This window comes from Sarcophilus harrisii, chromosome 1 (assembly GCF_902635505.1).
Source record: "Sarcophilus harrisii chromosome 1, mSarHar1.11, whole genome shotgun sequence".
In the NCBI taxonomy this organism is placed as follows: Eukaryota; Metazoa; Chordata; class Mammalia; order Dasyuromorphia; family Dasyuridae; genus Sarcophilus; species Sarcophilus harrisii.
This window is the reverse complement of record NC_045426.1, coordinates 28,012,066-28,588,781: the sequence shown is the minus strand read 5'-3', so window position 1 is coordinate 28,588,781 and position 576,716 is coordinate 28,012,066. Positions and strand designations below refer to the sequence as shown.

Sequence of the window (576,716 nt, the reverse complement as noted above, 5' to 3'; positions counted from 1 at the left end):
TCTCTTAGTCTGGTTGTGGTCCCAAACCCGCTTATGAACATTTCTGTTCTAGGTCTTCATTCCATTAAATGCCCGCCTCCATTTTCTCTTGGCGACAAAATTCTGTCTCTCATCACATTAAAGCCATCCAATTAAAAATATTATCGTCAGAAACATCTGGGACTAATCTTCCTAAACCAGATCAGCTGAGCTACTTTCACTACTGCATGAGCTTGCTGAGGAGGATTTTGTTGGTACTGGTGCATTTCTCTATAGAAGAAGATTAAGGCAAGCACATTTAAAAGTGGAACAAAATCTTCATTAACTGTTCTTGGTCCTCTTCCTCCCTACAACTCTCTGGTTGATCCAAAGATCACAGATTCAGAGTTCAAAGACTAGAAAGAGTCTTAAAATCTCCTTACTCCAGCCTATTTATTTTATTGAGACATTTATTTAACTGAGGCACAAAGAAAGTGAATGACTTATACAGGGTCACAAAGTTAGTAAAGGGAAGGGAATAAGCATTTATTAAGTTCCTACTATGCTCCAGGAACTCTGCTAAGGTTATATAAATATCTCATTTGATCCTTACAATAACCCTGAGGGGAAGATGCTGTGATGATACCCATTTTTATAACTGAGGCAAATAGAGATTAATGACATGTCAGGGTCATATAGTTAGTAAGTATCTGCAGCTGGTTTTCCTGATTCCAAGTTCAGCACCCTCTCTACTTGTGGCTTCCATTTTTTTCATCTCTCTGTAACTAACTCCCAAATTGACACATACAGTATTCCAATTAAGTCTTATTTTACTTTAAGCCATGAAAACTCCAATCCCTTCCCTAAGTCCCAACTTGTATTTCTGTCCCAATCTTGTAATTGTTGGTTGCTTTTGGGACCTCTCTCAAGCTGGATGGCCCACCTGCATCTCAAACTCCCCAGCTCCCAAGCTGAGCTCATCCTCTTGCCCAGCTCAACCTGCTCCTTCTCCCAACTTCCTTATTTTTGTGATATTTACTTCAGGATGAGGAGTTTAAAAAATCCACAGGGCCTGGTTATCCTTAACATTGTCTCCAGAGCAACCCCCCTGCCTCCCATGAACTCAGCCACAGCTGCAGCTCTTCCCTATCCAGAATTGCCCAGCTGATACCTTCCTCCTGGCAGAGGCGCTCTCAGAATTCGCTGAGAAGCCGATCATTTCAGATTCAGTTTGTTTTGTCTATCTCTGGTGGTCACATAGTTTCTGAGCCAGCAGACTTCAGAGGGAGTGGAAAAAACCACCACCTGGAACTATTGCTTCCAACCTGTTGGAGTACTGATCTACGTGTGACATGCATTAAGAGCATATGGAAGGTCAAAACCCATATGTTAGATCCATAGGGGAGCATTAGATTGGAAAAACAAATGGACACACTTCTGCCCTCTCCACTACTGAATCCTATTGCTTTGTTTCAAACCCTGATTGAGGTCGATCAGGAGGATGGTGTGTAAGTTGGGGGGGGGGGGCTGCTGCCACACACCCCTATTTATGTGGGCTTCTTTTTTTAATCTGAGAAGGTTTTATTGAAATTCAAGAAAAAAATCCTTTAGAAATGAAGGCTTGAATCTAGGGGAGGATATAGGGGAAGGGGGGAAATTGGAACACAAAATTCTGCAAAGGCTAATGTTGAAGAATTCTCCATGCATATGTTTTAAAAAATAAAAAGATTTAATTTAAAAAAAGAAAAGAAAAGAAAAAGAAACACACAAAAAAGAAATGTAGGTACATTGGTCCCTGTCTTGCTGCATGAGTGCCTTTTCAGGAATAAAAAAAGCAGCCAGCTCACAAAGTTGCTATGTATCCTCTCATAGGTAATGGAGCTATTGATAAATGAAGCTGACAATGTCCTTAAAAAATGAAAGTCTCTACCTCTAACAGATAATAATGGCAAGTGATTAAATAGAATACTGCACATTTCCCATATATTAATTCCTGTCATCCTTACAGCAACTCTGTGCAAATCCCCATTTTATAGATGGGAAAACTACTATCAAAGGAGATAAAGTGGTTAGACTAGGGTCTCACAGTGAGTGTCTGAAGTGGGATTTGAACCTTGGTCTTCCACTATCAATTATGTCTCATCCAGTAAAAGAAAGCCCCTTGAGAGCAAGGATTATTTCTTATCTTTTCATCTCCAAGGACTTATTCACCATATGAGTTGAATTGAAATGAATTGTATTATTCCCCCCCAAAAAAAAAAATGATTGTTAAATCTTCTACAAAACTGTATATCTTAATAGTCTAGATAAGTGATTAGATAAAGCCAGGAAATGTTGGCAAAGAGGAAATGACAGTGGAAGGTTTGATTGTATTCTGCACATTGTGCTATATGCAAAACTATATGCAAGGTGACCTATAAAATTGGTGCTCTTAAGAAAGCTAAATAAAGGCCACTGACTTTGTTGCTGAAGGGTATTCATAATAAAGGTACAAATGAAAGAATTTCAGGTAAGACCAGTAGGCAAGTCTCCAAGTTTCTTTCACCTATGTATTTCAGTCTTCAGCTAAATGTCAGCCAGGAGCATCATGGGACTCATAGCTTTTTTGTCATTCTCTTTGTTGAAGTTCTCAAGAGATTCAAAGGAATGTAAGCAACCAACAACTTGACAAAAAGTAAAAAAGGAATGTTCTAACTCTAAATCAGAAAGTTGGCTGGGATCAGGGATTTCAGAAGAAAATAGCATTCTAAAGTCAAAAGAATTGTACTCAATTGGATGGAGACATTCTACTGGCTTTTAATGGGTTCTTTGCTGGATTCTGCGCCTTGGGCTAAATGCAAAGAATATGTTTACCATTTGCACTATCCTAGCAATGACTAGAACAGGTTAAATAGATGAAAATCAGTAGACAATGCCAAAGGGCAACTCATCAAATACCACAGTGATATTCAGAAGAAATAATGCGATACACACTGTTTTCAGGAGAAAAAATGTTATACACAAAAGAGAGCAGAGGCTTGGTGCTCCCAGAAATATGACTCCACAAAGAATAGCACAATGACATCACTGGAGTATATTATCAGCCCTATGAACATTGAAGGTAGCATTTGTCACATATACATCTGTGGAATAATGTACATTTGTTCTTAGGGAAAAATCTTCTTATGACTAAATTTTCAATGCTATTTTATTAAATTTATATTGCTTGAAACTGCTATTTCATCCTTGCTTGTCTTAGCAAAAGTAAGTACATGGCTGGGGTCACATGAATTATAATTTTGAATGGACGCTATATTGAAATATAGTTATTGAAAATATTAAAAAAAAAACAATTTTGTAGCTTCTAGGTTGAGAACCACTGGACAAGATGACCTCTGAGGAGTATATACATATGTGTATGTGTGTATTTATGGTATATATATATGTGTGTGTAATGTAGAATATTATAATAAAGCATAGATTGGAATATATATGAGCTCTGTGAACTCATTATTATAGATATTCCCACTAAGGAAGCAGAACATAGCCCATTCAAGCCTTTTTGTTCTGTGTTCCTCATTTTTCCCTCCACTGCTTCTTCCTATCCCATTTATAATCTTCTTTGATCTTATTCCTTAAGATTTTGCAAATAAATTCATTCTTAGTGTTGACTTACTTCCACTGGAAATAGTAATAGTCTTTGTCAATATCTGTTCCTTTATCCATTTCCCAATTTATGGTGCCTGAAGTTTTCTTAGGGAAGTTTGGAACTATTTTAACTGTGCAATATATTTTGTTCTTTCATTTTGCTCTTTGCTTTAACAAGTCAAAGATCTGACTGTACACAAACAGCTAATTCAAAAATGACTCATACTGGTAATAAGCCATTTCCTATCTGTGGAGATATAATCAATTCTACTTTTGCATGGTTATTCAGGATTCATCATAGCTAGTATCTTTTACTTCTCTTTTAGAATAAAATATTAATGCCATAGAGGTGTGATACAAGTCTACAAGCCTAGGGTCCTTTTCATTTCTTGATCCTGAACCATATTTTCTAATTTTTTTACCTTCCTCACCCAGGACCATTTTTGCATTAAAGTCACCAATAATTAAGGCTTATTTGGCAAAGGGAAGGGAATGCACAATCAAAAAATGACAATGATATTAAAAACAAAAGTCATCAATAATGCATTTTAAGAGAGAGGACTACCAAAACAATACCAATATATTTGAAATAAATATTGATTTAATGTGAAAGGTCTTAGCAAATTTTTCACAGAATTTATCTATTTTTTCATTCTTTGCAACAAATAATCACCAAACATCCTATAAAAATGGTTTTTTATTACTTTTGGCTGCATGATAAAGCCAATACAGAAAAAGTCATAATCATCATAGTTGTACCAGGGTAAAAATGCCTGCTCCAAGAAGTAAGCAGTGGAGGTCTCTTTCTCAAAGGCCTTTCTCCCAGAAATTTCCAAAATATCAGTTCCATATATCATAGTTCAAAATATTACTTGCTAGAGTATTCTAGAACAGCATCTCCCTGATAATGTAGATCACACATACATTTTCCCATTTGAACCTCATTGTGAACAACCTTGTGAAGCAGATAATATAGATATTATTGTCCCCATTTTACAGATGAGGAGAATGAAATTCAGCAAGACCCATAATTACATTGCTAGTAGGACAGAATCTGATCTTCCTAATCTGAAAACAAGTCCAGCATTCTATGTACTATGTTCCCTTGGGAATAATAGCAAATTTTTACACAGCATTTGAAGTCTTATGAAGTTTCTTACATAATTATCTTTATTGACAACCATTTCATAGGTGAGAAAGCCAACATACAAAGAATTGCCAGGATCACACAACCAGTAAGTGTCTGAGGCAGTATTTGAATTCATGCCTTCTTCATTCGAGGTCCACTACTGTATCTAGCAGTCTCACAACAACCTTCGGTAGATAGAAACCCTAATCACATCTCAAAATATCCATCTAACAGCTAAGAGAAAGGGAGAAATGACTTCTAAAGTCCCTTCCAGATATAAATCTCTGATCCTTTGTTTGAAAGATTTACTTGTACTGCATTGCTAAATTATCCCTACTGCCATTATCTCTACCACCATTTCCTCTTCTGATCTACAAATCCCATATACTTAACTAGTCGAATATATATTTTTTGATTATTTTTAAAATAGTCATCATTCCCTGAACAAATATCTGAACTTATTTATTTAATAAATATTTCTTAGAAATGTGAATTGATTTAAAAAAAGAAGTTGACCCAACAACTTTAAAGAATAAAGATCTCTTATGAACAAAATGATCAACCATGATTCCAAAGGACTTATGATGAAGCAAACTACTTGCTCCCTGGAAGAAAGGTGATGAATTTAAAATGAGGAAGGAGACAAATTTGTGGATGCGGACAATGTGGGAATGTGTTTCGCTTGGTTATGTACATTTGTTACAAGAGATTTCTTTTTTAATGGGGAAATAAGGATGAGAGAAAGACAAAATAAATCCTTGTTAATTGAAAAAAAAAAAGTGAATTGAATGAGCTAAGAATGGAGCTCTATTATTATGTGATCCTGGTTTTTAATTTTCAAACCAAAGTGGTAAAAGATTTCTCTGATGTAAATCTCCACCACTAATCAGAGATTGGCTTACCATGATTTTGAAAACAGGGTCATTTCTCTGCCCTTGAGTGTGTATTGGGGGTGGGAGGGGTGGAAAGGAAGCTTTCCAGCTGCTCACAAGGGAAGGCAATTTTGATGTAAGCTGACATTTTTCAGATGCCATCTCGCAAATATTAGATTTTAAAACCAAGTATCTGGCAGCGGCCCCACAAACTTAATCTGTGTGCCAACCTCAGTGCTAAGATAAAAGGAAATCAATGAGCCAGCAGATGCTAACTGCCACAAGAGGCCTTTTCTCCCAGACTAACCAGGGTGGTGAGGGGTCATGTACTATGAGAACCTCTCCTTAGAGGCGTGCCTCCCATTAAGGGACTAAAGATAAAAGATGGCTTCTGCTTTTCATTGGGAAGGTCGGTTTCCCCTTTTTTTCTAGCCCATTTTGAGCTTCATTCAGTGAGAACAGCTTTTCTTCCTAGTCTTTTGTCCCCAGGAAGCAGCATGCATTCATGTCTTCCCACTGAACAAATTCTCCCACACTCAGGGACAGACCAACGGCCTCCTGAGAAATCCATGCTTCGGTAATGGTCTGGATATTGTCACTTCCAACTCTATTTTTGCTATTGGGGGGAATTAGGTAGCAAGGCTAATTAACAGTAAACAAGATATTCTTTAAAGTCTTAATTTGATGTACATAGCAACAGCAAGATTATATGATGATCAACTGTGATGGACGTGACTCTCTTCAACAAGGAGATGATTCAGACTGGTTCCAATGGTCTTATGATAGAGAGAGCCATCTGCACCCACAGAGAGGAATATAGGAACTATAGCATTTTCACTCTTTTTGTTGTTGTTTGCTTGCATTTTATTTTCTTTCTCATTTTTCTGGTTTGATTTGATTTTTCTTGTGCAGCAAGATAATTGTATAAATATGTATGAATATATTGGATTTAGCATATATTTCTACCATGTTTAACATATATTAGACTACTTGCCATCTGGGAGGGGGAAGGGGGAAATTGGAACATAAGATTTTGCAAGGGTTAAGGTTGAAGAATTATCCCTGCATATGTTATGAAAATAAAAAGCTTTAATTTTAAAAAGAGGGAAAAAGTCTTAATTTGAGAAAATAACATCTTAAATGGGGAAGAGGAAAGATTTGGAGAGAAAAGAAAAGTGGTGTTTTCTCTGTTTAGAGAAAGTACTCACCTATGGCTTCAAGAAGTTATAGCATGGGCAACCCTTGGGTAAAACTGTCTTGGCAGATGGACTAAATGAGGTTGAAGGTAACTGATGAGATACAAACTCATTAGTGACTAAAGAGGATGTCTACTCCAAGCATGTGAAGATTTTTCCCAATGGAACGGGCAGATAAGAACAATCTGTTCCAATGGCCATGATGGAGACGAAATTAGCAGGTATTGTGGCATTCTCAGAGGTTGGTCAGAAATCAAAGATCCCAAGATCACCCACTGCACTTGGGCCCTAACCAGTCACCATGACTTTGATCTTGCAACTGAACCTCAGTGACTCTGGAAAAGAGAGAGAGGCTGACAACTTTGTGCAACTCTGACTTAAATCCAAATCACATGCCAGTGAAGACATAGACCATGATAAATATCACTGATCCCCTTCAAACATGAAGGCTGAACAAGGGGAAGTACTTGGGGTGGCGGAGGCGGAGACGACTTTTGTGTTAATGTGTCAGAGTCCTACCCACCCAGACAAAGATTGGCTAGAACAGTCTGAGTAGAAGAAGAGTTTAAAAAGTACCTTTGAATCTATCTAGCCCAATTTCCTTCTGAGGCCCGGAATGGTCAAATCATATACCCAAGACCACCTAAGTCATATGCTTTCCTTTCATTATATTCTAAAAAGGTCTGGTTGAAGATGGCCCTTCTCTATCATATTCCCATAATCCTTCACCTACTTTGTCCCATTCTAGCTATACTTGTTGCCTTCTTTCTGGGGAGTTTTTCATGGATATTGGATACTGGAACACTCCCCATTATTTAAGTCGTTGAGTGGAATAGCAATCACTCACCAAATTGAGTGATTAACTCCCTGGATCTCAAAAATGAGGGCATTAGTCTAGATGATCCATAATAGCCTTTCCTGTCCTAGAGCAATGATCCTGTGAACCCACTTGGTGACTGACAAAGCACTGCCAATAACTCTGTGAGCTTTTGATTAATCATTTTATTTGGGTCTGACTCTTCGTGACCCCATTTGAAGTTTTCTTGGCAGAGATAATGGAGCAGTTTGCCATTTCCTTCTCTAGCTCATTTCACAAATGACAAAATTGAGACAAACAAGATTAAATGACTTAGGATCACACAGCTAATAAATGACTGGGGTTGGATTTGAACTCAGGTCTCCATGACTTCAAGCCTGGCACTCTACCCACTGGACAACCTAGCTGCCCCATCAGCATTAAGTTGTTAAGAGAAAGGCTAGTTCAGTCTGATTCTATATTCAGGACTTATCAAAATGCCTTGCACATAGCAGGAGCTCTGAGATTAGATTTTTATCTAATTGGATGAAAGGGTGGGAGATTTTTTTAAAAACTGATGGGAGAAAAGAAAAAGTTGGGGAAAGTCTGTGAGTGAGTCACTGCCCAGATAGTGCATCTCCAGAAGGAGACCCTGAGGTGGAAGAGGAGCACTAAAGGGAGCCAGGTGCTTGGGGAGAACCCTGAAGGAGGTATATATACATCTATTTTTCCAAGGGCTCAGAAGTATTCCTTTTCATGTTAGAAGCTTTGAGAAGATTCAGCAAGAGCATCTAGATCTGGGGGGATCTCAGAGACCAAATACTCTTATCCCCCCCCCATTATTTATAGATGATGCGATTGAAGCTCAAGGAGTTTAAGCAACTAGCCTGAAGTCATAGAGTTGGTAAAGGTCAGAACTGGGAACTGAGCCCATGTGCTCTGGCCCAGGGTCAGTGTTCTTTCCATTGTTACATCAGTTTAGGTCCTAAAGCATTAACTCAACTAAAGCTTCTGTCCTAGTTAAGAGGGACTTCCAAAGACTTCTCCCTTCTCTCTCTCTCTCTCTCTCTCTCTCTCTCTCTCTCTCTCTTTCTCTGTCTCTCTCTCCTGTGACTATCTCTTGTCTCTGTCTCTCTCTGTCTCCCTCTCTCTCCCCCCATATGTCTCATTATCTCTGTCTCTGTCTCTGTCTCCCTCTCTCTCCCCCCCCATATGTCTCATCTCTCTGTCTCTGTCTCTCTCTGTCTCCCTCTCTCTCCCCCCATATGTCTCATTATCTCTCTGTCTCTCTCTCTCTCCCCCCCATATGTCTCATTATCTTTCTGTCTCTGTCTCCCTCTCTCTCCCCCACATATGTCTCATTATCTCTCTGTCTCTGTCTCTGTCTCCCTCTCTCCCCCCATATGTCTCATTATCTCTCTGTCTCTATCTCTCTTACTCTCTCTCTCTCTCTCTCTCTCTCTCTCTCTCTCTCTCTCTCTCCTCTCCTCCTCCCTCCCTCCCTCCCCTCTGTGTCTCATTGTCTCTCTGTCACTGTCTCTGTCTCTCTGACGTCTCTCTTCCCTTTTGTTGCTTCTGTTATGACTATAAAAGCTTGCGAGTTTGTTTTGAAGACTGAGAAAGAATAACATGACACTCTTTTAAATGACTGCAAGCGTTTCAACTATGACCAGAAGACAATAAAAATTTCATCTTTCCAAAACCACAAATCCCGTTTCTTGTTAAAATTCAATCCCAGCCTCAGCATGAGATGGAGAGCCAATCATGCTGAGCCCCTTGGCTTCCCACACATTATCTTTTTGGCATGTCAGGGGGCATCACTTTTTCCACCAATTTTATGACTGTATTTCAACAGCCTAAGCTGGTTTAAGTATGGAAATTGCCTTGTTGAAAATGAACTGGGGCTCACTTCCCTGAAATCTCAGTCCCAGGATCTCCATTTGGGGGAAGCTTTTCTGTTGAATCTGTCTCCAAAGGAAAATGGAAAAGTTCCCCAGTGGGCCTCTAAGTGGAAAGAAGGGGCTTCTGGGTAAATAAAAAGAGATATAGAGAGCCCAGATTGCATAAAGAAAGAACAGGCAAGAAGAGAATCATTGGATTGTGACAGGGACAAACACACAAGCAGAATCCCTCTAATGGCATCTCACCTGTCTGTCTGTCTATTTATATATATATATATATATATATATATATAGAGAGAGAGAGAGAGAGAGAGAGAGAGAGAGAGAATATTTTGAAGAGACAGCAGAGTGTGCATAGATATTCTGAAACTGGCTCAACCTGGCTAATTACCTGGTGAACAGAAGCCCTTTGATCAGCTGCAGAGGCCACGAGTCTTGGCCATTCCGATTGGCTTTGGAATCTTGGTGGACTTCTTCAGCCACATCATCCAACAAGAGCCAGAACTGTAAAGGGGAAAAGACTTGAATCTTCTTTCATTTGAGTTCATGGGGCCATGTGAATCTAGCAGGCTTCTGATATGGTGATGAAGCCTCCTATTAGTCTCTATTAAAGTGTCATAGATTTGGATTAGAAGAGACCTTAGTCACCATTTAAGGATGGAGGAAGGGGGATGTTACAGTCACAAGAGCACTGAACTTAGAGTCACAGAACTTGAGTTCAAGTCTACACTGCAATTTACTCTCTACATGACCCTGGACAAGGCACCAAACCCCTCAGTCTTCAAAAGGTTGGCAGAGATAACCTCCACTTGTAAATCTCTGATTCTATTATCCACTGGATCATCTCAGTGACCTTCTGAGCTAAGTGCTATTCTTCTCCCCATTTTATAGAAGAGAAAAATGAGGCTGATGGAAACTAAGTGATTTATCTAGCTAGGATTCAATCTCAGGTCTTCTTCTAATGGCAGCATACTAAATAGTGGCCAACCCACCACCTAAGACAATTGCTTCAATTTGGAAATTAGGAATTTTGTTGCTGTTGTTGAGTTGCTTCAGTCATGTCTGACTCTTCATGACCCAATTTGGAATTTTATTGAAGTGGTTTGTCATTTCCTTCTCCAGCTTATTTTACAGATGAGGAAAATGACACAAGGAGAGCTCAGGGACTTATCCAGGGTCCTATAGCCAGTAAGTGCCTGAGGCTATATTTTAACTACCTGAAGAGTCAGTTTTGTCCAATTGTTTCTTTATATAACTTGCTTTAAGGTTTTCAGAGGAGGTTACTGTATTATTTCATTTGATCTTTACAACAACCTTGGGAGGTAGGTGCTGTTATTATTCCCATTTTACAGCAGAAGAAAGAGCGACCAAAATAATTAACACTATCCATAGAAATCTGCAGTTTTAATACTCTGGCTTTCAAAATGCCATAGGGAGACTTTATAACTGCACAAAACAATCACAATTCAGAACTGAAAGTTAAATATCAAGCAAGATAGTGAGAAGAGTAGGGAAAGAAGGGAGAAAGATATTGTGAGATCTCAACGTATAATATAAAACATGAATGATCAAATAATTTGAACTATTTCATATTGAATGAAAAAAGATAAAAATAAATTCATAGAATAGATAAGATAAGTAAGCTATGAGACCAAATGGAGTAACCATCTCATGTTTGGTAAATTTACTAATGACCCAGGAAGGAATAGTTCATCCAACAAAAACTATACAGCAAACCAGAGAACAGTTTGGCAGCAAATGAAATTAGACTGGCAGCTTACATCAAAACTCACATTAAATTTCAAATGAATCAGGAATCTAAGTGCCAAAGTTATATCAAACAAATAAGAAAAAGAGAATGAAAGAAAATTTTCAAAACTATGGAGAAGGTCGAAAATTCTTAACCAGCTGTGATGTAGAGATAATCACAAAATTAGATAATATGTGTAAAAATTCTTTATCAACCTTAAAATGCTACGTAAATGTTCCCTATCATTAATTATACAAAATAAAAGTGTTCATGAAAATAAAAATATATCCCAAATGAGAAAAGGTAGATAGTGGGAGAGAAGGGGATTCTTTTGCCTTAAACATTTCTGATAAAAGTCTTACATCCAAATCTATGTAGACATGAGACTGAAGACCATTCCTTGAAAGATAAGTAATCAAAAGATACAAATAAGAATTTATCAAAAAAAAAGAAAAAAAATCATCAATAATTATTTTTAAAGTGTCCCAGATTGCTAATCATTAAATAGACTCATACTAGAACAACTCTAATATATTATACATAGACATCAAATTAATAAAGACAAATTCAGAGCTGACTGGACTATGGGAAAATAGGCCTGCTAATTGACTGTGGATGGAACAGTGCATCAAACTTTGCGAAAACAAATTGGAATCACACAGTTGACTATCACAAAAATGTTCATACCCTTCCCTTTGATCCAGTGCTCTTACCATTAAGTTTATATCCTAATGAGGTAATTGACAGGAAGAAAATGATTATTTGTACAATAATTTACATAGCATAACAAAAAATTTTAATTATGTGCCTTATGATTGGGATTTGGCTGAATAAATTGTAGTATGTGAACATAGTGGAAGAGTATCATATTATAAGGAATAGCAAAAGCAGAGGAAGACATATTAAGTGATACAAAGAAAACAAAGAACAAAAAGAAAAATATATAGACTGACTATAGTTATACTAATGGATACATGATTAAACACCCCCAAAATTCACATTAAATACAATGGATAATATGGGCACTGTGTTGCTAGTTAAAACATCAGGGAGCTCTCACAGAGTTGTGGTGAGGATCAAATGATACACTATTTCTAAAATGCTTAGCACAGTGCCTGGAACACAGTATGTGCTTAATGAATGCTTCCCTCCCTTTCTTTCCTCTGCTGCCAAGATACCTGCCCCAATTTGTTGATGTGAGTCAGGGCCCCATACTCAACACCGTGGGTTCCATATCCCACTCCACCATACGGGATATCAAAGGAAATGGCAAACACTCTATGATTCTCATAGAGCTGAGGGGGATGCCTCTTTGTGGGGGGGGGGGGGATGGCTGTACTTTTCTCACTAATCTAGGGGGTGTAGATTAATCAAGTTAGACTGTTATGATTCCTGCTTCCATTCACCAAAGTGGGAGAAATATGATTTCTTCTCTTCCTTAGTAGATTTCAATAGAATTCAATCACACTTGTCCATCATTATTGTATATAGTTTTTGAAATAAAAATCAAATATGTTAAAAAAAATAAAAACAAGCAGTTTGCAGCTATTATACCCACAGCTTCTCCCAATTCTGGAATTCACAGACCAATCTAGAAGTTCACTTGTCACTTAAAACTTAGGTGTTTAAGAAAATATCGTTCAGGATCAGGGAACTCTGGGAACCCTTCCTCCCACAAACAGCCTCCAAAGCTATTCCATTCAAAGACAAACTCCCTGATGGCTCAATGTCTATTCATTTAGGGGACTCAAAACCTAGGGTACCTCTCCACTGCTTTTTTTCACTCCATTTTCACTTAATTGATATTCTCACTCACATCATTTATTGATGGGGACTTTGATTCCCGCCCCCAACTCTTTTCTGAGATGGCCAACTCATTCACAAATTGAGTTGTTTGGAGCTATGACTGTACTTTATGGCTTGCTACATCAATCTTTGATGAAGCAATTGCCATAACCCGTTGTATTCTGGAATCATGGGAAGGGCAAGCCCAGGCATAGATAAAGATTGATTCTGTGATCTCCATTTTTTTTAAATGTTCAGTCCTTTTCTTCTTGAAAAAAGGCCATAACCCAACCCAACCCTGCCCTCTCTTCTCTCCTCAGTCGATTCCAACCCTGTCTCAACAGCTGAAACTTGGTGAAAAACCTTGCCAAGGCACGCCTGTTACATTTTTAACAACTGATAAAGAACAGAAATGTAGTTACACGTACAATCATTCACCATCACATCCTTTGTCTTGCTTTGCTTCATTGCTTTCAAAGTTTTTATTTTGTTTGCTTGGGGTTTTTTTTTTTAATTTCCTGTACTTGTTCTTGGATTTACCAATAGTTTCTTTAGGATCCTAGGATTGGAGAACTGAAGTTAGGAGGATAATGAGAGGTCATCTAGTTCATGCTTTTCATTTTACAGGCTGGAGCTGAAACCTAGATCAGTTCTGTGACTTCCCCAGTCTCATACAGTAAGTGTCAAAGTGAATATTCACACGTAGGATCCTAAGCTCCAAGTTCAGTTTTGCAACCCAGCAAGACCCATTTTTCTCTGTTCTTTGTATTGTTGGACATTTGTGTATGGAGTCATAAATCAAAACAAAATCTATCAATTACAAATTTCTTTAAAAGAGAAATAGTACGTCCCCACTGGATCTAGGATTACAATTCTTTCAAAGGCTGAAGTGAAAAGACATTTTTATTTTTGTAATTTAACAACGTTCCATTCTGTTGAACAATATTAACCTTCTCAACTAAACAATACCTCCTGAAATGAAAACCTTACTCTATTTAAATACATGGGCTGTTTTATGTTAACCGTGTGTTTCAAACGTTAAAACGAAATATTTGTGCTTACATAAATAGTTGGAAAAGGTAAAATGTCATAACACTGACTGTTTGTTATTAAAGTTGGAGCTTGCCTTCAAATTATGACAACTGGGTTTAAAACAAGGGCTGGGTTATGGCTCTCCGTTTATTCTAAATTTCAGTGTTTCACAATTGTCAAAACCTACTCTGTGGTATAAACACAGGAGAACCCAGGGTTGGTACCGTGCCATTCTAGGATCGGGGAGGCAATGCTGCCTAATGGGAAGGAAGGTCTCATTGAGGAAAACCTCAATGAGAAATTCTTGATTTTGCAGTCTTTTATTTGATTTTTCAACTGGACATTTTTAGGTAATCCAATAATAATAAATAACAATAGCTCATATTGTTTAGCACCAAAAGAGTAGCAAATCACTTTATATATCTTACTTTAATCCTCTCAGTAACTCAGTGAAATAAGAACTATTATTACCCCCATTTTGTAGATAAGAAAACTGAGGCTTAGAAGAAAGAATATTGTTTCTTCTTTTTTTAGATGAGCAGAATAAACTAAGAAGCTTAAAATTGAATACAAACAAAAAATATATAATTTTATTATCGTGTCAAGCTTAATATATAACCCCCCCCAAAAAAAAAAAAAACTTGGAAGCAACAAAAGCATAGTTTTATATACTATAAAATTGATAGTCATGTTCATTTCAAAAATTCACTTTTGTTCTCTTTAGAAGATGTGAGCATATTTATATAAATATATATTTCCCTGTGGGTTGTTTAAACAAGGATAGAGCTTCCTCATGGATTATATATGAATAGATCACTCTGGAATCTGTCCCAATCCCCTTCAAGAAAAACTATGGTTTCCTCTTTGAAGGGAGCAGGACATCCATGTCTGAGTGCTGGGTTCTTCCTTCACCTACCTACAAAAGGGGTTTCGTACGAGAGTTATCTCTATCTACTGCCCCCCCCCCTTAAAATATTGCTAGTTAGAGGCTACAAATCTGGTTCAATTCCCCCAATCACTAACCCTCAGCTGACATTCACCAGTTTATTTTTCCAACAAACTAGAAAGCTTGTTGGTTATTTTTTTAATCATAAATAGTAAATAGAAAATAAATTAATTGAGCCAAGCAAATAGTAGAAGGAAATCACTTAAGTTATACAGATCAGAATATGACAGAAAATACAAAAAGAGTGAATGAATTCATTAGCTGGGAGTGAGAGGAGATCTCAGTTCAACCAAAAGACAGATCCCAATCTCATCCAAGGTATTCTCTTTCCAAGTCTCTATAGAAGCAAGCTGAAAATCAGGGACACATTGAGGATCCGGCTTAAGTCTTTCTTTCTCTTTCTTCCTTGAAGCTTCTCTTGGATTACACTTAATAAGGGGCAGCAATCCATTGGGCAATAATAGGTCATGCTCAGCATTCTCTCTACCAATACAGAGTCATGTCTCCACATTTATACCATCATGCAAATCATTCGAGGCTTGCATGAAAGCCCAGCTACCTTCCTCTATCAGAATGTTCACAATTGTTGATGAATGTCAAGTTCATAATGCAAAGGGAATTTTTAAGAGCATTGAACTTTTCTCTTCAGTTCCAGGGCCTGAGTTCAAGTCCCAGATCTGCCATTCACTATTTGTGTGACCCATGGAAAGCCACCCAAACTCTTAGTCTCAGTTTCCAAGGGCAATAAATGATGGGGTTGCAATATACGACCTCTGAGCTCATTTTTACCTCCTGAGCTATAATACTGTGATTTATCCAGCATAATATGAGCAATAAGTGGGAGGGGATGAAGAGGAAGCTTTGAATGGAAGTTCACAGGCCCAAGTCCTGCACTCTATCCACCTCACCACACACTAAGACTAGCTAAGCTATTGACTCCCAAGAGCCACAGCAAGGTTTATGAGAGGATAAAGATACTGTTTAATTTGTAATGTTTCATTAATAACCCACAAATCAATCAGAAAATTAAAACAACTGTAAAGTGATCTCTGAGCCTCTAAACTTTTCAGCAAGAAGTTCTTCTATGGAGGGAAAAGCTGGGGGAGGTGTTTAGCCTGCTCTTTCAATACAAAACCATAAGAAAAAAAGCTCACAGCCTATCCCAGCTTCCTTTTACTAGTCACCTGGTTCCCAATTAACACCTCATTAGGTTGCACCTGGGGTGACTTTAGCCTCAGATTATTCCAAGTGCCAAGTGTAACCCTATTTCCCCATTTCTTTTTCCCAGACCCAAAGAGGGATTTTCAAAATTATGTTTTATACCTTTCTAAATTCTAGTCGGTTACATCATTAACCATCATCACTAACATTTAGAATGAACTTTAAATTTTGCAGAGCATCTCATCTGGTGCTCACCAACAGCCTTGGTAGGTTTATGCCACAGGTGAGTACACTGTACAGATGAGTAAAGTGAGGCTGGGGGCAGATAGGGCGTACAGTGAATAGAAAGCAAGGCCTGGAATCAGAAAAAAAAAAACTAAGCTCAAATTCAACTTCAGACACTTAGTTGTGGGACCCCAGGCAAGCCACTTAGCTCTATTTACCTCAGTTTCCTTATTTGTAAAATGAGATAGAGAAGGAAGTGGCAAAACTGCTTCAGTCTCTTTGCCAAGAAAACCCCAGATGGGGTCACTAAGAATCTGACACGATTAAAGCAATTCAACGATCACAATAAAACCAAGATCAGAAATTTAAGTGACTTATGGAGAATTACAGAGGTAGCAAGTGGCTAAGTCGAGATTTGAACTCAAATCATATTGCTTCCAAGTCCCCACTACTACACAAAGAACCTCACTTCCTGATGCTATTGTCAGGAAAGGACTCAGAGTGTGAAATACGGATCTCAGCTACATAGACCTACATTTCAGGGCCGGGTTCCCATCATGCTCCACCTGGATCCGTGAAATAGCAAACCATTTCCTAACAAGCTCTTTGCTTCTCCAATGGATAGCAATTGCTGCTGCTCCGTAGGGCGTTCAAATGCTCATGGAAAGAGTTTTCAAAATCAAAGACAGGATAAGAAAGACAGAAGATAATGGCCATGGTAGGTCCGCATCTTGCCAGAATGGACTGAGGTCTCACCTTCTCCCAGAAGAGCAGTTAAGTGAACTCTGATTCAGGAGTAGGTCCTAATGGCTGACTAAGGATTTGGTACAAGACTTTGCACATCTCAACTAACAGACATAGCCAGATCCTGCTCTCTATTAGCAATCTACAAAAGGAAAAAGACTGTTGGGAAGCAGTCTCACTGCTTTTCACCTTTGAAAGAAAGATGCTACACTCCTCCCTGTCTTTTTCCCGTCTCACAGGATTGAGGAATGGAAGCAAAGGCCTCGGTGGTAGTCCTAGCTACCTGGGACTGGGAGATGGAGGCCCTGGAGGACAGATCCTACAGGTGATGAGTATGCAGGTCCTTGGTATCTCAATGCTTGGTACTTTTAGCAAACTATTTCACTTACTACAATGAGGAAGTGATTGATGTTCATTGGCAGATTTAAATAGGAAGAGTTACCAGGACATGAAGGATGAGTTAAGTAAGGTATTTAGAACGTGAGCCCTGATTCTCAGGGAGTAATAAATAAAGAAGCCGGGGAAATTGCCCAAATCCCTTCAGTATTTGGTCAGGGCAGGTAAATACTTTCTCCTCTGGCACAAATCACAGCCACTCTACAACTCAGTAGATGGGCTTCAAAAATGACCATAGCTGGAAAATGAATGACCCCATGGCCAGCCTAATGATAAACATGTCTCAAATTAGATAAACTGGTCTCTAGATAACAGAATACAGTCAGACCCTTTTCAAAATTTTTCAAGCTCACTGGGACTTAATGGTGAAAAAGGCAGTGCTCAAGGAGTCAGAGAACCTGGGTTAAAATGCTTCCCTCTGATACTTACTATCTGTATGAACTTTAAGCTTCCCTATTATCAGTTTTCTTAACTATAAAATAAAAGTGTTAGACTAGAAACCCAGCTTCTTAAACTGTGGATCACAATATTTGGGTCACATCGCAGGGATCACAAAAAAAATTGGCAGTAAAATAACTGTTTGGACAAGTATACCTATATTGTATTTAATTAATACTTTGACATATTTAACATGTATTGGTCAACCTGCCATCTAGGGGAGGGGGTGGGGGGAAGGAGGGGAAAAATTGGAACAAAAGGTTTGGCAATTGTCAATGCTGTAAAATTACCCATGCATATATCTTATAAATAAAAGGCTATAATAATAAAAAAGATAAAAATAAAATTTTTAAAAAATTGGCAGTAATAAAAGTTATCAAATATTCCACAAAGATTTATGTAAAATTTCTTTATGTAAAAATAAACAAGCCACCCATCATATTACTATGTAAATTTGCTTTCCTTTTTGATAAATGGTAAAATTGTATGCATACCAAAGAATTGTTTTACAATAAATTTCTTTTTTTTTAAGTTTTGAATATGATGTTTTATTATTATGTATGTTTTCTTCAAATAGAAATTTATTGTTTCATACTTTGAATCCTTTTGTATATTCTGTTGTGTACAGGGCAATGTCTTTTTCTTTTCTTTTTCTATTTTCTGTTTAAGTTTTAATTGAATTAAAGAAACACTCAGGCTTCCTATCTCTTATTTTTCATCATCAATTCCTGTACAATAAATTTTTTTATAATTTATTATCAATGAATGTTTCATTTGCGTATTTATAGATGTACATATGTATGTGTGTATGTCTCTGTGTGTGTGTGTATATATATAGTGAAATATCTAGATACATACATACATACATATCCAGGGCTATGTAAAAATTTCCTGGGCAAAAAAAGAGTTATGATTAGAAAAATTTAAGAAGCCCTGGACTAGAAACTTCTGAGGTTTCATAGATCTAATTTGAGGATCTTATAACTTTTCAGGAACTTGCATTCAAGTGTATTTTCTCCTAGTACACAGGCATTTTTATACCGTGATAGGAACAGGGACTTGGAGTCAGGAAGACCTGAATTCAAATCCCAGCCTCAGAAACTTTCAAGTTATGTGACTCTAGTTTTGCCTCAATTTGTTCATCTGGAAAATAAGGGTAATAGCACTTACCTCCCATGAGTCCTCCATGAAGTCTATGCATTTATTTTATGCATGATGAATAATAAAATATTATTCTGGGAAGGGATGCATCCACTTCTACAGACTGTCAAAACAGGCCATGTTGTAAAACAAAAAACAAAAACAAAACTTTATAACCCCGTTATAGAAATGACTTTCGCTGGAGAGTGGTATATTAAGAAAGTAGGTATATAAAATGTAATATACAAGCAAATGTACAAGAATGTAATGTACGAACAAAAGATACCCAAAAAATTGAGAAACGTGTCCTATTTCATTATTTAACATTCAGCAAAGAATAAGAGAATTTCAAACCATTGGTAATCACCTTAATTAGAAGTTAAGGGAACTAAGATCTGGGAGGAGGAGACATTTGAGGTTTGGGGAGACTTTTACAAGTGAGCAGGGAGAAAAAGTCATCTTAGGGGTACGAATTCTACTCCAACAAAGTCGTGACAGCCCCCTGAGTACTCTCATCATTACAAAATAATTACCCTCCATGGACATGCCTCCATAACTTCCTCCCAGAGATGCTAGTTAGCCAAGAGTTTGAAAGAATAGGCAGGTGGGGTGCATTTCCTGTTCAGGTCCTCTGGGGTGCTTTGTTGTGAGAATGAGAACCCTTGCCCTTCTATGCCCTGCTTCTGGAGAGTTTTCCCCAGCTTCCCCTTTCCCAGGCACAGCCAGTCCAACCAGTGGGGCACCACAACAGGAAGGTTCACAGCTCCATCTGGAGAAAAGGTGGAGGTGGCTCCTTTCTTGCCCAAAGGGCCTTGCCTAAACATCTGATCTGATGGGAGCAGTGAACGAAAACTTGTGTAGGTGGACTCCAGATGAGTTTGTGGGCTCAAGGCCAAGGACAGGCAGCTGAAGTTATTGCAACCAAACAAGAAGGCTTTATTTAAATTAAAAAAAAAAAAAAAACAAAGAAGGAAAGAAACAAATAAAAATGGCAGTAATTTTGCACCCAAACTGGGTCACTTTGCATGGAGTACCTAGAATTTATTAAATCATTATCCATAAAATCACAACTACTTGGAGTGATGCTTGGGTCTGATTCCCTAGATATTATGGTAGTCTGTGATTTCCAAACAAAAAGTATTTTTCAGAAAATATTGATGTTTGTTTTTTGAAAGCTGTGCTTTTGTGTGAAGTGCATGGAAAATAGAATTATAAAACATAAGGACAAAGGAGAAAGACCCCTGTACTTAGAGTCAAAAGAACTGGGTTCAAGACCCTTATGAGATGTGTGAATATTTTCAAATCATTTCATCTACGTCTCAGTTTCCTCATCTGAAAATGGTGATGATAAAGACTGAAACCTCACAGGGTTGCTACGAGCAACAGAACTTTGTCAGTCTCAAAGTGTTCTGCAAATGTATCTATTATAGGTAGGAAGGTTTGATGGATCAAGCAACAAATGCACTTTTTCAGCACTCACATTCCACCATATTGTCACATATTGTCATATAGCAGCAAAACACTAAATAAAAGTACCTCCAAAAGTTGGAAATAAGTATCAGAGAATAATGGAAAGGTGTACGGTAAGTCTGAGCAGACTGCAACATAGAACCGAGCAGACACTACAAATTGGAACGGGAGCAAAATATTATGTCATCAAGAACCCCCATGATAGAAAGACAAGTTGGTATGGTATGTGACAAATAAGAAGAATGACAGCCAAAGTTTCTAGAGTCGCCTGCCTAATGTCAGAAGAGAGCAAGGAAAACCTCTAGCCTGTGGAGTAGATCCCCTCTGGAAAACTTTTAGCAGGATTTGGACATGAGTTGGACAAGATCAGGAGGCATGAAGGAGTTTCTATCTGCATTGCATGAAGAATCCATTTCCCATTGCACCAAAGAACCCATTGCCTAAAAATATATCCATTTGAAAAGTTGAATATTTTGAAATATTCACATTAGAAAAGAACTTAGAGATGATCTAGTCAACTTTTGTTTTACAGAGAGGGAAACTGAGGTCCAAGGATGGGAAAATGGCTTATTCAAGATTAGAAGATCATAGAATTATAATATTTGATATGGGTCACATAGCTAGTAAGTGTTAAGTGTCTGAGGTCAAATTTAAACTCAGGTTCTCCTGGCTCGAGGGCTGGTATTCTACCACCTACCTTCCCCATATAATTTGATATTTGAAAGGGATCTCAGCAACTATTTAGACCAACCTGGAATAGTAAGGATCCTCCCATCTGAGACTAGCAAATGATTCATACACAAACCTCATTTCCTTGCCTTGATGTTTATTCTTTAATTTTCAGCGAAGGAGATTGGAAGTTACAACCTCAGGAGCTTTGAAAGATCGGAAGAGGAGCCAAGAGCTCTAGAAGTGGAGTCCACCCGAGGTTCATGTGTAGTTAGCCAGTCCTCCAGATCTCAGTCCCAGTAGCAATGTCATATTTGAATGTGAACTTGGTGGGACCAATGCTATGGAGAAATTGCAGTAAGTCTTGTCCTTATCCTTGGGGACTAAAATGACCCTAAAAATGTTGGGTGGGGAAATGTGTGTACCCTATGATTGTGAAGTAAATACCCCTTTGGAAAAGCTAATTTACGATCAATGGTTAAATGAAGCTGGAATGCTAATAGCAGTGAAAACAATGGGAAAACCAGACTAGAATAAAAACAAAGATACCAACTCCTAGTCAATAGTAGAATCCTGTGGAAGAGATGTAACCAGTCACCTTCTGAGAGAATAAGACCAGAGGATTTTTACGCTCAATCTCTGTCTCTCTCTTTCTCTTTCCTCTTTGTCTCTCTGACACACTCTCTCTCTCTCTCTCTCTCTCTCTCTCTCTCTCTCTCTTTCTCTCTCTCTTTCTCTCTCTCTCTCCTTCCCTATCTCTCTTTTTTCTCTCTCTCTTCTCTATCTCTCCTTCCTCTCTCTCCATCTCTCTTTCTTTGTTTCTCTCTTTTCTCTCTTTCTCTTTCTTTCCTCTCTATATCTCTGTCTCTCTCTTCTCTTTTCCCCACCCTCTCTTTTTCTCTCTCCTCTTTCTCTGTGTCTCTTTTTCTCTCTATTTCTCATTTTCTTTCTCATCCTTTCTCTTTTTCTCTTTCTCTTTCCTCTCTCTCCTCTCTATTTTTCTCTCTCTTTTCTCATTCTCTCCTTTCTCTTTCTCTCTCTCTTTCTCAGTTTTTCCTCTGTGTGTCTCACTTTCTCTCTCTTTCCCTCTCTCTTTATCACTCTTCCCCCCTCTCTCTTTCTCTCTTCCTCTCTCTTTCTTACTCTCTATCTCTTTCTGTCTCTGTTTCTCTCTTTTTTCTCTCTTACTCTCTCTCTGTATGTGTATATATATATATATACACATATATGCATATGTATGTCTGACACATATGTATGCATGTCTATGGATCTGTTTGTACATATTATTTACAACATAATATAAACTGAATTTTCCATGTTTTATATACTGCTATTGGCATGAGGATCAGCCAGGCTTCCAGAATGAATGTTCTTTCTCTTTGGCTCAAAAGCACTTGATACCAATTTATTTCTGCCTTTTCAATAAATATTTGTTGAGTATCTATACAAACGCAGTCCTGCCAGATGTATAGAATCGTTTCACCAGAATTGTTTCCAAATGATATTGGTACTTTGAAAAGAACACAAAGAATCCTTTTTTCTTTCATGTGTAATGCCATTTTTTCCTCCTAAGAATATGAGTGTTTTATAGATGATTATTTATTTAACCTTATAGTATTCACAGGAGGTGATGGAACTCCTATAGTGCAGAGAAGGTGAAGCACAAGTGGGTTCTGGAGCCAGCTCCCCTGGCATTATGGGACATTTACAAAAAAAGAAAAAGATTTCAGAGTGGGGGTGGGGATAGAGGGGAGTAAAATTGGAAAGGCCTCCTAACAGCCTTTAAGGATGATATATGGGATAAGCTTAGTCCAATAAGAGGTACTATTATGAATAAATTTAGAAAATCATGCTAATGAGAACCTTCTTATACTATGACTCAGAACACAAAATCATTAATAAATCTCACTGCCGGCCACATTCAGCAGAATATATTTTGAGAACTTTTGATGCTTTTTAGTTTTTTAAGCTACACAATAGTTTTTCTAATTAAAAACCCATTAGAAAAACAATATATTGATATATTTTATTTTTACATTGCCTAAATTCTCCCCTGCTTCCTCTCTTTCCTTAAGTCATCTCTTATAACAAAGCATAAGAGGGGACTGGGAAGATGGAAGGAAGAGGAGGAGAGGAAAGGAAAGAAGAGGAGAGAAAGGGAAAGGGGAGGAAAAGAGAGAAGGGGATAGCAGAAGAGGGAAGAAGGAAGGGAAAGAGTGAAAGAAAGAGAAAAGAAGGGGGAAAGAAGGGAGCGAAGGAAAGAGGAAGGGAGAAAGTGGTAAAGATTCAATAAAACCAATTCATACATTATAAAAATTTGATGTTATATTAAATGTTCCACATCTATAGATCCATCCTCTACCCCGACTCCACCCCAGCCCTTAACACACACACACACACACACACACACACACACACACACACACACACACTCTTCCATAAAGGAATGGGGGAATGTATCCTCTCATATTTCTTCTTGGGCTCAACCTTGTGCTTCATATTTTTGCAACATTCCTTCTCAACATTGTGGGGTTCTCTCTTATTACACTGCTATTGTCACTGTATATATAGTTCTACTTCACAGTTCATGCTGTCTCTTTCCATGCTTCTCTCCCTTCACCATGGTCACCATTTCTTACAGCACAGTCAGTAATATTTCTTTACTTTTATGTACCACAATTTGTTTAGCCATTGATCCACCAATCAATAGGCATCTACTTTCTTTCCCTTTGCTGTCACAAAAAGGGCCATCATTTTGCATATGTGAAATCTTTCTTTTTGTCAGCAGCCTTCTTGGTGTGTGTGCCTGCCGAGGGAATCTCTTGGTTATGGGGTATGGACATTTCAAGGCTGAAGTTTAGGACAACATAATATGCCTTCCTGAAGGAAGTCTCTCAGTCTCGTCACATGGAGAACAGCAGAAAACAAGCACTTCCCTGGACAATTAATAGGGTAGTGACTTCTGCCCTGGTAATTCAGGGCAGACTTAACAAGCTCCAGTCCCTAAGTGTCTTCTGGAGAATTATCAGAAGTTACAAGACAATTCACATGACTTGGGTATTAACTGTCACAGAACCTATTGGGAGATCAGTTCAATTCAGCAAACAGTTGGAAGTGGAAAAAGCAAATTAAAAGCAGTATATAGGTTTATTTTGAAGTTCAGTGAGACTCATTAAGGAGACTAGAATCATGTGAATGCCCAGAAAGGGAAAGAAATTCCCTCACCTAACCCAGTAAGAAGGAGGGGCTGGGGACCTTCCCATGAAGGAGACAAGTAGGTCCTTGACAGGGACATATGTGACAATAGTCTGTGTGAGTTGGATGTGCAATCGCCCTATCTAATAAAAGAACTGAAAATGTTCCCCTTAGTCCCCAAGTAGAATGACCCAAGATTGGGCTCACTCTGAAATAGCATTCTTCAGAAACAGATGAAGCAAAAGCAGACATGGTTTCATTAAACAGCAGTAACCAGTTAATGGAGAAACACTGGACAGTACAACAGCTGAGGTGAGAAGAGTGGTGAAAAGCAGAACCTGAACAGATGAGAAATACCAATATGGAAAGGATCAACCACAGCAAGGGAACTCTGGGACCGTACAAAGGCATCTTTGAGAAATGAAGCTGAAGTCCAAGGAAATAGAGCTGACTGCCAGGAGTCAATAATGTAAGAACTCAGGCTGGAAAAAGATTCTAACTTCTATATGATCCTTTCACTTACATGAACTGATAATGAGTGAAGTAAGTAGAACCAGGATCACTCAGTAACAGATTATGTGATGATCAAGTATGATAGATTTAGCTCTTCTCAGCAATGCAGTGATCCAGGACAAATCCAATAGACTTGGAATGGAAAGTGCTATCTGCCTCCAGAGAGAGAAAGAGAAAACTCCAGAGAGAAGACTGGATGTGTATCAAAGAATAATATTTTTTATCTTTTTGTTATTGTTGTTGTTTATTTTGCTTACTTTTCTTTCTTGTGTTTTTTTCCCTTTTGAGCTGATTTTTTTTGCACATAATAACAAATATGGAAATATGTTTAAAAAGATCAATCATTTCCACATATATGGAAATATGTTTTAAAAGTTTATACATCATACTTATTGTGTATCTAATTTATATTTTAATATATTTAACATCTACTGGTCATCCTGCCATCTGGGGAAGGGAGTAGGAGGTAAGAGGTGAAAAATTGGAACAAGAGGTTTGGCAATTGTTAATGCTGTAAAGTTACCCATACATATAACCTGTAAATAAAAGGCTATTAAATAAAAAAAATAAAAATAAAAGTTTATACATCAGATTGCTTGCTGTCTTGGGAAAGGGCTAGTAAGGAAGGGAAGGAGAAAAAAATTGGAACACAAAATCTTACAAAAATGAATGTTGAGAGCTATTTGGAAAAATAAAACACTATCAAGAAAAAAAACCCAATTTGATCCTTTCTCATCTTAGAGTATGATTTGCCTAGGCAGTTAAACTACTCCCTTTCTCCCATGAGCCAAGAGGACTTTGGAAAATTGGGTTCATTTGTTTTGGGGGAATCTAACTCCCACTGCTTGATTTTTCATTATCTGCTTTGATAATATGTCCTAATTAAATGCCTTGCTATTTTTTCCTTGTCTGGTCTGTTGGCAACTAATATTCTAAAAATGGATTGAAGCCAAATACTAGCCTTTCACTGAAATCAAGTAGCAGTATGATTACAGAATTAAGTAAGATATTCATTACATATGCAAAGATTTTTCCTCATTCTAAAATAATAAGCGGGGAAAAAGCAAAACAAATTATATTAAACTATTAATCATCCACAGACAGATTTTCTAAGATAAATGTTTTGTTCTACGAAGTTTTATCCAAGGCAAAAGCAGTATGGCAGCATAGATTGAACACTGAGCCTGGATTCACAATTCCTAAATGGATTTGGGGGACGTAGGTCCATAACTCAGTCTTGATGCTTAATAGTTAAGAATCATGATCAAATCACCTAACATCACTGAACCTGTTTCCTTATCTAAAAATTAAGAATAATAATATTTAGGGGCAGCTAGGTGGCGCAATGGATAGAGCATCAGCCCTAAAATCAGGAGGACCTGAGTGCAAATCTGCCCTCAGACACTTAATACGTCCTAGCTGTGTGAGCCTGGGCAAGTCACTTAAGCCCCCCAAAAAGCAAAATAATAATAATAATAATATTTGCTCTCAATGATATAGAAGCATTGTAGAAATGTGAATTATTATTATAATTATTAATAGTATCACCTGCCAGCTACTTCTTCCCACATTCAGGGAATACAATTATTTTAGCAACTTGGCTAGATCACCAGCACCTAGCACCGTCCTCCACATACAGAAGATGTTTCATAAAGCTCTGTTATACTTAACATAATCAGATAAGAAAATCCATCAAAAAAATAAAAAACTCCATAATGCTTTCCAAAGTCAAATGGAAGTGTTGTATCATCGTCCCAGCCTCTTAACTATCCTTCATTAATGTCATCAGTTCTCGAACTAATCATTTTTTGCCTGCTTCTGGGATCCCTATTTCTAAAATTAGTACAATTTCCTTCCAAGTGAATAGGACATCATAATGTTCTACAGATCCATGTGTTATGTTCTTAACTTCATCATGTTTTCTTGCATCCGAGCTATTTTCTGACAACCTCCCTCCCTTAGATTCCTTTCCAAATGGCAGTTCCTTTCTGCAGCCCATGCACCTGTCCACTGAAAGCAGGAGGCCAGGAGATAAATCCCCCCAACTTCTCAGAGGGCTCTTCCCCCTTTACAGAGAAAGCCTCCATGCTTCCTGAGTCCTTGTGTAAACTGGCACCATCACCGTCTGTCTGTGGGCTCGGAACACTGGAGCAGTTGAGAGAGGGAAGATGGTACTGGCTAAGACTCTGCTTTTTTGTTATGGCAGACCTCTGGGAAAACAAATCCTCTTGGGCCCAAGAGCTTCTCTTCCAATCTGACCACCACAACCTCCTTCATCTGACCACCGAGTTTGGCCTGGTTCCATGGGGCAGCTGAAGCAGGGTGGCAATTGGCTGAGAGAAGATTCCAAAAGAAAGATCTTTCTGCTCCAATGCCTGGGCCTCTCAAAAAGCCTGACGTCAGTTGTTTCTGAATTTCCAGAGCTCAGAAAAAGAAAACACCTGGCCTTTTGTCTGCTTAAGCTGTTTACTTAGGCCTTGGACAGAGCTCCCCACCTTTCCTACAAAGAAAGGAAGAAACCTAGCCAATCTGCATTTCCTGTTTTAATTTGTCAAGGATGAATTTGTCTTCTCTTTTAACTCTCTATGAACATGGAGTAACTTTCAGAGTACTTGAAAAGAATTTCGTTTGGTACTTTCTTTCTTTCTTCCTTTCTTCTTCTCCTTTTCCTTCTCCTTCTCCTCTTTCTCTTCCTTTTTCTTCTCCTTTTCCTTTTTCTCCTCTTTCTTTTCCTCCTCCCCCTCCTCCTCCTCCTTTTCTTCCTCCTCTTCCTCTCCTCCTTCCTCTCTTTCTTTTTCCTTTCCTCCTTTTTCTTTATCTTCTTGTTTTTCTGCTACAGCTTCTTTTCCTTCTTCTTCCTCTTCTTCCCCTCCTCCTCCTCCTTTTCTTCCTCCTCTTCCTCTCCTCCTCCTTCTTTTTCTTCATCTTCTTGTTTTTCTGCTACTGCTTCTTTTCCTTCTTCTTCCTCTTCTTCCTCCTCCTCTTCTTCCCTTTTTTCCTCCTCCTTCTCCCTTTCCTTCTCTTTCTTCTTCTGCTTATTCTTTTTTTAGCACTAGTAGAAGAAAAAATGTAAAATGACTCAATACCAATGTCTTCTATGGTCCTGTAAGTTCAGAGGATGGAAATAAGATGGCACAAGAGTGTGCTGGTTCCCATGCTGGGCCTCCTTCTGCACATCATGTTAGCTTTGGGTTCTAATGAATTGTGGGAAGGGAACAGCACTGATAAAGTAGCCACACCTCAGCTGACACACAATTTTCATGGATTCCTGCTGGCCACAAGATGTTGCTTCAGCTAAGACAACAAAAAGTGTGACACAATGGAAAGAACAATAACCCAAGTCAGAAGACAGGAGCTGAAATCCTAACGCTGACACTTAGTAACTGTGTGACTTTGTACAAGTCCAAAGGCCTAAATTTCCCCTTCTGTAAAATGAAAGAGATGGACTAGATGATCTCTGAGGTCCCTCCCAGCTCTGAATCTGGGATCCTCTCACCTTCCAATGAAGGGAGCTGCTGGGAGAGAAGGAGAGCAATTTAGAAGCTCTCCCTCTCAAGAGCCCGATCACTTCTTTCCAGGTTTTCTGAATGGGACCATTTCCCTAAATCCAAGTATCCAGATCTTCCATGCCTCCCATGCAAGAGGAGCTGGGCTTAAATCCTGGTTCTGGCGCTCACTAGCTGTGCACCCCTGAGAAAATCCCCTCTGGGCTTCCATTCACCCATCTATTGAAATGAAGGATTTGGACCAAAGGACCTTCCAAAGGCCCTGTCAGCTCCAAATCTAACCTATTATCCTTTTTTTTCCATAAACAAGTGACTTTTATTGGGAAATGATTCCAAAGCTGCCTATGTTCTGCACAGTGGATAGAGTTCCTCACCTGGAGCCAAGAAGGATTAGATTACAATCCCACTTCAGACATTTCCTAGCTGTATGACCCAGAAGCAAGTCAATTCCCCCCAGTCTCAGTTTCCCCTTCTGTGAAATAAAGGGTTGACAGACTTTTCTCTCAGATCTAAATCTAAGATCTTATCAGTCTAAAGATTCAGTTAGATCCCAAGCCTATTAATCATCTCAGTTCCACCCTGTGTGAATCCTGTAACCTTAGAACCCTAGGCCACAGAGCAGGCTCCCCCAGACATGAAGAGCTGAAGCTCTACTGTGTCTCTCTATGACTTTCTTCAACAATACTGGATCCTTGTCTCTGTTTCACTAGTCAATTGAAGGAAAATGTCTGAGGGCCAGTGAACCCTTGTCAATTTGTGCTACTGAGACTGAGGTCAGAGGTGATAGAGTTGGTCTCAATTGGCTCTTAAGTTTCTCTCCAGCTTTCATAGTCTAGGATTCCATAATTTTTCCCATGCGAACCAGTTGTTTTTTTTTCAACTGTATCAAGGTCCCAGACTATACCTTCATGCTCAACTTATCTTGAAAATGCATGCCCATGGTCATAAAGGACATGGACAGCAGGAAAATGCACTAGAGACCTACCTAGCTACTAGACAAAATAGGTCCAGCTAATGAGATCTAATAGCCAATATCATCCTTATTTACAAAGTCTGAGCCCTTCTTATCCAAAGAAGATCGATTCTGGGTTTTCTGAATTCTCTAACTTTGGAGAAAAGTTGTGATTTTCTTAAATTCCAAGAGGACCCATAGCAAGGAAATCATAGATTCATAAAGTCATAGATTCAGAAGTGGAAAGAAACCTGAACTTTGACATGTTTACAGAGACAGAGATGGAGAGAGGGATGGATGGGTGGCTGGATAGATGGTTGGATGGACAGACAGAAAGATAATAAAGACCCAGAGAGACTGACTTCTTTAAAACCCAAAATGAGAATTACCAATATATAAGTTTATATAATGAATCAATAAGCACTGATTAAATGTTTACTATCTTCAGGGTCTTATACTAAGCACTGAGGTACAAAGGAAAGCAAAAGTCTGTCCCTGGCCTCAAGGAGATTATATATCCTAACAGAAGAAATAACCCACCAATTGGCCCTGAAGTCTTAGTTAGTTAAAAACTGTACTACCCTTTGGGCCCTTATGCATTATTACAATACATAATATTGTAAATATTTACAAATTATGTAAATAAAATATAAATTAGATCAAGATCAATACAGACTAAATGAAAAGTAGTCTTGGAGGAATCACTGAACTTGTAATAATATTGGCAAGAGGAGCAAGTCTGGCACCTTCTCTGCAACATATGCTCCTAGAGAGTTGCCTAAAACAATGAGAAGTTAAGCCTAGAGAGACTTACATGAATGATGCAAAGTGAAATGAGCAGAACCAGATCATTATATACAGCAACAACAAGACAATACAATGATCAGTTCTGAGGGATGTGGCTCCTTCCAACAATGAGATGATTCAGGCCACTTCCAATGGTCTTGTGATGGAGAGAGCCGTCTGTACCCAGAGAGTGAACTGTGGGAACTGAGGGTTGATCACAACATAGCACTGACACTCTTTCTGTTGATGTTTGCTTACATTTATTTTGCTTCTCTTTTTTTTTTCTTGTGTGGCATGGTAATTGTATAACTATGTATACATATATTGAATTTAACATATATTTCTACCATGTTTAACATATATTGGACTATTTGCCATCTAGGGGAGGGCGTGGGGGAAGGAGGGAAAATTAGAACACGGGGTTCTGCAAGGACTAATGTGAAAGAATTGTCCATGCATATGTTTTAATAAAAAAAAATGAAGAGAAAAAAAAAAGACAACTGGATGATTTGTATCTCTAGTGCTTAGCACAGAATAAATACTTAATAAAGGCTTAGTGACTGACTAAAATAAAACAAAACAAGACAAACAAACCAAAAAAAAAAAAAAAAAAAACAATGAGTCAAATGATCTGCCCTCAAGTCATTTAATTGATATGTGTCAGAAGTGGGACTTGAACCCAGGCCTTGATGGTTCCAATGCCAGCTCTCCATCCCGTATTCCTCCCTCCTCTAGACACAGTAGACAAGTAATAAGTGTTTGTTGAATTGAATTGAATTCCTTTTGGATGCCAACTATTTGCCACTATACAGGAGGAGGCCAACCCAGCTAGGAGAGAGGGCGGAATGGCATTCACCGAACATACGCGGGACCCCTGCCAATTTTTCCTGCTAGTGAAATTTTTGTGGGATCTGAGATTTTTTTTTCACTGACTCTCGTATTAAGCTCAGCTGGCAATCTCTGGCCTAGTCTTCTCAATGTAGGCTCTCTCATTTCCCCCCAAAAGTTCCTATGTTCTTACAAGCCTGCCAAAGAAATTGTGCTCGACATCTGGGGCAGTAATACCAGTGTGAAAATTACCTTGTTCCTTTGGCTTCTCACACTTAAAGGGCTTTCATTTTGGTGGTTCACGGGGACCTACACAATTACAGACTCATTCTTCAGGCTAAATCCCCCTGGGAACATGGATTGCACAGAGAAAACTCTCCCTTGGAAGGAAAACTTTAAAGGATGCTCTGGAAACATGTGGCCATATTTGGAGTCTTTAAAGAATGAATTAGGCTCTGCTCATCCTGATGTTAATGAGTAGGGACCTCAATATTGCGAACTGTATGCTCCTCTCAGAGTTAGCTATTATGAACATTTATTAAGTGTCCTCTGTATGCCAAGCTGTGGACACTCATGTAAGGTTAAAAACATACTTTGATCTCAAAGAACAACTATGCTACTGGGGGGATAAAATACAAGGTCAATACGAGAAGCTTTTCCCAGTCATCTCCTCCATCCCCTACTCCCACTGCTACTGCCTTCCCTCAGAAATCACAATATGTATATAATGTCTGTGTAATATTTTGTCCTAGTTAGAATGTGAACCTTTCTTTGCCTTTCTTTGTATCTCCACTTCTTAGATACTCAGCACATAGTAAATGCTTTAAAAATTCTTCTTGTGTATTTAACATGTATCGGTCAACCTGCCATCTAGGGGAGGGGGTGGAGGAAAGGAGGGGAAAAATTGGAACAGAAGGTTTTGCAAGGGTCATTGCAGAAAAATTACCCCTGCATATATCTTGTAAATAAAAAGCTATAATAAAAAAAACAATATAGTTACCAAAAAAAATTCTTGTTGTGATGATCAGTTCTAATGGAAGTGATTCTTTTCAACAACAAAATGATTCAGGCCAGCTCTAATGATCTTATGATGATGAGAGCCATCTACACTCAGAGAGAGGACTGTGGGAACTGAGGGTGGATCACAACATAGCATTTTCACTCTTTCTGTTGTTGTTTGCTCGCGTTTTATTTTCTTTCTCATTTTTTCCATTCTGATTTGATTTTTCTTGTGCAACAAAATAATTGTATAAATGTGTATGCATATATTGGATTTAACATATATTTCTACCATGTTTAACATGTATTGCACTACTTGCCATCTAAGGGAGGGAGTGGGTGAAGGGGGGAGAAAATTGGAACACAAGGTTTTGCAAGGGTTAATGTCGCAGAATTATCCATGCATATGTTTTGAAAAATAAAAAACTTTAATAAAAAAATTATTGTTGTCTGACTAATCCAGATTAGCATAACCATGATGATTTGAGGAGAAACACCAAGACCCAAGGGTTCTGGAAAGATTTCCCAAAGGAAATCTGCACTGGTTATCAATAACATGGAGCATCGAATGTGATGAAGGTGTAAAAACAAAGCCTTCTTTGCAGATTTGTTTGATCTAAATCTAAAATCTCTGAGAATAATTGACCAAGTAAAGTGAGGTTTCCTTCACTGGATTGCATGAGCATGTCTTAGGAATGCTTTTGGACCTTAGGATCATAAAAGAAAGTAAGAAAGAGGTTGGATTAAGTGATCTCAAAGGTATCTTTCAGCTCTCCCCTTCTCTTCCAATTTTTTTGTCTTTATTTGTATATATTTGGTTTTTATTTATCTGAAGGTAAACTCCTTGAAGGCAGGAATTATTTCATTATCTTTGCATCTCCCATGTGAGGAACAACGCATGGTAAGCACTTAATAAACATTTGGTGGATGAAAGTGGCTTAGTTCTATCCTGAAAATGTGAAATAAAAGGAGATTGATCTATGAAGTCCCTCACTACTGCCTATGCAGAACAATAAATAGAATAAAAGGATCAACTCTTTCTGCAAGCTACGGAAAATATAGCTTCCTAGCTACCCAATCAGTGAAGGGAACGGAAAAGTTCAATAAGGACTTGTACCTTGTCATGAAGAAGAGAGCTGTTATAAGTGTATAATCCTAGAAAACAATAAAAACCACTAATTGAAAATAGCTCTTTGCATAAAATTTTCCCATGATGAGGTACCTATTGGTATCAAGAAATCCTGCTTTAGATGCTTATTAACTGTCCTGAGCAAAAATACAAATAAAATGAAACAAATAAAAAAGAAAAAAAGAAAAAAACAAAACCTATCCTGAGCAAGTCACCTTACTTTTGGAACATTAGTTTTTCCATCTGTAAAATGAAGTGGTTGGACGTGATGGATTTAATGTCTCATCCAGCTCTAAATGCATGAGGAAATCACTATCCATTTTATAAGGGAAGAAAAGAAGGCTTACAGAAGTTAATCAATGTGCCCATGGTCATATACTGAATTGTTTCCAGAGGCAGGGTTTGAACTTGGCTGCCACCTGACTCCAGATCCAATGTTCTTTCCATTCCACCCACTCAATCATTTCATTTTCCCAAGCATGAGCTTCCTCATCCATAGAGGAGATCACAAACTTCATTGCCCTGCCTAATTTACTGGATCCTTATCAGAATCAATTAGAAGTTTCACATCTGTCTGGGCAAGACACAGCATGTGCCATGTCATGGGAAATTCAAGGCTGCCATTCTCAGGGACTCTTAAAATCCTTGGTCAGACAAAAAGCCTCCCATCCCAAAAAATGCTACTTGTCTCTGACATAGGAGAGTTGTTCCAAAACCAATGGCCACAGTTAATAATGAATAAATTAAGCCCAGTGCACTCATCTTGTTGATAGGTTAATATTGTCCTACATATAAGTGGTCAAAGGCATCTGCTGTCAGCTTTGGCCTTCAAACCAAAGCTAGCTGATCATTTGTGTGGCTTCCTATAGAGAGAATCCTTCTTATGGATTGGACTGTATGCTCTCCAAAGGCCCTTCTCTCTCTGATAGTCTTTGATTCCATGACTTGTCATCATAAACCCTTAATTTTAAATGGTTCATACATACACTCTTGGTATTTTTTATCTCAAATCTCTGAATCCAATTCTATTCCTTACTAGCTAAAGTCAGTAATATGACAAAGTAGAGAGAATGCTGGACCTTGAGTTCAAAAGATCTGAGTTGGACTTCTGCCAGACATATTACTTAAGTGGACATGTCACTTCACTTTCCTACCTCCATTTCCTCATCATTTTATTAAAATAATTAAAATAATTAAAATAATGATTATTAAAATAATCATTTTATTAAGTTGTACTCTCAAAGCTCCTTCAAGCCCTAAACGTGTGAGGTTTGTACAAGACCATGTCTCTTTTTTATAATAATAGGCTCTTTAATATTTTTCCAAATATAGGGAAAGGTAGTTTTCAACATTTACCCTTGCAAAACTTTGTGTTTCAAGTTTGTGAAGTAGTAAGATCATGTCTCTTAATATAGTTGAGTGTGAAAGTATCTGTCCTCATACCTTGACAAGAGGCATGAAATACAGTGACTACTCAGTTTCTCAGTAAAAGATGATAATAAAAAGAGAGACAGAGATGGAGAGAGGAGAGACAGAGAGAAAGGAGAGAAAAAGAAAAAGAGGAAAGAAAGAGGAAGGGAGAGAAAGAGATAGGAGAGATGTGAGAGAGAAGAAAGAGAGAAGACAGAGACAGAGGGAGAAGCAGAGAAAGGGACATCTAATTTCCCAGTGCCTATTTTTGTTTCCCATCCAGGGAAAAAGGAATCTTGTAACATAGAACACATTGTCACAAAGTAGCCAGAGGGACAAAGAGGACTATGGGCTATAGCCACATTTCTTCATTTTCCTGCTGCTACATGGCTAGCTGTTCTACCTCTCAAACTTGATCACAGACTGGATGCCACGGTCCCTTTCCATCACACTGTAGGCTGTCCCTGCTTTGTTCAAGGATGCACATTCTCTGAAGCTCTGGATTTCATTAGATAAGCTTTTCTCCAGCCTTCTTTTCACACCCATTACAGGGCTTGGGGAACCTGATGATATGTTTTCCTTACTTTCCCCCCTTCCCTTTTATTCCCCATTGGTAAATGGGGGAAGCAGATGTAGCTTTTGCTTTGAAGGTCCTGGTGGATGAGTATGATGAATCGGTGATGGATTGGAGCAAATGAATCACAGGATGGGTGCGAGGGGCTCAGGGGTTGGAAGAATGACTTAGAGCTGCTTTGCATCGTTCCCTTTTCTGAACTTGCCTTAAAAGCCAGTGTTCCTTTTAATCTAGTTCCAGTTTCAGCAGTATCTCAGCATATGGAACTGAGGGGCTGAAGAGGAGGAGGAATCCTCAGATATAAACAGGGAATTCCATTCCTTAGTCGGGCTCTAAGGAAGCATTGTCATTTGGGGGAGTTCAAACAGCTTGGAAACCACTTCAAGGCCCCCGCAAAGACAACTGGGCAGTTTTGGAGGGGAGGACAGTTGGCATCCCAAGTGACAGAACTTAAAATTGTAAATCTTCTATGCTTGGGATTGGCCAGGGCTGAAAAACACAGCTGTTGCTGCCTGGTCCCTATGTTCTGACCGAGCATTAAAATGCATTTTCAAGCTGATCCTGATTCTCTTTGCTTCCTGTGCAAAGGAAAGTATAAGCAGGTTAGAATTTGATCTTTGCTGTTTTGAACCCCAGACCAATTTATTTAATTGTTTTCCCCCCACCTTGTATTCTTTGGCCACAAGAAGGAAATGAAAGATGAGCCACCATTTGGAGGCCCAGACAGAACAAAGAAATGGCAAGATCCTTTTTGAAAGACAATGGACCATGCCTTAGGCTGAGATAGGAACTTAGAGGCCAAGGAGCTCATGATCTACCCAAATGCTAAATGCTAAATAATCTCATATATACCCAACACAAGATTGTTCAGCTATTATTCAAGGACCAAGAAGTTAAAGTTTAAATTTAAATACATTTAAATCCAATCTGTCCCTTTTTTTGTTAATAATAATAGCTTTTTATTTTTCAAAATACATTCACTTTTGCAAAATCTTGTGTTCCAAATTTTTCTCCCCTCCTCCCTCCTCCTCTAGACAGCAAGAAATCCAGTATAAGTTAAACAAGTACAATTCTTCTAAACATATTTCCACATTCATCATGTTGTACAAAAAAAAAGATCAAAAGGGAAAAATAGAAAGAAAAACAAGCAAAAAACAACAACCAAGTAAAACTACTATAATTTGATCCATGTTCAGTCTCCATAGTCTTCTCTCTGGATGCAGATGGCTCTCTTCATCACAAGTCTACTAGAATTGCCTTGAATCACCTCATTGTTCAAAAGAACCATGTCCATCACAATTGATCATCACATAATCTTGTTGCTGTGTACCATATTCTCTTGGTTCTATTCACTTCACTTAGCATCAGTTCATGTCAGTCTTTCCAGGTTTTTCTGAAATCAGCCTGCTTTTCCAATCAGCTAATCATCTCCCATAGAACAATAATATTCCATTACATTCATATATCATAACTCATTCAGTCAATACCCAATTGATGGACATCCACTCAATTAGTTTCCAATTCCTTGCCACTACAAGAAGGGCTGCTACAAACATTTTTGAACATGTGGGTCCTTTTCCCTTTATTATGATCTCTTTGAGATATAGACCCAGTAGAGACACTGCTCTCTATATTCATGGTTTTATAGCACTTTGGGCATAGTTCCAAATTGCTCTCCACAATGGCTGGATCCACAATGTATTAGTGTCCCAGTTTTCCCCTCCAACATTTATCATTAAATTTTCTTGTTATCTTAGCCAATCTGAGAGGTGTAAAGTATCTCTGAGTTGTCTTAATTTTTATTTCTCTAATCAATAGTGATTTTGAGCATGTTTTCATGTGACTAACAATCAGCCCCAGTCTTAGTAACTGTATGACCCTGAACAAATCACTCAACCCCTATGTGCCACACATATTCAGTACAATATGGGAGTAATAATAGCACCTACCTTCCACGATGCTGTGAGGATCAGATAAGATGATATTTGTAAATTTTGCAAACCTTAAAATACTATGTCAATGCAGCTTTTATATTCAGGAAAGGAGAATTCACTGCCTTCCAAGGTAGTACATTCCACTTTGAGGTAGCTCTGTTTGTTACTCTCTTTTCTCCAGACATCTAAATTTACCTAGATTTATTTCTTGGCAATTTCCACCCATGTGCCTAGCTAATCCTGCTCTCCAGGGCCAAGCAAATAATGCTAATCTCCTTTTCACAAGACAACCTTTCAGATCCTTGAAGACAGTTATTGTGTTTCCCCCAGTCTCCTCAATCCCAGTAATAAATAGAGAAAAAAGACAAAGGCCTTAGTGGTCCACCCAATTTTGATTTTGTATAGGTTTTCTAATAAGTCAATTTACAAATGCCTAAGAAGTTTGGTGGAAGGAGCCTCTTTAATTCAATCAATCAATCAACAAGCATTCATCAGCATTTACTCTGTACTGGGCTGGGTATACAGCAGCAAAATAGGACAGTCCCTGATCTCAGATACAGCAACAAAATAGGATCAGTCTCTGATCATGTTTGTATTGGAACAAGGAAGATAACATGTACATATGTAATTATATGCAGATTATCTCCAATTTAACCTGGCTGTATCTTGTTTTTACATCATTGTTTACATGTTGTCACTCTGTTAGACTGTGAGGTCCATGAAATTGGAACTGTATTTTTGCCTCCTGAGTTCAAATCCAGCCTCAAACACCTAGCTGGAGGACCTTGGATAAATCATTTACTCCTATTTGCCTTAATTTTCTCATATGTAAAATGGGAATAGAGAAGAGAGTGGCAAACTACTCCAAAATTTTTGCCAAGAAAACCTCATTGGGGTCACAAAGAGTCAGACATGAGGGATAGGACCCTTTTAAACAGGGTCGTTGCAAGAATAGTGTAGGTTAGACATATGGAAGAACTTCATGATGACAAGGCTGTTGAGATGCTGTAGGTGGCGGATACCAGGATTGGAAAATTGAAACTACTTGCTCTAAACTCACTAAGGGGGAATATCAAATCTGCTTCTCTCAGGGATTTTTAAGCCTAAGGTTCATCAGCCTTGAAAAATCATCACTAGACCCCTTGTCTAGGAGGAGACAAAGGAAATCAGTGTTCAAAAAAGAGAAATATTCCAGATTCTACTTCCATTTTTCCTTTTTATTTGACTTTCTGGTGTCTCCAGGGCCCTCTGAGCATATTGGATATGAGTTGATGCTTAAGTCCATAAAACAAAGAGAGCACAGGAGTGGTGCAATAAGGAATAGCTAAACAAGGAAGACAATGTGCTAGTGAATGAACACCTGATTGGTATAGGCAGGCCTGGAACAAATCCCCATCTGCTTGGGAATGACTATTTGGCAATAAGTGTCAGGGTAAGGTTCAAACCTAGGTATCTTCTGGTAAGTCCCATTCTCCTGCCACAATGCCATCCTACAGGAACTAGCTAGACAGAAGCAAGTCTATATCCTGGAAGCATGGAAGCCCCAGTCAGCTATCCATCCATCAAATGAACAGAAGTTACTGCAGTCCACAAAAATGGTGGAACTAGAACTCCTCCAATAACTTAGAATTTGTCTCCTCACTGGACTTTAGTTCCTTCATCTAAAAATGAACAGGTCTTACTAGATCATTTGAAAGTAGCCTCTGAATCTGGGAGATACTGGCTCCAGAGAAGACCTACACATCCAAACTTTTAAGGGATTAACCACCAGGTCCAGCCACCGCTCTTTTGAATTTGATTTGCTATTTGTCTAATGCCAAAATATTAATTTCATGCTTTATGCTTCACAGATGTATGAAGTATTTATCCACTGTGGGATGAATAGCATTTACAAGAAATGTGCACAATAATCTTCAGCAAACTAGTCAGTAGTTCTAACCAGATGTGATTTTAATGTGTTCATGGGCCCCATTTCTCTCTCTCTCTCTCTCTCTCTCTCTCTCTCTCTCTCTCTCTCTCTCTCTCTCTATCTATCTATCTATAGATAGATCGAGAGAGAGAGAGATCTAGATATATATATATACATATATATAGTTATCTAGATATAAATTGTCTCTGTCTCTCTCTTTCTCTAGCTAGCTAGCTTGCTATCTCTTTCTCCCTCTCTCTTTTCTTCTCTCTCTCCCTTCCTCTCTCTTTCTTTCTCTCTCCCTCTTTCTGTCTCTCTCTGTCTCTCCCCCCGCCCCGACATTCTAAGTAGTTGCCAAGTCTTGTTGATTTTACCTCATCTTCTCTCAGATCTATCCCCTTCTTTCCACTCACATCATAACCACTCAAGTCTGGATCTTTGTCATATATATATATATATATATATATATATATATATATATATATATATATATATATAAGGGAGAGAGTGTGTGTGTCTCTCTCTCTCTTTCCCTAGCTAGCTAGCTTGCTATCTCTTTCTCCCCTTCTCTTTCTTTCTCTCTCCCTCTCTCTCACTAACTCTCAGTCTCTGTCTCTCCCCCATGGTAGGAGGCACATTGGCCCATCTCTCATTCAGAACATCTGCACTATAAACCTCCCAGCTCTTGGCCCAGCCCCACAAGCTGCAGCTATTTTTCCACTCCTCAGACAATCTTGATGTTTTGGTCAGTGTCTGGTTACAGATCAGTATCCCGAGCTCTCATGAACTTTACTCGTTTTCAGCAGATTTTAACAACAATTCTCACTTTATGGAACACGTGGGTAGTTTCTTCTGGAGGTTCTCCTCTTCGTAGCTTGTCTTTTCTATGGAGCTGGAAGGGGTGAGTGATTTTAGATTTCCCCACTGAAGATTCCGTGTCCAATAGCACAGGTACACGATGAGCCAGCGACTTGGGTGTCCCTATTTATGAGTGAACTGGGACAATATCCACTGGAAGCACTAGAAATATGGTACCGACCCCTAAAGAAACAAAGTGACTTTTTTGTTTTCGTGCAAGATTCTCCAGGACTCATTGCAGGCTGCATGTTTTCCTTCTCCGAAATGTTTGCCACAGATATGCTTTTCCATTCTAGCATGAGAAGATAAGTACTTAATCATTTTTCAAACGTCATCGTCAAATTACTCGGGTGGTGATTGTCTCTACAGTCAAGTGGAGAACAGAGGTGGTTCTTTGGATAAAATCCAAGACTTTTATGCCTCAATTTCTACTCTCTCTGGTTAATCATCTCATTTAACTGAAGCTGACCCATATCTAATACACATGACCATGTTGACTGATCCAAGCAGTCAGTCCATTCAAAGTGACTGAACTGTGGGATGTGTCTGCCTGACACCAAGCATTTCCCTCTCTGAAAAGGGAGGATTCAGTGCTGCCCACCAGGGCGCAGAATCTCAGAGCCCAAGGGCCAAATCTGGTCCTGGGCTTCATTTCCTCCAAAGCCATGATACGGGTTTCAAAGGGGGAGTCGATCTATGTCTGCAGTGCAAAAATACAATTTTAAGTTTTTGGTGAAAATATCCTTAAAAGAAATAAGCTCATAGATTTGAAGCTGGGTAGGAACTTGAAGGTCATTTAGTCCTGCCCCCTCATGTTACAGATTAGGAAACTGAGGGCAAAGAGAATAAATCACCTGCTCAAAATTATATAACCAGGATATGATATATTGATGTTATTCCAGAAAAGAAAAAACTTTTTTTCTGTGTAAAATTAGAAAGGAGGTATCTTACTTTCTGGTTCAGGGATAGAGCACTGAGTCTGGAGTCAGGAGGACTAGAATTCAAATCTAACCGCAGACACTCACTGGCCATGTGACCCCAAACAAATCATTTAATTTCTGTTTCCCTTAATCCACTGGAGAAAGAAATGGCAAAGCACTGCACCCAGAGTCACAAAGAGTCATATACAACTAATCAACTCAACAACAGCAACGAATCTCCCTTTCTAAAACAGGAAATTAATATTTAAAGAAAGAGAATTTTTCAAAAGCCTCCGGGCTTCTGAACTTCAGGTGAAAAAGATTTCTAATAAAATCAAGCAAAGTTTTCCCACTTTTTTTTGAGGCAATTGGGGTTAAGTGACTTGCCTAGGGTCACACAGCTAGCATCCGCCTGACTTCAGGGCTGGTGCTCTATTCACTGTACCATCTAGCTGCCCCCAGGTTTCCCACTTTTTAAATGAGAAAGGGAGAGAAGGGATTATAAATCACAAAATCTCTGAGTTGGAAGGACTCTTTTTCCAACATCCTTGACAATTATCTATCCAGGCTTTCCCCCTCAAAAATAATAATAATAATAATAATAGAAACTCAATCTTTATTTCCTCTCTATTAACTTCCCTTGTCCATCTCTAACCTTCTATGAAAATATCATGGTGTCAAAGTCATAACCAGGGGAGGGAAGGAGATGTGGCTGGAATCAGAGGGCAACAGACTGGCCTCTTATGGAGTAGCTACAACTAAGAGATAGAGTCCCAAAAAGTAGAATATGGAGGGAATAATCTACTAATACAATCTTGCAGAGTCAGCTAGGTGATACATTGGATAGAATGCTGGGTCTAGAGACTCAAGAGGACCCGAATTCCATTTTAACCTTAGGTTACTTATATGAGGTAAGTATCTGTAAGCTAAGTGGTTCAGTGGCTAGAACACCAGGCCTGCTGTAGGAAAGACCAAGTTCAACTCTGACTTCACTCAGATACTTAAAAATGCACACTGTTTACCTCAGTTTCCTCATCTGTAAAACAAAATGGAGAAGAAAAGGGCAAACCAGTAAGTATCTTTGCCAAGAAAATCCCAAATGATTTTACGAAGAATCAGGTATGACTGAACAACGAAACTTACTTGCTGGGTAAATCACTTAATTTTTCTCTAGTTTCCTCTATTGTAAAATGGAGTCCATGATAGCATCTAAATGAAATAATATTTGTAAAGTCCATAGCACAGGGTCTAGCACACAGTAGGTGCTTATTAAATATTTCCTTTCCTCTTTGCTTCTTTGATTGATGGCCCTCCTCCAGCATCTGGGGAAGTCAGAGTTAGACTTCTTCCCAAAGGCCACTGTGGTTTTACTCCTCTGAGTGCCTCCCTAACCCTCCTTGTTCTCCCTCTTAGACATCTCCCCCCACACACACACCTTGATTCTTCATCCTATAGAACCGAATTTCACTTTTCATTTTATTTGCTAGCTTTTTGTTACATTTTCACAACTTAATGAGCAGATGAGCAGAATGTTTTACATTCTTTTCTTTGAAAAAAAAATTCCACCTAAATTAACTTGTATTTTACTTTCAGGGCTTTTAATTGATTCCAGTACCCCTCCCCCCACCTTAGGTTGATGACTTTCAATAAGCAAAAGGCTTTTCCCTCCAGGCCGCTCTGACACCAAACACCTGGACAGTTTCCCTTTGCATCCAGATGTTTGGCATCAGGGCTGCATGAGATACAGCCTATTCGTCATGTCTACAACCTCAGATCGTTTCTTATTCCCCAACCTCCCCATGTCTCAAAATTAAATATGAAAATACATACAGGAAAGATGTGATTTACTAGAAAGAAACCTGGACTTTCTCTTCTGAGTTCCTGAATCCCCTCGAGTTACGAGAATCAGAAAGTCTGTTCAAGGCTAAGAACTAAATGAAAAAGTAGCCCCTTTGGGAACAGGAAAGACAGTAAAGTTTGGGGATGTGGGTTGGGTCAGCACAAAAGTTACAATAGCAGAATAACTCCTGGAACCCCAGAATCATTTCCTTTTTACTCTAATGGTTTCCATTCACTTAATAGATTGCTAAAAAACCTTTCCACATATTATCTCACTAGAGCTCTAATACAATCCTCAGAGATGAGGGCTAAATTGGAATTAAAAATTTATAAAAACTTACAATTATTCTGCATGGTTCAGTCTTAAAGAGATGTCAGGAGCACTGAGGAGACAAGTGACCTGTCCACAGTCATACATAGTGAATTCTCATATAGCATGTGTGTGAGGGACTATATGTGAGGGACTATATAAAACATTGTATTTATTTATCTCATTTGACCCACACAACAAGCCTGGGAACAACCCTGAAAGGCAAGAGTTATTATTATTCCCCATTTTACAGGTGAGGAAACTGAGGCAAACAGAGCTTAAGTGACTCACATGACTGATAAATGTCCAAAGTCAGATTTGAACTTTTTTTCTTCTTGACTACAGACTCAGAACTACTATCCACTGTACCACCTAATCAATATGAATCAGAAGTAGGATTTGATTCCAAGGCCACCTTGCTAGCCAACATTTTCCTCCTCTCTGACTAATGAATTCCCTGACTTCCTTTAAGTCCCAGTTAAAACCCATTTTCCACAGGAAGCATTCCCTAACTCTTCTTAAGTCTAGTGCCTTTCCCTTGTTATTCATTTCCTATTTGTTTTGTCTACAATTTGTTTTGTGTGTGTGTGTGTGTGTGTGTGTGTGTGTGTGTGTGTGTATATATATATATATATATCCTTCATCAGATTGTAATCTCCTTGAGAATAGAGAATGTTTTTTGCCTCTTTTGGTATCCTCAGCACTTCTCTGTGTCCTGCACATAGTAGGTACTGAACAAATGTTTACTGATTGACTGGATGCTGCTTCTCAGGTATTATTAATCCCCATTTTGACTCAGAGATGCTGAAATAATTTGTTCATAGTCACATAGCTAGTAAGTACCTATAGATTCATCCAGGAAGACCCTGTTACCATACTGTCTAACTATTAGCATTTAGAAATTAGAGGCAGCTAGATGGTCCGGTGGCTAGAACTCCAATCTTGGAGTCTGGAAGACCTGAGTTCAAATCCTGTCCCAGACATTTAGCATTTTCTAGCTGTGTGACCCTGGGCAAGTCACTTAATGCCAATTGCCTCAAAAAAAAAAAAAGAATAACACCTCAAAGATGGCAGGTGAGCATTTTTCCTACTTATCTATGGCACGCAATCTAGAAAATGTGGCTCGAAATAATAGCTAACATTGCTTGAAAGTATATTTCCTAATTCTATTGGGACTGTTTTCCAGTTCCTCTCCTTATAATCTTGAAGAGATATAATCAGGTGATTAAAAATATTTCAAGATCTTGGGATGGACCCATATTTGAAATCAATCCCTGACATTTATAATCGTGAATCAAAACATTCTACCTCTCAACAATCCTGTTTCCTCACCTATAAAAGAAAAAATAATAATAGAACAAGGAAATCAACCTATACAACAATATAAAAGAATAGAAACATTGATATGAAAATATTCAAAACTGAATGTTGCAAAACGATAGTGACTAAACCTAGACTCAGAGAAGAAATATGAGGAGTTGCCTATCCTTGAGGTTTTGCAGAAGCAGAAGCCAAATTATTGTTGTTCAGTCTTTCAATCATGTCCAACTCTTTGTGACTCCATTTTGGGTTTTTCTCAACAAAGGCACTGGAGTGGTTTGCCATTTCCTTCTCCAGTTCATTTTACAGATGAGAAAACTGAGGCAAACAGATTAAATGACTTGGCCAGATTTGAACTCATAAAGATAAATCAGACTAACTCCAGGTTATCCTAACTGCCCAACCTTAAGTATATCATCTTACAGAAAAGCTGGAACTTGAATTTAGGTCTTTTGACTTTGATTTAAAGGACACGACTGGAGTATACCAAGACAACATTTCTTGGAGTTTCAGTTTCTTTTTCTATATGAGCACCAAAAATACTGGCATTTCTTTCCATATCAAGTAATATATCATCAACTGCCTAGCAATTAATAGAACTCTCCCTTAACACCAATTTTTTATCATTATTATTCCTGTTATTCTCTTTGCCTTTTTAAATTCAGCCTTGGGCAAAATGGTGAAACTAAATAGGAAAGTGAAAAGACTTTGTCCGGTTCTACAAGATGCCAAAACAACAGTGTGAAAAATGAAAGATTCTGTCACCTGGTTGTTTCCCAATATCCAGGTGTTGGATGTTATGTGGGCCAAATGTTAGAATGATTGATGGAATTTTCCCCTTCATTTTTCACTCTTCACATAGACATAACTTGATTCCCTTGGCTTCCAAGAATCACCCAAGTGGTGTATTTCCCCCACCCACCCAAACCGCTCCAGATAATTTTGTGAGCGACACTCTTGCACAACATTTTTCCACCCTTCATCCCAGAAACTTGTTTCAGCCCTATTGGGTTGTCAGATGCCTTAATGGTTTAAAAATTCAAAGACCACACTTCCATGGCCAAGGAAGACTTCCTCCAGATTATAATGGGAAAGATGTCATCATCTCTATTGAGAAGAAAATGGAGTTGACTCTAAAATAAAATGTAAAGAATTTATTTGGGAAAACACAGATTTATTAAATAATAGGATAAAGAATTAAGATTATTCTTATACACACACATACAGAGAGAGAGAGAGAGAGAGAGAGAGAGAGAGAGAGAGAGAGACAGAGAAGAGAGAGAAGAGAGAGAGACAGAGAGAGAGAGAGAGAGAGAGAGAGAGAGAGAGAGAGAGAGAGAGAGAGAGAGAGAGAGGGAGGGAGAGGGGATTGTGGTTATTGTTTGATCTTTGTTCTTGATGAAAATCATGACGTCATAACATGCAAGTGAGTTGGATTTAAATGAAGGTGGGCTTTATAACATTTATACCATTGCAAAGAATGAAAATAATTCTACAACAAATACTGAGTTTTTTCCCAAAAGTTGGGGGATCCATAGTGTATGACAAATTGATTACATTTGAATTTGGGTCTTCCTGACTCCAAATTCAGCCTTTGCATTTACTAACTGCCTCTAATCAAAATTATCCTCTATCAAAGAGGAGTATTGGCCCTGACACTCCTGTGTGACCTTGAACAGATGATTTGACCTTTATTTATCTGTGAATTGAGGAAGGTTCCTAGCGTACTTGTACAATCCCTTCTAAATCTAGAGACCACTGGTCAGCAAGAGCTGGGTGCAAATCATTTATTAACAGGAGTACAAGTCACAATTTCTGCCATCTTTAGTTTCCCCACTTATAAAATAAAAATAAATAAAAAATAAAATAAAAATAAAAATAGCTACCTCCCAGAATCCCAAGTGAGACAAAGTCTATAAACTCCTTTGCAACCCCTAAAGCCAAAATCAATGTGAAATTTTCTTTTTCTTATTCCTCTTCTTCTAAAACTTGGGCCGCCCAAGAAAAAGAGGTGAGATTTCTCTCTCTTTCACTCACTTTGTGAGTACTATACTGAAGACTCATTTTTTAATAGACTTCACTTGTGTAAAAATGTTGGGTGTGCATGTATGCATATGTGTGCACATGTGTGTGGAGTAAAAATTGGTAGAAGGAGAGGGAACAGGCGCAAGGAAATACATCCTGGGAATTCACTGCTCTAGGCCCCAAACTTCATCCCATATCTCTTTCATCATAGCCCTAACTACAAATGTCTTTCTTTTCAGAATTCACATCCGCATAATAAACAATCTTTACCTTCTCTGTTGTTATTGGAATACTCACTTTTCATATTTACTCCCCAGTCCTTTTCTTGTAGAATGGAACTAGTTATTGCCAAACAGAAATAAATCCTTGGGTTATAACTGGCAACGTACTCAAAGTCAAAGCCACTGCCCCCTGACAAATGTGGAAGATTCAGTCTCATTGCTTTATCTTTTGACCTAAAAAACCTAAAAAAACATTTTGTCATTCAGGACAGAAAACAGTCATTTTCTTTGCCCTCTCTTATGTGTCTTAATACATATTCTCAGGGGTGTTGGGTATGTTCAGGGAAGACTAGCACTTCTGTTGTGTCCTTTTCAAACCTGCTCATCTACCTTTGGTGTCCACCTGCCATCCAACTCCCATCTGTCAGCCATAATATGAGCAGCAACCATGCCATGGAAAACTGTCTTGGTAAGTAGGGTAACTTGGGGGCCTCGAACCCATCGGTGAGTTGGGGTGATGTCTAAACCACGCATGTGAAAACTTCCCTCAGCAGAATTGTCAGGTGATATTGGTTCCAATGGCCATTAAGGCTCTTGAAGGGAGCTCTGTGGAGTGCTGAGAGCTCAGTCAGGCGTAAAAGACACCAAAGTCATCCACTGTATCCCAGGCCAGTTGTCTTGAGTTTTTCCTCACCACTGGACTTGAATGACTCTGGAAGAGAGAATGAAGTTGACAATTTGTTTAAAATCCAATTAATTCACAAGTCAAGACATCACCCAGTAATGTCATTGGTCCTCTTTGTAAATGGAGCCAGCCAGTCTTCATAGATACCTCCTCTTGACTCTTAGAAGAAATTAATTCTTGGGAGTTCGGTGGAAGTCTGAGTAAACATTGGCAATATCTTACTGTCTGGGTTCATTCTGAGCCTTGGATGACACATAGAAGGGTGAGGTATGGGGGAAAGTCACAAAATTTGAAATGAAATCCTGGTTCAAATCTCAGCTCTGTTCCTTTTTATCTGCATGTGTATGTGATCCTTTCCTTGGGTCCTAGTTTCCCCAAAAGCAAAACCAAGGGGCTGGACCAAATGACCAAAATCTCTGACCCTAAATCGCAATCAAAAACCTTCTGTGTACAGAACATTGCTGGGATAGTAAATGAGGGCCCTGGCATTCCAGACTGGGGACCCGACACAGTTGTTCTAATTGTTTAGCAGATCTGCAGAAAGAATTCACGCCTTCCTGAAGCCAAATAGCAGGAACAGCTAACATTCTTTCAACAACATGATTATTTTTTTTTCTCAACACCCCCCCAAAAAAAAAAACTGTTTCATTCTATGGCAAAAATGTTTCAGAACTTAAAACACAGCATGTTAAGGAAGAAAGAGTTAAATCCTTTTAAAAATTGTTTTAAGGTAACAAAGAAACCAGCTGGGGGAAAAAAGAGAAAGCAGAAATGTAATCAGAAAAAAAAAAAAAAGACATCTGAGATACTGTCTCCTCCCAGGGACAATCCATTGTAACTTCTTTCTTATGACAACCCCCTGAGCTGCTCACAGGTAGTTGACAGCAATTGATTTTTTAAAAAATAACAATTATCCCCAACTAGGAGACAATTGTCAGAAAATTCAGCTCTTACATACCCATATCCCACAAGTTCAGATGTTTTCATTTGGATGGTAAAGGGTTTACAGCAAAGAATATCAGTGATTCTGAGAGAATTGGCTTTGGAAGGGTTTCCACATTCTAGCACCTTTCTCTGCCCTGTCAATTTTGAGAGAATGGAAAAGGATGATGGGTAGCTGAGCCTTTTTCATCATATACTTAGAGGTCTTCAGTAATTAGTCTATGAGATCTTGATAGCTTTAACTGACTTTTAACTGACTTACTTTTCTGTTTTGGCAAAATACAGAACCTGCCATTTTGCCTGTCTCCCTGCCCAGAACCAGGGCAAGGACAGTGTTGAGAAGCATTGACCTTCATTTCATGTTGTGGTTTTCCACACAGGGGATGTGTATGCTTTTTGAGGCTTCATATTGACCACAGGCTTCTTACTTTGCCACGTGTTAACCAGGAGAGGGAATAACTGACTTTCACTGGGGTAAACTAAACTCTTTTCTGCCTTGCTGGAAGGGGATTCCACAATGGTAGCTACTATCCACAAGCCATCTGACCACAAGGGGCTCTTGAAGCAGCCAACCCATGTTCTCAAAAGCATCATTTCAGAAATGGCAGAGGTAAATGATTCATTTCATTTTTCCATTGTAGAAATCACCTACATCCCATGTCATCTTATGAGTGTTACTAGAATATAGTTACACCTAAGTGTGTGCTAAGTGAAATCTAAGTATTAAATTTTCACTGGGAACATTTACATCTTGAAAATGAACAAATACTAAAAAAACAAAACTTAGAATTTTTTATTAATTAGACTTTAAAAATGGAGAAAATATAAATAATGCAAATTAAACTTTAAAATGTATCTGTGTATCTTTTTTTTTTTTTTTTGAAAGCTAGTTGTTAAAATACCACTACTAGTGGTACAGTATAATACACCACTAGTTAGAGCCATCTAGAGTAGAATGAGCTACTTGGGAAGGGAGCAGATTTCCCCTAATTTAAGGTACTTATATTATATGACCTCATGTCTGGGATGCTAAGGAGAGGAATCTTGTGCAGTTAGACACATGGTTCACCAGGACCCTTCTAGCTCTGGCATTCATGGTATCATAGATGTAGAACCAATCAATCAACAAGAAATTATTAAGCACTTACATTTTGCCAGCCATCTTGGTAGGAAGTGGAGACACAAGGAATTGAGATCATCAAAAAAGGCTTCATGTAATGTTTAAGCTTGGAGGAAAAGAAGAATTCTGTGAGTTGGAGATAATGAGGGATGAATGGCAAGTATTTACTATTATTATTTTAAATAACAATGTCTGAATTGGAAAAGATAATAAGATCATCTTAGTGGTGAAAAGGACCTCCAAGGTTAACTAATCCAGTGCCTTTGTTTATCCAAAAGAAGATGATGTTGAGGGGAGGCAAAGGCCTTTTGGATAAGACCCCCCAGTTGTAGGGAATCCCAGCTAGGATTCAGATTCTGATGCCCAATTCAATCTTCTTCCCCATGCGTCATGTGGATTCTATGAATACATTTCACCATTTTTCTTTAGCAAGTTTTACTGGCTTAGTTTTACTGAAGCTAGAACAACTAAAGGGCTGTACAATTGCTCATTCTGCCCTTTTAAGGAGATAACTCACTGGATTCTAAGGAACATGCCCTGAGCAAAATGATGAAGGAAGCCAAGTTTGCCTTTGGCTCTTTCTGTCCTCTTTCTTCCCTCTTTCTGTTCCTGTCCCTCCCTCCCTGGCATCTGTTACTCAGAATACTAACACCCTTCTGCTATTCCCTGGATGTTCAGGAAACCCACCATCAGGTCTGCTTCCTCCTGGAGCTTTCTATACTTTCCTCCTATTTTTTTTTCTCATCCCCTATTCCTACCCAATTAAATGTGATTGGTCCCGTTTCCCCTTCCTTCAGGCATTTATCATTGGCACAAAGCAATCTGATAAACCAACCCCCATGAGGTATTATAGCTGCTAATTCTAACACTATTTGTATTTTAAGAGTGCTATCCTCCAGACTCTTCTCACCTAATCTCTGCCAAGGTGTTAATATGATTTTCTCTGGGATGTGCATTTTAATAGTTTCTTAGAGAAACCATACCCCAAAAGAACAGAGGAAATCAGAGAAGGGGAACTTAATCCAGATCCTGAAACTCATTTAATCTCTCTCAGTTCTTTTACCTATAAAATTATAAGACCCTATGGATCTTAAGACCTACAATAAGACCCCAGAAAACTGGGGTTCCTTCTCACTTTGGTTCTTCTGCCTCTAATCATCATGGACAAGAACTTTCTTGGCTCCAGTTTTCTCATCTATAAAATATTGGTAAGAATAGATGATCTCAGTGGTCTCAGTTTTAAGCTGTGATCAATGTGATAGGTAGCTCTTTTAAAACCCCAGATAAGGATCTTGTGTTGTCTACCCAATTCAAATAACAAAGGAATAGACCTTAAGGATAAGCGTTATTTCAGATCTTAAAAAGAGGGGTTATTTCATTTTTATCTTTAGATCGATTTCTCCCAATGCCTGGAATAATGCCTTACATATTGTTATTGTTCTATCATTTCAGTTGTTCCCAACTCTTTGTGACCCCATTGGGATCTTCCTGGCAAAGATATTGGAGTTATTAGTCATTTCCTTCTCCATTTTATTTTACAGATAAGAAATATGAGGCAAACAGATTTAAATGACTTGCTCAGAGTCATGAAGCTAATGAGTTGTTAAGGCCATATTTGAACTCAAGAAAATGAGTCTGTCTTCAGGCCTAGTGTTCTATCCACTGCAGCACCATAGTGGTTCATATAGTAAGCTTCATAGCTGCTTCACATAGTAAGAACTTAATAAACAATTGTTGAGTTGAGCTATATGGCTCATATGATCAATAGAGATAGCCAGATTATTTAATTTAGGTAACATTTATAATTGTAGGAGATATGGGTAAAAGGGAATGAATTCTGTCATTTGGTTATTTTTTTTCCTTGTCTAGATATATGATTTTATTAGCATAGGGAATTTCTAGAATAGAGAGTCCATCCACAGATGTAAATCACCATCTTATCTATAACTAAAGTCTTCCAGAGTTATCTTAGGATAACTTTAAAGGACTCATTCAGTCATTAAAATCAGCAGACATGTGATTAAGGCAGGAGCTGAACCCTGGCCTTTCTGATTCCAAACTATCCATTCTTTCAGCCTGCATCTCTTGAATTGAATACATTAGTTATATTAACTGTAGAATTGCCAGTTTTCCCCTTTACTTTTGAGCTATGTGGACAGGGGTAGGCATGTAGACAAGGCCAGTTATCTAAACAAAGTACAAGATTTTTCCATTGACTCTCACAGCAAAAGGAGTCCAATTTTTAAAAACTTTTAATCACTGAGTCTAAGGAAATGTTTGTTCTAGTTATTAATTGCATGCCATACTTCCAAGTAGACTTAAATGATTTTGAATGTGTGCTCTTACGGAACATCACCCTCATTCTCTTGTCTCATGCATGACTGCAGTTAACGTCAAGAGTGAAATTTTAAAATACAGCTTTATTATAGAAGGAAAGCATTGTTGATTCAGTGACTGACTCTTAATCTCACGGCATAACAGGAAGATCGTGTTGCCAACATGTGGTTTTAGTCCCAGAACCTGGGAGTCGAAACTCCAAAATCAACAACTATTGATTTTACTGGTTAGATTTTTTTATATACAATTACAAATGTGGGCAAATTGCCAGAGTTCTCAAAGAGGAAGTGAACTGCTACCAGAACTTGTTATTTTCAAAGAAAAACTTTGATGAGAAAAGACCAATAATTTAATGGGGTGGAGCTCTGTTTTCCTTATTTCCACAAATGAGGGGCATATTTTCCCCATTGTATTACATCTTCCTGAATTTTGTTATATAAATGCTCTGGATTTTTGTATATTTGTTTTGAATACTACTACTTTTCTAAAACTAATTGTCTCAGTTTGCTTTCTTGCTGATTCTCTGGGGTTTTCTAAGTAGACCATCATGTTAGCAAAGAGGGATCATTTTATCACCTCTTTCCACATGTTTATACTTTTAATTTCTTTATACTGTATTATTATCAAATAAATTTCTAGAATTGCTTCAAATGATAGTAGAGAAAAGGGGCATATTTGTGTGAGGATGGAGATGTCCATTCTCACTTTGATTAATGTAAACATAAAGGTTCAGACTTCTCCAGGAAAATGTAAGCACCTTGAGTACAGGAATTTCTTCTTTTTTTCTTTCTTTTTTTGGGGGGCATTTTTTGTATTATGGGAGTGTACTTCATATGGTATCTGGCACATAACAGGTACTTAACAAGTGTTTGTTCACTTGACTTCTTAACTAAGTCAACCAATTAAAAAGGTAGACTAGGTCTGAACAAATTTATAATCAATTTGGGTCAAGCCAAGTATTTTGATTATTGAATGAAAATAGGAAATGTCTTGTGATTGGTTGAAAGAATCAGACACATTATGGTTCTATGTATAACATAGCAAACTATTTCAAAATCATGAGTTCCAGCAGGAGACAAGTCAAGTGATAGTTAAATCTAATGAAGATTTCCTAAGATAGAATTGCCTTTGGTGGTGGTGAGTTTCTGACTTTCTTCTGTCTGTGGTAACTTTGTATATTTAAGAGATCCAAAAGAACCATCAGAACCCACATGCTCCATTGATAGCCATATGATGTCAAAAGAAATCAAGAAAAATCCTACAACACATTAAATGCCTACTAGGTGAACATATGAACAAATTATTTCATAAGATGGGAAGGAATGGATAGATTTCAAGCTGTGCTCTCAAAGGGAATACCTACTTTGAGGACATCACAGATCTATTACAATTTGGGGATATTAATATGCTGGAGTCCATTCCAATCCCCCTTGTCTAGAGTTTGCCTTGGATTTTCCTCATATCATTAGTTCTCATCTCTGATTCTCACACAATCAAGAATTTCACAGTTACAAGTTAGAAGCCATTATCAGCAATAGTAGGTAGAGGGAGAAAAGTAAGTAGTGCTACCCCTAATACATGCTGAGAAGTGTTATAAGGAAAAACTAGACACATCAAAGAAACGGCCTTGGTAGTCACACCAAAGGGGAACTAACTTCATGAGAATTCCATGAAGGAAAACGTGAATTTCTAATAACCAGGAGCTATGTGTAAGCACAGTAGAAAGAATAAAAGAGAATTTTTTGTTTATAATCTTATTAGCTTATTCAATAAACTTATGTGTGTGTGTATGTGTGTGTATATATATATATATATATATATATATATATATATATCACTTTCTAAGTGGCCACTCCTGCTATTACCTGGCCTAATTATACCCCCTCTGTACCATCACTCACCCATCAAGACATATCATTTCAATAATGTTTCTTTCCAGTGATTCAAAGAAAAGATCATTTCCCAAGCTCAATGGTTCACAAATGTCTTTACATCATGGACCACTTTGCTCAGACACCATGGACCAACTCCTTCATCTTTTTCCTTCTCACGCCCACAAAAAAAAACAACCTCACTAAAATTAATTAGATGAATGCTGCTTTGGATTAAATATCAATGAAGTAATGCCTGGCTTTTGTTAAATATCATGAGTAAATTATTAATTTCTACCAGAAACCAAAATATAGACATGGTCATATTATAATGATTAATATTGGAGCACTTTCTGGATCACGCAAAGGACCCTCACAGATCATACTTTTGAGAATTTCTGAATAATAAATGTGGAAAATTATATAGAAGAACTGCACATGCTTAATCTATATTCGATTACTTGCTCTCTAGAAGAGGCGGGTAGGAGGAAGGGAGAGAGAAAAAAATTGGAACACAAGGTTTTGCAAGGGTGAATGTTGAAAATTATCTTTGCATGTATTTTGAAAATTTAAAAAAAACTTATTTAAAAAAAAGAATTGCTAAAATAATCCATTTGAAGCCTCAGCATCTTAGGAAATGATCTATTAAAACTCCACAAGACAGAAAAATAAGGAATGCACACTCCTAGGTTCCTTCAAGAGCAGTGATTTCCTTGCTAGACAGTCACTATAACAATCTCCCTTTGTCTCTGATATGTCTTCTAGCTCTAATTTCTTGGTATCTGAAGAATGAAACACAAAAGGAAGACAATCTGGTATTGTAGAAAGAACAGTGAAAAGGAAATCAGAGGACCCAGATTCAAATTCGAGATCCAGTCCTTACCACCTATAAACTTAGAAAAGGCATTTACCTTCTCTATGCCTTAGTGCCTCAGCTGTTAAATGGAAAAGTGAGTCTTGTTAGACACTGAGATCTTTGAATTCTGAATCAGTGATCTTGTGATATGAGCACCTGTCCTCCTTCCCTCTGTGTCTCCAAATCCTACCCAAGGCTCAGTTTAAGTTCTACCTCTTTCAAGAAACTTTCTTTGGTAATTCAGGCAATTCTTCATCCATCTCCCAATATTCTGGTTGATATTATAAAACTCAAGTTAGGGCTTAATTATATTCTCATTTATGTTTTCTTTTGCTTCTCCATTTTATCCCTCACCAATATATCCAGTATGATTGCCAAGTAAATTTTGTTTCAACATGTTATCCCTTCACTAAGAAAATGACGATTTTCTGTTGTCTACAAGAGAAAATCCAAACCCATTACCATTGTTGGAAGAGGTTCATTGTATGTCTGGTCTAAAAGCAAAGAGCAACCTACATGCTCCATTGATGTCAAAAGAAATCAAGAAAAATCCTACAACACATTAAATGCCTACTTAGGTGAACATATGAACAAATATTTCATAAAATGGGAAGGAATGGATAGATTTCAAGCCGTGCTCTCAAAGGGAATATCTACTTTGAGGACATCACAGATCTATTACAATTTGGGGATATTAGTATACTGAAGTCCATGCTGACTTCCCATTCCAATCCCCCTTCTCTAGAGTTTGCCTTGGATTTTCCTCATATCATTAGTTCTCATCTCTGATTTTCACACAGTCAAGAATCTCACATTTACAAGTTAGAAGCCATATTTGTATTGATATTTAAATGAGAATCTCTTCAACAACACATATGATTGGTCATCTAATCTCTTCTTATAAGGTGATAGATTTTAGAACTGAAAAGGAGCAGAGAAGTCACTCATTCCAACACTAATTATTTTACAGATGAGGAAACTGAGACACAAGAAGAGTAAACAACTTTGAATCCAGGTCTTCCAGTGTCCTATCCTACAAATCCAGGATCTTTATCAAAAACTGATGAAGAGCTCAAGTAAGGGAGATGCCTTTGCTCTCATGTCTGCTTTTGATTTGCCATTATTTCAGTTATGTCTCATAAACCGTAAAGAAGCAGTTGTCTCTTGGCACCTTGAGATTTAGAGTTGGGAGACAAGCATTTGTTAAGCAACTGTTATGTGTCAGGCACTGTGTTAAGCCCTGGGGTTACAAAGAGAGTAAAAAACATTGTCTCTGACCTCAAAGACCTTACATTTAAAAAGAAAGGACTTCAGAAGCTATCTTAGGGAATCCCCCATCTTAAAGATGAGGAAACTTCGAAACAGGAAAGTCAAGTGATGTGCCCAACAGTGAATGTCAGGATTCAAATTCAAATCCTCTTTCTTTTCAGGACCCAAACTCATCTTCTGTCAAGTCCTTGATGAACTTGTTTTGCCCATCTGGCTTCACTACCTCATCTCTCTAGTTTGGGCTTTCCTTCTAGGCAAGATGTACTTGTCATGAGATCCAAAAGACCCGATAGAGAGCCTTTCCCAGTAGAAAGAATGCCCCCACCTACCACCAGTCTGCTTGGAAAGCCCATTGTTACCCAGAACTGCCCTTTCCTGACCAAGCATGACTAGTTTACCCATGCAGTTCTGAGAATAGTCTCCTATTAACCATGAACTCCTCCACACACATTCTCTGGATATCTGCTAGCCGCCAACCTTCCCAGTCTCTGAGGAGAACAGAGTCCTCTGAGATCTCATGAAGGCACAAATGCCAGTAGCTACTTTTCCAATGGCTCCAGCTCATGGAATATCTCAGCCTGCTGCTAAACCACAACACGTGAAAAATCCAGCCTGAAAGTCCCACGCCAAGCTGGCTTAAACACAAAATCCTAAGGCTTGAGGCTGGTTTTTCCCACAGCTATCAAAGGACCTCCACAATCTGTCCTCAATCCTGTCCACAGCTTTATTTCCCATCAAAACATTCCATGAACTCTGTAGGGAGAAGAGCAGGATCTATGGTTTTACAGGTATATGGAACTCCCAGGGGTGGGAATTCCTACTAATGTAGAAAGGTCAATACTTTCTCTATATCTCAGAGTCTTAGAGAACTGCCAAGTCCAGTAATGTCAAACTCCAATAGGAAAAGCGGCCATTAAATCATATACAAGGATTCAAAACATAAATATCTATATCTTATTGTATTTTTATTGATTTTGCTAAATATTTCCCAATTACATTTTAACCTGGTTCAGGTTGCTCTTGGGAATGCTGTGGGCTGTGTAAAACATCTCTGACCCATCCCTCAGAACCCAGGTCTTCAGGTCTATTCATTTTACCATTCCATCCTGTACTAAAACCAAAGTGTTTTACTCAATTTGCCTCTAATATGTCCTATACTTTGTGGAGTCTACACTTTTCCTGTTGTACTTCCTCTCGCCAACTTGATGTGCCTTTCCCAGAACTCTTCACCTGGTTAGGTCCTAAGTACCTCTCAATATAGTTGAATCAATGATGAAAGTCAATTAACTTTATGGGAGATGATTTATCAACTTGCCTTGGAACAATGCTAAAGGAAGGACAATCAGGACAGGACAATTATGAGACAGGACTGGATTACAGAGAACTATAGACCTAGACAGTATACTTCAAAGTTCTGGGGGTGAAGGGGAGTAAAGTGTCATCAGCTTGTCATTTGGAGTTTTCACAGAAAAGATACTGGAGTGATTTTCCATTTCTTTCTTCACTCATTTAAGAGGTGAGGAAACAGAGGCAAACAGAGCCAAGTGACTTGCCAGAGTCACACAGCTAGTACTGAGGCTGGATTTGAATTCAAATCTTCCTGACTCTAGGCTTGAAACTCTATCCACTGCAGCACCATCTATGCTAATGGAAAGGAGAAAAAAATCAGAGTAAATCTCACTTCCTCTGGAATCCTACCTTCCTCTCACTTCTGACTAACCCCGTCAAAGCAATCTCGGCCCACTTTGATTTTCAGCATGATTACTGTGTGAACCATTCTTGGGAATGAATCTAGTAACACCATTCAGTACATTGACTATTATTGTCTTATCTCATAGGATCACAATTTCAGAACAGAAAACCCCTCCTTTTACAAATAAGGTAGGTGAAATGATACCCATAGTCACACAGGTAGGAATAACAGAGACAGGATTTGAAGCCAGGTGCTCAAATTCTAGATCCAAGAACTCTTTTTACATTATTTGTTTTTCCTGTGTTTGGACAGACATGCAAAACAATAATCATCTTAAGTCAAAGATTAATTTTCTTATATTTCACAATGTGCCCACCACCTAGCATGGGACTGAGTTGACAGTGGGTACATAATAGCTACTTGAGGAAGGTTTGATGGAAATGTGACACCAGGTCCCTGAGCTAAAGTCTAGAAGTCAATAGCTTTGGAATCATTATTTCTAGCTTGCATTCTTCACCACCATTGCAAGAGAGGAAGAACATTTGTATTACTGTCCTTAGTGGGCTATTCTATTACTGGTTCCAGTCCAGCTGGCAGAAATTTGAAAGCCTATTTCTAGCCCTGCATGAGTGAGGGGCTGGTATTATGTTATGGTTTAAGAATAAGAAAGATTAAGAAAAAGAACAAGAAAGATTTAAGAACAAGAAAAGGAAGGAAGGAAGGAAGGAAGGAAGGAAGGAAGGAAGGAAGGAAGGAAGGAAGGAAGGAAGGAAGGAAGGAAGGAAGAAGGGAAGGAAAGGAAAGGAAAGAAATAAACAAATAAACAAAAAAGAAACCTAGTGAGTTCTGAAGATGCAAAAGTCCCATCAGGTTCCATTGCTAATTGAAGTTAGAAAAAGTCCATCAGAGGCAATAACAATTGCCACAGGCGTCAGAAGGTGCCTGAGCAACCTGAAGAAAATAATCTTGTGACCACTGAAAGGTTTAGAGAGATTGTCAGATGACAGTCCCACCACAGCAGTAGCCAAGTTTAGTAAGGAAGCCAATGTAGCAGCTGAATGACAGCTGTCATCTTCTCCTTCCCTAAGATCCAAGCAGAAGTTGGGGAGAGCAGCTGCAGAGGAGCCTGGCCCAGCACTGAAGTAACTTGACAGAGCAACAGAAAAGCTTCATTTCCACCCCTTGCAGAGAATTATACCTAAAGGGATATGCATGAGAATTGCACTAATTGAGAAATGAACTTCTATGACCAAGAATTAGGAAAAACCCATTGATCATATATCTACATATCTATCTATGTGTGTATGTATGTATGTATGTGTATATATATATATACATATACATATATATATATTCTACACATATCTGATTCACTACTTTACTTTAAGTTTGAGCCCATTCTCCCCAGGGACCTTGTGTGTGCAAGGAGAGAATATGGTCTGGGAGGAACGGTTTAGAATCAAATGGTCTTTGTATACCTTCTCATTAAATCCCTTTCCTAAACCCTAATGGAGTCAACAGATTGATTGATAGTGGAGAGAACACCCTGGAGGCCCTTAGCAATAGCACCATAAATACAAATATTTCAGGATTATCCCTAGGACAGAGAGACAGGGACAGTGAGGATGAGAGCAAGAGTATTCAACCCCAGTCAAGAGTGTCATTCCTGAACCTGATGGGATCACTAGAGAGCATAATACAGATTAAAAAGACCAGGAAAGAGTCTTGAGAACTATTCATGGTTAATTGGTGCTATATGGATAAAAGAAATTGAGAAGAGACAGCCAAAGAGGGAGAAGGAAAATCAGGAGATATCTATATAAAGAAAAACTCAAAAGGAGAGTATTAAAAGAAAAAGAAAGTGGTCAACAGTGTCAAGTTGTTCAATGAGAAAAATGTTTGATAAAAGGCCACGAAATCTGGCCACGAAGAGATCATTGGTCACATTAAACAGGAAAGTTTCAGTTAAATGATGAAGGGGGAACTAAATTGAAGAGAATTTAGAAGAAAATGAGAGGAGAGAATGAGGAGACATTAAAAGGGAGATGAAGGTATAGGAAATAACTAATAATTGTAGATTTCCCAATAAAAGAAAAAGTTGAAATTATTTGAAGAGACGGTAATCAAGACCTAAAATGTCAAAGAAAAAAGTTTACATTTTATTTATTCTAAAACCCCTGGGAACTCAAAAAATTTTAAGCAGGAAATAAAGAGATACATTAGGAATATCAGTAATAGCAAATATTAAAAGTTGCCTGGGAAAGGAAGCTTTTTTTTCTCCTTGACCCTAAAGGTGAAACAAGAACAGGGGATGGCACAGTCCAGGCATAAAGAAGCTGCCCATACTGAGAATACATCTTTAAGAAAAGATTGATGTATCCCAAAGAGATCATAAAGGAGGGAAAGGGACCCACATGTGCAAAAATGTTTGTAGCAGCCCTCTTTGTAGAGGCAAGAAACTGGAAAGTGAGGGAATCCCCATCAGTTGGAGAATGGCTGAACAAGTTATGGTATATGAATGTTAGGAATATTATTGTTCTGTAAGAAACAATCAGCAGGATGATTTCAGAGAGGCCTGGAGAGACTTACAGGAACTGATGTTGAACCAGGAGAATATTGTACACAGCAACAATAAGATTATACAATGATCAATTCCGATGGACATGGCCCTTTTCAATAATGAGATGATTCAGGCTAGCTCCAATTATCTTGTGATGAAGAGAACCATCTGCACCCAGAGAGAAGACTGTGGGAGTTGTGTGGATCACCACATAGCATTTTCACTCTTTTTGTTGTTGTTTGCTTACTTTTTGTTTTCTTTCTCGTTCTTTTTCCTTTTTGATCTGATTTTTCTTGTGCAGCATGATAATTGTAGAAATATGCATAGAAGAATTGCACATGTTTAACATGTATTGGATTGCTTGTCACCTAGGAGAAGTGGTGGAGGGAAGGGAGGGAAAAATTTTTGGAACACAAAGATTTGCAAGGATGAATATTGAAATTATTTATGCATATGTTTTGAAAATAAAAAGTTTTAATTAAAAAAAAAAAAAGAGCAAGGCTGGAGCAGCCATGGAAAGGAATTGTGGTTTATTGAAGAGTTGGCCTGGACTCTTCTAAATGCTAGTCTTGGGATTCCTTGATCTTCAGAGTTTGGGAGGAGAATTACTTAGTTATACTTCAGGTCAGTTTAAAAAAAAAAAAAAAAAAAGCTCCCAACAATTAGAGCAAGCTCAAAAGGAATGGGTAGCCTTGGGAGGCCTGAAGTCCAAAACTGGCTGGCTGCGGTCCCCATGTGATGTCAGAAACGATGGCAAAGCATCAAGCTCTGACCTTCCTCACCTTCACCGGGGTACTGCTGGCTCCTTAGCCTGATCCTACCTTTAGCTTTGGGCAAAAGCCTTAATTCCTCCATAAGTACATCCTCAGCCTCTTTTGAGAGATGAATTAATTAGTTTGCGTTTTAATCACTGGTTATTATTAATAGTAACCTTGAACAATTATAGTTATTACTGTATCCTGGCTTCAGGCTGGAAGAATACAAGGCTTCTTCCCTAAACAACTGAGTAAAGCCACTCCCAAGGAAAGGGCACCCAGTGAACAGGTCTCAGAAGCATGCAAGTGCCCCCCAGGCAAGACGGAAAAAAAGGTTCCATCATCATGAGGCATGGAGGCTGACAGCTGTCGGTGAGTCACACTGCATTCCCACACCCAGGTGTCCAAAAGCAGAGGCAAGAAGGGCTCCATTTTTTTAAGCTGTCTTTTATCTGACATCTTCAGCCATCCTATTAAACCCCAAATGGAAGCATCTTCCTGCAACTTGGAATACTGGAAGCTGAGGAATTCTGAAAAGATGATCAGAGGAGGGGGGATCCCCAAAATCTGTCTAGCCTAAGCCCCTTATTTTGGAGAGAAGGTAATTGAAGAGCAACTGCCTTGACCACTTATTATTTGTGTGAGGAGGATATGGAAAGGAAAAGAGGGGAAGGGAAGAAGCACTTATCAATCACCTACTATGTGCCAGATAATTCTAAGGGCTTTTACAAATATTTTCTCATTTGATTCTCACAACCAACCTGGGAGATTGCCCTTGGGGAATTTACCCTTGGGGAAACTGAGGCAGAGAGAAATTAAGGGACTTGCTTAGAGATTTGCTAGTATCAGAGGCTAGATTGAGATCAGGTTTTCCTGATTTTAAATCCTGACCCTCTCTCTAGGATGTCATCTGCCTGGATCAGACGCCATGATCCCCATTTGAAGGATTTCAGAGTCTTCCTTGCAGGGCTTGCTCTGAACACAATGTCCCTGACTTCTGTGGAAGTCTCCCAGGAAGGCAAAGAAGAAATCCACTTATTAAAGGCTCCAGCATTGATTGTTTTCCAAACCACAAATGGTTTCAACCCAAGCATTTAATTCTAAATTTAAGTTATTTGGAAAGCCCTCCAGCAAGGCACTCATCTTTAAGCTATTTTTCCTCCATTGTGTCGTTTATTAAAATGCAATCCCAGAGTGACCAGGGGAAATGCAGCAATAAATTCTGGAAGCAGAAGGGCCAGAAGAGGTAAAATATCATTCGCTGTTATTTGGCCACTCTCAACAGACCCAAGTGTGGTCTTGGGGTCTTCCAGGACCACAGTGCTGGTGTCTGCTGACCAACAACAAGGATGATCACTGGGTAAATCAACTTTCTGAGCCTGATTTCTTCATCAATGCTTTTACTACTTCCTTCACAGTATTGTTGTGAGAATCAAAAGAAATGATACTATGAAAGCAATGTACACAATAAATCTATTATTGGGGAGCTAGATTACATAATGGTTAGAAAGGTAGGTCTGGAAGCTGACTCCAGCCTAAGGAATTCATTAGCTGTGTTACAATGGGCAATTCATTCAACCTCAGTTTGCCTCAGTTTTCTTAACTGTAAAATGGAGTTAACATTTTCACCTACTTTCTAGGATTTTTTTGTGTGTGAGGATCAAATGAGATAATATTTGTAAAGGGCTTAGCATAGTGCTAAGAATGTAGCAAGTAAGTAACATAGCAATTACTATGTAAAGGTCTCAAGGATGTCTCAAAAGTCTTAATACAATTTTAAGCTTTTAGTAGTAGAAAAGAAAGAAGAGGAAGAGGAGGAGGAAGAGAAGGAGGAGGAAAAAGAAGAGGACAAGGAAGAGAAGGAGAAAAAATGATGTCATTGGGCCATACCATCTCCAAGATCTCATCCATTTTCTGTCATTCTAAGATTCTATGTCATTTTGGGGGAGTTGGAACTTCTTCCTCTCTTATAGGCTGCCTAAATAGCTCCAAATGAATTCTGCATTTATTCTGCTCTGAAGAGTGGTGCCTGGGGAAATTGAAAATTTCTTGTCTCCCTGCCCTGTTATTCCTAAAAAAGAAAAAAAAAGCCTTTATTGTGGCTTTTTATTTTTACATCATAGTCGTTTCCAGATATACTCACACACATAAGCATAAAGCCAACTTGTAACAAAGAAAAACATTTGAGCAAAACCAACTAACCCAAGGAATATCTGATGGTATATGCAACATTTCATTCCCATCATCTTCTTTTCTCTTTCCTATCAAAACTTCCCCACTCTTTCCTTTAGTAAAAAATGTTCAATAAAATTCAATCAATTAAACTTATCTTAATGGTTTGCAATTAAATGATATCCCATAAAAAATAATAACATTTCACTCTAAGTTTGATCACTATTCTTTGTTCATTCATTCCCATTCATTTTCTTCTTTTATAGTTATATGGAGTTTATCCTATGCTTTGGTTCTGGATTTTATAAAACTCTGATTTCAAAATGTGTTTTCTGAGTTTCTTAATATTCCTCATATGTATTTATTCATTAAACAAGCACTTATTAATCATCATTTTTGCCTGTCTTAACTGCATTAACTACTCTTCCCTATTTCTAGGAAATAGAATTTTTTTTGTAGTTACAAATAATATATCTATGAACATCTTTTTACTCATTTGGTCATTAGTTTTTAATGACACTTTCAGGGTACTCTTAAGAAATAATAATTCGGTCAAAGGGAATATTTGTGAAGCTATGACGACATTCTGCCAGATTACCCTCAGAAAAGATTTTTAAAGTTTACAATTCACTGGGCAGTGAATGAATGTACCTGTTTCTCTACAACCCCTTGCCATTGAGTTTCATTATGTTTTATTATTTCTGCCAATTTGGTAGATAGGAATAATATCTCTTAGCTATTTTAATTTATATCTCTTGATTATCCCTTTACTTTTCTTTCCATAGTACGCCATCTTCCCAGACATTCTTCCAACAGGCCAACTGATGATTCCCACCCATTTAGCTTTATATTTCAGCTTCATTAAAGGGAACGTTCCCCTTCTCTTCCTCTTAGTTAACAAAGGGTCCATTTGGGGCACTAGCAATAAACAATGTATTAAGAACTAACCTGGGATTAATTATTCTCTTTTATGTTCTAGAAGATGTGATCAACCCTATTCTCAAATCAGATATTTTAAACAATTTTTTTTTCTTTTTAGATTATTTGCAATGAGAAGAAAGATTATTTGCAATGGGAATGAGAAGATTTGTGTTGAAGCACGTAGTAAGGAATGGCAGTTTTTGTTTTTGTTTGGGGCTTTTGATAGGATATCTTCTGCCCAAATCAGATTTGGAAGAGGGTTTTCCACTGAACCATAACCTCACATACATATAACACTGTTGTCTTTCCAGAGAATTCCCCATTGGAAACAAGCGTGCTGTTGTGAGTTTGTATAAATCTGCTGCTAATTTCATGTTACTCACAGCAGAAGTATTTATAACCGTCTTGTTAAATCATTCTAAAGTATCTGAGCAGAAGAAAATTAATCCATTCCTGAAGCCTTTCTGCCTCCAGTCTTTTTTGAATTAGTTAAACTAACAGATTTTTTTTCATTAAAATTGGTCTTTAATTCTTCCTTGGGATCTGAAGTTCCAATGTGGGTAATTGTAGATTTACTTCCATTAGATTTTCCTCTCCAATATGTTCCAATTTGGGGGTTCCCATTTTTCTCTTACTCTGAATGTCAAATGAAGGTTGAGGGTATTTTTTTCCAAACCAATAAAGAACAGTGTCCCCTCACAAAAATATACATGGTAGGTTTTTAATTAGTGTTTTCATAAGTGAGAGCCTATTAAAAATAACACTCTTTCAAATGTTTCCAGATTTAGAGTCATTTCTCATCTTGTTTTTCTTATTGAAATTTCTTTTTATAAGCACATTTACCAAAACATATAAAACATCTTTGATGAAGACCATGAACAGAATGACAGTCAGTCCTTTTAACTTGAATAACCCTCTTCTTGAAATGCCCGGGACTCTTCTTTAGAAGCTTTCTGCTCATCTTGCCTTGAACCTAAAAGAACTTGGAAATTTCTTTAAAAAAAAAAAAAAAGAAAGAAAGAAATTAATGGACGACACCCCCCACCCCCATTTGTCTCTGGTGAATCCATTTGTTGCTACCTAATCAACTCTTAGTCAAGTTAATGGCTTTGGGACACCTGGAGTCAGTCAATCAGTCAACAAACATTTATTTTGCACCGGTGATACAAAAACAAAAACAATCCCTACCCTCAAAAGGCTTGCATTCTTATCAGGCAGACAACATGTAAATAACTAGGTACACCCAAGAGATATACAAAATTTGTTGAAGATAATCTGAAAGAGGGACACGTTTGTAGTGGGTGGGAGAGATCAAGAAAGGTGACTTGCAGAAGGTGCGATCTGAGCTGATTCTTGGAGGAATCCAAATGAAGAAGCAGATTTGAAGAATGAGAGCACATCATAATCACAAAAGAGACAGTTGAAGGGCAATATTTTTTTGTCTGCTTTCAATGAATGCCCACTTTAAAGGTAAATTGGAAAACCCATAAAGAATATACATGAATCCAATGTGTAATCCTGTGGAAGAGAGGCCAGATGATGAGCCACCCAACAGAGAAGATAGTTATTGGGATTTTTTTTTCATACTAAATTAATTAGTTGATCAACTGGACTTTTTTCCAATTCTTCAGAAATAGTATTCGTGTAGCTTGAACCTTCACTGTAAATCATTGTGATGTCTTTCCAGTATATAGGAAATCCCCAAATAAATGGAATCATCCAATCATAAGATTATAAATTTTGAACTAGAAGGGACCTCAAAGAAAATCTTTTCAAATCAACTTTCAGAGATCAAGAAATGAGAGAAACTGAGAGAAAGAAACCGTGTCAAACCACACAACTATAGGATGATAGATCTGGTACTAGAAGGGACCTTGGATCCCTCTAGTAGAGTACCTCATTTTAAATGAGGAAATTGAGGTTCAAGGAAGTTAAGTGATTTGCCAAGATTACGATGATACGAAGGGTTTGAATGGATTTGAACTCAGGTCCTTTGATTCCAGAACCACCTAACTCCTAACAATCTCCTAAAGGTGGAGGAGAGAGAAATTATTGTACTTACTGAAAGTTGAGCCTTCTTGCAGTTGGATCTATAACAATTTAATCACCTGTGTAGATGAAAAAGCCCTTATATTCCTTGACCAGCATTTCTAAAGCATCCTTAATGTGCTACCCACCCCAATGAAAGAGTTCCAGAATTCCTGACTTTTTATCTCTTGAATACTGAGGCACTGTATTTACATGTATTATCTGACTCAATCCTCCCAACAACCTATGATATGGGTACTTTTATTATCCCTGTTTTACATAAGAGGAAACTGAGTTTAGATAAGTTAAGTTCCTTGTTTGAAGTGAGATTAGGACCTGTGACTGTCAGATCTTGTTCCTGGTCTGGACAGACCCTCCATCCTGTCTCCCTCTGTCCATGTAGATAGGCAGTAAGACAGACACTCTGAAATCTCTTGGCAATTCTGGACATGGACTTACATTGCTCTCTCTGCACTCATTCCTAATCCTCTTTGGGACCAGCAACATTCATTTGCAAGACAGATGATGGCTAGAGAAAAGAGTCCATTTTGCCTCTATGGAACAAAGCAAAGAGGAAGGAAGGAAAGAAATAAGTTCTTACCGAACACCTACTATGTGCCAACCACTGTTCTAGGCAAACTTACAAATATTATCTTATTTTATCCTCATCCTATAAAGTAGGTGCTATTATTTTTTCCATTTTACAAGGAGAGAAACTGAGTCTGGAAGAGGTTAAATTATAGTCAAACAGCTATTACGTGTCTGAGGCTGAATTTGAATTCAGGTATTCCTGACTCTAGGTCCAGTGCTCTATTCACTGCCCACTTAAATGATAAATGGACATACTTGTGTATAATGGTTCAGAAGAAGGATGACCAGCTTTTTGTCTTTCAAAAACAATTCTTTTTCCCTGGCAGTATTATTGTCTCAGACCCGTAAGGCCTGTGTCCAGCTTTTTCAATTTGGCATTTCAGAGGATCCTGTTTTGTGTCAGCTTTTGACTAAATTGAGCAACCACTAAGAAAAAGTCACGTACATTTGCTATTCTGACAAACTTGCTAAGATAAATCAGCTAAGATTGTATCGTAAAAATCACAGCATGTCAGAGTTGGAAGGAACCTTCAGAGGCCTGGAAACCCAAGCAGAATCTGCAAAAAGAATCCTTCCCACAACAAGCGGCAATCCAGACTCATGCCCCCTGGGCCACACCTGGCAGTGACCTCAAGATTAGCGGTCAACCTCTAAGCAGTGATTGTGCAAGAATAATTCAACACACATCTGTCAGCGACGGCTACTTACCCAGCAGAGAAGGACGGAGCAATGTACCAAGCAAAGCTAACAGAGAGCAGAGACCCCAGGAGTAGAGTTATGACATCCTCAAGTTTACAGTGTTGGAGGGTTTATAAAATGACCTCTTATGCAATTACGTTCCCGATCACAACGTTCTCTGGATATGAACCTCTCCTCATTTGTTCCCAAAATAAACCTCTTCTTCCCACTGATGGTATGTGCATGTATTAGAAATTGTGCCCCAGAGGTTTATGGGAAACTTATTTTATCGATAAATTTCCTAGTATACAATCACGTTAAATACTTTTGCTTAGAATTAATTACATCTACTGACTGACAAAAAAAAAAAAAAAAAAGCTATTTTGAGAGCATATGTATATGTATGAGATAGTGCAAACATTATATTTGTGGTAGCATTATCTGGAAACACCACTAGTTGAACTGAGAGGTTCCTCTAAATGTTCCAATCAAAAGCCCTGTCTGCTGTTTGCAAACAGGAATTATAATATATCTAAATTCAATAAAGTGTGATTAACACTTTAAACCAATTAATTGGTAATAAATTTTAAAATATTCCAGTGACTTAACATAGTTTCAATCCATTTAAAGATGCTGGAAATAAGCCAAATTCTCCATTTACTTTGTATAGACACACTTTTGGGTGATAAATCCCCCCCAGAAAGGTAGAAGGTACAAATATGGACATAGAAAGCCCCAGTTTGAATGTGTTCCTATGAATCTGAGGTCTCATGTTTAATCTATATTGGATTAGTTGTTGTGTAGGGGAAGAGAGAGGTGGAGAGGAAGGGAGAAAATTATGGAACACAAGGTTTTGCAAGTGTGAATGATGAAAACTATCTTTGTGTGTATTTTGAAAAATAAAAAGCTACAATTTAAAAAAAAAGAATTTCATTTTTTTTTAAATGAATTTGAGATCTCCCAGCCAGTTTTAACCCAGGGAACCCTCTAAATGCATCTGGAGCGGTGTCAAGGCTGTCCAATGGCATGAATATTAAAACTCCGCCAGTCTCCTGTTTATTTGTGGACTCCAGGAACCATCACTGTAACCTTGACAATCAACTTAATGAGCTGAGTCTCTCCAAGCAAAGGAAGCAGCGAGCTTGCTGGGATTGTGTAAATGTGTCCAGAGCTTGGCACCAGCTTATTTATGACCCCCCAACACTGAGTGCAAACAAGTCCCTGCTTCAAGCTAGCAGAGTAATATTCACATGCCTTGAGCCAAAATCAACAGCAGGGGAAGGGATCTGGAAGTCAATCAGTTATCAGCAACAACTCAGATCATTAAAACACTAACTTTAGACTTCAAACGTTCCCACCTAAGAAAATTAATCTCTTATGGAGAGAGTCATCTGCATCCAGAGGCAAAACTGTAGGGCCTGAATATGGATCACAACATAGTATTTTCACCTTTTTGTTATTGTTTGTTTGCATTTTTTTTTATCATTTTATTTTCCTTTTGGATCTGATTTTTCTGGTGCAGCATGATAATTGTGGCAATATGTACAAAAAAAATTGTACCTGTTTAACCTATATTGGATTGCTTACTTTCTAAGGGGGAAAGGAGGAAGAAAATTTTGGAACACAAGGTTTTGCAAGGGTGAGTATTGAAAACTATCATTATGTATATTTTGAAAATAAAAAGCTATTATTTAAAAAATAATAATAATCACTTAGTGGGACATGACATAGTTGCTGCCAAGCCCTGAGTCACTTTGTAGGATGGATTGATTTATCAAATTCTTAAATGCATCAACATGTAATGTAACCAAAGGTAGAATATTTCTTGCTCCAGCTCTCTTCTCTGCACTTACTTGCCGAGTTCAGACCTTCATGAACTGTTACAACAGCCAGGTAAAGGTCTCCCTGCTTCTAACCTCCCTCCTTTCCACTTTCTCTTTCACCCCAGTAACAGACATAATCTTAAAGGATAGGTCTTTTCCTTTCACCTTCTGCTCAGAACTTTTGGGATATTAGATTTCTTTCTATTCCTCCCATTTAATACTGTACCTCTTGATTTCTTGCCTTTGCACTAGCTGCCTGTAATGCTTTTCCTTCTATTGTCTGCCCTTTAGAATCCTTTTCTTCCTTGAAGGTTTAGCTCAAGCATTTCCTTCGAAGAAGGTCTTTCCCAGGATCCCCAGCTGTTAGTCTTTTCTGCTTGCAAAACTACTTTCTATGTACTCTGGTATAAAACACTACCTTCTTAAAACACTTCTAAAAATGCTCTACAGTGGCTCCACCCTTCCTTTCCAGACATTATTACTCCCATCCATGTATTCTGCTTTCCAGTTAGATTGACCAATTGCAATCTTCTCAGTGATCTCAGTGGCATTTTATGGCTTTGTTCCCTCTCCCACTTCCATGTCTTTCTATAGCCTTTATCTCATGCTTGGGGTGTATGGGATATTCAGGTGGATTAGCACCTCTGAGTAGGGGGCTTTTCAGGACTGCTCACCCACTTTTCATGTCCAACCATCACCCAATTTTCATCAATGGCTTCAAGAAGCTGTAATATGTGCAGTGACCACACTGTGCTAAAAATCATCCCTGCAGATGGGCTAAACCGGGTGGAGGGTACCAAAAGACCAATAGTGATTTAAGGGAATACCTACCCCATACACGTGAAGACTTTTCCCAGCAGAATGAGTGAATGGGAATAATTTGTTCCAACAGCTAGGAAGATGACAAAAGCAGGCACTATGGGGTGCTTGGAGCTAATCGGACATTGCAGACATCCACTGTATCCCATTCTGAGTTTTGAATGCCATTGAACTTTGAGGATTCTGAAAGAAAGAATGAGGCTCCTGATCTTGCACATTTCTGCTTCACTTAAATCCAACTTGTGCATGAGTCAATACATCATCTTGTAATTCTATTGGTCCTCTTCAAAAATAAAGGATAAAGAATAACAACAATATCCCTCCTCAATCAATCTATGGAGCAATCTTCAAACATTGATTACTATAAACCAAGGGATACAACTAGGGAAACAAAAAAAGCCCATCCTGCCTTCAGAGGGATTACATTTTAATATCCCCAAACTGGTATATATAGACTACATAGAAAAGTAGTCTTAGAAGCCAAAAAGACTAACATCTGGGGATACTGGGAAAGACTTCCTTCTGAAGGAGATGCTTGAGCTGAACCTTGAAGGAAGAAAAGGATACTAAAGGACAGTCAATAGGAGGAAAAGCATTACCGGCATGGAATTCAGCTAGTGCAAAGGCAAGAAATCGGGAGGTACAGTATTAAATGGGAACCACAGAAAGAAATCCAATATTCGGGACCACAGAATGTATGGAAGGGAATGGTGTGTTTAAAAACTGGAACATAGAAAAGGCCTAGGTCATAAAGTTCTTCAAAGGCACAACCAAAAATTTCTATTTGATCTTAGTAGTTTATTGATTTATTGATCTCTGAGTTTATTGGAGAGGAGTCTTATATGATCAGACATAGACTTTAGAAAAAGTATTTTAGCAGCTTTTGGTGAATGGATTGGTATGGGGAGAACCTGAAGGCAGAAAATTCAGTGAGAAGAATATAACAATGATCTAGGTGTGATGACAAGGGCTTGAACTAGGGTATTGCCTGTGCAAGTAGAGACACTGAGTCATATTCAAGAGATATAGAGAAAGAAATGACAAGATTTGGCAATCAATTGGATATGTGGGCTGAGGAAAGAAGAATTGAAGATGACTCCAGGGCTATAAATCTGGATGATTGAAGGATGGTGGTGTCTTGAACAGGGAAAGTTGGAAGATGAATTGGTTTATGGGAAATAGTGAGTTCTGTTTTAGACACACTGAGTTTGAGATGCCAAAATCCTCAGCTCCCTTCAAAGTCCAGTTCAGATATCATCTCCTTTAGGAAGCCTTTCCCAGTAGGTATTGTTGTGTAATCCCTTCTCAAATAATCATACAAAACTTGTATGTTTGCATATTTTTTAACTCTTCCAATGGAATATAATCTTCTTGAGAGCAGGAACTAATTTTTTTTTGTTTTATTTTACATGATTATGTTGTACATAACAGGTACTTAATATTTGTCAGGTTGAGTTAATGAAAAAAATTCAAATTAGCCAATGACAAAGCTTCCCTATATAAAAATAAATCAAGACTAGAGATTTCAAGGACTAGAGATTGAGCAGGAGGGCAGCTGTCAAAGAATCTTCGATCCCATGTGCATGGGTAATAGGTTTTTGAGTTAGAATGAACCTCAGAAGTCATCCCCAGTGCTTTTTGTTCCCCTTGCAACCAAAAGAAAAATTGTGTTGTAAACACCTAAGTTAATTTAATATGTTCATTATCTGATTTTCTTGGCAAAGATACTGGAATGGTTTGCTATCTTCTCCATTTTATTTTACAGATGAGGAAACTGAGGCAAACAGAATTAAATGATCTGCCATATTTGAACTCTATCCAGTACTTACACTCCCGTTAAAGATCTTAGCCTTGGTTTGCAAACCACTAACTAGGAACCACTGATGATCCAACCCCCTCATTTTACAGATGAGGAAAGTGAGGCAAATAGAATTAAATGACCTGCTCAGATCTATCTGAGGGCATATTTGAACTCTATCCACTACTTACACTATCATTAAAGAATCTTAGCCTTGGTTTGTAAACCACTAACTAGGAACCACTGATGATCCAACAACCTCATTTTACAATTGAAGAAACTAAGATTTCAGGAGATTAAGTCACACAGACAGGAAGTGGGAAAGACATGTTTTGAATTCAAGTCCTCTAGTTCCAAATCCACAATTATTCTCATTGTGCCATCTCCCCCGAATGATGGCTTTCCCCTCCCTCCCCAATGAAAATGTCACAATTCTTTTTGTAAAGAAGAAAAATTTGACCAAATCTCCTTGACTAGTTCCCAGGATACAGCTGAAAACTCTGAGCAGCTGAACGCTTGACTTATTCCCCTGGGGAAAAGGCATATTAGTCACCCTGTAAAAGTTTAATTTTATTTAGCTTATTTTATTACCTGGCATGTTATCAGATCCGTCTCTTTGTTTCCCTGGCATACCATTGTGTGCTGCACTCCGTGCAGTTTTGTCATCCCTAGTAAAACTGGAAAAAAACAAAAGAAATTCGAAAAGGGCCCGTCATGCATTTGGTTAGCGATTGTTATCAAGTGGAGCTACCGTGGCTGGGCAGGAATGTCCTCCCAAGGAGAAATACTCTACCAGTGTTTAAAAGTAGCATTTTCAAGCTATAAAATGAGAAAGGGCAGAGGCCAAAGGGACTGGGGGACAATGTCAAGAGATCCCATCCTTCTGGCCATTCTTCTCTTCCCTTGATTTGGAGATAACACTCTGTCATTGTTCTCTTCCATGTCCCAGACACTTAAATGAGGTTCTAACTCAGGGCACTTTCTGGGCTGGATTCCCTCTTCTCTCCTGGACAAGCCTTCACTCTTACTAGTCTCTTCTACTCTGCTGCATTCACATATCTGTGATAAAGCCTATTAATCTAGGCTCAATAATTTATGGGTGTACCCAGGTATCCACACATACAGAAACACATATATATTCATAGACATCTGCAATATACATATATACACTGCATATATATACAATACAGTATAAACATTTATGAATACATGTATACATATATGAGTATTCATGTGCAAATATACATGTCTACCTACATGATACATACTATATCTATGCATGCTATATATATATATATATATACACTATAGATGCATACATAAAGTTGCTATATACATATTCCATGCATAGTTTATATGTATATATGCACATATATAGTTTATCTATGGCATATACCTACATGTATATACATATATGTATATATAACATATACATGTCTATAATTTAATATATATTTATTGTATATCTGCATTATGCATATATGTATATACAGATAGATATATTTCAACACCCTCTTTCCCAAACAACTATGTATTTATTTTTTTATATGCTTTGTTATATTTACTTATCTATTCACATGTTGCATGACCACAATAAAATGTAAACTCAGGGAGGTAGGGACTATCTCATCTTTGTATTTGTAGTCCCAAAGCCTACCCAAGTATAGGTTCTTAAACCAATTTTATTTTATCCATTTGGAAACATGATTCTGAGAAGGCTTCCCCAGACTGCCCAAGGAATCCATGACACAAAATTTAAAAACCCTGATCTTTACAAATGACTCCCAAATCCAACCAGCCTTCATTTCTCTCCGTTTCTCTGTCTCTGTCCCTGTCCCTCTCTCCCTCCCTCCCTCCTTTCTTCTCTTCTTCCCTCTCTCCCTCTCTCCCTCTCTCTCTCTCCCTCTCTCTCTCCCTTCCTCCCTCTCCCTCTCCCTCTCTCCTTCTCTCTCTCCCTTCCTCCCTCTCCCTCTCCCTCTCTCCTTCTCTCTCTCCCTTCTTCCCTCTCCCTCTCCCTCTCTCCCTCTCCCCCTCCCTTTCTCTCCCTCCCTCTCTCTCCCTCCCTCCTATGTATCTATATTTATATTTATCCATCCAATTCTCTCTCTCTCTCTCTCTCTCCCCCTCTCTCTCCCTCTCTCTTTCCCTCTCTCTCCCTCTCTCTCTTTCCTCTCTCTCCCTCTCTCTCTCTCCCTCTCTCTCCTGCCTTCCCCGGTATTTTAAGTAGTTGCCAAGTCTTGTTGATTTTACCTCATCTTCTCTCAGATCTATCCCCTTCTTTCCACTCACATCACAACTACTCAAATCTGGATCTTTGTCATCCTTTGTTTAGCAATAACTTTCTATTTGTATTGCAATAACTTTGTAATTGGTCCCTTCACCTGAAGTCTTTCGCTTCTCTTATCCAACTTCCTCTTGAAACCCCTCTCTTCAAGGATCAATAAAGTGTTACATTCATCTAAAGACCTTATTTTATCATCCCCCAGTTTCCCATGTACCTCTAAAGTTGATCTTCAACACTAATGTGTTTAACTTTTTTTCCCCCTAAGGTAATTGGGGTTAAGTGACTTGCCCAGGGTCACACAGCTAGGATGTGTTAAGTGTCTGAGGTCACATTTGAACTCAGGTCTTCCTGACTTCAGGGCTGATGCTCTATCCACTGCACCACCTAGCTGCCCCTAACATGTTTAACTTTTAAGAATTCAGCATTTATTGTTGGTGGAGTTGTGAACGAATCCAACCATTTTGGAGAGTAGTTTGGAACTATGTTCAAAAAGTTATCAAACTGTGCATACCCTTTGATCCAGCAGTGTTACTACTGGGATTATATCCCAAAGAGATTATAAAGAAGGGAAAGGGACCTGTATGTGCACGAATGTTTGTGGCAGCCCTTTTTGTAGAGGCTAGAAACAGGAAACTGAATGGATGTCCATCAGTTGGAGAATGGCTGAATAAATTGTGGTATATGAATATCATGGAATATTACTGTTCTGTAAGAAATGACCAACAGGATGATTTCAGAAAGGCCTGGAGAGACTTACACGAACTGATGCTGAGTGAAATGAGCAGGACCAGGAGATCATTATATACTTCAACAACAATACTATATGATGACCAGTTCCTGAGTGGACCTGGCCATCCTCACAACGAGGATCAACCAAATCATTTCCAATGGAGCAGTAATGAAATGAACCAACTATGCCCAGAGAAAGAACTCTGGGTGATGACTAAAAACCATTACATTGAATTCCCAATCCCTATATTTATGCCCACCTGCATTTTTGATTTCCTTCACAAGCTAATTGTACAATATTTCAGAGTCTGATTCTTTTTGTACAGGAAAATAACGTTTTGGTCAGGTATACTTATTGTGTATCTAATTTATATTTTAATGTATTTAACATCTACTGGTCATCCTGTCATCTAGGGGAGGGGATGGGGGGTAAGAGGTGAAAAATTGGAACAAGAGGTTTGGCAATTGTTAATGCTGTAAAGTTACCCATGCATATAACCTGTAAATAAAAGGCTATTAAATAAATAAAAAAAAAGAATTCAGCATTCATACAATTTTACTAAAGTAAATCTCATTTTCACTTTCATTGGCAATCCTGTATATTTGCAGTTATTTGTACAATAGAGAAAAAAATGAGAAGTGTTATGTGTGCAAGTTTGTGGAGCAGTGGTATCCCACTAGGGCCTCCCCTGGTCTTGTTAACCCTATCTTTGTAAGCTCTCCTCAAGCATTTGTTGCATATTTTTATAGTTTGTCTTTAAAACTTAAGTTTTGTGTTGTAATTATGCCCACAAAGTATAGAGCAATCCTTTGGGCTCTAAGCCCAACCATGCAAAACCAGTGATGTCTCTTAATGAGGAAATAAAAGTGTTAGATAAACTTCTTGTCAGAATTTCTGGAACTGATGTTAAGTGAAATGAGCAGAACCAGGAGATCGTTATATACCTCAACAACGATACTGTATGAGGATGTATTCTGATGGAAGTGGATTTCTTCAACAAGAAGATCAACAGTTTCAATTGACAAGGATGGACAGAAGCGCTACACCTAAAGAAAGAACACTGGAAAGAATGAAACGTTTGCATTTTGTTTTCTTTGGGTTATTTCTTCTTTCAAACAATCCCGACAACAAGAGAACTGTTCAACTGACACATATATTGTATCTAGGATTATGAAACCAAACATGGGAAACTGTTGCCATTTGGGGAGGGGTGGAGGGAGAGAGGGAAAATCAGAAAAAAGTATAAAGGGATAATGTTGTAAAAAATTTTCGGGGTTCTTAATATAAAGTTAAAAAAATTTTGCAGCCATTCGGGTACAAGTTCAGTGTTAATGAATCTATATTTTATTACATACGCCAAAAGGAGAAGAGTAAAAGTGTTCATGAATCTGCTCCAGAAAGTGCTCAAGTGAGCTCTCAGGCTGCAGTGAAAGATTTGAGAAAATGGAAAAGTGGCTAAATTTGTGGGTAAATAAGATAATGGAAGAACAAAAAAGCATATTAAATCCAGCAACTATCCTCTTGAAGGTCCAACAAATTTATAAGCATGTAATAAAGGACTAAGAAAATGTGATTCTTTTGTAACTAGCTGAAGGTGAGCTTATTGATTTAAGGTATGGTTTAAAAAATGTGAACCTTCTGAAAAACAATTTTGATGTTGGACGAAAAATCGAAACACTTTGAGAAAAGAGGTTATCTACCAGAATAATTTTTTTTTATCATGATGAGACTGCTCTCTTTATGAAACAGGTAGGAAAATGTACACACCTACCAAAAGCCATGGCTAAAATTCATTGATTCAAGCAAGAATCATTTGACTCCACCATTATAAGGCAATACTAGTGACAAATTCAAGTATAAGCCACTGATTGCCTACTGAGCTCCAAATCCCAGAACCGAAAGGGGAAAAAACAAAAAAATGCCAGGCATGGGCAAATATAAAACACAGATTCTTAAATTTTGGGACTTTTAACAACGTTTATTCTAATTAAAATGATATCTGCAGGGAAAAAACCTTACATCCAAAGTTCTTTTAATGCCTGACAATATGGCAGTTCATATTCATGAGCACCTGGAAAATGCCCGTGAGAATGTAGAAGTTGTTTTTATACTTCCCAACCCCAAATCTTTGATCCAGATTATGAATCAGGGAATCATAAGAGCCTTCAAGTCCCATTTTGCCAAGAAAATCGACCACCGTGCTTGCAACTACTTGGAAGCAAACCTAGAAAGGACCATGATGGATTTCTGGAAATTTGTCACTGTGCTTCAAGTCATAGCCTGGGGAAATGTTTCACAGGCTACCTTAAACAACTTATGGGGAAAAGTGGGACATGTTGCATTCAGGATTTTGAAGGCTTTAATGGTGCTGTTGCAGCAAGGATTTGAAGGACTCAATAATATGGGAGAGGAAGATGTCCTTGGACAATCACAGTTGCTGATGAATTCAGTGGCTCAGGAAGGTCTTCAGGACAATACAGGAGATGACAAAGATAATGACAATGAACACACTCCCAAGATTGTACCACTCACAGTTTCCAAATTTGAAGGGTGGCTTAGGATAAATGACAAGGTTGTCAATCCCAATATCTATCATCGCCTCAGAGATTAAACATCAACTCTGCTCTGCTCTGCTCCCATATTCCAATGCACTTAAGGATCTCAAACAACACAGATGGAATTGATGGATTATTTCAACAAGTCAGTGCATTCTTCCCAAACTGCAATGTCATTCACAGTGTCAGAGGTGATGTCAGAAGCTCACGGTTTGGGCATCTTTCTGCAGCAGTGACTAAAATCAACTTTTCTCTTAGTTTTAAGAGGACAATAAAGATAGATTTATATCATTATGGTATCTACATAGCATATAGTATAGCGCAACATCCTCCACCCAATACAATGATAGCTAAGATTCAGATTAAAAGATGTTTTCATTTTGAGAATTTTATTTGCTCTGCCATATTTATAGAAATGGAGATTTCATGTGTTATGAAAAGTGAATATTGAAGTAAAATTTTCATTGATATGTTAGCACAAAAAGTTACTAAATTCTAGGGAACTACCCGTGAGAAAATTGTTTTCATGTTAACAGTTTTGTGTTTTCCATTTTATAGGTTATTTCAGGGTCCCTGTGTTAGAGAAAGAATTGATTATCAAATTTAATATTTCATTATAAAGAATTGTATGCAAAAAAGTATATTTTCAGCAATGTCTAGGGAAAGATCACAGCCTTGGGTAGACATGAGAATTTAACGCCCTGTTTCTCATATGTTCAATATATTAGCATTCATTTTTTTTTAACTTTTGGAACTTTTTTTATCTGCCAAGAGTTTTATTGATCAAGTACACTCTGAAAGAGATAGCTGCAATCAATTGGGAAAATATCAAACGCTCATGAGTAGGCTGAGCTAATTATAACAATTCAGTACCATACCAATCAAACTTCCAATAAATTATTTCACAGAGCTAGGAAAAATAATAACAAAGTTCATCTGGAAGAACAAAAGATCAAGAATTTCAAGGGAATTAATGAAAAATGCAAATGAAGGTGACCTAGTTGTACCAGATCTAAAATTATATTATAAAGCAATGGTCATTACAACCATTTGGTATTGGCTAAAAAATAGAGTAGTCAATCAGTAGAAGAGGTTAGGTTCACAAGATATAATAGTCAATGACTCTAGTAATCTAGTGCTTGACAAGCCCAAAGACCCCAGCTTTTGGATTTGAACTCACTATTTGACAAAAACTACTGGAAAAATTGGAAATTAGTATAGCAGAAACCTGACATTGGCCCACACCTAACACCCTATAACAAGATAAAGTTGAAATGGGTTCATGATTTAGATATAAAGAGTGATAACATAATTATTGTTCTGTAAGAAACGATCAGCAGGATGATTTCAGAGAAGCCTGGAGAGACTGACATGAACTGATGCTGAGTGAAGTGAGTAAAAACCAAGAGAACATTGCACATAGCAAAACCAATATTGTACAATGTTCAATTCTGATGGACATGGCTCTTTTCAACATCGAGGTGATTCAGGCTTGTTCCAATGATCTTGTGATGGAGAGAACCATCTGCACCCAGAGAAAGGATTGTGGGAATGGAGTGTGGATTACAACATAGTATTTTCATTTTTTTGGTCGTTGTTTGCTTGAATTTTGTTTTCTTTCTCATTTTTTCCCTTTTTGATCTGATTTTCCTTGTGCAGCATGACAATAGTGGAAATATATTTGACATATATTGGATTGTTTGCTGTCTAGGGGAAGGGAAGGAAAAAATTTGGAACACAAGGTTTTGCAAGGGTGACTGTTGAAAATTGTCAATATATGTTATTATGAAAATATAAAGCTTTAATTAAAAAATAAAAAGATAGCTGCATACTATGCTGAGTGCCTGTTTATTTCTCTCTTTTTAATTTTTTTTTAATATTTGCAATTAAAATTTTAAATTCCAAATTCTATCCCTCCCTCCTTCCTTTCTTTTCCACCCTCCCTGAGATAGTAAGCAATCAGATATAGGTTATATTTTGGTGCCATTTTTTAGGAAAGTTGCCCCATGAGAGTTGAGGATTGACTATATTTATTTTGTATGTACCTTGTATTTACTTATATATCATATCATCCCAGTAGGATGTAAACTCTATGAGCATAGGGACTGTCTCATCTTTGTATTTGTAGCCCCAAAGCTTAACACAATACTTGACACCTAATAGGTTCTTAATAAATGCTTGCCAATTGATTTGGATTCAAGAGTTCAAATCCAAGTTTTGCCACACATCACCATGATTTTAAATAAATCCCTTCACATCTTTGGACCTCAGTTTCTTCATCTGTAAAATAAATGGCAGAAACTAATTGTAGAAGGCAATATTGGCTATGGAGAACTTCTTGGCCACAAGTGGGGAACTACAGAACCAGAATGTTTTATATACATTGTCAAATAAGATAACTGTTCTAGGCAGTTATTTTCTTTTTCTTTTTCCTATATATGTATATGTATGTATATAGATGTTGATATTTAAGCAATTAAATCTCTACTCCCTACCAGGCTAAAGGGGACACTCAGTCCAAGCTGGCACAAAGTTCCCTGAATAAGCTATTCTAAATCCCACCCCCAATCTTTCTTTCTATTTCCCTTCCTCTATTCCTTCCTAGCCAGACACCAGCCCATTCTCTAGTGCTCCTGGAAAGAAGCTCCATTTCACCAGCCCTTGTTCAGACTCCATCTTTCCCAGTAATGGTAGTTGGCTTAGCTCCAACCTCCCCACCCTGCAAGGCAGACACTCCAAAACTTCCTGTTATAATTATTCTTGCTAAGTAGGTACTAAGCTTAGGTGTTGGGTTTTTTTTCTTCACCCCTTAAGGAGTGAAATTGATGTCAAAATATAAATGTAACATATTTCCATATTGTATAATATTTCCCAATCACCATTTTAAGTCTTTACGGATGCTAACTTTTAGTGCCCTGGTGCAAAACTCCAATCACCTCACCTTTGTTATAATTCTTCTGCACCCACTTTCCCCCCAAAGGTTTGACTTTTTGCTGGCTGAATGATTCAAATAATTGCTTCAGCTTTCCCTTCTAATTTGCCTCTGAAGACACAACCTGTGACTCAAGCCTTTGAAGCAAGAATTTTCTTGCAAAGAAACTGTGAACTTGAAGACCTAAAAAAATGGTTAACATCTTTCCCTCTGACCCAGTTTTTGCCCTTGGATTGTGTTGTGGTTGAACACCCAGATGTGGTGAGTGGTAACCACTGCTCTTGTTCCTTGGGAAAATTGTGGCTGACAGTGGCTAGGAGACTGGGTCTTAAGACCTCATTCATCCGGAATCACTTCAAGTCTCAGGGCTAGGCAAGCACCCTAGAGACACCCAGAAGATAATTGGGTTTTGATTGACTGCAATTTCAACGTCTTTTCCTCCTCTCATTCCCCTCCCTGAACAAAGCCTAATCATTGAGGTGATGGAGTTAACTGGGTACAGTAGAAGGAAAGACCGACTAACTCCAGAAGCCTTCAAAGCCTTCTTGTCATTCTGCTTATGACCTTTGCAGGATGCTTTTCTCCATCACTGGACCTGGACCGTGGGCTCTGGCCTCGGGGGAAAGCTTAAGTGCAGGTGCTGGAGGGAGCCAGGGAGTTTGAAGTTCTGCCTCTGCTCCATTCCTGCAGCCCCCAAGTAGATGATTTTTGCAAGTTGGCTTTTCAATTCTGGATTTTGCTTTGCTAGAATCATTACCAAATGCTCAGAGAAAAGCCTGCCAAATATAACAGCTAAACCCGAGCCCCCTAATAAAGAGAATGTGTGCAGAAAATGTTGTCGGGCCAGCTGGAAGAACTGGCTTGCCTACGGCTGAAAAGGCCACCAAGCCCAAGTCACTGGGGAAGAAGTCATTTTGTCCTTGGAGTAGTTCTCATCTGAAGGCTTTTCAGCGGGACTAAGGACTATCTCTGAATCTCAAAAGCTACTAGAAGTGACCCACTGTCCTCAAAGGACAGAAGACCTAACACCAAGCCACAGTTCCCCAAATACTGGCCGGCCCAGGTGCATTTGTGAGGGAGCTTGGGATGGTCCAGCGAGAGAAGTAGTGAAAATGGATTCTATTCAATGGCAAATGAGAAAATGGGAAACTACTGAATATATGTGGAATGGTAGCAGAGAAAAAGGAGTCTTGGGATACTATTGAATACATGTGGAAAGGCAGTAGAATACTGAGCAGAGAAAGGAAGAAGGGTGATGGAGGGAGAATATTCATCCAGAGTGAAGGAAACTCAAGCTCTGGAGTTACTGGAAGGCTAAGACCAAGGCCAAGACAACCTTCCACTGACTGTTTAGTGTCAACAGAGATTGAACAATAGTAGCAAAAATGATAATAATAAGTTTCTTTCTTTTTTTTTCCCTGAGGCAATTGGGGTTAAATAACTTTCCCAGGGTCACATAGCTAAAAAAAAAAAAAAAAAAAAAACGTGTTAAATATCTGAGATCACATTTGAACTCAGGTCCTCCTGACTTCAGGGCTGGTGTTACAATAATAAGTTTTCTTCACAGCCCAGACCTACAACCATTAGTATTCTCCCCAGTTCAAATTACTTTGTATTTGCTTCATAAACATTATACATATATTTATCTATATATCTGTTGCATTTCCCCTATACGACATAAACCCCTTGAGTTTTTTCACTAATTTTTTTTCTTTATAATCTCAGCTCCTACCACATGACCTGGCTCATAGTCAGGGCTCAATAAATACATTGGTTGAATAGCATTAATAAAAGTATTACTAGCAAGTGAATTAATGTGTGGATTTTGACTTTTGGTACTAGCCACTTAATAATCACCAAATAACTTGGTAAATTGTGCTCAGTACAATCTCTTAACCTCTATCCTCATTGCCTTTTAAATCAGGGAGGGTAACATTACATAACATTCAGAGAATTGGTAAATGCAGAGTTCAGAGAATGTAGGGATTCAGAGAAAGGAGAGATCTCTGTGAGTCAGAGAAAAATAGAGATTTCCTAGAGGAAGGAAGAACTGAGTTGGATCTTAAAGTCATCACCTTGCCATCACTCTTCATCATCCCACCTATTTATTTTTCCCCAAAATTCAAAAGCAGCCAAAGGGGAAATCAGATGCTAGCCCGGGGGTTGCTAGAGAATTTCCAGCCTTCAGAAACTGGTTGATGACTGGTTCCCTGGGGGTAGCTTGCCAGCACACCAGATGTGAGTTACCTGGGCCCTCTTCCCAGGGAGGGAATAAATGTGCCCTCAAACCCTGAGGGTAAAGCTCCATTCAATCTCATGGAAGGAAAGTGTCTCCTATCTCCTAATTAACAAATTTGCTCAACTAGATCCATCCAGCCATTTTGGCTTTCTGTGGTCCTTTTTTCATCCACGAAAAGGTGAATTGGTGCCTCTACCAGACTTTCCTGGGTGGCAGGGAATGCTCTTCTGTGGGCCCCAGGAATGAATGAGGTCATGGGAAGGATTATATACACTTGGTCAGAGCAGCCTACATGGCTTAGCAGACTGTTTCCCAAGCCCAGCCCCTGCAGGTGCAGGTTAAGCAGCCCTCAAGGTTGTGATTAATGGGGTAAAAGTGACTTTTCCAACATGTTCCTTTACACTAACTATGCTCTCTCCCTGAAACCTTCATTTGGAAGGCATTAGTCACCTGGACACTGTGGAGTGCCTTCAAAAGGGCCCAGCAGCCATTTGGAAAGTATTAGGTGTGATCCTTTAAAAAAAATAATAACTGCCAATCATCTCATTTACAACCTCTTTTACACTAGCCTGGTTTGTGTAGGGGAAGGGTGATTAAGCAAAACAAAAGATAGTGATTTTAAATCAGTGGACTTTAAATTTATTAATGTTTCATAAATTTTTCCAAGAATTACCATAACCTTAAAAAGCTCCAGGGATTTCTGAGGTTGTAGCCACAGAATACCGACTTAACCATTATCTGAAGAACTGAGGCTGCTAATAGACAAGCAGATTTGAATTTAAAATTTTGGGTCTAATAATGCTGGACCTTGAAGTCTGGAGATGTTTGTTTGTTTGTGTGTGTGTGTGTATCTATATCTATAAATATAGATAGATAGATATCTGACTCAAATCCAATAGGTGTGTATTAAGCATCTGCAAGGTGCTGAGCTAACCATTAGGGAAATAAAGGCAAAATGAAATCAAGTCCCTGGGTTTAAAAAACTTACATTCTCTTTGAGGGACAAAATCTAAACTGATGAGCACATATGTGATAATTTGAGAAGGAAGAAAATCACTCCTAATCTGTCCACAGAAGCACGCTACTCCCATATCTGAATCTGCTGAGGCAGAGGGTTTCTACTTATGTAAATTCTATACTTTGAAAGGGAAGGCTCAAATCTGTCCTTTTTTTAGTATAGAGAATTTTCAGTAAGGAAATTTCCTCTAACACACCATCTACTCTGCAACACCAAATTGTGCATACTTGTCTAAGACACTAAAAAGTAAAGGAAGTGACTTGTCCAAGTATTTATCGAATACCTACTATATTCCAGGTACTGTGCTTATAATTTTTTTTTATTTAATAGCCTTTTATTTACAGGATATATACATGGGTAACTTTACAGCATTAACAATTGCCAAACCTCTTGTTCCAATTTTTCACCTCTTACCCCCCCACCCCCTCCCCCAGATGGCAGGATGACCAGTAGATATTAAATATATTAAAATATAACTTAGATACACAATAAGTATACATGACCAAAACATTATTGCTGTACAAAAAGAATCAGACTCTGAAATATTGTACAATTAGCTTGTGAAGGAAATCAAAAATGCAGGTGGGCATAAATATAGGGATTGGGAATTCAATGTAATGGTTTTTAGTCATCTCCCAGAGTTCTTTTTCTGGGCATAGCTAGTTCAGTTCATTACTGCTCCATTAGAAATGATTTGGTTGATCTCGTTGCTGAGGATGGCCTGGTCCATCAGAACTGGTCATCATCTAGTATTGTTGTTGAAGTATATAATGATCTCTTGGTCCTGCTCATTTCACTCAGCATCAGTTCGTGTAAGTCTCTCCAGGCCTTTCTGAAATCATCCTGTTGGTCATTTCTTACAGAACAGTAATATTCCATAATTTTCATATACCACAATTTATTCAGCCATTCTCCAACTGATGGACATCCATTCAGTTTCCAGTTTCTAGCCACTACAAAAAGGGCTGCCACAAACATTCGTGACTGTGCTTATAATTTTACAAATATTTTATCATTTGATTCTCACAATAACCCTGGAAAGTAGGTGATATTACTGAGTCAATTTTACAGGTGAGGAAACTAAGGTTAACAAAAGGTTGGATGACTAGTGTCTGAGGTCGGATCCCACTTCTTGACTCCAAGCCCTGCTCTCCATTCCCGGAGCCATCTAGTTACCTTCATAAATATTCCACAGATCTATTCAATATTCAAACAGCCTGCTTCTGAACTTTTAACATCCTGGGATTACCAGCACAGCACTCAGTATTTTCATCTGCTGTCAATCATCAGGGTTACATGACTGAACGTTTCTGATTATCAATTTCCCTGTCATACCTCTTCTTTTATGCAAGTTATCATCATTAGCAAAATGCCACGGGCTACTTTTACTTATTTCCCTTTGCACCCAATCACAATTTTAATTCCTGGGAGAAAACTAAGGTTTACATACATATGTACATATGTATCCATGGTTTATGCTAATCATTTCTTGACCAAGAGGTGATGAACTCAGGATGGTTTTCAGCCAAGAGAGCATCACTGAAAGAATATTAGTTTTTAAAAGATAGTTTGGGGTGTCAGGAAGCCACCGAAGCTGGTGGGGAGGACTATCCAATTTCCTGAATGTAAATCTGCCACATAGCTTCCTTTTATGCAATGCTGAACCCTAATTATTGATCAATGGTAGTGCCTTGCCTATAAAGGTGGACCAGTAGCCTAACTCAGTGGGTTGTCCATCCAATCATATTGCAATCTGGACAATGAGATTCTTTATTCCTTTGGGTTTTTTTCTTGGGTGGATCGTTAAATTTAGATTTCACTTGTATTTAAGAAGATCCAAGTTTGAAACTTGTCTAGGATACTTAATAGCTATGAGTTCTTGGTCAAGTAACTTAATTTCTCTTTGTCTCCCATTTCCCATATGTAAAATGCAATGATGGTCATATTTTACAGAATGAGATAATACATGTAAAGTGCTTTATAAACCTTAAAATGCTATATATAAATGTTTTCATTGTTGGTATTGTTATTTGAACAATGATGAATACTACTTATAAGGTCCTTTAGTTTTCCTAGCTTTATTAGAATCATCTCAATGCTCTTCATTAACAAGAGCACCTGGAAGACAAGCATCTATAGAAAATCCTTCTTCCATAACAGTGAACATCTCTGAGGAACATATACCTACTTCCCCTGCTTTATATAATGTAACCAGAAGATCATGGGATAAAATTGTCCCTGTGGATTCATCTATCAAGGAATAACATGATTCTAATTATGGCTTTTGCTTTTCCAAGCCAAATGCTTTTTTACTGATAAATACAAGTAGCATCTTGCTTTCTCCACACCTTGCAGCAAATTATTCAACTCTAAAATGGTAACCTGCTATTGGAAATATTTTGTGAAACCTCACCTGTTTGTATTAGGCATACCCTCTGTATATGGGTACATCATTCTCTTGGGATTATCTGGCAGAGTTGGGTCTCCTGCCAAGCTTTCAGCAAACTTGTTTCCCTTTCCTTTGCCCTGCACTGGTTTGTGAGGTGATGTTTCATAATCTTCCACCGTTCTCGTAAACATTTTAGACATTGATGTGGAAATACACAGTAAGAGTCACAAAGCTGCTCACACCTTAGGATCCAGTTATTTCCTTGCCAAGATTTTTATCCTAAAATGTGATTTTTAGTAAGGTTAAAAAGTTCTTATCCATATAAAAATATTTATGGCTACTACATTTTAATAGAAATATGAAACTGATCAATTTGTTCTACATTGGAGAATAGATAAATTATGATCTATTCACATAACAGAATATTGTGGCACTGGCTTTTTGATAGAAAAATATAAAACTAACAAGGAAATACACAGAGGTTTCTATGAATTAATATAAAGTAAGATCAGCAAAAACAAAACATGCACATCAACTACCATGACATTTAGTGATTAAAAAAAAAAAGAAAGAAAGAAAAAGAAAAGAGAGATAGAAGAATTACATACTTACCCAGAAGAAAAAACATCACAGAAGCATATTCACATTTGTCAGAGCAGATAAATGCTAGACATAGAATTAAAAGAGTGTTGACCTCAGATCCTTGAAACCTATATGACAAAGAACAATTTTCTGAACCTCTGATAATACCCTAAAATGAGGGTTCTTAATCTGAGAATTTTTTTATTTCAATTTAATTGATTTCCTTTCTCATTTTATGGGTTTTTTTTTTTCCTATTCAATAATTGCAGTATTCTGAGATTAGGTTATAGGCTTCACCAGGCTGTCACAATGGTCCATGACACATGGGGTTAAGAACTCCAACCTAAAATATCTAAATTATATATAGTTTGTCACCTACAAATCTATAAATAATTGAGATTTTCTTTTAATTCATTTGGTTCTAATCTTGTTAAACATTAAATATACTATTTAAAATTTCACTGATGATTGCTTTTGTGGTAGTCATTTAAGTTTATTTTTTATAGTTTTATTGATGTGTTTTATTTTTACATTATAAACATTTCCAGATTACCACTACTTCATGAGAGGTCTCTTGAAACAAAGTAAATTAATCAAAACTCACACCACAGTAACCTCATCTGAAAGCACATATAACATTCCACATCTGTAACACTCCCCACATCACTATTTTTAAAGTCTTTTAATTAAAAGAAATTTATTTTCTCTCCCTCTCACCCCAATCCTTACCCTACTGAAAAAAAAGAGAAAAGAAAAACATATTCCATATGCATAGTCAAGCAAACCAAATTCCTCCCATTGGCTGTATGCAAATGTGTGTGTGTCTGGTTTTCCCTAATTAAATGTTATAGATTTACATGAGGCACTTTTTGACACATCCTAAAACCTCTCTGTCTTGGATACAGCAAGCTTTATCATCAGTCCTCTGGAATCAAGGATAATCATTGTATTGATCATAATTCTTATAGCTTTCAAATGTATTTGTCTTTACAGCCTTGTCATTGTTATATAAATTATTCTCCTGATACTCTTCATTTCATTTTTCACCAGTTCATAGAAGTTTTCAAAATTATTCATTTTCATTATATTAATATTGTGATATAAATTATTCTCTTGATTCTGCTTAATTCATTCTGTATCATTTCATATAAGTCTGTCCAAGTCTCTTTGAAATGATCTCTTGAAAATTGTATAAATATTTTTATGCACATTGGATTTAACAAATATTTTAACATGTATAACATATATTGGATTGCTTGCTATCTAGGGGAGTGAATGGAAGGAAGAATGGGAAAATCTGAAATACAAGGCTATGTAAGGGTCAATGCTGCAAAATTATCCATGCATATGCTTTGAAAAGAAAAAGAAAAAAAAGAAAGAAAGAAAGAAAGAAATGACTTCTTGCCTCATTTATTATACATAACAAATTCCAACACATTCATACACCCCGACTTTTGCAGCCATTCCTAAATTGGTAGACATCCCTCTAGTTTCTACTTTTGTTTTTTGTCACCCCAAAAAGAGCAGCTATAAATATTTTGTAGATACGGGATCCTTTCCTATTTATTTGATCTCTCTTATGTATAGACCTAGAAGTGGTACACCTGCATCAAAGAGTGTGCATTGTTAAGTAGCTATGTTTAATTCCAAATTGCTTTCCAGAATGGTTTTATCCCATTGAGAAGTCCACCAACAGTTAATCAAATTGCCTGTTTTCTCACAGCTCCTCCAATATTTATCTTTTTTTTTTCTTTTTTTATCATCTTTGCCAATTTTATGAGGGTGAGATAGAACTTGGAATTCCTTTAATTTGCATTTCTCTAAATAATAATAATAATTAATAATGATTTGGAGTTTGTTTTTCCCCATGTGGTTATACATTTCCTGGGTTTATTCTCTTGAAAACTGATCATTAATATCCTTAAACCATTGATCAGTTGAGGAATGGCTATTTTTCTTACAAATTGTAATCTTATTTTTTAAAATTTAATCTTATAGATCTTGGAAATAAGAGCTTTGTCAATAAAACCTGCTGCAAAAACTTTTCCTAGTTATTTCTTTTTCTGCTAATCTTAGCTATATTGGATTTGAAGAGTGTACAAAATTTTAGATTTTATACTATTAAATTTATTACCTTTATTTTTCTTTATGAATTTTATTTTTAATTTATGAAATAAAACAAGCATTTTAATAATGTAGTAGGATTTTTTTAAATGATTGCACATGGAACAGCAAATCTACTAGTATAGCTTATATATATAATAAAGTTCTCATGTAACTTTCTTTTTTATTCCCTCCCCCATTCTATCCTAGAGATGGCTATCATTAGACACACAAAGAGAGAGAGAGAGCGAGAGAGAGAGAGAGAGAGAGAGAGAGAGAGAGAGAGAGAGAGAGCGCGCGAGAGAGAAAGAGAGAGAATTGGATGGATGAATATAAATATAGATACATAGAGAGATATATTCAATAATGATTTAGAGCATTTTCATATGATTATAAACTATTTTGATTTCTTCATCAGGAAACTTCCTGTTCATATCCTTTGACCATTTATTAATTGGAGAATGATTTGTATTCTTATACTTTTGACAAAGCTCTTTATATATTTGAGATATGGGATCTTTATCTGAAAAACTACTTATAAAATCTCTCCCCACCACCAGTTTCCTGCTTTCCTTCTAACCTTTACTACATTTGTTTTATTTGTACAAAACCTTTTTAACAATGTAATGTAATTTAAATAATCCAAAAATTTTTATGATCCTCTCTATCCATTCTTTGGTCATAAATATTTCTTCTCCCCATAGATCTAATTGACAATTTTTTCCATGTTTTGGTAATTTGCTTATGATGTGATCTTGTATTTCTAGACCACATATCCATTTGGAGCTTATATATCGGTAAAAGGTGTGAGATAAATCTATTTTTTTCCATACTGCTGTCCAATTTTCCCAGCAGTTTTTGTCTAATAGTGAGTTGTTCCAGTAGCTAGGGTCTTTGTATTTATTGAATATAATTTGCTTCTGTGTGTTGTATATCTAATCTCTTCCAGTGATTTATGTCCCTATTTTTTAACCAGTACCAAATTGTTTGGGGAATTATTGCTTTGTTGCACAGTTGGAGATGGAGTACTGATAGGCCCCTTCATTCCCCTTTTAACTTTTCATTTTCCATTGAAATTCCTCAGGCTCTTACTTCCATTAAAATGTTATCATTTTTTTTCTAATGCTATAAAGTAATCGTTGCTAGTTTGTTTGGTTTAGTATTGAATTAGCAAAATAATTTAGAGCATATTGTTACTTTTTTCTATATTAGTTCATCTTACTCATGAGCAATTAATACTTTCCCAATTGTTTGCCTTTACTTCTCTAATCAATGGTTTATAGTTGTATCTTTGTGTTTTTGTCTATATCTTAATAGGTAGATACCCCCACCACTACCACAAGGATTCTATACATTCTATTTTTTAATGGGATTTCTCTGTTTATTAGTATTTTATAGACATGCTAATGATTTACATCAATTCATTTTAGCTGAAGCTATTCATTGTTTCAACTAACTTTTAGTCAGCGTCCTGGCAGGGGTTCTTTAAGTATGGCATAATATCAGCAAAAAGTGGTAATTTTGTTTCTTCTTTATTTATAGCTATTTCAGCCATTTCCTTTTTTGGAGGGAGAGTGGGGTCTTATGTTATAACCAGTATTTCTAGAGCTATATGAAATAGAAGTGATAAAAATGAACATCCTTGTTTCATTTTTTATTATACTAGAATTATACTTTATTTCTACTATAAATAAATGAAATTATTGAATGTAAATAGAAAGGCATGGACATATTTTATAGTTGTATATCACACCTTTACAAAAAGTGATCATAACATAAAAATTTGACAACCAAATTTAGACATAGACTATTAATCATTTTAAAGGAAATGACCATTTATTTCAAAGCTTTCTAGTGTCTTTAGCAGAAATGAGTGTTATAGTTTGCCAAAAACTTTTCTCTGAAACCAGACTTACATGAGCTGATGCAAAGTGAAGTGAGCAGAACCAAGAGAACATTGTACACAGCAATATTGTACGATGATCAACTGTGAATGACTTAAGTATTCCCAGCAATATAATTATCCAAACCAATTTGAAAAGGATCCATGAAAAAAAAAAATACTATCCATCTTCAGAGAAAGAATTGACAAATTCTGTATGTGGATAAAAGCACACTGTTTTTCACTTTCTTCCATTTTTTTTCTCTTCTTTTTTTTTGGGGGGGGTCTTTTTTTTTTAACAACATGACTAATATGGAAAGGAGTTTTGTTTTGAATGATTGCATAGACATAGTTTATGTGTCTAATTGTTTACCATCATAGGGAAGGGCAAGGGGAACTAAAAAGGGAATTTAGAACTCAAAATTTCTAAAAAGAATGCTAAAAAATTGTTTTCACATGTAATTGGGAAAAATATTAATTTTTAAAAAGAACTAAGCCACCAAACAATGAGGGAGGACAAAAATCTTTTGTTAAAAAAAAAGTGTCTTACATATTAGTATAATCATATAATTTTATGGATTTTGTTATTAATGTGAAGTTTATTATTAAACCAACCTTTCATTTCTGGTATAAATTCAACCATGTCATAATCTAAATTCTTTGTCAAATGCTATTTTTAGTCTCTTTGCTAATGTTTCATTTTAAATTTTTTTATTAATGTTCAATGAAGATATTGGCCTATAGTTTTCTTTCTTTATTTTACTTTCCCTGGTTCATGTATTAAGACCATATCTGTTTCATGAAAATAACTCAGTAAAAATCTCCTCTTTTGATATTTTTACAAACTATTTAATATTAGAATTAATTGCTCTTTGGATGTTTGGTAGAATTTACTTTGGTTCTAGTCTGGTCCTAGAGGTTTTTCCTTTGGAAATTCATTCATGTTTTTTTCAACTTGTCCCTCCAAATTTTTGTGAGAATTAATTTACTTTATTTAAATTGCTAATTTAAATTGTTAGTGTTAACTGCTTTTCTTCTTTTAAAAAATCAAATTAGTTAATTTTTTATCTTTTTTTAAAACTGGCTCTATTAAATCATTTTTTGTTTTCTATTTTGTTTATCTCTTCTTTGATTTTCAGGTTTTCCATTTTGATGTTTAATTAGGATTGAGTATATATATATATATATATATATATATATATATTTGTTGGGATTACTGGTATTTTTTATTTGCCTTCTCAATTCATGGGTCTATTATTTCTCCTTCTTGTTATTAAAGTTAAATTTTCCCCAAAGGACTACTTTGGCTGCATCTCCAAAATTTTGACATGTTTTCTCAATGCTGTCATTGTCTTTAATGAAATAATCTATTTTTTTACATTTCTACAATTTGTTCTTTGAGCTAATAATTTTTCAGTATTGTTATTTTGTCTCCCAGTTGATTTTTAAATACTTTTTTCATCAGATCTTTAATATAATTTCGTAGGTAGTAAAGTATGTATATATTTCTACTTTTTTTCTATATTTGTTTGTAAGGTTTTAATGTCCTAATTCATGATTAATTTTTGTAAAATACCATATATGATTGAAAATTCCATTCAATAATCACCAGAATTATATCATTATTATAATTATTCTAGAATTCTATTCAGCTCTTTAATTTCTTTTTTTTTTCTTTTTTCTTTTATTTATTTATTTATTTATTTATTTTTGTTAAATTCCTCTAGTCTGATAGGGATAAAATGAAGCTCCTTCTCTATTACAGTTTTAGTTATTCTCTTTATAATTCATTTAGGGTTTTTTTTAAGTACTTAAAAGTTATGTCATTTAATGAATATACCATAAGAGTTGAAATCAATTCCCTACATTACATTTCAACAAAGGTAGTTTTTGTTTCTCTTATCAATAAATCTATTTTCACTATTGCTTCATTTGAAATCAGAATCATCACCCCTTTATGTTAAACTAAGGCATGATTTTGTTCTGACCCTTTGCTCTAACTCTATGAAAATCTTTATTTTTAAATGTGTTTTTTTGATTATTGTTTGTATTTCTTTTCTAAGCCAATAATTCTCAATTTTTTTGTTCTGCAAATTCTTTTCAAAAGCAACAATAAAAATATGTTGTGAACCTTCAGAGTAATCTAATATCTATATATAATATTATATAATTATTTGCTGCTTAAGACACCATTAAGGAATCTTTATCATGAACTCCTTGGATCATCATTGCAAGCCCTCCAAAGGAATTTGCACACCTTTCTTCAATTTGCTTACTCTCTTTCATTTTCTGGGTGAGTTCATCTGATTCATATTCATAACTCTGATAGGTAATTATTTTCTTCCATACTATTCTGATACTTTTTCTTTTCTATCACTTCTCTATATTCCTTGTTTATTTCAAATTTTTATTCTTTCTTTATTTCTTTTTAGTTTTCTTTCACTATTTCCTCTCCAACAGTAGATTATAATTAATTAACCCATATACAAATCTACCTTTCCTTTTTTACTTTAAGAATCCTAATATCACAAGGGGTCATAGAAGTGGTCAACTGAGACAGAAGGCTTAGAGTCTGATTTATGTTTTGAAGATGGTATAAGAAAAAAGAAAGAGACAGGGACACATTAAAGGAAGCAAGAGAAAAATGAGTGAATTTGTTAACAGACATAATCTAAGAATACAAGTAGATCTCTATAAAAATATGAAAAAAAATAGAGACAGAAATCAATCTAAACTTGTCAAAAAAGTGGAGGAGAGAGAGAGAGAGAGAGAGAGAGAGAGAGAGAGAGAGAGAGAGAGAGAGAGATTTGTTCAACTTAATAGAATATAGTTTGAAACAGAAAAAGGAGAAATACAGAGTTGTCCAATTTAAAATGAAAAAAAAAAATAGAGGAAAAAATTTGTCATTGTTCTCTGGAAATTTTAGCAAAATTTTGTTACTATTGACCGATATCTCTCACTGCTTAAAAGATGATTAAGATCTGCTGACTGAAGCTGTCTCTGGATCATGATTAATTGGCAACAGACTATTTTCCTTTATATATTTCCCATTTTTCATATTTGGTAGGATAAAATAAAACTAACATAATAGTACTCTATGGTTTCTTTCCCTCTCTATCTTTTCTCCTAATTTGGTGTTAATCTTTAGTTTTGTTTAGTTCAGGTACAATCTCTTGGATAAATTAAAGCTCCTTCAAGAAATAAATTATTTTTGTCTCAGTATCCTTAGAGAATGTTTAATAAATATGTGTTGAATCAAATTGGATTTAATTTGTTTTAAGTACCTGGTCATTTGAGTGTACATAAATAGTTAACTTGGAAAATATTCCCAAATTTGTAGTAGCTAGTTGTCTCCTGTCTTTTTAGATAGTTTCCATTTTTGATGACATTCATTGGGAAGTAGCTGAATAAATCCAGTCAAGTAAATAAGCATTAATTAAGTGCCTACTATGGGTATAATGGTTAAATGTTAACAACCAAGTCCTTCAAAATGGACTTTATTTGAATTTAATCAGCACTAATATTTTCTTCTCTACTTTCTTATGTCTCTATAATCAACAGAACAATAAATCAAATCCTGCTTTGAATCTCTCTGGGATTTCTGAGGCTTAGATGATCACATTTAATGATTGGGAATCCACATGCCTCCAGCACAATTCTTCTACCTACTTTAGGACAGGTATTGCGCTAGGTGCTAGTAACACAGAAAAAAATTCAACCCCTATTCTCAAGGAACTCAAAGTCTAATGAGTGAGACATCATGGAAATAATTATGTACAAAAAAGACATATATGTAAAATAAATTGGAGATTACTCAGAGGAAGGGGCTCTGAAATTAAAGAAGACTGTGAAAGGCTTCCCTCCCCCAGAATTGGGACTTAATCTGAGGCTGCCAAGTAAAGTAGAATGGGGAGATTAGGGGGGAGAAAATTTTAGGCATGGAGACGGTAAAAATACCCAGAGTTAGGAAGTTCAGGGTCTTGTGCTAGGAACAAATTTGCTGTCACTGGATTGCTCAGTAGTGATGGGAAGTAAAGAGAAAGGTAGGAAAGGACCAAGGATGAAGACCTTCATATTTGACCTTGAAAATATTAACGAGCTGCGGTTGAATGAATAGGGAACTGATATGGTCAGACTTGGGCGCTTAACAACTGTTTGACAGCTGAGATTGGATTGATTCGAGATTAAATTTGAGGCAAATCTGGATTAGGCAGAACTTTGAGTGCCCAGCAAAGCATTTTGTGTTTGATCCTTGAGCCACTTCTCAAAAAAACTCTTCGTCTTTATTCCCATTTCAGCCAATCAAGCAATTGCTTCTTATTCTAACCCGTGCTTTCTAAAGAAAAGAAACAACCGGCTAGATCTGGTATAATCTGACCGGAGGCTTTTTTTTTTTTTTTTTTTTTTTTTTTTTTTTTTTAAGGGCAAAACTGTCTTGTAGGAGCACTTTGTAATCTGAGAAGTGCAGGCACGTTTCTCCTATCTCTTGTTTTATTTGTGTGTGAAGGAATTCATCCTCCTTTGGCCTTTAGGACAAAAGAGCATTGAGGTAAGCAACAATTAGCATACAGTGGGTGCGAGCGAGCCGATAAGCACAAAGTCAAGGTTGCTCCTCCCAGCCCCACTCTCCCTAAAGGCACCTAGCGCCTTGACAAAGCTGCATTGAGAAGCTGTTGATTATTCTCCCCCAGATTCCCCAGATCCTGGGACCTGGACAACGGGAGACATTCACCCCCAAATATTTACCAGTAGTTCCACTCTCAAGCTACCAGTTGGGTCATGGATTTCTGAAAGAGGCAGGCCTCTGTGAGAGATAATTCATAGGCCACTTTGCGCCCTTCTATAGGGTATTAGAATCTTAGCTGGTTTTTTCCCTCTCCCCACCCCAGGTAAATTCCTTAACCTCAATATCTGACCCTTAATAAATGTCAACAGATTTAATAAATGCCTGTTGGTGGTTGATTAAACTGCCTTAGGGCATTTTCGGTTTTTTTTTTTTTTTTCCAAAGAATCTTTGGGGAAAGTGTTAAGCTTTGATCTGAGTTCAAAACCATTCAGATTAGCAAAAATGGTGGAAGGAAGGAAGAAAAGAAAAGAAAGAAAGGAAGAAAGGAAGAAAGGAAGGAAGAAAGAAAGAAAGAAAGGAAGGAAGGAAGGAAGGAAGGAAGGAAGGAAGGAAGGAAGGAAGGAAGGAAGGAAGGAAGAAAGAAAGAAAGAAAGAAAGAGAAAGAAAGAAAGAAAGAAAGAAAGAAAGAAAGAAAGAAAGAAAGAAAGAAAGAGAGAGAGAGAGAAAGAAAGAGAGAGAGAGAAAGAAAGAAAGAAAGAGAGAAAGAAAGAAAGAAAGAGAGAAAGAAAGAAAGAGAGAGAGAGAGAAAGAAAGAGAGAGAGAGAAAGAAAGAGAGAAAGAGAGAAAGAAAGAAAGAAAGAAAGAAAGAAAGAAAGAAAGAAAGAAAGAAAGAAAGAAAGAAAGAAAGAAAGAAAGAAAGAAAGAAAGAAAGAAAGAAAACGATACCATGAAGGACAGGTAAAAGGATGCATTTTTGGTAGAGTTATGAACGGGTCCAACTTTCTTGAAAACAATCTGTAACTGTGAACCAAACTTACTACCCTGTGCATAAATACTACTAGTCTCATATTTCAAAGAGATCCAGAAAAAAGGAAAGCATCCTTTACATAGGAAAATATTTATAGCAGTTCTTTTTTGTTGTAGGGGAAAATATGGAAAGCAAGGGGGTATGGTCACCTGGGGAGTGGCTGAATAAAGTATAGTTATCAGAATGCAATGGAATATTGTTGTTCTGTAAAAAATGAAGTTTCTTCTAAGAAACCTCAAAAAACTTATATGGCCCAATGTAGAGTCCCTAAATCAGGATGACAATTTAAACTATAATAACAATGGAAAAAATAAACAATTTTGAAAAATAAAAAATTCCCAATAACATAATTATCGATCTCGATTTCAATGACCAGATGATGAAGATTTCTGTCCACTTTCTGCTGGAGAAGCAAGACACCATCATTCAAAAAGAAGCATTTTTGGGGGGGGTGGGGGGAGCAAAGCCAATAGGGGAATTTATTTTGTTTGTTTTTTTAGCTCAAGAGTTTTGCTCTCTTTTTCTTTTTTCTATGGGGTGAAGGAAAGGAGAAAATAATGGTTGATAATTTGGGGGGAAAAAAAAAACTTTGAGCCTTTCAATGGGCATTTTGTTCAGCCATGAAATATACAGCATTTTAAAGTTGAGAGCTATTACTGGGTTCTGTTCCCATAGTTGCATAGGATGAATTGTACAATCTCAAAATAAAGATGTGAGGCAAGACTCAGAAAACAAAAAAAAAATCTTGCCTCAGATACTAAGAAGCTATGTAACCATGAGAAGTAACAACTTCTCTGGACCTCATTGCTTCATTTGTAAAATGTGAACAATAATTGCATTTTTCTCACAGAATTGTAGAAATAAAATTGAATAACATTTGTGAAGTACTCTGCAAATCTTGAAATGTTCTATGGATGCAATTAGTAATATAGTGTAATTAAATAACTGGAATTATTAAATTAAACATATTAATTTTTTTGTGACACTGCTCTCTCCTGGTTCTTGTCCTACCTATTTGACTTTTTTCTGTTTCCTTCGCTGTATGCTGTATGCCCCAAGACTCTGTCCCGGCCCTCTTCTCCTATCCCTCTACCCTATTTCTCATCATCTCCCATGGATTCAATGGTCATTTCTATGCTGGTAATAATAATAATATTAAGAGCAACAATAATTAACCTTTACATAGTAATTTAAGGTTATATAAAATTCTTTTAAACATTCTATCATTTAATCTTCACAGCAATCCTTGGAGTTACTGCTGTTATTATCTACATTTTACAAATCAGAAAATTAAGGCACAGAATGGCTAAATAATTCATTCAGAATCACACAGCTAGTGAGAGTCTGAGACAAATTTGAACTCATAAGTTCCAGACTCCAGATCCAGGGCTTTCGTTGTGCCGCCAGCTGCCCATGATTCTCAGATTTATTCTTTCAGCACTAACCTCTCACTTGATCTCCAGTCTCACATCAACAACTGCTTGGTAAACATAGTAAATTAAATATCTCCTTGATATCTTAAATTCACACCCCAAACTGAATTTATTATGGGTACCACCTTCTTCCCTGTCACCTCGGCTCACAATTCAGGTGACACCCCTCCATTCTTCTCTCTCTCTCACCACCCCCTCCGTGTCAGCTCTACCTCTGTACCATCTCTCAGCCACGCCTCCCTTTTCTTCTCTGATATGGCCCCTATCATCCCACACCTAGGCTACTACAATGGCCTTTTGCTTGTTGACCTCTCCTCAATCATCTTTATCCTGGACTCAGATATCTAATTGATTTTCCTAAAGCACAGGTATGACTATGTCATTCCCCATTCAATAAACTCTAATAGCTCCTTATACCTTCAGATTGAAAATTCTGTTTGTCTTTGAAAACTCTTCTAAACGGGGTTCCTCTCTTTCCAATTTTTACAACTTATTCTCTAACGTGTACTCTTCAATCAAGTCACATTGACTTCCTTGATGCTAGTCACCCATTCCTTCCTCCCTCCATCATTCCTTCCCTCCTTTTGCGCCACTCTCTGTCTCTCTGTCTTTTTCTGTCTCTGTCTTTCTCTGAATCTCTTTCTCTGTTTCTGTCTCCATCTGTCTGTGTGTGTGTGTGTGTGTGTGTGTGTATGTATGTATTTCTGTCTCTCCTCTATCTCTGTCTCTAACTCTCTCTCTCTCTCTGTCTGTCTGACTCTCTCTGTGTCTATCTGTCTGTCTCTGTCTCTCTGTCTCTCTCTCTTTCTTTCTCTCTCTCTCTCTCTCTCTCTCTCTCTCTGTCTCTGTGTGTTTCTGTATCTCTCTATCTTTTTCTCTGTCTCTGTGTCTCTCTGTCTCTATCTGTCTCTGTCTCATCTCTTTCTTTCTCTCGCTCTCATTCTCTCCCCTCTCCTTTTTTCCTCCCTTCTCTCCCTGGACTCTCAGCATTTTCCCTGTCTTCTATGCCCAGAATTCCTACCTCATCCCTTCCTCTCAGTTCCTCAGCTTCCTTCAAATTTCACATTCTACATTCTCTTAAGACCACCCCATCATATCCCATCTAGCCTGAGCATCCACAGGCATTTCCTTTTACCTCCCCTTTTTAAGATAGTGACTCCTTGAGAGCAGGGCCTGATTTTTCCCCTTTGTGTCTCCAGCACTTCGACCAGGACCTGGCACAGAATAAGGGCTTAATAAATGCCTCTTGGCTTGACGTACTGTTCCCAGTCTTCTTAAACTCTGACACATAAATAAGCCTCTGATCACAGCAAAAAGCAATTCATCAATGCTTGCATTTCTTTTGAGTTTGTAATAAGAATTAAATACCAAAAATAATAGACTCAGGGCTGGAAGAAACTTTAGGGACCTTGTAACCCACTCCATCTTGATTTTACAGAAGAGGAAACTGAAGTCCTGAGAAATTTATCAACTTGCCTTAAGTGGCAAAATACAGAGAAAGGAGTCTCACTCAGTCCTCTGTCTCCTAATTCAACCATGATTCTAATTGAAAGGTTTCCATTTTGTTTTTCCAAAGGCCAGTATTTACCAAAAAGTAAATTGTGTTCCATTAATTCTGATTTTTAGAATCCAGCATTTGGATTCTAAATCAAAAAATTGGATCCAATTGATTCCAAGCATTTGTCATACATCATTGGCAAAAACAAAGACTTTAACCTAAAAACATTTATTAAGGGTGAGATATTATTTTAGATCTTGGGGATACAATTAATCAATAAACATATAGGAGTTAAATTTTTTAAAGATTTTAATCTCAAGGAGTTTATATCTTACTTGGATAACCAAGTCCTTTTAAAATGGTGTTATTATACTGTCATTTGCTCTTTGAAAAACTTTAAAAAAAAAACAAACAAAAAACAAACAAATTTGGCCACTGAGTTAAAAAAAAAAAAAGTGAGGAAAGGACTGTGAAAAAGTGGTATGGAATATGGCATATTCTCCCTGTAGGTTGATGTGTATTTGGTTTTATTCAAGTGATCTTTGTCATTGTTGTTCTTTTTTTATTCCTTGTTACTAAGAATGGCTCACTGAGAAGGAGGGAGAGATAAATGCATTCAGACACAAGGGAGATGCAAAACACATAATATTAATAAAATAAAAAAATTTAAATAAATTTAACATCCAGATTTATATAGTGCCTACTATGTGTAAGACGTTGTATCAAGACCTTTACAGATGTTATCTCATTTGATATTAAAACATTTTCTTTAAAACTTACTGCTGAAGTGGACAGAGCATCAGTCCTGAAGTTGGGAAGACCTGCGTTCAAATCTGACCTCAGACACTTAACACTTCCTCCTTGGACAAGTCACTTAACCCCAATTGCCTCGGGGGGGGGGGGGGGGAGAGGAACACCTTACTCCTGGAACTTTTTTTCTAAATAGATTTACTGCTGTTTTCATTAAAGGGGACAAGTTTTTCAGCATCCAACAGCCTTGTTAATTGCTTTGTGGTGTCCCCCACCACCGCTATTCCCAAGCCCAGGTCCCTGATTTCTGGGCATCCTTCAGTTTTTAGGCTGCCAATCCTCTTCCAATTGGGAGTTAGGAGAGGTTAGGAGAGGGATCCCTAAACTGTAGCTCTCATACAATAGAAAAATGAAGCATTTCTTTTGCCTCACTCTCCAACTCAATAATAGTGTTTTTAAGCATATAGGTGAATACTGTGTTAGGTGCCAGGGATTCAGAGAGGAAAAATGACAGCATCCCTGCCTTCAAGGACATTTCATTTATTTCTGTTCTAGAGGCAGGCAGCTGGATAGAGTTCTAGGCTTAAAGTTCAGAAGATCTAGGTTAATGTGACCTTAGACTCTTACTAGCTATGTGATCCTAGACAGGTCACTTAATATCCTCTGTAAAATGGGGATAATAATAATACCTGACAATGTTGTGAAAATCACATGAGAGTGTTCTATAAAATGTTGCAAACTTTAAAAATACTATATAAATTGATATTATAACTAGCATATGTTATTTCATCATAATCCTGGGATTGTTATTATCAATCCTGAGATTATTATCCCCCTTTTACAGATAAAGAAAGTGGGGGTCAGCAGCAATTTCCTACAAAGGACAATTAATACTTCTTGTAATGTATGCATTTGATATTCACCCAAACCCAGTAAAAGATGAATAAACACACCATAATAAACCTCCAGCCTTGGGGACAAAGCAAGATCCTAACTATTTCATCCTTCTTTCCATCCCTTCTTTTGTCTGGTCAGTGTTTACTGCAATTTGTTCACCCAAGCCTTAGCTCGTTATCTGATTCCGAAGTGCTTTGTTTAAGAATTAGAGAGAATGGAGAGACAAGAGCCAAGTGTAAACAGGTAATCTCCATTTCAAAGTGCAATAGTTGGTAGTTGATTGCGTTTGTGTCTGTCCCCCTTCCCCTTCCAGCTGGTTCTAAGCCAAGAATGCTCTTCCCCCTCAAGTGACCTCTAAATATCTATGGCTTCCCTTAAGACTCACTTCAAGCATTGCTTTCAGCTAGAGGCCTTTCCCTGAAGCTAATTACCCCCTACACACACACTCTCACGTTTCAATCCCCTCCTCCCTTCCTTACTCTCCCTTCCCTTTCACTCTTTCCATTTAGTACCCAAACTGAAGTATCATTTGTTGCCCTTACAGAATCGAATTTTGTTTTTAATGTTGTGGAATCAAATTGTTCTTGATTTTATCAGATGAACTGAATTTTTTTAATCTTCAAAAAAAATGCCCAAATTTATTTTTGTGTGGCCTTCAATCGATTTCCACTCCACCATTCTCCTGCAGTTCAATGACCCAGTCATAGAAAGAACTCACCTTTGCTCCACAGTGACCTCTCCAAATCTCAGTTTCTACTTCTGTTAGCCCTGAGTATTAACCTAAACCATTGGCTACTGGGAGATTCAGATGAGATCATGGTGTCTATAAAAGGCTTTGACAACACTAAAGTCCACAAACGTCAGCTACTATTCTCTTGGTGATACTGTAGGAGCAGATAGAGAGGAATGGATTTAGGAGAGGTAAACATTGCAATCACTGTTGATGTCCTGATATCCACACAGATATGGAGATATGAGAGTATGGGACCTAAATGCCCGGGAAGGCTCTGGGGCTCAGTGTGATGATTCCTATATGGTGGGACTATTTCTTCTGTTGGGGATACTTATGGATCTGGAATACAATAGTGGGAGTTTTTTTTTTCAAGGGTTATGAGAGGTCATCTAGTTCTAATCCACCCACAAAAATTAAGTGATCTTTGCAAGATCACTCAGAAATGTAGAGAATCCGTCTCTCTTGACCCCCCAGTCCAGTGCTCTTTCCGATCCATTGGTACCTTTTTTTAAAAAAAATAAACTATGAATTGTGATTTGATCCCACCATTCTGGAAAGAAATTTGGAACTATACCCCCCCCAAAAAAAATCAAACAGTATATTCTTTAATCCAGCAATGCTACTAAGTCTGTATCCCAAAGAAATTATAAGAAAAGGGGGAAGATCCTACATGTTTAAAAATATTCCTAGATATCACAGTGGATAGAGCACCAGCTCTGAAGTCAGGAGGATCTGAGTTCAAATGTGGCCTCAGACACTTAACACTTCCTAGCTGTGTGACCCTGGGCAAGTCACTTAATCCCAATTACTTCAGGAAAATAAAAGATAAATAGGTTTATTCCTAGAAGTTCTTTTTTGTGGTGACAAAGAATTGGAAACTGAGGGAACGCCCATCCATTGTTTAAAGCCTGTACAAATTGTGGTATAGAAACTTAATGAAATACTATTGTTCTCTAAGAAATGATAAGCAGGTGGGTTTCAGAAAAACCTGGAAAGACTTACATGTGAACTGACTGAAGTGAGCAGAACCAGAACAGCAATATTACATAATGATAAATTTTGATAGACTTAGTTCTCTGCAATACAATGATCTAAGACAATTCTAAAAAAAAAAAAAAAAAAAAAATCATGATGGAAAATGCCATCCACATCCAGAGAAAGAACTATGGAGTCTGAATGCATACTGAAGCATAGTATTTTCACTTTTTTGGTCACTTTTCCCTTTTGTTCTGTTTCTTCTTTCACAACATGACTAATTTGGAAATGTGTTTTTAAAAACAAACTCATAGAATACTGTTCTATTTTAAGATAGTTGTACCATTTTTGTTTGTTTTATGGCTAATTTTTTTTTCTGGTTACATGAATCAATAATGCAACTTTCATGAAAACAATTCCAGGCCTTAGGATCCTATGTTTAGAGCTTGAAGGAACCTTAAAGATGGATAAGCCCAACTATTTCATTTTGTAGATTTGGAATCAGAGGCAGAGAGGTCAAGCATCTGGCCCAAGTCACAGAGGAGTCTAGTGTACATCTTCTGATGTAACATCCAGTGCTTTCCATACTACACCACACTAGCTTTCATTTTGTCTTTTTTATTCAAAATACTGGCATTGGAGTGAAAAAGATCTAGGCCTGAATCCTCCCTCAGACCTTTCTAGGATAACACATTTAAAAGTGGATGGGACCTTATAAATCACAGAGTCTGACTCTTCATTTTACCCCTGAGGTCCTGAAAATCTAGGAGCAGAGACCTTAAGTGATGGGTGAAGTGTCACCCAGCTATTAAAGCTCTAGGTGATACAATAGATAGAGCACCAAGTCTGGAGTCAGGAAAACCTGAATTGAAATGTGGCTTCAAACATTTTGCAAATGTGTGGGCCTGGACAAGTCACTTAACTCTGTTTGCCTCAGTTTCCTCATCTGGAAAAGGAAATGGAAGACCACTCCAGGATTTTTGCCAGGAAAATTCCAAATGGGGTCATGAAGAGTTACACACAACTCATCAATAAAACAACAAGATGGAACATGATTTTCCTAGTTCCAAATCCAGTCTCACCATTCACTACAATCACACTGCCTCTTTTTCTCAGCCATGCTATTTCTCTTGCCAATTGTGCAACCCCAAGAAAATCATTTAAACTCTCTGAACCTCAATTTCTCATATGTAACATAAGAATAAAACTCCTAGGGTTTACCCTCATGGACTTAGGAAGAGCAAGTGAGATCATGGGTGCCTCAATATAATTATTGTCATATCATTGATAAAATCCATAATGATACTAACCATCTGCAGTGTTCAAAATGGCTAAAATAATACATACAGTCTTCTTCTTCTTGGACTTCTCCAAGGCCCCTTCTGTAGAGCTCATGGTCCATGGTCTTAATGGACCAGATGAAAAAGAAATGATCACCATGTTGATGTCTAAATTATCAGAGCCCAAATCAATCAAACAGAAGAGAAAAATAGGGGGAAGATTTGTTGACTGACTGACCCTTGAGCTTTGCTTAGAAAGTTTCAGCTTTAAAAAAAAAAAAAGAAAGAAAGAAAGTTTCAGCTTTCTTGCCGTGATCTTGGGAGAATTTTTAAAAGAAGTTATATTAAAACTTGAGATGCAGAGGTTGAAAATTATGTGAAAATATACCTAAGATGGGGCAGCTAGGTGGCGCAGTGGATAGAGCACCAGCCCTGAATTCAGGAAGACCTGAGTTCAAATTTGGTCTCAGACACTTAACACTTTTTATTTGTGTGACCCTGGGCAAATCACTTAACCCCAATTGCCTCAGCAATGGATATATATAGCTTTGTGAAAGACCAATAATATATATATATATATGTACATATATATGTGGCTTTGTGAAAGACCAATAACATATATACATAGATACATATACATATATATGTGTGTGTGTGTGTATATATATATATATATATAGATATATACCCCTGTGTGGGGTATATATCTAAGGCTTTGTGAAAGAACAAAAGTCATGATAGCTTCATTGTTACTATTGAGTCATTTCAATCATTTCAGTGATAACTGAATCTTGGGACCCCATTCAGAGCTGTCTTAGCAAAGATCCTGGAGTGATCTGCCATTTCCTTTTCCAGCTTATTTTATGGATTAGAAAATTGAGACAAATGTGAGTGACTTGCTCAAGATCCTGCTAATAAATATCAGAGTCTTCCTGCCTCTGAGCCCAGCACTTTATCCACTGCACCACAGTAGCTACCCAATCTTATCACAAATGGCAAGGAAACAGGCCTCCCTCCCACTTTAGACATTTCCCCCCAGTACCTGAATTTGTGCTCATAATTTCTCCTTGTTTGCTCTTTTACATTATTTGTCCCTGAAAAGCACATTTGCATCATGTTGTCCAGTTAATATAGAAATGCCTTGAAAATACTGAAGCATTTGGACTCAGGATTCCCAAAACACCTACTCAGCATGGAACCAAGTTAGCAGAATATTCAATAGACTGCAGCTTTGGCCAGAACGCAGAGCTTATTGATCAGTATTTGTCCTTGTTATCAGTTTGTTTAGCCTATTTCCTATTGGATAGGAAGCTCTTGATAAATGATTAGATTGTTTCTTCCTCCCTTAGATTGTGACTGAATTGAATATTTTTGTTCCCAGATAAAATAATAAAAATACAGTAATCTTATTGCTGGATGGGGAGTGGATGAAAGCTCTCTTTGTTTGAAGATTTAAAATCGTGGTCTTTTCTCTTATATTTTAAGCCCAACTTGTTCTAAAACTTAACTCATTCTTTTCCCTCCTAAACTCTCCCTATTTTCTAATTTCTCTATTACTGTTAAGGGCAAAACATCCTCAAATTCAGGTGTGAGTCCTCTCACTATTCCCCCCACACACATCCAATCTGTCACCAAGGTCTGTAGATTCACTTTTGCAATATCTCTTAAATGTGGTCCCTTCTCTTGTCTTGTTACTGCCACCATTTTGGTGCAGGGTCTCACCACCTGGACTATCAAATAGCAGCCAGTGGGTCTGCCAGCCTCAAGTCTTCCCCTATCTCATTCCACCCTCCACTAACACGATTTTCCTAAAATATGGGTCACATCATGACATCCTCCTGTTCAATAAACTCCAGTGGCTCCCTAGTTCCCTCAGAATTAAGTACATAATCCTCTGATTGACGCTCAAAGCGCTTCATAACCTATTCCCACCACCAACATCTCTCCCATCTTCTTACATTTGTAATTGCCATTACTTACCCTTTGTGACAATGACCTCCTCGCTCACAAACATGAGAGTCCGTGTCTATATTGGGCATTCTCTCTGGCCATTCCTTATGTCTAGATATTCTCTTTCCTCTTCTCTACCTTCTGATTTCCCATAAGTCTCAGTTAAAATCCCATTCTTTACAGGACACTTATCCCAATCTCTCTTAATTCTAATGCCTTTACTTTGTTGATTATTTCTAATTTATCCTCTCTGTAGCTTATCCATACATATCGTTTACTCGTTGTCTCCTCCATTAGACTGTGAGCTTCTTGAGAATCAAAAACATTCTTTTGGTTCTTTTTGTATCACTAATGCTTAGCACTTGTACAAAATAAATGCTTAATAAATGTATATTGAATGAGTCTTGCTTCTAGACTCTTGGCTTTCTCAAACCCCTATTAGCCATAGAATCACGGAATTGTTAGAGCAGAGAAAGATCTTAGACATCATTGAGTAAGTTTCTTTTCTTTCTTTCTTTTTGTTTGTTTTTTATTTCATCATGTTGATTCATTGGAATTATTTGTGACTTCTGTTTGTATGGAGCAGTCATTTCCTAATATTATACCCCCTCGGTACTTCCCCAGTAACAAGGAAAAACAATTAAGCAAAATCAAATTGACACAGGCCCATGGGGTCATAGAATCAAATGAAGAGGTGAAAGGACCCCAGAGGTGATCTAGTCTGGAAACCAGATTTGCCAAAGAGGATGTTTCAGCCCAAGAATGTTAAGTGACTTATGTAAAGAAAGGCACACAGGAAATTACTAACACAGCCCAAATTCAACTTCAGGTCCCAATCAACATCAAGGAAAATGTGCTCCTCCTCTCTCCCTCCTCCAAAGGAAAAAAAAAGAAAGTCCATTTCTCTCTTTCATCTCTTTTCTTACACCAAAATTAGTCATTGTAATTACATAGCTCTGGGCCGGCTCCATTCTTCCTTTTTGCTTCATTGTTCCACACGGGTTCATATATGTCTTCCTGAATTTTCATGATGGTCTTTTCTTAAAACATGGTATCATGATTAGATTACTCATCCCCCACACCAGCAGCAGCTGCAGCTGAGGGGCATCCAGTTTCTTACCATTTTTACTATTATTAAAAAAAGGGCTGCTGAGAATAATTTTGTAAATATGGGATGTTTCCTTCTTTTCTGATCTTTTTGGGAAATATTCCCTGCAACACTTTTAATTTAAAGATAAGGAAATTGAGGCTCAGATTTGTAAAGTGACTTGCAGTGCCTGAAGTCAAGAGAATAATATGAGAATTTCTGGCACCAGGACAGGCTAAAGGAAATAGCCTTCTGAAGAAAAGAAGGAGGCGGTTCACTGTACTTCTTTCCATATTTAAACATTCATTATTAATAACTATTTCATATTAAAAGTAGAGACTTTAAAAACAAGAGAAAGTGTGGTTAAAACAAAGCATGTCAATACTTTTAAGGGGGATGCAAAATCATTACATTTCAGAGGTTTCTCTTCCCATTATGAGATATTGGTGAGAAAGATATTGACTTTAGAAAAGGACATCCCTTTAGTCATCCTACTTATACACATTCTGTCTAGTGCTTCTGACTCCAATAACTCTTCCCAGTAGCCCCCAACCTAAGCACAAAATCTTTTGACTATTTAAGAGGAATTACAGTTGTGGGGACCTTGGAGAGGTACTAACGTGGCCCCTTCAACCTCTCCATTTGGGGATGCTTAGTTTCTTCATCTGTAAAATGGGAAAGTTGGACTAGGTTCAACCCTTACAGTTTCTTGCATCTATATCCAAAGACCATGAGCTTTGGGCTCCTATTCCAGGAGGGAAATGGATGGATTTTGCCGAGTCCTGTAGTCTCCATGCTGTTCCCTGACAAGGCTACATTTGCATTCATAGTCCTGAGGTAAGAACTGAGTGCTCAAGTGCACAGTTGGTGGTGGTGGGATTTGTTTATTTTGTTCATGCAAAGTCTCACACTGAGACAGCATTTAGAACCTAGGTTTTACTGAGCTAACTGATCCAAGAGCCTCTAATCAATGGAGCCTCAGACTTCCAGAATCAAGAGCTATCTACCCACAGGACCTTAATTCAGAGGAAGGAAGGAAAGAAACATTTATTAAGCACTTATTAGCGCTAGGCTTTGTGCTAAGTGCTTACAAACATCCCTCATTTAATCCTCAAAACAACCCTGGGAGGTGCAATTATCCTCTGCATTTTGAAGTTCAGGAAACTGAGGCAAACAATGGATAACAGCTAATTAGCACCAGAGGCAGAATTTGAGCTCAATCCACTGAGTCACCTACTTGCCTCAAACCTCTTAAGAGGATACAAGAAAAGAAGATAAAACACATTGATTGAATTCAGTGAGTTTATAATCTATATAAAGACAAGACAAAAATGGGTAAAAAAAAAAAAAAACAATTAGGGAATAGGAGATTCCAAACTATAGTATTAAAAATTGAAACAAAGTGGATGCCCATTAGTTGTTGCTGCTGGGGGGAGGGGGGGAGGAAGGGGGAGAGCTGGAGAATGAGTAATCTAACCATACTGTTGTCCTTACTGTGTGACCCTGAGCAAATCACTGCCTCAGTTTCTTTAGCTGTAAAATGGGGGTAATAACAGCCCCTACCTTCCAAGGTTGTTGTCAGGTTCAAATTAAATAATCACTTAAAGTTCCTAACTCATACTAAGCACTATATAAATGTTAGTTATTGTTATTGTAGTTGAGGAGACATGGATTTAGGTACCTGCTCTGCCACTTATTAGTCATGTGATTTGGAAGGCAGGGCAGCACCTTGCCGAAATTCAGTTTAGTCATTTGTTAAAGAGGAATAATAAATCATACCAGTCCTACTTAATTCACAGGGCTTTTATGAGGATCAAATGAGATAATGTGTTTGAAAGTGGTTTTGTAAACTATACCACTTTGGAGAAACGAACGTTATTATTATAGTAGGCAGTATGTAATTAAGTGCTAAATTGTCAGATCCTGATTGTAAAGGCCTTGGAGGCTGAAAGCTTCGAGAGCTGCTGTTGTAAGTCCCTGACTTAAGGGGACAGCACCCCACTGACCTGGATGGTGTGGTCAGAAAGTAGGAGAAAGTGGGTTCTCCAGCACTGAGCCCCTCTGGAGAACCACTTTCTCCTACATCAATCCTTTACACTTGAGTAATCTCTCTCTCTCTCTTTCTTTCTCTCTCTCTCTCTCTCTCTCTCTCTCTCTCTCTCTCTCTCTCTCTCTCTCTCTCTCTCCCTCCCTCCCTCCCTCCCTCCCTCCCTCCTTCTGTTTCTCTCTGTGTCTCTCTCTGTCTCTGTGTCTCTGTGTGTGTCTCTGTCTCTGCCTCTCTGTCACACACACACACACACACACACACACACACACCTTTATTTGATTTCAAGATTTAGAGGGGGTGGCATCATCATCTCTGCAGCAGGGGTACAGGTCAAAGTGATATATCTTTTAACACATGACTGTCACTTTATGCCCCTGAACATCGTCCTTCCCTCAAATTGGCTCCTGACACAAGAATCCCTATTTATTATTTTGATAATTGGGTTTTATAATCCAACTCCATAAGCATGTACTAAAATGCCAGGTACTAGGGAAACACAAAAACAAAACTTGAACCAAATCCTTCCCCTGAGGCTCTATTCTATAGAATAAAAGACTTAGTCAATGCCCCAGGGGAAGGGCATCCTCTTTTAAAATTTAGACTCCATAGATAGCGAACCTATTCACTCACTAAAGTCTTGATGTCAATGCAATAACTATTTCTCCTCTCCTTGTTCTAACTCACATGGCTGTTACCTCAGTCCAGGCTCTCATCACCTATGGCCTAGATTATGGCAGCAGCCTCCTAATTAGTCTCTCCCCATTCCAGCCCATCCAATAGGGCTGTCAAAGTGATTTTTCTTGGACATGGATCTGACCATGTGACTCCCCTATTCAACCAACTCCAAGGGCTTCCCATTGTCTTCTCTGTTTGTCCCAGCCAACCTATCTTTCCAGCTTCCGTCCATGGCTCCCCCTCCCACGCCCTTCCATCCAGCCAGATTGTCTTTTCTCTCTGTGACTCACACAAGGCACTTTATCTCTAGTTCTTTCCTAACTCCTTGCTACTTCTTAGAATCCCTCTCTTCCTTTAAGATGAAGTTCAGGTACTTTTTCACTGAAAGAAACCTTTCCTGATCCACCAACTTCCCTCCCAGATGACCTTATACTTTCCTTTATTGATGTTCAATCATTTCTGTCATATCCAAATCTTCATGATCCCATTTGGAGTGTTCTTGGCAAAAATCATCGGAGTGATTTGCCATTGCCTTCTCCAGTTTATTTTACAGATGAGGAAACTGAGGCAAGTCAGGATTGACTTGCACAGCATCATACAGCTACTGTCTAAGGCTGAATTTGAACTCAGATATTTCTGATGCTAAACCTGGCATTCTATCCACAGCACTACCTCTTTTGCATATACTTACCTTTTCATATATTTGTATTATTGACTTTATATTTATGCTGCAGATATTTTATAGATGTTTGTTCCATCTCCTCCCCCCCCACACACACATACTATATAAGCAGATTTCTAAATTTATAAGAGCCATTTTCTATTCTAAGTCTTTGTAGTTTGTTCTGCTTCCTCTTGAGGAAGTAAAGATCATGCCCTTCTTTCTGCACCCCACCTCCTGAAAGTCTTGATCCTCTTCAAGAAAAAAGGACAAACTGGAGAGTTCTATGCTCCATGTGTGTTTAAATAAATGTTGCTAACTGCTTGCTCTCTTTCTATCTGTCCAGTTTTTTTTTTTTTAAATCATTCTCTTTCCCCATTTGTGATTCAGCACATTCTGACTTGCAGTTCTTCAAACATCTCCCATTTCCTCCATTCCCCAATTCTTCCTGTCTCCTCCTTCATCTTCACTTCCCAGAATCCCTGGCTTCCTTCAAGATTCTGCTTAAATTCTACTTTCTTCAGATGGCTTTTCCTCATTTCTTCCCAATCTTCTCCCTTAATATTTCCTTCCATCACTTATGATGAAAAAGGCTATTCCTAAGAAAGAAGAGATGAAGTCTGAATGTGGATTAAAGCATACTTTTTTTATATATTTCATTTTTCTTGAGGAGGAAGGTTGGGAGAAGGTCTGTATTTTCTTTCACAACATAGTTAAGATAGAAATATGTTTTGCATAATTTCACATGTATAACCATGTATATCAAATTATTTACCTTCTCATGGAGGAAGAAGGGAAAAAGAGAATTTGGAACTCAAAATTAGATTTAAAAAACATGTTTGAAATTGTTTTACTTGTAATTAAAAGTACATTTTTTAAAATGATACATGCAAAGTGGCTGGAAATTTATCTTTCTTATTTATTTACATATTGTACATTAAGGTTCTTGAAGAAAGGAATAGTGTTAGCCTCTCTTTTTATTCCCAGTGCTTAGCACAATACCCAATACATAGTAAATGTTGATTGATTGGGTAATTAACTGATTGTGATTTTTACCTCTTAGGATCCTAGGATCACAGATTTAAATCTGAAAGGACATTTAGAAGCCACTGAATTTCACACCCTCTCATTTTATAATGATCTAAAGGATCTCAAGGTTACATATAAGGTCACATAGGCAGTAGGTTAGTAAAACTGAAAATTCAGTTTTACTACTGAAAACTGAGGTCCAACAATTCCAGAATCAGAGCACTTTCCATTGGGCTATCTAGCCACTTAAAAGACATTCCAGAACCCAAGTGTATTATGTTTTTGTTTTAATGGTGATTTGTGTATAGTGGAAGAACACTTAGATTAGAATTCATTTAAAGCCTATTCCGAGATTCTTTTTAAAATTTTACATATCTATAGATGTATATCTACAGATTGATATAGATAGATGTGTGTATATGTGTGTATGAAGTATATTAGTTCTATGAATGCCCCTTAGTGTTACTGATGAAGAAATGGATTTAGTATCAGAACGACCTGGGTTCAAGTATCACCTCTGACACCAACTAGTTTGAGTAAATTGACCTCTCAGCCACCCAAGGCAACAAATACTATTGAAACTGGCTTAGATATCTGTATTACTTCGAACAGAGATGGATGGATGGTAGGCTAAGTAGTATTTATGGTATCACTTATGGGTAATCAATTATGGGCTCTATTGAACCCAGTCTTTCTAATTGGATTTCAATGAAGCTCCTGCTTTCCATCAGCAGCCAACATGTGAATGGGTGTGTTCTACCCAAACCCATTTGGTATTGATTTTCAATGCTACTTAATAGTTTGCTCTGCTGAGTCAATTAAAATTAAAATCTATAATAACCAAATGTTGAAGTGCTTGCTAGTAAGCTGATTTGTATCAGCTTTCTGTCCTGTGGTTGCCAGGAATCGAAATTTAATGTTTTAAACCCTTGGTTTAAGGACGCAATTTTCCTTCTCAGATATATTCAGCACCATCTTTTCTGAATTTAGCATAAGACAGCATCTTCTTGAATCTCAGGTTTGACACTTTCTAGCCATGTGACCTTGGAAAGGTCACTTACTGACATTTTTATTGGTTTGTAGAGTGCTTTACCTATGCTATGAGTACTATTATTAGCATCCTTATTTTACAGCCAGGGAAATTAAGTAACTTGTTCAGCCAGTAAGTGTCCAAGGCTAGATTTGAACTCAAGTCTTTGTGACTCTAACTGCAAGACTTTATGCCCTGTGCCACCTAGCTTCACCTAACCTTTCATGATCATGCTTTCCCAATCTATAAAAAAACAGGGACTGGACTAAATGACCTCTGAAGACATGTGCAGCTACAAATCTGGAATTCTATTCTTTTCTCTCTTTTCCTTTTAGAGGAGAGTGGAAAAGGGAAGTATTGCTTTAGTACATGGTATGTTTGTTACTTTAATTATATTGAATTAATTACTTGATGATCACAATGCTCATTTAATTTAGAACAATAAATCTGCTATTCATGGTAAGTGGATCTCTTCTCTGATTTTTGGGCCATCACCAGGTTTAAGCTGATTCTTCCCAGTTCCTTCACTTGCATCCACTTCCTTCAGAAATTGTTATGACTCTGATAGAATAAATAGCTTGCTTTTTCTCTGTTCAGTTGGGCAAAATCAGAGTAGGGGGTTCACTGATGGTGACCTCAAAGATGTTGCTGGGGATGTTAGCGTCACTGTCCATTCTGCAGCTAACCTTGGGTATCTCCCATAGTAGGAGTTCCTATGCCAGACAGTCTGTCTTAATGAAGGACCCAGAAGTGGGCAGTGGAGGCAAAAGGATCCCAGGATAGGGTATGATAGCAACGTTCTGAGGATGGGAGTCACAACCATGGACAAGGCAGGAAAGAAAAGGGTAGAAGTAGCGGGAATGGGGGGGTATGGCACCCCATCTGTTCTAAGGTTCAGAGTAGGCCCCAGGTCAATCCATGGAATAGACAAAATCACATGGAGGGCATGATGTTTAGGGGTATTGGTGGACATCTATCAGTATGAGTCAACAATGTGACCCAGCAGCCAGAAAGACTGTGACAACCTTAAGGTCCATTAAGGAAAGCATAGTTTTGGGGATTAGGGAGGGGATAGTCAAGATCTCTGCTGCCCTGTTAAACCACTGGGGCATTGGGGCCAATTTTGGGGACCACATTGTAAAAAGCACTCTGACAAGATGGAGATCACTGAGTATAGGGGTAACCAGATATAAGAACTTCTGAGAACATAGTGTCTAAAGATGGACTGAAGGAGAAAACACTACAAAAATCAGTTCCAAATAACTTCATTTCTAAATAAGTTACTAACCAATAAATTGTTCCATATGGCATAAATCATGAAAATGAATTATTTGTATGACATAACTAACATGATATTTACAACATATCATTTGAGGGAAAATAGAAATCTCGGTTATAGTTACAAACAGTTATGAATTTTGATCTGTTAGTTCAGTCTCTTTCAACACTGTTATTTTTACATGGATAGTCACCAATTTATTTCTGCCTTCGAAGTCTGAAATAGCTTTTCAAAGGACATTAAGTACTCCCTCTCTCCCTTCCCGATCCTTAGGGTAGGCTACAGCCACTTCCTTAAACACTCTAGTATTCCAAAATTAGAAATTTCTTTGCTACTAGGTCACGTTTCCCAAAACAACCTGCTGAAAAGTGAGTATTTCATGTAACCAACTAGCTTTGAGGTCTGTGCAAAGTTAAGCATCGGGTCTAACATTCATTTCTTTTTTAATGAATCCACTGCATTGGCCAGTCATCTAATCTGCATCTCCACTAATGAAATTTAAACTTCCCCTTTATTTCCTCTCTCTGCATCTTCAGTAGAAATTTGAACAAATTGCCGCTCTTTTTAGTAAGGCATGGAGAAAACAGCAACTGAAGAAAAAAAAAACCCAGGAACTTCCTCTTATTCCATTCTTTCTCATTTGTTAAGCTGTCAGGGGCAAGGAAGAATTTTCTAACTTGTAGATGGACGGAAATGATTATGAAGGAAAAAGCAATTTATTGCTATTTATTATTATTTTTCTAATTCCTTTTCCACCACCCCACCTATTTAGAAAACGTGGTTCTAACAGAGGACTACTAAACAAATCAACCCATTAACCATGTCTGACCATGTATGCACCATTCTGCACCCATAGTCCACCTCTCTGACAAGAGGCAAGCTTTAACATCAGACCTCTAAAGTCACAATTAGTCACTGCATTGATGAGAATTGTACTGTTTTCCTTTACATTATTGTGATCAGAGTCAGAATCAGGGGTCCTCAAACTACGGCCCGCGGGCCAGATGCAGTAGCTGAGGACTATTATCCCCCTCACCAAAGGCTATGAAATTTCTTTATTTAAAGACCCACAAAACGAAGTTTTTGTTTTTACTATAGTCCGGCCCTCCACCAGTCTGAGGGACAGTGAACTGGCCCCCTATTTAAAAAGTTTGAGGACCCCTGGGTCAGAGTATTCATTCTTCATTCTGGTTTCTTGCAGTCTAGGGAACTAAATTCAATGCTCTACCTGGATTGTTGGTGAACGTTTGGGTTGGAAGGAATTAAAAGTCAGCTATGACTACACACCTTTTTTAGTCACCACATGACCGAACCACTCCAGATACCTTATTTCCATCACAGACAATAAGCAAATCCTGATCTTTTAGAAAGATTAGTTACAGAACTAGAAATCATTAAGCTTTCCACTACCAGCTGAGGTTGATATTTATTCCCTTGATACATAGTTCCACAGCATCTCTAAAAGAAGGAAAAACATTGTTCACTGTTAGTTCTCATGATACAATGTAGTTTGTTAAAGGATAGGGACTGTTTTTACCTTTGCCTTTGTATTCCCAATCACTGGCATAGCATGCAGCAAATAGTAAATACCTTAAAAATGCTTATGGATGGATGGATAGATGGGTAGATGGATGGATGGATCTAGCATCAAGGAGATGTTGGATGGCTACTTCTCATGGATGCTATTGATTGGGTTTCTTAACTTGGGGTTAATAGCCTGAATTTTTTTAATACTTTGATACAGTATACTTTAATACAATATAATTGGTTTTCTTGTATTCTTATGTGTTTTATTTTGTGCATTTAAAATATCACTTTAAAAAGAAGATATCTGGAAGATTCACCAGACTGTCAATGACGTCATTAAGCCACAAAATGGGTTAAAAATCCCTAGTATAGAAGGAATTTTTGTTTCACTATTAGTTGGACTGGATAATCTCAGAGGACCCTTCCGGTTTTGTCATTCTATTATTGAACTTAGGAGTCTTTTCTTTGTCAACAAGAGCATAATAACAAATCATTAGATTGTGAAGTCCCGTATTTCCCCCTTCTCTTTGTATGTCAACCCTTAGCATAGTCCTTGGCACCTAATGGGTGCTTAATAAATGCACACTTGACTTACTCTTAGTTGAGTGAAGTGTTTTATTTCTTTATAAAAAATTTTCACACCCACTCTTTCATTTGAGCCCCTCAAAACTCCTGTGAGGCAGAAGACTGGGCATTATTTCCCCCCAATTCAAAGGCAAGGAAATGAAGGTTGAGAAATAACTAGCATCTATATAGCACTTTAAAGATGGTAAAATACTTTACAAAATATTATATCATTTGATGCTATAAATATGTAGGTGTTATTATTATCTGAGGCAGATAAAGCTTAAGTGATTTGCCCAGAGAAAATGAAAAACTCAAACTCAGAACATGAGAAAAAGGAATTTGTCTAATAAATATGTGAAATGATTTGAACTCAGGGCTTTCTGAACTAAAGCACAGTGCTTTATCCATTGCATCACCTACTCTAATTAAATAATATGCTAAACATAAATGCAATACATTTTTACTAAATACCTACTAATACTACTTGTTACATTTTATTTATATTATATGATTATTAAAATTAAAATTAAAAAGTACTTACTAAATGCCTGGGATAGGCACTTGAGTCTCTACCAAGGAGGAGTTTATATTCAGCTGGGGATTGACAACGTGCCCAACAGAGGAGCTCAAGCTTCCTCAGTCACCAGCACAATATTCTTTGCCATAAAGAGTCATGGTATACTGAATGCTGTAAGTTGGTGACAAGAAGGGTTTCCAGACAGCAAGGCTTCCAGACACAGCATTGGGGCTTTGGTAAGTTTGTTAGATGAGAGCGCTTTTCATTGAACTGGACAGGTGTAGACTTGGCCCCTTGTTGTGGCCAACTTTCTAGGAGTATAAGGTGAGCTGCTGGGATTGGTCTCAGGTACCTGGAGTTATACACCTTGGTGATTGCCTGGTCTCAGAATAGATTTGAGTAGGAATGACCTCTTTACTTCTTAACTTTGAAGAGTCTTTCTCCTTTCGGACTCATTTTCAAACTTCTCCATTGGATTTGTAGCTGGAGGTGGGGGGCGGGGGGAGTCCAGGACAAGAGTCCCTTCTTTTAAGTCTGAAAGTGTGCACATGTTCATATCTCTGTGAAACAACTTTTGTCTTTGTTTTGAGACAATTCTTGCCTCCCAGTGCCAGTCCAATAAGCAAATGAAAGTATGGTTCTGAAGAAAGACAGTCACATTCACTTTTCTTTGGCCTGGGTCTTAGCTTTCATCCTCTCCTAGCAGGAAAACCCTGGGAAGTTTTTATAGTGTTTTTGGAGGTTTTGTGAATTAAGAGCAGGCTTCCTCATTCTGCCTTTGCTGCATTGATCTCCCTTTGAAGTCAACTGGAGCTCTGCACTGGTTGTCTAGAAAGAAACCAGGTTCTAGCCTAAGTGAATTGTTAGAAAAATACATTACACATGAAGTCGGGATTAAGTTACCCAGAGAAAATACACCTTGGCCAGAAGGTATTGCCATCAGAAGGCTCTGACTGGGTCCGATGCCCAGAAAAAGGAAGAAAACCTTTTTTTCCCCATTTTTTCCCAATCGATGCAAGCAGTTGCTACCAAGGAAATAAAGAAGCATTGTCCTTCCTATGTATAAAACATGAATTACCAATTAAAGATGCTATTGGCAAATTGCTCTACAATAAAAAACACAGAAATGTTGTTTAAGGCAATTAGAATAATTGTCGTGTGTTAATTATAGTTTGATGGATCCTGCACACTGCCAGTAATTACCTTTGGAGGATGAGTTTTTCTGAACAGAATCCAAATCCATAAAGCCACTGATATAATAAGAAATGGCTTCCTCGTTGGCGTACCTCCTGCCTTCTGAATGTCTCTTAAGGTTTGCAATTAGTTTTAATTAGGTTTCTAGAAGAAATGTTCTTCATAGTTTTTTCATTAGCTCATCCTTAAAGAAGCTCATAACCGTTATTATAAGAGAAACAACGGTTGGCTGAATCATAATGGTTTCCTCTAGAAAGATTGGAAGTGTCCTCTCATTTTGGAAGATAAATGGAGTCAGGAGAAGATCGAAAACAGAGATATCCAGAAGATATCCAGAAGATAAGTACATTTCTCTGGGATGGGAAATGGAATTTTTTTCCTCAAACAAGCTATAATGATGATTTACATTTATGGATGTGATACGGGTTCTAGGTCTCAGCTTCAACTGTTTATAAAGCTTTAGAATTTTTCAAGAAACCTGAGACACTGCAAAAGCAAAACATCCCCTTCCACAAAAAATAGCCCCCAAAACAAAACCCTACAGCTTAAGGAGGAGATGAAGCAGACACAGTAGCTGAAAAGAAGGTGCTGCAGACACCTTGAAAACACATGATAGGGTTGTTACTTAAGAGGGACAAGAGATGCAGAACATCCAATTTCTCTTCACCTCTGGCCTGCCCATGTCCACTGATGAACATGCTTCAATGAGGGCAGTTAGGAGTCTGTTAGGCACAGGTCAATTCCCCGAGAGCCTCCACAGGTGTAGATCATAACATCTGAAGGAGCTGCAGGGCAGCCTTTGCTGACACAGGTGTTGTAGATTGGGAATGAGATAAGTTGGAGCAGTGGGAAGAGGAGAGAGATCAGAGAACAGCAACTGCCTCTCAGTGTTTTTGTATTATCTTCTCACAAGAGGAGATCTATTTTAGGTTGGAGCCTCCAGCAGCCACTGTCAGGTGGTTCCCATGTATTCTAACAGGAGTCCTAGTAGACAAAGAGTAGAAAAGCTTTAGTTAACTCTTAGAGTTTCTGCCTATGATGAAGGTTCTCCTGAAGTCTTGCCCTTTGTTTCAAGAAGTAGGAGACTGAAACACAGAGCCCAAGTCGATCATTTGAGAACTGATATTGTGCCTCATACACTCCTTTGCCCATTCACAGGAGATATAGTGGGGGGGAGTTATACAGGTCCAGGAATTTCTGGATTCAAAGCTATCTATTTATTGGTTGTGAGGAGTTTTTATTCCTTTGATTGAATATGTACAAAAAGAGTAAAATACTACATATATATCCAAACATACTCATTTGTTCTCATTGAAGCCAATTTCATTATGCCATTATCACATGATTAGATTTTGTGTATATTTTGTGAAGGGACATTTTGTAGGTGGGGACTCAGAGCTAATCTGACTATGTAAATGCATATTATATACCCTTAGACTAATGAGACAACAAAACTGCCTCATGAGAGGCAGAGCTAGGGAAGGAGGATGTCACAAACTTTCTGAGAATCATGTAAAATTTGGTGTTTCCCTAAGACTCCTCCTTTCCTAGAATTCAATAGGCTAGGATGGAATGAATAATTGCCAGGATGAATAAGGGCATTTTTAGGGCCTGATCTCTTTTGGTGGATATGATCAAGTAACTACCAAGGCCATATGGAAGTTACACATCTCACTTTCCTCAAAATAACACTGAGAAATAGGTAGTAAAAGCAACCTTATGCTCATTATACAGATGAAGAAACTGAGGGTGAGGAGTTATTTATCTGTGGTCACAGAACTAGTAAAGATATGTGGCAGGATCAATAGCTGAGTCGCATGATTCTAGATCCACCATTTGATCTACTAAACCACATCATCTCTCATTTGCATATATCTCATCATTGTCTGGATTTGTTGTTTCCATCCATCCATCCTTCGAAAATGATCTTAACAGTTATGTATAATTAGGAAACTATTTACATGTATATATTATAGCTTTATAATGATTTTTTTTTCTCTTCTTGGAGTATTTGCATTTTTAATAGATGATAGATTGTAAAATAAAGGGATAATTATCTAATGGTGAAACCTTAACCACATGAAAGGTCTGTGAGGAAGTTTTTTTTGGGGGGGGGAAGAACATTACTTCTTCCTTTAGTTCTCCAGCTGGAGACTCATGTACATACAGAGCTACCCACTATACCTACCTAGAATTTGAGCATCTTAGGTCATCACATCTGGCTTTTCATCCCATACAATAATTACCTCTATTGTATCCCTACAGGTGGCCGTTCTGATTGAACAGTTCTAATGATGGGGAGCTCATTAGCTTTTCAGTGGCTCCTTCTCCATGAAGTTCCTCCAGATCCCTCAGTAGAAAGTAATGTTTAAGAACACTAACTACATACTGTCCCTACCCAGAATGAACTGAAGTATCTGAATATAGATTGAAGCATACTCTTTTTTTTAACTTTATTTTTCTTGATGGTTTTTTTTTAATTGTGGGGGGAGAGACCCAGGGCGGGGAAGATGTTTTCTTTTGCAACATGGCTTTTATGGAAATGCTTTGTATAACTTCACGGGTGCCTTCTCAATGTGAAGGGGTGAAGATAGGGAGGGAGGAAGGGAGAGAATTCTGAACTCAAATTTCTAAAAACAAATGTTAAAAATTATTTTACATGTAATTGGAGGAAAATAAAATGTTAAAGAAAAATGTTTAAAAAGAACACTAACTACAGCTAGAGGATCTGTGTTCAAATCCCACCTTTGATACTTAGTACCTCTGTGAGCTTAGGGCTGTCATCTGACTTCCCATTCTCTCATTTCTTTATCTATAGAATGAGGGCGTTGGTTGATCTGGTCTCTAAGCTTCTGTCTGTTGTAGAGCTCTGATCCTCTGAATTCCTAAATGCCTCTTTTATTGAACTTCCTATTATCATAGGGATTGATTTTTGCCAATTATCACCAGTAGTGATTTTGTCTTATTCTCCTTTTACCTTCCACGGCTGAAGTGAGGATATTTGTACAGTATTTAGTATAATGTCAGGCACATAGTAGGTGCTATATAAATGTTAGCTGTCATTATTACTTATTATACTACAAAGTCCTCGAGAGCAGAGGACATTTCTTATAGTCAATAAACATTTTATTAAATATCTACTATGTGCCAGGCACTGCGTTAAGCACTTGGGATACAGAACAGAGTCTGCTAAACATCAAGAAAATATTTCAATAATAAATTCAATCAAACAAACAGCTACTGGGTGCTTCCTGTAAATTATGGTATAGTATATAACAAGAAAAATAAAATGTCCCCTGACTTCAAGGACCTTATAATCCTTTGATTATAAGTAAGTAAAAAGGAAACTCTTAACTGTAAAATCTCTCCACCATGACCAGTCAGCAACTGGTCTGTAACTTTGAGGCTTAGAGAACAGCCTCCAGTCTTGAGAGGCCAAAGAACTTTTGCCTCCTATCTCAATAATCACCCCTTCTCCACCCTAACAGACTCAGAGAATATCAAAAGGAAAGACTAGAACTCTACTCTTCCAAACTGTAAAATCAGTCGCTGTGCTGAACTACCCTCCAGTGACATAAGATGTACCTATTGAAACTCAGTACTCTAGTTCACAATACAAATGTACATATAATACAAAGTGGACAGTGATAAGTACAGGAGAAGGGCAAATTATTCTGAGAGACCCAAGCAGAATCCAAGAGTATATTAGATCTCTCTCCTGTTCATTTTACAACATCATAAATTTTGACTTTGGTGGATACATGTCCAACCCATACATAAAAAGAGTCCCTCTTCAAGCATACCTGGCCAGTGGTGATACAGCTTCTGTTCAGAGACTTATGATGAGAAAGAACCTTTTTCTCCCTGTGGCAATCCATTCAATTTACTAATAATTATTTTATTAAAGCTTTTAATTTTTCAAAACATATGCGTGGACAATTCTTCAACATTAGCCCTTGAAAAAACCTTGTGCTCCGATTTCCCCCCACTTCCCCCACACCCTCCCCTAGATGACAAGTAGTCCAATATATGTTAAACACGGTATATAAACACATTAAATATGGTATATAATATATGTTAAATCCAATATATGCTTTCCTATTTATACAATTATCGTGATGCACAAAAAATCAAATCAAACCAGTAAAAAATAAAAGGGAGAAGCAGAATAAAATGCAAGCAAACAACAACAAAAAGAGTGGAAATGCTATGTTGTGGTCTACTCTCATTTCCTATAGTTCTCTCTCTGAGTGTAAATGACCTTCTTCATCACTGAACAATTGGAACTGGTTTGAATCATCTCATTGTTGAAGGGAATCATGTCCATCAGAATTGATCATTGTATAGTCTTGTTGTTGCCTTGTATACTGAGTTCTCTGCTCATTTCACTTAGCATCAGTTCATCTTACTAATAATTATTATGACGTTCTTCCTGGAATCAAACTTTGCCTCTTCACAGCATTTGCCCATCTGTCCTGGTTCTGCCTTCTGGGGGCAAAAAGAGCAAGGCAAAATCCCTTTGATGAGACAATCGTTCAAATTTTTCAAAATAGCCATTTCTTAAGCACTATCTTCCTCTCCAGAGCCTTCACTAGGCTACGTATTCCCAGTTATACCACGTTATCTCATGTGGCATGGACTTGAAGTCTTTTACTAATGTTATTCCTCTTCTAGACAGTCTCCAAAATTTTCCATGTCCTTTCTAAACTCTGATACCTAGAACTTAAAAAAAGGAAAAGAAAGGAAAGAAGGAAAGAAGAGAGAAAGAGAAAGAGGTAAGAAGGGAAAAAGAAAGAGGAAGGAAGGAAGGAAGGAAGGAAGGAAGGAAGGAAGGAAGGAAGGAAGAAAGGAAGAAAGAAAGAAGAGAGAGAGAAAATAGAGTGTTCTGGCCAGAACAGAATACAGCAAGATTATCACCTCCTTTCTCCTAGAAGCTATGCCTCTCTTAATGAAACCCAAAATTTCATTAGTTTTTTAATGGAATCATAGGATCATCAGTCTAGGGCTTTTAAATTATATATATATATATATATATATATATATATATATATATATATATGTATATATGTATATATATACACATACGGCTATCTTGTCATTTATATAAAAAGAAATCAGGAATATGAAGTTGAAATGACTACCTCATAGATACAATACATACACACACACATACAGTGACATTCATACACATATACATACATACACACATATATATGTATATATCAGAGATGAGATTCAAGCTCAAATAGTCTTACTCCAGAGGCATTTTTTTCTTCCCCACACTGAAACTTTTTTTTATTCATGTTTTTTTCCTATTCATTATTTATTTTTTTTTTATTTTTTGCTGAGATAGTTGAGGTTGTGACTTGCCCAGGGTCACACACCTAGAAAGTGTTAAGTGTCTGAGGCCAGATTTGAACTCAGGTCCTGTACACTGTACATACTGTCAGACTGTTGATTGATTTTTCTGAATATCTATGACTTCTTTTTAAATACAGAGTACTTAATATGGAAGAAGGGATAAGAAGCATTATAAGTCATATTTATATAACATATTGAGGTTTATAAAGCACTTTCTTCATAGTGACCCTGTCAAGTAGACAATACAATTATATTTTCTTCCTCTTTTCACATATGGAAACTAATGTACAAAAGAGGTTGACACAGCCAGTAAATGTGGAAACTGGGATTACAGACTATGCTTTCCTGATCCCAAGTTTAGGACTCTTTCTGCTACTCCACAGTAAGCGAAGATAATTCTAGGTCACTTAACATCCTTTGTCATTGATGTTGTTGTTTAAATTATTCAAGAGATTCTGCTTGTTTCCCTCTATGTCAGCTCATAACAGTCTTCTTGGGTTTCTCTAAAACAGTCCTTTTCTTATTTTTCTTTACAATGTCATAATATCTCGTTACATCTACATGCCATCTCATTATACCTACATCCTCAACCATTGCCCCAAGTTTCCAATTATCCGCTATGACTAAAAGAGCTACTTTCAATATTTTTTATTTTAGTTTAGTTTTTCAATTAATAAGCATTTTCTCTTTTTCCACAAAAAGCTCACTCAAGAAAAACATACTGGCCATTACGAAAAATACGTATCTCATTCTGCAATCTGAATTCAACACCTGTTTGTCAGCACCTGGGTATCAGTCCTCTGGAATTATTACCAGATAGAATCATTGCCTAAATCCTTCAGAATTTATCTTTGCGATGTTGTTATGATAACAATCGTTCTCCTGATTCTACTTGCCCTACTCTGCATCGGTTCATACAAGTATTCCAGGTTCCTCTGAAACCATCCTTTTTGATCTTTTCTAATAGCACAATGTTATTCCGTTAAACCATGAATTGTCCAGTCATTTTCTGAATTGATGGGCACCCCCTTGGTTTCCAGTCTTTTACCATTACAAAAAAAAACTGCTATAAATATTTTTGTACATTTAGGATCTTTCTTTTTCTTTTATCTGTCAGGAGATACAGATTTGGTGGTACTATTACCAGACCAAAGTATATGCATAATTTAGTAATTTCTTGGGCACAGTTCCACATTGTTTTTAGAATGACTGGTCCTATATTGGAGTTAAAAGAAGAAATCCTCATGGAAGTTTCATGAAGGAGGTCAGACTGGAATGCTAGGTGGGATTGGGAAGATAGGGAGGAAGTTAGAGTGACAATTATCTGTGTTGTTGGGACATCTTTGTAGTCCATCTTTTAGGAGTAAGTCATACTAAGGGTGGAAATGTTTCCCAGCTAACACCATTCCTGTTTCCATACTTCAGTCAGAAAAAAAAAACCATTTAGACTCTCCAAAAATGCAAGAAGGCTGCTCTGGGAGAAAGTGAGTTCTCTCTCTTTCTTTCCCTCCCTCCCTCTCTCAGTTGGCTTTCAAGTAAGGACAGGAAGGACCACTTGTTAATGGTGTTGTAGTAGGACTTATTTGGGGGCATAGATTGGACTGGAAGAATACTAAGATTCTTGCCAAGTCTTAATTCTGTGATACTTTTTTTTTCCCCCAAGAGCCCCTGGAGATTGCCTCATGAAATGTCCTGGAACATGGCTTGGAAACCACTGTTAGGTGAATGCATACAGTGTGTGAAATATGTGGACTATGCCAAATCTCTTCCCCTTTTTTCATGGTTAGTCAGTTCTCTCACAAGGAGACAGGTTCTGAAGAATAACAATAGTTGACATTTACCTAGAGCTTTCCTTGCAGTAACCCCGAGAAGTCATGAATTGCAAGCATTTTCACCTCTGTTTTACAGAAAAAGATTCAGATTGTGTGACTTGACTCTGGCTAGTTATACAGCAAATAGGCACAGAAGGTACAAAAATTGAATCCAGTCTCTAGAATTTAGGTCAAGTGTTCTCAACACCACGCCATATTGCCTTTATGTTTCAGAGACTGTTTGATCCCATATAAGCCATAATCTTCTTCCCCCTGTTCCCTTTTCTTCTTCTGCATTAATTCTAGGGGACTCTTTCCTCTCCTCTGAGAGGAGGAGAGCCTCTGAGCACTTCATGCCAGTTGAGCAGCTTCTCTCAAACAAGAAGAAATCCTCAGTCTTGTCTATTGATCTAGGACATATCAATATTTTCTTTCTACTTGCAATTAAGCCATAATTCAACACCTTAGTCATATTTAGCATGGCATAAATAATTCCCCAAACCTTTCTCCATCTTCTGCTTGTTAGAACACTTGTATCTTCTGTCTCATCAGTCTAGGGAAGACAAAATTCAGATGAGATAGATGACCTGCAGATATTTATTATTATGATGGGAGTATATCTGCCTACAGGAGTCTAATTGTTAGTTATTTTTTCATTTTAATTATTTCATTCTAATAGTTTACTATATTTGTTAACAGGCCATAGAGTCCACTTCTTCTGATAGTGGACTGATAATACATTTGTAATTGTGTAAATGAACAATAAGGTTCTTAACATCCTGAAAGGTATACATGAAAGACAGAGAGAGAGAGAGAGAGAGAGAGAGAGAGAGAGAGAGAGAGAGAGAGATACAGGGCGTCCTAAAAGCCTTAATGTAGCCAAAGGCATTATAGGATCTAGTACTACAGCCTTAGTAGGTATCTAAGGCATTACAGCTTAAAATGACATTGAGACTTTTAGAACACTTCTACATTGGCTGATTATTTTGAATGGAAATATACATACACATATATATATATGTGTGTGTGTATATATACATATATATGTATATATTTGAGCATATATTTTCCCAATATGCTCACACATAGCTTTCAATAATTATGCTAAATGCCCTTTCTTGGGTACATGGGGTAGTAGATATCATGTAAGACTTAGACACAGAAAGAACTGGATTCAAATGCTGCCACTGATATTTCCTGGCTATGTGACAGCAGGTCAGTCCCCTTTTTCTTTAGCTTTCCTTTCTATAATTATAAAGTGAGATAATAATCCCCTAAGGAAATACCTCACAGGGTTGTCATAAGGCTCAAAGGAGAGAATGGCTGGAAAACACTTTGTTAACAGGTCAAGTCTATTCCATCAATGTCCATTTTAATTATTATCACAATTCACAGATTCATGGAGAGGAGAGCTCCAGTGCAACATCCAGACATTCATCAGAACCTTCATTCCTGAAGAACTTTAAAGCCAGTAAGTCCTGAGACTCCATGGGCTGCACTGAATCAAAGCCATTGGCTAATTGATGTCAAGAGGGTCAAATGATGGGGCTAATTTTTTACACTCCGAATGACAAGTTTGTTTTATTTTGTGTTTGCAAGAAGTTCCCTCTCATGTTTTATCACATTGTCTCCTGGCCCTATTTGCCTCCTTGTAATCCAATCCATCTAGCTAGCTTCAAAAAGGAATTACAGACAACTGTGCATTTGTCTTCCTTTGGGGAGGGAGAGGTGAAGGTGAGAGGGGCAGGGTGTGCAAAGACATAAAGTTTTCTTGAATTATGTTCCAAAACTCCAAAAGGAAAGTCAGGAATTTCATAGGGGAATGAGGCTCATGAAGTGTCTTTCATCCTGGGAGGGACCTTTTTAAGGGATATAGATGGTATATGAAATAACATAGAGCGGCAGGGATGGGTGTACATATCTATGACATGTGTCATCATCTTAACTGTTACTCTGGAAATAAATGTAACTGGCCATAAAATGTTCAGATGCTTCTGATTAGGACTTACTGCCCTGCAAAGAAAGAGAGAGTTCACGTCTTGAGACGCTTTAGCAAACCGCTGCTTCTAGGCAACATATGTTTCGAATGGTACTCCAGTTAGGGTCAATAACACCGACCACATGCTTTCCTTTATTTTAGAAATTATTTTATTAAGGGCTTATGAAAATATGAAAAAGGGGAGAAAACCACACAGGCATATAAAAAGCAGGAGGAGGACATAGGGTAGAATCTGTCCACATGGTGTTGTTGGAAACAGCATCTCCATGTGTGGAGACTGTGTAGTAGACACTTAGTGAGGTGGTGGAAAAATGCATAGAACCATTTCCATCAAAAAAAAAAAAGAAAGAAAGAAAGAAAAGAAAAAATGAACCACCTCTATCAAAAAAGGAAAAAAGGAAAGGAAAGGGAAAAAAAGAATCACCTTTATCCAAAAAAAAAAAAAAAAAAAAAGAAAAGAAAAAAATCCACTTATGTCAAAAAAAAAAAAAGAGGAAAAAAAAAAAGAACCACCTTCATCAAAAAAAAAAAGGGAAAAGAAAGGAAGGAAGGAAGAAAAGAAAGAAGAAGAAAAGGAAAATGAAAAGAAAAAGAAAGAAAGAAAGAAAGAAAAGTAATGCTTTCATTTTCTCCTTTTAGAAAGTCAGTGCTTATTAGTCAAAGCAAAAGCTGATGAGGTCTATGTGAGTTTGGAATAACCATCATGATGGAACTGAAGTCAGGAAGCACTGATTGATCTCAAATCCTCTCTCAGAGACTTATAAGGAGTGCAAGACTGGGCAGGTCCCTCGAAGCCTCAGTTTCCTCATCTATCCTATGGGATGCATAATCACTACCTATGAGTTCTGTGAGAGACAAATGAGAATGAGATGCTTTGTAAACTTTGTAAAAAGAATCTGTAAATTCCTTTTCTTTCTCTTCCCTGGTGTCCAGCATTATGGACTTGACTCTATTCTGCCCAGGTCCCACTTAGGATTAGGTCATGGTCACATTTGGGGCAGCTAGTAGAGTAAATAGTGTTCTCCACTTGGAATCAGAAGGACCTGAATTTGAATTCTGCCTCAGACACTTAGTAGCTGTGTCACTGAGTAAATCATTTCATTTTTCTCGGTCTGTTTCCTTTTTTGTAAAATGAGAGGGGCAGATTTGATCACCTAAGGTTCCTTCTACTTAAATCTAAATCTACAATTCTATGAGTTTTGTGTTCAATTCTGAGCACCCCATTTTAGGAAAGATGTCTCAAATTGGAGTGAATACAGAGGGGAGCAAGTCTTCCCAGCAGAGATGGGTATGTTTTTCACCATTAGGTACCTAATAAGAATCTCCAATGTGTCAGGGTAAGTGCCAGGGGAACAAAGGCCAAAATGAGGGGGGGCTTCCATTCTTTGGGGTGACACACATGTAAAAATAAAACAAATAAAGATTGTTCATGGGATGCGAAAGCTTGGGGAGTCATCAGAAAATTCATGAAAATAGAAGTAGCATTTCCTTCACATCTGTCACATCTATCCTATTCTCGCTACTCACATAGACATCACTTTCCAAGGGTTCTAATAGATTAGCCTTCTAAATGGTCTTCTATCTCCTATAAATCCCTTCTCCACTCCATCTTCCACAGAACTACCACAGTGACTTACCTAATATACAAGTCTGACTTCAAACGTAATACCTCATTTACACAAGGCAGCATTCTGACTGTTGTGTTGGTATAAAGAAGATTGGATTTTAATTTGAATTCTCCTCCCTGTTCTCTGAGTCTTCTTGGGCAAGCTCTTTGAATTTCAGCTTCATCATCAGTAAAATGATGGGGCTGTGGATGGGGGTATAACAGATCATCCAGGGAGCCTTCTAATTTTCCTTTTTGTGAAGAAAAGGCTCAATATCTTAGACAATCTTGGGCCAATAAACTAGCAAACTTTCCCATTTTGTTCTCACTAATCAATACCTGCAGATTCCTGGAATGAAAAGGAACATTTCTTTTTCCAACAAGGAAAATATAGAGTGGGGGCCAGAACATCTAAATGCTGTTTTTTATTCCCCCCATGCTCTCATTAAAAGAAAATTTTGGCCCAGCTGCTTCCCTCTGCCATGCCAATTTCTCTCTTTATGACAAGATTGTTAGCTAATGAGTACACACCATTTTATTTTTCTTGATTGAAGACCCAACACAAACACAAAGTAAGGTGGTGATCAGAACAAGAGTCACAAGAGGATGAATGGAAAGGCAATTATGAGCCATTGGAAAAGACCAGGAAGCAAATTCGATTTTTGGGCACCATCCATGTAGACTAAAGGCTGAACTCTCAATCGACTAATCAATCAACAATTATTAAGCACCTACCGTGTGCCAGGCAAGGGTGGAACTGATTAATTTAAAGATCTGTTTAATTGTTTATTCCCTGCCTCCCTCTCCTTTTCAGCTTCCTTTTGGATATTGTCTTCCATTATAAGTTTGTAAGCTCCCAAAGGGCTGCCATGGTCTTTCTTTGAAACTATATTCCTGACTGGCACATAGTAGGTACTTAATAAATGTCTATTGACTATTGACTAAATGTCTATACATACCAGCCATAGATGACAAAATTTCAAATAATTCAAACCCAATAAAATAGAAGCAATATTTAAAAATATATGGTGTCCTAAAAGTGGTTGGGTACTTTCAAGCTATAAAAACTATAGCTTGAAACTGCCTCATGATTAAACTATAATTTTTATAGCTTAAAGCTGCCCAACAACTTTTGGCACACTCTATAAATCAAGCACAGTTTAATCAGTGGAAAGAGCTGGGTAGTGTAAAGGAAAAAGCATTGGATTGAAAATCAGAATATGTGCATTAAAATCCTATAGCATACCACTTATATCTTGTGTGGCCTTTGATAAGGCTCTAGGGTCCTCAGTTTCTCTAGTTATAAAATAAAAGAATTGGACTAAAGTCCCTTCCACTTCTAAATCTATGATTCTAAGATTCTGAAAAATTTCAGAAAAATGTGTGTTCTATATTCATGGATCAATAAGTATTTATTAAGTAATATGCCCGACACTGTGTGCTGGGGCATAGGGAGATTCATATAGAAAGAATACAACAATTCTTACTCTCAAGGAATTGTTAACAGAATTTTACTGTATTGGTCTTTAAACTGTGAATATTATTATGATGAAATTATTAATATATTAATTACACACACATAGATTAGTAGGAAAATAATAATTTTACAGAATGTACACATGTGTATATGTGCAACATATATACAGAGATCACATGTATGGATACATATATATGTATGTATATATGATATGTGTGTATGCAGTAGAATGGAAGAAAAACAAAAGAAATTAAATACAAGGTAGTTAGGGAAGGGGGCCACTAGCAGTTGGGGAGAGGGAATCAAGAATAGCTTTATCCAAAAAATGATGTTTAAATTCCATTTTGAAGGAAGAGAAGGGGGTGGAGGTACATTCTAAGATTAATAGATGACTAGTTTAAAGTTAGGGACATAGGGGATGAAGTGCGGATTATAGAGTGAGAGAAGGCAAATTATGAACAACCAAGCGAGAAGCATAGGCTAGGATGATTTTGTGGAGGGTTATAATCTAAACCATTGCTGTTCAGTTGTATTAGACTTTCCCTGACACTCTTTAAGGGTTTTCTTGGTAGGGATACTGGAGTGTTTTACCATTTCCTTCTTCAATCCATTTTACAGATGAGGAAACAGGTTTAAATGACTTGTCCAGAGTCACACAGCTGGTAAATGTCTGAGGTCAGATTTGAATTTAGGAAGATGTCTTCCCGTTTCCAGGTCTAGCTATTCACTATGGATCCACTGTGATATCTAAGCACTTGTAATAGTGAAAGAAGAATTCATATTTGACCCTAGGGGCAATAGGGAACCACTGGAAATAATTGAATAGGGGAGTGTCACATGGACAGATCTGAGCTTAAATCACTTTGACAGCTGTGTGTGACCAGATTGGGATGAGTCTTGAGGCAGGGAGAGCAGTTAGGAGGTTTTTAAAATAGTCCAGGCATGAGGTGGTAGGCATCTGTCCTTAGGTGGCAGCTGCCTTGAGATTTAAGAGATGTTGTGGAGGATGAAATAGTAACAAAGATTTATTGGACATATGGGAGAAAGGAGAATGAGGAATTGTGGAGAATGTTTATGTTATCCTGGGAAAATGGTGGTACCAAAAAAATAGGGAAGTTCGGAAGATGGCTGTGGGGAAGATAATGATTTCTGTTTTTGGACACATTGAGATGGAGATGTCTTTGGAAAATGCAATTTGAATTAGGAAATAGCCTGTCAGTGATGGAGGACTGAAGTTCAAGGGCTAAGTAGATCTGGGAGTCATTTGTATAAATAGTCACTCAATAATGTGCCAAGCCAAGAGGGATACAAAGAGAGGCAAAAGACAGTTCCTGACCTCAAGAAGGGCCTGCCTGCCTTGACACTCTAATAAGGAAGACAATATGAAAACAATGATGTACAAACAAGATGTCCATATGTGTACATATAATATATAGAAATACAGACACACACATCCACACACAGAGCAAATTAGATTTGCTAAAGGGAGGATACTACTAGATTGAAGGGGGATTTGGAAAGGTTTTCTTGTAGGAGTTAGCTAAGACATGAAGTTAGCCAGGAAAGCCAAGAGGGAGGTGTGAGGAGAAGAGAATCCCAGAAGTAGGAGGGAGTGAGTGTGTGTGGAATTTGGGGATAGAGTGTGAGGAACATCAGAAACTGGTGTCTCTAGAATGCAGAGAACATGATGGGGGAAAAGGTATCAGAAGCCTAGAAAGAGGGTCAAGGGTACAAAAGAATACCAGATAGAAGAGTATATATTTGATCCTTCAGTAGTAGAAAGCCAAAGGAGTTTATTAAATAGGTTAGAATAATTATTTAGCCCAAAGGAGCAGAGAGGTCACTGAGAGAAACTTTATGGAGGGACAGAGCTTTGGGGAATAATCACAATTGGGGCCTTCTGATCTCAAAAAAAACCCTTTGGCAACCAAAGAACATTAGATAACTGACCATTTATTTATATGTAACTAGGACTATTACTATTACTACTACTACTACTACTACTACTACTACTACTACTACTACTACTACTACTATTACTACTACTACTACTAAGCCCTGAAATATATATAGGACTTTAAAGCTTATAAAGTATTTCATCTATATTATCTCTTTTGATCTGTCCAGATATAACTCAATCTCTTGAGGTTGGCACCATATTGTTATTTCTGTTCTACAGATAAAGAAATAGAGATTTAGAGAGGAAAACTTAGACGGTCATATAGCTAGTTTGGCTCCAGTACATCCCTGACCCCAAGCTCAACAGTTTTCTTCATTGTTTCTCCTAGGATGTACCCTAGATAATTTATAAATAAACCCCTACATTGGAAAAAAGGGAACAAAGATTTATTAAGGACCTATCATGTGCTAAGCACTGTGCTAAACTCTTTACATATAGTACTTCATTTGGTCTGCCCACCAATCCTAGGAGGTTAGTGCTAGTATTATTTCCATTTTATGGTTGAGGAAACTTAACTGGAACAGAGGTGATCCTGACATGCCCAGGATCACAGTTGCCAAATGTCTGATGCTGTACTTGAATTTAGGTCTTTCTGACTCCAGGCCTGGTGCTCTCTCCACTTTGATATCTAGGTGCTCTATCAGGTTGCTTACTTATCATTTTGATTCCTTTTTAAAGAAGAGATCAATCGTGGAGCTAGGGGTTTGGGGTGGGGTGGGAAAAAGAAATCTAGTTATTTGAGCTTTCTAATTTTCATTTGTTAATTTTTGTTTAAATTATAATTTTTATGATTGATTGAATTTTAGATATCTGGCTATTTATCATGATGGGATCAGAATGATTAGATGCTGCAACATTGCCATTCAAAAGATGACCTTAGATCCCTCTTGAGGGGAATTAGATTTCTTTCTATGGGCTAGAACAGAAAAGAACAGACCCATTCCATTCAAATCAATTCCTGTCCATTCAAAGACTAGGTAAGGAGAAGAATAAATTCCCTGTAGTAGTCATGTTAATTCTAATTCATACTTCATTCCCACTGGCCAGGTACCGATTACCATGTTTTACCTAATCATAACTTTGAACAGTGTGAATTTGAATATTTGAGACCATTTTCATGGCATTAATCAGGACCTATTTGAACTCACAAATAATGATGATCCAGCTACAGACTTAGCTGAAATAACTCATAACCAATTAAAGTTGTTAAAACATTGTCCCAGAGAAGAGAGCCCAGCAATCCAACTGTGTTGATCCAGGGAGGGCTTTTCTCCCAAGTGGCCCATAGAATTCAAGGTTCAGGCATTTAAACCTGGGCTTTGCTGTTTGCTAACTATGTCCCTTTGGCCCCTAAAGTGGATCAACCAAGCCTTTGATTCTTAGGGTATTGCCATTTGGGCTCAATTACAGGTCATTTCCCCGTGTAGTGACATGACTGTTCTCCCAGCGTACACTCTATTCAGTTTGAAATAGGCTGTTAGTGGGTGGGCAAACTTCCACAGATGGTATGAGGAGTAGACATGACTTCATTGCTATACTCTAGACAAGGGGAGCTGCCAAAGCCTCCCCCCCAACCCTTTCTTCCCAACCCCCAAAGTTGTGGGAGAGATCTCAGCTTTTCAATAGCATACCCCTGCTTTACCATAACAAGATCACAGGAATCACTTAAACTTAAGTTTGTGGGTACGTTTTCATGTTTAGGATTTCTGCATGCTAAAGGATTTCATAGATTTGAGTTCTTCCACTTCTTAGGTGTCTGGTATTTTTGTTGAAAAACACAAAACCAAAAGACCTGAATTTCTGGTGCTGGAAATCGGAGTCAATTTGATTCAGTTTAACAAATAGGAAGAACTGGGTTCAGATTCCGATTGCTACTACTCCATGAGTGATGTTGGGCAATAGATTTTTTGTTTTGGGCCTCAATTTCCTTATTTGCAAAAAAGGAGGTTAAATGACTTTTGAGATTCTCCCAACTCTCAATTTATAACATATAATTTATAATGATTTTATGAGTAAATATAGTAAAAAGGCACTGATGATGCTCTCTGGGGACAAAGAAATGAAAGATGGATTCCTGTCATTAAGAAATTTACAATCTAATGGGAGACAGGGCTCAGATGCACAGGCAAGGTGATAAATACATTGCCAGACAGAAACTTGCAAAAGCAAAGGAGATGGGAATTTATGGCATATTCTAGTCAGTCAACAAACATTTATTAAACACTTACTATGTGACAGGTAAATACTGGGGATACAAAGAAAGGCAAAAACCAAAACTACCCAAGGAATACTATCTAATGTGAGAGACATACAAAGAACTGTATATAAATATAATATATAAACACACACTATATATACTTTTATACATATATATTTTGATATATATCTTCTATTATGTATGTATTATATATATTTAGAGATATATCTTTTTTAACTCTATGATATCTAAAATATAATCAATTAATAATCAGTTGAGAGAAAGAACTGAAACTAAGAGGGATGGGGGGGACAGATTTCTTGTAGAAGATAAGAATTTAGCCAATTCATTAAGAAAGACCAGGGAAGCTTCCAGGTGGAGATGAAGAGCCAAAGAATTCTAGGCACCCACAGACAGACAGCCTTTCTAGAAGGGAATTCAGCTCAAGTGGCCTGAGAAATTCTCAATCATGAAATTGCAAAGACACCAAGGAGTCATTTTGATAAGAGAGAAAGAGGAATGTCAGATTAGATCAGTTTGGATACAAAACTCATCATACAACTTAGATATTAAAAGATATGGGAAAAGAGATTTTGTGGAGGTAGAGAAAAGTGGGCCATGAGAAATCAGGAAATAACTGTAAAAGAGAAAAGGCATCAGTGAAATGTTTTTTAAAATTAAAAATCCAATTTTTTAAAAAACAAAACAACAGGAGAGGGAAATGAGAATTGATAATAGAAAATGAAGACAGGCAGAAAATTCTGTCTTGTAAGAATTATAAATGGAATGTAATAGCTCAAAATGAGCCAGGATTGGTTGAAAATAATACGAATCATTTTTTAAAAAGGCATATTGGTAAAAAGAAGGGAATTAGTAGAGAAAGAAGACACTGCTCTAGTGGCTAGAATAATGCTAACAAAATGATGGAAACAAGGTTGAATATTCAACTATAACTTTGCATCTTTGCCAACTTAGTGATCTTTAGATAGGAAAGGATAGAGTAAAAATGGAAGTAAGAAGAGAACATTTAACTGGGTTTGATAAATTCAGGTAACCTGTCTTAGATGAAACACATCGAAGGACTTTGAACAAATGGACATATGTGATGATTGAGCCATTGTCATTGGTTTCTTAGATATCATGGAGAATGGGAGAGAGGGATTACACAACTGAAAAAGGGCAAACGCAACCCTCCCTGCTCCCCCCCCCCCTTTTTTTTTTTTTTAAAGAAACATGTGGAACCTGAAAACTGCAGGATGGGGAGATCAACTTGGATTTCTGGCCTAGTTTTAGAACCCATTATTAAAGAGATGGTTTGTGAATATCTAGAAATGAAGCAGTCATCACAAAGTGCCAATGTGTGTTCAATAAAGAACTGGTAATGCACTAGACTAATCTCATTTTCTTTTTTTCTTTTTCTTTTTTCATTTCTTTTTTTAATAAAATTGTTAGGTAAAGGGGGTGGTCTTGGTGTTAGAAGAAGCTTGCTCAAATTCAGCTTCACATTTGCCTTTTGGTCAAAGACAAGTCACATACATAACCTGTTAGTGGCAATAAGCAGTCTCTCCAAAACTATGACATAAAGGACCTGTATCATTGGGAGAAATCTCCACACAAAGAAGCTCCTGATACTGATTCAATTATAGATCCAATCCCCACCCTCCTTAAAACTGAATTCAGGTATCTCTATACCTGAGTATAGAGATAATACTTAGATTCAGCAAAGCATCTGACAAAGTCTCTCATGCTATCTTTAAACACTCTTAAGGTCACTCATTCCTAGACCCTCTCTAGAATTCTCATCTGGCAAAACTCCTTTTCTGGTTCCCCTTTTTGAGCTGTGTTTTCCTGTTTAGGACTGTCTAGCTTACTTGTATGTGTATCCCCAGCACTTACTAGTATCTGACATATTATTATTAATATTATTTAATTATTTCAGTGGCGTTCAACTCTTTGTGATCCCAGTCAGGGCTTTTTTTCCCCCCCAGATCCTGGGCTGGCCTGTCATTTCCTTCTCTAGTTCATTTTACAGATTGGGAAACTGAGGCAATCAGGGTTAAATGACTTGCCCTGGACCACACAGCTAGTAAATGTTGGAGGTCAGTTTTGAACTCAGGAGGATGAGTCTTTCTGACTTCAGCCTGGACACTTTATCCACCCTACCGCCTAGCTGCTGGTATGTAGTAAACACTTAATACTTCTATCTCTTTGTCTTTCTCTGCCTATCTACCTGCCTATCATCCATCTATTCATAAGTGATAGTTAAGTGTGCTTGGGAATAATTGAATGACTGGACACAAAGAGAAGTCATCAAAATTCTGATATTGGCTTGAAGGAAGGTCTCTAACAGAAAATCCCAGGAATCCTTCCTTGGCCTCTTGCTGTTCAGCATATTTATCAATGCCTTAGTGGAAGGCTTAGATAGCCTGCTTATCAAATGTCCATGTGACACAGTGCTGGGAGGGATTGCTTGGTGGAGGACAGAATCAGGTTCTAGCAAGATTTCAAGAGCCCATATCTAATGAAATGAAATGTAATTGAGATAAGTGTAAACTCCTGCATTGATGGATTTTTAAAAAAAATCAACTTCAAAAGATAAGAAGGCAGAGGTGAGACTAGCTAGCCACTCACTTAGGCTACAAACTCAATAGAAACTCATAGTAGAAGTTGCTTAAGAAAGAAACTTTGATCCTTTGAAGAATTTACAGAGGTTCGAATGTCCAGAATGAGAGATGTCTGACCTGCTGAGTTCTCTCTGTTCCAATCAGACCAAAGCAGGAATATTGTGCTCAGGTCTGGGTACTACATTTTAGGAAGGACATTGATAAGCATCAAATTAGATAATATATGGAAAGCTCTTGGCCCTTTGAAAAGCTCAAGGGATATGTAAATGCTAGCCATTAATTTTTAAAAATATGATTGAGAGTATCTGGGGGGAGCAACCAGGAAATACATTAATGTAATCACAGGTTTAGAGCAAGAAGATGACCTTAGACATCCTCTAGTCCAACATCCTTATTTTTTATAAAACAGTGGTTCTCAAACTTTTGTTTTCAGTATCTTTATCCTATTAAAAATTAAGGATGTCTTCAAAGTGCTTTTGTTTATCTGGGTTATATTTATATACATTTACCATATTGGAAATAAAAACTATTTTTGAATTTGTAGACCTTCTAAAAGGGTTTCAGAGATCCCCAGGATTCTTTAGACCATACTCTGAGAACCACTGGACTAGGGAGATAAAAGGATTACATATCTCCACCCCATTTCACAGATGGGGTGAACAAGACCCAAGTGCCTTGTTCAAGGTCACTAAGATATTAAATGTCAGGGGTGAGATTTGAAGCCTGGTCTTCTTCCTCCAGCATTTTTCCCCCCATGTACCATCTTGGTGAAAGGTCATGACAATAGGAGGAATTGTTCAAGGAACTGGAAACATTTGAACTGGAAACATTTATCCTGCAGAGGAGAAGAAGCGTTAGAGGGGACTTGTTATAGGTGAAAATATCTATGTTCTATTTGATCCAAAAGAATAAGGAGCAGCAAGTCAAAGCTCAAGAGGGGCCAATTTAGATTTGGCTTAAGGACAAACTTTTCACTTTTATAGTTATTAAAAGAGTCAGAGTAAGCTGAATAGAAGAAGTGGTGGAGTTCCCTTTGGGTCAGGCGAAGGTAGGCTGGCCCCCTGTTGGGTATTTGTCAGAGGAGATCCCTGTTCTAGGATTCTGAGGTCTCTTCTCATTCTGGGATTCTGTAATGTGTTTATCTGGGTATTTATTTACGTGTTGTCTTTCCCAGTAGAAAACTGAACTTCTCCATAGAGATCTCATTGTGTCCTCAGGACTTCAGTACTTAGCAGTTTCTGGCACACATACTGGCTGGGCCTAGAGTTAGAAAGACCCCAGTTCAAATCTCCCCTCAGATATTTAATACCTTTATGATCCTAGGCTGGTCAGCCTATGTTTGTCATTTTTTTCATGTCCATAATAATAGCATCTAGCACTTCGTCATTTAAATTAGCTTGCAAGTCAAGACATTACCCTCCAGAAGTCTATTGGTACTTTCAGAGAAAGAAGCAGATATGACAACAATCACTCTGGAGAAGCAAATGTGATAGCACCTAGCCCATACTAATCATTGTATAAATGTTAGCTATTGTTAACTATAATTATTATATATGCGTCTTGATTGACTGCAGGGTACCAATGTACATACAAGGACAAAAACACAGTCTCTGTCCTCAAGAATTCAGCAGTTTATTGCGATTGTTACTATATGTATTCAGTTAAATAAAAAGCAATTTCAAAACCCATTGATGCTATCACAGGCAGAAAATGCTTTACTTGGGTTACCAACAACAACTCTCTCTCTCTCTCTCTCCCTCTCTCTCTCTCTCTCTCTCTCTCTCTCTCTCTCTCTCTCTCTCTCTCTGTCTCTGTCTCTGTCTCTCTATCTCTGTCTGTCTTTCTCTGTCTCTCTCTCTCTCTCTGTCTCTCCTTCTCTGTCTATGTCTCTGTCTCTCTGTCTGTCTGTCTCTGTCTGTCTTTCTCTGTCTCTCTCTCTCTCTGTCTCTCCTCTGTCTCTCTATGTCTCTGTCTGTCTTTCTCTGTCTCTGTCTCTCTCTCTCTGTCTGTCTCTGTCTCTGTTTCTCTCTCTCTCTCTCTCTCTCTCTGTCTCTCTGTCTCTCCTTCTCTGTCTCTCTGTCTCTATCTCTCTGTCTGTCTCTGTCTGTCTTTCTCTGTTTCTCTCTCTGTCTCTCTCTCTCTGTGTCTCTCCTTCTCTGTCTCTCTATGTCTCTGTCTCTCTGTCTGTCTGTCTCTGTCTGTCTTTCTCTCTCTGTCTCTCTCTTTCTCTCTGTCTCTCTCTGTCTCTCTCTCTCTCTCTCTCTCTCTCTCTCTCTCTCTCTCTCTCTCTCTCTGTCCTTCTCTGCTTCTGGGTCTCTCTGTTTCTCTTTCTCTGCCTCTCTTTTTCTCTGTGTGTGTGTTAAGCCTGAGAGGCAAGCCAATGACAGTGGAATTACCACAGAACTATTTTGTGTTCCTGAGCTGAAAGCTAATCTCTTAGAGTAAAGCTAAAATTTAACACAGAAACTGTTATTTTTCATTTTCATATAAGCAATCAAGCTTTCATCTCAGTTTAGAGTGCAAACTCATCTGTATGATTTAACACTCAAGGACACACATGTCTATTTGGAGATGATATTATATATATACACAACAATCTATACAAGATTCATTAAGTTGAAGTTGCATCTCAAGGATGGTGTTTAGATACTATAGCAAGTTCCATTCACCTGTTGAAAGGTCAAGGAATAGATTACTTTATGTATATCTCACATGCACAAACACTTAGTCTAGGTCTCTCGAAAGTTGTGTGTTGAAGAACTGTTCTATTACTAGCATGCAGACATTCCATATCGAAACTTGAAGGGACGGCCTCAAAAGAGCTTCTAGACTTGGTTTCTGCCATGCAAACACTTATGCAATCAGTGTCCTTCTGAATTGGTGGAAAAACTGGATTTTTAGCTGGAGTTGCAGAAAGTCCTAGCTTGAGACCATCGACAGTGGCGCTCAAACCACAGTCAAGACAAACTAGATCACGGCAGCGGACCCACGCCCTCAACGGTATAGCCAAAGCCAGTTCCTTGATCCAGTGGAAGCACTGGAGGTGGGAGGCAAGAGCCTTATTGCATATTGGAGACAAGCTCGCCTCTGGGAAGGAGGAAAAGGCAAGGGGGGTGGGGTGGGAAGGAAGCCCACAGATTGCATCCAGCCGCGAGAGTAGTGCATACTTTCTTTCCCAACTTTGCAGGTCTCCGGGAATTGTCGGCAGACTCTGGGCCCCAGTCCCCCCTCCCCCCTCCGTGTCTGCGAATAGAGCCAGCGATTCTCCTTTAAGAAGCAGGGGGTGGGGATGGGGGAAGAGTCCCTCCCCATTCCCTAGTCTTTCACACCTTGGGTGGGAAAAGAGAGTGGGGGCTCCGAGCCCCAGGGCGGGGAAGGGAGGGGGTGGGGCCCGGGAAGGGCGGGGCGGGATCGGCACCCGTTTCCGGGCCAATCGGACGGCCACGGGGCTCGGAGGCCCCGGGACTCTGGGCCCCGGCCCAATGGGGAGTGAGCTGGGGGGCGGAGCCGGGGCATGTTGCAATGTATCCAACGTGGGCCCGGCCCGGGCGCGCGGCGGCGGCGTTTGCGGCGGGGGGGCGGGGCTGCGGTGACCTGGGAGAGTTGGGAGAGCGATTGTTTGGGCGCGCGGGGCTGGCGCAGCGGGACCCGAGCTGAGCGGTGTTGGGGTCGGAGCGGAGCAGAGCCGTGCAGGAGCGGGCAGAGCCGTGCACGCAGCGGAGCGGAGCCGAGCGCAGCGGGGCAGAGCCGTGCAGGAAGCCGAGCCGTGCACCGCGAGGCGAGCGGCAAGTCGTGGGCGCTGCCAAGTCGAGCTGTGCCCGGAGCGGAGCGGAGCCGAGCTGAGCCGCGCGGAGCCCAGCCCGGGGCCAGGCTGCGCCGTGCGCCGAGCGGAGCGGAGCGGAGTTGAGCCGTGCAAAGCGGAGCCGAGCCCGGCCCGGAGGTCTGCCGCCAAGAGAGGCGAGCGGTGCTTGCTCCACAGTCGGGCGGGAGCCGAGAGCTTGCGCGCGGAGCGAGACGATGCCCGGAGCGGCTGGGCAACTGCGGGACTGAGCCACTTGTGCGGGAGCCCTGACGGCCGCGGGAAGAGAACGAGGACCGGCGCTCGCTCGCCCGGTTTGCGGCAGCTCGGACTGGGGGCGACCCTGCCCGGATGGGCGCGGACCTCCCCCTGCCCTGGGCGGTGGGCTAGTTGAGCGGCGGGACCACTGAAACAGTCCCGGGAGGAAGAAGCAGCGGAGAAAAAGGAGGAGGAGGAGGAGGAGGGCGCGGATCCCGCCCCCGCGTCCAGTCTCGCTCGCTTGTTCTCTCGGACTCCGGGCACTTCGGCCCGGCCACAAGACTTGCGTCCGGAGGCTATGCTGGGCGTCTAACGCCGAGGGGCCGAGCCGCGGACCCGCCAGCCTCTCGCCCCAGACCTGTGCCTGCGCTCCCCCGAGAACCCCTCGAAGTTCCCACCGGCCGTCCCTACCCCGCCGGGCCGGACCGGACCGCGCCGAAGCCAAGATGGCGGGGCGCAGTTGGGGAGGCCCCGGGGCCCCGCGGTGGCCGTTCCCCCGCCTGCTGCTGGCCCTCGGCTTGCGGCTGCTGTTGGCCGCGGCCGCCCCGGGGCCCGAAGCGCCCTGCGCCTCCAACTGCGTTTGCACCGGGGCCCTGTTGGATTGCAGCGGACTGGGGCTGACCGCGCTGCCCGAGGATCTCCCTCCGTGGACTGTCACACTGTAAGTGTCCCCCGCTCCCAGCAGCGGGCCCTGAGGGTGGGGTCCACGGGGATGCAAGCGTGCATGCATGCAAGCCGCAGTGCGTGTGTGTGTCCGCTTGTCTGTGGCTCCTGTAACCCGACCTAGCTTGTGCCGCGAGTGGGTAATGAATCAGGATCACCCCACTCTTGCCCACCCCACCTCCCTTTTACATTATTTATTAGAGCGTGTTTGAGTCTCTTTAGATTAGTGGAAACGCAGCCCCCCTAGTCCCAAATCAAGGTGTCCCAAGTCCCAAGCGAGCTTCCCTTGTCCAGGACTGGGCCCCCGCCTCAGTCATCCCCTTGGAGACAGGATGATGCTTCTTTAGGATCCTCCACCCTAAGGTGGGTCTCCCCCTTTCGGTGACCTGCTGGTTAGTTTCATGCTCTGTCCCGGACAGCTGTGACTCTGCTAATTTAAGTCTGTGTCCCGCGAAGAAAGTTGTCTCTGCTCCTTTCAGGATGGTACCCCGACACCGCGGGGAGTTTATAGAGAGACTGCTGGCAGATTCGTGACCCCTGTTAATGATCTCCCTCTGGGCCGATTGAAATTTAAGGGGGTATAGCTGTAAAATGAAAAAAAAAAATCCATATGAATGGGAGCAAAGACTCGTTACAGCTGTAAGAATAATAATAATAAAAAAAATCTTCCATCATCTTGGGTTGAATAAGGATGCCCTAATCACCAGTACTTGGCATTTCTATAGTTACCTCTATTCTCTGAATGCTTCAGCCTTTGGGTAAACTGGCGCTATTAGCTGGCCTTTGCTTCATAATGGCTAACTTGCCAGCTACCCATTCTTCTCTGGAATGGATCGAAAGTTTTCTTGAATATAAAAAGAGGTGCTAATAGAAATTCCCATCTGCTTAGACTTTCATTTATTAAGCTGCTTCTGGCAGAAGAACGAATTCGGTGGCAGGAACTCAAAGACCACCCCCTCCCCCCCCCCCCCCCGAAAACCCCAAAGCTGATTTTAAAAAGAGAGAGAGAGAGGAGATTTAACACCTGTAGATTGACCTGAGAAAAAGTTCTCCTGTTTTGTACTTGATGTGGGGAATGAATAAAAATGTGTTTCTAGGGATGAACTGAAATGATAGAACACCCAGTTAAGTCTGGAAAAGTTAGATTCAGTCTTGGGGGGACTCTCTTATTCCCAGTGGTACTTGAATTTTTGACTCCCTGAATTGTACCGAGGATATGATCTTGTCAATTTTATTCCCTTCATTTTATTTACTTACAAAGGATAGTCCAACTTTAGAGTTTACAAAAACTCTTTAGGATGTATTGGACAAATCAGTCATTTCTCAGAAGAGGAAACTGAGGCAGAAGTTAATGACCATCTATAAAGTGTTCGAATCAGGACTTAAATCCAGGTCCTTCTTATAGTCTTTTTTTTTTTTTAATATGTTTTTAAGCGTATGGAGGATAGGTAAAACCCCACAGAAGTTGAACTTAATAGGTCTTTCCCAGTCTTGCAGAATTGACCAGTCCTTTGCACTGTGTGCCCTTGCCTTTGATTCCTGATCCAGTGCTCTTAAAACATGCTTAAATGACTCTTAAATTGGGCTTGTGTTGAAATAAGGTAAAGTCAGAAGCATCTTAGTTTCCTCCAAATGGATGTCCATGTCTAGGTCATCTCATAATAAATATTGAATATCTTCTGTTGCTTATCTGGGTCTTGCTTTCAGTAGTCAGAGTAGTTAATGAGAAGTTGTGTAAGAGGCAGCCATCCATCCATCCACCCACCCATCCATCCATTGGGCAAATGACTTGAATCCTTAGCTCAGTTTGGTCTCTGGCCAGATCCCCGGCCAGCCCAACTAGCACATATTAATCACTTGCTGTGTATAGCATGCTATTCTTTGGTGCTGAGGACTCAAAACCCCTGATTCTCTGATAGTGGAGGTTGGGGAAAGATAAGGGCTTGGGAGGTCCAAGAGCAAGGATCACTTACAGTCTGAGAACTGGATGGGACAGATTCAGAAACTGAGTTCAGGAGACAAGTGACTTGCCTAAGATGAAACAGGTAACAATTAAAGCCAGAATCTGAACTCAAGTCCTTTAAGTCAAAATATTGTCCACTTCCCTGGGGCAACAGGGTGAGCCATAGTTGACAGGTTTAATTTTTTTTTTTTAATGAAACAAGGAGATTGCAGAATTGATAGCAATTTACTTAGTTTGACATCTGGTATAGTGCAAAGTACTTGTTTGATCTTGGGTCAGGAGGACATTAGTTTAAAAAAAAATGATGTGATCATAAGACCTAATATGGTCATGGCTTTGTCCATGTAATTTTGGAATACAGTTGTGTTCACTAGTCAGGGGTATCATTCATAACACAAATACCTGTTAACATTTTAAAGTCTCAGTTTCAGTGCCTGGTAGTGTGGGGTAGGGGTAGAGAGCTGCCTTGCCCATGAATCCCATTCATGATGCTAGCTGGCTATAGCCTCTTATCTCCCTCTCCCTCTTCCCCTCTTCCCCCCTTTCCAGTGCCTCGGACACTGCTCTTGGTTATAAGTTTCTGAGCCTTGGCTGATGTTACCTTCTTGAGGGTTAATCTTTACCCTTAGCTAGCTAGGAGCAGTGTGGCCATGTTCTGGTCTTGAGAATCTGGAGCAGAACATCTGGGTCTTAATTATACCTCTATACCTTTTTTTTTTTTTTTTTTAAACAGCTTTGTGATCATGGGCCATCTTGGAGGATCCCTGGGTTCAAAATTGGCTCTGTCTCATACTTCCTGTGTGACTTTGGGCAACAGTTCCGTCCTTCTAACCTCAGTTTCCTTATCTGTAAAAGTTCAGGTTCTGTTAGATGGCCTCTGAGCAGAACTCCCTTTGAAATCTAAATTTTATTTTTCTCTAACTTCAGATCACTAATACCTACCCCCATCTCCTAAATTATAAATGATTGCTATCATACTTGGTGAAGGGAGTTTCCCACACATTGAATATCAATAAGCTTCATTTATATGGTATTTCAGTACAAGTTTACTATCATTTCACACATGAAGAAATCGAAGTTTAATAAAGTTGCACAGTCCCCATAGTTACCAAATTAGGAAGAAACTTAATTTAGGCTTTTAGACTAAAACCGGGACAGGATTTTCCAAACTTAAGTTTTAGTTTTAAATTTTTTTTTTTTTTTTTTGAAAATAAGGTGGATTTTTACAATGTTTGTCTTGATGACTCTGTAAATTCAGAAGAAGGATTTTTTTTAAAGACACTTCATAGATATTTCAATAAGTAGTCTAATATCAAGACCTGTCTCTAGTGGGCTATATTTATGGAAACTTGCAAAGATCATTTTTGAAAAGGAACAGCATTTGAAACCACAGATTGGTTCGTTTAGGACTTGGAATCCCTTGCATGGTTTAGAAATCTTGCTTTTTAGGCTGGCTCATGACAGCTCCGTTTTAGGAAGGGATTAAAACAGTAGAATGAATTATCCTCAGCAGCTAATGGGAATTATCTGTAATGTCATAAAATATTTTCTATGGGCTGCCTTTACCCCCTTGAAAGCCGGGTGTCCAAGAGGCCAGGACATTTGTTGTAGGGCAGCTCTGGCAAATAGCTCCAGGGCACTGGCTTAGTACAAAGGGGCCTCTTGGCAAGCACTACATTGGATGTTAGAGAAGAAGACTGGGTCGGGAAAAGAGGTGAACCTTTGCGGGGGTCATGAGGACCCAGTTCAAGTTCTCTTGCATTTTAATACCATGACTGGGGCAAGTCATTTGAACCTGTCTGGGTCTCAGTTTCCAAATCGGTAATTGGACTCTTAAGATTCCTCTACAATCTTAAGGAAAAGAAAACTTGCCTTACTAATGGAAAAAACGAGATAGCAAAAGGGTGTGTGTATGTGTGTGTGTGTGTGTGTGTGTGTGTGAGTGTGAGAGAGAGAGAGAGAGAGAGAGAGAGAGAGAAAATTGTTATAATGAAAACTATAGATATGTGTTGCAGATTTCCTGAGGATTGCCTGTGACCTTTGTAATAATGTCTGACTCTTAGGGATCAGAAGACCCGGTGCAGATCTGAGCTTTAGCTTCCTCATCTGTTCCATGAAAGGTGTATCTTTACCTTTCTTTGGATTCCCAGCAGTTAGCAGTGCCTGGCACATAGTAGGGGCTTCTTGACTAAGAGCTGACCTTTTTGCCCAGGGTTGAAGACCCAGCATTAACATATTTTGGGGCTGAGTGAATAAATAGCTCTTGTGAGGATCCCATGTGAGGTACCGACAGAGTTTTGCCAGCCTTAAAGACTTAAATAAATGTCAGCTTTTAGTAACAATCACTTTGTGTTTTTTCTTATAATTTCTGTTGATGTTTTTTCTCTTATCCTAGTCATTTCAGAAGGGAGTCTACCTTTCCTTTCTAGAGGGAACTTTGATGAATGAAAAAGGATTTATTATAAGCATTTAAGTATGAGAAAGAAAAGCAAATGAATAGAAACACCCAACATTTCTTTTTGTATTTTCTCTACATTTCTCTGCATCTTCTGATTTTCATGTCTGAAAATTATTTTAGCACCTTGATTTGAACTCAGGCCTTAATGATTTGGGATAGCTTTCTAGACGTGGTGATAGGCTCTCTGTCTGATAATTAAAAAATACTAATACCTAATACTACTTAACAGTTCAATGATAGTACTATAATAGGACTGAGAACCTTGCAGATAGTGATTAATAAGTGCTTTTTGATGATTAGTCCCTTTTCAGTCATGTCTGACTCTATGATCGCACATGGGGATTTTGTTGGCAAAGATACTTTGATACTTTCTCAGCACATTTTACAGATGAGGAAACTGAGGCAAATAGTGAAGGGACTTGCCCAAAGTCACACAGCTCATAAGTGTTTGAGATGAGAGGCCAGACGCCAGATTTGAAGTCAGGAAGATGAGTTTTCCTGTGCCCACTGTGCCACATAGCTGCCCCTAATAAATGCTAGGTGATTGCTTTTTAATTAGAGGATACTAAATCTGTGGAATGGAAAGCTTAGAAAATAGTCAGCATCAATGGGGAATTTGTTGACCTATAGAATCTTTGACTTTCTGCCTGCTACGCAAGCTGCCCTGACTTGGTACTCTCAGTGAACCTCCATATTTCCCAGCTACCAAAAGTTACTTAGCCCACCTGTGTCCACAGCACGGCAAGTAGAAAACAACAGGGCCAGGTAGCAAGTTGTCCCCCCGGATACCTGAAGTGTATGGTAAAAGATGAGAACCAGTTGAGTAGCAATAATGCCGATAAGAACTTGTGTCGAATGAGTGAGCATGCTTCGGCCACTTACACACACATACCCACACTGTTCCTTCAGATAGGTTGGCAGAACCTACCAGCCAAAGCAATCGGTGACCCTGGGCAGGGAGCCAGTGGCCACATTTCTTCTCAGAACTTAGGAAGCAGCTGAACTGCTCAGCCTGTTGAATAATTGGACTTAAAGCTCTTTCTAGCACTCACTTTGAAGCTGCTTGATAGGAGGACTTCAAAAGCTATTTAATAACTCTTAAGTCTGATTCACATTAGAACATTATCTGTGGTCATAAAGCCTCAGTGCTGAGCTCTGAGGAGCAAAAGCTTTTTACTTAAATGTGCCAGGTGCAGATGGGAAGAGCTCGCCGGGTTGGTGCGGGGGCTGGAGTCCTGAGCAAACCCCACTTTGTGTTTCTGATTAAAAGCAGAGCTTAAGGACCTGGTTTCTACATGAGCTGACTTTGGGGAGATGACTTTGGAAGTAAACATTTGTGTATTTCATCCACCCCGCTTGTGTCCCTGTTATAACAGTCCATTCAGATGCAAGAAAAGCCATGACCTAAATGTTTGTATCTAAAAAGTTCTTCAATGCAGCTAGGGGGCCCTGTGTATAGAGTTTCTACCCTCATTTTCCTGAGTTTCAGATCTGGTTTCTGACAACCTGGCTGGGTAACTCACTTGACCTTTCTTGCCTCAGTTTACTCATCTGGAAAATGAATTAGAGAAGGAAATGGCGAACTACTCTGGTCCAACTGCCAAAAAAAAAAAACAAAAACTCCCAAAGTGAGGTCACAAAGTGAAGGGCGCCATTGAAACAAGTGAACAACAAATAAATGCCTTCTTCCCCTCTTTGGCTGGGATATTATAAAATCATCGATTGGGAGCTGGAAGCAAACTCGGGCCATCTAGTGGTTTGTCTCCTTCATTTCAATGACAAAGAAATTGAGGCCCTCCTGAGATTAGAGTGACTTGCCCAAAGTCATGCAAATATTTAGTGGCTTCTCTGAATTAGAACTCCTCCTTCTGACACAGATTTATTCTTTTATTTTCTACTGCTCATCCCTCTAGTGGGGCAGGATTGCTAATGAGGAAACTCTTCATTCACCCAAGAGAATGGCAGGATGGGAAGATAACAGTAATCAGGATTCGAATCCAGGTTAGATCTGAAGATTCCCCCTTTAAAAATCCAAGCTTCCATCTCAGCAGTTGCTCTTCAGAGCGCAGTTAAAACTGGTCTGGTCCTAAAAATGCCATTCTAGGAATGGCATTTTTTTCCCATTCTATAGTTAGACCTATGGAGTTAGACAAACCCCAGCAGCCACTGGCAGGTGGCTCCCGTGTCACCACGAGGTGCCGAGAGGGCTTTAGCCTTTCTCTGGAGTGAGGATGGGGTATAAAGAGCTTTGGGAAATGCTCCCAGTCTCCATGCGACATTGTGTGCAAATAGCCAGATTGCTACATTATATGCAAGTGGGATATTGCTACTTTGTTCCAAACCCTCCTTTGAAGTTTTGCTTTCCAGAGCCTTGGTTTGAGTGGCCTTTCAGTCCCAGCTTGGTTGGAGACAGAACTTTGAAACTTTGTTTCTCACTTTGATTTGGACAATAAATCAGGAGAAAATTCAAGTGCTGCGTTTTAACCCACCTTTCCAAACTTAAGGACTCCTCTTTTGTCTTCTAAAGGTGGGTGGGAGGGCATTCTTGGGTATGAGGGAAGGCACAGAGTTGCATAGCTTCCACATCTGCAGGGATCTCTCCCTCTCACCTCCTCTGTGCCTCACACTTTACTCAAATGCTACCTTCTTCACGAAGCTTCCCTCGCCATTCTCCTGCAGCTGTTCATTTATTTTGTATTTTGCATATACGAAGTGCCCTATGGATGTCTGGTAGTGTGCAAGTTTCTGGAGGGCAGGAACTGTTGCATTTTTGTCTTTGTAGTATCAAGTCACAAAAACGGGTACTTGAGAAATGATTGCTAATAGATTGACGAGGAGGAAATGCTCTCAAACTTTGGGGAAATCTCAGTTTCAAGAACTGAAGGACTTTGGAGAAGAGGATAAAAGCCCATGTCGGTTCTCAAGGTGTCTCTGCTTGTGGGTTGAGTAGGTATCTCTGAAGTCATTCTGCTTGTGCGATGGTGCAAGGCACCCATGACACACATTCTTGGATCCTCTGTAAGCCTGGGAGAAAATTATGAAATGTCCCAAGGCTTGGGACACAGTACCAATTGGCCGACCTTTCCTTGGCCAGCAAAATGGCTTCTTTCCCTAGTGGTGGCCACCTCCATAAATTGTTGTTGTTGTTGTTTTCCATTTATAGAAAACCAAAAGCCCGGGTCTGACTCCCAAGAATCCCCAGGAGTCTGGAGACCTGGCTGGCCCAGCAGTAAGATCGGGAACATTTTCCTTAACTAACTGAGGGCCTCATCTCGTACTATGGGGTTGGCTAGCTTTCAGCCCTGGGCTCCAGGATTCTGAATTTGGGGCAGCCAGCTCCTGCAGCACTGAAGGGTCAGGGTTTGAAATGGAAATGTTCTCATTGCCAATCCATTAAAATTCTTTGGATTTTAGATGATTATAAACATAATAATATTTGACATTTATTGTAAGGTTTGTAAAATGTGTACCTTTATGTCTCATTCTCTTTGTATGAATCCCAGCCTCTTCCTGGGGTAGGACAAACAATTCTAATTAACTCTTAACAGATTAGAAAATTAATTGAGGCTTAATTGGTTAAGTGGCTTGCCCAAGGGAATCACCTAACTAGAGCTTATGCTCCTTGAAGGCAGGTACTGTGTGGCTGGAGGGTAGGGGTGGGGTATTGGAGTTTTCTTTGGCTTCTCTTTGTATCCCTAATTCAGTGGTAAAGTATGAGTGTTTAATAAATGCTTCTTGAGTGGCTGATTAGCTAGTCAGCCTGGGAGCAGAAGTCAAACTTTGCACCCCCCTCACTTCAAAGCCTGCATTGTCCCCAGATGCTGGCAGCCAGGTGACTAAGAAAGCTTGCCGCACAGTTGGGAAGGCTGCAGTTTCAGATATTGCTGCTGACATTTGCCAACTGTGTAACCCTGGAAAGCCGAAGGACCCCTAGCCTCAGTTTCCTTATATATAAAAATAGGGCTATACTAGGGTTGTTGTGAGGATCACATTAGGTAACATATTGTAAAGTGCTTTGCGGACCTTAAAATCTGATTAGCTAAGAGCCTGGTTTGGCTCTCAGGATGCCTCCTGTTTTCTGCCATTATTTGGGCCCTGATTGGCTCAGAGTGAATGTAAATAGCCATTGTTTCTGTTTTGGCCAGAAACCCGGAGAGTTTTCCTCTCTCAGATTGAGATTTTTATATGTATGGGAGTGCCTACATTTATATATATATGTTTGTATATACATATGTGTATATATATAAAATAAACACACTTGTATGTGGATTTTTCTGTGTGTGTGACTAAGTAAAAGAGGCCATACTCTCCTTTATTTCTTACCTAGCCTTAATCACTGGTTAAGTGATTGTATATCACAGTGGATAGAACATTGGCCTTGGAGTCCGAGGAATGGGAGTTCAAATCCAGCTTCAGGAGAGCTTGATACCTACTAGTTGTGTGACCCGGGCAAGGCCATTAATCCTGATTGCCTTGTAAAACAATCTTCTCATCCATAAAGGTGGGGGAAATGGGGACCCAGAGAAGATTGAGACTTCTGAAAAGTCATAACAGCTCTTAAGAGGAAGGAGGAGAGGAAAGGATCTCATTTCCAGATATTGGGGTCAGACATTTAGACTTGGAATCCCAAGTTTTCATTTTATCTCAGCAAAGGGGAAACTGAGGCCCAGGGGTACAGAGGTATTCAGCTCGCGGTCTTTTCCTGAGGCTTCAGACAGCAGGTTGCCTCTCTGGGAAAGTCATTATGTTCTGAGCTATTCTGTACTCTATCCCTGCCTTTCATGGCCATATCTTTAATGTTTTCCCTCCCATGTCTGCTTTCCTTCTGCTTACTTCATCAGTTGGGCCATATAGGATAGCTTTCAAGTCTGGTGTGAACTTGTGGGAACCAAATGATCTGAAGTCAACACTTGGGTTCAAATTGGGGCTTGAGCAATGTGACCCTTCGGGCAAGTCTCCTATCTTGGGGCCATGTGTCCTCTGTGATCTCTCCCATCTTACTTCCAGCTGAGGATTTTGTGACTCACACTGTCTTTGTTAAATGCATTTGGGAAATGAATAAAGAGTGAGACTTTTTGTTTGTACATAAATGGGAAAGTATCAAGTTTAGAGACCCCCTTCCTATGGGTGTCAGAGGAGCCCCTGCTCTGGGGCCTGAGGGGGACAGCATCTTGTAAGGGGGCAAATAAGCCGGATGGCCCTTCATGACAGACTCCAAGCCAGAACCACTGACTCCACTATATCACACAGTCTTTCTCTTTGGCCATTTGTCTCCCATCTGCAGTTTTCAACTTGTTGACAAAGGGAAAGTTTAGCTCTTAGAAGACTGAGGACTTGTTTCCCTTGGGATTTTCTGGGCTGGAAAGCCAGGCAGGCTTTTTCCATAAGTGATTTAATATCTAAAGAGAGGAAAAAATAACCCCAAACCAAACTTCTCGGTGCCCTTTGTTGGAAGTCTGGCAAAATGCACAGGAGTTATGGACTGTTGTAGTAGAGTACAATGACGTTGACTATCACTTGTATGGTACTTGAAAGTTTGCAAAACTCTTTTATCGACTTTCTATCCATGTTTTCGTTTTCAGCACTCATGTGAGATGTTCTCATCACAATGGAAACTCCCACCACTAGGATTGCTTCTTTCCCTGTCTTGGAATTCCCAGAGCCCAGTACAATGGCTGGCACTTGGTGGACACTTCCTAAATCCTCCTGTCTATTTTACAGATGAGAAAAATGAGGTTCAGAAAGGTGATTACACCAAGGGGCAGGGAGGACCTTGGATGAGTTTGGACTTCAGGTCTTTCTCATTACCATATCTGTCTGTCTCCTCTGAACCCTTTACATTAGGTGCTGGGTGAACCCACCTAATTAATATACATTAATTCGGTGTATCGGTGCAGCACCCGTGATCTGTAAGCACTCCCGGCTTGCACCACTATCTCTTTCCCAAAACAGGAGGATAAGAGGAGCAGACTTGTGGACTGATGTTTGACACTATTATTACTGGCTTTGGAAAAAATTGAGGTGATCTTTAGCCAGTAGTACTAATTTCAGATATTATAGGACCATAGAACTGTGAAAAGAAATACTGGACTACTTAGTAGTAAGACTGTTGAGATGAGCTAATTAGCACTGTGTACTCTTATTGTGTGGATTGCTACTAATAATTGTTGTATGTTGTTGTATGATTAGAGAGGGGTCTTTTTTAAAGGGATGAATATCCTATGCTTCCTCTTACTACTGTCTGGGCTTTTTTTTTTTTTTGTAATGACAACGGGAGGGAACTCTGGTTCTGGGGTAGTAATTCTTCATCTCTCTCTCTCTCTCTCTCTCTCTCTCTCTCTCTCTCTCTCTCTCTCCCTCTCTCTCTCTCTCTCTCCCTCTCCCCCCCCCCCCCCCCCCCCCCTCCTCTCTCTCTCCCCCACCCATCTCTCTCTCTCCCCCACCCTTCTCTCTTCTCTCTCTCTTTTCTCTCTCTCTCTTCCCCCCCCCCTTCTAACCTGGCATAACTGATGCAAAGCCCGGGGTGCCCAAACTGATTGGTACATTACAATAAATGTTTGTCCTGAGGCAGGATGCAGATGCCAATCAGTGTTCTCTGATAGCTTGTTTTGGCAAGCGTGGGGACTCAAGATGGAAGGAGACTGTGTGATATCTCTTCATAGTAAATATCTGCTGTTTATCACTTTTGCAAGTGGACTTTTGTGGTATTCTGATCTAATCTTTTACAGTCTTTGAATGTTTTTCTAAAGGTCTCAAAATGCTGGGGAGAAATGAATGAAGTAAGTGAGTTTATATCATGTAAGCAGTATTAGCTGAACTCAAAAGAAGCTTTATCCCTAGGATAAGCTTTTTACACTCCTATTTTAAAAAAGCACCTGTTCGAAAGCATTCAACCCTGAGCATTCGAGAATGATTCCTGGTGTACTCTTAAATTCCTAAATAGCCACTTAGGGACTATGTTTATTTCCTTAGTTTCAATGTAAATTTCACTGGCATCTCTCACTATCTTTTGGGGAAAAATACAGGACTCAGAACCAGAGGGTCCTGGGTTTGAATCTAGTCTTTGTCATGTGCTCCCTGCCTGAAGCTGGCCAAGATTTTTAGCTTTCTGGCCTACCTGTTCATGGGAAACGATTTAGAGTTACAAGGATCTTTGGAAGTCATCAGGTGCACAGATCTCTTTTACCTCTATATCTGTGGTCTGTGACTAATTATATTGCATTGCTTTAAAAAAAAAAAATTGCTATTTACCTACCCCTGAATGGTTCTGTCTCTTTTAGTAGTGGAAGTTCCATGAGGGAAAGGACTATTTTTATTTTCTTTTATATCTCCAAGGCCTAGCACCATGCCTTTATTCTTAATAAATGAATGATCTAATAAATATTTGAACTGAACTCAGATGATTGATGTTTCTCCTTCTTGGTATCAAAGAAGTGACGTTATATCACACTATTCTGCTAAATATTCTGCTAAAAAATCCAATTGATCTCTCCATGTTTGAAAAATCACAATTATCATGGGTTTTTTTGTTCTGATAAATTAAAAGAAAAATTTTTTTCATATAAGATTTTTTTTCTCTCTTCTTACCCTTCTCACCTTAGAAAAAGAAAAGCAAAAACTAAGCCCCTGTAACATATTAAAATAAAACAAATTGCTTAATTGATGATATCTAAAAATGTTTCATTTTATATATCCTGAGTCTCATCTCTTTAAAAAAACATTTATTTGTTCTTGAAGCATGTAATGATAACAGCCCACCAATTTTAAGACTGAATTTTGGGGATGACAGTTCAAATGAGTAGAGATCTAAAAGCCCATTTTTTATTCGTAAATGGTTTTTAAGATCCTCCTTGCTAAGATGAATAAGCATATGAGCAACTGCTGTTACTGGGCATGGTGTTAAATGCTGGTCTTCTGCCATAACATCTAAATGAATGATCTGTGTTTTAAGTATCCATTTTTAATGAAGTACTTACTGGTCAGAATAGCTTTGATTATCTTGGGATTCATTAAACCCTCCTAACCAAGTAGAAAAAACAACATGCTTTTGTTTCAATTCTCTGCCCCAGAAAACTCAGTTTTTACTCTAGTGTTGCTGCTGCACATTTGACTCCCCCATAAACTTTTCTGGCTCTCTGGACGGCTGTCAGTGAGTTTTTCTGTTGCTTTATTAATTGTTTAAAATCCATTAGCAAATAATAAATGCACTTAAGAGTTTTTAAAAATGAAGCTTTGAGAAATGCCTAGTTGAATAAATCTTAGTATGGGTAACTGCTGCTCGACTTTCATCGGGATGAGTGAGATTTGAAGGAAATTAAAATATGCTTGACCATCCAACCTGGGGAAGCTTGAAGTTAAGATACAACTTGGAAAAAAACAACAAAAGGTACAAACTAGCATTATGGAGTTAGAGCTGGCAGAGACTTTAGAGACTGCTGAGTTTAATCCCCTTATTTCACAGATGGGGAAACTGAGGCCCAAATAAGCAAAATGTCCCAGAGACAGTTGGGATTTGAATCTGGGTCTTTCGATGGACTTAATAGTGCTGCTGGACTTAGGCTTTCAAAGTTTTGAAAAGTTTTTTTGGGGAAAAAAATTTCGAAAATGCTTTTCTTTAAGCAGCAAACTGACCTTACCGTTTTGTTTGTTTCTCTGTCCCTGTTTTTCTGTTTGTCTCGTTCTATGTGTGTGAGCCTATCTCCATCTCTTCTTTTCCATCTGTCTCTCAAGTTTATCACAATCCCCAGCTTGCTTTAATTTGGTGTAGCTCTCTTAGAAACAAGACAGGAGTTTGCTTGTCTAAGTTCCAGTTATTTCCACTCTGATTTCCTGCCTAATTCTGATGTCTTGGTTAGGAAAGCTGTCTCTTTAACAAGACACATGAAGTCGCCTCCCTCGCATGTGAGGGTTGGATTTTCCTGATTTCTTCTGATCCTTCTGCCATTTTTTCCACCTGGGGTAGGTTGTGCTCCTGGCCTGAGTGGAGCCTTCCAGCACAAACTCTTCCCAAAACTTGAAGAATTTGTAAACAACCAGATGTTCTTTTCAGGAAATCCGTTTGTTGATGCTGGGTTGCAGTGGACATCAGCGGCCCAGTCTTGAGCTGGTTTGGCCAGTGTTGCACTAGCTTTTTGAAAAGTGGACAGAGGCCGATAGATGGAGAGGCAGTGACAGACGGGCAGTGAAAATGCAGCCCAAATAATGGTAAAGCTTCTGGTTCAGCCACCTCCCGAAGTCTTTTCCCCTGCCTTGATTTCTACATTCTTTTATCTTCCAAAGTACCTAAAGAAAATTTATTTGGGGAAAGGAATCTTCCTGGGAAAAAGAAGAACTCTCAAGAGATTTGGGGATTCTTTCAGGAGACCAGTTGAGAATGCAAACTCAAACTTAATTTAAGTGACTTGGGATAAATCCCTGTTGACCAGAATTCCTTTTCTCCCTCCTGCCTTTCAAAGGATGATAGGCTCTGTGATGAAGAGCCTTGGGAATCATCTAACACATAGACTTTCAAAGTATGGTTTCTGAGACCCCTTCAGGGGCATTCTTGACTATCTTCATAATAATACTAAGATGTGATTTGCCAGGTAAAATACTGCCTTTTTCAGCTGTTTTAGTTATATCTCAACAGATAGGATGAAGCAGCAGAGAATTCAGCTGTTTTTTAAGTCAAACAGTAAAGGCATTTGCAAAAAGAAAAAAAGAAAAAAATTTTTTCCTATACAAATTTGCTATTTACATGAACCTGTAAGGGTTTATGGTTATTTTTAACTGAATTAATATTTTTAAAAAATTACTAGTTTTAATTTCTAATCCACAAAAACAAAAGTTCTTTGGCATCCTCAATTTTTAAGAATGTAAAGGGGTCTTGATATCAAAAAGTTTGAGAATTGCTGCTGTGATCCACACCTGCTTCCTATTTTTATTGTTATCCCTGAAGGTAACAACAACTAATATTTATATATGTTTGCTATATATTATTTGTATGTATGTTATACCATTTATTATGATATACTATACTGTATCCTATTTATATATTATAACATTTATATATGTATACTATAATACTATTTATACTATTTCTTGTATTATATCATTTATATATATAAACTATACTATAATCTATATGTATTACAACTTTATATAAGTACTGTACTGTATTCTATTTATGAATGTTATGCCATATATATAATATATTAAATGTATATTATATCATTATTAAGGTATACTATATGTATTCCTATTTATATGTGCATACCATATAGGAGATATATGTATATTGCTATCATTTTTATGCGTACACTACACTATCTACTATTTCTGTGTATATTACATTTTGTTATTTGTGTATTTATACAAAAACTATCCTAATTATATGTATTATACCATTTATATATTCATACTGTTTATATAGTTATTATTTACATATGTATAGTATAACAAGCATATACTGCATATAATATATATAACTATAATATAATATACTATATATTATATCATTTACTAATGTATGCTATGCTGTATACTATTTATATGTATTATAACATATATTATACTACATATTATTTATATATGCATACATATGCTTCACATATGTATATATACTAGATGCTATTTATATATATGTCTATGCATACTAAATACTATTATAATTTATTCTACCTAATTATATTTATTTATATACAATTTATATATTTTATATTTTACACAAAATATAAAAATATATTTTATATCATTTATATCTATATGATAGGTATGCTATCACTGATATTATCAAATGAAAACATGTAAAAGTGCTTTGCAAAGCTGGAAGCAATACATGAAATTTAGCTATTTTTCATGCATTAAAAATAAATGGTAAACTTGACTGTCATTAAGAAAAAAGAACATTTCCATACAGAGCAGTTGGACACATTTCATACACAGAATGCACTCAGATCCTGCCCAGGATATTAATCAGCTGGATGACCCCAGTAAAACCACTAAACTGCTTGTGGCTTAGTGTTCTCATCTTTTAAATAGGGATAGTGATGTCACCTTCTTCCCAGGGCTGTTGTGAATGTCAAGTGAGATGACAGTTGTAAAACACACTGCATAAAATCTAGCTAGGATGGAAGTGGTTTCTGCAAGGCATGGATCTCTCCCTTGACTCTAATTACAGTGTCAGCAGTGGGAACTTACCAAGTAGTTTTCATTTGTGGCCACCATAATCATTACTGTAACAGCCCATGTTTCTCTAGTGCTTTGTTTACAAACTTACTTGTGAATATGTAGCCTGAACTAAGAATTGGTTTGCTGGTTTAAGCTTGGAAAAGGGATTCTTCTAGCCTGGGGCACTGGTCCCTTCACACTGGCAACTTCACCCTGCTGGGATATTTTTAAGTCAGCAGGAGAAGTTGATTGGCTTTCTTGACTCTTCATTGTATTACGCCTTTGAGAATTAGTCCTTTCATGGCATGGATAGGAAGATTTACTGCTCACTCTGTCAAATCCAGTCATTCTAGTGAATCATGAAACATTTACACATCAAGCACTGGTCTTGGGATATGATGATAAAAATGAACATTTCTGCCCAACACTCAGCTTTATTCTAATTCTTTGCTTGGACATTATCACAGTCATGGTATATACTTTCTGATTATTTTATTGTGTATCAGTTCATGGAAGTCTTTCCAGTTTTTCTCTGAATCTTCAACCATTTGCCATTATTTATATCATGATCATCTCCCATAACATTTACGTGCCACAATTTATTCAGACAAGTGGTTTTCCATTCTTTGTGACCACAGAAAGTGTGGCTTTGAGAAGCTTTGGCACAGATGCGGATGGGACCTTTCTTTCTGACTGCTATTTCGTGGACAGCATACATGCCTCCTACAGAATAGGACCTTTTCCCTCGCTGGGGCAAGTTCTCTTGGCAGTCAGACTAGAGGAGGCAGCTGGGGCACATGGAGCCTTGACACTAGACCTTTGGTTCTAACTTTTTATGAGTATGGGTCAAAGAAGGAAAAATAAATTGGAAGTTTGATCCTTTCTTATGCAGTTAAATGTAAAAGTCTACTTCGGGTTCAGCTCGGCAAGTGCCAAGTCTGCCATTATTACAGGATTTCCTGTTGGCTGTAGGAGATCTGGAAAAGCCTAGTCATCCTCATGACTGTGCTGTTGAAGAGATGTCTCATTCACCAGTCATTGGGTCTCTTGAAAATAATACAAAACAATGTATCGTTCACTGGAGCTGCTGCAGCAGTTGGAAAAAAAATTTTTTTTGGGGGGGGGTTGCTCCACTCCCAGTTTACAAATCTTTGTAAAATGGTGACAAGGATTGATTTTTCTGAATTTGACAGCTGGAACAGCCAGTGGCTACATTGCCATTTCAGACCTCTGAGAATTTGGGAATTTTAAGACAACTAGGAACTACTTTAAGATACCCCAGAATTTGAGTTTAGCAGCTTGTTCTCAGGGGACCCCAAGATTAAAGTTTAAATAATCTTTTAGATTTGGAATAAAGGATTATTTAAGAGAACAGGGCTTAAATTAATCTTGGAATTCCATTGTTTTTTTCAGAATGAAGATGAATGTGACTCAGTATAAAGTTAAAGAGGACATTTTATCTGGTGTCAAGGGACCACAATTAAAAATAAGAAATCTTGGATAAGTTCCTTTACAGCCTCTTGGTTTCGGTTGTTTCATCTGTAAATTGTGGAATTTGTATTATATGATTTCTGAGGTTTATTCTAGCACTCAGTTCTTGAATCTGGAACTTCTAAAGTTCTTTCTAAATCCTAGAAACTAGAGTAGGGGAGGGGGGTGGAATGGATTAAAAGCAGAACTGAGGAGGCAAGTAATAAGAGAATAGGTTAGGATAAACAGAATTAGGAAAGAATTGGATTTGAAATGCCAGATTTAGAGGGAGAAGATCTGTCTTAGGTAAACTACTTCATTTCTGGACTCCAGTTTTCTCATTTCTAAAATGGAAGATGGGTGGGGAGGGGGGGGAAGAGAGGGGAGCAAGGGAGAAAGTGAAGTTAACTTTAAGGTGGTTTTTGTCTCTGAATTCGGGATCCTGTAAAATCTATACTTAAGACCATCATTTATTGTCTCCAACTCTATTCTTTATAAATTCTAGTAGCCAGGGCATTGTGGAAAGAGAGGTTATAACAAGCCCATTGAAAATACACAGGCTCTTTGATTTCCTAGGTTTCAGTCAATTGGATTCAGTAAACATTTATTAAGTGCCAGGCCCTGTGCTAAATGCTGGAGATACCAAAAGAGGCAAAAGACAGTCTCTGCCTTTAAGGAGGTTACAGTCTAACAAGGAATCCTTCCAGGAGCTGGAGGAAGGCATGTTGGCTGAAGAATTCACCTGGTAGTGATGAGCTCTGAGTTTATGTGGGCTGGCCCTTACTTGGGACACCTGTGGTCTTGACACTGGGCAGACTTGCAACCCCATGACACCAGGAGGTATCTGTAGGACTTTAGGGAAGGAATTGGCACTGAAAACCAGCAAAAATCAGAAAATATGCTTTGGGAGCTTTGTGTAGCCCCTTGAATTTTAATCAGATGTCCATTTTAAGGTGCTGGCTTTTCCCTCTTGTTTTTCAATTTTGCCCACTATGTTCGTGAAACTGTATAATAAAGCATTGACCGGAGAAACCCTTAACCTGTGCTACCAGAGAGAAGGGCAGGCGCCTGTGCTTTCCATGTCCCTGACCTTTGGCCTTCTTAGAATCCCTTCTCCGTATTCTGTTCCCAGCTCTGGCCTGGTAGCATATTTCAAAATTTTATTCTTTTGAGACCTTAGTTTAAAATTTCCTGGAACCCTGGTTTGGATCAGATCTTTCCTGACTTTATGTTAGAGCTCAAACAGTTCTATCTAGGTCATATCATTCCTCCATTTTTAAGGACATCCCAATGGTTAAGTACCTTAGTTCAAGTCAAGTATCTTACCCCCAAGGTCAAGTCCATTCCAGATTTGAAAGAAGGGCTCTGACTCCTAAGTATCCTTTCTGTGTCACTGCCATCCTGTGACTTAATGTCACGGTCCTTTCAGATTGATCATGTACTATTCTGTAGCAGCTTGTATTGTTTTCTCTGATACTTATTCTTTCTCTTAAAGAATAGAAACATGAAAATTATTTCTCCAAGCTCAGGACCCTCTAATCCTTGACTGAATTTTCAGTTTCATTGATTTCCTTTGTGATCCTATGCATTTTTATATATTATTCTGAGGAGTCCATAGAATTCACCAGATCTGCCAAAGGTGGCAAGGGTCCAGATTGCCAAAATAGTGAAGAACCTTGAAGTAAGTCACAAGTCCCTGGGGAGACTTCTTTGCATAACTTCTCCCCCTTTTCCCCCGCCCTCCCCTCCAGAAAAGAAGGACTGGGCCTTATAGTAGTAAACACTCAATAAATATTTGTAAGTATGTGGCTACTTTACCAGAAGTCTTTTGGGATCCAGATGTTTCATCAAGGCAACCAGGAAGCAGCGGGGCCGGCCTCTTGGAAGGAGCCCGTGTCATGGGGGCCATTCCTTGCTCGCCCTGGACTTTGGACCAAGAGAGCCTCCTGTGTGGGGACTCTGTCCAGCTTTAAATCCATGATCCTGTGAACCCTGTTGACAGCAGAGTCAGCTGATTATGGGGGTTGGATGTGGGTAGAATTCAGTAGATTCATCTGTAGCCAGGCCTCTCCTATTGAGTAGAGCCGGAAGAGGGACCTCAGAGATGATTAATTCCTAGCACCTTTTAATTTTACCACTGAGGAAACTGAGACCCAGAGAGATCTTCTGCCTCCAAATTCTGTGCTCTTTTAGCCATTATGGAGTCACAGACATAATGGTCCACTTAGACCATTATTGCCTGATTTTCCATATGTCATAATCTGGACTTGAAGCTGAAAAAAAGTTAGCATTTGTAGAAAAATCTGACTTAGAATAAAAATTGCTGATTGTTCTCCATCCCATAGTCCCATTCCTTCCTTCTCCCCTCCCCTTCCACTCTCTGTTTAAGTTGAGAACCACTTCAAAGTGTCGGATGTGTTGGTGCCAGACGCCATGCAGTTATTGTTAAAAGAATTTGGAAATCTAATTGAAAACAAACTTTTTTTTTTTTGTTGAGCAAAGCAGATCAGGTTGAGCTTTTGCTCTGGAGGGAGAATGGGATTCCAAGTTTGTCCTCTACTTGGAGCTGATGTCTACACACTTGTCCTGAGAGATGAATCATCCGAACATTCTCTTACATCTGGTAACTGTTTTGCAGAGTTCAGAAATGCAAGCTAGAGAGACAAACCCAGCTTAAAGAGCCCGGACCGGGTGTTTGTGAAGTTCTTCCCAGGCTTGAATTTTTAAATTCAAGTTTAACTGAACCAAAATTGGCAAAATTGGTCAGGATTTTCCTTTTAGACACCCCCTTTTTTGTAAAGTAGATTGCCAACAACAAAAAACAGAAGCCCCATTTACTTTTTGAGGCGCCTCTTCTCTATTTTGAGGCAGTATATCCCTTAAAAGTAAATGTCATTTTTTTAGGTTTTGAATTCATTGAAACTTGTTTTTTTGTAAGTTAAATTAAGACCCTAGGGCCTAGGCAGACATTGGTGAGCAAAGAAGTCATGAAACTATAAACATAACAGCAATAATAAAAAAATTCAGAATATAGGATGCTTAAAAGTTTTCCCAGAGCTTTACCTGTTTTTTCTCACAGCTCTTTAAAGAGAAGTACAGGGATTATTCACATACAAATCAGAATCAAAATGAGTTGCTTTGGCTCCCACAGGCAGGGACAATTATATGATTTAGTTTTCCTTTTTAGAGAATATTTGCAAACTTCATGGCAGAGTTATTTTATCCCCGTTGTTCCCTTCCAGCTAATCCGAAGTAAAACTCCTTGAGGGCAGGGCATGAGGTTTTGTATCCCATAGTTCCCTGGCCAGGGTGACCCCAAAGTAAAAGCTAAAGAAATGCTTATCTCGAAGTGCCTCTTTCTTCCCCAGGAGTTGTGTGTCAGAATCTCTTGGATCTGCCTGGTTGGTGTGGGGTACTGGAACTATAAAAGCATATGGCTTACCATCTGCTGTTTATTGTTTCTGTTAGGTTGTGGTTTGCATTCACATACGGTATTTCTTTGGTTTCTGCAGCAACTGAGAATATTATATGCTTGGGGATCAAAAAAATGTAAACTATTTATAAATGGTAAAGTATTCTTGGGGCTGGGAAGTGTTGTTTTTCTCAAATGTGTGTATATTTGGTGGCTTTAGGATAATCTCCCCGATGTAGCCTTTGCAGATCATGGCACTCTTGGGATGGACCGGTCATGTGATGACCTTGTGTAATAAGGAGAGCAAACAGCCTTGATCATCAAACATTGGGGGTTAACTTTGCCCTGCCTGGTGTGTGGGTTGTGAATTAAAGAATATTTATTTGGGCACGTTAGTCCCTGGTGCAGTTCATTCTTGCCCAAAGTCTTTATAAGGTATCAACACAATTCTTAGTGAGATGACCCTGTAGAGTTTTGTAACTCACTTTAAGAAACGGGGGTTAATAAGTGTGTAAAACTCAATGGAGGAGGCTTTTGGAGGGGTCAGGTTATGTCTTTTCCATGGCTTCTTTTTGGAATTATGTAGATTTTTAGTAGTAAACATTCTAGTTGTAATTAAGAAATTTTAATAGAAGAACCCTCTTGAAGAATTTTTACATCATAGTCTTTTTTTGGGGGGAGAAGGGGAATCTTGGGAAAGGAAGTTCTCCTTCATATTGAAACTTCCCTTGTAACAAAATCAAACAATATCCTTTCTAATACGGTGATCTTGCATTACAGCGTATACACCATTTGTCTTATGAGGCTCCCACTCTTTGCCACAAGGAGGGAAGGATGGATGGAAGAATGCTTCATTGGTGGTTTTCCAGGGGCCATTACTGGCTTTCCAATTATTCATTAAAATTAATCTTTAAGTGATGGTTCCCCCCCCCCATTTTTATCTTTACTAGCAAGACTATACTGCTTGTATTATGATATGATTACGGTGTATCTATGCTGTGATCATGGAACCGTTTTCCCCCATTGGCTCTGAAATAAACATGCATTAATTATATCATTACCTTTACTCCTAAAGAATAAAACAAAATAAAATAAGCAAAGAGAACCTCCCAGCAATACTTATTTATAATAACACACACACAGAGTATATATTATTTTAACTTTCCATATTTATTCTCTGTGGCTTCCATGTTTTTCATTTCTTAATGCATAATATTCTACTGTATTCCTGTGTCAATTTAAAAAAAAAGCCATTCCTCTATCACTGGACACCCACTTTGTTTCCAGCTCTTGCTACCATAAAAAGGACCATTGTGAATATTTGGTATATAGTAGATCCAGGGATTTTAATGGTATTTCACCTCTCTTGGGGAATTTATGTCCCATTAATGGAATGGACCATTGGGTTATTTTTACCATATAATGCACAATGGCTTTGTAGAATGGTTAGAATTCACAGTTCCACTAATATTTCATTAGTGTTCCAAAAAAGAATCAATTTAAAAAGATCTCAAGAACAGTCAGCTGGGAGGTTGTTCCTGAATTCCTTCATTCTTTCCATCTAGCAATGACTTTTTTTCCTTTTGTTTTAAACCAGCATTGACTATTTGTAAAGGTAGGAAGGTAAACCATCACAATTATTTTACATGTTTTATTTTTTTTTTAAAGAATTCCTTTTTTTTTTTTTTTTTTCCTAAGGCAATTGGGGTTAAGTGACTTGCCCAGGGTCACACAACTAGGACGTGTTAAGTGTGAGGCCAGATTTGAACTCAGATCTCCTGATTTCAGGGGTGGTGCTCTATCCACTATACCAACTAGGTGCCCCTCCTTATTTTTCTTTAAATGTCCGTTTCTAAAGGTTCCCCTTCTCTCCAGCCCCACTCCCCCCATTGAGAAGGCAAGCAGTATTATGCCCATTATACAAGTAAATGTTGATTTCTTTGGAATATGGATTGTTCATATCTTTCAACCTTTATCAAGAAGCTTCCATATTTACACGAACATGACTTAAATCTTCATGTCCTTTTTTTGTGTCCAGTATAGCCTTTAGAGTGCTCAAGATGCCTTCTTGCCCCATCTCTCTGAAATATCAGAACTGGTAAACTTGAAACCAAGGAAGAGGTATAATGGGAGTTCCCCCGGTAGGATATAAACTGTTTGAGAGCAAGAGCTCTTGTTAGATTTTTGACTTTATACATCTTTTGTTTTGCACGAATGGCAAATTTCCTTAATAAATGTTTGTTGAATTTAATTGAATAAAGTAATTAAGATATTAATGTGAAAGGTGGTGGGGAAATTTATCACATATCCCCCAAAGAATTGCAAAACTGTTCCTGTAATTATGATTTTGTAGTCATGATGACAGAGTTGGGGAGGCAATAATAATCCATCTTCACTGTTTTGATGGGTAAGAGGTGAAATATTAATTTATATTTTCTGATTGTTAATAATTTAGGTATATTTTTTTCTTATTGTTGTTGGTAATTTGCTTATCATTTGGGAATGGGCTCCTAGTCTTAGATTAGGACTTCCCTATATATCTTGAAAGAATGAAAAAGCATTTATTCAGTGCTTATTGTATACCTTTAATTGGAAGTACTTTATACACAGTTTTTTTGTTTGTTTCTTGCTCATCGGTTTCTTTTTCCTAGTTGTGTGGTTTTTGTTCATTTCACATGAATATCTAATTCAGTCCCTTAACTAAATAGTAAACTGAGGCATAGGGAGTAAAGTACTGGTGGAGCTGGAATTAGTCTGTGTTGTTCAGTGCTCTTTCCTTCTACAAACTTCTGGTTTCTACCTTTGTATATGATCAAGTTTTGTAAAGTAAACTCTTATTGAAATCTATAAGGTGTAACATCTTTTTGTTGGGCAAATACTCTTCTCCCTTTTTCATTCTCTCTTCTCAATCCAAATTTTTATGTATTGGGATTGCTTAAAGTGAAATCTATGGAGCTTATAGCATGGCACAGTGGAAAGAATGTTGGATTTGGAATTGAAAAATGTTGCTTTAAATCCTAGCTCTGCTCTTTGTTGCCTGAAGGATTGTCAGTAAGTTGCTTTTTCTGGGCCCCAGTTTCCTAATTTTGTAAAAAGATTTGATTTACTTGAGATCTTCTTCCAGTTCTAAAATCAGGATCCCATAATGGCAAGATTGAACTTTATCCACTTGGACCTGAATCATATCCATATCCATGGGCAAGTGATGTCATTAAGATTCAAATGAGATTTGCTTCCATAACCCAAATTCTCCTCTACCTCCTATCTTTTGTCTCCATACTTGGCTCTTTTGGATGCTTTTAAGCTTTCTTTTACCCATTGTTTTTCAGTCTTGTCTGACTTTTTTTTTTAACCCCATTTGGGGTTTTCTTAGCAAGATACAGAAGTGGTTTGCCATTTCCTTCTCCAGCTCATTTTAAATATGAGGAAACTGAGGCAAACATGTCTTGTCCAAAGTCACAAAACTAGGAGGTGTCTGAGGTCAGATTGGAACTCAGGAAGATGCGTCTCCCTGACTGGAGACCCAGAATTCTGTCCAGTATGTTATTTACTTGCCCACATGGACTTTTTATATGTACCTGGAAGTAGAGTCTCCCTTATGGAGACAGTTTGGGTTGGCATTAATGAATAATTCAAACCCACTCCTTCCCCTTTCTATTGACCTTTTCCTTCCCCATCAGATATTTGAGGTAGTCCTATGGTCAAGGTCTCCTCCTTAGCAGCCCCTCGCACAAGGGACTAGAGAGCACTGGATCTTCAGAGTTGCATTTGGCTGGTAAGCCTTCTCTGCCCTAAGGGGCTGTTGACACAAGCTCAGCCTCTGCTTACGTCCAAAAGGAAGGATCACTTTTTACTGAGGGAGACTCAGATTCAGGATGCCAAGTCAATGACTATGGGAGTTTCTGATTGGTTGGTACTCTCACTTGTTTTTCTTTATATCCCAGCAGAATAACTTTCTCATCCCCTTCTGTAGTTTTACAAAAGGGCCTATTTGTACTAGGGCGGGTCCCTCTAGACACCCCATCACAGACTGATGTGCTGGAACAGAAGGGATATGGGGATAAAGATTGGACTTGACATTTCATCCGTAGAGGGAATTCTCAGAGGAGGAAACTCCTTTTTCTCTCTTCAGATCGTCTTAAACAGTTGCCTAGAAGGCTGAGACATTGTGACTTGTCCATACTCACTAATGCAGTCCTGCTTGACCCCAAGACCGGCACCTTACTCAATGCCATTCTCTATATCCTAATCTCTAGCTTAACCTGCCACCTGCATTTCCCAGTGAAGAGCCCCTCCTTCTCCCCTCCTCCCTTGGCTGTCAGACTCCTAGAATTCGAGTCCCTCCTCACCGTTACTGAAGTGGGTGGTCACCCCGCTCCTTCTTCTTTCTTTTCCAGTTTCATGGAGCCAGTATCTTCTCCGAGGCTCCCAGAGCTACTTTGTTGGCTTTTTAGGGATTAAGCATCTCACAATTTCAGCCCCTCCAGCCTCGAATGTTGTGGAGCTGAGACAATTTAAACTAGGGGTGGGGTGGTTTGTGGGACTGTCTGCTCAGCCGTTTTGTGATCCCCGCCAGCATCGTTCACTCCACTGCATGCTCGTAAAATGTCTTGGCCATTGGTGGAAAAATTTTTAATCTGGGTGTGGGAAAACTGCAGCAGGTACCTGCGTTTGGGTTAGGGCTGGTTTTCCCATTTGTGGCTCGTCCCTTACCAAGGCTTAGAACGAGTCCAAAAGCAGTCAGTGCACGGAGGGCCGAAGCTGAAATTAACGATGTGTATTTCAGAGGTGATATTGACTTTGATAGGCTGAGCTCCCATTTCCAACTCCCACTTTGCACACCCTGCAGGGCTTAGAATGCCAGCAGCTGGGAGGAATCAGGTCAGATTAGTGGGGGATGGAACCCATAAGAAACTGCTCCCAGCAAATGGAAATTATTTTATAACAAATTGATGTGGTTTTTTTTTTTCTTCTTCTTCTTCTTTAAACCTAGTTGGAAGGGTAAACAAGGCTGCATTCTGTATGCTGCTTCCCTGTTCTCAGGACTTAGAATGTGACTTAAAAATAGGGAGTAAAACCTCTTAGTGAATTGTGATTGTGCTTTAAGCAAAAGCAGTTAAACCAACTTGGAACATTCATTCAACAAACCCCTAACTCTGCGGGTCTGGGCAACCAAAAAAAAATCCCATTGTTTACTTTCCTTCTTGACAGATACAAGCTTTCACTTTTCTTTCTAATGAGTTAGGTGGGGTATAGTGAAAGGACTGGCTTTTACCTTTTACCTTTTACCTTTTACCTTGGCATATAGTAGGTACTTAATAAATGTTTGCTTGACTGATTGACCACTTTTGTGACTGGGGAATAATATTTTGGAGCTTCAGTTTCCCTCTGTGTAAAATAAAGGGGGTTAGGTCTCAAAATCCATATAGCCCTAGCTCTGGGATCTTAACTTTAAAAAATTGGTGAAATTAATTGAGAATAATTAGATATTATACAAGTTAAAAATAGCATGTCACTATTTGTAACTTTAAACAAGTTAATTTAAAAAAAATTTCTTGGCAATATGCTATATAATATTAAAATTAAAATCATCTATAATATAATTACATATTCTGTACATACACACTGCATATATGACTCATTAGGTTTATGGCTATGTTGGTTAGTCTCCCCCACTCTTTCTTACTCTTCCCCTCCCCCTCATAGTCTCCCCCACTCCTCCTTCCTTTCCTCCTTCCCCCTCCCTCCCATTACCTGCTAGGACAATTCAAGCTTTATCCCAGCCTCCCTGGAAGGTGAAACAAAGCTTTTAATGTTCTGATTGTATATTAATGAACAACCAGGCCAAGGGGCAGTTGCCAAAAAGCAGCAAAGTGAGAGAGCCACCAATATCAGTGTGAACTTTGCACTCTGGACGTGTGAAACGATGTTGGGTGAAAGGAGTTTATTGCACAAGTAAAGCCCTGGAATCTCTTTGATGCTTGAATCCCAGCCCTGGTGGAGGAATAAAAATCCATTGACTGATGATTAGAATCTTGGACTTTCCAATTAACCACATCCCCACTGGAAAGGGTACAGGCCCGCTGTATAATGCCTGCCCGGCCTCCAGCTGGTGCGTGCTTCTTTGTATGGAGCAAACACCCTTTTCTTTAGTGCACCAGCTGGCCGGGGGGAGCATGGGAATTTAACATGAATGTCTGGTTTTGATCACCTTTAACAACTTTAATGAAAAACTGAAGTGTGCAGACTGCCTCCTTCCCCTTCTCTGTCTCTTTCTCCTTCTTGGGCCTTTTCTCGATTCTTCAGTTTTCAGAACTATTCCTGGCAGAGCTAAACAGATGGGGTTGATGCCCTGGCGCGTGTTTTGCAGGACTGCCTTTAAAAGAAAAACCCAAAAACCTTATAATAAGAGGGACTTGTGTAGAGGGAAAGCGCATCATTCTGTGGAAAGGCGAATTGGAGTCAGAGGACTCAGGTTTAAAACAGATCCCTAATTTAGAGGCAAAATGGCAGCTTCTGGATGATTCACTCCAAGCCTCTTTTTTATAGTTGAGGAAGCTGAGACCAAGGATCCTGTTGTGTGATCTTGGACCTTTCACTTTATAATTGGGTTTCCTTATCTGTAAAAGGAAGATTATAATACTTTGCACCACCTATCTGAAGAAACTTGTGATCAGGAACACATGGGATACTATATAAAAACCATTTTATCTTATTTAATAACAGCTAGCATTTACATAGCACACACTTTACAAATATTCTCTTTCCTGTCATCTTCGATAGCCCCATTTGAACTGAAAAAAATCGTAAGGTTTAGAGAATGGGAATCTTAAAGGTCATTTCATCTAACCCTTTCATTTTTTACAGAGAGAAACTGAGACTCAGAGAGCTTAGGGATTTATCCAAGGTTACCTAAATAGTAAATACAAGATTCAGAACTTAAATCCATATCTTTTCTAAATCCTCCACTCTTTCCTTTATATTAATCTTTTCTGTAGGTTTTTGAAAAGAGTTGGGAAACATTAGTAAGTGGGAATTGATGAATTCAGCTATGTATCTTTTCTAGTATGAGAAGCAGCATAGCCTAGTGCAGGGGTCCTCAAACTATGGCCCACAGGCCAGATGTGGCAGCTAAGGACGTTTTTCCCCCTCACCCAGAGCTATGAAGTGTCTTTATTTAAAGACCCACAAAACAAAGTTTTTTTGTTTTAGTCCGGCCCTCCAACGGTCTGAGGGACAGTGAACTGGCCCCCTATTTAAAAAGTTTGAGGACCCCTGGTAGTGGGTAGAGGACTTCACCTAGGAGCCAGGAAAATGTGGGTTCAGCTTCTGACCACAACACATAATAGCTATGTAACCCCAGGAAATCCATGCAACCTAAATGACAAAGAAAATGCCAGCTGATATTGGTAAAAGGAGTGTCCTTACCTGGGCTTGACATATGTCAATAAAACTATAAGTGCAATCTCAAATCCCTAAATCCCTTCTAGTATCTAGTTGATAACCTCTGCCCTTCATAAGTGTTCTAATAAATGGAGTTCTTTTTAGGTCAAAACCTGTAAGTTTACAGAGAAGGCAAAAACTACCTTCCCTTTCTTTCCTCTCTGACACCCCCTCCCCCAAAGGAAAGAAAATCTTGAGTTGACCGAATATCCATGTGGTTCATAGCCATGGTAGCTTTCCAAGTTAACTTTTATGACCCAGTGTTCACTATTAGTAAGGAAATAACAAAATCTGCTGGGTTGCAGGCTGGGCAGCTCCCAGCATTCGAGTATTTATAGTTGTGGGTCTGTTGTTTCAGCAGTTCCCTGCATTTTCTTAGCTCTAGGGTTAGCTGCTGTTGGCTGTTACTGCTCTGGGGGCCATAAATTAGCCTGAAATTCTCTTTTTTTGCATCCTCTAAGTCTGGGCTGGGTCATTGCTCTGGACAGGTTTACAATGGGGAGGTGTGAAGAGCTTGTTGACTATGTGAGCCTTACAGAGCTGGAAGAAGAGAAGGGGGGAGGAGAGATGCTTGAACTTGAGCACTGGAGGAGTCTGCAGAGATAACTAATTGAAAACTGGCTTGTGGGCCTTAATGGAAAGGGAAGTCTCGAGGTGGTGGGTCCAAAGCTTGAAGAATGGATTTGCTCATTCATTTTAAAATGAGAAAACTCTGTAGCTCTGTGGGAGTTGGGGTCTTCCGAAATCCTTTTCATTAATTACCCCATGAATAACTTAGTACTAACTTAGTGCTTCATGCATTGCCCCTCCCCCAAAAAAAACTACCCCAAACTAAAAAAGAATCCCAATCTGTCTTTCTGTTGACAAAAGAATTTGTTTGGTGGGTTGGAATTCAATTTGGAAATTTTAAGAAAAATTGAAAGGGAATCATCCATTGTCAGCTCTTTTATTATCTAGATTCTCCCCTGTAAGGCTTCTCCTCTAATTGAATTATTTTGAAAATCATTTTATGGATGAAATTTTACTTTCTATAATATCATGGCCAAATGATTCCTCCTTTCTTACCCACTCCTCCCCCCAGTTCTCCTTTATTACAAACAAGTACAGTTAACCAAAATAAAACAATATCTTAGCCAGGTCTGACATCATATGCTGCATTGAGAAGCTGTAGCCTGCCACTTCTAAATTTAAAGATAATAATAATAATAATAAAAAACCCAAGCAAACAAAAGGAGGGAGGCATGTTTCACTGTGAAATTCTTTACCCCACCTCCCTCCCCACAATGACCAGAGTCTTGCTTTCATCCATTATCCTAAATCATTTTTGCAGTCATTAGGTGACTCTTTCTCTTGGATCTGCTTGCTGATTGAATGCATATCAGACATAAGTCTTCCAAGTTTCTCTGAATGCTTCCTCTCTTGTGGTGTTGTCCAAGTGCAGATTTTTCCTTTTATGGTCACACCTGAGTTCCTTTTTCCAATGCAGATCCACTACTTTTTTTTCTTTTTTGAAAGAACAGCTTTCTCTCTCTCTTTTTTTTTAAGTTATCTGTGAGCACCAGTGATTTGCCTAGAGTGTCTCAACACAGATTTTCAGAAATCTCCCTGGAAGATCTAAACAGATGGGGTTGGCTCCATATCTATTATTTTCACCTGACTGCTTAAAAAAAAAAAAAAAAAAAAAAAGGTTTGTAGTAAGGGAGACCTGTTGGGACTGTGTAAAGGAAGAAACTTCCTTTACCTGGAAGAGGAAGGTCATAGTCCTGCTCTGCTACAGTCATATCATATCTGGATTCTTAGTATTCTAATGGGGGGGTTGGAGTTAGTTTTGAATGAGTTGGATCATACATGTGGAGATGGAAAAAAAAAAAGCTTCTGTATCATTAGGTCCAGATCCCTCAATTTATAGTTGAGAGAAAATTTGAATGACCTGCCATATAACAAAAGTCAATTTTAATCTAAAGCACTATTCTTAACATCAGTATAATGAGTTTTTAATGGACTGGATGAATGAGTGAATAAATTGTTTATTAGGTTTCTGGGCTAAGCTCTACCTGGGTTGTGACTGACTTTGATTAAAAATGTATTTTTGGAGGTTATCTGTTACTTGACAGAATTGCTTAAAAAAAAAAAATTCTTTTCTTTCTCTTCCACTTTGGATTTGGCCCCCACGTACGTGAATGCAGTTTTAGGTTGTTTTAAGAAGCTGAGAGCAGGCCTGGAGTAGAGAAGTTATAGTTCTATTGTCCTCTAGTATCTGAGGCCTTCCTCTCAACCTTGGGTGGTCACATCTTAGAAAGAATATTGACAGCTTGGCGGGTGTCCAGAGGAAGTCCATTTAGGATGGTCAAGAGATTATCTCATGGAAATGGAAAGAATTAGGTATGTTTGTTCTGGGAGAAGATCAGAGGAGATGCAAGACCCACAACTGTGGCTACTCAAGGAGGGATTGCTTGTGTAGAATTGGGAATATTTTTTTGGGGGAAAAAGCAGTGGAAAAGGCACTTTGGGCTTGATGTCTGCAAAGACTTCCTAGATGGAGGAAGTGCATTCCCCCCTCGCTCAGGTCTACAGACTGTCCAAGACTGCATTAGGGAGTTGTTGGGTTTTGTTTCCCTAGAAATTGGTTATAAAAAGGTAGGCAGATAATAAGAAGTGATAGGGTCATCCTTGAGGTGTACAATGGTTAATGTGTAACCCGGTGAATAAGGCGATAGGAACATTTTATGTCTTCTCACAGCTATCGTGGTTCAAAAATAAATGTGGTTTATCTTCTGTTTAAAATAAATTGAGGGCTTTTGAGCCTATATGCTGCCCTAAGAGCTTGGTTTTCCCTTCCCCCCAGACTTATCTCATCCCTTTCTTTCTGATGTTGGGAACAAACCTGAAAAACACTTGGAATATTCAGGTCTGATTTGTTTTCTCTCCTTTCCTATGGTTTTGAACTTTAAACTCCCTTCATGGACCATGCTATTGCCATTAAGATGGCTGCCTTCAGCGGAGAAGCGATGGATTCTGGAACCAAAAGGTAATTTACTGAAGCTTAGAGTCACACAATTACTAAGTGTCAAGCAGGATTTGAACTCACAAGTCCAGCACCTTAACTACCAGTACTCACATCAGAAAGAAAAACAGTCCCATTTGAGGGGAAACTAGTCTGGAGTGGGAGAGATGATGGATGGACTTCCTTTCTTCTTTGGGAAGCTAATAATGATGATTTCAGGCTGAGCTGCTCATCAGAGGACCAGCTGGGCAATGTCCACCAGGCTGGGGAATTCCCCATAAAGGTTTTGGGAAATGATGGGGGCTTCCTTCCCCAAGCTGACCTTGACTCAGGCAGTGCCCTTTGTTCTTGGGCTGCCTGGGGCTTGTGAAGGAGGCTTCCTTCTTTCTGAAAGATCTTGCAGAGGTCACTACAGAATCTCTCACTTTGTTGTTCCAAATTTCAGAGCTACTACTCACACTCAGTTCAGTCTGGCCTAAAGTCTTCCGAATTTGTTTACATTTAAGGTTCCTAGGATCATAAATTTAGAACTGGGAAAGACCCCAGAGGTCTTCTGGGATCCAGCACACCTGGTTTTTGGTTTGTTTTTATTTCGCCTACATTCTATTGTATCCCTCCTCCCAGAGGGTTCTCTCATATAATAAAAAAGAAGAAGGGGGGGGAATATAGCCTGAGTAACCAAAAATTGGATAAAAACCAAAGTAACCAAATGGATAAAACCAATAACCTTATGGATAAAAACCAGAGTAACCAAAAAAATGGAAAAAAAAATGGATATGTAGTGTTCCACACCCATCGTCTTCTACCTCCAAAAAGGAGGAAGGGAAAGGGAAGAAAGTATTTCTTTCCCCTTCCTCCTCCCCCCCCCAAAAAAAAATCTCTTTAGCTTATAGAAGTAGAGGGGTTAAACAACTCTGTTAAGATTGAATAAGTAATCAGAGTTGGGATTTGAACTCAGGGCCTCCTAACCTGCCTTTAGAACTCCCTCTTAAAACTACACTACCCTTAATGATTAAATTTGCTCAGTCTCCTAGGTGGATGCTTTCCAGTTTATTCATTAATATGATTTTCTATTATATTTTTTTATTATATTTTTAACTCAACATCCCAACAACTCCCCTCACTGGCTCGCTTTCAGTGCACGCCTTCATAGCTGAATATGACAGATCTAGTCTGGAATACCAGGTACGGAGTTTTAAGTAGTCCTCTCTTTTTTTTCCTCACGAGTGCAAAGGCAGTATTAGTATTAAGAGTAGGTAGGGGGATGTCTTGTACATAGTGACTAATATGGAAGTGTTTTACATGACTGCACACAGATAAACTATATGAAATTGCTTACCATCTCAGGAAAGGGGAAAAGGAGAAAGGATTGATGGAGGATAGAATCAGAACTTTGCTTTTTTAAAGATTTTTTACCTTTTGTTTTTTGGTGGGAGGAAAGGAGCCAATTGGGGTTAAATGACTTGCCTGGGGTCACACAGCTAGTAAATGTGAAATGTCTGAGGCAGGGAATTTGAACTCAAGTCCTTCTGATTTCAGGATCTGTGCTCTATCTGCTGTGCCTACAGGATTTTTGAAAAAAAAATGGTTTAACATGTAATTGGGGGAAAAAAAATCTTACACTTAAGAAAAAAAAGAGAATAGGGATCTTTTTTCCCCCCTGAATTTTGTCTCTAGTCCTGGCAGCTGGCCCCAGTGAAGGCCTATATAGTAGGAACTTGATAAATTGCATTGGTTTGCTTGATTAATTAAGTGGTTTCTAAGGTCCCCTCCAGGTCTAGACCTATGATCTAATGACAAAATGATGTGTAAGGGGCGGTACCGTTATGCATGGTACACTTATAGATTGTGTTTGGGAGGGGGAGGAAGGCAGTGCTGCAGGCTGGTGAGCATGGGGCGAGCCCGGCTGTTTGGCTAGCCAGTTACGCGTTCCTTCAGTTATCCCATGTGTCTTGGATATCGCTTACCTCTCCTAATCCTACTATGACTAAGTCACACATACACATTGAAATATTTGGGCATCGTGCCTAGGTTTAAGTTACTGCAAGACTTAAAAAGTTTGAAAAAAAATTATTTTTGTAGTGTAGAAAATGGATATACAGTAGAGTTGAAGAAGATCTTTGTTTCCCCTCTTTCTCCTCTTGTTTACTGTTGGGAGCTGTGAGATTTGATATTGGCAATTATGAAGTCCCCTGAGGTCCTGGGGATTATTGATGACATGGGTCAGGAGGCCCCTCCCTTCATCAACCACCTTCTTCATGAGGTAGAAAGAAAAAGAAAGAGAGAGAAATTCTAGCTGTAATGAGGAATATCTGTTTCTCTCCTTTGTAGTGGGGAATTATTTGAATGGGTGAATTGAAAAAAACTGCCTGGTTTATGCAACCCTCTGTACACACAGCCTTGGACAAATATTGACACCAGAGATCAGGGCAAGCCTGCCGTTTCTCTAATGCCCCTGGGAAGAAAAGCTCTTTTCAGTGGCCCTCACAACCTTTTGAAACGCCCTGACAAGTTTGTGCAGGTGAATTTTTTTTTTCTTTTTTTGGTACAGTGATTCTTAGGGGAGGAAGGGAGAGGAGTTGATGCTAGGTTAGTGTGGTTGTGTTTAAACTTAACTGAACGAACTCTCCGTGTTGTTGCTCCTCCCCCCTCCCGGGTTCTTTTCTGTACCCCTTTTATGGGTAGTGGTTGCCCTTGAACCTGCTGTGGAAGAAGCAAATGAAGGTGCCCTAAATTTGGTTTTGCCAATTATGTGTGATATATCTGTGCCTCAGTGCCTTGGGGACAGATGAGGAAAAGAAGGGAGCAAGAATCTGAGCTAAAGTATAGTGGAAACTTAGTAATTTAGTCTTTTAATACTTCCTCAATAATATTTATTAAAATATTACTACTTTACCATTACTATTATTGGTAATGGAAGCTTCCTCACTTAACCCTAAATCAGTGCATCCCCCCATCTCTGTCTTGGCTACTTCTCCAACTTAGATTCTGGGGCTGGGTTCAGAATTGTTCTTCCTGTTAGAAGGGACCTTTGACGTCCTTCTGTCCAGTCCCTCCAGGTGAGGAAACTGAAGACCAAGAAGCAAACATCAGCCAAGATGGCAGAAGTAGTTCCAGCATCAGCTGCTTCCTCTTTCCCACGAATTCTTCAGATATTCAAAGACAGCTAGACCCTCCTAATTCTTGAGTCTCATCTCCAGGTTCAAGCCCTTTAAGTCCAAGTTTCATATCAGTATCTCCCTCAAATATGGCACCTGTCCAGAAGCCAGGTGGGTTGTGGCTATTGCAGCCCAGAGCGGTGATGGGACTGGGATGCTCGACTCCTAATGTAGCCCAAGAATATCCAAGTGGCTTCTCCTAAAAGTTAGGGTTGTGTTAGTTTTGCTGCACCCTGGAGATAATTCTTTTATGACCTGGGTGACTCAGCGGTAGCCTGCTGAATTTGAGGCCTTCCTTAGATGCTTCTTAGCAAAGTGACTTAACTCTCTGTTTCATAGAAATACATTTTTATTTATTTTATTTTTTGGCAAGGCAGTTGGGGTTAAGCGATTTGCCCAGGGTCACACAGTTAATAAGTATTAAGTATTGAACTCAAGCTCTATCCATTGCACCATCTAGCTACCTCAAAATGGGATAATCATTGCCTGAAGGTCTTATTCCTTTTGACTTTAAGTGAAGGGAATTAGAGGAGTCTTCAACTAATTCTCTACTTCTCCCCTCCATTCCCAGGTTTGGGTTATATTGTGAGTTTAGATGCGGTTGGAAGCCTAAGTCTGGCCCTTCTTTATCACTTTTACATGTTGGCAGATAAAGTAGAAGAAAAGTGATTGGAGCCTCTGCTGTGGCCTGGAGTGCCCTTTCTCCATGTAATATGAGGTGGCCCATTGCTGATTTGGCTGAGGTTGCCTTGGTGAGGGATGACAAGCTGAGCTGGACCCAAGATTTCCAGGAACTTTTTATTGATTTCATCACTGGAGAAGGAGGACCACTTGATGCAAGTGTTCTTTCCCCCCAGGCTAACCCAGAGCTGGAGTCCCTGAGCCCTCAGCACCTCTTGCCTCAACTGTTCTTGCAGCACTGGGCACTTCTGATCACTTCCCCCTCACGCATCAGTGACCTGGTACCCTGGTTTTCCTGCCTTTCCTTTTCCTCCTTTGCTGGATTCTTGTCTTCTTCCTACCTCTTAAAATGAATGTCCTTCAGAGTTCTTTCCTTCTTGTCCTCCGTGATGTCTGTTCCCGTGCTTGTTATTAAATTTATACAGATAATTCTCAAATTATAATTTTCCAGTTTAGTTTTCGTGACTGTCAACACCAACTAAAATGGCATTTGCATAGAACATAGATGTTCTAACACTTGTGCTTTGTGCCTGGCACACAGTAGGCACTTCATAAATGCTAGGTGAATGACACACAATAGAAACTGAGGATTGTACTGGAAACTTCAGCTCTCATTATATACAATTTGTTTTTCTTTTAAAATATGTAAAAAATTCAACCCATAGCTCTTTTGTGCTTTTTTTTGGCCTTCCTTCTGGCCTCATCTGTGAGTTTTTAAAAACAGATGCCTCAGTGATTCTCATTTATTTTTTATTTTTTTGCTACCCTCTACTTCTTCCTTTCACCTGAACATTGGGGGGAAGGGAGGAAGGGAAAAAACAGATCCCTTGGGATAAATAAGTGGAGCAAAGGGAAACAATTTGCACTTGCTAGCATCATGCATGTCTCCATTTCACCAAAACATGGGATTGGGTGCTCTCCCCCCTACCTGTTTCATCCCCACTTCCTTTAACTTCCGCAAGTCCAGCTAGATGTGGAGTGTAAGTGCTTTTGTAGACATCCTTCTCTCTTTTCTTGTTCTATCCAACAGAATTGAGTTGGCAGGACTGTCCAGTTCTGGATCATTTCCTTGCCTGGCTTGTGTTTTGCCAAAATCCTGCCTATTTCCAGAACTAGGGTGGGACATAGAGTATTTATGGATAAGAAAGAAATTTCAGTTATCAGTTGAATTTCCCAAAGGTCACATCAGCCTTTTTTGGTTATTTTGTCCTTCAGAGCTTCTGGGTTGGTCAATGGGATTGTAAACAGAATAATTATTATTGGGACTTGGGTTTTGGACTGTGATTTTGGGTGACCTTTGTCAATTCCTGTTCAGTTAAAAACATATACATGAAAAATCCCAGTGTTAAATACTCAATTTGGGGATTTAGATAACACATTTTAGCAAGTAAAATGTGCCAGCTGGATTTAACCCTGTAGAAAACAATAAGAGAGCAGGAATTTCAAGTAATTAAGAGACAGGAAGTTACTTTTTTTTTTTTTTTCTTTTTTGGTAACATTGTGTAATCCACTGGGTCTTGTGGGTCAACTTGAATCACTTGGGAAGAGGTGGGTCATTTTTCTTTAGATCTTGCTGAACAACTGTAATAGGGTAAAATTAATTATAAGTCCAATATCAGCATTCAGTAAAATTTCAGCTAGGGGCCACTGGAGATACGAAGACAAAAAATAGGAGATGGTTCTGTCTTCAAATCTGTTGTTGATGATGATGATATCTGGCATGCTGGTTCCACAATGTACTTAGTTGCTTCTGATGTCACTTGGTTGTTGGAGCTTGTATTTAATCTTTTAACTTCTCACTGCTCCAGCTAAACCCTCCCAGACTGCTTCAGAAGTGTCAGATTTTACCAGATTAAAATGTGATTTGAAAATGTACTGTACAATTTATTTAATTTGTGATTTTTAAAAAAAAGTCATTTCTTTTTAGCTTGATATCTCTGCTCTAGTCTAGAACACTTAAATCACCTCCTTCCTCTTAAAAAGAAAGAAAACACAATAGACAAGGAATATAACTGATTTGGGGCTTCCAGGTTTGCTCTGTGCTTTTTTATACATGATTTCATTTGTGAGCACATCTCCTCAAATCCCTGTAAGATATTACAATTTTTATTATTGCTATTTGATATATAATCAGTAAACATTTATTAAGCATTTATTTGGTTCTAGGCACTTACTGGGCGCACAAAGAAAGGCAAAAGACATCTTGTCCTCAAGGAGCTTACAGATTGATGGGAAGATAAAGAAATGGAAACTCGGAAAGGACAAATCCTAATTAAATACTTATTAGACCTATAATATGTACTAGGCACTGTACTGTGGGCATACAAGGTTGAAGCCAAAAGACAATTTCTGCCCTCAGGAAGTTTACAGTGTAAGGGAAGAAACACGAACAAATAAACAACAACAACAATAATCCCTCCTTTAATGCAGGGGAATGGGTGTCTTCTGAGTTGGTTGAGAGATTTTTCTTTACTTTTCAGTTGGCTTCTGAAGCATTTCATGAGCGATTTTCTATATAAAGTTTCAGAAAAACTAATGGAAAAGTTGACAGGATGAGATCCCTAGTCGATAAGTGGACTTGGCTGTGCTGGCCAGGATAGTGACCTTTTCAATCTGGATTTGAGTTTTATCCCCAGCGTCCAGTTATGGGTGTAACTCACTTGACAGAAGAGCTATGTTCCTGAAAAGTTGTGGCCAAATTCAATTTCTGTAAATTGAATGTCCTTTTTTTCCCCTCTCCTATTGACTTTATAATTCCAAAGGGTCGTCATCATTATTCCTCAGTAGTTTTCATCTTTAAATTTCTGGGGCAAACGTAGGCTTTTCCAGTACTTAATAATCTTTGGAGGAATCCACAAATATAGACTTTGAGTCCTTTTATAATACAAATCAGTTTTTTAAAAAGTTTTATTTCTTAAGATATAAGTATGCTTATGTTTAAATCTTGACACAGGATGGTAGAAATGGGGTCATGTAGAAGATTTGACTTAAAGTGGGGGGGGGCAGGGAGATTAGTTTACCAAAAATGCCTTCTGTTAACTTTTAATTGGCTCATTGTGATTAGACTTTAGCCAAATGAACCAGTTTCCCTAAATGATCATTGTTCTGTCTTGTATATAGAGCTATACAAAGATCCTTAGAACCTATGTGATCTAATCTTCTCCTTTTATATTTATCTATAAAATAGTTAAATAAATGTAAATAAAATAAATAGGAGGTAAAATGAGATCTAAAAAGATTGTTAAAAATAACTTGTCCAATATCACACAAATAATAAATGGACTCATTTCTCCAACTTCGCATCCAGGATTTCTCTTCATGATAATGGTTATATATAGGATCCATAGCATTAGCAGGGAGAGGGAATCTTGGAGCTCAGCTCAGCCAGCTTCCTTGCTGGGTCCAGCCTGTCTCTCTCAAGAAGCAGGAAACCTGGACCCAAAAATCCCAGTCTCTAGACCAGTGGATAGTCTCATTGACCAGCGTTGGGAAGTCTTTCACCATTATTTTCCATTTCGTTTTTGTGATCAGAATGTCCATCCTTTCATCGCTCTTGTTTCCTCTTCCAGAAGTTTTTGTTGACGTGGGAAAGAGTCTGTTTTTGTTTTGTTTTTCAAATGGACCTTTTAGTTGAATTGGAAGCTCTGAAAAACCGGACCAAGTGGTAGACCTTTTCTTCTGCTTCAGTTAGGTAATCAAAAGGACCTGGAAACCTGCCTGCACTTTGGTTTCCATCTTAATTTAAGGCTAGAGAGAAAGGGCTTTTGCATTGACTCTCCTGTTTCTTCAGTCACGCCCTGTGAGTGCGCGTGAATCCTGAGCCTCAGTTTGCTGCACTCCAGGAGTCTGAAGAGGAGGATGTTTATTTCTGGGTGACCTCCCAGCCCCCTCGCAGCAAACTGTGATTCCAGATGGAAGGTTGCAAAGGCTGCCTTCGAGCTGCCCTTCCGGAAACTGGGAGGATTAAGGCTTGAAAAGGGCCTTCATAAATGAGTATCATTCGATAAGATGGATTTCGCAAGCCCAACGTGGTTTCACAGGTGGCTAGCCTACCTGAGTGAGCACCTGCGAATGTTTGGGAGGGAGGGAGGCGATCAAGGAAGCAGCGTGACCCCAGAGACCTCAGCAGAGCCTGAGGCTGGGGCTAGCTTAGCAGGGACAGTGTCTTGAATTTTCTATGCCATTCACTGCCTGCTCCAAAAAGAGTATGGATGATGACTTTGGGTCCCCTTCCCCAAACTCCTTAAGTAAAAAAGAGGTGAGGGGCTAGGGGGAGGATTGTGTATAGTCTGACTTCTGCTCAAAAGAATTAATGCTGAGTCCTTTCAGAGGATGGAGGGCCCGGGAGATCCTGGGCTGAGCTGTGTAAAAAGATTGATGGGGACAATTTTTTCTCCTAACCCGGCTTCCCCGTGATTGCTGGGCCAACAGATTTATGTGCTCTGGATTTCGTGGTGTGCCATCGGCTGCCAGGTAAAACCACTCAATTGAGGAACAACAATTTTTGAAGGATTTGGAAAGCACCCTGGGGGTAAATGCTGGTCTGGTTGGCTAACTGCATGGTTTAATTTCTCTCAAAGTGGTCGGAGAACAAGGGATAATCTGATGGACTAAAAACTGCTATGTAAGAGTTGGATTCAGACATTTATTAAGATGGGGGGGGGGAGTGATGTAATAAAAGGAAAATGTTACTCAGGTTCAGAAAGTTCATGTTTTGCCTTCATATGCCAGGCTTGATGCGTCCCTTCCTGTTGTATGTGAGAGAGGGAAAGAACACAGAATCTGGGACGATGAGGGTCTGGGTTCAAATTCAAACTATGCTTACCAGCTGTGACACCTTAGGCAGGTAGTTTCACCACCTGGGCCTCAGTTAAGGGGGGGGGAGGAGTAATTGGTTTAGAAGGTCTTTTAGGTTTTCTCCATGTTTTTGTGAGAATCAGGTGAGAAATCTGTCTTGCATTTTGGCAGCTTATAAAAGGCTAAGGGAATACAACACTTTGGGCAAGAGAACAGATTCAGAAAGGAAATTACTTGCCCAACATCAGGCAGCTACATTTAATTGATTTCCCCCTGTGTAATTGCAGCTGTATTGGTCAAGTCCTCCTCTTCGAGGTTTATAAACACTTACAAATGTTCTCTCTTTGAGTCTGTACAACAGTTCTATGAAGGAAAAGCTGTTAGCCCATTTTACAGATCAAGACACTGAGATCAAGTGAGCTGGTAATCAGATTCAAACTTACATTTTCTGACTCCAAACCAGAACTCTGAACTTATTATCCAGTTTTCTTAACACTAACCACCCCCAACTGCTGCCCTCCTGCTCTTCCATCCAGAAACACTGGGCTCCTGTGCTGTTTTTGACACAAGATCCTCCCTCAGTTCCACTGGCTGTCCTTCCATGCTCCAAGCTTCCTCCCCCCTTCCTCTATGCCCAGATCCAGCCTATCTCATTCCTCCTTAATTTCTGCACCGTCTCCAGTGGATCTCGTCTATAGCGTCTTTGCTCATAGTTGCTCGCTGTCGCCTCCCCGTTAACTTTCTGTGAGGTGCCATGAAGCTGGGGAATCTCTGCTCTGAGGCTCTCCTGAAAGATGGAATCACTGGCACTAGGATCCCTCCTGACTCCCAGGCCCTGGACTTTTAACACTGTATCATGCTGTATTACTGATGGCCAAATGCACAGAGCATTTCAAGTGAGAGCCGTTATTTACCTGAACGATTTTGACAATCAGGTAAAGGTTAAGTGGTCTTATCCATTTGGCTTATAAGCTTTCGATAGAAACCTTGGTTCTGGAGACTCCCGTGATAAGGTAATTGCTGAGAATAAATTCAGCGCAGTTGATCTAGATGGATGAGTGAATCTTTGGAAACTTGAGGGTGCAAAGATACAACACTCTGTATTCAGACTGGTGATTTTGGGGGCCTGGAGAAGCTCCTCTAAAAGATGTCTACAGGATGAGCAACCAGAATGTACTTAATAAACCCCTTTGTTGTGCTAGGCTGGGGGGGAGCCCCACAAAGATAGCAGTAGCACAAATATTCTTTCTTTATTTTCATACATGGGGGAACTGAGGCTCAGAAAGTGTAATGAACCTTCCTAGGCCTGCATGACTAGCTGCGATTTAAAATCAGGTCCTTCCTGATTCCAGCCAAATCTTTAGCGTTCCTGTCAGTCATGAGACATTCATTAAGCATTTAAGTCTGTGCCAGGCCCTGAGCTCTGCTGTCTCTCTGGAGCAGAAGTTCTTAACCTTTTTATTATAGCCCCCCGTGGCAGCCTGCTGAAGCCTGGGGGCCCCTTCCTGAAGGTTGTGAGTGCATAAAACAAAATACAGCAGATTACAAAGGAAACCAATTCTATGGAACTGCCATTAAAAGAATATTTAAAATAAAAACAACAAAAAACCAAGCCATGGACTCCCGGGTAAGAACCTGAGCTCTGGGGAAATGCTCGGATTTGCTCTCAGATAACATGTAATTTATTCATCACGGTTGTTTTCTACTCAAAAACCTTCCTTCAGTGTCTCCCTGTTGCTTCCAGGGTAAATGCCAGACGTGCAGTGGGGCAGGTCACAGACGTGTGGCCACAGTCGGCCTCCCTGGCCCTTTCTCACTCCTTTCCCTTATGTGAACCCAGGCCATGGCAGACTTGGGCTGTCTCCTGGCACCGCCTGAGCCAGGTACTGTGTGATGTCTCCTCCTGAGGGCACTGAGTGTCCTGGATCTTGAGATGGAGGAACTGCAGGCCAGTGCTCTCATTGTCCAAATGAGGTACCATCCGATCTCACTTAAAATCTCTCTTTTTTTATTCTTTGTGCGAAGGAGGGTGGGATTGGAAGTCAAGGGAGAGGAAGTGAGTTCTAGTCAGTAAGTCATTGCCCCGTCTGTAATCTTTCTTTCAGGGGAGCTAGAGAGCACAGTAGATGGAGTGTTGGGTCTGGAATTGAGAACTACCTAAATCTGGCTTCAGACACTCACTAGTTGTGTGACCCTGGAAAAATCAATTTACCTCAGTTTCCTCATCTGTAAAATGAACTGAAGAAAGAAATGGCAAAGTGCCAAGAAAATCCCAAATGGCGCCATAAAGAGTCAGAAATGACTGAACAATAACAAAAATAGGATTAATGGTGCTTTGGGGATGCATGGGGGAAAATGATAGAGAAATATGAACTTCTGTCATAATACATTTTTCTTTCTGGTATTTTCTCTGTGGAATGCCTTTATCTTTCCAACTTGTTTCTGCCTGTTTCTGGCTAACCAGTTCAAATCCCATTTTTCTTTAATTCTAACCAGGAACTCTCTGACCTGGTGGAGATAAGAATGGAAAGTTCATATTGAGGGACCTGGGTTCAAATTCTGATCATGATTACTTTGGGGAGGTGTTTTGGCAAACTCCCATCACCTCTCTAGTCCTTAACTTTCTCATCTATAAAATGGGAAGATTGGAGTAGATGAGTTCTTAATAAGTTTCCTAATTTTCTCATATGTAAAAATGGGAGGATTGACCTCAGTGAACTCTTAATATAAATTCCTTCCTGGCTCCAAATCTGTGTCGTGGCTGAGTGAAAGGAAAACTGTCCATTATGTTAGTCCCACTTCAAGTCAGGGCAGGGAAAGGTAGTGCTTTATCAGTAGTTCCCTGCTATTACAGAGCATCAGTGACCATTTGAGTTTTCCATGTCCTGCTGAGGAATAAGGCCCAAAATTCTCACTTTGTTCTAATTTAACGGTTCCTGGTATCCATAGTGGTCCTCCCGTCCCTTGCCTTGGGTAGCAGCATCATTTCTGGAAGAGAGAAGAAATGTACTTAATGTAACATGATGCTTTCTAGTAATTAATTGCAGACTCTCTAGAGGCTGGTAATTACTTTGTCAAAATGAGAGGAAAATACATTGAGTGAATGATCCTGTTTCCTACCTTTTTTTCTAGGATGAGTTTCTTCTTTTTAGAACCGGAGAGTTTGGAATAAAGACTAATTATTAATTCTGGGGAATTTAGGTGATGAGTTATTTTTCCATGTGCTTTAAACATGAATAAAAAAATCCCACTGTTTCTTGGCCTCTGAGGCATCTCTAACAGTTTCAGTTCAGATTTAGTCTCAGGATTGAATCCCATCTCTGTCCCCTTAACCTTGGGTAAATAAGTCTACTTTTCTGGGTCTCTGTTCTCTAAGGCCTTGGTGGTTCATGATCTCTAACAGCTCTTGATGCAACATTCTACAGAATAGTGGGAGGCCATCGCTGAGAAGATGGGGGAGAAGGGTTATGGTCAGGTGAAATATATAAAGGAAGGGCATACCTTGAAGCCTTCCCATAGAATCCAATAAATGTACTAGAACCTGTTGTGTGATGAAAGACCTGGGTTTAGGGTTTTTTTTTAAGGCCTTGATAAATAAGCTTTGCAAAATGAACCTCCCTTTCCCCCTCCATTCCCTTCTTCGAATCAAGAGATTGCCCATCTAGATTTGATGTTCTCTAGTACCTAGGCCAGTGCACTGAGAAACAAGTTTCTGATGGGAAAATATATTGGCAATTACTGTAATGATGAGGGTGAAGGGACATCCGATAACTTGTGGTGACTTGAATCCCAAAATATATTTTCTCTTGCTCCAAGGAAGCTACTTTGAAAACAAGAGAGTGGATTTTGAAAGTTGAAGTGATTTCTAGGGACGACACAAATTGTACATTGTCAACATCAAACTCAACGAAAGGATGTTTTCATCTGTAATCCAGGAAGGTGTTGGGTGTATTATGTACATGCTGATAAAGTTTATAGAATTATAGACCTGGAGGGGAAGTAAAAAGGGCTGGCATTTCCTGGTGTGTGTGTGTATGCTGGAGGGAGGAGGGCTTTATGGTTAGGTTACCAGATAGATGGGAATAAGATTGAAAACTTGGTTCCCAGTAAAACAAAGACTTAAAAAAATCATGTAAGGTCAGAGAGGTTTGTGTTATTTTCACAGCTTTTGAGATAGATGTGGCTGGGACCTGCGGATTCTCACAATGGATGTTCCCCTTCACCTATTCAGACTCCAGACTCTTCTGTAACCTAGATAGAAAACTAGATTTAAACTAAAGACATTTAGGAATAGGAATTGAGTTAGAAATATGTACAGGGCTCTTGGGACCCTGAAGAGAAGCTACATACAATTAATGTGTGGGTCAGGATACAACCTTCCCTATGACCAATATTTTTTTTTAAACAATTAAAATTCAAACCTTGAATTCTGGGGAAAACTCAAATTTTCAAATCCAAAACTGTTTTATAAAGCAGGATGTCCATTAAAACATGGCTTCTCTAGTGAGGATGAGTTAAAACACATACAGGCATAGAACTCACAGTAGATAATTTCCTTTTTTTAAAAAATGATGCTGGAGGTGGCGTGTCCAGACTGGAGCAAGCATGGCACCCTGCCCACCTCCCTTAGCCCTCTCCAGCTTGCTGTGTGTTCTGCGCTTACCTCTGGCCAGATTAGCCAGAAGGATTTCTATGGCAGGACCGATTGTTCAGAGCTCTGCCCACCCTTTGTGGCCCGGCCCTTCCGATGTGTGTTATGACAGTGGCTGACAAAATGTTTAATGAAAGCAGGCTTGGCAGTAACTGAATTCCCAGACTCTTGCTTGGGCCTTTCTCCTGGTTGCTGAAAGGTTCAGAAATGCTTCTGACAAAGTTTGCCCTGCTGACAGATAAATTGTTTTGACAGGAGAATCTGAAACCTGCAACTGAACAAAAATTTAGCTATTGAACCTGGAGAGGGGAAACTTGTGTGTGTGTGTGTGTGTGTGTGTGTGTGTGTGTGTGTGTGTAGGGAAAAAAAAAAAGCAATGTACTTCAAAGATTTTTTTTTTCTCCAGGTGTTTGTCTTGCTACTTGAAATAGGAATCCTTTAAAATTGTCAGGGTAACCCCTTCCTTCTCTGTCCCTCCCCCATTCACCCTGATCTCTCTGATTGTGGTTTTCCATTTCAGGAAATAAGTTTTTAATAGCTGTAGCCTGAGAGGCAGCTTGGTACTAGGAGGACAAGGCCTAGATTTGGAATTGTTTTGATGTTGTTTCTACATAACTGTTCCATCTGTGGGCCTCAGTTTCCACATCTGTAATATAAGGCTTTGCAACTAGATGATCTCAGATATTTTCCAGCTCCAGGTCTTTGATCCCACCTAAGAACTTTCAAACTTAAGTGGAGTTTTGACTTATTTTGACATACTAACTTAGAAACCCACAACTTCATGTTATCGGTGGTCTAGTTTATTTCCATTTATTTTGTTATATATTTCCCAATTACAGTTTAATCTGTTTGTGCTGCACTCAAGCATTTTGTAGTTGGAATGTTTGACACCTCTGCCCATAGCTTAAGTAGTAGAATTCTTATTGGATTTTTTTTTAAGGCTGAATTTTCTCTTTTAGTTTTTTTCACTTCACAGAGAACTTCCCAACCATCCTTCTATTTAAGAATAAATTTTTGGTGATAATCTTTCATCTAAGTAGCCTTCTTTCAATTACTTCTCAGAGAGCTATTCCTTATAATAAGAAGGAAGGAAGGAAAAAATGTTCTCCAGAAGTAACGTAAAAAGGAAAAAGAAAAAAACCAACAACAAAGGTTTGACATATATATTGTATTTTATAACTTCCCGGGATATGATCTTCTCACTTCTATTCTTTGTACCCACACTTGGACATTATCATTTTCTAGCATTGTTTTGATTGTGTTCTTGCGTTATAAACGTTGTTATTGTCATTTTGTATCTTATTTTCTCCATTCTGCCTACTTTGTATCAGTTCATAAGGGTCTTTAAAAGTGATTCTCTACTCTTCACATTCATATTTCCTAAGAGAAATGGTGGTATTCCACTGGACCTTTTAAAAAAAAAAAAGACCACAATTGGTCTTTTTTAGAGTTTTGCATAAGCAATATAGCCCACCTGTCCTTTGCTCTAGCTTCTGCTGACCATTGTAAACATGATTTATAGGAGTGTTAGGCTGTTGGGATTCTCAACTGGGAAGAATCATCCAGATCTAATCTTGCAGCGTCTCCCACAAGTGGTCACACCTTTGCTTGGAGACCTGGGGAGGGAACCCATTTCCTCTTGAGTTATCCCATCACATTTCTTTTTTTTTTTTTTTTTTAATTTAATAGCCTTTTATTTACAGGATATATGCATGGGTAACTTTACAGCATTAACAATTGCCAAACCTCTTCTTCCAATTTTTCACCTCTTACCCCCCCACCCCCTCCCCTAGATGGCAGGATGACCAGTAGGTGTTAAATATATTAAAATATAAATTAGATACACAATAAGTATACATGACCAAAACGTTATTTTGCTGTACAAAAAGAATCAGACTCTGAAATATTGTACAATTAGCTTGTGAAGGAAATCAAAAATGCAGGTGTGCATAAATATAGGGATTGGGAATTCAATGTAATGGTTTTTAGTCATCTCCCAGAGTTCTTTTTCTGGGCATAGCTGGTTCAGTTCATTACTGCTCCATTGGAAATGATTTGGTTGATCTCGTTGCTGAGGATGGCCTGGTCCATCAGAACTGGTCATCATATAGTATTGTTGTTGAAGTATACAATGATCTCCTGGTCCTGCTCATTTCACTCAGCATCAGTTCGTGTAAGTCTCTCCAGGCCTTTCTGAAATTATCCTGTTGGTCATTTCTTACAGAATAGTAATATTCCATAATATTCATATGCCACAATTTATTCAGCCATTCTCCAACTGATGGACATCCATTCAGTTTCCAGTTTTTAGCCACTACAAAAAGGGCTGCCACAAACATTCGCCATCACATTTCTTTAGATCTGCCTTTCTATTACTTGTGCTCGCTTTCTCTCCCCTTTGGTACTTTACTAGTCTTATACTTCTTCCCTTTGATAATTCGTTGAAAAATAAAGAAAGACAATAATCATGTCATCCTTCTGTCTTCTCTAGGCAAAACACCTTCAATCCCTCATCTGATTGTTATTTAAAATGCTGGCAACCCTCTGGTTGCACTTTCTGGATTACGGCCAGAATATCCTTCTCCTCTCTAAAATGTATTCAAGAAGAATACAATATTACAAAGGCAATCTGAGATGGATAGACAACCAGCCAGACTATTACCTTCTTTTCCTGAGATTTCATTAGTCTTCTTGACTATTGTTGTTAATAAATGAGTTTGGGGGAAGCTGCTCATTTTGCCAGTTCTAAATTCCCATAGCTTGCCTGTCTTATTGCCAGCTTCTCCAGTTCATATCTCTCAGAAACTTTGCCAGATACTTTGCTGGTGAACTATGTTTACTTTTATCTCCTGGTTAACTGGTCTAGTAGTCCTGCTACAAAGAGAAGTGAGGGCAGTATGTCCTGTTCTTGATGAAGCCTTTAAAAAAAAGGATCACTGCTTGCCTTTCTTTTTGTCAATAACCTTCCCTTTAATAATAGAACTTAGAATTTGGCCAGGAATTGTAGCAAAGCTTCTGGATCCAGTTTTCATATTCCTACACTTAAAAAAAACTCTCCTTTTTTTTTATTTCTTAAGCACCTTTCTCTCATCCTTGACAATCTTACAAGATTGCTAAGTCTTGTAATATCATAGACCCAAGCAAAGAAGTAACCTGCTTTCTATTCTTGGAGTGACTTTTCTAAGACTGATAAAACACACTGTCTTGATGCATTTGCTTTCCCTGTTATTTGCTTGGAGTTGAGTCATACTGTGTTGGGATTTTCTTTCATAAACACAACCTCTGTTGCGTTCTGGGACCCTTTAATAAGAGCCCTGAGCTTCAGACAAGCTCAAACCTGACTTTTACTCTGTGATTAAAAACAAAAAAACAAAAACATAGCTTTCCCCTTCCACCCTGCCCCCAATAAAAGCAGTATTATAGTAATATAATCTCCAGACAAATTTGTGCTTTAATTCTAGTTGTGCTGTGAACATGGACTTGGCTTTTAAAATGTACTGCTAGCTTCAAATGCAAGGGTGACTTTTATTTAGATGAATGTCTTTGAGTTGTAGTGGAATAGATAACTGCTGGAGGCCAGTATTGATTGCCAAAGCCTCTGGAGTGCAGTTAAAAGTAGGGAACTCCAGCGGGATATACTTTTCAAGAGCTAGATATTTATAGGGAAGGACACACACAACTAATGAGGAAAATTATTCATAAAGCTGGAAATCTTGACATTATTTTCTACATTGCCATTGGTAGTCGGTAGTGGGAGCAGTGGCCAGGTGAGTCAGTGTGATTTACAGGGGTCCTCAAAGTATGACCCGAGGGCCAGATGCACCAGCTTCGGACATTTATCCCCCTCACCCAGGGCTGTGAAATTTCTTTATTTAAAGGTCCACAAAACAAAGTTTTTGTTTTTACTATAGTCGGGCCATCCAACAGTCTGAGGGACAGTAAACTGTTCCCCTATTTAAAAAGTTTGAGGACCCCTGGCACACATTAAGTGAAATTGAAGAAGCTTTTAAAAGGAGAAGCAATAGTAGAAAAAGGGTAAGATTGGAGGAGGAGGAAAAGTCAAACTTCATCTTTTGGTGGTGATTTTGGCAAGTAAGGGCTTGACCTAAAGTGGGGCAGGAGTTTTAACTTGGATCATTATATGTATCTGGACAAGTATTGAGGAAGGATTTGGGTTGCTGTTGAGGGGTGCAGGGTGGAATGGCCATGGGGGTCAGTGTTCTGTCAAAGAATAGACCTTGGATTTGGAAATCACATGAATGATCTGAATTTCAATTCTAGGGGCTGTGCTTCCTGTGTGATCTTGAGAAAATCAAGATTTCTCCCCTTCCCCATCAAGATTTCTCCTTGCTAGCGTCATTGGACTTGTACAAACTTAGACATTTCCAAGTTTTGTAGATAATTAAAAGAAAAACCCTAACTGGTTATTACAACATGGGCACTTAGTAGGCACTTTATAAATGTTTGTTGAATTGAATTCAGGGTTACAAGTTCATTTACCTACATCTGCTGCCATCCTGTTTAACCCTTTGATTAATGGGTTATGTTAAAAAACAAATAAACAAACAAACAAAAAAAACCCTTTGCTTTAAAAAGCCAAGGTCTCCCACTGTATCCAGGGCCTTCTTTTGTCTTTGGGATTAGTATCTTGTCACTGGACCCAGCTGGCTCTGGAGGGGAAAGTGAGTCAGGTGACCCTGCACAGCCCTCCCTCACTAATCTAATTTACTTGTGTGTCATGTCATCATTGCCTGATGTCCTGTTCTTCTTTGAGAATGAAGGCCAAACAACAACATTGGTTGTAAAGGCAGTGATGGAGCAACTTTGTGTCACTGAGTTTTTTCCCCTCCACTCAGTATGGCCAAATCCATTGAGTCATGCAGCTGTAGCAGTACACTGGGGGAGAAGAGCTGAGCTCTGGTGTCAGGAAAACCTGGCTTCAGTTCCTGCTTCTGACACAATCTGCTTGTAGAAGTTAGTAATTTAGAAAAGAGATAAATCACTTATAAATAGTTGTCTGGCTGCATGACATTTTTAGGAAAAACACCCTTTATCCAGACCCCAAATGGTGGAAGGGATCTTGGGAGTAAATCTAAACTAATCCTCTCATTTTACTGATGAAGAAGCCAGGATCAAGGGTCACACAGGCAGAGCGAGGGTGTAACTAAACCCCCTTCTGACTCCCAGTCCAGCACTCTGATCTACTGGCATATTGATGAATTTCCCCCTTTTTATTCTGTAATTATTACCTTCGGTATTTATTAATGTAGGTCTAAGATTCCATACTAAAAAACTGATCATCCTGTAAGCTAGCAAGCTTTCTTTAGTCTGAGATTTATTACATCTGCTCTTCTTAATGTGGCCAGCTCCTAAACCATTTTTCTGATACTTGACCCTTCCCATTATCCTGGATGATCCTACTGTGATATTTTTGAACTGAAGACTGCATTAATTAGGCCATGGACTTGATAAATAAACAATTTAGTCAAAATATCTTCAAATTGGATTGAAGTTTGCAGTCAGTACCATCCTCAAGGAATTTTGTAAGGAGTATAAATGATGAAATAGTGCTTGAGATAGGTTTGGGCTTATCAGAGAGGATGAATTGCTGAGGGGTCTGGATGCTCCATCTGAGATTAGGCAGTGAAGGACTTGGGCGGGATGACATGAGCCAATCAAAAGCTGGTTTATATCAGTACCTCTTCACATTTTAAAAATGTCAAAATAACTTGTTCCCTTTATTTAAAAGGGGCATTTTCTTGACACTTATTTTTTTTAAGAAGGAGGAATTAAATTAGGTTTAGAACAAAAAGGAAAAAAAAGAAAGAGGTTGAAGTCAGTTGTAATTAATTCTAATGCCATTTTTTCCTTTCTCTTTATAGAAACTTGAGCAACAACAAGCTGACTGAGATCGATCCTGCTGCTTTTGAGAACTTAGTGAACCTGCAAGAAGTGTGAGTGATTTGGCGGTATTGAAGTAGTACCCTATAACCATTTTTTCTGTCCTGCACCCCTTAATAAATGAGTGGAACTTCTGAATCCCATTTCAGAATGATATTTATAAATGGGTAAAATAAAAATACTTGGAATTAAAAAGAGAAAAACAATTATAATGACATAAAGTTGTCATATAGCTTTAAAAAGCAAGTTTGTGGACCCCAGAACTCTTGGCCTATTGGTAAGCCATGATACTCTGGCAGAATTTGCCCAGTCCTCTTGACTTGGATCAATTCCCATCCCTTTTCCTTTAAGTGTGATTTCTTGCTACTTGTAGTAAAAAAAACAAAAAAAACATTTCTTTCCTATTCTTTTGCCATCTATTCTCACCTAGGCAGAGACTACAGCATCTCACAGCATTGCAATTCAATTTAGTGGAAGCCTTCCTGGAGATGGAAAGGGAGAGAGAGAGGGTTCTCCTTTGCTCTTCCCCCTCCCCTCAGCCCCATGCAAAGCTCTGTGGGAATAATTCAGTTAACACACCTGGCCATGGAAGTTTCCTTGCTCATGTGGAGGTAGAAGGGTGCACTCCCAGGTGATATTTGATGCCAGCCCACCCCTTATCTCCCAGGAAACAAAGGTGTAGTGTAATGCACCAGAAGGGCTTAACTAGGCCTTCTCCGCCTCAAAACAATGTTAATAATAATGCCTTTGGAAGTGGCAATCTGCTAGGCTCTTAAAAAAAGCCAGCCTTGAACCTGGTACAGTGTGTTGTTAAAACTTCCCACATCAGGGCGTATATTGTGATTACCAGCTATTTTTAAGCTCCTTATTTATGCCTTGTAAAGAAATCTGTTGAAAGATAGTTTTTTTTTTTTTTTAAAGTATTTTACTCATGTCTAAGTCCAGGAGTATGTGGGGTTCTTGTCTTGGTTTGACTTATGTAATTTCAGGACCTTTTTTGGGGGGAGGAGGATTTTTAAAATAGAAAGGGCTCAGATTTCCAACAGTAAGGATGTTAAATTTGTGGCGCCTTTATTTTGAAGGCTTAATTACTTATATCTAGCTTTTTTCAGGAGGGAGGAGCAGACCAAAACTTCAGGATGATGCTCCTACTTTGAGTTGAAGTGGATTTGAGATTTCCAGGTGAAAAAAGATCAAAACTTAATGTACATTGATGTCTTTTCTGCAACTTTTAGAGAGTTCACCAGGACAAAGTGATATATATATATATATCCCCAAACCTTCTTAGGTAGTGGGCCTGAACAGCCAGATTAAAATATAAGTGGGAAACATTTATCAAAATAAATAAAAATACAGTAAAATTTAGGTAATCCTAATCTGTGGGTCATCATCTGATCATCTGTATAGTTTAGTGGACACCAGTGACCCAGGACACTGAAAATGTTTGGCTCAGAGTTATTCAGCCAGATGGGTCCCAGGTAGGACTGCCAGGCTGGGCTATCTGTCCAGTGCTCCCTGGCTGTGGGTATGTCTCACCCTCTCTCTCGCTTCCTAAATCCTCATTAGTTGACCCTAAATGACTCTTGCCCGTAGGAGTGCTAGATGATGGGAATACAGAGACCAAAAAAAGAGAAGAAAATAGTAGTTCCTGCTCTCAAGGAGTTTCCACTTTCTCTGGGACCATTCCTCTTCCCTCTTGATGATGGTTTATTTGTGGAATGCCTCAGAAAGCCTCAGACCAGGGAAAGACTAGACATTTAGTCGTTGTTTCCTCCTCCTCCTTTGAAGAAATTCTAGGAAGGGGAGAATGAGGCTTCTTGAGTGTTTTGTGGTGTTATTTCTTTATTTTCTGTTCCGAGTAATACTCATGTCCCTTCTAACTCTGTGATTTGGCAGCAAACAGATCCTAAAATAGAAACCATAGAGAAAAGATGAACACGGTCCCTTGGAACAGACTGATGTGCAGTTCTGTGAAATGTTAGGTTTATTGTGTTATTCTGTATTTTGTCCAGGCCTTTATATACATTGTCTCCTGTGAATAGGATACACTCTTGCCTCAACTCTGCCTTCACTTAGTGAGGTTGGCTTTCTTCAGAATTCAACTCGGAGGCCATCTCCTATAGAAAATCCATCCTGATCTCCTTAGAAGCTGGGGAATCAGTGTGTAGATTGTTTGAATTTAATTTTCTGTATATATATTTTTCCCCACTTAGAATTTCAGGTGCATAAGGATTGGCAATTTTTTTTTTAAATACTTGTTGAATGAATGGTTCTCCAAGACCAGTTCAAACACAGCTTTGACTAGCTTCTGGGTCATGGCCTGCCTCATTTCCTTCTGCATATTCTCTTCCTACTTAAAAGTGTAAGGATAGAGGATCATGTCTTAGTGTTAGTTAAGTTGAGTTGTCCTGGAAACTAATTTGACCTTAAGAAATTTTATTATACTATTACCTACCCTTTGACCCATTGGTAGGGAAATACCCCCAAGGGTCAAAGAGAAAGGTCCTGGGTGTAAAAAATACTCAGAACACCATCCCAGGAATCTGATGGATGGATTATCTTGAGTTGGAGGGAGGAAAGGAGATAAGATGGTGTTCTCCAAATCAGGTAGGACTCCCTACGGGAAAGACCTGTTGTTCTCACAGAGGGAACTAGAGCGAATGATGAAGAGGGAATAAGGGTCAAGTGGGACGAATGAGTGGGAGCTGACAAATGAAGTGGGTTTTAATGTTTTCTTGAGAGCTGACGGTTCTCCATAAAACCATCAGATGTTGGAAACGGGGATGGAGGTGGAGAACCACAGCTGAGCAAGGCAGCCACACAGCCCATGGGACGACTGAAGGAGGTTGAATGATCCTCATTTCAGGCTGTCATTGCTCTCATCCTGGTCAGCCTTTGGAAGAGTCTTGGAGCCCCAGCCAAGCCACAGTCCATTTAAAAATAACTCATCCCTCCCCTCCCCTTTTCCCCCCAAGACTCCCAGTAACTCCCATTATGAAGGCGTGGACATTAATATGGAATGGTGGCCAGGAAGGGCTAATCTATTAATATGAGGGTTATTTATATATTCCTTTTTTCTGCATTTGGCTCATATTACTGCTGCATTCCCTTTCAAATGGGCGATGTGAGTGGCGTGTGCTTTCACTGGGGCAGTGAGTGACCTAAGATGTTTCCTTATAAAATGAGCAGGCCATAAATAAGCCTCTAGGTTATACAGCCCTTATCTAGATAGATAAGGTATCTATGGAGCACTTGGAGCATTTGTGTGGCCATTATTATGTGCCCGGCACTGTACTAGTTCTGGGAAGTGACGGGAAGACCCTACAAGCCAGCTAAGCGTTCTGGACGCTCAAGGAGCTTATACTCTAATAGGAAATGGGATCTAGTAAGGAGTAAGAATTGGAGGAGATGAGGTGGGCAGTGCTCCTGGCGAGGAGTTGGAAAGGCCACAGGGTCAGGAGTAATGATGGACAGAAGGGATGATGCCCTGGGCACTTGAACACATAAATACATGGCATGTGGCAGAGGAGAAGGGAGGGCCACAAAGCTTTTCTTGAGTAAGAGATGCTACATAATAAGAGCACCTCTCGCCCCCAGAAAAAAAAATCTTGGGCCTACAAAATGGTCCAGATTTCAAAATGGCACCTTGAACTTGGACACAGTTCACATAGAAGTATAGTAATTGTTAGCTCTGTGATACTAGACAAGTCTGCACTATGCACTTCAGTTTCTTGGTCTGTAAAATGGTAATAATAATAGCACCTACCTTTCAAGGCAGTCAAAAGGATCCACTGAAGACCTTTGCAAACCTTAAGTCACTATAGAAAGACTAACTCTCATTCATTTTGCTCTTCTTGGGCTAGAGGACATAGTTGAGCTTATTCAATTGGAGAGAAACCATCTATGTTAAATATGAAGGTAGACTTCTCAAGCTAATTTGATTTTAGAAGATTGAAGCTTGAAAGACATTAAAGGCCCCTATAAAATTCTTTCTTCTCCTATACAAAGGCTTCTCTCTCTCCTGCTGTCATGGGCAGTGTCTATCTCTTGCCCCCTTCCCCCAATTGCTTTGTGCTTATTTCTCCTTGAGAGCAGGGATGGCTTTGAGCTCTGTGTCCCCCCAGTGTCTCTGTTGAAGGTTTAATTTTTTGAAATGCTTTTTTTTGGGGGGGGTTATGTACTTGGGAGCAGGGGAAAGAACCAGACTCAGGATTTTGTCATGGAAAGACAGCTTGGAATTAGAGTCTCTTTACCCAGTTTCAAATATAGGGCAGTAGCTTGCTCATCTGTAAAAATGAAGGGATTGGATTCAATGGGCTTTCAAATCTGGGTGCTCCAATTGGGAAATTGGACTCCCTATGCCAAGGCTACCTGGGTGGGTTCCACCTGGCTTGGGTTTGTCCAAGGCCTACATGGCTCTGACTATCCTCTGGCCCACACTGCCTTGAAAATGCTGCTGAGGATGAGCAGAAATTGGGGAGGTTGGGATGGGAGTGAGGAGTACAGGGCCAACCAGGGGAGCTCTTTTTGACTCTAGAGTTTCCCCATATTACATTTTTAATACCTTATTTCACTTTGAATCTTTTTGGAAGGGAAGATACTGTTAAATGTTCATTTTTCCACAGTATTCCAAGGATTTTTAAGGGAATACTGTTTTATTTTAAGAATTGTGTGTCTAAATGAAGTTGTAGGGACTGACTTTATCTTATTTTGGAGGCAGAGAGGGAGAAAAACATTTCTTTAAAAACAAACTTTAAGAGGGGCCAGTTTTTTTTTTTAATTCTCCCCACCTCCCCCCTGTAACTACAAATGCTAAAAAGATCCCACCCCCCACAGGTGGTCAGAGCTGGGGACATTCCATGTGACCCAGCCCAGGGCCCACCCACCTCCTTCCCTGCTATTTTTAGGGATTGAGACTGGAAGACTGTGAGTGAGGGATCATTTTCAAGATGGGAGTGATTATTCCTGTAAGAGTAGGTGGGATTCCCGGCTCTCTGGCAGGAAGCATGACGGACCAGGCTTACAAGTCATACATCATCCTTTGGATGTGCTCTGGGGGCCCGATGACCTAGTTTTTAGGACGATGAAATAGAGAGTATGTTCCTTTTAATATAAAATACATGCAAAAAAAGGGCCGTTCCTGGGACTAAGATTTTCCTTTGTGCATTGTAACTCTGGATGGTGTTTGAAGAGAGCTTGGCAGTGAGAGACTTTGAACATGTTGCTTGTTTTACAAGCAAAACCTCATTTGTCTAGCCCAATTTATTGTCATTTCCCTTTATCACAGAAAAGCGGATGACAAGAAAACGAGACCCTCTATTTATTTTTTTCAAAAAGTAAATCTTGGAGTAGAGACCACAACCAAGGCCCCTTCTGAGACCCTGTGCCTCAAAAACATTGCTGGGGATGTGACTTCTGTTCATGGTCCCAGTGCTAAGAGGAGCCAGGAGAGATAGTATGCAGCCCAAAGGGGCTTATGTTAGTAACTCATTTCAATAACGTTGGGTGGGAATGATAGGAAGGGTTTTGCTTGATCACCTCAGATAATGAACTCCTCGACCATCTCAACATATAATTTTGTGAGACCCTGGACTGTTCATTTAACTTTTCTGTTTGTATTTTTAAAAATTAAATCTCATTCTCCCCCCCCCCAGTAAATAAGAATGTTTTCTTTCCCCTTCAAAGAGGAAAATAACGATAAATAAAATACTTTTAACAAATAATGTGCAGTCAAGAAAAACAAATTTCCAAATTGTAACAATCTCTCCCCTCCTTTCCTTTCCCTTTCCCCTTCCCCCTTTCCCTTCCTTCCTTTCTCTCTCCTTCCCTCCTTCCTCCTCCTCTTTTTCTCCCTCCCTCCCTCCCTTTGTCACTCATTCCTTTCCTTTCCCTATCTCCTTCCTTCATGTGCTTCTCCATCACTTCATCTGTCACTTAACCGGTGTTTCAATATAAGTATCAGAAAATGGATATAAATACTGTCTTTTCTTAACAGTACTGTAATGTGACTCTAGTAAGATACAGGAAGGACTCTGTAGGTTCTTCAGGGGCCTTATCAGTCAAGTTGCTCTGTTTTCCTGGTTCTTCTGGAACCCAGGGGTCTCTGAGCACTTTCCCAGTATTTTTACTGGAAAGCCCACACTTTTTTTTGACCAGCTCTCCATTTCAGTTTGGCACTTGGGCATTCGATATTTCCCTGTAGCCCCAGGGTGCCATGCTTCCCTTGGCTAGAGGGGCTTAGGGACAGACAGATCCACCAGCTTATGCTGGGACTTCTCTTGCAGCTAATCTCCCTAATTAACCAACTCCTCCTTTTCTGCTTCCTCTATTGTAACCGAGAAATGAGGTTTCAGGGGAAACTTGGTTTCCTGGTGTCTTTCCCCTACATGGATGAGGGTGATTAGAAACATGGCAAGGGGGTTGTAAAACTGGGTGGCTCCTCTTGGAGCCGACTAGAATTGCCATTGATAGAGCTGTCTACCAGGATTTGGGAATTTTCATTTGTTCAAGTAACATTTTTTCTTTGCTCGGGGGTTGAAATGCAGGTCCAGCATTAGTCTCCTTCACCTTGCTTCTCTTAGGGAGAAGCCTGGTGAGTGTCTCAGGCCCCCCTTCTCCTTGCCTCCTTCCTTAGTCCCTGGGGGTTGGCTGGTATGAGGGGGGCCTCAGTGGCCCCTCTGTCTAGTTTCTGGGACTATGGATCCCTTTCCCTTTTCTTCCCCTCAGGCCTGCTGAACCCCAAAGTTCCCTTGGCCCAGAGCTGTTTGCCTACCTGTTCGGAGCTGCTTTCTTGTCTCCATGCTCCTGTGCACTGACATCCCTCCCCTCCTCTCCCCTCCCCTGGCCTTTTTTGGCCTTTTTTGAAAGCCTGAGAACTCCAGGCCCAGTGCATGGCTGACCTGACCTCTCACCTCTGGTTCTCTACTTTCCTCTAATGAATTGGGAGGATTCCATTTTTACAACAAATAAATTGGCACTTAATGACAAAAGCTCGTTAGTGGGGAGCAGGTAATGCTTAAATTCTGGAGAAAAAAAGCCCACCCTTTTTAGATGGAATACCAGGATGGGGGGAAGAGAGGGAGGGAGGAAGGAAAACAGTTTCTTATCTGGGGAGCCCTTAGACGAGCTCCTGTTAGAATGATTAAGGGTCTAATTCAACACCTAAATAAAACCTCATTTTCATTCTTCCAGATGCTTCGGAGACTAGGCTTTGCTGAAGCTCCTTCTCCTTAATGGGCTTGACTTGGGGAGGGTGGAAGAAAAATTAGAGAGAGTTGTGTATCCAAATGGCAGGATTGCTTCAGCAGAGCCAACCCAGTCTGCCGGACACAGCTACAAAGTCAGCTTGCCTGCCTTACAGAGGCTAAAGATGTGATTTTTCAGGGTTTTATCCCGTCCCCCTTTTTAAAACCGGGTATAAGTTACGTCAGAGGTAGCTTGACGTGTGTTGATTCTCTTCCACGAGGGTAGAAATACATTTCTCCGTGGGAAAGAGAGATCTGGCAATCTGCATTTTTGTCATTTAGTCAAGGTCCCCTCATTCCCATCCAAGCCAGTAATCCAATAAAAATGTATTAAGTACCTACTGTGTGTCAGATTGTTGTTCTCCAGTAACTCAAGAAATCATAAAAATGGAATTCAGATCATTCTAATACTCCCTGAAGAATCTGAAGTCAGAGAGAGGAAAGCGGCAACCCAGCTCATACCACTGGCATTCGGACCCTAACGCAGGCCCCCAGGTTCCTTCCAAGACCCCCGTGCTGCTGCCTCCTCTCTCATATTTTGGGAGAAATAGAGAATGGCAGCTCAAAACAGCGAGGTTCGGATGCTGCTAAGACATGAGCCAACCACTGATATGTGGGAACTTTTGTTCCTTCCATAAAATAAAGATGTTAGAAGAGTAGAAAGTCTCTGAAGTCCTCTGCAGTTTTATGGGAATTGGACACATTTGTTAAAATTTAAATTATTTATCAGTATTATCTAAATTAGGCTAAATAATGAAATTTAGGCCTATGAAAACTGAACACATCTCTTAAGTTAATTATTATAAACTAAATTCATATAAATATAAAAAATTATTTCCTAAAATTAGGTAAAGGAATAAAATTTAAGTCTATAAAAACTGTACATATTTATTAAAATTAGGTAAAGTTGTGAAACTTTTTCCTCATGAGGTTTTTCCTAGTATACCCCAATCCACAGACCTTTTAGGTTGTCCATGTTTAGGATGTTTTCAGTGAGGAAAAATCCTGAGAATGAAATCTTCTCTCTCCTCACAAGAAAGGCAAGAGTGCCAGGGAGGGCCCTGAAGGGTCCCGAGAAGCCTTTGGTTCCACAATTTTTTTGTTTCAGATCTCTTCTTTAAAAACCTAATTGGTGGAAAACTTTGTGTTTTAGCTAATCCGGGAAGCTGGTGCCCCATGATTAGCTGGCTGTATTTATGGGATGGACAAAGAGGGGCTTTCTCTTGAGAGCATGTGTGATTTTAGATTGCATATTTAACTGTTTTTTTCTTTTTTCTTTTTGCAGGCATCTGAATAACAATGAGCTGACAATCATCCCTTCCCTGGGTGCTGCCTCCCCTCGAATCTCTTCTCTGTATCTGTAAGTGAACGCATACTACTGCTTTGGATTTAGGGGTAGGATGCTGAGAGTTTTACATAATTGCTAAATCATTTTTTTTTTAAGCTAACATGCAAATCCACCAGCCTTGTTAGGGTTGCCTGATTGGATTGTAAAGTTTTCACTTGAGAATTTTGGGGGAGGGGATCTCTTAGAAACAGAGATGAAGAGATCTGCAGGGGACTTTGTAGAGAGCTATAGGTCATGGAGTGTCAGAGTCAAAATGGATCTTTGCAGGATAAGAGACCTTGGTGGTCACCCAGCCCTGGCCACTGCTGACTCCTTTTTAAACTTGTAATAGTATTTTATTTTTACAAATATGTGTAAAGATAGTTTTCAGCATTCATTTTTGTAAGACTGTGTTCCATTTTTCTCCCTTTCTTCCTTATCTCCCCAAGGCAGCAAACAATCTGATTCAGGTTACACGTGTACAATCGTTTTAAACATATTTGTCATATTGTGCATGAAAAATTGGACCAAAAGGGAGAAAAAACCAAGAGAAAAATTAAAAAAAGAGCGAAAAGATGAAAACATTATGATTCGATCCACCTTCAGTCTCCATAGTTCTCTCTCTGGATGCAGATGGCTCTTTCCATCACTATTGGAATTCCCTGAAACACCTCATTGCTGAAAAGAGCCACATCCATCACAGTTGATTATCACATGATCTTATTGTTTCTGTGTACAGCATTATCTTGGTTCTGCTCACTTCACTCAGCATCAGTTCATGTCAGTCTTTCCAGGATTTTCTGAAATCATTCTGCTCATCATTTCTTGTCGAACAATAATATTCCATTACATTCATATGTCATAATTTATTCAGCTATTCACCAACTGATGTAGCCCCCCAGCTTCTTAAACTGTGGGTTTGAGACCCCATATGGGGTCTTATAAATGAATGTGAGGTTTTCAAGTTATGATTTATTAGCAGTCAGTATTTGATTTATGTACCTGTTTGCTTGGCAGCATGTAAAAATTTCTCGGACAAAAAGGGGTCGTGAGTAGAAAAAGTTTAAGAAGCCCTGAGCTTCTTATTTTTACAGATAGAAGTGACCTCATTTCACTTCAGGTGCCCCATAACTCAGTTTCCCCCGACTTCCATGTCCCAGGCTCTTCCCACCACATGGCTGTTCTCAGGCACTGAATGGACCTTCTCATCCACTTTGCTGGTGGGGATGCCCGCAGTTAGAGTGGTAGTTTTGGAATTAGACTTCCACTTGGCTCTAGTCTTGTGCTTTTGCTACCTGAGCTCAGTTCCTGGCACACAGTATAAGTACTTAATATAAATTTAAAATTATTGTGAAATAATAAATGTGTGTGATTGCCACCTGGCACAGTGAGGGTAGAAGCCCAGTTCTGTGGACTTGGACACTTGAGTTGTATTAAGGATTTTCATTTATGTTTTAATTTTGTTTAGAACCCTCCATCCCGAGCCTCTCTCACATGGGTGCCCAGGAAGGAGGCCAGATTATTCATTTAATAGTATGTAAGCTTAGTGAGGGAAGAGGGTGCTTCATTTTAGTTTTTGTATGCTAAGCATTCAGCACAGTGCCTAGCAAATAGTAGGTGATTAATAAATATTTAGTCAGGGATAATCAGTAAAACAGTCTCTTTATTGACAGCTCTGTTGGTTCTAGGGACAGAGACACAACTGAACTTAGTCCTTGTCCTTTGGGAATTTTTTTAGGAAAAACAACATATAAGAAATTGCATAAAGTGCATACAAATTAATTTGTGGGGAGTTGTAGGACTCTCAAGCATTCTGGCAGTCCTTTAAAATATTATTTTATAAACCACATTGCCTCTCTTGGGACAGGAGGGCAATCCATTCAGTCCTTTTGAATGCTATTGTTGGCTCTGCCATGGGCCACCCCAGACTAGTGCCCATGCTGAGCAGGAGTCTCCTGAGAACCCGCTGAGTCTACTCTTTGGTTGTGGAAGGCAGGAAGTCTGGGAGATCCAAGTGGGCTCCAGCAGGCAGCAGAATCAGTTCATTTTTGTGTGGTAGGGAGCTTGTCCTGGGGTCTGCAGAGAGCTAGTGGAGTGGATAATCTGGCTAGATGCTTACGTTGGGAGAGGAGACCCAGGACCAAAAGAACCGGAAGCTCAGAGATGTATCCAGAGTCACAGAACTTGTTCTTTCCCCTGCCTTCAGGATGTTAAAAAAAGTGCTCTGCAAATAAAATATAGTATGAAAAATTTTACATCCCACTTAAAATAAAAAAGAAAGAAAGCAAATGGTGGTGCCCCTCCTCCCTTCCCCCCAGTGAGGATCCTGATTGATTGAAGTTTTAAATCAGACACTTTCCTCAAATCCTGCAGAGGAAGGCTGTTCTTGTGGACATGGTGGCCGGTTTGAAAAAGCCCTCCCAGAGATTTATTCTTCCAAACCAATAATGAGTCTGGGAGGCTCTTAGACTGATTTTTGATGGCCAGTAGGAGGAGGGAATTCCTGCCTGTTGTTCCCTCCTCCCTCCTCCCAGTCTTTATTTTTTCTCAAAGATAATGTGATAACATAGCATTCTCACTCTTTCTGTTTGCTTGCATTTTGTCTTCTTTCCCAGTTTTTTTTTTAACTTTCTTGTACAGCAAGACAACTGTATAAATATGTATACATATATTGGATTTAACATATACTTTAACAAATTTAACCTGTATAGGACTTCCTGCCATTTAGGGGAGGAGATGTGGGGGGAAGGAAGGGATAATTTGGAACAGAAGGCTTTGCAAGGGTCAGTGTTGAAAAATTACCCATGCATATGCTTTGTCAATAAAAAGCTTTAATTAAAAAAAAGATAATGTGGTGGGCTTTATAACCCGTTTATTCACCTGTATGCGTCTTTCTGTGAAATTGGGGCTCAGGGGGCATTGTGGAGGGACTTGGCAGGAGCCGGCTGTTAATAAGATTGTTGGTGTAGCTTGCAGCGCTCTGATTTGGGCTGGCAGGGGGCCCTGTGTTCAGGAGGTGCCACGTTCTTGCCAGCTCTGCCTTGCGTCAGCTTAACCCTTTTTCAGGTCAGTAGCTTAGCCAGTAGGGAAGGTAGCTGGGGGCTGTCTCCATCTTCCCCATCTCCTGTATTTATGGCACTGGAGCTAGGGCACTGGACTGAGGCTGAGGAAGATGGCAGATTTAAACCCAGCCTTGGATGGTTGTAGACACATAGGATGATCCAATGCAAATTAGTCTCTCAGTTTCCCCATCTGTGAAATGGTTAGCCAATTTGCCCGGCTGGCAATTTTAATTAATAACTAACTTAATTAGTTAATTAAGCTAATGATTAAGCAGGACTTTGTAAACCTTTTATCCACAGCTTAGTAGAGTGGAGAGATTGCTGACATGAAATCCCAACAGCTACATTTGAATCCTGATTCTGCCTTTTACTAGTGGGGTAACCTGAGGCAAATCAGAACTTCTGGGATTTTAGTGCTCTTCAAACCCAAGTGTTTGGATTGGGCCTGGTCAAGGTCCCTCAGATTTTGGAGTCTCCTCTTCACAGATGGGAGGGACTTAAGTTATTTAAGTAATTTGTTAAGTAACTTGACTTAAGGAACAAGTGAAGGGATTGGACTCAGTGACTGCTCCCAGATTCCACTAGCACTCAACCTGTGATTGCCTTCTCATGCCCTTAGAGTGAGGGGGTGGTAATGTGAGACTCTGGCAAAGAGTTGAGATCTCAGTGAATTAAAGGGGCTGAGATCGCCACAGTTTCTTCTGGTTTATCATTTTTTGTTAGAGCGTAAGCTTCTTGAGGGCAGGATCTCTATATCCTTCTTGACATTATTTCAGTTCCTTGCAAAGGGTCTGGCCCAGAAGAGTGATGCCTACATAAATAAATGCCTTTTGTTAGTGAGTTGAATTAAATTCCAGTATCCCCAGGGGAAGAGGAAGAAAAAAAGCTAGCAGCCAGCTTTGGATCTTATAGTTCTTAAAAGAAAACAGGTACTTTGTTCTTCAGGGTCACCTCACTCCATCACCCTGACTTTTTAACCTGGGCTGCTCTGCTCGCTCTGTCTGATGCTTCCCTCACCTCCGGGGAGGAAAGGAGAGACCATGGTGGTCACCTGGTATTTAATCAATATGTATCGATCGATTAAAATGCGGTAGCAAAACATCACCTGCTATTTCCCTTTCTGCCTTCCTGCCCCTCTGGCCCCATTCTCCTGATCTCCTTCCCTTCACATTTTTCCCTGGAGAAGAAAAGGTGGCTGTTCTCTGTGACTTGGGCCTGGAGACAATCCCCTGTGTGGCTTATACAGCTTTGAAACAGCCTCCTCTGACTGACTCAAAATACATTTCTTCTCCTAAACTTTAACCCAGTGCAGGGCAGTGTGGGACAGGTTGGCTTTATTCCTGCTGTTCCATTAGGCAGTGTTAAAATATGTAAAGTTAGGGAGGGAAAAAAAAAAGAAGAGAAAAGAAAGCTCAAACTTGAACTGCCTTCACTTTGAATTCTTCTTGGAAAAGGCAGGTGAATGTTGGCAGCCACTGCTCCGTCTTGGGTGTGGATCTAATTTATGTCTTATTTGATAAATTATTCTTTTGAAATGTTTGAGAGGGAGGAGGAGGTGAGAAAAGAACTGAACTTAAGGGCTCTGAGTTCCTTTTCTGTTTGGGATGAGCTCTCCGGGTAGTGAAGGGGCTGAGCTCAGCCTCCAGAGAGAACCATTCAGGGAGTCTTAACCTTTTTTGTGTTCTGGACCCCTTTGGCCGCCTGAAATCCTGAAGACTGTTTCTCAGTGCACAAAAGAATGTGCATAGGACTCCAGAAGAAACCAGTTGTATTGGAACTGAGTAAAACAACAACAAAAAAAAGATAAAAAAAAAAAGTACACGGGCCTTAGTTTAAAAACTATCCTATATAATAATCTAAGATCTTTTTGAGTGTCAGTGACCAAAAGGCTGATCACCTTTGAGGTCATCCCAGGATTGATCTCTCAATTGTATTTTTATTTTATTATTATTATTATTATTACTGTTACTATTTTAATTGATCTCCCAATTTTAGTTTTTTCCTCAGCTAGGCCCGGAATTGAATCCTTTTCAGCTTGGTGGGACTGCTTAAAATAATTTATTCATTGCTTCCCTAGGAGATAATTATCCTTCAAGAAAGAACCACAGCCTGAGGCCTAATCACATTCCTTATGTTAGTCCAACAATCCAGTTCACCAAATATTTATGGATGGCTTTCTGGGTATAAGGCCCTGTGGGGAATAGTTAGATTAATAAATGATGACTTAATACCCTGGAAGCTGAGAGCACTGTTAAAGTTACCTCCATTCTCTACTGAGCTGCCAGTGAAAAGACTCAGGTTTGTTAACAATACACATTTTAGAGATGGAAAAACTGAGGGCTGGTTAGAAGATTTCAGCCTGACCTAATGGGGGAACGGGTTAACAGGGAAATGACCAGTCCCAGCTTTGGGATGACACAGCCCAGTCATCCTTCCCAGCTGGCAAGAGCGGATATTTGAGTGGTGGAAAAAGTTACGGGGAATAAAGAAATGCTCCCTTTAATTGAAAAGAGGCAACAGCGGAGGTGTCGAGAGGGATGGAACGTGGGACCCCAGGGTCAGCGTCTCATCTCTGATCCTTCTAAGTTGAGTGGCCGTGGGAGCATCAGGTAACTTTGGTGTTTTGCACTTCCCAGGCTGTAGGCTAAGTTGGATTTAGGAATAATTGACTTTTTCCTCTGGCTCCTGAAGTATTGATTGATGACGACTCAATTTTCTCCTTCTCAACTCGGTAGGGGAGTGATCTCATAGGACAGTGTCTCAGTACGTGGCCTGTAAACCAGAGCCTGTGGATTGAGTGGGATGGAAACCCACTCCAGAGTGGGGAAGGATGATTGGAAACCAGAAATGTATTTCCTCTGAAAATCTGAGGGTCAGCAGAGCGGAGGAGTCGGCTTTTGCCAAGGCAGGGCAGAAAATAGCTTCGAATGACTAGGACCGTTGCATGAGATGGCAGCTGCCTGGTGCTCCAGTCCATCACCATGAGGATTTCTCCCCTTCTGCATCTCTAAGGAAGTCCTTCACTTTGGGGAGTCAGGCCGACTTGTCATTTGGGCCACGTTGCTACTCTTGGGCCGTGTTGCTGCTCCTCAGAATGAATGATGTAATGGCAAGATTTTGCTCCGGAATGTCAGCTTTGTTCTCACCAAGAGATCCTTCCCTCTGACATCCCAGACAGCTTCCCACTGGGCTTTCAACATTGCTGGGGATTTTCTCCCAGACTTGTATACTGTTCAGAGAAGATGAGTATCCAGGGACTCTTACTGCTAAACCCTGCTTGTTGGCCCTGATGGCGGGAGAAGCTGGGAGAGTGGGAGAGGAATGACCCTCTGGAAATTTCCTAGCCCAAAAGGGTTGGGGCAGGGGCAGGATCTGGGTCTGGGTCCCTGCTCTTTAGAGAATGGGAGATGCCTCAATCTATTCTTTCATTTTACAAAGGATGAAAGGCAGAGTTTGAATCCACATCCCATTGTGTGGTCTTTCCCATCCCTTCTGACTGTCTTGCTATGGGAAATAAGCTACAAAATAATGTGCCGTAGCCCTGGATTGGGAGACATCCTTCGGTTCTGGGCCTGCCTTTGCTGCTTTGAAGTCCCTTCTCTTAGAGCCTCAGTTAGTTGTCTCATTTGCAGAATGGCCAGGAAAAGGGCTGAAAGCCCATGGGTTCAGTCCAGATGTCTCTAAGGTCCCTTCTTGTCTGCAGATCTATGATCTTAGATTGTTTATTTGGAGAGTTAGCCTGTTAATACCTAATTTTGGTCTCTGGGTCACTTTTCCTTCTTTTTTACTCTTCTCATAGACTTTGATCAATCAAGTTGTAAGCGTTTGCTTTGGGGGAGAGTGTGTCTGTCTACATATGTACACATGTTATGTGATGGGCAGTGAGGTAGCACAGCGGATAGACCGTTGGACCCAGAGTCAGGAGGGTTTGATTTCAAACTTGGCTTCAGAAACTTAGAGCTGTGAGACCCTAGCCAAGTCACTTAACCTAGTTTGCCTCAGTTTCCAAATGTGTCAAATGAACTGGAGAAGGAAATGGCCAAACGACTCCTGTTTCTGACAAGAAAACCCCAAATGGGTTCAATGAAAGTGAACTCCCACAAAAGCTGTAATGTCCAAACATTGACGTGTATTTAGTAGGAAAACCACTCGTTTAAATCTCCAGGGGCCTTTATCACCCAACTGATTGTCTAATTCTTCTTTTGGTGGTCGCTTGTGGGGGTTGGGGAAGTTTGTTTTGCTCATGGCATTGAAAGGCTGGGTCTAAACTTCATCTAAACAGCTGCTCCTAATACTGGAAACTGGACAGTCGTTCTTCTAGACTTTATTTCAATTAAATTATTTGTAAGAGCACATTGATTTGAAAATAATGGCAGAGGCCTATATTTTTATATACACACTCTTTAACAGCAAGCTTTTTATAGGGTTCTTAGCCCCTTCCCCACTTTGTTCTGAGCCCTGTGTGTGGGAGGCTGGTGTCCCTGCATTATGTGTTCAGGGAAAAAAAGAAGTGTCTTTTCAGTGGGGAGGAAACCAGCTGGTAGCTTTAGAGTTGAGTTTTATACATGAAATTCAGTGACTGTAATTTTGTTTTCACTTGGGCTTTTTCCCTGGAGTGTGTCTGCACAGAATTGGGGGCAGGGTTGGTTTCTGTAGAAATCCAAACTTTGAATTTCCTGAGTCGTGGGTGTTTAAAAAGGGGGGGGGAAGCACTGCTGTAATATTGACCTCATCGGCTTTGTTTTTAATTTCCTCTGCTTAAAGCAAGTGCCTTCATTAGGCGGCTGGGCCAGATGCACTAAACATCATTGTTTTATAGCCTCCCGTTGTGATGGGTTAACTCACTCTGTTCATTCTTTCTTGCTTGGCGCACTGACTCAGCCACTTAGATTCTCAAGGTACTTTCCTCAAGCCAGGGGAAAAAAAACCCCAAATACCACCCCCTGCCCACTCCCCAAGAAAATTAAAAGGAGCTGATTTCTTAACCGTCCTTTCCTGAAGAGCAAGTGGTCCCAGATTACCACTCATATTAGGGACACGGATTTCTCTCTGAAAGTATTTTCTTTCTAGAGATTGGGGGAGATAATGAAAGGTCTGGCTTCTGATACTAAATGTCTGTGTGACTCTAGTCACATCACTAAGCCTTTCAGTGCCCCAGGCTGCTTAGTCTGTATGAAGTCCAAAAAAGTACCAATTTGGACCAAGGAATTGACATTGCAGATGAAATGGTAGGATCAGACAAAAGGGAAAACCTTGATCTTATTGTGCGTGTAGGTATGGATGTACTTACATCTACATATCCCTCAAGTTTTGTCAGAATCAAGAGCCCAGTTATGTGACATTAATAGTGATTTCAGTTTTCCAGATTGCTTTATGTAAGTTCTCTCATGTTTTCATTGACTGTCTTCAGTGCTCCCTCCTCACCTCCTATCTTCCTTGGCCCCCTTCCAGCAGAAAGTCCCATTGTCTGCAAGAAGCCTTTCCCAATCTGCCTTCCCTTTGAGATTTCCCCTTAATTCCCTGTTCAGTTTATCTCTGTATGTATTTAATTGTATGTGGTTTGTTGTCTCCATCATTAAATTGTGAAGAGCCCGGACTCTCTTTTGCTTTTCTTGGTTTCCCAAGTGCTTATTATGACATCTGGCACATAGTAGGTGCTTTACAAAATCTAGTTTTAAAAAATCCTGGGAAGTGTTTCAGATGGCCTTTTTCTCATTTTATAGATGAAGAAACTGAATAATAGAGAAATTAGCTAATAGATCTTTGAAATGTGATTCAAAAGTAGATCACTCGGTTAAAACAAACAAATATTTATTACAATGTGTGCTAAGCACTGGGCAGACAAAGAAAAGCACAAGATAGCCCTTGTTCTCAAGAAGCCCAGTGTCTGATAGCATGTGCTCTGACCAAATGTACAAATAAAACACACGGGATGAATTTGAGATAATCAGCTAAGGGAAGAAGGCCCTAGTCTTCCTCACTCTTAGGGAGCCACACTGTTTTCTCTCAAGGCTTATCTCCTTCAGTTAATGTAATCACTTGTTGATTTTACTCAAATCTGAAAAAGGAAATAGGTGACCCTTGTGTTTTGAAAATCCCTTTTGCAACTCCACAAAACAAACATAGAAAGAAAAAAAAAAACCAGGATAGAGTTCTCGATGACTGTTCATCACTTGTAGTCCACCTGGCTTATGCTTCCTTTCTGAGTATGTTTAAGTGTGAGAAGTTGGGGGGAAGGGGATAGATGGGATTTTAGGAGCATGGAGTGGAAAATAGGATTAACCAGTTCCTATAAAAGACCCCCACAGCGTTTCTAAGCTGTATTTGCTCATGAAATAAAATCAATAACACTACTTACCTGTTAAACTGTGCAGAAAACTCTTTTCTTTCCCCTTCCCCCAAGGACGGATTTCGTTATCTGCACAGACTCTTTGATGAAGAGGGCAATTCATAGTAATCTCTAATAAAAGTGAGCCTTAATTTTTTGCTTTCTTTGAGGGGGTGGGGAATATAGGCAGAAGGTGAATAGGGATAACCTCCAGCACAGGTGTAGTTCCACCTGAAGAACAGCAGAGACCAGGGAGTTCTGGCCTGTGAAAATACTCGGATCCCTAAGAAAGAATAAGCCTGAATCTGCATTGTCATTTCCGTGACCCCCAAGGGTCCTGACTATCCTGACTATAATGGAAGGGTTGATTGTGCTCTAGGCTTCCCTTTTCAGCCTTTATCTCTGGTCCTGCTTGGGGTGGGAGAGAGCACTACTCTTTTGAAATAGGGTTTTTTTTTGCCAAGACCCTTGACATATATTGTGTTCCTGATACACTGACCCTTAACCAGCTTACTAGAAACCCATTCCTATTGTGTTTTGTAAGTTGATTACCCGTTACAAAATTATAGGAGTGTAGAAAAATTTATCTGGAAACATCTTTGAAGTTACATTGCCCGTGAAAGTGATGCAGTGCTTTTCAGGCTGATCCTTTTATTAGTCTTAATAATTAGAAGATAATTAACAAGCATTAGATTCATCTTGAGCTCCATTGAGAAGCAACATGGTGTGGACAGATTCAAAGTTAGTCTCTAGCACAGGAGGGTACTTGTGTTTCATCAGAGATTTAACCCTGAAGAGTTAAATCACACGCTCTCTTTGGTGGAAGGAGTTTCTATCCTGAGAGTTACTCCATACTGGTAAAATCACGTTTTCTTCCCTTCTTTCCAAAATAAAAAAATAAAAAGATTTAAAAATTGATGGTGCTTGCTGTCTCTATGGTCTTTAACTTTATATTTTGAAATGAACATCAAATTAATTATATCTTTAGGCGAGTGGAATAAATTAGCATTCAGATTGATGGGCTTCTTTTTGAAGTCCCCAGATGAGTTGGTTGGGCATTTCTTTCCCTCTTTTTTTTGCATTGGAAACCAAGTAGATGCCCATTGCTTGGGAAACAGCCAAATGAGTGGTGATACCTGAACAGAGTGAATATTACTCTTTGTGAGAAATGAGGTCTGTTACTAGTTCAGAGAAGCATGGGAGATATGAAGAGCTGCGGTGTGAAGTAAGCAGAACCAGGAAAACAATATCCACCATGACTACAGTAATATAAATGGAAAGAATGAGGGTAAGGATGGTGAATACTTTCTAAAAAAAAATTAAATAATTTCTAAGTTTTTTGTCCTGAAGAGAAATTAGAAATGCACTACCACAAACACTTCTTTGAAAGGAGTGGATTTGGAACGTTGCATATCCTAATGGACTCAATTTGTTTAAGGGAACTATTTCCCCCTCCCCCCTCTTCATTTTTTTGTTATCAGGGATGCTTTGCTACCTTGGCTATTGGATGGGGATGTGAAAGTATTGTAAAAACAAAATATATCCATGAAAACAATCTACACGTACACGGTGAAACATAAAATCCCATGTATTTGGGTATTTAAATTAATTATTTGCATCAGAAAACTCTAAAACTATAGTGGACTTGCCTTTGGGAGAGGGGAGGAGTTGTCTTATTTGTTGGTTCTTTTTGCAAAACTTTCTCCTTGAAATAAAAGAACAATAAATGTTCACACTTAACACATTTGGCCATAAATTGCAGCCCTTGGACCTCAGATTTGGAAGGTTACGGTTTATGGCTGTTGTAAATTTGTTTGCTTAATTTACTATTATCTATCAATGGTGGTTTTGTTTCCACATGAACCACCATCGGCTATCATCGGGAAAACTTCCCATCGAATGCCGTTTTTAGTGTTCCTGGCTGTTATCTGCAGAGTACTGAGTATTAATTGAGGTCTGATTACCATTTGAAATAGGCAGAGGAACTAAATCAGTGCTCCATGTTTTAGTGTGGATTATGTTACCACTTCCAATGATCAGAGACTCTTTCCCCTCAAGCTGAAACGTGAATGCCCCCTTTTTGTGGAAGGGAGAAATAACGGCAGATTGTCAGGAGAGCAGGGAATTCTCAGGCTCCCATCGAGGAAGCAAAATCAAAATAACCTGCACTGCCAGAGTGGAGTTGGGTTGTTATTCAGCCATTGTAGTCATGTCCTACTCCTTGGTGACCCCAGTTGGTGTTTTCTTGGCAGACACACTAGAGTGGTTTGCCATTTCCTTCTCAGCTCATTTTGTGGATGAGGAAACTGAGGTAAACAAGGGGAAATGGCTTGTCCAGGGTCCCACAGGTAATAAATGTCTGCGGCCAGATTTGGACTCCATCCCATGCGGGAATTGCATCGTCCAGGGATAGAAGCATCTTTCTTGCTTCCCTTCCAAGTGGTGGGCAGAGGAAGTTGAAATCCAAGCCATTGTGGGCCCTCGTTAGCAGTTCTTAGCGAGGTGAGAGCTGGTTTGCATGAAGTGTTGATTGTGGATTTTGCTTAGCTGTGACTTCCTGTTGACATGTGGGTTCCCCAGGTGGTATATTGGGATTGGGTTTGGAGACAAAAAAGCTTGACTTCAAAGCCTGGGTCTCTGTGTTCTTCACCTGTACCTGAGTGGTTTGAACCAGTCCCTCCCCGACCTGAAGCTCTCATCCTAACAATCTGGGAATCTGTGAGAGGATGAGGTCACGCGTGACTGAGGTGGATGGTCACACATGGGATACGGGCCCGACTTCAGTAAGGAAAACATTCTTCCAAGTTTTCTTTTTTGCTTGTTGTGGGAAAACTCGCTAAGGTTAAATGCCAGGGGCACATCTGGGACGATGCTGTCGGGGAGCCGAGTTTATTCAGATTGCAGTCTCATCAGATTCGTATGTATGCACAGATGAGTCACAGAAGGCGATAGCCAGGAAGACAAGCTTTTCAACATCCCATTTAGGAAGGAAAAACCACTTACTTTCCCTGGAACTCTTTGTGATTTTTGCAATGCATGCAGGATTTCTGAACCCCTCCGAGCGATCCAGCCAGAATCCTGCTTCTGCCAAATCACACAGAGTAATGACTTGTCATTTTCTTTCCTTTTTGGGGGGGATGGGGTAGGGAAAGAGGGGGTGGGGAGAAAGGAAAAGGAACACATCTGCAAGTTGTTTACTGAGAAAGTGAAGAGAACACCAGCTGTAGGAGGGATGAAATGGAGGAAGAAGGAGACCCAGTGGACTACAGCTCTGCCATTCTCCCTTTACTTTGCTCATTTCTGTGGGGATCTCAGGAGCCACACGGCTCCGGGTCTTTAAATCTTATTGGAGCTTTTTTTCTGACACACACTCAAGGTTTTAAATACAGTTCTGGACCTGAAGGGGAGAGGGCAACACCCAAGCCTTGGCCCTCTAGTTGGATGGCTGTTCCAGGGAAGCTCATGCCTTTTAAACAGATACTTGGTGCAGTGTAATGGGGGCAAAAACACTTAGACGGCTCGCTCTGGCTATTTCCGTCACCATACTGGTGTTTAAAGGCAGTGATCTATAGTAGGATATGTTTAGTCAACATTTGTTGACTGCTCCTGGATTCATAGCTCACTGGGAGTTGCTGGGAGATGATGATGATGATAACCTATTTTATATTTCATTTCAAGCCTAATAGAACAATTTTCTTTTCCTGGTCTTTGTGTGGAATTTTAAAAATAAGTGTTATTAAAGTAGGCATTAAGCCTATATATTTCCACATATAATTATATCCATATAAAGTAAATTTATTTCTGTATTCTTATTATATATGTATTATCTCCCCATATGTATAATATATATACATACACACATACCTATATGATATAGATATATTCCTATATTTTCTATCATTTTAATATAGCTTTTATTTCTATAAATCTAACTACATAGTATGGATTCCTTTATTCTATATTAACATGATATAGCTATTATTTGTGTGTATGTAAATATATATAATATAGATATATTCTTCTATAATAACACTATTCAGTTTTTTTCCCCAGTCATGTCCCATTCTTCGTGACCCCATTTGGGGCTTTCTTGGCAGATACTGGAATGATTTGCCATTTCCTTTTCCAACTCATTTGAGAGATGGGGATACTGAGGCAAATAGGGTTAAGTTATTTGCCCAGGGTTTCACAGCTAGTAAGTGTCTGAAGCCAGATTGAGTTCGAGAATTCCTTATTCTAGGCCTAGTGCTCTATCCCCTGTGCTGCCCCTAGTTTATTCTAAACTTTCCATGGATCACCCTGTAGTAGTATCCAGTCATGCCCTTGGGTTCATGTAATTTATAGGAACCAAGTAAGATGAGGATATGGCTCAGTCAGATGCACACTTGGTCTGTAGAGCTTTGGACAGTAGGAATCACTTCTATTTTGGAAGAAAAACAGTGAGAGCATTAATGGAGAAAGAATGTGCAGGGAGAAAAGGTGCTAGGCAGCCCCTTTGAAGACTATCCTTACAGATGATGATTAGCCAGGGAAAGAGATACCGAAGGATGGTGGGTGGGGAGCCAGTCAATCAAGCAAGTATTAAGTGCTTACTAGGTGCTAGGAATAGAGTGACAAAAGATGTCCCCACTCCCGGGAGAATGTGGCCTGTCAGAGGCTAAAGATAGGGGAAAGTGCCCCAGGAATAAGGGAATGGGACATTTGAGAGTGTTCCCAGAACAATCTAGTGTTGGAAGAGAACATGAAGGTCACCTCCCATTCTCTGTGTATAGAAAAAAGAAGCAGGATCTAGACAGGTGAGATGGCTTCCCTGGAGCCATCGTCTAAAAAAATAGAAAGCAGCAGAGCAAGAATTAAAAGGGAGGACCTCTGACTCCAAATGCTGTGTTGTGAAGAACTATGTCTTCAAAGAACTTGTTAACAAGCACCCATAGAACTCTCTCAGGAAGCCACGTGGCTCCCCCTCTTCCTCTCTTCCCCTCTTCCCCTTTCCCTTTCTCCCCCATCTCTCTGTCTACCTGTCTCCCTCTCTCCTTTCTTCTCTCCCTTTCTCTCTGTCTCTCTCACTCTTGCTCTTGCTCTTTCTACCTTTCCTTCCTTCCTCCAGGAGAGGTTTACTTGGATCCAAAGAGTTCAGCCATTTTGGGATGGGGGATCCTTGGAATTACTGAATTCCCACTGAGGCCTGATGCTCTGCTAATGGCATCACTTAAACTTTACAAAATCAATAGTCAGTGAATAAACTTTTTTTTTTAGTGGAACATATGAGACCATTGGTCATTGAGAATACCACCTTTGTTTTAAAACAGAAACTGAAAGTCAGTGGTCGAGAGGGGGATTATGTTTGAAACAATATGGAACACCTGAAACTTTTGCCATTTGATAATTTTAATAAAAATGTATTAAGAGCCTACTGTGTGCCAGGCACAGTGCTAAATGCTGGGGATGCAAAAAGAGGCAAAGGAAATCCCTTCCCTTAGGGAGCTTACAGTCTAAGGGGAGAACAGAACTCCCCAATTGGCTACGTGACCCATCTTTGCCTTCTGGCCTGACTGAGTTTTATTGGAGGAGTTGGCTTTCTTTACAAAAGGGTGTCTCGTGTAAATAACTGAAAATAAAAAAAAAGTCAGATGGCCTTTCCCCCTACCATAAATCATTCTAGGGTCCCTTGGCCTGAGCAGTGGACTCCTTGGGTCAGTCATTCAGGGCACAGGGAGGAACTCGTGGCAGAGTCCAGCTGGCAGATGCCGACATTGGAGACCCTCCGCTCTAAAACATCCCTCCAAGGAGAAACGTCTCCTTCCTGCAGCCGCTGGGATAAAGGTGCCAATTTGTGCTTTCCAGTGGAACTCTGGGGGGCCGGGGCTAGGGGAGGGGAGTTCTCTCTGACTTTGGAGAGAAACTTGAGCACTTATGCCTGCTGAACAGCAGGGGAAGAAGGCCCCGCTTGCACCGGCCCAGGGACGGCTTTCTTTTTTGTGGTTGTTGGTTTGGACCAAAAAATGCCTGTTCTGGAACCGCCTGGCTGCATGTGCTCAGAAGCCGTTCATCGTTTGGGGATGTGCAGAGCAGGAACAGCCCCAGACAGCCAATGCCTGCGTCTTTCTTGTCCTTAATTCCTTTTGTAGGTAGTGTGGAGATGTTAGCCTTTTGTCTGGGGGGAGGAGGAGGAGCACGGGCAGTTTGGCCATTTCCAGAGTTTGAGGTTCTCTCTCTCTCTCTCACTCCTTGCATCTTCTCAAAGTCCAGCAGCATTCTCATTTTTTTTTGCTTGAAACTTTTCATTTAACCTCTCCCCCTCTATTTAACTCTTCCCAAACCTCATGTTCAAGGTGTTGATTTCCTTCTCCTTCCCTTCAAATCCTTTAATCATAACTACTAATAACTTAATCACAACCAAATAATAAAAGTAGATTCTCCTCTCTTCCTCTTTTGCTCTTTATTAATGTAGCTGTAGGCAATAAAATTTGATTGGTTAGGAAAAGCAAAGAGCCTAGATAACCTGCAGATTGAATAATGGGGGGTAATGAAATCTCTTTACTCAGTTCCTTGACAATTAATTGTAGAACCTCAAAATTATTGACCTGGTGGTTAGACCTAAGTATAAAGAGATCCCACCCTAATATCTGGGTTTAGGGTAAACAAGCAAAGGTTGATGGCAGACAGTTTTCTCTTTTTTCTACCAGTGCTAAAGTTTGAGTCCTTAAGCAACATTTGCCAACTTGTATCATGAGAGTAAATGATTTGATTTTAATGGAGAAAATGAAGGTAGAGATGCATGGGATATAGTTGTATTTTTTGAAGGAAAAATCCGCAAGCATTTTCCATTTCCACAAATGGTAGAATTAGGGATTGCTTACCCTTTTCAATAGTAATTTGGTAAATTTTTAACATTTTAGGGGAAATTGGCTTTTAGATATTTACTGTGTGATAAACATAAAAAATAAGGTAAGATTCTCTCCTCCTCCCAACTTTCTTTCTTTAAAAGAAAAAAAAGATATCATTGTTTATCTTTTGTTTCTGCAAACCTTGGATACCCTCTGTATCCTTCGTTACCCACTCTGTCATTCTATTAAGGAAAAAAAATTTAAAAGGAAGAAGAAAAAAATCAATGGGATTGATCAATACAGTAAAAACAACAACAACAACAAAAACACTGTCATTATATATAACTTTTTATACCTAAGGCCCTCCTCCAGCTGTTCAAAGATGATGGATGTGTTATCTTATATCTCTTTATTGGAGTCAATCTTGTTTTTTAAAAAAAGAATTTATGATATTTTTTGTCATTTTGGAGTTCTTTCTACTTATGTTGAGAATAAATATTTCAGTTCAGTAAACATTAAGTGTCTACCATGTGCTGGGGGTATGAATAAAAAAAAAAGTTTTTATCCTCAAGAAGCTTATAGTCTAATGGGAAACTGGAAAGATGGGGAGGACCAGGGTGTAGGAACAGTCATGTTTCCTGAGCAGGACTACAGATGGAAAGGGGAGAATGAGCCAGAGCATCCAGAGCCATCCTTTGGAGAGGAAAACTTTGGGAGGAGTTAGAGCTCTACCCTCCAGCTCTCCAGTCACGGGAGAGAGAAGGCTTTGAGGAGCTGGGAAGGTGTGGAGCTGAGGTTGGTGATGAGATATCAGGTGATCAGCTTGCCTGGGGAGGAGCATCCTATTTGGTGGAGTTCAAACTGAGAGAGTCAGAAATTTTGACAAATCATAAATTCATGGCTCTAAGGACTGTCTTAAGCCTAAAGACGGTCATCAGTCTAAAATGTCCTTGTTTTACAGAGGAAGAAACTCAACCCAGAGGGGTAATCAGGGAGCTAAGGCAGCATTCAAGCCCAGGATCTTTGACTCTTAATCCAGCCAATGTACCATATCATACTTGTCTTCGTAGAGCATCATCTTAGATTTAGCTCCTTGGAAAAGTTTGAGTCCTTGAAAATGTTGCCATAGACTGGTGATGATGGTGGGTGGGTATGTGGGGGGAAATTTGGGAATTTCAGGGTGAGGAAAAGAAAAGGCTCTTTTTCTGGATTTGAGAGGTTTGTGAAAACTTCCTCAGAGACTCTTCTGAGTCTTTGGTGTCTGTCATGACACTTGCTGACCCAGTGAGATTTTGGTCTCTTGGAAAGGGAGAACAGCTCATGAGGACAAGTCATCTTGTGCCTGGATGCTTCTTGTCCCACTGTCTTGGCTGAAAAGATGACATATCTTTTCAGCACAAGAAGATTGGGTTTCCTTTTAAGAAAAACTCATCTTTCCTCTTGGCTCCTCAGTCGTGTGACTGGTGTTAACAGGAAACTTGACTTGGTTGATAATTGGACAAATGTTCCAGAATAAGGAACAGTTTAATTGTTCTCTCTCTGTGTCTGTACGTCTCTCTTCCTGGAAGATTACATAATTGGTTCACATGTAAGTGAAGCAAGATGTGAAGTCAAAAATATATTATAAGCACATTCATGGGATAGGCCTTGGGTTTTGAGGCTGTTTTCCTGGATTTGAATCTTGACTCAATTCCCACTTGGGATGATTTTTTAGAAACCTTCTCATTTATATAGTGAAAAAGTTCATATTTATCATAAAAGCAATAATTAGCATTTATAGAATGCTTTGAAAAATACTTTCCATATTCTGTGCTTTTTGATCTTCACAGTTACCTTAAGAGACAGGTATTATTATTATTCTCCCCATTTTATAGATGAGGAAACTAAGGCTGGGAAGAGGTTAAAAGTCATATAAATAGGGAGTGTTTGAGGCTGGATTTGAATTCTATCTTCCCAACTCCAAATCATTTACTTTTATCTACTGTGCTCCCAATGAGATTTATTGGTAAGGTGTGGTAAGGTCATTCGTACCAAACCTGGAGGCTCATTATCCTTCCACATACAAGGTTCCTGAAGAGAATAGGCTCTCTTAATTATGGCACATGGGTAGAGAATGGATCCTGGAGCCAAAGGGGTAGAAAGGGAGCTTTCTTACAGGAAGAGTGTTCTCTGACAATATCATCATAGAGTCTGCTTGAGTACCTCTTGGTACTCCAGAGCTGGGAGGGAGCTTAGAAACTTTATCTCTTCCAGTCCTCACATTGGAGATGATTCATCCAAAGCCACCATACTTTGAGTGTCCTATCACCTGAGGCATTGAGGTAGAGACTGGAGGAGAAGTCAATGAGGAGATTGTCACTGTAATTCATTTGTTTGTAGTTGGTACTGGAGATGAGCTGCCAACCTAAATGCAGGGTTTCAGGAAGCTGGCAACTCTGGCCCTGAAGGTGAAAGATTTTGAATTATGTGTGTAATGAGGGAGTGATAAGGAGACAAAAAGAGAGAAAAATAGAGGGAGAAAGGGAGGGAGAGAGACAGACAGACACAGACACAGGCATACACACACACATACACACAGAGGGAGAGAGATAGAGAGACCAGAGATGAGAGAGGGAGAGAGATAGGGACAGAGAGAGAGCTATTTTCCCAAAATGTCGTTCTTGACCAGGCCAAATAATTACACTTCTCCCCAAAGCGCTTGAGTGCATTTCTGCATGTATATACAATATATTGTCCTTCCCATTCTCCCCCTTCCCTTGCTCTTCTTCTCTCTCTCCCTCCCTTCCTTTCTCCACCTCATTTCCCAGAAGTTATTTTGTGGTACTTGAAAGCAAAATTCATTAATTGATCCACTCATATCCCCAACAGAGACTCAAAGAAACCCCAGAGCTTATTAGTGGTCTCAGACCGTAACCCAAAAATGATTGGGGTTTGGGTATAAGCTTTTGTTTAACTTGGAGGAGAGAAGCTCAGGACCAAAAAGGGAATTAGCCCACCTTGAGTATGACGTACTTCAAGATTTTTAAAACAACCAAAGAATCCATGCCCAGAAAAAAGGGAGCAAGTGTTTAGCTCTGCACAATGCGTTGTAGAATGAGGAGTAATACAAGAAAACGATTCTGACTGGCTAAGCAGCTGCCAGTGTGATGTGCTTTGTTGTTATGACACATTTATCCCTGACCAAGTCCCTAATCCTGCTCATCACATCCTCAGCTCTCTTTGTGTCCCAGGTTGGAGGCTTGGGATATTGTACATAATAAATGACATCCCAGGCTGCCTAGGTCCAAAAGCTTAGGTGAGAAAGCAGGCTGGAGTTTTGAATTCAGAGTGGGGGAAAAGCTCATCTCTGAGCTTGTAGCCAAATCTGAGACATCCTGTCTCTCTCTCTCTCTCTCCTTGTCTTTTCCTCTTCCTCTCTCTCTCTTTTCTTCTCACTCCATGAACCCTAAACTGCTCCTTAGGCCAGGTGATTGAGATATTTTAAAATATTGCTTAATAGGCTAGTGGGAGTGTAAAAAACGTTTGTAGTGGCTCTCTTTGTGGTGGCAAAGAATTGGAAAATGAGGGGATGCCCTTTAATTGGGAATTGGGCGAACAAGCCGTGGTATATAAAGGTAATGAAATATTATTTATTAAAAAAGATGAACAAGCTGATTTCAGAAAGACCTGGAAAGATTTGCATGAACTGGTGCTGAGAGAAAAAAGTTGAATCAGAAATACATTGTACACAGTAACAGCAAGAATGTGCGATGATTGGCTATGAAAGACTTGGTTCTTCTCAGTGGATCAGTGATCCAAAGTAATAACAATAGACTTTAGACAGAAAATGCCATCTGCAATCAGAGAAAGAACTAAGGAGATTGAATGTGAATCAATATATGTTATATTCACTTTCTTTTCTCCCTCCTCTCCCATGGTTTTTCCCTTTTGCTCTGATTTTTCTCTCCCAACACAATTCATAAAGCAATGCGCATTAAACATAAGTAAATTTAAAAGAAGAGAAAAATATGTGAGTGAGGCTCGGAAGGCCAGACAGATAGCTGGACAGGAGAGTCTTAATACCTTTTGACTTCTGTAATTCTTCAGCAGAATCGTGAGCAGTGAAGGAAGGCTTGGGCCAATCTCTTAAAGCCAGTCTGACGTCCCTATTACCTGCATTTTCACTTCCCTTGTGAGTAAGCGCAGGATGAGGTGGTAGGGGGAAGGTGTCAGGATATTTTCCCCAGATAAATAAAAAATGACATTCTTGGCAAGTGAAGCGCACCCCCCTGCCTTTCACACATCCCTGGTCCCCGTAGGAAGCCAGCTCCCTGAGGGCCAGGACCATGTTTGCGCAGATATTTTTGATACGTGTTTGATGTAGGGATCAGCTCACAAATGTTGAGTAAATGCTGGGTGTGGATTTGATTCTCTTCAGCATGATCTGGGATTCTGTAACGGAGAATAGAAACTTTGGGACTCGAGCACTATTTTTGCAGCTTTGGGATTCATTCCCAAGACTACCTGCGTCATCCCTGGGATACCGGGTCTGGTGACTTCTCGGGGGGTTCTAAGGACCTGAGCAGCTTCTCTCCTATTAATAGCAGCACTCAGGTAATGATTCTCCTGTGGGACTGCAAAGTCTGCCTCTGGGTTCCTGGAATGTCGCCGATTCTCTAGAAAGCCGACTGCCCCCGTGTTTGCTCTGACTTTCATAACTTTTCTCCCCCTCCTTTGAAAGCTTGAGTTCTCCAGGGAGTTCTCTAAGGAGAACTCATTTCCAAACGGGGTAGCAGATGGAGGAAGAGGAGGAGGAGGAGGAGGAGGATGGTACCTTCCCTCCTGGGGCGTCCTACCAAGTCATATCAGGACAACTTGGGGAGGTGAGACTCCTCCCACCGTATCAGATGGCAATGCTAGAAAGGCTTCCATGTTGCTCACGTCCATTTTTCTTGGGTATATTTCCCCTGCCCAGGAGGCAGATACTGTGACTCATTGAGATTTTCTAATTTGCTAGTAGTGATGGAGTCTTAGGAGAGAGCATGTGTACACACAATCACACATACACACGTGTGTGTGTCAAGGGAATATAATTAGCACACAAGCTAGGGCAGCCCTCTGGGTTTCCATGATATAATTGGTGGCTGACAATGGTTGGAGGTAATGATGCAATCCATGCAGATGGTGCAATATAGCGACACTCAGACACAAACCCTGTTGTTGTAGGGTACGACCAGCGTGTGATGAAATGTGTCTGAGGGACGGGGACGGGGAGACCACTGACTGGCACATGAGGGTGTGGTGGAGAAGAAGCAGTTTTTTCTCAGTGCTTGCTTTCTTGAGGAGGTTTTATTAAAACTAGCATTGAATGGCAATTCAGATGAACTTGCAGAGAAGAAATTGTCACAGCCCTACTTCCTCCCCATCAGAATACCTTTGCCCAGGTTTCCTAGCAGATTGAGGCTGCAGTGTAAACGGTGGCAAAGGCCCCCGGATAAATCCTGCCTTAGATACTTAGCTGTTTGACATTGGGCAAGTCTCACTTGACCTTTCAATTTAGTTTTGTCATCTGTGAAAGGGGACAAAAATGGCACACACATATGTGAGGATCAACATATGGAAGTACTTTACAAACATTAAAGCTATATATAATAAATTTATATGTAGATATATAGATGACTTTTATATGTAGTTATCTAGGAGTAAAAATGATGATAATATTAGCTGTGTGATTCTGGGCAAGTGACTTAATCAATGCCTCAGTTTACTTATCTGAAAACGGTATATATTAAACCCTACATTAGGGACATTGTAAGGATCAAATGAGATAAAATAAGGCAATCTTTTTGTTAGCCATATAGCATTGTATAAATGCTAGGATTATTATTAACAACAATTAAAATTATTATTAATTAATGTTAATTCTCATTGACTTCCGATTCCAGTTTGCTTGTACCCCCTTATTTCAGTTCTGTGGTCACTTTGTTATTTCCTGAAGGACTTTCCAGATTTCCTTGGAAAAGGGATTCCTCACTCATTTGCCGGTCTCTGTTAATCTCTGCAGACTCCTTGTGCCTCAGTGTGCCAAAGCTGATTTAGTCCTTCCCTCACTGCTGCCCATTCAGGTTGTTTCCAGTTTTGCAATTGCTCATTCTGCTCCTGTGAAAGTCTTTGAACTGGTAGCTGATTTTTGTTTGGCTTTGAATAATGCTTTGGGGAATGTATTGTCAACAGTGGAATTATCGGTCAGAGGGAGATGCTTGTTTCACCGTAATACTAGCTGACATTTATAGCCCTGCTTTCTGATTTCCAAAACCCTTTCCATACATTTTTGTCTCACAAATCCTTATAGGCAAGAACGAGGGATAATTTCACTTATTCCCACTTTATAGATGAAGAAACTGAAGTCTGGATATATCTAGTAACTTAATAATGATTACACATATTGCAGAAACAAAAATGGGGGGGGTAGAGATGGACAGAGACAGATAGATACAGAGAGATGCAGAGAGAAAGAAAAAATGAGAATGAATGAGAATATATTTCCTGCCTCCAAGTTTGTTGCTTTTTTGTACCTCAGTTTCCTCATCTGCAGAATGGGGATAATGATAATACCTACCTCACAAGGTGGTTGGAGATCACTTTAGTGAAGTGCGCTTTGCAAACCTTACAGCAATCTATAACATCATGGTTGCTGTTACTGTTGTTAGCCTGTTGGTTGGCAGTTTATAAAGCTGTTATATCCAATTTTTTTCTCCTTGGCACCCACCTGCAGGTTAGGACCCTTCCTCTCCCACCCCATTTAAGGACAAGGAAGCCCAGTTTGGTGAAAGGATTGTGGCTGAAGGGAGAAAACAAGTCACCCAGAATTTTTGAAGTTCTCACCCCAGGCCTTGGTGATTAAAGGCATCCCTTGCCCTCAGGGGCCTGGCATTCTATTGGGGAAAGGCCAAAGTAGTTTGAGAGTAGAGAGCATTAATGGCATTGGGCACTGGGGAAAGAAAGGCTGAGGCAGAGGTGGGATTCGTACATCTGGGAGGAAGTCGGAATAACTAGATGGTGGAGAGGAGCAGGGGGATGAATCCCTGTGTCTCTGGATCACAGGAGCTGAAGGGAGGTAAGTAAGACTGCAGATATGGAGGGCCTGGCTTGGGAAGGGCCTTAAATGCCGAAGGGGCTTCCAAGTTGATGCTGAAGGCAGCAGACACTGGTGAGAAGCTACCCACTCGTCAGATGCTTTAGAAAACCTTGGGTGGGTGAAGAGTTTACTCCCACAGTCGTGTGTCTGATTTTGGGGGGTCAGAGAGGGGTGGGGAAACATAATGGGTGGGGGTAGCCGAGAGTCTCAACGTTGAAGGCAAACCAGATGTAAATCAAAAAACTTTCTGCCAGCAAGCTTGATTTATTTATTTTAAATAATAGCTTTTTATTTTCAAAATACATGGAAATATAATTTTCAACATTCACCCTTTTTTTCTCTCTTTATTCTTCCCACCCCTTCCCTAAATAGCAAGCAGTCCAGTAAATATTAAACATGTGCAATTCCTCTATGTGTATTTCCACATTTATCATGCTACAAGAGAAAAATCAGATCAAAAAGGAAAAAAATGAGAGAGAAAACAAAAAGCAAGCAAGAAAAAAGTGAAAATACTAGTTGTGATCCACACTCAGTCCGTACAGTCTCTCTGTGGATGCAGACGGCTCTCTCCATCACAAGCCGTGGAACTGGCCTGAATCACCTCACTGTTGAAAAGAGCCATGTCTGTTATAGTTGATCATCACATAATCTTGATGTTGCTGTGTACAGTGTTCTCTTGGTTCTGCTCACTTCATTAGCGTGGTTGATTTAAATTGGACCTCTAGAGCCCCCCTTTTTTTTGGGGGGTGTCTATTAATTAGAAAATACAGTGCTGAAAAATCTCTCAAAATGGGAAAATCCCCTTTTTGTCTTACTGAGGAAAGCAAACACTGAATAGAAGTGCTTATTGACCCAGATGGGGATTTTTCCTTCCTTGCCTTTATTGGGAAGCACCTTGATATTGAGCCCAGCACATCTATTTAACCTAAGATTTATTTTTTTAAACTAAGTCCTTGATATCCTTGTGCTTCCTAAGATTATTGTTAATATAAAAAATATAAAAAGGATTATTATTATTTTTTGGTCGTAGGATCCATCATGTTTAACCCTTTGCCTACTTGGCGTTGGAGCAAGTGCCTAATAAATCCTTCTTCATTGATTGGTGCAAAGCCAGTCTATCTGGGTTCAACTCTTTATTCTTTGCCTTCCACTGCTGTGTGATGTGGGGGAAGTCCACCAGTTTCTCTGGGTCACATTTTACCCATTGGAGTGGGTGGTGTTGGGTAAGCTCCTCTGCAGTGCACATGGAGAAACAATTGTCCAGCTTGGTAGGCTGCCCTTTGTCCCTCCGCGGGGCTGACCCAGGCTTACTGTGCCCCTGGCTCCCAAGACCTCTCTATCTGACCACTGCTCGGCTCTTGTTTTCTATCCCATCCCCACCTGAATAAACATGACCAGAACATCGTAGTCCGCCAGCCTGAGAATCTGCCAAAATTCCCCAGAGAACTGGTGATTCATCAGCAGGGGAAAGAGAGAGCAGGAGACAGACAGACCTTCTGGTCCAGATAATGCGCTTCCTGCCCAGGAAGTGACCAGACCGTTTCTTTCTTTAAGGTAACTTCCTTTAAGCAGATGAGCCCCCCACTCCACCCATCTCCTGGTTAGAGAACACAAAGCTTACTCTGAGGTGGTGATGGAGTTTTCAGTCAGGAAGGAAAATTCTGTTGACCAGCCAGACCTAGAAAAGCTCTTGAAAGTTGGCTTCTTTGCCACTTTTCTCACTTCTCTCTCAAGCGTTTTCTTTCCTTGTCCTTGGACACTTGGTACAGTCTATTTCTTTCACAGTGGGCACTCTTGAGACAACCAAAATACCTTCCCCCCCCTTCTTGGATGGGCATTTCTATTCACACCATCAAGTTTGGCCTTTGGGTTGCGGGTTCGGAGAGTAGCTCTTTGTACCTTGGCTAGCTCAGCTGGCCGCACTGGTGTCCTAAGAAGGCCAGAGCCGTGGACTGACGGCCAACGAGGCCCGGTTCACCCTCACCGGGATCAGTCGCACACACATTGTGTTCCTAAACCCATGAGTCATCTTGGGACTTGGTGAAAGAAGATGGGTGAAATGAGGAGAAAAATCCACCCATCCTTCTTAGGAAAACAGCTCAGGGATAAGGTGGTCCAAGGTGAACAGAACTAAATTTGAAAATCTTAAGCAATTTTTGACTTAAAAAGAAAAAAAGATCTCTTTCCCTTTCCATCCTTTCTAAGTTTTTAGGGCAGGAGAAGGGAAAAGTACCTACTCTGTGTCCAGCACCGTGGTAAGCATTTTACTAATATCTCATTTCATCCTCACAATAACTCTACCAGGCTTTATCCCCATACCCTGTTATCATCCCTGTTTTGGAGTTGAGGACACTGAGACCAGAAGAGATTTGATGACATTAGTGTCAGTGACTGGATTTGAACTTGGGTTGTCCTGACTCCACATTGCCTGATGGGGGAATAAAAAAACTCAAACTCCTGTAATCAACATGTGTAGGCAAGCAAAAATAAGTTCCATCAGAAAACAAAGTACGTCTCCATCTTACCCCTCAAGAGGTAGCTCATCAGCTTTCTAGCTCGATCAGAATTCATAATCTTTCTGGTGGTGGTGTTATTGAGTAAATTGTTCTTGGGACTCAGCTCACTTCAGTGTCCATTGGTTCCTAAAAGTCTTTCTAGCTTTTTTCTTTTGTCATTTCTTAGAGCTCAATAGTGTTATATCCAAATGTCACATAATTTATTTGGCAGTTCATTCCCAAAGGGGTGGACACCCTCTTAATTTGAACCCTGGCTTTCTCCTCAGAGAGAGAAATTTGCATTTATTGCCTACAAAGACCAGTGAAAAGTTCTTGTCTTCTAGGAGGCTAGCCCGGAGACAACAAGAGCGTGTGTGTGTGTGTGTGTGTGTGTGTGTGTGTGTGTGTGTATAATATCCTTGAGCGTGTGTGTGTGTAATATCCTTGAGCAGGGAGCCAGGATTTTTGGAATATTCTGTATAAAATGGTGGCTTTGGGAGGGAGGGTTGTGGAAGCTTGGGGATGGCTTTGTGGAGATGAAGCTTGAGTTGAGCTGGAAAGGAAAGTAATCTGCTCTGAGCTCTTGGTGTGGGTATATTTTGATTTTTGTTCCAATGATTTGGGCAGAGATGAAAAGAATGGGGAAGTCTCTTGTTTTCTTTATCATGCAGCTAGATTTGCTTTTCAGTGTTGATTGACCCATTTAAAAAATGTGGAGGCTTACAATAAATTATGTAGTCAGTCTTTTAATGAAGACTCTTAAAGCTTATTTAATAATAATAATAATTTAATGACAATAATAATAATAATTAATAATAATGTTTCCACAACATCCCTGGAAAGGTGGGTGTGATTATTATCCCCATTTAACAGACAGGGAAACTGAGGCCATAAGTCCAGGTGACTTGCCCAGGATTAGATAGCTAGCAAGTTTTAATGTTGGATTTGAACTCGGGTCTTCCTGGCTATTCACTGCACTGTCTAGCTGCCCCTACATCTATGTGAGGTGCTCAGAGAAGGGCACCTTTCTGTGCTGTTTCCGATATACAGAGATGATCCCAGAGGTGAGTGGGAGCCGGGAGCAGTCCTCTCTACCTTTTGGATCCCAACCTGGGGCTCCAGCCCTGTTACAATCAAGCGCTACAATTTTAGGGGATTGGTTCTTTTTTCTCTGATCTACTTTGGGACCCGATGACTTTTGTTCTGTCTTGAAAAAAATAAATCCATCCCTAAGTGAATCCTTTTTCCGTGGCCTTTTTCTGTGCTGCCAGATCATGTCCACTCCTGAAGGGCCTCCTCCTTAAGCTGGCCCTGCTGGGCGGAGGGGGGGGGGTGTAGCATTTTTAACTGCTGGTTTCAAATGCCTCCATCTGTCTTACTGTCTAATTTAACATTGACTCAGAAAATGTAGCCAAGTGGGAGAGCTTCTCTTGCATGCTCTCCCTGCCTTTGAAGCCAGATTTTATTTTTGATGTCTGTAACAGGTGCTGGTTTAATAGAGTTTTGCTGTGTGAAGTTCTCCCCCTTTCTCCCCTCCCCACCATGGCTAACATTGTAAATTGATACCACGGATGAAGGCAAGCCATGTGACCCCCCCCCAACTTTCTTCACTAACACCCCGACTGTAGAACCCACCAGGCGATAGCAATTTGGCAGTCAGGGACCGCAGAAATGTTCCTTTGACTCCTGCCAGCAAGAAATAACTTCCAAACCCTGCCTTGCACCCTGTTCCCTTGGGGCCGGCTTTCCCTTAAATATGGGATTGAGTCATCTTCTGAAGTCCCATTCCAGGGTCTCCGTGGGCCTGCGGAGGTGACCCAGAGATGTTGATGGGAACCAACATGAGCCCGTTACGGCCCCTCCCGCTTCGGTGTTTTGGACCCAGCTAAGAAAGGCTATGATTGAAATTTGGCCGGGAGACAGCTCTTGTAGCTGTTGTTTGAGGAGCCGGCCTGAGCAGTTCCGAGGTGTGGGGAACCAGAGACCTGGCCCCGGCAAATGGGCTTTTTTTAATCTTTAGCCATAACAGCTTATGAGGGCTGGCTGCTGGGGTGGAGGGGGATTGGGATGTGATGGGACTGGTTTGAGAGAGTGGGGAGTTGCCCACGGTGAGGAAATCACGGGGGGGATGGAGAAGCAGGCTTGGACCTACCAAGGTTTGGTCTTGAAATAAAAAACAACAGATTTATATGGTCCATCTTTCCATGAACGCCCTTACAGCTTATTCTTCCTCCTCCAGAAGTGTAATAGAAACAGGAGTCACAACCAGAAACAAGCCCAGAATCCACCTCCCAGAGTCAGTCAACTAGCATTTTAAAGTATCTAAGTAGGAATCTGTGTACTTAGTCCTAGGGATAGAGAGACACAATAATTGCCAGTGTTTGAGATTTGTAAAGCACTTTACTTATGGGATCCTCACAATCCCTCCGAAGTGGATTCTGTGCTGTTAATCCATTTTATAAATGAGGAAGCATGACCATTAAATGAATGTCTAAAGCAGAATTTGAACTCCAGCCTTTCTGATTCTAAGACTGGCGATCTTAGCTTAGCTGCCTAGGGAGACAGATCAGGTGATTTTTGTTGGGGAAGGCAATAGAAACTGGGTTATCAGGAAAGGGAAGATGAGAAGTATAGGATGGGGATCAGGCTTTCTGTGGATGCTCATATTCAGTGAGTTGCTCAAAATTAGAACAGGCAATAAGTGACTGAGCTCGGATTCACCCCCCATTCCTCTGTAAATCAGCTTTACCGCCATGCTGGCCAACTTCTGTGTATAAGTTCATAAGAACTTAGCTTCATTTATCTCGACTTTGCTTTGATTTTGAGTCTGGACGAGTATAAAAATTCATCAGTCAGAATAAATGAGATGAGCTTTATAGGTCTAGACTCCTTGAGCTTTTTAGGGAAGAGTCAAGAAGTCTGCATTTGGGCAAATGTGGCAAGAAGCTTGCTGCATTCTGGGAGCGACCCTCCCTTTGCTTCCTGTTAGGTGCTCCACAAAAGGAGGTCAGAGAACAATTTGAAATCTCTGGGATTCATACAGAAGCACTGAGGTCCGATAGATGGCCAGTATTGAGTCATGGAGGCCTGATTTTATGAACTGGTTGTGCAAACATTACTGAGTCTCTTAAATTCTAAGCCTCCTAGGAAGATTCTTTTAAAAGTATGAGTAACATAATGGTTATGATCTTAGGGCAGGCACAGATTTAGTGCTGTGATGCTTACCCGCTAGGGTTCTCAGGAAAAGGAGAGGGCTATGTTATTATCCAGCAGTTATAGACATTTGTTTTATATTGATTAAATTTCTCAGACCCCCCAAAGTTGGGCTTTGTCAAATTTGTAGTCTTTAAAAAGCATGAAACAAATACTGGGAGACTGATTCCATTCATCAGCCCATTGACCTGTCAATAGATCAAGGCTTGTGGAGTAGGGGGATCCACAGAGGTCAGCTAGTTCAATCCCCCCTTATTGACCAAAGAATCTTTTCTACAACACCCCTGAGAAATAATTTAAGAATAATATACTCATTATTACACTAGTAGAAGTCAGCTTTTCTTAATTGGAAAAAAATACCTCAGAATGTGATTAGAGTTTGCATTTTGGGGGGAAGCCAAAAGGATGGTCAGGTGCAAAGTTGAAGGGTTCCATCTAACAGGAAGGGTTAATTAGAGTCTGCGTTGTCTAAATGAAAACCCCTTTAAGGAAGGAATGAAACAGAGAATGTAATCAAGCCGGCTGGGGTTTGGAATAAATCGTATTTATATCCCATGCTGTGTATAGGAGAAGTCACTTGGCAGAGTTTTGTTTTGAAGTTCAATTCTCTGAGATGGCGCAGCTCTGGAAGTGCGCAGTTTTGACACTTTCCAGCTGGAACCAGTTGGCTTTGGTGATGAGACCTAAGAGTTATGGTTGGAATCTGCTGGGAGCTGGGTCTGATTCTGTATGTTTGGGGGGATACCAAAGGGAGAAGGAGAATATACTAGTGGCTTCCTGGTGCCACAAAAGTGGCTTGGTGAATGATAAAACGTTTGCCTAAGATGTTCTCCTTTAGATGGAACCAGCAGAATTGCCTATGTGTTGGTTTGCCCTCTTCAGTGTCAGATTGACTGTGTTGGACCACATGGTTCAGTAGAAAGAAGGTTGAATTTGGAGTGAGAGATCCTGGTTTTTACTACATTGGCCAAATTACTTAATGTCACTGGGTCTTCTATTTCCCTATTTCTTTATCTGTTAAATGAGGCAGTTACACTGGGTAACCTCCAAGATCCCTTACAAATCATCTTTCTTGGTGAAAATCAGGTCTGTGAGAGAAAATGGTTTGTTCTTTGGTTCCTTCAGAAGGCAGAGTGTTCAACAAAGTCATGAAAAGTGGAGCAATAGCATGTAAAATTGGGAGAGGTAGAATGGCGCTAGGATCATGAATTCATATTTTATTAGTCAGTGGATTGGGATTGAAGCTTTTTAAATAGAACGATCGGATCTGTGAATGAGGAGGAAAGTTACTTGGAGATTTGGTTAAAAGGGATAACCTAGAATGAGATAGAGTGCCCAGTTAGAAGTTATTACAGTAACATAGGCTAAAGAAAAAAAGGGAAAGAACAAGGCCGTTGACTTTGGACCATTGAAAACATTTCATATCAGTTTTAGAAGCAAAGAGATGCTAGATTTGGAAGAGGAGCAGGTGCAGAACCAAATGGTCTGGGCTAATTAGCAAATGGTAGTTAAGATGCCTGTGTGGGAAAAGGACTTGGAACTACTAAAAACATCTCACCAGAACTATGAAAGGTTCTTTGAAAATGTGAATTTTTTTCCCCTAGTAAAAATTTGTCATCTTAAACTTTGCTGTCATCAAGGAATTAACTATTCTCTTTGGGCACTGCCTCCATTGGGTCATGGGAATGCTGTCTCTATGGATTATCATCAACTCAAACCAGATTCCAGTGAGTTAAGAGTGTAGATATTTGCTGGGAAAGGTGAGAGAAGGGGAACAGATATGGAAGGGGACCAGGAAAGGTGGGCCTTGCTTTGTTTTTGATTGGGGGAGACCAGAGCATGTCTGTACTCTGAAGGAGGTGGGATAGACACAGTTAGAAGATCAAGTAAGGTCTTCCTCAGAGGCTGCAGCTGGAGTAAGGGTTATGCGCTTTTGGGGATGACATAAAATTATAGCTAGAAACAACCTTTGTCCATTTGGTCTAGGGGTCGCTAACCTTTTTTGTGTCATGGACTCTTTTGGCAGTCTTATAAAAGTATATGAATTCCCTTTGTTAGATAAAAGACAGAATTAGCATGAAATCTAACTATGATAAAATAAAGTTAAATCATTTTTTAAAAGAAAATTTCATGGACCCCAATGATCTAGTCCAACTTTTACAGATGTGGAAACTGAGGCCTAGAGAGGTTGTCACTTTCACGGGATAATGAAGGTGGATCCCACCCTTACCTATGACGTGTGTAGACAAGAATAAGTGACTTGAATTCCTCTCTGATGGAGAATGTTGGAATGTTCCCAGTTGCTTACCTCTTATATATGGTGTGGAAGCATTGTTTTGCCCCCATATTCTCTCTTTTACCCACCTTCCCTCATCCCCACTCCGGTGATGAGCAGGCTCAGCAGCTGTGAAGAATCACCTTCATTAAGAATCTGTGGGAAATGATGTTCTTTGCCGGGGCCCTGAAAGGGAACAGCAGCCAGACTGCCTCCAGTTTATAGGTTAGGAGCCTACAGCTGAGAGCGGTTGTGTTGTGCACATGATTAGGCAGCTCACCAGGGCCAGAACTGGATTCTAACCTAGACACACACTCTCCCCCCTTTTAATTAATCAATAATTCACTGAGTCAACAATTACTGTGTCTACTGTGCCAGGCAGTGTGCTTAACTCAAATGCTTTAGAATATTCATACCTCACTCCACTCACACACACAGAGCTTCTTGTAAAAGAACTAGAAATAGTTTTCTAACTCAAGGGAAAAATGATTGGCCCCCATTGGGTGAGAGAGAGGACATGTTATAAAGGGGAAAGGGAGAAAAAGGAAGAAACGGGACCTTTCCCGCATCATCCTTTTCCCCCCAGGTATGTGGAACAGGCTCTCTTCCTCCATGGGTTTTGAGTTCTAAGCCCTGGGAGACTTGTGAAAAAACACGGGGTGAGGAAGAGAAGACCCAGAACTTCTGGGAAAGAAGGAACTTGTTTATCCCCGTTGGATCTGATTTGTTCAAGTGTTTGTTTAAAAGAAATGCCACTTTGTAAGAGGCGGCCTAGGTTCCTTGTTCTGGGCGCAAGAATGCTTTGATTGGCTGGGGACTCTGACACTGTTTACTCAGAAACTCCCCATTGAGCAGCTTGGACCCCCATGGACGCAGTCACTTTCGTTATTCAGCAGGTTCTCAAGTGTCCAGAACTGGCTCTTGAGAGTGAGGGGGGCCCGTGGGCCCTGGCCAGCAGAACTAGGGAGCCGGACCACTCACTGGCCTCCTGGAGCATCTGTTTTTCTTCTCCCTAGCCAGGACTTGGTGGTTATGAACCCTGTGGGTTTGCCAGAAAAAGGGATTAAAGAAGCAAACAAATCTTTTGTGGGAAAACAAGCTCTTACAGGGGCAAACACTTTCTACTGTGGCCTGGAAGTTGGAATAAACCGAGTGAAAGCAAAGTGAGGCCATCTTGGGCTTTTTTCATAGGGAAAAATAGTCACATGGTGTAACACTGGTCCCAAATCCTCCTCTTGGCTTTTGTCTTAAGTGAGAAATTCAGTTTAATTACATGTGTTAAAATGTGCAAGGTTCTGGGAATATCGAGTCATCATTTTCATCAGTCAACTGGTCCCTGTCTCTGTGAGGGTCAGAATCACAATTTAAAATTTATAAATATTACCCACAGAGAACTTACAGAGACACTTGTCAAAAATGCCATCCAAGTCTTAAGACTTTGAATTATAAATTCAAATAAACATGGAGGTGTCTGGCATGTAGTAGGTGCCTTATAAGTGTTGATTGAATTGAGGAGTTAATCCATGAGTTGTGTAGCAGGCAGGAAGGGTTGAATTGTTGGTTCTCTCCATAATTCCCCAGTGCTAGAGCTATAACCCGTTACCTTGTCCTGACTGGTGTCCTCTCTCCAAAATCCTTTCTATGCTAGTCCCAGGTTTTCCCAGGATGCTGCCTTAAAGATAGCTAATTGGCACAATGCTGGTTTAGGGGTTATGGGAAGTGCCAAATTCTAATTCTGCCTCAGACATGTTGGAATATTGTGACCCAGCACAAGTCACTTATTTTTTAATTCATCTTTCCTCTTTTCTGTGTTTCCCCAGTGCTCGGCATATTGTATGTGCTGAATAAATAAATGTTCTTTGGGGTTGATTCTTAAGTCTACTCATTCATAGCTATTTCATAGCTGCCTAGCTTACAAGAGATATTCTTTTTGGTCTTGGTAAAAATAATTGAAGTTAAGTGACTTGCCTAGAGGGTCACTAGTAAGTGTTAAGTATCTGAGGTTGGATTTGAACTCAGGTACCTCCTGAATCCAGTGTCGGTGCTCTATTCACTGTACATCTAGCTGCCATTTCCTGGGTACTAACACAACACCCAAGCTATTTGTTATCCTTTCCCCCTCTCCTCACTACTTCGTTTTCTCATCTAAAGTTTCTTGGGTAAGGTTTTTTAATGCTATTTTTTGTGGGTAAATCATTTAAATTATTAGTACTCAGAGTATTGGGGAGGGCATTTCATCAGGTCTAAATCTCTTGCTGGGCCATTGAGCCCCTCCATCATCTGGCCTCACTTTGCCCTTTCTAATTTATTTCCCAGCACATTTCTCTTCTCACCACCTTCTTCTTATTTATTGTCACACATCCTTTGTGCTTGTCAGGGTATTGCCTTTATGCTGTGCTATAAACCCCTTGATCTTTCTTCCCTTTCCAAGGCTCATTTGGACCCCTTTTGGCACCCCCCTCCTCTAGCACTTCTGTGTCTCAGTTATTCTAACCAGCATTAGTGTCCACCTTTTCTAAACTTCTGTGTTCTATTTGCCAAATTGGACACATCTTCCAGCCAGTATGTAGTAGTAGGTTTTGCTCTCTAATGGCTAGATTCTTTATTGTTTGCTCTGTGAAAATCTCATTGCTATAGACTTAAAAGAATTCTCTTCCATTGGTAATGTAATTCAGTCATTTAAGGTTTTTTTCCTCCTACTTGTAACCCCATTTGGGGTTTTCTTGGCAGGGATATTGCAATGGTTTGCCATTTCCTTCTGCAGCTTATTTGACAGATGAGAAAACTGAGGCAAAAGGCTTAAGAACGTGCCCAGGATCACACAACTAGTAAATTTCTCAGACCAGATTTGAACTCAGGAAGGTGAATCTTTCTGACTTCAAGTAATAAATTCACAAAATTGGAATCAGAAATATTCTCTGATACTGCCTCTTCTGACCCATATCTGCCTAGAAGGCCCTTGTAATTTTTTTGGAGGGGCAGGCAAATTTCTTATCCATCCATCCATCCATCCATCCATCCATCATCTTAACTATCCTATCTGTTTAGTATTTCCCCCAGTTTCATAAATTGCTTAAGTTATCACCAAAGTGTGTATTCCATTTCTGTATGATTTCCCCCTGTTCCTCAAACCTACATTGCACTTTGGCATTACCATCCATAGATACTCATCCATTATGAATTTCGGTAGAAAGGGCACTGGAACTGGAACTAAATGATGTGGGTTCAATTCTTTGCTTGTCCACTGTGCAAATCTTAGATGGCCATTTCTCATTTCTGGGCCTGGATAGAGCCCCTATGAACTAGCTTCAAAATGTAATTGGGAAATAATTAACAAAGAAAAATACAATAAAATCTGGATAATATTACATATGAAAATTTAAGTCTCTTTTATGTGGCCCATATTAATGTCTCCCATAGGCACTGAGGTGACATTTCTGGAGCAGGTGACCCCTCTCTGGGCGGTCCTAGGAAGGTGCAGATCTTTAATTTTCTTAGTCTTTGCTGAAATTCTGTTACTTTAGCATATTTCTTATTACCTGTGGCCTTCTCTGTGCTTTGGAGGGAGAAGTGGATCTTTTGACCCTCTCTGTTTTCTCAACTACATACGTTGTGAATTATTAGTCACAGTCTTTTCATCAAGTCTCCATCCACTTCTTGGTAATTGCGCAATGAGTTAATTGAGTTGTGGGCTTCTAAGAGTAGGTCAAGGTTTTTTTTATCAGGAACTATGTTTTTGGGTATAGTTGAGACAAGGACATATTGTTACCATTCATTGGTAACATCATAACCGTTAGTGAGGAAGAGGAAGAGTGAGGGAGAGGGGGGAGAGAGGTGGGGGGGGATAGGGGATCATTGATTTAGAATTTGCAGAGGCTTCTGGGATCATTCTAAACTCCCCTTTGTACAGATGAAGAAACTGAGGGCCATAATAAACAGCTCAGCTGGGATTTGAACTTGATGCTTCCAGTCTAACTCATTTTATACTTTAGACACATTATAAAACATTCTGCATGTTAAATAACATTGTGATATTCTGTGGCCTATTTTACTGAATGTTTGGCATGCAGCCAAAACTTGGTTCATATGATGATGAAACAAATAAGGTACCATGTAAGTCAATGACTTGTTAGAAAGTACATTTTTTTCCTGAAAGGCTCAAGGAAGGATCTGCCTGCAGAGCATCGATGTGGGAGAAAGATGGGTTTCATCTTTATTCTGAAAAAACAAACTATTCGTGCTCTCGTTCTCTCTCAGGCAGCACAATAAGATCCGCAGCGTGGACGGGAGCCAGCTGAAAGCTTATGTTTCCTTGCAAATCCTGGACCTGAGTTCTAATAACATCACTGAAGTTCGAAGCACTTGTTTTCCTCATGGACTCCACATAAAGGAACTGTAAGTTTCCTCTGCCCCAATGACATTTTCGCTGCAGTTTGGGGAGCAAGAAGCTCTCCGTGGACTTTGCTGCCCCTGAGCTTTTGCAGCTTTGATTTCAACTCCCCTTCCTTCAGGGCACTGCTAAGTGACTTAGGAATAATTCCTTCTACCTCGTGGCAAATGGTGGTCAGTTCTTCTTAGGAAAGTTAGTTGATGGAGGAGATTGGGTTAACATATATTGGCAGGAAGAATTCTTTAGGACAGTCACAAGGGTTCCGAGTCATTAGCGCGCCTTATTTGTTACTTGTCCATCAGGTTGGATAGATGATCATTGGATCATCCAGCCTGGGTGTTCTCTGTCAGATGGGGATGGTGGTGATCACTCAGCCTTCAGATGAGTTGGAGAAGAGGGAATTTCAGCCAACATTCGTTAAGCACAGTTCTCTGGGTGTGAGATGTGTTGGCCCAAAGGATGGAGTCATAGAATGTCCAGATTGGAAGATGTTCCAGTGGTATCCAGTCCAGCTCACTCATGAACATGGCTGTTCTTCACAAGATAGTGTAGGACTTGTGTTCACCTCTCTATTCTTTAGGGAATTCATTGCACTCTGGGACGGCTTTCCTATCCATCCAGTCTAAATCTTGAGCTCCAGGTTCTCCCTTCTGGGGGCCCCTTCCCTAGCTTGTTTTTCAACAAAAGATTGGGGGGAGGAGCAGAGAGAAAACTTATTGGTAAAAAAGAGATCTTTGAATTTTACTCAGTTATAAAATACTGAGTGCCTATAGTGTTCCTTGCACTGGGCATACACAAAAAATAGACAGTCCCTGTCCTCAAGAGGCTTCCATTGTATTGGGAGAGACAGCATTTGTACATAATTTATATAAAATAAAAACAAGGTAATTTTGGGGAGTAGAAAGGCACTCGCCACTGGGGACACAAGGATTAGAAAAAAGCCTCAGTGCTCCTATAGCAAGGACATAAATGTTCTCCACAAGATATAGCTAAGAACTTGTGGTCATTTTACTCAATTCTATATAGTCATTTGTGGTGAAAGTGTTTGGACAGGAATACATTACCTAGCCCTTCCAGGATCCTTGGTGGCACTTTACAAATGTCCAAGTGAGGCTTAGGGACGATAAGTAAATGTGGATGGTTTGTAGCCCTGGGTCTTTGTAGGCCCGATGGGACAGATTTGGGTGGGTGGGTAGGCTGCTAATTGCATTTAAGGTATAGACAATGACAGAAGGAAAAAGGTCATGGCAGTACCCTCTACCCCCACATCTCACAGGGGAGTTTGAGGGTTAAATGAGATAATAAAGTACTATTACTGATGTTGTTATTGCTTTTATCACCACCACCATCATCTTTATGATTGTTATGGTGGAATTATTATATATTAAGAGTCCAGACTCTCCAGTGTTGGCAGCAGAGGAAGCCTTTCTATTCTGGGCCGGAGCAGCCAGTACATTTTTATCAGACTGCCCTATTTAATCTGAGGTGTTGGGAACAAATAGTTCAGCAAAATTTGCAAGGAGTCCCCATGTGCCATCTTTTTTAACTCTGTGTCATGTAGAAGAGAGTTGGTTTTTCCTCCCACATTCACCCTACAACCTTATTTCTTTTTGTTTTTGCCCAGAAAGTTAGCATTTGTGTACAGTCAGGGATAAAGAAAGCCATTGGAAATAGTTTAACTTCTTACGGTCCATGAGACTCTCTCTCTGTTTCTCTGGATCCATAGGAATATACCTGGGAAGCACATATGTAATCTACCGCAGGAATGGGACTTTCCTTGCTACCGAAAGGGTGTTTTTTTTTTTTTTTTTTTTTTTTGTGGGTTTGTTTGTTTGTTTGTTTTTAACTTTACAGAGTAAAGAGTCTGATTCCTTTTAAAAAGGATGTTTCTTCCTTGCATTTAAAGTAGGATTTAGGGGCAGCTAGGTGGTGCAGTGGATAGAGCACCAGTCCTGAAGTCAGGAGGACTGGTCAAATCTGGCCTCAGATACTTAACCACCTGGTTGTGTGACATTGGGCAAGTCACTTAACCCCAGTTGTGCCAGCAAAAAACAAGCAAACAAACAAATATATAACTGATTCAGTTGCTTGCAGTTCTATCCCCTCACTACTGCTAGAACCTATCCCTCATGTAGGTTAAATCAGTCCCCCCCCCTTTCTTGGAGAAGGCCATTTTCCCAGATTCTGGATTCCTGATGGAACTCACTGGTTTAGAATTCACTTCCTGTTTTGGGTTTTCTCAGGAAATCCCTGAGCCAGCCTTTTACCTTAGCCCTCCTTACATTGGAGGGAACGATATCTCCTGAGCCTCTTGAGTCTGCAGGTGATTTGGGGGGCCATGACTTAGAGCTCAACCCAGTGATAGGGAGTTGGGGGGTTCTGGCTTCTGCAGTTATTCTGACTGTAATTTGTCTCACAAAAGGGCTGAAAACAACCTTTTCTGATTGGACTATGTTTTGGAAGGTTCCGCTGGAACTTGTAGGGTTCTCTCTGCAGGGGACAGAAAAGAGTTGAAAAGCTGTGTAAACAGACCCCAGCCAGTTCAGAAAGAGCCCATTCATGTGTGCAGATAACTAATCAAGTCCAGCTCAGGGCACTGATGCCTGTTATGTGCCAGACACTGTGAGAAGTGCCACGGGCCTTGTTCTCAGGGAGCTCCCAGTCCAAGGGGGGGGGGGGGGGGGGAACTGTCCAGGACAAATTGAAGATAATCCGCAGGGAGAAGGTGCTAGAATTAATTAGAAGTCGGATTAGAGGGGATGTTTCAGTGGGGATTTGAAGGAAGCCAGGAGGTGGGGTAAGGAGGGAGGTGTTCTAGGGATGGGAGACTGCCAGTGAAAACTGGGCATGGGAATGTCAAGGAGGTCACTTTGTGGAAGAGGTGAAAGAAGATGGGAAAAGTGGTGAGAGGACAGGTTGTGAAGGGCCTTGAAGGCTAGAATATTTCCTGTTTTGTTGTTCTTTGCCTTACTGCTGGGTCACTCAACTGGACCGATTCTGCCCCTCACTCTGCTGTTATGAATTATTGCAGCCACCTGGGGAGCAACCGCATCAGTACCCTGGAGCCAGGAGCATTCGACAGCCTCTCACGGTCCCTGCTAACCCTCCGCCTGAGCAAAAACAGGATCACCCAGCTTCCTGTCAAAGCGTTCAAGTTGCCCCGCCTAACCCAACTGTGAGTAGTCACCGGGCACTTGCATGAGGGTTCGCCAGCTCTCCCAGAGACAGAATTTCTCCCCCAAGAACTGCGGCTCCCTTGCACGTCCCGCCCTCCCCGGGCACCTCTCAGACTTCATGTAAACTCTTATTAACGGGCCCGCGGTGACACCTAATAAAAACAGCCGGGAGTTTAGGCTGGGATGTGTTGGCAGCCCGAGGCCGACGAGAGAAAGCCCAGTCCCGTGTGCAACGGGTGTTCTTGGGGGCATTTTCTGAGACAAAAGCTAGAGCTGCAAGTCTAAGTGCTCCGTGGGCTCTGGCTGGGGGCAGATTGGTCTCCATTGTGTTTGCTTTGCCGGGTTGGGGGTGTGGGGCTGGTAGTGGGAACAGCTCTCTGTTTCTTTCATTTTAATATCTACTGGGCCACACAGTTCCCTTTTAAAGGGCCATAAAATGTAACGAGGGTAGCAGCGAGCGGCAGTGTCTGGGGAGACGTTCCAGGCCAGCAGAGGGCTGGGATGTCTGGGGTTCGATCGTCACTTAGACCCAGTTGGGCTAAACTTATTCCTAGAAAAACATGACCCGGGTTGAAACGTATGGAATTGTGACAGTTGCAGGAGGTTTATTTTATTTTGAAATATTTAATCTTGGATGTGGCTGTTGAAAGAAAAAAAACCTTTTTGTCAAAGCACCAGCCTTGTGTGAGACAGAATATATACTGGGTACAAGAAGCCTGTTTATATAAAAAACACTTTAAAGTTTTCAAAGTACATTTCATTTGATTTTCAGGTCTTTCCTTGGAGCTCTGGGCTGCTGTTATGCTCACTCTCCAATTTACTTTTACTTACACACACACACACACACACACACACACACACACACACGTTTTCAATAGATTATATATTTGAGGCCGGTGTATAGAAATCTCTATTTAAGGATGATTTGGGCTTCACAAATAGCCTTTCAAATGCACTGACCAAAGTTAATTGAAACATTGGCTTTTAGTTTAGTTGAAGTTTTATTAGTTTTTATTAAAAAGCCACACTGACAAGATCAAAGACTATAGGCTTAAAAAGCTGAAAGGTCTCATAGATACCATCTGTTCCAAACTTGACACCCATCGAAAAGACCTTCGTCCCCCGAGGACACAGGCTCAAAAATTGGCCAGCCCAAGAATGGTGCACGATTCCACACAAGGCTCTGACCAGTCTGCTACAAAGAGCTTCTCTAAACACAATTTTCTTCTTCATTTACAAGGGGAATTGTGGATGGAGCTTTGGCGTCCCTTCCCTTCATGTGGGTGGGTGGCAAGGTCAGGACGCAAGGTGGATTATTGCTGCGGGACCCATTTTCTTCGGCTTCCAGTCGTGAACAAAACAAACACCAGGGTCGAGTTCATCCTGCTGAATTAGAGCATCCTTAGAGGAAAGCCTTCTGACCACAGTCAGAACCCCCTCTTCATTCATTGTCATGAATGGCGCCTCTGAAATTTAGCGGATGAAATGTGAGAGCTGAACTCATTCAGGGGCCGGGGGGAAATGGTTGATCGGGGCCTTATCAGCAGAGAGCATCTCTGCATTATTGCTTCATTCATCACTAATGGTCCCTCTTCAGTGTCATTCCCTCCGATGCCAGTCCGAGGACAGGTTTCCTTGGGATCCAGGGGGACTTCACTCTCCCCAAGTTTTCACCCTCTCCTTGCACGCCCCCACTGCTCCTCATGTGTTCTCGTGGTCTCCCCTGTCAGGGAGCTGAATCGGAACCGGATCCGTCTGATCGAGGGGCTGACGTTCCAAGGGCTCGATAACCTGGATGTGTTGAAGCTGCAGCGCAATAACATTAGCAAGCTGACGGATGGGGCTTTCTGGGGTCTGTCCAAGATGCAAGTGTTGTAAGTAGTAGAGGGCACATGGGTTCCCTTTTGCTAAGAGGTCTTTTCTCTTGACCAATGAGGGCCTTCAACTTAGGGGCCACCATTCTCCACTCATGGGAATTTGGGTAGAAGGAGGCTTGCCCCCAAACCTGGCAAACAATCTGTTTCCAAGCTCTGGAGAAAACTCACTTAGACCAATGTTTAAGATTGATAAATTTGGGGAGCTTAAGTAGCCCTGCTCCTCTCCATGGATTTCCCTATCCCTTCCCTATCTCATGCTCATGTTTCTGTTGCCTATAAGAAGGAACCAAGAAAAGTTACCTCCCTCCTTCTCACATCCTCTCCCTGAACTTCCTCACACCCTCCAGCCAGATGTGCTTTTAGAGTTTTAGAGTTATTCTTTGTTTCCAGGTGGGCTTGAAATGGAGAGTTTATTTTGAGAGATTTATTTATGTCCTACATCTTCTTTGTTAATAATGGCTCTCTTTAGTCATTGCAGATGTCTTACTTTCATCAGAGGAGCTGTGTCCTTTACCAGATGTTTTTACCTCTGGAAAACTCGATTTATTTTTCAAAAAGTAACTAGGGAAGAAATACGCTAAATGAAAAACAAAAATTTCACTCACTTTGACTTAAACACATTCATGAAGTACCTACTATGTGTTAGGTTAAGCACAAAGGACACAAAAAGACAATCCTTGTCCTCAGGGAGCTTGCAATCCAAGAAACAAATAAACCTAAATACTGGTGGTGCTTTTGCCTGAGCAGGAGACAGAGGGAAAGGCAGCTCCTCCCAAACCAATCTCTGGGTGAGGGTGTTCCCCAGTTCCCAGGGTAAAAGGAAGGGTTTTGCGTGGCGGGTGCTGCTCTGATTGGCTCTGCTCTTGGCTGTAGGCATCTGGAGTACAACAGCCTAACAGAAGTGAACAGCGGCTCGCTCTATGGCCTTACGGCCTTGCACCAGCTTCACCTGAGCAACAACTCGATATCTCGGATTAACCGCGATGGCTGGAGCTTCTGCCAGAAGTTACATGAATTGTAAGTGCTCAGCGCCGGCTGTTGGGGAGACAGGGCTCCAGACTGTGTTAGGGAACATGTTCATCATTCAGATCATGCGGGGTCTAGTGAAGGGGGTTTCCTGCTTGAGAAAGGAGGAAGAGACCTTTCCCTGATCTTGGCAGGTATGTCAGGACCTCAGTCCCCCGCAGGAATCTGATTAGGAAATTAGGCTCCTGTCTCACCTGTGCCATGATGCTCTAGAGGTTGTGGTCCTTGTGAGCTGCTTTCCCCCCTCAATTTTGGGGAGGATGTGACATTGTAAAAACCTTAGGGAACAGCTCTCTGAGCCCAAGGGTTTGCTCTGCTGTTGCTGCTTAATGGGGAGAGAATCTGACTGTGTAACGGGGGTTGATTCAGTTCCCAAATCCAGGGGAAGAGAATACACTGGGGAGCCTGGATTCCTGGAGTGAAAATGCTCGAGTGTAGCCTTGAAATAGAACTTGGAATACTTGAATTTTTTCTTCCACACCTGTTGCTAATTGGATCACCTCCTCCATTTCCAACAGGGTTCTCCTGTTTTGTGGTTGGGTTTTAAAGTAGATGGGAGGGTCTTTCTTAAATTGAGAAGGAGGATTCAAATCCTTCCTTAAAAATGCATATTTACTTAACCTCTAATTTCAGAGACAAGAAGGTATGTAAAATGGGAATCATATTTTTAAGTTTAATTTTTTTATATACATTGCTTTATGAATCATGTTAGGAGAGAAAAATCAGACCAAAAGGGAAAAACCATGGTGGGGGGGACAGAAAAAACAAGTGAGTGAACAAAACAGATATTGATTCACATTCAATCTCCATAGTTCTTTTTTCTGGGTACAGATGGTGTTTTTTGTCCCCAAACTATCTAACTAGCTATCTATCCAAAGTTTATTGGGATTGACTTGGAAAAATGGGAATAATATTAATACCCATCAAATGTATTTCCCAGGATTCTGGCATCTATCAAATGAGATGACTTTTGTAAAGCGTTATATTGATGGTGAGCTTTTCTTAAGGTGCCTTCTTCCCTCTTTTCTGCAGTAACACCGAAGGGAGAGACACAGATAAGACCCAACCTTGCAGGAATTGTTTGATAGCCCAGGGTGTATGTGCACATGCAGGCCCACTAGAAATCACTAACAGCCATCACAACACATCATAAAGTACTAGACGGTATCTTTCTTTGTGGCTTCCACTCTATTTAAACGTGTCCTGTTTTAAAAACATTTTTCTTCTTAGAAGAATATAAAGTGGTTTTCCAGCTTTCTAATTTCATTTACTTATGATGCAGAATACGCTATCCCTTAGTAGTCTTGGGAATGTTTTCTGGAGATGTCTTGCGAATCATAGAATATTATTAACACAGAAAGGAACATTAAAGATCCTTTTTACCAATAAGGAAATTGAGACTTAGCAGCTTGGCCAAGATCCTACCCAAAGACAGTACTGAGGCTAGGTCTTGTATATAATTGTTAGACACCCACCAGGGGTGTTTTAGATATTGTAGGCATGGCCATTGGGACATAAAGATATAAATGAAATAGTCTTGTCTTCAAATAAATTACATTATTTTCTTAATAGATTTTTTACTTAATAGTATTTTATTTTTTCAATTCCATGTAAAATCATTCTCAACTTTTTTTTTTAAATTTTTGAGTTCAAGTTTTTTTTCTCCCTTCTCTCTCTCCTTCCCAAAGACAACAAGCAATCTGATATATATGTACAATCATCTTAAACATATTTCCATATTAGTCATTTTGTGAAAGGAAAATCAGAAGAAAATGGAAAAGTCATGAGAAAAAAACAAACAAGGTGAGAATAGTATGCTTCGAACCATATTCAGTCTCCACAGTTCTTTCATTGGATGCAGATGGCATTTTCCATCCATGTATGTATGTATGCATGTGTACATACATACATTCACACATATGTATACAGCCACACATATATGGCTGCTTAACTTTTGAAAGAGACTATGGAATGGCCTTGGGTCATTGTACTGTTGAGAAGAGCTAAATCTGTCCTAGTTGGTCATCACACAGTCTTGATGTTATTGTGAGCAGCGTTCTCCTCGCTCTGCTCACTTCACTCAGCATCAGTTCATATAAGTCTTTTCAGGCTTTTCTGAAACCAGCCTGCTGGTCATTTCTTAAAGAAAAATAGTGTTCCATGATACTCAGCTACTATATTTTGCTCAGCAATTTCCCAATTGATGGACATCCACTCAATTTTCAGTTCTTTGTCACCATAATAATGTAAATTATGTTTTAGTAGAATATGGGATCCAGACTTCTCAATTTACTGGGCTTGTTGTAATGGGAGTCCTTGGGGGATCCTTTAGATTAAATTAGTCATTCTGCAAGCATTGCTTAGTCTGTGCCAGGCATTACGCTGAACACTGGGGACTCAAAGCAAACATGTTCCCTGTTCTTCTAGCATTTACATTGTAATGGAGGAGATGATGAGGAACCAGTAGCAAGCAGCAAGCATTGATTAAGTTCCTATTCTTGTACAAGGAGCTGTTCTTTAAGGAACAGGAATACAAAGAAAGGCAAAACCAGAATCCTTGTCCCCAAGGACCTCGCTTTCTAATAGGAGAGCCAGCATGCAGGATACAGGTGACTTTAGAGGCTGTGACTCTGGCAGGTATTTTCCTGTTCAATCACACTGTCCATTTTCTTAGTGTACCTCATGGCCTTTGGTTGTGATTTCTGGCTGTCTACACACTCCTCCTAATGATAAACCAGCCTTTTATAACCAACTTATGTGGCAATCTCTTTATTTGGACTTTGCCTGGGTGAAGGAGTGAGTCCCCCATAGAATCTTAGCCAACCTTTCCTGCTCACCTTCTGGCTGTGAGAAGTCCTTGTGATGACTGTCTTTCTCCTGGAGCTCTCCCCAGGCTTCATCTCAGACACAGCTTGATTTTCCCCTCTCAGTGGGAACTGTAGCAAAGGCTTTTTGTCCCTCCACACTTTAGCAATATCCTTATCAGTGACACATACCCTCCAAAGATGGAGGTCCACTTATTCATCTTGTGATTGGCTGAAAGGAACATAGATGTGACTCTTAGTTTTTAGTTCTTGGAGGAGTGAGATTAAAGGGGACGTCCTTATGTGGACTTATTTCTGGATCAGATTATTTGTATTTCACCATGTGCGTCATTATCTATTGCAAAAATCGTTAGTTATGATCTTCCCCCATCTCGCCCCACTCAGTTCCCCCAGTGGTTATTCCACCTGGATATATTTAGATAAAATTTTCTGTTTATATATTTTTTTTGGTCTTTCCGATAGTCTCAGATTACTTTCTGTGTGTATACATCTGTGTCTATATCTGTATGTATGCATGTATACATTCTCACACACCCATATGTAAACAGCCACACATATATGGCTGCTGAACCTTTGAAAGAGACTATGAAAACACCCCCATGCCGCAGGAGTTAAGTTACTAGGAAGCTTGCTGCATGGTGCCTTTGAAAACGTGGAACATTGAGAATCTTGGCTCTTTACTTCTGGGTAACAAGACCCCAAGCCCACCTCCACCTCTTGGGCTCTTTGTTCCTTTAGCTTGAAAATGAGAGTCTTGGGCAGGGTGGTCTTAGAGTGTCTTACGTCTGAATTCTTGGGACTGGGAAGAAGGTTGAGGGCAGGGAGGCGTGTGTCTCCAAGACCACCCCTGCCTCCCCTGGGGGATGGTGCCGTCTGGGAGCTCTTCAGATTGGCCAGGGTCCGGTGCGAGAGCTCGGGCCAGAGGTGACAGGTAGATGCTCAAAAGGTTGCCATCCCCCGCCATGGAGAGCATCGAATTGGATGCTCGCGTAAGGGGGACCCTTTGCACAGTCAGAGAGCTTAGCGGGCTTCCTTCAAGCCCAATTCTTTCATCGTAGGTGAGGACGTGGGTTTGGTCGTTTGCCAGGTCTGCAGAACTCGATGCTAGAACTTCTCTAGGAGGGAAAGAATGTGGCTCTGACTCCTTCAAACACGTTAATCTTGCCCGAGTTCTCCCTCCTCCCCCTTCCCAGCAGCAAACGTGCAAATGCATGCGCACACTCTCTGTCTCTCTCTTTTTCTTTGTCTCTGCATCTCTTTCTAGCTCTCTTGGTTTCTCTCTGTCTCTGTCTTCCTTTTTCTTTCTCTCTGTCTGTATCTCTCTCTGTTTCTCTGTCTCTGTATCTCTTTCTCTCTGTCTCTGTATCTCTCTCTGTTTCTCTGTCTCTCTATCTCTATCTCTCTCTCTGTCTCTGTATCTCTTTTTTTCTCTGTCTCTCTCCCTCTCTCACACACAACTTAAGAACAAAATAAACAACCAGTCTATCAAGTAAACAGCACTTGCTGTGTAGGAATGTAGGTTGTCATTGGTGAAATCTCACTGCATGGGGGGGGGAGGGGAAGGTTGTTGCCATGGGCGACACTGGCTTTGGGAGGGATCTTGATGTCCCGCTCTCCTCAGATATGAGCTACCTGGCTCAGGTAGGATGGGGGTTTGCCCCAGGTGATGGCTGGTGGTATAACCCCTGGCGCCCTCTGCTGGCTGCCTCGGGGAGCCTTGGGTCTGCTGAGCTTCCAGACTGTCCTGGCAGGCCGGTCCCACAAGTGGAACCCCTTTGTCTTTGCCCCCCGCCTTACGCTCGTGCATCCTCCACATCCGTCTACAGCTTGCTTGGTCAGAGTTCTCTCAGTCTCCCAAGCTGGACGACAGCTCCCCAAAAGAAAGGCTGGTGCTTTACTTTTCTGTGTCTCTAAGGCCTAACGCAGTGCCCGGCACATAGTAGGCCCTTTGTACATGTAAAAGGCTGCTTAGGGTCCCCGGATGCGACAGGGAGCCCGTCTCTCCCTCTGTGCCGTCGGCGCTCCCAATCCCCTTGCTCCGTCGCGGGAGCCTGGTGCAGGAGGGGGGCAGGCTGACGGGCACCCCACGCCGCCTGGAGCAGGGCTGGCTATAGAGGGTTCTACCCCAGGTCTTACAGCCCCCATTGCTGAGCAGAACAAAGAGCCGGCGGCCGGTGGATCTGGCCCTAAGTCACTGAGCCCAGGAGGAGGGGGATCCCCTCCATGCTTGGTGCAATGTCAGCAGGATGGCCCTGTTCATTTGTGGTGTGGAGGGAATCCCGAGGGCACCGTCCTCCTGAGGGCCGGTGCTTCTCCGTGTGAGGGATGCTGAAGAGAAGAGAACTGATTGGCTTTCCTCCCCCTTCCCCTGTCCCGCCCGCTATTTTGTTTTCCCAGGATCCTGTCCTTCAACAATCTCACCCGCCTTGACGAGGAGAGCCTGGCGGACCTGAGCAGCCTGCAGATCCTGCGATTGAGCCACAATGCTATCAGCCACATCGCAGAAGGTGCCTTCAAGGGACTCAGAAACCTGCGGGTCTTGTAAGTGCTTTTTTGACATCTGGCTCGTCTCTTAATGCCCAAGAGGCCAGCGCCTGCTGAAGGCCGAATGTGGGCCCTTTCTTGATTCCCTCAGCCCCTAGGGCCTCCTGCCCTTCCCTGATTTCTCCATTTCTTCTTTGTGTTTATTTTATTATCCCGGATAGAATGGAAGCTACTTCAGGGCAGGGACAATTTCCTCTCTTCTCCTCATCTGCCTCAGTTCCTGGCACAGAGTATATTGGATGAAAACCCAGGCCAGGGATTGTTTCCACTTTTCTCCGTATTCCTGATGGCTAGCAGGGTCTCTCAGGTGTTGTGGATGCTTATTAAGCGTTCCTCCATCACAAGGCCAGGAGTGATAACCCAGGTCCTTCTTGTCCATGGGCACGTTAGAAAGTCCAGTCAGCAATGGCTGTCCCTTTCCAGAGAGCCATCGTGCCCGCTGATGACTCTGGAGAGTCGATTATGGTTCCCAGAGTCCCGTTGGCTTGCCGTGGTGGGCTCTTGCAGAGGCCTCCTTCAGGTTCCGGCCATGGATCCCTTCCATCAACCATATGAATAAGCTGGCCCCGAGGGAAGAGGGCCTTCTGGGACTCCCCCGTTTGTTTCATTTGGTTTCTAAGACCTGGAGAATTTTCATTCAGCCCCCAGCGTACTGGGGTTCCTTTGTGTGCTTCTCTCCCTGACCTTTCCAGAGCAGCCCGGTGCTCTGAATTGGTGGGAAACCCCTGTGCTCCACACTGGATTTCTGGCTGCTTGTGTGGGGAACTGGCCAAGGTGGTGGAGGGGGTGCTCTCTCCAATTCACGGGGCCTCCTTCATTAAGAGGGGACAGACAAAAGGAGAGTGGGGATGGCGTCTCCTTCCTGGGTTCCCGGACTTGGAGATGCCGCTTTGCGCCCTTCCATTGTATTTGGCTGGGAGGAAGTCACTGTGAGGTTTTTCTGGGGCCTTTCCCAAAGCCTTTCAATCGCCGGCATGCAGGGGTCCACTCTTCCCAGGCAGCTGCCAATGTGAGCCTTTGGAGAGTTCCAAAGAAACTGGGCTGTGGAATTTGCAGCCCCCTTGCTTGGGCCCGGGCGCCCCCAGGGAGTTCCCGCAAAGAGAAGAGGAAACTAGTGTGTGGGGGTGGGAGGGGGAGTTGGAGGGACCCTCTTGGGCCTATTGGTCGGGCACCTAGTGAAAAAACCCCAAGCCTGCTTTAATGATGGCCTATTGTGAGGAGAGCCTTTGGTGAGGGTGAAACTGCTGAAATGCTGAACCTTTTACACAGAGGTCAAGCCCTGGACCCCTGTAACACAGGGAGGTGATTAGCAAGGCAGCTGCATTCAGGCTCAGCAGGCCAGAAAAAATAGGAAATTGGCAGCCGGGCTGGGGGTGCCGAAGAAGGGAGCACAAAGGCAGGGCTGGTCAAGAGGGCTGGCTTTTCAGGGCAGAGAATAGGGGGTGCCGGGGACTAAAAGGAGCTCTCCCTTCTCAGCGGCAAGATGTCTCGGCTCCTTGTAGCAGGACAAAGATCACCCCGATTCGGGCCTCCGGAGAAAGCCTCCATTGGCCCGCTCAGAAGAACCTGGCTTCAGTCTCTCATGCTCTGGACCAAGTGTCTGCAGATTTCTTTGACATGAAAGGAGATGGAAAAGAGGGGGGCCGTGGGAACGGGGCTAGTTCTTGGTCAAGATCAGGAAAAGCAAAGAGGAGAGTTCTTGGCTCATGGGACCCTGGATTGGAGCCGGGAAGGGAACCCTGGGGAGTCCCTTCAATCCCCTGGAATTTGCAGATGGGGAAGCAGAGGTCCAGAGAAAGGCCCCCCAGTAGCAGGTCTGGGATTTGAACCCGGTTCCTGTAGCTCCCAAGTGTCCCTGCTGTGTGTCGTGCTACCATTTTTCTTGGCATGATCAGTAGAGCTCACTGAATGTGAATAGAAACAGTCCTTAAATTGTCATCTGCTTCCTTTTTTATTTCTTTGGAAGCCATCTTTGAAGGAGTTGGTAGGGTTCTAGTTTGGAAAAGAAATGAAAGCTGGTAGTTTGAAGCTGGGATCCCAGGGCACAGTGTCCCCCGACTCAGGGTGCAGCTTCATGTTTATGCACCTAGACTTCTGGGATGCCCTCTTCTGTGTTTTACGGACTCCCGAAGCTTGGGGAGCTGGCAGGGGCTCTAGGGGCCCTCCATAAGCCTCGGCCATGTTTTTACGCTCTCTGGTCCCATTTGTATGTATGTGTTTCGGTTTGTACAGGGGAAATGCTCTTTCAGCCCCTTCCCAATCCTTTCAATTCCTTTTCTGTCCCTTGGGAATGATGGATTCAGGCCCGAGAAATTGATTGTGAGCTTTCTTTTGTCTTCTCCCCAGGGATCTGAACCATAACGAGATCTCGGGCACAATAGAAGACACCAGCGGGGCCTTTACGGGACTAGACAGCCTGAACAAGCTGTGAGTATCTCCGCGTTTGAAGTCCTGGCCGTCCCCTCCTCCGAGGAGAAGTCCCTCCGCTCCCCTGGGATCTGCCTTTGTTCTGGGGGAGAATGCGGGCCTCCACATAGATCTTCCTTTGTGGGGGAGAAGTGGAGGAGAAACAGAGGCCCGCAACTGCTGGCTCGGCCAGCGGCCTTTAAGAGGAGCCTGTGTTTATTGCACTGAGACCAAGGGCCCTCACTTTGGGAGATATCACATATTCTCTAGCCCTGAATTCATGAAGGGGGTCTCAGGACCTCAGGCTGTAAACGGCTCTTTTTAGTCTTTATCCCCAGATTTCTTCAGAGGATTTCTCTTCGCTCCAGCCTCAGTTTATAGATCTGTGTGGGAGTCTGGGGGGGGGGACGGGGCATTAAATCTTGGGTCACTGTCTAGAGGCTAATTGGGGGCTGGGTGGGCGGGCCCTGCTTGTCTCCTTCCCATCTCGGTCTTGGCTTCCTCTGACTAAATGCCATTTATTATCTATTGATTATTAATATACTTAATTTTTTTGTTAATATCTGCCTGACAAAAGAGGGGAAACTGGGGAAATAATGAGAAAGTTTTATTTGCTCCTTGTCACCAGTTCTGACAAAGTTGTTTGGAAGGGGAATCCACAGGATTGGACTCGTTTGTGCAGTAGCTGGGTGTGAATTTATTTATGATTTTTGAAAGCTCAAGAAAGGTTCATTTGAGTGTTCTTTCAACAAGTTAGAAGTAATGAGGGGCACAGGGGCAAATTTAGCCTTGAGGGAAGGAAAGATTTCCTAAATGGCCAGGGGGTGCTTTGGTGGTGAAGTACTTCCTTCCCCTAGTCGGTTGTTTTCAGTCTTGGGGCTTTCCTGGCTGAAATACTGGGTTGGTTTGCCATCGCCTTTTCCAGTTCATTTACACGAGGAAACTGAGGCAGACAGGGTAAGGTGACCTTGCCCAGAGTCACACAGCTATACCGGCCCCTTAAACCAAAACCCGTCTGATTCTCATTGGCCACCACCAGGTCCCAGACCAAGCCCCATTTGGTCATCGTTTGGGTCTTCCTCGACTCAGATGGAATGGAAATACCAGTCTTTTCTGCTTTGGCCAGAACCCTGAGGATCTTCCCCTCGCAGTCATTATTTTAGATCTTTTTAGAGTAAGTGTATCCAGTTGCTCCCCAGCCTTCATCACTGAATGGCTGGGGCTTCAGTCAGACTGTGATCTGTCCCCTTAAAAAGGCCCAGGTCTCCCACTGCATCCCCAGGCATCTGATCCATCTCTGTCCATTGGTCCAGAGGGGTCTGAAGGGAAAGTCCAGCCCTCCCTCGTTCAGTCCAGCTCGCTTGCACATCACGGCATCACCTCCCCGATGTCCTGGTCCTCTTCGAGAACAAAGTACAAACAGCAGCAGCGATGGATTTGAACTGAGGAAGATGAGCCTTCCTGCCTCCAAGCCCGGCACTCTAATTTACTGAAGCAGCTAATGGCCTCCTAAGGCTGGGCGATTTTGTTGCCTTGGCTGCCTGGGCATCCATCGGACCCGACGGCCTTTCTGGTCCTCTCCAGCTTTGGAGGCTCTTTAAATTAATCGGGTGCATCGGTGCCTTTGTAAATTAGAACTTTGTCACTCATTTGTTGAATTTAAATGAACTCCTTTAGAAAGCTCTCTGGGGTTTCTATCCCCTGTATTGTGAGACTTAATTGCCCCACATTTGAATTGCTTAAAGCGGGCTCACCTGGATTGCTTTAGGATGAGATCATTTGGACTTTTGGGTTTTTTTCTAGTCTTTTTAGTGAGTCCAAGGGGAATAACACATCTAAGAATACACAAAGGCTGGTTTTTCCCACAAGGGCCACTATATATTTTGCAGATGAAGAAAGTGCTTGGAGGTAAAGCAATTTGCTCACAAATACACCACTAGTAGTCCTGCTGGCCCAGGTGTCCTGACTCAAAGTCCCGACACATTTTCTGCTCTCCCATTAATGCAGATAATTACATTTCCATTCTTCCACCCATTTCTTCCCCCCAGACCTGCTAGGGCCCCTTAATTTCTTTTCTGGTAATGATATGTTATAATAGCAATGGCAGGGCATACTTTGGGTTTGTAAAGCACTTTGCAAGCATTATCTCATCTGATTCTCACAACACCCCTGGGAGGTAGAATGCCATTCTTATCCCCATTTTACAGATGAGGACCCTGAGGTACACACATGTGCCTGGTATCACACAGTCATTATCTGCTGTTGCCATCCCCCCTAATATATGGCAACAAATTATATTGCCAAATAACCCTGATGTCAGTCTCAGTACTGAACGCTGAAGGTTTGGGAGCATTTTAGGATGGAAAATGGGGTCGCTTTTGGAGAGAACCTTTAGATCCATGAACAAAGATAGGAGATGGTTCATCTTTGAAAATCTTGAGTATCAGATGAGACTAAAGGGGGTGGGTGGGAAGAATCCAGTCACTCTCCCTGGTCAGACTCCCCCAACTTTTGGGTTCTTCCCAGTCCAAACCCAGTCCATAGTGGGCCTAGCCACCATTTTCAATATTCTCAGAAAAGGGAATATCCTAAAAGGTCTGAATAAAGACACCAAAGGAAAATCCCGACTTTTGCGCCTGCTGAACAAGGCCTGCCGGAAGATCCTCCCTAGGGGAAGGCGCTCACGCTGTGGGGGAGCTCCTTGCTCGCTCCTGCTGGGATGCCCATGGCAATGCTCCTGTGTCCCATGACGGTCTCTTTTTGAACACCTGCTCGCGGCCTGATCATTCCACAGGAACACACAGTATGTGGGGAGGAAAAGGAGAACGGCTTGGACACCAAAATAACTGCTCCCGGGCTCTCCTTACAGTAAGGGAGCAATTAGTCACTCATATACCCATGGCAATGACATCTTACAGGGTCCCATTCCAGGAAGGGGAGGGATATCGAGTTACAAGTAGTAAGTTGTAGGTAGGAGGGGTTTGGGGAGAGGAGGAAAGGGGTCCAAGAGTAGGGGGGGGGGGAATGCACTGCCAGTCTAGAATCCAATCATAAAGCAATCTTTTCCTCTCCGTCTCAATAGGATTGTCTGGATTTATAAGTTTTCCCTATAAAGGAGGGACCCCCTGGTCAGTGTGTCCATAGGCAAGAGAACAGGAGACACTGTAGACCAGCTTCCCAGCAGGGAACTTAGGGGCCCGCCATTATATCTACCCAGTAACTGGCAAAGATGGATTTAGCCAAAGCTGAGACTTTGGGGACCTGGTGCTTGGGTCAGTCCCACCACTGGGGATTGGGTTCTTGAGTTTGCATTTTGGATGGTGGGAGTATTTGATGGATGGGGAGTTCAAGCTGCTTTTAGCACATAAAATATGTGTAAATGACATTTCACCAGGGCCGACAAGTTCTGACGGCTTCCTTGGATATCCATTTCCTTAGTTGTGAAGCCGTCAATCTTCTCTCTGAGATATCTTGGGGTGGCTTGGAAGCTCTTGGAAGACTCGGATCCGGCCAAATTATCCATCACGAATGGGGGAGAGGAGGGTGTGGACAGCCAAAATCCACATAATCCCCCAAACCACGGCATGGCCTAGGGTTTCAGCCTTCTTACCACTTGAGCCTTTAACTGGAGTAGTGGACACAGGGAGGACCCAACTGGTTATTTCTTTTCCTTCCCTGTTTTACTTTCTTCTGGAGACATTAATGCTCAGTACCCTATAAAGTTAGGGAGAAAATAGGGCTCTGACTGACCAATACCCAGATAATGGGAAGGGGGCCCAAACCTGTGATGACATCAGCCTTAGAAGAGCCTCTGCTGAGTGCACCCCACCAGTGGAAAGGCTGCCTGGGGTATAATGATTTGCTTAAGTTTACTCAGGTCTAGGACAGAACTACTCCTTTTGGAATTGGGAATGTATTTGTTGTGTCCTTGTGGATAAAGTAGAAAGGAACATTTAAGCAAATGAAGTAAACCCCAGCTTAATCCTGGTGAGATTAGATGACCTGTATTGACTGTCCCCTCATTTTTAAGCATTTAGGGAGGATAAGTGAGGATCCTGTGATGTAGGGAAGTGGCCTGGATCCTAAATCAGGAGTCAGATGGGTTCAAGCCCTGGTTCTTCCATTTGCTGGTCATACAATGGTGGGCAAACCATTTCATCTCTGTGCCTCAGGCTTTCCATCTGTAAAATGGGTTTATAATACTTTCACTTTGAATCTCATAGGAAGTGCTTCTCTAAAGCTGTAAGACTGTATCTAAGTGTGTGCTGCTACTGTTTTCTCACAAAATTGTCAGGAGAAGCAAAACTAGGTTTTCTCTCGCTTAGTCTCCTTTAAGAAAATTCTTCAATCTTGCCTCAAAAAGTGAAGATTTAGATGATTCCCTTTAGGAATCCTTTGCCTTCTCTAGATTGCTGCTCTTTCTTGGTTTTTCTTTTAAAGTGAGTACCAAGTCTGCCTTCTAGCAGTCCCTGAGAATCTCCATTACCAGCCATATTTATAGGAGGTTGTGATTTCTGTTGAGGTTCAAAGAAAACCCCAAAATGTTGGGGTCTCAGACTGGTGTCGGGCCATGTCTCTAAAGACTTTGCAGGCTTGAAGCCGTCTCCAAGTCAGAGGGTAAAGTTTATTATAATTGTAACTCCAGTTGAAGTGGACTATGTTCCAACAAGATCTAGCAAAGAAACAGGAGCAAGAAGATACATTTAAAGGGAAAAGACAGAGATCTGATGCTTGGAATCACTGATTTTATGGCTTAGAGGTAGAATTAGGAGTCATCTCGTATGTATCTCACTATTCGTCTCAGAGACCCTGTTGTCACGGACCAGCAGATTATTATCTGGCAGCCGGCGTGCTGTGGAGCTCCAGCACTGCCACGGCCAGGAGGCCTTAGGGTCACTGCTATATCTCCCCTAGATGTTGCACCCCATCAATTTTCTCTGCCCCCCAGCAGAGAAGGGGCCAGAAGTGAACCAGAATGGAGAATTTCTTTCTGCCTCACTGCCCTCAGCTTTGCCCAGGAGGGTCTCGGAAATGACCCCATGGGGCAGGACAAGGCTGTGATTTTCAACATCATGAGTACATTCTAAGAAAGAAGGAAGACTCGCGTTTCCAGACACCGGAGGCTGCTGGAGGAGCTCTGTGCTGTCAGCTCCTTGGCTCGGTGCAGGCTCAGAGCTTGCCCCTGATGGGGTTTTGTCTTTTTCCCATTCCACGCTCCTCCGATCAGGTTGTTTTTGTTTTTGGAGGGTAGTTTTCCCTTTGTTCATCTTCCTACTGTCTGTTTGGAAACTGCAGGACTCTGTTTGGAAACAAGATCAAATCCGTGGCCAAGAGAGCGTTCTCGGGACTGGAGGGCCTGGAGCACCTGTGAGTACCCGCCATGCCTTGCTGGGGCTAGGGGCTTGCCAAGCGGGGCTGCCTGAGAAGTCTGCTAGCAATTTAATAGTGTCTTTGTAAACTGAGAAGCCGGGCTGTGGGGAGAGGCCAGCTGCTTCCTTCTCATTAGAAGGCAGCTTCAACTTTGCCCTTTATTCCGTGGGTGCCAGCAAAGGAGCTTGAGAACATATGGCCAATTAGGGTGTTCTCAATTAATGGGATGGGTATTGGAATACATAATCTTCTCCCTTCCTAGCCCCAGGGTCACATGGGGCTCCTCCCCAGGCCCAGGCTGCACTGCTGGCTCTCCCTGATAATCCAGTCCTAGAACTGAAAGCCTTACAATAAAAAAAAACCCGAAGCTTCTCTCTTGGTCCACTTGTCTTCTTTCTGCCCTCAAGAAATTAAAACAAAGAGAGACATTATTCTAGTTGCTACGCCTTTGGGCCACCTATTTCCTTTTTGTAACTAAGAACAACTAGAGTTGTTCTGGGAACGCTTAGCCCATAATTCCACCAGGAAGCCTTTCTTTTCCAGTAGAATACAAGCCCCCTGAGGGCAGGGACCAGGTTTTGGTTTCAAGCTCTGCACATTCAGTGCCTTGTACCACAGGAGGTACTTTGCAGAGAAATGATCCAGCTCTGGAAAAGACCTGTGGATGACCCAAGGCTATTTTTACAGACCCCATGAGAGTTTATTTAGTAAGCACCCCCATTGGATCATACTTCCCCCTAATTTAAGATGATGTTAGTCTGGCCAAGGAAAATAGCTGAAATGAGCTAGTTTTTCTGTAAGCCAATATAACCTGTTTTTTCTTGTCTTTTTCAGGAACCTTGGAGAAAATGCAATAAGATCCATCCAGTTTGATGCTTTTGCTAAGATGAAGAATCTTAAAGAGCTGTAAGTGATTTGGAATAGTGTATGTGTATAGGGGATGAGGGGAATGTGCCCTTGTTGGGGTTGGGCAGAAGGCAAAGACAGATACAAGGAGAGACAGTAATCACAGCATCATTGTTTTCCTTTGAATTCCTATGCATTTGATTTTATGCCTTTAAAAACATCCCAATCAGGGGTTCTAGGTTTTTCCAGATAGCCAATGGGGGGTGTCTCCCTCCCCATTAATAACCTCTGGTTTATTCTTCTGTGTTTTTACCAATCAAGTAGTTTATTTAAGCGATTCACATTTGGAATCACCTGGTTCCAATAATCAGTCTCATATTTATCTTTCGTCATAGATTGAAAAGTTTGCTTCCTTACACAGTGAAGATCCCAAGATCCCAATTCTGCTTTTCGGTTTCTTAGTACGAAAGTACCTGAAGCAGGGTCCAGATTGTGGCTGCTGTCCCATTTGTGGACAGAGCAGCCTTCTTTGGCACTTGCTCCAACTCTTATTTCTCCTTCGGCCTTCTTTTTAGATACTTGGAAACAGCCCTGATTTTCTCAGTATATTACCAATGGAGTCGCAGCTACTTAAAACAGATTCATCCTGTGGCCGGTCTCTGAGTGAATTCACCACATATATGGCAGGACCATCCAAATTCCACAGGGCAAAACCAGTTCTGTTTAGTGAAGGAGTGACTCGGGTTCTCGCCACTGTAGCCTGAGTAGAGAGTTAGCTAGCCTTTTGCCTGTTAGATTTTCTAAATGCAACCGAGCCCTGCCATAAGAACTTGGGAGGGAAAATTGATCCCCTAGCTAGTCATGGTGGTTCCCCAAGACTCTTCCTTCCTCCTTTCCTTGCTGAAACGGGCAAAGGCAGCTGTGTTGGCAGAGTCGAGTGTTGGATTTGCTCTAGGAGGACTTGAGGGCCATCGAACCTCTCTGGACCTCGGTTCTCAAGTTTGTAAAAGTGGAAGGGAGGGACCGGACCAGAGGCCACTCAAGTTCCTGTGATTTGGTTTTTTTGGTCCATTTCACGTTCTTCTCAACTTGGACCTCTCCAGCAGGAGGGACCACCAGCCATGTTTTGACCTTATTCTGGACCCTCGAGTTCTTAGTCTGCGATTCCACTCAGCCCCTGTGTATCCCCAGCTTGGCTGACTCTGGCCTGGAACCAGCCTTCTGGTGGAGATTTAGCCACAAGTTCTCCTCGCTCGCTTTCCCCCCCTTCTCCGTTGTAGGCAGGTTGTTCTGCCCGCTTAGTCATCCTCTGGGTAAATTTCCACAAGCGATGATTGGAAACACACTTCGAGTTGGAATCAGGAAAATGTACGACTCTCGCCAGTGCAGTATTGGAATAGCTGGAGGGCAGACATTTCCAGGCAGCCTCTCTTTGCCCTGACTGGCCGGGCTGCCTTTTCACTTTCAGTGATAGGAGGGAAGGAGTCGGGGCTGGCTTTGGGGCACACAGTCTCTTTATTCTCCCCATGGGTTTTCAGTCTCCATCGCCATCCCTCTCATCGCTTGGTAAGGGATGTTTCGGTCCTAGCTTGGTGACTGGTGCCTTCCCGCTCGGTCATGTTTCCCCTCCTACCAGAGCATCTCTTATCTGAAGTTCTTAATTCCCCAACCTGACTGGAGCCTCTTTCCAGATCGCCATTTCTTCCTGAGGCAGGGAGAAATCAACATGGGGGTGGAGGGGTAATCGTGTACCAATGAACCAAGCTAACATTGTACTGGCGGCAAGGGCTTCGTCTTGTCTCTCTTCATACTCGTTCTTATTTATTTTCCCAGACTGAGAAGCCTGTTCCTGTAAGTCCTAGAATTAAAAATAGTTTCCTCCCCAGATGAGGAGCTTAAGACTCCTCAGGACAGTAGCATAATTTATTTTTGCTGTGCCTGGGATCTCCTTCTTGACCACTTGGGAAAGGCAGTTAAACCATACCCCTTATAGTGTGGGGGACAGGGGAGGTGGGGCTGGTCAGTCTCCAGTTCTGCTGCTTGGATCCACAAAGATGCTTTCTGGAGAAGCGAGTTCCACCCTTGGCTGTCCAGTCTGGCCGAGGAGAGTCAGACCCCTCAGAACAATCCTTTAAAAGCTCTTTACAAGTTGTGACCCATTAGATTTAATACAAGCCAGTCCTAGGACACATTAGCTTTTATAATATCCTCTTGACTGGTTTTATTTTATTTTGCTGAGGTAATTGGGGTCAAGTGACTTGCTCAGAGTCACACAGCCAGGAAGTATCAGATTTGAACTCAGGTCCTCCTGACTTCAGGGCTGGTGCTCTATCCACTGTGCCTCCTAGCTGCCTGTAACATTTGTTTTTAAAATCACATTGTAAATTTTGAGCTCAGTCACCAAATGAACCAACTTGCAAAGGCATTTAATATAATGCCAAGGAAGTAGAGTAGGAGAGCTCAGCCAGGTGGAAGTGACTTTTAAGGCTTCTTGCTGCCCAGTTTGACAGTGTAGATCTCCCGCCCTGGCTGAGTCACTTTTAAAGGGGGCCAGAGAAGGTAAAACATGGTTGCTTGACATGAGTTTAGTTAACATGGATCTCAGTTATTTGTGCCTTTTTCTCATGGATTGTGGGAAGGTGAGCTGGGACTAGAGTTGGAAAGCCAGTTTGTTCTTTCTCAGCTCAGTCCATCTCTGTTGTCCTTACTGGTAGCTTCCTACTGCCCACGAGCCAGCGTCAGGGCTTCCCGGTGCCCATCTGGCATCCTCCCCATCCCACTGCTCATGAGCAGCAGAGGGCTTCTGAGGGCCCATCTCCGGCGTCCTCCCTGTCCACTGCCTGTGAGCAGCACAGAGGACTTTCCAGGGTCCGTCTCCAATGTCCTCACTGGTGCTTGTAGGAGGACTTCGAGGGCCCATCTCCAGTGTCCTCACTGATGCTTCTGAGGGCCCATCATCAGTATCCTCCCTGTCCACTGCCCGCAGGCCAAGGTGGAGGTTTTCCCAGGGCCCATCTGGCGTTCTCCCCACCCCACTGCCCACGAGCAGCACGGAGGGCTTCTGGGGCCCGCGGCAAGCCGATTCACCCAGGCCCTCAGGCTGACTTCTGGTCAAGTGACTCTGTGCGAAGGAATGTCCGCTTAGATGGCCATTCTGATTTCGGCTGAAAAATCCCCTTCTTGGTTGCTGAGAAATGAAGAAAGAAAACAGTCACTGTTTTGATTGGATCCATACGAAACCAAGGCTTTGCATTCTCATGCTCCCATCGCAGTGGCAACTGATGGGTGCTGTTTACAAAGAGCCGGGCCGAATCCCACGGACCTCCAGAATGATGCGGGGGTATGGGGAGGGGGGCACACTGGCCACGGCTCCGTTTCAAAATACTAAAACATTCGTCTTTGCCAACTAGAGAATAACAGCTGGAGGGAGAGACAGAAAATAGACCTTCCAAGAACTGCTTTCTTCCTTTTGTTGGCCAAGTTTGAGATTAGTTCTCCCCAATTTTTTGGGGGGGGTCATTTCTTCTCTGCTTCATTTGGAGCCCCCATGACTTCAGGATTCCATGCATCCTTTAGTGGAACACATATACTGTATTAATTTATAGTTGCCATCCAAGGATCATTTAAAGAGGCACTTCAGGAATCACTTCGTTCTGCCCTGTCTTTTTACTTAGGAGGAAAATGAGATAGAGGGAAGAGAAGGTTTCTTGTCAGAGGTTAGAAAGTTAGGAAATGGCAGAGCACAGATTCCATACGGTGGAGGGTGTCTTTAAATTAAAATTCGGGTCATTACCATTTCCTAGTTTTTAATCTTTTAATTTTCTCTTCTCTTCTCTTCTCTTCTCTTCTCTTCTCTTCTCTTCTCTTCTCTTCTCTTCTCTTCTCTTCTCTTCTCTTCTCTTCTCTTCTCTTCTCTTCTCTTCTCTTCTCTAGCAATTGGGGTTAAGTGATTTGCCCAGGGTCACACAGCTGGAAAATTAAGCATTTGAGACCAGATTTGAACTCAGGTCCCCCTGACTTCAGGGCCAGTGCTCTCTCCATTATGCCATCCAGCAGCCCCTCGTTACCATTTTCTAAACAGTGTGGAAATCCCCCACCTGCTATCTTGGGGCTGTTAATATTTTGGGAAGGATTGTGGGCAGATGGTTGGAAATGTTGACATGAGTTGATTCTCTCCCCCAGAGCTGCCACCTGACCATAGTGTGATTTTTTTTCTTTCAGCCACATCAACAGTGACAGTTTCCTGTGTGACTGCCAGCTGAAGTGGGTGCCGCAGTGGTTAATGGGGAGAGGCCTCCAAGCCATGGTCGTGGCCACGTGTGCTCACCCCGAGTCCCTCAAGGGCCAGAGCATTTTCTCCGTGCCGCCGGAGAGTTTTGTGTGCGGTAAGAACATCCTGGGGGCTCGCTCCGCTTCTGAATTCCTTCGGTCCGAGGTGCCGGGGAGGATGTCCTCCGTTTCCGGAGAGCCTTGGGGGATGGCAGAAGACCCCGGGCCGTGGTCGGAAGTGGGTTGCTGGATGTGATCTGTTTCCCACTGAAACCACGTGCAGTGTTTGCTGTACACAGTGTCCTTCCGACGGGGTCTTTAAGATCTGGGTTATTGTGTGCACAGCCTTGGTAGAATCTGTCTCATGGGGTACGGGGTGCTTAGGGGAGGCTTTGCTGACCTCGGAGGACCAAAGGTTAAATACAGGAAGATGAAGTCTCCAGAGAACGTGTCTCGAAATACGTAGAAAAAGAGAAACCTCCTTTCTGTATTCCCAAGCCCTCACTGTTCCCAGGACTGTTGCAGACTGAGCTTTGCCTTTGCAGCTTTATGGGTTTTCCCTGGTTTCTTCTCGTTTTTGGAATGTAGCTCTTGCCCCCCTTTTGTCTCGGGGTGGCTGTGGCCATGTCGGGTTGCAGAGGAGCGTAGAGAATCCGAAACAGCCGAGCACGCGTCTGCTTTTAAGCGCAGATAATAAAGCCTCGCGGTTAGGAAATTTAGGAAAGGAGGAGCCGAATTTTCGTGGTTGGCAGCCCCCAAAGGGACACTTGGCTCGGGTGCCCCGCTTTGACCAGAGCCAGTTCCCAACAGAGCTGGAGTCCTTTTTGAATGGGGCCACCCCTTCCAGAGCTTCTGCCACTTGGATGATCCCAAGCTGAATCAGTGCTCCCAGGGTCCTTCCTGGCGGTCATGGCTTGAGCCTCTTTGTTTTTGCTAGGGGACAGTTCTGACTCAAATGCTCCAGTCCAGAAGGTGCAAGCCTTGTAGCACAAAAAGGGATGAGTCTTGCCCCACCTTGGGGCCCACAGCAAAGGCTGCCCCTCCTGCCCAGAGTGGTGCTTATTAGTACTTTACCAACAGAATTTGTCCTTCATAATTTTGACCAGTTTGAAATCGGGTAGAGGAGATGGTGCGGTGCAGTGGGTTGTAGTCACAGTTCTGCTCCCCATCAAACTTCCCTTCCCTTTGGCTTCAGTATCTCTTCCTCCACTAAGCTTTCCTTCACATCCATGTATCGGGTTCTGTTCTGGTCCCCACGCTTTTAGTAGGGACGGTGAGGAGCTGGGGGAGAAGGGCTACTGGATGGTGGAGGATGTCCAGTCTGTGCCCTTTGATAGTGTTGGAAGGAGCCGAGTCTTGGAGGAATGTGATCCCTAATTTCAGAGATTCACAGAGGGCTAAATGTAGTCCCTGAAAAGAACATGGTGCATCATTTGGCAAATGTGGTTACTGAGTTTCATAAAGGGGAGGTCATTAAAGACATTGGATACAAGACCAAGGTGGAAATCAAGCACTTAGGAGCCTCAGTCCTGAACTCATTACTTCATTACACCCCATTCGTTACTTCCCCCCTAGGGCTAAATCAGAAGTATTGGGTAAAAGTGGAAATTAAGCCTGATAACAAAATAAAACCTGGAGAAGTAGGGCAGGAGGCACGGGAGGTGGAGGATTTTCTCCTTCCTTGAGCAAAAGCTGTTTGAGGGGTTTGGAGAAGGACTTGGAAGGAACATTTGGGGAAGGACTTGGGGGTTTGGGGAAGGACTCGGAAGGAAGGTTTGGGGAATGACTTGGGGGTTTGGGGAAGGACTCGGAAAGAAGGTTTGGGGAAGGACTATCTCCTGTCCAAGACTGCATCATTTGGCTTTTTTTTTTTTTTATCGCCCTCACTTGCTCACTGGGCTGAGCTGGTCGCTGTCTCTTGGCAGATGATTTTCCAAAGCCCCAGATCATCACCCAGCCGGAGACGACCATGGCGGTGGCGGGCAAGGACATCCGCTTCACGTGCTCCGCCGCCAGCAGCAGCAGCTCGCCCATGACTTTTGCCTGGAAGAAGGACAACGAGGTCCTCCCCAACGCCGACATCGAGAACTTCGCCCACGTCCGGGCCCAGGTCGGGGAGGTCATGGAGTACACCACCATCCTACACCTCCGCCAGGTCTCCTTCCGCCACGAGGGCCGCTACCAGTGCGTGATCACCAACCACTTCGGCTCCACTTATTCTCATAAGGCTCGGCTCACGGTGAACGGTGAGGGAGGACCCTGCCTTCACACTCCCTCCAACTCTTGGGGCCCACGGTGGGCTGGGGAGATTGGGGTCAGAGGGCCCGGGTCTAAATCTGGGATCTGCCACTTGATAACGCACACTGCAATGGGCCATGTGACTCATCCAGCTCTTCGTGTCCCTGTCAGTGAAATGGGATGAGACTAAGGAGCCTTTGAGGGTCCCTTCTGGGACTGGACCTGCGATCCAGGGACCTTGAGCACTGAGGAGGGGGGACTCCACAGAGGGGGTGTCTCTGGAGATCTCCCAATTTTGGATCACTCAATCTCTGCCTGCCTCATTTTCTCCATCTGTGAAATGGGGACTTGTGTGAGGATTAAAGAAATGAGGAAATAGCTGGAAAGCTTCCCCTTCCCTGTGCCAGGGACAATTGACAGTCTTAGAGGGATGCTGAGGAAAGATGGGGTCTGCCTCTGATTTGGGGGCACACTTGAAGGAAGAAGGTGGGCAGGGGTCTCAGGGCCTTTGGAGTAGAATATCTTGCAGATTAGGTAGCTAAGTTTGGGTGATGCAGCAAGGTTATTATTTTTTTTTTTTACTATGTAAACAGTGCAACATAAGTGTTAGTTGCCTCTGGCTTTCCCGGTGTCTCTGGGGGAACTGACCCTCTGTGTCTGCTTGGCAGTGCTCCCCTCGTTCACCAAGATGCCCCACGACATCGCCATCCGCACGGGCACCACCGCCCGCCTGGAGTGCGCTGCCAATGGCCACCCCAACCCCCAGATCGCCTGGCAGAAGGACGGGGGCACCGACTTCCCCGCCGCCCGCGAGCGGCGCATGCTCGTCATGCCGGATGACGTGGTCTTCTTCATCACCGACGTGAAGATCGACGACATGGGCGTTTACAGCTGCACGGCCCAGAATTCCGCCGGCTCCATCTCGGCCAATGCCACGCTCACGGTCTTAGGTAAAGCTGCCCATGCAAGCAGGCTCTGGGGAGGCGGGCAGCATGGTACAGTCCCTGGGGAGGCTCGCTCCAGATGCTCCTGCTCTCCCCCAGGCCCCTCTTCTGTACAATGAGGGGGCTGTATGCGGCTCTGGAGCTACTAGGGTGAATCAGTTATGACTTTGAGCTGACTGCATAAAATCTCTTTTTTAGAAACCCCATCCTTAGTGATCCCCTTAGAAGACCGCGTGGCAGCTGTTGGAGAAACGGTGGCTCTTCAGTGCAAAGCCGGTGGGAGCCCCCCACCCCGGATCACCTGGCTGAAGGGGGATCAGCCCGTGAGCGTCTCGGACCGCCACCACTTCACTCCTGGAAACCAGCTGTTGATAATTCAGAGCGTGGTGCCGGAGGACGCCGACAGGTACACGTGCGAGATGTCCAACGCCCTGGGCACGGAGCGGGCCCACAGCCAGCTGAGCATCTTGCCCACGCCGGGCTGCAGGAAGGATGGCACCACCGTGGGCATCTTCACCATTGCCGTGGTGTGCAGCATCGTGCTGACCTCGCTGGTCTGGGTCTGCATCATCTACCAAACCAGGAAGAAGAGCGAGGAATACAGCGTCACCAACACAGGTCAGTGGTCCCGGGCTTTCAGGATGGCGGCACATGGGGCGGACCTAACTCGGGGCACTGAGGCTGGAGGCTTCGTAAACGCCTCTTCTCACACACGTTTATGAACGTGAGCAGGTCCGGACTCTTGCCAATTCTCAAATCTCCAAAAGGGCCCAGATGTAGTTTTTGGCCAGCCGTGAAGTTTCAATTTTAGACCGTTTCTGGGTTTTGGAATAGCAGGGGACCCGTACTTTGCTTGGATGAGTCTTATTTCCCTTTTGTATTCAGCGCCAGTTAAGTACCTACTGTGCACAGGCGCTGAGCTAAGCGCCGGATAGTAGGTGACAAAGCTTACAGTCGAGCCTTGGACTCCCAGGATGAGGTCTGTCCTTTCGATGGGAGGACAAGCCCTTTGTGCCGGACTTGCTTCTGCTTTGTGACTGCTCGCAGGGAGAGCTCTTTTTCAGCCATGTGGCTGCCTTCAGTCTGTCCTAGCCGCCATGATGGTCTTGTAGCCTCTGCTGCTGCTGTTGCAGGTTGGGGAATGACGTAACTCAAGCTTGCCAAACGTGACTGAGCAAGAATGGGGGGACTCAGAATGTGGTGCTTAAGATCACTGTGATTCCTCCACTCGGTCGTCCCGTTATTTTTTGCCCCTTCCCTTTGGGGTAGCCCTTTTTTCAGAGTGAAGCCCGAGTTGTCTATAGGAGCTGTAGTATTGGGGAGTTTTAATTTGTAATTTTCTGTTCTCTCTCCAGATGAAACCATTGTTCCCCCCGACGTACCAAGTTACCTGTCTTCTCAGGGGACACTCTCAGACAGACAAGAAGCAACGGTCAGAACCGAGGGGGGCCATCAGGCCAACGGACACCTAGAAAGTAACGGTATGGCCCTTGTCTGGGATCTGGTACCCAGGGCTGCGAGGTCCCCTAGGGGTTCTCTGAGGGGAGAGCCATCTCATGCCTTCTGGCAGCAGTTCCCAAGGAGAGTCAGTGATGATGTCCATCTTAAAACGTGGCCTTAGGAGTGAGCCAGATAGGCGTCTACTCAGGACCTTTTATCTCGAGGAGAGTCCAGCAGGGCTGTGAGCTTTCCTATTGGCTTGGCAGTCTGACTCCCACACAAAACCCCACGTTGGTGGACAAATGCAACAGGAACTTATTGAACACCTGCTGGACACCAACACAGAAGATACAAAAGTGAAAGGGTTTCTGCTGTCAAGGAGGTTACATTCTCCTGTACAATTCAAGATGCTATAAATTAATACATACTCTATGAACTGGAGGAGTCAGTTTATGGAAGGTGATACTTAAATGTGTCTCTCTAGGGGCTTCCGGAGATGGAGGGATTAATGCTTACAAAGTCCCTTACAAAGCTGAAACCATTTCACATATGCAGGGCCTGATGTGTAATGTGTCTGCACTGTGGACTTAGGATGGTAGTATCTGAAAAGTAAATCTGCTTAGATTAGTATCTAAACATAGAATTAAGAGTGGGAGAGAGAGGTCCAGGAATACAGTGAGTTCTCCAGAACCACACAGCTCTGTGAATTCAGAACTCAAATCTCTTGATTCTGGGTCTACCATTTATTCCTGTAGTGCTCATTGCTAAGACGAGTGTCCATATTCTTGGTATCCGCCTTCCTTTACTTTGGGTTGCTCTCCTCCACACAGAGAACCATCTCTTTAATAAAAATTAATCATGGGAAATACTTCAATATTGTATACTCCTAGTTCCCCATTCTGTTTTTTTCCATTCATTTTCAAAAGCCACCAGGATTTTGAATAGTTGTTTTCCGTGATCTTTTGAGCTTAATAGTGAAAACAAATGGCTTTCTTACTTAAACCTCCCGTGTTTCCTTTTCCTTGCCCATTCTAAAGCCTTTCTTATTTTTTTGTTCTCTTCTGTTATTAACTTCTATTTTCAGTCACCTTGCCTGCTTTGATGTCTCCATTAAACTCTTAAAATAGAAGTTTTCTACGCAGCACATAAAGGACCGTGCTGTTGATACTGTTGGTGGTTGTTGTTGCAGGTGTCTGTCAGCGTGATGTAGGACTGAATCCAGATGTTGACCTTCATGGGCCTGCTTACAGGCAGCCAAAACTATGTATAGGACATAACAAAGATGTGTGGAAAACAGCTGATGGAGCGTTTAATCCGGATAAAACAGGTAGATTACATTACATTTCTAATACAGAAATAAATCAGATGAAGGTGTATGGTGACCATTTCTTTTTCATGACAAGTGTAGGTCTCTATAGATTACAAAGGCAAGAGGCCACAGTGGGATAGTGGATGGCGCTGAGCCGGGAATGGCTCCTTGAGGGCAGGGCCTGTCCTTTCTTTCTCTTTGGAGCCCAGACACTTAGCCATGGTGCCTAGCACAGAATAGGCACTTAATGGATGCTGATTATCTTGCGTTTGTCCTGCCTTTGACACATATGCTCCTGGGCAAGTCACTTCATCCTCCCTTTAGCTCCTTAAGGCTTATTAACAAATAAGCTATCAACTATATTAACAAATAACTATCAACTGTGATCACTGACATTGATGGAGGGAGTTCCTATATCCCAGAGTAGGAAGGAGGAGTTCTTTAGATTAATGAAATGGCAGGTTCTCTGCTTATATTTTTTAAAAAAATGCACATGGTGCATTCTGCTTTTGTGATTCTATAACAACGTTCCTAAATGACCAGGATACAGTTTCTAAGAGACACAGGGCAGGGTAGGTAGCCAGCCAACCTCCAAGCCAAGACCTGAATTCAGGTCTCACCTGTGACACCCTGGCTGTGTGATCCAGGGCCTCAAACAGCCCTCCAAGGCTCTTCACTTACTTTTAGTGTTGTCTCCTCCACAAGGTGCCTTTAATCTAGTATATAGCTCGATTTCTTCTTGTGTAAAGATCAAGGGTCCAAATTCAGGATTTTTTTGATGTGTCTGACTGTTCTATGCTTTTGGTTACTGTTTCAATACCCAAACTTCCTTTGATGTGGATGAGGAAGTTGTGGTTGCTGCAGATCGAATCCTGGGAATTAGAATAAAGCTCCTCTCCTTTATCTCTGTAGGCTCCAATGGGTCTGCTTTCCACCATTTTAGGTTGCATTTAATGGGACAGTGCCAAATGGTTTCTTAATGAGGATGTTAAACAAAATAACCCTTTGCCCCTGTAATAAATTGACATTCTTCTCCTCCTCAGAGTACGGCGCGCCGGCTGTCTGCAGTGACTTGGGGGATAACGCCCCCAGTTATTCCAAGGACAGAGACTCCTATCCTCTGCACACTACCCGGGGCAGCCAAGAGCCCAGTAAGAGTGAAGAAGAACACCCCCTGCTGCATGAGGCGGTCTTGCCCCAGAGCAACGGTCCTCTTGCTGGCTCGCACCCAGAGGGCAGTGGAAACTCTCTCTACCCCAGTAACCACGACAGAATGCCGGGCTCTGGTGTCCAAAAGCCTCTTGACCACAATGGTAGGCGTTTCACTTTTTCTTTCCTCCTCATCTGTCTCCTTGAAGAAGGGATTGATCGTACTCCATTCCCTGTAAATCATGACCATGTGCCAGGAATTCGGAGGTGTTTTCATAGCTGGGATGAATGGGAACATAATGTGATGTGATTTTTTTTTTTTTTCTCCATAGGAGGCTCTTTAAACGATTTAGGAAAATCTTCCGAGTCTGAGTCTGTAGTCTTGCACCCTTTGCCTTTGGGGACAAGAGGGGCGGCCCTTGCGGGAGTTTCCAGCACCTCCTCCAGCTTCCCAGAACTCCCTGGCAATGAAGCCCAAGCTAAGTCTTCTCTTCCCAACGGACACCTGTCCAAGCCCTGTGACTCTAGTCGTGAGCCTACAGCACCACAAGGAAGCTTCCATGTACAGAGAAATGTGCCATTACTTTTTGTACCAAATATCTAGGTTCTGGCTACCTCAACTCGGGAACCCTTATCAGTCTTGCACAGGAAAAGAGAGACCCACATCCCTGAAATTGTACAGAATTGTACTTTCCACGGGCAGTCGGGAGTTGGAAAGCGGACTTGTGTCTGAAGCACACATGCAAAAGACTATTATGTACAAAAGGAAGACAAAGTATTTGATACAAGTGTACATAAGAGTTTTCATATATATATATATATATATTATATATTATATATATAAATCTATCTTTTCCAGAGGCTATTTTAATCTTTAGTGCATGATGGTTAAAGGAGTGAAATCTTATAGTTTGGGCGATACTGTTTTCCATACCAGGTTGCTGTTCAAATTTTTGAGGAAAATGATCCTGGTGCCTTAATGCATGAATGAAACGTGCATCAATGAAAACCACATTTGTTTCAAAGTATCAATTGGATCGTTGAGCGCCAACCTCCCTTACCTTGTATTGCACGTCAGAGGGTCAATGGAAATGACAAGTCTTGAGTAAATGAGCCAGTGGGGCCGGGAGCTGCCCCGGGACTCACCGCACAAGACCGATTTCATTCTGTTCAGAAATGGCATTTTTGGGGGTAGAGGCCATTTTATGACTGTCTCTAAATGCTGTAGCCCATCTTAAAACCCACCTTCAACATGAATGGGTAAACGTGGCACGGGGTGTAAAATAATGAAGGGAATCACTTTTCTGCTTTACACACACTAAGTTCCCGAGTCCTTCTGTAAACTGGCCCTGCCCTTCATTTTAATCCCACGTGCCCCAAATCTGCCACTGGCAAATAATGTAAGTGGGCAGTTTGGTCTCCAAATTCACCCTAAATAAAACAGATGTGGTATAACAGATCAGTATCTTATGATTTTGATATGAATCCTTTTTTTTTTTTTTAATTTATATAAAAGCTGCTTCGGTTGGTGTTGGTACCTGTGGATGATTTTTCACTATTTTAATTTTAGTTTTGCTAATATGAGATCGGGCAGCTAGGTGGCACAGTGGATACGAGTGCCGGGCCTGGAGTCAGGAAGATTCATCTTCCTGACTTCAGATCTGGCTTCAGACACTTCCTAGTGGTGTGACCCTGGGCAAGTCACTTTACCCCTATCTGCCTCAGTTTCCTCATCTGTCAAATGAGCTGGAGAAGGAAATGGCAAACCACTCCAGTATCTCTGCCAGGAAAACCCCAAAGGGGGGGGGGGTCACAAAGAGTTGGACACAACTGAAAGACTGAACAATACAAACTGCAAAATATTGGCCCTGGTGAAAAACGTTTTTTTGTTTTTTGTTTTTTGAGGGAGGGTAGGGGGAGATAGGAATAGGAGGGATAGGACTAGGGGGAAAATAGGAAGGAAGGAGAATTCATTTCTCCTCAGGGTCTTAACAAAAGAACTTAGTTGCTTCCTAGCGAGTGCACACCCACGTGTGTACACGGCCTCAATTGGACCAACACCAGGCCGGGGTGTGGGCCGTAACCTTGCCAGCTGCCTGTCTACTGGCTTCTAGGTTCTCTTTGCACTTTTGAGACAGGTGGCTCCCTATGTTGAGTGCCAACATGTAATACGTCGAATTTCATCGAAACTCCACTAACAATGAAAAACCCTGGAATAAACGTTAGGTCAAAGCAGGGCATCAATGTTACGGATAGAACATTTTTCATTGTGCTTTTGAATGCCTGATCACAGTTGCAAAATGTCAGCACATGTGTCACATTAAGAATCTTTTCTTTTTTATCTTCTGACAGTTAACTGTCTCATGTTACTTCCACAAAATATGTGAATTTGCTGCTTCTGAGAGGCAATGTGAAAGAGGAAGTATGGCTTTTGTGTACAAAGTTATTTATTTATAGAAAATTTGGTACAATGTTGTACGTTGAAAAACATGTAAAATATTGACGTGTCTAACAAATGGCATTGAAGTGTCTTTTAATAAAGGTTCATTTATAAATATTAATTTTCCTGGGTTGATCTGAACTTTTCTCGGGGAGAAGGGTGGGGATGGGGGGGAGGCCTTTTCTTCCTCTCGGTGGAGGAAGCAGGGTTTTCCATGCAGTGGTGATGGCGCAGAAGTGCTACTTGGCTAAGATCTGAGCTGCAGCCGCAGCTGCCAAACAGAACGATAAGTTCCATGCCTGGCACAGGCCTTTCCCGCTTAAAGGGTCTCATTTCTGTGACTGACCCAAGTGTGTCCGTTCAGACGCAGTTTCACACTTTCGCTCTATGGTACCAGGAGAGTTGTTCAGTTGGATAATTCTAGCACTTTAGTCTTCACTGATTTGCGGCAGTGGTTAGACATAGACCCCCTAGACCGACCCGACCCTTCTGAACTCCAGTTGAACAGACTTCCTCTCCCCCATAGTCAGAGCTGATCCCGTACCCTAAAGGCTGGCTGGCTTGGCTGGCCGTTCAACCTGTAGGTGAGGGAACAACTGCGTGTTTATAAGGGAAAACTGAAGGCAATTAAAGCCATGGACCTGATTGCCGAGCAAGAATGTCTGTTCTGCACCTGTGAGTCTAAACAAAGCTATAAACTTTCACAAAAGGAATCAAACCCCAAACAAATGGACTTTCTTTGTGTCTGGAGACTCAGGTGGCAGGAAGCGAAAGATCTTCCGGGTCATGATTTGTTCACTAGCGGCGGGGTGGAAGATGGGGCCAAGGATCCCCTCAGGAAGCTTTGGGTGACATAAATGACTTCCCCTGGTTCAGCCTACCCCATGGACAGGACATTTCAATGTAATTTTATCAAGACTGGATTTCCAGATCCTAGAAAGTTTGCTGCAAGGCTCCAGCCTCAGCTTCACACAAAGATGGGGAGATGCACGGGAGCACGGGGGACGTGGGAAACACGTGTCTTCTGGAAAGAAGGGTGGCTCGGCCTTTGAAGATGATTCATGGGTTTGCTTCGCCAAGTTAAAACAGCAAACTGCGTGTCTGGTCGTAAGCGCCAAGAAAGATGAAACCCCCCAAGCTGATTGCTGCCATTCGTGGGATAACGCCTGCAAATAATCTGAAAAATGGGGTGGGGGAGAGAAAAAAGGGGTGGTAAGTGGCACTTGTGGGACAGATGGCACCCACCAGACTTCCTAAATCTCCTAGGCCCGGCTTACTGAGGACCCCAGAGCAGGGATGTTAGAAGCCAGACCCTTGGTCCACTTGAGGGTTTGAATGGCACTGGGAGTTACTTCAGCTGGATCCTGGCCCTGGAGGTGAAGCCTCAGCCCAGCCAACTGACTCAGGAGCCTCCCTCTGTGGGTAAGGGTCTTCAGCTGCCCACTTTTTGGCCGCTCAGCCAAGCTCCCCATGGCAGCTGCTCGTAGGCTGAAGGGACGACAGGGCCCAAGACCAGACCAGAGGCCTAGACCGGGCTGAATTGGGACCCCGCACAATCAGGATCGGGATGCCACTGTCTTTTTTTCCAGCTGTTCTCTGCCACTCCTCTGATGGCAAACTAGGTTTTTTTGGTTATTCTTCCCTCCTCCCAACCTCCTTTCCCCAAGAACTGGATCTGGTTCCTTCTTATGGCTCCCTCACATTGAACCGTTCACATGCTGCCCTTTTACCGGAAGAGCAGTCTAATCCTATTCTGCAAGTCAGCTGTTTTTTTAAACTAATTAACAGATGCAGATGTACCGGGCTGCCCAACACTCACCATCCTCGTTAGAAATAACCAGGAGACAGTGTTGGACGGCACATCCTTACTATGCTCCTGGTTCGGCCCTGAGGTGCGGGGAGATGGCTGAGAACCAAGCCCCGCTTAAACAGAACATTTGCTTTTCCTTAAAAATGGCCAGGGAGGCTCTGGGTCAGTCCCTCTTCCCCAACTCCTCCTGTCTGTGCCCTGGGAGGCTTCTGACTCCTGACTGGTAACTCCTCCAGGCCATTAGAAGACCCTTACCCTTCTCCCCACCCTCCTATTCGCCACTAAATTCTGGGGCACAGTGCCTCCACGCTTTAAATAAACACATGGCACTCCAGGTGGCTTGCCAGGTAAGTTTAGGCCTTAGGGGCCAAATATAAAATAGACTTGGCAACGAGTATAGAGACAGAATGGGAAAAGGTGGAAGCCGGTGAGCAGAACAAAACTGCATGTGATCTCAAAGGTTCTAAAGTCACCCAAAGAATGGCAGGGGAGGCAACAGACCCGCACCAGGGAAGCCTGAGAGGAGGAGGTTCAAGGCACAGGTTATTCCTCAGGTCTGCTGAAGGAGTGCAGCCCCATAGTGGGGGGAGCAGCGGGGGAGGCCCCGCTCTAGAGGCCGAAGCAGCCTCCTCACAGGGAGGCAGGGGAGCCCTGCATCAGGTGCTGCTCCCTTCTCTGGGATCCCATGGAAGGCCTGGCTCTGAGCGGGCTGCCCAGGGCTGTTGCTTTCTACAAGGGGCTGCCGGGCTCTCTCCTGCGGCCTGTGGGCGAGTCCGTGGGGAGGCCGGCAGGCTCTCCGCGGCCTCCTTTGGGGTTGGTGGTAAGGACATCTGCTGCTCTGGGCCTGCCTGGCAGACCCACAGATGGAAACGTTTTATGGCTTCGCTAGATGACAATTGGGCCTATTATCATAATTACAGCCTTAAAGTTGGGATAATTTGTCCGAGGCATGTCCCGGCCCAGCTCTCTGAGGGGCCCCGGTGCCGCAGCCTGGTGGAGCTGCCGGGGCAGGCCTGCAGCGTCAGGGCCTTCCTTCCGAGGTGCCTCCCCCACCCCCAGTCATCTCCTACGGACACGGCGCTCTGCCTGCCGCCCCCCTCCCCAACCCCCCAGGAATGAGAGCTCCTCTAGAGCTAAGGCCCCGGCTTTTGCCTTTCTTTGTATCCCTGGGGTTTAGCACAGTGCCTGACACACAGTAAGCGCTTAATAAATGCTTGTTAACAACTCACAAAAAAGGTGACAAGAGGCTGAAAAAATTGCTGTAAATATAACCTGCCCCCTCCAAGAAGAAGCCTAAGTTTAACATCTGGCTGAAGGCGCCAGCACAAATGCTCATTGAGGGCAAATGGACCCCTCACCCCGTCTCTACAGCATGGTGTCCTGTCACATGGAGGCGGATCGGTGTCAGGGATCGGGGAACTGGCTTTAAGTGATGCCAACCGGGTCAGGATGGGGGGAGGGAAGAGTGGCTGAAGCCCCGGTCTCCAGAATCCTGGCAGAGTTCTGGACCAGACTCTGCTGAAGATGAGCCAGGCTAACACTGGGCCTGCCTGGGCCCTGTTCAGTCCAGGTGAAGAGGACAAACCACGGGGGAGCTCCTGACGCAGACCGGACTCCAGAGGAGCCATCCCAGGTCACGGGACGCCAGCCACACGTCCAGCTGCAGATCCAGGCGTGCTTTTGGGGCTCGGACCTGACATCTGAAGAGGATGTGCCAGTTTGAAAAGGGCTTTTACCCATAGGGAGCCACACCTGGGGAGGGCCAGCAGGCATTTGTGTCGGTCTGAACGATGCAGCAAGGCTCCGGGAGCTGTCTCAAGCCCTAACGTGGGGAGGGTGGCAGGGCCGGTCCTGGGCCCCTAGGCCAATGCTCTACCAATTTATGGTGCTTAAAGAACCGAAGTAACCAGAGTGTAGACCACCATGGTAAGGACAGTCTCCCCCTACATCTCCATCACCATTACCATTATCCCCATTTTAGAGATGAGAACACTCAGGAGCCTCAGAGAGGTTCCATGACTAGTCTGAGATCATCTGGAGAGGAAGAGGGAGAGACTGGAACCCTGACCAATCTGCTTTGCCACACGGTCTCTTTTTATTTTTTTTCAGAGCACTTGCCCAGGCTCACCCAGCTAGGAAGGGCAAGTTTCGGAGGCTGGATTTGAACTCAAATCCTCCTGCCTCAGGGTGGGGGTCTGTCCACCGCACCCTCCAACAGCCCCTCAACAAGAAAGCAACCATGGGCTCTTTGCTTCTCAGGACAAACAGAAGGTGATCTCAGTGAAGATGGGCAGCTCCTCCCACCCTAACCGCTATGCTCTCGGAGGCCCAGAGAGGCCGGGTCACAGAGTGAGGGATGCGCAGGGCCGGGGGTTTCACACCCCCTCCAGACTCCAATCCCAGAAACTCCTTCCCCTCGCCATTATACAGGCGTGCCAAGGACCATGTCTTCCAGTGGGAACGGGCAGAAACACTCGTCCAGCTGGAGTGCCGGGGGCCGCTCGTGATTGGACCACGCTGCTGCCCCTTGTGAACAGTCTGGAACTGAAGATTGGTACCAGCACTCGCCGAGCGCATCACATGGAGCTGATCTCCAAGGTCCCTCTCCTGGAGCGGCCTGAAACTTTATCTGGCTCGGGGTAACTGAATGATAATTGGAAACATGGATGAGCAAATTAGTTCATCAAGGCCAGGAGAGATCTGAGAACTCCTTGAGGGCCCCCCCCTCAATTGTACAGAGTAGGACACTGAGACCTGAGGTTCTCACAGCAAGTCGGGGCTAAGCTGGGTCTTGGAGGCCTCCTGAATCCCACCGCCCCACAGCAGGCTCCCAGGCACTTTTCGCTACCCCAGTTTCCTTCCCCCACATCTGCTTTAGCTTTACTCTTCCCAACTCATCTCAGACCATTGTTATGGTCTGTTTTCTGCTGCCGATTCTAGCCAATCTGTTGTCCCTCTCTGGTGGATGCAGAAGAGACCAAGAAGTTACATTTCTGGGTCTGGGCTCAGAAGAGGATGCTGCTCTCAGGCCTTTTTCCTTCTGGGCTCTGACTGCTGGAGAACCTGTGCTTCCTGCCCAGCAGACTGGGACCCAAAGGCCAGCCACCTGTGAGGAGGGGGCCAGGACTGATGGGCAGGAGCTGACCAGCTAGCTGGCTATCCGTCCTGCTGATCGGGAAGGCTGATATGCAAAGTGCCAACATGGAAAAAGAGCTCTTCTGCTGGAAAGGGCTTTTTCTGTCCCTCTGGCCATCCCAATTTACAGCAGTTCTGGTTATGAATTGGAGAGTCCAAAGAGCCCTCTTCAGTTCACCTTCCAGTTCATGACGGCCCCCTTGCTCTCCCTTGGACTTCTGAGAGCTGGCCCTCGGATGATTGCAGTGCCCCCACGTGTCCTCTCTCCTCAGAGGCTTCCTGCTTGGCTGAATAGAAATACTTGGCAGCTCAGTTTTTTTTCAGGAAACATGGACTCAATAAGCAAAAAGACCGCTTAGGATTTGACCATCAACATGCGTAGTTTTATCACACAAACAAATGGGGCAATAAAGTTCATCTGTTTGTGATTGGTTATAATCCAAAGGGACAGGGACCAACATATGTATTCAGACAACGTGCTGGGTAGTCCAACTTAATTCACCAAATATTCATTAAGCATGTTCTGTATGCAGAGCAGTGAGTGAGGATCTTGGGGAAATTCAAAGTTCATTTAGGACAGAACTCTTGAGTTTCCGTCAAGTGTTTATTCGGCACCTCTATGTGCCAGGCACTGTGCTAAGTGTGGGGAATACAGAAAGGCCTCAAACAGAATGCAATCTAATGGGGGAAACAAGCTAGCCGAATAAGTACAAACAAGCTACAAATAGGAAATAATGAAGAGAGAGAAGGCACTGAAATCAAGCGAGATTGGGAAAGACTCCCTTAGAAGGAAGGGTTTAGCTGGGACTTAAAGGAAGCCAGGGAAGTCGGCAATTAGAGCGGAGGAGGGAAGAGCACTCCAGGCTTGGGGGACAACCACAAAGAATGCTTAGAGTCAAGGGATGGAGGGTCTGCTTGGGGGAAAAACAAGGAGGCCACTGTCATTGGATCAAAGTCCAGTTAAATATGGGATGATGCACTATAATTACTATAATATTATTGACAAATCACTATAATATAAAGTAAAAGAGGGAAATCCATTAAAAAGGCAAAATCATGAGGTCCAAAGAGAAAGATGAGGTTGGGCCTTAAAGAATGGCTGGGAGAGAGAAAGAAAGGAAGGTTCTGATGTGAACAACTGCACAGAAGTGGGACAGGAAGGACACGCACAAAAGGAAGAGACAGTACGAGGAAGGAAGCAGGGTTTGGTGAGACTGGAAAGAAGGGGATTGCAGAGGGCCTAAATGTCCTAAAAGTCCCTTCTGCTCCAGGAAGCCCTCCCTGGCCATGTTCCTTTTTGAAACACTCCACAGAGCCGGCTTTATACCTGCTTGTTTGTTAGCTCCTCCCTGACATGGCGAGCTCCTTGAGGGCAGGCGCTCTTTGCCTGTATTCCCTGAAGCTAGCGCAGCAGCTGGCATATAACACATGGAGAAGAACCAGATCTCTCCCAAAACTGCCGAGGATTCTAGACCAAGGTGTGGGACAATTGGCTCTACCCACCCTGTAGAGTATCCTGGGCGTGGAGATGGACAGAATAAGAAGAAAGATCTGTTAGAAGTCTGTTCTAACAGGCCCAACTGGTGGAAAGGAAGGATTGTGGTAGGAAAAGGAAATGGGAATTAAGAGAAAGTTAAGATATATAATAGAAGCTGAAGTCAACATGGGAAATACGTGGATGTGGGAGGTCAGAGAACTGGAAGAAGGGCCAGAGAGAATGCTCAAGCCTTCAAAATGGGAGAATGGATGAATGCGAAGTCACAAGAAGGAACAGACACCTGGCTCAGTTGCAGACTGTGGGGGTTATTGTTGGAGATGTGTGTGCATCTAGAACTCAACACTGAAAAAAGAGATTTGGAAGTCTCTTCACTTCAGCACACACTGACTGAGCCTCCATAAGTTAGAACTATGAAGGGCCATGGTTACAAAGACAAAAACACCATGGTCCCTGCTCTCAGCGAGCCCATGTTCCACTGCAGGACTAAAACCTGCATGGAGGGATCAAGGAAGCTTTCCCAGAGAACAGGGCACCTTCCCCTCCCCTGGAAGGAAGGTAAAGATCATTAAAAGCAGCCCCAAGGAAGGATTAGTGAGGGAGAAACAGAGCAGGAGAGGAACACCAAGTTGGGTTGTGTTTGGGGAACCATTCACAGAACAGCTGGGCTCTAGTGCAGAATCTATGAAATAAAGTGAGAAAGTCCCTTTGAGAACAATTGGGTATGAGCCACAGGCAGGAACGTGAAGAGAGAAGGGACTGGAAAAGGAAGCGTTTACAGGATAGTCCAGGTGACAGGGAGGCAGATGAGTAAAGAAGACAGACAGATTAAGGAGATATTGGGGTAGAATCAACAAAATCTGGCAATGGTCTGGATCTTGGGGCTGAGGAAGAGAGGGAGTATACATATAGCACGTTTCTCTGATAAAAGTCTCATATCCGAGGATTATTCTACAGCTGAGAAGCAGGATGTCTGGAAGGATGATTGTGCTCTCTACAGAAAGTAGGGAGCGTGGGAGAAAGAGAGGGAAGGAGAGAAAAAGGGAAGAAGGGAGTGGAAAGGAGAAAGGCAGGTACAGAGGGAGAAAAAGAAAACCAGTTAGCCCTACGAATTATCCACATGGCACACCGTAATGCTTCTAAGTCAGGCCAATGTCAATTTAAGCCTTGCCAAATAAACAGAATCCAAATGTGGGAAAGGAGGAGAACACTGTCGACGGAGATGGGAAATTACAGAAGGCAGGAGGAAAGGAATATCTCCATTGTGGACAAGAGCAATGTTCGCAGCGGGCATCCTTACCCAGAGATCCCTTGTGTCTTCCAGACCTCGAGCAGGGCAGACAGAACATTTCCACTGGCAGTGTGAGAACCCACCTGCATTTCAAAAACATAAAAACCCCCAAGTTCAATGCTTGATAAATCCTCCTCACTACAGAGCACCTGCAAACAAAGTCAGACCGGATTAAGGAGAGCACTTCCTTAAACAGCGTGGTGGTCCAAGAAGGCACCAGGTTAGAGTCATGAGCCTATCCATACCACACAGACATACACACCCCTTATTTGTCTCTATTTGGTTTTTAGAACAGGAAGTTACCAAAAGGATTCTACAGGTTGAAAGAGCCTTGATAGGGAAATAATAAATAGTCACCAAACATCTTAAGGAAATCCCAGGTTATTTGGAACATAAATTTTTTTCAAAAATGAAGAAACATAATGTATTGAATAGGTTGAAATCAATTTCACTGACAAACACAACATATGCGGTTCATAAAAAATAACTTGTTAACTTTAAATACCGACTTTTATTTATGAATTTTGAAATGCTGTAATTAAGGGGAATGGCACACAATGATATTACCTTCAATTTGTAGTGAGTAACAAATTTTTAAAAACTTTTAAGGAATTTTCAATAGAATAAAGGGTTCTTATCCATGGTCTAACCATAAGCCCTAAGCTTTCTTATTTTATAGAAAAGGCACCTGAGGCTGAGAGAGTTTAGAAGGTTTTTCCCAGGTCACACAACTGACCCTGGCCTCCTGCCAGGCAAAAAGCACAGGGTAGTTTCACTTCTCCTTCAATAGGCAAAAGAGACATGATGAGGGCCCAGTGAGTCAATTGACAAACATTTAATGGTTTTTTACCATGTGCCAAACATGGGATCATACATTGGAGCTACAATACACACATGAAAAGAAATAATCCTCTTAATCCACTCTTAAGGAGCTTACAGGCTAATGAGGAAGACAACACATATGTGAATAATAAGGAAACATGGAATAAATACAAACAAAGGTGGGCACCTACAGTTAGGGGCTCAGGAAAGGTGTCATGTAGTTCCTGGTCGCAGTGTTTGGGTTCCTAATGAATATATGACAACTATAAAAGGGGACATCATAAACAAATGTAAGGGACACAGAAGACATTTCTTTTTGCTTCTATGGAAACGAAGAGTTTGTGATAAGAGAGAATCAGGATAAAATGCACAATTTTGATCATCAAAAATGAAAAAAAAATTATTCAAATCTAATTCAGCAAAAATTATAAGGGAAACATAACTGAGGGAAAAAAAAAAAACTTAGTAGCAAGTTTCTCTGATAAAAGTCTCATATCCGAGATGTATAAGAACTAGATTCAAATGGATAAGAGCCATTCTGTAAGAGATAAATGTTCAGAAGATGTGAACAGGAAAAGTTTCAAAGGAAGAATTCCAAGTTATCAATACCATATGAAAAAATGCTTTAAAGTCATTAATCATCAGAGTCTATGCACGTGTCATTTCAAAATTACATTCTTTCACTTCTTACCTTTGCCAACATAATCCTTGTTTTTGCCACGTCAAGAGGTGTGGTGACGGCTGCTGCAAATCCACCTGAAAGAGAGAGATGGTTTACTGATTACATTCCCTTCCCCTACTTCCCGATTCACCAAAATACATAGTTTCATTTATTTATTTTTAAATTTTCTTTTTTTTTTCAGTCAAAATAATTTGATTATCTGAGATCATATCAGAGATCTTGCTTATAGGTACTAGACAGAGAACTGGACTGAAGTCAGAAGATGGGGCCCAGCTCCAGAACTCCTTTACCAGGTGACTGGGTCCATTTTCTTCTCTGTAAGATAAAGATACCTGACCTGTTTACAAGGATATGGTGGGGACTCTAAAGTGTTATGTATGAAAAACTATAAAATACCATATGGGTCTGTGAGGACGGTCTTCTAGATATGGTGACTTCTTATTTGTAGAAATGGGGTTTGAATTTCATCTCAGACATTTACTAGTTACGGCACATGAGGCAAATCACTTCACCTCCCTAAGCCTTAGTTTCCTCATCTATAAACTGGTGCTAGTACCTATCTTGCAGCATTTTTGAGGACTAAATAAGATCTGTAAAATGCTTTGCAAACAAATTTGTAATGTTAATATCAGATACTATCAACAGTAAAAAAAAATATTGTGAATTTTATTTTTAATGATATTATTTTGGAAGCTAGTATATCCTGCACTTTTAAATCCATCATGATGTCTATGTGTGATGCTTCTAATTAATCTAGAAACTTCTGGTCTCTGTTTCTTTATCTCCAACCATATTTTATGGCATACTTTTGGACATCTTCTATGATTATTTTTACACAGAAATGTCAAGTCTTGTGATTCCAACTGAAATCCTTTGGGAAATCAGATGCTGAGGAATGTAGTCAAGAGGAAAGATCCTCTGTTCCTGATCCTGAAGTTCAAGGGCCTGGGATGTTACTCAGGCAAGTCATTACAAAAGTGAGAGGACTGGGCTCAGAAGGTCTCTGCTAGATCCAAGTCTCTATGACCCTGTTATTTGGTTAAGTTCTTCAATGAACATTCACCTTCTATAACAAATGGTGGTACAAGAGCTTCTATTCTCCCTCCCTCCCTCACTCCCCAACCCCCTCTTCTTTCTTTTCTTTTTTCTTTTCTTTTCTTTTCTTTTCTCTCTCTCTCCATACACCCACCTTATCTGTTTCTTATCTATCTATCCTGTTTATCTATTCTTTCTTTCTTTCTATCTATCTATCCATCCTATCTATCCTGTCTGTTTCTCTGTCTCTCTCTCCATCCATCCATCTAACCACCCTTTTCTTATTAAAGCCAAAATAATTTCAGCCTTTCCTAGTGATTAACTTTCAATATGCCTGACTAGAAGGGCAACTAGATGGCACTACACTGTATGAAATGCAGGGCTTAAAGTCAGGAAAACTCATTTTCCCAAGTTCCAATCTGTCTTTGCTGTGTGACTCTGGGCAAGCCACTTCGTCCTATTTTCTCATCTGTAAAATGAACTGGAGAAGAAAATGGCAAACCGTTCCAGTACCTTTGCCAAAAAACAAACAAAAAACCCCAACAACAACAAGAACAAAAGTCTTGAAGGAGAAGAGAGAAATGAAGAATGTCTGAAGAGCAAATGCTTGACTGGATAACACTATTGCTGGGCTCCCATATGAATTTTTCTAGCTTGGTAGAATCAAGCTCTCCTCCAAGACCTCAAGGAATATATCCAAACCATAACAAAACTTCTACATAGAATTTTTGCAAGAGTTTTATATTAGTTATAATAGTCTATAATCTATTAATCAAGTATACTATACTAAAAGGAAAAGTTACATGTTAACATTTTGGTTACGGTTTAAAACGGGGAATTCTTAAAAATTCGGGTTAGAAATTATAAATCTCACTAGAATTTTCAAATGACACATAAAACATATTTTCTTCGTTTACTTGCTAAAGTCAAATTTAAGTAAATGTTAAGAAGACTACTTAAAAAGACCAAGTCTGGAGAAGTGAGATGTTAAAATGTAACTTTGTCCCCCACTGATTCTTAGTAGTCATGGACGTACAGATGCTTGATTGCTCCACACACTGTCCAAGTATGACTCAAGAGCCAGCATTAGTGTTATCCAGACCCTTTCAGATGGTCTGCAAGGTTAAAACTATTTTCATAACAATACAAATATATTTTAATTTTAGTATTATTATGAAAATTTAATTTCAAACATGGCAAATATCAATAGATATAATTCACATAAACAAAAGTTTTCTGGAATTCTTAATAATTTTTAGGAATGTAATGAGGTTGTGAAATACTGCCCTACAAAAAGCAACCTGTCTCTCTTTTCCATCAAAGCTGGAATTTCCTATCCATAAAACAAAATTTTATTTTATTTTATTGAAGCTTTTTATTTTCAAAACATATGCAAGGATAATTTTTCACTACTGACCCATGCAAAACCTTGTGTTCCAATTCCCACTCCCCCCATTCCCCACCTCCTCCCCTACATGACAAGTAATCCAACATATGTTAAATATGGTAAATATATATCCAATATAGGCATTTATCTTGCTGCACAAGAAAAATCAGAGCAAAAAGGAAAAAAATGAGAAAGAAAATAAAATTCAAGCAAACAACAACAAAAGAAGTGAAAATACTATATTGTGATCTATACTAAGCCCTCTTTCTGGGTACAGATGCCTCTCTTCATCACAAAACCACTGGGACTGGCCTGAATCGTCTCATTGTTGAGAAGAGCCACATCCATCAGAATTGATCATTGTATGATCTTGTTGTTGCCATGTACAGTGTTCTCTTGGTTCTACTCACTTCACTTAGCATCAGTTCATGTAAGTCTTTCCAGTTCTCTCTGAAATCATTCTGCTGATTGTTTCTGATAGAACAATAATCTTCCATAACATTCATATAGCACAACTTATTCAGCCATTTTCCAACTGATGGGCATCCACTCGGTTTCCAAATAAAAAAATTTTTAAAGCAGTGGAGGAAGACCTTCTCAAATCTCAATCGTAGAGAGATCTCTTCCCATCTTTTTCTTAAGTATGTATACTTTTAGTCTTCTCTTACTACCAATTCCAATTTTGAATAGAGAATCAGGAACTTAAATTTTGAAAAGAAAAGAATGTCAAAAATAAATAAAAGATAAAAGAAGATCTTCATCCATCTTCTTTACATGGCCGTTCAACAGATGTTCAGGCTTGGAATATCTTCTATTTAAATGGGTATTTGTTTATTCAAACACGTTGGACATTCTACCTGCTTCTATAATTTCAAAGTGCAGAAGCACTTGCATTCATGCTGTCTCTCAGATAACCAGGGAATCTAAGCTAGTGCTATCTTTACCAGTTTAGGGCAAAAACTTGAGAATGGCAAAAGTTTAGTAAAACCATATTAGAATTTTATGTTTTTAATGCTAAGTTGGAGCGTTATCTCTTAGTTGTTGGTCAATCTGGAAGATAATACTTTGTCTTTAACGTCTCAATCTCAAAAAGAGACTTTTAGATCTGTGGTCAAACATTTCATAGTATAAGCATGGCAAAGAAAGAGTGCATTGAGCATCGAGAGAGCAATTCATCTGCAATGATTTAAGCCAATTTAAATTTGGAAGCACACACATAGACAGGAAAAGTTGGGATTCTGATCCAAAGGCAGGTTTCTCCACTGTCTTTCTGACCATTTATGGGTAGTGGCTGAAGGCAGAGTGTATAAACATGTCAGACCTCAAAAGGGTTCTCTAAAGATGGCTAGTCATTGTTCACTTCTCTAGCCTTTGTAATTCCTACAGTGCTCTAGAATAGCAGTTATTCAAAATATGGAACATTTTCAGATTAAAGGGAACTTCAAAATGGTCCCAGATTATTCCGTATCTTGCTAGGGCAAGACTTCCCTCCTCAGTGCACTCTTTGACTATTAGCCCAATGAGGGCACTCATTTCAAGTTATTTGCTCTTTGGTGTCTAACATCAAACCAGATTTAAAGGGATCCAGTTGTGATCACAAGCCCAAAGACTTCCAAATCCAGAGAAGACCTTCTAAATCTACTGCCTTTTTGCAGAAAACTAAGAGAGGGTGATTTGTCTAAGTGTAGTTCTCTCCAGGAAGTTAAACAGAAAAAGATTACCTGGAGACTTGTCAAAATCCACACTTGGGCTTTGGTTCAGGCAACCCTGGGGAAGGAGACTCCCACCACAAATACAGCTCAACATCCTTTCAACGCACTCTTCAGAGGGTTACTTGAGCATGCTGAAAGTATAAATGACATGCCCAAGATCATACTACCAGGATCTGTTTGAGGCAGAATGGGAACTCGGGTTTTCCAAACTAAGGCCATTTCCCCAAATGGACTCTACTGTGCAAAGTTGTTCTTCTTTTTTTTAAAAGGTAATTTAATAATATGAAATATATGTACAAACTGTGTCACTGGTTAGCTATTTCTTTCTGGTTGTAACAATCATAAAGCAATAACCAGAAGGTATTTTTCAAATGCAGGTTTTGTTCAGGGTGGAGAGTTATTGCCTTTAACTTCTAAAGACATTGCAAAGAGATTTAAGTCTCAAGCAGGTGGATGCTTCTCAGGGCAGTTTTGGTTCTGGGAGGAACCTAAAGAATAAAGGTACTTGAGGTCAAACTCTGTCCCTGGAGCCTATGAAGAGGCCTCCAACGAAGATGGGAATTCCACTAGTGGTTCGGAGGACTTGGAAACTGAAGCAAGACCACCAACTCATTTAGCTCAGCAACTAAGTGTCATGTGGAAACAATTATCCCTTATAAGCAAATCAGACTAGATCCAAACTTTGAGGCAAAAGCCTTAGGGTTTTGTTATCAATTCCAGGTAATTCTCTGACTATCCCCAACAACACCCCGAAAGACACATTAGAACAAATGAGATGGATAGGCTGAGTCTGCATGCATAACAGAATATTGATTTTTCCATTTATCCCAGCAGTTTATAATTTTTTCCCCTGCAGGGATAGAGTGGTAAATATTAGTCCAATTTAATTTCTGCTTTGATTCTAATTTGACTTTCTTTGGCATAATTTAAAATGTGTGGCCAAATCTATCACTTAATAAACCCCCACTATAATAGTGTGATCTTTTAAGCATCTACATTCCCATTAAAACTGTCTCTTTGCCCCCCTCAATCTGTGTGCTGCTACAGTGAGCAGCAAGTATCACAGTACATATTCCTTGGAGTCACTTTAGTGTGGGCACAGGCCTAGAGACGGTCCAGATGTCTGGCTCCTCGTTTCTCCTCTGGAGAATGGTTTTTGCCTTCCGGTGGAGAGATCGATTCTCTGCTTTCTTGCCGCCTGTCAAGTCGTCACCCGAACCGTGAATCATGGCCTTCTGCACTATAGACATTGCTAAAGCCCCAGTGAATGCTTTGGGCAGGCAGGCAGCTGCACAGTCCTGTGCTCATTGGAAGTCTGTCCTCACAGAAGATTTGACAAATTATTTTTTCGATAACTGCAAGATCCCAAGTGACAGACCTTTCCTCCCCCAACCCCCAATTTAGTAAAAAATCTACACTTATATACACAAACCAAAACTAAAATCAAAAGACCCACAGAAATTTGTCGAAAACAAATTGGCTGTCTTTCGAACAGACACTTTTCCAATGGTTTCCTCCCCCTTTCCTCAGGAAATTTCTCCTCCCAAAAAAATAAAAAACAAAACCACTGGAATGGTCTTCTTCTAAACAAACTGGAAATTCTAAAGAATGTTTTTGCACACTTAATCTTATGAATTCACATTTTTCCCCCTCTTCAGCCCTTCCCAGTATAATATAATCCTTTGCACCTGCAAAAGCTCCACAAACTGCTGACTGCCAAGAGTCGACCACATGGTCCTGCTTCCGTGACCAGAGAGCCTAGATTGAAAGAGAAAGGAAAACACCAGTCATTATATCGACGACTCGAGCTGAGCCACCTCCTGTGGGTTAACTCCCGAGGATGGGAACTTAAGTGAGAAGCTATTTTTGTAGCATTCTTTAGTGATGTCATAAGTGCTTTTCCCAAGGACTTAACCATTTACCAAAACAATAAGGAGTGGGAAATATGTCTCTACTGTACATGAAACAAACCAATTTCAGGAACTAGATTTTTAAAAAATATATTTGTTAAACCTCAATACAGGGAAACATTTAAAACTATTTTCTAGATATGGTCCAAATGACCCTAATAAAAATAAATGAAACCGCATATGCACTGAGACAGGGACTGGGAAAAGTCTTGTGGGATTCTCTTTTATTATATTAAAGGACATGGAAGTCCTTTCTCATCGACCCAACTGGTTGACAAGGTTGTTAATGATGACAAAACAATTTCCATCACTCCCACCTCACTCATCATAGGTGACCCAGGACTCTGTCCTGAACACCCTTCATTTCTTCCACAAGATTATTTTGCTCTATGATCTCATCAGCTCCCATAGATTCAATTATCATCTCTACATTGATGATTTTCGGATCTACCTGTCAAGCCCTAATATCTTTCCTAACTTCCTCACTCATATGTCCAACTGCCTTTTAGAAAGATCAAATCAATCAATTAGATAGATTAGATCAAACTGAATGTCTTATATGTATCTTAAATTCAACATGTCCAGAACTGAACTTACCTACCTTTCTGCCAGAACTCCTTTCTTCTTATATCTCCTATTACTATCCAGGGCACAGCATCCTGCCAGTTTTTCAGGCCCCTACTTAGGTATCATCCTTGCTTTCTCACTCTCACCCTACCACATTCTGTAGAGGGCCACAGATAGTGGGGGAATTCTGGGTGAGGGACAAGAGCCTTCAGCCCACAGGGAACCTGCTGATAATGTCTGGTTCGGCTCCCCATAATCTCTAAGGGCTCTGGGTCTTCCTGAGAAGTGGGGGGTGGGGGGTGACAACCTGTGCTGTGATTGAAGCAGAGGGATACTAGGTGGCAAAGAGTCATCTACACACAATAGCAAGTTGTTCGATGTGGTCCTGCATGCATAATATATAGTTAGCTCATGTGCAGTGTTGCTATAGCTACATATATTAAAGTATATAAGGGTGAGAGAATTTGGAATAAACGGATTCCATGTTTGGCCATCCACGGGAGTCTCGCCTCATTACCCTCCACTAAGACTAAGTACTTGGGCTGGTCTCGAGTTCCTCCAGAGAGCTGGTCCGGATGGTATATTTTGGCACCCTAGCATGGAGGCTCTAGAAAGCACACATCAATATCCAGTCTATAGCCAAATCCTGTCCATTATGCCTTCATAATGTCTCTCCCCTATGTCCCACTCTCTGCCCCACCACAGCACAATCTCGGAATATAGGCTCTTATCACCTCATGCTGGGATTATTGCAATTGCTTGCAACTTGGTCTCTCCCTGATCCAATTCACTCTCAACTCAACTGTCAAATATAACCTCCAAAAGCACAACTCTAACCATGATCTCCAAGCTATGTCCTTCCTCCCTTCCACACACATTTAAAAAGCTCCAGTGGCTCCCTATCACCTTTAAGATCAAGTACAAAATTAACTGTTTGGTATCCAAAGCTCTTCTGGCCTCCTCACCAGGCCTTCTACCTCAATCCCACAGCCTCTGCTATTCAGTAACAACTAGCCTCTCTGCTATTCCCTGCCCATGATGCTCTCTCATGACCCCTGGCATTTTAAATGGCTGTGCTTCAGGCTTGGGTTTCTCTCCCTCCTCATCTCATCTCCTGGCAGCTGAGTTGAAAAAAAAAAAATTACCTACACAAGTATAGAGTATAGATGATATGGGTAGAAAGTGGCTCAAGTGAGCCAGCAGTGATATAGCAGATAAAAGAACTAATATCACCTAGATCTCATTAATGAAAACACAGGGCCCAGAGTAAGGGAGGGATTAATCCTGTTCTCCTTGGTCCCAGTGAGAACACAGTGCAGTGTGGTCTCAAGCTTTAGACAGAGAGAAGCTAGATGATCACATCAAAGGATGTTGTGGGATGTCCATAGTTTGGATTGGTCATGGTCAACTGAGACCTGTGAAGTTCCTTTCCGCCCTAAGATGATACACAGAGAGGTGATGAGAGCTTTGACTGAAAATGGCAGATTGGGATTATATTATGAGTGTGGAGAACTCTTGAAGATCAAGCTAAGGAATTTCAATTTGGACTGCATTTTTCAGGCAATCAAAGCTTAATTAAAAGAAAAGACAACAATGTTCTAGATGAGAGGACTAACATGGAGGCAGAAAAGAAGTATGGTTTTGGTAGGGGCAATACAGAGCTAGAGGGATTAGACAAAGGGTATAGAATGGGGAATAATGTCTTATTTTTGTATCCCAGTGTCTAGCATAATGCTTTCTTTATACAATAAATGTTTACTGAATCTAATTTTTAAAAATCATTACACAGTAGATTTTTAGTATCCAGGGGAAACTGCCATCATTCAGACAAGGAGACTCTTTTACTTCTCTTCAACATGAGGCATTCATTCTCTGCAAAATCTTAAGATGCTCTTCATGAATAATTTACGCAAAGTCAGCACAAAGCTTTTCATTCAATTCAGGCCAAATGGAGAACACACAAGTCTCTTCTAAGACAGCTGGACAAAAACTGGTGTATGTCTTTTTTTATTCATTGAAATTAATATTCATTTACAAGTACACATGAAAGAGAAAAGTAAACCACAAGCTTCTTTAAAAAAAATAAAAGGATCTTAGTGGCTAGGTCAATAAAAGAAATGTGCCCCATGCCACTTTAAAGAATGAAAAATTCTAATACAGAAAAAGGGACAGCAAAAGTGGGACTAATACCATATTCTCTACCATATTCAGGAAAAATGTTTCCTGAGCAGCTACAGATATGGCTCCAATGTGGCAAATGAAGACTTATGATGGCTATGGTATTTACAAAAACATCTTCAGAATGAGCCTCTAAGTCCCTCAAAATGCCTATTTGGAGTCCATTTCTAAAAGATGCTTTTTATGAAGAGTGGAACCATGCTATCACTTGCCAAGGTTCACAGGGTTAAAAGATCTATAGTGTGATGGAACAAAAAAGAGGGTCAGGCTGAAAGGAAGAATCTAATTCATCCAGCAATGCTGAGGGATCTGACGCTTTAAGCAATGACATATTTATGGTTCCCGTTTTAAATACAACATGCATGAAAAAGGCTAAGGGCTCCCGCTGCATCCAGGGCCATCATCAGTGGTCTTGACCCATTTCTTCACTGGACTCTGATGATTCTGGAGGAGAGACCAGGGCTGGTGAATTTACACAGCTCAGTCCCACTTACATATCCAATTCACTTGCAAGTCAAGACATCAGCTTGGACTTGGGATCAACAAAACACTACCACCACACAGGGTTGTGCCGTTTGTTAAACGGATAATCTCAGACCTCTCCTAACCTTTGTGGAAAAGCAGAAGGAGAAAGAAAAAGCATCAGATCTGGGGCCAGAGGACCCGTGTTTGAGCCTTGCTGGGCCCTTGGACCCCTGTCTCTGGGAGTCGCCAGATCGCTCCCTACCCAAGGACAGTCCATTTGGAGGAGGGGACTTAGACCTGCCATGGTTAGCTCGTGCTTTCTCCCTTTCATCCTACTTATCTTGGGTAGCACTCCCCACCAGCCATTTCCAAGGCAGAAGGCCTTCTCCTTGGCAGAGAAAACAGAAGCAGAAGCAGCTCTGCCTTCTCTCCGTCCCCAGCTGCTACCATCTCCACTAGCCCTGGACAAGCTATGGCCCTTTCTGGGATTCTCTTCTTCCAACAGACTTCAATCCACCTCTTTCCTTACTGACCTCAGCTCCCTGTGAACTCTGGGCTCTGATAGAGCGGGCAACAAAAAAGAGTTCTGTAAAAAGTGTATGGTGAGGCCCCAGGAGGGGGAGAGTGTCCAGAGAGAAGGTGGCAATCACAGCGCCGAGACCTGGCCCAGGCAGGCTATGGGTTCAGTCCTGGGAGCTGCCCTTCAGGAAGGAGGCAGAAAAGCTGGTGCATGAGCAGAGAACGCCCAGGATGGCATGAGGAGTCTGGAAACCAAATTGAGCATCTGGAGATGGAATACAGTGCTTCTGACCTGAAGAAAAGCGGACACGAGGATTGTCTTCAGGTATGTGGGCAACAGACTGCCGTGTGCAAGAGGGGTTTTAGATCTCAGAGCTGGAAGAACCTCAGAGCCTTTCAATTCACACCACACCTAACCTGGAATTTTGTCAATTAGCATCCAAAAAGACCTTGATGAGTGAGAGCACTATGCTGAACATAATAAGGTGAAATTCAATAGGGATCCATGAACAGAAAATCAATTTCACATCCCGAACAAGCCTCTAGTCAGGGTGATCCAATACTTCCCAAGGCAGCCCATTCTGCTTCTGAACAACTCAAAATGGTAAGGAGCTTTTCCTTACATTCAGGCAAAATCTGCATTTTTGTACTCTACTGTTCCTGCTTCTGCCCTCTCCTTCCAGAGTAGGTCTAATCTTTTCTCCCTTTGAAAGACCTAGAAATATCTGACCACAGTAGGATCAAATGAGATAACATATCTGAGCCCTTTGCAGACCTAAAAGCACTAAATAAATGGTAGTTTTGACTCTAATTATTGCTAAGATAGGCCCTCCCTCTTAATCTCTTCTTTAGACTAAACATCCCAACATAGTTCAACTGTTCCTAGTAATGCAAAGTCTTAAGGCTGTCTGTGTCTTGATTTCTGGTACCCACCCTTCTCCCTCAGGTAAGTTCTCCAGCCAATCAATGCTGATTTGTTCAATTTTATTTTCTAGTGGTCAAAACCAGAACTAGAGCACCCCATGGAAGCCACACACAGACAGGATTCAGGTTAACAGAATGAGAACTTTCCTAACAGAACTATTCTCAAGAGCTTCAGCAAGTCCTGGGGGCCTCCTAACTGGGGGTTTCAAGCACAGAGTAAAATTATCTACCCTATCATATCCTACTAGCTACACTGCAGGGAGAATTCCTACTGAGATGTAGGCTGGGCTAATTTGGCTCCGAGGCCCCTTGCACTTCTGACTTCCAACTGTTCCTGAGAAAATTCTCCCTTCCCATGCAGGTCTGAAATTATTCTACAACAATCTTAAAGGCAGCGAGGTGGTGTGGAGGATAGAGCTCCAGACCCAAGTTTAGAGCTTGCCTTACATAGCCTACCTATGTGATGTTAGACAAGTCATAGAACTTCCCCCACCCTTAATTTTCTCACTGTTAAAATGGAGATTTTAACCATCACAGGTCTACTGTGATAAAGAAACCTTAAAGTGATAATAAATAATAGTCATCATCATCATCATTGTATAGAATGTTGAGAAGTTAAGTGATTTGTGTAGAATTATATTGTTAGTATATTTCAGAAGAACTCGAACCCACGTCTTGTGTGTGTGTGTGTGTGTATGTGTGTGTGTGTGTTTCAAGTACTCTGATTTGGATAAGCTAAAATTTAATTCCATTGATGCTTTAAGAGAAAATATACATATATGTCAAACACCTGTGATTTCATCAATTAGTTAATTCCCTCCACTAATTCAGGCTGGAAGCTCTGCATGACTTATCAGATGAATCAAGGAGAATTGTCTGAAGTTTAGACGGATTAGGTGCCTTGCTCCTGCCATATTGACAGCAGCACCTCCTATTCCAAGAAAATATCACACAGACAGAAGATCTGAATTGACCTGAACTACTGCTTACATTAGGACTTTATTTATAAATGGAACAGTATCCACACATAGCACTAATATGGGAAAAATAGCTCTAACTCACTACTAATAGAAATGTAAACCAAGAGAATTCTGAGGTTTCACCTCACACTTCAAGAAGGGGAAAAAGTAAGAAAAAGTTCCTCTAGGAGGGACTGTTTGTGGAGCTAGAGTTCTGTTATGGGAAGCAATTTGGAGTTAGGCTAAAAAAGTGACAAATGATCACTTTCTCTGAATTAGAGATCCCTCCAGGGATCTGACATTTACAGCAAAGAGGTTAAAGACAGAAGGAAAGGCCTTTTTTGATCTAAAATATTCACAGCATCATTTTTTGTTGGTAGAAAACAACTAAAACAAATTATGTGCCTCTTGTTTGGGATGTGGCTAATAAAGAGAAGAACATGAATATAATGGGACGTTACTGTGCCTGAAAGACATAAAGAAAAGGAAGAATCTGAGCTAATTCATACTGAAGGAGAACCTGAGCAGAGGCAGGAAAGCAATATATATATATAACAACAATAATAATGTAAACAGTACCACATAAGAAAGACAATTCTATATAACTACATGACCAACTCTTTGATGCAGAGAAGAGATGAGAAAAGTCACTTCCCTCCTTTTACTGGATAAGTGGGAGACTCTGGGTGTGCAACACTATGTGTTAGGTGGTCAGACACTGGTAAGGGGCTGACTGACTGCTGAATTCTTTGTTGTTGTTGCTTTTTTTTTTTTAAAGACAAGGAACAGCTTGTGAGGGAGGGAAAGGGGTATATTTGGTAATTAATCTGATGTTACAAATAAAAATAATCAATCTTTTTTTAAAAAGAAAATTATTGTAATCACTTTGTTATCTATACATATCTCTTAATTTCTGCTGGAGATAAAAATAAATCCAAGGGACCAAACTGTTTAATAATGGTCAGTATTTACACAGCTTTTTAAAGTCTGCATAGCACTTTACAAATATTTCATTGGATCCTTACAACCACCCTGGGAAGCTGTTGTAATAAAAATTATCTTTATTGTACTGATGAGGAAACTAAGGCAAACAGAGGTGAAATGTCCTGTCCAAGGTCACAACCAGGAAGTGTCTGAGGAAGGACTTGAACTCAGGTGTTAGTGACTCCAAGTCATAGCCCATATCCACTGAGTCATTAGCATTGACACATTCTGATATTCTAATTGGGGCATTTGGTGGCACAGAGAATAGACAACTTTCTTTTCCCTCTCCCTTGGAGATATTTAAACAGTAAAACATTGATTTAACAAACATAGTAAGACTGATAGTATATATAATGAAACAATGGGATGGTAATGGCTCCCTTATGTGTGCTTTTTGCCCAGCAATTCAAAGCTGGCCAACACAGGTATATGAAGAAGCTAACAGCCGGCAGACAAACTGTAAATAGCCACAAAGGAGAATATTCACTGGTCTTTTGGGATAAACAGCAACACTTGACTGCAATAGGACAGATGAAGGAATAGTTGCTCAGAGGAATGGAAACTCTATTACTATTGTTAGGATTCTTACAAGGTGCTAAGACAGTGGAATTGATAGAGACAATAATTATCTAATTTAGCAAGGTTCCATATGATTGATCTGATCCTACGAGGAGATGTAATGGGCTAGAACTTGAAACAAGGTACTAAGTGGAATTGAGGAGACAATGGTTAAATCTGGTTTAGCACTGATTTAATCCCACAACAAATAATGGTTTCCGAGTGATATAATGATTGGTGCATACTCATGTGGGATATATAAGGAGGAGGTCTCAGGGCCAGGAGGGAGAAGTCCGCTAAAGGACAAGCCCACTAGAGGACAAGCCCACTAGAACAGAAGCCCACTGGAAGATCTCAGAGGAGGAGACAGATTCATTCCATTGTCCACCTTTGTGCAGGCTGGAGACTGAAGCAGAAACCTTTGGACTCTGGGAGATTCAGAAGCCATTGTCAGTCAAGGAGATTCAAAGCAAGAGAAGGCAGCTTAAGCTCTCCACTGAACTGAAACTAAGGCTTGCCTCCAGAAGCTCCCCAAGAAACCTGCTCCCAGAGAACATAATATTTTAGAGAAGAATATTACAACTTCATATTACAAGTTATTTAAATATTACAATATTACAAGTCATTTAAATAATTCAAGATGAGAAAGAAATTTAAAAATGTCCCATGGAAAACTTCAATCTGATTTCAGAGGTATGATAAAGATAATAATCCATTTCGGGGCATATCCATAAATTGGCTTCCAAATACAAATACAAAAACAAAAACAAGTGGAGGAGAGAAGCCAAGACCAGAGAAATGGGGTCTGTGAGCAAACTTGGTAAGAATGGAAAAGGGTGGATGGTGGCTTTCAATTATAATTGTTTATTTGAATAGTTTTCCTTCTCCAATAATAGCAAAGGGTACATTTTCAAATGGTTATCAATTAGATGAATAGACTAATTAATGGATGTAAAAAAATCTATTTTACTTCAAGTTTTTAAAATAGATTAGTAGCCAGATAAACATTTTTAATACTCCTTTTATAGCTCTATAGGAGAGAAAAGATACATACACCCACACATTTACACCTACCCCTCCTTTCTCTCTTTATCCCCTCACCTGCCCCCCATTAAAAACATTTTTAATTGTACCTTCTTTTCTAAGATTACCTAATTTTCCTTTGGAATGATTTTTTTTTTATTGTTTATCATAATATTACAGTGTGTTCCGAATATTTGGTTTTATTCTGTAAATAACAATCTGGTCATCCTATTTTATTTTATTTTATTTTATTTTTTTTTTTTTACTTTTTTTTTTTTTTTTATTTAATAGCCTTTAATTTACAGGATATATGGTCATCCTATTTTACACCAAGTGATTCTCCACTGATTGCCATATGAAAGGCAGCATGAAATAATTATTTACTTTTTTTTTTTTTTTTTAAGAGTAACATCATTTCCCACCAATGTTCACATGATTGGAAAACAAACAATGTCAAACCCAATATTACAGAACACTCAAAGATACCAACTCTTAGTCATGTGTAGTCTATTAAAATGAAGACTGAATAGAAGACTTTGTTTTCTACTTCAAAAGACACAGCCCCACTCACTCTTGCCTTATAACAAACTGGAAATAAGTTTTTTTGGCTCAAGTGTATGAAAACTTAAACAATCTGGGCTGTCTTCAATTGTCCCCCATCGCAAATATGTTATCCTTTAAATATATGATATGAAAACAGCATATTATGTACATCTAATAGTTGTATATAAAAACACACGTGTGGAAAACCATATATAGTATCTGATTCAGAAATCCATAACATCAGATAATCTATAATTTTGATGGTAGTAAATGTAATTTTCAAATCATAACAAACTAACCTTGCTATTGATGACATCATCTATGTTTAGTCTTAGTGTAGTCTATGTTTATTCCAGAAATTTCATGACCCAGAGAAGGCATTAAATTAATAAAACTGTTCTACTGCATACATCTCTCAAACATCCAGATTGATTATATTTTTGCAACATAAAGAATATTGAACAATAATAATTATTGAACAATTATTGTTCAATATTCTTTATGTTGCAAAAATATATAGTCTTATTTTGAAAATCAACTGCTACCTGTAACTTACTTAAGTGAGCTTAAGTTTCTAAAAACTTTAAATTACTAAAAATTATAAGAAGTTTTCTTTTTTAAAAATTATCAATCTAAGCAACTGTAGAACTCTCCCCCCCCCCCCCAATCCCTAATAGGTATTAAACTCTAAATACTTTTACATCTTTTTACAGGCATAGTTTGTGTGTAGTTCTATTTCAGTCAATATTTCATGTAAAACTTTCCTCTACATCAATATAACAGATGTGTAAATGTATTGTTTTAAAAATTAATCATTTTCTTATAATTATGCCTTGGGGTTGTTTACAATGACTTATCATAAATATGCTGCTGCGCACATCTTAGGACACCTCTGTGAGTTACCCTCCACAAAGAATACACTCAGCAAAAGGTCATGAACACTTTCATAACCATTATAGGCAAGCAATGAACTCTTCCAAGAACTGTGCTGCTAATGATGCAGAAACATTCTAGGTTTGGCTAGGGGCTGCTGTGGATAGAAAACCCTGGATCTGGATGACAGAAGATTTGAGTTCAAATCCACACTAGTGTGACTCCAGTTTTGTTTCTCTAATATAAAATAGGAATAAAAATAGCACCAACTTTGAAGGGTTTTTGTGAGGATCAAATGAGATAATATTTGAAAAAGTACTTAGCACAGTGCCTGGTATAGAGTAGGTGCTCATTTCTTTCCTTATGGTTTCCCACAACTCTATCAACATTCAGTTTTCAACATTTTTTATCAGTACTAATGGAAGGAATGCCTGAGTCATATAATGAAAATGGCAAAGAATCACTTACCTCTGCCAGGTTAACAAGTGTGTAAGTGACATTAAGTGACAAGAGTTCAGATCAGAATTGGTGCTTTAAAATGCCATGAATACAAGTAGAAAACATGATCCAGTCATCATTTCTGTTATATTAAAGCTTTAGAGATCCTGACCCATTTAGTAATTGGATGCAAAATGGTGGGGAGTGGGTGGGAATGTTGAGCTAGATCTACAGCTCTAGATTCTTCTCTGCACTTGTAAAATAGGGCAGATGGCAAGACTATTTAAGCACAGGCTGGGAGAGCAATTGTTTGGTAGTTTAAAGTAGATAAAATTAGAAGGCTATTGATATCCCTTCTAAATCCGAATTTCTGTGATCTAGTGATTCTCATCTAGAAAACAAAACCAAAGGGTAAAATTTATTGAGCCACCTCTTTGGGTCTATTGGAGGGGGCAGACTAAAATCAGTTTTGAAGGTCATGAAACAAAATTTATCCAGCCATTAGGGCCTTCACATAAAACAGAACTGATCTTAAGATCAGAATTATCAAAGATCAGAGAAATCTTAACTTGAGGATCTGTGAACTTGTATTTAAAAAAAAAAAAAAAAAGGTTTTGTTATTTATATTTCATTTTCTGCATTTCAAAATGTGAGAGTGGGAAAGGGTCCACAGACTTATATCAGATTGCTATAGGGACCTAGAACACAAGAAAAGGTTAAGAATGCTTGTTTTTTGACAACTTTCTATTACATTCATCAATCCTGAAGGATGGGGAGGCTCAAGACTGAAAGCAGTAAGCCAACAATCTGATGAGGAGGGAGGAGGCATGAGTGACCCAGAACTACACCCCTCCCCATAGGATTTGATGCTTCCTGAGCCCCTAGAGATGCCACTGCCCTACAGAGCAGACCCTTGACAAGTGCCAGGACTGTGAGTCCTTCCCTCCTGGAGCTCAAATTCATCCCTCCAAGTGTCAGCCTCCTTAACCAGCTTGCCACCCTGCTGGGTGGATCACCTACCATTCTCTTCTTCATGTTCATGACATTCTGGCCACACAAGATGATTCCTTGTGCTCATGGAGGTGCTGAATTTTTCTGCCTTTATTCATGTAGGTCCATGTGCTCAGAATATTCTCTATCCTTCCTTCCCTAAGCAGAATTCCTACCTACTATTCTGTATCACTCAAACTTCCATCATCTGGGGACTTTGGTGCTTTTTACTTTCCTGAGACATCAACTCCTTTTGCATAATTATATAAAATCATGTCTTCCAATGAGACTATCAGTTACATGCTTTTTTAAAATTCTGGATCTCTCCTAGGACCTAGCAGAGTACTTTGCTTAGAGAAGGCACTTAATGTTTGTTCTTGTAAGCTCAATTCATATTTACTGACAAATACTTGCAAGCTATTTAAGCATGTGAGAGTTTACAGCTAGAAAATGTGTATGATCCAGATATTTAAAGAATATTTCCCCAAGTAACTGCTTTAAATCAAGTTGATCCCACTTCAGATAAAATGGACTGATTTCTGGATGATCAAAGGCAACAGAAATTGATGCTATGCTAGAGCAGTTGGAAAAAGAAGTTTCACTTTTGTTTACTGTAAAAAGGTACACAAATAAAACATTTATTACTACTATATTGAGTTTAATATATACTTTGTTTTAAAAAACATTACACAAAAGAAAAACCAGTTTCATGGGCAATTCTTTTTGTTGTTGTTGTTCTTTGTATAATGAAATATTCATGAATGTTGATGAGTGTTAGGATCATAATTAAAAAAAAAAGGAATTATATTTAAAAAAGAATTCCACACATATCTTTTTCCATATTCATCTTCCCACAAACTCTTGTAATCTGGCTATTAACCACTATTATTATTCTCTTGAAACTGCTCTTTCACATATAAAATAATTCTTCAACATAATTTTTTTTTTAATTTAATAGCCTTTTATTTACAGGTTATATGTATGGGTAACTTTACAGCATTGAAAACTGCCAAACCTCTTGTTCCAATTTTTCCCCTCTTTCCTCCTCCCCCCTCCCCCAGATGGCAGGATGACCAGTAGATGTTAAATATTTTAAAATATAAATTAGATACACAATAAGTATACATGACCAAAACGTTATTTTGCTGTACAAAAAGAATCAGACTCTGAAATATTGTACAATTAGACTGTGAAGGAAATCAAAAATGCAGATGGGCAAAAATATAGGGATTGGGAATTCAATGTAATGGTTTTTAGTTATCTCCCAGAGTTCTTTCGCTGGGCGTAGCCCAGTTCATTACTGCTCCATTGGAAATGATTTGGTTCAGTTCATTACTGCTCCATTGGAAATGATTTGGTTGATCTCATTGCTGAGGATGGCCAGGTCCATCAGAATTGGTCATCATATAGCATTGTTGTTGAAGTATATAATGATCTCTTGGCCCTGCTTGTTTCACTCAGCATCAGTTCGTGTAAGTCTCTCCAGGCCTTTCTGAAATCATCCTGCTCAACATAAAATTCAATGGTCCTTTCTTTTTTACTACTCACACCACACCACACCCCCTACCACCTCAGGATCTTTTTGGCCTAGAAAATATTGTTGATCCTCTCATCCAAAGGGCTACAATCTTCCCCCCAAATATGTCCTGTCAAAGAAATTCACCCTCATTTCTTCACTTAACTATTACCACTCCAAAGATGACGTCTACAATTCTATCAGCTGCCTTCAAGACATCTTTCCTTGGAGATCCTATTGCTACTTCCAACTCAGCATCAGTATAAGCCTGAGTTTATCATTTTTTTCCCCCAAACCTCTGCCTCCTTATAACATAGGTCTTACATTTTTGAAACCTTGATATTACTTTTCTTTCCTCACTTAATAGTATTTTATTTTTCAACATTCATTTTTATAAGATTTTGAATTCCAATTTTTTTCCTCTTCTCTTCTCTAAGACTGCAAGCATTCTGATATAGGTTATACATGTAGAATCATGTTGAACATATTTCCACATTAATCATGTTGTGAAAGAAGGATCAGAACAAAAGGGAAAAATAAGAGAAAAAACAACAAAAAAGGGGAAATAGCATGCTTCAATCTGCATTCAGACATCATAGTTCTTTCTCTGAGTGTGGTAAACATTTTCCATTATGAGTCTTTTGGAACTGTCTTGGATCACTGTTTTGCAAAGTTCATCAAAGTTGATCATCTGCACAATATTGCTATTACTGTGGGCAATGTTCCCCTGGTTCTGCTCATTTCACTAAGCATCAATTTGTTTAAGTCCTTTCAGGTTTTTTTGAAATTTGCCTGCTCAACGTTCCTTATAGAATAATATTCAATTACATTCATAAACCACAACTTGTTCAGCCATTCCCTAATTGATGAGTATCCCCTCAATTTCCAATTCTTTGCCACCACAAAAAGAGCTGCTACAAATATTTTTGTACATGTGGGTTAGATCCCAATTTTAGGATCTTTTTGGATACAGACCTAATAATGGTATAGCTGATAAAAGACTATACACAATTTTACAGTCCTTTGGACATAATTCTAGATTACTCCAGAATAGTTGGATCAGTTCCCAACTCCACTCACAATTCATCAGTGTTCCATTTTTCCCTTACCTCTAACATATATAGCCAACACTCCATTTCTTAGCGAGGACCAAATAGTTTTGATAATTGCTAATATAATATAATTTTAGATATGATATGGCTAGACCACTTTCCTATGCATTTTTTGCCATCAATTCACTTGATATTCTTGACTTTTTGTTTTTCTTATAGTTTCTAGTCTGTTTTTGTTTTGTTTTTAGTCTGACTGGTATCACACTGAATAAGTAAATTAATTTAGGTAGAATTTTCATTTTTAATTATATTATCTCAGTCTACCAATAAGCAATTGATATTTTTTTTTCAGTTATTTAGATCTGATTTTCTGTGAAAACTATTTTGTAATTGTGTCTATATAGTTCCTGGATTTGTCTAGGTAGGTAGACTTCCAAATATTTTATATCATTTCCAGTTGTTTTGAATAGAATTTCTTTATCTCTTGCCGGTGGGCTTTTTTGGTAATATATAGAAATTCTAGTGATTAATGTGGGTTTATTTTATATTCTATGACTTGGTTAAAATGGCTAATTATTTCAAGTAATTTTTTAATTGATTCTTTAGGATTTTCTAAGTATACCAGCATATTGTTTGCAAAGAGTGAGGTACATTTCCTCACTGCTTATTCTAATTCCTTCAATTTCTTTTTCTTTTCTTATTGCTAAAGCCAACATTTTAAGTAAAATATTAAATAATAGTGGTGATAATGGGCATCCTTGTTTTACCTCTGATCTCACTGGGAAAGCTTATATCTTATTTTTATTACATTTAATACTTGCTGATGATTTTAGATAGACACTACTTGTCATTTTAAGAAATGTCTAGTGTTTTTTTTTTTTAATAGGAATGGGTGCTGTATTTTGTCAAAAGTTTTTTCTACATCTTTTGATATAATCATATGATTTCTTTTAGCTTTGTTATTGATTTGGTCAATTATGCTGATAGTTTTCCTAATAATGAAAAAATCCTGAATTCTTGCCATAAATTTCACTTAGCTATTGCATATTATTTTCATGATAAATTGCTGTAATCTCTTTGCTAATATTTTATTTAAAATTTTTGCAACCTCTGTGGTACTACTACATACCTAGCTAAGATGACAGAAAAAGATAATGATGAATGCTGGAAGGGATGAGGGAAAACTGAGCACTAACACATAGTTGGTGGAGTTGTGAATGGATCCAACCATTCTGGAGAGCAATTTGGAACTATATTCAAAGTTATCAAACTGTGCATACCCTTTAATCCACAAGTGTCTCTACTGGACCTGTATCCCAAAGAGATCATTAACAAAGGAAAACGACTTATGTGTGCAAAAATATTTGTAGCAGCCTTTTTTGTAACTGGCAAGAAACTGGAAACTGAATGGATGCCCATCAGTTGGAAAATGGCTGAATAAGTTATGGAATATGAATGTTATGAAATATTATTGTTCCATAAGAAATAACCAGCAGGATGATTTCAGAGAGAACTTGAGAGACTTACATGAACTGATGCTAAAGTAAGTAGAACCATTTACACAGCAACAAGTATTGCTTGTGTAACAACAGAAGTAGAAGAATTACCCAGCAACAAAAATAATGTGATGATCAATTATGATGGATATGGATCTTTTTAATAATGAAGTAATTCAAGCCAATTCCAATGGTCTTGTGATGGAGAAAGCCATCTATACCCAGAGAGAGGACTGTGGGGACTGAGTGCGGATCAATAGCATAGTATTTTCACATTTTTTGTTGTTTGCTTGCATTTTGTTTTCTCATTTTTTCCTTTTTGATCTGATTTTTCTTGTACAGCATAATAATTGTGGAAATACCTATAGAAGAATTGTACATGTTTAACATATATTGAATCATTTGCCATCTAGGTGGAGGGATGGAGAAAAAAATAATTTGTAACACAAGATTTTGCAAGGGTGAATACTGAAAATTATCTAAGCATATGTCTTGAAAATAAAAAGCTTTAATAAAAAATATTTTTTTTTGTATCAACATGCATTAGGAAAATTTATCTGTAATTTGCTTTCACTTGTTTTGGCTCTTTCTGATTTAAGTGTTAGTACCATATCTGTGTCATAAAGGGAATCTGTATAATTCTGTCTAATTTTCCAAATAGTTTATATAATACTGAAATTAACTGTTCTTTAGATATTTGGTAGAATTCACTTGTAAATCCATCTTGCCTGGAGATTTTTTCTTGGGAAGTTCATTGATGGCTTGTTCAATTTCTTTTTCTGAAATAGGGTTAAGTATTTTATTTCCTTTTCTGTTAACCTGAGCAATTTTTATTTTTGTAAATTTTCACCCATTACACACTTAGCTTGTCAGATTTATTGACATATAGATGGACAAAATAGATACTAATTATTGCTTTAATTTACTCTTCACTGGTGGTGAATTCGCCTTTTCCATTTTAGATACTAGTCATTTGATTTTCTTCTTTCTTTTTAAAAATCAAATTAACCAAAAGTTTATCTATTCCATTGTCTCTCTTTTCTACTCAATAAAACCAGCTCTTAATTTTATTTATTAGTTCAATATTTTTCTTGCTTTCAATTTTACTAATCTCTGTTCTGATTTTCAGACTTTCTAATTTGGTATTTAATTGGGGATTTAAAATTTGTTGTTCTAGCTTTTTAAATTGAATACCCAATTTATTGATCTCCTCTTTTTCAATTTTATTTATGTAAGTATTTAGAGACATAAAATTTACTCTACTGCTTTGGTTGCAACCCATAAATTTTGCTATGTTGTCTCATTATTGTCATTCTCTTGGATGAAATTATTGTTTCTATGAATTGTTGTTTGGTCACTCATTCATTAGGATTAGATTATTTAATTTCTCATTGATTTTTAATCTATCATTCCCTTGCCCTTTATTGAATGTAATTTTTACTGCACCATGATATGAAAAGTATACACTTACTATTTCTGCCTTTCTGCATTTGATTGTGATGTTGCCCTAATACATGGTCAATTTTTGTGTGGGTACTATGTACTGCTGAAAAAATGGTGTATTCCTTTTTATTTATGTTTAGTTTTCTACAGTGGTCTATCATATCTAAGTTTTCTAAGATCCCATCAACTTTCATAATTTCTTTCTTATTTATTCTGGGGTTAGGTTTAATTCTGAGGGGGAGGTTGAGATCCCCCACTAATATAATTCTGCTATTTATTTCTTCCTATAACTGGCTTAACTTCTAACTAACGTTGTTTAGTATTGATAACACTTCATTGTCTATGGTACTCTTAAAATAATTGTTTTATTCAGTGAATTTTTTTTTTTTCTTTCACTTGACCAATTATATTTTTCCAGTCAATTCTTTTCTTTGGTCAATTTTTGTCCTTTCTTTTCCAAGCTGTTGACTGTCTCTTGCATACCTCTCATTTCTTTTCCCAATTTTTCTTCTACTCTTAAGGGCGCTCTGATGCTTTAATGTTGAAGTGACTAAATCCTGTGTAATCTGGACTATGGTTCCTTAATATTTGAATTGTTTCTTTCTGGTTGCTTGCAGTATTTGCTTCTTGATCTGAAAACAGTATATAGTTTCCTTCTTTATCTCTTTTAATTAGATCTAATTTTGCTTTTCCTTTGTCTGAGATCAGAATTGCTACTCCTACATTTTTTGGTCTAGCTGACAATCAAATTCTGCTCCAGCCTTTTACTCTTACTCTGAATGTATTTCTGTTTCAAATATGTTTCTTGTACACAATAGTGTAGCATTCTGGTTTTTAATTTAGTCTGCTATCTACTTCCGTTTTATGGGAGAGTTCATCCTGTTCCCATTCACAGTTATGATTTGCCAGCTATGTATTTCCATCCATCCTATTTTCTCCTATTTATACTTTTGTTCTTTCGACCCCATTCCTTTTTAGTAGTGTTTTCTTTCTGACCAAGCTCTCCCTCAAACCTGCTCTTCTTTTTATCACCCTCCCCTCCCTTCTCTTACCCTTATCTCTTTGTGTTTCTCCTCCCCTCTATCCAGCACTCCTTTTTCTTTCCCCTTTTTCCTCTTACTACACAATAGAGTAATATAAATTTCTATATCCAATTGAGTGAATGTTATTCCTTCTTTGAGCCAAAAATGATGAGATTAACCTTCAGGCAATGCTCACCATCCTCTCTTCTTTCCCTGTACTATAATTGTCTCTTCATGTGATCTAATTTACTCCATTTACCTTCCTTTTCCTCTTCTCCTAGTACAATCATTTTTCTATCTCTTAATGTTTTTTTTTCCTTAATATTTTCAACCTCTATGTCTGTGTATACTCTCTCTAACTGCCCTAATAAAAGATACAGTTCTCAAGAGTTACAAGTATTATTTTCCCATGTAGGAGGGTAAACAATTTAACCTTGAAATAATGCTTTTTTCTTCTCTCTTGTTTATTTTTTATGCTTCTTTGAGTTCTGTGTTTGTAGATCAAATTTTTTGTTTATAGTTTTTTCAATAGAAGTGATTAAAAGTCCCCTTCTTCATTAAAGATCCATCTGCTTCTCTGAAAGGTGATGCTTAGTCTCACTGAGTAGTTGATTTTTGGTTGTAATTCAAGGTCCTTTGCTTTTTGGAATAAGGTATTCCAGGGCCTCTGATCCTTTGTTGTAGATGCTGCCAAATTCTGGATAATTCTGACTGTGGCTCCTCAATCTGTGAATTGTTTTCTTTTTTCCTGGCAACCTGCAGTATTTTTTTCCTTGAAATTATAGTTTGGGAGTTTTGCAATGTTTTGGGGGGGCTTTTCTTGTAGGATCTCTTTCCAGAGGTGATTGATGGATTCTTTCAATGACTATTTTGCCTTCTGGTTCACTAAAGAGTAGTTTTCTTTGATGACCTCTTGAAGAATTCTATCCAGCGTTTTTTTTTTTTTTTTGGTGGTGGTGGTGGTGGTTGTTATTTGTTGGGTTTTTTTGGGGTTGTGGACTTCAGGTACTCCAATAATATTAAAATTGTCTCTCTTGGATCTATTTTACAGGTCAGATGTTTTTCCAATGAGGTATTAACGTTTTCTTCCAGTTTTTCATTTAAAAAATTTTTTTTGACTGATTCTTGATGTCTCATAGAGTCAGTAGTTTCCATTTGCCTGGCTCTAGTTTTTAACGATTTTTTCCAATCTACCTTTAAATAGTTGTTTTATTCAGTGGATTTTTTTTTTCATTTGATCAAATGTATTTTTCTAGTTAATTCTTTTCTTTGGTCAATTTTTGTCCTTCCTTTTACAAGCTCTTGATTCTCTCTTGCATACTTCTCGTTTCTTTTCCCAATTTTTCTTCTACTCTTAAAGGCTCTCTGATCCTTTAATGTTGAAGTGACTAAATCCTGTGTAATCTGGACCATGGTTCCTTAATATTTGAATTGTTTCTTTCTGGCTGCTTGCAGTACTTTTTTCTTGAACTGAAAATTCTGGATTTTGATTACAATATTCCTTAGAGTTTTTATTTGGGAATCTCTTTCACAAGGTGATCGGTATATTCATTTAACAGCTATTTTATCCTCTGGTTCTAGGGTAGCAGGGCCCTTTTCCTTAATAATTTCTTGAAAGATGTTTTTCAGATTCCTTTTTTGGATAATGAAGGACAACCTTCATATACTCCAATAATTCTTAAATTATCTCTTCTGGATTTATTTTCTAGGTGAGTTGTTTTTCTAATAAGATTATTTTACATTTTCTTCTACTTTTTCACTTTTTTGATTTTATTTGACTGATTCATAATGTCTCACAGATTCATTAGCTTCCACTTGCCCAATTCTAGTTTTTAAGGAATTACTTCTTTCACTTAGCTTTCTTACCTCCTCCATTTGGCAATTCTACTTTTTAAGGAGTTGTTTTCTTCAGTGGATTTTTTAAAAAAAAATTTGGCCAATTGTATTTTTAAGGAACTGCTTTTTCCAGTCGATTTTTATTCATCATTTTCCATGGTGTTGGCTCTCCCTTGCACACTTATTTCTTTCCCCAATTTTTCTTGTATTTCTCTTATTTGATTTTTAAAATACTTTTTGACCTCTTTTAAAGAAGACTATTTGGTCTTGAGACCAGATAGTCATTTTCACTTTGAGGCTTTGCATATAGGCATTCTGACATTGTTGTCTTCTTCTGAGTTTGTGTTTTGATCTTCCCTGTTGTCACTTTTCTGTTTTTTTATATTTTTTTTAGCCTATTTAGTGACTTTTAAATTTGAACTTTGCTCTTGGAGTCCAGGGAGTACTGTCTTGAGTTTTCTGGGCAGGGGCTGGAGCCTGGTCACTGGCTTTCTGTGCCAGGATCTTAGGTGCTAGTGGATTACGCACAGCATTGGGGTGTTCCAGCCATGTTGGGGTGTCCAGGGTGGCAGTTAGCCTTCCACCCTGGGACTGGAGCCTTCACAGCTGGCTTGCTACTAGCCTGCTGAGCCAGGACCAAGGGGCCTTGCAGTTGATCTCTGCTGTGGCTAAAAACTTCCTGCTGACTTACCTGGACACTGTCTGCACAGGACTGTGCTTCCCCTTTTACCCAAGTGAGACAGATTTTTCCTCAAGAGCTTCTAAGCTTATGTTATTCATGAGCTGGACAATTGTTTTAGTCTCATTTTTGTAAATTCTGTAGATTACCTTTGACTCTTGTTCAACCAGGGATCAAATCAATGTGAATTCTATCTCAGAATTAGTTCTCATTACCTGTTTTCTCTCAATCTGTATCCTATTTTTATTGTGATTGTCCTCGTTATCTCACATGGATAGCTACTGTAACAGTCCACTTAAAAGGAAAGTGTTTCTGTACTTACTGTCTCATTGCCAATTCATTTGTCATAATGCCACCAGAATGCTTTTCTTTAAAGCACAGTAAACTGAACAATTCTTTATCCTTCCTAAATGCTCTGTCCTTTGCTAAATCCAGTCCTTTGTTTCTGGAATGGCCTCCTTCTCCTTGCCTTCTGAACTCCTTCATGTTAAAAGTTCAACCCAAACACTACCTTTTCCCTAATGCCTGATTCCTCTGACAGTATCAAATGACCACACTCCAATTTCAGAACACTTGATTTTGTAATTTTCTAACATATTTTGTCACCCTCCTTCTAGAAAAAGGGTTCTTGACATCATTTTCTGTATCATAACCCCTATGCAATCCAGTGAAACTGATGGATCCCTTTTCTGAACAGTGTTTTTAAAATCATAAATATAATATATAGAATGATCTAATGAAACAATAGACTAAAATAGTTATTGAAATGTTTAAAAAACTCAAACAACCAAATTCATGTACCCAAGTGAAGAATTCTTTTACTAAAAAGTAAACTCAACAAGCATAGGAATTTTACCTTAGCTCCACTTGGTATTTCTGCTTGTAGTTACAATAACAAACACTGAGCAAATACTTAATGTTGGCTGAATGTGAATGAATAAAGAAATGAAAACAGTCTTGTGAAAGAATGAAAGAATGAGGAAGTGGATGAGTGGATTTATCAGAAGTCAGAAAGGAACAGGAGGCTTTAAGATAGAGAAAATGGTGGTGAGTGAATACCTTAATTAACATGAGACAGGAAAAGTCAAGAAATGGAATACTGTCAGGGAAGGAGGGCAGAAGGTTGATTATTTTTCTTTATGTTCAATAAACCATGAAGTGATAATGTCAACACCATTTTAAGACAATATGACGATACAAGAATAAAACAAAAGTAAGGTTAAGAAAGCCATTTTCTGAGGACTACAACCATATGAAAATAATGGAAAAAAATCCTCCTCTGACATCATTTACTCCTTCTTGGCTTGAGAAAAGTTTTGTTTAAAAGTGCTAGGCTATAAACACATAACAATAATAAGATAATAACAATGTAATTAATCAAATTGTATTAAGTAATCAACTAACTTTCAGGAGATTAAAAAACTGGTGAAGACATCAAATGATTTCTTCTCAAGGAAAATAAATGGAAATAATGGAATATAGTATGTACTCTCATTATTCTAGGCAATGTGTGACATTTTATAACTAACCAGAATCTCATAAACATCAATAATGTGGAAAAAGTCACAAACCTTATGATTTTTCTCTTCAATATCTCACACAAGATGATGTGTGAGAATACTAGGCTGTTTGCAGTCTGTGTGACTGCTGGTTATTGAGACACAAACAAAAAGAGTCTTTTTTGCTGAACAGCTGTTGGTTCCATTGTTCTTTTTTCAGAAAAAAAAAAATTGTTGCCATTATGTTAATGGAATGTGACTTCACTAGCTAGTAATTACATCATGCCTTAAGACACTGTTTTGGAAAGCTGTTTTCACAATGCATCACCTAGAAAAATGGCCAAAACTTAGCTGTACCAGATCTAAAATTATATTATAGAGCAGCAGTTACCAAAACCATTTGGTATTGGCTAAGGAATAGATTAGTTGATCAGTGGAATAGGTTAGGTTCAAGGGATAAAACAATCAACAAATATAGCAACCTAGTCTTTGACAAACCCAAAGACCCCAGCTTTTGGGATAAGAACTTACTGTTTGATAAAAATTGCTGGGAAAATTGGAAACTAATATGGCAGAAACTAGGCATTGATCCACACTTAACATCGTACACCAAGATAAGGTCAAAATGGGCTCATGACCTAGGCATAAAGAATGAAATTATTAATAAATTAGAGGAACACAGGATAATTCACCTCTCAGACCTGTGAAAGGGGAAGGACTTTATGACCAAAGCAGAACTACAGATCATTACTGATCACAAAATAGAAAATTTCGGTTATACCAAACTGAAAAGTTTTTGTACAAACAAAACTAATGCAGACAAGACTAGAAGGGAAGCAATAAACTGGGAAAATATTTTTACAGTCAAAGGTTCTGATAAAGGCCTCATTTCCAAAATATATAGACAATTAACTCTAATTTATAAAAAATCAAGCCATTCTCCAATTGAAAAATGGTCAAAGGATACGAACAGACAATTCTCAGATGAAGAAATTGAGACTATTTCTAGTCATATGAAAAGATGCTCCAAGTCATTATTAATCAGAGAAATGCAAATTAAGACAACTCTAAGATACCACTACACACCTGTCAGATTGGCTAAGATGACAGGAAAAAATGATGATGATTGTTGGAGGGGATGTGGGGAAACTGGGACATTGATGCATTGTTGGTGGAGTTGTGAACGAATCCAACCATTTTGGAGAGTAGTTTGGAACTGCTCAAAAAGTTATCAAACTGTGCATACCCTTTGATCCAGCAGTGTTATTATTGGGCTTATATCCCAAAGAGATTATAAAGAAGGGAAAGGGACCTGTATGTGCACAAATGTTTGTGGCAGCCCTTTTTGTAGTGGCTAGAAACTGGAAACTGAATGGATGTCCATCAGTTGGAGAATGGCTGAATAAATTGTGGTATATGAATATTATGGAATATTACTGTTCTGTAAGAAATGTCCAACAGGATGATTTCAGAAAGGCCTGGAGAGACTTACACGAACTGATGCTGAGTGAAATGAGCAGGACCAGGAGATCATTATATACTTCAACAACAATATTATATGATGACCAGTTCTGATGGACCAGGCCATCCTCAGCAACGAGATCAACCAAATCATTTCTAATGGAGCAGTAATGAACTGAACCAGCTATGCCCAGAAAAAGAACTCTGGGAGATGACTAAAAACCATTACATTGAATTCCCAATCCCTATATTTATGCACACCTGCATTTTTGATTTCCTTCACAAGCTAATTGTACAATATTTCAGAGTCTGATTCTTTTTGTACAGCAAAATAACGTTTTGGTCATGTATACTTATTGTGTATCTAATTTATATTTTAATATATTTAACATCTACTGGTCATCCTGCCATCTAGGGGAGGGGGTGGGGGGGTAAGAGGTGAAAAATTGGAACAAGAGGTTTGGCAATTGTTAATGCTGTAAAGTTACCCATGCATATAACCTGTAAATAAAAGGCTATTAAAAAAAAAAAAAAAGAAAAAAAAAAAAGAAAAATGGCCAAAAAACTCCAACCCCATTGAACAAATGATGTACTCAAATTCTACATATAACTTAAGGGAAATATTTCTGAATATTCAATGAGAAAAATTGAAAAACCAAACAATTTTTTACTTATTCTCCTAATATAATCTCAATTTAAAAAATCTTTTGATAATCTTTTTTTTTTTTTTGAGATATATTCTATTGCTCTCAATTGTATCTAATCACTTAGAGATGAGTATCTATTTAATTCTTTGCAGATTATGTAAAACATACTGGATTCAGAAAGGAACCCAACAGTCTTGCCTTACTGAACAACTAGACCTTGGCCATTCCTTCAGACACAAAGGAAAGTTGTATAAGTAGTGTGAAATGGCAATTTTGGGGGACATGCTGTGTTTCCTTCTCCTTCTCTGTTTTCTATGTAATTCTGAGTATGGAAATAAAAAGGGAGAAATTATGGGTTAAAAAAAAAGTGCTTAAAATCATTGCACATCATGTGATTTGGGGAACACTTGTGAATTGATTTTGCATACTAGTCTTTATTTCCTATTACCACAGAGAGTGAGTTTGCAAGAGGCTGAGTATTATAATGTACCATGCCTAGGAAGCCATTTTTAATTAATAAGAACTCAACTCTCTCTTCATAGTTTGGTATAGAAATATTTTAACATGCACAAATAAAGTTATATAAAATCAGGAATGTTTGTAATAATTCAAGAGCTTTTCTCATAGGAATCCATTACATTCATAATAACAAGAATCACTTTTTAAATAATAAAACAATTTAAGAATGGATTATCTAACAACTTACTTTTAAGGCCTCCCACAGTGGAAATTGCACGAGAGAAAAAGGAATCTATGAAGAGACAAAAACATATCAAACAAACAAATTAGGCTGGCAGGACTAATAGAGTGCATAAAAGAAGTATTATGGTTTAGCAAGTAAACTGTAAATTATCACTTATAAACAAATATGAATACATACTGCAAAGCAAATTCCATTAAGTTCATTTCCTAAATAGATAATAACTTGAGGCAGGGAAATGAAAGGAACTATCTATTTTGTGCCAACTTTATAGGGTGGAAGAAGATGGAAGGATAGGAAGGATTATCCTGTAGTTTATTACCACTATTAAATTCAACTTAAACATATTTATAACTATGTTGTGGCATCAAAGTGGCCCAGTGGATAGAACACCAAGCCTAAAGTCAAGAAGCTTCATCTTCCTGTGTTCAAATCTGGTCTCAGACACTTCTTAACTATGTGACTCTGGGCAAGTCAATTCATCCTGTTTGCCTCAGTTCCTTATCTGTAAAATGAGTGGCAAATTCAATATCTTTGCTAAGAAAATCCCAAATGGGGTCAAGAAGAGTGTGACATAACTGAAATGACTGAACAAAAAAAAATCTCTATGTTGGCTTACATAGAGACAAAGCTCACATGAAGATACAAAAGAGATTATTTTTAAAGGTCTCTACAATTTTTTTGAGTCTTAAATTTGAAATCTGATGATTTGTCCCACTCGAATCTGTCCCCCTCAGTCAAAGAAAGCTGAATTTCTGACCCCAGAGAATGTGTCACATTTTACCTCTGATTATATTTAGTGAAACAGGTTTAGCTTCTCTGTTAGACAGAAAACTCCTTGAGGAGAGAAATAATGATTTATTCATGTGTATCTCCTACAGCATCCATACTACTGTATGAGCCTGAGCCAGAACAGGTTTTGGATAGTGAAAGGAAGCTGTTGTATGGGATATATTTATAAAAGGGCTGCTGACTAGGTTAAAGGCTGGAGAAACTCAACTTTAAGTGGAAGAAAAAAAAAAACATTTATTTATGGTCCAGTGGAAAAAACACTAAGTTTGAATCCAGCTATGCCAGCTGGTACACTTCCATGAATTTTGGTGAGCTATTTCTGTTACTTGGAGCTCAGTTTCCTCAACTACAAAATGAAAGGAATAGACTAATGCACCTTCCAGCTAGAAAGTTATGATCCTATAATCTTAATGCTTTAGTCTCTATTTTGCTGTAAGTAGAGTTATTTCTTTGTCAGGTCAAATTACTCTTCTCTAAATTAAACTTTCTTTCCCATGACTTTTTGTGCATTACTCCCATCCTTGGGTAAAAAAAAAACAAAAAAAACCAAAAAAAAACGTCGAAGAGGAAATCTTACAAATTATGGAAAATGGAATAACATCACCAGATAGGCAGTGTGGCATAGGGGAAGGATTTATGAATCAGGAGACCTGGATTTGAATCCTGGCTCCTTCACTTATCTAAATGACAGAGGTTAGCCACTGCAAGATGCAGATCTTAGCTTCTTCATCTGAAAAATGGAGATAATACTGCCTGAACTACTTAATTTACAATATTGTGAGCCAAGTGCTTTACAAAATTTAAAATGAAATATAAATATGTCAGACAGATGGATATACAGACAATCCTTGCCTTCAAAAAGCTTATATACAGAGAGAACACTCTCTCTCATAAATCAGTACATATACAATATATACCAAAGAGTTAGAAATTATCTCTGGAGGGCAGACATTAGCTGTTGGGAAGATCAGAATATTCCTCCTGCAGAAGTAAATATTAGAGCTGATATTTCTAAAATATAGGCAATAAATTTCTACCTTAAATTCAATGACAGGATTTGTTCAAAGGGTTCTGATGAAGAGAAATCACTGTGGAAAACTGAACTGGGAATATTTTGGAAGTGACTAATATGCATATGAATGCATACTAGTAATTTTTGGTGGATGAATCACTTTATTTAAAACATTTGAGAGTTACTCTAATATTCATATTTTCTCTAAATCCAAAGCTTTGGGTATTATTTGCCTACTTTGCTGTGCGTAATGATTAATATATAAATCTCTTAATTAGCCTGACAAACAAAACTGAGCTTGACAGGCACCTGCCACAGAAACTGTGTCACCAATCCTGGTAGGATAGGAAGTGGGAGTGAGAAGAAATCAATTCCCCTACCTTACACTAAGCTGACAAACTGAAATCCCAGAGGACATTTGTCATCTGGAACAATATACTGCATCCCATGAGGCATCTCTGAGCCCCATAAAAAAGGTCAAACACACTCCTTTGTTATCAGGCCCTTGTAACTAAAGAGCAGTGATCACATTTCTTTTCCAATTTGGGGTAACGAAAAGCTATTCCATTGACAAATGAAATAAGATTGTGTAAGAATATCTATAGCAGCTGCCCTTTGCGGTACCAACAAATATTTACTCAACTGAATGACTAAAATAGAGATCACCACCATCAACAAATTGTCACACTAATTTTAGTCCTAGGTAATAAGTGTAGAGAATCTGCATAGCTCAAAAGGTCCTTGTGTGAAATGCCAAATGAAAAATATACCAATTTTCATTCTAAGGGAGAACAACAGAAAATATAAAAATCATTACTCATTCAAAAACAGATTTTCCCACAAAATTTCTTAGAACCCTATTACTTTGCATTCAGAGATTACCTACATAAGCTATTGCTATAAAACTGAGATGAAAATTATCTCAGTCAACAAACTGGCAAAAATGACAGAATATGGGAATAGTCAATGTTGGAAGGACTATGGAAATATGGTACACTATAATACAATTAGAAAACCAATGAATATTGGTCCAACCATTCTGGAAAGCAAATTAGAATTATGTAAATAAAGTAACAAATATCCATACATTTTGATTTAAAAATTTCAAGGAAGTTAATGACAAAAAAGCCCCTTATACACAAAAATATTTAGAGTTCCCACTCTTTGTGATAGCAAAGAAGCGGAAACAAAATAGATGTTTATCAGTGTGAAGAATGGTTTAACAACAAATTGTGGTGTCTAATGCACCAAATATTACTGTGCTATAAGAAATGATAAATAAGATGTGATACAGAAAAGCATAGTAAGACTTCTGTGAACAGACATAAAGAGACATAAATAGAAATGATAAAAACACTCAAGACTATGATTAAAAAAAATATAAAGGTCAACAAAACAATCGAACTGGATGACACAAAATGATAATGACTAAGCTTGTCTCCAAAAGAGACACCTAAGGTTATTTTCTCCTAGGTCTTTGCAAAGAAGGATGATATGTGCGGATGTGTTTTTCCTCTCCTCTCTCTATTTGATATAAGGGTTGTTTTCTGGGAAGGCTCAGAACGACAGATAAACTGAGAAATGTAGATGATATAATAATCATCGATACCAAGAAAATATAAGTTAAAATTATATTTAAATGATAAATTCATGCTAGCGTATTTTTTATCAAAATTATACAAACCATAAAATAAAACACATAATCTCCTGTTTTCTTAATCAAAAAAGTTCAGAAGATATTTCACAGACCTACCAAGACTTTTCTAAGCAGTTATGAACTAGGTTTGTCATTCCCTACCCACTAACCCAACCTTCCAAAGATCAGTAATATGCTTTGTACCTCACCAGAATATTTTTGAGTTGTTATCAAATATTAGTTTCCTGGGTAATCAACCTTCTGATTGATAAAGCTCTCTGATTTTAATTAGGCTCTACCTGAAATAACAGACACCTGTTGCTGAGTCTGTACTTAAAGTATTTCCAACTTGGTGAAACCTCTAAGGACTTGTGTTCTTCTGGGTGGCCTTTAAGAAATCAGGGTCTGCTCCACATCAGGTGAGGCATAAGAATAAATAAAACTAGATTTCTAACCTGCAGAAAAAAAGGCTCTTGAAAATCCCTCTTCTTCCAGTACCCAAAAAAGAAACATTTTATGGAATTCAGAGGGATGATATTATTTCATACAGACCCTTTTAAGAAAATTTGGCAACCAAACTCAGAAGACTTACAGCCAATATCTCCCATGTCATTTAGCCTAGCTCCTTCAATTTAAAGATGAGGAAACACGAGAGACAAAGTGAGCCGCACAAGTTTGCACAAGGAGTAAATGGCAGGAACAGGATTTCAAGTTGGATCTGGAGACTATAAAGTCAGTTGTATTTTCATTTTAGGCAAGATGATGAGAAATGGTGAGAAGAGTAACTATCTTCTCTCCATCCTCCAATTTCCTTTGAGCATGTCTTGGAGGATGCAGATATCACTCTTTGATTCTCCTTTTCCCACTCCCAGTTTAAAGACAGTTTCCAATCATATACGAGAATTGAGAGGGCTGCACACAAATAAGCTCCTTGAGGGCAGGGACCATTTCATTTTTGTCTCTGTAACCCCAGCACTAGTACAGTGACTGGTACCCACTAGGGCTTGATTAATGCCTGCTGACTGATATTTATGATTCTGCTACAGCTGGAATCTCCAAAGATAGAACTTCCTGGGAGCTCCCATTTGTCAGCAATGATTGGCGCCGCTGATGAAAATTACTGCCAAGCCACTTTATTACTATAAGGGAAATACAGATATGGTCAAAGTTTGCCCTTGCAAAGAAGCCCACACGTTCGTGTTCTGATCTTGTTTTCCTGAGATAGAAAGTAAGACCAAAGCACCATACTGAATGTCCTTATAAATAATCTTATTTCCATAACAATTCTGTAGCTTTCTTCTATAGCAAATTAATTGATGGTCCAAAAAATCTAACATTTTAATTTCTAGGATGAAAAGACATTCTTTTTCTGAAGCCAAGCGAAATTTCTGATCTCTAACAGTTCCTGAAATCGAATTCCCATCAGCACAGGATCCTAGGTTTGGCCGTGCTTGCAGGATGAAGAGACAACAATGGAAATGTGTCAGGCATATGGGGAAAATGTTCTGCCAGCAAAGAGAGTCCTACAGCTAAAACAAATCCTTCATCTCGCTCTCCAAGACCAGAGACCAGTTGGATAGTTCTCTTCCCATGTCGGCTTCAAGGTTACATAACAGTCCCGCTTCTTCCAAGTGCCAGATTTTATGCCCCCCCAAGCACATGTAAGTAGTTACTCCAAGATGTTTTATAGATGGAGATATCAAATCATTGGCCTGAGGTCTTACATTCTGAAGCACGACATACCCGTTTTACTGCGACAGATGCTCCAGATAATCTGTTTTCCAACCTCTTTCCTGCCATGATTTAAGGTGGTTTGTTTAAATGAAGTTGTTAAAACCCAGAGCACAAATAATAAGTGAAGGAACATTGAGCTCAGCAGCCCAAGTATCTCAAAGCTACCTGAAAAAAAACCAAAACTCCTCTACTACAATTTTCACAGAATCTATTTATAAAGAGACAAATTCTTCTGGTGCAAGACTGCTTTCCAATTGATGTAGCTGCCAACAGTTAAGTATGATCAGGTACAAAGTAATTGTGCTGAGCATATGATAATAAGATAATGACTTCACATTACATTTTACAGAAAAAGCTCAATGTAAAATACTTTACTCATTTTATTAGAATCTTCCGTGGAATTAAGCAGTCAGAAAACATTTATTAAGCACTTATTCTGTGTCAGGTACTGTATCATACAAGAAAAGGTAAAAACAATCCTTGCCTTCACAAGGCTTACATTTTAATTCTAACGTAAATAACATGCTGTGAATGAAATGTTATTGTACAGAGTAGATGGGAGAAAATGTCAAAGAAGAATTTACTACTAATAGCTGGGGAAAAAACTTAAAAGGCAGAAGACACTTTCAGGCAGGGGAGGCTCCGATCTGGAAGATGGACATAAAGTACCAGGTTGGCTGAATCACAGAGGGGCAGAAGGACCCAGGTCATGAAGTGCTTTATGTGCAGACCAGAAGGCTCAGTCAACATTCACACACTTTAAAGGCTACAATAACTGGCAGCTCCTTCTAGTGTTAGCTCTCCCTGCCTGCCCCGCCTTTCTTCTCTCCATAACCCATAAATAACAAACATCTGATCGAGTCCTCTCCCTCCCTCGTTATAGTTTGTCCGTGGCTCAATATTGCTCCAAGATAAAATGAGAAGCCCCTGTCTGGTTTGTAAAGCCCTTTACAATCTACCTTCTAGTCTCATTTCCTAGCACTGTCCTTCAAAGAAGCTTTGTCTCTTTGCTTCCATAGCATCAAGCCTCAGCTGAAACCCAGCCAGCTCCTAAAGAGAGTTTTTCTGGTTATTCCACTCCCTGCCAATCTCTAGAGTCTGGCAGGCAGTCAGTACTTAATAAGTACTTGCTGACTGACTCACAGATCATAGGAGAGAGGTGAGGGCCTTAGTTAGCAAGAGGCTGGAGAGAAGGGCAGATGGACAGATGCTGTAGAGGCAGAAACAAGAGGTCCCGGTGGCAGTGAGTGTGAAAGATGAGGGGCAAGAAAAGTGAGAGAGCTCTCCAAAGTCACGGAACTCAGGGGAAGCAGCACCAAGTTCTGGGTGCCAATGGTATTCCAGCAAGTCCGTCCGGTAAGGGTCCACAGCTCTAGGGAGAGGTTACAGTGGAAATGGAGATTTGGAGAAAGGCTGCTCAGAGGTGCAGCTATGGGAGGCGAAGAGAGTGTGAAGGGAAAGGGTAGACAAAATCCTGGGAAACAGTGATCGCTGGGGCGGAGGGAAGAGGGTCCTCCAAGAACACAAAGCCAGTCCTCCACTCCAGTTCTGTCTGCTTCTGAGATTGGGTTAGGGGTCCACAGCACTCCAGCTCTGCTGCACAGACACTACAGATCCTCCTTCCGAGCCAAATGCTCTGTGATCAGCCATCTCTGCCATCCATGGCAGGTTAAGGCTGCCCATTTGCTCCTCACTCTCCACTACTCCGCCTGAGGATCTGGTTACTACAGGTCTGGAAATTTTAAGCAAAGCGGCTATAGGTCCAGAGAGGCCCAGAGAGTGACTGGTCATGGGTTACATCAGGATTAAAATCCAGGTCCACTGACTCTAATCCAGTCTCTGTCCAAGGCACCATGTTGTCTTGTATACAAGGAAAACATAGAGCATAGAAAGCTCTATTCAAATCCAGTTATCAAATCAAGATCAGTCATGAAACAACTGCAAAGAAGCTGCTTCCTGGAAATTTTAATTAACAACAAACATCTCCTAGGGCTTAATAATATTGAACTTTAGCACCTGGATAAACATTATCTGAAAATGTAAAACTGTCTTTAAAAAATGACTATGAAAATTATAGCATAAAGATAAATATAAACAAATAAAAAAACAGGATTGTAGACATAGATGGAATGTATACTATTAAATGTAGAGGAGAAAAGTTTCTTATGTTTTTAAGAATGAGTACGTGTTACATTGATTGTGATTCAATTAGAAATGCCATTGAAACTATGGTCAGAATGAAGAAGGAACCCCAAAACTCTAAAACTTCTTGAAGGAGAAATTCTCCTTGGACTCTGACTCAGTGAGGGACCCCATCTGAGGGAAGCAAAATACAGCTTCATTCTGTTATCTAAGTGGGGTTGGTTTAGTCCTGAGCAAAAGAATTCCAACCCTAAAGAAACTCATTCAATTCTATTCAAATTCAGCTCAAGTTGAAACCCAACTTGTAGCCAAAACTCCTATTATAAAACAGCCAATCTAAAATCCTCTCTTTGCAAGGTTCTAAACATGCCATGCTATGCCAAGAAAGCCTCTGCCCACTGGAATATTTTTTTCCAGTGCTCCCTCTCTTTACCCTCACCTAGTTCCCTAACAAGATTTTATGCCTCTCTGTCAGGATTTCTAATCTTACCTCTCAATCCCTATAATAAACCTCTTTTATCAATCTAGGTTTTTGGGTTTATAAATTACAGAGAATCCCTGCACTGCCAGAAGGGGATTCCCCAAAACTCCTTACCCTTGTGCCGAATCCCAAGGGAGTGCAGGGGAACCACACCTCTCCATTTGGTTCGCTGAATCCTCAACCTGCCACTAGACCTTATCATTTAACTCCCTGACCACCAGAAACCTTAATCTCATTTTGGTTCCCTAAATCTAGGCCTTACCATTTGGTTCCCTACTAAAGGGAGCCCCCAAACCTAATCCTCATCAAGAAGAGCTGGCCATTCAATTCAGGGTAGTTCTTTGAACACGAGTCTGCCCTGTTTTCCATTTTTTTCCCCATTGATTCAGCTATTCTAATTTTCAGGGGTTCCCACAACCATCTTTGTTCCTTTTGAAAAAATGAAATGGGGGATGGCTGGGAGAGAAAACAAAACTCAAAATTAAAAAAAAAAAAAGGCTTAATGACAAAAATAAATAAATAATACAGAAAAAAAGAAAAGAAAGAAAATGAAATATTGAGCTCCTTATTCAGCAAGCCAGATAATTCACAGACATAAAAGAAGTTAGTCAATGTTAAAGCTTTTCAATGGGTTTATGTAAATGAGGAAGCTGGTAGCATCTGAGCCTGTAATTTTATCAGTGTACAGATCTAGTGTGGGAACTTCCTTCACTGATGTTCATTAGCCACTAACCTGCCAGAGGTATTGAGAGGGTTAATCTTCTGGCTATACAGGCATAAGAAGGGCTTGGGTGTTTGGACAACAAACTAGAATTCTTATTAAGATACTATAATTTCCTCACTCATAAATGCAAAAGATGATCCAGCACGGAGTTTGCATGGGACTTCTGTCCCTCCTACAACTGATTAGGAGTTAAGACATTAACAGGCACAGATCTGCTTTCTTTTCTACTCACAATTTCCTTTTTCCTTCTTATTCAGTACCTTAAACTTTTTATTCATTTCTCTCTTGACTACAAAGAGAAAAAACAAAGGACATTTCCATGTATACAGCACAATATAAAAAGAGGATTCAATACAAAATCATGAATTTCTATTTCATACTGTTTACTTAAAAAAAAACACAACAACAACAACTATGTAACAATATTATGCATCTTTTTCAAAATTACCTTGCTTTTCTGTGCTACCCTAGTTGTTGGGTTTTTATGTTCCCTCCTGTGAACTTTTTTTCCCCTCTCTCTCCCGACACAAATGTGTGCATATATGTAAAACCATACTATACATATTTATATTTATCAGTTCTTCCTCTGGATGCAGATATGATCTTCCTGCATGGGTCCTTTGTAGTTGATTTGATGTATTAACAATACTCAAAGTGATTGAGTTGATTAAAATTAAAATAATCATTAAACAATATTGCTGCTACTGTATACAACATTCTCTTGCTTCTTCTAATTTTACCCCTCATTATTATTTCATGTTAAGAATATCCATGTTTTTCTAAAATCAATCATCTATTCATTTATTATAGTGCAATAATATTGCATCACAATCATATAACACAAGTAGTTTAGCCATTCTCCAATTGACAGCAATTCTCCAATTCTCCCTTAAATTTCTAGTTCTTTGCCACCACAAAGAGTTGCTCTACATATTATAGAAAATATAAATTCTTTTCCTTTTTTTCTCTAAATACCTTAGGAAACAGACCTAATCATGGTATTACTGAGTCAAAGGGTATACAATTTTATAACTCTCCAGGCATAATTCCAGATTGCTCTTCAAAATAGTTGCATCAGTTCATAGTTCCACCAATAGTGAATGAATGTCCCAATTTTTCCACATCACTTCCAACATATCACTTTCCCCTTCAATCATTTCAGTCAATATGATAGATATAAGATGATATCATCTTATATCTCAAAATTGTTTTAATGTGCAATTCTCTAATCAATAGTGATTTAAAGCATTTTTTCATGACGTGATTTTTATTTCTTTATTGAAAAACTGCCTGTTTATTTCCTTTGACTATCAATTGAAGAATGACTCATATTCTCATAAATTTGACAGTATTTTATATATATGAGATATGACATTTATCCATGTATAAAAGTTTTCTCCCAATTTTGTTTTCCTTTTAATTTTGGCTATATTGGCTTCGTTTGCAGGAACTCCTTTTAATTTAATACAATTGAAATAATCTATTTTACATCTCACAATGCTCTCTATCTTTATAAATTATTCTCCTATCCTTAAGTCTGATAGATAATATGCAATTTTCTCATGATAGCTCCCTTTATATCTCAGTCATGTATCTATTTTGATCTTAAATCGGTAAATGGTGTAAGATTAGTCTCTGCCCAATTTCTTCCAGACTGCTTTCTAGCTTTCCCAACAATTTCATACCAATTAATGATTTTTTTTTATTCCCAAATCTCAATTTTTACATTTGTCAAACACAAAATTACTATAATCAAGAGAGACTGTGTATTGCATGTCTAACTCTGTTCCACTAATCTACCTTTCTATTTCTTAGCCCATACCAGATAGTTCTGATAACTGCTGCCCTATAAGAATTACTGAATTATTGAACTCTAGCACCTAGATAAATATTACCTGAAAATGTAAAACTGCCTTTAAAAGATGACTATGAAAATTATATCATGGAGATAAATACAAACTTCTAAATTGTCTTCTGAGGGCAATTTTTTTTTTTACCTTGACTTCAAATTATTTCTGCCACTCAAAGTTCATTTTGAAGTGATGTTCTATCTTAGTGGGAGAAATCTCCACCAAGAGATTTCCACCCAAGAGCTAAGTATTTCCTGCCTTAGTCCATGTTCTTCAAATTTTCCTCTTCTATACATTACCTTCTAAAGTTTTCATTTAAGAGAAAAAAAGGCCAGAAAAAGTTTCTCTTCCTTGTGCCCCCAAATATATGCTAAAATATTTCTATTTTTGACCCAGCTAATAGTTGAACAGCCTCTGAGATAGGTTTATTTTTCTTGATTTTCGGTTTCTTAAGCAATCTCTTTTTCTAGTAATAATTTCTAGTAATAACTACTAGAAATAATTCATTTCTAGTAGTAATGAACAGGAAAAAAAAAAAAACGTATAAATGACTGACCAGGAATAAAAAGCTCTTCTCATCCAATTCTCACAACATTTGTAAAGATTATTCCACTGCAAAGGTATGTGAAATGAGGAGTCATGCTATTTACAGAACATCACTCAAGGTTGTGACAAGGAGTCAGTGATCTTGTTACTAGAAGCGTCACCCAGGGGGAACAGCAGCAACTCTACATGAGGGAAGGGACAGGATGATAAACGATTAAAGAATAGAAGAGGGAAAAAAGAGAGAAAAACAAATGAAGACACTGTCAGATGAGACAAGGATGGAGACAGAAAAAACAAGAATGGCTGTGGGTGGCAGGACTTCCAGAGCAGAAAGCACTGAATTGTAGCCCCAGACCCAAAATGAGAGATCATTCAGGCTCCCACCCTAATTTTACAGATGAAGGAAACTAAGACCCAGAGCAGGAGAGACGTGCCCCCAAACCCTGAGGTTATTTGTGGTAGAGCTAGAATTAGAGATTTCCTTACTCTAGAGCGAGCACACTTTCCAAGGCACAGCCTCAAAGCCCAATCAGAACTAACATAGGGAGCCCAGGACAGAGTCATACTCTGATTCTGGAGAGTTGCTTCTGACTTACCAGAGGAAACAAGCACTATTAGACATTTTGTGTCACTAAATTACAAGATTAAAAGTGATAAGTATGTGAATAAAAATGTTTCTGGCAGTCTTTTTTGTAATGGTAATTAATGAACTGGGAATTGAATGGATGCCCCTCGGTTGGAGAATGACAAAATAAGTTGTGGTGTACAAATGTAATGAAATATTCTTCTTCTGCAGGAAATGATGAGCAGGCTGATTTCAGAAAGGCCTGGAGAGACTCAGATGAACTGATGCTGAGAGAAGTGAATAGAATCGGGAGAATTGTACACGTAAAGATCAACTTCGAGGAACATGGCTCTTATCAACAATGAGATAGTTCAGGGCAATTCGAATGGACTTGTGATGCAAAGTACCATCCACATCCAGAGAGAAAACTTTGAAGACTGAATGTGGATCAGGGCACAGTATTTTCACCATTTTTGGTTTTTTTTCCTCCCTTTTGAGCTAATTTTTTTTTTCACAGCAAGACAAATATGGAAATATGTTTGGAAGAATTGCACATGTTTAACCTATATTGGGTTGTTTGCTATCCAATATAGCAAGAGAGGGGAAAGGAAGGAGGAAAGGGAGAAAAATTTGGAACACAAGGTTTTGCAAAGGTGAATACTGAAAATTATCTTCACAAGTATTTGGAAAAATAAAATTATTAAACTATTAAATTAAATAAAAAATGAGTAAACAGAAATAATTATGTGAATAAAATACAAATGTATTCTATTCTCATGTTTGATCACAGGGACCAAAGGTCTCTGAAGCCCAAAGGTCAGAAAGCCATATGCCATACACACCATCAGCGAGAACCATATGAAGACCTTTGGATAAATAGAAAATGGCTGAGCATAGAACCTCTAAATCTGTGAATCAGCAGCTCAGGAGTCAGAAAGGCGGCCCAATTAACCACAGCAAAAAAACCTGTTAGCAGGCATCTGAGCTGTGGCCAACTGGCACTGGCTTGGGGGCCACAAACAGCCATGAAAAGTTCCTGCCAGTTTCCTGAGAAGCAACTTTTCCTACTATGGTCCAGTAATATTTCCTCAAAATTCACAGATCTCAAGAGCCAAGATCATTTTTCTAAAAATATTATTTTGATTTGGTTAATTAGCCAACTCATATCATGCAGCCAAGCGAGAACTGAACCTTTAATAAAAACTATGGTCTTTAATAAAAGAAGATTAATGAAAAAAATCAGGTGTCTAACTTATTTTAAGGTTAAATATGATAGGCATTTCTAGGTAATAAATGTACAAGTCTACAACCTTAAACTAAGATAATCATTTATGTGGTACCAAAGGAAAAAGTAAAGATCTGTGAATTTCTAAAAAAAAAAAAAATTATGTCTGTTGGTGTGTATTTATTTCTTATATAAAAGTAGATTCATTTTTAAATAATTCAACAAAAGATTTAATAAACACAAATCTTCATTGAAAGTACTGAGGATATGTACTGAAAAATGGTGGTCCCTGTCTGCAAAGAGTTTACAATCTTCACAGATAGTGAAATGATATACACAAGTAAATAGGGTGCAAGTATGATGTGATAAAAGCATCTGGATGGTTTAGACAAGGGGACCTAGGGAAATAGGAGGAAGAGGAAGAAAAACATCTTGGTCAGGCTGTAGGATGTTTGCACAGGAAGGGATTGAGCATTTATATAGGTCTTACCATATGCCAGATGCTGAACTAAATGCTTCATAAATAATATCTTATTTGATCCTCACAAGAGCCCTACAAGATAAGTACTATTATTATCCCCATTTTACAGTGGAGAAGACTGAGACCCAGTGCCATGGGAGCGTCTGAGGCTGGACTGGAGTGCACTCTTGATGAATCTTCACTTCAGACTGCACAGGACCTAAGCTCTGGCCAGAGGGTTAACTAAGCCAGCTCTATTGCCCAGACGGCTTACATGTACAGAGAAGGCACTGGATGGCCTGAAATGATCCTGAAGTCTCAGGCTCCTGATCCAGACATTCAGGACACCAAAGAACATGAAAAGAGGAGACAAAATAAATGACGTTGAAAGTTAGCAGGCAGCAAGGGAGCTCTTGCATCTAGAACAAAAACAGCCTCATGTGGAGAACGTGCAGCAATTCCCTCACAATCTGCCCAGAAAGAAGCTGGGGAATTCTGAGGGACCTCAGAGTCTGAAGAGCATGTCCAGTCTCAGACCACGTCCCATGATGCCTCGGGTCCTGGAGGGATTGTGAAAAGTGCTATCTCGGCTGTCACCTGTCCTACCTAAACACATATGGGGTGGGGGCTCAGTTCTTGTGACATATTTGGGGGGGAGGGCACTGAGAGGGGCCTGAGGCAGGCAATTGGAAGGATAAAGGATCTCAAGTTAATGTTCTTATTTCCCAAAGGGACTCAGAGAAGATGAGAGTCGGCTGGACCACAGAACCAATTGTAAATATTTGGAGGGCTGATGACAAACAGGGGTTCGATGTATTCTTCCTGGTCCCAGAGAAGGAGACCAGAAAAAGAGGAAGAAGTGGGAAGACGCAAACTGCAAGGAAAAACTTGCTAATTATTAATTACCCAAAAGTTCAAAGTGGTGCCCCAGGAGGCAAGGGGTTCCCTATGCAATCTTTTAGCAAAGGCTAGCTGACCATTTACTGAGCACGCTTTCCTATCTAGGTATGAAGTGGTCCATGGCAAAGTTCTCCAACTCTGGGTGTGTCCTAGAGCCCTCCAGCACTTCTAAACGCTACAGTAATTTAGCCTCCTGTGGACTGTGATGAGGGTCCAATGAGAGAATGTGCCTCTACCACTTACTCCTTAAAACATTAAGTGACAGAAATTATAATTATCATTACAGCACAGTAGCCCTCTGAGTTAGAAAAATGGAAGTGGTACACACTGGAAGAGAGACAAGCTTCTTAATGAACGAAATTCCAAAATTTTCAGTCAATTATCTAAAAGACATAACAAGGTTCAAAATATGTTGTTTTTTTTTTTTTTGACATGATAGAAGGCCCTTGTATTCTTTGAGGAAAAATATAGCTAAAGAATGTATAGTACGAAAAGATTACAGTCTCTCTATAGTGCAGAAAATTTAGTCTCAGCAAGATCAACAATTTTTCAAGGGGGGAGTTATCATTATTATTGTTGTTATCATTTTTCTTAAATAGCAATTTGATAGTAACTTCAAAATGCCCTTTGGATGCCAGAAATGGCAAATTAATGAAGTGGGAAGGACTGTTATTAACTAAAATGGATTTTTAAAAGTAATTATTTGCATGTAGAAAAACCTTTGAACTAAAATTCTCAGAAGGCCTACATAGAAAAATGCCATAATTTACTTTTGTTTTCTGCTAATCATAAAATGTAGATTAACCATGAAAACAATTTTAAACTTTAAAACTATCTAAATTAAAAACTAGTGACTATTTAGGACTGAAATTAGAAATTATGAACATGTATATGGCATTTTAAAATATAAATGCTTATATTAGAAAAATGTTCTAAAAAGGAACTTCTTACAGGTATTATTTTTTTAAACCAGTGCTTAAAAAATGAGCAAAGCATACAATCTTTATTATTTAAAGGATGTGGATATACTTATAAGATAGTTTTCTCACATTCACATCTCCTAATGAAGTCTGAGTTTCTCAAAGCAGACCTTTAAAACTCAAAATCAGACAATGAAAATAACTTTTACTGCACTTATAAAGTAAAATCTACTATTTCCCCAAATAAATCTCCCAAATAAGTGAAAAACTTCAGAGTTTTGGAATCCATCCCTTTCTTGCACAATTTGCCCTTGTCCCCATTCTCTACTTCCCTAAGTAAGCCTTTACATTAGGCAATGATTTCACTTTATTCTGTGAATGTAGTAACAATCATATTAAGTAATTTCACTTTTCCCCTCATCCTGAATATGGCTGTTAAATATCAGAACCAGAAAAATGAGAAACAAGTGGGAAACCCTGGATGTCACCAAAAGTAATTAACAAAGTCACTAGAAAAAAACCAAAAAACAGCAATGTTCAAAGGGAAAGGTCTACTAAATGGGATGGGAAATTTTATTTTCTAGCAGATTCAGACAAAGCAACTTAAAACAAAGTGGTTCTCTCAGCTGAAAAGAAAAGTGAAGGATTATAATTAATAATCATAGTAATTCTCAGTGTTTCTAAAGAGCCTGTAAAGTCATACCATTTCTAGAACAAGATATCATAATTCTAGGATGTTTTCATATTCAAACAGTCTCACACAGATCCTACTCAAAATAAGCGTTAGCCAAGGAGATCTTGTTTGAGAGCCTGCCAAAAATATAAGCACTTGAGCCTCACCATCTCCCTATTATAGACGATGGGCTGGTGGTTCTGTGGAGAAGGAGACCAGCACCACATCAGCTAGTCCCCAACTTCAGACTTCAAAGGATGGCATTCTAATCAAACTTCTCAGCATGGCTCCACAAGAGTCCCCCAGCATCTGGCTCCCCTTCCCTGGGCCTGGAATGCACTCACTCCTAACTGCCCTCCTGCCTCTTCTATGACACTTTATATGATACTTATATGTTAAGAGTTGGGACTGAACTCTTTTGTTTTTCCTCACTTATATAAAATTGTGAGGCTAGAATAGCCTTACATTCGTAAGCTCTTTGGGCCAGAGATAATATAGCTTTCTTTCTTTCTTTCTTTCTTTTTTTTTTTAAATCTTGTATTCCCAACATTTTAGCCTGTTATCTTGCATAGAGTAATAAATGTTTGCTGAACACTGGACTTGTGGTTTCAAAAGGAGACAATCCCACCATTACCTGTGGGTCCCAGGACGACAAGAGTTTGAGACTCGGCCACAGCCGGTGTCTGAGAAGGACTTGACACTCTCTACCCATTAGGCCACACTGCCCTGCTGAACACAGTAAAGCTACACAGAAACCTGTGTGAGGGCAGTAGTTTTGGTGGGGCGGGGAAAAGGGGGGAGAACTCAGATGAGAAGCCTTTCTAGTGAGGATTTACAGTGTGGCATGAAATACCAAACTCAGGAAGGCAAAGTTGGCCTGGAAACCAATCTGCGTGATCAGATTAGCCATTTTTAATAGCTAGAATGTAATACACATTTAACAAATCTTTCTATTATTCAAAAGGCAATTTCTGATCTACACTGCCTTCTCGGTCATTATTAGGAAAAACACTCCCCCCCTCCTCCCTTTTTTAGTAGAAGGGAACAAGTACCAGAGAAGACTGTTTCAGGATGTATTCAGGTCACCAGCTGGGCAATATGTACTAAAATTCAAAGTGAATGCATACTGTATACACACACACACGCACACACGCACACACACACACACACACACACACACACACCCTGCATTAGTGTTGAAAGGAGCATATCAGGTTTTGCCTTAAAATTTTTTTCAAAAATAAATAAATAACCAAAGGCTTATAAGGAAAATTATCTAACAAAACTAATACTCATGACTTTATAAAGCAGAGGATTTATTTACTGAAAACTTTTGTCTAAACTCTGTAGAAATTCCTAATTTTTTCTTTTTAAATATAAGGCCAGATTTTTGTTTTAGCCGTTCCTTGAAGATATTTAGAAGCAAACACCAAATCCAACGGACATTCACATGATTACCTAGGAGGGGTTTCCATGACCCGAGCAGGTTTTTCCCTGAGCCTATGAATGCATCCTAGAATCAGAAGAGACCATTTCTAGGATCTGTACTTGGACAAGAATCTGCTCTGCCTTAGGACACGCCTCACAAGTGGTCGCCCAACCTTTGGGTGAAACCCTCTCAGGAAGAGGGCCCATGCCCTTGGAGAGCTACCCATTCCTCCTTGGGACCCCCACAGCCTTCATGGGGGAGCTTGTCCCCAGGGCACTAACAACCAAGGAGAATAAGTCTCACTGCTCTTCTGGCTAAAGTTTCTCAAATAAATTAGAACAACGATCATGATCTCCCAGAGACTTTTATTCTCCAGCTTCAATGTTCACACTTTCTCCTCACATTGCATGATATCCAGGCCCTTTACTATTCCATCACCTTCTTCTGGAACACTCTACTACCTTAACCTATCCAAAATTCAGTGCCTGGAATGGGACCCAGTGTTTCAGATGGAGTGGGCAGAGATAAGTGAGATTATTATCTCCTTTATACTGAATACTATGTCTTTCTTAATATGGTCTAAAAATAGAATTGGCTCTTTATACTATTGTCGGATATTGAACTTATGTCTAATGCTGATAATGAATTTGTGATCTACTCCCAGTTCTTCTTCAGAGAAACTGGTTCTTTGGCAAATTTTGATGATCTTATATTTGTGAAGTTTTTTTTTTTTTTTTTTTAAACTAAGTATCTGCTATTTAACTAGTAACTAAAATTTAATGCAAAATAAAGGAATTAAAATCAGTTTTTAAAGTGCCTGAAGTTACTTTATATCAACAATAAAAAGAGGAATTTGTTTATTATTTGTTTAACATGGATTTGTGTGTTTACTAAATGTAAGGTACCACACTAGGGGCCTGAATCCTGAAGTTGATTTCTTATTTGTCTAAAAAGTGTTAAAATCTGATGTCAAGTATTCATTTTTGGCAACTCCTTTTGCCTCGAGATAAAAAGAATATTAGAACTTCATTGTTGCAACAGATTACAGGTTAAAAGAAATGCATATGAGCATTTGCTCTATGGGGAGAGGAGTGATGACAGGTGGGATTTATGAGGTGGGGCATGTTTTCAACTTTGGTACTACTGAATTGTAAAAAGGAACTATGGCTTTTGAAGGTCTAGGTTAAGAATATGTTTACCAGGAAGATGGTTGCTTTATCCAGAAAACCTACAGAAAATTCCACTGGGGAGGGCAGTTTAAATATAAAAAAATAGCTTTGAGGCAGCTTTACAGGAAATCACAATTTTATCAAATTGACCAACTCAAGAGTCAGTCAATGAAGTTGGTTGCTAAAAGATTTGTGATTTGTATTCAAATATAAAGTACAATGAGTCTTTGCCTTCTGTCACTCCCACAAAATTAGTAATGCCATAATAGCTGAATAAGCAACTTCATATTTCAACGTCCAAAATGATTAATACTTTTATACAAAAGTAAAGGGAAAAAAGTAATCTAAAATCACTCTTGTACAGGATATTTTTAAAAATTATAAATACATCATCATCTTTTAAAAATAAATTCAATTTTGCCTTAATTTGGTATAGGCTAATATCTTACACTATATACCAAGATAAACTAATGAATAGATGGCTTAAATATAAAAGGTAATATCATGATCAAATTAAAAGAATTAGGAGGAAATTACTTTCCAATGCTAAGAATGGGAAGAGTTCATGACTAAACAAAAGATAAAAGAGGATATCATAGATGGTAAACTGAACAACCTTAATGATATAAAAACAAAATGTTATAATACAAACAAATCAAATGTAAGGGATAAGACTTTGATTCAAATTTATAAGAGTAGGAGCCATTCCCCAGTAGACAAACTGTTCAGCAATATGACTAGGAAAGGAAGAAACTCAAGTTATTAACAACCATATGAAGAAATTCTCCAGATATTAGAAAAATATGAATTAATAAGTTTCTGCTTCACATTGGCAAAGATGATAAAAGAGAAAAATGACAAATACGAGAGGGCTGTGGAACAGGTACACTGTACAATGATACCATGCACTTAAAGGTGCATGGAGTTATTGAGGAATGGCTAAGTAAATTATTATATAGTAATTTAAGGAACTATTATTGTGCCACAAGAAATGATGGAATTGCCAGTTTCAGAGGAAACTGGGAATACATCTTTGAACTCTTATAGAGTGAAGTGAACAGAAAGAAAACAATTTATGCAATGACAACATCATAAAGAAAATCGACTTCAAAAGACATTAGAGTTTTGATCTGAGTGAAAAGGAGAAAGAACAAAATTTTATAAAAATAAATGAGCAGTTAGTATTTTTAAAAGTATATCAAATCTTAAGGTATATAATAAATTTACTTAGGATAAAAATGTGAAATTATATAATAAGTGTATAAAGTAAACTCAAATAGTCACATAATGAAGCATAACTTAGAGCTCTTAAAGGCATTTCAGTGCTAGCTAGAAAATAAGTAGAATGTACTGGCTATAAAGAATGCACAAATTCTTAGAGAAAATGAGGAAAGACAGTTTTATAACATTTACATCCCCAAATAAAATGAGTCCTTCAAATTGAATTTTCAAAATTCTAATAAAGTTACCTATATTAATATTTCAAGAATAATGAATTTTCGAATGATAATACTGTTGGACAATAGATGAGTTTAGCAACCCAAGAAGAATGATGGTATTATTTAACAGGAAACAGATGTGTCAGATGGCAAACTCATTAGAGTATCCCATAGTCAAAGAAAACAGGATAACAATGAACCATCTGAAAAATGTGAACTGATTGGGAAACATATAAGCCAAAGCTAATCTCCTATTTATTGGTGGGTAATGCCTTTAAGACATACACATGCGTTGAATTTAGAACATGAAGGTCTACTCTTGGTTCATATGAAAAAAATCCTCCTAAGCAAAAGCTTCAAGTACAGAACAAAATTTCAGGAAAAAGTGTTGAGAAGTATAGCTAACATAGGAAAAACCTCTATAATGAACTATCCCATCATCTGAACTTCTATATATTTGAAACCTAATTATAACTTCTATAGTCTTAAAAATATATTTATAAAATTTACAGCCTCTCCAAGTCCTATTATAAAGCTAAAGCATAACAGTCTAATATAACTGAGAGAGGGATCATATAGTTTTAATTTTTAAAGTTATTTAATTTTATTAACTCACTTTATTAAATTCATGTATTTGTTTAATTTGATTGTTAAATTTATTAATTGGATTAATTGATTAAAATAAATTAATGTGTTAAATTAAATAAAATTTAAGTTATTTAACTTTATTATTTATTTTGCCTTATTTTATCAGTGAGGAAATAGACCCAAAGTTAATTATGTGTTTTATTCCAGATCACAAGGCTAGTTGGTGACAGATCTGGCAAACAAACCTCTTGATCTTTAAACCAAAAGATTTGTCTGATAAATGGAAATAGCTGCCCAAAGCAGCAATAACCTAGAATTTAAATTTGTCGGTGAAATTATGAAAGAGAAGCAACAGATGGCAAAAGTAGTTTAAACAATGCTCAGCAAGATATCTATCTAAGCAAAATCATCCCAAGGGCAGCAGAGGATGAAAAATGACAGGATTACCAAAGAAAAATAGAAAAGGTTTTTGGCGAAAAATTTCAATGAACTGTCTCTTCATCAAGGATAGTGATGAATTTTATTATAAAGCAGCAGTCATAAAAAACACTTGGTACTGGCTAAGAAATACAGTGGTGGATCAGTGGAATAGGTTGGATACACATGACACAATAATCAATGTCTATAGTAATAGTATTTGATAAACCCCCCAAACTCTAGTTTCTGGTATAAGAATTCAATATTTCACAAAAATGGCTGGGAAAAACTTGGCATAGACCTGTATTTCCCATCCCATATCAAGAAAAGGTTCAAAATGGGCACATGATTTGTAAAAGGTGATACCATAAGCAAGTTCGGAGTGCAAGGGATAGTTTACCTATCAGAATTTTGGAGAAGGGAGGAATTTATGATAAAAAAAAGAACTAGAGAACATAATGAAATACAAAACGTAGAACTTTGATGACATTAATTTTTTTTGCACAAATAAAGCCAACGCAAACAAGATTAAAAGGGAAGTACAAATCTGTGGGAATTTTTTTTTTTTTTACAACTAGTGTTTCTCAAGTCCTCATTACTAAAATATATAAAGAACTATGTCATATTTATAATACAAGTCACTACTCAGTTGATAAATGGTAAAGGGTATTCTCAGATTTTCAAATTAAAAGCATCTATAGTCATAGGAAAAAAATGCTCTAAATCACTATTGATTAGAGAAATTCAAATTAAAACAACTCTGAGGTACCACCTTATACCTCTCAGATTGGCTAAGATGACAGGAAAAGATAATGATAAATATTGGAGAGGATGTGGGAAAACTGGGACATTAATGCATTGTTGGTGGAATTGTGAAATGATCCAACCATTCTGGAGAACAATTTGGAACTATGCCCCAAAAGCTATAAAATTGTACATACCCTTTTGACCCAGCAGTGCCATCACTGGATCTGTATCCCAAGGAAATCTTTAAGGAGGAAAAAGGACCCACATGCAAAATGTTTGTAGCAGTTCTTTTTGTGGTGGCAAAGAATTGGAAAATTAGTAGATGCCCATCAATTGGGGAGTGGCTGAACAAGTTGTGGTATATGAAAGTAATGGAATATTATTGTTCTATAAAGAATGATGAACAAGCTGAATTTAAAAAGGCCTGGAAAGATTTACATGAACTGATCCTAAGCAATACAAGCAGAACTACGACAATATTGTACTGATAAATTAGATATAAGAACTCAGTAAAGTAAATGAACATTTATTAAGCAACTGCTTTGAGCCAGATACTGTGCCAAGTATTAGGTTTACAAAGAAAGACAAAAGACAGTCCCTGTTCTTAAAGCTCCCGTCTAATGGGGACCCAATATGCAAATGGCTATATTCAAACAGATTATACAGAGAACATACCAGCATAACTGACCGAGGTAAGGTCTTAGAACTATGAGTGGTCAGGAAGGACCTCCTGGAGAAGGAAGGATTTTAAGTGGAACTTAAAGAAGCCAGTCAGAGATAAGGAGTGTGAACATTCCAGGCATAGGGGAAAAAAGTCATTATGTCCAGCATTGGGGGACAGGAGTGTTTTGGTTTGGCTTTTTGGAGATGGCAGAGAGTCCATAAACTTCAGTTCAGAGTCTCAGTTCTGGTCCAACATCCTCTCTGACTACTGAATTAGGAAACTGGATTGCCACAAATATGATTTTTTAAAAAGTCATGTCAATGGGAGTTACAATGAGACATGCTACTACCAAGAGGTGCAGCCTGAAGCATTCAGTATAGCAAGCCTGAGTTAATATTGACTGGGCCACAACTGTGGGAGAGCCACATAAATGGAACAGCCTCAAAAAAAAAAAATCAATCCCCAATGGCCAGGGCTTAGTTCCACTTCTTCTCCCAGGGTCTCTTGGTTGCTCCTGACTCAAACTACTTTTCATCTCTTGCTCTTTCCCCTTAGGATTCAGTCACAATGTCAAAATTGTATGAGGGAACAAGATGCCATATACTGCTTAGTAAAATAAATACACATGCAAATGTTTCCATAGTTATCAGAAATCTTAAACAGATTTTAGTATTATAATCCAAAATATCTATTAGCCAGCTTAAAGCAAAACAAAATTTGTCAAAAGGGCATATACTATATATTTGTCACATTATACATCTCTTGGGTCACATATGTCTCAAGATACTTGAATTTTAACTTATATATGGATAGTTCAATATACTAAAGTGGTTTAAAATTTACTCTACCCACTTTTTCCTTACCTGCTATTATGTAAAAATTTAATTAACAGTAAAAGCAGAGAAGGGTACAGTTAGTTGAAACTGGTATTTGAAAATTACTATGAACATTGTTAGAATTTCTAAAAGCAATCCCAAGAAGTCCTAGAACTTTGGGACAATACATGTAGATTTATGAAGGGTTGGAGACAAGAAGGAACATTTGATCTTTTGGTCAAACCTCTATTACTCAAAGGAGCCTGATTATCAGGTAAAGGGCTCATTCCTCTCCTTTATTAAAGTTTTTATTGGTCACTTTTCTTTTTCTTTTTTTTTTTCGCTTTTATTTTTCTTGCAGAATTTTCATTCCAACTTTTGTTCTGGCCCTGTATGATTCTTAGAGTCAAAACATACAATACTATTCTCCACAATATAAATCTGTGGAACCAACTTCTTACTGTTCCATGTATGAAATAGGGGAGGAGTTAAATAGGTGAATCTGAATCAGTATCAGTGTTCCTTTGGTTTTTGCTTTTAAAATGAGATTTCTGTTTGTCAAGACTTGTTAGTTTGATTTCCATAACTGACCTTCTATATCTTCTATGGATCATTTTTAGACCTTTGTTTAGATTTTGGATACACAGGTCTCAATTAAGTAAATTAAGTTAAATTAAGGAGTGAAAAGCCTATTGAACTTAAGGACAGCTTATAAATTTATTTATAAATTAAATAAAATGATAATTCTGGAGTGAAATTCTACCATTTTAAAAATACATTTTACATCTTAAATTCATCCCCAAACTAAAAGGGATTTAAGGATGGAAGGGATTTTAAACTGGAATGGTTCTTAACTGTTTTTGTGTCATGGATGGGCCCCTTTGGTAACCTACTGAGGTACTATGAGTTCCTTTTCATGTTTTTAAATGCATAAATTAAAATACACCTGATCACAAAAGAAACCAATTATATTGAAATAAACTTCACAAAATATTTAGAAAAGGGACTCAGAGACCTCAGGTTAAGACCCCTGATCAAATGCAACTCCCTAGCCAAATGTAAGCTAGCTGGGGTCACCAGCTGAGGTCATGTTGTCTAAACGGCTTCTGATTCTGAGCTTTGAGTTTCCATGTATATGAAAGCTCCAGAAGGTCTAAGTCCCTGGGCTTGCTGGCAGTCTTTCACTTTAATAAATAAAGGAGAATGACAGGACCTCAAGTATGGGAAGGGACCTCAAGAAGAGATCTTCCTACCAGAATCAGAGTCCCTTCTAACTAACAAGTGATCCTTCAGCCTTTGCTTAAAGACACAAAGAAGGTATCAAGGGGCTGCCGTCTTTCCAAAATCCTGTTCCACTTTCTCACATCTATGAGTATTGGGATTTCCCCCTGATTTCCAGCCTGCAACTGCCTCTCTGAAACTTCCTCCAACTGCTCTTAAGTCAGCCATCGGTGCTGGGCAGAACAAGGCAAACCTGTCACTCTGGCCTTTCTAAGATTTAGAAATCGATAACTCGGACCCTCCCTAACCCCAGGCTCAACATCCCCAGGTCCTTCATCTGCTCCCAACAAATTACAATGCTTTAGGGGCATTCCTTACTACAATTTGGATGTTGTTTTGTTTTTAAGAACAGTAACTCCAAACTCCTTATTTAGCAGTGTGATTTTCTAAACAATTACATCCAGCTGGGTCATGACTTTCTATGAGTTCAAACACAACCTATAATTAATTCATGACCTTTTCACTCTGGTGACCATATAGTCTCTGTGGCACTATGGGAATCAAGAATATGAAGTAAAAATGGACATGTCTTATAAAGTTGAGAAGACAATAGAATAATATTTTAGTTTTTATTTCCTGAAAGGCGTATAGAGGAAACATTTTTAGCTTTGTAAACACCATAACCCAATAAAATATATTAAAAGGGCCTTGACCATGTCAAATCATTAAAATAAAACCTCAATAAAATGCCACCTGATCCCACATGTAGAATTTACATAGGCTGAATTAGCAGTATTTCAGTGCATGTCATAACAGTTAGTCACTTCTGTCCCATATTGCTAAGATTGTCCTGGAGAGAAAATGAGTACCTGTTATGGGCAACAATATTTCAAGCAAATTAGGGCATGCTCAATTAAGGAACTTGGCCTTGCCCTCCAGCTGCATTCCACAGAGCTTAATTTTGTCACTCAATTCATCTAAAATATTTTTCATACTTTTCTAATATTCTTCTGTAGCAAAAAAGCACCAAACAACATTAAGCTTTTGCTTCTTTTAAAAAAGCTGTCCAAAGTCTGAAAGAATGGAGTTTTCAAATCAATCCCCTCTTCATTAAATTACCTACCATCTATTAGTTCTAATAAATTGTGGATCCATACAGATTTCCCAGAATGCCCATTAACCAAACCTTTAAATAAACAACTAATTTATTTGTAGCCAAAGTATTGATTTAATTGTGACAGGGTAAGACATAATCCTATAAAAATACATTGTAAATTAGAGTAGTTTGCACTCAAACGATATATATCATATATGGAATGTGATCATATATATCACATATAGAGAGAGCATATATATGTCATACATAACATATCACTTTCTATATTTATAGCAATAATGCTGTTAAGTTTTACAAAGGATTTCTTCAGGCCTAGTAACAAACCCAGACTTTATAGATGAGATAATTGAGTCACAGTAGTTACTGACTTGCTGTTTAGTTCTGCCTCATTCAGTTCTCTCGGGACAGAGTGTGTTTCTCTATAAAAGGAGATCAGACTAGGTGGTTTTCAAGGGTCATTCAAACTCCAAAAAAGCTATGATTGACTCTGATGGGAAGAATTTCAGCCACATAGCAGGCAAGCTGAACTCTAACCATCCAATCTAAATATCTCCTAGAACCAGAGGTCCTTCTGGTCTCCCTCAAATCCTACTTTTGTTGAGATTTGTTGTTGATCATTCTGTTCATATTCTGCCTTGTTTGTGAACACAATGCAGTCTCTGAAGTTGAGATGCAACAAAGCGATGGAAGCTGAGAACTGGCTTTGTCTTTCTGGAAAGCGTTCTGAAATGATGAGCAGCCACTAAGCCACACACCTGTGGGTCCAGCTCTACCACCACTGGGCACATTCCCCACTGAGTTCAAAGAAAGAGGAAGAGCATCAGTGTCCACAGAAACAAAATAAGAAATTTATAGCAGCTCCTTTCAAAGGAGCCCAAAACTAAAGGCAGGGGGGTGCCCACCTACTGGGAAGGCTGAATAAATGATGGAATGTAAATGTATGGTGAGATGGATTTTTTGAGATAACTGGAAGGACCAGAATGAACAGACAGTGAAGTGAGCAGAACAACGATGACAATTTATACTATGGCAACAACACTAAAGATAAAGAAAAAATAACTGGAAAACTTTAGGGTTATGGCCAGTGAAAGAAAACACCTTGAGTCCAGAAGCCTGAAGATGAAATATGCTACCCACGTCTGAAGGTGAGAGAACAGACTTAACCTGAAGAAGGCAATCCTTGTTGGACATGGCCAATGGAGGAGTCTGCTTTGCTTGACGATGTCTGTTTGTTACCCAATGGTTAGATGCATTTTTGTGTCTATGGGCAGAGGTGTTCTTTCCCACTTTTACAAGTTCACCAAAATGGGAGGTTTAACTGCTACTCCCTCCCCCTCCTTCCTCCTTATTTGTATAGATGTCTACTTGTGCACCCTGATAATGAGACAATTTTCTCTCTTTCCCATGTTCATATTCAAGAGTCCCCAGATATAACAGATCCCCAGATCTTCCTATCAGATTTCCTCTACGACTTCTGAGAATGATAGATTTCAGAGGGGACATGCATATGATCCCTTCATATCAGAACTTAAGCACTTTATTTTTGGAAAGTCTTTTATCACTGCTCATTCCTATTTACCTTTTTTATGTTTCTCTACTCCTATATCTGAACTTTAAAATTTCTAAACAGCTCCAGTTTTTTATTAGAAAAGCTTAGCAATCCTCAATTTCATTAAAGATCCATTGCTTCCCTGTAGGACTATACTCAAGCTTGCTGGCTAACTTAATCCTGGCTGTCAAGTCTATATCCTTTTCCTTTTGGAATATCATATTTCAAGGTCTCTGCTACTTTAAAGTTGTTATGGCTTAAGAGGATGCCCTCTTCCCTCCCTCCCTTTCTCTCTCCTTTCTTCCTTCCTTTCTTTCTCTCCTTTCCTTCCTTTTTTCTTTCCTTCTTCCTTTCTCCCTTCCTTTCTTACACCCTCCCTCTTTCTTTTTTCCTTCTTTCCCTCCATTCCTCCCTCTTTCCTCTTTATTTGAATCTTCTTATTTGACTAATATGGAAATGTTTTACACGACTGCATATTTATAATGTGTAAGATTGCTTCAGTCTTAGGGAAGAAGGGAGGGATTTGGAACTTCAAACTTTTAAAAAATGCTTGAAATTTATTTTTAACATGTAATCGAGAAAAACGAAGTATTATTGTAACAGTTTTAATTTGTAGAGTTGTTTCAGTCATGTCTAATTCTTCGTGATCCCATTTGGAGTTTTCTTGGCAAAGACAGTGGACTGGTTTGCTATTTCTTTCTCTAGTTCATTTTACAGATAAGGAAACTGAGGCAAACAGTTAAGTGACTTGCCTAAGGTCACACAGCTAGCAAGTATCAGAGGCCAGACTGAACTCAAAGATGAGTCTTCCTGATTCCAGGCCTGGCCCTCTATCCACTGCATCTGGTCTTCTGTGATCTTGGATCCTGAAGCTTCTTGATATTTGAATTCTCTCACTTACGTGTCTTAGTGTTACCTCTCTGATGTCATGGTCTTCTTCAAGAATGAAGGATAAACAACAACTACAACTTTTCTTTCAGACTGTATGGAGTATTTTTCCTTTGATCTAGAGGTTCTGGATTGTGGCTATGTTTCTGGAAGGTGACTAGAAGATTCCTTCTACTTCCACATTGTTCTCTGGTTCTAAGAGAGCTAGGTGATTTTCTTTTAAAAATTTAAAAATATGTTTAGATTTTTGTTTTGGCAGAATGTTTAGGTAGTTCGATGATCTTAAACTTTTTTCTCTTTGATCTGTTTGCCAGATTGTTTTTGCTATGAAATACCTTAAAATGCATTTTCTTTTTAAAAATCTTTTTTGATATTGCTAGTCTTTTGATATTTCCTTTTGTCTTATGGAGCCACTGGCTTCAGGAAATTTGTTTCTTGGGCAATGCTTTGTATCTCTTTTGCCAAGCTGTTAATTCCCTTTCCAATTCTTCCTTCATAGCTCTCATTTATTTTCCAATGTTTTCCTCTAGAATTCTCATTTCATTTGTAAAAATATTTTTTAAAACTCTTTTTTAAACTCTTGCTTCAGCTCTTCCAGGAATACTATTGAATTTGTGCCTAACTTGTGTTTTCCTTTGCAGTTTTGTTTGTAGATGTTTTGGAGTCATTTTCTTCTAGGTCTGTGTCCTGATTATCCCTGTCACCATAATAGTTTTTTATGGTAGGTTTCTTTTTTTTGTTTGGTCATCCTTCCAACCAATTTTTTTTTTTTTTTTAAACTCTGGGCTCTATGTCAGGGCCAGGCTCTGCGTATTTCTGGAGGGAAAGTCTGGGCTGGTCTTGTTACTTCTTTCTTGTCAAGGGTTGAGGCTTATTCTCTGCCAAGCTCTCAGGGTCAGCTCAGGTTGGGGACCTGCAAGCTTTCAATGCTTTTAAAGCGGACTAATCCAAGGCAAAGTGCCCTTGTCTAAAGTCTGCACATCCCTCACCTGGTGTTGGTTCTGAGCAAAAGTACTTCTGCTGGTTTCCGCCATTATCAGAAACCTGGGAAGCTTCAGAGAGATAACAGCAGGCTGTTGGTGTGTAAATCCTAGGCTAGTAGAACTTTCTGTCGGATTCTTCCATCAAGATTTGGTCTAATATGTTTTCTGGAACTGTCAGGAGAAGTTTTGCAGAGAAGCTCCCTGTACTGCTTGCTGCTATTCCACCACCTTGTCTCCCTTGCCTAATTGGTAGGAAACAATTGGCCCCTTCTCCATGGGAAGTGTTGCCTGGGTGGAAGGCTATAAGGGCTGGTCTGGGCAGAGGCAGAGGATGTGGCTACCTGCAGAGTTCTTGTAACTACCTGACCATGGATGGCAGTAAAGTCAACAGTTGTTATCAGTGATGAGGAAAAAGGTGACCCCCTCCACAATAATTTCTCCACTCCAAGATGGCTAAAGGAATTGTCCTGAAAGTAGTTCTGGTGCTTTGATATTTCCAAGACTTTGGGGCTCAGGGTCCTGGGCTGTCTCCCTCAGGATCTGAGAGAAGAAACTGGGCAAGGGGATACAGAGAAGGGTCTGACTTGCTTGGCACTATACTAGCATGGGACCTCAGGTGCATGAGTTGCAATAAGCCCTTATGATCCTTGCTTACTTCTTTCAATATTCAATTGAAGGACCACATTTAAAGGAAGCCTTTTTAGACACCCTCAGCATCTTACCTAATTACATGTATTGATTATTTGTATGTATTGTATATCTATATATACTTATTTGTAAATATTCTCTTATCTGAAAGAATGTAACTCTTTCCTTGTGGATTCTGGATCCCCTGTATTCAGCACATAGTAGGAGGCATAAAAATATTTACTAATTAGTTATGATAATACCAGTAAATGTCAATTTATTAAAGAGACTGAGGAATTTCATTGTCTGTATGTCAAGATTTTCACTAACAGAAATATCAAAATTCCTAAAGATGAGGGTGAGGGATCAAGAACCAAAATAAGATGGTGAGTCAGATGCCAAAGAAGTGATGATATGAAAAGTATCACATCATACCAAACAACATTTGTTTCTTTATTCTTAGGTTTCTTATTTGCTATACTGGATAAATATATAAATTTTGCTTTATCAGTTACCACTTCTCTTCATATTAGCATCTTTATTCCTTAACTCAATTATTTAACATTCTGTTCAAATAACTAGGGCACGATATCATGGAGTGTCTGAAGTGAAGCTGAAGTTTAGTTTTTGAGATTTGGCAACAGAATTAAGACCCGACCACCATCACTGGAGCCTCAGCTACATTTCTGTCATTACCGAGTTCATGGTAATGTCTATTCAGAAGTGATGTTTTGATGAACTGAAAAAGCTACATGGATCCACTAGTTACTTGAAACATGTTACATGTACTCCTAATCTTATAGATTTAAAACATGTTTTATTTTTTGGAGTAGAAAATTAATACTTATTTAACGTTCTTTCAAAACTCTTAAAAATAAAAACCAAAAAAAAGAAAAAGAAAAGAAAATCTGTGTTTATTAATACAGCCAACAACCTCTGAACTCAGCTTGGCAAGCTCTCTATTTCTGACTCTTTCAGCATCAGATGTAGCATTTTAGTTTGTACTTTAGGACCTCATAGTACTGAAGGAAGTTTTCAATAGAAAGACATGGTTTTAAGTCAGTTTGTAGCATGTTGGTATCCTGAAATGGTAAATTTCCCCCTCCAATATGAAATGTACACACACACACACACACACACACACACACACACACACACACAATCTGGTGAAAGTTTTTTTTTTTTTTTTTTTTTTTTTTTTTTTTTTTTTTTTTTTTTTTTTAGTTACCACAAAACTTAGCTAGAAAGGCACTATGAAAACTTGGAGAAAGTTTCCTGTGCTCTTTACCAATTAAATGAATGTAATTCTCAATCACTGTCGCTCAAAATTATTCATGGATTGAATGAAATACTTCATGTAGTAACTGATAAGTATGACCAAGTGTTGAGCCACAAATTGACTAAGAAGTTGAACTCCTGGTATATTCTGGAAACTCCAAATTCTAATATTCAACATCCATTCGCCCATGTTCATTTGCTATTAAAACCACATGTTGGCACTGAATCATTTTATGGTTCATTTGAGACAAACATGCAGAAAATTGTGGGAAACAAATACAGGCTGAAAAGTCTATAAAAGGCAAGATGCTCCATAGCAAACCAACCTCAGTTATGAGGTTTTATGAAGCCTAGGCTAGAAAATTCTATTTGCGGTTAAAAAGAGGTTTGCCTTAATAAGAAAACCACCACAACACAGCCTTTAGTACAAGAGTTGACCAACCATTGTCCAAATGATGATTCTTATCCCAGACATAAGAAAATATGTACTCTATTATGAATTTAATGAGAAAATGAGTACTCATAACTTTTAAATGAAATGTTCAATGAATAATAGACATAAAAGTTATTTGCTGGGATTCTTGCTTAAAATACAGTCAAAAGGATGTAGCAAACAAGCAATCTGAATCAACTGATTCAACGTCAAAAATTTAAAGTATTTTTTCTCCAATTTTCAAATACAGATCTAGAATTTTAAAATGTACATTTTGCCAATGTACTTTAAAATGAAATTTTTGTTTATAAAATCGTGTGCATGTTTGTTTTTGTTTTTGACTTGTTTGTGGTGGGGAAGATGGGGGTAGACTCTGGGGGCTTTTTTAGACTATGCACAAAATTTACAATAAAACATTTAAGTTTCACTATATTACTACCCTTCTCATGGTCCATAGAAGCAATCTTGTGGGGAAAAGAACCATACTTAAAACCAATATGTCTCTTGGTACTTTGGTCAGAAACATGGTGCAATTAATTCTACTCCATAGCAAATGGTGTTTTTGCAAGAACTTCAAGCTGGAATACAAAGTACTCAGTATGATCAAAAACAAAAAATGCTGATATAAAACATCTCACATTGCCAAAGATTCAGTTACATGGAAGGTCCGATGATACTTCTTGGTTACACAGTCAGTATTTCTCACTACAGCACAGAAAACACAGGTGTTATTTCATGTCTCCTAGAAACTTAATAATAGAATTTTGGTATACTTAATTTATAATTCAAACCCAATAGCATTAATTTCTTTGCATTGCCCTCTGTAAAAAATTCATTTGTCATGTTAAAAATAGTCAATGGTTCCAAAACAACTAGAAAACCACTGGAATAGCATTTGAAAATTAGGCTTAACATATTTTATGCACACAGTTCTTGTTTTATTTTCCTTTAGAAATATATACACTATATATATATGTATATAAAATGATTACATGAAAACATTCTAATTTGATAATAATAGGCATATAAAACATAATAAAACTATCCATAATAAGATATGCATTCTCAAGGTACATTTTTATAACAGATATCAAATGTTTTCTAAACAAATGCTCTTATATTCATCGTAAAAGCTATTCAAATGATTTAAGCCCTAACCATTTATTCTAAGAATCCACCACAAATATAAAAACTGTCCTTACTTATCCAATTTTGATTTGGTTAGGTATTCAAGTTACAAAGATTTTATTTTATTTATTTATTTATTTTATTTAAAATATTCACCTATTCACAATATGCATTTATTTCTAAAGAAAAGTCAGTCATAAACTGTGTACATAAAAGAACATAGGAAATAAATACATCTCTAAGGTAATAATTTTGACTGAATTCAGGCAAGATAATATAGTTTGTTGAGTAGATTTAAAAGACATTGCTGAAATACAGACATAATTGTCACAAACCATAAGAATTAGCAAGAAAGAATGTGAATGCAAAATTCCCATCAATCTCTTTGTTTCAGAGAGAAATATCTAATTTTCTCTTCTCCAAAGAAGAGAGAAAATTAACTTCTAAAAATCTCTATTAATTTTTGGGATTAGGAGAAAATAGTATTATGTACATTATCAACTCTAACCACAACGAAAGCTTTAATGTTCTATGTTACAAAAGTAGCAAATACACTCACGACTTCTTCATTTCTGCCCCCCAGCCAAAACTTTTCACAACTCTATAACCACTGAAATTTTCTAAAATATTTTAAATCCTTTTTTTTAGTCCAGAGTGTAAATAAAATTCTTAATAAACTTTGCCTAAATATAGAGCTTCCTTTTTTGTTTGGTGGTTTCAATCACTTCCAATTCTTTGTGACCCATTTGAAGTTTTCTCGGCAGAGGAGGAATGGTGTGTCACTTCCTACTCCAGTTCATTTTATAGATGAGGAAACTGGGGCAACCAGGTTTAAGTGACTTGCCCAGGGTCACACAGTTAATATGTGTCAGAGGCCACATCTGAACTCGAGAAGAAAAATCTTCCTGACTACAAGCCCAGCACCCTATTCACTGTGCCACTTAGCTTCCATTTTTATAATTTTTATCCCAATCACTTACTCTATTTTTCCTTTCTATTAGTCATTCTGGTCCTTTTGAAAATTTAAAACAGTAACAAACAAGACAAATAACATTTAAGAAAAAGTATGAAATTTAAGATTCTAATTTTTTTTCTAAAAATCAAAACATTTTAGTTGACATTATTTTACTAAATCATAACCAGGCCAAGAATTGCTGCTTTTAGATCAGTGAAATGTACTGTGCTCCATTTCCTCATGGTGCTTGATTTAATTATCCAGTTCTAGTCATGTGGTTCTGGGAGGAAAGATGGTAGGGCCTTGAAAATTTCCAAGTTATTTGGATACAAAGTAAAATATACACACCCAAATTAGAAAAAAAAAAATCCTTGTTTCTGTCAGAATTAATATAGAAGCAGCAGGAATCAAATGATCAATTAAACAGATGAATCCCTTACTCTGTTCTGTACTCTGTTTCACCAAAGAAAATGCATGGTTAGAAGTCCTAACAAAATGAAACCATCAAGTATCTGACTCCCCTTTCCCCCTCCTCCAACTGTACCTTCGTATTGGGGGTGGGGAGCAGTTCAGAACAGCTGTGGCTTCTGGCAGCTGCAAGTGTGAAATTTTAGCTTCTAAAAAAATTGTTAGCAGTCTAAAGAATCCCAGGATTCTAACAACCGATACTTCTATGTTATGAAAACCATAAGACGTGGTTTTTTTTATGGTAATATCCTTCATGTTTCTAAACATTATGGGGCTAAAATTTAGTATATTTACAGCAAATCAGACAAAAATTATAGTATGTTAGAAATTTTTTGTCTGATAATTCCCATTGTAATTTACAGTTACTCAAATCAGTTTCTTATAATCCCATTAAAATCAAAATTATTTTCTCCTTTTCTCATTAACATTCCCCAATAAAGCCTTCCTCCTTCTCAGAGGGCTATCTTGTTTTAAAAGAATAAAAAAAAAAGAAACAAAAACCCCCTACTTCAGCAAAACTAACCTTCAGATCAACCAAGTTCAAAGTTCCGTTTTCCTTTTTAATAAGCTCCTAAAAACTGTTGAAGCAAAGTCTGTTTTGGTGTGTTGTCACCTACTCATATTCTTTAAATTCACTACAATTTTTTATGACTTCAATTTAAGCCCATTTCCTCTTCTTCAGTGACTTCTGGATGGTCAGAACAAATGATCAGCATCCCCCTCACATACATCTCCATACACACTAAAAAAGAGGGAAGAACCTGGGCAACAGTCCCAATTACATTTGTATACATTTATATACATTTGTATATACATTTGTATACATTTGTATAAAGACCAATTCCCACCCCTTCAATCATCTTTGTCATTCATCCCTGAACTTTCTCCCATTTTTCTATATTCTTTTAAAGGTGGAAGTGATCAAAAGATGTTATTAAAAGCCAAGTGAAGCAGAGAATTCTTGTCTGGCTCATGGATACTAACATTTCTTTTAATAATGCTTTAAAAATTAAATTGGGCTTTCTATCCCTCCCCTTTTTATTTTGGCAACAGTAACAGCTAAAATTTATCTACAAAGACTTGTCCCGTTTGCAACAGCTCTCAATGGAAAAAGTAACCATAAACCTGACATGACAGCACTTTGGATGTAACAAAGTTGTCCCTGGGCAGTCTTTTCCCAGGTAGCTCTTGGGGAAGTTATTATTATAATCACTTGGTTTTTTTTTTTTGTTTGTTTTTTGATCCTTCTCATTTATATTTATTCCTGCCAAGGGCAGAACCCTCCTTCCAGGAACCCAGGTACACATCCTTAAAACCTCATTCTCATTCACCTCATACACCGAATCGGGAGCTAAATCTTGTCACGTCTATCTTCCCCAAAACTCAGACTCCTTTCTCTTGAAGCAGATGGCCACCTTCAGGTCCTCATCATCTTTCACTTTGATTACTTCAACAGGCTCCTAATTGCATCACCCATGCAAGTGCTAAAAGATTTTCCTCAAGTGCAAGTATGACCATGTTAGCCCCCTACTTCATAATTTCTGAGGGTTCCCTTTCACCTCTAGGGTCAAATCACAGGGTCTGGAGCAAAGGAAGCATTTAATAAATATTATCTGGATTCATTGATTTATTCCATGGAATTCAGATTTTAAAAGTCCTAGAATAACTTATTGTTTTCTGTTTAGGGCTTGGCAGCCTATGGTGCAGGATCAGATGACTGATTTTCTTTTCTTTTTTTGGTAATTGAAAACTGTTGTCATCTTATTCTGAAATAATTACTTTATCCCTCCCTCCCCCCCCTTTTTGTCCATGAGGAATGAGAAACAGTCTGAGAAGAGTTTCTATGCAGATATTTTTTAGTGAGTCTACAAATCCAAGAGCTTTAAACAAGAGCATGCCATGTACCAAATGCTGAAAGGAAGGCAAAGCAGATAAAAAGCAAACAAAAATCCCCACAACCTCTCCTGCCCACCAGGAGCTCACAGTTTGCAGTGGGCAGAGACATGGCACAAAGGGCACAATCTCAGCAGGGAGCCTCCCTCAGAAGGGGAGCAGGTGCTGAGCCTGGTGGCAGCTGGGATTCCAAGTGGCAGGATGAGGAGGGAGAGCTACTCCCAAGGGACATGGATGGCCATATAGCCCAGAGAATCTGGTACAGAGAATAAATGGGGTCCAGGACTAAAATATAAGAACACTGGAAAGGAAGGAAGGGGCCAGACTGGGAAGACACAATTGCAGAGCCTGGAGCCTGGGACCTGGGAGAACTGAACTCAAATCCAACCTCAGATACTTTCTAGCTGTAGAAGCCTCTACTGTAAAGGGCAGATCATCTTAGAATCCTGCTCCAAGGGAGGTCATGAGGATCCAATGAGATAATAGTTTTTTAAAAGTGCTTAGCAGGAGCAGATGGGAACCCCGGATGAGACATTTTCGTTCCATGTGATTTTGGTGTGTTCTGTTCTGTCTCTATATATTGAAAGTTTTTTTGTTGTTGTTAAGTGCATTTTATAAGCATTCAGTATGACCATATATTTTCAAAGCATTTTTCGAGTCTTTAATGTCAATGATATAACATATATGATATAATATAGGCACTTCGAAGTGTCTACTATGGGATGGGCATTGTGGTAAACACAGTGTAAAAAGACAGAGAGCAGATAGTTTCTACTCTCAGAAAATCCACAATCTAAAGGGGAAGGTGAGAAAACAAATATGTGCAAACTAAATACCAGAGAAATAGGAAATAATTAAAAGAAGGATAGCACTAGAATTTGGTGGGGCTAGACAAGGCTTAAAGAGAGCCAGGGAGATCAATAGTTAGAGAGGAGGAGGGAGGGTGTTCCATGCACTGGGGTCAGTTAGAGAAAAGGCCTGGAGACAGGATGGGGTGTCTGGTTTACAGAATGGCCAGGAGGCCAGGAAGATGTTGGGGAGCATGCTGCAAGAAGATTAGTTTATGAAGGCCTCTGAATGTCAAATAAAGAATTTCAAATTTGATCTTGGAGGCCAAAAAAGTCACTAGAGTTTGCTTAGTAGGGGGAATATGTGGTCAAACCCAGCCAGGAGAATCCCTTTGAAAACTGAGTGGAAGATAGCTTAGAGAGGGAACTTGGGGAGAGAAGATCTCCCAGCAGGCTAATGCTATAGTCCAGGGAGATGATGAGGGCTTATGCCAAAGGAGGATCTCTGGGAGATGGCTCCAGAGCCAATGATAAAAGGCTCAAGAACCCTTAAGGAGAGCTTGGGCAGGAGGGGGGCCAGGGTGACTCCTGGGCTAGGAGCCTGGGAGCCCAAGAGGAAGGCTCTACTCTCTGCTGTTTGTCCTGTTTCTGAGGAGGCTCATGATGCTAGGTGCAATGCCCTGACTCATGGGGAACGGGCCTTAAGCAAGGCAGAGCTGCACAAAGTCATCAGCTTCCTTTTCTCTGCCAGTCATGGAAACTCAGTGACAGGACAAGTCAGGGTGACTGGTGATGGGGGACCTTGGGGCCCACGGCCCCTGCTTCAGCCCCCTGCGTGGAAGCTGGAAGGAACTCCTCTCACTCACCCATTTCACTGGGGAAGTCTTCACAAGCACCACCACCCCCCCATTTCATTGATGGGTTCCCCTCCATCTGGCTTAGCCTGCTTCCTGGGGTGGTTTGCCAGGTGTGGGCATTGCACAGGGTACAGTTTCTTGGAACTACCGGTGAGAGCTGAGTGCCAAGAAGACACCAATGGGGGGGTGAGCAACCCTGAAAAGGGCTCAGCAAGCCCTCACAACAGAGGTACTAGTCCCATACACTCTGACCCTCTTTTTTTTTTTTTTTTAATAAAGCTTTTTATTTCCAAAACACATACATAGTTTTCAACATTCATCCTTGCAAAACCTTGTGTGCCAAATTATATTTTTCTCCCTCCCTTTTCCCCAGCTTTTCCCCGAGATGGCCAATAATCCAATATATGTTGAATATGGGCAATTTTTCTATGCATATTTCCACAATTATGCTATATGAGAAAAATTGGATCAAAAAAAAAATGAGAAAGAAAAAAACAAGCAAGCAAACCACAACAACAAAAGTGAAAATACTATATTGTGATCCACAATCAGTCCCCACAGCTTCTCTCTGGGTACTGATGACTCTCTATCACAAGGCCATTGGAACTGGCCTGAATCACCTCGCTGTTGAATAGAGCCATGTCCATCAGAATCAATCATTTTATAATCTTGTTGTTGCTACTATGGCCTTCTTTTGTCATGGGGAAGGTAGAAAGATAATGATTTCAATTTTGGACACTGAGTTTAAGATGTTAAATGGATTCCAATTTGAGAAGTCTGAAGGGCAGTTAGAGACAGAATATTGGAGATCAGCAGAATGGGTAAAGCTAAGAATCTCTAGCACAGAGATGATAATTAATGCAACAGTGCTAATGAAATAGGACAGAAAAAGTGGAGAAGAGAGCCCAGGCCAGAACCTGGGATAATCTAGAGGAGGATACGGCAAACGTCAGAGAGACAGGAAGGGAACCAGGAGATGGCAGTCTCCTGCACAGAAGGGCCTCAGAGAGAAAGAAGGATCCACATGTCCACAGGTCACAGAAGGCTCGGGGAGAAAGAGAACAGGATTCAGAGCCATGTGCCCTTTCAGTACAATAATAAAGTCAGAAGCTGGGCTGGAAGGAGCAAAGATCCGCTAAGTGGATTGGATGGCCTTCAGAGGGTCAAGTCCACAAATGCAAGGGGACCCCCTGTTGAGGGGGCCAGAAGGGGCTTTACCATGGGGAAGGGGTGACAATGGTGGAGGAAGGCCAGCAGCAAGGGAGAGAGAGCACATGACCATCCAGGGCATAGTTTGGGCTTTTGCCCTGCAATGAGGCAAGGCCCTCAGCTGAGAGAAGGGGGCAGGGGAGGACCCATCAGAATGGTGTTCTCCCATCATCACTCTGCATTGGGCAGGAGCGAAGGCGGAAAAGTTGGAAGTGAATCAAGTCCAAGCTGCGCAGAGCATGCGGCAGTGGGACAAAGGAACCAAAACCTCATGGGAAAACATAGATTTCTTCCCTCTTCTGGGAGGAAGCACGAATCTTTCCACAGCTGCCTGTGTTCTGTTCCCATTACTTGGAGTTTTGTGGGGCTGCTTTTCAAATCTCCTATGATCCATTTTGATTCTGGAAGTGTCTTCTGAGGCTCACACTGTAGAGGGGACAACTGTTTTAAACATATCCTTCCCATTCAGTGCTGACTTCAGGATGCCATTAAGTTCCATAAGATACGAGCCACTGCCTTCTCTTCGATATGGTTATTCTCAATGAATCTTATTTTGGGGAAACCAAGGCATTTTACAGGGAATGCCTTCAGTCACTGATTCAATGTTAGTTTCCGGTTCAAACTCAAAGCCTTCATTCTCTATCTTTCCTTGATAGCCATTGAAAACTTTACACATATTAAACTCAAATGGCATGTTATCAGCTGAGAAAGATTCCTCCAGGATAAAACAGAAACTTCTAATTCTGACCCCACTCTCCACATCTGGCTCCCATTGACCCTTCCAGAAATCTTTGATTCCTCCCTTTACTTACTCTAGACTTTTCTCAATTCCCACACTCCCCACTCAGTCTTCTGTGACCATTCCGTTGCAGACGGCAGGCTTTCTCTCCTTATTTCTTCCTCTGAAAATCACCAGTTTCCTTCAAGGCTTAGCTGAATTAGCAATTTGTCACAGCTGAGGATGTCCTTCTCTAACCTCCTCCCCTCCTCTATTGTCCTTCTTCCACCTGTCCCTTATGGGACTTTTTCATCTGAAAATACATCAGCTCACAAGGATTCAATTATCTCTATGCTGATGATTCTCAATTTACCCATAGAGCCCTAAGCTCTCTGCTGACCTCCAGGCTTACATCTCCAACTAGCTTTTGGATATCTCAAACCAGGTGTCCCACAGACATTTTAAACTCAAATGTCCAAAACTGAACTCATTATCTATTTCCCCAAATCTGCCCCTCAGCTACATTTCCCCATTACTGTCAACTCTCAGTTAACCTGGCTTGGCAAACTTGCTGTCACCATCTCTCACGTCTCTTGTACAATCTGTTGTAACCTTATCATTTCTCTCTTTGCAACATCTCTCGAAACGCCCCCAGGCTGGCAGTCCTCCTCCCCTCAGTCCAGGGCTCCTGACGAGCTTGGGGTGGATCTCCCTGACCATCCTACAGCACAAAGATGACTTCCTCACCTCCCTTTTCAATCACTTCTAGTGACTCCCTGTTCCCTCCATCCGGCTCCTGCCCCACTGCAGTTTTACAGCTTCTCTCCTTAGCTGTGCTCAGTGGCCCTGCAGCCAGGGACCTAACTGGGCCTCTCTGCAGCTCCTTACAGTCCACCCTCCATCTCCAACTCCAGGCACTTTCACTGACTCTCCGCCATGCCGGGTGTCTCATCTTGGCTTCTAGACTTCCTTCAAGTCTCCACTGAAGTCTTTGGCAAAAGAGGCCTCTCTAGTCTTAGTGTCTTCCCTCAAGAGTCTGTCTGTAGCTTGTCTGCCCATAGTGTCTGCATCTTGTCTCATTCATTAGACTGAGTCCTTTTTTACCTTTCTCTTTATCCCCATTTACCTATTTTTTAAACACAATGTCTGGCTTAGATGTTTAATAAAACCTAGCTGGCTGACTGGATAATATAAAAATCCAAGTAAAATTTTTTTGTTAGCACTGAGGGCCAAATTTCATTGTAGAGAGATGGAAAAGAATTAGTGGAAAAATCAAAGATAAAGAAGATGCATGAAAAAGAGAAGGTATGAATGCCAGAACAAGGTCCTAGAAGAGACAGATGGAACCAAGACAAAGGAAACATTTTAGTGAAAAATAGGGATGTTTCCAAAGTTGAGACAGAAAGAAAAAAGAGTGATAATGCTCAGAAGTTTTGAAAACTATGGGAATAGTCACTTATCTTCTGGGTATGAAGACATTCCAGGTTTGGGAATAACCCTTTTATATAAATTCCTAAAAAAAGTCTAGCACAACCCTCCCTCATAACTTGTCAACAAATAATGCGAAATGGGGTCAAAGTTGTTCTCAGGGAGGCAGATGTGGTTTAGGGCTCTAGTGATCCAGAAATCACAGATCCTGTTTTGATAATGCTGACAAGTCAAAAAATAGTCAAAATGACGGTGCAGATGACAGTGATTTTTGGAGAGCAAAAACCACTTGAGAGAAGTTTTTGGTTTGCTTGTTAGTTTTGCTGAAAGGCATCCCACGAGACCATGCAGCTGCATTTGCTGGACTCTTACTTTATGTGAAAAAGGCAAAGGGCCAAGAAGGAAAGCTGGTTGTCAAGAAAGCAGGTTCTAAGACTGAGGCTGAGGCAACATTTCCTCAATTATATACACTATGTCTTCCACATTGGCATGGAGAGCCCTTCTCCAGTAACTGATGCCTGAGTTAGCAGGGAAAAAAAAAATCAGATATATTGTACATTGATTAAGAAAGTAGGAAAGTAGATGGTAAACTTTAGAAAAAAGACGCCAACAATACAAAGATCCCAGATCTGGGTCTGGGTAACAAGCCTGGATAAAATGATCACATCAACAAGCAAAATCTCAAATCAAAATAATTTGAGAAGTTTAACCAGTATCCTGTAAGAAACAAAGTGAAAGGTGATTTTTTTGTTTGTTTTTGTGTTTAAATTATATAAATGGAACAAGAGATTTTGAGAAAAGAATTGGAAAGGAAATAAGAGCATTAGAGGAAAGACTTGAAAGGAGAATTAATAGCTTAGTATAAGAGGTACAAAATCCTACTCAAGTAACAAACTCCCCCCAAATTAGAATGGATGCCATAGAAATTAATTCTCTTATGAAAAAACAATAATATTAAAGCAAAGTCCAAAAGAATAAAAACAATAAATGAAAAAATAAGGCAATTCATATCAAGAACAGCAAACATGTTCCAAGCATTATGTTCAGTGCTGGGGACACAAAGAAAAACAAAAAAATTCCTGCCCTCAACAAGCACACATTCTAAAAGATATATCTGGAATAAACTGGAAAGAGTCTCAAAGAGAAAATACTGGTAGTTTCCAAAAGCAAAACAAACAAACAAATAACTTCATAACCATCCTGGAAAATAGATGAAGGGCTTAAAATAAATAAACCCTAAGACCTACTTGAAAGAGATGATTACAAACCCAGAAATTCCATTTTAAGCAATCATGAATAAAAACTGTCCAGACTTATTAGAACCAGAAACCACATTTTAAGCAACCATGCATAAAAATTGTCCAAATTTATTAGAACCAAAATAGAATAAATAGAATTCACTGGTCACATCTTAAAAGAAATCCCAAAATATAGACCCTCAGAAATGCTGTGGTCAAAATTTAGAACTTCCAGGCTAAACAGAAATACTCTAAGCATGAAAAAAAAATGAATTCAAATATCAAGGAAACAATTAGAATCACACAAAATTTGGTACTTATATAAATGAGAGAAGCACTTGGAATATAATATCACAAAGACAAAAGATATAGGATCACAATCAAGAATGACTTACTTGGCAAAATTATGGGACCTTTAATTAAATAAAGAATTTCCCAGCTCTCCTAACCACTACCACCAAAGCTAAATTTTGAAATAAGTACAAAGCAATGCTTAGTGAAAAAGTTAGATCTTAAACTCTTTCATTGATGAAAATCAGGAATTGATTCAAATGTATACAAATAAGATCCATTTCTCACCAAAAACCTGTTAAAAGATATGAACAGGCAGTTTTCAAAGGAAGAAACCCAGGTACTAACTGCCGCATGAGAGAAAAATGTTGCAAATCACTAATTAAAGTAATGCAAATTAAGAGAAAGTGGGGGTAATCGTACCAGAACTAAAACTATATTATAAAGCAGCAGTCATCAAAACCATCTGGTACTGGCTAAGAAATAGAGTAGTGCATCAGTGGAATAGAGTAGGTATATAAGACACAACAGTCAGACTACAGTAAATGTGTTTGATAAACCCAAAGACTTCAGCTTCTGAGATAACAACTCACTATTTGACAAAAATTGATGGGAAAATAGGAAAATACTATGACAGAAACTAGACATTGACCAGTATCTAACATCCTATACCAAGACAAACATTGAAATGGGTTCATGATTTAGATTTTATAAAGGGTGATACTAGAAGCTAATTAGGAAAGCAAGGGATAGTTTATCCGTCAAACCTGGAAAAGGGAGGAACTTATGGACAAGGAAAAATACATGAAATGCAAAATGGATAATTTTGATTACATTAAAGATTTTGCACAAACAAAACTAATGCAGCCAAGATTAAAAGGAAAACAAAAAGCTGGGGAGGGGAGGATAGGGGAAATTTTATAGCCAGTATTTCTGATAAAGGCTTCATTTTTTTTTAATAGCTTTTTATTTACAAGATATATGCGTGGGTAATTTTTCAGCACTGATCCTTGCAAAACCTTCTGTTACATCTTTTCCCCTTCTTCCCCCCATCTCCTCCCCTACATGGCAGGTAGACCAATACATGTTAAGGCCTCATTTCTAAAATATATAGAGAACTGACTCAAATTTATAAGAATACAAGTCATCTAATACATTGTTGGTGGAACTGTGAACAGATCCAGCCATTCTGGAGAGCAATTTGGAACTATGTTCAAAAAGTTATCAAACTGTGCATACTCTTTAATTCAGCAGTGTTTCTACTGGGCTTATATCCCAAAGAGATCTTAAAGGAGGGAAAGGGACCCATATGTGCAAGAATGTTTGTGGCAGGTCTCTTTGTAGTGGCAAGAAACTGGAAACTGAGTGGATGCCCATCAAATGGAGAATGACTGAATAACTTACGGTACATGAATGTTATGGAATATTACTGTTCTATAGAAATGATCAGGAGGATAATTTCAGAAAGGCTTGGAAGACTTACATAAACTGATGCTAAGTGAAATGAGCAGGACCAGGAGATCATTGTACACGGCAACATCAATATTATATGAGAATCAATTCCGATGAACGCGACTCTTTACAACAATAAGATGATTGATGCCAGTTCCAATGATCTTGTGATAAAGAGAGCCATCTACCATCTACACCCAGAGAGAGGGCTGTGGGAACTGAACATACATAACATTCTCACTCTTTTTGTTGTTGTTTGCTTACATTTTGTTTTCTTACTCATTTACTTTCTTTTTTTTATGTGAATGTTTTTTGTGCAGCAAGAGAATTGTATATGTTTATACATATTGGATTTAGCATATATTTTTGACATGTTTAACATATTGGATTGCTTACCATCTAGGGGAGGAGGTTGGGGGAAGGAAAAAATCTGAAACATAAGAGTATGCAAGGGACAATGTCAAATTATCTGTGCATATGTTTTGAAAATAAAAAGCTTTATAAAAAATAAACCATAGGATAGAAAATGAATGGGGAAACTCAGCTTTTGCAGTATCAACCTGACTTTCTTATCTCTACATTCGTGTCAAAAAATCATATTTGAATAAGGAAGTGGATTAGGATTGAACATCACAATAGTAGAGATCTGCAAAATCAACTCTTCCCCCTAATGGCATATAGATAAGGGGCATGATCTTTAAAAAAATCTAAAATTTAAAAAATGAAATTGAACTCATAAAAAAAAAAAAGAAAACAAGTCATTCCTCAATTGAAACAATGATCAAAAGATATGAAAAGACAATTTTCAGCTGAAGAAATTAAAGCCACTTCTAGTCATATAAAAAGTGCTCTAAATCATTATTGATTAGAGGAAGTACAAATTAAGGTAACTGTGAGGTACTACCTCATACCTCTTAGAGTGGCTAAGATGACACGAAAAGATAATGATAAATGTTGGAAGGAATGTGGAAAAACTGGAATACTAACTAATGCATTGTTGGTGAATCTGTGAAATGATCCAAGTGCTTCAGAGCAATCTGGAACTGTGCCCAAAGAGCTATAAAACTGCATATTCTTTGATCTAGCAGTAACACTATTGAGTCTGTCTCCCAAAGAAATCATAAAAGAGGAAAAAGAACTCATACATACAAAAATGTTTGTAGCCCTTTCTGTAGTGGCAAGGATTTGGAGATTAAGTGGATGCCCATCAGATGGGGAATGGCAGAATAAGTTATGGTACATGAAGGTAATGGAACCATTATTGTTCTATAAGAAAGGATGAGCAGGCTGATTTCAGAAAAGCCTGGAAAGACCTACATGAATTGATGCTCACTGAAGTGAGTAGAACCAGGAGAACATTGTACACAGTAACAAGATTATGTGATGATCTACTGTGATGGACTTGGCTCTTGTCAACAATGCAATAATTCAAGGCAGTTCCACCAGACTCAAAATAGAAAATGCCCATCACATCCAAAGAGAGTATTATGGAGACTGAATGTGAATCAAAGCACAGTATTTTCACCTTTTTGACTTTTCTTTCTTGTGGGTTTTTTTTCCTTTTGATCTGATTTTTCTTGTACAACATGACAAATATGGAAATATATTTTAAAAGTCTACACATATTAAATCTATATCATATTGCCTGCTGTCTTGGAGAAGGGAGAGGTAAGGAAGGGAGGAAGAATACAAAATATCACAAAAATGTATGCTGAAAATTATTTTACATGTATTTGGAAAACTTAAATGCTATGAAAAAATTTAAAAAGAAATGCAAATTAAATTAACATTGGTGTCTGACCTCATACCCATGGATTAGCAAAGATGACAAGAAAAGAATAGCAACTGCTGTGGAGCTGCAAGAAAAAAAGGCTCATTAATGTACTATTATTGGAGTTGTGAATTGTTTCAGCATTTCTGGAAAGCAAATTAGAACTATACTTCAAAGTTCACAAAACTGTGCATGCTCTTTAATCTGATATCACTACTATGTCACTACCCCAAAAAGATAAAAGAAGGAGGAAAAAGTCCTACCTATGCACAAAAATATATATACATTTCAAAAATATTTATAGCAGTTTTTTGTAGAAGTAAACAACTGGAAACTACAGGCTGCTCATCATTTATGGAACATCTAAACAAATTAGGGCACATCAATTTAATGAAATATCATTTGTGCCACAAGAAATTATGAAATGGACAGTTTCAGAGAAAGAAGGGAAGACCTGTGTAATTCATAACAAACAAAAAAACAAAAGAAGAAAAAACAATTTATATGGTAATCATATTGTAAAGACAAACAATTTTGAAATCCTGAAGAACTCTGATTAATCCAGTGACCAATCATTTCTCTGGAAAAACCATTCAATCTGCTTTTTAAAAGAAAGGTAATAGACTCAAGATGCAGAATAAGACATGCATTTTTTGGCCATGACAGCAATAGAATTTGCTTGACTTCATATTTGTCACAAAGTTTTTCTTCCATATTTAAATAGGGGAATGGGTAGAAATGAAATGGAGAGCAAATAAATGCTGGTTCATTAAAAAAATATAAGTAAAAAGGACAAAGAAGAACATGTCTAATGCTATCACATAAATATCTCTGAATTCTGAATTTGTGATTGCCATAAATTCAAGGAAGAAGAGTTACAATTATACTTTCAAATTAAACTCAGATGCAACTTTCTGGAAAAAAAAATTCTTGCTACAAAAAATTCAGGGAAATAAGCTAATTTCAGTTATAAAATTCAATTTATAACTTTTTATAGAGAAACTCAAACTTTCAATAAATTGACATTGTAACCTAATGAGCCACATAAATAATTTCCCCAAAATATATATTTTTTTCCTATCTCAAATATAAAAGCTCAGGAAAAAATGATTTCTATATGATTTTTAAACCTCTGCAAATGTTTAAAGATGGTTCATTCATATAACAATTTAGAGATTTTAGTTATGGATTTAAAAAAAAAAAAAAAAAACTATTGCCAGGCGTTCAAAATATATTTACTTCTCATTTGCTTAGAATCAAATCTTCTCAAAGGAAGAATTCTCAATTGGACTTAAGAAACAAATTCAAATAAAAACACATTAAGATCAAGATTCAAAAACATATTAAACATATTTAAAATGGCAAAAGAAATTCTATATACTATAGAATTTTTTGACAAGCCCTTTCCCTGAGGATGTCAATTTCCTAATTTAGTAAAATACACATTACTTCATTTTCATTCATATGTTCTGCAATCAAAAAGAATACACAATGAGAAGCACATTTTAAAATTTATTTCCCTTCAACGGGATAAAAAAGAAACAAAACACAGATTTCTCTTCAATCAACATTTAAATAGCCATAATTCACACCTGTTTCCAGTTCTCCACATGAGCACTTATTTAAAACTCCACTGAGTATCATTTCCCCCTAGAATTAGTAAGAGAAGGTAGGTATAAAACCTGAACTCTACTGAAATTCATAGAAAATTAGCCTGAAAAAGATCATCTCACTACAGACAAGAAGTGAAATGTTGGAAAAGAAGACAATTTAGATTTTCCTTTAGGAAAATAATATAGTTTTATAGACTCACAGACCTAGAGGTGGGAGACCTCTCAGCTCATTACCCCTTCTTATTTCATGGATGAGGAAACTGAGGCCCCCAGCATTATCAAAATCATTAAGACAAAAACCTGAGAACCAAACAAAGATGATTGAGCTCTGCCCAAAGGCCTTACTTTGAGAGTACCATTAGACGCAGATTAATTCCGATATAACAAAGAATTTGGACTGGCCACTTGGAGTCCATTCTAACAGGATTCGAGCTATAATTAAATTTGGTTAGCTTGATTCAACTCTCAAGTTCAAAAGAATTATCAGCATGAATGGATGAAAAGCCCTTTTACATGGATGTATTGAAAATATGAAAAAAGCTGACCCAGGGAGCATCAAAGACTTTAAAAGTAATTGACCCTTCCCAGAGCAAAGAAGAAATGCTAACAGCTGAAATCCAAATGCTGTGTGTAAAGGAAATAAAGATCCAGATGGCTAAGAGAGTCTTGTAATTTTTAAAATATTAAACACTCTTATTTTAAAACTGGCAGTTGCCCAGAGACAGGCAAACATCATGTGTAGAACTTCAGAAATAGCTTCCATTTCTCATGAACAGTGAAACAAGTGGGCATTCCTCTATGGAACAAACAGCAAAAACTCTCAAGCAATATGCCTGGGGAAAAAAATTAAATTATAATTGAAATGTCCCCCTGAAAGAAGGAAAAAAAAATAGCCAAATCCATTTCTCTGAAAAAAAAAAAAAAGGTAACCTTTCATAATATTGTTCTGCAAAAGAGTAAATGTCTCAATTTCCTCGAATCCAAGATATTTTTAATCCCAATTTATTACAAATTCTAAGTTGGCAGTCCCAAAGGAAATCTAGTACAAAGAATAAAGATGAAACATTTAATTCAATCAAAATTCAGTGCCCATTCCACAGAAAACTGAACTAATTTCTCTTTATTCTCTGAATTTTATGACATATCAGATTATTATAAGTTTTTAACTAAAGAGACTTTCCTTTATTCCATGCAGTGTCTACATATATCTTGATTGTTTTTAAATGAAGAAGACTAAATTTCATGACATGGAAACAACTCTGTTGTCAAATGAAGTAGGTGTGAGGCATTTCAAAGATGAAGCACACCTAACTCTTTTTCTATTAAATTTAAAGAAAGCACTGCTTAAGTTTCTTGTAATAAAGAAATGATGTAATCATGAAATTCTTAATTCTATTTTCTGTGAATATTGAGAAAAATAAGAACTTATCATACAGAACTAACAAAAGGGATACAAGATACTCATCTTTTCCCACTCCCTTAACTCCTCAACAATTTCTTCAGGGAATCTGTTGTTTCCTGTTAATATAGTCACTTATTTAGAAAAATTTTTTTAAAAATCTATTCCTAAATCAATACTTAAGTTTATCTAATTTTTGTTTTACTATTAAAGAAGTTTCTTTATCTGCAAAATGGAGCTTATAATAGTAGTTATTTCCCAAAGTTGTTATGAGGATAAAAGATGATAAAAATAATGCAAATCACTTTTGGAAAAGTGCTCTAGGAGTTCTAGTTATTATAGTAATGTGGTACCATGGAAGAGAGCCCTGGATTCAGGGGTAAAAACATGGGTTCAAACCACAGCTGTCACCTACAGGACCTTGGACAAGTCACTTAGCACTTAAAATCTCAGTTTTTTTCCAACTATAAAATGAAGGGGCTGAAACTAGAAGACCACTGATGTCCCTTTGAGTATAAAAGTATGACTGTAGTGTTTCAAAGCTGGCAAGTATAAAAGGGACTCAATTTGATCAGCTTGGCTAATAAGCAATGAACAGATGGGAATTGTAAATTTTGACTTTTGATAATATAAAACTTTTTAACAATTAGATCTAAAAAAGAAAATTTCAAGAGCCTTGGAGAGGTAGACTTCCCCATCGATGGAGATCTTCAAGCAAAGGTTAAAAGAACCTTAGTTAGATAGTATTTGGACCAGATAACCTCTGATTCTTAGTGATTTACTGACTTGAAAATATCTTCAATCAATCAATGAAAAAGCATTTATTCAATGTCTACTATTTGTTAGAAATTGGTAATTTTAATGCTAGTGCCTGCCCATTAGGCAAAATGAGAAATTTAGTTCTGGTAATCCCATAGAAAATCTAGTACAGAGAATAAAGATGCTATATTCAATTCAATTAACATTCATAAAGTATCTGCCTATGTACAAGAAACTGTGTAAGGTTCAGGAGAAACAAAGGTAAACATCGTCTTCAAGTTTATTTTCTACTGGAAGACTACCACACATACACGAGAAATTTCTTTAAAACTGCATACAGAATAATTACAAGAGGGAAAAACTGCTAATGCTAGATAGGTCAGAAAGGTTTCATGTAAAACTATTTAAAGAGAAGAGAGCCAAGGGCAGAGCTTTAGGGGATTTCCACACTTCATATAACTGAGTAGCTGGAGTAACTGTTACTAATGATACAAGTTGGAAGTGATTTATTTGCTTTAAAATTGTCAAAATACAAAATTTCACTTGTGGGTGACATGTAGGACAAGAGTCTCTGTTTCCTACAAACAGCGCTGGATTTCAGGAAAGACTGAGGCAGTCTAGCCTTTGTCAAGTTTACCTATCACAGTGCTGAGCTGGTGAAGATTAAGGGTCTTTCATGGCTCTTTTCAACAGAGAGGTGATTCAGGCCAATTCCAATAGACTTGTGATGGAGAGAGCCATCTGCATCCAGAAAGAGGGCTCTGGGGACTGAGTGTGGATCATAACATAATGTTTTCACTTTTGTTGTTTGCTTGCTTTTTGTTTTCTTTCTCATTTTTTCTTTTTTAATCTGATTTTTCTTGTGCAGCATGACAATTGTGAAAATATGTATACAAGAATTGCACATGTTTAACATATATTGGATTATTTGCCATCTAAGGGTGTGGATGAGAGAAAGGAGGGAGAAAATAAAATTTGGAACACAAGATTTTGCAAGGGTGAATGTTGAAAACTATGCATATGTTTTGGAAATAAAAAGCTAAAAAATAAAGTAAATTAAAATTTAAATGGGAGAAGATGAGGGCTCCCTCTCACTCTGTCTTCTGTTTCTCTCTGTCCTTTCCTCCTACCATCCCCACCTTTTGGAATCTCTAGATCCTTTTGCTCAGAGGATACTGTAGATCTTTCCAGTGAAGCCCAGAGGAGGGAACAGTTTTCAAAAACTGTTCTAGACATGTTTCTGCTAGCATTCTTAGTTTAAGATACTTTTATTATGTCCATTTGAAATTCAGTTCATTATATGATAAACAGAACTTATAAAAGTAAAGTAAAAGTGCAAATATATATCTAAGTTTGAATTTTCCTTAAGGACTAATTTCACTTTATTGGCTGCCTAGGCCTTTTAGAATCACCATCACTAAGCTAAAACATGGCATAGTTGCTTATGAAGTCTACCCTTGTGATTTCATTTTGCTAAGATCTTATACATCTCTTTATTAAAAAAAGAAAAAAAAATGTCCCTTTGCTTTCAGGGGGCAGAAGAGTACAAAAGGAGAGGAGTTGTGAAAAAAAAAAATTACTAAAATTGGAAAGGACCAATGTCTATTTTTCCATAAGTAGCTCCAGAGTCACAATTTTATTCATTCAATTCAGGTCTTGCAAGACAGTTCTAAATCTAAAGACAAAAGTCATGAAGACTTTTGATGTATCTGGACCTAGGCAAGAAAAGCCATCAGTTATTTACAGATCAAAGGAGTGCTGAGCATCCTGAAACAACTGGAGTAAAAAATGCCCAAATCTGATTTCATCCCTGTCCACAGACTTCTTTGAACTTGTAATTCACAGAATTGGTCAGTATGGTGAACTAATTATCATTCTTAACGCTTGCCAATTTTGATGGCTGCAATTCTTTACTGCAAGAAACAGAATGGTGTTTTAAAAAAATATATGTGGAATAGATCTAATTAAGACAGTCACAAATGTTTATCCTTCAGAAGATCCCATAACATGAGTAAAACTTTTGAAAATGTTAAATTATCTGTTTAAAAAAAAAAAAGAGTTGAGGCCTTTTACTCACTAGAGATGATTCCAACAGGAAAAAAAAAAAAAAAAAAAAAGACAAATCATCAATAACAACAATCCTGGATCTTACTGGTTTCATATGAGATTTTACAATTAAAAATTACGAAGATCCTACCCTCTAAAGTGTTAAGAATTGTACGATGTTCTTTATAGGAAGGCAAATAATTTTTAATAGAAACAAGTATCATTCAGAATATTTCTAAATTATTAAGGAAGACCCAGGTTCTAATACACATCAGCTAAATAACCTTAGGCAAGCCACTTAATAGCATTAGAAAGAGCTTTCTCATTTGAGAATTTTCAAACCAATGAAATCACAGGGAGAACTCCTATCCCTAATTATAAATTTAATACTAATTAATGTCAGTATTAATAAAGTTAGTATTAATACTAATTAGTGCAACCAATTATATTGCTTTGCAATTATTTTTTTAAATAGGTGAGTTTGAATGCATAAGATGCCAAAATTTCAGTCCATCAGCTAAGTCTCCATCAAGATTCACTGAATCTTGGAATTCAAAGGACTACGGAAATGATTTTGCCCAACCCATACCTGAACCAGAATCTCCTACAAAATGCCAAAGTGGTCATACAGCCTTTGTTAAAGTCTTCAAGGAAACACCTTTCTTCCGGAAGCCATCCTTTCCACTTTAGGGTAAATAATTCTTCTAAAGGTTTTTCTTTCAAACAATCCTTGATTGAGCTATTTTCCATTTTTACCCATGATGAACCAACCATGGGTTCTTTCTGTTCACTCATCACCATTTATTTTTCTTTTTATAAAGTCATTCTCCACTCAATTTCTCTACCATGCTTTAGGAATTTCAATACTTCAGGAGTCACACAGCCCTGGAATTCATCCACTGAAAATATTATGTCCCTGTGGTCTCTCTCTTTGATGCATTTTTTCCCAGAACCTCCACTTTTAAAAGGCTGTTCAGGCCAGCCCTGTATTTATTCTTTTCCAGGATCAATACTTTGTCCCATAAGGTTGGTACCTCCATTCCCCTCACCTCCTTTTTCAAATTCCTTTTATATTTTGTCTTTCCTCTTTAGAATTTAAGCTTGTTAAAGGGCAGTACTATCTTTCTTTTTGCTTGTAATTGTATTGGCAGTCAGTGCTCATACATTGTAAGCACTTAAAATAATTCACAATTTATCATTCCCATTTTTTAAAACAACAGTTGGATATTATCTACCACAGTGTTATTAGTGCAATGTGTACTAAAAAATTAATATTGAACAACTAGCTGACCTCAGAGGTATCTTCCAGTTCTATGGTGATGGTGTGAAATCACTTATCCTCTTAGAGTGACTCTCATTTTTCTCATCCATAAAATAAAGAGGTTGGATTAGATGAGTCAAAAGTCCCTTCCAGCCTTAATTTTAAGACCCTATTGTTGGGCATTATGATTGCTCTTTGATTTTTACAATTACAGAAATGTTGCTGTAAAAGTCTTTGAATACTTTGAATAGATTGCTTTTGTTTTTTTTTTAAGAAAAAAGTGTATAATAGTTCCTCTCAGTGAATATTTACAATAAAAACATTACTGTGTTACTGTATGTGATAATTTTTGTAATTTTTCCTGAAAATGGTCAGATTGTTCTTACAAAGACTTTTCAGGTTTGCAGTTTCATTAGAATAATGATTCACATCTAGTGATTTGCAAACTCTTGAGGGTTCGTGATCCTGATGTCCTAAAAAATTTTTATTTACTCCTGAAGAAATGAATAACTGCCCAGTTATGTTACATCTTTCTTCTGTGACAACAGGCATGTGCTCATTTGAAGTATTGTAGATTTGTTTCTGCAGGGAAACTGCATGCTCCTGTGCACATTGATTATTGGTGTTCATTATTGGTGCTCATGCAGAGATGATGGCATTAAACTCTGACCACTTCTGATGAAGTACACCGTGTTCTTACAGTTTCTCAATTTGTCATCAAATTGTTTCCAAAATACTAAAAAGGGTTTGACATTTAGATGCAAAAGAGTCCCTAATAGACAGTCAACTTCACGAGCAATCTCTGGGTAGTGTGTTAGAGTAACACCTTCCTTGTGCCTTATCATTTGTGCAATCCTGCACTCAAGATGTTATACACATTTGTTCTTGCAAGGCAAATGCCATGATATCTGAAAACATGGTCCTTGGGTATAAGTTACATTATATTACAACTTGAAACCACAACAGATCAACCTAAGTTTTCTGAAGAAATAACTTTATATTGTTGCATCTCCCTGAAAAATTAAGGTCCTATTCCAATTTAAACTTATCTTCCACTTAAGAAGATTATTATCCACTTATTCTTTGAGAGGTTTTTCAAATGGACTGATACACAACACTAGTGAGTTATTTAGTATTTTCTGTGAGAGTTTAATAATCACATTTGAAGAGATTGTTTCTTTGTAAAGGTGACTTTATATATAAACACTATCAAAATTAAAAATTTAAAATATAACACCTTAATATATTTATCGTTTAAGACAGAACTTAACACTTGATGTGTAAAGAGATTAAAGATCATATTTAGAGTAAAATATTACAAACTTTGTTCAAGTAAAAAAGTACAATGAAATTATGTATGTGACTGTTATATTAAACATCTAACTTGTAATGTATTTCATTTAAAATGCTATTTGTATTTAATAAAATTTGTAAAATAAAAATTTTAAGGTTAATTTTTACAGATAATAATAAGCATAAGGTCTTGCTGGATTATTTCTTTTCATTCTTGTAGAATGTCACAAAATATTCGTAATTATTTTACAATTAGAGCTTTATAACTTTACATTTGTAGTTTTCTTAATCATAGATATAATAAAATTTTATATTTTATAATTGCATGATATACATTTTATTTTGGGAGCAAAGATTATCACTGTAATATTATATGCAATCAACGAATAAACCTCAAAGAATATTATGAATACCTCATTAAATTATACTAGGGAAATCACAGTACATTTAAAGGATTGTTGTGTTGAAAGAGTTCTGCAGAACAAAACCATTGGGAACCATGGAACAAGTGGACATCAGTTACTTACTTTCTCCACAAGCCCTTGCCAGCAGTGAATTCTGTAGCTCTTAATTATTTTTGCCATTTTGATGTGTGTGTGTAAATTCAAAAGTTGTCCTTTTTTTTAATATAAGTGAAGTTAAGCACTTTTTAAACATTAATGAACAATCTGTTTCCTTTTTTGTACACTGTTGTTACTTCCCAATCTTTTATCTATTAGGGACTTAATAGAGTTTTGTAAAGTTTTTATAGTTCTTTATGTACAGTATTTTGAATGTCAAGTTTTATCTATCATGTGTCATAAATGTTTTTATTAATTTTTATTGTAGCTTATCATAAAATATTTGAGGTGTAGGTATGAATCTCATTTTCTTCCATATTCATCCAATTTTTCCAAAAGTTTCAGTCAAATAAGGAGTTCTTAAATAAACTGTATTGTTAGTTCTGCTTAATTGTTTTACTTTGTTACAAGAGATCTGTCATGAAGAGGGGACCATATCTAAATGTTTATAATGTAAAAACAAACATATGTCAATAATACTTAAGGAAAAAAATTGATGTACAAAAATAATTTAATATAATCAACCAACCAGTTTGTTTTTAATAATTCTTTCATTTGTTTAATAGAAAAAGACATCTCTCCTCCACAATGAAGATAAATACATTAGCCCATTTTCTTTTAACTTTCTGTAGTGAATTTTTATGTTTATGTTTAACACTAAGAAGTATAAGGCATGAGAAATGAGTATAAATCCAATTTCCTCCATGTATGTTTGTTAAATAATTAGCAAATTAAAATTTTATATATTATATTCGATGGAAGTTGCGTACTTCTAATCAAATGTTCTAGTTATCAATATTTATCCTAGTTTTGATGATAATCAATTTACAATCTGCATTAAAATCTAACACAAGATCACCTTTATGAGCATCCCTTCAACACATTCCTTGATATTCTCATTCATTTTTTTTTCATATAAATTCATTACAATTTTTATCCAATTCTATGAAGAAATCTTTTGTCACTTTGGTAGTCTAATAAGCATAGAAATTGTAACTTTATAGTAGTCTTTAAACAGGTTGTGATAGACCAGATTTCTTCTTTACCACTTACATCCCACCTCATGCAGGATGGTCTAATTATTTCCCAAAAAGGCAAGGAAGTTGTCCCGTGCCACTACTCCCTAGAAGTTTCAGGCCATACTAACCCAGCTTCCTATCCACTTAATGGAATGTGAAAACTTACCTTTTTGACTCTGAGTTCCCTCCAACTTGGAGGATGTTCCAAGCTTTGCTTAAGAGTCACCACAATTTGTCATGCTGACTATCCTTTTTATATAGAGTCATGGAGCCCATCTTACACTTGGGAAAGATTCTATTACACATGGTAGTAGGGTTCTTGGACAGTTCACAAAAGCCTCCTTTAACTTGAATATTACTACTGACAGTACAGAATAGAGACCTGCACCAAATAGTCACTTTATAACAATCCACTTAATATGAAACTTTAATTTAATGTCATGCCCCACTCCAATAATATTATTCCCAATAATAATTGTGTTCTCCTTCTATCCTTTAATTGGTGGGAAGCATAGAAGGACAAGAAGAAGAAAAGAAGATAAAAGGAGAAGAGATGCCATTTTATCAGACCAAGGAAAATAGGAGATCCTATTAGACCAAGAGGGGGAAGGTTCTATAGCTCTGAAGAAGAGGAGCTTCCAACATGATAGAATTTCTACTCTTTAGTCCTGTAGAATGCCCTTCCCATTCTGTTGAGCTTTTACAATCCACATTTAGGTGGTTAAATAATGAATAAAATCATATGAATATAAAAGCTAGGTATGCTAATGGTAATAATCCTGTACTATTAACAATGCTCCTACAGGGAAAAACCCTCAGAGTCATAAAATAATGGGTTAAGACTAAATTCCCTACCTATATCCCCCTCCCCTATTCTCCATCTTTATCTTTTCCCAAAATTCTAAAATTCACAAAGGACATTACACTAAGAGGTAAAGGATGCTCTCAAGAATTAAATTTGGATGACAAACTTAAGCAATTCTAAAAAACAAATTAAAAAAAAAGGGAAAGCTGTCTATAGAGAAAAAGTGCATAGGGTATTCACTGACCAATTTGGAATTTTAAATCATATAAAGTAATTAAAAATTAGGTCTGGTAATTCATTATCACTACAAGTGTTTGGCATGGTCCTAATAAAAACATTAAAAGCAATGATATTCAGAATGAGCCAAAAATAGTAATAAATACCAAGGGAAACTAAAAAATATTTATTTTTTTAAAACTATATGGGAGAACAACAGGAAGATCATCAAGTGATAGAAATATGGATGGAATGGACTACTGACCAAAAAATAATAGTAATACTAAAAATAATGAAAGAATAAAGGCAGAACTAGTGGTTCTTTACTTCCTTCTATTTTTTTCTACCAAAAAGAACGATTTTCAAACTGGTGACAATAAAACAAAGATGGTTGGTTAACAGATGGCTGAAACCTAAAGAGACAGTGAGAAGGCATCTAGCTACTCTAGGTTAATCCAACTCATTTGGTCTAGAAGATTTAGAGACCTTGTCATTGGTCTTTAAAAGATCATAGAGAATGAGAGAAGTATAGGGGGACTGGAGAAAAACCAATATCCACATTTGAAAAGACAAAAGAAGATGAATTTTTTGAATCATATGAGCTTATGAGTTGGCCTTAAATCACCAGCACAATCTTAGAGTATTTTATTAAATAGATAGTATGTGAGCATTCAGAAGAGGAAGCAATGACAACTAAAAACAGTTTCACCATGGATAAGTCATTCTATAAGGTATGTCTTTCCCTCTTTCTATAAACCCAGTGTTCAGCACAGTGCCTGAAACATAGCAAGGGCTTCATAAATATTTATTGAACTGAACTTAAATTCAGATATGGCTGAATGATCAGGCTTAAAATATAATGATTTATCAATCACTGCTAACTTGAAAAGTAGCATCTAGTGGAATCACTAGGAATTTGCCTTTGGCCCTACACGGTTTAATATTTTTATCCAATTCTTTTTGCCTATTAACTAGTAATTCAATTTTTCCAGTTAGTACGAAGGAAGAGATGGACTTGCTTACCAGATTTTTAGATGACCCAAAGGTAGAAAGTATGGCTAAAATACTAACTAATGGAGTCAGGATTAAAAATTTTTACAAAAGAATGGAACAAAAGGCTAAATGTAATAATAGTAAGAGGATCTAAAGTCTTACCTGTTCCAAAAACCCCCCCACCAAATGTGTGAATTATAAGAAGAAAGATGAACAACTTTTGATGTGAAAAATATCCAAAAGTTTTCATGGATTTAAAGCTAAAATTAGTTAACAGGCTGTATTGAAAATCCTACTAATCAGAAAAAATATATATATGTATCTATGCAGATCATAAATGGAATTTACAAAGATCCCTTCTTATGCCAGAAGAAAAGGCAAGAAAGGCCCGAACTGCTGTTTTCAACTACCTGAAGGACAAAGATGCAATTCAGTAACCATTTGATAAGATGCCTACTATGTGCCAAGTACTGTCCTACAGAAGAGGCTAATGTTCCTTTTAGCCCAGGGGTCACAGTTAGAAACAAAGAATAAAAGGAGAAGAGAGGAAGCTTTGAGTTTGATGGAAAGAAAAGTGTTTTAATAATTGGTTTTTCAAAGTAAGTCACTCTAGGAAGTAGCAGAAGTCTTCAAGAGGAGGCAAAATACAACATTTTATTTTATTTTTTCTTTTTTGCTGAGGCAATTGGGGTTAAGTGACTTGGCCAGGGTCACACAGTTAGGAAGGGTTAAATGTCTGAAACCAGATTTGAACGCCTGACTTCAGGGCTGGTGCTCTATCCACTGTGTCACCTAGTTGCCCTGATATTTTCTATAGGAAATTTATAAAGATAATTCTGGTCCAAAATAAAACCAGGTTGGATAAAAACAAAACAAACCAAAACCAAGAGCAGATTGACAAAGGTAACTTGAAGTGCAAAGAAATGAGCCAGAAATCCAAAAAGACACATAGAATAGAATTTTCCTTGAGAGATTAACATTTATTTTAACATATACTTTGGGGAGGTGGACCACAAAGAATGTGAAGATAAATCTGGTGATGATATAGTCAATAGGCAGGGGACAAAAAGAAGTTAGGGTAAGGAGAAATGCATTTTAAAATAATATCAATATTTAGAAAATAACAGAAGCACTTTAAAGGGTCTAGATATGGAGAAAGATGAATAGCAGACTCTACCCAAATAGATATATTATTATAATCATTTCTGTATATGGAAATAAATGTCTCTAGGAATAATGCAGCTCTAAATTTATTTTTTGCTTCTGGCACAATACTCTTTGCCACAAAGAATTGCACAACAGCAAACTTTTAAATTGGAAACATTATGAACAAGTTAGGAGATTGGTACATGTACAGTTTCCCTTCAATTATGATGAGTCATTTTTTATTAAAATCCTTACAACATTTGTCTTATTCTGAGATCAATCTTCATATTATTGAGAGATTTGTTGACTCTAAATAAATCACAAAGTTTCTTTTATTTGCAGTAACTTAATAACCAAAATTACATAGCACATCTAGTGAAATTTGTGGCAAAACTTTTAAGAATCACTGGGTGTGGTGTTTTGATTAACAGTTCCAAAGACCAAAAGAAAAGTTAACAGAGCTAAGGGGAAAAAATAGCTGCCCTATAATTTTTAAAATACCAATAACAACAACAACAACAATAATAACGCTCTCAAGAAACTCAAACAGATCTAGTCAAGGTTAGAAAGAAAAGATAAGAAAACAATTTGCACATTTTGTAATCATCAAATATAAATATTACTTATAGAGAAAAAGGACCAAAGTATACACATTCAGGGATGAGACTTAATATTTGTCCAACTTAAGTCACTATATGAGAAAATCTCATAAAAATTCATTAATTTAAAGATGCAACTTTTAAAAGAAACAATCCAGATTTGCTGTTTCAGTTGAGAATAGTTTTATCCCCAAGAATATTCCAAAAATCTCAGAGGCACTCAACTAATTTGTTCAATAATCCGAACTCAAACCTTGCTCTCTTTTTTGATTAAGCACGTGCTCTGCACAGAGAGTATTAAATGATTGCCTCAATGATCCTAAGAAATGTTTCTAAAATATATGACACAATCAAACAATCTTGGGCATAGGAGGCTGAAACTCAAAATTGCTGAAGATGCTCTGGGATCATGGCTCACTTCAAAAATACTAAAAAGGCACAGGCTTAGAGCGCTCTCTAGCGTCCTGTCTTAAGACAAGCAAGGACAGCTGCTCAACTGAGTGTAAAAACAACATTTAGGGAGAAAAAAACAAACAAACAAACAAAAAAAACAGGCCCGTTCTTACAGTGACAAATCTATTTAACATCCCTCTTGCATTTTTACTAAATCTCCTGTCTTCCTTGTCATAATGGCACTAAGGCTAGATGACCTAATTTGTGTCATCACTGCCTTTATTATTTCCATTTTCCAGCACTTCTGCCAAAGCAGCCAGTGGGGCACTTGGTGGGAAACACCAGGGACAGCGCACCTGCTTCTGGCTGGCCCTCCCTCTATTTCAAGCTTCCTTCCAGGCCACCCTCCAGCTTACAGGAAAGGTGCCTGTGCCCTAGGGCACAGCCACTGCACCCCACTTTTTTTTTTATCAAGGGAAGATTTCATGAGGAGGAGAGACCTTCTACCTGAGCCGCTAGGCTTTTGCTGCAATGTCTTTTCTGGCTACTGGTATCCTCTCCTCTCCAAGTCATAATTTTCATTTTTCCTTTGTGCTTAAAGAGTACCTTTAATCTTCTAAAAGTCAAGAATAAACTTATTTTCCTTCTGTCTTATGCAACTAATTCTTGCAAGGGCAATCACAATTTTTCTGTAGAATGCAATCCTCAAGTAATTTTTGGCCAAGTACCAAAGGCTTTCTGGTTTCTTTATTTCAGAAGTGAGCCTAGGTGTCTTGCTAAAATCTGGCTTTTCCGGTATCCAAAGTGGAGTCTTTGAATTCTTTCTTAATCTAGAATGGAGATGTGAGTCACAACTTGGGCTTACATTGGGAAAAAGTTTTTCTACTGACAAGCTATTAGTCTTTAGTACATTTAAAATTCTTTTTTGCATTGGAAAAAATATATAGGAATAATTTTAGTCAAGATCCCCTTAATTAATATAGCATTTGTTCTTGGAGACCACCTGAATATCAGGAAACGTATAAAAAAAGGAATGAAGGAAATTCTATTTCAATGGGATAACAGATGTAAATTTGGCTGACGGAAATGTCATATGCCACAAGAGAACTGAAATAACAACCCTCCAATACTTGAGAAAACAACTAGAAGCAGACAGCTTCTCTGTCTGTGGTGATTATGGATATACTTAGATTTAAGAAGTTTTATACTTTGTTTTGAGAAACAAAGTTGTAAAGGTAAAAGTACCACCTGATTAGTATCCATCAAGGGCCGACTGGTAAAGAGAAGGGATACAAACATCTGATAGTCATGGGCTGCCACAAGCAAGGCAGTGGAATCAAGACTGTCTAAATGATAAACCCAGGGGGGATATGGCGATGGTCATGACAAGAAACATGGACACCCATGATAACATCTCCAACTAAACAAAAAGTAAGCCCACTAAGTACAAAATGCAAACCGGATGCTTCACAATACATTTTAAAACACATTCCAACAGAACACCACAGTGAGTTGCTTGAATCCCCACTCTGATGGCAATGAGGATGTTAGAGAAGACTTGGATCGTTAGAATAGGGAAGCTGGTCAACAGCAAAATGCCAGCAAGTCGAGGACAAAAGCATCTCCTGCCCCTGAGGCAGAGCAGGAGTGGGTCTGGGAGGTATCTACGAAACAGCTGAGAAGGCAGAAGTGGAGAACCAGGGTGTTTGTGGACCTGGTACCATCAGCACTCCCTTTCTTCATGTGCCGCAGACAGGATGTGAGGCAAGAGTCCTCTGCCTGGAACATCCAAGAAGGAATCTAAGTTCTGGGACAGAGGAATAGGAAAGTGTGGGGAGAAAGTAGTATTTCCATTATAAAAATTATATATTCTCCAGTCTATATCTATTTTCAACTTTCATACTCTGAATTTTGGTCAGATAGGACCACATCTCCATCTGTTATACTGCTACAAAAAGAAGGAATACTCATATTTACTTTTAGCTTTTTTCAAATAAACAATATTTATTGTGCTAAATAAAATGTCTATTTTTGAAACTTTCATTTTTAGTTCTCTGCTTTACATCTCAAGAGCCAAGAGTGTCCTCTGGAATGCTTATAATCAACATGTCACTAAAAAGTCACAAAAATACAGAAATATAAGCGCAAAAATAAAGGCATTCATCTATTAATATTACTTAGTCAACTTTTTTTTTCCTCTTTAGTTTTGGTAATCCTTTGGAATGTTTAAGCAACACCAGAATGGAGGCAGGAGCCAGAGCAGAGAACAGGCTTCAATTCTCCTTCTAACACTTCTTACTGTGCTTCAGCCTCCACAGGCCTGAGGTTCTTAATTTGCAAAATGTGGTAGTTGGACTTGATGGAGCCCATGGCCCTCTCTAGATTGGGATTTAGGGTGCTAAGATAGAATTTAGGATGCTTTGAGACAAATATCAAAGCAGAAATTCAGAGATTCAGATGGTACTACTTCCCAGGGTTGCTGTGAAGATTACATGAGAGAACAGTGCTTACTTAGTTCAGTGCACGGCAAATAGTATATACTATGAAAATATTAGCTATTATCACTGTTATGATTATTATAATATTCAGATACTCCAAAACCATCCTTTTTGGTTCACATCTTCTGAAAGATTAAATTTTCATGTTCCAATACATATAAGCAGAATTATTCCTTGAGAAAACTTACACTTCCCAAAAGGCTAGCTTTAATAAAAACAAAAATACATGTATAAAAATTATCAATATTACATGAAAATTGAACAAACAATCTGAATAAAATATTCTCTTCCTTCAAATCTATTTTTATATTAAAGACCAAGAGTGTTCAACTTTCCTCTTTTTAGCTATTAAAATAAAATAAATTATTCATCATTTCATTAAAAATGAAAACATCTTTATGTAGTAAACACAGCAGTATTAGTAATTCATCAGACAATGTGCGTTGCCGGATTGTTACATGTAAATATTGTAACTGTTCATTTAACTGAGAAGCAAAAACAAAAGAAAGGTCAAATTGAATAGAGAAAATTACACATCTTCAAAAAAGCTTGATTCCATGTTTTATCCCGTTTCCTAGAAAGCAAAGAGGAAAAATGGAATGGAATTGTAGCTCCTTACTCTCCTCTACTTCCCTGATAATAGAACCAAACATGTTTTGCAGTCAAGGGGTCAGAATGACCTCACCAAGTTCATGATAAGGTTCCAACACTTGGAAGCCTATAGTGATTCATCAAGGTGGGGACCACCCAAGCAAGCTCTGAGAGGTCCTACATCAAGACGTCAATGGATGTCTGACCTGAACGCACTATGGACCTGAAAACGCACTATGTTTGTCATCCAATGGCCAATCTATTCTAACTGAAATGAGCATATTTCTATGAACTCTGCCCCAATTTTATTACTTTTTTCCCAAAGAAGGTTGACATTCAAAAAAACAGAGGAAAAAAAGAGATAATTAAAGTAAGTCAATAGCCTGTAGTCCAAGTTATTCTGGGTAGGAGTGTTAATGCATTCTGAGCATCATGTGGTCATCAGGAAGGCAATCAGGAAAATGTGACATTTAATGCTTCCAAAAAAAAAAAAAAAAAAACTTTTGCAAAAATTAAGAAAAATAAATGAAGGCTAGTTTCAAGTAAATCAAACATAAAAAAAAAAAAAAAATGCACCAAAAAAGCTAAAAAGTTATTTTTGTTCTTATCAAATTATTTTAACTGTATTATACTTAAAAAAAAAAGTTTTAGATTATAGAAAAATGTGCAATTGAGGAGCAAAATTCACATTTGGAACAGTGATGATTTTAGAACTTTTGCGTTTAAATGATATTTTAATCTTATATAGCAATATCACTTGGGTGAATATAATATATGCAGAGGTTATTAAGTAATTTATTTTATGATAAGCTTTTGTGATTAAAAGAAATTTTATTTTCATTTGTATAATATTTCCATTAATTAAAATGTCCCCTGAAGACATCTGTTCAAAATCTGAAACATTAAAACAATGGAAAAATTCCAAAACCAATTTTTTTTTTCCCATGAAGTTAACATTATGGAATTCTAACAGATGTTCTATTTGGTCATAGTTAATAAAATGAATTATATACGAATTAAATGAAGCTCAACATATTTGTGTTAGATTTTAACGTAAAATCAACTTCACATTAAAAAATATGGAGACTTACAATGACCCTCCCACCCCACCAGTAGAATTAATGAATTGTAAAAAAGACCATATGGTGCTTTGCCACTTTTCTAATGTGAAAAAAGCATAATTTTTGAAGCTTATAAAGGAATGTAGTAGTGACAAAAAAGTCTTTTTTTCCCGACACTCACTCATACCAAGAATTTGCAGAAATGACTACAGTCCCCTTCTCCTTAGTGTTTCCTCAGTTGTGTAAATCCTGCCCACTCTATCTTCCTCCCCAAGACAGAATTATCAGGAGGGGAGTTTGCACAGGTAGAAAGAGGTAGAATGGAAGAGTGAGATAGTATGCATTGTATGCATGGAGCTATCACTAGAAGGTATGCAGGACACTTTATACATGCAACCTCATTCATTCATAACAATGCTGTGACATCAGATATTATTTTTACCTTTATTTTACAGATAGGGAAACTGAGGCCCAATGACTTACCTGGATCACACTTCTATTCATTCATCCAATAAGCATTTATTAAGTGCTTACTAAGGGCTAAGAACCATGACCCTTGGAATAGAAAGAAGTAAAACTTGTCCCTCTGTTCTATAGAAGCTTCTGTCCAGTTGGGAGCCAGAAGGTAAACACAAGAGAGAGACATCATCATTCTGGAGATGAGGCCTCATGGATAAGGTATTCAGGCTGAGCTTGGGAGGAAAGCAGAGCTTCTAAGTGGTAGAGGAGGAAGAGGGGGATGGGAGATGGACTGCTATGTATGAAGAACAGGTGAACATGGTTACCTGTGTGAAGGGGCCATAACGTGGGCTTTAAATGCCAAAAAGAAGCCGATTTTGGGGAGTAGGAGGGTGACATTGTCTGACCCACACTTTAGGAAAATCACTGCACAAGATGGATTGGGGTGGGGAGCAACATGGGGCAAGAAGAGCAATTAGGAGGTTGCCACAATGGCTCATCCAGGAGCGGTAACTTTGTGACTCGGAGGAGTAGAGGCAGAAAGGATGAGACAAGCAGGTGACTGAATGTGTGAGGATGACATGGGGTGGGCTGAGTGGCCTGGAGCATAATGGTGTGTCCTGGACAGAAACAGGTGAGTTTGGGAGAGAAGCAGATGTGGGCGAAAGAGAATGAAGTTAGTTTTGGACACAGGGCGTGCAGAGTGTCTAGGAGATATCCAGGTTATGGGTCCTATGGGCAAGTCAGTGCATGAGGCAGGGCTAGAACTCAAGAGGAAGAATGACGTGCTAAATATGACCATACATACACATACATATCACCTCAGTCTTCAGCCTGGAAATATTAATTAAACTATGAGGTCATCATGACAAAGTATAGAAAGGGCAGAGCCTCAAGGCAGCCCAGTATGTAGGGGATAGGAGGCAGATGTCGAACAAGCAGAAAGGACTAAAAAGAAGTGGTGGATATAGGAAAGAGAATGGAGGGAAAGCAGGTCAGTGTCACGAAGGATCCATGAGAGGGTAACCAGTGGCAGCAAATGCTGCATGGAGGGTCAAGAGGGATGAGGATGAAGAAGAGGCCATTATATTTGGCAATTAAAAAATCAATGCTAACGCTGGAGAGAACAGTTTTGGTTATGTCATGAGGTCAGAAGTCAGGACCCAAAGACCTGAGAAAGAACAAAAATAGGGAAGGATCACATTGGACAGTATCTTGTAAGGAGAGAGGAGACTAGAGAGTATCTGGTAAAAAAAAAAAAAAAAAAAAAAAAAAAAAAAGATGGTAAGAGATTAAAGAAAAGAAAAAAGTAAGACTATATGGGCACTTTGCTGGGAAAGGGAGAGGAGATCAAGAGTGCCTGTAGAGGCATCAGCCTTGGCAAGGAAATGGGCCACTCCTTGATCCTCTGATGAGAATGGAGGAGGGAAGAATGTTGGACAGTTGGGAGATATAGTGAAAGTGGGGAAGAGGAAGCTCATGGCTGATGGCTTCTGGTTTCTTGGAAAAGTACAAGAGGGAGTGCTCAGTCATGGAGATGGAGAGGGAAGAAAGAGGTTTGGAGCAGTTGGTGAAATGGAACGGGATAGAGAGGAATCAAGGAAGAATAATATTACTACCACCATGCTTTAACAAGGGCTCAGTTGAGAGCAAATGATCCAGATTCTAAGCAAACCCATTAGCACAGAGCAGACATGGGACTTTCCCTAGCTCCACTCACAAGCGTCTGATCAGAATGGCAAAAGCGAAGGGTAACAGGGAGGTAATCCAGGGTTTGGGCTGGATTTACATTTATCAAGTAAGTAAATACAAACTTATATAAAATGAATATGGGGGGAATTGTGATGAGACAGGAGGTCACTAGCATTCATGCAGGCTATTAAGGAAGCTCAGGATTGTGAGAGGTGTAGAGAGAAAGGGCATTCTAAGACCAGGGATGGTCTACACAAATGAGATGGGATGGGAAATGGAATGAGATGTACAAGGAACAGCAGACAGCCTGTAGACTTGTTTGTCCTTCAAAAATTATAATGCATGATGAGAAATAAAGTGGGATGAACCTGGATAGGCAGACACATTGGATTAGAAAGAATTTATCTGTCAAACCAGGATATTTTATCCTAGGTATAGAGGAGGGGCCCCACAAATGAGTCTCTTTAGCATGAAAGGAACATGAACGAACCTGTGCTTTAATAAGATCAATGGCCAGATGTGTGGAGAACAATCAGTCAAAGCCAGGTGATAATTATTTATTAAGTACTCACTTTGAGCCAGGCACTTTGCCTCAAATAGCTTACATTCTAATGAGGGAGAACAAAAGACTAAAGGAAGCAGATGGGGCTCCTATGTGGGGATTGGAGGAGAGGCTGGCGGCTGGGAAATTAATTAGGAAGTCGGTCACAGTCCAGGAGGGGAGTGATGAGCACAAACTCGGGTCTAACTGTGTGAGCAGAGGATGAGGGATACAAGAGATGTCAAGAAAGTATGGATCTGCCGGATTCTAAGTTCAGTGCTCTATCCACTAAGCAACACTACCTTTGGCACATAAGGAACAGGATATGAGCTGCTATAAAAGATGACCAACAGGCTGACTTCAGGTAAACCTAGAAAAACTTACATGAACTGATGCAAAGGAAAATTATCAGAACCAGAAGAACCAATCTTAGCTATTCTTGGCAATATAGTGATCCAAGATAATTCCAAAGGACTCCTAGTGAAAAATGTTCTCCACCTCCAAAGAAAGAATGGGTAGAGTATGAATAGAGACTGAAACATACAATTTTTCCCAGTTTTTTTTTTTTAAGGTCTGAGTTCTCTCCCATTCCTAATACAGAAATATGTCTCACAAGGCTCTACATGTATAATCTATATAAAACTAGGAATGGGAGAAAAGGAGAAAATTGGAATTCAAAATTTTAATAACAAATCTAAAAATTGTTTTTACATAAAATTGGAGGAAAAATTATTAAAAAAAAAAAAACAAAGCTCTCCATCCCCAAACCTTGGGAGGTACAATTTCCCACACAGTAGTGTAGTGCCCCATGGGGACCAAGGAGACACAGGGATCCCTGTAGGCAGAGTCCCCTACAGAAGAGGCACACATGGAACCAAGCAACAGGCATGGCTAAGAAGCCCATATAGACATGGCAGTTTGGTCCCAAGGAAGACCGAGCTTTGTGCCCAGGGTTGCTCATCACTTCCCTTCAGCGTCCTCTGGTAACGTCCCTCGGTAGCCAGCAGCTTCTCGGGTGACCTGAAGTACTCTCGGCTCAAGCAGGGCTACTACTGACCTTTAGGCCCTTGCCCTGGCAGGGAGTTCCTTGGCCCCACACAATGTTAGTCTTTTCCTGGAGCAGGCTGAGGCCAAGTCACCAGAGAAGCTTTGGGCTCACAGGTCTGTTTCCAAACTCCTTGGTTTCAGCAATTTCAGATCACTCTCCAAGTGAAAAAATCCCTTCAAACTGCTTTCCCCACGGGGATAACCCCAACTGCTCCAGACAAACCTTACCCCGGGAGCCTGACTGTCAGGGGCCAGAAGAGCTGGAGACCTCCAGCCTCCTTCCCTAAGGACCATAAAGTCATGGCCGACCTCACAGAGTGAGGCCATAAACCTGAGCGGCATACAAATGTGACCCTTAGTTATTATGGTTACTGTTGGCTCGATCTATTAACTAGGAATTAAGTCTCTTGTATCTCGGTGTCTCAGTACAGCACAAAATCTTTCAATGCTACTCTCTGCATGCAAAGCCCAGGATCTTAGCTTCCCTCAAAGAGGAACTGCTTATGTGCTGGGTCTCTGCACAAGGCCTGGCACCCAAGAGACTCTTAATCAATACAGGGTGGTTTGGGGATGATATACAGGACAGGTAATAACTTAGAGATCCAGAGCCTTAGCATATGTGCAATGATCAGCGTTAAACAGATAAAACTGCTGTGTGAGTTCAGACACAGCTCTAAGCATGTAAGGATAAAGTAAAATTCTATACTTCAGTTAAAAAAAACAACAAACCATAAAATCTTTACAAATTTGCTAAGAGAGAAGTGTGTTGTTTTTCCTTCCCTACCAGAGAGGAGTTCCTTCCCTCAGCCTTTTTCTCCTTTGGCCCCTCTCACTTAAAATGTGACCTCTCTCCTTCTGTGGGAGCCATGGAGAAAACTTAGTCTCTTCTAAGGACTCTTGCATTTGGGGGCCTCCATTCCTTCCGCCAATGGGCATGGTCAGCCTGCTCAGGCTGGTTTCCACTCATCTATCTCTTTGTTCAAATGCAGTTCCTGGAGTTGAAGGCACGCTTGGCCATGGAGAATCTCCCAGTAATGTCACCGCCCTCGTTCTGGGCGCTACTTGTCCCCAAACACAGTCTCAGCTCCCAATGGATTTTTGTGGCAGCCATAAGACACCAATTGATGGTAACCCTGAAGCCCACTAAAAACTGAAGATCTTTTCACATGAACACTCATCTGGTCAGATCTTCCTGATCTGTACTTGTGCAGTTTATTTATTTATTTATTTATTTTTAACACAGGTACAGGATTAAACATCCCCATAAATATCATTCATGCTACTGAATTTGGCCTATTTCCTAGCCTACTGAAGCTCTAGATCGTGACGGTCGATCAGTTTGTTAGCATCTCTTCCCAGCTCCTTGTCACATGCACATCTGTCAAGAACAGTTATGTATGGTTTCATCCCAGGATATAAAGAAGCATAAGACAAAGGCTAAACTAGTAGAGAACCATGATCTAGTATTTTCCTCTAGATTGCACGGCCTAGATACTGAGCTTTCAGTCAGCTCTAAATTCACCTGAACAATTGGCTGGAACATGAAGAGCCCAAATAGAAGCCAAGGAAATCAATCTGGAAAGCCAGACTGGGACCAAGATTGGAGGGCCTCAGACAGCAGGCTGAGAAGCTTGCCTTTTCTCCTAGAGTCAAAAATATACAACTAAAGCTTAGGGACAGGGAGTGTCATGGTCAGATTTATGACAGGAAGATTTTGTAGAGCAGTTGTGACTAGAATGGATGGGAAAGGAAGCTGAAATCCAATTAGGAGCTTATTGCAATAGCCAAGGCAAGAAGGCATGAGGGCCTGAATGAGGGTGGACCACACAAAATATAAAAAGGAATTAATGTAGCTTTCTTTCTTGTTGAGACAAATAAACTACTATGCTTTTCTGATTTTTAAATCACAATCAGATAAACTGATATTATTTAACAGACCTAAGTATTTTAAAATATGTTTCAAATTCATATATTACAGACAATTGTGGAGAAAAAAAAGTGATGAGAACTAAAAGGATGAGAGTTGGGCAGGGAAAGTAGGCTAGAAGGAGGGGAGCAGGGTACTAAAAATGATTACATTAGTTAATGTATTCTTGTCCAACCCAGATTTCCCAACTAAAGGCCTTCAGAGGATCTGCAACCCCTTATCACTGCCCTTTGAAATGGTAATTACCTGTTCTGTAGCTCTTCAATTGTTCTCTTCAAAAAACCCCCAGAGGTTGATTGAATGAGACATCTGCAGAAGCCCACCAGGTTAGAAACTGCACTCTGGGATGCAATAGAAATCCAGAGAAATATGAATCTGGGGGCCTGAAATATCTCATCCCTGGACCTACATAAACTAAAATTTCCCTGCTTTCCAAATGTTTTTGGATACTGCCATTATACTAAAGCAAACTTCAGATTTCCCTTCTATCATTTTAAAGATGCTGACTTGAAGCTCACTAGAGGGCATCCCATCTTACTCATCACTGCCCATAAAGGCAAAAGCATCTGCACAACAGTGGCTTCCCTCACCCTCAATTCCAGCTGGAGGCCTTCCCGCCATCTCCTTATGTCAATTATACTAAAGATCTGCAGCAATGTAAATAAGAATGATGAGGCTTAAAATTTAGCAAGAACAGCATGATGTGCCAGCTATACTTGGACTTTTCTCAAGTTCAGTTAATAAACCAAATGATTTCCACCAAAGCCAAATAAAGGAGGCGGTTCTAAGCATACTCTGGGAACAATCATTTCAAAGGTTCCTGAACACCTAGAATACATTCACTAATACAAGTCTCAAGCTAAAGTCTTTCTGGGAGGCAAAGTCAACATTTTAAAGTGAAAACATATCTAAACAAATGTGCAAATTTCCCAACAGTTTCCGAACTTTTCTATAAGGGGGGAAGGGGGATGCTGGTGTCAGTAAAATGTCAAAAGTGAAATCAGTTGCAATGCAAAGACATTTCTTTAAAACAGACACATCACTTCTGATTTGCTTCATTTGGAAAAAGAAACTACATTTCATTTAGCAATAATTCGCTTCTGACTCTATCAGAAAGCGCCTCTAGGAAGGTAATATTTCAATAAAAATCAGTTCTGAAGGTTCTTTTATGAATATACATAACGCAGAAGACCCCAATTAAATTCCCAACAAAGCCCTGCCATTTTGAGTAAACAAAGTTATCTCAATAGGGTCAGAGAGTGTGCTATGATAGCAGCCTAGAAATTAATTACTAGTTTGACATATGTCACAACAAATTTTAAAGAGAATAGCATCCAGTTGTAACCATGTGTTTTGTCTATTTGTTTGTATGCAAAATCAGCATTTGGGGGCATGTAAATGTATTCATTTATTCAGAACCTCTCAAAGAAATAAAAAAAGACTTGTTGCCCTCTTTTCCCTGCATCAAGATGAAATCTAAATAAATAATGCATGTTTAGTGAGCCAGAAAACGAGTACAGAATGAAGCTATGGTGGGAGTTATGTTTCTAAAAGGCAGGTGTCATCCCCCCCCCCCAAATAACTAATTTTGAGGCATTCATTTTCCTTTCAGTTCTTCAAAGGCCTTTGCCTTCACTAGTTAATTGAATATTGTTTCTAATGCAATGCTCTCAAAAACTCTTTTAAAATGACAGGCAAAATATTATTACATATTATGAAGAAGACAATGCTTTGTGACCAAACAAAACAAAAGCCCTCCCTGAATCTAAGTGTTCTGCTTTTATACAAGTAAATTTTCTTCTATAAATACATAAAAATAGTTTTCATTTAGATCAATGACAGATATAATCTAGAAATAAAAATGTTTCTATCTCAAAGCAATCCTAAATATAAAATAACTTGGGTTACAGAACAGAGCTTTCTAAAATGAAAGCTTACATTCTTATTTGGGGGAGAAGGGGCCCTTAAAATAGTAGCCACTGGCAAATTATGCATTCAAGAAGTGATGTACAGTAACAAGCCACATGTGCTAAATGAAAGCTAAACAGGAAAGAAATTGAATAATCTCAAAACTGTTAAAATTAAAACTTAAAGTAGTTGGATTTAACAAGCAGAACAAGCTCATATTCAAATTTCTTATTCCTGCCCATACTTTCCCAGACATTTTTTCCTCCACTGCTCTTCCCTTAGCCCTCCTACTTCATTCTTCTGTCTGGCCTCCCTTTCTCAGCCAACGGCCTCTGCCTCATTGCTTCATGCCCCATTCACTGTTGGGCTTTTTCCTCACTCAACTGTGACACCCAAAAGCTTGTGCTTGGTTTCCCTTCGGGCCGTCCCTGCGAGCACTGCTCCTCCAGGTGTTCTTACCATTCGTCTGACCATTTCTGCTCAGTCCCCTTTCCTGGGATTGCTCCTTTGCTGAGCCTGTCTCTCTTCTGGGCCTTCTCAGCTTCTGTGGATTCAATGATGATCTCTGTGCAGATGCCTCGAGCCCCCTATATCTCTTGAGGGGCAATCATGTATCTGCCAAAGGCATCTCAAATTTGGTGATCTGATGGTCTCAGCTCTTCCCAGATTTTCTAGTCTTCTTAGAAGGAGCCCCAACTACTCACTGACAAAGAGAACTTCTGGTGCCTTAAGACACAGACACTTCTCAATATCAGGACACAGAGGGCAGATCCCAGAGGGTTCTGGGATTGGGAGCCCCTTTGTTGGCTTTCATGCTCCCAGAGGCCTTGGCTCCAGACACTGCCTCTTCTCTGGGCTGCTCAGGCCCCTGGCCCTGCACTGGCCTCCTCATTCCTTGCCTCCCTGCCCCTAGGCTCTCCCCTACACATTGGCCCCTTGTGCTGCCGCCCAAATGACATCCCTGGAGCAGCTCCAACAGTGTTAGGGCCCTGCTCGCCAAACTCTAGCTCCTCGGCTCCAATGCAAAGGCCTGGCTTTGGCATTTAAAGCACCTCATGATTCAGCTCTGCTCTTTCTTTCCTGACTGACTTCACACTAACAATCTGTCCCAGGTATCCAGGCCTTCTTGCTGATCCTCATGCACAACCTTTCATCTTTCCAAAGCCCTGAACTTTGGCAAAACCTGCTCATTAATATCCTTCTTCTCCCACCCTCCCAGAATCCCTAGCCATCCTTCAAAGCATGGCCTTCAAAGCAAGGTATTATCCCTCCAGGAAGCCTTCCCTGATCTACTCAGCTGTTAGTGTTCCTCTCCTGCCCCTCCAATTATTTTGTGTTTCCTTCATTACCTATTGTAGTTACTTTTCTGTGGACATGTTGTTTCTGCTATCAGAATGTAAGCGCCACAAAGACAGGACCTCAAGCACAGTCCTTGGTACCTAGAAGGCATCTGCCTATTGCCATGACTTGAAAATGAATTCTTAATCTTTAAAATGGGCTTGTCTGTGACATGAAAATTGCTGCTATATTTATTGATAAGTTGTAATGCTTTACCTTTCTTTCATTTAAAAGGAAAAGTTTGTATAAACTGTCATGCAGAAACACATTGTTTATTCTTGGTACATTACTTTAAATTGTTAATTAGGTGTAAAACTTGTTTTTGATGGTAATTGTGGTAATAAATTAAATGTAGAGATGGAAAGACCCACTCATGTTATACTATCTACTCCTCAGAAATCCAGTGATTTGTCCCCAGCAAGTCACCCGGATCCAGATTTTGTTCTCTTTTGATCCAAAGCCGAGTATCTACACTAGATTCTATTTTTATTACCTGACATCTTGCCCCTAATTAATTATCAGGTGATCTTTCATCTCTAACCTAGACTTCAAGGGGTTTAATCAAAAGTCTTCCATTGAAGTCCAAATTTTATCACTCTCTATGTGACTTTGGACAGGTTAATTTTCTCTAAAAACTATTTTCTTCTAATACCTTCCTAATGGGCTTGATGTGAGCACCAAATGAGAAAAAATAACTGAACACTGACAAAAGAGTCAGAAACCAAAAGATCTAAATTCTAGGAAAAAAAGACTTCTAGGAATTCTATCTACCACTAATTAAATAGTTATCCAACTCTGGGAAAATCACAACTTTCTTGACCCTCAAGCTTGTCTATCAAATAAAGAATAATCCTAACTTGCCTATTTTACAGGGTTATTCTAAAGAACAAATGAGAAAGTTATAGTAAAGATTATCATCATCATCATAGTCATAGAAGACAAAATTGTTCCAGGAAAAAGACTACATGTTGGCAGAAAGATTAGTTTTCAACTATCAAAAAATCCATATTTCTGTTATGATTTGTAGTTTTACTGAACAAAGTCTCATCAGATTTTTGTCTTTAAAATGATTGTGGCCTCTAATTGTACTTTAAAATAGAAAAAAATAAGTGGTTTACCTCTCTTAAAACAGTGCTTTTATAACCGCGATATAGTCCCTGGATGCCCTGTAACAAAGACATTGAGAGCCTTTCACTAAAAGGAAATTCTATCAGCAAAGGCCATTTTTAAATGATGTTCCATGTCCTGTAGTTTTTTTTTTTTTTTTACCCAAGCCAAGCGGTAAGCTCTAGTACCTATAAAAGTGAAGCAACCTAGAAGGGAAGTGCATGGGTGCCTCCTCCTTCCAGAGATTGAGTGAACTCCCATGAAAGAGGGAGTTTTTCTGGTAATATTGTGGAGCACATAAACCCTCTCCTTTCTGACATTTTACATTTCCTCTTCTCTTTGGATAACTGCTCGAAGGAGCACTTGAGATATTTTAAAATGGAAACATTTCCAAATGTAAACTCACAGAATTGCAATTTTTCATTCATATAAAAATGAAATTATATCCCAGCACAGTTTGAAACAGAAGATGGCACACAAATGCATGACTTAATAATCTCCCCTTAATGTAATGATTAATTATAGGCCTTCCCGGAGGACTTCTGATTTTCCTTGTCAGTCATCTAAGGGAGTTAGCACAAACTCTCCAACAGATATCTTTTATTTCGGTAATTAAAAACTTCACAATCCCTTTCTTAGGTGAGAAGCATATGCTAAGGATCACTTTTTTCCTAAGTAATTCCCTTAGAAGTTCAATTTAAAAAAATAGCATTTTGGGGACTCCTAGAAACTTCCATTTCAATTGTCTTTTAAGAGCTATTTTTGTAGACTTCCAAAAAAAACTGTAGAGGATCATTCCAGCATGGCAAGATTGTTATTACTTGTTTTACATATGCAGGTGCTTTTAAATGTAATTCCATTTACTAAATATCCCCCAGCTAGTATTTCCTCTCCTCACAACAGGGGTGGAATGGGACAGGAACAGAATCCTGCATATCCTATCAGACAAGGCCATTTTGCTAGTTTATTCCACTTAACAATTTTCTTTTATTAAAAGAAGAAACTCAGTGGTGGGGTGGCCACAGATTAAGAACTTATTTGGGGGTAAAAACCCAAGGCATTGACATTAAAAAAAAAAAAAGAATAAAAGTCTAACTTAAGGCTGGGCACTAACTGGAAGCAGAGGTGTGCTGCATAAACACCTTCCTCGTGTGCATACTGAGACCAATTCCTTGGGGATCTTGCCCTTTCCCAGGCTGTGATGTGCAGCCACTAACCAGGAGGCTTAAGATTTCATGATGGTAGAACCTACTAAAGGTGTGGAGAAAAGTTCTGCAGGGAACATGTGGGTCACCAAGATTCGCCAAACCCCAAGGATCTCTGTACAGTGCATTTAGAAAAGATCACAGGGGCAGCAAGGTAGTTCAGGCAAAAGAGCACCAACCTCACTCACGAGGAGCTGGGTTCAAAACCATCCTCAGATGCTGATCTTTAATAGCTATGTGACATTTGAAAAGTCACTTAACCCGACTGCCTCACATTCCACCCCCCCCCCCAAAAAAAAAAACATAGTCTAAAAGCAGATCTTACCTCTTGATACAAGATGTTGGAAAAAATGTGAAATGTCCCAGAGGCAGCAGAGACCTGGGCCCTCTGTTTTACGACTTCTGAAGGAACACGGATCAAACAGGCCACCTAAAATAAATTATGCACCTGTGTAAATCTTATCTTAAGAAACTTCTTTTAATCATTAAAAAATGAAGTTACCACATGACAAAAAGATAACATTTCAATAAAAATTCATTCATTCAACAAGTATTTACTGAATGCTTCACATGTCATAATGGAAGGAAAGCTGGTCTCTGAGTCAGCTAAGGGTGAGATTCCAGTCCTGTCTCTGACAGACTGATAGTGACCATGGGCAAGCAACTTAACCTCTCATTCCTCTAAGTTAAATTCATATATTTAATGGGGTTAAACTCAGATATTAACTGATGTCACTGATTTAGAAAACCACAAATTAACATTTCCCAACTGCATTCCCACCAGAAGCTAGGCCACCACAAAGTACCAGCTTGATATCTCTGCTCTGAGGAACTCTCTAAGCTGATATGTTCTGGCGTAAGTGCCAGCATGTATTGCTGAGAGATTCCTCACCCATTGTCCCCCTATATCAATGATATCAGTTTCATTCCCTATGCCCATAAGTAAAACAAAAGCTAAATCTATAATATTGAACTTTGAAGATCACAAAGACATATTATTGTTTTTAGGAGTTAGACTACAGCAATTTATGTTAGGGAACATGGACAGAAGCTCTGTAAAATAAAACAGCTTCATGTTGGAAACAGAAACTTATTTTCCCTTTTTTTCTGTTTATGTATATCCATTTATGTACATGCTATCTCCTCCATTAGAAGCTTCCTGAGGACAGTACAAATTTTTGTTTTTTCTTTGAGTGTGTAACACTTATCATCGTAACTGACAACATAATAAATACTTCATCTAAGTTTGATCATTTATTATTAAATTGAAATGGGACAGGGGTATGTTAGCATAGCACCTACACACACACACACACACACACACACACATACATACACACACAATATTTTAAAATGCAAACTCAAAGTACTCCATATTTTGTTCTCTCTCACACATCTTAATTCCAACAGCACTTCTCTTTCTAACCTTCAAGATCAACTTAAAAAAAAAAAATACAATATTGCAAGTCTTATTTGTTTCATGATACATGAATGTTGTTGGGAGTAGCAGAGTACAGCATTTTAGTAGACTGATGCTTATTGTACAATTAGAATGTTATAGCGAGTTATACTGGTTAAGGGGAACAATACCATTACTTATAATAAACTGATGCGATTTTGCTGTTTCCCTTCTTTATCCCCACTTTATTTTAAAGCATTATAATCTGAATTTCATTCATTCATTCAAAAAGTGATTAAGCATTTCCTCTACTCATCTGTAAAACAAGGAGCTGAGACCAGATGGCCTCCAAAGTCTCTTTCGGATCTAAAACTATCATCTTATGCCTATGTAAATAGCAGACTTTGATGTCACTGAAGAGCTCTGCCTCACTGAAATAAAATTCAAAACAAGGACAAACAATAAGCACTCATATATGTAACAAATCATAGTGATGAGCTGACAGAAGTCTGATTAAAATACAACAAAATGGTTCCTTTTCAGTTTAGAAAAGAAAAAAAAAAAAGAAAGGCCTAAATATACTGGTGTTTAGAGAATCTACAAAAATGATTTAAGTGGTCATCCAAAATTCTTAAAAGTGATATAATCAATCAGTTTTTAAAGAGTGGTAGCAATCACTTAAGAACAAGCCATCTTAATTGAGATGGAACAACAGGATGGGTTAGGCTAAAGAACAGATTCAAAAAAGAAATTTTCAGTGAAAATACTTGGAGAAGCAAAGAAAGATTACAGAATTAGATGAACTAGCTCATCACAAGAGGGACTGAAGTGAGTAGGAATGGCTAGACAAGCTCATGACGACCTTACTTTGGATAACACCCTATAAACTTTAAGGCTCCTATTTATAACTGCAATAGGAAATCAAGTCTGCTGAAATTCCTTTGAACCTAACAAGGCAGCTCCTGATAACTAAAATCTATTCTCAAAAAGCAACACCACCACGTACTTTTCAATTCTAAGGGTCAAAAGTGACGAATGACCCCAATATGTCAAGAAAATAGGAATTGTCGATGTTAGTGGTCTGGCATAAATATTTATAGAACTTCATGCTTCATAACCTTCCACGTCCTTACATTAGGTTTTTATTCTTTAAAAATACAGAGGCGGAAGGAAAACTTTAAAAAGATTCTCAGATGAAAAACAATATAACCAAGCAAAAGGGGTACAAAGCACCCAGCATGGCTTCCTGACTTCTATGGTGCTGCAATTCTGGCCTAAGAGAAACGCTACAAAGTAATACCTCTATCTATTTTCTCCAGATACCTTTAGTGCCTTCCATTTTGTTTTCTATTAACTCTGATCTTTCTTAGATTTGAATTTGAGCTACAAGGGAATATTTCACTGCACAAGAACAAAAACCTGTTATAGCATTATAGTTGTATGAAAGGAAGTAATGGTAATGTCATGTGCAGGTCTATCCGTAAATGCATTCTTCAGAGCACTCTTCCCTCAAAAAATCTGGGCTCCACTGTGGGAAGCATCCATATGGGGCTGATGAAAATACCACTATCCAGAGACCTTATTCTATGTTAAATTCTATAAAAATGAAAGAAACTTAGAATTTTCTAAAGAGAAAAACAAGCATTTTTAGCTGCTTATCATGGAATCAATCTTTATTTTCTTTTGTCAGGATTATTCTTACTAGTTATACAATGATGCAATTTTAGATTTGAAATACTGGTAAATAACAAAAATGATACAAATGTATTTTGGTATAAACATTTTCAAAAATTAGGAGAATTCACTGTGATTTATTTCATGTGCCAAGTTTTCCTTTGCATATATAAGATAAATAATAAAATAAACTATTCATCAGATAATAACTCGCAAGAAACTAAGGATTACAAAGACAGGGAAAAATCCTGGAAAGCAAACTTTCTCAGATGAAAACAAATGAAATTGTTAGCTTCTTCACCATCAAGCTAGGTTAGGTGCACTGCCAACAAAGTTTCCCATTGCTATGAAATGTGCTCATCTCCAGGGAATTTCAAATGGTAAATGAATGCTTTATCTTTTTTTCCAAAGAATTTAGAATAATTTGCAGAGATATCCCATACTTTTGATGACATTTCCCTAAAGAATCAGAATCACAATTGGATCCCAAGGTTGAAAGGGAGAATAAAAAGACATCTGGCAACTTGTCCCAGAAAGAAAATGCATCCCTTCTACAAGGTAGCAGACAAGTGATCTAGCCTTGACTCCAATCATCAAAATGATGAAGATCACAGGGCCAAGCACAGAACCCTGGAAACCTCAGCTCTAGAACCTCTTACTAAATTAGTATGACACTATTAATGACTACTTTTTGCATCCAAACATTCAACTAACTCCCAATCCACCTACCTCTACAACTGTCTAGCTCTCATTTTTTGGGTAGGAATATGGAAGGAGTGGTTATACCAAAAGCTTGGATAAACTCTAGGTTAATTATATCTGCCAAGGATTCCTTGCAACTACCACTGTGATAACTCAAGTATGATTTGCCTCTAAACTATCCCTCCGGAGAGCAGATCCTGTCACAAGAGATTCAATGAATTGTCCAAGATCACTCTTGCTCTTATGTAAGAACCCCAGATAAAAAGAAATTAGATTCCTTCTGGGGTTTTTTCATTATGGGCATATCCTATACAAAGACACCTACCTTTTCTCACCATATAGAATAACTATCCAAATATATATATATATATATATATATATATATATATATATATATATGTATATGGGTGTGTGTAGCTGAGTATATATATGTAATAATATATATATTATTATGTATTATGTAATATGTATATTATATATAATACATATATTATTATATATACATATTACATTAGGATAAAAGTTTCTTCCCTGGCAGCATGGTACAGAGAATAGAAAGCTGACTCTGAGGTCTGGAAGACCTGGCTCCAAATCCCATACCAGCAGTGTGACACTGAGGAAGCCACTTAAGATTTTCAATGTACCAAACAACTCTCTAAAACAAAGTTGCAGGGCAGGCATGTGTCTACATTGTTGGAGGGAGATTTACTAGGTAGGGGTCTCCTATAACAATTTAATTACAGATCCAGGCCAAAAAAAAAAAAAAAAAGAATCTAAGATTTCAACAGGATCATTTTTTAGTAATTATATTTTGTACATTCAATAAAAAAGTAATCTAATTAGGAGTATCTTTTCTAGAATAAGCCTCAAGGAACAGACAACAACTGTCTTAACAGCAGGCTATAGCCTGCTGTTAACAGATATTAGAAAAGGTATTTTTGTATTCTACTTCAGTCATTTAGTATTCTGTATCAATTATCCTTTGTATACTGCTTCTGAAGTTTCTGCAACATTTGTCCTTATGTAATTGATTTTGAGGGCAGATTTCCAAATTAATAATAGTTTAAAAAAAACAACAACAAACAACAAACTCTCACTTTTTCAATCAATGTTTAAAGTAAACCAAAACCTGTGTGCAGTAGTTACATGGTATAGATGTGTGGCAAGATTGCCATCTTGTGGCTAAAAAAAAAATTCAGTTTTTCATTCTATTCTCACATGTACTGTCCATATTTTTTTTTTCCCAAAGCAATCTTATCTAAAAATGTAACAAACATTGAAATTTACCTGTATAATTCATGGAAGCCTATGTACTATATTCCTGATACTCAGTCTTGGGAGATGAGTTTTAATACTGTTATTCATGTCTCTATTTGTAGACAATCAAGCTTTTGGTTCCCTTATTTCAGGAGGTTAGAAAGAAATCAATTGAATTGTGGTGGAATGACTGTTCTGACTAACCCAACTCGCCTTCTACAGATACATGTGATCCCTCTTTTTATGGGAGCAAAGAAGTGGAAAATGAACAGATGCCCACCAACTGGAGAATGACTGAATAAGTTATGGCATATGAAATAACAGAATATTATTGTTCTATAAAAAATTATGAACAGGCCAATTTTAGAAAGGTTTGCAGAGATTTACATGAACTGATGCAGAGTAAAAACAAGTTGAACCAAGAAAACATTGTACACAGTAACAGCAAGATTATGTGATGATCAACTGACAGATTTGTCATCAGTTCAGTGATCCAAGGCAATCCCAATAAACTTTGGTTGGAAAACACCATCTGCATCTAGAGAGAGAACTATGGAGATTGAATGTAAATCAATACATGCTATGTTCCCTTTTTCTTCCTTTTTTTCTCTCTTGTGGTTTTCCCCTTTTGTTCTGTTTTTTTCTCTCAATATGATTCATAAGGAAATATGTAAAAAAGAATGCACATGCATTAAAAAAAAGTTGTTACATGTAATTGAGGAATATAAAAATTTTAAAAAGTAAAATATAAACTAAAAGAAAACAAGACAGATACATATACAATCACCCGATTAATAAAACCAATAATGTGCACATTTGGGAAGCCCTGTACTGGATAGCAAGATCATAGGATGTCAGACTTCACGGTGGAAGAGATCTCAAAGGCCAGTCAGTACTCTCCCTTCGTTTTACAGATAAAAAAACTGAGGCCCAGAATAATTTGCCACACAGACAGTAAGGGTCAGAGAGAGGATCTGAATCCAGGCCCTTTAGTTTCAGAGTCAGCATTCTTTGCATGAGACCATATTAACTCACTGAATTCCACAAAACCCCTAATTTCCACCTTTGCAGTAAGAGAAGTGAAGAGACTCCACATTTATAGGACCTAAGATGGCTAAATGTTGTTTCTTTGCTCACGATCTGATGATGACAGAGGTCACCCAAAGTCCCAAGCCTTCACCTCACCCCTTAGCCCCAATCTGAGCAACTCAAGAGCAGGAGTCAGCTCACCTCTGTCTTCCCATGTCCAGCACCGACCACACTTAATAATCAATGCCTATGGAGGCTCGACTGATCCACTGATTCTTTACCCCTATCTCAGGAGAACATGAGTGCTATTGTCCCCACGTTGTAACACGTACTGAGATTTCAGTTACGGGGAACTCCATCTCTGAGCACTGGATCAGAGACGCACAGCGCTGGAGGGTTACCGGGGTAGCTGGAGAGCTATTCATACTTCCTTCTATACTGCCTTGTAGTTGTTCTCCATGTTTTTCCTCCTGTAGACAGGCAGCAATTCTCTCATTGGGGAATCCCCTTGAGGTGAAAGACGCCTTACCAATCTCTTCCACTTCTCTGATACCAACTAAATAGAGCTTAGTGTCAAGCCCCCTGTCACAGCTCCGTAAGGGCTTAAAAAGCATGAGGATCCCAGTGAAATCTTTCCAGGGCTTCATTAGAGACCATGGCTCCAAGATCAAAAGTGCCACCAGCTTCACATCAAGTTCAAGATACTGACCATTACTCTGGGACTTTGAGAATAACACTGACCTTTTCCATTTAATATTTTCTGGCAACAGTTTATCAAGGGATACCCTAATATCATACAGCACATGAGTTAGTTTTACCTTCCCACAGGGAGATGGACATCTTCTGTTTCTGTGAGACTGCATTAAATCCAATCAACAAACTGACCCTTGCTTTACAGGAAGGATCCCAAACTGCGAGCAGCAGATCCCAAATGAGGAGCATACTCATTACACAGACAGGAAGAAACAGAACAATGCCCAAGGCAACAGAACTTCAGACATAGGGCGGCTTGTGGTCTATTAACTGGTTTGAACCTGTTTGGTCAAAATTATGGTACAGTAGATGTGTGTACATGTAATATATACACATATATGCTATTTCTGTCTTATTTATGGATATTAATTTATAATTTAAAAATAACTTCATTCCTATTGCTCCTAAAAAAAGATTTTTTTCCTTTGTTTATAGACTAAATAATATAAACTGCTGAAATGTACTACTTTAGTTAACTGATTTCATTCCTATAATCTAAACTAATAGCACATGCTGTGAGCTAAAATAAAAGCAACGGTCATAAAATGGAAAATTAATTCAGGTTAGAGATCTCCTTGCCTCTTCAAAAGTGTATGTAAACCAAAAAAACTGAGTTTTCTGGGAAGCTATATGAGCTTTAATTTCAAATTTTTCTCCTCTTTTAGGAAAATAGTATTTCCCTTCATGACACTCCTCATTCAAAGAAGAAAATTCTGTTTTAAGTGCTAATGTGGTGCAGTGGAATCAGAAGGCATGGATCCCAATTCCAGCTCACATGTGTGAGTGACTTGTATGACCTTAGGGAAACCCCTTCTCTTGTCTGTCTGTGTTTCCTCCTGTGTAAAAGGAGGATGTTGGACTAATGGGCATTTATGGCACCTTCTCAACCTACACTCCTTTGACTGTCACAATGGGCCCACTTCAAGAAAAGGCCTCAAAAACAGAGTCCATGCAAGTCAAAGCAGCTCAGGATATCTGCTGTCCTCGGCTTCCTGCTGCTGCCAGACTTTCCTCTGCCCTTCTCCAATCAACCTGTTTCCTTCCTTCCTTACTCTTCCTTATGATTCTGTGGCTGAGAAATCCATAAATAGCATAGTGGACTTCCAACATGGTACATTTCATGCATGCTCGAGTCCCTCTGCCAGGCAGAGAAGGGCCACCATTTAACACAGTCCAAAGGAGGAGGCTCTTTACATCCTGACAAATCAAGCTCCCAATCTTTCCAATCAGTTGAAGGACAACCTGATTCTGGCATTATATAGTGAGGAACTCCAACAAGAGCCAAGATAAATGCAGTAAATGGGTATGGGCACAGGAGGGAATTAAGGGAATGGTCTGGGAAAGTAGAGATGAGGAAGAGTAAAAGGAGACAAAAGACAAAACATTTCTCAGGTTCTGTGGCCATTTTTGGTAGATGCTTTTATACTGGAGGATTTCTAAGAAAAAAGTAACTACCAAGTCATAGCCTGAAGGAAAAACAGGTCAATAAGAGATGAGAAAATAGACAAGAGATGAGAATAAGGTACAACTCCTCCTTCCAATATATGGGTGTCCAGGTTGTATAAAAAGTGCTTGCATGTGGGTGGTTAGGTGCTTGACAGTTCCTAATTTACTGTTTCAGCTTCTAATTGTATGATGAATTTCTTGGCAGTGTCTGTAGACTTCTGCCTCCATTCATCTTTATTTACAAGCAATTTCCAGCTGCAGTTTTAATTTGAATTTCCATCTGATCTAACTACACGGCTCTGCGTTCTCCAGTAGGTCCTAATGGCAGCAATCTCATTTTCTCAACAACCTTTTGCCCACAGCTCAATTATATTTCCGAATAAGGACTTGGCAAAATACTACCACTCTGCAGATCAGAGCTAACCTGGATTAATTTATGAATTTCAAAGCTTAGCATGATTAATTTTAAAACATGTCTATATTGGTCAGTCTTCCCCAAATTATTTGGGTCACTGATTCTTCTTCTTAAGGCCAATGATAAGCAAGAGAAAACTTGGTATTTTAAGATGGAAATAGTGATATTAATACTATGATACTTCTAATGCTTACTTTGGTAAATGTACTCAGGAATAAGAGACTAAGAATTTCCCAATTAAGACTGTGCCATAAAGAGGAACTTGGTATAAGATGAGTTTACTTTGAACCATACCCAAGAGCCTCAAAAATTGATTTCAGTTATGTGTATACACACACACACACACACACACACACATATATAGATATATACACACATATATATGTTTTCTATAACATGTAGCTTTACATAAAATCCAAATGACATGATGTTGGGGATTTTTACAAATCTGAAAGTAAACTATAAAATGTCAGCCAGCATCAGAATTAGATCTTCTCTTATACTCACCACCATCATCATCATCATCATCTTCATCATTACTTACTAATCATTTTCCCTCCCTTCTCTTCCTCCTCACCATCAAGTTTCCCATGGCCTGGAGCTTGTATGTAAATACCAGCCAATAATAATGTGATTTAATGCCCCAAATTTAAGCCATTATTTTTTAGGAGGAAAAAGTAGAATCAATTTGCAAAACAGTATGCAGATTAATTTTGCAGCTGTCTAAAAATGATATAAAATATAAGATATAGCTACTAGTTACTTATAAATAAAACTGAATATCAGGGGGAAAAAAGTGTTTCAGATAGCTATCTTTTAGAAATTGGGCTCAATTAGCTGAAACCTTATGATACTTCATGCTTTTTGGAAATTCCCAAGGAATGTCTGTGGAGAATAATGCCAATGGCAGAGGAAATGTTAACAAGAGATAAATATAATATTCATGACTTTCTATTCCATGTTGTACAATAGTTTCAGAATCACTCAAAGTCTTGGAATCAAGGTATGCAGAAAAGAAGAAAAAAGAAGTCTGTATATAAGAAAGACTTTATTTGATTGTATGAATTGCTTTAAAACAATTAACTTTACTCTTCCACAAATTCAGCACCATTTATAATAAAAAAATTTTTTGTTCGTTATTCTGATCTTGTTGAATCAACCATTTCTAATGTGAGAATTTTCTGCTAACTTTGTTTTTTAATTTCTGTTATCGACATAATATGCTACACACTCACCTTCTTGGGCTCAGGATAGAGATGACAACAAATCACAATTACCCAAAATCCAATGCTACACCACGTAGAGAGAATACGAGTCAATCATTTTGAGGTATTTGGCAACACTCTAGTACCAGTGTGGATTCTCTGTATCTTATCACTGAAAGTAGTCTACAGTAATGATGTAAGATATGTCTTTGTACCTTAAAAAAAAAGAAATCCCACCAAAAGCCCTGGATGCATCAGCCATTTACAGAGTCACAACAGGCATGCCTCAACACTTCTATCTAATTACACTTTCCACAAGTTTTGTTTTGTGTGTGTGTGTGTGTGTGTGTGTGTGTGATGAAAACTGAGGTGTAAAATAATTGAGGTGGGGACTTAGAGATTTGGTATAGCAAACCTTCTCATAAAAATGGCACAAACAATCTTTTTTTCCCTTTCTTTTTTTCTTTCTTTTTTTTTTCTTTGGCTGTTGTCACATATTAAATCTTATTTGATCGATTTTACTGTATTCCAAATTACAAACATAAGGTAGACTGCTGTAATTATAGTTTTATTGATTACTCATTAAGTTTTAATCAAGCAATTGCCACAGGGAATGGTTATTATTTTGTCCCTATTCTTTTCTCTTTCTAGGACTTTTCCTTCATAGGCTTGAGCTTTTGCCACAAAATAACTGTAGGTAGAGTCAATAATAACAACCACCACAAATCACAGCTTCTAAGGCAGCATCTTAACAGCACTGTCATTCCATCACAAGTCATGTTTTTGACAGAATTTTGTATATGAGTTATTTTTCTGTCATTTACCTGCCTTTTGTGTTACTGGTACAGTCAAGAATTATGAATATATTGCTTTTATTTCATAATATTTTCCCCATGAAAATTCTTAAGTTATCTTATAAAAAAATTAAGCCTCTTCTGCTTTTCTGATTGGTATTCATATTCTTATAAAACTAGAACACAAAATTGATGGTCCCAAAGCCAGAATTAAAACAATGTAGTAACTAACGTTTCCTGAACTTATTTACTCAACGTGTGCACACATAAAAGCAACACATGTAGGAAGAAAACACAAATGCAAAAAATGACAGTTACTGGGCAAAAAACAATCCATTTCTTTGTACAGTTTTCCAGCTACATGGTAATGAGTTTTTTCATAGCATTTGACCTAAAGTACTTGCAAGGAGATTTGGTAGGAAAAACCGTGGTGGTTCAAGGATTTCAGCACTGAAATCAATCCAAATTTCTTGAATTTATAAAATGTTTCAGCTCATTTTAAATGAAATAGGATGTACCAGAGGCTGAATAAAATGGAATCTAAAATTACTGTCATCACTAACCTGGCCTGCTTTAATTTTTCTTGATACCTAAGAAATACTGAATAGCAGGTACAAGGGAATATTTGTTCCCCTATTTTTAATCTTAACTCAGGCCCTATGGCAGCCCAGGCAGAAGAGCGGGGATAAGTTTTTCTTAAAGCTAAATAATCCCAGGCTTTGACCCTTTCCCCACCACTGGCCCCAGTCTCCATATATTTAGCATATACACAAACTCCCTCAAGATTATGTTATAAAGGTTTATAGCAAATACATCAGTTAGAGAAGAAAGAGGTAGCATTTCTCCTCTAACCAAAATGCATGCACACCTCATTTGACATGAGAAGTTAAAGAGCTGCCACATGCCCTCCCTTGGCATGTCACTCTGAATTTCCTGGCAAGTCCTCAGGGACAGAGGTTTATGAATGCAAGAAAGCCTTTCCTTCGATGTGACAAACTAGCTTTCAGGGAGGATGATCACTGTAGTAAATAGAGGGGGTAAATGGAAAAAAAAATACTTTACTTGCTTTTTGCCACAACACACTGAGATGAGCTTCAACCAAACATTCAAAAAACAGTCAATTTATGACAGTTCACTTAAAAGGAGGCAATGCAACATGAACTCTCAAGAAATAGAAAAAAGTCTGCTAGGCCAGAAATTTCAAAAACTGAAAACCATAACATGCTAAAAACACAAGATGTACACTATTTTAATGTGTACCCCATATCCTCTCCTCCCCCCCCAAAAAAAGTTCAGTGAACAATTAATTAAAAGAAAAAATATAAACAGAACATAAACCTAAGATAATCAGGGAAAAGGTAAAGCAAAAATTGCTTTTAAATTGAATTTGAACGAGTTTGCAAATTATAATTTAGGGGTTAAAATGTTTACATGTGGAAAAATTATGACATTATTTGACTAACCAATTAGCAGAATTGCATATTCAAGCATGTAATTATTTTTGGCAACTCCTCATAGAAAAACATCTCTTTGCCAATGATGTGTTTTGTTGTTTGCTACTCTAAAAAACTATTTTTTTTCCACTTTTACTCCTGAAGTCACTATGAAGACAATTTATTTTAGAAATTCCACAGTTCTGTGACAAGCCAACTTGGGCTTTTGCAAAGTCATCTTATAACTGATGTCAAGAGGAAGAAGTTTTCTCCCAAACACCATGGCAAAAGACATATTTAATGTCTCTGAGGTAAATTTGTTCAAACATTTCTTTCAAGTAACTTTAGAGGCGATTTCTTCAATCAAAAATTCTGTTTTATGGTAATGAACCTATAAAATTTTATATTTCCAAGAAATGTGAAAAACAAACGAAATGCTGAAATGTCCCAAAGACTTTCTGCCAGATCTCAGCCTCCTTCTTTATCAACTAGTCTAATCTCACTTGGGTACCCAACCAAGGCAAATAGCCATTTTCATTTAATACTGACTTACTATGTCACCAGACTCTACTCCAAAATCTTTAGAGACTCCAAACTACATCCATGAGAAAATAATTTCTTCTGCCTGATCAGTTAAAGCCCACAATTCAGTTCCAACCTACATTTCCAGCCTTAATTCTTACTGCTCTCCATCACACAACTCCTCTCCTTGCACCTCCTGCAGGCTTTCCATCTGCCACCTTTTTGTCTCCCCCAGGGCCATGAAACCTGTACTTGGAAAACACAGGCACCTGCCTCTCCCTGTGGGAAGCATTATCTTCCTTTGAGGTGAAGCTCAAGCCAGCTCAGCGAGCACCTGGTGCCTCCTGGGTGAGAGGCCTGGTGGAAGATGTGAGCATCCCTTTGCCCCTCGGTCCTTAGTATGCTCTTCCTCTCCTAATTACTCATTTGTTGCTTGCTTTGTACACTAGCTGCAACCCCAGCAGAATGTATGATTCCCCAGAGTGGGGAAAGTTCCACTTGTGCCTTGTATCCTTGGGACCACCACAGTGGAAACGAAAATGAAGGGAATGGGAGGCATCAAGCTGTTTCTCTGGCCAGCTTCTCCTTTCCTCCCTTCTAATGGTTTCATGTTCTGGCATCTTTTCATCTAAAACATCACCTAACATCAACAGCTTTGCACTATATTTCTAGCGATATATTTTGTTTAAATAAGTAACCAATATGTTCCAAAATGTGTATGGCAGCTCTCTTTGTAGTGGTAAAGAACTGGACATTTTCAGAGATGCTCATTACTTGGGGAACGGCTGAACAAGTTTTGGTATATGATTGTGATGGAGTACTACTGGGCTATAAGAAATGATGAGTTCAGTGATCTGAGAAAAACATGGAAAGACTTGCACAAAATGATGAAGAGGGAAGTAAGCAGAACCAAGAGAACATTGTATTCAGGACCAGCAATATTGTTTCAAAAACAACTTTGAGCAGTTACTTTGAATATTACAAATATCCAAATAACTATAAAGGAAGAATGAAGGAAGAAGCTATTTGCATAGGGAAAAAAACTGATAGCTGTATGTATAGAATAATTTTACACACACACACACGTGTACATGCATACATTTGTATATATATGTATGTATGTATATGTACACACATACACATATTTCTATCTAATGTGGCCATCTCTAGGGCCAAGGAGAAAGTGAAAAAAGAAAAAAAAAGAAATTTACACAATGATTTAGTTATAAAAATAAAACAATTAAAAAATAATAAAAAAAATAAAAATAAAAATGAGATCCCCTCAAAACATCTTCTCAGACATTCCCTGCCCTCCTGGGTGACTTTTCTTATTTTAAAACTAAGAAAGCTGTTATACCAAATTATATATCTATTTTCACCATTCCTTTCAGGGGGCTATTCTCCTTGCTAATTCCCCACTAATTTTCTAAAGAGACCATGGAACCTAGAAATTATTCAATCTAAACTTTCAACTTTATAAGTAAAGAAACTGTAGAGAGCAGACTTGCCAATGCCACACAACAACAATATAAGGGGCAGGATCTGAACCCAGGCTCCTCTGATTCCCAATGCACTCTCCTAGAGCTGTCTTTCCATCTATCTCTCACTCATGACACCTCATCCCTCTGGTACTATCATCTCCACTGACCATTTCCATAACAACCTTTAACATTCTTTTACTGTGAGTAATCTGCCATTTTGTACCTCAAAGTCTAAGGTAAAAAAACAAATGCATAATCCTTATCAGGTAGGAAAGGCTCTGAGCACTTCTGGGAGAGTTCCGTGTCCAGGATGCTCCTGACTCTCCCTGGAGTCTGGCAAGCAATGGCTCTTGGTGGTGCACTAAGCACTCAGTGGTGACTTCTGCTGAATGGAGATGCTTCTCAAGCCTCCCCTACCCAGGGAGTCTTGACACAGGAGGATGGGATACTTACTACTTCTCCAGCAGAGGCAGCCAACATATGAGTAACTGGAACCAAGTATGAAGAGGAGTCGGTTCTCAATAAAAATTTGGTATACTCGTAGGTGATAAAAAACGCAGCAGCTGAAAGACAAAACAGCCCAGTGATCACACTTGTCTTGATGTTTTGCATTTATTCCTATCATCAAGAAATAAAACAATGTGCACCTGCCATTAGCAGCCCAAATATTGTATACAGAGCTCTGAATCTGGAATGAAAGACCTGAGTTCAAATTCCACCTCAGACACTTACTAGCTGTATGACCTGCTATTTCATCTCTGCCTCAGTTTCTTCAATTGTAAAATAATATCACACACCTCCTAGAGATGTTTTGAAAGTCAGACAAAATATCTACAAAGCATTTAGGACAGTGTGTGGCACACAATAGGAGTTACATAAATATTAACTATTATGAGGAGTATTACTATTATTATTAGGAAAACATGAGTTCAAATAATACCTCAGAAGCTTTGTTAAAAAAACGTACTTAGCACAATGTCTGAAATAAAATAGACAATATTACAGAAATGCTCATTCTTTTTTCATTCTCTTTCCCCAGTGCACTATGACATTTGGAGCCATGCGAAAACTCAGTGACTAAGGATAAAAACTTAGCTAATTAAAAGAGTGATGGTATACAGGTGTTAGAGCTAGTAGGATGCCAAGTATTCTTTTGTCCAGCACCCTTATTTTTGGGATGGAGAATCCAAGGCAAGAGAATTAAGTAGTCTGCCCAAGATCTAGGACTTTTCAAGTAAACTCAGCTGGGAGCTGAGCCCAACCTGCTCTGAACATCCAACTGGACCTTGAAAGAATCAAAACAACCATAAGGCCTCTTTCCTTCAATAATTTGACAGATATGACCTATTATTGTCAGTATTTAAAAAAAATAAAAAAAGATTTGCTGATAAGGCAGAAATCCCAAAGAAGAAATTTTCTGTATTAATTAAGAATAAAATCTATTGTTAAGTGTTAGAGTGCTGATTTTTCAAATTAATTACAGCTATAGTTAAAAGTTGAGTTTAAACTGTGGGGAAAAAAAATTACCTGACCTTGAAACTGAAAACCTAGGACAAGTCACCCCCTCTTACCCTCTTACAACTCTGGCCCAGGAGGGCTCTGGGAGATAGAAATCAACATGAGATACTGATCAATTTCAATCACAAAAAAAAAAAAAAAAAAAAAAAAAAAAAAAAAAAAAAAAAAAAAAAAAAAAGAATCACAGAGTTCTCATTTCTAAATGGTGCCTGAGCCTGGAAATAGTTAATGATGCTTTTCTAGAGGCCACATACTGCAAGGAAGACCCGAACCTGCTGCTAAGAAGTTAACCCCAGTGACAAATACTATACAAATCCAAATTCAAATGGTTTCCCAGCTGTTAATGCTCCCATTCTACCTTCTTCACTCACTGAACCAAGTCAAGTTTACAGACCCTACACAGTCTAGCTTTTAATTCCCTCTGGGTGAAATGTGGCACCACTGACCCATTTTTCTTTGGTAAAACAGAGGGAGATGACAAAACACTGAATCTTAAGTATTCTTTACTTGTTTAAAACAACTCTCCACATATCCAAGAGACTTATTTTGAGGGCAATTTAAAAAGTATCTTCTAGGGACTCCTCAAATGGTCCTTTCAGAACTTCAAAAAATAAAGCCAGCGATGAAGGAATTTCAAGCTATGGGAAATAAGAGCCTGACTGGCCGTGGGCAAGGCACCTATCTCTGGGAGTCACAGTTTCCTAATCAGAAAAATAAAAGGATTTTTCTTGGATGCCTCCAAGGTCTCTCATAACTCCAAAATTTCGCAAGAGTTCCTCCTACTAAATCAAAGCCTTTTGGAAGGCAGGGATTCATCCAATACACCTGCAGAACAAGCACCAGGTAAATGTTTCATGATGTGAATCCCAGGGAAATTGCTTATAGCATTCAAAAGTTATGCTGAGCAAAGAGGATGCCCACATTTAGTTTTCCCCCCCTTTATTGGGGAAGCCTTATATAAAGCTATATCACACACACACACACACGCTGAAGGCCCCAAACAAGTTTTAAGTAAGTTATTTCTATTGATATTTATCATATTATAAATTAAAATTAATAAAATATCTATTTATATATTTGTTTGTGTATATATATTTATACACACATACACATGCATTTATTTGACCTTTTCATATATCTGTTTGTACGACCACAGTGGGAAGAGAATAGGTCTTTTGACAACACTAATCATGACTAATACAGAAAATTATATGGTCAATCACAAAAGAAATCCCTCTTTAGACTTCTAAAGAATTTCCATCATTTAATTGTGTATCTTTAAATAGTCAGCTATAAAACCTTTAAATAATCTAATATCTACAGCTAGATATTAAAAACATGAAATTAATCTGAACTTATTAAAGCAAAAGGAGAGAGCATCAAATAGCACTTGAGAATCTGGCCTAAGTTTTTGGTACCCCTGGAAAGATCACTAAGCAATTAAAAGTTGGAAAAGTGGTATTATTAACAAGTGGCTGGAATGAAATAGGTGATATTGATCAGAGCTTAAAGACTACACAAAACAACACAATAGAGATTTTCTACCCAAGATGAAATCAAGAGACTATAAAGATTATCCGGGAGAAGTTTGCAGGAAAATGGTTGCAGCACCTCAGGCCAATTTAATTGTGATTACTGAATTTAACATTGAAGGCTTTAATGCCTCTTGAGTTCACTCACTGTATAGTAAGGAATAAAAAATGGTGGTCAATATAATAATAACAATAATATAAAATAATAATAGCTAACATTAACATAGCACCCACTATGTACCAGGCACTACTGTAAATAAGTTCTAATTCATATCTCATTTGATCCTCAAAACAATCCTAGGACATAATAAAGACTGAAGTTCTCTATGGAAATCAAATAAACACACACACACACACACACACACACACCATCATTCATATTTCTTGCATTATAAAAATAATACTTCAAAATCTATGGCACTGACTGATTCAAAAATAATGAGGTGGTGAGTAAAGAGCCAACCCATACAACAAACTACTCTGATAGGTTATCATATGTGGGGCCAGACCACCCGCCACTCTGAAAACAAATTCCATTATCTCAGGCTTAAAGCAGCCTGAATGCCAATTTAACTTTTACCATTAGGAAAGGATCCAATAGCCGCAGAAGGAACACCAGCGTAGATTCCACGGAAACCACCAGCCTTAGTAAATCCTTGGGGACTCTGGAGTCTAGTTTTTATGGTATCCAAAGGAAATAATATCAAGTCAACAGAGACACCTGCTACCCCTCCAGCCTTAAAGACAAAAGAAAAAAAAACAGTAAAAAAAAAAAAAAATAATAATAAGCTACAAGTAGATTTGAGGTTGCAAGGGTAGAGGAGAAGATGCTAGATCAGTCTAAACTTTGCAGTGGTTGACACTTTTTTTGTTTGTTTTTAACACTTTCTTCTTAAGCTTGAAAAACCATTTCCAGGACAAATGTTTAAGCATTCTTCCCTGACAACATATAATCTACATATAATCAATTTACCTAAAGATGCTAGAGGACAACATTTCTCCTTATATTCTCCATTTCCTACAGAAGTTCCCCCCCAAAAGGCAGAACGACCTGAAGATGCCATAAATCTCTATGCCATAAATAAATATGGGCAGCTGAGCTTATGTTCCATATTCACCAACCTCTAACCCACTGGTACTCCAAAGTGTGCCCTGGAGGCAAATCCTTATACCTCATAGCTTTCCCAAATGTGGGTGTTTGGACACTTGAAGCAGCTGACATTGCCAAGGCCCTTTTAGGAGATCTATGAGGGCAAAACTATATTCAGCATAATACTAAAATATTATTTGCCTTTTAAAATGCTCCTCTCTTTTCCAATTACATATCTGTGAAGTTGGATTTTCTTAATATACTCTAATCAAGACAATATATTGCAAGAGACTGAATATGGAAGCAGATATGAAAATCTAGCTGTCTTCTATTAAGTCAAACATTAAAGAGATTTGCAAAAATATGTAAAACAACACTGCTCTTCGAATCAAATAAGAAATTTGTAAAGCACTTAACCCAGTGCCTGGCAATGAGTAAGAACTATATAAATGCTTATCCCTTCTCTCCTGACTCTTCTGATTGTTTGCTTTGTTTTGGCAAAATGCTATTTTTTGTAAAAATGTTATTTAATTCAATGTGCAATAGGTTTATTATTACTTTTTTAAATGAAATAACTTTTTAAAATCTATTTTAATTTCGAATACTATAAGTATTGATCAATATAACTCTCATAAATAAAAGCTCTTTGGAGACCTCAATAATTTTTAAGAAAAAGTCTGAAGACCACAAATTCAAGAACCACTTTACAGACTAAGCACCAAATGAGGGTTCAATATCAGAATGGATGAGGGTAAGTAGATTGCAGAGGTGAAACAGCTGGGGTCAGTCATAGCCCCAGCCCTATCTGCCAGTACTTTTGGGGAAGGAAGAATATATAAGTATTCGACACTTTTTAGCAGCAGCCAGGAAGTTCCTACCCTTTCTAAAACTGAATTTCAGGGTCTATTTAAAAGGCTCAAGCCTTATGGGAGGCAAACCCTCACACCTCATAGCTCTCCCAACATGGGCATGCTTAGACATTTGCAGCAGCTGGCACTGCCAAGGTTTCAAGTTCTTGGTGACTCTGTGACCCTTACTGGAGCCCTTAGCCAAGAAGGAGTGGGTAGCATACCTCTGGTACTCCTGGCACCACAATGGGAGCAAGAGCATAAGAAAATGGCAAACGACTAAATACATGATGAGGAGTTTGGCCCTAATGAATAACATTAATGCAGCAATACTTTTATATTAAAACATATATGTTTTAATACGTTTCACCAGAGATAGCAATCTTTCTTAGTTTCAAGATATGATTGGAAACACTCCATTTCAGAGTACAGACCCTGCTTTGAAAAATACTGATACAAACCTTCCAACTTTTGCTATTTCCTAATGCTCTAATACACATGCAACATCAATTAAATCAAAGTGTATAATCACACTTAGACTAAACAGAAAAATCTCAGATCTTCAGACCATATCATCACACAGTCAAACTAGAAAATAACTTAAGAGTTAGATGAACAAATGGTGGGTGTCCAAGACATGCCAGTGTAAAAATTCCAGGCATCATTTTGAAGAGAGAGACACAAAAAATCAAATTATATCAGGTGATGACATTTCAAACAATGAATCTGGTGACTAAGTTTCTAGACAGAAAGCTCCCAAGTCAGATTTGTCAAACATGTGAATAAGAATTACAGCCGAGATCAGAGGGGTGGAAGGGAAAGAGGGCTGGGTTTGGTACCAGGAGATGGCTGGAATCAGGTCACATCTATCACACACCAACTCTGAGCTCTGGAGTTAACCACTTGACCTCTCAGTGACTCAGTTTCCTCATCAGTAAAAGGGAATTAGGAACACCTGGAGTTCCTAACTGGAATACCTTCCATGAGGTTGTGGTGAGGATGCAGTAACCAGGTGAGCACTCAACAGACTTGCCCATCCTAGAGAAAGAGCAGGGCCATCATCTGAGCAAAGATGGGTCCCTCAGTGGTCCTCATCCTTCTCCTACTTTGGGAATCATTCTAGTGTGAGAGATTACCCAGGGAACCACTGGGCAAAGGGTACTTCTCTGATGAGAAATCACTGGAGTGCCAGCCTAAGTGAATGCTCAAGTCACACCAGAAGAGTCCACTGATGGGCTGGAAACAACAAGAGACCAAGGCAAAGATCCCTTGTCCTTAGACAAAACTCCCCAAACCACCATCATATCAAAGAAGAGACCACCACTAACTACCTACAGTGCAGACCACTGTAGCCAACAAGGAGGAGCCATTGAGTATGTCAATGTATAATTTCTGTACTAGACAGGCCTTTTTTGGTCACCAAAAACTTGACAGAAAATGTCTGAAAGTAGTAAAAGTAACTATTTCCTAATTTCTTTCTGTTTCTTAATTTTCCCACAAAATTAAGATATCTACTTTTAATACCAATAAACTAGCAAGGAGAGGGGGGGGGGGGAAACAAACAAAAGCAAGTTCGCATGGCTGGGAGCTTTTAAAAAAAATGCAGCACTTAATTCTAATTTTCTCTTTAATCTTAGAAGAGGGTTCAGAGAGATGTTTGCTATCTATTTCTAAAGTTTTAATCAGTAAGTTAATTACGCTTTTAATCTATTTGGCTACTTTGCATGCATTGATTTTTCTAACTCTCCTTTCATCAGAATTCTTATCTTCTCAGCATAAAATTGATCAGATTTAATCTAGCTATCTGGTAAAACATGAATCAAAAGTTACTAATTGCTTCTGTGGATTTCAAACTTCTATAATATAAATGTCATTTAAATTCATGAAGCTAGAGAAATCAGCTAGCTCAGATGCTGCAGGATAGCAAGAATACCTCTCTATCTACCACATCATCCCCCTTCCCCTCCCCCCAGCTCTGAATTGGAAATAAGAAGTCTCTGGGGAGTTCTTACCCCATCAGTGGTGCTGCAGGAGGGGTTTGGGAAAATTCACATGCAGTAATGTACTCGTGGAATTTATATCTACAACCAAGAAATCAATACCTCATACTTTTCTTTAAAATGGCTCAAATAGTTGGGTGAAATACATAAATTTTTCATTTAAAATAGTAAGCCAAAATGTTAACTGATGTTTATATAAAATGAATTATAAAAACCATGTCAAAAATTTATATAAACTGTCAAATCACAGAAAATCATATTTCTTCTAAAGAGTTTGCTTTGTTCATGGACAATTAATTAGCATAGGGGCTTCTCAGGCAAATCATTACTTTCAGGATTTATAGTACCCCACTGATGATAAGTGAAGTTGCCAAGCACCAGATTAACTGCGTAGGGACAGCAACTAGATATGGAAACAGCTTGATGACAACTCGGCCTTCAACAGACACTTCCATGTAGACTTCAATTCTCAAATTAGAACAGTCGTGACACTCTTATGTGCCTAATTAACACCTTTTTTACATTAAAAAGCTAACACAGGATAGGATTGTGCCCACAAAATCTTTTCTTTTCCTTGAGAAGAAAAGCTGGCACAATAATAACCAGAAAAAGTAAGAAAGGGGAAGGCTGAATGCTTGCTTTATAATGAGCAAAAAGTAACATGGCAGTGCCTAAGTCAAGCGGGCAGATGAACACACCTCCGAGCTCTCCTCTCCACGATCTGATTCAGTCCTTTTCCTATGGTTTTCTCTCTCTGACCTCCTGGTCAGACCTGGCACCAGCTAATCCAGGCCTTCTTTCATGCTAATTCAGAAAGACGGGTCACTTTGCTAGGGCAGAAAATGCTGACAGGTGGGCCAGGCCTGGACAGGCTAGGGAAGGTGTCCCTCTGAAGGCTCCTGCAGCTACCCCAAGAATCTGCCACCCTCTGCTTTTATCCTGAAGCTTGTAATGGGCGCCTGGGATCTGCAGGCTGCCCAAGGTCAGTTGCTTCATTTACACAGCATAAAACCTCAGACTTCACTGGTGGATTCTATCCTCTCCTTCTCTCTTGGCACTGTCTAACACCCCCCCTCTGTCATGCTCTCTGGATGCTCTCCTCCCTGTCTGTCAGGAAGCTGCCCCTGGATTCTTCTCCTACTGACTGGCTGACCCTCAGACACAGCTTCTTTACCACACGGGCTCTTTTTCTCTATCCTCTTTCTGGGGAGCACAGCCATCACTTCCAAGATCATTTCTACACAGATGATTCCCAGCATCAGAGGTCCAACCCTCATCTTTCCCAAATCACCAAATGGACATTCCACGGGTGACTCACAATGTCCTTCCCCTTCCCTCCCAAATTCCTCACTTCTGCCTAGGGGACCATCCTCCTAATGGCTCTGCAGCTCTGCAACCTCAGAATTATCCTCAACTCTTCTTCTCCCCTCCCCCTATCCTACCCAATCTTGATTCTTGATTCAATTTTCAAAACCTCCTTTCCTTTCTCTCCATCTCATTGGCTACCACATTCTTCACCTTCTCCTCAGACCAGTCAGTACAATGGCCTCTCTGCTGATGGGCCAGCCTCTTCCCCCTCCAATGCTTTCCCCACACAGGTGCCCAAATAATACTCCTAAAGTCTAATGATCTATATAGGATAACGAAATGGATGAAAAGTGTCTTTGGTTCAAACTATAACAAGTAGCTGGCAATTCAATGAGTCAGTCTATCAATGCAAACAATTGGGTTTGGAACTGCAGATAGCTGATGAGTTGGGCCCCAAACTGAAGATGACAGAGAAAGGAAACTGGATTGGATTTGGGAAAGTGAGGAGTATTTTAAAAATGCCCATAAATGATATTTTTTAAATCTCAGTATTATTTTAGTAATGCTATATGGCTTCAAATTACAGAGAGTAATGGAAGGTATACCTGTGATATGAAGGTCATCAACAGGCTGTACCATTTTCTGAATAAATAGAATAAAAAGTCATATAAATGATAGGATCCAGGAAATGTACAATCAGGGAAAAAATATAGAGCAGTCAATGAATCAAAAAGTCTTTATAAATGGCCTAGTAGAAGAACAAGGGTGGCGGAGCACCTGCACTGGTACCCACACAATTTTTAAAAGCTAAAAGATTAGTCAAACTGCAATGAGCTGCTTCAGAAGCTGGATGGTTCCCCTCCTTGGAATCTTCAAGAAGAACCTGGAAAACCTGGATGATGTCAAATATATTATAGAAGGAACTACTGCCTGACATGGATTGGGCCCAAGGGCTATTTAGATGGCTTCCAACTCTAAAAGTCAGTGATTCTGTGAAGTAAGAGGAAGGATTTCAGCACACGGGAAAGAGCTCCAAAGAGGTGCTTCTTGGGAAATCATGGGCAGACATATGGAAGTGCAAAAGAGAGGTATGCTTACACTGGAAGCTGCAACACAGGGATGATGAGGCCATAGATATCAGTACTATGAAAGGCAAGAGGGAGAAATAAGAAAGAAATCATTTAAAAATTATTTGTCTTTGGCTTCAGATTTAAACACATGCTTAATATGGATCTCTCTACTTTCAATCCAATTATCTCCAATTAAATCTTACTATATAAAGAGTGACAAATAGTAGTAGTAATTTGATATGAATAATTTTAAATTTTAAAAAAAAACTAAGAGTGGGTATTCTTCTAGAGTATATTAGCATATAGGATGTTCCAAAAGTTTTACTGTAGTTTTAAGTTAGTACAGCTATTGAATGCCAAGCAAGAGAACATAAATTATCATGTTAAGAAATGGAAATTTAGATGTCAAGGGAAAGCATAAAATACCACACTTTTTTCCACATGTGAAGCTGAAAATTAAATCACTGATCAATCATTTAGACTGCAATAGTCTAATTCAACAAAAGTTTATTAAGTACCTACTATGTGCTAGGCACTATACTAGGTGCTGTAGATATAAAGATGAAAATAGCTCTTCCTCTAAGATGGCTTCCATTTCACAAGGCAGGGAAGAGCTGCATAGAGTCAGGGGGACTCGAGTTCAAATATGGCCCCAGACACTTACTAGATGTCTGGCCAAGTCACTTCTGCCTGCCTTAGTTTCCTTACAGGAGATAATTATAGAATGTGCCTCTTTGGGATACTGCACAGATCAGATGGTAGTGGTTCTTAATGCTTATTCCTTTCCCCTCCTCTTCATAAAAGTAAAAGCAAAAATTAGAAAAGTAAATAAAGTTTTGGGGGTAAGGTGTGAGAAGTGCTAAAAACAACCCAGAAGGATCAGGACAGACCTTGTGTAGAGAGGTCCAGCCAGAAAAGGAGTGAGGACGGAAAAGTCCCAAAGCCCGGCTGATCCTCAGGTTTCTCTCCCGCCCAATCTCTGGTCTTCCCCCTCTCAGTATCGGGCTCTTCCCAAGAGCTCACCAAGGCTCCCCTGTCCTTCTCTTTGGCTTTTTCCCTCCAGCCATCACCTCAGGCCGGCCCTTTTCATCAGCCAGTTCTGCTACCACGGCTTCCTCCAAAATCTCTCTTACATGTAGAAAAGTCACCTTATGACTCAGCCTAAAACTTTTCCATGGCTCTCTACTGTCTACTGAGCAAAGTTCAAATTACTTTGCTTGCCATTCAAGGCCTCGACTACACACCACCCTCCTGCCTCTGCAGCCTCATCTCATATTACTAACCTCCATATTTCATACCCTCTGACCAAACTGCTCCAGTCTGTTTCCCCAACATGGCCAGCAGCCTCTGGATTCTGTGCCTGGAACGCCCCTCTCCACCCTTTAACTTCCGAAGCCACCTCCAAGAGGAAATCCTCCCCAAACTTTCGTCCTTAGACCTCCCTCATGCTTAGGGATAAATCTTTAACCAAACAAAATGCATTTATTAGCCACAGAGAAGACAAAAGCCAGAATAAAACTGTCCTTATCGCTAAGCAGCTTAGAGCCATCAGGGGAGAAAAGGAACAAACACAAAAGTACAGGCAAAAGAGAAGGCTGTTTGAGAGGAGAGTTTCAAGGGATTAAGGAAGGCCTCATGCAAGAGATGGCATATGAGATGAGCTTCAGAAGAAACTAGGATTTTAAGAGGTTTCACATAGAAGACACGCTTGAATCTCATCTAGGAAGTGAGGGTTTCTATGACGAAGAGGAAGGAAGAGGGAGAGGTAAGATAAGAGAAAGGGGGAAGAAAAGAAGGGAAAGAGGGAAGGAAGGGAAAGAAAGGAAGGATTTATTAAGTCCTACTATGTGTCGGGCGCTGGTCTAAGTGCTTTACAAATATCTTGTTTGATCTTGACAAGGAAACTAGGAAATAGTTACTATTATCCCATTTTTCAACTGAGGAAACCGAGGCAGGCTGTGATTATGGGGCTTCGTTCAGTGGCAAGAGAGTCTGCTCTGATTTAAATGCAGGTAGGTCTTCCTCTGCTCAGTCCCTGCTCCAGGGTGAAGACTTTCCTAGCACCGAGGAAGGCCCAGACAAAGGTAAGGAGGTGATGGATAGAAGGTCCGGCCGAGGGCTCACTTGGCTGGACCACTCAAGGCTGGAAGGGAAACCGCCTAGGAGAGGCCGCGGCGGGCTTTCCGGGGGAAGGGACAGCAGGGGTCCCGTCTGGGGGCCCTGTGTATTCCGGTGCCGCCCTGGTGCCCGCTGTCCACACCTGCCGGGGCGGCGCGCTCTGGGGCTTTCCGCCTCTGCACGGGATAATTAGCCCCGAGTGTTTACAGAGGAGATGGCGTGGGGCACCCTCCCTTTTCCTCCTCCCTCGCCTGGCCGAGCGCTCTCCGTGCCCATGCTTGCCACCCTCACCCAGCTCTGGGGGCCAGGGCGGCATCCGGGCAGCCGCGGACCGGGACCATCTCTCTGGGTGACCCGCCGGGGGAGGGCACGGGGGCAGCTGCCGGGACTCCAGGCCCGAGCTGGTGCCCCTCGCATCATTCTCCGCCCAGGACTCGGGTGCCTCTGGGAAAGGGGGTGCGGGCCCAAGCCTCCCCTCCCCCACGTACTTTGCCAGGGCCCTCCCTCAGACCCCCGGAAAGCTCAGGGCCTGGGCCTTAATCCCCGCGGCCCGAGTGACCTTGGCGAGCCCTTCTCCCTTGCACCTCAATCTCCTCATCCATTCTAGCCGAGTTCTAGGCTAAGTGACCGCCCGCTGGGGACCCGAGGGTCTCAGCGGCTTCCTAGCTGCCTGCCTCCATCTCCTCCTCTGTAAAAGGAGCGGGAGAAGTTTCCATTCCAGTATCTGCACTAAGGACCCCCCCGCCCACCCCCACCCCCGCCCCCGCGGGATCCCGGAGTTGGGACCGGGCTGAGAATGACAGCGCCGCCGCCGCACTGGGCAGGCTCTGAACTTCTTCCGGGTGAGTCTCCGGGATCTATAACCCCGCGCGGGGACGCCCGCTGACCCGGCCCGTGCCTCGGTTTCCCCCTATGCAAAGTGGGGAGCCCGGCTAGCGGCCGCTCGCGGCGCGGCTCCGGCACCGGGGCGTCGGGGAGAGGGGGCGAGGAGAGCCGAGGGTCTGCCCAAAATCGGAGGGGGAGCGCCGGAAGCTAGAGCGGAAGGGAGAAGGAGGCGGGCCGGGCGCTGGGACTCACCAGCAGGGACGCGCCGAAGCCCGGCTGGTCCGCGGGAAGGGCCATCGCTCCAGCCCGAGGCGCCTCAGTCACGCCCGAGAGAGTGCGAGCCCAACATCAACGCGACGCCACGCCTGTCACGGGCGGCTGGGCGCCGCCATCTTAATGACCTTTCCTACCGGCAGACAATACTTCCGGGCCGCCTGACGTCACTGTCATAACAATTCCACGTGCGAAAGCCTAGAAGGGAGGGCCGAAGCTCGGAGTGATGCTGACAAGTATCGCGAGATTTAGGTAGGCCGTCCTCCTCCCGCCTCCTTGCAAGCCTTTGCATCACCACTCTCCTCCCGCTATAGCGCCCGAGGAGGCGGGGAGCTCCTCTCTCCGCTCTACAGCCTGGATCCATCCATCTGGAGGGGGCGTCACAATCACCCCCCAACTGCACTCACTGAACGCTGTTTTCTATTTTATTAAAGTACTAAGTGAAAAAGAATTAGGGGAAATTATTGTCCTACTATAAAAGTATCCATTTCACTGGCCTTTGCCCAAACTATACTGAAAAAAGCGGCTTTTTAAAGGTGGTTTAGAATATGCTGTGACTTCTCTTATAAATGATGTTTAAATGGAAAAAATAAAAATAATGAAACAGAATACTTCGTAATCAAGAACATCAAGCTTGGACCCAAAAAAGACTTAGAAAATGTTTGCAGAGGTGGAAGACTATGGGCATAAAATAGTGCGTCTGTTGTCAAATAGGATTGACTCATTGGTTATTTTTGTTAAACTTTTTTTAAAAATTTTGCCTTTAATTTTTAATTTTTAAATTAAATTAAATTTTTTTAATTTAAAATTTAATTTTTTAAAAATTCTGTCTTTTAAAAGCTCTGAAACAAATTTTACCATTTTCAAAATTACATATATATGTATATGTATATATGAAATATCATTCAATGCATCATAATAGACTATGAGGTTAGTAGGATAGGTATTATTTTTCTCATTTTACAGATGAGGAAATTGAGAATGAGAAAAATTACAAGCCTGTGGTCACATAGCTAGTAAGCTTCTAAGGTGGTATGTCAGTCCAGGTCTTTCTAGCTCTACATCCAGTATTCTTTCTACTACAAATAAGTTATCTAGGGACGTAGACATAGACAGCAATCATTGTCTGGATCTAGCATTTAATGTCCTTAGAAGCTGTAATACTAGCACTCTAACGAATGATTTCACCCTGATTTTTAGAAATACGTGAAAAGCTAACTTGAAATATTCCTTTGAACTAAAATTACCTGAACAATGTTAAGCATCCACACCCTGTTTTCCAGATCACTTGAACATTTGGCTCTTGTTTGGTTAAAAAAAAAAAAAAAAAGAATTGTATTTTATTTTTTTCTGAATAACCAAGATTATAACTTTGATTTCTCAGGTGCAAGGTGCTTCTCCCTAATTCATCTCAGAAGCAAGCAGAAAAATCCCAATATCTTTAATTCCAAAGAAAAAATAAAGCATTCCCACTCATTTCTAACCACCTCCAAAAGCCTCTTGGGAAATACAAATGTTGCAGCCCTGGCCTAGGTTCTATATGTGTGAATTGCTGTAACAGGAGATGTGATTACTTGTGGGACCTTTTCAGATGGAGCCATCTGATGAAGCACCATGCCATGTGCATAGAGAGCAGCTTGCTGCACCTGGATTTAAGTTGAAAGGATGTAGTAATAGGAAAGATTCTGATTTGTACCATATTGCAAAGACATCGTGATAAGATTCTCTTTCATGCTCAGAGTCATGAAATAAATCAGTTGGAGAATAAAATACTTTGGGTTTTCTTTTGGTTTTTCTTTTTATACAGACGTACATCAAAATGCTTTATGATTAACAAGCAGAGTAGTCTGAGCCTAGTTGCCATTTCTACCTGTGTATTTTGTAAGATCATGGGCCTCAATTTCCCTTCTCTGTAAAATGAGTTTGAATAAGATGAACCTAAGTTCCCTTGCAGATCTAAACTATCGAAATAAGACTAATTAAGGAGTCTATGAGTTGGGAATAAATCACCTAATCTCTCTGGATGCTCTGAGTTACCACATCTGTAAAATGGGGGAGGAAGGAAGGAAGGAAGGAAGGAAAGAAGGAAGGAAGGAAGGAAGGAAGGAAGGAAGGAAGGAAGGAAGGAAGGAAGGAAGGAAGGAAGGAAGGAAGGAAGGAAGGAAGGAAGGAAAGGAAGAAAGGAGGGAGGGAGGGAGGGAGGAAGAAAGAAAGGAAGGAAAGGGAAGGAGGGAGGGAGGGAGGAAGGAAGAAGGGAAGGAAGAAGAAAAGAAGGAAGGAGGGAGGGAGGGAGAGAGAGAGGGAGGAGGGAAAAACAAAACCACGGTTAAAAGAGAATTTTGTCCTTAAAAAAAAAAGGTGCCTCCAAACTCCTACTTCACACCCTAACTAGCTCATGAGAGGAGCTGAGCCTTACAAAAACATTTTTAGTCTGCAATTGAAACTTCCTTGCAAAAAAAAAAAAGGGGGGGGGAAAGGAAAGAGGAATGGCCCCCATATTTCCCATGGGCCTCAGACCCAGGCACTGCTTTTTCCTGCAGTTCTTCAGTGTCAAGACATCTCCAAAATGAGTTTGGCCAGAGGCACTTATCAAGGTGACTGTTTACCTGTGACCTTCTTTCATTAATCCAAATCCCTATCATATAATTTAAAACAAAACACTGGAGGTGCTTTAAAAGGTGAAGTCTAGAGAACACGCCTGTGGAGAAACACAACCAGAGCGACTTTTTTTGTAAATTACCATGTATATGTGAATCCTTAAGATTACAGGAATCCTAATTGTTAATGTCCCCTTCCTCCTCCAATAGCATGCTAATTCCAATTTGTTAATATGTTTGATTTCCCACCCATTCCCCTTCCCAGAATTGATTCTTGAGTGCAGGATCACTTTAATTTTCACTTCTGTATCCCAGTACTCAGCAAGCACAGTACCTGGCACACAGACACTTCACAAATAATGGATTGGACTGGATTAAAATACCTCCTTTTTTTCTTTCTCTCAATTTCTCTTTCCTGCATCCCACTCTTTCTTCCCTCAGCTCCTCTCAAGCAATATTAAATTTAAATAGAAACATGTTCACAAACAAGATTTAGGTAACCTGGGTTCAATTTAAGGTAGCACTAGTGATTTGTTGTGTGGTCTTTGGCAAGTCAATTATTCCCTTTGCCACAGTTTTCTCATTAAAATCATCCTGCCAGAGGAGCCTTTTCCTTTCCAAGGTTCTCTAGCCTGAGGTCAGGTTTACTTTTACCAAGCAGTGGGTATGGGGGTAGGAGAGAATGAGGGCAGTGTCTCTCTGCTATCACCTTTCTTCTACTTCTTGCATTGCTTCTGTCCCTTTGCCAGCTATTTAACTAGGATCTTTATTGTCTTTCTCCCACCTCCTGAGTTCCCAGATTAAAAATAATAATAATAAAATCTCATTTCTCTGGAGCACAATGAAAATAAATGCACTTCTACATGCTTAGAAGAATTTTGTCCTTCATTAGCTCTGGACTGAGGATTTCTCTCTAGATTCTCTTTTCCCATGCACTAGGAATTTATAACTGTGCCATTCAATAACTATACATGGCAGGACCTAGTCAGCCCAGCTCCTAAAGGCTAGAATAACTCTGAAGGGATTGGCCATTAGTACTAAAGATGTGTTCAGTCTCAAGGCTCTTGCCAGCATCCAACCATTCAACTCTTTCTAAACTCCCCAAACTTCTAAATCCATGCTCCAGTGTTCAATATCTATTTTCATGTTCCCCAGGAATTCACACCCAAATGTGTAGTATTACTCTATGTCTTGACTTACTTGTCAATAGTCTGCAGACAATATTATTATTAATGCTCTTTCTTCCTCAGTTACTTTAAATATGACACTAACACTCATTCTACTTCTTTGCTTTTGTATTTCTATCCTCTGAATTCAGCAGAGTGCTTCGCAATAGGAAATGCTTAATAAGTTTTTTCATTCATTGTTTATTCATTCATTCATCTATAGGCTTGATACTGATCTATTTTCCTTCCTTACTGTATGTCACATTCTGTGTATAGAACTGCTTCCATACACATTGGCTCATTGGAGCCATAGTCAATGTGTTGATTGTTTTTGTAAGGGTTCTTTCCCTCCCCCTCTTTTTTCTACTATAAGGGAAAGAGAGATACTTAGAAATACTTAGAAATTAACAATGAGAAAATGAAAGATAAGTAAGAATAAAAAATTATTAAAAGTATAAAGTACTATATAAATGTGAGAAGTTATTACTATTACTACAATAATATTAATTATCACCTAAATCTTTTACAATAAGTTCCATAAAATTCTAAGGGGTATAATGAATAATGCTAGCCTTGGAATCAAGAAGACCTGTATTCAAATCCTTTCTCGAATTTAATAGCCATGGAACCCTTATGAAGGCATTTATTTTCTAGATGCCAAAGAACCCTATATTAAGTTATATATCAAGCAAATCAGTATCGTATGGTGGGAAGGCCATTGGATTTGGAGGCAGAGCTTGAGTCCTGACTTTGCCAGGGGTCTACGAGTGTGATTCAAAGCAGGTCCCTTCCCTAGGTCCAGGCACAAATTCTTCATCTGTAAATCAGAAGGCTGAACAAAACTAGGTCCTTTTGATGATCCTATTCTTAAAGACTGAGTCGAGGATTTCCCTAAGTTGAAAAAATATCATGGAACTCTAAAACTGTCTCTCCACTATCCATTCAGACCCACTTGGTTTCTTACTTTTTTTTAAAGTAAATAATAAATTAAGTTAAATCTTTAGAGAGAATACTTGATTTCTATTTTGGTCTAAATATGACACCTGGCTAGGACTTAGAACTAACTTTGAATAAAAAAGAAATGGAAGGGCATTCAGTCATTCAGTGCTCAATTACTCTGAAGAAAATTTTCGAGCTCTATACCTTTGTCTTACCAGTCAGACAAGTCAACAGAACTGTCACATTGAAGTATGACCTAAAGGTAGCCTTGCTATAATTGCTCCCCTTGGTCAGAGTGGCTCGCAAAGGATAATTATAGGTCACCTCTGTGACACTTACTTACTCAACATAAATGACTGTGGCAAATGATTGTTCTTAGCCGTAGACCATTGTTATATCCAAGGGCAATGATGGAAGGTTTTTGTAGGTTTGTTTTCTTGTAACATGGAGGAGATGGAAGAAAACATAGATATAGTTAGTGATTGTACTATTACAGAAAAATGAAACAGATACAAAATAAATCTGTATGTACATTTATTGATCTAGTTATAGATACAAATGGATGTTTACATATAAAAATAGAGGGATATATCAAGATAGATCTAGATACATACAAAGAGAGAGAATGGATAGACAGATAGATAGATATTTGCACAAGTTTCAATTTTCTGTAATGGTAAAATAACTAAATATTTCCATTTTTCTATTATTCCCAGGGACACAGTGATCTTACTCCTACAGAAAATTGGAATACATATACAAATATGTATGTATGTGTATATCTATACTTTGATCTATAGCTATAAATGTTTCTATCTCAGATAAATATAGATACATCTATAGATAGATATACATTTCTGTTTTTTTTTTATTTTCTATAATATATCACTATAGTTTTCTATCACCATGTTTTCTATCACTTCTTATATTGTGAGGAAAACAAACAAAAACTTTCATTCATTGCCCTTGGATATCACAATAGTCTGAGGCTAAGAACAATTATTTGCTACAATTTTCTATGTCAAGCAAGAGGTGACCTACAATTGTCTATTGTCAGAGACTATGATGGCAGAGAACAATTATGGCAAAGATATCTATATCTGGGTTCAGATCTAAGTTTCTGTTCATATCCAATTCATATCCATATCTATATCAATCTATACATTGCTGTAGATACTATATCTATATAAATATATCTTTATAGCTATAGGTATAATTACAGCTAGCTAGTTAGCTATATCTATGCCTCTATCTGTCTATCTATCTAGAGACAGAAAGACAGAGATTTACATATAAATCCACATATAGATATATAAAAACATGTTAATTGAAGTGTTCCTCACTGGGAATTCTCTATATAGATACAAACATATATCTAGTTACAAATGTAGCTATAGCTACAAGTATGTTACAGATTTTCATCAATGTGAAAAACTAATGATAGGAAAACTTCCTTCACTGATGTAAATCAGCAATCTAGCTTGAATTTAGAGTTTTAGAGTTAATTACCTTGGGCATTTCAGTGAGGGGACTTGCCTAGGGTAACACAGCCAGGAGGTGGTGGGAGTTGGGACTTGAATCCAGATCTATGTCTTCAAGGTCAGCCCTTCTCTAAATCTCTTCTTTCAAAAAAAAAAAAAAAAAAAAAAAAAAAGCTTCACCAATGATTAAGAAAGAGACGGACTATAGGTGGTATTTTTCTCCTTATTGCCCATTGAAGGTGGATATTGCAATCCCACTGATGCAGAAAAGAAAGAATTAATTTGGGAAATGAACTCCTAATGAAAAAGAAGGTTCCTAAGAATGGGATCTAAAAGACATTTTTTAAAAAGAGACATGAAAGCTCCTTGACCACAATTGAATGCCCATAACAAAGGCAGGTTTAAATGTGTTTTCCTGTGATCTTTAAAATATAATCATTGATTTTTAAATTTATATTTTTAAATATAATCTTTTACATATAATCAAAATGACCTCATACTAAAAATGTCAGGAGGAGACAAAATTGCATGCAAATAAATAGATAAATGTGTATATGGATATAGATAGTTCTCTATAGCTATATAGTCATTGTAGCTACTTTCCATTATATCTGGTTTGGCATGTACATGCACTGACACATACATTTACACACATATATATCTACATGGTTTTGGTACTTATCTATGTATATCACATATGTATATGTGTAAATATGTATAGGTTTGATGTATATAACTATATCCTACCCATAGATATACATACATATATGTATGTGTGGATATGCACAAAGGATATATATATATATATATATACATACATACACATTTATATCTATATGTATATATATAGATATATGTCTTTGTATATGTTCATGTCCATGTCTATGTCTATGTCTATGTCTGTGTCTATGCACAAATCAAACCTAGCTACAATGCATAGTAGTTACAGTGAGGGGGCAGCTAACTGGTGAAGTGGATAGAATATTGCGCCTGGAGTCAAAGAAAACTCACCTTTCTGAGTTCAAATCTGGCCTTAGATACTTACTAGCTATGTGAAAGTCACTTAACTGTTTGCCTCAGTTTCCTTATCTGTAAAATGAACTGGAAAAGGAAATGGTACACCAGTCCAGTATCTTTGCCAAAAAATCCCCAAATGGGCTTACAAAGAGCTGGACAAAAGTAAAAAGACTGAACAACAATAACAAAATTACAATGAAGAATAAGGCAGCAAGAAGTCCTGAATCTGAAATCAGGAAGACCTGTGTTCAAAGCTAGTCTGAGATACTTTTTAACCATGTTCCTTCATCTCTCTTCAGTTTCTACCACTGTAAAAAAGGGGATAATAAAATGATAGTATTTGCCTTGCAGAGCTGTTGTGAGTATCCAGTCTTAATGATGTTTATAAAACTTTTAGCAAAGCATAACTGGTTTGTGGAAGACACTATATTAATGTTTATTCCCTCCCTCACATCCTTTCACTTTGCCACTAGATAGAACTGGAAGTTCCTAGGAGACAAAATCCAAGAAAAGAGCCAGTCACAAACCCCTTGACTTCCAATGTCAAATGCCCAATGTTGAGGTAACAAGCAAAATGAAGATCCTAACTCAAAGAAATCAATTGATCTCTTTGATCACAGAAGTATTACCAATGCTATTTAATGGGATGAAACTCATGGCTGAACCAAATCTCCAGATGGGTATATTGCAGTAAAAAGAAAAAAGGACTAATAAAGGGAGTGCAGGTGGGTTGAGAAAATCCAGGAACCAGAGGGGAAAACATAAGGATGTGAATGAATGAATGAACAAAAAAAGCATCTATTAAACTTATTCTGTGCAAAGCACTGTGCTAAGTGTTGGGAATGCAAAGAGACATGGAAGACATCCCTTGCTCTCAGAGAGCTCACATTTTGGTGTGTGAGACAACATATGTGAAAGATTTCAGTTACAATTCAGTTGGTCATTAAGGTGGAACATCAAAGTAGATGCTAATACTTCTTCTTTGATGTTTCTTTAATTAATAAAAATCATCTCAGTTTCTTATGTTGAAGGAACTCGCCAGTGTTCCAAGGACCTTGGTTGCCTGAAGTTTCTTTTTTAGCTATTCATGAGCTGAGAGTATGGTACCTATAGGCATAGTTGCCAAGTTCATTTCCTCAGAGGTTGTCTCCTAGTATGATGTTCATAAGTACCAGGCTGGAAGCATTGCTTTACTAGTGTATTTTGGTTCCCTGGAAGATCCATGGATGGGGAAACAGGAAAAAATTGTGATTCGAGTATAAAATAGATCAACTGAACCCAGAAAAAGGCAATGATTGATTTCAGGAAACTGGTCCCAGGTCTGACAGAGAATTGTGATATAATAATAATATTAATAACAAAAAAGTATTGTTATCATTGTTGCAGCTAATGTTTTTATAGTGCTTACTATGTGCCAAGCACTATGCTAAGCACTTTACAATTATGATCTCATTTGATCCTCACAAGAATCCTAGGAGGGAGGTACTATTATTCCCATTTTACAGGTGATAAAAGTGATGCAAACAAAGATAAAGTCACATAACTAGTCTCCCCCACTCTCCACTTTTCTCTGGCATTTTGTATATATGAGCAAGGTTACAACCCATCTTCTTCAGTGGGGAGGGGCAGCTCATAGTAGTCCCTCTGTCTTTTTTCCTCTATTCTTGCTTCTTTCAAAACTCTGGCCATTACCTGCTCATCCATTCAGACTTCAAATCCACTGGATATTAACCGTACTGAAAGAAAGGACAAACTCTATCAAATCATGACTGTTGGCTGTTTAAGCTTTTGTCACATGAAATAATAAATGGCATGACAAGCACCAAGGTAATGGAATGGGCCTGTGTAAACATACGGAAAGTTACTCTGTCAATTAGGATCCCCAGAGCCACCATTTGTTGTCACACAGATTTCTCTTGATTATATTGTTTTTCCTCCCATTAATACAGTAAAGTGAGATGTAAGGGCCAGTTTAAAAAGGCAGGCTCAGAATCCTGGGTTAGTTCTGCTTTCATAGACCATTGCAGGAAGCCTCAGAGGAAAAAAGAAGCTGCTGACCTTATCAAGATTATTGGCAACCTTCTTCCCCCATCAATTGATTGCCCTTGCTTTCACAAATCAAGCTTGGTGGGGATAAAAAGATCAGAGAACACATTTAACAATGTTATTTGTTATTAATTAAATGTTATTTGATATTTTTGAGTTTCAGAAAAAGGGAAGGGAGCTGTTTTTACACTATGGATCACTATTAAAATGAGTGATACCTTTTAAAATGACAATCCTGTCTTATTTATTTATTAGTTTGATTATTTATTTCAAGTTTATCTCTAGAGAATCCATGCCAACTAGGAAAAAAAGAGCCTCTAGTCTCTGAATAACACAGTTGTCATTTAAATGGAGAAGAGTCAATGATGTCTTTGCTAACTAGAGAACCTGTCCAACATCATGCTAAACAGAGTTAGCTATCAATCCTCATGTACTGAACCACCAGAAACTCATTTTTCATTCAATTAATTTACTATTTTGCAGGGAGGGGGAACATTGATTTACTTCTTAGTATTTGGATTTTCCCATCTGAAAAATGAAAGCAAAACTGTAATAATGAGGAATTTCAGAGGATTTTGCACAATAACATGATCCTTTCAATGATGCTTCAGGGGATCCATCATTTCATCAATATAGGCATTCATACTGGGACAGAGCAAAACCCCTTTATACCTTTTAATCCTATGTTCTTTTTGTCTGGATCCTTTCTTCATTTCTCCATAGGAAATCCACCTGATCATCTCAAGGCTTGCCTTTAAGTAATTTAACATTCCGTTGAAACCAGAGTCCAATTGGCATCTTTTACTCCAGTTGCATTTCAAGCCCTTCTCACTTTCTGGTCATCCGTTTCCTGGACCATCAGTTTCATGACATGTAGGTGGGGAATGTGGTGGAGACTAATATCTCTCTATTTCTGTGCTGTGCCCAAAATCTTCAGCAAAGTTTTAGTGCCATTGTGTACAGATAGCCAAGGCCAGAATGAACTCCAGAGCTTAATAATAATGGAGCCCATGTTTATTAGGTCATTAGAATCCAACCACTTTTCTTTCTCAGGGAGATCTACTTTCTCAATTTTGAACAGAAAATGACACTTTGCAGTATCTACTCCGGCCAAGGGATTATATAAAATTTGCAGAGCAATCAACAGTCAAATCTCATTCTTGGATTGGTCCATTCCCTTGTTCTCCCAATGTCTGTTACCTCGAAACTGCCAAAAGCTTTGTCCAAAGAAAGGAATTCCTCTCTGGGAGACACAGCTGCACCATAAGAAGGGCAAGTGAGCAATTGGTTCTGCTCTGGTCAAGCAAGCATAGGATGTGGATAATAATAATTGGTTAGAATACTTTCGGCATGTTATAATAAGCTGGTCCCTTGCTCTCCAAAAGTGTAATTAGTGAGAATTCAGGGTTACTTACAGAAATAATCCAGAAGTCAAAGGAAACAGATATTTTAGATTAAAGGAAAAAAAGGAAAAAAAAGTGAAATGAAGGAAGGATAAAAAGAAGGGACAGGAGAAAAGGTGAAATGATGGAAGGAAAGAGTCGGGGAGACAAGAAGGAAAGAAAGGAGAAAACGAAGGAAGGATTGAAGAGAGGGGGAAAGAAGATGTAAAAATCTGAAGAAATATGAAAATTTCTAATCCTTACAGAATATTCTCTAAAATGTATATTCTTCATAGTATATACATTAATAATTTTATTATCCTCATATAATTTTGTTTCTTTTCATTTTGAAATTTCATTTTCTTTTTAATGAGGGAAAATCCATTTTCTTTCTTTTTTATCACTTTCTACAAGCTCTTTATCAAAACAAAGAAAATCAAAACCTTTGCAACAAATATTCAGGCAAGTAGAAAAATTCCCATACAGACTATATCCCACTCCCCATATGTATTTTAATCATAAGATCATAGATTTTGAGCTGGAAAGAATCTCCTATGTCACCTAGTCCCACCCTCACATTTTAAAGATGAGAAAACTGAGATAGAGAAAAACTTATCTTAGGCCATATGGGTGAAGTGATAAGAAGTGGAATTTAAATCCAGATCTACCAAGAAAGTCTCACGGGATAACAAATTTGCATTGAATACATTGTTATTTTTAACAGAATTATTTTTTCAGAATTATTTTGTTGATATGGAAATGTCTGATTTTCTGGTAAATTTTCTTGTTTAAAATATGTTGTCTTAGTAAAAATTAAATTGAAGAGGTTTGAATATACAAAGTTTTAAAAAAGCTTAGATGTATTTGGTCATTAGATTGGAATATAAATTGGAAATTAATTCAAATGGCATAATTTTGCTTCATTATTTGTCATCTTATCTCTGGATTTTTGTGTTCTGTTGCCATCATTCCAGAGAGTGTACTACTTATTACATTTTTCCACTTTCTATTCTCAAAGATTAGTTATACTGTTTGGCTTTTTGACTTCTTTTGTAAATAGGCTAATTTCCCTTCTTGGATTCTTCTTTAATTGTTTTATTAAGCTTCCATCCCATTTTATAGTTGTTCTGTTCTCATTGCAGGGAATGACGGGATGTATTAGTAATTGCTGCTATATCAGTAGTATTCCTTTCTTCTCGATGTTTTCCTCCTTCTCCTTCTCCTCTTTAGTCTTTTTCCTTTTCCTCTCCTGGGATACTTATCCATTATCTGAAGACTTCTTTTTTTTGTTTACTCATTTCATTCAATCTCTATATTTTTCTATGAGGGTGATCTTATGAAGATTTCTTTCCTTTTCCTTCCTGAGGATGTTGTTCTTTTTACCTTTTTGTTTCATTTCTTATCATTCTGAGGAGAGGAAAAGGGGCTGATAATAAGCATGATGACTCACTTCTCCAACTTGCTGGAAGTCAAATTATCTAATAATAATAGCTGTTGTTTTTGTTGTTTGCCATTTGTTCTCAAAGAGCACCATGCCATCAGGGAAATGATTCCATGACATGCAAGTAAGTTGGATTTAAGTGAGGGAGGGCTGTGCAAAGTCACCTGCCTCACTTTCCCATGGATCCAGTGGATATACACCATGAAGACTGGAGATGGCCCAGGATGAAATGGGATATTGGCCTTTTTAAGCTAAAATTTTCAGCAACTCTCAGTTTGACTGAGGCTGCATCCATTCAGTGATACCAGTCTATACTGGTATCTAGTTTTAATTACTAGATACCAGTATAGACTGCTTTACTTATTTTTCTCACATGGCTTTCACAAAAGGCTATGATATGTGCTAATATTATGTCCATTTGACATAGGGTGAAAGATGTTAAATGATTTGCCTAGAAATATATGACAATTATATGTCTGCAGTAGGATTTGAATTCAGATCTACTTGATACCCAAATAGCACTATATTTTGCCATCTAGCTTCCTCTGACTCTATTAATTATTTAGAAAATATAAATGTTATTTTTGTTGGGTTTCTGAATTTCTGAAATTATTTTGTCAATCTGATAAACTTCCTTTGATTTAATGTATATAAAAGGTAAAATAAATTTTATTCTGATTACCAATTGCTATCTTTTAATTTCCTTCACAGAAACCAGGTAATATATTGGATGGAAATAAATTATAAGTGAATAATGACCACTAAATTATTAGAGTCATAGTTGTTGAATCTTTTATTATATTCTCAGGCTTTACTCCATGGTGTGATTCATTCTTCTTATTATACATTTTAAAATGTCAAGTATTAATATCTCCATCTGATTCAGGCCAAACTGGTGCTTTGGGTTCAGAAGCAGAACTAAATGAGAACCTCCCAGACCATAAGAGTCAGCAAAAATAGGCTTGCTTAGTTATAGTGTGGAAAGTCTATTTAGCAAGAGATACTGCATGGATTCCATTTAATTTAATTTCCCTCCCTCTGGGCTGACCTTGCTGGTCATTACCTAAGCCTGAGGAAAATCCATCAATGTTTCCGTATGGGTTGGCTTTTGTACTGTTACCAGCAAATTCTATCAATGACCACAGTCTTGGTCCTCTGGACAAATTAAATCTTCAGGATAGTTTTATTCTCTTTTAAAGAAAAAAATAAAAAATTAGTCTACATGGTAGATTATTATTTCTACTGCAAAAATCAAGTGATGGTTGGCTGAAGGACTCTATATCAGCGAAAAAAGTTTTTATTTAATTTAATGAGCAATAAAGAGAAACCTTAGTTTGACTATTTGGAGAAATAATGTGATCTAAGACTCAGTATCTTCTTCTTCATCCTCTTCATTAATGAAGTAATCATCATTTCCATCCACCCCCTTCTTTTTTTTTTTTTTTTTTTTTTACTTCTTAAACCTTCATTTCAATTGCATTTTTCCACATTACAGGGAGAAACCAAGAACACCTTGGAAATGTCCAGTTCAATCCCACCAGCCATATTTGGTTTTATTAGAACTGCAGAGAACATAATCCTAGACCAAATTCTCAGCAGTTCTGTCATTGAAATCTGCTGTGCAACTCACATCCAGAAAAACCTGGCTGAAGTTGTTCATGCTGGCAACATCCTGCTCCTTCTGCAGACCATGCTCACTAGAGATGTGTCCAATGTACAGAAGAGAGCTCTGGGTAGCTACTTACTTATTTCACATAGGTGAGCCAGCCTTCATTGATTGTAACAATGAGTTCTTTCTGCATGTAATTGTGTTTCCCATCAAATCCTTATTCTTTACGTAGGGATCAAGAATATATTGATTCAAATCCCATAACTATGAAAGGGCCTGAGGATCAGGTGTAATACTGAAGCACATTCTCCTTTCTCTATTGCCTCCACAAGTATTAGATACCTGACCTCTATATGATTTGGATTATCATACTGCATATAAAATATTTTTCTTTCCTTCTTGAAGAAAGTGGTCATATTTTGGACTTTCATATCTATTTCAGGCTATCAGACCAAATTTATAAAATATTTTCATTATTCTCTTTAATATTTCTGGGGTCACACACATTTAAGCACTATTACCAACCATTTCTAAAATAAGTTCAAATCCCTACTTATCTCAGAGAAAGTCAGTGAAGGGCATGCTATTAAAAATGGATTTGGAAAGGTCATTATTTTTAAATCATATGTGGCCAAATCCTCTCTTTGTGTGGAAAGAGGAAAGGGAAGGAAAGAGAATAAGCATTTGTATGGTATCTTATGCTAAGCACTTTATAAATATCTCATTTGATATGAGAGGGACTTTACAGACTAAAGCAGTTGGTCTTACAAATTACCTCTTATCCTTTTCCTTTCTATGTGTACATCCTTTCTAGAAAATATTTATTCAGAATGTAAAAAAAAATCAGCTAATCTCTACCTGGAGACAAAATCCATTATAAGAGTATAGATAGCAAAGAAACAAGATTTTTAAAAGAACTGGAAATTCTTGTAAACAAACTATACTGACTCTCCAGGCAATGGTAGTCATGAGAACTTTTCCAGTGGAAGCTAGAAAGCCACTTGTCATAGATCTTGTAGAACAGATTTCTATTCAGGGATGAGTTAAATAAAATGTCTAGTACTACTATGAGTTTCTATGAGCCCGTGGGATAAACTTCTAGGTTCCCAGAGAGGTATTAGGGTGCTAGTCTTAGAACTAGGACTCTTGGTTTTCAGTACCACTTTTGGCATTTACTAGTTGTATGACCTTGAGCAGTCATTTAATGGCCATGAGCCTCAGTTTCCTCATTTGTAAATGAAGATAATGAAGCTTACTTGACCTACTTTGCAAGGTTGTTATGATGAAAGTGCTTTGTAAATGCTAGCATGCTGCAAATATTAACAAATGCCCTTAGAGGATTTTTAATCTCGTTGATGAGGTAAGAAAACAAGCATTTATGAAACAGTAAGGGCCAGGCAATGTGCTAACAGCTTTGCAAATATTATCTCACCAACCCTGGGAGGTAGGAACTATTATTAGCCATGTTTTACATTGGGAAAGTAAGGCAGATAGAGCTTCAGTGACTTGTTATGAGTCACCCAAATAGTAAATTTCTAATGGTGGATTTGAACTCAGGTGTTTCTGATTCTAAGCCTAACCGTGTGGCATTGATAAGGTTTCTGATGATGCACATAGCAACCCCTCCCTGCCCTTCCATCCTATCCAGCACTCCTTCGTGGAACCCGTAAAGAGAATAATCAATATATTCTGAAGCTTTTCTCCTTTTTTCTTAGTCTCAAAAAGATGCCAATGGCTTTCTAACAGCCATCCATCATTCTCCCCACATGACTAAGGGAGCTAGAAGCAGATCTGTTCTCCTCATGGTCAATGGACCAGTACCTGGTAATCAGCAGCAACCATGTGACCGTTAGAGCAAAGCTGAGCAGTACCCTATGAGACCAACAGGGAACAATAGCGATTCACATGACTGGTGAAATTGTACCCTTGGCAAAGACTGCACATTGTATGAGACTAGTGAAACATAGTGACATCCACAGACCCACAGGGTCAGAGGTACGTGTTGCCCATTCATAGTCTCTGCCCACGTGTGTCCCTCCAAATTTGTTCCCTATGTTTCTTCCTCCCCCCTGATGTGTGTATTTCTGGGAAAGCATGACTAGGGTTATTGGGGAAATTATTCGTACTTACTATACTATTTCTGTCTTATTAAATGCTTTTAATTTGAAATAATATGGTTGCTTAGTAATGTTAACACATTGATAGAGGCTCATTAGCTATGGTTTATAGATGAAAATCCATGGTAATCTTTAATCTAGGATCGCCTTGTCTAAAGATACTGAGATGTGATTTGGAACACACTCCCAGGTGCTACCCTTCAAAGTACCACTCAGATGCCATGTCCTTCCAATGAAAGACTTTTTCTCTTTTTTCAGTATTAAGTATTGCTTCCCATTTGAAATTGCTTAGTAAAAACTTTCCATTTGCCTATATTCATAATCATATTCTCCTACCAGTGGGATGTAATTTGGTTGAGGACGGGGACTATTTGTCTTTGAGTCTCTAGCATATAGTCAGTACTTCACACAGGCTTGTTGAACTGAATGGAGTGGAATGAAATTGAACTATAAAGAATAAGGAAACTCCTAAAAATCTCCAAGAGAAAACCAGCTGAGAGAAGAGGCCAGGAGAACTCCATGGAAATTCAACAACAGCAGGGAATAGGTACAGTGGTAGGGGGCTAGTGAAACATCACAGTAATATGATGGGATTCTGCACACTGGGCTCAGCAACCACAGAAAAGAAGATGTTTGGGAAATATCTGAATCTCTAACTTTCTTTCTCTGTCTCTGTTTCTCTGTCTCTGTCTGTCTCTGTCTCTCTCTCTCTCTCTCTCTCTCTCTCTGTATATATATACTTTCTATACTTGCTTCAAAATATATTCCATTTGCTTTTTTCCCCCTGATACATTAGGACAGGTTTTCTTGGAGGGGAGGCAGCCTATGGATAGATGGGGGAAATATCTTTATTTTCATTAAGTTCTAACTAAACTTTAACATTGCCTTCAATTATTTAAAAAGATTCTTCTGAGAAGGGTTAAGAGGCTTCAGCAGATTGCCCGAGGACTCCATCACTCACACACACATACTGGTTAAGAACCCCTACATTAATGTAATATATTTCGGATAATAGGATCTAGAATCGGGAGGTCACCTACTCTTTTTTTTATAAGATAAGGAGACTGAGGCTCAGGGAGTCACATAAGGAGCAGAGTCAGAATGATCTTATTTGCTCTAACTCCAAGGCAAGGTCACTTCCCACAAGTGCTGCTACTTCGACTTGCAAGTGGGAAATTGGTGCCAGCTTCCTGGAGAGACAATGGAAGGGGGACTACCTGTTTTTTTTTCTTAAGCTGATACAAAAAAATACCCTCAAAGTGGCCCAAAATAGCTTCTTATCAAATGTAGACGTTTTAAAAAACATAACTCTCAGAGTGAATATGTTAAAGTGGAGTCTAACCAATCACACCAATGCTATCCACTGAGGCATCCTCAAAGAGATTGCATTTAAAAGCTTTCCAAGACACTGGTTTGGAGCACAGGTGTACCCCAATTGCAATCTACATTAATCATCCCAAATCTCAGCACTCAATTTGAGTTTTGCTTGGTTATCTCTTACATTTTTTCCTTCCAGGCACATCCTTATTTTGACTAAATGACTGTATTGATTTGAATCTCTATTTCTAGGCCTGCAATGGATCTGTGATTTCATCAGTGATATTCCCTCAACCAGGAGAAATTGTGACCCATCGATGCCCTTTCAATATTCATGATTCTTGTCTGTGTCTTTCAGCAAATACACAATAGGTGAAGCCCCCAGTGTTCTGGAACCTGATGCTGGCCCTTTGAATATTTCTTAAAGACCATAAAGTTTCTTTTTGGGGGGAGGAGGAGAATAACAAGAAACTATTATACATACATGAATACCAAGTAGATACTCTGTTCAGTTTTTGCCATAGATTAGCAATCAATTTCTTCAGCCTATATGAGTTCCTTTCATAGGGAACCTGTGGTCTCCTCAGTATGGAAATAACACTGCAAATGTACATGTCATTGGCTTAACTTTATTCAATGATCCCTGCAATAATAATGGCTCATTTTAAGATTCACAAAGTACTTTATATACATTGTTTTTCTTTCTTACATGTTAGATGAGCACTAATGTTATTCCCAGATGAGAAAACAGCTCAGAAGTATTCGAGGTGGGAATCAAATCCAAGTATGCTTGACTACAAGTTTAGCAGACTATTAACCATTCAAATAGCTTCTTCACTATCTGCAATGGCAAAAAGTTGGAAATGAACTTAGTGTCCATTGAATGGAAAATGACTGGAAAATTGTGCTATGTGGCTGTAGTGGGATATACCATAAAGAAGGGTGAATGTGAATAATGTGTAATGATGTGCAAATAAATGAAGGGATAAACAACAAATAAAGCAGAGTTAAAAAACAAAACAAAACAACAAACCATTAGGCAATCAACAAGCATTCTCATTACCATGTGCCAGGTATTGTGATAAACAATGGGAATATAGAAAAGGGCAAAAAAAAAAAATCCCTACCCTCAAAAAATTCATATTTCAATCAGGGAGACTATATGCAACAATTCTGATATGTGCATATATATCTGTATATACATATATCTCCATGTGTATATATGTGTGTGTCTGTGTGTGTGTGTGTATATATATATATTTTTTTCTTTTGTAATGTCATTGGGTGACAAACCCAGTAGTAACACTAATGGATCAAGGGGCACAGTTTGATAGCCCTTTGGGCATAGTTCTATATTGCTCTCCAGAATGGTTGGATCAGTTCACAATTCTATCAATAATGTATTAGTGTTCCACTTTTTCACATCCCCTCCAACATTTATAATTATCTTTTCCTGTCATCTTAGCCAATCTGAGAGGTGTGTAATGGTACCTCCAAGTTGTCTTAATTTGCATTTCTCTGATCAACAGTCATTTAGAGCATTTTTTCATAACTATAGATAACTTTAATTTCTTCATCTGAAAATTGTCTGTTCATATGATCATTTATCAATTGGGGAATGACTTGTATTCTTATGAATTTGATATAGCTCTTTATATATGTTTAAAATGAGGCTTTTATCAGAAACACTGATTTTTTTCCCCAGTTTTGTGATTCCCTTCTAATCTTGGCTGTGTTGGCTTTGTTTGTACAAAATCTTCTTAATTTAATGTAATCATAATTATCAATTTTGTATTTCATAATGATCTCTAGTTCTTCTTTGGCCATACATGTCTCTCTTCTCCAAAGATCTGATCAGCTAAACTATTCCTTGCTCTCTTAATTTGCTTATAATATCACCCTTTACACCGAAATCATGTACAAATTTTGACCTTATTTTGATATGGGCTTTGAGAAGTAGGTCCATATCTAGTTTCTGATGTTATTATCAAGTTTTCCCCTCAATTTCTGTGAGACAGTGACTTCTTATCCCGAAGCTTTAGTTCTGTGCTTTATCAAATACTCAATGAGAGTCATTGATAATTGTATCATGTGCATCTAATCTATTCCACTGACCTACCACTGTTTCTTACTAGTACCATATATTTTTGATGAGTGCTGCTTTATAATAGAGTTTTAGGTCTGTTACTGCTAGGCCATTATCCTTTGTATATTTTTTTCTATTAATTCTCTTGATATCCTTGATCTTTTGTTCTTCCAGATGAATTTTGTTATTTTTTCTAGCTCTATTAAATAAAATTTTGTCAGTTAGAATGCTATAGCACTGAACAAGTAGATCAATTTAGGTAGAATTGTCAATTTTATAATGTTATCTTGGTCTACCCATGAGCAATTGATATTTTTCCAGTTATTTAGAACTGACTTGCATGTGAAAAGTGGTTTGTAATTGTGTTCATTAGTTCCTGGGTTTATCTTGGCAGATGATAGATACCCAAATATTTTATCTACAGTTATTTTATATGGAATATCTATCTTTTGCTGCTTGCTGCTCATCATATTCATTGTTTTTTATAATATTCTATTACTACAACTTTTTGAAACTACCAATTAATGGGCATTTACTTTGTTTCCAATTCTCCCTATCATTTAAAAATTTTAAAAATCAGTATCTTTCATTTTTATATTACCTTCATTTCCAAATATATCTTTTCCTTGAGTTCTTTTGCCTATATGATGTGGTCACACTTTTTTTGTCTTTTAAACTTCCAGGAAATGATGATAGAGTCAATGTTTTTAATTTTATTCATTTCCCATTTTTTTAATTTTTAGAATTGAATGATTAATTTAAATGTGATGGGTTAAAGTAGAATAATTGTAGGCAATGTCTTCTTATCTGTTTTTCTTTCTTCTAACAGCATTTATCAGTTCTGATCTTTAATCAGTTATTGCTCTGACTACATGCAATTCACAGATTTTAAGATGAATCTCACACTCACAAAACTATTTTTTTTGTGTTAAAATGTAGTCAATTTAATTTGTCTTTTATTTCTTAATGACAGATCACTTTTTCTAATTTTCTTTATCCAATCTTATGTTCACATTTCTATCAAAATTATCAAGTATCAAGGTAAATATTGACTTAATCTGGAAGATCTTGTCAAGTTTTTCTTTGGGGGCAGGATGATTTTAGAGAGGCCTGGAGAGAATTACATGAACTGGTGCTGAGTGAAATGAGCAGAACCAGGATTTCATTGTAAATGGCAATGGCAAGATTATACGATGATCAAATCTGATAGACGCAGCTTTTCTCAACAATGAGAAGATTCGGGGCCAGTTCCAATGATCTTGTGATGATGAGAACCATCTATACCCAGAGAGAGACTGTGGGAAGTGAGTGTGAATCACAACATAGCATTTTCACTTCTTTTGTTGTTGTTTGCGTTATTTATTTTCTTTCTCATTTTTTTCTTTTTGATCTGATTCTTCTTGTGCATCAAGATAATTGTATAAATAATTATGCCTATATTGGATTTACATATATTTTTACTATATTTAACATATATTGGACTACTTGCCATCTAGGAAAGGGTGTGGAGTGAAGGGGGGAAATAGAACACAAGGTTTTGCAAGGGTCAATGGTGAAAAATTATCCTTGCATATGTTTTCAAAATAAAAAAACTTCAATTTTTTTTTTCCTTTGGGGTTTCTCTATTTCATTCTTTGCAATGAATGTTGTCACACAAGCTGTATTTATCTTCATTGTTATCAGTTTCTTCTCACTATGAGCATTGGAAAGAGAGATGAGAGAGTCAGTTTTCCATGAAATATTAAAGCATTTCAGTGTGCAATAACAACAATTCTCTATTTATTAAATTCTTGGAGGAGAGCCTTTAAAGTCATCCTTCTATTTAGCTTCAACTTCTTTACATCTTCTGATTTAATTTGTAAAATAATTTCAGTATGAAATTAATTTACTTCCTACACTACTATTTCATCTCATTAGTCACTCGATAAAGATTGTTCATCTTGGCCATCACCTTCTCTCTGTTCCACATCGGAACATTGATTGGTTGTTGCTATTTTTTGTTTTCAGAGTTACGATCATTCTGTACATGATTTTTCTGGTTTTGTTTCATTTATAACAACAGATATAATTTTATCAATTGAAACACCATTATAAAGAATAGGTATAACGTGCCGTAATCTGAGGACCATGGAACCTCAGTAACTCACCACTGAGGACTTCAAAGTGTATTATTTCCTCCATTAGAATATGGGCTACTCAAGAGGAGAAGCTAGGTGAGGGGCCAGGAAAACTGGGATTCGAATATAGCCTCTGTATAAGTCACTTAATCACTTTCTGTTTCAGTTTCTTCCACTATAAAAAGGGGATAATGATAGTACTTACTTTCCAGGATTGACATGATGATCAAATGGGATTAGTACAGTGTCTGACACAGAGTAGGCACTTTTGATAGATACTTAATTTTTTTCTCCTAGAGACTTTCTTTGCTTTGCTTTGCATTCTCAGCACTTAGCACAGTATTTTATACATACTAAGTGCTTAATAAATGCTTTTTCAATCATTTGTCATTTGGAAAATCAACAGTTTTTAAAATTAAATTAATTAAATTGTTGATTAAAATTAATTAAAAATTATTTTTATAGAGGTATTACTGAATCTACATCCTAAAATCTTTCTCTCCTTTTCTTGACACTGCTTACCATCACAAAACTAGAATCATTTGTACCAATATCTATTCCATGGGTTCTGTGGTCAAATCCCCCCCCCATAACTAGTGGCTGTGGAGGCGCCCCCTGAACTTGTTTTCTTGAGTTGCCTAGCAAGCTTCCACTCATTTATCTTTCTGTAGTTAACTAGGCTTGTATTTATACTCAAACAAGTCATCCAAATGCACCATTTTCATAAATATTTATTGATGGAATGCTAGCTTCCTAAATCTCTCTAACCTATCATACTAAAAGGAGAAATGTCTTGCTATTTGTACTGCCAAGATTACAGAAAGATGGGCCTAGTTTCTGTCTCCATCCTGAACTGAAGGACTGAGTTCTAATCTTTGTAAAGATTCAAATTCCGAACTGAACCAGCTATGCCCAGAAAAAGAACTCTGGGAGATGACTAAAAACCATTACATTGAATTCCCAATCCCTATATTTATGCCCACCTGCATTTTTGATTTCCTTCACAAAGCTAATTGTACAATATTTCAGAGTCTGATTCTTTTTGTACAGCAAAATAACGTTTTGGTCAGGTATACTTATTGTGTATCTAATTTATATTTTAATGTATTTAACATCTACTGGTCATCCTGCCATCTAGGGGAGGAGGTGGGGGGGGAGGTAAGAGGTAAAAAATTGGAACAAGAGGTTTGGCAATTGTTAATGCTGTAAAGTTACCCATGCATATATCCTGTAAATAAAAGGCTATTAAATAAAAAAAAAAGCATAATGAAAAAAAAAGATTCAAATTCCACCTATGACAGTTAATAATTCTGTTTCTGCAAGACAATTAACTTTTATTTGTATCCTCAGCATGCAGTGCCCAGCACATAATACATGTTTGTCAAATAACTGTTAAGAGAGCCTCAGGTTCCTCATATAAGAATGACAATACCTACACTTTCAGTTGTGAATCCCAAAGGAAAAAATGTATATAAAGTATAAATGTTGGCTATTATTCTTTCTTTTTTTTTTAAATTAAAGCTTTTTATTTACAAAACAGATGGATGGGTAATTTTTCAACACTGACCCTTGCAAAGACTTCTATTCCAAATTATCCCCTCCTTCTCCCCACCTTCTCCCCTAGTTGGCAGGTAGTCCAAAACATGTTAAATATATTAAAATAGTTGTTATTATTTCAAAAATCAAATAGTAAATTAAATACACATACCACCACCACTACCAACAACAACAATAAAGGTCCCCAACTGAAAAGAAATATATGTACTGGAAATATAGACTACAAAAACTAATTGGTTCCTCTTGTCTGATTCTGGGTCTCAAGCCCTGTCACTCAAATATCTTTATCTTGGATTGAATAATTCCTAATAATCTTCTATTAAACATGAGCCTTTTCCCTCCGTCCATTCCCAGAACATCGGAATGCGTGATGACAGTCAAGCTCCATAAGTTTCACCATACTGTTTACAATAACTTCCTCCCTTAAAAGGGATTTGGCAAGTTTTGAAAAATTTGGCTGAAATGCTAATTGCAGTAAATTTCACTGGAACAGATGGAGAAAACAGTGAGCCAAATATTTAATAACTCCTCAGAGTACTTAACAGTAGAAACACCTGTCTCAATATTTATTATAGAAAAATGATTAATGAAGATATAATTTCTGTTTGTTGATAAAAAAAAAAATCAAGTTCTGCCAATCTCGGACATTCAAATTAACTTTGTAATGTGAGATTTCTTAGGGTAGGGAGTTTCTTGTTAGAAGCTGAAGCAACTAGGAGATGAAGTTTCCAAAAAAGAAGCCTCCATTGTGGTAGAAATAAGGGTTCTTTCGTTCATCTAGAAATTGTACAAACAACTTAGTCATCAAGAATTTGTCTCCACTCATGCTTCTCAATCCCCAACAGACATTCAAAATATATTGACAATGAGGTCTTATTTCTGCCCAAGACAAAAATTCAGGGAGCCATCACAATCTTGTATCCTTTCACCAAATATACAAGCTCCATATATTTGAGTGTTCTCAATAAGGTGTTTTTTAAAATTTTTTCAGTAGTTAGTAAAATATTTATTAAATACCTCCTATGTGTCAGGCCCTGTGCTAAGTGCTGGGGAAGCAAAGAAAAGTAAAAGATAATTCTTGCTCTCAAGGAGTTTATAAGTCTAGGTGGATTCAGATACAGGCTGTATTTAATAAGTTAAGTCTAATGGTGTTAAAATTCTTTTTTTTTTAAATCATAGGATTATAAATTTAGAAATGATAGAGTCTCCACCCCTCCTTTTACAGAGGAGGAAACTGAGAACCAGAAATGTAAATGATTTACCTAAGATCATCCAAGTAGAAAGTGGCAGATTCATGATTTGACTGCCTATCCACTAAGTACCCCATTGTATCCCTTAATATTGTTCATTCCTCAGAATATTGATTAATTCTAGAAGTGTGTTGTAAGTATCTGCTGTATCCCAGAAACACAAGTGATAACAATGTTGACCAAGCACTGTCTCTGGAGGTTGTTGTTGTTTATAGATAAACAGAGGATAATTTGAGGAGAGAGGGCACTAACCGATAAGGGGACCAGAAAGGGCTTCTGGAGTAGTGACTGCAATGGAGCCTTGAAGGAGGCTGGGGATTCCAAGAGGCTTGAATGAGTGGGGAGTGAATTCCAAGCATGCTAAGGTGTTAAGGGACAGGTCAATTCTCCGAGAGCCTCCACAGCTGTGGATCATAAATATTGAGGGAGTTGCAGGGCAACCTTTGCTGATACAGGTATTGCAGTCTGGGAATGAGATAAATTGGAGGCAGAGGGAAGAGGAGAGAGGTCAGACAATGCATCGGTCTCTCAGTCAGAGAGGTCAGAGAACAGCACCTGCCTCTCAATCTCCTTGTATCATCCTCTCACAAGAGGAAATTCATTCTGTAGGTCTGGGTTGGATCTCCCTCAGCCACTGGCAGTTGGCTCCTGTGTATTCCAACACTAAGGAGCTTGAGCAAATCAACATTTATTATGATTACATGCTGGAGAAATGAAATAGCTAACATTTATACAATGCCTACTAATACCAACTAATGCCATTGTGCTAAACAATTTACAATTATTATCCCATTTGGTCCTTATCCTGGGAGATAGATGCTATTATTACCCCCATTTTGCAGAAGAGGAAACTCAAGCAGACAGGGGTGAAGTGAAGTATCCAGGGTCACACAGCTAGTAAGTAAGTAGTCCAAGGCTGGAGTTGAATTCAGATATTCCTGATTAGGACGGGCTGTCTGTACTACCTCATTGCCCCAATAAATACTACAAATTAAATAAGATCTAATCTCTCTCGCATGGAACTTGCCATTTAGAAGAATGATATGATAAATATATAGATAACCATATTACAACATGATTTCTGAAAAGCATACAAGAGAGGTATAAATAAGGAACAATGTGAGATAGTCAAAGGAGAAACTTCATTATTGATATCTATAGGATCATGGAAATTTTCATGGAATAAGTGAGATTTATTGAACATGAATTAGAGTTAAATATAAATCAAGCCAAAAGAAACAGTGATCAAATCCATGCAGATGGGGAAGTATAGGTTCCATTTGGGGGCAGGTGAAAAATCCAGTTTAGATGAAGAGAAATAAGATAAGAAAGAGGTGGGTTTGTGCCACCCTGTAAAGGGTCTTGGATGGCAGGAGCAGGGGTTTGCTAGGCATGAGGAGCCAATGATCATTTCTGAACAGAGGAATAATCTGATTATGGATAAGTGTGATTGTTAAGAAAGATTGGAGGAAGGAAGACCTACATGAAGACCTATTATAATGACCTAGGGCTTTAGCAATATTTTAGGATGGCAGAATTGAGAAAGAATAAAAAGCAAGGAACAGATCAGAGAACTTTCACAATGTCTGAAGGGAGGGGCAGCTAGGTGGCTCAGTGGATAGAGCACCAGCCCTGAAGTCAGGAGGACCTGAGTTCAAATCTGGTCTCAGACACTTAACACTTCCTAGCTGTGTGACCCTGGGTAAGTCACTTAACCCCAATTGCCTCAGGAAAACAAACACAATGTATGAAGGGAAAGGACTGGGTGACTGACCAGGGTGAGAGACAGGGAGATAAGCTCCATGCTGAAGAACGTCTTGCATTTTCTTTGTCTTTGGGGTAACAAAGAGTTTGTAGTTCCAAATTTAATTGGTATCTGGAAATTCCCAGACGCTTTCCTTACTACACAGCTAGCATGACTTTGATGTTGGGATGTCCAAGGCATGATGGCTTTCTCCTAACATCCTGCTCATGAGCAGTTTCTGATTCTAGAAGACTCAAATTAGAGTGGCTTTGAGACAGTAGGAAGGTTGTCCCTCTTTGTTCTGAAAGTATTAAGAAGATACATATGTGTGGAAGATCCAGGGACAAATCTACCTAAAGGGCCAGGAGAAGTCTGTTTTCATGATTTTCCCATGATCTTATGGGATTATTCTGTAATCCCATCCCCAACTCTAGGCAATATTTTATATAATAAGCAGGGTGATTTGCAGAGAAAATATGTGAGTTATTCTTCCACATACAGAGTGAGTGGGTCCTCAGAATCAGTGACAATTATATCCTGACCATGTGGTATCTCATTGTGATGAGTACCAGAACTAGGTGAAAATGGCAGAAAGGCATGTTTAAACTTAACGTAAGGACACACTTCCAAACAAGTAGAATTCTGCTCAGGAGGAAGGCCTGCATGGGGAAGAACAGATCTTGGAGTCGAGGCTGGATACTCACTTTTGTCAAGTACGGGGATGCAGAAAGGGATTCCTCAAGGATGGGAGAGTACAAATGGCCTTCAAGCGCCTTTCCAACTTTATGAGTCTGAGAGGCTGTGGTTCAGGTTCAAAATATAAGAGAACACTTGTCCTGCACAGTAGTTGAGATGGGTTTACCTCTCAATTTAAAGAGTGAACCCCCATCCCTTGGCATCAATACCATAAAATCTCTTTTCTCTTCTCTTCCAAACTCTTGTCTTTCTGCTGTCTTTGCCAGCTCACGGATAAAGCCAACAACAATCTTCGACAAAGAGAACAATGTCCCTTCTGAACAATGATTATGCTTACAAGTGAATCTATTTCTTAACCAGAAAAAGATATACGTCTCAAGTGAAAGAGATCCTCAAATCCATTCTTTGTTCTTCAAAATTCATTCCTTTATCTCGGAGCCCTAAGAGCTGCTGTTTCTTTTCTCTCAAATTCAAGAAGGGATACATGACCAATGAGTGTGAAATTAACACAGTGGATGCACAATCCCAACAAATCAAATCAATATGAATACCCTTCAGCTCCACATCACTAACTCCACTCAGGGAGTGAAATTTTAAAATACGTTCCTACCGTGGGACTTAACCTTCCCTTTGCTGATGAAAAATGAAACCAAGCACAGAACCAAAACATTTCTTCCTTTTACATCTGTTCTCCACAAAGTAATAATAATGATATTGTTACTAGCATTGAGATATAGCATTTAAAAGCTTGCCAGTGTTCAGATTCTACCCTGGAGGCTTCTTTTGTACCTGAGCAAACTTCTCTTATCTCATTGGATATTCCTTGTGAAACAGGAGCTATTATTTCCATTATACAGTTAAGGAAACTGAGGTAGACAGGTTAAATGACTTGCCTAGGAGCAGAGGCTGAATTTGAATTCAAATCTTCCTGACTCCAAGTTCATTCTTCTTTCTAGCTCACTATCTAAGTACCTCTTGATTTGTGTGGTACAGAGGAAAGAGCTGTAGCCAAGGGTCAATCATATTCTACCTCTGACATTTATTTTGGGACTTTGAACAAACTACTTAGCTTTCTTAGATTTTAGTTTTTTTATCTCACAAAACAAGTGTGAGTGCATTGGGTGACTTCTGGGATTCCCTTAATCCCCACTCTGCTATTTCCTCCTGGCATGGGAAGACTATTCTAGCCAACTTCAGACAGGCATAAAAATGGGGAGATTAAACTAGATCTTTGAAATTTCTTCCAGCTATGATGATCTATTTCCTACATAACAACATACCTACTCAGATGTGAGTGTGGGGCAAGGGCATCAAACAGTATCTGTGGATGCTGGCACCAGATCCTTGAAGTTACTTCTCCACAGAATTATCTTGTTCAGTTTCTTTAATATTATATTCTTAAAATATATTACATGTCAAAGAATCCATTGATGAACACTTGTGAAGCTCTTACTATGTGCTGGATACTGAGGTAGGCACTGGTAAAAAAAAAAGGATAAAACTCATATAATTCTTGCTTTTAACACTCATAAGATCATAGATTTAGAATAGAAAAGATATTGGTCTAAACCTCTCATTTTGACCAAGTAGGAAAACTGAGATCCAACTATGTTAACTTTCCAGGGGTCACATAGCCAATAGGGATACAAAGTGGGATTTGAATCAAGATATTCCTGATTCTGGGTAGCTAGGTGATATAATAGAAAGAGAACCAGGGCTCTTAGATTCTTAGATTCATCCTCCTAAGTTCAAATATAGCCTCAGACACTTCTTAATTGTGTGACCCTGGGCAAGTCAATTACTTGTATTTGCCAGAATTTCTGTAAAATGATTTGGAGACGAAAGTGACAAGCAGCTCCAATATCTTTGCCAAGAAAACCTTAAATGGGGTCATGAAGAGTGAGATTGAGACAAGTGAACAACAACAAAAATTCCTGATTCCAAATCCAGAAAGAGTTTACATTAATTGTCGAGATAATACAGCCAAATGTGACAAAAATCTGTAGGACAAATTATACAAAATAAATGCATGATCATGCATGGGTTTTTTTGAGTGGGATTTTTGGGAGAGTTTTGCAGAAGCTGCAGATGATCCTTGGCCAACATATGCCACAGAACTTATGCTAAATATTTAACCCAAATTTTACAATAAGGTAAATAAAGGAAAAAGAAAAAAATTCAGACTTCTTCTCTGGTACACAAGGAGGGTCAAAAATTTTATGTATATTTTTCATGTTGTGGAGGGGAAGGGGCATTATACCCCTACTACCCACAATGCGGAAGGGAAGTTAAATGCTTGCAGACCCGTTTTCACCCTTGGTGATAGGCTCACTTTATTCCGCCTAATATTCAGAGTCAGTGAATTAGAAACTTTCATTAAGTCAAGGTAATATTGAAGGAAGATCCCATTTTCCAAGTTTTTTGAGTGAATTATGAAGGGATAACATAAATGTGTTAACTCCATGGGATGCTACAGCTTTCCAAAGCAGAGAAAATATATTTCAACCAGGAAGGCAATGAATCAGTAGTATGGAGGATGGTGAATAGCAGTGGCTGAACAGTTCCATACACCATACTGCCCTACTACTATTGTCAAAGAATTGGCACCAGTAGAGTAGATTCCATCTTGCCAGAAATGTCAGGCAACGCTTGGAAAATGACTTGCTGGGTATGTTGTATGTAGCACTGTAACCCTATGGTAAGGACTGATGGACTAGTTGGTACCTGAGTGCCTTTCTACCTCTGAGATTTTATCTTTCGAAAATCTCCATATGAACATCATTTTCAATTTTAACTTTTCCATCCATTATCATTGTTATGGCATCTCAGAGACTCTTAAAAGAAACTCCTTGAGTCCTTGAGGCTTTCTACCATGACTGTCTTTGATTCCTTTCTGTGTTCAGAAGATACCCTGGTAGGAGTTAGATAGAAGGCCTTGAAGGAAGCCCCATCTAATCTATCCCCTTTCTCAGCCTATCTAATTAACTACTCTAATGGAATTAATCAGCACCCTAAATACAGGAGTCACTCGTGGCTTCACAGAAAGAGCCCTCAATTCCAAAATACAATTATGCTGACAAACTCAATTACATGCCTCAGTAGCTGCTCAAATTACTCGCCGATATTGAACAGTGCACAGTTAAAGTTTTATTGTAAAAAGAAATGATAAACACTTTCCAAATTGTACAGTGTTGACCCAAAAATCTCACAAGGGGCACTTTTATCACTCTAGAGCGATGCTAATTTGTCAGAATGAAAGCAAAGCCATGTGGAAGCTTCCAATCAAATTGCAACCTTCCACTAACATATAATTTATGTTAAAGAAACAAAACTCAGATTAGAATTTATCTAGTAGTGACCACCCAGGCAGGAAAGAGTTAATACACCACAGTTTGACTTACTTTTGAAGGATAGACTTCAGAGTGGCAGGCAGATTTCTACAGCAGAAAGCATGCTGGGTAACACATCAGAGGGCTCATATCTGCCACATACTGGGTAACCTTCAATAAGATATTTTCTCTCAAAGAGTTTCTCTTTCCTCATTTATAAAACAAAAGAAGTTTGGACTAATTTGACCTCTAAGGTTCTATAAGCCTATTTAATTCAATTTAACTTGCATTTAAATATTAAGTATCTACTATGTGCTTACTACAAGAATGGATATGGTATAGGGGGCAGCTATATGGTATGTATATGATATAGGGGTGCAGTGGATAGAACACCACCCCTCAAGTCAGGAGGACTTGAGTTCAAATCTGGCCTTAGACAATGCTTCCTAGCTGTGTGACGCTGGGCAGCTCACTCAATCCCACTTGCCTCAGCAAAAACAAAAACAAAAATAAAGAATGTATATGGTATACATGATGACTTCCCTCAACATTTAACTCAACTCTTACCTACTACAAAAGGGAGCAGCTGTTATAATATTCCAACATTCCTCTTATCTGCTCTGTAGATATCTTATATATCCCCAGTGAGAATGTGAACTTCTTGAAATCAAAGACTTTAGCCCTTTTTTTTGCATCTCCAACGCTTATTATAGTGCCTGATACATAGTAAGCATTTAATAAATGCTTTTTTTTTTTGATTGTGCTATTAGAAAGCTGACCTGGATTTAAATTCTGCCTCTGACACATACTGTCTGGGTGAATTTGTTCACTTCTGTAACTCTCTTAAGTCTATAATTCACAGAGGAAATACTGGTATGTTTTGGTAGATAAATATCTTCTTTTTTCTTTCCAAACCTCAAAAATTTTGCAAAGACAACAAAAGGCAGGGAGAGGAGGCATATCGCTGTTCTACCTGCTAGAGACACAGAGATATAAGCAAAATTAATCCCTTCTTCAAAGAAAGTTTACATTTTCTATCCCAGAAATTCCATTCTTCTCTCATGCTCTCTATTAATCAAAAAATTATTTAAGTGCTGAGGATACAAGGAGAAAGGTGAAATAGTCTCTACTCTCTAAAGGGGCTTACCATCTGATGGAACGGACGGTACGTGCAAATAGTGGTAGATTCGAAAGACATATGAGAGCATAAGCAGAATATACATTAAGCAGATGACTTTTGAGAGAAAGGTACCAGCAGCTGGGGATCAGTAAAAAAAAAAAAAAAAAAAAAAAGCTGATCTGGATGAGCTGGTCTCATCCAGAAGGAGGGGCTTGAATTACACCTGCCCAGGTTTAAATTTTTATTGTTTCATTCCTAGAGAATTGCTACTGAAACATGCTTCCATATTCCAACTGGAGAGATGAGGATTTAGGATAGGGAATGCCCATATTTATCCTGTCAGAAGCAATTGCTGTGTAGATTGCTTTGGCCAAATGTTTTTCATCATTATAAATATAACCCGGAGTTCAAGTCCAATACATTTACATAGGAGTTTTCTCAATGGTGGAAAGAATGATTATTTTGAGGATGAATGTCTGTGTGAATAGCAGATGGAACAAGAGCTTTGAAGAAGAGAGACCTTTTTGCTTTTGTCTTTGAGACAACATACGTATTGATCAGGGAGAAATCTGGGAAGAGCATTCCTGATGCTCACTCTCAGTGGGCGTTCCCAGAATTCTTAGGGGAAGTCATCGGAGAAATCCCTACACATAAATGTGTTGCTCTCCTCTCCTCAGGCAAGAATCAATGTCTCTTTTAGAAAGGGCTACTAGACTAGAATTCTATCTCTCTGAGTCTCCCCTCTCCAATATTATTAGTCTAGTGGGAGTGATTTTTAATTTCAAACTGCTTTCTCAATTACTATTCCTTAAAGAGGAAAGGGTATAACATACATCTGAAGACTTGACCTCCTTCCCATTAAATGCTAGTTTTTACAAACAACATCAGAAATAGTGAATTGTGAGCAAACTCATTTAGGCAAAGAGATACTAAAAAGAAATGAGAGAAGTTACACAAATTAGAACATACCAGATAATACACAGAATGAATGAGCTCTCCTACTGGGAGTGTGATAGTTCATCTCAAGTGAGAAAGGAAATTCCCCTAAGTTTCTAGGGAAGAAAATTGGGAAATCAGAGAAAAGTTGAAACATCTTCTCTACGCAAAAAAGAATTTAATTGCTATGTATGTGTGGGGGAAGGGAATACTTTCATTCTTAAGATGAAATTATTGTAATATAAAAATAAAGTGAAACTTCAAGCTTTGAGATTAATATTCAGATCAATCAAGCCTCATATTCACTTTTCCCTAATGTAGCCACATCACTGAGGCAAAAGTGCTTTAGTTTTTTCCAGGTTTAAATAATCTACCTAAAGTCTTTACTTCTCTTTGCCCATCTACACACAACTTTAAACTTTCCACTCAGAATATTAAGTGAATTTTGATTCCACTGATGTGATATGCTCAAAGTAGATGGCTCTCTTGCCACTGCAATGAGGTGCACCAAATGCCAGCCCTGGGAAGAGAGCCTGATTCACAATCACAGCTGGTGCCTGGCAAACACAAGGCCTTTTGGGTCTCTTCCCTGCTTCCATTGAGGTCATTAAATCCTACTAGGTGGGCCTGGGCCAGAGCAGTTGATGAGAAAGACAAATTCTACTCTCTAACACCTGCAAAGGAAGAAGGGGAGTGATCCAGTTTTCCCTGTGTCTGGTTACCAAGGATGGCTGTCCCTCTTGGCCACTTTCTCACCATGCCATTTGCTAATGAGCAAGGAGGAGAGCAATGGGTAATTGCCAGTTATACAAATGAACCAGGTGCATCAAACTCTATTAGCAGCAGAGGGGAAGACAGCTGCTAATCAGGGGAAGGACTATGAGGTCAAACACAGTCAACTTGGAAGAAATGAAGTCTTTAATTGCTTTAAAGAAAGAAACACAGAATTTCAGAGTTGAAAGAGACTTCGGGGACCACATAGTCCCATCCATACAAGAATTCCCACTGTATCGCAATCGCTCATTTGGTCTTTGGAGACCTTCTTTGATTTTGTCATTTTAAGTGTTTGAACATCTTAGAGGGAATGATGGAAAAAAGTAGAGAGGAGAGGAAGGAAAGAAAGAGGGAGGGAGGGAGGAAATAAGGAAGGAAAGCAAGGGAAAAGTTGAAAGATATTAAGTAACTAAAGAAATCAAAATTTGGAAAAACTGAAGCAAAATTTTTCTAAGCATTATACTCCAGCCAGATATCTGAGGTGAAATCTAAGATCATAGATTTAAAAGATTGTACAGATTGTCCAACCTCTAGTTTACAGATGAGGAAAAAGAGATCTAAAGCTATTTAGAGGTTTGTTCAATATGATGTAGGTAAAGTTGGGATTTGAACTCAACCCTTGCTCCAAACAGAATGATCTTTGTACTCAATCGTATGCTACTGGAATATCATGTCCACAAATATAATTCAAAGGTGAGTACCTTGAGGACAGGTACTGTTTTTGCCTTTCTTTGTATCCCTACAAACACTTAATACAGTAACTAGCACACAGTAAATATTTCACAAGTTGTCTTGGTGATCGCATCCAGGTTTACATCATGAATCTGAAGCAAATGATTAAGCAAAATATTTCGTTCCAAAATCAGAATTGTCATTTGGGGCTGAAGGAGAATGGGGGAAGAGTTTAGACTTAATTTGCTAGTCCATGAAGTGAATGTTCAACTCTCGTGGGGACTTAACTAATACCCAGTACTGATTTGTTAAGCTCTGCTGCCACTGGCAACCAAGTGAGTTTTAGAGTATTTTTTGGTCCAGAAATTGTCAGCATCGGAAACTCCAATTGTGTAAACTCTTTTAATGATGTTGATCAACAACGTGCTTATAACTGATGATCTTAAAGTGAGGGGTTCTGAACCTAGGGTTAATAACTTTGCTTTTGAAAAAAAATTTATAGCTGTGTTTCAAAATAATTGGTTTACTTTATAATTTGATGTGTTTTATACACATTTAAAAATATGATTTAGAGGAAGAGTTCTATTCTGAGCTGGGCCTGACTCAGGCTAATTCCCGGATAGTTCTGAGCAAAATGAGTCTTGTGTAGGCCATTCAACAGTCCACAAAAAGATTTACTTAACCGTAGCAGAATACTCTTAGTAAGAAGAGGCACTGAGAACACTTCAAGCTGATTGAGCTAAGTAAAGCTGTTTTGCCCTTCAGGGTCTACCAACCAAGCATCAGCGTATCCCTTGAGCTGATCATGGCTTCTTTGTACTGAGATAATGAGTGATGTCAACAGCCCCTTGAGCCAACCAAGTCACAAAGAATGTCTCAGTATCTTTTAAGAAAAAAACTAGCCTAACTTGCACAGGGGAAGGGATTAGGATATTGCTTCTGCTACAAGTCCTTAGGCTTCATCAGATTGCTAAAAGATCCCATAAGACAAAGTAAGAATCACTTTCTTAGCCAGTTCTCTAGGACATTGATAAGTTAAGTAATTTGCTTCTGTGATACAGAACTCAGATCTTTATGTGTATTGTTTCTCCCCAGCAGAAAATAAACATGTTGAGGGCAGGAATTATTGTTTTTTGCCTTGTATCCTCAGCCCTAGCATAGTTCCTGGCACCACAGTAGGCATTTATTAAATGCTTGCTGAATTTAATTCAATTTAATTTCTGACTTTAAGATCTGCCCTCTCTCTACTATGCCATGGTACCTTTACATCAAAAGCTTAGCATCTAATCAATATTCTACAACAACCCCCAAACAGAGGCAAGAATGACTGAATAAGTGGTGGTATGTGAATGAATTGTGCCATTAGAAAAGAGGCTGCAGGTGATTTCAGAGACAGGAACAACTTATATGAACTGATGGAGAATGAAGGGAATGGAACCAGGAGAACAATTTCTATAAGAACAATGATATTTGTAAAGATAATAGTTTTGAAAGCTGCAGGATTACTAGAATTAATACCATGACGATATGTGATTTCAGTGGACTGATGATGAAACATGTTATTCACCTTTTGACAGAGAGGTGATAGAATCAGAGTACAAAATTAAAATGTGTTTATACATGTATATATGCATATATTACATATACATATGTATATATATATAAATGCATATATGTACATATATATTTTTAAGAATAATGAGGGAAATTGTTTTGCTTGATTATTATTTGTTATAAAGAATTTTTAAAATGGTTTTCTTTTTGTCTTCTATTTTTTCTTTTTTTTGGTTTTGTTTGATTCTTGATGTCTCATTGAGTCATTCATTCATTTCCATTTGTTCAGTTCTAATTTTTAGTGAATTGTTTTCTTCAGTTAGCTTTTAAAATTTCCTTTTGCATTTGGCCAATTCAACTTTTAAATGAGTTGTTCTGTTCAATGGGTTTTCCCCCATTTCATTAATTCTGTTTTTTCAAGGAGTTGTTTTCTTTTTCCATTTCATCAAATCTATTTTGTAAGGAGTTATATGCCTTTTCCAGGAAAGGAGTTTTCTTCAGATAATTTATGTGCTTCCTTTCCCCAAACTCTCCTGCAAAGTTCTCATTTCTTTTCTTCATTTTTCTTTTAACTCTCTTTTAAGATCCTTTTTGAATTCTTCCATGAGATGGAGACCAAACTTATATTATCCTTTAAAGCTTTATCCAGAAATGTTTTTGCCTTTAATATCCTCAGGGTTTGAAGTCTGTTCTTCTCTATCTCCATAAGAGTTATCTATAGTCAGAGTTCTTTTTTGGTTTTTTTTTGTGCTCATTTTTAAAGGTTGAGGTGAAGGGGAGATCTTCCCAAGCTTCCTCTATAAGTGACAGCAGCTTTACACTGCCCTGGGGCTGATGCTGCTGACTTTCTTCCTCTATTGGGTAATCATGGCCAAATCCTGTGTTATTCTGGGGTTCGAGGGATCACTATTTGGCTTTTGTAGTTGTACTGGATGTCTCATAGCTAGTCTGCTGATCCATTGGCTTCTGAACCAGGACAGAGAAGCCAACACTGCTGTATTTTGGCTAAGAGCCTCCCAGTAGATTCCCTTGAAGCATAGATGCCATACAACCCCGAATGCCTGTACTTTTGTGCTAGGCCACCCTCCCCCGTTGAGACAGGTCTTTTCTGAAGTTCTTCCAAAATATCTTCTTCAGGTAATTTATTCATTCCAAATATTTGTGTGTTCTGTCACTTCAAAACCAGTTCAGAGGCTTGATCTGGTGCTGATTAAAGCCTTTCTGGGAAGCCAGAAAGAACTCAGATAAAAACATGTCTACTCTCCCCCATTTTGGTCTTGCTCCATTTTTTTCTTCTCTTGTCAACGATGTGAGGGACAGGAGGGAGAGAAAAATTTCTGTTAATCATTATTATTAATAAAGGGTTGAAGATGCTACAGATATGGTATATACCATGGATGTTCACATTAGGTTATCATGTTGTTAGTTTTGCTAATTATTTTACTTGTTATAAGAGACTTCATGGAGAGTGGGATTAATCTGTGAAGTAATATAAAAATAAAACTAATTAATTGAAGGAAAGAAAAGAAAGAAAGGAAAAAGAGAAGAAAAAGAAGGCAGGCAGGAAGGAAGGAAAGAAAGGAAGGAAGGAAGGAAGGAAGGAAGGAAGGAAGGGAGGGAGGGAGAGAGGGAGAGAGGAAAAAAGGAAAGAAGGGAGGGAGGGAAGGAGGAAGGAAGGAAGAAAGGAAGGAAGGAAGGAAGGGAAGAAAAAAGGGAGGGAGGGAAGGAAGGAAGGAAGGAAGAAAAGGAAGAGAGAGGGGCCTTGACATCAAAGAACTGAAATTCAGATCCTGACTTTATCCCTTACCTCCATGTAACTTTAGATAAATTACTTCCTCTCTACCCTTTGTGTCTCTTATATTGATGAATTGAGGAGGTTGGAATTGATGACCTCTGTGGACTCTTTCAGCTCTTTAAATATGATTAGATTAAGAAGCTCTCTTGAAATCATAAACTTTTGAGATTATGGAGGATATCTGTAATTTTCCCTATGATAACTCTTTTTTTAAAAAAAAATATTCCTTGATTAATAACTGTATGCTTTAAAAAATGCTGAAAATTCTCTTTTCCTCTTAATACCGTCAGTGACAATTGAGTTCCCTCTTTCGTTTCTCCCTCCAAGCTGATATTTTTGCTCTCAAATGGTCCCTGCATCAGAAAAATCTTGGCTTTCTAGAAAAGTAGCCCAATCATAAGCTCAGATAAGACAGGAATGGAAGTGAGAATCATTTATTGGAAAAGAGCCTTGAGTATTCCTCCTATTGGGCCTGGACTCCCTGTTGCTGGAACCTAAAAGATGCCCCACTGGGCTGTGACCAGTGGCAATAATCAGAAGGTCTCCAGGGCTGTTGGGGGAGGAGGGGATTCATATTATATCAATGTGTCAAAATTTAGGAAATTGGAAATTTTATATTTTCAGGAAAGCCAGAAACCAGCCACAAGAATGAAAGCAGGAATGTGGCTTTAAGACTCTGAAACAAGATTCATTTCTTGAAACCACCATAACTTTTTACACTTTCATCAGCACTCAGCCAAATGAAATCATATATCAAACTGATGGCTTTCTTTTGCGCACCCGCTGCTCAGGTGTCCCATCCACATTCCTCCATCCCCTATTAATTCTACACATGTTTCTGCAGGCAGCAGTGATGCATTGGATGACACTCGCAAAGGGTTACAGAGCTGATACAATATTAGATAAAAATTACAAGTGAGAGGCTATTTTACTGCTATTTATTTTCATCAGCTAAGCATCGCTCTCCTAAATGTCATTCCAGTTTGGTCGATATCGGCTCCTCAGTCTTCTGAAAAGTTTAGTAATTCTTTTTTCTCAGCTTATGTATAGAAATCAATACTAGTTTGCAATTTGTTGAAACTGTGAAATAGGCAGGCTGCTGCTAATATATTCCCAGCTTCCTTTTGCATGGGGTTCCCAAGATGCTTTGCTGCAGGCCAAAGGAACCTGTGATGTTGATGTGCTTCTTCAGTGAGTTATTAAAAATCTCAGATTAAGTCTACACATGTTAAAGTTTTATTTTTTTGGTCCAGATCTACAATTTCATTGGTTTAGGGAATTTCTAATGTAGAAATACCTTTCAGATTGGAAACTTTGATTAACTTACGGGCTTAGAGAGTTGCCCAGGACACCTGAGAGTTTGAGTGATTTATACATGATTGACAGCTAACATGGGCCAGAGGCAGGACTTAAAATTGCATCTTCCTCACTCTCAAGCTGTTCCCCCATCCACTATGCAATACCCACTCTTTGGACTCTTTCAGCTCTGTATCTATAATTAGATTTAAGAAGCTATCTGTGAAATCATAAACTTTTGAGATTACGGAGGATATCTGTAATTTTCCCTAGGAGGGAAGAAAGGAAAGAAGGAAGGAAGGAAGGAAGGAAGAAAGGAGGGAGGGAGGAAGGAAGGAAGGAAGAAAAGAAAGAAGGAAGGAAGGAGGGAGGAAGGGAGGAAGGGAGGAAGGAAGGAAGGAAGGAAGGAAGGAAGGAAGGAAAAAAAAGAAGGAAGGAAGGAAGGAAGGAGGAGAGGGAAAAGGAGGAAAAGGAAGGATAGAAGAGGAAGGAAGTGAAGGAAGGAAGGAGGTGGAGGAGAGGAGGGAAAATGAGTGAAGAAGGAAGGAAGAAAAGAAGGAAGGAAGGGAAGGAAAGAAATAGGGAGGGAGGGAGAGAGGGAGTTTCCTAAAGTATAAAAGAGGGGACTGTATATCACTGTTTATCGTTATTATCACTAGCATTTATACAATACTTTAAGCTTTGAAAAGCATTGAATTTATGTCTTTTCTAAGTTTCACCACCAGCTTTAAGTCAACGATTCTATGACAAAACCAAGGGAAGGATTAAGAGAATTTAATTAGTTTCCATGTCAGTGGATAGAGTAGTGTCTGGCATAGAGTAGGCAATTAGCAAAGGTGTGTGGTTGAATGATTGGGTAAGAAAATAATACTAAGTGACATTGACAAATTGCTTTTTAAGTCTCACAAAGTACTTAAATGGGACATAATAGAAATATTATTATCCTGACTTTATAGATGAAGAAACAAAGGTTGGGAGGGATGAACAGGATTTGCTGATGCCCACAAGTGATGTTTGAGCAGGTACCAAAGTCATGTCTTCCTGAGTCTAGTATCATGCTGAGGCTTTCCATTGTGCTCCCCTGCTTCAGAAAGCAAAATTTTCTCTTCCTTTTCATTTTTCCTTTTTCTTCTGCCTTCTCACTGGTGTGTCAGAGCTCATCTTTGTACATTTGGGACCTGACCCAGTGCTTTAGGCACATCTGTATTTGTTCAATCGAATTGAACCGATTTGGTTAATTTCCACTCAAATGCACAGGCAGGAAAAGTCAGTTCTTTTCTCTTCTCTTTTGTTTTCCTCGTTCATATTTTGTTCTCTTGTTCTCATCTTATTTTTTTCTTTTTCTTCTGCCTTCTCAGGGCTATTTCCCAGTTTTTCTTTCTGTCTCTGGAACCTAACCCAATATATTGCTTAACAAATTGTTGAATAAGTATAACAATATAGAATTTTCATTATAATTTAAGAATATGACACTTAAAGGACCAGACTCTAGATATACATATCTGAATATGAGCTTGTGGTGCATTTATTATCTGGTTTCAAAGGAACAGAGAATTTTAGAAATGGAGAGGGGGGGGCGTTAAAGTGAAGTGACTTTGAAGGTTGATCGTCAGAAAATTTTGGCTACAGCCATCTCTCTTCTCCCTCAAAGTAGAACCTTTGACTTAGTTCATTCCATTGTCTTCTGGGAAGTACTGTACACTTCCAATTCCAAACTTTCACCTTTCCTTTTGTTTAAAGTCTGCAGAAGGAAAAACATCATAAATTTCCTTTGTCATTAAAAAAATAATAAAAACACCAACCATTTATTAAATCCCCCCCACTTTTTCTATCTGGAATGGCATTCTATAAAAATGGATGAATTTTGTCAACTTTAAAGTATTTTATAGTTAGACCTTCTAAGTAGAATTGTAAATTGACCAAAGCTCTCTTAGCCCAAGGCCACTGGCATTTATTTTTCTGGAATTAGACTGACATCTAGTGATCTCAACAAATACTGCAGCTCTATTAAAATGAAAATCATGAAAATTATAATAGTGATATCTACCATGATGTCGGCCGAATTTTCCTCCATTATGCTTCTCATTATCCAATTTGGAGTGATACGTGGGGCACAAATGGAATGATGGAGGGGTGATCATGTTGGTTTGAGATTCTAAGTGATGTTAGTCCTCAGTAGGGAAAAAAACTTGGCTCAGAATTAGGGCTTAATGCCAACTTTATGCCATTTTATGTCTGAAATTTGTTGATCTTGTCTCTACAATATCACTTAAATCTATCTTTCTCTCCAGTTATACAGCCACTGTAGCCTTCTCTCATTTTCTCTGCCCAGATTCTCTAATGCATCTTCCATAGAAATTCTCAAATAATCTTTTTCAAACACATCTGACCTTGTCAGTCCCCTGCTCAAGAAGTTAAGTAGTGGCTTCCTATTGTCTGTAGGATAATACACAAACTTCAGTGTTTGGCATTGAAAATCCTTTCCAATTTGATCCTATTCTACCCATCTGGATTTATTTCACTTTCAGGATCATAAATTTAGAGTTGAGATGGACTAATATATATTATATTAATTTTGTAATTAATTTGTAAGTCATCTAGTCCAACCCACCTCTTCCTCCTCTCCAGGTTATACCTGGTAATACCTGGTATTGGTCTGCAGACCTGGTAAAGGTCTGCAATAGCTCTCAAACTCTAAACTTCTGGTTCCAATCTTCTATTCACTCTGTTCAGCATCCCTTCAGCCTCTCTCATACTCTTGATGTTCCTTTCAAATTATTGTACTAATTATCACTTATACATGATTTATCTCCTTCCAACTGGGTACTTTAGCACAGGTACTTCCTGCCACTTCCCTCCTAACTCGGGGAATTTCTAACTCCCTTCAAGGTTCAGCTCAGATACCATCTCCTACATGATGCCTTTCCCAGCTTCCCTTCCCACTTCATGCGGGAGTGTTCTCCATCCTTCAAAATTACCTTGTATTTACTTTGTATTATATGTCTATTTTACCTTCCCCTGCTTCAGGATGTTAGGCTCTCCTACCAGCAGCTGAAGACATGAGGGTAAAAACACCTGTCCCTGTTCTAAAGAAGCTTCTTCAGTTCAGAAATTCAGTTCTTTTCTCATATACTTTGCCAATTGATCAAATTGTCTGTGACTTTGTGTCTTCCATATTCCAACATGGTGCCAGGTGCTAAGACACAGGTACAAAGAAAACATTGAAACAGTCCTGCTTCAGTGGAGTTTGCATTCTCTTGGAGTAGCAGACCATAGGGACTTATATAAGAATGAGCGTGAGTATATGTGTATGCATGCGTGTGTGTGTGTGTGTGTGTAATATATATTAGAACATATAACAACATATATTATAAAACATAATATACAACCTATAATATATAACATATATATATATATATAATAACATATTCTTACACACACATAATACAAGACAAATATACCCATGTTGGTAAGAGAGGACAAAAAGGATCCAAAAGTAAGGACCAAGAAAGGCTTCTTAGATTAATCTGTGATCTGGAAGGGCAGTCGAAGGTCTAGAAGCAGTCAGAGGGTGGGTACTGAACACATAGGGATGGCCAATGGAGAGACACCGAGGTGGGAGTTGGTGAGAGACAGAGAGAAGTCCAGATGGCTAGACCATAGAGTATGGGAAGCAGGGAAAGATTAGCTTGGAAAGATGATAGATTGGAAAGTAATTAATTTGGAAGGCTAGATTGGGTCCAAGTGGTGAAGGGTTTTAAAACTCAAATAGAGGAGTTAGATTTCATCCTGGAGTCAACAGAACCCATGTGGCTCGTATTGTAATATGCCAATGTAATATTATAGTTGTATAACACTACTAATAATAGCTAACATTTATGGAAGGCTTTAGATAGTAAAGCATTTTACATATATTAGCTCTTTGGATCACCTTCATGTCCCATCAGCTGCAGTGCTCCACGATATCCTGTCTCCTGCAGGATAAGCTTATCTTGTGAACTCTCATCATCTTGGAGACAAATTCAGCTTTAATACTTCACACCTCCTCGGCACCCGTGATTGCTTCTCTCTGATTTGAAAGTTGGGGAGGAGAGGAGTGAACTCATCCCAAGGCTTCCCTTTATAGGAGGCACCAACTTTTCCAGATAACTTCCTTTCTCATCAATTGCTCTGCTAAGCTTCAACTCCATTGAAATCATCATAGTTCTCATACCTGGAACCCCCTGGGGTGCCCTCACTCCTTTTCAGCTTCCTTTGGGATATTGATTTCCCCATTAAACTTTAAGCTCTTTGAAGTGGGAACTGTCTTATCTCGTACTCTACACTTATGCAATATTAGGCACATAGTAGGCGCTCGGTTGATGTTGATTGACTGTTGATCTTCACAGTAACCAATGAGAGAGATAGCATTATTATCCCTTTTTACAGATGAGGAAACTGAGACTTTAAGAAGTTAACTGATTTAATCAGAGTCACATAGATAGTAAGTGTTCCAGACACATTTTGCTAACTCCAAGTCTGTTTCTGCTATGACTTCTAGTTGCCAATTGATTTGGAAAGTAACACAGTCAGATCTGGGCTTATGGGAAATCATTTTGGGAACTGTGAGAAGGTTGGATTAAAGTGGGGAGAGATTTGATTCAGGGAGACCCATTAGGAGGCCTTTGCAATAATCCAGGGGATGGAGGATGAAGGCCTGAACCTGAATGGTTACTGGATTAGTCAAAAGATAGGGGCAGACATGTGAAAAGTTGTGGAGATGAGGAGTCGAAGATGATGCTAAGATTGTGAACCCAGAAGATTGGAAGGATGGTGGCGTCGTTAATGAAATGGCAAAGCTCAGTGGGGAGGTTTTTCTGTTTTTGATATAGTAAGTCTAAGAAGTCTCTAGGAGATGCAGCTTGAAATATCCAATAGGGAGTTAGATTTAGCTGGAAATATCCAACAGGGAGTTAGTGATGGGGAACTAGAGCCATTGGAAAGAAGGAATTCAGAATATTTATGCTAACGAAGAATAAAATTAGTGGTAAAAGGAAGTCTTCAAGCATCTGAAGGGATGTTCCACAGAATAAAGTTCCCATTAGCTCTTCTTATAATTGGAGGGTGGAGCTAGCAGTGGTTTGAAGTGGGCCAGGAAGAATTAGGTTTGAGTTGATAAGAGGTCATTTCATCAGGGTCCCCACTCATGCTCAAGCTCACCTTTCCTCTGGACCTATTTTCCCCAAAGCTTTACCTCACTTTAAATTCCTTTTCCCTATTCTTGCCCCATGTTTTCTTCCTTTTTTGATTGAAGAGACAACTGGTGTTCAGTGGATTGGCCAGAGAAAATTGCACCAATTGGATCTCGATTTTTCCTGTGTGTTCGACAATTAACCCTTCACCTGGCCCCTTTGAAATGGGACACATGTTGAGGATATGAAACCCCTATTCTTTTAAAAAGCCCCGGGGCTTTGCACCTCCCCTCCTCCTCCTCCCCCTTTCCCCCTTTTCCCTCTTTCCCTCCCTCCCCCCTGTCTCCCCTCTCCCGGTCCCTCTCTCCTTTCTCCCTCTCCCACTTCCTCCTCTCTTGCTCCTTCTCCTCCCTCTCCCTCCATCTCTCTCTCTTCCCTCCCTCCTCCCTCGTTTCCTTCCCCTGTCTCCCTATTCCCCCTTTCTCCCTCCTCCTCCTCTCCCCTCTTTCTCCTCTTTCCTCCTTCTCTCTTCGGTCCTCCTCCCTCCACGCCCTCCTTTCTCCTCTCCTCGCTCCCATCCTTCCCGGCACCCATCCCTCCCTGCTCCTCTCCCTTTCCCCCTCCGCCTCCCTTTTCCCCCCCCTCTTTCCTCCTGTTTCCCCGTCCCCCCTTGCCTCCCACCCAACCCTTTTCCTCCCTCCCCCTCTTCCTGCTCCCTTTCGTCTCTCCCCTCCCTCCTCCCCTTCCTCCCTCTCTCTCTCCTTCCCTTTCCCCTCCCTCCCTCCCTTTCCCTCCTTGTTCCTCCTCCTCCTCCCTCCCCTCCCTTTTCCCCCTTCCTTTTCCCTCTCCCCTTTTTTTCCCCCCCCTCCCTCCCCTCCCTGACCCCCTCCTCCCTCCCTCTTCCCTTCTCCCTCCCTCACCCCCTTTTCCCCCCCTTTCCCATTTTTCCCTTTCCCTTGGCCCCCCCTCCCCTTTTCCTCATTTTTTTCCACTCCTCCCCCCCTCCTTCTCCCTTTCTCCTTCCCTTCAGGGGGAGTGAGGAGGGGAAAAGAGGAAGGGGACAGGAAAGAGGACAAAGGAAGGAGAGAGAGAGAGGAGGAAGGGAGAGGGGAGAAAAAGGAAAAACAAGGGAGGGGCGGAAAGAACCCATGGGAGCATGGGGGGAAGTAAAGGGCAGAAATCGGGACAATCGGGGACACTGGGGACAGGGAGGAGGGGCAATGGAGAGGCAAGGAGAACAGGGAGGCGGGATGGGCAGGGAGGAGGGGGGGAGAAAAAGAGGAGGGATGGGAAAGGAGGAACAGGGGAGGCAAAGAAAGAGCGAGGGATAAAAAAGGAGGAGGATGACAGGAGGGGAGGGGGACAGGAATGGGGGGGAGAACAAGGGTCAAACGAGGGAGGTGAGGGAGAGAGCAAGGGGGTGGAAGAGGAAAATGGAGGGAGGGGGGGAGGGCGGCAGGAGGGGTGGGGAAGGAGCGGAAGGTGAGGGGACAAAAAGAGGAAAAGAAGGGAGGAGTAAAAAGGGGAGGGAAAAGGGCAGGAGGTGGGGAGGCAAGGAGGGTGAGGAGGAGGAAGAGGAGGAGGGATGGGAGGAGGGAGGGGGGGAGGAAAGAAAAGAGGGGAAAGAGGGAGGGAGTGAGGGAGGGGGAGGAGGAGGGAGAGACAAAAAGGGGAAGAGGAGGGAGAAAGAGAGGGAAGGGAGGGAGGGAGGAGCCAGGGGGGGGGGGGGAAGGGGGAAGCAAGGAGGGGAAAGTGGGGGGAGGAGAGGGGGGAAAGGGGGGCAGGGGAAGGGAAAGGGGAGGGTGCAAGCCAGGAGGGGGAGGGGAAAAGGGAGGGAAAAGCACATGGGGAAGGGAGGGAAAGGGGGGGGAGAGAAGGCGGTGGGGGAAAGGAGGGAAGCGAGGGGGAAGGGCGTGGGAGGGAGTGAAAGAGCAAGGAGAGGAGGGGGAAAAGGGGAAGGGGCAAAAGGGCAAGGAAGACAGGGGGAGGGGGGACAAGGAAAGGGAATGGGAGGAGGGAAGGCCAAAGAGGAAGAAAAGAGTGAGGGGAAGAAGGGGGGGAAAAGGGGCGGAGGGAAGGGAGAAAGGGAAGGGGAGAGAAGGGGGAAAGGGTGAGGGGGAGGAAGGAAAGGGAGGGGAAAGCAGGGGAAGCAAAAGATGGAGGGAGGGAAGGAGGGGCAGGGTGAGGGGAGAGTGGGGAGGGCGGGGACAAGGGGGGAAGGGGGAGAGGAGGAGGGAGGGAGGAGGGAAAAGGGGGAGCCAAGGAAGGGAAGGAAAAGAGGAGGAGGGAAGGAGGAGAAAGGGAAAAGGGGAGAGAGGGAGAAGTGAGGGAGGAGAAAGGGGGAGGGGAGGGGGGGAAGGAAGTTGGGGAGAGGGGCAGGGGATTGAGGAGAAAGGGGAGGGTGGGGAAGAAGAGGAGGAGGGTGGGCAAGGGAGGGGGAGGAGGGGTGAAGGGGTGGGAGAGGGGGAAGGGAGGGGGGAGGCAAAAGGGAAGGGGAGGGAGGGGGAGCAAAAGAAGAGGGAGGGCAAAAAAGGGAGGGAGGGGGAGGGGGGAGGAGGGGAGAGAGGAAGGAGGAGGGACAAAGAAGGGGGGGGGACAGAGAGAGAGAGAGAGGGAGAGAGAGAGACAAAAGGAGGGGGAGAGAGAGAGAGAGAGAGAGAGACACGGAGGAAGGGAGAGAAGGAGAGAGAGGGAGCAAATAAAGGAGGGAGTGAGGAAGTGACCTGGGGAGGGAGCGTGTAAGGGAGCAAGTGGGAGGGCATGGGGAAGCAAGTGGAAGCATGGGGGGCAGCGGGGCGCGGGATAGAGGAAAGGGGAGGGGCTATGGGCGAGTGAGGAAGGACAAGGGAGATCAAGGGAGGGTGGGGGGGAAAAGGGAGGGAGGGAGTGGGAGAGGAAAAGAGCAAGGGAGGGAGAGCAAAAGAAAAAGTGAGGGAGAGAGCGAGGTAAGAAGAAAAACGGAGGGAGGGTGACAGGGAGTGAGTGAGGGAGAGACTGAGGGAGAGAGCGAGGGAGGAAGAGAAAGAGGGAAGGAGGGAGGAGGAGAGGAAGTAAGTGAGGGAGAGAGCAAAAGATAGAACGAGGGAGAGAGTGAGAAATGGAAAGATAGGGGGAGGGAAGGAGGGGGAAGAGGAAGGGGGGGGGGGAGAACAAAGAAGAGTGAAAAAAAGGGGAGGCGAGTGAGGGAGAAGAAAGGGCGGGGAAGGGGAGCAAGGAAGAGAGCCATGGAGAGCAAAGGATAGAGTGAGAGAGAGCGATGGAGGGAGAGATGGAAGGGGGGGTGGAGGGAAGGGGTGGAAGCGGAGAGGAAAAAGGGAGGAGAGAGGGAGAAAGGAGGGAGAGAAAAAGGAATGGGAAGTGAGAGGGGGAGGGAAGGGGGGGGAGAGTGGGGAGAGGGCAAAAAGAAAACAGGGAGAGAGTGAGGGAGGAAACAAAAGGAGGGAGGGAGGGAGGGAGGGAGGAGGGAGAGTGAGGGAGTGAGGGAAGGAGAGAAAGAGGGAGGGAGAGAGGGAGATAGAGGGAGAAAGTGAGGGAGGGAGCAAAAGAGGGAGCAAGGGAAAGAGCAAGGAAGAGAGTGAGGGAGGGAGCAAAAGAAGGAGAGAGGGGGAGAGGGGGGAGCCAGGAAGTGAGCAAGGGAGAGAGTGAGGGGAGAGAACAAGGGTAAGAGCGAGGGAGGCAAGGGAGGGAGCGAGGGAAAGGGCAAGGGAAAGGGTGAGGGATAGAGCGAGGGAGAGTGCAAGGGTAAGAGTGAGGGAGAGTGCAAATGAGGGAGTGAGAGAGGGAGCCAGGAAGGGAGTGAGGCAGAGAGTGAGGGAGAGGGAAAGGGTGAGATCGAGGGAGAGAGTGAGGGAGAGAGCAAGGGTGAGATTGAGGAGAGGTGGGGAGGCAAGGGAAGGTGAGGGAAAGCTGGGAGGAAGAAAAGGGATGAGGGAGGGGGGAGTGAGGGGGGGGGGGAGGTGGGGAGGGGAAGGTAAGAGTGAGGGAGAATGGGAAGGAGGCAGTGAGAGAGGGAGAGAGGAAAGAAGTGAGGGAGAGAGTGAGGGAGCAAGGGAGGGAGCGAGGCAGGGAATGAGGAAAAGAGCGAAGGAGGGAGCGAGGGAGAGCAAAGGAGGAAGGAAGGGAGACATAGATGGAGGGAGGCATAGAGCAAGAGAGGGAGGGAGGGAGCAAGGGATGAAAGGAGGGAGCAAGGGAGGTAGCGAGGGAGGGAACAAGGAAGAGCAAGGGAGGAAGAGAGGGAGAGATAGGCAGAGGGAGATATAGAACAAGAGAGGAAGGGAAAAAGCAAGGGAGGGAATGAGGGAGAACACAAGGTAGAGATGAAGGAAGGGAGGGAGAGAGATGGAGGGAGGGGGGGAGAAAAGGGTACCGAGAGAGGCAGAAAGGGGAGAGAGGCGGAGGTAGGGAACGAGAGAGGGAGAGCGAGGGAAAAAGCGAAAGAGGGAATGAGAGAGGGAGGGAGGGAGCGAGGGGGCAAGGGTGAGAGAACGAGATGGAGAGAGGAGGAAAGGCAGAGAGGGGGAGGGCGTGAATTTGTACACTCATCAACAATTTTTCATCTCAGGGAATTCAATGATTCCTGCTGAAACAGTCTCATCTTGTGTTAGAAATCCAATGATTCCTGGAGATTTAAAAGTTCTTTTAACAGTCTCATTGTCAGCCATGCTCCTTCAGTGACAGATGTTTCCTAAATCTTCTCCTTTGTTTTGAGGTTTTTCTCTTTTTCTCTTTCTCCCTGATGTACCAGGCCAATATGGCTCATTGGCACCCATCTGATTCCTTCTCCACCTGTGGAGATACAAGCAAACCCTCTTCCCCAAGCAGTTAACCTATGTGGTCCCTTCCATTCACCACTTTCTGGATCTCTCCACATCACCTGGCGATTCTGTAAAGATAGTGGAGCTGCTCTCACTGGACATTGCTCTTCTGGTGGGTTATAATACCTGCCTGCTGGAGCCAGTGCCTCTTTATCAAAAATTAAAATTTCATGGTATAGAGGTGCACACCCCAAAATATCATCCATATAATGCAACAATATTACCTTTGGAAATGCTTTTCTTCCTGATGTCAAAAGCAGCAGCAACATCAATTTGGCACAAGGTAGGGCTATTTTTCATTCCCTGTGGCTAAGCTGTCCATTCATATCTTTTATAAGGCTCAGCTAAATTAACACTGGGCACTGAAAAGGCAAATCTGTTCCTATCCTCCTTATCTAGAGGGATAGAATGGAAACAATCCTTGATGTTTATAACCCAAAGAGGCCATTCTCTAGGCAACTGAGTAAGAGATGGAAGTCCAGGCTGAAGACTTCCTATCATTTCCATCTTTTCATTCTCCTTTTTTCAGATTTCTTTTTTATAATAAAACCTTGAGAATTCCAAGGACTTGGAGAAGGTTGTAAGTGTCCTTGGTCAAGTAGCTCTTGCACTCTATCTACTAAGGCCTGAATTGTATCTCTTGTCAAGGGCCACTGTTCTACCCACACTGGTGTACCAGTTTTCCCCTGAATAGTAACAGGTGAGAGTGCTGGCAGGCCTTCAACAGCAGCCCTGCCTAAAAAGCTGAAGTACTTAGCTGTAATCCTATCTGCTGTAAAATGTCTCTTCCCCAGAGATGGATGGGGATGGGGATTTTTTCAGTCACCAAAGGAATAAAATCTCCCGTTTGGTTTTCAAATGTCCATCTCCTAGGAGCAGCACTAACTTCTGCTGCTATTGATCCTCCTACACCAGACATGTAGGTGTCTGCCTTCATCTTTGGCCAGTGACTGGGTCAGCTGGCACCTCTAATGGCAAGTACGATCTGCACCTGTGTCTACCAATCCTTTTAACGGTATTCCATTCAGATAAATAGTGAGCATAGGTCGGTCATCTGTGACTGCTGCAGTCCAAAATATTCCTGGACTCCGCTGCTTGAAGTAAGAAGCTGGACAACTATCATCAGATTGTCTATTAGTGATATGCACCAGTAAGCCTGGTGCAACTACTTCTCCTGGATGATAAATCACAGGTTGTCTACCTGTGTTAGGAACTGGGATATTAGCTACAAATCCCCCAGTTTCCCACATCAGTGTGTGGATGGCCACGGTTTTGTAAGCACTCTCCTGAGGTGAAATGGTTAGGCCTACTGTGCCTGGAGGCAAGGGATCCATAGGATGGACAGGAAGAGATTTCACCTCTCCAGGAGATATCTCAGTAGTCTCTACTGCATACAACTCTGTTTTTCCTAATTGCAATCTCCTTTTCCCCTCTGATTACCCTTTGCCTGATGGATTGTGTAATCTCCTTCTTCCTTCCAATTGCCTTTTGGCTGATTGATCCTATCTCACTCTCGAATTTCTAAAGAATTTCTGGGTGTCACCTCGGCTGCCATCTTGCCCCCCCTGGAGCCCTGAAGCTGGGCCTCGTCTCTCATTTCCCTGAGTCAATCTACATTCAGAGGCTCAGTGAAAGCCTCGGTTCCATTTTGGGCATGGGGTCTGGGGCCTTCTTCTCTCACCCTGTCCTCTCACTCTATCTCTGTATCTGCATTGAGCTCTCACATGTCCAACTTTTCCACAATGAAAACATCCAAGAGTTTCTCTAGAAGTCTCTTGCCAGGAGGGACCCTGTCTTCCTATATTCATCATAGTTTGGGCATAATAAGCATTTGTACCCACTATGGCACAGCGTCTTGTGATATCCTTTAAAGGAGCATCTTTGTCTAGTCCCCATATAATTATTTTACAAACCTCATTGGCATTTTCTTTAGGCAGATGTCTGGTCATAACTTCTGCGGCACCATTATCTCCAATGGTTCTTATTAGCGCTGTTTGCAAACATCCCACCAAATCTACCCAAGGTTCAGTGGGACCTTGCTCTACTTTTGTCAGTTTGACTTCGAGCTTTCTGTCCAGGAAGAGAATTCTAAGCTTTTCTTGCAGCCTTAGCAATTTGAACATACACTGTTATGGGATAATAAATCTGTTCTGAATTCTCACCATTCTGACCTTCACCAGCTAGTTGGTCACAAGGGATTTTTCCAATAGCTCCTGTTTGCCTATTGCATTGGGCTTGAATCCTACATAATTCATGAAACTCTGAAAGCCCCAATAAATTTTGTCCAGGTTCTACACCTGTCTTTGCTATGGATTTCCAAGCATTCGGGCTAAAGATTTCATAAGACAAATTATCTAGTAACATCTTAACAGAAGATAATGTAACCCCATAAAGAGTGCACCCCTTATTCAAATCTGTAATTTTTTCCAAATTCAAAGACTTGTCCTTTCTCTCCTTTGGATCTGAAGAGTCAAGCTTTTCAGTCACAGGATAGGCATTGAGAAAATCAGATAGATCTCTTCCTTCATTTTTTGCCTTAATTAATGCCTCTTCTAATATGGTCATAGTCTGCTTTACAAGAGAAGCTCACTATGTTTCTGCCTCTCGCTCCCCCTTCTTCCTTCACCCATGAAGGGTTAATCAAGGGGGGTGGGTCATGAGATGAGGGATGATCGAATTCTGCCTGCTGTCAAGTATCACACTCAGGATTGTTCTTAACTCGATTTTATTTGGAAATTTCCTGCTGTCCACTAGTTTAGTTGGAACCTCTACCTGCTGCACTCTCTGTTTCTTCATTCTAACCATTAAGTAACTTCCTAGACCCAGTTGTATGCGGTAGCATGTATGAATTATGTCATTGGAAATGGAGTCAGGTGTATTTCTATAATACAAAAGATCCTCCCTTTCTAATTTCCAATGCACTGAATTGGAATTAGATCTGTAGTATTCACCCGGTTTTTCTCCTGGTAGTTTCCACTCGTCTAAATCCAGTTCTTTTCCCACAGAGAAGCAAGGACATATGAACTTAACACTTTCTAAAAGTTCAGGGATGTGCTCCACATTTAAAATCCAACCTTGGCTTTCCATCATTTTGACAATGCTCTCTGAACGTTTTCCTTGAACAGAAACAGGCTGTTTTTGAAATATCTGTCCCATCTTGGCTGAAATTAGACTTTAACACTATGAACAAAATTTCTTTGTTGTACTCCCCTAATTCCTGGGTTGGGGAGACTATTCCACTGGGTCAGGAGCAGAGTGTTTTCCACTGAAATCAGGATCAGAGTTTATCCACTCAAATCCACTGAGGGGTCTGTAAGTCCGACGTTCAGGTTGCCAAAATGAGGGTGTTTTTCTTCTTTACAATAATGAGATGATTCTCTGTGGGAGAAAGTTTCTTGGGGAGGTTTTCTGGAGGCGGCCTTAGTATGAGTTAATCACTCCAAATACATCCAGCTGTTAAAAGGTCAGACCTTTTATTGTCTCCAATATAGCCCGGTGAGTTTTCTTAGAGGCATCTCTGTCTCCTTGGTTTTGAGAACTCTTCCAGCTTTGTCCTTTGCCTCTGCTTTCTTTCTTCAGTCTCCAGATGGAATGAATCTCTCTTGCCTCCGAGAGAGGGCTTCTGGCTCTCAATCTGGCAGAGTGCCGAATCTGGTTGGGCCCCCAAGAGAGTGCTTCTCCTCAACTGAAGTGACGCCCCCTTCTCCAATCTGATCCAGCTGAACTCTTCTCTCAGTGTTTCTAGCTCAAGTCCCCGAGAGAGCCTCTGTCTGTTTCTTAGATAGGATCTCTTCTGACAGAGAGGGATTATGGGTTTCTCCCAGAGTGCTCTCTGGCCCTGAGAGCTTGCAGGGAGGTGTGAATTGGGATATCTCATACTAAACCTTGAAGTCTCCCAAACATGAGAACTCCAATGAGTACTTCAATATTTCTTTCTTTTAGGAACTCTCTAAAGGTGTGAACGTAAGCATCGTTTCTATCAGTTGTACTTAGTAGCTTGTTTCAAGGTCTGGCCCAAAATATCTCCCTCTGCAAACAAATCAATCCTAATGCACCATGCTAAATTCGATAAGTATTGTCTCTCTCAACTCTAATGGCTTAAGACTTTGCAAAGATTTCAACACTTCATCTCTACCTCTCATTCTCCCTCGTTCCTTCCCTTGCTCCCTTGCTACCTCCCTCGCTCCCTCCCTCCCACCCTCGCTCTATGCCTCCCTCCGTCTGTCTCTCCCTTCCTTCCTCCTTGGCTTCCCCTCGTCCCCTCCTTCGGTCCCTCCCTCGGTCCATCCCTGGCTCTCCCTGGCTCCCTCCTTCGCTCTTTCTCTCGCTCCCTGCCTCGCTCTCTTCCTGGCTCCCTCCCTGGCTCCCTACCTCCCTTCGTATCTCTCCCAGAGGCATTGGCTCACACCCCCGCGCGCTTGCGCTCGCTTCTCCGCACGCTTGCGCGCGCTTGCCCGCGCGCTTGCGCTCGCTTGCCCGCGCGCTTGTGCTCACTTGCCTGCATTTGACCCTTTTGGCTGCTTCCCTACCTCTCCCTCTCCCTTAATCCACCTCTCCCTGCCTCCATTTCTCTCTCAACCCCTCTTTTGCACCCTCCCTTGCTCTCTCCCTTGTTCCCTCCCATGCTTTTTCCCTTCCTCTCTCCCTCTCTCCCTACCTCCGTCTATCTGTCCCTCCCTTGCTCCCTCTCTCTCCTCTTTCTGCCTCACTGGCTCGCCCCTCCCCTCTCTCCCTCCCTCCCTCTGTCTCTCTCCTTCCCTTCCTTCATTGTGGGTGTTTTTTTCTTTACAATTCTCTGTGGGAGAATGTTTCTTGGGGAGGCTTTCTGGAGGCGGCCTTAGTATAAGTTAATCACTCCAAATACATCCAGCTGTTCAAAGGTCAGACCTTTTATTGTCTGCAATGTAGCCCAGGTGAGTTTTCTTAGAGGCCTTTCTGTCTCCTTGGTTTTGAGAAGTTATCCAGCTTTGTCCTTTGCCTCTGCTTCCTCCAGTCCCCAGATGGAATGAATCTCTCTTGCCTCCAAGAGAGGGCTTCTGGCTCTCAATCTGGCAGAGTGCCGAATCTGGTTGGGCCTCCAAGAGAGTGCTTCTCCTCAACTGAAGTGATAGACAAGCTGGCTAGGTGGAAGGCTAACTAGCCAAGCTCACTTGGTGCAAATATATCTCAGTGGGTGGAAAGCTAGCTAGTTAGCTCGCTGCTTGTGATAGTAGCTAACTAGCTCACTGGGTTGGAAGCTAGCTAGCCAAGTTCGCTGGGAAGAAATTTACCTCGCTGGGTGGGAAGCTATCTAGCTAAGCTCACTGGGTGGAAAGCTAGCTAGCCAAGTTGGCTGGGTAGAAACTAGCTCGCTGGATGGGAAGTTAGCTAACCAAGCTTGCCTACTGGAAAGCTAATTAGACAAGCTCACTTGATAGAATGCTAGCTCGTTGGATGGAAAGCTATGTAGCTAGCTTGCTCATTGGGAAGGTAGCTAGGTAGCTCGCTGGGTGGGAAGGTAGCTTGCCAAGCTCGCTAAGTGGGAAGGTAGCTAGCCAAGCTTCCTGAATGGGAAGCTATTTAGCCAAGTTCAATGGGTGGGAAGCTAGCTTGCGAAGTTTGCTGAATGGGAAACTAGGAAGTCAAGCTCATTGGTGTGGAAGCAAGTTCTCCAAGCTCACTGGGTGGGAAGTTAGCTAGCCAAGCTCGCTTGGGGGGAATCTAATTAGCCAAGCTTGATGGGTAGAACACTAGGGCACTGTGTGGAAAACTAAGTAGCTAGCTTGCTGGACAGGAAGCTAGCTAGGTAGCTCGCATGGTGGGAAGCTAGCAAGACAAGCTCGCAGGTGGGAATATAGCTTGCAAAGCTCACTACGTAGTAAGCTAGCTAGCAAAGCTTGCAGAATTTGAAGTCCGCTCGCCAAGCTCTCCTAATTGGAAGCTGGCTAGCTAGCCTCGCTGGGGTGGAAGCTAGTTCGCCAAGATCACTGGGTGGGACGCTAGCTGGCCAAGCTAGTTTGTTGGTAAACTAGCTAGCCAAACTCCCTGGGTGGAAAGCTAGATAGTCAAGCTCGTTGGGTGGAAAGCTAGGTAGCCAAACTCACTGGGTAGAACGCTAGCTCTCTTGGTGGAAAGCTAGGTAGCTAGCTCGATGGTGGGGAAGCTAGACAGCTAGCTAGCTTTGTGGGAAGCTAGCTAGCCGAGCTCTCAGAGTGCTAAGCTAGCTACCCAAGCTTGTTGGGTGGAAAGCGACCTAGCCAAGCTCGCTTGGTATAAAGCTAGCTCAATGGTTGGAAAACTAGCTAGCTACCTCGCTGGATGGGAAGCTAGCTAGCTAAGCTCGCTAAGTGGTAAGCTAGCTAGCCAAGCTTTCTTGATGTGAAGCTAACTAGGCTAGATCGCTGCTTAGGAATCTAATTAGCCAAACTCACTGGGTAGAATGATAGCTCGTTGGGTGGAAAACTAGGTAGCTGGCTCACTCGTTGGGAAGCTAGCTAGGTAGCTCGCTGGGTGGGAAACTAGCAAGACAAGCTCGCTAGGTGGGAAGCTAGCCTGCCAAGCTTGCTTAATTGGAAGAGAGCTAGCCAAGTTCGCTGGGTGGGAAACTAGCTCGCCAAGCTCACTTAATGGGAAGCTAGCTTACTAAGCATGCTGGGGTGGAAGGTAGATCGCCAAGCTCGCTGCGTGGGAAGCTAGCTGGCCAAGCTACTTTGTTGATAAACTATCTAGCCAAACTCCCTGTGTGGGAAGCTAGAAAGTCAAGCTTGTTGGGTGGAAAGCTAGCTAGCCAAGCTCACTGGGTGGAAATGTATCTCGCTGGATGGAAAGCTAGCTAGTTAGCTCTCTGGCTGTGATGCTACCTAACTAGCTCGCTGGGTGGGAAGCTAGCTAGCCAAGTTCCCTGGGAAGAAAGGTACCTTGCTCGGGGGAAGCTATCTAGCTAAGCTCATTGGGAGAAAAGCTAGCTAGCCAAATTCGCTGGCTAGAAAGCTAGCTCACTGGGTGGGAAGGTAGGTAGCCAAGGTTCCTGTGTGGAAAACTAATGAGCCAATCTCACTTGGTAGAAATCTAGCTCATTGGGTGGAAAGTTAGGTAGCTACCTCACTAGTTGGGAAGTTAGATAGCTAGCTCGCTGGGTGGAAACCTAGCTAGCCAAGCTCGCTGAGTGGGAAGCTAGCTAGTCCATTTCGCTGGTGTGGAAGCAAGATTGCCAAGCTCGCTTGGGTTAAAGCTAATTAGCCAAGCTTGCTAGGTAGAACGCTAGGGCACTGTGTGGAAAGCTGGGTAGCTAGATTGCTGGTTGGGAAGCTAACTAGGCAGCTCGCTGGGTGGGAAGATAGCATAACAAGCTTGCTAGGTGGGAAGCTAGCCTGCCAGTCTCGCTTAATTGGAAGCTAGCTAGGCAAGTTCGCTGGGTGGGAAACGAGCTCCCCAAGCTCGCCTAATGGGAAGCTAGATTACTAAGCTCAATGGGGTGGAAGCTAGTTCGCCAAGCTCACTGGCTGGTAAGCTAGCTGGCCAAGCTAGTTTCTTGGTAAACTAGCTAGCCAAGCTTGTTTTGTGGAAAGCTAAATAGCCAAGGTCACTTGATAGAATGCTAGCTCGCTAGGTGGAAAGCTAGGTAGCGAGCTTGCTTGTTGGGAAGGTAGCTAGAAAGCTCGCTGGGTTGGAAGGTAGCAAGACAAGCTAGCTGTGTGGGAAGCTATCTTCCGAAGTTTGCTAAGTGGGAAGGTAGCTAGCCAAGCTTCCTGAATAGGAAGGTACTTAGCCAAGTTTGATGGGTGGGAAGCTAACTTGCCAAGCTTGCTCGGTGTAAAGCTAGCTCGATGGTTGGAAAACTGGCTAGCTATCTTGGTGGTTGGGAAGCTAGCAGGCCAAGCTCGCTGAGTGGTACGCTAGCTAGCCCAGATCTCTAGATGGGAAGCTAACGAGCCAAGCACACTGCTTAGAATTACATTAGAAATGTAATTTGCCAAGCTCACTGGGTAGAATGCTAGCTCGTTGGGTGGAAACTAGGTAGCTAGCTTGCTGGTTCGAAAGCTACATAGCTAGCTCGGTGGTTGGAAAGCTACATAGCTAGCTCACTGGGTGGGAAGCTAGGTAGCCAGGCTCACTTGGGGGGGAGCTAATTAGCCAAGATTGCTGGATAGAACGCTAGCACACTGTGTAGAAAGCTAGGTAGCTAGCTTGCTGGTTGGGAAGCTAGCTAGGTAGCTCGCTGGGTGGGAGGCTAACAAGACAAGCTCACTGGGAGGGAAGCTATCCTGCCAAGCTCGCTTAATTGGAAGTTAGCTAGCCAAGTTCGCTGGGTGGAAAACTAGCTCGCCAAGCTCACTTAATGGGAAGCTAGCTTACTAAGCATGCTGTGTTGGAAGCTAGCTAGCCAAGTTCCCTGGGAAGAAAGGTGCCTCGCTGGGGGGGAAGCTATCTAGCTAAGCTCACTGGGAGAAAAGCTAGCTAGCCAAATTCGCTGGCTAGAAAGCTAGCTCGCTGGGTGGGAAGGTTGGTAGCCAAGCTTCCTGTGTGGAAAACTAATGAGCCAATCTCACTTGGCAGAAATTTAGCTCATTGGGTGGAAAGCTAGTTAGCTAGCTCGCTATTTGGGAAGTTAGATAGCTAGCTCGCTGGGTGGGAAGCTTGCTAAGCAAGCACGCTAAGTGGTAAGTTAGCTAGCCAAGCTCCCTTGGTGGGAAGCTAACTAGCCAAGGTAGCTCGTTAGAAATCTAATTAGCAAAGCTCACAGGGTAGAATGCTAGTTTATTGGGTGGAAAGCTAGATAGCTATCTCACTAGTTGGAAAGCTAGATATCTAGCTCGCTGGGTGGGAAACTAGGTAGCCAAGCTCGCTTGGGGAAGCAAAGCGCTTGTTAGAATGCTAGCACAGAGGTGGAAAGCCAGGGCAGCTTGTTGGTGGGGAAGCGGCCAGGAGCTCGGGTGGGAAGTAGAAGGCAAGCCGCGTGAAGCGGAGCCAAAACGAGGTAGAACGGTAGCTATCTTGGAGGAAAGCCAGGAGCAGCTGCTGTGGGGAATCTAGCAGCTAGCTTTGGGGCTAGCTACGTTTATGCTAAGCAGCAGGCAAACCTCTGCTTAGGAACAAAACCTAGCCAAGCCGTTTGTTGGGTTGGAAATTCTACTCCAAAAGCTTTAAAGCCGCTTGGTGTGCTTAAGTCAAGGGGAAGAATTTTAGACAAGAAGCCATTAGGGTGGGTGCTTGCCAAGCTCAATGGGAACAGAGCCAAGCTTGTTGAATTGGAAGTACACCAAACTCGCTTAATGGGAAGCTAGCTAGCTAAGCTCGCCGGGGTGGAAGCTAGTTCGCCAAGATCGCTGGGTGGGAAGTTAGTTGGCAAAGCTCGCTTGGGGGAGCTAATTAGCCAAGCTTGCGGGGTAGAATGCTAGCTCATTGTATGGGAAGCTAGGTAGCTAACTTGATTGGGAATCTAGCTTGGTAACTTGCTGGGTATGAAGCTAGCAAGACAAGCTCTCTCAGTGGTTAGCTAGCTAGCCAAGCTCTCTACATGGCAAGGTAACTATCCAAATTTGCAGCTTAGGAAGCTAAATAGCCAAGCTCACTCGGTTGAATGCGAGCTCGTTAGGTGGAAAACTAGGAAGCTAGCTCTCTGGTTTGGAAGCCAGATAGCTAGCTTGCTGGGTGGACAGCTAGCTTGCCAAGCTCGCTAAGTGGGAAGCTATCTAGCCAAGCTCATTGGGTGGAAAAGTATCTCGCTGGGTGGAAAGCTAGCTAGTGACCTCGGTGGCTGTGATGCTAGCTAACTAGCTCGCTGAGTGGAAAGCTAGTTAGCCAAGTTCAATGGGTAGAAAGCAAGCTCACTGTGTGGGAAGGTAGCTAGCCAAGCTTGCTCGGTGTAACGCTAATTAGCCAAGCTCTTGAGAGAATGCTGGGCTACATCGCTGGTGGGAAACTAGACAGCTAGCTAGCTTAGTGGGAAGCTAGTTAGCCGACCTTTCTGAGTGGTAAGCTAGCTAGCCAGGCTCTGGGCTTATGAAGCTAGTTAGCCAAGCTAGTTGGGTGTAAAGCTACCTAGCAAAGGTTAATCGGTGTAAAGCTAGCTTGATGTTTGGAAAATTAGCTAGCTACTGCACTGGATTGGAAGCTAGTTGGCCAAGCTCGCTGAGTGGTAAGCTAGCTAGCCAAGCTCTCTAGTTGGGAAGGTAACTAGCCAAGCTCACTGTTTAGAAAGCTAATTAGCCAAGATCACTGGGTAGAATGCTAGCTCCTTTGGTGGAAAGCTAGGAAGCTAGCTCAGTGGGTGGGAAGCCAGCTAGCTAAGCTCGCTTGGGGGGAAACAAATTAGCCAAGCTTGCTGGGTCCAACGCTAGTGCACTGTGTGGAAAGCTAGATAGCTAGCTTGCTGGTTGGGAAGCTAACTAGGTAGCTCGCTTGGTGGGAAGCTAGCTAGTTAGCTCGCTTGGGGGGAAGCAAATTAGCCAAGCTTGCTGGGTAGAATGCTAGCACACTGTGTAGAAAGCTGGATAGCTACCTTCCTGGTTGGGAAGCTGGCTAGGTAGCTCGCTGGGTGGGAAGATAGCAAGAAAAGCTCACTGGGTGGGAAGCTAGCTTCCCAAGCTCGCTAAGTGGGAAGCTAGCTAGCCAAGCTTGCAGAATTGGAAGCTAGCTAGCCAAGGTCGATTGGTGGGAAGCTAGCTTGCCAAGCTCACTTAATGGGAGGCTACCTAGCTAAGCTTGCCGAGATGGAAGCAACTTTGCCAAGCTTGCTAGGTGAGAAGTTAGGTAGCCATGCTCACTTGGGGGGAAGTTAATTAGCTAAGCGTGCTGGGTAGAACACTAGCACATTGTGTGGGAAACTAGGTAGCTAGCATTCTGGTTGGGAAGCTAGCTAGGTAGTTCGCTGTGTGGGAAGCTAGCAAGACAAGCTCCCTAGGTGGGAAGCTATTCTGCCAAGCTCGCTTAATTGGAAGCTAGCTAGCCAAGTGAGCTGGGTGGGAAACTAACTCCCCAAGCTCGCCTAATGGGAAGCTAGCTTACTAAGCTTGCTGGGGTGAAAGCTTTTTCTCCAAGCTTGCTGGATGGGAAGCTAGCTGGCCAAGCTAGTTTGCTGGAAAACTAGCTACTCAAACTCCCTGGATGAAAAGCTAGATAGTCAATCTCGCTGGGTGGAGAGGTAGCTAGCCAAGCTTCCTGGGTGGAAATGTATCTCGCTGGGTTGAAAGTTAGCTATTTAGGTCCCTGGCTGTGATGCTAGATGACTAGCTCGCTGAGTGAGAAGCTAGCTAGCCAAGTTCGCTGGGAAGAAAGTTACCTCACTAGGGGGGAAGCTATCTAGCTAAGCTAACTGGGTGAAAAGCTAGCTAGCCAAATTCACTGGCTAGAAAGCTAGCTCGCTGGGTGGGAAGGTACATAACCAAGCTTGCTGAGTGGTAAGCTAGCTAGCCAAGCTCTCTTGATGGGAAGGTAACTAGCCAAGCTCGCTGCTTAGAAAGCTAATTAGCCAAGCTCACTGGGTAGAATGCTACCTCGTTTGGTAGAAAGCTAGGTAGCTAGCTCACTGGTTAGGGAAGCTAGATAGCTAGCTCGCTGGGTGGGAAGCTGGATTGCCCAGCTCGCTAAGAGGGAAGCTAGGTAGCCAAGCTTGCTGAATTGGAAGCTAGCTAGCCAAGTTCAATGGGTGGGAAGCTAGCTTGCCAAGCTTGCTTAATGGAAAGCGTGGTATTCTCCAGCAACCTTAGTATCCGTTAATGAATCCAAATACATACAGCTGTTAGAAGTTCAGATCTTTTATTGTCTCCAATATAGTCTGGTGAGTTTTCTTACAGGTCTCTCTCTCTCTCTCTCTCTCTCTCTCTCTCTCTCTCTCTCTCCTTGGTTCTAAGAGCTCTTGCAGCTTTGTCCTTGGCCTCTGCTTTCTCAAGGCTCGAGGTGAAATGAATCCCTCTTGCCTCCGAGAGAGGGCTTCTGCCTCTCAATCTTGCAGAGTGCTGAATCTGGTCGGGCCTCCAAGCAAGTGCTTCTTCTCAACTGACCCGACGCTCCTTTCTCCAATCAAATTCGGCTGAACTCTTCTCTCAGTGTTTTCAGTCCACTTCCCGAGAGAGCCTCTGCCTGTTTCTTAGATAGGATCTCTTCTGACAGAGAGGGCTTATGGGTTTCTCCCAGAGTGCGCTCTGGCCCTGAGAGCTTCTAGGGAGGTGGGAATTCGGATAGCTCATACTAATCCCTGAAATCTCCCAAACATGTGAACTCCAATGAGTACTTAAATATTTGAAGCTTCTAGAAGCTCTCCAAAAGTGGGAACACAATCATCTTTTCAATTGCTTGTACTTACTTACTTCTTTCAACTTCTGGCTCCAAATATCTCCTTCTAAGATCAAATCCATCATACTGAACCATGCGAAATTAGATAATTATTGTCACTATCAACTCTAATGGCTTAACACTTTGCAAAGATTCCCACATCTCCCCTTTACTTTTGATTTAAAACACAGGTGGTCATGACCTCCCTGACTTCTCAAGCAGCTGAGAACCCCCAAAAGGTGATCACGCCTTCCCTGACTGCTCAAAAAAGGAGTGAAACACCATCAAAAGAAGGTGGTCACGTCCTCCCTGACATCTCAAGAAGGGAGATGAAAACACTAGTGGAAAAAGAAAATCAACTCAGATTAGCAGTGTTTCTAAAGCGGCTCACTTGAAACAGGTAGGAAACAAGGTGTACATAAATCCATCAATAGGGGAGGCATTACACCTAATTACGTAAAATACATTAGCACATAGCATTATGACACAGGCTAGTAGTCATGGAAAAAAATCATATGAATCAGCGTGAGAATTTGTACACTCCTCAACAATTTTTCATTTCAGGGAATTAAATGATTCCTGCTGAAACCGTCTCATCTTGTGTTAGGGAATCCCATGATTCCTGAAGATTTTAAAGTTCTTTTAACAATCTCATTGTCAGCCATGTTCCTTCAGTGTCAGCTGTTTCTTCAGTCTTCTCCTGGGTTTTGAAGAACTTGAAACAGTCTCATCTTGTCTCAGAAATCCAATGATTCCCGGAGATTTAAAAGTTCTTTTAACAGTCTCATTGTCAGCCATGCTCCTTCACTGACAGATGTTTCCAAAATCTTCTCCTTGGTTTTGAGGTTTTTCTCTTTTTCTCTTTCTCCCTGATGTACCAGGCCAATACGGCTCGTTGGCACCCATCTGATTCTTTCTTCACCTGTGGAGATACAAGCAAACCCTCTTCCCCAAGCAGTTAACCTATCTGGTCCCTTCCATTCACCACTTTCTGGATCTCTCCACATCACCTGGCCATTCCCTAAGGATAGTGGAGCTGCTCTCACTGGAAATTGCTCTTCTGCTGGGTTATAAAACCTGTCTGCTGGAGCCAGTGCCTCTTTATTAAAAATTAAAATTTCATGGTATAGAGGTACACACCCCAAAATGCCATCCATATCATGCAACAATATTACCTTTGGAAATGCTATTCTTCCTGATGTTAAAAGCAGCAGCAACGTCCATTTGGCACCAGGTAGGGCTATTTTTCATTCCCTGTGGCTAAGCTGTCCATTCATATCTTTTGTAAGGCTCAGCTAAATTAATACTGGGCACTGAAAAGGCAAATCTGTTCATCTCCTCCTTATCTAGAGGGATAGAATGGAAACTATCCTTGATGTCTATAACCCAGAGAGGCCATTCTATAGGCAACTGAATAAGAGATGGAAGTCCAGGCTGAAGACTTCCCATCATTTCCACCTGTTCATTTCCCTTCTTAAATCAGTCAACATTCTCCCCTTTTCCAGATTTCTTTTTTATACTACATCCTGCAGAATTCCAAGGACTTGGAGAAGGTTGTAAGTGTCCTTGGTCAAGTTGCTCTTGCACTCTTTCTACTAAGGCCTGAATTGTATCTCTTGTTAAGGGCCACTGTTCTACCCACACTGGTGTACCAGTTTTCCCCTGAATAGTAACAGGTGAGAGTGCTGGCAGGCCTTCAGCAGCAGCCCTGCCTAGAAAGCTGAACTACTTAGCTGTCATCCTATCTGCTGTAAAATGTCTCTTCCCCAGAGATGGATGGGGATGGGGATTTTTTCAACCTCAAAAAGAATGAAAACTCCCGTTTTGTTTTCAAATATCCATCTCCTAGGAGCAGCACTAATGTCTGCTTCTATTGACCCTCCTACACTAGACATGTAGCTGTCTGCCTTCATCTTTGGCCAGTGACTGGGTCAGCTGGCACCTCTAATGGCAAGGACGATCTGCACCCGTGTCTACCAATCCTTTTAACGGTATTCCATTCACATAAATAGTGAGCCTCGGTCGTTCATCTGTCCCAGCTGCAGTCCAAAATATTCCTGGACTCTGCTGCTTGAAGCCAGAAGCTGGATAACTATCATCAGATTATCTTTTAGGGATATGTACCAGTAAGCCTGACACTACTGCTTCTCCTGTTTGATAAATCACAGGTTGTCTACCTGTCTTAGGGACTGGGATATTAGCTACAAATTCCCCAATTTCTCACATCAGTGTGTGGATGGCCACTGTTTTGTAATCACTCTCTGGAGGTGAAATGATCAAGCCTACTGTGCCTGGAGGCAAGGGATCCATAGGCTGGACAGGAACAGATTTCACCTCTCCAGGGGATATCTCAGGAGTCTTGACTGCATACAAGTCTGTTTTTCCTAATTGCAATCCCCTTTTCCCCTCTGATTGCCCTTTGCCTGATTGATTGTGTAATCTCCTTCTTCCTTGCAATTGCCTTTTGGCCGATTGATCCTATCTCACTAATTAGCCAAGCTCTCTTGATAAAAGCTAATTCGCCAAGCTCTCTTGATAGACTGCTAGCTCATTGGGTGCAAAGCTAGGTAGCTAGATCGCTAATGGGGAAACTAGACACCTTGCTAGTTTTGTGGGAAGCTAGCTAGCCGAGCCCTCTAAGTGGTAAGCTAGCTAGCTAAGATCTCTGGTTAGGAAGCTAGCTAGCCAAGCTTGTTGAGTGGAAAGCTACCTAGCAAAGCTTGCTCGGTGTAAAGCTAGCTCGATCGTTGGAAAACTAACTAGCCATCTCGCTGGTTGGGAAGCTAGCTAGCCAAGCTCTCTAGATGGGAAGCTAACTAGCCAAGCTTGCTGCTTAGAAATTTAATTAGCCAAGCTCACTGGGTAGAATGCTAGTTCCTTGGGTGGAAAGCTACGTAGCTAGCTCACTGTTTGGGAAGCTAGATAGCTAGCTCACTGGGTGGGAAGCTAGCTAGCCAAGCTTGCTTAGGGGTAAGCTAATTAGCCAAGCTTGCTGGTTAAAACGCTAGCGCACTTTGTGGAAAGCTAGGTAGCTAGCTTGGTGTTTGGGAATTTAGCTAAGTAGCTCACTGGGTGGGAAGCTAGGAAGACAATCTCAATGGGTGTGATTCTACCTTGCCATGCTTGCTAAGTGGGAGGCTAGCTTGCCAGGTTTGCTGAATTGTAAGCTAGCTAGCCAACTTCGATGGGTGGGAAACTAACTTGCCAAGCTTGCTGAATGGAAAGCTAGCTAGTCAAGTTTGCTGTTTTGAAAACTAGTTCGCCAAGCTCGCTAGATGAGAAGCTAGCTTGCCAAACTCGCTAAGTGGGAAGCTAGCTAGCCAAACTTGCAAAAGAGGAAACTAGCTATCCAAGCTCAATAGGTGGGAAGCTAGCTTGCAAAGCTCTCTTAATGGGACGCTAGCTAGCTAAGCTCTTTATGTTGGAAGCTAGTTTGCCAAGCTCGCTGGGTGAAAAGCTAGCTGGCCAAGCTAGTTTGTTGGTAAATTAGCTAGCCAAATTCCGTGGGTGGAAAGCTAGATAGTCAAGCTCGCTGGGTGGAAAGGTAGCTAGCCAAGCTCATTGGGTAGAACACTAGGTCTCTCATGTGGAAAGCTAGATAGCTAGCTCACTCGTGGGGAAGCTAGACAACTAGCTAGCGGTGTGGGAAGCTAGATAAACAAGCTCTCTGAGTAATATGCTACCTAGCCAAGCTGTCTACTTAAGATGCTAGCTAGCCTAGCTTGTTGGGTGGAAAGCTACCTAGCCAAGCTCGCTTCGTGTAGAGCTAGCTCGATGGTTGGAATACTAGCTAGCTACCTCGCTGGATGGAAAGCTGGCTAGCAAAGCTCGCTGAGTGGTAAGCTAGCTAGCCTAGCTCTCTTGATGTGAAGGTAACTAGCCAAGATCACTTCTTAGAAAACTAATTAGCTAAGCTCACTGGGTAGAATGATAGCTCACTGGGTGGAAAGGTAGGTAACTAGCTCACTGGTTGGGAATCTAGATAGCCAGCTCGCTGGGTGAGAAGCTAGCTTGCCAAGTTTGCTAAGTGGGAAGCTAACTAGCCAAGCTTGCTGAATTGGAAGCTAGCTAGCCAAGTTCGATGGGTGGGAGGCTAGCTCTCCAAGCTCGCTGAATGGGAAGCTAGCTAGTCAATCTCGCTGGTGCAGAAGCTAGTTTGCCAAGCTCGCTGGGTGGGAAGCTAGCTAGCCAAGCTCCCTTGGTTTAAAGCTAATTACCCAAGCTTGCTAGATAGAAGGCTAGGGTACTGTGTGGAAAGCTAGGTAGCTAGCTTGCTGTTTGGGAAGCTAACGAGGTAGCTCGCTGGGTGGGAAGATAGCAAGACAAGCTCGCTAGGTGGGAAGCTAATCTGCCAGGCTCGCTTAATTAGAAGCTATCTAGCCAAGTTCTCTGGGTGGGAAACTAGCTCCCCAAGCTCGCCTAGTGGGAAGCTAGCTTACTAAGCTCGCTGGGGTGGAAGCTAGTTCGACAAGCTAGCTAAGTGGTAAGCTAGCCAAGCTTGCTGAATTGGAATGTAGCTAGTCAAATTCGATGGGTGAGAAGCCAGCCAGCCAAGCACTCTAGATGGGAAGGTAACTAGCCAAGCTCGCTGCTTAGAAAGCTAATTAGCCAAGCTCACTGGGTGGAATGCCACCTCATTTGGTGGAAAGCTAGGTAGCTAGATCACTGGTTGGGAAGCTAGATAGCTAGCTTGCTGGGTGGGAAGCTGACTTGCCCAACTCGCTAAGAGGGAAGCTGGGTAGCCAAGCTTGCTGAACTGGAAGCTAGCTAGACAAGTCTGATAGGTGGGAAGCTAGCTTGCCAAGCTCGCTTAATGGGAAGCAAGGTCTTCTCCAGGCAGCCATAGTATCCATTAACGGCTCCAAACACATCCAGCTGTTAAAAGTTCAGAGTTTTTATTGTCTCCAATATCTTCCGGTGAGTTTGCTTAGAGCTCGCTCTCTCTCTCTCTCACTCTCTCTTTCTCTTTCTCTCTCTCTCTCTCTCTCTCTCTCTCTCTCTCTCTCTCTCTCTCTCTCTCTCTCTCTCTCTCTCTCTCTCTCTCTCTCTCTCTCTCTCTCTCTCTCTCTTTCTCTCTCTCTCTCTGTCTCTCTCTGTCTCTCTGTCTCTGTCTCTCTCTCCTTGGTTCTAAGAGCACTTACAGCTTTGTCCTTGGCCTCTGCTTTCTCAAGGCTCCAGGTGGAATGAATCCTTCTTGCCTCCGAGAGAGGCCTTCTGCCTCTCAATCTGGCAGAGGGCTGAATCCGGTCAGGCCTCCAAGGGAGTGCTTCTCCTCAACTGACCCGACATTCCCTTCTCCAATCAAATTCGGCTGAAGTCTTCTCTTAGTGTTTTCAGCTCCACTCCCTGAGAGAGCCTCTGCCTGTTTCTTAGATAGGATCTCTTCTGACAGAGAGGGCTTATGAGTTTCTCCCAGAGTGCTCTCTGGCCCTGAGAGCTTCAAGGGTGGTGTGAATTCGGATGCTCGTTGGCACCCATCTGATGGGTGCCCATCACTACCTGTGGAGATACAAGCAAGCCCTCTTCCCCAAGCAGTTAACCTATCTGGTCCCTTCCATTCACCACTTTCTGGATCTCTCCACATCATCTGGCCATTCCCTAAGGATAGTGGAGCTGCTCTTGCTGGAAATTGCTCTTCTACTGGGTTATAAAACCTGTCTGCTGGAGCCAGTGCCTCTTTATCAAAAATTAAAATTTCATGGTATAGAGGTGCACACCCCAAAATATCATCCATATCATGCAACAATATTACCTTTGGAAATGCTAATCTTCCTGATGTTAAAAGCAGCAGCAACGTCCATTTGGCACCAGGTAGGGCTATTTTTCATTCCCTGTGGCTAAGCTGTCCATTCATATCTTTTGTAAGGCTCAGCTAAATTAATACTGGGCACTGAAAAGGCAAATCTGTTCCTATCCTCCTTATCTAGAGGGATAGAATGGAAACTATCCTTGATGTCTATAACCCAGAGAGGCCATTCTCTAGGCAACTGAATAAGAGATGGAAGTCCAGGCTGAAGACTTCCCATCATTTCCACCTGTTCATTTCCCTTCTTAAATCAGTCAACATTCTCCCCTTTTCCAGATTTCTTTTTTATACTACATCCTGCAGAATTCCAAGAACTTGGAGAAGGTAGTAAGTGTCTTTGGTCAAGTTGCTCTTGCACTCTATTGACTAAGGCCTGAATTGTATCTCTTGTTAAGGGCCACTGTTCTACCCACACTGGTATACCAGTTTCCCTTGGAATAGGAACAAGTGATAGTGCTGGCAGGCTTTCAGCAGCAGCCCTGCCTAAAAAGCTGAACTACTTAGCTGTCATCCTATCTGCTGTAAAATGTCTCTTCCCCAGAGATGGAGGGGGATGGGGATTTTTCAATCACAAAAGGAATGAAAACTCCCATTTCGTTTTCAAATATCCATCTCCTAGGAGCAGCACTAACATCTGCTGGTATTGACCCTCCTACACCAGACATGTAGCTGTCTGCCTTCATCTTTGGCCAGTGACTGGGTCAGCTGGCACCTCTAATGGCAAGGACGATCTGCACCCGTGTCTACCAATCCTTTTAATGGTATTCCATTCACATAAATAGTGAGCCTCGGTCTTTCATCTGTCACAGCTGCAGTCCAAAATATTCCTGGACTCTGCTGCTTGAAGCCAGAAGCTGGACAACTATCATCAGATTATCTTTTAGGGATATATACCAGTAAGCCTGATGCTACAGCTTCTCTTGGTTGATACATCACAGGTTGTCTACCTGTGTTAGGGACTGGGATATTAGCTACAATTCCCCAGTTTCTCACATCAGTGTGTGGATGGCCACTGTTTTGTAATCACTCTCCAGAGGTGAAATGATCAAGCCTACTGTGCCTGGAGGCAAGGGATCCGTAGGCTGGACAGGAACAGATTTCACCTCTCCAGGGGATATCTCAGGAGTCTTGACTGCATACAAGTCTATTTTTCCTAATTGCAATCCCCTTTTCCCCTCTGATTGCCCTTTCCCTGATTGATTGTTTAATCTCCTTCTTCCTTGCAATTGCCTTTTGGCTGATTGATCCTATCTCACTAATTAGCCAAGCTCTCTTGATAGACTGCTAGCTCATTGGGTGCAAAGCTAGGTAGCTAGATCGCTAGTGGAGAAACTAGACACCTTGCTAGTTTTGTGGGAAGCTAGCTAGCCGAGCTCTCTAAGTGGTAAGCTAGATAGCCAAGATTTCTGGTTAGGAAGCTAGGTAGCCAAGCTTGTTGAGAGGAAAGCTACCTAGCAAAGCTCGCTCGGTGTAAAGCTAGCTCGATGGTTGGAAAACTAGCTAGCTACCTTGCTGGATGGAAAGCTGGGTAGCCAAGCTCACTGAGTGGTAAGCTAGCTAGCCTAGCTCTCTTGATGTGAAGCTAACTAGCCAAGATCGCTTTTTAGAAAACTAATTAGCTAAACTCACTGGGTAGAATGATAGCTCCTTGGGTGGAAAGCTAGGTAACTAACTCACTTGTTTGGGAAGCTAGCAAGACAAGCTCGCTAGGTGGGAAGTTAGTCTGCCAAGCTCGCTTAACTGGAAACTAGCTAGCCAAGGTCGCTGGGTGGGAAACTAGGTCGCCAAGCTCTCTTAATGGGAAGCTAGCTTACTAAGCTCGCTGGGGTGGAAGCTAGTTCGCCAAGCTCACTGGGTGGGAAGCTAGCTGGCCAAGCTACTTTGTTGGTAAACTATCTAGCCAAACTGCCTGTGTAAAAAGCTCAATAATGAAGTTCGCTGGGTGAAAAGCAAGCTAGCCAAGCTCACTGGGTGGAAATGTATCTCGGTGGGTGGAAACCTAGCTAGTTATCTCGCTGGATGTGTTGCTAGCTATCTAGCTCGCTGGGTGGGAATCTAGCTAGCCAAGTTCGCTGGGAAGGAAGTTACCTCACTGTGGGGGAAGCTATCTAGCTAAGCTCCCTGGGTGAAAAGCTAGGTAGCCAATTTTGCTGGGTACAAAGCTAACTCGCTGGATGGGAAGGTAACTAGCCAAGCTTGCTGTATGGAAAGCTAAGCAACCAATCTCACTTGGTAAAATGCTAGCTCATTTTGTGGAAATCTAGGTAGCTACCTTGCTATTTGGGAAGTGAGATAGCTAGCTCGCTGGGTGGTAAGCTAGCTAGCCAAGATCGCTGAGTGGTAAGCTAGCTAGCCAAGCTCTCTAGAGGGGAAGGTAACTAGCCAAGCTCGTTGCTTAGAAAGCTAATGAGCCAAGTTCACTGGGTAGAATGCTAGCTCATTGGGTGTAACGCTAGGTAGCTTGCTCCCTGGCTGGGAAGCTAGATCCAAAGCTCCCTGGGTTGGAAGCTAGCTTGCCCAGCTCACTAAGTTGGAAGCTAGCTAGCCAAGCTTGCTGAATTGGAAGCTAGCTCGGTAGCTTGCTGGGTGGCAAGCTAGCAAGAAAAGCTCGCTAAGTCTGAAGCTAGGTAGCCAAGCTTGCTAAATTGGAAGCTATCTAGCCAAGTTCGATGCGGGGGAAGCTTGCTCACTTAGCTCCCTGAATAGGAAGCTAACTAGTCAAGCGCTCTGGTGTGGATGCTAGTTCACCATGCTTGCTGGGTCAGAAGCTAGCTGGGTCAGAAGCTAGCTAGCCAAGCTCCCTTGGGGGGAAGTTAATTAGCCAAGGTGGCTGGGTAGAATGCTAGGGCACTGTTTGCAAAGCTAGGTAGCTATCTTGCTAGTTGGGAAGTTAGCTAGGTAGCTCGCTGGGTGGGAAACTAGCAAGACAAGCTCACTATGTGGGAAGCTAGCTTGCCAAACTCGCTAAGTGGGACGCTAGCTAGCCAAGCTTTGATAGTTAGCTATCCAAGTTCTATGGGTGGGAAGCTAAGTCACCAATCTTGCTGAATGGAAAGCTAGCTAGTGAAGTTCGCTGGTGTGGAAGCTAGTTCGCCAAGCTCGCTGGGTGAGAAGCTAGCTGGCCAGCCTAGTTTGTTGGTAAATTAGCTAGCCAAATTCCATGGGTGGAAAGCTAGATAGTCAAGCTCGCTGTGTGGAAAGCTAGTTAGCTAAGCTCATTGGGTAGAACGCTAGGTCTGTCATGTGGAAAGCTCGATAGCTAGCTCACTGGTGGGGAAGCTAGATAGCTAGCTAGCGGTGTGGGAAGCCAGCTAGCCGAACACTCTGAGTGCTAAGCTAGCTAGCCAAGCTCTTTGCTTAGGATGCTAGCTAGCCAAGCTTGTTGGGTGGAAAGCTACCTACCAAGCTCGCTTGGTGTAAAGCTAGCTTGATGGTTGGAAAACTAGCTAGCTACCTCACTGGATAGAAAGCTGGCTAGCCAAGCTCGCTGAGTGGTAAGCTCGCTAGCCTAGCTCTCTTGATGTGAAGTTAACTAGCCAAGATGGCTTCTTAGAAAACTAATTAGCTAAGCTCACTGGGTAGAATGATAGCTCGTTGGGTGGAAAGGTAGGTAACTAGCTCACTGGTTGGGAATCTAGCAAGACAAGCTCGCCAGGTGGGAAGCTAGTCTGCCAAACTCAATTAACTGGAAGCTACCTAGCCAAGCTCGCTGGGGGGGGGAAGCTAGCTGGCAAAGCTACTTTGTTTGTAAACTATCTAGCCAAACTGCCTGTGTGAAAAGCTAGATAAACAAGCTCGCTGGATGGAAAGCTAGCTAGCCAAGCTCATTGGGTGGAAATGTATCTCGGTGGGTGGAAACCTAGCTATCTAGCTCGCTGTGTGGGAATCTAGCTAGCCAAATTCGCTGGGAAGGAAGTTACCTCACTGTGGGGGAAGCTATCTAGCTAAGCACCCTGGGTGAAAAGCTAGGTAGCCAAGTTCACTGGGTACACAGCTAGCTCGCTGGATGGGAAGGTAACTAGCTAAGCTTGATATATGGAAAGCTAAGGAGCCAATCTGACTTGGTAAAATGCTAGCTCATTTTGTGGAAATCTAGGTAGCTAGCTTGCTATTTGGGAAGTTAGATAGCTAGCTCGCTGGGTGGTAAGCTACCTAGCCAAGATCGCTGAGTGGTAAGCTAGCTAGCCAAGATCTCTAGACGGGAAGGTAACTAGCCAAGCTTGCTGCTTAGAAAGCTAATGGGCCAAGCTCACTGGGTAGAATGCTAGCTCGTTGGGTGTAAAGCTAGGTAGCTAGCACCCTGGGTGGGAAGCTAGATACATAGCTCGCTGGGTTGGAAGCTAGCTTGCTCAGCTCGCTAAGTGGGAAGCTAGCTAGCCAAGCTTGCTGAATTGGAAACTAGCTAGCCCAGATCGATGGGTGGGAAGTCAGCTCGCCTAGTTCTCTAAGTGGGTAGGTAGCTAGCCAAACTTGCTGAATTGGAAGCTAGCTAGCCAAGTTTGATGGGTGGGAAACTAGCTAGCCAACATTGCTTGGGGGGAAGCTAATTAGCCAAGCTTGCTGTGTAGAACGCTAGGGCACTGTTTGGAAAGCTAGGTAGCTAGCATGCTGTTGGGAAGCTAGCTAGGTAGCTCGCTGGTTGGAAAGCTAGCGAGCCAAGCTTGCTGAGTGGGAAGCTAGCTTGCCAAGCTCTCTAGATGGGAAGGTAACTAGCCAAGCTCGCTGCTTAGAAAGCTAATTAGCAACACTCACTGGGTAGAATGCTAGCTCCTTGGGTGGAAAGCTAGGAAGCTAGCTCACTGGTTGGGAATCTAGATAGCCAGCTCACTGGGTGAGAAGCTAGCTTGCCAAGCTCGCTAAGGGGGAAGCTAACTAGCCAAGCTTGCTGAATTGGAAGCTAGCTAGCCAAGTTCGATGGGTGGGAGGCTAGCTCGCCAAGCTCACTGAATGGGAAGCTAGCTAGTCAGTATTGCTGGTGCGGAAGCTAGTTTGCCAAGCTCGCTGGGTGGGAAGTTAACTAGCCAAGCTCCCTTGGTTTAAAGCTAATTAGCCAAGCTTGCTAGATAGAAGGCTAGGGCACTGTGTGGAAAGCTAGGCAGCTAGCTTGCTGTTTGGGAAGCTAACTAGGTAGCTCGCTGGGTGGGAAGATAGCAAGACAAGCTCGCTAGGTGGGAAGCTAACCTGCCAAGCTCGCTTAATTGGAAGTTAGCTAGCCAAGTTCTCTGGGTGGGAAACTAGCTCCCCAAGCTCGCCTACTGGGAGGCTTGCTTACTAAGCTCGCTGGGGTGGAAGCTAGTTCGACAAGCTCGCTAAGTGGGAAACTAGGCAAGCTTGCTGAATTGGAATGTAGCTAGTCAAATTCGACGGGTGAGAAGCCAGACAGCCAAGCACTCTAGATGAGAAGGTAACTAGCCAAGCTCACTGCTTAGAAAGCTAATTAACCAAGCTCACTGGGTAGAATGCTACCTAATTTGGAGGAAAGCTAGATAGCTAGCTCACTGGTTGGGAAGCTAGATAGCTAGCTTGCTGTGTGGGAAGCTGAGTTGCCCAACTTGCTAAGAGGGAAGCTAGGTAGCCAAGCTTGCTGAATTGGAAGCTAGCTAGACAAGTCTGATGGGTGGGAAGCTAGCTTGCCAAGCTCGCTTAATAGGAAGCAAGGTCTTCTCCAGGCAGCCATAGTATCCATTAACGGCTCCAAATACATCCAGCTGTTAAAAGTTCAGAGTTTTTATTGTCTCCAATATCTTCTGGTGAGTTTTCTTAAAGGTCTCTCTCTCTCTCTCTCTCTCTCTCTCTCTCTGTCTGTCTCTCTCTTCTTGGTTCTAAGAGCACTTACAGCTTTGTCCTTGGCCTCTGCTTTCTCAAGGCTCCAGGTGGAATGAATCCTTCTTGCCTCCGAGAGAGGCCTTCTGCCTCTCAATCTGGCAGAGGGCTGAATCCGGTCAGGCCTCCAAGGGAGTGCTTCTCCTCAACTGACCCGACGCTCCCTTCTCCAATCAAATTCGGCTGAAGTCTTCTCTTAGTGTTTTCAGCTCCACTCCCTGAGAGAGCCTCTGCCTGTTTCTTAGATAGGATCTCTTCTGACAGAGAGGGCTTATGAGTTTCTCCCAGAGTGCTCTCTGGCCCTGAGAGCTTCAAGGGAGGTGTGAATTCGGATGCTCGTTGGCACCCATCTGATGGGTGCCCATCACCACCTGTGGAGATACAAGCAAGCCCTCTTCCCCAAGCAGTTAACCTATCTGAATAAATGGTTAGAAAACTAGCTAGCCATCTCCCTGGTTGGGAAGCTAGCTAGCCAAGCTCTCTAGATGGGAAGCTAACTAGCCAAGCTTGCTCCAGTTCCTTGGGTGGAAAGCTAGGTAGCTAGCTCACTGTTTGGGAAGCTAGAGAGCTAGCTCACTGGGTGGGAAGCTAGCTAGCCAAGCTCGCTTGGTCTAAAGCTAGCTCGATGTTTGGAAAACTAGCTAGCTACCTCGCTGGATGGAAAGCTGGCTAGCCAAGCTCGCTGAGTGGTAAGCTAGGTAGCCTAGCTCTCTTGATGTGAAGCTAGCTAGCCTAGATCTCTGCTTAGAAATCTAATTAGCCAAGCTCGCAGGGGTGAAGCTAATTAGCCAAGCTTGCTTGGTAGAACACTACCACACTTTGTGGAAACCTAGGTAGCTAGCTTGCTGGTTGGGAAGCTAGCTAGGTAGCTCACTGGGTGGGAAGCTAGCAAGGTAAGCTCGCTATGTGGGAAGCTAAATTGCCAAGGTTGCTGAATTGGAAGCTAGCTAGCCAAGTTCGATGGGTGGGAAGTTAGCTAGCCAAGATTTCTAGGAGGGAAGCTAATTAGCCAAGCTTGATGGCAGTTCACTAGGGGCCTGTGTGGAAAGCTTGGTAGCTAGCTTGCTGAATAGGAAGTTAGCTAGGAAGCACGCTGGGTGGGAAGCTAGCAAGAGAAGCTCTCTAGGTGCGAAGATAGCTTACCAAGCTCGCTTAAAGTTAAGCTAGCTAACCAAGCTCTCTTGATGTGAAGCTAACTAGGCAAGATCCCTGCTTAGGAAATTAATTAGCCAAGCTCACTGGGTAGAATGATAGCTCCTTGGGTGGAAAGCTAGGAAGCCAGCTCACTGGTTTGGAAGCTAGATAGCTAGCTCGCTGGGTCGACAGCTACCTTGCCAATCTCGCTAAGTGGGAAGCTATCTAGCCAAGCTCATTGGGTGGAAAAGTATCTCACTGGGTGGAAAGCTAGCTAGTGAACTCGGTGGCTGTGATGCTAGCTAACTAGCTCACTGAGTGGGTAGCTAGTTAGCCAAGTTCAATGGGTAGAAAGCAAGCTCGCTGTGTAGGAAGGTAGCTAGCCAAGCTTGCTCTGTGTAATGCTAATTAGCCAAGCTCACTTGATAGAATGCTGAGTAACATCGCTGGTGGGGAAGCTAGACACTGAACTAGCTTAGTGGGAAGCTAGCTAGCCGAGCTTTCTGAGTGGTAAGCTAGCTAGGCAAGCCCTCTGCTTAGGAAGCTCGTTAGCCAAGCTAGATGGGTGGAAAGCTACCTAGCAAAGGTTAATCGGTGTAAAGTTAGCTTGATGGTGGGTAAACTAGGTAGCTACCACACTAGATTGGAAACTAGTTGGCCAAGCTCACTGAGTGGCAAGCTAGCTAGCCAAGCTCTCTAGATGGGAAGGTAACTAGACAAGCTCGCTGCTTAGAAAGCTAATTAGCCAAGATCATTGGGTAGAATGCTAGCTCGTTAGGTGGAAAGCTAGGAAGCTAGCTCAGTGGGTGGGAAGCCAGCTACCTAGGCTTGCTTGGGAAAGCAAATTAGCCAAGCTTGCTGGGTAGAAAGCAATCACACTGTGTGGAAAGCTAGAGAGCTAGCTTGCTGGTTGGAAAGCTAGCTAGGTAACTTGCTGGGTGGGAAGCTAGCCTGCCATGCATGCTTAATTGGAAGCTAGCTAGCCAAGCTCGCTGTGTGAGAAACTAGCTCGGCAAGCTCGCTTAATGGGAAACTAGCTTACTAAGCTCGCTGGAGTGGAAGCGAGTTCGCCAAGCTCTCTGGGTGGGAAGCTAGCTGGCCAAGCTAGTTTGTTGGTTACTAGCTAGGCAATCTCCCTGTGTAGGAATCTAGATAGTCAACTGGGTGGGAAGATAGCAAGAAAAGCTCGCTGGGTGGAAAGCTAGCTAGCCAAGATCACTGGGTGGAAATGCATCTCTCTGGGTGGACACCTAGCTAGTTAGCTCGCTGGCTGTGATGCTAGCTAACTAACTCGCTGGGTGAGAAGCTAGCTAGCCAAGTTCGCTGGGAAGAAAGTTACCTCGCTGGGGGGAAGCTATCTAGCTAAGCTCACTGGGTCAAAAGCTTGCTAGCCACGTTCGCTGGGTACAAAGCTAGCTCGCTGTGGGGGAAGGTAACTAGCCAAGCTTGCTGTATGGAAAGCTAAGGAGCCAATCTCACTTGGTAGAATGCTAGCTCACTTGGTGGAAATCTAAGTAGCTAGCTCGCTAGTTGGGAAGTTAGAAAGCTAGCTAGCTGGGTGGAAAGCTAGCTAACAAAGCTCGCTGAGTGGTAAGCTAGCTAGCCAAGCTCTCTAGATGGGAAGGTAACTAGCCAAGCTCACTGCTTAGAAAGCTAATTAGCCAAGCTCACTGGGTAAAATGCTACCTCGTTTGGTAGAAAGCTAGATAGCTAGCTCACTGGTTGGGAAGCTAGATAGCTAGCTCGCTGGGTGGGAAGCTGGCTTGGCCAGCTCGCTAAGAGGGAAGGTAGGTAGCCCAGCTTGCTGAATTGGAAGCTAGCTAGCCAAGTTCGATGGGTGGGAAGCTAGCTTACCAAGCTCGCTTAATGGGAAGTTAGGTCTTCTCCAGGCAGACTTAGTATCCACTAATGGCTCCAAATACATCCAGCTGTTAAAAGTTCAGGCGTTTTATTGTCTGCAATATCTTCTGGTGAGTTTTCTTAGAGGTCTCTCTCTCTCTCTCTCTCTCCAGCCAGAAGCTGGACAACTATCATCAGATTATCTTTTAGGGATATGTACCAGTAAGCCTGACGCTACAGCTTCTCCTGGTTGATACATCACAGGTTGTCTACCTGTGTTAGGGACTGGGATATTAGCTACAATTCCCCAGTTTCTCACATCAGTGTGTGGATGGCCACTGTTTTGTAAGCACGCTTCAGAGGTGAAATGATCAACCGTACTGTGCCCATGCAAAGGGATCCGTAGGCTGGACAGGAACAGATTTCACCTCTCCAGGGGATATCTCAGGAGTCTCTACTGCATACAAGTCTGTTTTTCCTAATTGCAATCCCCTTTTCCCCTCTGATTGCCCTTTCCCTGATTGATTGTTTAATCTCCTTCTTCCTTGCAATTGCCTTTTGGCTGATTGATCCTATCTCACTAATTAGCCAAGCTCTCTTCATAGACTGCTAGCTCGTTGGGTGCAAAGCTAGGTAGCTAGATCGCTAGTGGAGAAACTAGACACCTTGGTAGTTTTGTGGGAAACTAGCTAGCTGAGCCCTCTAAGTGGTAAGCTAGCTAGCCAAGATCTCTGGTTAGGAAGCTAGCTAGCCAAGTTTGTTGAGTGGAAAGCTACCTAGCAAAGTTTGCTCGGTGTAAAGCTAGCTCGATCGTTGGAAAACTAGCTAGCCATCTCGCTGGTTGGGAAGCTAGCTAGCCAAGCTCGCTAGATGGGAATCTAACTAGCCAAGCTCACTGCTTAAAAATCTAATTAGCCAAGCTCACTGCTTAGAAATCTAATTAGCCAAGCTCACTGGGTAGAATGCTAGTTCCTTGGGTGGAAAGCTAGGTAGCTAGCTCACTGTTTGGGAAGCTAGATAGCTAGCTCACTGGGTGGGAAGCTAGCTAGCCAAGCTTGCTTGGTGTAAAGCTAGCTCGATGGTTGCAAAACTAGCTAGCTACCTTGCTGGATGGAAAGCTGGCTAGCCAAGCTCGCTGAGTGGTAAGCTAGCTTGCCTAGCTCTCTTGATGTGAAGCTAACTCACCAAGATCGCTTTTTAGAAAACTAATTAGCTAAGTTCACTGGGTAGAATGATAGCTCGTTGGGTAGAAAGCTAGATAACTAACTCACTTGTTTGGGAAGCTAGCAAGACAAGCTCTCTAGGTGGGAAGCTAGTCTGCCAAGCTCGCTTTACTGGAAACTAGCTAGCCAAGCTCGCTGGGTGGGAAACTAGCTCGCCAAGCTCTCTTAATGGGAAGCTAGCTTACTAAGCTCGCTGGGGTGGAAGCTAGTTTGCCAAGCTCACTGGGTGGGAAGCTAACTGGCCAAGCTACTTTGTTGGTTAACTATCTAGCCAAACTCCCTGTGTAAAAAGCTAGATAATCAAGCTCGCTGGGTGGAAATGTATCTCGGTGGGTGGAAACCTAGCTAGTTAGCTCGCTGGATGTGTTGCTAGCTATCTAGCTTGCTGGGTGGGAAGCTAGCTAACCAAGTTTGCTGGGAAGAAATTTACCTCGCTGCAAGGGAAGCTATCTAGCTAAGCTCACTGGGTGGAAAGCTAGCTAGCCAATTTGGCTGGGTAGAAAGCTAGCTTGCTGGATAAGAAGTTAGCTAGCCAAGCTTGCTGTGTGGAAAGCTAATTAGCCAATGTCACTTGATAGAATGCTAGCTCGTTAGGTGGAAAGTGAGGTAGCTAGCTCGCTGGTGGGGAAGCTAGATACCTAGCTAGCTTTGTGGGAAGGTAGCTACCCGAGCTCTCTGAGTGGTAAGCTAGCTAGCCAAGCTCTCTGTTTAGGAAGCTAGCTAGCCAAGCTTTTTAGGTGGAAAGCTACCTAGCCAAGCTCGCTTGGTGTAAATCTAGCTCAATGCTTGGAGAACTGGCCAGCTATCTCGCTGGTTGGGAAGCTAGCAGGCCAAGCTCACTGAGTGGTACGCTAGCTAGCCAAGATCTTTAGATGGGAAGCTAACTAGCCAAACTCGCTGCTTAAAAATATAATTAGCCAACTCACTGGGTAGAATGCTGTCTCATTGGGTGGAAACTAGGTAGCTAGCTCACTAGTTGGAAACCTAGATTGCTAGCTCACTGGATGAGAAGCTAGGTAGCCAAGCTTGCTTGGGAGGAAGCTAATTAGCCAAGATTGCTGGATAGAAAGCTAGCAGACTGTGTGGAAAGCTAAGTAGCTAGCTTACTGGTTGGGAAGCTAGATAGGTAGCTCGCTGGGTGGGAAGCTAGCAAGACAAGGTCGCTCGGTGGGAAGCTAGCTTGCCAAGCGTGCTAAGTGGGAAGCTAGCTAGCCAAGCTTGCTAAATTGGAAGCTCGCAAGCCAAGCTTGATAGGTGGGAACCTAGCTTGCCAAGCTTGCTTAATGAGAAGCTACCTAGCTAAGCTTGCCAGGGAGGAATCTAGTTCGCCAAGCTCCCTGGATGGGAAGTTAGTTGGCAAAGCTCGCTTGGGGGGGACCTAATTAGCTATGCTTGCTGGGTAGAACACTTGCGAATTGTGTGGGAAGCTAGGTACCTAGCTTGCTGGTTGGGAAGCAAGATGGGAAGCTCGCAGCGTGGGAAGCTAGCAAGACAATCTCCCTAGGTGGGAAGCTAGCCTGCCAAGCTCGCCAAATTGGATGTTACCTAGCTAAGCTTGCTGGGTGTGAAGATAGCTTGCCAATCTCGCTTGGGGGGGAAGCTAATTAACCGAGCTTGCTAGGTAGAATGCTAGGACACTGTGTGGAAAGCTAGGTAGATAGCTTGCTGGTTGGGAAGCTTGCTAGGTAGTTCGCTGGGTGGGAAGCTAGAAAGAAAATCTCGTTGGGTGGGAAGCTAGCTTGCTAAGCTTGCTAAGTGGGAAGCTAGCTAGCCAAGCTTGCTGAATGGGAAGCCAGATAGTCAAGCTCGCTAGTTTGGAAGCAAGTTCGCCAAGCTCGCTAGATGGGAAGTTAGCTAGCCAAGCTCGATTGGGGGGAAGCTAATTAGCCAAGCTTGATGGGTAGAACACTAGGGCACTGTGTGGAAAGCTAGGTAGCTAGCTTGCTGAATAGGAAGTTAGCTAGGTAGCTCGCTGGGTGGGAAGATAGCTTGCCAAGCTCGCTAAGTGGTAAGCTAGCTAGCCAAGCTCTCTTGATGTGAAGCTAACTAGGCAAGATCGCTGCTTAGGAATCTAATTAGCCAAGCTCACTGAGTAGAATAATAGCTCGTTGGATGGAAAGCTAGGTAGCTGGCTCACTGGTTGGGAAGCTAACTTGGTAGCTCGCTGGGTGGGAAACTAGCTCGCCAAGCTCCCTTAATGGGAATCTAGCTTACTAAGCATGCTGGGATGGAAGGTAGTTCGCCAAGCTCACTGGGTGGGAAGCTAGCTGGCCAGGCTAGTTTGTTGATAAACTATGTAGCCAAACTCCCTGTGTGGGAAGCTAGATAGTCAAACTTGTTGGGTGGAAAGCTAGCTAGCCAAGCTCACTGGGTAGAAATGTATCTCGCTGGGTGGAAAGCTAACTAGTTAGCTCCCTGGCTGTGGTGCTAGCTAACTAGCTCACTGGGTGGGAAGCTAGCTAGCCAAATTCCCTGGGAAGAAAGTTACCTCGCTGAGGGTCAAGCTATCTAGCTAAGGTCACTGAGAGAAAAGCAAGCTAGCCAAATTCGCTGGCTAGAAAGCTAGCTCACTGGGTGGGAAGGTAGGTAGCCAAGCTTCCTGTGTGGAAAGCTAATGAGCCAATCTCACTTGGTAGTAATCTAGCTCATTGGCTGGAAAGCTAGGTAGCTAGCTCGCTATTTGGGAAGTTAGATAACTAGCTCGCTGGATGGGAAGCTTGCTAACCAAGCACATTGAATGGTAAGCTAGCTAGCCAAGCTCGCTTGGGGGAAGCTAATTAGTAAAGCTTCCTGGGTAGAATGCTAGCACACTGTGTGGAAAGCTAGGTAGCTAGCTTGTTGGTGGGGAAGGTAGCTAGGTAGCACGCTGGGTGGGAAGCTAGCAAGGCAAGCTCGCTGGGTGGGAAGCTAGTGAGCCAAACTCAGTGGGTAAAACCGTAGCTATCTTAGAGGAAATCTAGGTAGCCAGCTCGCTGGTGGGGAAGCTAGACAGCTAGCTAGCTTTGTTGGAAGCTAGCTAGCCAAGCTCTCTGAGTGCTAAGCTAGCTAGGCAAGCTCTCTGCTTAGGATGCTGGCTAGCCAAGCTTGTTGGGTGGAAATCTACCTAGCCAAGTTTGCGTGGTGTAAAGCTAGCTCGATGGTTGGAAAATTAGCTAGCTACCTCGCTGGATGGGAAGCTTGCTAGCCAAGATCACTGAGTGGTAAGCTAGCTCGCCATGCTCGCTGAACGGGAAGCTAGCTAATCAAACACGCTGGGTGGGAAGCTAGCAAGACCAACTCGTTAGGTGGGAAGATAGCTCCCCAAGCTCGCTAAGTGGGAAGCTAGCTAGCCAAGCCTGCAGAATTGGAAGCTAGCTATCCAAGCTCGATGGGTGGGAAGCTAGCTCACCAAGCTCTCTTAATGGGAAGATAGCTATCTAAGCTCGCTGTGGTGGAAGCTAGTTCGCCAAACTTGCTGATGAGAAGCTAGCTGGCCAAGCTAGTTCGTTTGTAAACTAGCTAGCCAAATTCTGTAGGTGGAAACCTAGATAGTCAAGCTCGCTTGGTAGAAAGCTAGCTATCGAAGCTTGTTTCTTGGTAAAATAGCTAGCCAAACTCCCTGGGTGGAAAGGTAGATAGTCAAGCTGGTTGGGTGGAAAGCTAGCTAGCCATGCTCACTGGGTAAAACGCTAGCTCTCTCGGTGGAAAGCCAGGTAGCTAGCTCGCTTGAGGGGAAGCTAGACAGCTAGCTAGCTTTGTGGGAAGCTAGCTAGCCGAGTTCTCTGAGTGGTAAGTTAGCGAGCCAAGCTCTCTGGTTAGGAAACTAGCTAGCCCAGCTTGTTGGGAGGAAAGCTATTTAGCAAAGCTCACTAGGTGAAAAGCTAGCTTAATGGTTGGAAAACTATCTAGCTACGTCGCTGGATGGGAAGCTAGCTAACCAAGCTTGGTGAGTGGTAAGCTAGCTAGCCAAACACTCTAGATGGGAAGGTAATTGCCAAGCTTGCTTGGTAGAACGCTAGCACATTGTGTGGAAAGCTAAGTAGCTAGCTTGCTGTTTGGGAAACTAGCTAGATAGCTCGCTGTGTGGGAAGCTAGCAAGACAAGCTAACTGAATTGGAAGCTAACTAGCCAAGCTCGCTTGGGGGGAAGCTAATTAGCCAAGCTTGCTAGGTAGAACGCTAGGACATTGTGTGGAAAGCTAGATAGATAGCCAGCTGGTTGGGAAGCTTGCTAGGTAATTCGCTGGGTGGGAAGCTAGCAAGAAAAGCTCGTTGGGTGGGAAGCTAGCTTGCCAAGCTTGCTAAGTGGGAAGCTAGCTAGCCAAGCTTGCTGAATGGGAAGCTAGCTTGCCAAGCTCGATGTGTGGGAAGCTAGCTTGCCAAGCTCACTTGATGAATAGCTAGCTAGCTAAGCTCGTCGGGGTGGAAGCTACTTTGTCAAGATCGCTGGGTGGGAAGTTAGTTGGCAAATCTCACTTGGGTGAGCTAATTACCCAAGCTTGCTGGGAAGAATGCTAGCTCATTGTATGGGAAGCTAGGGAGCTAACTTGCTGATTGGGAATCTAGCTTGGTAACTTGCTGGGTAAGAAGCTAGCAAGACAAGCTCGCTCAGTGGTTAGCTAACTAGCCAAGCTCTCTAGATGGAAAAGTAACTATCCAAGCTCACAGCTTAGATAGCTAAATAGCCAAGCTCACTCAGTTGAATGCTAGCTCGTTGGGTGGAAAGCTAGGAAGCTAGCTCACTAGTTTGGAAGCTAGATAGCTAGCTCACTGGGTGGACAGCTAGCTTGCCAAGCTCGCTAAGTGGGAAGCTATCTAGCCAAGCTCATTGGGTGGAAAAGTATCTCGCTGAATGGAAAGCTAGCTAGTGAACTTGGTGGCTGTGATGCTAGCTAACTAGCTTGCTGAGTGGGAAGCTAGTTAGCCAAGTTCACTGGGTAGAAAGTTAGCTCGCTGTGTGGGAAGGTAGCTAGCCAAGCTTGCTCTGTGTAATGCTAATTAGCCAAGCTCACTTGATAGAATGCTGGGGTACATCGCTGGTGGGGGAGCTAGAGAGCTAGTTAGCTCAGTGGTAAGCTAGCTAGCCGAGCTTTCTGAGTGGTAAGCCAGCTAGCCAAGCTCTCTGCTTAGGAAGCTAGTTAGCCAAGCTAGTTGGGTGGAAAGCTACCTAGCAAAGGTTAATCGGTGTAAAGCTAGCTTGATGGTTGAAAACTAGCTAGCTACCCCACTGGATGGGAAGCTAGTTGGCCAAGCTCGATGAATGGTAAGCTAGCTAGCCAAGCTCTCTAGTTGGGAAGGTAACTAACCAAGGTTGCTGCTTAGAAAGCTAATTAGCCAAGATCATTGGGCAGAATGCTAGCTCATTTGGTGGAAAGCTAGGAAGCTAGCTCAATGGGTGGGAAGCCAGATAGCTAAGCTTGCTTGGGGAGAAGCAAATTAGCCAAGCTTGCTGGATAGAACTCTACCACGCTGTATGGAAAGCTAGATGCTAGCTTGCTGGTTGGGAAGCTAGCTAGGTAGCTCGCTGGGTGGGAAGCTAGCTAGTTAGCTCGCTGGGTGGGAAGCTAGCTTCCAAACTCGCTAAGTGGGAAGCTAGCTAGCCAAGCTTGCTGAATTGGAAGCTAGCTAGCCAACATTGATTGGTGGGAAGCTAGCTTGCAGAGCTCACTTAAGGGGAAGCTACCTAGCTAAGCTTGCTGAGGTGGAAGCTAATTTGCCAAGCTCGCTGGGTGGGACACTAGCTGGCCATGCTCACTTGGGGGGAAGCTAATTAGCCAAACGTGCTGGGTAGAAAGCTAGCGCATTGTGTGGGAAACTAGGTAGCTAGCATGCTAGTTGGGAAGCTAGCTAGGTAGCTTGCTGGGTGGGAAGCTAGCAAGATAAGCTCGTTAGGTGGGAAGCTAGTCTGCCAAGCTCGCTTAATTGGAAGCTACCTAGCCAAGTTCGCTGGGTGGGAAACTAGCTCCCCAAGCTCGCCAAATGAGAAGCTAGCTTATTAAGCTCGCTGGGGTGGAAGCTAGTTCTCCAAGCTCGCTGGGTGGGACGCTAGCTGGCCAAGCTAGTTTGTGGGCAAACTAGCTAGTCAAACTCCCTGGATGGGAAGCTAGATAGTCAAGCTCACTTGGAGGAAAGCTAGCTAGTCAAGCTTACTGGGTGGATATGTATCTCGCTGGGTGAAAAGCTAGCTAGTTAGCTCTCTAGCTGTGGTGCTAGCTAACTAGCTCGCTGGGTGGGAAGTTAGCTAGCCAATTTAGCTGGGGAGAAAGTTACCTCGCTGGGGGATCAGCTATCTGGCTAAGCTCAATGGGTGAAAAGCTACCTAGCCAAATTTGCTGACTAGAAAGCTAGCTTGCTGGGTGGGACAGTAGCTTGCTAAGTTTGCTGTGTGGAAAGCTTATGAGCCAAGCTCACTTGGTAGAAAGGTAACTTATTGGGTGGGAAGCTAGCTAACCATGCTCGCTGAGTGGGAAGCTAGCTAGCCAAGCTCTCTAGATGGCAAGGTAACTAGCCAAGCTCGCTGCTTAGAAAGCTAATTAGCCAGGCTCACTGGCTAGAATGCTGGCTCACTGGGTGGAAAGTTAGGTAGCTTGCTTGCTGGTTGGGAAGCTAACTAGGTAGCTTGCTGGGTGGGAAGCTCGCAAGACAGGCTCACTAAGTCGGAAGATTGCTGGCCAAGCTTGCTGAATTGAAAGCTAGGTAGCCAAGTTCTATGGGTGGGAAGCTACCTCGCCAAGCTCGCTGATTGGGAAGCTAGCTAGTCAAGCTCGCTGGTGAGGAAGCTAGTTCACCAAGCTCGCTGGGTGGGAAACTAGCTAGCCAAGCTTGCATGGCTGGAAGGTAATTAGCCAAGCTTGCTAGGTAGAATGCTAGGGCACTGTGTGGAAAGCTAAGTAGCTAGCTTGCTGGTTGGGAAGCTAGGTAGCCGAGCTCTCTGAGTGCTAAGCTAGCTAGCCAAGCTTGTTGGGTGGAAAGCTACCTAGCCAAGCTCGCTCAGTGTAAAGCTAGCTTGATGGTTGGAAAACTACCTAGCCAAGCTCACTGAGTGGTAAGCTAGCTAGCCAAGCTCTCTTGATGTGAAGCTAACTAGCCAAGATCGCTGCTTAGAAATCTAATTAGCCAAGCTCACTGGGTAGAATGATAGCTCATTGGGTGGAAAGCTAGGTAGCTAGTTCACTGGTTGGGAAGCTAGTTAGGTAGCTCGCTGGTTGGGAAGGTAGCCTGACATGCTCCCTTAATTGGAAGCTACCTAGCCAAGCTCGCTGGTTGGGAAACTAGCTCGGCAAGGTCTCTTAATGGGAAACTTGTTTACTAAGCTCGCTGGGGTGGAAGCTAGCCGGCCAAGCTAGTTTGTTGGTTACTAGCTAGGCAATCTCCCTGTGTAGGAATCTAGATAGTCAACCTCGCTGGGTAGAAAGCTAGCTAGCCAAGCTCATTGGGTGGAAATGCATCTCGCTGGGTGGACACCTAGCTAGTTAGCTCGCTGGCTGTGATGCTAGCTAACTAACGCGCTGGGTGAGAAGCTAGCTAGCCAAGTTCGCTGGGAAGAAAGTTACCTCGCTGGGGAGGAAGCTATCTAGCTAAGCTCACTGGGTGAAAAGCTAGCTAGCCAAGTTCGCTGGGTACAAAGCTAGCTTGCTGGGGGGGAAGGTAACTAGCCAAGCTTGCTGTGTGGAAAGCTAAGGAGCCAATCTCACTTGGTAGAATGCTAGCTCACTGGGTGGAAATCTAGGTACCTAGCTCGCTAGTTGGGAAGTTAGAAAGCTAGCTCGCTGGGTGGGAAGTTAGCTAACAAAGCTTGCTGAGTGGTAAGATAGTTAGCCAAGCTCTCTAGATGGGAAGGTAACTAGCCAAGCTTGCTGCTTAGAAAGCTAATTAGCCAAGCTCACTGGGTAGAATGCTACCTCGTTTGGTGGAAAGCTAGGTACCTATCTCACTGGTTGGGAAGCTGGCTTGCCCAGCTCGCTAAGAGGGAAGCGAGGTAGCCAAGCTTGCTGAATTGGATACTAGCTATCCAAGTTCGATGCGTGGGAAGCTAGCTTGCCAAGCTCGCTTAATGGGAAGCTAGGTCTTTTCCAGGCAGCCTTAGTATCCGTTAATGACTCCAAATACATCCAGCTGTTAAAAGTTCAGACCTTTAATTGTCTCCAATATCTTCCGGTTAGTTTTCTTAGAGGTCTCTATCTCTCTCTCTCCTTGATTCTAAGAGCACTTCCAGCTTTGTCCTTGGCCTCTGCTTTCTCAAGGCTCCAGGTGGAATGAATCCCTCTTGCCTCCAAGAAAGGGCTTCTGCCTCTCAGTCTCGCAAAATGGTGAATCCGGTTGGGCCTTCAAGCGAGTGCTTCTCCTCAACTGACCCAACGCTCCCTTCTCCAATCAAATTTGGCTGAACTAACTCTCTCTCTCTCTCTCTCTCTCTCTCTCTCTCTCTCTCTCTCTCTCTCTCTCTCTCTCCTTGGTTCTAAGAGCTCTTGCAGCTTTGTCCTTTGCCTCTGCTTTCTTCAGTCTCCAGTTGGAATGAATCTCTCTTGCCTCCGAGAGAAGGCTTCTGGCCCTCAATCTCCCAGAGTGCCGAATCTGGTTGGGCCTCCAAGAGAGTGCTTCTCCTCCTAGTGAACCCCTTTGAAACGTTCGCTGGGTTTTCCTCCCATTTGCTAAGTGAGGAGGGCCCCGTCTTTTTTTGGACCTTTTGCAAGAAGGGATTAGGCTCCCAGGGTGCTCCTGGTGGGGGCTTCAGGGGAATTGGGGTTCTCATCTAAAGGGAAATCTCCCAAAAGAACTAAAGGGTTTAATTTTTTTTGGGAAAAAGTGGAACCAAACCGGTTTCCAGGGCTTAGTACGTTTAATTTGCCCCAAAATATTCCCCCCAATCAAATAATTTCAAATTTTAGTTTAGTTTCTATCCTCAAATTCTTAAAGACTTTGCGTTTCCCTTCACCATTATTTCCCCTTTTCCCCCCCCCTCCCCCTTTTCCCCCTTGCCTTTTCCATCCCTCCCTCCCCCCTTCCCCCTTCTTTTCCCCTTCCTTGTTCCCCCTCCCCCTTGTCCCTCCCCCCTCTTTCAAGCCTCCCTGTTATCTCTCCCTTCCCCCCCTCTCTCCCCCCCCCCCTTTTTCCCCTTCCTTTCCTCCCTCAACCTGGTTCCACCTTATCGTAGGGAACCTCTCAGGGGAAAAGCCAACCGGGGGGTTCGGGCTTTAGGGCTGAAGGGAGGGGATGGGGGGGTGGGGGGAGGAAGGAGGAGGGAAGGGAAAAAAAAAGGGGGGGCCAAAGAAAAGGGGTCTCAATTAACAGGGGGAAAAAAAAAATAAAAAAGAGGGGGAAAAAAAAAGAAAAACACAAATAAATGGGGGGGGTGGAGGAAAAGGGGGGTCCCCGGGGGAAAAGGGGGGGGGCCCCAAGGGGCCCCGGGGGAAAAAAAGGGGGAAGGGGGGGGAGGGGCGTAAAACTGGGGGGGGCAAAAGGGGGGGGGGGGTGAACCCGGGGGCAAAAGGCGGAGGGAGGAAAAAGGGGGGGGGAAGGGGTTGAGGAAAGAAGGGGAGGAGGGAAAGGAAGAGTGAGGGGAGGAGGGCAGCAAGGGAAGGGCAAGTGGGAGGGAAAAGGGGAAGCCCGGGGGGCCGGCGGGGTGGAAAGGGGGGGAAAAGGGAGGGGGGGGGGAGGGAGGGGGGGGGGGGGGGGAAGGGGGAAAAAGGAGGGGGAGGAGGGAGGAGGAAGGGAGAGAAGGAAAGGGGAAAGGAAGGGGGGGGGGGAAAAGAAAGGGGAGGAGGGGAGAAGGCAGGAGTGGGAAGGAAAAGGAAGAGAAGGAGGAAGGGAGGGAGAGGAAAAAGGGGAAAGGGGAGGGGGGAGGCGAAAGGGGAGAGGGGGGGGAAAAAGAGGAGAAGGGAAAGGGAAAAAAGGAAGGAGAAGGGAGGGAGAGGAGGGGGAGGGAAGAAAGGAGAAGGGGGGAAGGAGGGAGGGGGAAAGGGGGGGAGAAGGGGAAAAGGAGGGGAAGGGGAAAGGGTGGGGAGAAAATGAGGGGGGAGAGGGGGGGGGAAAAGAGAGAGGTGGGAGGGGCAAAAAGGGTAGAGGGGCAAGCAGGGAGGTTTGGGGGGGCAAGACCCGGGGGGGGACAAAAACCAGGAGAAAGGGGTTTTGAAGGGGGAGGGGAAGGAAGGAAAGGAAGGAGAAGGAAGAGGGAAGGGGAAAAGGGAAGAAGGGAGAAGGAAGGGAAAAGGGAAGAGGGAAGGGGAAGGAAGGGGAGAAGAAAAAGGGGTGGAAGAGGATAGGGAGGGAGGGGCAACTGCGTGGGGCGGGCAAAGGGGAAGGGATGGGGAAGGGAGGTTTGAATGGGGGAAAAGGGGGGGGGAACAAGCGGCCTGGGTGAGGGAAAAGGTCTTTCCCTTGCCTTCCTTTTCCCCCCCCCTTTTCCCTTTTTTTTTTGTTCCCCTTCCGCTTCCCCTTTCCCTCTTTCGTCCCCTTCCCCCTTTTTCCCCTTTTCCCCCCCATTTCCCCTCATCCCCTTTTCCTCCCCTTTCTTTCCTTTTCCCCTTTACTCCCCCCCTTTTCTCTTTTTTCCTTATCTTCTCTTTCTCCTTTTCCCCCAATTTTCCCTAAATTCGCCTCCTTGTCCCCCCCTTTTTTCCCCTTCGCTTTTCCTTCCCTTCCTCCCTCCCCCTTTACCCCCGAGCAAATTTTAAAGTTTTTTCCCATCATTTCCCTTTTTCCCCTGGTTTTTTTCCCCCCGCTCCCCCAAAAACCCCTTTTCCGCTTTTCCTTCCTTTCCCTTTCTTGCCCCTCCTTTGTTTTTCCTGCCTCCCCCTTTTCCCTTTTTCCCCCCTTTTTTCCCCCCCCCTTCCCCCCCCCTTGTTCCCCCGCCCTTTCCCCCCTTTTTTTTTTTTCCCCCCCCTTTGCCTTACCTCAAATTCCCCCTCCCCCCCCCCTAGCTCCCCCTTGTTTTACCCCCTTTTTTCCATTCCCCTTTTCCCCCTTCCCCGCATCTTCCCCCCTTCCCCTTTCCTTTGTTCCCTCCCTCTTTTTTAGCCCCTTTTTTTGTCTATTTCCCCTCTTTATTTTTTTTCCCCACTTCCCGTTTCCCCGTTTTTCCCCTCCCTCCCTCTTTCCCTCCCCCCCCCCCTACCCTTTTTTGGCTTCTGGTTTTCCCTTTCTTTCTATTTCCCCCGCCCGCTTGCTTCCCCATAAACCTTTCCCCTTTCTCTTAACCCTCCCCTTTTTTTTTTTCCTTTCCCTCCTTTCCCTCCTTTGTTTTTTCCCCTTTTCCCCTTCTCCTTTCCTCCTTCCCGCTTTCCCCTTCCCCTTTTTCCCCCTTTCCCTCTTTTTTTTTCCTTCTTCCCCCTTTTTTCCCTTTCTCCCCTTTCTTTTTTTCTCCCCCTTTCCCCCCGTTTTCCCCCCTTTTTTTCTTTGATTTCCCTTTTCCCCCTCCCCCTAGCTCCTTCCCCTTGCCCCCTTTCCTTCCTTGCTTTTCCCCCCTCTTTTCCTTTTAAATCTCTTTCCCTTTCTCCCTTGTCTTCCCCCTTTCTCCCTTTTTCCCCCCCCTTTTTCCCACCAATTCTTCCCAGGGACCTCTGGAGCTCAAGAAAGCTGTGTATATGGTGAAAAGAGTTCAGGTTTTGGAAACAGAGAATATCCTATTGTTGACACACTGGATCTTGAGGGGCATCATGGTCTAGAACAATGACTTCCAATCATGTCTCAGCTGCTCATTTGTTTTATGATCCTGGTTATTTTATCTCTGGATCTCAGCTTCCATGTCTGGATAATGAAGTGGGGAGATGAGAATGAGGTCTTTTCCAGATGTAGATTCTGGAACAGTATTTGTCATCATCATCATCATCATTTCCTCAGTGATCCATGCATCCTTCGATTCTAGGAGTTTCTACCCATGTTCTTTATAAACCAAAGGGCAGAGGTCTTGAGAAATTAAGACTTATTCTATACCCCGATAAGTGAAAGACCAAAGCAAAGAAATTTCTGTTGTTCTTCCACCAATAATCCATGTATAACTTAGCAAATATACTCTAGGGAACTGCTTCTAAGAGTAGCAAATTTATTTTTGCTGTTGTTCAGTCATATCTGACTCTGTGATCCTATTTGGAGTTTTTTTTTTTTCCCTTGGGTTTGCCATTTCCTTCTCCAACTCATTTTACAGGGAGGAAACTGAGGCAAACATGATCAAGTGATTTGTTTGAGGTCACACAGCTAATAAATATCTTTCTCAAGTCTTTCTGACTGAGGCCTAGTGTTCTATCCAATATGCTACCTACTCAATATTACTTCAAATGGAAAAAAAAAAATCTAAAACAAAGTAATATGGCGCAGTTTGTGTAGCTGAAAAAAGTGTGTTGAACTAGAGTTAAGAGTCCTGGGTTCAAATCCTGCCTCTGATGCTTCCTACCCCAGTGACTTTGGGCCATGGTCCCTTCGCATGCCCAAGGGCCATCTTTCTCAATTGTAAGATTGGATTAGAAAGTCTCTAGGGTTTCCTTCTAATTCTAGGTCTCACAGCAGGTAAAACGTCTCCCTGATATTGCTTTTCACCACTAGATGGTGAGCTTACCACATTCTTCCTGCATACTGGGAGTTTCCACACTTTCCCCTGCCACCTCATCTTGAAATATCTAATGGCATCTTTGCAATGTTCTCAACATTGCTTTACTGTTTTTTTTCCCTACACACAAAAACACACACACATACACACATCACATATGTATGTATGTATGTACACATATATACTGTGTGTAATAAATAATATATGTATATATGTGTATATTATATATATTCAAATATACACATATATGGAGAGTGTTCTCTATATCTATAAATGAACACATCAGTCAATAATTAGCTCCCCTATTATGGGGAGCTAGGTAGCATAGCGGATAGAGAGTTGGTCCTGGAGTCAGGAAGATCTGAGTTCAAATGCAGTCTCAAACACTGGGCAAATCAATTAATCCTCAGTTTCCTCCTCTGTAAAATGAACTGGAAAAGGAAATGACAAGACACTCTAGCATCTTTTCCAAGAAAATCCCAAATGGGGTTGGGTACAATTGAGCAAACTGAGCAAAAAGAAGCACCTACTATGTGCCAGGCACTGTGCAAAGCGCCAGAAATATAATGAATCTGGGTGGGTGAATTTATGTGCTTGTGTTTGTATGTGCATGTGTACATGATAACCATCTGTCTGCCATGGTGTCTGTGAATTACATCAAAGCAGATGACGTTCCACTGGAGGCCTGAATGCAGTTTTCATCCTTTTCATTTTTCTTGCTTAATCTTCAAATAAGCAGCATGAAACAACATGCAGCGAGCTATGGGATGAGAATGAAAGTCCCTTCTAGTCTGCCCTTGCAAATCTTCTCTAACCCAGCTAATGAGATCCATCTGGGTTTTCTTCCCACAGGTGGTCATTTCCCCCTGACACTTATTGATGTTGCTTTCAGGTGGAGATGCTTGGGATAGCAACTTGTGGCAAAAAGAAGTCTTGCTCATACTCCTCGCGCTGTGGTCTGTGGGCAAGAAAATGGGACTGGACCTGGGGTTTATGCCTGCTCTACCCCAAGTGACTGCAGGAGGGAAGGAACTTGAAGAGATGGTGGGGCAGGAGGTGGGAGAGCCCAGCCTTCTCCACTCGCGTACAGGTATGGTGAAAAAAACAATGAGGTTGGAGGCTTAGAGCAACTGAATCTGCTGGGGGAACCGGAGGAAGCCACTTCGTTGCTCAAGGCTTTGTCTCCTCTTCTGTAAAAGAGGGATATTAATATCTACCTCCCAGAGTTTGCTAAGAGTATGGAGAAGATAGGGTCAAAACACTGTAACAGAAAACCATTCATTTATTCATTAAATAAGCATTTATTAAGCACCTATTATGTACAAGATTCTCTGCTAATTTCCAGGAGTACTAAGAAAAATTCTTTGTTTTCAATGAGCTTGTATTTTATTTATAGGAAGAACAAGCAACATGGGGGTACATTAGTAAATGGAAAATATGTATAATTTCATGGGAAAGGGTACTAGTAATGGGAGGTAAGAAATAAGGTTTTTTTTGAATAGTAGCTGTTACTAGAATGATTAGTTCTAATAAATATTTCTAAACTCAGTTTCTTCATCGTTAGTCAAGTAAAAAAAGATTTATTAAGAGTCTACTAGCCAAGTCACTTAATCTCTACATGCCTCAGTTTCCTCATCTGTATAATAAGGGGATTGGATTCAATGGATGCTAAAGTCCCTTCCATCTTTAAAATCTATGATCTATGATTTTATGATCTTACTATGTGTCAGATGCTAGTACAAAGAAAAAAATGAAATTGTTTTTCCCTTCAAGGAGACCCTATCTTCACATGAAGAATAATGGGAAAATGGGTAATGGTCAGAATACAGAGGGCCATTACTTTCTTATCCCTGCTTAAAATAATTCTCTTAATTAAGCCCCAAGTCACATTGACTTATTTGGAGGTCATGTCACACTTTTCATAGAATCACAGAATCTCAGCATTGGAAAGAGTTTTCAGAGGTCATTTTAGGGGTGTGTGTGTGTGTGTATAACATAGAGAGAGGAGGAGAAGAATGAAGGAGAAAAGAGAGACAAAGAGGGGGAAGGAGAAGAGAGAGAGAAAGATGGAGAGGGAGAAGAAGAGGAAAGAGAGGGAAAGCATGGGAAGGGAAAGGGAAAGAGGGAGGGAGAGGGAAAAGGGGGGAAAGGGAGAGACAGACAGAGAGAGGGAGGGGAGACGGGAGAGAAAGGGAGGGAGGGAGAGAGAGAACATACTCTACAACATACTTTATAACTAACTGGTCATACAACCTCTCAAAGGAGTCTCAAAGACTCCCATTGTGGAGCATCCAGTGACCTCTCACACAATCTATCTATTTTCAGGGAATAGCAGAATTTGAAAGTCAGAAAGGACTCAGCAGTCTTTGAGCTGAAGCTAAACCCCAAAGAAATCCCAAATAGAATTTTGAGAAAGTCCTAATTGCGAGGAAGTTTTCCCTCACATTAAGGCTAAGTTCACCACTTTGTAGCTTCCATCCCTTGCTCCTATTTCTATCCACTGGGGATCACCGAGAGAAAGTTAAACAAATGTAAGGTGTTTCTCACTTTGTTAATACTGTCTTCTACTTCATAGGTTGGAGAAGAGTCTGTATTTTCAAGAATCAACACTCCTCATCTCCACAAACACTATTGCAAGAGTTATTTGTATATTTCATTAAATGAAGACTTTTTTCCCCTATAGGGGTGTGTGTGTGTGTGTGTGTGTGTGTGTGTATAAGAGGCCATTAAGCATCTCAAATTGAACACATATTCAGAAACTCTTTTACTGTGCAAAAATGATGAAAGTCAGGGAAAGAAAATGTTCAAAGTGGGAGAAGAGATTGCAGAGACCACCTCCCTCTCTCATAGGGCTAGGGGGTCACCAGAGATAGTAATGAACAGCAATCCCGATGGATTTAAGAAATTCTTCTTTTGATTCTGAATGTAACAAATAAGAGAAAGACAGACAGAGAGATAGAGATAGATGAATGCAGACAGAGATGGAGAAAAAGGCAGAGGGGGAGAGGGAGGTAGAACAGAAAAAAGGAGATTGATGAAAATGTGATTCTCTTATCTAGAGTTTGATTTTTTTAAAAATGTAATATATCCAACATGTTACTTGCAAAGATGTCCTGTTTGTGTTTCCCTCTTCATGTTCTTTTGATCCCTTCCAGATTTCCCACCAGAATTCGGTCTGGTTAATTTTCTAGATCTGGTTGGAGGAGTTGGTGGAGAGAAAGTCACCTCCCTGTTTCCTATCATTCTGCCATCTTGGCTCATCCCTCTCATACATTTTCCATTTCCAAAAATGTTTGCTCCATACTGCACCTTGGGCCCCTCTTCCTTCTTTTAGGAGGTAGGTGACATGCTTTATCCTTATTCCTCTGGAGACATGGATGGTCATTGCATTGGTCAGAATTTTGAAGTCTTTCATTGTGGCTGTTATTGTAGAAAACATTCTCTTGGTCCTGATCATTTCACACTACATCAGTATATACAAGTCTTTTCAGGTTTTCTGAGGCCATTCCTTTCTTTTCTACATATGGTGTAATAAGGCAGCTAAGTGGTGCAGTGGATAGCATGTTGGGTCTGGAGTAAGGAAGTACTGAGTTTACCTCCAGCCTCAGACACTTCTGGACAAATCACTCTACATTGTTTACCTCAGTTTCCTCATCTATAAAATGAACTGGAGAAGGAAATGGAAAATCACTCCATTATCTTTGTCAAAAAACCCACCCACCCAACCCCCGGCCCCAACAAAACCCAAATGGGACCATACAGAATTGGACATGAGTAAAAATGCCTGAAAAACATCACCAGTAAGAGCACTTATCTCCTAAGATGATCGTGAGAAATAAATGAGATAATCTACACAAAGTACTTTCTCAGCCTTAGAGTGCTATCTAAATTCCTGCTATTATATTTATTGATGCCTAATCCATGTCCTCAGACCTATATGAGGAATTGTATCCATCCTATGCCCAATCTAGAGGAAATAGTCTCAGTAATTTTTTCAGCCATAAGTAATTTTTTTAAGTCTCAGTAATTTTTTTGCCCTGGATCACAGAGCTGGTAAGTGTCAAGCGTCAGAGCTTGGATTTGAACTCAGGTCTTCTAGATTCCAGTCCCAGAACTGTATCCACTATGCAACGTCAGTAACATTTTGACACTAATTCTTCTTCCAATGAACATAATCCATCACACTGGTCCCACATACATCAGAAAACATTCTATACATACAAGTGGGAAGGAAATGGAAACAGAGATTCATGGCATGGAGCTGAGCTCTGAAACTACCTCTAAATTTATCAACATAATTGCCTCATTTTGCAGCAGGGAGGCCAGCAGGCATCAGTGACTGAGTTTGTTTTTAATAAAAGGTTCCCTCCCTCCTTTTTCAGAAACTAGTTTCCTAAAACATGATGGCCTTCAAAGAGATGAATGAAAACACAAAGTTGTTTTGAGCCATTAATAATCGAAATACCACACAACATATTTGCTTCTGAAGGGAAAAATCTAACAATGTTTTTCTGAATCAAAGCAATCCCGTTTCCCAACTCTGGAGAGAACATTTGAAGCTCAGGAGCCTGGCTGAATCTACTGCCCTTACAAGGAGATGGAGAACTCTCGGGATGATTACCGTGTACAACACAAGGCACAACACAGGAAGTTCATCAAATATGTTTGAGTCTTTCCTCATCTCATTATTACTGAGAAGAGTAGAATTTAACAAATAGAACTTTGTTATAGAGGGAATTTAAAATTGGAGATCACTGAAAGAACTCTACATATTCTCAAAGGTCATTCATTTCTGGGGCCAATTCACTGTCTATGTTCAGTGTTTGTCAAAAATAGAAATATAACTCCACGATAGCTAGATATACAAGTGGATAGAGAAGGAGAGAGACAAACAGAGACAGAGAGAAACATGGGACAGAGACAGTAATTTTTACTGAATATCTTATCCAAGTAATAAGGCATTCTTCAACCATTTCGTTTTTCTGGGTGGAGAGTTAATCCATGACACCAGATAATTTAGGTAAAAAATATTTTTCTTTCTCAAATGGTTTGGATTTATTTTACTTCTTCCCTCTCTAGCTCTCTATGGCATAGGGTCAAAGGAAGATTTAGCAGTGACTTTGGAATTTCCTGATATTATTCCATTCTCTAGAGCAGAACTCAGGATTAGAGGACTTTTGGCTTGGAACGTATTTTCAGAGTTGGGGGAGAGGAGGAAGAGTGATAAAAGCCATAACCAAAGTGCTACTTCATGAGTTCACTGTAGACAGATTTCCCCTCCCTTTACCTTGAGCCATGTTTCAGGGATCTGTATTTAATTTGTCCAAGGTAAATGTCAAATTCAGGCAAATCTGTCCTCGAAATGATTTTTTTAATCATGATTATTTTTTTTAGTCTAAATGCATAGGATGCAAGAAGGATTTGAGATTTTGTCAACATTTTCCATTCCCAATATAGAAACTCCCCCTACCAATATACAGATGGCAATCCACCTGTTGCTCAGTTGCTGTGTTGTAGGGAGTTGTGGAAATGGTACTTTGAGTTTAAATGACTTGCCCAGGGTCACATGTGTGTCAGAGGATAGATTGGGTCCCAGACCTCTTTTAAACAGCAGTCTATCCACTGCACCGGACCTCCTCCATTCAGTATAACCTTCACAGCATATAGGGCTTAGTTATGGTTGCTCAAGCTGGATCTAGGGGTTCCTCTCCTCCCTTTAATCTATGAATGTCTTTATATACAAGCCCCTAGCATCATTTAGCAATGGATCCTAGAGCCTCATAGACATTTCCAGAACCTCGCCGTCCTAAATGGTACACTGGAAAAAAAATCAAAATAAAACAATTAACTTTAATAAATGTCAACTTGATAGTTTATTAAAACCTTATTTTAAAAATCAGAAACAAAGTCATCATCATGTTTCAGACAGAATGAAACCCCTCAGATCAGCAATGGAGGTAACATTAAACTCCTGAAGATCCATAATGTTCCTTGGAGCTTCCTAGCTTTTGTATTTAAAGGCATTTGTACCAATAAAAAATTTTGCTTTTAAATGGTGTCTAGATGGAAACTCAGAAAAATCTACTTAGAGTAAAGTAGATTGGAGTTGGTTCCCATGACAACCGGTGGATGTCCAAGCTATTCACTGCTTCCCAGAAGCCCAATCCATCAACAAGCTTAAAAATAAGTGACTCGTATACAGTCCCACTTTGTTTTCCATAACACACTCTTATGGGAAAGAATGACTGGAGTGTTTGGATTCTTCTTTTCTGGAGTCCAGACTGTGAGTCAATAGCATTTCAATAGATTGTAGTGAGGACAGTAAGTGTGCCCAGCATTTTATGAGAAACCAAGAAGATAGAAATTCTGTGAACTTTGCCTTCAGAGGTTAACAATTCAAGGCATAAATGTAATGAGGGATAGGGAGGTGACCTGTGATTTCAATGGTAGAGAGAACTTTTAAATGAGAAATTTTTCCACTGATGGAACTTGAAGGTTTAGAGATACTTCAGGTACTAGGAGGTTAAGCCAGAGGGGTGACTCAAATGCTTATTGTGGGACTCACGCCATCCTGATTTCAAGGCTTGTCTTCTAGCTGTTATGTAGCACTGTCTCTATGTGCCCGAAAGAGACAAATCGCAATTCTGGGCCCTTCAGCAAAGAATAGCTTATTTTTAAATGAAGGGAATAGATGACGTGATTTCTAAGAAAACTTCAAAATCTGAATCTATGATTCTTAGATTCCCTACCCATTGCTGGACACATGGCTAAGCATTTCTCTATGTAGGATTGGAAAGGCCCCTCTGATCTAAACATTGCACACTAGTTATAGACTAAGTAGAGTACAACAGAAGTATTAAACTCAAAGCCCAAGAACTCCCCAAACAGATTAAAATGTAATTTAAGAAAGTTTAACAAAATAAACAAAAATATAATATGTCATAGATGATATGAATTTTTGTTTTCTAGATCAATATGCAGCCTGCAGGAGTCCTGTTTCTATCTGAGTTTGACACCTCTGTTCTACAGTACCCACCATTAATTAGTCCCTTGGTTTAAGACGTGACTCCTACACATCTTGGGCTTTGTCCAAAAGGTTGCTTAGCTATTGAATCTCAATGCTAATCCATTTGGGACCTCATTATTTAAAAGAATATTTCTCAAAATGTTCCCTGGGATCCTGACAATTCGAAGAACGGTCCAAAGGCATTCACAAATAAAGAAAAATTATAATGATGAGCACATACCCATCACAAACCATTCCTTTGCTCTCTGAATCAGCTGTGAATGTGGATTCAGCTGATCAGAATCAGAGAACTACAGAATTGGAGGATTGTAAGGGAGGCTGCTTAATATGAATCCATACCCCCAAAAGAATTCCCTGCTGCAGTATACTTACCAAGGAGTGGTAGAAGGTTCATCAAAATCAGTTACTTAACTGAGAAGTTGGCTTCTTCTGTTTACTATAAGACACAGGTCAATGGGCTATTTCAGCATACACACATGTATACATATCTATCTGTCTATCTACCCATCCATTTGTCTAGCTATCATTTATCTATCATATTTATCATCTCCCTATCTATCTGTCCTATCCATCTATTCTGACAACCTGAAACCAGACGTTTTTTAAAAATTAAAGCTTTTTTATTTTTGAAATACATGCAAAGATAATTTTTAACATTCACCCTTGCAAAACCTTGTGTTCCAATTTTTTTCCTTCTCTTCCTCCCACCCCCTCCCCATAGACAGCAAGTAATCCAATACATGTTAAACATATTCTATACATATTCACACAAATGTCATATCATACAAGAAAAATCAGATCAAAACAGAAAAAATGAGAAAGAAAATAAAATGCAAGCAAACAAGGACCAAAATACGATGTTGTGATCTACACAAAGTTCCCACAGTCCTCTCCCTGGGTGCAGATGTTTCTCTCCATCACAAGACCATTGGAACTAGCCTGAATCATCTCATTCAGACATCTTCTTTTAAAGATTGTTATGAAATGATCAGCAGAATGATGAACTGATGCCGAGTGAAGTGAGCAGAACCAAAAGAACATTATATATGGAAACAAGAAGATAATGTGATGATCATCTCTAATGGACTTGGTTTGTTTTTTTCAAAATATGATTCAGACCAGTTCCAGTTGACTTGTGATGGAAAGAGCCATCTGCATCCAGAGAGAGGATGATGGGGACTGAATGTGGCTTTGCAAAGGTGAATATTGAAAGCTATCTTTGCGTGTATTTTGAAAATTAAAAAGTATAATGAAAAACTATAGAATATAATCATTTTTCTTATGAAGGATTTTTAGTTTATTAAATTACTTGATCTAAAAATAATCAGCCTTTTATTATTCAGCACTGTGAAAAGCAGGCATTAGAAAATAATATTTCTAGAGATTCTACCACAGGAATTAAAATGGCGTTTTGTTGAAAGTGACAGGCAGGTAGAAGATTCTGGAAACATGGCAGAGTAGGCCCTTCTAAGTTCTCCAGATTTTTCCAACAAACAAGATAAATTTGCATTTCAGGGCAAATGTAAAGTGGTAAAAACAAGAGTTGAGTCAGAACAGTGGTATCCTAGGACAACCTGAGAAGATCCAAAGAAAGATAGTAAGATGTAGGTTGAAGTGTAAATACCTTCAGACTAGTTCCATTGAAATAACAAGCAGCAAGCCCTAGCACTATCTAGGTTGGGAAGTAGCCTGGGCCCCAAACCACAGAAATTTTCACGTTCCAGTCTGAGTCCAGGAAGATTAAAGGAATCTCTGTTGATAAGGAATAACAGGCTTTTGTTGGCTCTTGGGTAAGAAGGAATCAAAACCCATCTGGTGAGTGCAGAAGCAGTGGGGCAGGATGCTACCAGCTGCAGGCACTTACAGGAGGTCACAGGAGGATAGAGTTCTTGGTTTTGGGTTCCAAACCAGAGAGAAAACTGGAGGAGGACCCCAGGCTGGAGGTACCACACCCCAGACCCCAGGACTAGACTAAATCAACTCTCTCTTATAAATAAAAAATAAACGATCAAGTAAAGGAGAAAGAACCCAACTATAGAAAGTTATCATGGGAATAGGGAATACCAGGGTCCACCTTCAGAAAAAAATATTTAAAAAGTCTCTCCTACTTCCAAACAGTAACATTAAATGGTCATTTGTTCAAAAAAGAATTCATAGAAAAACTGTAAAAAGACATTAAAAACTAAATGTGAGAGATTGAGAAAAAAACTAAAAAAACAATTAGAACAGTCCAAGAAAAACAAGATTATAAAAAAAGAAAGTCAAGCAACCAAAAGCGGAGATCCATAATCTTAAGGAAGAAAATGATTCTTTCAAAACTAAAGTTGGATAAAGGGAAGTCAGTGAAGTTATAGAGACTAAGAAATAATAAAGCAAAATATAAAATAATATAAAAAATAATAAACTGGAAGAAAATGTGAGGCACCTCATAAGAAAAACAACAGATCTAGAGAACAAATCAAGAAGAAAAAACAAGAATAATTGGACTATCTGAAAGCTATCATAAAAAAAATCTTGATACAATAATACAAAAAATAATTAAAGAAATTGTCCTGAAGTATTAGGACAAGAAGCAAAAGTAGAAATAGAAAAAAAAATCCACTGATCACCACCTGAAAGAGCCTTCATGATGACAACCTGTTAAAATATCATAGCTTAACTCCAAAATCTGGTGATCAAGGAGAAAATATTATGAAAAACAAGAAGAAAAACAGTTAAAATATGGTAGAGTCACAATTAGACTCACACAAGACCTAACTGTAGCCACATTAAAAGACTGCAGGTCTTGGAAGACTAAATATTGAAGAGTAAAAGAATTTGGGTTGCATCTGAAAATAGAATACCTGGTAAAATTAAGCATCATTATGAATGGAAAAAAGAACTTTCAATGAATTTCCAGACTTTTAGGATTTTGTTGCAAAAAGACCTGAGCATAATACAAAATTTATCATATAAGATCCAAGAGAAATGTAAGGTAAACAATCAAAAATTTATTTCAAGGGACTCAATAAGGACAAAGTATTTATGTTTTTTTTATGTGGAAATATAAACCATATGTCTAAGGTTGTCCTTAGTAATTGGGAAATCCAAAAGAAAGGTTAGAGTAGAGATGATTCTAAAATTGGGATTCTAAAAAAACAAAAACATGTAGAAAAAAGTAAAAAGAGTAATTATGTTATATGAATGAGGTGTGAGAGCAAGAACTGACACAGAGGAGTTAGCTGGGGGAGGAGGGCTGGTAGTTCTGGAAATGTACTCACATCAGGAATGGATTAAAGAGGAGAAAACACATATTCATACACATATATGTATAGAAGTCTCTGAATTTATAAAGAAATTAGAGGGGGAGGGAATAGGATAAGATGGGATATGGAAGGGTTTGCAAATTAATGGGAATGGGATAAAGGGGGAGGGAAAAAATGAGAGGAGAGGATAAAGGAGAGATCTTGGGGGGGTAAGTTAAGTAATAGTAAGGCAAGCTAATGGGTAGAATTAAAACAGAGGAGTCAGCAGGAATAGGAAAGAAATATAATAATAATAATCAGGAGTAGAATTTATTTTTAAAAAGCAGGGAGCAGTAATCATTGATCAACAAGATTGAAGCTGAAATAGATTTAATCAAAGGTGAAATATAGGAAACTATCCTATATGTTAATCATATTAATCAATATAGTTTTAGACTATTTAAAATAGCTAGCTAGATTAGAATATGTATATGTATATATACACACACGTGATGACCGCGTTGATATATTAAAATCAACTGGAGTCAGAATAAGAGAAAAATGCTTGATCTTTATTCTTTGCGAAGGTGAAGGGGAATGGCGATTCAAAGTGAGAGCAATCACGACAGGAATCCGGCCAGCAGTGCCCCTGCTGCTCTCACTCCACCCACCAAATCCTCTTCCCAATCTCCTATACAACACATCAAACTTGCACAGAGAGTGGGCGGGGCCATTCTTTCTCCAAAGATATATTAATATTGGCCAATTGCTAATTAGCCTCAGGTGCCAAGAAGGACCTCAGTGCAATGAGAGCTTCAAGAGCTTCAGCCCATTACACACACATACATATATACATATTTATATATATGGATACATATATACATGTACATATACTTATATGTATATGTGTGTGTGTGTGTCTCTACTGCAGTGTATTATCTTGGGGGAGGTTGGGGAGGGAGGAAAGGGGGAAAAAGAATAAAGTAAAAAAGTACTCAGCAGAGAACAAAAGAAAACCCATGAGGAAGCAAAGATAGACAGCTCTGAACAAAATGTGTAATATTTATTACACAGGCTTTCTTGAAATGGAAATCTATTGTTTCATATTTTGAATCCTTTCTTATGTTCTGTTGTGCACATGGCAATTTTTTCTTTCTGTTTTTTAATTTAAATTTTAATTAACCAAAAGCAAAACAAAAAAGAAAAGAAAAGAAAGTAAAGGGCTCTGTCCCTTCAAAAAAATTGAAACTCCTTGATTTTAAGGATTCTGACTATGAAGGTTGTGCTGGTGGAGGAGTGCAAACTCCAGAAGATTTTACCAAGCTGGAAAAGCTTTCACTAGAGGCCTAGCAAAAGGATGGATGTTTGTTGCCTAAGACTAAGTTTGGTCAGGTTGGAAATAGAAGGATGGCTAGATTGATAGGTAAATAGACATTGATAATAGATAGATAAATAGATAGATAGACAGACAGACAGACAAGTAGATAGTTAGGCAGGTAGATAGATATGTGGGTTACATATAGGTAGGTAGATATGTGGATAGATAGTTGAATGAAAATATAGATAGAAAAATGAATAGTTAGATAAATATGTGGTAGTGAGGTGAACAAATTGAAGATAGGCATTTAGATAAAGATTGAGAGAAGGATTGTTAGGGAGAGGGAGAGGGAGACAGAGAGGGAGAGGGAGAGAGAGAGGGATGGATAGATAAACTGATAATAAGTAGACAGGAGAAAGGTGGTGCAAAGACTTTTGTCAGGATGCTACCATCTTTGACTTGCACTCAAGAAATGCCTAAATAGGCAACAAGGACAGATGTGGTCAGAAAAGGATGTGAGCCAGTCACATACTAAATGCCAGTGGTAACACATGGACCCTAGAGCATTGTACAGACAGTCTCCAAGTATCAAAAGAGCCAGTCTCTAGCACATAAGGGGAGATGGTCTGTGGAAGATTTTTCAAAAGTTAACTAGGCAAGGATAACACAAGATGAGAAGGCATAGAGAGATTGCCATCTATACCAAGAGAGGGAGCACTACTCCTGATGAGATCACACTAATTGTGTTGGAGCATACGTTTTCCAAAAGGGAAGGCACACCTGTATTCTCATCTGTTAGCTCCTTCCTAGAGTATAGGCACCAAAGAGAATGTCGGTAAGAACTCAATTTCCCGCTATGCTGAGCATGAACAAAGATGGAACTAAGCCAATGGGAGGGAAGCAGGGCAACTAGAGCATCCAGAAGTCCCATTCTGATGCATAATGTTCCCTGGAGGGAACAGAGGAGAGAGAGGAAACAAGATAGGAATTAAATAAGACAGATTGTGAGAAGAGATGCCTATGAAGAAGCAATAATCACCTAATTCTAAGGCAGAGATGCCAAGTTTTTTTGGAATACATTCCAGCATTTTTTGCTATTCTAAAACATGTCAGTGACGGCTTACTTCCTGTGTGACTTTCAGCAAATCACTAACCTCTCTGAGCCTCAGTTTACATATCTGTACAATTAGGTGGTTGGACTTGATGGCTTTTGAGGTCTTTCCCATCTATGATATCATTTTATTGTGCATCCCTTTGTAATCTAATCTATTTTCTCAGCAGCATCTGTCTCAAAGCCAAAATAAATCTCTTGGTGATTCTAAGGATACCATTTTTGGGGGGAGAAAAAAATCAAATGACAAAGTATTTTGAAAAGGATAAATGGACTTGTCACTTCCAGTAGCAAAGTGGTTCCTGAGGCTGAGAGAACATGGCCATTGCTCTGTGGGTTCCTGCCCAAGTCATAAGCTAAGATCCAGTTAAAAAAAAGAAAACTATTTCATGAGAAGGAAATAGGGATACAAATATCAGGAGATATGCTAGGGTAAATCTGCCTCATAAATCATCTCTAAACTGTCATAAATCAATGTCAAAGTTCAAAAAGCAAGAACCCCAAACCCCCTTGGAATGGGATAATGTCTGTCATATCTTGATGCATATGGGTTATTCTGGAACCTTTCTCTCCTGGGAAGGATTGGGGCCAGGTGGACATATGCTGCAAGAATGATCCACAAGTGTGGCTACTGGCACCAGAGAAATTCATATCAGCCCTTGTGTGCCTTCTTCTTTGATCTTCCCATGATTATAGAATTTGTAGTTACCTGAGATCTGTGTACTTGAAATGGGAACATTAAGAAAGTTCTAGCTCCTTTTGCCTACCTCAATCTGTAACCACCTAGACCTTCATACTTCAACCACTCATAATTGGACTCCTGTCCAGTAGGATTGTGTATAATTCCATAGCTTTGTTTCCAAAAGACTTGAGAGTGATGTTGAGACAAAAGCCTATGTTTCCTCATCTTTTCTGTGTAATTTCCGTCGGTGTGTATATTACAGCAGAATTGTGTAGTTAAATTAGAGGTGCGTTTGACTGTACTTCTCTTCCTGGGGATCCAGAACTTGACCAATGCATTTCTTTGGGGTGTCCTACACACAATTCTGCAGCAGCATCTACAAAACTTTCCATGTATCATACAAGATTTGTTGGGCAACTCACCCTTTATATTGTATCTGCTGCTATGCACAAATAAGTACCAAATACATAAAACTTATGTTCAAAGTAGTATGGAGGCACCTGGATATGTATATAAAGCATGATGTACATGTGAAAGTTGCTATATAAATGATTATTCTTTATTCCTGATCTGTTTTTCCAAGTGTATTGTAAATGACTTAAAATGAGAAACTGTTTTTTTTTAAGTTTATGTATGATTTTCCCACAGTGTTCGTGTACCATGTACACAGTAAGGTCTTGAGTTGAATGCTAATGCTGCTGCTGCTGCTGCTTCTTCTTCTTCTTCATCTTTGCATGGACCATGGGAGTAACCCCAGTGCTTAGATTTCCCACATTCTATGCTTCCAGTTTTCAGAATTTCTTTCTTTTCCTCTGCTTCTCCTTATGGTATTTACAATATCTAATACAGCTGGGCAGCAGTATCACACTTTTCCAGTAGATGCCAGTACTTGATATAATGAATTGCGATTTCAAAATTACCCAGTTTCATGTTGTTATAGGAAATAATTCTTATAATCCAGGGATGTAAACCAGAAAGATTCTAATAAGGAAACTAGGTGAAGGATACTTTTATTGGGTAGAATGCAGAGATTTTTAGAAGACAACTCCAAATGTTCTTGTTTGGGGACATTTAATACTGGAAAGCAACGGAGAAAAGCTTTGAGCTTCCTAAGGGGCAAGTCTCCAGTGGCCAGGATACTTTGTGTTTCCAACCAGTTGTCCTCCCATGGCAAACGGCGCCATGCAAGAGTTTTAGAAAATCCTTGTAAACTTGTTCTGAGCCTGGAGGAGGATTCTTCAGAAAGTACATTTCTTCTTAGATAACATTGACTTGAAATTCACACAACTCCAGCACCACTGTCAGAGGGCTTAAATAAAATGCTGCTAGGAAACCAGATGGTATATTTCATGGCAGGTGGTAGATGAGCAAACAGGGGAACAGATCAGATTCAGCTTTATTCCAAACCCTAGGCACGCACAATCTAGGCACAGCTTGCCAGTTAGTTACTACTCCTCTCCCTGGATGTAAGAAGACTTTACGAATATCTATGAGATGTGGGAAAAGGTTGGTTTAATGATACAAGGAAGTAAATGAGGAAAGTGTAACTATTCAAAGAATATTATTTAGCTTCTTGGAGGGGGGGGGGGTAGGTATCAATCTACCAATCAATCACCAAGGAATCTGCTAGATGTTAGAGATAGAAAGACAAAAATAAAACAGTCCCTACCCTCAAGGAACCTATTTTTTAAGGAGAGAAGGAAGGGAGGAAGGGAAGAAGAAAAGGAAGGGAAGAAAGGAAGAAGAAAAGAAGGGAGGAAAGGAGAAGGGAGAAAGGAAGGAAGGAAGGAAGGAAGCAATAATGAGAGAGGGAGAAAGGAGGGAGGGAGGGAAGGCTTGAGGAAGAAAGGAAGGCTATAAGCATTAATTAAACATTTGCTATATGTTAAGCAATGTGCTAAGCACTAACAGTTGCAAATACAAACAAAAAGAAAGACAGCTCTTACTGAATGACTCCTTAATGAGGAAACTAGATGACGCAATAGATAGAATATTAGACTTGGAGTGAAGAAGAAGTGAGCTTAAATTTTATCTCATGATACTTACTAGCTGTGTGACCATGGATAAGCCACTTAACCCTTTTAACTATAAAATAGTAATCTAAGAGCACTTACCTATAGAGAGGTTGTGATAATCAAATGAAACAATATTTTTAAAGGGCTTTGCAAACCTTAAAATGCTATATAAATACTAGCTACAATTTATTATTACTCTCTTAATTTCAACTAATATAGAGATGCACCTCATTTTGAACACAGATATGCTTCTGAATATAGCATTATAGAATCTGGAGCTGGAGGAGACTTTGAAATCATAATCCAACCTCTTCTTTCTACAGATGAGGAAACTGTTGCCTGTGGGATGAGGAATTCCTTGCCTGAAATTTGAATGCAGCTCATGGAAGCAGAGATAGAGGGTAGCTGAATTACTCAGAGGTAACTGATCTTCCATCTCCAAATACAGTGCTATTTTTACTACATCACAAATAATTCTCAAGAGTTGAGTATAAACAATAGTTTTGCGAATTGGCATATTTTTTGTTTATATAGCTCAGAGAAGTTATGTTCACCTAGTCCAACTTTTTCCTTTTAGAGATGGGGAAACTGAGACCCTTAGACTTTGCATTTCTTATCCAACAATGTACAGCTAGTAAGTGGCAGCATCAAGACTTAAAACCAGGGCCTTTCTGTACAAATATATTGACCTTTTCATTGAGCCAACATTGTGCCATGCCTACCAGTCAACCAACCAATCAAGAAAGTATTTTTAAGAACCTGGGACATGCAAGGTACTTTGCAAGGTATAGGAATATAAATTCAAAAATGAAACATTCTCTTACCCTAAAGGAATTTACATTCTATCAGGAGAGACAAGCATCTATATATAAAGATATATTCTACAAAATAAATAAATATAATAATGAAGAGGGCCTCTATCTAGGGATTATACATATAGCAAAGGCTCTATGTAGAAGGCAGTCTGAGCTGAGTTCTGATGGAAATCAGGGATTCTGGGAAAAGGAGGGGAGAAGGAAGTACATTCTAGGCATAGAAGACAGTCAGTACAAAGGCATGGAGAAGGACTATGGATTATCACCTGGGAGCAGCAGCATGATGGCCAATTTCCCTGAACTGTGGAGAGCAAGAAGATCCATTGGTCTCATTTTAAATGTGAATGATAAGCAACCTAGGGGAAACTTCTACTGCATCCTCCCATAGAACAATTAAACTTCCCTATAATCTGAAATCCAGATTTTTGTATGGCAATAATAAATGACGTTTACATAGTCCTTGAAAGTTTGTAAAATACTTTACACTTCATCTCATTTGAGCCCCACAACAGCTATATGGGATTAGTACTGTGGATATTATTGTGTTTCTGATTTAAAAGAACTAAGTCTTAAAGAGGCTAAGTGATGAGTCTATGACCACTCAGCTAGTGTTAGGTGGGATTTCAATCAAGGTCTGTCTGACTCCAGGACCAGCATTGTATCTCTTTTGTCAATTCTCTCATTAGGTTTATGCTCCATGAAAATCTCCATATATCTGAGACTTAGACATATTCCTGACATTGCTAAAAGGAAAGAACTGTCTGTTTTATCAAGTTGCCTCAATTTTTTCAAGAAGAAAAACCATCCACTTGCTCCCACTTTTATACAAAGATTGTTGCTTAATCAGAAAGAAATATATTAAGAGCTTACAGTGCTCAGCCCTTTCTGCTTTGTAAAAATCTTCATCAAGGGTATACTGTAATGTCCAAGCTAGTTCTCTGGAGGGCCTCAGGATCAGTCAGAGTCAGGATCAGCCAAAGTCCTTGGTCTTTAGAAGGAGAAGTAAAGGAGGCAGGCAAGCTGCCATGCCGCTCGTCAAAGATGGATCCTGGACTCTGGAGTCTGGAGTCTGAATTGTTCCCTGAGTGCACTGTGGCAGAGAGACTCTGACTTTTCTAAGTAGGTACTTAGCCTTAAGTACTCTGCTGTTTTAGATTCAAGTATACCTTTTCAGAGTTCCAGCCTTCTACAGTATACTATTATTCATATAACTTACATCTTTCAAAAAAAAAAAAGCACTTCTTTGTTTCAGAGCTGGTACCTTTACTTTGGACAAATTGGACATTCTATATGAGCTAAAGTGGAAGCTGACTAAATAAGGCTAAACGTTATTTTCCTCGTCACACCCCTCCCCAGTCTATACCCATGATGCTCTAGTTCCTATCTTGGTGTTTTTGCATTGGCTATCTCCCCATGCTTGGAATGCACTCCCTTCCTCTCTTCTTTTCCCAGAATCCCTGGTTTCTTTTAAGACCCATCTCAAAGACTATCTTCTATATTGAAGCCTTTTCTGACTCCCCCTGCTCATTGCATTCCCTATGCATTATCTATCTATCTATCTATCTATGTGTCTATAGAGTACTTCATTAGAATACAGGCTCCTAGAAAACAAGGATTATTTCCCTTCTGTCTTTATATTTCAGATACAGTGCCTTGCACATAGTAGGCATTTAATAAATTCTTATTGATTGATTGTTGACATGGGGAACTTGGGAAAAGGAAGATCTTTGTTGAAATTCCATCTCAGAAGTATATGACCCTTGGCAAGTTCACTGTAGTTCAGCTGTGTCAGTTTTCTAATCTGTAAAATGATAATAACAATGATAACTACTTCTGAGGGGTCAAATTAAAGGCTGCCCTGGAGAAGTAGATAGAGTTTTGGACTTGAAGGCAAGAGGACTTGGGTTAAAATTCTGCCTTGGATACTTATGAGAAATATAATGTTGGGTAAGTCACATAATGATTGTGAATCTCAATTTCCTTTTCTGTAAAATGGGAACAAACCTAAGTCTAATCTCACAGTATTTTGCCTAGGCCTGAGGTGTCCTCATGAAATAATAGATGGTGTAAAAACGAGATGCTGATAAAAATCTATTTTTAATTAAAATAATGTAACTCCCTAGGGTACCAAGCAATGACTATTACTTTTTAAATTTGTATCCCCAGATATACAGTAAGCAATGAATAAGTGCTTGTGTATTCATTTATTTGGGGGAGTTGTGGTGCTCAAATGAAATAATAAAAAGAAAGCATTTTGTATACCTTCAAGCCCTACATGAATGTCAGTTACTATCATTTTTATAATTAAAAACATATATATATATATATTCTTGAAAAGATAGAGGAAGCCAGGTTGACATTTTAGTCTACAAGGCCATAGGAGGCTTTTGGGGAAAATGAGCTGGTTAATGACCTGGAAAAACTTGGTAAATCCTTATTTGCTGTGGTGGGGTAGCCATGGAGCTGAGGATCCTAATTTAATTAGATGCCAGCAGGTGGTGCCAAATAGAAATCTCAAGGAGTCAGCAGCTCCATCATTTGTTGGTACATTTTCAGATGTGATGGGAGAGAGCTAGTTTACTTCAGCAAATCAGCCAATACTTCAGTGGTATGAAGAACCACCTGCTTCCTTAGCAAATTGTTCCTGGGTTCAAATCAATATATACCCAGAAAAGTCTCACACCTCAAAACAAGTTAATAGGAGGTCGATTTCCACTAGTTGCCTGCCCTAGGCAGCATCCTTCCCAGGCGCTAGCAGGACAGGCTCTACTCATCATCTCATACATGGGAGATGGCAAAAGAAAGGAACAAATTTGGGCTTAACAGGCAGCATCGAAACCAGAAACAGCATCGATATAAAAATAGACCCAAATCAGGATGCTGAAGAAAAGGGAGTTTTTACAACTGGGACCCACAATAAGATGTCTGTCAACCAGATGGATCCAAACTTAGCTGACCTTCAGCAGACAACCAGCCAAGGGCCTAATTAAAAAGAGGTAAAGGTGTGGGAGGAGGGAGGTCAGGGAGAAGGGAGGATCAAGAGCTTTGTAAGTTTTTATGAGGCGTGTATCCCCATGAAGATTATGTCTTTGTTTGCCTGGGTTGTTTAAATACAATTCAAGAAGAGGTACAAATAGATATTTCTGAAATCTCCTCCATCCCTCTCCAAGGGAGACTTGGGCTCCTTAGAATGGCTACTTTTTTCTTAGAGAAAAGGTACTAGTCTTAAAATAGATCTATTATCCTTCCTAAATATTGCTTGTCCAAGGGAAATGTTTTAAGGTTCAAGATCTTTTCCTGGTCATTATCCCATAAAGGGAGAGGGGGTAAAATCTTAATCTTCTTCCTACACAAAATTACTGTCATAAATAGTTAACAGTAAATAAATCAGTTTTTATTCAGGTAGATAGCAAACAGGTAGGATAGTAGATAAAACAATGGGCCTAGAACTGGAAGGCATGAATTGAATCCAGCCTCAGACCTTTACTAGCTATGTAACCCTAGGTAAACTACTTAATACCTCTCCTTATCTATAAAATGGAAATAATAATATAACATCTCCCTCCCAAGGTTGTTGTGAGGATTGAAAAAGATAATATTTCTAAAGATCTTAGGGCATAGTAAATGCTGTATAAATCTTAGTTTTTTATTATCACTAAACCAGAAAAATATATACAAATAAGATTAAAGCAGAAAATACACAGATTGAATGAGCTCTCACACTGAGAATGAGATATCTCAATTCAGATAAGAGAGAGAGTCTCTGATCTAGGTGAAAGTTCTTGAAGTCTCTAGGAGGGCAAACTGGAGACTAAGTTTTTGTTGGGGGTACCTCCTGTCCTCTATACACAATTCCTCCAAAACCTTTTTTTTTTTTTTTTTTTTTTTTTATTCTCCATATACTCCTCTACAAAGAGAGTCTGGAACCATGTGAGTTCATTCACCTCAAGGCAACAGGAAGATAAGCTTTTCCTTCTCCTATGCTCTCATGACAATTCTGCCCCTCACTGAGCCAGGCAATATCAAATAATCATGTTCTCTTTACTAATGAAGAAAATCATATACAAATTCTGCTTGCTTGAGCCACTGGTTATACTTGAAAATAAATGAATTTAAGCAGCATGAACAAGTAAAGGCAACATTCAGTGTTCAATTGTTGTGTGAGATCATGACCTCAGAAAATCACAGCATCTGAAGAGTGAAAATAGAGTTTTTCTGTCTCAAAAAAAAAAAAAAAAAAAAAAAAAAAAAAAGGAAAAATGGAGGTGGCCCAAAGAAAGCAATGGGATGAGAGAGAACAAGCAAGCAAGATGAACCTTGGCCTCTAGAAACTTAATTTTTTTTGGAGTTAGGAGGTTTGTTTTTAAATATAGCTTTTTATTTTTCCAATACATGCAAAAATAGTTTTCAACATTCACCGTTGCAAAATCTTGTGTTCCAATTTTTTTCTCCTTTCCCTCCCCCCAAATAGTAAGCAATCCATTATAGGTTAAACATGTGCAATTCACCTAAACATATTTTCAATCCATCAACCCAATCACAAGAAAAATCAGATCAAAAAGGGGAAAAACATGAGAAAGAAAAAAAAACAAGTTAACAAATAACCACAAAAAGGTGAAAATAGTATTCTTTGATCCACATTTAGTCTCCATAGTTCTCTCTCTGGTTGTAGATGGTAATTTCCATCACAGATCTCTTGGAATTGCCTTGAATCACCTCATTGTTGAAAAGAGCCAAGTCCATCACAGTCCATCATCACATAGTCTTGTTGTTATTGGGTACAATGTTCTCTTAGTTCTACTCACTTCACTCAGCATCAGTTCATGAAAGTTTTCTCAGGCTTTTCTGAAATCAATCTGCTCATCATTTCTTATAGAACAATAATATTCTACAACATTCATATACCATAACTTATTCAGCCATTCCCCAACTGATGGGCATCCACTCCATTTCTAGTTCCTTGCCACTACAAAAGGGGCTGCCACAAACACTTTTTCATGTGTAGATCCTTTTCCTTTTTTAATTATCTCTTTGGGGTACAGAGCCGGTAGAGACACCATCAGATCAAAGGATCGATTTTTTTAGCCCTTTGGGCATTGGCACTTCACATCTCAATGATGGAATACAGCACTTAAAAGTGATCTAGAAAGGAGAAGGGAAAACCCCTTTTTAGGGAGACAAGTTTACTTATGCAGAGGTGAAGTCCAGAGTTTGAGTAGAGAGTGAACTGAGTGGGGAGGGCCCCTCATGGAATTTATTTATTTAAAGGAAGGAAAGAGAGACAACCAAATGTTTGAGAATTGGTTAAAAGAACTGCACAAGGAACCTGGAGAAGAGAAGACATGAGGGCATGACATCTGCTTGCAAGTATTTGAAGGATTTCTTGATAAGTGAATCAGTCCCTTTTTGTTTGGCTCCAGAGAAGAGAACTAGAAGCAAGAGTTGAAAGTTGTAAAGACTTAAATTTAGCCTTGATGTCTGAAACAAAACCTTCCAAAAATTAGAGTTGTCCAAAAGTGGAATATAAGTTCCCCCCAACATTAAGGGGTCTTTAAGCAGAGACTACATATCCTCTTGTTGGGTATATTATTGATTATTTTTATTTATTTTTATTTTTTTGCTGAGGCAATTGAGGTTAAGTGACTTGTCTAGGATCACACAGCTAGGAAGTGTTAAGTGTCTGAGGTCATATTTAAACTCAGGTCCTCCTGACTTCAGAGCTGGTGCTTTAACCACTAGCTGCCCCTATAATATTGATTATTGGGTCTTTTTTGATTGTATAGTGTATAGAGCACAGGACTCAGGGTCAGTAAGACCTGAATTCAAATCCAGCCTCATCCACTACTTCTACATCCCTGAGTGTTACTTAACTTCTCTGAAACAGTTTCCTCATCCGTAAAATGGGTTAATATTAACATCTATCTCCCAGGTGAAAGAAGTAAGCATTTCTATAGCATCTACTATGTGCTAACACTTTACACATATTAACTCAATTAATTCAAGTGTTAATTGAGTTATTGCTCCTCACAATTGGTCCTTATAATAACCCTGGAAGGTAAGTGTTGGAATCTTTACAAACTGTTAAGCCATTGGAGTTGATAGAGACAATAATTATCTAATTTGGCACGGTTCAATATAATTGATTTGATCTTAGAAGGAGATATTTTGTGCCAGAACTTGAAACAAGGTACTAAGTACAACTGATAGAAATGATGCTTGTGTTCACACTTTTAGAGAGCTCATAAGTATCTAAGTACTCAATGGAGTTCACACGTTTGGGAGATTTCAGGGTTTAGAAAGAGATCCGAATTCACACCTCCCTTAGGGTCAGAGAGCACTCTGGGAGATAACCCAGAATCCCTCTCTCTCCAGAAGGAGGAGTTAACCTTTGGGAGATCATATATATATACAGGAAGCTCTTAGAGCTTGGGGGAGTTACTTGGGAACATTCCCAGTTGGAGAGGAGTACTCTGGGTCAAAGCCCACAAGCCCTATCTCCAAGGCAAGACAGATTTCATTGCATCTTCTACCTTGGTGCTGGCTGGAGTCGGAAGGACAAACCTTTGGATTTGGAGACATTCAGAGGGAGCTCTTGGAACCAAGCAGAGAGATAGGCCTCTGAGCTAATCGAGCTATATTGAAGGACACAATAAAAGATCTGAACTTTTATCAGATGGCTGTGTTTTGAAAAAAGAACACCACAGGTAAGTGCCATTATTACCCTTATTTTCTAGTTGAAGAAACTGAGGTAGATAGAGGTGAAGTGACTTGCCCAACATCACACAGCTAATAAGTATCCGAAGGCAACATTGAGGCCCTAGCTGCATTCAGCCCAGTGCTATATACACTGAGCCACCTAGCCATCTCACAGGGTTGTTGTAAGGATCAAATGAATAGCATATGTGATAACATGGATAAATTGAGACAGTGTACGTAAATCACTTTGAAACTTTAAAGCACCTTATAAATTATTGTTGTTTTTATGGATTGTACTAGATGATCTAAAGCTCCTTCCAACTTGGAAATTCTATGATTCTATGATTTTTCCCTTCATGGATGATTACAATTAAGACCCATAGATTAACAATCAATTCATCAACATTTATTAAGGGCTTATTCTATGTCAGGCATTTTACTAAGCTAAAATAATCTCCCTTTCCCCTTGGTTTTTAGTGTGTTAATATGAAAGCAAAAATACCCTAGCTGCCCTTTTACGTCCAGCTGTTTCCAAGGCATATAAAGCTCCCAGTTCAGGGAAGATCAGACACGACCAACTTGCTTTCTAACTGTCAACTAAGTAATAGAAAAGAGGATCAAGGGTAGAAGTATGACTGACAGCCCCCTGAAACCTTCATTCCAGGCACAGGAAGCCCCCAGAAGCTTGGCTTGTAATAGAAAGTATGAAGCATGCTATATACCATGTAATAGTTAATGAAAGCAGGCAGCAATTAAGCAGGTTTCCAGGGGGTATTCATACTTCAAGCTCTGAGTCTTAAAAGAAAACCTTGTCTTCTAGAAAAGCAGAACAAAAATAAACAACAGCAACAGAAGAGCCTTCTTTTAAAGGGATTGTAGTTGGGTTTCTTGTTGTATTAGCATTATGGCTCCTTGGGAGAAAAGGAGAAGGTGGACTTTCTTGGTTGCTTTGCACATGCCCTCGAGGCGCTCATTAACCAACTGCTTTGCCTTTGTTTAAGAGAAAGTACTGGAAAAAATATGACCTTTTCTCCCCATGATTTGAAACCAATTAAAAATTAAATTAAGTCACAGATTCAAGATCAAATAGAAATTGCACATAAAACACTTGAAAAACTATAAAATTGCAATTTGTTATTATTATTATTATTTTGATACTTTGATGGATCTGGGATCACACTGGTGTGGAGCCTCCCTCCATTGCTCATTGGTTATTGAGATCATGACCCATTTATGCTTTCTTGTTCTTTGTGGCTCTTGTCTATGGCCTTTCATAAATCTGCCACACGAGGTCCTTAGTCCTTTCTGTAAGCACCTGCTATCTCGGAGAAACCATTGAGGTTATTATCCCTCACTCTGTTCATGTGACCAGTTTTGCTCCTATCTTGGTCATATGATGATACAGAGCACCCAGACTCGAGTCAAGAAGACCTGAATTCAAATGAGGCTTCAAGTACTTACTATCTATACGACTTGGGCAAAATACTTTAAAAAATCTGTTTGCCTCAGTTTCTCCAACTGTAAAATTAGGATAATGGTAGTACCTACCTCCCAAGGTCATTGTGAGGATCAAATGAGATTATATTTGCGGAGCATAATCATGGTACTTGGCACATAGTAAGTGCTATATAATGTTATCTGTAGTAGTTTTATTATATCTGCATGGCAATAGAATAACAATAACAAAAATAATAATAAAGCATTTCTTAAGTGTTCCTATGTACAAAAGCCTTATGTTAATGCTGAAGTTGAAAACAGACAGTCCCCTACCTTCAAAAAGCTCACATTCTAACAAAGAAGACTCTACCCATGCTCCTTAGGGAACATCAGCAAAACAGATGGTAATGCACCTTCTTTAATGCTATTTCTACTGATGAATTCATATTCTTTTTAGATGTTGAACCACTTGACAGAAACAAGAACCATCTTGTTGGGTCTTTAGTAACTCTGCCAAATTGAACCTCCATAGGGTTTGTTCCTGTGAATGATGGATATAGGGGCTGGGATAAAAGCAGAGCCTGGGGGCACACCTATTTTCTAGGCTCTTGGGCTCACCATCTAGGGTTCTCTCTATTGGGATGTTGTTTGATTCTCCAGGCATAAACTACTCTTATTTTTTCACCATTCAACACCCCACATCAGGCTCTTAACCTCTTCCTCAAATTATTACAACTGTTTTTTGTGGTCTTTTTGCTTCAATTCTTCAGTAGGTCAGTTTGCCCATCAAGTAGGTAACAGTTACTGGAAATGTCTTATCCTTTCTGCACAGGGATCACTTCCCTGGATGGTATTGTAGGGGGTGGGCTGAAAGCAAAACTAATGATCTGGAGGTGCTACTATTCAAGAGTTCCTTGGACTTTATGTAATTGCTATATTTCTCTAATGTTTCACATGGAGCTTTTATTATTCCCATTTTATAGATAAGGAACTGAGGCAAACAGTCACTTACCCAGGTTCACACCATTCTGACTATAGATTTAAATGATATAGAGCTAGAAAGATCCTTAGGGGTCAAGTCTAGCTCCCTCTTTTTTTTTTTTTTTTTAACAGATAAGGAGTTTATACCAAAAACAGAGAAAATTATTTTTCTAGTAGTATAATGCAGCTATTGTATGTCTGAGGCAGGATTCAAACTCAGATCTATCTTCCTTACTTCAAATCAGGAACTCTATCCAGTATAAATCTACCTGGCTAGTCACTGAAAATATAATATACCCTATTTGTGCCCACCAAGTTGAAATTTGGGAAACCAAACTTTAATTCTTTTGTAAAGACTAAATTTCCTTTTTGATAGTGAACTCAATAGTCACCAACAAACACAAACATTTCAGTATTTCAAAAAGCAAGGAAATGCATACACAAGAAATATGAATTAAATATGTATATGTAGCTTGCTTTTTTAACATATATGCAAAGGATATAATTTAATATATCTAAATTTTGTTTAAATTCTTTTTTGTATTTTTTGTTCTATATTAAAAAGTTTGGTTGACTATTTTATATTATTTTAACTATCAATCAGTTCAACCATTCTGAAAAATAACATGGAACTATAATCTTCTGTCTCTTCCCCTCCTCCCCTCCCTCCCCTCTCTCTCTCCTTCTCCCCTCCACCCAAAAGCAAACCCAATGATATTACAATTAGGTATCTAGCCCAAAGAGATCAGAGATAGAACTCAAGGGCCAATGGTACTACTACTTTTTTGTAATAGCTAATAACTGTAACCAAAGTAAGTGCTCACCAATCAATGGAAAATGGCTGAATGAATGGTGGTATATGAATGTGATGCAATATTATGAGGTAATAAGGAACATGAGAAAAAAAAGAAACTGTCGCAGAAGGAAGTTAACAGACTCCAGGTGCACAACTTATATGTTAACAAGAAATAGAAAGGAAAACAACTTTGGAAGGCCTCCGAATTTTGATCAAAGCAGGAAACAACAGGAACATCAAAAGCCAGATGATGAAACCTGCCCATCCGTTCTTGACAGGGAAGTAATGGACGAGAGATGCAGAATGGGATGAGCTTTTTCAGACATGACCACAATGCTGATTTGTATTGCTGGATTATGCATATTAGTATTTGTATTAGAGGCCTTTCACTGGGGGAGAGGGGAAAGAGATCAGTGAATGGGTAACAGATATAAGAAAAAAGGGGCATCATTTTAATTCTTCAGAGACTGCCTCCCAGTCATACACATCACCACAAGAATACTAATGGTTTGAAAAATGCACCTCTGTTTCTGGGAGAAGCAGTGAACAATTTTCCAAAAGCAGCTCAATCCATTCCTTTTCTCTTACACACTTCTGAGCCCAATTGTCTTTCTATGGTGTCTGTCCAATATATAAGTTTTTATGGACCAGCTCCACAAACTGTCCAATTACAGGTCATTTAATACCCTAAATCAGGCTCTTAATCTCTTTCCCAAATTATTACAACTGTTTTTGTAGTCTTTTTGCTTCAAGCCTACTCCCTTCCCAATCCATCCTCATGAAAGTCACCGAAGTGATTTCACTCAAATGCAAGTCTGATCTTGTCACTCTCCTCCTTCCCTATTCTCTATGAGTTATAATATAAACTCTTCATAATCTGGCCCTTTCTAATTTTCCAATATTCTTATATATCACTCCATTCCGTGAATTCTTCTTATAACTATACTGTCTTTTCAGCTATTCAGTAAATATGATGCTCTATCTTACACTGATATACACTTGACTAGAGAGCTCTGCCTCCTGATCTCCACATCCTATAATACCTGGATTTCTTCAAGAGTCAAAGTATTGCTTTCTCCATGAAGTCTTTCTCCATTCTTCCTCTGCTAATTCATTCCCACCCCCAAATTTGCATGCATTTTTGCATATACCCTGTGATGTGTCTGGATAGCAATACCAAGTTCAAAATAAACATGTGACATTCACATTGGTCGTTCTCTTTGACAAAAGGTAGATTTATTTCGGGGAAGGGGTTACAGATAAAATGAAGGGATACAATAGACATCAAGAGTGGTAAATATGAAATAGAGTGGGAAGAGCATAGAGTTAGAAAGGAAAAAGATAAGTTCTCCAGGGGAACTCACACTTAACTAGGAAAAAGGAAATACTCCTTGAGGTAGGAGAAAGCCATCGTCCGTCAGGTTAGACTGACCAGAGTTAGCTAGAATAAGGAAAATGGTGCCATTAGAAAGAGGGCACTCTGAGGGAGAGAAAGAGAACACTTCATAGTGGGTTTAGTTCATCATAAGCAGATCTTTTGTAGGGGAAAAATGGTCCTAGGACTCCTCAGGGAGACCAGAGAAGTAAAGACAGGAACTCAGAGGGAAGGGTCAGGAGCCTGATGGAATGATGGAATGGCTTAAGATATCTTTATTATTTATTGCTAATCAATATCTCAAAAGATTGCTTGAAGATACCCAGGGGTTGGGGAATGGACAGTGAGAGTCATTAAGAATTCCTTCCTAGATAGTTTGGGGATAATAATGAATTATTTAATAATAGCTTCTTCCAGAGCAGAGAAGAGATTTAAGTCATATCACTCTGTATGTCTTTCTATGTGTATACATAGTAGAATATGAGGTTGTTGAGGGCAAGGACTTTCATCTTTACCTTAGTCTACACGGTGCCCAAACACATTTGTTATTGTTGTTCATTAGTTCAGTTATATCAGACTCTTCATGAGTTTTTTGGCAAAGATACTGGAGTGGTTGAGCCATCTAGACATAATTGGCGCTTAATAAATGCTTGATGGTTGATTAGAAAATGCGTCGATGGTATTGTTATTCCCATTTTATAAAGACAATAAGGTTTAGGGGAACATGCTGACTTGTTTGGGATTGCCCAGATTGGATGAAGCAAGCTACTAAACCAATTCTACCTGAATCTAGGTCCAGCACTCTACCCGTTCTACCATACTTCCTGTCTACCTTGAACACATCAGCAATGACATTAGTAGCATCATCAGACTGTCCTACCATATTAAAGCTAAAAGGCATGTCAACATCCAACAGAAGGTCAAAAGGACTTACATAAAGAAACACACAATAGTAGGATTCAGACTAGAACTCATTGCTCCTGATTCCCAGGATGGCAGTTTCTCTGTTACATTAAGCTTTTTAGGGTATAATGTGTAATGAAGCACAGGCAGCAGATCACCAGTCACAATTTCACTGGGAAAGTTGTCAAGGAGATTGAAGCTGGAACTCTGGGATGTATGTAGGAACAAGAGATAATTGGAGGGCAGCAGAGGGAGAGCAGTTCCTATCACAGCTTTTCAAGGAGGAAAGAAGAAGGGTTCTGTTCTGAGAGCATAGTATAATTTCCTGCTTAAATACAAAAGAAGAGATTGATTAGTCTGCTGAGGCACAAGTAAGCTGAAAAGAAGGTCCCTGACTGGTGACTGATGAGAATCTGAGCACTGAGCACTCACCCTGCTCCCAATTGAACTCTTGAGGGATAATGAAATCTTCTACCAGGCTTTCTGAGATTCAGCAGCACACTGCCTCCCATACACACACAAGAAATGAAAACACAAGTTTGGGCTTAGATTGTGCTCAGGAACATCTCCTTCTGCTCCTCATAAAAGGTAAGGAAATGGCACCTAGGCAGAAATGTCATTTGTTAAAAAACAAAAACAAAAAATATCCCCAAAACAGATTCACCTTGGTCTTGCATAATGCCCAATACAAAGAGAATCCATATAAATGACTCCTTCAGGAGACTAGGAAAAATATCAAGCAGATAAATTGATTGGAAAACAATTTATGGGATTTTGGTGAATCTTTTTTGTCTCCAGGAAAATGAAAAACACTGATTGTGAATATGTGCTGTAAGGGAAAGCTCAATCTTTTCAGCCAATGACCATTCTAAGAAAGTTACTTTAATATCTACAAGCGAGTTGGGGAATAAATGAAAGTAATTAAACTTTTTTTTTTTCTGAATTTAAGAAGGAAAGAAACAGAGAGACACATACAAAGAGAGAGCATTTCCATATACAAAGTAGAAAAAAGGATTATATATATGAAATAATGAATTTTTATTACTTATGGGTTACTTTTAAAATATATATATAATAAATTTAATGTGTGACTTTCAAAGCTGTCCTATTTGGGTTTTCCTATGAACTTTCTTTTGTATCTTTCTATGAATTATTAAAAGCTGCTTCAATGATTCTCTTTTACTTCTTTTCTTCTTTTATGGAAGGGGAACATTATAGTTTGCTTCCCTCTCTCCGGCATTCTATCCATAACCTCATCCAATTTTTTTTTTTTTTAAAGCATGTTTAAGTAAAACAAATCCAGGTACTTGCCCCACAATCATCCATCTGGCAGGAGAGGTATAGCATTCTGAATGAAAGCATTTATTAAACACTTACTCTGTGTTAAGCCCTTAGGATATAAATGCAAAATTAAGAATGTCCCTACTGTATAGGAGCTTACATTCCAACAGAGAAAGGCAATTCACTTTGGGGAATGGCAGCCAGGAGGAGTGTATTGTTCTAGAATATTCTAGCTGACCAGCACGTACCATCACACTTGGCCACATGTGTTTTATACATAGTAATTTATATTGTCTCCCTGATATGATATAAATATGTTATCTCCTCCATAAACAGGTCTCCCCTGATAAAATACACATATGTTGTCTCGCTGATACATGTACATATTATTTCCTTAAATAATATAAACTTCTTTCCTTCCCTGATACAATGCAAACTTATTTCCCCGATAAAATGTAAACATGTTGTCTGCCTGATACATACATGTGCCGGATAATATAAACAGGTTATTTCCCCGATACAATGTAAACATGTTATTTTCCAGATACATATAGATGTTGTCTTTCTCCGTTATATGTACATATTGTTTCCTTGAAGCAATATGAACTTTTCTCCCCTGACACAATGTAAACTTCTTGTCTCCCTTGATATAATGTAAATATATTATCTCCCCTGATACACATAAATGTTGTCTCCCCTGATACAGTGTAAGCATGTCTCCCTTAATAAAATACACATAGGTTGTCTCCTTGATATATGTACATATTGTCTCCCTTGATATAGTATAAACTTGTCTCCCCTCCCCAATGTAAATTTATTGTCTTCCTCCCTCATACAATGTAAACTTGTTGTCTCCCCTGATACATGTAAATATGTTGTTTCCCCTGATACACATATAAGTTGTCTCTCCAACATGTATTGGGAAGGCATTACACATACATAGTCTCCACTGATACAATATAAACTTCTTGTCTCCCCAATACAATATAAATTTGTCTCCTTTGATAAACTTATTATCTCCCCTGATATAATGTAAATATATTGTCTCTCCTGATACAGTGTAGACATGTTGTCTTTCATGATATACATATAAATTGTCTCTCCGATACATGTATATATTGTTTCCATTGATACAATGAGACAAACTTTTTGTCTCCCCAATATAACAAACAGATGTCTCTTTATACAATGTAAACATGTTTTTTCCCCTCTGTAATGCATATATTTTCTCCCTGATACAATGTAAACTTCTCAAGGGCAAGGACCATTTTATTTATTTATTTTTGGTCTATGTAGCTCTAGCAATTTAGTAGGTGCTTAATAAATTTTTGCGGATTTGAGTTCCCAACTGCTTCAGAAAAAGGCATGTATTTCCTTACGGTGATGAAGCCATAGATTCAGACTAGAAAAACCTCAAATAAAGCAAAACAGTACAAACAATCCTTCCAATCCATATTTGTTCCTTCTAGAAGATATCTGAGGTGGAGGTTGAATATATGTGTTGGGCTCTTTTGGGAAGAAATTAATTCAATTACCCCAGTTCCACCGGTAAGAATAAATATTCACTGCTCTCCAAGACACCTGACCATAAATATGTTTTTTTTAAACTGTCTGGGGAAGGAAATTCCATTGCCATCTCTCATAACTATAATTATGTTTCCTTTTACATTTCTTCCTACTTATTGCTTTTAGGGCAGTGGGGTACTAAGTCTCTGCCTCAGATTTTTATTTTCATATTTATCACAATTCCATTGTTTCTGAAAACTTTTAGGATCTTGTAAAGTCATTAAAAATATCTTTAGGATTGGGAAAAGCATTCAAGGGAAAGTGGGCTTTAACCGGTACAGGAAAATTTAGGATTGATGCAAAACCAAGCAAACAAACAAAACAAGAAATCATCTCCAATTGTTTCCAGTTTGGAAACTGAGGATTTGGGTTCAAATTTCAGTTGTTCCAACATTTTTTTTTATCCACATGGTCCAAGCAAGTCATTTAGCCTTCTGGCCTCAGTTTCTTGATTTATAAAATGAAGTAGTTGGACTGGATTACCTCTAAGTCCAGTTCTATATCTGATCCTATGATCTTTGCAAAAGTAAGTACATGTTCACAGGGACATGTTCATGGGCCATATGACCCCACAAAAGAGGATAGTTCTCACAAAGCCTTTTTTGCATCTAAGGGTCTAGTAAAGTAGATAACAGCACATGGGATGCTTTTAGCCCCTCAAACAATCTATTTCCATTTGTTTCAGCAGGTGGGGATAGAGAAACAGAATGCTTGTGAAAGACCAACTACTAAAATATACCTTTGCCATGCTGGCATAATTGTCAAAATTTCCCAAAGTGGTCTAGGAGAAATATGAATAATGAGTCTGCAGTCAAAAAGCTCTAAGTTCTCATCTCTCCTCTATGTGATCTTAGGCAATTTAACCTCCCTAAACCTTGGTTTCCTCATCTGTAAAATGAGGAAGTTGTATTAGATGAACTCTGAAGCCCCTTCCTGCTGGAGACTTATAACACCAGGAATCCTTTCATACATTATCCCAAACTATATGGTGTAGACACTGCAAGAAAAGAACTATATTCCAGCAACCTTCAAGGAAAACAAACTAACAAGCAACAATTAAATCCCCAGGTCTAAGTGAGTATGGAATAGATTATAAAGCAAAGCTCAATATCAGAGTGGCTTGGGCATAGTAATAAGAGCTAACATTTGTTTAGTACCTCCAGTGTGCTAAGGGATTTACAATTAATATCTCATTTGATCCTCACAACAATACTTCAGGTGAGTGCTATCATACTCCCATTTTATAGACAGGAAAACTGAGGCAAATAGAAGCTAAGTGACTTGCTCAAGATCACTAAATTATTAAATATCTGAAGTCAGATTTAAAATAAGGATTCCCTGTCTTCTGGGAGCTCTATCCATTGTGCTAACAGGTTGAAACAAGATCTTCTGGATCTTTAAGTGAAAGATTACCAAAGTTGGCAGTTGGTAACACAGGTGATAGAGCAGTTAACTTGGAGTCAGGAAGATATCCAGTCTCTATTCTCAGACATTAAGTAATTGTGTGACCTTGGTCAAGTCAAGGTACTTGACTTTTTTCCCCAAGGTATAGTGGTACCCATATGGACTGCTGTTTCCTCTTTTATAGAATGGGATTAAACATAATGCTTACCTCAAAGCATCAAATATATAGATATAATATATAGATGAAGATCTGTAAAGAGATACCTAAATGTTAGCTCTTATTATTATTATTCTGTAATAATACTTAGATGTATTGTTTGAGATGTTGGAATAATACCCTTTACTCCCTCTTCTTCTCTCCTTCTTGCAAAAGAACAATATCCTGGATTTTCTGGGATAGGCCTTATGCCTCACTTGTGACAGGTTCTCTCAGCTCTGAGCAATGGATACATCCCTCTCTTCCTGCCTCAAAAATAGACTGGCTTTATCTGAGAAGCTTCATATCCCAAACTTAGACTCTCAACTTGCTTCAGCCAGGTCTCTAGGGTTTCTGATCATAGCCAGTAATTAGAGGCTTCCCTGATGGTGACTTCAGACTGAACAAGAGCTTATCCCACTCCCAATGAAACCCCAAACTTTCAGCCATCTTCATGAGCTGCTTTAATGTAAAGGTGATCACACTGCAGCCCCCTAGGTTAGAATCCTGTCATTTATCATTATTACATTATGACTCTGGGCAAAGCACCTTATGTCTCTGGTCTCATCTATAAAATGAGTGGGTCTTTTCAGCTCTAAATCTCTGACTCTATATAACTGCTGTTCTTTGTCTTTGAAGGGAGTTTCATACCTGGATTAAAAATACCTTATTTTATGCATCCCTCATTTTCTTGATTCTTTTGTGACAATTTCTCTAAACCCTATCACTGCTTTACAAACTAGATTGGAAAATCTTATTCGTGAACATTTAGCAGCTAGAATAAGAACACTGTAGTTTCTGTCTGTTAAGGTCTCATTTTAAATGAGAGATGGATCTATATTTTATGCCTAAGGAGAATCATAGAGCCAGAGCCAGAAGGAAGATGAGATGCCATTTTGTCCACTCTTCCTCACTATATAGCTGAGGAAACAATGAACTGAGGTGACTTGCCCAGTGAGATTGAATAAACATCAGCTTGCTGATTGTGACAGTTGAAAGGCAACTGTACAAAATGGGCATATAATGGCAGATACGTAAGAGCTATTCTTTCCAGAGCAGTTTTGTAGTTCTTTGATGTGAAAAAAAAATCTCTTTCCTATTGTTCCCTAAGTTTCAATTTCATTCAAAGCAATTCAATTGCATCCATTAAGCCCAGACACTGTACTTTTGAATTAGTGCACATATTTGTATGTATATATGAATAAAATCTGAACTTGGAACTTTGGTGTGGGGAACTCCTGGCATGGAAACTGCCCTTCACTGATGCAGACCAGCAATTCATTTATAACTTAGTTTTCTAGCATCACCTAGGTCACTGTGAGGCTGAATCACTTGCTGATAGTCACTGAGCTAAGATGTATTGGAGAGAGGATTTAACCTTGGGTCTTCCTGATCTTCCTCTCTCTGCAATACCATCATGTCTCTTTTGTGAAATCACTTTGTTTTGGGACAGTCTTGTGATTTCTCTGGGATGGAGAATTCCTGGCAAAGAAACTCAACCGAAGCACACCAACTTCTGCTCAGCAATTTAGCATCTTAGGGTGTCACCCTCAAGGCCTTGTTTGCAGATGATGTATGGTGCAAATCTGGATTTTTAAAAATTTAACCCCAACTGCATATCTAATGGTTAGGATTCTCTTTTTACTGAATTATTTCACATGTTCTTATCTAGTGACAGACTGCATTTCCCCTTAATAGAATGCAATAGTCAATGAATAGCATTTATATAGCACTTTGAAGTTTACAAAATATATTACAAATGATAACTCATTTGTCCTCACAGCAGCTCTGGAAAGTAGGGATGTTATTATACCCCTCCCCCCCAATTTACAGATGAGGAAACTGAGGCTGGTAGAGATTAAATGACCCATCTAAGGTCACACAACTACTAAGGTCTGACCTTGGATTTGAATTCAGGTTTTCTTAACTTCCTAATTTGCTATTGTTAGAATATTTTCTCTTTTTTTTTCATTATTGTACCTCTAGAATATAGCATGGAACCTAGTTTACAGTAGCATGTAATATATGCTAATTGTCTTGAATTGAATTGTTTGAATCAGGGGTGCTTGATCTTTTTTTTTTTTTTTCTATGAAGATAGCTAGAAAGCACCATGTTGCCCAGAGTGCTGGACTGGGAGTCAGAAGACCTGATTAAAATTTGACTTTATACATTTACTAGCTGTGTGACCCTGGGCAAGTGACTTAAGTCTCTTTTTGCCTCCATTTTCCCATTTGTAAAATGGGAATAAAATAGCACTGACCTTGAAGGGTTGTTAAATGAGATAATATTTGTAAAGTCAGTTACTACAGTACCTGACACATACTAGGAACTTAAATTCTTAAGTTTCTTTCACTTTGATCTTTTTGACTGGTGAACTCTTATGAGTTCCTTCTCAGAAGATTTTTATAGGAAAGACATAAAATATGTCAAATTCCAAAGAAAACCAGCTGTGCTGAAATACAGTTATCAAAATATTTCTTATTTTTAATTTTTGGACCTCAGGTTAAGAGTACCTGGAGTAAAGAAAAACAGAATATGATCAAAGAGCAATGATTTTTACCAGTCACTTTGGGGAACACATTCATTAGTGGTCCTGAAAAAACCATTTGGATTATCCCTTTTTGTAAGATTGAGATACCCAACCTTCAGGATGAGAAGCCCACTCTTACCACTCTGTCACATCCATCATGAAGCCCAGGTGACTGTTTATTTGTCTCTGAATGCCTGACTTACAATTTGCTTTCACAACATTTTACATTATATGGGCAAGTAATTAGCCACATCTGCTCTTCTTGTATTTGTCCCGGGTCCAGAAAAGATTGATAAGCAGCACATCAGCCCTTAAATACCTTGTAGCAAGTTTATGTTTTACTAAAAGTGAACAATTGTTGCATAACTTACTATTGACTCAGGCTGTTCATGGGCCCAAAGTATCCATGCAGGAATATTAAAAACACAAACCAAAACAAAGGAATTATCAAACTGAAACTCCTCTGCTGGATTTACAATTCTCTCTCTTCTTATTTGCTACAGTCACATCTGTCACCATCCCCCTGTAGATGTCCTTGGGACTTTGGAAAGTTAAACGACTACAGAATCTTGCCAAGTCTGAGAGAAACAGACAAAGACATGTAGGCACTAGAAGGAGGACAGGATGCCAGGAGGCTTCTGATCTACCTGTGGGTGGGATTTCCCAAGGAAGCAGCCCCAGATCTATGGTGATCCGTTCAACATGTCCACCCAATATGACAGAAAGAAAGTAGAATGGATTGCCAGAGTTCTGTTATTATTGACTACAAGAAGTCGCATGACCTTTGTGAGGGCTCTTGACCCCTGACAAAGGCATGTTCTGGGAAATGGTGAAAGATTTAGAGAGATTCTCAACTTGGGGTATGTATATGCATGCTTGCATGTACACACACATGCACATGTGCACATACATGCATGTATGTATGCACACGTGTATTATGTATGGGAGCAGAAGAGCTTGGTTTTATATGTGTGTGTGTGAATGTATATGTGTGTGTGTATATATGTGTGTGAATGTATAAATGTGTGTATAATATGTGCAGTGTGTATATAAAACCATCCTCCTATGATCCAATGTAATTCTCTAAATTTTTCCTCATTCAATCTGTAACCTCTAACTATACTCATATATTTTTATTCTTTCTCTCCAATTTCAGAAATGAAGTGACCCTTCCTTCCCGTCCTTCCAAAATGAATCCTTCATAGTGAACCAAAGCTTATATTGCTTCTTGAATTCTACAAGACTCTCTTTCATTGATATTTTTTTCTTCTTCTTCTCTTTCTTTTCTTCTGTTCTCTTTTCTTTTCTTTCTTTCTTTCTCTCTTTCTTTCTCTTTCTTTCTCTCTTTCTTTCTCTTTTTTTTTCTCTTTCTTTCTTTCTCTTCTTCTTATTTTCCTCCTCCTCCTCCTTCTCCTGATTTTAGGCTGGTGTTCATCCATTTCACCACCTACCTGCCTTCAAAATCTAAAACCTTATGGCTTTAAACAATAGACAAATGGTAAAATAATATTTAAGAAAAAAAGTTTTCAAAAGAATACTTGCAAATTATCAATAAGCATATGAAAGATCATTCTAAAACACTAATAATAAGAGAAAATTGAAATCATATTGAAATTTTATTTTGTTGGTCACATCTAGTCATCTAGCCACATCAGTCACATCTAGCTCCTCATGATCTAAAATGTAATTTTCTTGGTAAAGATTCTAGAGTAGTTTAGTATTGTTCTTCTCCATCTCATTTTACAGATGAAGAAACTGAGGCAAAAAGAGTTAAGTGGCTTGCTTAGGGTCAGGCAGATAGCATCTAGGACCAAACTTGAACTTAGGAAGATGGATCTTCCTGATTCCAGGATGGGTACTCTATCCACTGCAGTGCCACCTAGCTATCCTTAAATTTCACTTTTCCCCTCTGAAATGATGACAAAACATAAAAATTTTCAATGTAAGAAAAGTGGCACCAGAATATTTAGTCATTTAAATTTTGTCTGACTCTCTATGACCCCATTGAGATTTTCTAAAAATAAATGACAAAAAAATAGAATACTTCCCCCAAAGAAAAAAGGGGGCACATACTTGCAGTGGTATAGACAAGAATGGACAAACATAGTGATCATAAATGAGGGGCTCACATATCAAGAATACTTGTTGCTGGAGCCAGGTATGAAGGGGAATACTGGTAGGAAACTCATGTGGACAGGATGCATCTGGAGAGGTAATTCAACCATTTAATGCTGCATGGATAATGATGTCTCCCAGCAACACCAACATGCTGTTCTTTCTGAGTGCTACTGTCTATTGTGTTGGCACTTGGGCACTGTCTGACATCTCCTCTTGGGGTGCTCTCTTCATTGGTGGTCTCTACCTTTCATTTTCTTCTCCAGTTCTCTTTTCTCCCGTGGATGCATCATCCCTTTTGCCTCATTGTCTCTGGCAAAGCTCCTTAGCATTATGCTTCATTCCTTCAGGATCATTTACCAACTATCTCGTTTTTAGTCTGCTAAGTATGGCTGAAATTTCTTTAGTCAGAATCATATCACAGTCAGCTTGCAAAAGCAGGCAAACTGTCCCTCGAATAAGATTGTCTTCATTGTTGTGTCTGATGAAGATTTAGTCCTTTGTCCCAGATATCCACTTGACTTAGAGTTGGAAATTCCTAAGACCTTTCTCTCACTTATTATACAAACAAATTTGAATCAAGATAGAAGATAATTAAAGAAAGTAAGGTAAGGTCATTATTGACCACTCTTCTAAATTTAATTCCCATTTTTAATTGTTTGTTGACAACAAAACTCCCTACTTTGAGTGCTGTATTTTAGCCATTGAGTAACCTTGCTGCTTCACTCTATGATCAAAGACTTACTCATAAATTTAAATAGTGAGGCTGGAATATCATGATAGATCAATGGAATTTGGGGAGATATAGGCCATAGAATATTCCTTCCCTCTTGTGAATATTCTTGGTTTTAGAACAAGAATAAACAGGCATGAAATGTTCTACTGTCTTAGGTAAGCATCCTAAAAATCTAATTTAAATGCAATAAACATTCTCTTTTTAATTTTGACGCTTTCTCTAACCCCTGCCAATTTTCTCACTCTTAGTTTTGATCTTGATCATTCCTGATCAGACTAGCTTGTGATCTGTTTTCTTCTTTGAAAGAAAGCATCTCTGAACTGGCAGAAAGTATTCTGGGTCTAGCTTTGGCCAATACTCTTCAATTAAATTCCCCAAACTTGTGGTAAAACAATTTAAATGATAGCTCTATCTGCTGCTGAGTTTTCAAGATAATCATGCCCTATCTGATATAGACAGAATAAATGAAATAGCATTTTTACTATGGGTATACCTTGTATTTTCTATAACAAGGACTTACTCCTGCTTGGGTTTTATATGTGAAATGCTAATAGTGCTGGCAGAAGTCATGTGACATCCTACCCCAGATTAATCATTAAAACAGAAAACACCTGTTCTATTAAGGCTGCTAATAGGAGATTCTCTTAGATAGCCTCCTAAAAATTGTTTAAGACTTGGTAATAAATAAGATTAGTGCTTTTAAAATCAGGAGTGTTTGGGACTGGGACTAGGAGTGTCAGGGAGGAGAGATTTGAGGATATGGCCAACTGTTCATCATTGCAAACCTGGTATATTCTATTTAAGTGGTGAATTAGAAAAAAATGAAGTATGTGTATGTGTGAATTGAAGATAAAGCTGTGAATTTTCAAAATTCATGGTTAAAAAGTAATGGAGATGTGTTTGATGAACACAAATGGAAAACAGCATAATGCCAATGGTAACTTGTATATCAGAAGTAGTTTAAAGAATATTATAGAGGAAATATATAGTTAGAAAAAGGAGTAATAGTTCTTTTCTTTATTAAGGTGAAAGGATATGGTAATGAAATATTACATATATGATGCAAATATGGTGGATACAGTGGCTGTCATTATTGAAATGACTTTTTAAAATCTTTTGTCATAAGAAATGGCTTGCTGTGATAGGGAAGGAAGAGCCAGTCTTATAGTGAAACTTAGGGGTACCAGACAGAAAACCTGACTATTCCATTGGGAGCCATGGGATATTAAAACACTTAGAAGAAACTCTCTAACATGTTAGATGGACCCTCCTTCTCTCATGGAATATTTATAGAAGAAAGTTGAGAATTATTGCTCAGGATGGTAAAGTGTTGATGACATGTGAGTTACACCTTTGGAGGCAATGTCCATATGGATCCATGGCAATGTGAAATATAGCTTCTTCATTTATACATAGTTTTATTTAGTGACTGACCTAAAGCAAGTCATGCTGTAAACTATAAAAGAAAAGAGTTCTACAATTTCAATTTTGTTTTTTTTCTAAAAGAAACTCTCAGCAAGAGAAGAAAAATGTGTAGGAAAAAAAAAAGTTAGAGGATCCTACTTTTAAATTGAAATTACAACACACAAAAAATAAATCACTAGCAACTGAAAGTTCAGTCTTTTATGTGATTACCTCATTTGAAACATGGATATTCATAGATTAATACTAGCCATTGACAACAGAGAATATTTATTATCATCCATGATCTAGAACCCTAATTCTGGATTTATTGATTCAGTCATTTGCCTCTACTTAATAAATCCCTTTGGCTTGTGTTAAGGTCTTTACAAAAAAAAAAAAAAAAACCCAAAATGTTCCCAGCTTCTATGCAAGCACTCAGGATGACAATATATATTGAATACAGGACAGCCTTTAATGAACCTAATGAGAACAACAGCAACAATAAAAGATTCAAAAAATCTTATTGAAAAGACATTTAGGACAACTCTCCTTTCTAGAGAGTTCTACTTTCCTCATGGAGCTATACAGTCCTTTACATTTATAGTTGCTGAAGCCTCTTTGTAAATGAAAAACAATTATTGCTGCTAGAGTGTCAATCCCTTTCCCTCTAGACTACCAGTTCACATAATACACAGTAGTATTGGAGGGCAAAATCTAGGCTGTTCCTTTACATTGTGAATCCATCCCTTGTTGCTCCTAAGAACTGCATTTTTTTCTTTAAAGTCACATTATTCATAACAATACATAGTTGGTCCTTAAGAAATGCTTATTGGCTTACTGACCCCAGTTACTGCCATATAGTGGATCATGTGATTCCATCTTTTCTGGAAAATAAGTGACTTCCCTTCTGAGAACTCCTTTCCCACTCTGCCACTATCTTTATAATGCTGCCATTTTCAGAGTCAAGATATACTGGGGAAAGTTTGCTCAAATAAGCTCCTCCTCCTCCTGGCAACAAAGACCCAAGTCTATTTTCTCATGAAGTCTTTTTCTCAACTCTTACCTCTGTCCAAACTCAGCTTATCTCCCTGCCAAGTCAGTCAACTTCCCTTTGAAAAGCCAAAAGACTGAGGTGGATGATCAGATCTTCAATAAAAATTGGATGTAGGGATGAGAACTAGATCTGTGATTTCATCAATATGAGGAATTCCCTAAGGAGGAAACTTACTCCATCCATAAAGGCTGGCACCTTCTCTATAACTTGTAATCTTAGAGGCTAAACTAGAACTCTGAGAAAATGACCTGCTCAGGGCCAATTCATGAATAATCTTGACTCAAGCAATTGCTTTGAAGCTGGGAATCAACCAGTCATCCTTAATGAGATTTGTGGGTCAGCTAGTATCAATAGCAGAGAAAGGTATGAAAAAAATAAAAAGTTTCTACCAATGTGAGTATAGGCTCCAAAGGGATTATGGGATCCTTGCCATTTTTCAATGGTTCATGAAAAAAGTGATTGTTGACACAAACTCCTACTAGCTGTTGGTATCACGGAATGATTTATCAAGTTGGAAAAATATGATTAGAGGCTGTTCAAAGTGTCATATCAGCTGGAAGCAGCTGTTTTAAAATTGTCAATTGATAAGGGCCAATTATGCAGAGCCCCAGTTAAGTCCCAGCATGACTTAAGCACCAACCCTGAGAAACTAGAAGGATTTGTACCCCCCAGCCCTTAGTATACTGCTTGGCACATAATGCTTGATTTTTGCGCTCTTGTTCATTCATTTGTTATTCATTTATTTCCCTGGAATATTACCTGATTACCTGTTTAGAATTTTCAAGAAATAAAGACTTGTACAGGAAATTAGTGGATGCTAATTTCATTCATTCACCAGAAGCCCATTATAGATAAAGGCAACCCTTACAACCCTGTGCCCTGTGATCACTGCGATGGCATTCTCACCTGGGCCACTAGTCCAGCTTCTAGCCTGGATCCTGCTGCCATCTTCCAGAAGAACAACCCTAAACGAGCTCCTGAAGATCTACGGAAGTTCTTACCACTACACTCAGATGGCTTAAAGTCAGAAGCAGATCTGGCTTTAATCAATGGAAAAGACATTAAAGAAAATATATTATCATCTGCCTTGCCACTGCATTTTTGGGTCTTTCCACTTGCCTTTTTCAGCTGGATTGCTCTCTATATGTTATATCTTACAATTAGACTATAAGCCCCTTGTGAGCAGGGACTGTTTTGGTTTTCTGTCTATATCCCCAGTACTTAGCATAACATTTGGTACAGACCATTGTATATGTTCTGTATTTATTCATTTATTCATTCATTCATCAGAAGTCCTCTGCAATCCCTAGTAGAGGACTCAGGGATAATAAGATCCATTACCCTATTCACAAATAGAGTTTGTGGCTTTCATATAGGCCGGGGCTAGTAAGTTCTAAGATTATTTAAAGAGTTCAATTCCAAAACTGCACAGAAAATAGATATACTGGCATATTCTGTCAAGCTCTGAGTTGGCAGCTACCTGCTGGAAAAGGGAAATGACACTAGCCATTTATGAGTTCCATGTATATTACCTGCCAGGGAAGACCAACAGATGCTCAGTCCTGTAGGCTCCACATTGTGAAGCCAGGGTGATATCCATAGAAGGCAATGTGTGACATGTCAGAAGATGGGCTACCTCCAACACTAGTTATAGGAAAACAGTTGGGACTCCATTCCACTCCAAAATCTGGCATTCTGTTCCTTTGAAAAGACTACATAATGATCCGGGATCCTGGGGCCAAAAAAGAAGTCTGGAGCTCATATAAAATAGACCGGCCTGGCCAAGATGGCAGCACACGCGTGTGGCACATATGAAATCCCTGCCTGATAATTCAATGCAAATGATGTCTATCTGCATGACTTACATAGAAAATATAAGAACAATGGGGCTTCTGGAGTTTGTATTTACATGCTTTTTAAATCTCTGGGAAGCAAATAGAGAGACTATAAGCAAAGTTCTGGTGGTATTTCCCTGGAATACATAGGCTTCACCTGGCTAGAAACAAAAACACCGCTCCTTCTCGATGCATGTCTTTCCTGCTAGGATTTAATCTGACAAAGGTCAAGATTTTAAAAATAAATTACACAAGGAAGGAAGGAATTTTGGCAGCAATAATAAAGTCTAAAACCAAACCCTGCTTTCTTCAAGAAGGCAGGTAGCCAGAGGACTTTAACATCATGATAATAAACACACTGGGAACTCTGAGACCTAAGCAAAAATCTCAGTGATGTCAGCACGTGGTATTTCTAAAATATGCATAAAATAAATACCTTCTTGAATTTTACTTTGCTTACTCTCTCCAGGAGGCAGATATTTAATTGACATTTTTTATAGCGCTTTAAGGTCTGCTTTACAAACATCTTATTTTATTGTCACCATAATTCTGGGAGATAGGTGCTGTTATTATCCCCATTTTATTGATGAGAAAACTGAAGCTTTAGCATCTTGTTCACAGTGACTAAATTAGGATTTGAATTCAGGTCTTTTGAATTCCATGTCCAGCACTGTAATCACTTCACCATCTAATGGCTTTGAAGTTTTGAAGACTGCTCTGTTTAACCCCTTCGTTTGTGCTTCAAAGACTCAGAAGGGGGAGTGATTCATCCATTTTCTTGACTCTAGATCTAGTACTCCAGCCACTGAACCACCTGGCTGCTCCTCTTGTCTAGGGAATGAATGTATTTATTAAGGGCTTATTCTGTGCCAGATTCTGAGTATACAAGTCAAAAAGTAAAACAGTCACTGCTCTAAAGTCTCTCATTAGAGAGCACATTGATGGAGAACCATAGCAAGTAGTTGAAAGACAGGCAATTTCTAGCCTTTGCCCCAAAGAATGGCTAGGTCTTCAAGTTCAATGCATTCCAACCTTCTTTTGTTCACTGGGAGTTATTGGACTCCTTCGTGATCAAGAGGAGAAAAGCTGTGGAAAATTGATTAGTTGGGATCTAAGAAATACTCATCCTAAACAAGCTGTGGTTGAATATGGTTATGATGGAATACTATTGTGCTATAAGAAATAATGAGCTCAATGATTTTAGAAAACCGTGGAAAGGTTTGCATGAAATAATGAAGAGTGAAATGAGCAGAATCAAGAAAATATTGTATATGGTAATAGCAATATTGTTAGGAATGACTTTGAATGTATAATATTTTTTATTATAAATACCCAAATTAATTATAAAGAATATATGAGGAAAGGTACTATCTGTACTCAGAAAAAGAACTGATAAACAGAAGTATATATAGAATAATTTTTTATATATACATACTTATTTGTGTCTAATGGTAGCCACCTTTGGGGGGAAGGGAAGGAGAGAAGAAAAAAAGAATATAATTTGCATAATAATTTTGTTGTATATTTGAGAGCAATAGCAAGTTGTGCATAATAGATTTGCTGTTTCATGTACGATCATCTTTTTTATTGTACTATGTTATAGAAATGTTTGTTTTGTTCTTAAGTTGAAAGAAAATTTTAAAAAGAAAAAAGAAGTACTTATCCTCTAATTGCAGATTAACTACTGAATTCAGACAATGGTTTCTATGGACAGGATTTGATCCCTATTCACATGAAGATGTCATTGCTTGTTGGTAACAACTTAAGGCCAGTGAGCCTGAGGATACTAATAAGGCTCCAAGATGAGATCATGACAGAAAGGCCTGAATGGTTTGTGATGCTCTGAGGGTAATGAAGAAGGTAACCAGATATTGCCCCCGATGAAGTGTTTGTAATGGTTACTTTGCATGTATTGAAACAAGTGATGATATTTTATATAGTGCTGTGATCTATGTATTCGATCTCTGGATGAAACCCTGATATATGATGTCACATTTTAGGTATTGCATGTGGGAATATGCTGGAGCTGGTTCATATAGATTCATGAGAACTGGTTGTTAAATTTTCAGTGTGAGGATTTACACCTTGGAAATTAGAAATTCTATAAACCAGGACTTGCTTTGTTATTTTGTTAATTGTTTAAATTTAAGCAAGTGCCACAAAAAATTTAATGATACAGATTAAGTTTTAAAACATATTATGTGTAGAATGCCCATCAATTGGAGAATGGTTGGGTAAACTGGTATATGAAAGTTATGGAATATTATTGTTCTGTAAGAAATGACCAGTAGGATGAATACAGAAAGGGTTGGAGCCCAGGAGATCATTATATATCTCAACAATACTGTATGAGGATGTATTCTGATGGAAGTGGGTATTTTCGACAAAGAGAAGATCTAATTCAGTTCCAACTGATTAATGATGGATAGAATCAGCTACACCCAGAGAAGGAACACTGGGAAATGTTGCACTTATGTTTTTCTTCCCAGATTTTTACCTTCTGAATATAATTTTCTTGTGCAACAAAAGAATTGTACGGATCTGCATACATATATTGTATCTAAGATATACTTTAACATGTTTAACATGTATAAGACTGCCTGCCATCTAGGGGAGGGGGCGGAAGGAGGGAAGGGAAAAGTTGGAACAGAAGTGAGTGCAAGGGACAATGTTGTAAAAATTACCTATGCATATGTTCTGTCAATAAAAAGCTATAATTTTTAAAAAGTGTTGTGTAGGTGCCATTTTTTTGAGAGCTGATTGTTAAATACTTATCATGTGGCCTATATGTATTAAATGCCACTTTGCTACCATGCTTCTGAATGTGACCTCTCTTTAGACTGTTGCATACTTCTCTGTTATGGACATTTTGTAATATGCCTACATATATTCTGTGTATTTGGAATAATCACCTATAACTATGTGTATGCTAATTAAGGGATAGTTCTATATCTAAAGATTATATATTTTGTATTTATATGTAATAAAATGTAATTTTATATTTACATTAAGGACTTTAAGTTTATTTATATATCTACATTTTTTTTTTTTTAACTGGGGACAGATACAAGAAAATGTTTCTTTGATGCTTGAGGGCAAAGAACAAGCCTTATTCATTGTGGGGGGAATTTCTCTGTTCACAAACTTCACTGTGCAGCTACATCTCCCATGGGGCACTCTGATCATACCAAGTATTTCTAGTATCTGCTGTTTAAAAACCAGGGAGGAAGTCTTATAGGGATATCAAAGTACAAATGTGGCAAGGTGAATGGCACAAAGAAGAGATAAAATGTCAATATCTTCCTGAGGTTTAGCATCCTGTCCAGGCCTTCATGATGATGAAAGGAGCCGTGGCCCAAGACTTCAGTCTTTAACTCATTGCCATGACGAGAAATCAACGCTACCCAGACTGCCACTGTGCTGGGGTGGAAAGGCAAAAGTCTGAACAAAGCCTCCTTCAAATGCCAAGCTCTAATACCTTGTCATGATTGAAAAGTTTTCTTCTTTGTAAGGATCAATTGAGGGGCTAATTTGTGCTATAGGAGGATGTTTTGGGGGGCAATCATTTGGAGATGAATACTAACACCTTTTAAAGCTTGATCCAATCCCTTGATACTTTGTTATCCTATTTTTAGGAAAGGCTTTTTTTCTCATCTTTCAAGAATCATCTGCTTTGGTTTGACCATTTGTGGGGGATTATTGCAGAGATGTCTCTCAATTAGGGAATGGCTGAAATTGTAATATATTATTGTGATAGAATACTACTGTGCTAAAAGAAACGATGAGCTCAATGATGTTAGAACAACAATAGAAGACTTGCATGAAATAACGAAGAGCAAAATGAACAGAACCAAGAGAGCATCGTATACAGTAACATGACATTGTTTTAAGAACAACTTTGATTGAATAAGTCATTTTTATTGTTATAAATAGCCAAATTAACTAAAAAGGACATAGGAATAAAATTGCTAAGTGTATCTAGAAAAAGACCGGTAAATAGAATTATGTATAGAATGGTTTCACATACATACATATGCACACACATACAGACATCCTTGCAATTTCCAGTTGTTTGTCACCACAAAGTGAAGCAATGTAAACATTTTAGAACATATAGGTACTTTTCCTTTTTCTCTAATCATTCTTGGAGATTGATCTAGTAATGGTATTTTGGTCAATGGGTATAGACAGTTTAATAACTCTCTGAGCATAATTCCAGATTACTTTCCAAAAAGGTTTGATCAGTTCACAATTCCACCAGCAAGAAAGTAGTATCCCAGTTTTTCCACATCCTCTCCAACATTATCCACATCCCCAACAACATTTCCCTTCAATCATTTTAGTTAATATTTCCTATTGGTATAAAATTGGTGTCTGAATGGTATAAAATAAGGTGTCAATGTTGTTTTAATTTGTATTCCTCTAGTAATTTTTTTTTGAAAAATGGCAGAACCTGGCCCCTCCATGTGATGACCCACAGTATTTTTGTTTGCTGAGAGTTATCAGTTATCCAAATCCACAGTTCTACTAGGAGCCAGGGTGGAGTATCACATGGAGGGGGAAGCTCTGCCACTTTTTAAAAATAATTACTTTGAATTTATTCATGAATGCTTGACAATAAAATGAAAAGGAGAGGGTGTAACTACTTAACAGGGCTCCTTTTATTCCTTTCATTCAACAGGTTCATCCATGTTCTTTAAAAGGTCCAATTATGCAAAGAGAGATCAAAGGTAACCTAAAGAACCTTTAAAAAAAAGTCACTGAAATCACTAGGTAAGATCACCCTAGAAAACCCTGACAGAGATGGAAGTTACCTGAGAAGCACTAAGTATCAATGGCATGAAAGGATTCCATTTCTTTCTGTTCTCTCATGAGTTATTAAATGAGGATGAATGCCAAATGGACCCATTTAATATAGTAATCATGCCGATCAGCTCTAACTTGGCACTAATATGAATTATTTCCATGTACAGAAGCATAAAACTTTCTATTACAAAAGCATGTTATCTTTATTACATAAATGGATCGTATATTGAAAAGAGAGCCTAATTTAGGGTAATATAATTTCCTTTGCTGATTTTCCTGGAAAAAGGGGATTAGATGAAAGAAGAAATTTTTACTGTATTTATTCTTATTCTATTCAAAAAGAAATGGTAGGAAAACTGGAGACTGAAACTGACAAGACATTTTTTAAAAACGCAAAGACTGCTGTAGTGTGGGCGGAGGAGGAGAAAATCAACAATTTTTAATTTGGAGTCAAAGGACCAAGATTCAATCTCACTTCTGTCACTTACTACCTGTGTTCTCTTCAAGAATAATTTTCCTTCTTTGGTCTATTTCCTTGTCGGTCTACAAAATGAGGAAGTTCTTCTAGATGATCTTTGAAGCAACTCTAGTCCTCAGTGATTCTACAATTGGATGTTTTCTACAGAAAACATCTATCCATATCTAGACCTAAGTTCTCTTAAAGTCTGAATATTTCATGTGGTGTTATCACTAGATGGGACTTGAGATGGAACTTAAAAGATGAGTAAGATTTGGCTTAGCTAGCACACTGTTTTCCCCTCATAGATACTCACTAAAGAGTCGTTGATTATTATTTTTCTTGTGGAAAAGATGGAAAGATGGGAGCTAGGTGATAATAGAGGTTTCAACTTCAAGCTTCTTGAATGACCAAATCCTAAATATCCATTTGGGTTCATGTTATTTTGGAAGATGGTCTGTGGCCGTGGGTCCAAGGGATCTGTCCTTAAATATGTTCTATTTAATAATTTTATTAGTACCCTGTACTAATGCACAGATAACATGGCAAATGAAGAAATGCTGAGAAGAGGTAGAGCTAATATATTGAATGACAAAATTAAGATCTGAATGAATCTCAACAGCCCAGAATATTGAACCTAATTTAATTCAATTTAACAAATACTTATCAAATAATAATTACAAGGCCAAAAATTCTCTTAAATGAGGCAGACAAATATTTATGGACTCACAGGAACCTTGTATATATCATGAATACTTTGAGAAAAGAACCAGAACACACTGGATTTGGTGAGCACCAAATCTCTGTGTGTGTGTGTGTGTTTGTCTTTTGCTGTTTCTCTGTCTCTCTCCTTCCCTCCCTCCTTCCCTCCTTTCCTCCTTCCTTGATGTATCTCTCATTTTGTCTGTAACCTCTTCCCTTAAATAAACCTATCTTTTGTCAAAAACAGTGGCCATTGTGAATTCTTCACATGACTGCACCTTAACATTTAGTGCCTACCATTACCTGAGGTCTACATCAGTCACATCATAGTCAGATCATAGCAAAAAGAAAAAAAATGCACATAGTTAGGAGGAAGAATAAAATGGGAAAAAGATGTGATGTGTAATGAACACAAATCAACAATCGATCAGTCAGTTCACAAGCCTGTATTAAAAATTTACTATGTGTTGGTCACACACAAAAAGAGAGAGAGAGAGAAGCCTTCAAGGATTTTTCATCCTTCATTTCCCACCAGCTGCACTCCCAGATCTGACTCCACCATCATCAGGTACTCTGGGAAAAAAAAAGTTTATCACTGGGAAACTAATCATGAGGGAGATTGCAGCATTTTCGGTATTCATACTTCATTAATTTCCTCAGGACTCTCTGATTGGAAGGCTATAGGACAGAGCAAAAAATTCCTCCGCAAATCTCCATATAAAAAAGCTCAGATACCCAGGTAACTCTTTTATTATTATTATTATAACTTTTTATTGACAGAACATATGCCTGGGTAATTTTTTACAACATTATCCCTTGCACTCACTTCTGTTCCGACTTTTCCCCTCCCTCCCTTCATCCCCTCCCCTAGATGGCAAGCAGTCTCATACATGTTAAATATGTCACAGTATATCCTAGATACAATCTATGTGTGCAGAACCGAACAGTTCTCTTGTTGCACAGGAAGAATTGGATTCAGAAGGTAAAAATAACCCAGGTAAGTCTTCATTTAGTACCAACTGCACTTGCACCAGTACAAATTCCTATTTTCCAACCCTCCACCCATTGTAAGTTTCCTTTTGTGTGTTGTCTTCCTGCATTAGATTGTAAACTCCTTGAGGGCAGGAACTATATTGCTCATTTTTATCCCCTGTGACTTAACACTGTGCCTGGCCTGATAGGTGCTTAATGAATGTGTGTTGTATTGTATTGTATTGTACTCTAATGGAGGTGATATATAAATAACTTGACAAATACAAGATTATAAAAAGAGTAGATGAAAGGGTAGTGGAGGACTAGTCTAGGAGCCTGAATAGGGGCTATTATTGAGCTTGGCATATTCCATTCCACATATGGAAGAATGGGGGAAGGGATACTTCTGGAAGAGCCATGATGACATATATTAACATGGCCTTGGAAAGACTTTGGAGCATGAGTAGATATTCTCCAATCCAGTTGCAATTGTCGATCACAAGATGGACTGCAGACTCCTCGATCACCTAAAGTTGCCAAACCAGGACCAAGGAGCTTCCCAAAAGGTCAGCTTTGTCCTTTTTCCTATTTTGGTTTGATTTCTCTTTAGCTGATTTCTTCCTGCTGGATAATATCCAGGGAGAGACAATGCTTTAAGGGTGAACCTCTGATGCTGACATGGGGCTCTGTGGATATGGGTCTAAGTTCTCTGATGGTCTCTGATGGTCTCCATTTTAGGTAAAAGATTTGGAAGCCATGACTTTGTGAGTTTCAAAAGATCAGGAGGCAAATCATTCAGGAGTCTGAGGGCCATGTCAGGATTTTCAATCAGTTTGGCCCTGGTGTCCCCAAGGAGAAAACAAGTTTTAGAATCTAGCCCAGTAACAACTGAGATAAGGACTCATCCAACAGCAATGTCATATTTGGACTTGAACCAGGTTAGACCAATACTATGCAGAAACTGTGCTAAGTTGGAATTCATTCTTTTTTTTCCTCTGGGGCAAATGGAATCAAGTGACTTGCCCAGGGTCACACAGCTAGGACATGGCAAATGTCTGAGTCCAGATTTGAACTCAGATCCTTCCTGACTTCAGGGCTGGTGCTCTATCCACTACACTAACTAGCTGCCCCATTCTTCCATTCTTTAGACAGTGACATGAGATATGTAATAATTTGTCCCTGAGGTTTGTACTCCTTTTCTTCTTATATATTTGAAATAAATATCCCTTTGTAAAAACTGATTGATATAAAGAATTTAAATGATAGTAGATGCTAGTCATTGATGATTAATAGTAGGAGTAACACACTTGTAATGGAGGTTCAAGTCAATATCAATAGGGAATAATATCCTAACCTCTAAGGGATGCCTCAAGAGGCCTAAATGAAAATTTTAGCTGGTTTGACTTAGGATAGTAAGCTCAGAACAGAGATTGTTCATGTCAGGAGGTAATGCCAAAGGAGCTGGGAGACCGGGTTGAGAAAGATCTGCAGAAGATAGAATCTGAGCTGAATTTTGAAGAAAGCAGGGAACTAAGGAGGGGCAGAGCATTCCATACATGTGGGTCAGACAGGGTGAAGAGAAGAGATAGGAGATATCTTGGGATGACGTCTGAGGAACTGCAAATGGTCGGTATAGCTCAATCACAGAGCATGTGAATGAGAATAATGTTGACTAACAAAGTAGGGAAGAAATAATCTGGGTATGAAGAGCTTTAAATGCTGAATAGAAGAGATTATGTTTTTATCCTAGAAGTATCAGATCCCATCCAATCTACTTAAATTAGTTATTGGTAACAAAAAGGCAGGGGTAGGGAACTGAATAGAAAAAAAGCATTGATATTGATTACAATAATTTCATATAGAATAAATCAATTGTTATAATGTGTTGTGCCACAGTTTCCTTGTATTGTCCTGCCTCAGTTTCCCTAATTGTCCTGCCTCGGTTTCCCTAAATTGTCCTGCCTCAGTTCCTTGAATTGCTTTGCCTCAAACCTCCTGGTTGCAACCCCCTCCTCCTGACCATTAGGAGTAATATAATTTAGGGTTTATAAACTGTAAATGTTTAATCCCAGATAAGGAAGAAGACCTTTTATCTTAGACGTCATGACTGCAGATCTTCCAAACTTATCAGAATGGCCAGTGCTCACTCACCCTGCCAAAATGAATCCTTTGGTCCCAAAAAATCTCTCCCTCTCAGAAATCCAAATAAAATATTAAAAACTCTCCAATTTCTATCTTGCCTTAGTTTCTCTGGCATTACATAATGAAGTGATTGAGGAGGATAAAAAGCATGGTAGTTAGCATACACTTGATTTATCAGTCAAGAGGAAAGATATGGGAATCAAGGACAACCCCAATTTAGAATATCAGTTTGTTAGTGTAGAATATGAGTAGTATCACCTCATAAAACAGAAAAAAGCAGTGAAAGTAAAATTAGTTTAAAGAAAGCTTGTCAAGAGACCCAACTAAATAAAGTCATCCAGAAAGCATGTAAGGATGAAATTGGGGAAAAAAAAACCAACAACCCACAAATAAATGAAAGATGAAAGAGATTTTGCTAACAAGACATTTTCATCATCAAAGAAAGTAGAGTTATCATACTTTGATTTTGAATATCATATATGGTGACTTTTTACAATCTTCCCTCACTTAAATCCAATTCACTTACATGTCTTAGATGGGAAATAGAAATGGCACTAACGAATGAATGAATGAATGCAGGAAGTGTTATCTCAAAATATCAGGGGAAACTGTACACCAAGTAAAGGAGTGGTAGTCATTGAAAGGAGGAATACATGAGAAATGTGATAGATTTTTTTTTTCATTCTAAGTGGGAAGATTAGAAGCTAAAACCTTGTGAGCTTCAAGTGCAATATTTGAGAATTCAGGTGACCAGGAGCCTAGGAGTCAAGTCCATGCTGGGTTTTGCAACTAGCCCAGTATTGTGGTACCAGGAGTAAGGACTGAGCTTCAGAATCTAGCCCATCTGTAGCTGAAATGAAGACTCAGTCAATAGCAATGTTAAATTTGAACTTGTGCTTGGTGGGATCGGTGCTATGTTGTTTGTCCTTCTTTCTCAAAGAAGGAAGGGATACCATGACTTGCAAGTGAATTGAATTTAAGCGAGGGAGGATTGTAAAATGTCAACAGCCTATTCTCTTCTCCAGAGCCATATGGATGCACTGGCCAGATAGAGATCAGGATGATTAGAGATGAAGTGGGAGACCTTGACTTTTTAAAGCTAAGGTCTTTAAAAGGGACTGAGGCAATGACCACTCGGTGACTAAGGTTAATTAAGAAATGAGGGAAAGAATAACCTTTTTTATCTAGCCCCCAAAATTTTCTGTCTGGTAGGAAAAATCCTCTAGGTTTTTGGCCCAAACAGAAACAATTGCTATTTACATTCACTCTGAGTCCATCAGGGCCTAAATAGTGACCAAGTGGGATTTGAACTGGGACCTATTATTGGTCAATTAATGAGAAACAGAATGGATTGATTTTAAGGCATGGTTCTTAAAGAAATCTAGTCTGTAAACCCCAGCAGATCTTGGGAAATTTCAGTGACCAAAACTTATATTTCTTTGGGCAGAGAATTACAGGTAAGAGTATGATACCCTATGTGGACAGAGGGATGGGAAAGAAGAAAGAAAACCGTGTCAGAGTTTCTTCTCACCAGAGATTAGGTAGAATGAAAATTGTCATCCCAATGTATTGGGGGGAAATGTACATTCCTACTGTTACTATTTGTAAAAACTGATGTCAAAGGGTTAAATGCAAGAGGCAAGAGAATAAAGATGAGAAAACAACTGGATTATATTGAGTACAGAAAGGAAAAGCAACCTATTATGGGAGCACTGAAGGTTCAATTTACAAGATATTTGAAGGAGATAAGGTACCAAAGTTGTGGGAGAAAACAAAATCCTCACAAAGACAAGATCATTAGCTAGTGACATCTGCCTGCTATCACATCAAAACAGTTTTATGAGACTCTCTCACACTCCCACTGAGGGCATCCTTGATCAAGATAATGGTAGATACATGTCATGTTTGCTGTTATACATTTGACTGATTAGAAGATCCCCTTATGCTTAACATTTGTTGACTGTAAAAAAAAGTATTTGAATTGATAGATGAAACCCCATAAATATTTCAAGATTTATATAAGATGCTGTAAAAGAGAGAACAATAGAGAAAACCTTATTTGATGACTCTCTGATCATGAATATCAGCCAGACATAAAACAAAGAGAAATATGCTCATTAGGGATTTTTGCTACTCTCATGGTAGTAGAGAGCCCAAGTCAAAGAGCCATAGCTTCCGGAGAGTGAGTTCTTTCAGACACTTCTATTTATGAATGATATTAGGTTGATTGGCTTGATCCCTGGAACATTGGGGAACATCCTGGATGAGATCCACAATCACTCAAAAGTTTAACTATTCACAAAAGACAAACCAAGTAGGTGAAGAATGCCTATTGTCTAGATAGACTTTTAGCTAAACAGATCACATAGGAAGGTCATACATCGTATCTTAAATAGACATTGGGAATGGACAGTGAGTTGAGATCAGAATTAAAATTAGAAGAGGGGAGAAGATTGAATTGCCTTCAAAAAGTTTTAAAACTTCCTCAATGATCCCATACTTCTGTCTCATAATAAGCTATATTTTTCATGTCAACATTCTATCAGTATTGTATAGCTAAGATTAGTTGTGTCCTCCTAGGCAAATTACTTTTTAATCTCAGTTTCCTCATCTGCAAAATGAGCTGGAGAAGGAGATAATAAGCCACTTCCTTATCTCTTCCAAGAACATTCCAAATGGGGGCATAAAGAGTTAGACATGCCTGAAACAATTGAATAACAACAAGGACAAGGACAATGGCAAGAACAATAGCTAAATATCCCCAAACACTGTAGATTCTGATTAATTAGAAATTAACATCACTAGGGACTCGATAAAGAGACATAGGGTGGTTTTGAACTGGATGCAACACATATCAAAAAAGGCATGGTGAATAAAAACCAGAGGAAAGGATTTTATGGAGAGGAGAAGAGAGGAGAGGAGAGGAGAGAGGAGAGAGAGGAAGAGGGCAAAGAAAGAGACAGGGAAACAGAAAGATAGAGATAGACACAGAAACAGACAGACAGAGAGAAAGAGAGCTAACTGAAAGAAAGGATGTAACTGATGAGTATCTTGTGTGGGCTACATGAAGTATCACAATATCAAGAGAAAGAAAATAAGAGATGTAGCCAATTGGATGGACCCTCCATGACAAACTTATAAAAGAATGTGAAAAAGATAGGATGGGTATCTCTATTTATAAATTATTGGAAGAAATATCTTCATTGATGGATAAATTTTGAGTGTTCTGGCATAAGATTAATTGAATGAGTATAAGTAGAACTATATGGTTTCAAAAGTCAGCCTCATAAATATAAGATGTGGAAAGCTTGTCTAGGCAAGAGTTCATCTGAGAAAAAAAAAATCTGAGAATGTCACATTTGAATGAGGTAGTTGCAGAACCATTGTAGTCTGCCCTGGCCAGAACACATCTGGAGAACTGTGTTGTTTTGAATCCATGAATGAATTTGAAGACATTTATTAAGTGTCTACTACAGTTATTCCTATATCATATGGATTAGTGACACGGTACTCCTGCAATCTGGAAAATCTGGGTAAAATTTGTTGACCCTCTTGTCATACCAGAGAAAAAGTCTGAATTTTTTCTTTCTCTTTTATGGGGTGTTTGCAGTATCTTACTGTGAAATTTGGCTTGATTTTATACAATACTATACAATATATTTTATGCATTTCTGAGTTCTGTGTTATCCACTGACCTTCCTGTGTCATCCGCTGACCTTCCTGTGTCATCTGTGGCTTCTGCAAAACTCCTCCCAAATTCCCATTTAATTTCTTATGCCAACACATGAAATATCAAAGCCATGATGGGGAAAGTTATTATATGGAAAGGATCACTGTATATACCAAATACTTGGGGCATGAATAAAAAAATAAAGACCATTTCTGTACTCAAGAAACTTACAATAGGGAAAACAAATATATAGGGGAATGGTTGCCAAGGAGAGGAAGTTTAGTCCAAAAATTTATAAGGATAGTGACCGAGACTCAGAAGGAAATAGACTGACACATCCAATTAGGGAACAATGACAGAATTAATTTGCCCAAGGTTTAAAGACTGCTAGGAAGGGGGGAGGAAGGGAAGAGTAAATGTGGTGGCAAAGTGATTGACTGGGAGACTATGGAAGAGGAAGCTGGTGTAGGGGGAGTGAAATGAAGCATAATTTGGGCTTTCTTGATATAGTGATTCAAAAGAAACAGTCACAGATGAGGAGAGTGGGGCTCCAGGATAAAAGTTTTTCTAGGGAATGGTTTCTGGTGTGGACATTGAGGAACTGGCAAGAAAACTGTAGAGGATGTGGAAGGAAGGGAGAGAACTTCCCTGAAATCGTTCTCAGAACTGTTCCAGGAATTTGACAAGCTAGAGAACATCCACTAGAATGATGAAGGATTCTGAAAGTAAGTTACACATAGATTAGTCAAAGGATCCAAAATAATCTTGACACTGGGACAAATCTAATAATATGATACTTAAGAGGAATAAATGTAGTCTTAAACTTGAATCCAAAAAAATCATGTCCATGTCCAAAAAAATTGGACATGGATCTTTTCAATAGTGTGGTGAATCAGGCCAGTTCCAATGGTCTTGTGATGGAGAGAGTCATTTGCACCCAGAGAGAAGACTTGTGGGGACTGTGTATGGATCACAACATAGTATACAAAATACACAAAATAGTATTTTAATTTTTTGTTGTTGTTGTTTGCTTGCACTTTGTTTTCTTTCTCATATTCCCCCCTTTTTGATCTGATTTTTCTTGGCAGCATGATAATATGTATAGAAGAATTGGACATGTTTAACCTATATTGGATTACTTGCTATCTGAGGGAATGACTTGGGGGAAGGGAGGGAAAAAATTGGAACACAAGATTTTGTAATGCTAAATGTTGAAAATTATCTATACGTGTGTTTTGAAAATAAGAAGTGTTATAAAAAATCAACATAGATTTACAAGGTGGGGAGATAACAGTAAATAGTATTCCATCACATACACAAAAAAATCTAAGAGTTTTGGTGAACTATAAGCATAATATGAGTGAACAATGTGACAGGGCAGTAAAAATAAAACTTTCATGGATTTAGGCTGCATGAAATCAGGAGGAGAGGAGTGATGGTCTGAATGCTGGTCAGAATAAGTTTTCATTAAGTGCTTTCATCTTTGCACACTACCTTTTAGGAAAGACATTCATAAGTAGAAAGATTGTCCAAAGTAGGGTCAACAGGATGGTGAGAGACCTTGAGAGCATACCATGTGAGGACTGGTCAAAGAAATGTGGGAGAAAAGCAGACTTAGGGACATCACATCTATCTTCCCAAGTTCTTAAGTTATCAAAAGGAATATGGATTTGATTGATTCTGATTGGTTCCAGAATTAGAAGAAATAGGAGGAAGTTCCATAATGACACTATTTAGACTTCAGGTAAGAGAAAACTTCCTAATACTTAGAAATATCTAAAAGTAGAATGGACTTCTTGACCTTAAAACAAGAAAATCTGATTTCATATCCTGAATTAGACATTAATTGAGACCAAGGTCACTAAGATGATCCTGGACAAGTCATTTAAATTTTACCTGTATCAGTTTTCTTTATATATTATTTATAATAAATTTTTATTGACAGAACCCATGCCAGGGTAATTTTTTTAACAACATTATTCCTTGCATTCACTTCTGTTCTGATTTTTCCCTCCCACCCTCCACCCCCTCCCCTAGATGGCAAGCCATCCTATATATGTTGAATATGTCACCGTATATCCCAGATACAATATATGTGTGCAGAACCAAACAGTTTTCTTGTTGCTCAGGGAGAATTGGATTCAGAAGGTAAAAATAACCTGGGAAGAAAAACAAAAATGCAAACAGTTTACATTCATTTCCCAGTGTATTTTTTCTTTGGGTGTAGCTGCTTCTGTCCATCATTGATCAATTATATCAGTTTTCTTACCTACCTCCCAGGTAGAAGAGCAAATCCAATAATATTTGTAAAGTGCTTAGCACATATAGTAGGCACGTAATGTTTAATTTCATACATCCTTCCTTCCTTCTTTCCTTCCTTTCTTCCTCTCTCCCTCCTTTCCTCACCTCCTCCCTCCTTTCCTTACTTCCACACTCCCTCATTCCTTCCTTTCCTTCTTTCCTTTTTTCTTCCTTACTTCCTCTCTTCCTTCCTCCCTTCTTTTCTCCCTTCCTCTGTCCCTTCTTTCTTCCTTTTTTCCTTCCTTTCTCCTTTCCTCCCTTCCTTCTTCTTTCACTTTTCCCTTTCTTCCTCCTTTCCTCCCTCTTCCAACCTTTCCTTCCTTCCTTCTTTCTTTCCTCTTATTCCTTCTTTCTCCTCTCCCTTCATTCTTTCCTTGGGAAGTAGGAGTTTCTCCCTTAATGTTTCTCATGGCCACTTGTTAGACATATTGTGATGGAGATTCTTTTTCAGATAGCATTGCATTAACTGTTCTCTGACAGCTTTTCCAGCTGATTTTGTGAGTTTGTGACTGATTGGCAGGAAGAAGAGGGGCATTTCAGATAAGAACAAAGACCTAGAAGTAGAAATGAGTCATCTCCATTTAATAACAATGAAGATAAGTAATGTTTCTTCTTTCCAAAGTATCTACATCCCTGAAACCAAGTACACTGAGAAAGAGAAAAGAGTCAACTTTTCAAAAAGAGTCTGCTTATAAATAATATACAAAAGTGGGCATTTGTGAAAAGATCAGCTTTGGTCAAAGAGAGCACTCTCTAACCAATTAGATAGGAAAGGGGAAGGGAAAAATACAGGAACAACTATAATCTGTCCTTCAAAAGTCAGAATTCTCTCATGAATCCCCACCCATTGCTTTTATGATAGCTCTGAGAATTGTCAGGCTACCACTCAATGGATATCCAGGAGGGAAATAACAGCTAAGTTATAGGGTGAATGGCACCATAAACTCAGTCTTTATAAGATTCTGGCTCATAAAAGGATCTGCTATCTTGTTATGGGCTTTGATGACTCAGAAATGGAACTGTGGCTTTCAGCATTTGAGAAGGGCATTGAATCATTGGACCCACGCTGTAGCTCTGGAGTTAACTGGAGGGTAATTCAGTCCTGGCAACAGTCACTGGTTGTAGTGTCAGAGGGAAGAGTTCCCTGTGCTTGGTGTACATATTTATATGTTGAGAGTGGAAGAGAGGAGGATTAGGAAGTGAAAGAGGAAAGGTCATCAGAAGACACCCCCAAATTCAGTCCATTGGCCTGAGAATTTGTTAGACTTGCTTTCTGAAAGCAAGCAACATTCTGATCAGAATAAGCCACAATTTTGCTTTGTTTCCCCAGGATAAGGCTTGTTTTTAATTTAAATGCTTAAATTCAGGCCTTTCTGACTCCAAGTCAAGCATTCTATCCATTGAAACATCTGCCTGGCTAATTATGATCTCCAACATTGTGGTTCTGTGGGGAGATCAAGTCTAAATAAAAAGTACTTTGAGGAAGAAAAAGAGCACTAATACCTGGTATGGAGAGTTCTGTTTTCACAGAACATGGAACCTTAGCACTAGGGAGATGCTGAAGGTTTTATAATAAATGTGGTAGAGTGCTATAGAGACAGAGTGATCTCACTCCTCACCTCTGCTTTCTGGCTTCCTTCAAGACTCAGCTCAAGTCTCCTCCTTCTTCAGGAGACCTTTTTCCTGTTCCCATCTCTCTTCTTGACATCCCCTTTCTCTCTCAGTGCCTTTCCACAGAGATTATTTTTCATTTTCACTGTGTGTAAACTATATGTGCATTTTGCATGTTGTCTCACCCATTAGAATGTTAATTCCTTGAGGAAAGGAAATATGTTTTTGCCTTTTTTGGCTATCTTCAATGACTGCCGCATGAAAAAGACTTAATAAGTAATGCTGCTTGGATGATACATGACAAAATTATTTTGAAATCCGTAGGGAGTAAAGCGTATCTTTTCCCTCTAGGATTAAAAAAAAATCTTCATGTCCTGACTTTTAAGGTGATCCACAATCTTTCTCTGTGTTTTTCTGATTGTGCACTCAGTGCAGCCTTTAAAGCTGAGACGCAGCAGAGTAGGGATTGATTCTCTGCTGCTAGTGCTAATTTTAGCCTGACAATTAACACCAAGAAAACAGAGGTTCTCTACCAGTCAGCACCATCCTATGCATATGTGAAGCCATTGGTTAGGGCAAATGGAGAAATTTTGAATGCTGTGGATAAGTTCGTTCATCTTGGCAATATACTTTCTAGGAACATTCACATAAATGATGAGATTGACTCATGAATCGCCAGAGCTAGTTCAGTTTTTGGGAGGCTCCTATGGAAAGTGAGGGAGAGAGAAGAAATATTAAACTGAAAAAAAAATTTAAAAAAATATTAGACTGACTAACAAACTGAAAGTCTACAGAACTATTATGTTGAGCTCATTTTTATATTCATTTTGTATTCCTGGACAATCTACCAGCTCTATGGCAGGAAACTGAATCATTTCCATCTGAATTGTCTTAGGTAGATTCTGAAGATGACTTGGCAAGAAAAGGAGTTGGATGGGGGCAACTAATTGATGCAATGGCTAGAACACCAGCCCTGAAGTCAGGAGGACCTGACTTCAAAATTGGCCTCAGATACTTCACATTTCCTAGTTGTGTGACCCTGGGCAAGTCACTTAACCCCAATTGCCTCAGAAAAAAAAATAAGGCACCAGAGCTAGCTGAATTGCCAAGCAGAGACTGCTACTCCAATGGGCTGGCCATGCTGTTCAAATGTCAAATGTCTATTGCCTTAAAAATATTTTACAGAGAACATCCACAAAGCAAGCTTCCATGTGACTTCACATGGAAGTCAGAAAAAGTGATATAAGAACTCTTTCAAGCTCTTCCGAGCTCTCAAGAACTTTGGAATCGATTGCATGACATGGGAGATGCTCACACAGGCACACTCAATATGGTGTACCTGCATCAAAGTAGGTGCTGTGCCCTGAGTGAAACAGAATTACAGTTGCTCAAAAGAAACATGAGATGCCCAAATTTGGGTCCATCTCCACTCTAAGTTTTCATGTGGACTATTTGTGCCCAATCTCAGGTAGAACTTCTGAGCTTGAATTGGTCTCATCAGCCACCAGAGGACACACTGAACCTTGAGAACCAAGGACAGCAACCAGTCTCTTTTACTTATATCTGTCCCCTTCATTAGTGCTACTTTCCAAAGAGATTGGACTCCTAGCTGCTCCCTGGGCTCCATGTTGCATCTAGGCACATTCATACAGTACATTGTACTGCTCTTTTTTCTTTTCCTACTTCAAGAATCCTCTTCCATCAAGAGTCTCTTGAGGCCATTCTTGAACCCCACTCCCCAGCTGTTAATATTTAACCACCTCAAAAAATTAATTAATTTTGTGAGGGATGCATCCCAACAGCAGAATGTAAGCTCTATAAGGGCTTGGTTTTTTGCCTCGTTTTTTGTCCTAGTATCCTTAACCTATAGCCTAGTGCTTGACACATAGTAAATACTAAGTAAATATTTTTGGAATTGAATTGAATTTTTAATTTAAATATTCAGTAAAGAGAAATGAATAATAATAGCTAATATTTATAGCCTGAATGTGTACCAAGCATTGTGCAGGATGCTTTACAACTGTTTTTTATTTGATCTTCACAGTTCTGGGAGGTAGGTTATTATTATTCTTTATTTACCAATGGGAAAACAGAGGCAAACAGAGTTTGATAGACTTGCCCAAGGTCATCTAGCTCATAAGTGCCTGGGACCAATTTAAACTCAGGTTTTCCTAACTACAGGTTTTGTGTTCTATTTGCTGCACCACCAATTAGCCTCTGTTAATATATCAAATATGAAATAAGACTATAACCAGTAGAGAATTCACTGGACTTGAAAGTCAGTAGATTTGGGTTCCATAAAGGATATAATTTCTTATAAACTGATGATTTCAGAACATAGATCAATTAGTTATTCCTTGACATCAGATAGGATTTAAAGTTCAGTTGATAATATAGTAAGAATGTGTTTCAAAGGCTCATGGCTATTTCTTTTAGAAATCAGATAAAGAGAAGACTTCTTTTTTTAAAACTTTTTATTTTCAAAACATATGCATAGATCATCCCCTCCTCTAGATGGCAAGTAATCCAATATATGTCAAACACGTGCAATCCTTCTAAATGTATTTTCATGTTTATCATGCTGCACAAGAAAAATTACATCAAAAAAGGAAAAAAAAATGAGAAAGAAAGCAAAATGCAAGTAAACAACAAAAGAGTGAAAATACCATGTGGTCTACATTCAGTCCTCACAGTCCTTTCTCTGGCTACAAATGGCTCTCTTCATCATATGATCATTGGAACTGGCTTGAATCACCTCAAAGCTGAGACTTCTTTACTAGAACATTGGTTAAAATGACTTTTTATTTCACCATTCACTATTCTTCTTCAAGAATCTCCCCTATATAGGTATCCTGACTATAGCTGAAATCCATTGTTCATTCTCATTTTCAACCCTCGTGCTCTAATGCTCTTGGCAAAGTATCGCCTTTAAAAATTATAGAATCCTAGGGCTCAAGTTGGGTGGGAAATTAGAGATCACAATTCCAACTCACGCATTTTTCAGATGAAGAAACTGAGGCACAGGGAAATTAAGTGACTTTCCTAAGGTCACACATAAATACCATGAATCCATAGTCCAGCAGAAGAAAGATGAATTTAGGATTAAAACACACTCAAGTTGATAGATTTTTTGAAGGAATTTTACCAATGTCTTAGGTTAGAAAATGTCAAGTGAACCTTCCTTCCTCCCCAGATTCCATTCCACAACCCCCCAATTCGAAATTATTTTGATTATTAAAATTGAGCTTTAACAACTCTTCTATAATTCCCCAGAAAGGTTCCATTGATACAGAGAAATCATCCCTAATCTTAGTATCCTAACATCCCCATCAAATAATGATAAAAAAAGAAAAGTTTGCTCCTTTGACTGAGCTTTCCTTTTAATGGCAGCTGGTTTGTGATAAATGTTCAGCATTTGGCAGCAGATGCTCTAATGTGTCCCAGAACTGGTCATTTACTTAGATTGCCCTGATAGACAACAGCTTAAGAAATCCATTAAGCATCCCCCTGAACTGGCTGATATTACAAATAAGGAGTGAGCAGAATTCAATTTTTTGCTTATACATGTTTCTTTATTCTCTCTCTCTCTCTCTCTCTCTCTCTCTCTCTCTCTCTCTCCCCCTCCTTTCTCTCTTTCCTCTATTTCTTTCTGCACACACACCACACACACACACAGACATACACACAACTTTCAATAAGAACATAGATTTGCTTAACTTTGATAATCATGAAAACCCTGTACAGAAATATTTTTATTTGTACACTTTCATTTTGTGTTTTTTAAATATAGCAATACATAGTATGCACTTAATAAATGCCATTTTTGTTAATTCAATCATTTGACATTAGTGTGAGGTTTTGGAAGCAAGCTGAGATTTTAAATCTGGAGAATCAAGGCATAAATCCTACTTTTGCAATTCAATGCTCAAACAGTCAACACAACTCAACACAACAACACAACTCAACACAATAATACAAAACCCTGCAAATATGGAAATTTTAGAGCTGGAAAATCGGGTTTTGGAGTTAGCTTTTAAATCTTGTAGCATATCTACATCAAGAATTTAGGACTGAGTAAATCTGCTCAAATAATGGTGTTTACTCTTTCTACATTTATAGAGAATCTTTCGACTTGTAAGGCTGCTAAATTAGATTGCTGAAAAACAGTTGGGCATCCAAATGAGATATGAAATGAATGTAGCCATTTGATACTGGTAGCTTTGGTGTCCTGGGAAAAGTTAGGTGGTCTATGAAGCAAGCTTAGTGATTAATTCTGGGACTGAGATCAGTTTTTATTTACTCGTTTACCAATCAGGACAACTTAGCCCCAGCATATAGATCAACTCAAGGAGTTTAAATTCTGCCGGGGCTCTCTTACCTTCCAGATTATTTTTGCCAAAGTTTCAATCAACATGCTAAGTTTTCTGTCATAACACAAAGCAATCAGACTTTGAAAAGCAAAGCAAGGTTTGATCCCCATGGAGACCAAAAAAGAACTATAAGACCCAACAGTAGCTGAGATTGCAGACACACTACTTCTGTGGCAAAAAGATTGAGCTGTAATGTCTCCCAGTTGCTCTCTTGACAAAGCCTGATCTTAAATAATGTGTGAGTGTGGTTTCCTTGGCTGGATCTTTTAGTCAATACAATTACAAATCTCTCAAGACCTTTGTAAATCAAAAGCTATTTGCAAAACCAACTCCAGCTAAGGGAAAGGGTTGGGAGTCTAAGTCAGCCTGACAACATTTATTAAACTTTTCATCATTCCAGCAGATGTAATAAACATTTACATTCAGATCCCACTCGGCTGTCAGAACAGTGCACAAGATGATCAGAAAGTTGCTGATATCTTTCCCTGAAATGAAGGAACATGGATTCTGTTTATTCCCTTGGCTGAAGATGACAAAGGGATAAAGAATCTCTTAGAGCTTTCAAAAATCCTCTTTTTGTTCCATATGAGCTTTCCAACACTTGCTACTTGTATGAAGATTTAAACAGAGCATGCATAAACTACCCATCCAAAAGAGCAAGGGGTTCTGTATTATCATTCGTTTTACATTGCATTCCATTCAGAAGCATTAACTAGCTCTGTCCTATCAGCTATTGAGCTAGGCCTGGAAATTAGAAGATAAAACAAATAAATAAGCAAATAAAAAACCATCCCTGTCCTTGAGAATTTATATTATTTTGCACATTTTGAATATGATAAAAGCCTTCTTAGAGAAAAATCTAATCAATTTGGTAAAAAAAAAAAAATAATTGAAAAAATCGAATTTTGATTCAAGATAATATCTGGAAATCCCTTAGCACAGTGCATGGCACACAGTAGGCACCATATAAATTCTAGTTCTTCTTATTAAACAACCTCTAAGAATTGAAGTTACAGACAATTCAGAAGGGCATAGAGGTGTGAACTCACTATATCATAAATGAGGGATTCCATAGGAGGAGGCATGTAAAAGATGTCACAGGAGAAAAAATCACTGGTGGGGGGAAGAGATGAGGTATAGCTAATATGCTTTGTTGGTAGCTACAGCATGTCAAGAAAATCCAAGAATGGGCCAAGCCCATCAGGTGGGTCCCTTGGTACAAGCCAATGGACAAAAATTGAGTAGGGTCCCACAAGATGGACAGACATGGATTAGTGATGATCTACACTGTGGATCACTCACATCAGTGAGATCACAAATCCATAATGAGTCCTAGATTGAAGTCTTTTAAAGCAAGAAACAACTTGAATGGCTTCATGTAACAAGAAAAGCATTATATATATATACATATATATGTATATGTATATATATATATATAAAGACACAGAGAGAGAGACAGACACAAAGAGAGAGAAAGGGAGAGAGAGAAGGAGAGAGAGAGAGAAAGAATTGGGTTTAAAACATAATACATAATAGCTTACATTTTAGATCTTATGCTATAGTTTACAAAACACTTTCATCTAATATCTCATTTTATTTTCATAACAATAAAGAAATTAAAGAGTGCTAATGTCATTATCCCTATTGTACAAAAAAAAGGAAACTGAGGCTCAGAAAGGGTAACTTGCCTAGGGTCACTCAAGCTAGGAAACAGGAGAGTCAGGTCCAGATCCTAGTCACAGAATGTCAGATTAAAAGTGATTTTGGAAGTCATGTAGTCCAAATAAGGCTAAATGTCCCCACTACTTCACCCACTCATCATATGGTATGATCTCAAAGTCCTTTGTCACTCTGGTTGTCCTCTGGGATACTCTAGGTTTTAGATGCACCTAGCTGGTGTAATGACTATAACTTTGGGCTTGGAATCAAGAAAACTTGAGTATTTTTGAATCTCAGAGGCCTTACTAGCTGTGTGACCCTGGGTAATTTACATTGCCATTGTCAGCCTTGCCTTTCTCATCGGCTAAATGAAGATGACAATAGCAGCTGTCTCATGGGGTTTTTTCTGAGTCTCAAATGAGATAATATATGTAAAGTGTTTTTTAAATCTTAAAGCATTATATAAATGTTAGCTGCTATTTTTATTATTTATCTATGTCCACATAATGTGGTTTCCAGAACTGAGATGATAATTCATTGATGCTGTGATTAGGACAGAGTAAAAATGTATTGTCATCCAGGATTCATCTAAGAGGTATGTGGATAGAGGTTGGATGAGGAATCAGGAAGCCCTGAGTTCAAATCCAGCCTTAGATGTTTGCTAGCTGTGTGGCTCTAGGCCCTTAATTCCCATCTATAAAAATGAGGATGAGAATAGCACCTACCTCCCAGGCTTATTGTAAAGATCAAATGAGATAATATCTGTGTTACCATTCTTATCATTTCTCTGGACACAATGTCTATCTTAATGCAGCCTAAAATAGAATGTTTTTTTTTTTTTTGACTGGCTCACCACACTTGACTTATATAGAGCTTTTTAATTGACTAAAACCTCCAGATTATTATTATTATTATTTAGATAAACCACTTCCTGCATTTTAGACTTACAGGTCTGTATTAGAGTGGATGCTTGGGTGAGATCTGTAAAGCTCTTGTAACTAGATTGGCCACTGGGTGCTGCTCTAAGATCAGCCTGTACCAATTCACCCAACTAGGCATGTGATGCATTATAAGCCCTTAATAAATGCAAATTGATTGATACACATATAGTGAACTGTCTTCCAGCCTCTAAGAGCCCACTATCAACTGAGCACACTCCGGGCACCATCACAGGTTTCTATCTCAGAGTATTTTCTATTAAGGATTGCGTTTCAATGATCTTACTTTGCTTATGGCTACATTCCCTGGAATGTAGCATTGGATTGATCTATCTGCCTGCAGATTACCTTAGGTTGGAGACTATAAATCCTTCAGTACTGGACCAATTGCCTTAGGGCTCCTACTGTCTTGGTAAATGAGGTCATCATATTTTCCACCCTCTCTAGTTGACTCTAGTAATGTTTCATTATCCACCTGGGCCATCTTTTTGCTGTCCATCCTTCCAACATTTATCCCTTTCCCTCCTCCCCAACTTAATACTTTTGGTGCTATTGGAGTGACTAGTCAACTCCAGTAGCTACTCTCATCATCTAGTGGTTTTCCAGATTAAATCACCCCTCTCAGGTTATTACTCCTTTATATGTTATTTTCCCCATTAGAATACAAGATCCTAGAGCACAGCATTGTCTCTTTTATAAATGCATCCCCAGAACTTAGCAGAGTGCTTGTCAAATAGTAATTGCTTAATATTTTTCTTTTATTTATTCATGCAGGCAACAAGCATTTATTAAGGTCTTACTAAATGCCAGATACTATGCTGTTAGGAATACAAATGCAAGCAAAAAGAAAGATAGTTTCTGCCCTCAAAGAGCTTATTATTTTAATGGGAGAAGACAAGGGATACAAATGAACTGAAAAGCAGAGAAATGGGGGAAGTCAGTGGTGACTTGATGAAGTCCAGAAAGTCAGAAGCACAGCCACATATGCACTTACATGTAAGACCTACACAGTGTTGCTCATGTTGAAATCTTTGATTATCCTCATTGCTCCCATCTCTGTAAGACTCATACCATAGAATTATAGGACTTGGGTGAGCTGTTTAAATTTGTTTCCTGTTTCTTAATTAAGTGGTCTGGGCGGAACATGCGAAGATTGTTTTTACCTCAAGGTAAATTGTTTCAGACATTTTTAATGGAGACAAATATGTTAGGCAGCCGTTAATCTTTTCTAATTTTTTTTTTTCTCTTTAGAAATAGAGCTGAGAGATAGATTGAGAATTCCAGATGGGACCAACAAAGATGGAAAAAAATAAAATTACACTTAAAGAATCAGAAATAACTGAAAACACCAAACTCAAACAATTAAAAGCATTTAATTAATAGGTTTAAATGAGTTTATTTCAATGCATGAAGTGCCTATGTTGAGTAGAGGTCTATTCTAGTTTTAGAAAGACTTGGATTCAAGTCCTAACTTTGCTACAGACTAGTGGTTTTATAATTTTTTATTTATTTGTTTATTTATTAAAGCTTTTTTATTTTAAAAACAAATGCATGGATAATTTTCAACATTCACTTTTGCAAAACCTTGTGTTCCAAAATTTTTTCCTCCCTTCCCTCCACCCCTTTCCTTAGATGGCAAGAAAAAGCCATGTCCTGGCTCTCTTCAACAATGAGATGATTCAAACCAGTTCCAGTTGTTCAATGATGAAGAGAGCCATTTATACTCAGAGTGAGGACTGTGGGAACTGAATGTGGTTCATAACACAGCATTTTCACTCTTTTTTTTTTTTGCATTTTGTTTTGCTTCTCTTTTTCTTCTTTTTTTTAATATTGATTTGATTTGTTTCTTGTATTTTGTTTTGCTTCTCTTTTTCTTCTTTTTTTACTAGTTTGACTTGATTTTTCTTGTGCAGCATGATAATGGTATAAATATGTATGCATATATTGGATTTAATGTATATTTCTACTATGTTTAACACATATTGGACTACTTGCCATATAGGGGAGAGTGTGGGAGAAGGAAGGGAAAATTGGAATACAGGGTTTTGCAAGGGCGAATGTTGAAGAATTGTCCATGCATATGTTTTGAAAAATTAAAAGCTTTAATTAAAAAAAAGAGCCATGTCCATCAGCATGATCATCATATAATCCTGCTGTTGCCGTTTACAATGATCTCCTGGTTCTGCTCATTTCACTTAGCATCAGTTCATGCAAGTGTCTTTAGGTCTCTCTGACATCATTTTGTTGGCCATTTCTTATAGAACAATAATATTCCATAACATTCATGTACCATAACTTATTCAGTTATTCTCCAACTGATGGGCATCCACTCTGTTTCCAGTTTCTTGCCACTACAAAAAGGGCTGCCACAAACATTTTTGCACATGTAGGGCCCTTTCCCTCCTTTAAGATCTCTTTGGGATATCGGCCCAGTAGAAGCACTGCTGCGTCAAAGAGGATGCACAGTTTTTTAGCCCTTTGGGCATAATTCCAAATTGGTCTCCAGAATGGTTGAATCAGTTCACAATTCCACCAACAATGTGTTCATGTCCCAGTATTCCCACATCCCCTCCAACATTTATCATTATCTTTTCCTGTCATCTTAGCCAATCTGAGAGTTATGAAATGGTACCTCAAAGTTGTGTTAATTTGCATTTCTCTAATCAATAGTGATTTAGAGCATCTTTTCATACAGCTAGAAATGATTTCAATTTCTTCATCTGAAAATTGGATACAGACTAATGTTAACCTCTCAATTCTTTAAGGATTCTCTAAGACTATACATTGCAGAACAGGTGCTGATCTGCATTGCTAGAAATGATGTACTTAGGGTTCCCTGGATCATGAAATCACAGATAGAACTCCCTCTGACTTCTCATCAGGATTTTCTGTACATCCTTCATTTAGTTTGATGTAGTTGAAAGAGTTCAAATTCAACTTCCAAAACTTTTTAGTCATATAACACTGGGCAGGTCATTTGAACTCAATCTGACTCAGTTTCCTTCTTTGAAGAGAAAATAGTAATGGCACATACCTTACAAGGTGGTTGTGGGAATTAAATTATAATATTTGTAAAGTGAAACCTGAAAGCTCTATATAAAAATGCTAGTCTGGCCATATCACACCCTCCCTCTGTCAATTCAATAAGTTTCAATAGTTCCCTATCACTTCCAGGATTAAAGACAACAATTAGTACAATAAATACTTTGGCATTCAAAGTCTTTTAAGATAAAGCCCCTTGTAAACTTTTTTTAGTATTCTACACTTTACTTCTCCACACAAATTCTTTGAACCAGTGCTATTTGCCTCTTTCTTAATAACATAAGAAATTTTTTTCTTGGTTTTTACCTTTTTAAAAAACATACTGATAGGGGCAACTAGTTGGTGCAGTGGATAGAGCACCAGCCCTGGGCAAGTCACTTAATCCCAATTGCCTTAGGAAAAAAAAAAAGGAAGCATACTGATAGCCTTTCAGATATTGAGCCAGACTTATATACTTGGTAAAAACCCTGAATAATTTTCATCCTGCATTGCTGTTTTCCTTTGACAAATATTTTAGTTAGTATTTTTGCATCTTCATTAGTGAAAATTGTTCTATTGTTTTCTTTTTTAGTATTATCCTTACCTAATTTAAAAATCAACATCATGTTTTTAATAAAAGTCTACTTTTCTCTATTCTTATGAATAATCTTTGTAACAATATATTCTTAAAAATTTGGAAGATTTCTGTTTTGAAACCATTTGGACTAGATATTTGTGGGTAGGTGGGGTAATTCATTGATGACTTGTCTTATTGCTTCTTTTTAAAAAAAAAACAAATTTAACTCCTGTTTTATCATTTTTTTTGTAAATAATAATCTATATCCTGTAAATTTATCTCCTACTTGGTATCTGTCTGTAGATGTGACTCATATGACAAATTATATGCCCAATGGTATATTAAGAACAGAGATGAGATGAAATCAGAAGTGAGATGGCAGAAAGCCATTATCTGAATGAGGCTTGGGTTATGTTAAAAACAGTGGTTGCTTCTAAGACAAAGACAAGAAGATAGAGCTGGATGGAGTGGAGCCCTTGTTATATTGGAGCCCTTGTTATAATCAGTACATTTTGCATATAAATAATTTCAGTTCTAGATTCCTATCTCTTATTTTGTTTTGAAAATATTTGCCATGAGTAACCATGGAGAAGCAAATTTGGTTGGCTTGAATATCCCATCATCATTCAATCAATCAAAAAACACTCAGTACCTATTGAATTCAGAAAATCATTTACTTTGAGACTAAGAAAGATCTAGGACACTTCCTCTGTATTTTCTCATTCTTCCTGTTATTATTTTAGTGTTTGGGGGTTACCAGTGTATCACTTGAGATGTCTATTAGGAGATAAACATCTCTACTCCTTCAGCCAGGGGAACCAAGTTTAATGTCTTAATGGTTCTTTTACCAGAATAGAATCCTAGTAGAATGTAAGCTCCCTAAGAGCTGTTTCATTTTTTTTTCTTTGTCTGCCCAGCATACAAAATTCCTGGGACATAATAAGGATTTAATTATCACTTGCTGAGGAATTAATAAAATACATACTAGTCTAATTTATTAACAGACACAGTAATAGAAATACTGAAGAAGGCAACATGCCACAGCGGAAAGAGTCTCTGAAGTCAGAAGACTTTAAATAAGATATTTGACTTCTCTTGACCTCAGTTTCCTCACTTATAAAATGAAGAAATTGGATTAGATGACTTTTAAGAATGTTTCATTTCTAAATCAATGTGTGTGAAAGTTAGGTAAATGAGGCTGATTTCATTTTAATCCAGTGATCTGAATCTACTTCCTCAAATAGCCATTCCCCCCCCCTCCCCTTTTAATGCCAGATTAGACAGTGGTTCTTCCCCAGGCTATTGCAATGGCCTTGAAGTTTCAAAGAAGAATTTGACTGGTCATTCAGTGTAAAGAAATAGTCCTTTATGTTGCTTTAGCCACATAAGCCAAGATTATATATCTAGCTTGCTCTGAGTCACCTAAAGATTGGAGAATGAAGGGGAAAGTGGGGGCAATAAATAGGTTACTAGAGTAGTGCCCATTTCTGTACTGGGTCAGCAGATAGCACTTGATGGGGAAAGAAACTAAAAGGCTGAAATCTAGTTTGTGATCAGAATCTTGGATCTGATCATTTCAGGCAATACCTTAAAAAGGAGAAGGAGAAGAAGGAAAAAGAGAAAGAGGAGGAGGAGGAGGAGAAGGAGGAGGAGGAGGAGGAGGAAGAGGAGGAAGAAGAGGAGGAGAAGGAGCAAAAAATCTATAACGGCTCCATGAAAAGTCATTCTCTGGATTTGCTGAATATCATGCAAAATTCTCATCATTCTTTTTGCTTGGAAGGAGGAGACCCTTGTATTAATAGTCACTCCATATATCTGAAAAGTTCAAGGAGACAGATGTGACTCAGAAAATTCAGTCTGTGGAAAGAAACAGTTCTGGAATATAGTTATGATGATGATAAGGAGGAGGAAGAGGAGGAGAATGATGGTGATGAAGATGACTAATCCTAAAAAATCAGAGAAGTTATCTGGCCTAACATTGGTCTTATCCAAGGAATTAGCAACAGACTTGTGACCCATTCATTCTGCTTCTGGGTTGGAGGATAGTTGATGGACCTCAAGCAGAAAAGTATGTCAGTTCTAGGACATGGTAGAAGAAAAAAATCCTCTTCATTATATCTTCCTTGCCTGGTATATCAGCTCCTGCATTTCAGTCCCTCTGAGGAAATGAGTCTCCCATCATTACAAGTCTTCACAGTAGGTAACTTGCAACAATGTCTAGGCTGCCAAGAGTCAGCTAAAGTTTTGGGTTAAATTATATTTGTGATCCCTGCTTAATTAGGTTGTCAGTAAGGCACAGTACCACCATCCATCGTCATGGAGGGAGGGGATTTACATTCCAAACAGCAATCAGCCTCCCACACACCGACCTTGCTCTCCCTCTGTTTTCAGCATGACTCAAATGTGTTCTTTCAACTCAAGAAATGTTTTGGTGGTGTGGAAATAAAGCTAACCACATTGCCTATGCGCAAACAAGGGACAAGGATGGGAAATCCAACCACAGATATGTATGTCAATAGATAACAGTCCAAAACAATGAGGATTAAAATGCTTAACAGGAAAGGACCCTTCATTTAAAGCATAGTTACTTATGGTAACTGCTGAACTTCTGGTATAAGCCAGAGTCAGTGATGAATTAAAAAGGAGATGGAGTGAGATCCTCAGAGAGAAGTATGATGGGAAAAGAAGATGGGTGGCTTCAATAGAAACGGAAAGGGATAACCAGTATCCTGTGCATATACTTCATGGTATTCCCACAATAAGAAAAATGGAGGAAAAACACTGAGTGAATCCCCAGTGGAGGATTTTTAGAAGGACATTCCTGTGAATTAAACAGGATGAGAAGAAATCAATGGGTTGCAATCTGCATCCATCAAAGTTTCAGAATATGAGCCAGGTTTGGATCTCTTAACTGAAAACATTAGCATATTTTCACTTCATGTATCAACAAGAAAACCTCCCAAAAAAGTCACAAAGAGTCAGGCACAACTAAAAAGGATTCTTTTTTTATGTTATTCAAATTGGTCATAAAGACAGAATTAATAAGTGCTTCAAGTTTGAAAAATACTTTGCAAATATCATCTCATTTTATCCTCACAAGAGTCCTGGAAAGTAGTTGCTATTATTATTAGTTTCCCCATTTTGCAGATGAGGAAACTGAGGCAGACAGAGTTTAAGTGATTTGCTCAGGATCACACAGTTAATGAGTCTTCCTGATGAAGTTGGCTCTGAACTTAGGCCTTCCTGACAACTAGTCTAGAGTTAAACGCAGCAGCACCTCCTTCTCAGCTTATTCCTGATTTGTCTGAGTAAGCTACAGCAGAAAAGAGATCACTAAACTGCACTTAGCTTGTGAAATTCCAGAGTCCACTCCATGACTTGGAAACCTGATAGAGGAAGGTAGAATGAGATGGTTTTACCCAGCTAGCAGACATAGGTTATCATTTGAAACGACCGAGACAAATCTGAGTACTTGGTTAAGAGAGATGGAAAAAGAGATGGAGAAAAAGTCGTAGACACAGACAGACAAGATCAAGATGAAGAAACAGAGAGGAAAGAGCATAATTTTTCTGAAGAGACAATTTTATGATAGCGTGATGGATTTGGAGTCAGAAAGATGTGACTTTGAAGCCTGACACAAGGTAGAATATTCTCATTTTCAAAGTTATAATGAATTAACTTCACGTGTGTGTGTGTTTTGGCAAGATCAGTTAAACTTTTAGCTCATTTTAGACTTAAAAACATGGGTTGCCTTGTGCTACTTACCTAATGATGAGTCAAATAATATCTAATGATGGCTGAGACATTCTAGGGCCTGGGTTTATACTTGTTGAGTTCTCCGATTGTCTCATCATCCCTTTTGCTGGCAACAGGCTGTCCTGTGAAGCAATAGCATGCTGGGTTCATTTCTTTCTTTAATGGATAAAATCATGGCTGAGTGCTGGACCAGCCTTCTGAAGAATGAAGGAAAGAGCCAGAGGGAAGGTAGAGAGCTGGATTTTTGATGTGATTTCAGGTGGTGATCCCATTCTTATCTATAAAGAGCAATTTGGATACTTGGGGCAAGAAGCTAGAAATAAAGCCGAGTCAACTTTGTAATGCATGGGAAAAAATGTAAGAAGTAACTAAAAAGTCAGTTGAATGGGAGACAGTGGCTTCTTCTTTACTGAAGAAATCCATGTGTTCCATTCTTTGCACTTTCTACATTTTGATACCTCAGAAAAACCTCCAATTACTTTGCTTTGGTTATGGCTCTGAGCTCTGTATCTCCAAGAGAAGGATAGCAAACCAAATGGATAAAATTTCTTTATATTGAATTGAACAGTGTACTGTACCAAACACAGTACTTGGCTCATAGTATTTATTATTTAATCATTTTTAGTTGTACCTGACTTTTTGTGACTCTTTCTGGGGAGTTTTCTTGATGAAGATACTTGGATGGAGTATCAATTCTCCAGCTCACTTTATAGATGAGGAAACTGAGGTAAATAGGGTTTAGAAACTCATCTAGGATCATATTAAATTCAGGTTCTCCTGACTTCAGACCTAGAGCTCTAGATACTGGGTGACCTGGCTGTCCCATATAATAACCATTTAATAAATATTTGTTGATTGAGAGATTGTATGACCCGAGGCAAATCATTGTCCTTTTCTCAAAAATGAAGGAATTGGTCTAGAGGGTCTGTAAGATTCCTCACAGCTCCAAATCTATAATTTTATGATTTCTAGCCAGTGTACTATAAAATGATCCTAACATTGATTAGAAAAATCTGAAAGCATAATGGATCAGGAGGACCAAATGGAACATTTTTCAAGAGTACTAGAAAGTTTTGCCCTATGACCTTCACTTTCAGAATTGTAAGACTGAATATTGTAAGTAGTTTGAGTGCTTCTCAAAACAGCTTTTTGAAAAAGAATCTATGATTTTGGCCCTCAGCTCTTAGGGAAGTCACTGAGGAAATATTCTTCTGGGATATGGGGACAAAGAGGAAGTGGAACTTTGAGTAGCTTCCTCTTCTCATTCATTTTTCTCACTAAGTGTTGAACTCTGTTGTTGCCCTGCTGTGGAAATCTGAATTCAACATTAGGGGCCAAAACTGCATATCCCTGTCCCAGTTACACCTCTTCTGGTAAAAGAATCAGATTCGTATCAATGATTTTTGAAGAGAAAAAATTGTCAAACTCCAGTACTACAAAGGAAAACTAATCAATCCTCTCAGCATGAGTAATATAGGATGAATTTTTAAATACTTAGTTTTACTTTCTTTGGTTGATTAGTAGTTGTTTTATAGTCATGTCTGACTGTCTGTGATCCCCTTTTGGGTTTTTCTTGGCAGAGTGGTTTGCCATTTCCTTCTTCAGCTTATTTTACATATGAGGAAACTGAGGCAAATGGGTTGAAGTGGCTCGCTCAGGATGATACAGCTTGTGAGTGTTTAAGACTAGATTTGAACTCAAAAAGATGAGCAAATGTAGCACTCTATGCACTATGGCACTACTTAATGGCACCCAGAAGGGATTATAAAGTGTGTGTGTGTGTGTGTGTGTGTGTGTGTGTGTGTGAGAGAGAGAGAGAGAGAGAGAGAGAGAGAGAGAAGGATAAATAATGCACTTTAATTTGCTAAATTAGCATGTTGATTTAAAGTGGAACAACAGGCCAATGATAAGTGGATGAAGCTACTTGAATAGAAAATAACTTTGGAATGACATCTGGAAATTTTGATAGAATTTAATCTCCTTGAGGACAGTGACCACTTCATTTTATTTTGTCTTTATTTCTGTCCCCAATGCCCAGCACAGTGTCTAACACATAGTAGATCTAAATTAATAAATATTTGATTGATATCAGTTCCAGCTTCATTTCAATAGTGACAGCCGCCCATCAATCATGAGCACAAAAACATCTGCCTGAATCTGTCAGTTTTGTCCACAATGGACCAAATAACAATGTATATAATGTTTATAAATATCTGAATGTTTAAAATCACACTTTATCCCAGTTCTCAATAAGGAATTTTGTATAAGTGATAACTTAGAGAATCCTTGATGACTGACTTGATTTCCTTGAATTCCATACCTCTACGTTTGAATGTTTCATTCATGTGGGTTCATAATCAAGGACACAACTTTAGATAAAGAGTTCATTTCTTGAGGAGACCTGAAAATTCACAACCTGGTTAACATCCTCTTGGAAGGAAGCTTCTTTGAATGTCGTGAAGGTCGGATCTTACATTCAGGCTTGCTCTCAATTTTTTCCATCTTTGTAAGACCTACCAAAACTTGTAGTGAGTCAACAAAATAAGACTTAGCTATAACATGATACTAACAGTCTGTCTCAAGGGATATGGAGAGGGAAAACTGACAAAAATGATTTCATTTCATTTCATTAAGCATTTATGAGGCACCTATGATATGACAGTAGGCACTGGGAATGCAAAGATCAAAATGAAATGCACTTGCCCTTAAGGAGCATACAATCCACTTCTATAAATCCCATGATAGTGAACTTCAAATGGGCTGTCATTATTTTATTGTACTGAAATTGGGGCATCTAAGTGGTGTCAGGAGTCAGGAGGACCTGATTCCAAATCTAGTCTCAGACACTTATCAGATGGGTAATTTGGAACAAGTCAGTTAACTCTGTTTTCCTCAGTTTCCTCATCCATAAAATAAACTGGAGAAAGATAAAGCAAACCACTCCAGCATCTTTACCAAGAAAATTCTAAATAGGGTCATGAAGAGTTAGACTGAAATAACTAAACAATAACAATAAAAACTAAAACTGGGCCCTCCAGAATATTACTTGAAATGAGGTCAATGGTTAGGACTCAGTTTTTTGGAGGTGCCCAAGTTTTTATCTTGGTGATTTTGGGTAGTAGGAACTTCAATTTTCATTTAAGAATAGGAGGATTGTTCTTATCCCTTTGATCTCTAGATTTGGCCTTCTATGATCCCTGAGCTAGGGATGGGGGTGAGAGTACATATTCAATATCCTTTAGACACAAGTAAATGAGCTCAAAGTACAAATAGTATGTGATTTCAGGACAAAATGAGTGACACTAATAATTGGGAATTAGAAAAGGACTTCTATAGAATGGACAACTGTACTTGTTGTCTTAGAGGAAGCCCAGGATGAGGAAGAGTCACACTCTAAAAAGCTGGGATAAAAATCAGATGAAGAAAAATTCTTTTAGTTCATAAAAGTTAGGGGAAAAGGGAAATCTCAAATGTCATCTAATCTTATTCCTTTATTTTACAAAGAGGGAAATTGACCCATTCATAATCCTATAAGAGAATCGATTTTCAACTGAAAGAGATCTCTGAAGACATCTAGTCCAACCCCCTCTTTTTACAAAATAGGACACTGAAATTTAGGGAGAACCCTAAATACATGAGATTATACATAATAAGTAAAAAAAATTGGGAAATTGAATCCAGTTTCTAAGCTTCAAAGTCAATCTCTTTCTTCATGGTCATTCAGTCCTTTTTCATAAGAGCATTTCTAAAGACTCGATTCTTTCTTTACTTTAGATGATAATTTCATTATTAGGCAAAAACAAAATTGTACATTCAGTACCTAGTTCATATATGAAGATAGTGTCTCTCAAGTTGTGAATAATTCCAAGGTCTAAGTTAACCCCTTTTGAAATTTGTATTGATTCTTTCTTGCAGTTGGGCCCTACTAATTACACCAGTGATTGTTTCCCAGTGGCCTGAAAGAGTTCATTTAAATTCCCAAAGTGACTCCAAGAGAGTCAAGTATAATTTGTCTCCTTATTTGATGGATTGTAGCAAAGTGCACAAACTTGTAGCAGAACATAAAGCTAGGAAATATTTGGGACCACATATATTTTTAAATCACTGGCAAAGCAAAATTCAAAATATGTCCTTTTGTTGGACCAATAGGATGGCCACAAACTGTGACATTATCAGTTAGATTAGTCAAATGAATATGGAAGTAATAAATCCAAATTTGCCAACAAAAGCTTTACCTAAATTTCACACTGGGGAACTGATCACTTGGATTTGACCCTCAAGCCAATTATATGATTTTTGAGGATACCTTAAAATGTCCTAGAGCAGAATATTTGAGCATTAATCCTATTCCTATCCTCTTAACTTCTCTGCTTTACTTCTATCTGTTATCTTGCCCTCCTATTCCCTAACCTATCCACTACTCACAGTTCTTCCATTATTCTCCCTCTCATCCTATCCCATTGTTCTCGTTTCTTTCTAAATTTAGAAGACTTTATACCCATACACTCACTCACTCTCTCTCTCTCTCTCTCTCTCTCTCTCTCTCTCTCTGTCTGTCTGTCTGTCTCTCTCTGTGTCTCTCTCTCTCTCATACACACACACACACATATACGCACACACAGGGAACATAATATATATAAATGCACATGCATATGTATGTATATAAATTATATTCCTTTTTTAACCCATTTACAATGAAAGTAAGGTTTCAGTACCACCTGCCTTCCCCCTACTAGTTTCTTCCCTATTCCCTTTTCCACCTCATTTGTAAGAAA

At 39.7% G+C, this 576,716-nt stretch overlaps 2 protein-coding genes across 4 annotated transcripts; one reads left to right on the top strand and one right to left on the bottom strand.

The window, feature by feature from the left end:
* The first annotated feature begins 139,354 nt into the window (after positions 1-139,354).
* On the top strand, positions 139,355-267,992 carry LRIG1 (leucine rich repeats and immunoglobulin like domains 1). The gene is made up of 19 exons (XM_031953708.1): positions 139,355-140,571; positions 190,641-190,712; positions 199,189-199,263; positions 234,805-234,942; positions 237,969-238,112; positions 239,844-239,987; positions 240,864-241,007; positions 246,239-246,382; positions 248,732-248,812; positions 254,087-254,158; positions 254,996-255,067; positions 259,229-259,392; positions 261,202-261,522; positions 262,183-262,464; positions 262,657-263,076; positions 263,814-263,939; positions 265,088-265,225; positions 266,251-266,520; positions 266,689-267,992. Exons 1-19 carry the CDS (start codon positions 140,357-140,359, stop codon positions 266,958-266,960), a joined length of 3,294 nt encoding a protein of 1,097 aa, XP_031809568.1. The 5' UTR covers positions 139,355-140,356; the 3' UTR covers positions 266,961-267,992.
* An 806-nt stretch (positions 267,993-268,798) lies between these two features.
* Positions 268,799-410,002, bottom strand: SLC25A26 (solute carrier family 25 member 26). 3 transcript variants are annotated; one of them, XM_031953685.1, is made up of 10 exons: positions 409,815-410,002; positions 400,884-401,040; positions 397,707-397,816; positions 383,469-383,573; positions 381,950-381,997; positions 308,454-308,498; positions 283,854-283,923; positions 278,041-278,105; positions 276,537-276,610; positions 268,799-269,973 (listed from the first exon to the last, which is right to left on the bottom strand). In XM_031953685.1, the coding sequence occupies exons 1-10, from the start codon at positions 409,857-409,859 to the stop codon at positions 269,877-269,879; spliced, it is 816 nt and encodes a 271-aa protein (XP_031809545.1). In that variant the 5' UTR covers positions 409,860-410,002; the 3' UTR covers positions 268,799-269,876. The 3 variants fall into 3 exon arrangements, with proteins under 3 accessions (XP_031809545.1, XP_031809552.1, XP_031809561.1); XM_031953692.1 differs by lacking the exon at positions 381,950-381,997; XM_031953701.1 differs by lacking the exon at positions 400,884-401,040.
* Between the last annotated feature and the right edge of the window lie 166,714 nt (positions 410,003-576,716).

Coding starts and splice junctions, on each gene's coding strand:
- LRIG1 (XM_031953708.1), top strand. CDS start 140,357: ATGGCGGGGCGCAGTTGGGGAGGCCCCGGGGCCCCGCGGTGGCCGTTC. Junction 234,943..237,968: donor GGACTCCACATAAAGGAACT/GTAAGTTTCCTC, acceptor GAATTATTGCAG/CCACCTGGGGAGCAACCGCA. Junction 265,226..266,250: donor GTTTAATCCGGATAAAACAG/GTAGATTACATT, acceptor TCTCCTCCTCAG/AGTACGGCGCGCCGGCTGTC.
- SLC25A26 (XM_031953685.1), bottom strand. CDS start 409,859: ATGGCCCTTCCCGCGGACCAGCCGGGCTTCGGCGCGTCCCTGCTG. Junction 381,998..383,468: donor CCAACATCTTGTATCAAGAG/GTAAGATCTGCT, acceptor TCTTTGTTACAG/GGCATCCAGGGACTATATCG. Junction 308,499..381,949: donor AAAGCACTGTTTTAAGAGAG/GTAAACCACTTA, acceptor GTCTCTTCATAG/ATTCCTTTTTCTCTCGTGCA.